General features: G+C 48.7%; 8 protein-coding genes, 2 long non-coding RNA genes, 1 other non-coding gene and 10 pseudogenes across 47 annotated transcripts in view, besides 57 other annotated features; 16 read left to right on the forward strand and 5 right to left on the reverse strand.

The window, feature by feature from the left end:
• SHANK2 (SH3 and multiple ankyrin repeat domains 2) overlaps nucleotides 1–104,674 on the reverse strand; it is a 785,381-nt gene extending 680,707 nt beyond the window's left edge. For 7 of the 19 annotated variants that reach the window (NM_001441038.1, NM_001441035.1, NM_001441025.1 and 4 more), the window contains exons 1-2: nucleotides 103,865–104,017; nucleotides 76,137–76,236 (exon numbers count right to left, since the gene is read on the reverse strand). The gene's annotated coding sequence lies outside the window, so the exon portion shown is untranslated. Of the gene's footprint in view, nucleotides 1–76,136; nucleotides 76,237–92,235; nucleotides 92,363–94,835; nucleotides 94,969–102,853; nucleotides 103,313–103,740; nucleotides 104,018–104,291; nucleotides 104,376–104,474 lie in introns of those variants that run through there. The other 12 variants (NM_001441036.1, NM_001441026.1, NM_001441031.1 and 9 more) reach the window with 9 other exon arrangements.
• Nucleotides 49,839–50,714: an enhancer, noted in NCBI's record as "H3K4me1 hESC enhancer chr11:70909445-70910320 (GRCh37/hg19 assembly coordinates)". NCBI's record gives its function as "activates a minimal SCP1, AML or CMV promoter by ChIP-STARR-seq in naive H9 embryonic stem cells {active_cell/tissue: H9 hESC(naive)}" and the evidence as "EXISTENCE:reporter gene assay evidence [ECO:0000049][PMID:30033119]".
• Nucleotides 50,715–51,589: an enhancer, noted in NCBI's record as "H3K4me1 hESC enhancer chr11:70910321-70911195 (GRCh37/hg19 assembly coordinates)". NCBI's record gives its function as "activates a minimal SCP1, AML or CMV promoter by ChIP-STARR-seq in primed H9 embryonic stem cells {active_cell/tissue: H9 hESC(primed)}" and the evidence as "EXISTENCE:reporter gene assay evidence [ECO:0000049][PMID:30033119]".
• Nucleotides 56,580–57,176: an enhancer, noted in NCBI's record as "H3K27ac-H3K4me1 hESC enhancer chr11:70916186-70916782 (GRCh37/hg19 assembly coordinates)". NCBI's record gives its function as "activates a minimal SCP1, AML or CMV promoter by ChIP-STARR-seq in naive H9 embryonic stem cells {active_cell/tissue: H9 hESC(naive)}" and the evidence as "EXISTENCE:reporter gene assay evidence [ECO:0000049][PMID:30033119]".
• Nucleotides 57,177–57,771: an enhancer, noted in NCBI's record as "H3K27ac hESC enhancer chr11:70916783-70917377 (GRCh37/hg19 assembly coordinates)". NCBI's record gives its function as "activates a minimal SCP1, AML or CMV promoter by ChIP-STARR-seq in naive H9 embryonic stem cells {active_cell/tissue: H9 hESC(naive)}" and the evidence as "EXISTENCE:reporter gene assay evidence [ECO:0000049][PMID:30033119]".
• Nucleotides 66,275–66,856: an enhancer, noted in NCBI's record as "H3K27ac-H3K4me1 hESC enhancer chr11:70925881-70926462 (GRCh37/hg19 assembly coordinates)". NCBI's record gives its function as "activates a minimal SCP1, AML or CMV promoter by ChIP-STARR-seq in naive H9 embryonic stem cells {active_cell/tissue: H9 hESC(naive)}" and the evidence as "EXISTENCE:reporter gene assay evidence [ECO:0000049][PMID:30033119]".
• Nucleotides 88,423–88,717: a silencer, noted in NCBI's record as "tiled region #1844; HepG2 Repressive non-DNase unmatched - State 15:Elon, and K562 Repressive non-DNase unmatched - State 22:ReprW". NCBI's record gives its function as "represses a minimal TATA promoter and a strong SV40 promoter by Sharpr-MPRA in HepG2 and K562 cells {active_cell/tissue: HepG2 | K562}" and the evidence as "EXISTENCE:reporter gene assay evidence [ECO:0000049][PMID:27701403]".
• Nucleotides 95,506–96,250: an enhancer, noted in NCBI's record as "H3K27ac-H3K4me1 hESC enhancer chr11:70955112-70955856 (GRCh37/hg19 assembly coordinates)". NCBI's record gives its function as "activates a minimal SCP1, AML or CMV promoter by ChIP-STARR-seq in naive H9 embryonic stem cells {active_cell/tissue: H9 hESC(naive)}" and the evidence as "EXISTENCE:reporter gene assay evidence [ECO:0000049][PMID:30033119]".
• Nucleotides 96,251–96,994: an enhancer, noted in NCBI's record as "NANOG-H3K27ac-H3K4me1 hESC enhancer chr11:70955857-70956600 (GRCh37/hg19 assembly coordinates)". NCBI's record gives its function as "activates a minimal SCP1, AML or CMV promoter by ChIP-STARR-seq in primed H9 embryonic stem cells {active_cell/tissue: H9 hESC(primed)}" and the evidence as "EXISTENCE:reporter gene assay evidence [ECO:0000049][PMID:30033119]".
• Nucleotides 96,995–97,738: an enhancer, noted in NCBI's record as "NANOG-H3K27ac-H3K4me1 hESC enhancer chr11:70956601-70957344 (GRCh37/hg19 assembly coordinates)". NCBI's record gives its function as "activates a minimal SCP1, AML or CMV promoter by ChIP-STARR-seq in primed H9 embryonic stem cells {active_cell/tissue: H9 hESC(primed)}" and the evidence as "EXISTENCE:reporter gene assay evidence [ECO:0000049][PMID:30033119]".
• Nucleotides 97,739–98,482: an enhancer, noted in NCBI's record as "OCT4-NANOG-H3K27ac-H3K4me1 hESC enhancer chr11:70957345-70958088 (GRCh37/hg19 assembly coordinates)". NCBI's record gives its function as "activates a minimal SCP1, AML or CMV promoter by ChIP-STARR-seq in primed H9 embryonic stem cells {active_cell/tissue: H9 hESC(primed)}" and the evidence as "EXISTENCE:reporter gene assay evidence [ECO:0000049][PMID:30033119]".
• Nucleotides 119,535–120,034: an enhancer, noted in NCBI's record as "H3K4me1 hESC enhancer chr11:70979141-70979640 (GRCh37/hg19 assembly coordinates)". NCBI's record gives its function as "activates a minimal SCP1, AML or CMV promoter by ChIP-STARR-seq in primed H9 embryonic stem cells {active_cell/tissue: H9 hESC(primed)}" and the evidence as "EXISTENCE:reporter gene assay evidence [ECO:0000049][PMID:30033119]".
• Nucleotides 135,521–139,257, forward strand: LOC124902706 (uncharacterized). 3 transcript variants are annotated; one of them, XR_007062765.1, is made up of 2 exons: nucleotides 135,521–136,562; nucleotides 138,183–139,257. It is a non-coding gene; the product is annotated as an uncharacterized LOC124902706 (long non-coding RNA). The 3 variants fall into 3 exon arrangements; XR_007062763.1 differs by having other exon boundaries at nucleotides 135,530–136,562; nucleotides 137,858–139,257; XR_007062764.1 differs by having other exon boundaries at nucleotides 135,557–135,711; nucleotides 137,858–139,257.
• Nucleotides 150,343–151,542: an enhancer, noted in NCBI's record as "P300/CBP strongly-dependent group 1 enhancer chr11:71009949-71011148 (GRCh37/hg19 assembly coordinates)". NCBI's record gives its function as "activates an origin of replication core promoter dependent on BRD2, BRD4, P300/CBP, MED14 and CDK7 cofactors, with strong dependence on P300/CBP, by STARR-seq in HCT116 cells {active_cell/tissue: HCT116}" and the evidence as "EXISTENCE:reporter gene assay evidence [ECO:0000049][PMID:35650434]".
• Nucleotides 152,627–153,284: an enhancer, noted in NCBI's record as "H3K27ac-H3K4me1 hESC enhancer chr11:71012233-71012890 (GRCh37/hg19 assembly coordinates)". NCBI's record gives its function as "activates a minimal SCP1, AML or CMV promoter by ChIP-STARR-seq in naive H9 embryonic stem cells {active_cell/tissue: H9 hESC(naive)}" and the evidence as "EXISTENCE:reporter gene assay evidence [ECO:0000049][PMID:30033119]".
• Nucleotides 161,794–161,903: an enhancer, noted in NCBI's record as "active region_5165". NCBI's record gives its function as "activates an Ori minimal core promoter by ATAC-STARR-seq in GM12878 lymphoblastoid cells {active_cell/tissue: GM12878}" and the evidence as "EXISTENCE:reporter gene assay evidence [ECO:0000049][PMID:35858748]".
• Nucleotides 195,003–195,502: an enhancer, noted in NCBI's record as "H3K4me1 hESC enhancer chr11:71054609-71055108 (GRCh37/hg19 assembly coordinates)". NCBI's record gives its function as "activates a minimal SCP1, AML or CMV promoter by ChIP-STARR-seq in naive H9 embryonic stem cells {active_cell/tissue: H9 hESC(naive)}" and the evidence as "EXISTENCE:reporter gene assay evidence [ECO:0000049][PMID:30033119]".
• Nucleotides 225,333–225,382: a silencer, noted in NCBI's record as "silent region_3706". NCBI's record gives its function as "represses an Ori minimal core promoter by ATAC-STARR-seq in GM12878 lymphoblastoid cells {active_cell/tissue: GM12878}" and the evidence as "EXISTENCE:reporter gene assay evidence [ECO:0000049][PMID:35858748]".
• Nucleotides 240,455–240,956: an enhancer, noted in NCBI's record as "H3K4me1 hESC enhancer chr11:71100061-71100562 (GRCh37/hg19 assembly coordinates)". NCBI's record gives its function as "activates a minimal SCP1, AML or CMV promoter by ChIP-STARR-seq in naive H9 embryonic stem cells {active_cell/tissue: H9 hESC(naive)}" and the evidence as "EXISTENCE:reporter gene assay evidence [ECO:0000049][PMID:30033119]".
• Nucleotides 240,957–241,456: an enhancer, noted in NCBI's record as "H3K4me1 hESC enhancer chr11:71100563-71101062 (GRCh37/hg19 assembly coordinates)". NCBI's record gives its function as "activates a minimal SCP1, AML or CMV promoter by ChIP-STARR-seq in naive H9 embryonic stem cells {active_cell/tissue: H9 hESC(naive)}" and the evidence as "EXISTENCE:reporter gene assay evidence [ECO:0000049][PMID:30033119]".
• Nucleotides 247,982–248,683: an enhancer, noted in NCBI's record as "H3K4me1 hESC enhancer chr11:71107588-71108289 (GRCh37/hg19 assembly coordinates)". NCBI's record gives its function as "activates a minimal SCP1, AML or CMV promoter by ChIP-STARR-seq in primed H9 embryonic stem cells {active_cell/tissue: H9 hESC(primed)}" and the evidence as "EXISTENCE:reporter gene assay evidence [ECO:0000049][PMID:30033119]".
• Nucleotides 251,065–251,908: an enhancer, noted in NCBI's record as "H3K4me1 hESC enhancer chr11:71110671-71111514 (GRCh37/hg19 assembly coordinates)". NCBI's record gives its function as "activates a minimal SCP1, AML or CMV promoter by ChIP-STARR-seq in naive H9 embryonic stem cells {active_cell/tissue: H9 hESC(naive)}" and the evidence as "EXISTENCE:reporter gene assay evidence [ECO:0000049][PMID:30033119]".
• Nucleotides 253,974–254,474: an enhancer, noted in NCBI's record as "H3K4me1 hESC enhancer chr11:71113580-71114080 (GRCh37/hg19 assembly coordinates)". NCBI's record gives its function as "activates a minimal SCP1, AML or CMV promoter by ChIP-STARR-seq in naive H9 embryonic stem cells {active_cell/tissue: H9 hESC(naive)}" and the evidence as "EXISTENCE:reporter gene assay evidence [ECO:0000049][PMID:30033119]".
• ACTE1P (actin epsilon 1, pseudogene) lies at nucleotides 257,186–274,794 on the reverse strand (annotated as a pseudogene). Its single transcript, NR_038862.1, has 3 exons — nucleotides 274,774–274,794; nucleotides 273,241–273,344; nucleotides 257,186–259,222 (listed from the first exon to the last, which is right to left on the reverse strand). The product of NR_038862.1 is annotated as an actin epsilon 1, pseudogene (transcript).
• Nucleotides 274,942–274,991: a silencer, noted in NCBI's record as "silent region_3707". NCBI's record gives its function as "represses an Ori minimal core promoter by ATAC-STARR-seq in GM12878 lymphoblastoid cells {active_cell/tissue: GM12878}" and the evidence as "EXISTENCE:reporter gene assay evidence [ECO:0000049][PMID:35858748]".
• DHCR7 (7-dehydrocholesterol reductase) lies at nucleotides 278,727–300,483 on the reverse strand. 16 transcript variants are annotated; one of them, NM_001425111.1, is made up of 10 exons: nucleotides 299,730–299,833; nucleotides 299,050–299,174; nucleotides 296,295–296,398; nucleotides 295,433–295,655; nucleotides 293,703–293,793; nucleotides 292,667–292,880; nucleotides 290,319–290,523; nucleotides 289,252–289,383; nucleotides 286,882–287,279; nucleotides 285,851–286,630 (listed from the first exon to the last, which is right to left on the reverse strand). In NM_001425111.1, exons 3-10 carry the CDS (start codon nucleotides 296,390–296,392, stop codon nucleotides 286,576–286,578), a joined length of 1,416 nt encoding a protein of 471 aa, NP_001412040.1. In that variant the 5' UTR covers nucleotides 296,393–296,398; nucleotides 299,050–299,174; nucleotides 299,730–299,833; the 3' UTR covers nucleotides 285,851–286,575. The 16 variants fall into 16 exon arrangements, with proteins under 16 accessions (NP_001412049.1, NP_001412040.1, NP_001412036.1 ...); NM_001425107.1 differs by adding an exon at nucleotides 292,226–292,276 and having other exon boundaries at nucleotides 285,851–287,279; NM_001425120.1 differs by lacking the exons at nucleotides 285,851–286,630; nucleotides 286,882–287,279 and adding an exon at nucleotides 278,727–280,292.
• Nucleotides 299,500–300,139: a silencer, noted in NCBI's record as "silent region_3708". NCBI's record gives its function as "represses an Ori minimal core promoter by ATAC-STARR-seq in GM12878 lymphoblastoid cells {active_cell/tissue: GM12878}" and the evidence as "EXISTENCE:reporter gene assay evidence [ECO:0000049][PMID:35858748]".
• Nucleotides 299,500–300,366: a biological region, named in NCBI's record as "H3K27ac hESC enhancer GRCh37_chr11:71159471-71159972".
• Nucleotides 299,865–300,366: an enhancer, noted in NCBI's record as "H3K27ac hESC enhancer chr11:71159471-71159972 (GRCh37/hg19 assembly coordinates)". NCBI's record gives its function as "activates a minimal SCP1, AML or CMV promoter by ChIP-STARR-seq in naive H9 embryonic stem cells {active_cell/tissue: H9 hESC(naive)}" and the evidence as "EXISTENCE:reporter gene assay evidence [ECO:0000049][PMID:30033119]".
• Nucleotides 299,968–303,597, forward strand: DHCR7-DT (DHCR7 divergent transcript). Its single transcript, NR_186309.1, has 2 exons — nucleotides 299,968–300,325; nucleotides 303,130–303,597. It is a non-coding gene; the product is annotated as a DHCR7 divergent transcript (long non-coding RNA).
• Nucleotides 303,312–303,361: an enhancer, noted in NCBI's record as "active region_5166". NCBI's record gives its function as "activates an Ori minimal core promoter by ATAC-STARR-seq in GM12878 lymphoblastoid cells {active_cell/tissue: GM12878}" and the evidence as "EXISTENCE:reporter gene assay evidence [ECO:0000049][PMID:35858748]".
• Nucleotides 303,482–303,561: an enhancer, noted in NCBI's record as "active region_5167". NCBI's record gives its function as "activates an Ori minimal core promoter by ATAC-STARR-seq in GM12878 lymphoblastoid cells {active_cell/tissue: GM12878}" and the evidence as "EXISTENCE:reporter gene assay evidence [ECO:0000049][PMID:35858748]".
• Nucleotides 304,372–304,741: a silencer, noted in NCBI's record as "silent region_3709". NCBI's record gives its function as "represses an Ori minimal core promoter by ATAC-STARR-seq in GM12878 lymphoblastoid cells {active_cell/tissue: GM12878}" and the evidence as "EXISTENCE:reporter gene assay evidence [ECO:0000049][PMID:35858748]".
• On the forward strand, nucleotides 304,643–353,256 carry NADSYN1 (NAD synthetase 1). The gene is made up of 21 exons (NM_018161.5): nucleotides 304,643–304,821; nucleotides 306,550–306,610; nucleotides 309,868–309,984; nucleotides 314,872–314,925; nucleotides 315,493–315,582; nucleotides 323,889–323,940; nucleotides 324,718–324,806; nucleotides 325,009–325,126; nucleotides 325,835–325,966; nucleotides 329,835–329,909; nucleotides 332,195–332,319; nucleotides 332,796–332,844; nucleotides 333,363–333,465; nucleotides 334,289–334,457; nucleotides 335,752–335,887; nucleotides 336,982–337,088; nucleotides 342,285–342,416; nucleotides 343,274–343,343; nucleotides 348,923–349,051; nucleotides 349,792–349,968; nucleotides 352,742–353,256. Exons 1-21 carry the CDS (start codon nucleotides 304,737–304,739, stop codon nucleotides 352,790–352,792), a joined length of 2,121 nt encoding a protein of 706 aa, NP_060631.2. The 5' UTR covers nucleotides 304,643–304,736; the 3' UTR covers nucleotides 352,793–353,256.
• Nucleotides 304,799–305,300: an enhancer, noted in NCBI's record as "H3K4me1 hESC enhancer chr11:71164405-71164906 (GRCh37/hg19 assembly coordinates)". NCBI's record gives its function as "activates a minimal SCP1, AML or CMV promoter by ChIP-STARR-seq in primed H9 embryonic stem cells {active_cell/tissue: H9 hESC(primed)}" and the evidence as "EXISTENCE:reporter gene assay evidence [ECO:0000049][PMID:30033119]".
• Nucleotides 305,301–305,800: an enhancer, noted in NCBI's record as "H3K4me1 hESC enhancer chr11:71164907-71165406 (GRCh37/hg19 assembly coordinates)". NCBI's record gives its function as "activates a minimal SCP1, AML or CMV promoter by ChIP-STARR-seq in primed H9 embryonic stem cells {active_cell/tissue: H9 hESC(primed)}" and the evidence as "EXISTENCE:reporter gene assay evidence [ECO:0000049][PMID:30033119]".
• Nucleotides 309,620–309,800: a silencer, noted in NCBI's record as "fragment chr11:71169226-71169406 (GRCh37/hg19 assembly coordinates)". NCBI's record gives its function as "represses an EF-1alpha promoter that drives an FKBP-Casp9 reporter gene in an ReSE screen in HepG2 liver carcinoma cells and K562 erythroleukemia cells {active_cell/tissue: HepG2 | K562}" and the evidence as "EXISTENCE:reporter gene assay evidence [ECO:0000049][PMID:32094911]".
• Nucleotides 323,767–324,674: an enhancer, noted in NCBI's record as "H3K4me1 hESC enhancer chr11:71183373-71184280 (GRCh37/hg19 assembly coordinates)". NCBI's record gives its function as "activates a minimal SCP1, AML or CMV promoter by ChIP-STARR-seq in naive H9 embryonic stem cells {active_cell/tissue: H9 hESC(naive)}" and the evidence as "EXISTENCE:reporter gene assay evidence [ECO:0000049][PMID:30033119]".
• Nucleotides 324,675–325,581: an enhancer, noted in NCBI's record as "H3K4me1 hESC enhancer chr11:71184281-71185187 (GRCh37/hg19 assembly coordinates)". NCBI's record gives its function as "activates a minimal SCP1, AML or CMV promoter by ChIP-STARR-seq in naive H9 embryonic stem cells {active_cell/tissue: H9 hESC(naive)}" and the evidence as "EXISTENCE:reporter gene assay evidence [ECO:0000049][PMID:30033119]".
• On the forward strand, nucleotides 324,943–325,008 carry MIR6754 (microRNA 6754). The gene has a single exon (NR_106812.1). It is a non-coding gene; the product is annotated as a microRNA 6754 (primary transcript).
• Nucleotides 328,117–328,696: an enhancer, noted in NCBI's record as "H3K4me1 hESC enhancer chr11:71187723-71188302 (GRCh37/hg19 assembly coordinates)". NCBI's record gives its function as "activates a minimal SCP1, AML or CMV promoter by ChIP-STARR-seq in primed H9 embryonic stem cells {active_cell/tissue: H9 hESC(primed)}" and the evidence as "EXISTENCE:reporter gene assay evidence [ECO:0000049][PMID:30033119]".
• Nucleotides 328,697–329,276: an enhancer, noted in NCBI's record as "H3K4me1 hESC enhancer chr11:71188303-71188882 (GRCh37/hg19 assembly coordinates)". NCBI's record gives its function as "activates a minimal SCP1, AML or CMV promoter by ChIP-STARR-seq in primed H9 embryonic stem cells {active_cell/tissue: H9 hESC(primed)}" and the evidence as "EXISTENCE:reporter gene assay evidence [ECO:0000049][PMID:30033119]".
• Nucleotides 329,277–329,856: an enhancer, noted in NCBI's record as "H3K4me1 hESC enhancer chr11:71188883-71189462 (GRCh37/hg19 assembly coordinates)". NCBI's record gives its function as "activates a minimal SCP1, AML or CMV promoter by ChIP-STARR-seq in naive H9 embryonic stem cells {active_cell/tissue: H9 hESC(naive)}" and the evidence as "EXISTENCE:reporter gene assay evidence [ECO:0000049][PMID:30033119]".
• Nucleotides 331,857–332,382: an enhancer, noted in NCBI's record as "H3K27ac-H3K4me1 hESC enhancer chr11:71191463-71191988 (GRCh37/hg19 assembly coordinates)". NCBI's record gives its function as "activates a minimal SCP1, AML or CMV promoter by ChIP-STARR-seq in naive H9 embryonic stem cells {active_cell/tissue: H9 hESC(naive)}" and the evidence as "EXISTENCE:reporter gene assay evidence [ECO:0000049][PMID:30033119]".
• Nucleotides 336,594–337,094: an enhancer, noted in NCBI's record as "H3K4me1 hESC enhancer chr11:71196200-71196700 (GRCh37/hg19 assembly coordinates)". NCBI's record gives its function as "activates a minimal SCP1, AML or CMV promoter by ChIP-STARR-seq in primed H9 embryonic stem cells {active_cell/tissue: H9 hESC(primed)}" and the evidence as "EXISTENCE:reporter gene assay evidence [ECO:0000049][PMID:30033119]".
• Nucleotides 339,382–340,152: an enhancer, noted in NCBI's record as "NANOG-H3K27ac-H3K4me1 hESC enhancer chr11:71198988-71199758 (GRCh37/hg19 assembly coordinates)". NCBI's record gives its function as "activates a minimal SCP1, AML or CMV promoter by ChIP-STARR-seq in naive H9 embryonic stem cells {active_cell/tissue: H9 hESC(naive)}" and the evidence as "EXISTENCE:reporter gene assay evidence [ECO:0000049][PMID:30033119]".
• Nucleotides 352,183–352,870: an enhancer, noted in NCBI's record as "H3K4me1 hESC enhancer chr11:71211789-71212476 (GRCh37/hg19 assembly coordinates)". NCBI's record gives its function as "activates a minimal SCP1, AML or CMV promoter by ChIP-STARR-seq in naive H9 embryonic stem cells {active_cell/tissue: H9 hESC(naive)}" and the evidence as "EXISTENCE:reporter gene assay evidence [ECO:0000049][PMID:30033119]".
• Nucleotides 356,811–357,401: an enhancer, noted in NCBI's record as "NANOG-H3K27ac-H3K4me1 hESC enhancer chr11:71216417-71217007 (GRCh37/hg19 assembly coordinates)". NCBI's record gives its function as "activates a minimal SCP1, AML or CMV promoter by ChIP-STARR-seq in naive H9 embryonic stem cells {active_cell/tissue: H9 hESC(naive)}" and the evidence as "EXISTENCE:reporter gene assay evidence [ECO:0000049][PMID:30033119]".
• On the reverse strand, nucleotides 357,501–373,527 carry S100A11P3 (S100A11 pseudogene 3; annotated as a pseudogene).
• Nucleotides 378,595–379,096: an enhancer, noted in NCBI's record as "H3K4me1 hESC enhancer chr11:71238201-71238702 (GRCh37/hg19 assembly coordinates)". NCBI's record gives its function as "activates a minimal SCP1, AML or CMV promoter by ChIP-STARR-seq in naive H9 embryonic stem cells {active_cell/tissue: H9 hESC(naive)}" and the evidence as "EXISTENCE:reporter gene assay evidence [ECO:0000049][PMID:30033119]".
• KRTAP5-7 (keratin associated protein 5-7) lies at nucleotides 378,707–380,109 on the forward strand. The gene has a single exon (NM_001012503.2). It carries the CDS (start codon nucleotides 378,741–378,743, stop codon nucleotides 379,236–379,238), a length of 498 nt encoding a protein of 165 aa, NP_001012521.1. The 5' UTR covers nucleotides 378,707–378,740; the 3' UTR covers nucleotides 379,239–380,109.
• Nucleotides 379,097–379,596: an enhancer, noted in NCBI's record as "H3K4me1 hESC enhancer chr11:71238703-71239202 (GRCh37/hg19 assembly coordinates)". NCBI's record gives its function as "activates a minimal SCP1, AML or CMV promoter by ChIP-STARR-seq in naive H9 embryonic stem cells {active_cell/tissue: H9 hESC(naive)}" and the evidence as "EXISTENCE:reporter gene assay evidence [ECO:0000049][PMID:30033119]".
• Nucleotides 386,806–386,865: an enhancer, noted in NCBI's record as "active region_5168". NCBI's record gives its function as "activates an Ori minimal core promoter by ATAC-STARR-seq in GM12878 lymphoblastoid cells {active_cell/tissue: GM12878}" and the evidence as "EXISTENCE:reporter gene assay evidence [ECO:0000049][PMID:35858748]".
• On the forward strand, nucleotides 389,465–390,649 carry KRTAP5-8 (keratin associated protein 5-8). Its single transcript, NM_021046.3, has one exon. The coding sequence runs from the start codon at nucleotides 389,496–389,498 to the stop codon at nucleotides 390,057–390,059; it is 564 nt and encodes a 187-aa protein (NP_066384.2). The 5' UTR covers nucleotides 389,465–389,495; the 3' UTR covers nucleotides 390,060–390,649.
• Nucleotides 399,733–400,278: an enhancer, noted in NCBI's record as "H3K4me1 hESC enhancer chr11:71259339-71259884 (GRCh37/hg19 assembly coordinates)". NCBI's record gives its function as "activates a minimal SCP1, AML or CMV promoter by ChIP-STARR-seq in naive H9 embryonic stem cells {active_cell/tissue: H9 hESC(naive)}" and the evidence as "EXISTENCE:reporter gene assay evidence [ECO:0000049][PMID:30033119]".
• Nucleotides 399,860–401,048, forward strand: KRTAP5-9 (keratin associated protein 5-9). Its single transcript, NM_005553.4, has one exon. The coding sequence runs from the start codon at nucleotides 400,098–400,100 to the stop codon at nucleotides 400,605–400,607; it is 510 nt and encodes a 169-aa protein (NP_005544.4). The 5' UTR covers nucleotides 399,860–400,097; the 3' UTR covers nucleotides 400,608–401,048.
• Nucleotides 400,279–400,823: an enhancer, noted in NCBI's record as "H3K4me1 hESC enhancer chr11:71259885-71260429 (GRCh37/hg19 assembly coordinates)". NCBI's record gives its function as "activates a minimal SCP1, AML or CMV promoter by ChIP-STARR-seq in naive H9 embryonic stem cells {active_cell/tissue: H9 hESC(naive)}" and the evidence as "EXISTENCE:reporter gene assay evidence [ECO:0000049][PMID:30033119]".
• Nucleotides 400,366–400,425: an enhancer, noted in NCBI's record as "active region_5169". NCBI's record gives its function as "activates an Ori minimal core promoter by ATAC-STARR-seq in GM12878 lymphoblastoid cells {active_cell/tissue: GM12878}" and the evidence as "EXISTENCE:reporter gene assay evidence [ECO:0000049][PMID:35858748]".
• Nucleotides 401,824–401,873: an enhancer, noted in NCBI's record as "active region_5170". NCBI's record gives its function as "activates an Ori minimal core promoter by ATAC-STARR-seq in GM12878 lymphoblastoid cells {active_cell/tissue: GM12878}" and the evidence as "EXISTENCE:reporter gene assay evidence [ECO:0000049][PMID:35858748]".
• On the forward strand, nucleotides 417,003–418,175 carry KRTAP5-10 (keratin associated protein 5-10). Its single transcript, NM_001012710.2, has one exon. It carries the CDS (start codon nucleotides 417,028–417,030, stop codon nucleotides 417,634–417,636), a length of 609 nt encoding a protein of 202 aa, NP_001012728.1. The 5' UTR covers nucleotides 417,003–417,027; the 3' UTR covers nucleotides 417,637–418,175.
• Nucleotides 417,390–418,205: an enhancer, noted in NCBI's record as "H3K4me1 hESC enhancer chr11:71276996-71277811 (GRCh37/hg19 assembly coordinates)". NCBI's record gives its function as "activates a minimal SCP1, AML or CMV promoter by ChIP-STARR-seq in naive H9 embryonic stem cells {active_cell/tissue: H9 hESC(naive)}" and the evidence as "EXISTENCE:reporter gene assay evidence [ECO:0000049][PMID:30033119]".
• KRTAP5-13P (keratin associated protein 5-13, pseudogene) lies at nucleotides 419,992–420,441 on the forward strand (annotated as a pseudogene).
• Nucleotides 430,075–430,588: an enhancer, noted in NCBI's record as "H3K4me1 hESC enhancer chr11:71289681-71290194 (GRCh37/hg19 assembly coordinates)". NCBI's record gives its function as "activates a minimal SCP1, AML or CMV promoter by ChIP-STARR-seq in primed H9 embryonic stem cells {active_cell/tissue: H9 hESC(primed)}" and the evidence as "EXISTENCE:reporter gene assay evidence [ECO:0000049][PMID:30033119]".
• Nucleotides 430,589–431,100: an enhancer, noted in NCBI's record as "H3K4me1 hESC enhancer chr11:71290195-71290706 (GRCh37/hg19 assembly coordinates)". NCBI's record gives its function as "activates a minimal SCP1, AML or CMV promoter by ChIP-STARR-seq in primed H9 embryonic stem cells {active_cell/tissue: H9 hESC(primed)}" and the evidence as "EXISTENCE:reporter gene assay evidence [ECO:0000049][PMID:30033119]".
• KRTAP5-14P (keratin associated protein 5-14, pseudogene) lies at nucleotides 430,952–431,421 on the forward strand (annotated as a pseudogene).
• Nucleotides 431,523–431,817: an enhancer, noted in NCBI's record as "tiled region #7507; HepG2 Activating non-DNase unmatched - State 8:EnhW". NCBI's record gives its function as "activates a minimal TATA promoter and a strong SV40 promoter by Sharpr-MPRA in HepG2 cells {active_cell/tissue: HepG2}" and the evidence as "EXISTENCE:reporter gene assay evidence [ECO:0000049][PMID:27701403]".
• On the reverse strand, nucleotides 433,295–434,315 carry KRTAP5-11 (keratin associated protein 5-11). The gene has a single exon (NM_001005405.3). It carries the CDS (start codon nucleotides 434,275–434,277, stop codon nucleotides 433,807–433,809), a length of 471 nt encoding a protein of 156 aa, NP_001005405.1. The 5' UTR covers nucleotides 434,278–434,315; the 3' UTR covers nucleotides 433,295–433,806.
• OR7E87P (olfactory receptor family 7 subfamily E member 87 pseudogene) lies at nucleotides 445,098–445,745 on the forward strand (annotated as a pseudogene).
• On the forward strand, nucleotides 454,700–459,484 carry UNC93B6 (unc-93 homolog B6 (pseudogene); annotated as a pseudogene).
• Nucleotides 458,816–459,430: an enhancer, noted in NCBI's record as "H3K4me1 hESC enhancer chr11:71318422-71319036 (GRCh37/hg19 assembly coordinates)". NCBI's record gives its function as "activates a minimal SCP1, AML or CMV promoter by ChIP-STARR-seq in primed H9 embryonic stem cells {active_cell/tissue: H9 hESC(primed)}" and the evidence as "EXISTENCE:reporter gene assay evidence [ECO:0000049][PMID:30033119]".
• Nucleotides 460,047–460,661: an enhancer, noted in NCBI's record as "H3K4me1 hESC enhancer chr11:71319653-71320267 (GRCh37/hg19 assembly coordinates)". NCBI's record gives its function as "activates a minimal SCP1, AML or CMV promoter by ChIP-STARR-seq in naive H9 embryonic stem cells {active_cell/tissue: H9 hESC(naive)}" and the evidence as "EXISTENCE:reporter gene assay evidence [ECO:0000049][PMID:30033119]".
• OR7E4P (olfactory receptor family 7 subfamily E member 4 pseudogene) lies at nucleotides 471,540–472,462 on the forward strand (annotated as a pseudogene).
• On the forward strand, nucleotides 480,485–480,861 carry VPS51P11 (VPS51 pseudogene 11; annotated as a pseudogene).
• LOC645544 (translation initiation factor IF-2-like) lies at nucleotides 490,489–492,999 on the forward strand (annotated as a pseudogene).
• Nucleotides 490,735–490,914: a silencer, noted in NCBI's record as "silent region_3710". NCBI's record gives its function as "represses an Ori minimal core promoter by ATAC-STARR-seq in GM12878 lymphoblastoid cells {active_cell/tissue: GM12878}" and the evidence as "EXISTENCE:reporter gene assay evidence [ECO:0000049][PMID:35858748]".
• Nucleotides 501,927–502,860: an enhancer, noted in NCBI's record as "H3K27ac-H3K4me1 hESC enhancer chr11:71361533-71362466 (GRCh37/hg19 assembly coordinates)". NCBI's record gives its function as "activates a minimal SCP1, AML or CMV promoter by ChIP-STARR-seq in naive and primed H9 embryonic stem cells {active_cell/tissue: H9 hESC(naive and primed)}" and the evidence as "EXISTENCE:reporter gene assay evidence [ECO:0000049][PMID:30033119]".
• Nucleotides 502,861–503,794: an enhancer, noted in NCBI's record as "H3K27ac-H3K4me1 hESC enhancer chr11:71362467-71363400 (GRCh37/hg19 assembly coordinates)". NCBI's record gives its function as "activates a minimal SCP1, AML or CMV promoter by ChIP-STARR-seq in naive H9 embryonic stem cells {active_cell/tissue: H9 hESC(naive)}" and the evidence as "EXISTENCE:reporter gene assay evidence [ECO:0000049][PMID:30033119]".
• On the forward strand, nucleotides 520,936–521,781 carry RPS3AP41 (RPS3A pseudogene 41; annotated as a pseudogene).

The following is a 537,833-nucleotide window of genomic DNA, read 5'->3' on the forward strand; positions in this document are numbered from 1 at the left end:
TTCCACTTCTGGGTGCGTTCTGTGGGGAAGGACGAGGCCACGTGCATATGGAAAGGCATAGAAGATTGTTCCCTGCCAAAGCAGCATGTGGAAATGCATGGTCACCCTGATTGTTTAGGGACCCCTTGATCAAGCTGTGGTCTCTTCATTCCCATGAACTCCACAGCTGTGACAATGAATGAACCCAAGCTACATGTGGATGATCCCTGAAACATAACACTGTGCAAAAGGAAGGCAATTCACGGAAGGATTCAAACCACATACTATCATTTCCAGATAAAGGCTGGAAAGATGCCACACAGTCCTACAGATGGTACATGGGCATTTTCACCGTGCGTAACGGCACAGAAGCAGTCAACTGGAAAGGCACATGCCCAATGCAGGAGAGCAGTTCCCTCTCGGAGGAAGACAGGGTGGGCCGCGCTGCTTGGAGCCATGAACTTCCTGAAAGCAATTCCAGCAACTACAGGACAAGGTCAAACTTGGTACAGTTGGGGACACAGATGTTTGCCGTATTATTCTCTTTGTTAGAAATCATTCACAAGGAGCAAGGAAGGAGGGCAGGAGTGCAGGGGGCAGAAGAGGCCACCCCAAAATATGCTGCCTGGGCATAAGGACAGTCCTGAGCTGAAGACGATGGAGGAAAAGCAGGTGCGAGAACAGCTCGCTGCCTTCCCCCGCCACTGGTGTGCCTCAAAGCAAGACGTAAATTTCAGAAGTTCATCACTAGAGACAGCTTTAGACCCTTGTCAGCCCCGCCCTGGAGGAACCTACAGAGCTGACTTCACCAACAGACTAGCCTTCAGCTGCTGTTTCTTTCCTAAAGATTGGCCGCCCCATAATTTGCCCTCTAGAAACTCACAGTCCTTTCCCTTTGTCTTGTCGCTTCTCTACAAATGTACTGTTCCTGCTCTGAGGCACCAACCCAGCCCAAGCTGTAGGCACTTTTTCAGACACTCTTCACTGACGGGTGCTCTATGTGTTCACAAACCATTTTTCTCTTGCGACTGTCTTATGTCAGCTCAATTTCAGGGCCCCAGGTAGAGAGGAGGGTAGTAGGAAAAGAAATTTCTCCTCTGCAGGGGGAGGGATTAGAGGAAAGGAAGGAGGGGAGGGAGGTGGATAAATGAATGGATGGATGGATAGATGGCTCACTGTGTGGATACGCAAGAGGGAGGAAGGAAGGGAGGAGGGGAGGGAAGGAGGTAGATGGATGGATGGATGAATGGATGGATGGCTAACTGTGCATAGGTGAGAGGGAGGAAAGAAGGGAGGGAAGGAGAAAGGAGGGAGGGAGGGAAGGAAAGAAGGAAGGTGAGAAGGAAAGAAGGAAGGAAAAAAGGGAGGAAGGTAAGAAGGGAGGGAGGGAGAGGAGGGGAGGGGAAGGAGGGAGAGGAGGGGAGGGGAGAGACAGAGAGGGAGAGGGAGAGGAATGGAGAGGAAGGGAGAGGAAGGGAGGGAGGGAGAGGAAAGGAGGGAGGGAGAGGAAAGGAGGGAGGGAGAGGAAAGGAGGGAGGGAGAGGAAGGAAGGGAGGGAGAGGAAGGAAGGGAGGGAGGGAGAAGGGAGGGAAGGGGAAGGAGGGAGAGGGAGGGAGGGAAGGAGAGGGAGGGAGGGAGAGGGAGGGAGGGAAGGAGAGGGAGGGAAGGAGAGGGAGGGAGGGAGAGGGAGGGAGGGAAGGAAGGAGGGAGGGAAGGAGGGAGGGAGAGGGAGGGAGAGGAAGGGAGGGAGGGAGGGAGAAGGAAGAGGGAGGGACAGGGAGGGACAGGGAGGGAGAGGGAGGGACAGGGAGGGAGGGAGGGAGAGGGAGGGACAAGGAGGGAGGGAGAGGGAGGGACAGGGAGGGACAGGGAGGGAGGAAGGGAGGGAAAGGAAGGAAATGATAAGAAGGAAAGCTGAGAAGACTTCCTAATGCAGGACCTAAGTCTGCTGCCAATTATTCACATTAGTGGAATGTCAGGGTAACAATGACATTGATAATCCCAAATCAATAGTTTAATCTTCTATTTAGTCTCTAGCTATAAACCAAAATATATTTACTGTGCACCAATTATACATGAGGGATCCCCCTAGGGTGTGTGTGGCTTCATGTCCAGCGCATGTTCTTTCTTTGTAAGAAAGGCGCCATGCCATGGTCCACAGTTTTCGGAGCACCCTGTGTCCAACCACCTAACACAATCCCTGCATGGATATCCTGGGGACTCTCGGCTGCGTGGAGTGGGTGGGGGCAGGAACTTCTCACCCTGTGTTTAGACACTTCACAAGGCACAGATGACAGCACGAGCCAAGAAAAGGGGGCACCTGTTTCTTACCCTCGAGTTCCTAAAATGAGAATGGGCTTTATAAGAATCCTGAACTTAGGAGTTTTCACACAACATCTGGATTTCAGTCATCTCTAGAAAAATCACAGGCTCCCGCCTCCTGAGCCCACTCCACCCACCTGGCAGCCATGTGGGCACCGAGCCGTGTGGCCCTCTCAACAGGGAAAGGGCGACATGATTCACCCAGCCCCACCTCACTATGTCCTCTGCACCCTGGAAGCCACTGCCCCTCACCATCCAGGTACACTGAGGCTCACCCTGCACTCAGCTCACCCGCCCCATCAGCCCTGGGCCCTGGCAGCAGAATTGTGGACCCTGTGCTAGTGTTTTATAACTGGGGGGCCCTGTGAGTGTTCAGGAACCTCCCGGGGAGGCCACGGGCAGTTCACCAGGAACCAACACTATGTCCAATTAGGAGAAAGCTGATACCCACTGTTGACTCCCAGCGCTCTTCCGGTGTGGGAAGAGCCTGCCGGGTAGCGGGGTGCACTGGAACCATGTCCTCAGCAGGCACTCCGGCCTCACCCCTCAGCTTTGCTGCCCAGAAACCTGACAGCAGCCACTCCTCATCAGATATCAACCTCCACCTGTAGCTGCGATGCCACCCCCATTTCACCCGTTTTTATTCTTCGTCCTCATTCTCCTGGGCCCTGCTGGGTTGGAAAGCAGTGCAGGCATGAGGGTGAAGGGAAAGAGCCCTTCTTAAGTGGAGCCAAAGCTACTCAGAGCTCATGTCACTCATTAATGCAGAAAGAAGCCTAGTGTGGTAGCGAGGCCAGCCTCAGCGTCAACATCTGAAAAACGGAGGGCGGGGGGAGCCCGCAGCTCAGAGCCCTGGCACAGAGCAGACACGGCCCACACTGGTTCTGCCCCAGCTCAGGTCAGATAACGTCTGACTGGCAAGAGCAGGCAGAGACCGTCCAGGCTCCAAGCTGCTTCCAGGGGTGCATGTGTAGGAAGCCCCCCCTCAGTGGACAGTGGGCACCCAGTGAACACACGCTGGGTGGGAGGCCAGGGCTCCCGATCGCAGACGCCCACAAGAGCAGTCAGGGGGGCACGAAGGGGGCGATGCTGGCAGAATGTGGTCCCCAAATCAGCCAGGCAGCAGCATTCCCACTCTGGCCACAGCTGGTAGGTAGGAACGCAGGTCTGGTGTTGCCAGGCCTGCAGATATCTTTTAGATATGTCAGATTTGACAAAAAAAACGTGAAATTTATAAACATTGGAAATTCACTTTGTTTGTTTTTTATTGAGACGGAGTCTCACTCTGTCGCCCAGGCCAGAGTGCAGGGGTGCAATCTCGGCTCACTGCAACCTCCGCCTCCCAGGTTCAAGTCATTCTCCTGCCTCAGCCTCCCAATTAGCTGGGATTACAGATACCTGCCACCATGCCTTGCGAATTTTTTGTATTTTTAGTAGAGACGGGTTTTCACCATGTTGGCCAGGCTGGTCTCAAACTCCTGACCTCAAGTGATCCACCTGCCTCCACCTCCCAAAGTGTTGGGATTACAGGCGTGAGCCACCGCGCCTGGCCAGAAATTCACTGTTTTTAACGGATTACTTTGCAGGCCACATAGTACACATCTACAGCTGGACCTGAGTCCAGGAACAAAACCAACAGCCCACAGCAGGAAGGGCGGCAAGGAGGGGCTCCTGAGGCCACAGCCCCCGCTGCTGCCGGCGGACATCTTCACCCCCTAGGACTCCTGTGTCCCCTTGGTACCGGCTCTGGGGGTGATGGTCACAAACAGGCACATCTGCTCCCAAACCATGGTGCAGAAGGGCTCCAGTGCTGGGTCTGAAGAGGAACCGGGATTTCGTGCAGAAGCAGGTGAGCAGAGAGGAGGAGAAGGCTGGGTCACACCTCCCGGGCTCTTTCCAGAACTATCCTGGGAGCTCATGGCCAGAGATCTGACTGGGAGGGTCTTGACCTTGGTAAGGGTCTTGAGTAACCTGATTAGCAGCTTCCTGGGAACAGCAGACACCTGATCACTGCCTGGGAAAACATTTAATTATTAACTCCCGGGGAGAGCCACCAGGCAAGGCAGAAGGCGCAAGTCCCATCTGCATTTCAGACAAACAACAAAGACACTTTACTGCATGTCCCAAATAATTGCGTGGGACATTCTTATACTAAAAAACTCTCTGCTGTTCATCTGAAATTCAGGCAGAACTGGATGCGCTGCGTTTTATCTGGCAACACCATGGGAGAGCCAGGGGGGCTGGGCTGAGTTCTCTAACCCCGTGAGGACCAGCACGCCGGGAGGCTCCGCAGAGAGAATGAAAGCAAAGCCGAAGACGCAATCTGAAATCCTGGCTTCCCCAGGAAAAGCCAGTGCCAGATCAGAGGAGGGGAAGGTTACTCACCACCCCGGGGCAACCGTTTTCTGTGTAACTAATCTCTCGGGCGGGTCGGGGGCGGGGGAGAGGCCATAAAACCCCAGGTCCATGAACTTCAATGACTCTTAGTGTGTGTTTCTCTCCTTGGCCCTCCTAGAGTAGCTACTAACGAGGAGAAAAGAAAATCATCACAGTCAAAGCAAGTTCAACAAAAACAGCATTTTGCTGCTAACTTGCTCCAAGAAAACCTAAAATCTTCAACTGGCTCATTCGTCCTCCAGTACCTCTGATGAAAAGGTAGACAGACTTTTCCACTAATTATTTCAGCCACTGTGAAAATATGAAAGCTGACCTGGGAGAGAAGATACATAATAAAAACAAACAAAAAACCTCACGGCCAGCGCTGACTTTGTCAAGGTTAGAGTTGCAAAACCTTTGTAAACACCTTTAAAACTGCAAGAGTTCAGCCGGGTGCAGTGGCTCACGCCTGTAATCCCCGCACTTTCAGAGGCCAAGGTGGGTGGATCACCTGAGGTCACTCAGGAGTTTGAGACCAGCCGGTCAACATGGTAAAACCCCATCTCTACTAAAAATACAAAAATTAGCCAGGTGTGGTGGTGGGCGCCTGTAATCCCAGCTACTTGGGAGGCTAAGGCAGGAGAATCGCTTGAACTTGGGAGGCGGAGTTTGTAGTGAGCCGAGATCGTACCACTGCACTCCAGCCTGGGCAACAGAATGAGACTCTGTCTCAAAAAATAAACAACAACAACAAAAAAAGTGCAAGAGTTTCCTCATCTGAACTCTGATTTACTTTTTCACCAAAAGAAAAGAAGGTTTTTATTGATATGGAATCTCTGAGAGACACCCTGTATGTGAATCACATGGAAACCGAGATTTTGTGACTACACATTTCATTTATTTTGTGCATTCCTGTGTGTAAAATGTGCTCGGCCTCAAGGCAGTGAGGACCCCGAGGCTCCCCTGGTGCCGTTTACAGACATTTAAACTCGGGGTCAAACGGCTGCAGGACTGACAGCACTCCATTGGAACCTGTGGAACTAGAACAGAATATTCAAGGAATCCAGGTTCCATCGGATGTTAGAAAATTGCCGTTCTAAGAGCTGACATAGACATAGGGCTGAGAGCAAGTGCGAGGGTGTGGGCTTTGGGGAAGGGTGGGCTGCCAGCCAGTCCAGAGTTGGCCAGATGTGAGGGAAGGGGAGGCCAGCCGGGCAGAAGAGAGAAAGGCACGCTGGCTTCCTTCTGTTCATTTAACCCACTGTTCTCCTCCCTGCACCTGCAAAACACATCAGCTGAGAAGGAGCTAGAACACAACACATGGGGGCCCTGGCCAAGGGGGTGGACTGCTCTGGAAGTTTCTGCAAAAGCAGACCTTCTGACACACTGCCCCAAATACTGGAGGGGTGAACTTACCCCACCCACGCTCCCAGAGGGATGGACCTACCCCAGCCCACGCTCCCAGAGGAGGGATGGACCTACCCCCACCCACGCTCCCAGAGGAGGGATGGACCTACCCCCGCCCACGCTCCCAGAGGGATGGACCTACCCCCGCCCATGCTCCCAGAAGAGGGATGGACCTACCCCAGCCCACGCTCCCAGAGGAGGGATGGACCTACCCCCGCCCACGCTCCCAGAGGAGGGATGGACCTACCCCCGCCCACACTCCCAGAGGGATGGACCTACCCCCGCCCACGCTCCCAGAGGAGGGATGGACCTACCCCCGCCCACGCTCCCAGAAGAGGGATGGACCTACCCCAGCCCACGCTCCCAGAGGAGGGATGGACCTACCCCAGCCCACGCTCCCAGAGAGGTGGACCTACCCCAGCCCACGCTCCCGGAGGAGGGGTGGACCTACCCCAGCCCACGCTCCCGGAGGAGGGGTGGACCTACCCCAGCCCACGCTCCCGGAGGAGGAGTGGACCTACCCCAGCCCAAGCTCCCAGAGGGGTGGACCTACCCCAGCCCAAGCTCCCAGAGGGGTGGACCTACCCCAGCCCACGCTCCCGGAGGAGGAGTGGACCTACCCCAGCCCACGCTCCCAGAGGGGTGGACCTACCCCAGCCCAAGCTCCCAGAGGGGTGGACCTACCCCAGCCCACGCTCCCAGAGAGGTGGACCTACCCCAGCCCACGCTCCCAGAGGGGTGGACCTACCCCCGCCCACGCTCCCAGAAGAGGGATGGACCTACCCCCGCCCACGCTCCCAGAGGAGGGGTGGACCTACCCCTGCCCACGCTCCCAGAGGAGGGATGGACCTGCCCCTCCCATGCCCCCAGCCACACCCTCAACATGGAGACACCACCAGCCCCCAGTAACTGAAGCAGAACCTGGCAGGGAGGTCTGAGGATCCCACCACACCAATGCCGGGATTCAGTCTAGCACCACCTCTTCCAGCAGTCTTGCCTAGAAGCTGTCCCCCAAACCCGCCCTGCCCCATACCCCTCAAAGCTCCCCAGAGAGGTGGCCCGTCCCACCCACCCCAAGTAGAGTGACTATGGCCGTGGCCACACAAAACCACGTGGCAACCCCATGTCAGGGCTGTGCCATCTGCCACGTAGCCCCCAGGCACCAGCATGGCATTAGACACACTGTGAGCTGAACTGTGTCCCCTGCTCAAATCCGTATGTGGAAGTCCGAATCCCCGGGGCCTGGAAAAGTGACAGTATTGGAGACAGGGCCTTTAAAAAGGTACTTAAGGTTCCACAAGGTCTTACAGGTGGGCCCTAATGCAAGGCTGGTGTCTTTTTATCAGAAGAGGGACTCTGGACACACAAGGGGCACCTGGGGGTGCATGCGCACAGAGGGATGATCACAGGAAGACACAGCAAGAAGGCAGCCACGTGCACGCCAGGGAGCGAGACCTCAGGAGGACCCAGCCCTGCCACACCTTGATCTTGGACAAACAGCCTCCAGGACTGTGAGACCATCAATGTCTGTCGTCTAGACTGCCAGTTCTGTGGTGCTCTGTGATGGCAGCCTGAGCTGACTCCTCCAGTCCCCAGGACCCTCCTGATAGGTTTGTGAAACAGATGCATGGAACAAACAGATTTCTGAAAAGAACCTCCATCTATCCAGGTTTCCTGGGATTTCCCTAATCACCATCAAACAAACACTCTGTTACCAGCCCTGCTGGCATCTCTGGATGAACTCAAGAAACGGGATCCTGCCTCTGAGTTTCCGCCCTCCACTGGTGTCACCGTCTCCTGTCCTGAGTTTCTCTCCCCGTTCAGCCAAATCCTTCCCTTTCAGACTCGCTCTACCCCAGGTCAGAACCAACTGCCTATGGTACACAAGCTCCCCTTCCTCTCACCTCAGAGGGCCTGGAGTCCACGCCTAATTCCACATCTAATTCCTTCCTAAGCTGTGCCTCCTGACTCCAGCTCTGAGAACTAATTCCATTACACATACACCCTCCAACCCTCCTCTGGACACATACATTTGTGAAATGTAACTGGATAGAACAAAAACACACAGGTCATTTTGCTGCTGAATTTTTAAGAGGGCTTTATATGGCAGTGTCTCAGAGAAAGGGGTAAACGCAGCATTTCCCAAGTGCACTTGCCCCAGACATTCTTTTCCCCTGGGGCTCATAAACAATCTCCCACAACAGGAAGAGAAGCTATGGTCTGAGTTGCCCATAGTCCCTTCCTTGCTACACTCAAGATCTTAGAAGCAAAAGCCAATCACATACCTACAATGCATGGCCCACTGAGGCCAGCACCCTGCCAAGTATTATCGCCTGAAAGAGGGATAGCATTAGGAGATATACCTAATGTAAATGACGAGTTAATGGGTGCAGCACACCAACATGACACATGTATACATATGTAACAAACCTGCACGTTGTGCACATGTACCCTAGAACTTAAAGTATAATAAATATATATATATATACACACACATATATATAAAGACACTGACAGCAGGAACTCTGCAATGGTTCTCTATCTAAAAGAAATGGGCTCTAGGGAAATAACGGCTACTTCACACCTTCCTCTTAATGCCAAAACCAATATCCCCAAATCAGAAAACAAGCTACTAATAAATCAGATGCCTGAATTAAAATGATACGTCACTTAAGAGCACTCCCTTAGATGAATTGCAATGCCTCACTGGTGTGTTCTATTAAGACATTGGGGTGTCCAGGTCTTGAGAAGGACTGGTGAGATGGTACATTCATTAGGTAAGTCTATTTCTCTTCCATGCCTCAGCATTCATGTGGAAGTGTGCCGTTTTCTTGGTGGCACCAGTAACCACACCACTAATGTGGTCTGCACCGTCTTTCTTTGGCCAGACTCAACACAGCCTCCAACAGTCTCTCAGCTTCTGCTAGAAAAGCCAGAGAGAAGAGTCTGTCTGGCTTTCTAATTGGGCCTCAGTGGGTTTCTGTCCAGGCTGCTGTAAAGAGCACATGATTTATAAAGAAGTCTTCATTTTATGACAGGTTTCCATTTCAGTTTTCTTAGAGCAGAATTCAAGGGGTTCTGGCCAGCTAGCATGAACCCACTCTTAGCCTGTTTGTGATATGCTGGCCTACCCATCTCACAGTTCTGCCGAAACCATTCACCGTGACCAGGAAGGGAGCGACTTGCCCAAGGTAAAAGGCTTCCTGGGAGACAACCTACAGAGAAGGAAACCAATCAAGACAACAGGTCAACAAGCCCCTCCTGGGACACTGCCCCTGTGTGCAGCTCTTAAGTGTGGGTCCAACAAGGCCCTGTGTCCAGCAGGAACAAGAGGCCCAGCCACGGACAGCCTGGGGGGACACAAACCACCCCTAGTCATGACCAAAGTCTTGGAAAACTGGGAATAGAAGAGAATTTCCCAAACTCGAACAGAGCACCTACTCAAATCCTGTAGCAAACATCAAAAATAAGTAAGCGAACAGATAACCGAATGCATTGTTTATGGACTAAAAGCAGGGAAATCATTATTTTCAGATAATATGCTTCTGTGAATAGAAAATCCAAGAAAATCTAGGGACAAATTAAATAATGTGTAACCATAAAACTAGTTAAAAAAAAGTCCAGCAAAATGCCAGATAAGAATATACAAAAGTTAAGTGAATTGTTACATTAGCAATAAACAATTGAAAAACATTCAAAAAACACTATAATACCACCAACAATAACCAAAGTCAACTAAAAAAAAATCTAACACAATATGTATGAGACCTTTGTGGAGAAAAGTAATACTACATAGCATTATCTTTTTGAAATAAAGAAAGAATTGAAGGTAGACCCAAATAAATGAAGAGCTATACAATGATCATGGACATTAGGCTTTAATATCTTCAAGATGAAAATTCTCCACAAAATATAAACTTGATGTAACTTCTAATAAAACCCTGATAGGACTGTTGGTAGAACTTAACACTCTGATCTTAAAGCTCAAAGAAGATGGAGAGCCACATAAAACCAAGATAACTCTGGAGACTAAGAGGAGACTCATTCTACCAGATGCCAAGGCTTACCAGAAAAAGTTATAATATGAAAACAGTATGGTATTAGACAAAGACAAATAGATGGATTTAAAAAGCACAGAACCTTAGGCTGGGCTTGTAAATATCAGACTCCCATATGTGTTGGGGGAAAGAGAAGAATTAATAAACCTATGAGGCTGACACTAGCAGGTATTCACATGGAGAAGATGAGAAATAGAGCCCCATGCCACTCCAGACACACAAACGCATTCCAGATGCACTGACTACTGTCACGTGAAAAGCAACACAACAAATCTCTAGAAGAAAAAGTAAGAGGCAATGCCTTCATGTAAGGTCCCTAAGACGGGATTCTGGCTTCTCAATAAATGCTGCTTTATTGCTGTGTAAGAAGATAGCACAGACTTAGTGGGTTAGAGCAACAGAAATGTGCAGCAATGTACTCTCATCACGCTGAGGTCAGAAGTCCTAAATGAGTTTATGGGGCTAAAGCCAAGGTGTTGTCAGAGCTGGCTCCTTCTCAAGATTCTGGGGAACAATCCACTTCCTTGCCTTTCTCGCATGTTGGTGGTGACCTGTACTCTGACACTCATGGCCCCTTCCTCCAATTTCAAAGTGGGTCACTCCTATCTCAGCTTCCACCTTCACATCACCATCTCCTCTTCTGCAGCCAAATCTCCCTCTTAAAAATAATGACCCTTGTGATGACATTCAGGGCCCACCTGGATAACCCAAGATAATTCCTCCCATCTCAAGATCCTTAACTTCATCACATCTGCAAAGCTCCTTTTGCCATATGAGGTCACACATTCAGAGGTACCAGAGACTAGAACCTGAATATCTTTGGGGGCCATTAATTAGCCAGCCACAAATATGTTCAATTGTTATTTGCTCAATAAAACAAGGCGAGAAAAAAAGTGTTTCTTTCTACAAGGCATCGGGTACAAGGCATGAAGGGACAGACAAATTAGACAATGTAAAAGTTAAGACTTCCATCAGACACAACAGCAAGAAGACACCTCAGGCCGGGCATGGTGGCTCATGCCCGTAATCCCAACACTTTGGGAGGCTGAGGTGGGTGGATCACTTGAAGTCAGGAGTTCGAGACCAGCCTGGCCAACATGGCAAAACCCTGTCTCTACTGAAAATACAAAAAAATTAGCTGGGCATGGTGGTGGCACACCTGTAGTCCTGGCTACTTGGGAGGCTGAGGCAGGAGAATCACATGAACCCAGGAGATGAAAGTTGCAGTGAGCCTAGATCGTGCCACTGCACTCCAGCCTGGGTGGCAGGAAAAAAAAAAAAAAAAAAAGACACCTGAAAGGGACCTTTACAACATAGGACAGAGCGCTGTGGAAAATCTGGGAAGAATTCCTACAGGGCAAAAAAGAAACAATTCCAGATGCAAATGGGTACAGTCCATCGCAGGGGACACCTGAAGGGCTAGTTGGCATGGGAGAACACATCCCAAAGGTACCAGGAAAACAAGCAATGCCAAGGCCCACAGTGAAAATGCAGTCCCAGGATGGGGAAGGGAATGCAAAGTGGGACTGCTCCGGAGGCTCCTGGGGACTCTGTCATCCCCCCTTAAAGCAGCCCTCAAATTCTCACTGCTACGAACTGAACTGTCTCCCTCTAAAATTCATATGCTAAGGCCCTAACCCCCAATGTGATGGTATTTGGAGGTAGGACCTTTAAGAGGTAATTCAGGTTATGAGAATACAAGGGTGGGGTCCTGATCCCATAGGACTAGCATCCCTATAAAGAAAGGAAGAAACATCAGAGAGCCAGCATGCGTGTTCACGTGTGGTCATGCATTCCCATCTCCCTGCAACCAACCATGTGTGGACACAGTCAGAAGGTAACCCTCTGCAAGCCAGGAAGCAGTCCCTCAATGGGAGCTGAATCAGCCAGCTTCTTGATCTCAGATGTCCAGCCTCCAGAAAGGTGAGAAAATAAATTTCTGCTAAGTCATCCTATCTATTCTGTTATAGCCTGAGCTGCCCAAGACACCCACCTTCTACAACATCATGTGTAAAACATAACAGAGTTGATGGGGAAAAAGTTGAGGAGGCCACTCCAACGTATGCCATTTTGTCCCCAGAGCCCTGCAGAAACCAGGAAAATCCCTGCTGGGTTATTTCAGCTCCAGCAATGACACCTTAAATGACAGTCCACGTTGGCAGCCTTCATCCCTGGGCTGCTGAGCCTCCTGAGACATGTCTGTCTCCAAAGAAGATGGCTTCCAATAGAAACCAGTTGCCTCAAAACTGAAAACTAAGTTTGCAGACAGCCTTCTTTAAGAAGTTTACTTTTGTTAACCAGAAATAAAATTCTAAGTCCACCACCAACTGAATGGATCCCCCAGCTGCTCTTTGCCAAAGGCATTCCAAAGTAAAACTGAAAAACTAGTTCAAGGTATGATGGGAAGTGGGGATTGAACATGCCTCATTATATCTGCCTCCCTTTGGAATTCAGGCACAACTGACCAGCATTAACATTAAAACAAGAGATCTCAAGATGGACAAAATGGACTCTTTGTAGCAATAAGATACCAAATTCCAACCTGACTCTAGTATAGCATCACATGATAGACAGCAGGTCCTGAAAGAAAACAACGTATTTTTTTACCAAGATATATTTCTTTGACATATTTTGAAATGGCCCTGAAAAGCTGTCTCTTGTGGGGAAAATTTACACTCTATAGAGAATCCCCTTCCCTTTCCAAGTCTCTTCCTGATCCAGGAGAGATTAACTAAGAGCCTGGCATCTTTTTAGATCTGTTAAGAGACATTTACCCTCTATTCTCCCTGAAGTCTGCTACCTGTAAGCTTCTTCCACATAATAAGAACCTTGGTCTCCAACCCCTTATCTTAACCCAGACATTCCTTTCTATTGATTCCAGGTCTTTACATAATAACAACTCTTTCAACCAATTGCCAATCAGAAAATCTCTGAATCTACCTATGACCTGGAAACCCTCCCCTGACTCCACTTTGTGTTGTCCCACCTTTTTGGACTGAACCAATGTACACCTTACATGTACTCATTGATGTCTGCCTATAACTTCTACCCCCTAAAATGTATAAAATCAAGCTGCAACCCAACTACCTTGGGCACATGTTCTCAGACCTCTGGGACTATAAAATGGGCCTTAGTCACTCACATTTGGCTCAGAATAAACCTCTTTAAATATTTTACAGAGTTGACTATTTTTCATTGGCATTTTCTTAGACACAGGAGGAAATGTCTTCACAGTCTGTCCACAGGCAGGGCAGCATCCTCAAATCTGGTAGACAGTGTGGAGGCTCCCTAAGCCATTGCAACAGCCTCTCCTTACACTGAATGAGACACCCCTGTAGCATTTTCTGCTTTTTGTTCTGGAGCATCACATGATCTCAATGGACACTTGGTGAATTAACCAATGAACTGGAAACAGCTTAAATGCCACTGTCTTATTCTACTTTTTGTTGCTATAACAAGATACCATAGGCTGGGTTATTTATAAAGAAAAGAAGTATATTTCTTACAGCTCTGGATGCTGAGAAACTCAAGAGCATGGTGTGGCATCTGGTGAGGACCTTCTTGCTGCATCATGATGTGGCAAAGGGCATCACATGGTGAGAGGGTGAGATCATGCATGTAGCTCTGGTCTCTCTTCCTCTTCTATTGAAGCCATAAGTCCCATCATGGGGACCCCATGCTGACGACCTTATTTAATCCCAATTACCTCCCAAAGGCCCCACCTCCAATCAACAGATGAATTTGGGGATCAAGCTTCCAACACATGAAATTTGAGGAACATGTTCAAACCATAGCAGCCACCAACAGGAAACTAAGTAAATGATTGTATAGTAATATCAGGTAAAATTATAGAACAGTGAAGACAAATCAAGTAACATACGTTGGCATGTGACAGTGAAATGGGGAAATGTCAATTGCAAAAGAATAGATACATTTATCTAAACACTTTCATACATGAATTAAAAATATAGATGGCAATGGCTATCTTCACCTATCTATAGCCCAACTTCAAAACAGTGATTACTGCTTCAAAACAGGGAAAACTGATGAGAACAAGTGGCAGTTATCTCAAAATAAATAAATATATAGTCTGGGCGTGGTGGCTCACGCCTGTTATCCCAGCACTTTGGGAGGTCAAGACGGGCAGATCACGAGGTCAGGAGATCAAGATCATCCTGACTAACATGGTGAAACCCCGTCTCTACTAAAAATACAAAAAAATTAGCCAGGTGTGGTGGCGGACGCCTGTAGTCCCAGCCACTCGGGAGGCTGAGGCAGGAGAATGGCGTGAACCTGGGAGGTGGAGCTTGCAGTGAGCCGAGATCGCGCCACTGCATTCCAGCCTGGGCAACAGAGTGAGACTCTGTCTAAAAAAAAAAAAAAAAAAAAAAATACATATATATATATATACAGAATAGAAACAAATATGCAAATAGGGCAAAATCTTAAAATGTTTAATACTGATGGTGGGTATAGAGTCATTATTGTGTTTGTCTACTTTTCTGTGTTTATAATGTTTGTTTAATACTGATGGTGGGTATAGAGTCATTATTGTGTTTGTCTACTTTTCTGTGTTTATAATGTTTTTCACTAAAAATAAAAACTTTAGAAATTAGATGACCATGGCACAGGGTCTGCCTGTAATGGTCTTTCCAGTGCAAGCCCTTGATAAATCAAATCTATTCATTTTGGAAGCTGGACAGATGTGCTTGTGGGGGGATCTCAGTGGGTGAGAACACGGCAGGCCGTGCTGCTGCAGGGAGGCAGAGCTGATGCTTCTTGAGGGCTTCCTGCACATCAGCCTACCAGCTAGGCCTACATTTTAGTATCTCTTGTCAGTCCCAGGAGAATGTGATAGGAGGGCATTGTGACTTCCCCTTATCTGATAGATAAGGAGCCTTAGAAGATAAGCTCCTGGTCCATCACAGCCAGAAAGAGAGGCAGCTCACACTCAATCCAAATTCAAGATTCTCCAGACGATTTTCAAAAGATAGTTTGCTTGTGCAAAAAGGAGCTCAGTGGAAACTGCCCCAAAAGATTGCAGTGTGAGCTCTTAGAGGAGTGAAATTCGGATCAATTCACTCCCCATCCTTTCACGCAAATCACACACCCTCTTCAACAGGGAGGCTGGAGGAAGACAGAAGGAAGAATGCAAAATATCTATACATGCGTGCTTTTTATTGTGCACTTCTAAATTAATAGGCTTTATTTTTCTAGAGCAGGTTTAGGTGTATAGGAAACTCAGCTGATAGTACAGAGAGTTCCCACTGATCTAGTTCCTAGTTTGTAGTCTGTCTGCTCTAACAAACCTGTTGCACTTAGGATCTAAAAGGAAATGTAAAATCAAAATACAACCCTCCCAGATGCCAGTGGTCTCCAAATTTTCAGGTACCCTGTGTTTGTTCCTCAGCCTCCCCACAGTTGACTTGGGTCCATCTGGAGAGTTCTGGCTCCTGGGTTGTGAATGCAAGGGAGGGGTGTGGCAGTCAAGACTAGCCACTAAAATCATCCCCAGGTACAAGCCAAGTTCTTAAAATCCCAGTACCTGGCAGTGGAGGGCTGGGGGATTAACTGGCCTTTGAAGATTAAATATCACAGCACATTGCATCTCAGCAGTGTCTGTCTAGGCAGAGAGGCTTTGGCATTAAACAGACCCAGCAACCTAGGCCACTGCAGAGAAGACAGAAGCATGACCGGGTTCTATTCCAGCTCCAGACCCAACACCAGAGCAGCCACAGAATAACCCAGCGGGCCCCAGTGTCCCCAGTGAGGGGCTGACCGCAGGGTGACCCACCTAAGACACCTCCAATTCACAATGGGGCCTCATGACAGCTGCCGCACCTTCTAAACTATGGGTTACCAGAAACTAAGTTAAATTACTGTGTCTAGGAACTGGGAACATCACACAACAAAATCACACAGCTCTGAGACCTCTATGGAGCGATGAAATGTCACTGGTAAACGGAGATGTGCCTGTTACTAAACATATTTAGTGTATAGATGTTCTTGTACACTAAACAGATTTCAAATCAAGGGTAAGAACTCTCGACAGCTTTCTGTGCCATACCCAATTCCATCAAACGCCGGCCTCAGGCATCTATCTGTTGGGGGCCTAGGAGAGACGCCAAGTCCTTGAGTCTGAAGGGCACTTTCCAGTCACCTGCTTGGGGACGGCTATGACTCCACCATGAGTGGGGCTGTGGCTACTCCATCCTGCCATCATCTGTAATGACAGTATTTAAGCTGGAGGTGGGTTCCTTTAATTCCTATTATTCCAATGTTTGTGGGAACCCAGCTGTCCTTTGCAATCCTTAACTTTAATTTTCTTGTCTTCATTTTTTTTTTTTTTGAGATGGAGTCTCACTGTGTTGCCCAGGCTGGAGTGCAGTGGCACGATCTCGGTTCATTGCAACCTCCACCTCCCGGGTTCAAGTGATTCTCTTGTCTCAGCCTCCCAAGAAGCTGGGATTACAGGCATGTGCCACCACACCCAGCTAATTTTGTATTTTTAGTAGAGACGGGGGTCTCACCATGTTGGTCAGGCTGGACTTGAACTCCTGATCTCAAGCCATCCGCCCGCCTTGGCCTCCCAAAGTGCTGAGATTACAGGCATGAGCCACCACTCCCAGCCTTGTCTTGTTTTCTTAAGAAGAAATATTTTTCCCATCTGGGGCATTTTAAACTATTGCGCTAACCTCATGGCGAGAGAATCTCTTGCAGACCTCCCTGGGAGCTGCCCCCAGGTGTGTGTGCGTGTCCTCAGTGTATCCTGCTCCTAGGACGCTATGCTGTGCAGCAGCCCCACAGCCTCAAGGCCCCTACAGCATGAAGAATGAAGCCCGAACACCAAGCGGGAAGGCTGTTGTCGCTTCTCTCTGCGAAGCCTGGTCAAACCCTACAGCGAGATCATTCATCCCAGAAATCTTCCTCCTGGGAACTTCTCAGCCCTTGAGATTTGGATGCCAGGGGTTGCCGGGGGACCTGGTAATCATTCACCTTGAAATACCCCCAAGTGAAACAGGGGCTCAGCCAAGGTTGAGAACTGGCAACATCTTTTACGTGGTGTAGTCATGTAACCTTTTCTCAGGAGCAGAGACACGTCTCATCCTCGGGCCTCCCTCCTGGAACGCTTCCCGGCTGATCTCACAGTCCAGCCCCACCAACTCCTCAGGACCCAGTGTAGACCATGTCCGGGGAGCACCCTCCATGAGCACTCTGTCAGGAAGCCATCTCCTCCATCCTCTGCTGAGCGTGAGTGGAGGACAACTCTCCAACCTCCCGCGTGCTGCACAGACAGACGAATGTGAGTGTCCACACGCCCCCCAGCCTGGACCGACACCAACAAGCACACACTACTGCTCGCCTGGTGTCAGCCCTTCCCTTGAAGGAGGCTCCTGGCAAAAAGGCAGGGATGACAGGACAGACTGGGGGTTCCACAGATCAAAACTACACAGGCCAAGCACCAAAGCAGGTGCCGTCCAGGTACTGGGTCACCTCGCTTCACCCTCTCACGGATGTCCTGGAACAAAAGGTCTGCAACAGATAGTCTGTGGGCTGTGCCACAAAGACGCCAGAGACGGGCAGACAGGACCTCTGAGTGGGAAGAGAATTTGAGCACTGGAAGGATCTAGGTAAGGACAAGCCAAGAAATTAACCGGACAGCTACTTCTTTCCAGACAGCAAGAATGCAGTGAATTCTCATACAGCAATGCAGCACACCCCGGTATTACAAGACATGACTTTTCTTGGTTTACCTTCCAATCCACACGTCTTTTTTTTCTTTTCTTTTTTTTTTGAGATGGAGTTTCGCTCTTGTTGCCCAGGCTGCAGTGCAGTGGCATGATCTCGGCTCATTGCAACCTCCACCTCCCAAGGTTCAAACGATTCTCCTGCCTCAGCCTCCCGAGTAGCTGGGATTACAGGCTCCTGCCACCACACCCGGCTAATTTTTGTATTTTTTAGTAGAGACAGGATTTCACCATGTTGGCCAGGCTGGTTATGAACTCCTGACCTCAAGTGATCTGCCCTCCTCAGCCTCCCAAAGTGCTGGGATTACAGGCGTGAGCCACCACACCGGGCCCACACTTCTTTTTTTTTTTTTTTTAATTGATCATTCTTGGGTGTTTCTCGCAGAGGGGGATTTGGCAGGGTCACAGGACAATAGTGGAGGGAAGGTCAACAGATAAACAAGTGAACAAAGGTCTCTGGTTTTCCTAGGCAGAGGACCCTGCGGCCTTCCGCAGTGTTTGTGTCCCTGGGTACTTGAGATTAGGGAGTGGTGATGACTCTTAAGGAGCATGCTGCCTTCAAGCATCTGTTTAACAAAGCACATCTTGCACTGCCCTTAATCCATTTAACCCTGAGTGGACACAGCACATGTTTCAGATAGCACAGGGTTGGGGGTAAGGTCACAGATCAACAGGATCCCAAGGCAGAAGAATTTTTCTTAGTACAGAACAAAATGAAAAGTCTCCCACGTCTACCTCTTTCTACACAGACACGGCAACCATCCGATTCTCAATCTTTTCCCCACCTTTCCCCCCTTTCTATTCTACAAAACCACCATTGTCATCATGGCCCATTCTCAATGAGCTGTTGGGTACACCTCCCAGACGGGGTGGTGGCCGGGCAGAGGGGCTCACTTCCCAGTAGGGGCGGCCGGGCAGAGGCGCCCCTCACCTCCCGGACAGGGCGGCTGGCCGGGCGGGGGGCTGACCCCCCCCACCTCCCTCCCAGACGGGGCGGCTGGCCGGGCAGAGGGGCTCCTCACTTCCCAGTAGGGGCGGCCGGGCAGAGGCGCCCCTCACCTCCCAGACAGGGCGGCTGGCCGGGCGGGGGGCTGACCCCCCCACCTCCCTCCCGGACGGGGCGGCTGGCCGGGCAGAGGGACTCCTCACTTCCCAGTAGGGGCGGCCGGGAAGAGGCGCCCCTCACTTCCCGGACAGGACAGCTGGCCGGGCGGGGGGCTGACCCCTCCACCTCCCTCCTGGACGGAGCGGCTGGCCGGGCAGAGGGGCTCCTCACTTCCCAGTAGGGGCGGCCGGGCAGAGGCGTCCCTCACCTCCCGGACGGGGCGGCTGGCCGGGCGGGGGGCTGATCCCCCCACCTCCCTCCCGGACGGGGCGGCCGGCCAGGCAGAGGGGCTCCTCAGTTCCCAGTAGGGGCGGCCGGGCAGAGGCGCCCCTCACCTCCCGGACAGGGCGGCTGTCCGGGCGGGGGGCTGACCCCCCTACCTCCCTGCCGGACGAGGTGGCTGCCGGGCAGAGAAGCTCCTCACTTCCCAGACGGGGTGGCTGCTGGGCGGAGGGGCTCCTCACTTCTCAGACGGGGCGGCTGCCAGGCGGAGGGGCTCCTCACTTCTCAGACGGGGCGGTTGCCGGGCGGAGGGGCTCCTCACTTCTCAGACGGGGCGGTTGCCAGGCAGAGGGTCTCCTCACTTCTCAGACGGGGTGGCCGGGCAGAGACGCTCCTCACATCCCGCACGGGGCGGCAGGGCAGAGGTGCTCCCCACATCTCAGACGATGGGCGGCTGGGCAGAGACGCTCCTCACTTCCCAGATGGGATGGCGGCTGGGAAGAGGCACTCCTCACTTCCTAGATGGGATGGCGGCCGGGCAGAGACGCTCCTCACTTTCCAGACTGGGCAGCCAGGCAGAGGGGCTCCTCACATCCCAGACGATGGGCGGCCGGGCAGAGACGCTCCTCACTTCCCAGACGGGGTGGCGGCCGGGCAGAGGCTGCAATCTCGGCACCTTGGGAGGCCAAGGCAGGCTGCTGGGAGGTGAAGGTTGTAGCGAGCCGAGATCACGCCACTGCACTCCAGCCTGGGCACCATTGAGCACGGAGTGAACGAGACTCCGTCTGCAATCCCGGCACTTCAGGATGCCGAGGCTGGCGGATCACTCGCAGTTAGGAGCTGGAGACCAGCCCAGCCAACACAGCGAAACCCTGTCTCCACCAAAAAAATACGAAAACCAGTCAGGCGTGGCGGCGCGCGCCTGCAATCACAGGCAGTCAGCAGGCTGAGGCAGGAGAATCAGGCAGCAGTACCGTCCAGCTTCAGCTCGGCATCAGAGGGAGACCGTGGAGAGAGGGAGAGGGAGACCATGGGGAGAGGGAGAGGGAGAGGGCCCACACTTCTAAAAGTAATCAATATTCACAACAGTGGCAGGTAGCATCTAGGGACCATTTGACAACACTGATAAAAGGTCAACTGAGGCAGAATAAGATGCATAAAGAGTTAGTTTGAGCAAACAGTGATTTATGAAATCAGGAAGTACCAAACTGAAGGTATTCGGTTGGTGCAAAAGTAATTGTGGGTTTTGCCATTTCTTTAAATGGCAAAAACTGCAATTACTTTTGCAGCAACCTAACAGTTTTGGGCTCCACCACAGGGATGGAAGGGGAAAGCTTTATGGGGTGAACACAGACGCAAGGCAAAGGAGACACTTGGTTGGTTACAATGATGTGGTCGCCGTACTGGCTTATCCCATTGGAAAGTCCCTAGTTGAAGTTAATTGACAGCTTCTGATTGACTAAGCTCGTGTTTCATTTTTCTTTAATATAGACATTTATCAGAAATAGCTCAAGTTAGATTTCACTCAGGTGTTGCACATCCAGCAAGGCTGAGGTCACTTATGAAGTCTGACTGGCTTTGCTTAGGATTCTTTAGGCCTGTTTTCCTTTTTAATTTAACAATATAAAACAATTCATGTGACTCCAAAATATGTATGTACATAAGTCTACACAGAATGTGTATAAAACCAAGCTGGGTGCGGTGGCTCACGCCTATAATCCTAGCCACTTTGGGAGGCCGAGGCGGGTGAATCACCCGAGGTCAGGAGTTCAAGATCAGCCTGGCCAACATGGTGAAACCCCATGTCTACTAAAAATATAAAAATTAGCCAGGTGTTGGGGGAGGTGCCTATAATCCCAGCTACTCGGGAGGCTAAGGCAGGAAAACCGCTTGAACCCAGGGTGCAGAGGTTGCAGTGAGCTGAGATCGTACCACTGCAGCAGCTCCACCCTGGGTGAAAGAATAAGACTCCATCTCAAAAAAAAAAAAAAAAAAAGAGAATGTGTGTAAAACTAGATACTGATTTTTGCATATCTCAGCGGTAGAACTGTGATTTGTTTTATATTCATAACAATATTTAGTGAGAGTAAATTTTCAGAAAACTAAATTAAAATGTTTCCATTTTATAGAAATCATTTAGATTAAAATTTTGAGGCCAGGAGTTCAAGGCTGCAGTGCTCTGTGACCCCACCTGTGAATATCCTTTCCAGCCTGGACATAATAGCAAGACCTCATCTTTTTTTAAAAAAAGATACAATATTCATTAATTTTAACTTGTATTTTGCCTTTGAGCAGTTAATTTGGAATATTTTAGCAGATATCATTTTTGGAATCATGAAAAATGTTTAATGCTAAATTTATTTCAATTAATACTTTTATCAAAATACATCCAAATTTTTTTTCTGTATTAGTCCATTTTCATAGACATCCAAATTTTGTATACATTGAATATATTAAATTTCTAATCATTTAGAATATTACTCTCAATGGAACACAGATTGTGCAAAATGCTAGACTAGAACAACGTAGTGGTAATTTTGCTGAACAGACTAGCAGGACAAATATATTTTCTGGCATATATAATAATGAATGACATTTATATTTATCACTTATCCAAATGTCACTATGCATCAATGAGATGCCTAAGTGTGTAACAGAACAATTAAACTCAGCCGTGTCTGGTGTATCACCAGCTTTCAATCTCATGAAATAGTCAATTCCCACATGATTTACATTTTGCCATCATGAAGGGATGTCTGTGAAAGCAGAAGAAACTATGATCTAATGTGCTAGCTGGGTGTGTACCTAACTTTCAAATAGGAAACACGTCATGTGGGCTTCCGCTGGTGCTCCTTGCCCAGACCCCAAATAGTAGGGACCGGCTGGCAAGAGGTGGGCACTGAGGGATGTGTTGCCTGTTCCCGACCTCCAAGGTCACGGCAGAGCCCACGCTCAAAGGGGTCTCCAAAGAGGCAAGGAGCTGGGACGCTCCCAGGTGCCAGGAGGAAGCAGCTATTTCTCCCAGGACAAGGGTCAGACCTTCATGCATATCAAATCACGAGAGCTTTAGGAAATGCGATGGTCCTCGTCCTCCAGGGATTCCTGATGTCGCTGGCAGGGGGTGCATTAGTCAGCTCTGCCGCCATCACAGAATACCACGGCTGCGGCTATGACAGCAGAAATGTGTGTGTGCTCACATTCTGGGGACTGGGCGTCCAAGATCAAGGTGCGGTACAATCAGGCTCCCAGTGAGAGTTCTTCCTGGCTCGTAGACGGCCAACTTCTAGCTGCTCTCAGCACGGCCTCGTCTTTTTGCACACGCGGGGACAGAGTGAGACTTCTGTTTTCTCTTCTTCTAGGTGCACTGTATTGGTCCGGATTCTCCAAGGAGACAGCATCACCAGGAAATGTATACAGACACATGCGGGTGGGCTTGTCAGGGGGCTGACAGAGTCCCCGCGATGACAGAGGCTGAAAAGACCTGCGACGGGCTGTCTGCAGGCTGGAGTCCCTCGAGGCTGAGAGCGAGACTCAATCCAGGTCCTAAGCCTCAGAACCAGAGAAGGTGATGGCGTAAGTCACTCTGAAGCCAAAGGCCAGAGCACCCGAGGGGAAGCGGCTGCCTGGGGATCTGGGGATCATTCAGCTTAAAATGCCCCCAAGTGAAACAGGGACTCAGCCAAAGTTGAAAATTGGTGACATCTTTTACATCTTACTGGCCGCTGGTCAAGTCCTGAAGTCCAAAGGCTTTGGAGTTGTCCAAAGACAAGAGAGGATGAGTGTGTCCAGCCCAGCGGCTCCATGCCCTCGCCCCTTCTCTTCATTGTTCTCTCTGGACCCCCAGCATATTGGATGGGCCCACCCATACCCAGGGCAGATCCCTGCCTCCAGTCCCCTCAGACTTATGTGCTAATCCCCTCCAGAAACCCCACACAGACACGCCCACGATAACACTTTACCGGGTTCCCAGGTGTTCCTTAGTCCAGTCGAAAGGACACCAAAGATCACCCCTCAGGGCACTAATCCCATCGGATTAATCAGATTAATCCCTGTGGCCTCGTTTAACCAGGATCACTGCCTTAGAGGCCCCATTCTCAAAGACAGTTGCGATGGGGGTCACGGCTTCCACGGAGGAATCTTGATGGGACACAATCTAGTCCACACGCCTGGGAAGGCCCAGCTCTGGTCCTGAGACCCTGGGCCTGGGAGGCCTCCTTGGGGCAGCAGCAGTAGGGTGATGGGAATGTCCCCTTGGGCAGTCCCCCATGGCTGCCCAAGGGTTGAACAAGGTGGCAGACTTCATCACTCAGCCCCATCCGTGGCACACTGACCATGTAACCAAAAGGAGCAAACAATTGCTAGGATTTCCAACACAGTGATTCCCACCTGGCACAAGGGAAGCCCTCAAAACATGCCACCGTCCTGCCAGCTCTCTTCCCTGACCTCACACAAGGAGAAGGAGCGTCCAAGAAAGGCGTCAACCTCAAGAATGCAGGGGCCACGGTGGGCCACATGCTTTCTCTTGTTACTTTATTTACTTAAAAGAAACAGCCGCCGGGCACGGTGGCTCACACCTGTAATCCCAGCACTTGCGAGCGAATCACAAGGTCAGGAGTTCGAGACCAGCTTGGCCAATATGGTGACACCCCATCTCTACTAAAAATATAAAAATTAGCTGGGCATGGTGGCGGGCACCTGTTTTCCCACCTACTCTGGAGGCTGAAGCAGGAGAATCGCTTGAACCCGGGAGGCAGAGGTTGCAGTGAGCTGAGATCGCACCACTGCAGTCCAGCCTGGGTGACAGAGTGAGACTCTGTCTCAAAAAAAAAAAAAAAGAAAAAAAGAAAAAAGAAAAGAAAAGAAACACCGTGAGCAGCATCTTCCCGTGTTTCCAATGGCCTCTTGGGAAATGATCCTGAGAGGGGAATAACTCTCAGGGCACATGTACCCCCTAAAGGCACTCCCCCATGAGAGAACAGTCAGACTGCCACCCAGGAAGCCTGCATAGTTAACGCCAGGGCAATGCCTGCCTCCTGCAGGTGCATGGTCTAGCCCAGCACGCCAGGGCAGGCAATGGCAGGTACACACACAGTGACTGAGTCCCATGTGAGAACGTGATCAAAAATGCACGAGCACAGCAAATTCGTGCTCCTTCAAAGACACTCTCGTGGGCTGCATTTCAAAGTGCTCTGGCCTCCGGGGCCATTGGGCTGCTGGAGGCTGAGAAGTGGGCATCCCAGCCAGCACTCAACCCTGTCACTGTGCCCTGTCGTCTCTTAGCAGGGAAAGGCAGAACGCCTTGTTTGATGAAGTGTCTTATAAATCACGCCTTGTTTGATGAAGTGTCTTATAAATCTATTACATTTATTTTTTCAAGCTACTGGTCTTTTGTGACTATAAAATACTGGACTATTGGAGTCAATAACCATAAAAGGAAAATCTGTCTCACCCCTCATGGAGGACAAGATGAAACGGAAGAGGGAAATTGATTCCAGTATAGGTTTCTCCTTCTGGCTGGGATCACTGCTGGAAGGCGTCTGCTGTGACCCTGCCTGCTTTTGGAGCAGATGTAAAGGATGAAGCTCCTGGGTGCCTCCAGGCAGGGTGGCTGCTGGCCTGGCCTCAGGATTGGCACCACTGCATGTGGTCCAGGTGTGAGTTCACCCTGCTGGAAATATCCTGACTGTCCAGCACACAAAGCTAATACTGTTTTGAACCCTCTTCTTTGATGAACCAGGCGAATGTCCCCTTCGGAAACATTCTTTCACATCCACAAGCTAGGAGGACTTCCACTGCAACAATTTTAACTTCTGCCCAAAGAGTCAACTATTCCAAAACATGCTGAAACCTACCCAAGTGCACTGGCGTGAAGAGTGTCCTCTCAAAATTCGTCTTCACCCAAATCTCAGAATGAGATCTTCTTTGAGAATATTTGCAGATGTAATTAGTCAAGATGAGATCATATAAGGAGTGTGGGCCCTAAATCCAATGCCAGGTGACTTTATAAGGAGGGGAAATGATACAGAGGCAAAGACAGGGAAGTGACCAGGTGAAGACTGAGGCAGAGACTGGAGTGATGTGGCCACAAGCCAAGGAACATCCAGGGCTTCAAGAGGGGAGGAAGGACCCTCCTCTAGAGCCTTTGAAGTGAGCACGGCCCTGCCGATGCCTTGATTTCAGACTTCTGACCTCCAGAACTGTGGGAGTAAGTTTCTGTTGCTGTGAGCCACTAGTTTGCTTCCATCTGTTTCAGCAGCCATGAAAGCCCAATACATCGAGGCTTCACACTTATGGAAGTGGCACCATTAAAAACTGCTGTCGATGTATTTCTCTTTGGATGATATGTACGCTTCAAGTCTCATCCTGATATCTTTGCAGAAGGAGGAAACAATCATGGTAGTCATTGCCATTAACAAAGGTGCTTAGAAGCCACTGATTTAACACAGTATCTGTGACTGGAAACAGTCATTAAGAACACAGGACCAGGCACAGTGGTTCACACCTGTAATCCCAGTACTTCGAGAGGCTGAGGCGGGAGGATCATTTGAGTCCAAGAGTTTGAGACCAGCCAGACAACAGGGCAACGTTGTGAGACCTCATTTCTATAAAAAATCAAAAATCAGGCCGGGTGTGGTGGCTCAAGCCTGTAATCCCAGCACTTTGGGAGGCCGAGGCAGGCGGATCACGAGGTCAGGAGTTTGAGACCAGCTTGGCCAACATGGTGAAACCCCGTCTCTACTAAAAATACAAAAATTAGCTGGGTGTGGTGGCTCATGCCTGTTATCCCAGCTACTTGGGAGGCTGAAGCACGAGAATCACCTGAACCCAGGAGGCAGAGGTTGCAGTGAGCCAAGATTGTGCCACTGGACTCCAGCCTGGCGACAGAGCGAGACTCTGTCTCAAAAAAAAAAAAAAAAAAATCAAAAATTAGCTGAGTGTAGTGGCACATGCCTGTGGTTCCAGCTATTGGGAGGCTGAGGCAGGAGAATTGCTTGAGTCTAGGAAGTCAAGGCTGCAGTGAGCTGTGACTGCACCACTGCTCTCAGCTTGGGCAACAGAGTGTGATCCTGTCTCAAAAGAAAAAAAAGAACACAAGCTTTGGTGCGGGGCACACAGGATTAGATTCCAATGCTGGGGCTCCCTCAGGGAGTAGATTGGATACAGTGAACATACCCAGCTTTGTGTTCATGATTTCTTCTGCCTGGAATTCTCTCCTTGTCTCCCCCTCCTCCTCTCCCAGTTTACATGTCATGCTCTCAGATAAGCCTTCCCCGGTTACCTTTCTGCAGCTACAAAACACACACACGGTCGCATATGTGCATTTACCAGAGCAAGGGATTTTGTTAAATCTGTGCCTTATCTATTTTGTGTGTCGCTCCCAGGAGGGCAAGAGACAAAACCCATCGTCTTCGCCAGTGCTTCCTCGGCACCTAGTCCAACTCAGCACAAGTACGAAGAACCAATAAATGAGCAGTGGCAGGTTCCTGGATGGGCATGGGAACAACACAGCTGAGCATGACAGGTCGCCCCAGGAAATGCAAAGCTGATGAAACCTGAGCCACAGAGGTGGTGTCAGTGAGAAACCAAGGCTGCTGCTGGGTGGTCCTGTGGACACCGAAGCAGGAAAGTGAGTCTGTAAAGAGAGCAGGAGGAAGGAAAGAAAAAGAGGGAGAGGAGGGGGAGAAATAGACCAAGGCTGGTGAAAGAGAAGTGGGGACAAAAAAGGCAGAGGGGCAGAAACAGACAGACAGACAGACAGAGGGAGAGGGAGAGGGAGAGAGAGAGAGAGAGAGAGAGAGAGAGAGAGAGAGAGAGAGAGAGAGAGACAGAGACAGAGACATCGCTTCCAGCCAAGATGGAGGAAGGGAAACTGGATTTAGCGTCCTACCTGAAACCACCCAAAATATATCCAAACCACCAAAATATGTAAAAAGAAAAATAACATATATTTTCAAAGTATAGGACAGGATGCACAGGAGAGAGGAAATAATGAGGTGAGCCCTATGATGACTCCCAGCTTTCTGCCTCCTCAGGGTTTCCAGACCATGCTGCAAGCAAGGACCACCCAGGCAAACTCCCAGAGTGGAGGCGATGGGGCTGAGAACACAGGAAGGCCAAGGTAGCTCCAGTTTGTGGGACAAAACCAGGAGGAGAGAGAATGGAACGGAGCCTAGTAGAGATGTGTTCCCTTATTCAGAATATGATGGATGCAAGCATGTAACAAACCACCTTAGGCCGGAGAAAGAACCACCCAAAAGGACTGGCAAAAATAATACATACTAATTACATAGGCCAGGAACAGTGTCTGTTCCCATCTCACCATTCATGGGGCAGTGAACATACAGAAGGGTTTTGCCTCACTTAATGGGAAATAATCAGACATAGGCTGAACACTGCCATCATCCCGCCCAACGAATATTCAAAGCAAGACCCAAAAGGATCAAGCTGTTTCTAAGTAAATTAACTAAATCCCGCCCCCAAAAAGCTCAAGAATATGTACAGAAATCCAAAACACACAGGTCCAACAAGATTAAATTCATATTTTATAATGTTTAGCAATAGAAAATTCAATTAATAAAACAATGAAAAATTATCACACATGCAAAGAAGAAAATATGACCCATAATGAGGAAAATAACCAATCAAAAGTAAGCAAAAATACCAATGTTATAATTAGCAGACAAAGCATTCAAATCATATTAACTGTATTCTGTATGTTCAAAAAGGTAAGTGGCAACATGGAAAAAAATTAAACTTCCAAAGATAAAAACTACAATATCTGAAGTGAAAAATACCCTGAATAGAATTAATGGCAAATTACACATCACACAAAAAGATTTGTGAACTTGAAGTCAGAGCAATAGAAACTGCCTAAAATGAAACACACAAAGAAAATAATAATAACACCAACAAATGATAATAAAAGAAGAGAGTATCAGTGAACCATGAAACAATGTCAAGCAGCCTAATATGTACATAGTTGGAGTTTCTAAAAAAAAAGAGGGGGGAACAGAACAAATATTTCTATTTTTGGCCAAAAGTTATTCAAATTTTATGAAAACTATAAACTCCCAGCTTCATGAAGCTCAATGTAACCTAAGCACAAGAATCATAAAGAAAATTACACCAAGGCACAACATAACAAAATGGCTCAAAACCAAAGATAAAGAAAAAATCTTAAAAGCAGACTAGGGAAGGGAGACATGTTACATCCAGAAAACAAACTTAAGAATGACAGCAGATTTCTTGATGGAAATGATTCAAGTGAGCAGACAGTGGACTGGCATCTTTAAACGAAAAAAGTCAAACTAGAATTCTATAAGCAGTGAATATATCTTTCAGAAATGAAGTAGCCGAAAGAATTCATGACCAGGAGATCTGTCCTACAATAAATGTTAATAGAAATTCTTGAGGCAGAAGAAAATGATACCAGATAAAAATATGAATTACACAAAAGAGTGAAGATGATCAGAAATGGTAACCATGAGGCTAAATATGCAAGTTTTTCTTATTTAAACCCCTTTAAGACAACTGACTAAGCAGGAAAAAAATGTATCATGGGGTTTACAAGACATATAGAAGAAAAATATACAACAATAGCACAAAGGTTGGAGTGGGAAAATGGAAGCATATTATTGTAAAGTTCTTATGCTTACCTGAACTGGTATAATACTACTTGATGATAAAAGTGTAGTAAGATAAAGATTTATGCTATGAACCCTAAGCCAACCATTGAAAGAACAAAACAAAGAGTAATCGCAGATAAACCAATAAAGATAAATGGAATCATAAAATTCTATTAATCTAAAAGAAGACAGAAAAAGAAGAAAAGCAGAATGATGTAACAAAAAGAAAATAAATAGTAAGATGACAGATTTAAATCAAACCATTATCAATTTTTCCATTAAATGTGACCCAACTCTAAGCTTTCTATAAGAAATGCACTTTAAACCAATAAGCCAATTCAAAAATAGGCAAAGAATTTGAATAGACATTTCTCCAAATAAAATATGCAAATCGCAAATAAGCACGTGAAAAAAACATCCAACAGCATTAGGCATTTGGGGAATGCAGATCAAAACAACAATGAGATACCACTTTATATCTACTAAGAGGGCAATAACAATAATGATAATAATAAGTGGAAAATGACACATTTGGTGAGTATGTAGAGAAACTGGAACCCTCATGCACTGCTAGTAGAAATGTAAATGGCGTGGCCACTATGGAAAATAGGATAGCACTTTTCCAGAAGTTTAAATAGAGAGTAACATCTGATCCAGCAATTCCACTCCTAGTTATAAATCCAAAAGAAGAGAGCGTAGGGACTTAAACAGAGCTTTGTACATGAATGTTCACAGCAACAGTATTCACAAGCACCAAAATGTGGAAACAACCCTTTCACCTGTCCATCAACTGATGAATGAATAAATAGAATGTGGTCTATTCATACAGTGGAATAAAACTCAGTCTTAAAAAGGAAGGAAATTCTGACTCATGCTACAACATGCACAAGCTTTGAAAACATTATGCTAAATAAGCCAGACACAGTAGGAGACATCTTATATGATTCTACTTATATGAGGTACCTAGAATAGCCAAATTCGTAAAGCCAGAAAGTAGACTGGTGGTTACCAGAGGCCAGAAAGAGACGGGAGAGGAACTATTGTTTAATGGGCACAGAGATTTTGTGAAAAATGACAAAAGAAAGTTTTGGGTATAGACAGAGTGGTGGTTACACAATGTTGTGAATGTATTTAATACCACTGAGTCGTACACTCCTGAATGGTTAAGATGATAGATATTATGCTATGCACATTTTACAACAATTTAAAAAGTCTTTAAAAAGAACTATGCTTTAAAAATAAAGACAAATACAAATAAAAAGTAACTGGATACAAAAAAGCATACTTAGTATTAATTTGGCCAGGCGCGGTGACTCACACCTGTAATCCCAGCACTTTGGGAGGCTGAGGCAGGTGGATCACTTGAGCCCAGGAGTTCAAGACCAGCCTGGCCAACACGGTGAAACACTGTCTCTACTAAAAATACAAAAATTATTGGGAGTGGTGGTGCACGCCTGTAATCCCAGCTACTCAGCAGGCTGAGGCATGAGAGTCACTTGAATCTGGGAGGCAGGGGTTGCAGTGAGCTGAGGTTGCACCACTGCACTCCAGCCTGGGTGACAGAATGAGACTTCGTCTGAAGTGAATGAATGAATGAATAAAATAAATAAAAGAATAAGTTAATATTAATCAAAAGAAAATTGGAGGATTATATTTTTTTCCAGAAAGCTGGATAAAAGGAAACATCTCAATGCCTTCTGTGAGGCCAATATTACCCCGATACGAAAAAGAAAACACAGACCAACATTCTTCATGAACACAGATGCAAAAAGTCAAAATAAAACAACAAATCAAATCCAACAATATGTAAAAAGGATATTTCATAACCAAGTGTGATTTTGATCAGGAACTGATCAAATTTAACATTTGGTTCAACATTTGAAATTAACTGTTGATTTAACATTTGAAAATCAAAGCATACTAACAAACCATATTAACAAACAAAAGCTAAAAACCCTATGAGTAGCTCAATAGTTGCAGAAAAAGCATTTCATAAAATCTAACACAGATTCAGGATAAAATCCCTCAGCAAAGCAGAACTGGAAGGGAGTCTTCTCAGCCTGAGAAAAGGCATCTCTGAAAAACCCACAGTGTCCACCGTATTTACATGGGAAGACTGAGAACTTCCTCCCTAAGATCCTTGATCTTACAAGGCTGAGGCGTCCACTTTCACACTTCTCCTCAGCAAGACAAGAAAAATACATAAAATGCATCCAGAGTGAGATGGAAGAAATAAAACCATCCTTGTTTGCAGAAGACATGATTGTCCCCATAGAAAATCCATTGGAATCCTTGAAAAAACTACTAGAACAAGTGATTTTTAGCAAGACTGAAGAAGGCAACAGGAATATACAGCAATCAATTATATTTCTATATAATTGCAATGAATGATTGGAAGTTGAAATGTCAAAACAACTCTATTTACAAACGCCAACAGAAAATAAGACATGCTTAGGAGAAAATCTTGGCGAAAGATGTGAAAGATTTACACACTGAAAACAACAAAACACTGCTGCAAGAAACTACAGATGACTCGATAACCGAGGTGCCACCTTGCAATGTGAGTCTCAAAGTCCACCTTCATGCAAACCTCTGCTGGCCAATTAAGGTTACAGGACTTCCAGGCACAGGACATCCCGGGAGCTGACAACCAGTGTTCACGCTGTAACCTGCCTGCCACTTGGGAATGACAAGCATCTTGCTGAATTTCCCGGGGACAAATGTCATTATCTTCACTTTGCACTTGCAGAAAAACATGACTCAGAAGCAAATAGCTCTGGGCATCCTTATTCCAGGTGTACTCACAATTACATCTAACTCCAGATGTGCCGACCAACACCTTGTTATTTATCAGAACAAACCACGGGGCACAGAATATGTGCTTTTCTTTGAATGGAGTCTACCTGCTGGCATTCTTTATCAAGAGGTACAGGATAGAAGGAAAGAGAACAGAGGAAGTGGTTTCCAAAGAAAAATGTGGAGGAGGTGACAAGCTTTGTTAATTTATGGTCTGGGCAGTTAAAACAGCTTTTCCTACCAGGGTAGGAGCAGAGGGAAAGCAAGAAAACACGAAGTTCCTTACCCTGTGCCCATCTAACAGCGCTTTGTACAAGAAGTCGACAGTGAAAGTCTAGGTTGCAAAGAAAAAAAGAAAAAAAACCCCACACACAAAGTTCAGTTTCTAATGAAAATACATACAGGCTTCTAGAAAACATCTACAGATGGCATTTTTTTGGCGGGGGCGGCGGGAATGGCATGTTTGAACAAACCTGTCAATCCACGTAAGCCACACTACACTAGGCCACACACCAATGTGGATCAAATGAATTTCAGCTCAGGAACTTACACTTTTAGGAAGTGCTGAAGCTACAACCCAAGAAGGACGGAATTTTTACCAGCCACCACTCTTACATATACCACTGGAGAGGAAGCAAAAATTCAGGGGCAAGGTCAGACCATCGGACAGTCCCTCCCCTCCACCAACGCCCACGAGGCACAGCCCCGTCCGGCTGTCTAGTGTATTTCTGGCCATAAAGCAACCTTCCACTTCCATGTGGCAAATCAGCCTTACCTCTGCTTGAAATCACACACAAAAAACAGCAGCGAAGGGATTTCATTTTTAATGCATATAAACACAAGGACAAACAGGAAAGGAGAAGCTGGGAAAGAAACCAGAGATGGCGGAAGATCCTTGAGTGCAACTGCTGACGAGGGGAGGTCTGGAGAAGCCGACCAGCTTGCAGCACAGAAGTGCAAGAAGGCCCAGGAACGGAATTGCAGGTTCCTCCCGCTGAGCTGAAGGCAGGAAGCCTGGTTCAAAGTTTGTTAATAAGGTAGCACTTGGATCCCCTCAACACAGCCAGCTCCTCTTTCTCCACTACATCACTCTCATGTGCAAAGAAGCCACTGGGTAACAAGTGGCACATGGCCTTTAAGAATGGCAATGACAGCTGGGCACGGTGACATGTGCCTGCAGACCCAGCTGCTTGGGAGGGAGGGCTAGACAGGAGGATCGCCGGAGCCCAGGAGTTCAGGGCCAATTTGGGCAACATAATGAGGCTCTAAAAGCAAACAAACAAACAAAAAAGGCAATGGTCATATGACAATTCAGGATCTCAGAAGAATGAAGCCAAGGTCAGAATCTCATCTTGACAACCCCAGTGTCAAAGAAAACCAATCGGAGTGGCCACCAGCAAGAGGAAAGGGCAGGTGCTGAAAAGAAGCAGCAGAAGCCTCCAAGCAAGGCGCCCGCTCATGGTGAAGCACTGCAATACCCTACATCCAAGGCAACCGTGACACCGCATGCATAACGGAACCAGGACAACAAAGAGCCGCAGGTGTGGGGACGTGCCCAGGAATCCTCAATCCTGGACGCCGTCAGAGCCACCTGTGGAGCAATAAGATGTTCAGGTTCCCAGCCCCCCCTCCCCCGCCAACCCAGATCTACTGAATCCGAATCTCCAGGGGAACAAGTGGGAAGAAGAATTTGTATTTTAGCAAGAAACCTACGATTCCAAGGGGCCACCTGGATGAAGCATCATGGGTGTGACCAACCTTGCCGGAGGGGCAGCGCCCTGCAGTAACCCTGGCAGGGGGTCCCTCTCTATCCCTGTCTCCCCCTCATAGAGGATGGCTGTGATGACAAGTGTTTTCTCTCCTGAGGAGGAACAGAAATCTGCTTCCCAGCAAGTTCCAGAGGCTAGGGCCTTTTCCTTCCCCAAGGCAGCATCTTCTTTAGGCAAAAAAAAAAAAATCTCTCCAAACATGGTCCTATTCCAGGTTCCCATGCCTGTAAGTAGCACGGCTGTCCATCTGCTGGGAGGAGATTGTTTTCGGGGCTCCTGAGTTTCTACACACAGAGCAGAAACAGTGCCTGTCTTTGTTCAGATGATCTTTTCAAATGTGCTTGTAGATGGAACAGCCTTGAAGATGGATTTGTTTCTTGGGACTACCACGACAAAGTACCACAAACTGGAATTGAAGCAAAAACGGCAGAAATGTATTATCTGACAGCTCTGGAGGCCAGAAGTCCAAGATCATGGTGTGGGCAGGGTTGGTTCCTTCTGAGGCTGTGAGGAGGCATCTGCTCCAGGCCTGTCCCCCAGCTTCAGGTGCATGGCCTCAGGCGTTCCTTGGCTGGTAGGTGACCATCTTCTCCCTGTGTCTTCACACGGTCTTCCCTCCATGTCTGTGTCTGAATTCCTCCTTCTGATAAGGATGCCAGTCATTCTAGATCTGGACCCATCTAACATTTCATTTCAACTTGATCATCTGCAAAGTCCCTATTTCCAAAGAAGGTCTCATTCTCAGGTCGAGGGGTTAGGACTTCAACATATTTTATGGGGAGCGGGGATGCAAGGTAACCCATAATGGAAGATATGGTGTTTCCCTCTGGTACAAACGGCAGACAGGCTCACTGTCTAGCATAAAATATTTCGCTTCCCTAAGCTCAATGTTTCTCTCCCACAGCGTGCCCCACCATGCATGCTGGCATCATCCATGCCTCTCTGCATCACAGTGTGGGAATCAGGGCTCAGTAAACCAGCACGAAAACCCTGAGGCTCTGTCTAGTGCTACTGGTGTGAGTAATAAACTCCTTCATCTCTGACCTGGGAGTCTTGTGTCTTCATGAAACTCTGGTGAGCTCACTTGTTAGCCAGCCAGGAGGGGAAATCTCAAAGCCTTCAAGGCTCTTGACAGTTTCGATGAGGAGGATGGGATACTCCCACAGACAAGGCTTTCTGGAAGGCGAAATAAAGAGGCTCTGCAGGCTGGGCTCCAAGGATATGAGAACCCTCCCTGGATCAGGTAGCAAATGTTCTCGTCCAAGTGATGGAGGGACAAGGGGCAAAGGTGCTGGAGTTTCGAGGCTGAGGATGAGACCCTGGATGGAACAGGCTGCCCGACTCATGCTGTGGGTGAAACTCACTCTCCCCCGGGTGAGCAGAGAGGGGCTCCTATCAGGACAATGAGGTGGTACTACCCGCAGTCCCAGCTGTGAGGCCACAGGGCTGCAGCTGCTGGGCCAAGACTCTGGCATGCTTTAGAACGGTGTCAGTGAGGAGGTGCTTGCTTTTCAATGCAAAGCTCTAAGCAAACAGAAAACAGCAGCCCTTCATCTGGCTGTGCCCTGAGCAACTGCGACACTGCTAGAAATCACTACATCAATGCATGCGGCTCACAGGCACAAGGCCACTCTCCCTCTGCTCCCATGGATCCCTGACACCCCTCTACCCTGACTGCAGCTGCTGTAAGGAGAGAGATGACTGGGGGCAGGTGGCTCCATCCCCAAGAAACCCCAAAGACCACCCAGGCCCACCCAGCATGCTGGGAAACTTCAGGGAGGGGAGGAGCTCCAGCTTTTAGGGCTCTGTTGGAGACAGGTGCCCAAGTCACAACCCCACCCGGTCTCATGGTGGGAGATGGTGCCTGGACCCAGCTGATGAGGCCAAGTTTATTGGGGAGAGGGAAGCTAATGTAACCTTGTAGGGGGAGAGGTTGGACCACGTCAACAAACTGGTTTCGTGGCCTCCACATCCAAAAGTAACATGGGAAGGGGTGTGTTCTACGCTTGTACTTCCCCATTTCACACGGGCCAAGAAGGACGCTCCTGACTGGGGAGCACTAACTAGAGCCCCTGGGCTACAACCCTGACGACTCCATCAAGCTGCCCATCTCTTGAGATTACCGACTGGGCAGAGGGAGACAGCCCCTCCCCGGCGGCACCTGGACTTGCCTGGCACGGTTCCCAGGCACCCACCTGTCACTATGCTCTTTTTGAAACTGAGCATCTGATCCATGGAGGGAGGCCTTGTGATTTTCAGGCTTGATATTCCCATTTTTGGGTGGGCCAGCTCTGACTCAATGGCCCACAAGATAGGAAAGGCCCCACAAGCCTCGCTGGTCAAACAACCATGGTCTATTCCACACTGAGGCCAGGCTGCACACAGAGGCATCCTGGCCCCCACGAAAAGCAATGGCTCTCGCGTCCATCACTTGAAACAATGTCGCTGGCTTCATGGGGCCCTTGATTCAGAGTTTGCCCCTGAATGTCGGGGCTGGGTTCACTGATGGTTCAACAATACTGAAGCCCAATGATACCCACTGGGCTGCAGCAGCTGCTCAACCCGAGGGCTGGCTCTGTAGAACTGCAGGTGCCCACGGCCATGCCACTTAGCGGGCAGGACTCAGGGCCCTTCTCAAACCTGTGGCCAACTCTCCTCCTGATGAACTTGGTTATGTTTTTACTGACCCATGGGCAGCTGCTGGCAGCAACCTCACTGTCTGGTCTGCCACTTGGAACAGTCAGATTAAAGACGTCCTTCTTTGGGGCCACACATTCTGGCAAGTCACGGCGGCTGATTGAACATTCTGGGTCAGCATGTAGATGCCTGAGCTCAGAGTCCATTTGTTCTTTGATGAGACTGAATAAGACCAAGCTGTTGACTGGGCCTGCACTGCCCAGAGGCCACCACTACTACCCAGATGCACCATCATACCAGAGAGCACCCCATCCACCACTGCCTGGGCACAAAGCTAAACACTCTGTTCCTGACGCAGAGGCCATCTCTGCATACCAGACTTGTGACTCCTGCCCACAGCTGTCCCGTCTGTACCCCGTGAGGGCAGGCCCATTGCTCCTGCCTCCTCTCAGCCGATCAACCATCTCAAAATGTGGTGCTCTCCCCACCAGGGGTACCGGTGGGGGCCTCAGCAACACTGAGACCATTATAGGCTACCATGATGCTGTCCCAATACAATCAGCCAGCACTGCCCACACTGTTATGGTTGTTGAAACTCACCTGTGGCATGACTTCAACTTTCCAGACCATCTACACTCAATGATGGTGTACCTTGTATCACAAAAGCCACTTGCCAGCAGGCAGAGCGTTGAGACACTCGAGGGACTGTCTACCCTCCCTACTCTCCACCCTTCCTACCTTCACCTCCTTCTGGTCCTTAGTAGAAAAGTCTGATCACTATATATGGCTAATCCAGGAAGGAATCATCTCCTCTTGGCCACATTCTGAGTAATGGCCAGGAAGAGAAGGATGGGGATTATATAGACCAACTGTGAAAACTCAAGGTTCCACCCTGACCATTCTTGGGCATGAAGCTTCTTTCTTCCCTCTAGCAGCGAGCCCAGGCTGGTCTGGTTGGTGCAGCCTCCAGGTGACTACCCAGCCAAACGGGGACCTGGAGGGTTCAAATCTCATTCCAGTTCAGCCACCTGGATTCTCCTGTTGACTGACATGGTCCTGGGTTGCAAGGACAACACACACTTGGGAGAGTACACTGCTGACCATGTCCTTCCACATGGGACAAAGCAGATACAATGGGTCCTCCAGCTTTATAAAAATGCCTCTTGCACGTGACCCTTCAGAATGAAAGTCTGGGGGCAAGGAGGGGACAATCAAGGAAGAAGGTGAAGTTGCAGCTATTGTGACGAGACACCAATTTGGGGGGTGGGTGGGGAAAGAACAGCAACCCCAGAGCCTGGAGAGGGAGGGGGACATTAACAGTCTTGCCTGTCTCCCATGGCGCATTCCCAACAATGGAAAATACAATGGTACGGTGACACCCCCAAAGGGTGGTACATTTCACTGGCTGCTGGGTCTAGCATTCTCTGCCTTTCTGAGTCATCCATGGCTCATTCACCACGATGGAAAATACACTGGTACAGTGACGCCCCAAAAGTGTGATAAATTTCACTGGCTGCTGGGTCTGGCATTCTCTGAACCCAATTTGATGCCCATTCACCTTACTGTCACTGAGAAACCTGTCAGAAAGCACATGGGAGAACTTCAGTCCTGCACGTCCCAGGCAAAACACAAGTCAACACCTGCTGATGTCTTCCCCAGCCCCAGCCTCACCCCTACTCCTGGAACCACTGGCCAGTCATTCGGTGGAGTGGACAAATGCCGTCTGGCATGGACACATTGAACAGTTTGGACCCGCAGACTGAACTGAATTAATCTAACTGAACCAGGCGCCTTAAGGTCTATCAGTCATCCAGGAGTCCATGTTGGAGACACTGACAACCTCTATCCCCCAACCTATGGAGGTCCCTCTTGCAGGGGCTCCAGCAATTGTAAGCAACCCTTACTTTCCAGGGCACCGTGTGCCCACAGCTCTCTACTTCCTGTGTGGAAGCCAAGTGTCACCTTGCTTCCCTCCTGAGAACACGGACACTCGTACCTTAGAGGGGTCATAAGAGACCTTCGGGTATGTAAGCAGAAGCACTCCCTGCATGTCACATAGCCCTCGATCACTGAGAAGTTCCCTCCAAAGTGGAGCTGCCCTCAGTGACTTGGTTAACTTTTCGGGTTAGTGGCACATTATTTCTGTGAATGCTGCAGACAGCTATCCATAGGAGACATCTAACTAGAAAAGGTTGTAGGAAACGTGTCCCAGGACTTAGGGAAGGTGATCAATGCCACTACCTCGGCCCTCGGCATTCAGCCCAGCCTCACCTCACCATCCAGAAGTGTCACAGATGACAGGATTGCCTTTGACTTCTTCCTTGTGGTTCAAGGCGAAGTCTGTGCAATTGCCGATTCCTCCTGCCGTAGCTGGTTTATTAACACATGCCGCCAAGCGGAAAGGTCAACAGAAACTTACAGAGAAACTAGCTTGGTTTCTAAGGGGACCCTGAAGGCTTGTGGGATTTGCTCAGCTGGCTGGATCCAGGACCCTGGAAGTCACAATTGAGGTTAATACTGCAGTCCTGTTGGCTGCTGTCTTAATTAAAGACTGCATGAGACAAATGGGGTGGATTTGGTCCCAATCTGCCTGTTAATCAGCATGGCCAACAGAATGGCACACTCAGGAAAATTTGCCAGGATGATGTAGACATGAGGGGTAGATATTGCTCAGGAACAGTTCTTCATGGGTTTCTCATGTTTTATTCAGGGACAGTTCTTCACGGGTTTCTCATGTTTTGTTTGGGGACAGTTTTTCATGGGTTTCTCATGTTTTGTTTGGAGACAGTTTTTCATGGGTTTCTCACGTTTTATTCAGGGACAGTTCTTCATGGGTTTCTCGTGTTTTATTCAGGACACTTCATGGGTTTCTCATGTTTTATTCAGGACAGTTCATGGGTTTTTCATGTTTTATTCAGGACAGTTCATGGGTTTCTCATGTTTTATTCAGCACAGTTCATGGGTTTCTCATGTTTTATTCAGCACAGTTCAAGGGTTTCTCATGTTTGCCCAGGAACCGTTCTTCATGGGTTTTCATGTCAGGAATGTACAGACCCAGGCAGAAGCCTCAGTGGGAGGCAGTACTTGGTGGGTTTCTCTTGTTCTGTGTGTTGCGTGGGCAGAGGCACTGACTCTGCCTTTTTCTGGCCCATCCTCTAAGATGTTTGTACTGCGAGCAGCCTTGGAAGTTAGAGACAGTGTCTTCCTCTGGAGCAAAGGGCAAGTGTGCAGAAGTCATCCTTTATCAAGGATTCTATTTCCCTAAACTCAGCGCTTCCCTCCCACAACGCAACGTGCTGTGCATGTGGTGCCGGGTGGCCTTCCCTGCACTGTCCTTGGAAATGCTCTTCCTACTGGTGTTGCTGTGAGGAAGGAACTGACCTTCATCTCTGATCCAGAGGCTTCGTGTCTTCTACTGGTATCACGAAACTGAGGTAGGCTAACCTGGCGGGTCAAAGGTCAGACCCCACACAGTCCTTGCCACCACACATCTGCTCCTCCCATTAGAAACTGAGACATCACCGGAGACGTTTCCCTCTGCCTCTGCCCCGTTTTCCCAGCCACTCCTGAGACCTGGTGATCTTGCCACCTCCATCTCTCTCACATCCTGCTGAGACCTCCCCTTAGTATCCCCTGCTGGTGTCACTCTGGTCATGGACCACTGGAGCTGCCCACTCACCATCCTACCCCCATCTGCCCAGCCCCTTCCAGCATACGCCTGAGAAGGTCAGCCCCAAACGCCCTCAGCAGCCCATGCCCAGGCCTCAGTACACACCATCCCTCAGCAAGTTGTGCGTTCCCAACCAGGACCTGCTGAGGTCTCTCCAGAAACAGAATCCCCTCCCTCTGGGGAGAAGGACTTCGGCGCAAGGGAACAGGAAAACACTGCAAATATTTACAGTGGACGTACGAAAAGGCACAGGAATACTGAGTAATTGAAAGGTGGAAATAAACGAGGCCCCATGAATTACCCTGGCAACCAGGTACAGCCGTGAAGACAATGAAATTCACTGTGCCTATAACCCAAAGTCAAGATGAAACTGAGGTGTGGGCCCAAATGCACCGTGCTGGTGCTAGAGTGCCCTGCTCACTCATCTGTCGCCCACCACACCTCTCCTCATCTGCTGAGGGCCTGCCACGTCCCTGCACTGTGCTGGGTGCTGGCCTCACTGAGATAACTACGACCACCTCCAAATGGAGCTAAGGCCTACGTGGTTTCTCAGGGACCCTGACCTTCTCTCTAGCAGGGGTCACCCCTCACAGAGGCAAGTGATGGGTCAAGGTGGGTGGAAGCAAACCCTGGGGTTCTCTCAATACAGCAGGAGCGGGCCCCAGCTCCACGGCCCCCCACTCCCACCTAGATGGAGTCCCAGGAAGCTGCCCCACCACAGGGCAACAGCCAGGTCACAGCAACCACAGACGGCCAGGGAAGACGGAGCTCCCAGCTCCCAGTGATGAGGCTCTCCGGGTTGGGTTGTGAAATAGTCACATCTGCCATTCTCGGCTGAAATCCCCGACCACTCATTCCCTCTCCCTCCCCTTGTTCCAGGTTCTCATTCCTGAGGCTCCTCCTGGCCACCCCGGCTTCCCGCCATCCACCAGCAGGTGTGTGATTCCCCCAGGGGCTCCCAGACCCCGTTCTGTTCCATTTCCTGGCTCAGCGGTGCTGTTCAGGGCTTATTCCAGTCGCTGGTGCCTCGCTGGTGACCAATCAGTGCCTGTGTAATTGACAAACTCTACCAAACCTCAGAGAGTTTCTCAGTAGAGAGAGTCACCCCAACTTTATTATTTTTTATTCTTTTTCTTTTTGAGATTGAGTCCCACCCTGTTGTCCAGGCTGGAGTGCAGTAACACAATCACGGCTCGCTGCAGCCTCAACCTCCCAGGTTCAAGCAATCCTCCCATCTCAGCTTCCTGAGTAGCTGGGACTACAGGAGCACAACCCCCACACCCAGCTAAGTTTTTTTTATTTTTTGTAGACTCAGGGTTTCTCCATGTTGCCCAGGCTGGTCTCAAACTCCTGGGCTCAAGCAATTCGCCCGCGTTGGCCTCCCAAAGTGCTGGGCGTGAGCCACCGTGCCTGGCCATGGTCCCAACTTTACCATGAGCCCACCAACACTCAGAGAGGACAAGCTCTGTATCTGAGGCCAGCAGGTCTCAGGGACAAACTCCATGTCCAGAGCTCCCCTCCCAAAGCCTGTGCTGCTGCCCTTGGGGGTGAATGAACACGGGAAAGGCCGCAGCTGAGGCCTGGGGAAGCTCTTCTGCCAGCCTGGCTTCAAAGCCCCAGCATCTGGGGGAGGCTTCACCACGACTGTTAGGACAAGACGGGCACAGTAAGGAAGCTGAGCACTCCGAGCACGAGGGCCCAGCCCAAGCGTCCAGTAGCATGGTGAAGAGCACAGCTGACTTGCTCCCAGCAGCCCAGCCCTTATCTGCAAGGAAGCCCCAAGTCATCCACACGTAGGTCGACCAACAGCAGAGACGTCCACCTGCAGGGCCCCAACCCCACGACTGAAAAAGAAACCAGCCAAGCACAGGCACTGCTGCCCAAACTGCCCAGTGGCTACAGCTGCCATTATTCAGTCCTCGCTCTTATCCAAGCTGGCCTTGGACTAGAAGATGGCCTTGCCCCTTTGGAGCAGAGGGGAAATGCTTCTGCAGCTGCAAAGGTGGGCGTTGTTGGCAGCAGCTTCAGAAGGCTTTCGCTTCTTGTGTTCTCCTTCCAAGTAATCAATAACCAGGCCCTAGAGGCAGCGGTGCTAAGTACTTAGCAAGGGGACAGCGTGAGGCTCCATCCAGACCCTTAAGCATCTCGGTACCCGTCTGCCGCACTCCTGAACTAACCCCTGCAATGGGAGAAAGGGACGTCTATACCACTTCTCAGAAGAAGTGTGGCTCACCATTGTCTGGAAAATGAGGCCTTGGAACCAACAGATGGTTGATGGGGAACAAGAGAAAGTGCGTCACCACCCACCAAGGCATGAGGCCTCTGCAGGGAATCGGCCTCTTAAGGCCTCTCCCCTTTCTGACAACGTATGTGCAGAAGTGTGTGACGTCCTGCAGGCCGTGACAGAATGCCAGGACATGGGAACAAGGGCTGCACGCAGGCGTTGAGAGGAGGCTTCTGCAGGTCAGGCAGAGCCGAGTCCCAATCCCACGGCTCCACCCTGGGCTGCGTGGCCTGCACGAACCCATCATTTCTGTCTCGGCCTCACTTTCCCCATCTGGAAGGTGGACGTCCAGCCCCTGCGGTGCTGGAGAAGGCCATTGTGAAGCTTAAATGTGAGGTATCTCTGGTGTGTTTGTGCATACATATGCATGCATGCATCCCTTTCTCCCATGCAATGGGAGAAAGGGACGTCTACGCCACTTCTCAGAGGAATTGGGGCTCACCAAGAAATACCTCACACCAGAGATACCAGGCACAGTGGCTCACGCCTGTAATCCAGGACTTTAGGAGGCTGAGGCAGGAGGATCACTTGAGCTCAAGAGGTCAAGGCTGCAGTAAGCCACGATTGCTCCGGTGCACTCCAGCCTGGGCAACAGAGCAAGACCTTGTCTAAAGAAAAAAGAAAAAAAAAATGCAAAAATGAACGCAGCACACTCAGCTGTATCCCCATCCATGCTATGTCTTTGTTCACAATTTAATACTGATAAACTGTGTGTTATGAGGGAGACAGGACGCTGCATATCACCTCAGATGTCTTCGCCTGGGCTACCGTACAAAGCCCGGCAGACAGGGCAGCTTACACAACAGACATTCATTATCTCACATCCCAGAGGCTGGAGTCCGCACAGGGCTGGGTCCTCCTGAGGCCTCTCTGCTTGGCTTGCAGACACCACCTTCTCACTGTGTCCTCACAGGGTCATCCCTCCACGCATCCCTCATAGGGTCATCCCTCCACGCATCCACAGGGTCATCTGTTTCCTCATCTCCTCCTCTGTTTTTTGTTTTGTTTTGTTTGGAGATGGGGTCTCACTCTGTCTGTCACCCAGACTGGAGTGCAATGGCGTGATCTCAGCTCACTATAACCTCTGCCTCCCAGGTTCAAGGGATTCTCCTGCCTTAGCCTCCCAGTAGCTGTGATTACAGACATGCACCACTACGCCTGGCTACTTTTTGTATTTGTAATAGAGACGGAGTTTCACCATGTTGGCCAGGCTGGTCTCGAACTCCTGGCCTCAGGTGCCTGCCTCAGCCTCCCAAAGTGCTGGGATTACAGGTGTGAGCCACTGTGCCCAGCCCTTAACTTTATTTTTTATTTTTTTTAAGATAGAGTCTCGCTCTGTCGCCCAGGCTGGAGTGCAGTGACGTGATCTCAGTTCACTGTAACCTCCGCCTCCTGTGTTCAAGTGATTCTCCTGCCTCAGCCTCCTGAATAGCTGGGACTACAGGCCCACAATACCATACCTGGATAATTTTTGTATTTTTAGTAGAGATGGGGTTTCACCGTGTCGACCAGGCTGGTCTCAAACTCCTGGCCTCAAGTGATCCATCCACCTCACCCTCCTAAAGTGCTGGGATTACAGGCGTGAGCCACCACACCCGGCCTTCATCTCATCTTCTTATCAGGACACCAGTCCTTTGGATTAGGGTCCATCCATATGACCCCAACTTAACTTGATTACTTGTCTCCAAATACAGTTACATTCTGTGGTAGTGGGGGTTACAGGTTCAACTTAGGAATTCAGGGAGGGGACACAGTGCAGCCCATGACAACTCTCCACTCTGTTCTTCATGACCTGTGGTGACGGGGCTCCTTGAGGACTGTTGGGCTATGACTATGAGAGCCCATTGACCAATACGTCAAACAAAACTGCTACTTTATGTCAGAATCCACATTTGTGATGCTTGTACCTCAGTCACTGCCTGGAACCCTGTTTCCTGAATGGGGCAGGATGACATTGGAAGGTCCCAGGCTGTCCCCACTGTAATTAGAAAGACCAGAACCTGAGCCTTTATGAAGATATTTTAAATGAAAAGAAACACAAGGTCCAGGTGAAAGGAACAACGTGCCCCACCCTGGGTGGAAAAGCCTCGCCTTTCCCAGGAAAATGACCTAATCAATCCAATTTCATACTCTCTGTCTTCAGTCATTACTGGAATATTCACTTACAAATGCAAATTGCAAAGAGATCTATATTCATCAAGGCTTCCTTTTTCCTAGAGAGCTTATCAAGCTATCAGAGGCTATCAGCTCATAAAGGTGATAGGAAAAGGTGACACCCAGAGAATGCAATCATGCCTGCTTAATTGCATCGCAGGCAGGGTGCTTGAGGAAAAGATGAAGCGCCTTGTATAAAATACTGCATCCTTAATGGGGGAACCTTCCTTGTCAAAGGCAAACATCCAATTCAAACAAGAGTTGGTACAGCTTACTCTTCCTCCTTTAAAGAAGTCTGCAAAACCAAACCTGGCTGTCTGGAAAGTATTAGAAAAAGAGAGAAATAAAATCCTTCCTCTCTTTATTGCCATGTTAGATACACAGAGACAAATGGCCTCCAGGCAATGCAGAGACATAACTCTGCTAAAGCCAGATTCCTCCCCGAAATCATACTAATAAATCAACTCAAACCAAAGGCACGGGCCCCAGTGATGGTCACACTCACCAGAACCGGCTGAGAGGGCTTCTGTGGTGGGTCTGGAATCCCAGCCCATGGGTTCTGGGGCCGTCTCATCAGAGCCTTGCAGCAATTCCAAGAGGAGTGTGTGAGTGTGTGTGGGAGTGTGTGTGTGCATGCACACATACATGTATATGTGTGCACAAACACACCAGAGATACCTCATTTCCTGGGCTCCACTACGATCAGCAGAGCTGTTCCATATCCCAGGGCTTGACCTTGCGCTGGACGTGCAAACATCTCATGACCCCATCCAGAGGAAGGGTTGAGGTCTCTGTCATAACATGAGATAACAGGCTGGAAAGAGCCACAATTTCTGAGGTCAAAGGGTACTGGCGTGACTGTTAGGACCAGAGTCCCCATCCCATGTGCCCCTAGCCACTGCCTGCTCCCCGTCCAGAGCTCTCCAGCCTGCTCCGGCCCTGGGCACCTGCACGAGTTGGCCAGGGCTGCTATGGCAAAGTGCACAGACCAGGCACCTGAAACCACAGAGACACGCTGTCCCACGCCCCCGGAGGCCAGGAGGCCCAGGTCCAGACAGGGTGGGTTACCTCTGCAGGCACAGATTGTTCCAGGGCCCTCTCCTTCGCCTGGGCACTGCCATTTTCCCTGTGTCTCTATACAGCTGTCGTCTTCTAAGGACACCAGTCACAATAGATCAGGCCCCACCCTACTGGCCTCATTTAACTTGATTACCTCTTTAAAGACCCTCGCTCCAAATAAGGTCACGTTCTGAGTACTTGGGGTTAGAGCTTCAACCTGTGAATTTGCGGGGACACAGTTCAGCCCACAGCAGTGCTGCTGGCGGGAAGGGCTGAGTCAAGAGCAAGATCGTTCCCATTTTCCATGGAAATCAAGGCAGAGAGAGATCCCCAAGCCTTACTGACACCAAACACATCACCACCCACTCCAGGATGGGGTGGACAGCAGGTATTCGGGTAACCCAGGGAAAGTTTTGTGTTCAAAGTGACCTGAGGCCACATCTGGGGATGCTGGTCTGTAGGTGGCTGTTCTGATGGGACCACAGTTACTCACGGGGACAACTAAGCAGTGGGTGCCCGATGGAGTTGATGTCATGAAGAGACCCCAGCATCAGTGCCGCGTGTGACAGCTGAGACCTGGGGACCTGGGCGTGGGGGCTGCAGGAAGTCGGGGCAGGCTGCCACTGCCTCAGCCTCACTCTCTCTGTGGCCTCAAACCCCAACGCCACTCACCTGCACTTCTTTAAATCACCTCACCTTTGTGTCAACTGAGAATTAAGCCACCAAACAGGATGTTAACAGCTGGATCCAAAGAGCAGGTGCCAATGGGAGGGGGGCAGGTCCAGACAGACACAGAGTACCAGTGACCAAGGAAGTGGATGCTAAGTGACATGCGGGTGTGAAGGGACTGAGGAAATGGCCACATGTCTTCAGAGCCAACCTGCAAGTAATTAAAATGTCTAAAGACCACAAAGAAACGCAAAAGAGAACCAGACCATTAAAGTGAGCTCCAAACTTCCTGGCAAAGTATACTTGACAGAATAATTCAGGCTTCCATAACTTGAGCAGGGACTGGTGGACAGCAGGACCCAGCCCTCTGCAAATCACAGAAGACCTGCTACAGCTGCAGAGAGCAAGGACCATGAGGAAGAAGCAAATCCTGGGTCCCAGCGCTACATCCACCCCAGTCAAAGGTCAACTCCAGCTACTTAGACAGAAGGTCCAGTCTGCTTCCTTCGTGGGTTAATGGTTTACAATCCCAATAAGGCTTAAACCTGAGAACAGACATGAAGAAAGAAACCAAAGCCACCTGACGCGTGTTGTATGTAAAATCCAGAAATAGAGCTCACTTTTTACGTAGGGCACCTATTTATATTTAGTATTAAAAAGTGCCTAACTGGCCAGGTGTGGTGGCTGACGCCTGTAATCCCAGCACTTTGGGAGGCTGAGGCGGGAGGATCACAAGGTCAGGAGATCGAGACCATCCTGGTTAACACAGTGAAACCCTGTCTCTACTAAAAATACAAAAAATTAGCCAGGCGTGGTGGCGGGCGCCTGTAGTCCCAGCTACTCGGGAGGCTAAGGCAGGAGAATGGCGTGAACCCAGGAGGCAGAGCTTGCAGTGAGCCGAGATGGCGCCACTGCACTCCAGCCTGGGTGACAGAGCGAGACTCCGTCTCAAAAAAAAAAAAAGTGCCTAACCAATTAATCTTGTCATCACAGCCAAAATATGCAGGTGAATGATTGATGGAGACATGAAATTTTATACTGAAAGCATAATTTTAAGAAAAGTGAAAACATTTCTTAGATGTTTCAGAAAATTTAGGATTCCCATTTTCAGTATATTGCAATTAATAAGGATTATTTACATACCCGAAACAGAGTTTTTTCATAGAATTTCAGGAATTCAGGTTTGTAAATGAGATCACACTGTAATCAGAGGCCCACTCTTAAAGGATCATAAAATCAACTAGACATAAACAGAGAAATCCTTGCAAAATTAAATTTACAAACTTAAAAAAAGTTTTTGAATGTATCACTCTAATAAATTAAAAGTTTAATGCTAAAATCACACATAACAAAAATACTCTTTTCTGAGGGGAAATCTTCCCTTGAGGAACAAGAAAGGACCTGGTGTTGGTACCTGCCTGCCATAGAGGAGAGTCAGTCATAAAAATAAATGTGATGGGCCGGGTGCAGTGGCTCACACCTGAAATCCCAGCACTTTGGGAGGGTGAGGCAGGAGGATGGCTTGGGCCTAGGAGTTCGGGACCAGCCTGAGCAACATAGCGAGACCCTGTCTCTACAAAAATATTTAAAAATTAGCCAAGCATGGTGGTGTGTGTCTGGGGTCACAGCTACTTGGGAGTCTGAGGCAGGAGGATTCCTTGAGCCCAGGAGTTTGAGTCTGCGGCTGCAGTGAGCCATGATCACACCACTGCACTCCAACCTGGGCAATAGAGCAAGACCCTGTCTCAAAAATAAATTAATATATATGTGAATAAATGGATGGTTCTTAAATTCTAGCTACATGCTTTAATCTACCCAAGGCTCTCAACCCACCTCTGGTTTTTTGTTTTTTTCTTTTTCCCGAGACAGTGTCTTGCTCTGTTACCCAGGCTGGAATGCAGTGGCATGATCTTGGCTCACCGCAACCTCTGCCTCCTGGGCTCAAGCAATTCTCCCGCCTCAGCCTCCCAAGTAGCTCGGATTACAGGCGCATGCCACCACGTCCAGCTAATTTCTGTATTTTTAGTAGAGATGGGGTTTCATCAGGTTGGCCAGTCTGGTCTCAAATTCTGGGCCTCATGATCCACCCATCTCGGCCTCCCAAAGTGCTGGAATTGTAGGCGTGAGCCATTGCACGTGGCCCTGCCTCTGGTTCTTTCTGCTAAAAAGGGAGAGAGACTAGCAAGGTCCTAGAAATGTCAAAGGCTCTCTGGCACAACAAACCAGGGGTCTCCCTGCATGCCCTCCCCCGCATGGCTCACAAAGACCCATCCCTGCCCGATGCAATGGCTCACGCCTACAATTCCAGCACTTTGGGAGGCCGAGGCAGGCAGATCACCTGAGGTCAGGAGTTTGAGACCAGCCTGGCCAACATGGTGAAATCCCATCTCTACTAAAGATACAAAAGTTAGCTGGGCATGGTGGCGGGCGCCTATAATCCCAGCTACTCAGGAGGCTGAGGCATGAGAATTGCTTGAACCTGGGAGGCAGAGGTTGCAGTGAGCTGAGATAGCGCCACCGCACTTCAGCCTTGGTGACAGAGTGAGACTCTGTCTCAAAAAAAAAAAAAAAAAAAAAACCCATCCCTGCTCTCAGCATTTATTGGATGAAGGCCCTCACGTGCCTCGCTCTCTCCCTAAGGGCTTGAGACCTCACATGGAACAAAATCAACATAAATCTCTGCCCTGGGAGACCATCTGTTGTCCTGGGAGTCAAAGCAGAACTGAAGGTAGAAGAACTTAGTTCCGTGACTCAGTGTGACCCAACGTGTTTGTATCCACAAAACCATTTCTTCATTTCCTTCCCCCCAGTGTCCGGCCTGAGCACATGGCTGGGCCCTCCCGGGTGGGGTGGAGGAGGGTGTGGGCAGGTTCCAAGATGCTACCACTCCAAGCATGTGCTACAGCCTGTGCCAACCTCAGCTCACAAACCTGCTCAGGCCTGTTCAAAAACAGATTAATAAATAAGCAAATAAGTGTGATGGCTCTTAAGTTCTAGCTCAGTTCTTTCATCTAGGGTTAGGCCTCCCTGGTGCCAGGCAAGCTGAGGCCGCCAACACCCTGCCCCATGAGGCCATCTTCTTCTCTGTCTCTCCATCTGGGCAAATCCCATCTGCTCTATCAGATGGTGAATCCTGGGGAGATGGACCCCATGGGTCTCAGATTTTAGATTTTGTCTGCATCTTCTGAAGAGAACCTGGCAGGCATTTTATTTATTTATTTATTTTTGAGACAGAGTCTCGCTCTGTCGCCCAGGCTGGAGTGCAGTGGCGCAATCTTGACTCACTGCAAGCTCCGCCTCCCAGGTTCATGCCATTCTCCTGTCTCAGCCTCCCAAGTAGCTGGGACTACACTGGCAGGCATTTTATAAAACACTGTTGATTAACCGAAAGGCCATTTCTGAGCCACATCGCTTACCCATGCTCAGCCCCACGGAAAGGGCATTTAAAGCAAAGAGTCTTAATCACCAACCCCAGCCAGGGAAGAAGGAGTCGGGCACCCTGGTCACAAACTCCAGCGTCAGAGAAGTCCAAGTTCAAACACAGGGGCAGTCACTGCTAAGGATGGTGAAAGCGCAGCAGTTGCCGAAGCTTCACTCTGTGTGCCGTTTCCGGTCAGCTCCACACCCAGCCTTCAAGGACAGCGGCTTGAGTTTGCATTTTTGCCTTGCTTTTAATTAATTTTTTTTTTTAGAGATGGGGTCTCACTATGTTGCCCAGGTTGGTCTCGAATTCTTGTGCTCAAGAGATCCTCTCGCCTCAGCATTCCAAAGTGCTGGGACTGCAGACATGAGCCACTGTACTCAGGCACTTTTGCCTTTGTATGTTATGAATGTTGTGGCTGGTGCTGGGGCCTCCTGCCCAGCATCTGTCCCAACAGGACAGTGACCCCAGTTAGGATCTCCCCCTGTGGGGAGTTTGGAGGGGCCGGCAGCTCTCGGGTTAAACAATCTCGTTCTCCCAGCCAGAGAATGGCTGAGGAAGGCTCATGCCATATGAGGAGAGGTCTCTAGCGGGGCCTCCAAGAAGGGTTTCTGCACCCTTGAGAAACAGCCCCACAGGAAACAGGCCTTCTCTTCCCCAGGACCCTGTCAGGAACATCCCACTACCACATCGTGAGTCCACGAGCTGTGAGGGGTGAGACCACAGCTGACCCCGCAGACGCCGTCCCCTACCAACCCCCATCCATGGCTGACTCCACACCACACTGGGGATGGGCCAAGACCAGACTCCCTTCCACGTCAGTCCCACCGGGGTCCCCTCCCGTCCAGCAGATGTACTGGAGGTTCAAAATCCAGAAGACAGCAGTGAGCCTCTGAGGCAGATGTCTCGTGTCTGTGGGCAAGTGAGGTTGTGAGGCGGCGGGGTCTTCAAAGGCAGAGTTGGTTCTGGATCCTGCACTGGTGGCCGTGGCTCATGGAGGCCTGAGCATCCTGTGGCAGTCTCCTTAGACTGCAGCTTTGAGAGTTGCCTGTGATGCTCGGCCCAGCATCGATGGTCATGACCAGGCCCATTTCCTCGAATTCCATCCCGTTCTGCTCAGTCACCTGCCACCATGCCGCAATGGACACGGGGCGGAGGCGTATTCAATGATGTGGCCCGGAGCCCACAGGTGAGGCACTCCAGGCCAGGGGGCATGAGGGACCCCCCAAGAAGGTCCAGAGACCAGAGACAGTCTCAGCAGTTACCAGTCACTTCCCTTACTCACAGGAACTGTAGGCCAGCGTTCTCAGCTCTGCCACTTGCTGTGTCACTTTGAGAAAGTCACCAGACCTCTCTGAACCTTAGCCCCTCCAACTGTAAAATGGGAGCTTTACTTCCCACCTCACAAGGCAAATCCACAGAAGTCAGCCTCTGCAGATGTGAACAAGCCGCATATTAAAATAGAAGACTCAGCCACAAACTGTGTCACTACCTGTAGGCAGCCAGGGTTTGCTCCAGGCAAATGGGCAGGCAGGAGCCAGACCGAATGAAATGTGACCTGCCGTAGAGGCAATACCTGCAGCTACACGTGACCACTCAGTCAAAATGAAGGTTGCAGTCACGCCCCAGGAAGAGGCACTTCATGGATGGGAGGAAGACACAGCAGCAAGGTTGCCTTGGCTCTCAAAGCCTTCGCTAAAACGTGCACACTCCCCAAGCCGCAGCCCACGCAAAGCAGCTGCAGCCTCGAAGGGAGCATGCAGGGAAGATGTGACAAGCCGGCCACTGCCCCTAGGACCTGAGCCCAGTGGATGCCCTTGAAGCAGCTGGGTCGTCAGGAACCGTGGAAGGAAAGCTGGCCGCACGGACACCGCACCCTGCCATAGGGAATCCTAATCCCCTGCGCTGGAAAGACCGAGGACAACCTTGGCCAGACGTGCAGACCCTGTAGCCGTGAGCTGCTGGGGACAGAGTCGGGGGTATTAAGGATTCAAGGAGACAGCAAAATGCCAGGCAGGAATCCCCTCTGGCAAAGAGAATGAAGCTTCATTTCCAAATAGATTAATCTCTCAAAGGCGGACATGGTTTTGTCTTTTAGGGCATTTGTTTCCTTAGCAATTTTTTAGACAGATAAAATTCACATAACATAGAATTTACCACTTTAAAGTATTTAATGGTTTTTAGCCATGTTGTGTAACCATCACCACTATCTAACGTCAGGACATTCTCAGCACCCCACATGGAAACCCTAAACCCATTAGCAGCCACCTCCCAGCCTCTGGCAACTGCTAGTCTATTTTCTGCCTCTGTGGATTTGACCAATCTGGACAATGCGGATAAATGGAGTCACATCATACGTGGCCTCTGTGTCTGGCTCCTTTCACCACACGTAATGTCCTCAAGGTGTATCTATGCAGTAGTCCTCATCCGTAATCCATTCCTTTTCAGGCCAAGTCACATCCCATCACATGGGTACACCACACTGTTTATTTATTACTCAGCTGACAGACATCTGACTGATTCCAGTTTTGGGCTATTATAAATAACGCTGCCATGAGCATGTATGTAAACATTTTCACTCGTACCTATGATTCCATTTCTCTTGGGGACACACCCAGGAGTGGAACTGCTGGCTCATGTGCTAACTCCACGTTTAACTTCACTCTACATTTGACTTCACTCTACATTTGACTTCACTCTACATTTGACTTCACTCTACATTTAACATAACTCTACATTTAACTTCACTCTACATTTAACTTTTTTTAGGACTTGCCAGGCCGTCTTCCTCAGCGGCAGCCACATGTTAACCAATACCATGGGTATGGCTCAGACAGTAATTCTCTTCCCACTGCTGTCATTTTGTCTTCAAGCCTTTATCTGCATGCTCAGTCAGGAGCTTCACACCATGGTCAGATGTGTTTGTCCTCAGTCACCAGACCACAGAGAGGTATCAAGTCTCAATTAATACACACACACACACACACACACACACACACACACTTCAGATCTTTATTTTAGTGACTGTCATATGGGGAAAACCCTATGTGTAAATAAAGGTATGTGCTCAAAGCTTTGTTCAGTGGTGCATTCAACCAATATTGGGCACCTGCAATGTGGCAGGGCCTGCCACGGGCCCCGAGGATGCATCAGTAAACAACATAAAGCCCCCACACCGACCTCCCCCGAGCCATCAAAGAGACAGACACGACAGTGATGGTTTAAGACAATTAGCAGTGCCCAAAAATTCCTCCCAAGATGGAAAATTAATCTTCCAATTAGGCCATGAGGAGCTCCTGCAGATGACATGCATTCATTTCCCTCAACTGTTCCTTCTCCACAGCAACCACGTGCCCTCCCCCATATTCCAACTTGACAAAGCGGTGGAAATCTGAGGCACTGCAAAGAGAGAGGTCTCGGCCACGAGAAGCACCTCTTGTCTCATGGATATATGGGATCCGTTGTGATCCCGAGGACAAGCACGTCTTTCCACGCCTCAGGAGAGCTGTGCTGCCCACCGCTGCCCGCCCGGAGATTGCGCCGAGCTGGCGTGTGCCACAAAGGGTGATCACCACGCTGTGTCCACTGCACTCCAATGCCATGATGGTCGGAGCTGCTGCTGCTGCTACTCACTTGGCCACAGACGGCGGTCACTGATGGCGGTCACCTGCACAGCAGGGGCTCGTGAGTGAGGGTCCCTATGAGCCGGTTCTCTTTCAAGCCCAGACACCAGTGACCTCAGCTTTAAGATAAATCCAGTGACTATTCCCATTTTACAGATAAGAAAAGCAAGGCTGAGAAGTATAGGTCACAGGTTCACGGCCACAGAGTGGGTACAAAGCAGAGACTTGTCCACGCCCAGCACACAGACTCCGAGGGTAGTGGGGCTGGCTTTGAAGTCCAGAAGGAGCACGTTGTCTCCCACCAGGAGACGGGGGATGAATCTGTGGGAAGGAGGCAGGGATGAGGCACCTACTCCAGTTCCTCCAGTCGCCCTGACCCGAGGAACAAACCTGCCTCCCGGAACCTGCCCAGTGGCTTCTGTCATTGCCAAATTTCAAAGGCACAGCCATGAGCCCTCCAAATGGATTAGGGTCCCCTGTTCTACAGGATACCGACCAATTATTGTTATTTGGACAAGTCCTGGTTTATCTGATTCTCTGATTCTTCACAGCTGTGTGGAGGAGGGGTGTGCCCACATGGCTCACGGGTACACAGTAGGTGCTTAATCACTGTGTGCCAAGTGAATGAATGGCTGCTTGATGATGAGGGTGCAAGGTGCACAAACAACTCCCTGCCTTTAAGGCATCTGCATGGGCCTGGTGGACACACCCTTCTGCCGGGTGGCAGCCCAGATCAGGAACTCACCTCAGAGGCCACTGGTTCCCCAGCCCCATCCCCTCCTCATTCCTCCCCTCAGGGCCTAGACAGGTCATGGAACCACATCTCAGAATGTGCACAGCAGCACAGAGGGCACACAACCAGCCACTCTCTGCAGCTCAGGTCCTTGTACCTTAAGAACAGCCTACCTGGCGGGTGGGCAGGTGACTGAACCCATTTCAGAGATCCATAGACTGAGGTCAGAGAGGTGAGGGTACTCCCAGCCCCTCGGCGAGACAAGGCAGAGCTAGGACCCAGGTCTTCCAACTCCACACTCAACATCATACCCACATCTCAGGCTACCCCTCCTCAGGAGCTGGCTTCCAGGTGGCTCTGCCCAGGTGTCAAAAGGGGTCGATGTTGGCCAGAATGACCCACCGGGAAAGCAGCCAGCACACAGAGTCACTAAAGGTGACCTTTGGGAAGTCTCTGAGTCATAGGCCAGTCAGAGCACACCATGGACAATCCTCTTGTCCATGTGGGATTCCTGACCAGGTCCCACCCAAAGGGCACAGCAAGGCTGTCTCCATCCACCTGGCCGGCTCCACTGCCTGCTGTGCCAAAGTCACCTGCCCTGGTTAAGTCAATGAGCATGCAAGGGGCAACAATGAGCACGGCACTGACCCAGGGTCAAAGCCATGGGAAACTGCCTTGGAAAAAACGGAGCCAGATGCCACCAGGATAGTTGGCACTGGGGCTGGGTGACTTTGACCCTTTTTCTCTGTTTTCCAAATTTTCTGTGGAGCAGCAAAATAAGAAGTAAATTGAGATATGGAAAACACTGTGTGTCCGCAGGACTGTACACACAGGCATGCTCATGGAGCAGGTGGCCCTGTGGGGTTCCAGTGATCTCAGGTACCACCTGCAAGGGTGGGTCAGCTTTTGGAATCAAGGGTCACACCAGCGTAATGACCATCTGTGAGGGGGAGGCGCAGGGTCTAGGGAGATGTGCCCCAATTGTCTGCTGGAGATGGTGAGGAGGCAGCGAACCTTTGCCAAGACCTTAGTGGTCAGCATTTGCCAACAAGTCAATCTCCCACATGCCTAAGAGATAGGTGCTATGATAACCCCTATTTCAACAAGAAAACAATGAGATATAAGAAGTATCTAAATCAGAGAGCTAATAAATGGTCAAACCAAGATTTGATCCTGTGCAGCTTGGACCAGATGCCAGACATTTTAATACTGTAGTGCAATAAAGGGTTAACTCAGCAGGCCTGGGTTGTCCAAACCCCACACACTCCAAAGAAAGACTGGGTCCCCAGGACAATTGCTTGAACTGGGGAGGCAGAGGTTGCAGTGAGCCAAGATGGCACCACTGCACTCCAGGCAACAGACCAAGACTCCATCTCAAAAGAAAAAAAAGAAAAGAAAGAAAGACGGGGTCCTTACCCAGCTCATGGGAGATCCCCTCTGAGCCCTGGGAATATCCTGTGTGGTAAGAGTGCCTGAGTTCACCTGGGGCCTTGAGTGACATCAGATGGCCTGTGCTAACAACACGTGTTACAGTGGGGACCCCAGGCCACATGGTAGCAGCGTGACCTCTCAGGGGCCTGGGGACTAAGGCCAGTCATACCTGTGTGAAGAACCCCCAGGAAAAGCCCTGGCTCCGAGGCTCAGGAGCAGGGTGCAGGGGTCTGGACTCCTTGTGTGCTGTCACACATCTTTGGGGGGAACCATCTACGTGCCGCCCCGGGAGAGAACACGGAAAGCGGGCGCCTGGTCTCTCCTGGACTCTGCCCCACATGCCTTTTGCCTTTGCTGATTCCACCCTTCGCTGTGATGAACCCTGCCTGTCGCTAAAACAGCTTCACTAAGGACTCTGTGAGTCCTTCTCATGAATCAGTGAACCTGGATGGGGGTGGCCTTGGGGAGCCCTGAACACAGCTGTCCTGTTCCGAGGAAAACTGCAGGCCAGGGGTGGGGAAACTGAGGTCTGGCTGGATTTACAAGAACATAAGTTACTTTTATAAAAGTCAAAGATGTAAATCCAAAAAAAACCCATAAACTCCATGGAAATGATCTGGAAGGGGCGTGCTCACATGGTAACTGCGGCACCAGGCCCCCGGCTCAGGGCACGGGCAGAGGGCCCCTGCTGGGCTGATGGTGCGGCTTGGTAGGAGTGTCCCACGGGGAGGTAACAGGACCCAGCGCACCTCCCATCTGCGCTGCCTCTGTAAAGTGAGCCTGTGCCAGGAAGGGACCCCATGGACACGTTCTCGGGTGACAGGCTCCGACGGGAAGAGGCACCACAGGGTGCCGCTTGCTCACCTCCTCTCCCCTGGGTGAAGGCTGCGGCAAGGGACTCCCCAGGCAGGTGCACTTCACCCTGACACCTGGACGCCTGTACCCTGCCAGCCACGCCCTTGCACTTTAGGGGAAGATAGGGTTTCTGAGAACAGGGTCCCCTCGAGGTTTCAGCTGGGGCCACTGTCTCCTTCCAAGACAGCCCCAGTCTAACCCTGACCAGAGACACAGAAAACAAGACCAAGAATGCACTCATTCTGGGACTGCTAAGTGATGAGGGCCACCCTGGAGCCACGCCAGACAAGTCCTGGGAAGGGGGCAGGAGGCAGGGGTTCGGAGCACTCCACCTTCCCAATGGCCCATCCACAGGATGCTGACCACGGCCGGGCAGGGAAGGGACGCCTGGTCCCAGGTAGGAGGGTCCCTCTGCAGATGGAGATGAGGGAGGCAGGGGACAGCTAGCTCGGGTGATGTCAGCCTTGGGTGATGTCAGCCTGGCCTCCCTCCTCCCTCCCTCACCTGCCCTCTCTCCTCTTCCCCATGAAGGCAGCCCCAGCAGGGTGCCCCAGTTAACACCAGAGGCAGGAAGGCCCCAAGTGCCCAGGGAGTCCCAGCCCTGGATTCCGTAGCACCCTTGTGTAATGAGCTACTCAGACCCAAGTTCCCGTGGCCTTTGCAGCCAGAGGCCTGACCACAGAAGTACCCCAGGCCACGGACTCTCAGCACGGGCCCATCCTGTGGGGTAGCCCCTTTTCTCACAGTCACCACCCCGCATCCAGCCCACATTCTTCCTAGCTTTGGGTCATCTGGAAATCTGGTGGTCATGCCTCTCTCTGGTCAGAGGGTACTGACCAGCACCACCCTGACCCTCAATCAGTGGCAAATCCAGCAGTGTCCTGTGGCTCTGCCTCGTGCCCCTGCTGGGCGCTCCTGCGAGAACCTCCACCCTCCAGCTCCTGCCTGTGCCCCTCTTGCTGGGCTCCAGTAGAGGCTGCACAGCCCCTCAGGAGGCAGTGCCAGGAGACCCACGTGCCAGGACGGAGAGTCCCCTTCAGCCTCCTTCCCCAGTCCCTCTAGCTGTTTGTTAGCATTCAACTTTGGGAAGTCCGAGTCGGCCACCCAGAGATTTCCAAGATGTCAGGGAAGCACCACACTTCCAAATTTTACCAGGAGGAAAGTTCCAGAGAGGGGTAGGTCTGCTAATGCTCCCTCCCCAACACCTACCAAGGCACTCCTAATGTGCATCTGGGCATGTTGGGTCAGGCGTGTTATTTATCCACTTGTTGGTGGCAGGGGGGTGGCAGAGTCCACAGGGTCACTGTGGGAAGATGGCCAAGGATGGTCTCTTGGGGCCATGTCAAGAGTCGTTTCTGGATGGCTGCTGAGATCTGGGAGAAAGGAAAGGCCCCTCAGCCCTGTGTCCCCCCAGGGCTGCAGCAGGTGAAACGGGGCTGGGGACCTCTGGGGAGAAAAGCTCCAATCAGGGCTGAGCTCTCATCGGCCCCATCCCCATCCAGAGAGGAGCCAGGTCCAATTTCTCTCCGTGTGCCCCGCGCCAGCCTGCATGGAACCCTCCACGTTTCCTAAAGTGGCTACTCCATGAACACAAGGGGAAAGAATACGCGAACTCACTCTGCAAAGTACACATCTGCCCGTGCTGATGGAAGAAGAAGGATGCTAGTGCAAAGTCTTCTGTTTCTGAATTCCCTCCCATTGCTTCCCTCTCCGGACAGGCACACACACAGAGCGACTCCAGGAAGGGCTGGAACAACGCCTGCACGTGATCAACAGCATCCGCACACCCGGATCTCCTCTGTGCGTTTAGTTAACTATTCCTTAGAGGTTACATCGTGACTGTTAAACAGCTGTTGGAAGCCAACTCTTCCCTCTGAAAACATCCAGGCAGAATTAACACTGGAATGCGGATCTGCAACTGCCACTCAGAGTGTCAGGAAGCACAGGAGCGTAAATATTTAGAGAAAGCCGGGAGCCAGCAGCGCCGCACCCCCGCCAGCCTACATCCACGCAGAGAGATCGCACTATTCTCATATCCACAGTTACAGAACCACAGCAAAATTACAGCGCTCATGTCCCCATACCTCCAAAAAACTAGCTTGCTACCTCAGTAAACAGTTGATAATTTGTAATATAATAAAAACGTCAAGGCTGGGTGCAGTGGCTCATGTCTGTACCCCCAGCATTTTGCAAGGCCGAGGCAGGAGGGTCACTCGAGGCCAGGCATTTGAGACCACCTGGGCAACATAGCAAGACGCGGCAACTACAAAAAATAAAAGTAAAAAAACTAGATGGACATGGTGGCACATACCTGTAGTCCCAGCTACTGAGGAGGTTGAGGTGGGAGGCTTGCTTGAGGCCAGGAGTTTGAAACCATCCTGGGCAACACAGCAAGACCCTGGTCTCTACAAAAAGTCAAAGTAAAAAAAAGATTAGCCAGGCATGGTTGTGCATGCCTGTAGTCCCAGCTCCTCAGGAAGGCGGGGAGTGAGGATTGCTTGAGCCCAGGAGGTTGAGGGTGCAGCAAGCTATGACTGGGCCACTTTACTCCAGCCTGGGTGACAGAGTGAGGCCCTGCCTCAAAATAAAAAAAAGAAAAGAAAAGAAAAAAAAATCATGGAAGGAAAGAAAAAAAAATAGGAACATTTGGATTCAACCAACACTTTAAAATTCCTTTTTTTTTTTTTTTTTTTGAGACAGAGTCTTACTCTATCAACCAGGCTGGAGTGCAATGGCGCAATCTCGGCTCACTACAACCTCTGCCTCCGGGGTTCAAGTGATTCTCTGGCCTCAGCCTCCCGAATAGCTGGGATTATAGGCTTCCGCTACCACACCCAGCTAATTTTTGTATTTTTAGTAGAGACAGGGTTTCACGATGTTGGCCAGGCTGATCTTGAACTCCTGACCTCAGGTGATCCGTGCGCCTTGGCTTCCCAAAGTGCTGGGATTACAGGCGTGAGACATCGTGCCCGGCCCATTTTAAATTTTATTTCTAACAGTCTCAGATAGGCCAAGCCTCCTACATTAGGTTTGTTTGCTTGTTGTGGTGAATTACATTCTCTCTGATTTTTCCCTTCTTCTTTCCAAGAAAAGGGGAAATTAGCAAGTTTCTAATCTATTTTCAGTGCTTTGCTGAGATGCAGGTAAAGTTTAACCAAGAAGCAAAAACAAATCGACAGAGCAGGACAGCACTGACGCCAGGGCCAGCTGCCCCGTGTGACCCCGTCTCTCTCAGCCAGGTCTTCCAGTCCTCGCTTCCAGAATCCAAACAGCTCTAACTAGTCCTCAGTGTGACACCGTCACTGGAGGCTGACCCTGCACCAGGCCTCTCTGGAAGGTGGCACACTCAGGGTCACTCTTGCCTCTCCAGGCTGGAGAGCAAAATGCCGAGAAAAGAATTCCTCTGTGTTCCTGCCTGCTTCCCAGGCAGGCTTACCTAAATTTCAACAAATTCCACTGCAAAAAAAAAAGAAAGATTGGTGTCCGAGAGGTATACTGGGTTTGGCAGTCTGAGGGCTCCCAAGAAAAGCTTTTAAGGGCCTTAAGACACCTAAAACCCACACATGAAGAAAACCACAGCTGCCCTGAACATCCAACTAGTCCAGCGTCCCTGTACTTAAACCCGAGGAGGGGCACAGAAAGCCATGCAGTGGTGTTCCCAGGGGCCCCACTGTGCACCCAGTGTGGCAGGAGGGTGCCCTGGAGGGGCATGAGCTGGAAGTGGGCATTGCTGGTTGAGTGGGATGTGCCAGGGCAGGGAGAAGCTGTCCTGGGAAGGAGGGCAGCCCCAGCAGAAGTGTCAGGGGAGATGGGGAAGTTGGGGGGAGAAGGGACACGCACCAGAGCCCAGTATGTGCAGAAGGCTCCAAGGATGGACTGGGTGAGGCTATGGAACAAGGGGAGAAAGAATCTCAACCCCATAAACCCTAGCCCGATGCTGCTTTCCAAATCTCGGATAGCTCCAGGGGACATTACGTTGCCAGGACAGGGCTGTGCACCCAAGTGTTCCTCCCCACCCTCCCTTCCCGAGTCCTAGGCAGGTGCTGTGGACATTACAGGTGGGTATAAAACAGCCCTGCCTCAAGGGAGCTCCCAGGATAGAGTGGCTGGCATAGCAAGGGAGACCAACGAGCAGTCTCTGGAATACGAAACACTGGCTTGGAATCCTGATTCCAATTCCCCTAGGTGTGATCCTTGGTGAGTTACTGAATCTCCAGCCTCAGTTTCCTTATCTGTCCAAGGCAGGTTGGAGGCTTAACAAGAGAGTCTAGGAAGACTGGACTTTTTATTGAGACAGAAGTGCTCAATAAATCGCATCTAAGGCACGCACACACACACACTCTCTGACTTAGAGCAGAGGTTGCTAAACTCTGGGAGATCACAGGCCAGGAAACAGAAGAAAAAGAAATTTCATGATCCTGTTGAGATGACCAACGTTACATGTCTCCAGGAAAAGGCATCTGCAGAAGTAAGATGCACCGTCAGCCACTGTTCCTCACCAGAGAGGACACTCGGCCCCAATGTCAGGGGAAAGGTCAGAGCAGAATAAAGCCCAGTCCTCTGAGTCTAAGCCACTGTGCTTCAAAAGCAGAACGTCCCTCTCAGGCCCTGGCTCTGCTCATTTCACCACAGATGGAAGGAGCTGGTCAGGAACCAGCCAGGCTGAATCACGAAGCAGGAGGCTCCTCCAGCCCCATCCCCAGGCCAGGATAAATGTCGCTCTGGGTGAGGACTTGAGGAAAACCACAGGGCCTTGCAAGGACTGTCATGATTGTTCTCATCAAGAAATCCCCTTCACAATTTGTAGTGAGTGGGCCACTCCCGACACAGGCCAATCAGACACACCCTCCCACGCCCTGCCTCAAGAAAACCCACGTGCAGGGCTGACCCAGGAGGGAGCTTCGGTTCGCAGGAGCCCAGCCAAGCAGGTGTGGAGGGGGTCAGGCTTCCCTGTCCAGGGACACACCTGGGTGCTCCCCTTTGCATAGGTCGTGCCTCCTCTCAGAATCAGGAACAGCCATGGTGCCCCCTCCCACCAGCACACACATGGTCATACCCAGACCCAGCTCCTCACTCTTGACTCAGTGAACTTCTGGGAGAGCTGCAAAGCCAGGCAGCAGCCATCCCTTGTGGCAGAACACACAGCAGACAGGAACCCTGTGTTGGTGTCAATGTGCTGGGTGCTCCTGCAGGAGACCCTCCATACTGCGTGTCCCTGGACTACCAAACAGCACATCTGCTCTGGAGGTGAGGGTCTTTGTCCCATCCCATCAACAGAGCACCTGCCGTGAGCTGCCTAGAGAGATATACTGGGGGGTCTCTGCCAGACTACATCCCAGGGGCCTGCCTGGCACCCCGTGGGGGCTCTCTGGGACAGCAGGACGTGTCCATTCTTCACAAGACTCATCAGATGCCTGGCGCCCAGTGGGGTATCTCTGGGAGTGGCAATAAACCACCGAGGATTCGACACAGGACGTGGGTTGTGTGCTGAGGCATCCATTCTTCACAAGACTCATCAGATGCTCAAACGAGTCCGTGACCCCAAAATGTGAAGAACAGAAGCTTTCGATCATCTGCAAGGGAACTTCTGAAGGCAGCCTCAGTCCCAAGGGGTCTCCAGGGGCTGCAAAACCATCCCCAGTATTTAGTGGTGCATACCTGGTCTCAGCCCTTGCCACCTGGTCCTCTTCATTGGAAATCCACAGGTATATATATATATATATATATATATATATATATATATATATATTTATTTATTTTTTGAAACAGAGTCTCTCTCTGTCGCCCAGGCTGGAGTGCAATAGTGTGATCTTGGCTCACTGCAAGCTCTGCCTCCCAGGTTCATGCCATTCTCCTGCCTCAGCCTCCCGAGTAGCTGGGACTACAGAAGCCCACCACCACGCCCGGCTAATTTTTTTGTATTTTTAGTAGAGACGGGGTTTCACTGTGTTAGCCAGGATGGTCTCAAATCTCCTGACCTTGCGATCCACCCACCTCGGCCTCCCAAAGTGCTGGGATTACAGGTGTGAGCCACCATGCCCAGCCCAGATACATATTTATATTCATGTAATGTGCTTTTGTTTCTGTTCACACTCATCTCACTTCTTCCCTACTGGCAGACTGTTCCACAAGTGTCAGGAAATCCACTGCAGCTGGAGACCAGATCACTCCATCCACCCACTTCCCCCCACTTGACCTGGGGCTCAGTGGATACCAAGAGACCCAGGCGTCTGCTGAAGGAACTGGGGACAGAGAGCACCATTGTCCTAAATAAAACACACTCCACACCTGGACAGCACTCTCCCTGCTCCAAGAATGAGCCCGGAAGCCTCAGGACTGAAGAGAAAAACATCTTGGGGGCAGTGAAGAGAGTGTGATGCAGCGCCGGCACTCCCCTCATCCTCACGGATTTGGGGAAACATAACAGGTCCAAGACAGACGCATGAGGAGAGGGCAGGGGTGTATTCCAGTTCAGTCCATCTGCACCGCTGACAGGATCCTGCCATTTGACCCCTCAGGGTCCTGTTTCAGGGGGGTCCCCCAGGGCTGCTGCAGCCCTAATTGCTCCCCTTACCAAGTTCACGATGACAGCTCCCTGAGACACCCACAGGCCCCGTGGCTACTCCATATTCCCTGGCACCCAACCCTGGACTCAGTCCAGCACACTGTGTCCTATTGGTCAATTTCCTTTTTTTTTTTTTTTTTTTTTGGAAAAAAACATTGAGATTTTAAAATTTACACATCATCGAATTCACTCATTTAAAGCATGTAACTCAGTGCTCCCAGCCTTTTGGGAGGCCGAGGAGGTCAGATCGCTTGAGCTCAGGTGTTCAAGACCAGCCCAGGCAACATGGAGAAACCCCATCTCTACAAAAACATAAAAATTAGCCAGGCATGGTAGTGTGTGCCTGTAATCCCAGCTACCTGGGGGGCTGAGGCGAGAGAATCACTTCAGCTAGGGAGGTCAAAGCTGCAGTGAGCCACGGTTGTGCCACTGCCCTCCAGCCTGGGCAACAAAGCAAGATCCTGTCTCAAAAAAAAATAAATAAATACAATAAATAAAATGTATAATTCAGTGGGTTTTAGTGAGTTCACAGAGTAGGGTATCTATCACCACAATCCATTTTTGAGCATTTGCAAAAAAAAAAAAAAAAAATTAACCTGTATCCCTTAGCCATCACTCCTCAAGCTCCCCCATCCTCTCCCTCAGTCTCTCCCCAACCACTAATTATTTTCTCTATATATAACTTGGCCACTTTGAGGCATTTCATATAAATGGAATCACATGATGTATGGTGAGTCAATTCTCTTTCATTCTTTTTTTCACTTCTTTTGAGAAAAGCTTTGCAGTTGTCCAGATCTCCTCTGTGCATGGTTCTTTAAGTTGCATGCCTGAATCACTTCAAAATATGAGATGGGAACACACTGGAACGACTCTGGCTTAACGTCCACCTCAAAGCCTATTCACTGTGTTTTCAGCTTTCACTGAGGTCAAAGATATTTGAAACCATTTTGTTTTTTGCAAAACCCCACCTGCAAACACCGTGTCGCATGAAAAAATTCTTCCTAGATGAGAGCACCAAGAAAAGTCTGCTTTCCAAATGAACTGATATTAGACAAAAGAATTCTGTTATTCCATCTTTCTCTTCTTGCCCTGGCTGCCAGGAAGCTCAGAGATTAAAAACCGGATGTTAACTGTACAAATGCTCTCTTATGCTACAGTTGGGTCTTAGAGACTCCTCATGGTTCAAGCAGAGTTTTACCAGCGTGGCATGCAGAAGACTCATTTGGGAAAACAGCTAAAAAGACAGATTCCTACTGAATCTGATATCCTATAGATAAGGTCTTAAAATCTGCAATTTAAATAACATGCCTAAAAATGTTCTCAGACCTGGCTTTAAAGCCAAAGCAAAATGTCACAGCCCTTTTCCTAGGACTTAAAAGACATTCTGGGGAAAACAAGCCTCGTTCCTCCTCTTGTATCATCTTCGTCCTCACCCAGTGAGCATCCATGTGCATCATGTGGCTGTTTCCAGGGGCTGCAGTGAACAGAGCAAACGTGCCCATTCCACGAGAAAGGGCTGTCATTGCTCTAAGATGATGAGACCATCTTTGGCCGAGATGGAAGGATTTATAGAAATGAGCATGCTGAACACAATCCTGTTCCCTGGATGAATAAACTCAATCCAAGTCCTCAAAGGGTTCCAGCAGTTTCCATGAATCCACTTCCTCAACGTCAAACACCAGAGCTTTGCAAAGCTTTAGGACGTTCTTGCCACCAGGAATCCCTGCTCTGGTAGGAGAGGTTTCTTTCCCCATTTCCCTCACTGGGTAACCAGGTCGGAACAGCAGGTGGAGGCACAGGAAGAGGAGCAGGGACCCCAGGCGGAGGCACAGGGAGAGGAGCAGGGACCCCAGGCGGAGGCACAGGGAGAGGAGCAGGGACCCCAGGCGGAGGCACAGGGAGAGGAGCAGGGACCCCAGGGGGAGGCACAGGGAGAGGAGCAGGGACCCCAGGTGGAGGCAAAGGAAGAGGAGCAGGAACCGAAAGACACTGTGCCCATTTCTACAGCGTTGCAGGGTGCAGGACTGCTGCTGCCACCCAGGTAAGTCCAGGGGGCTTAAGGGCTGAGGTTCTTTACAGAGAACAAGCAAAGGTGGAAAAGGAGAATCTTCCCGGGACAGCAGGGACTCCTAGCAGCTGAGGGGCCAGGCACAGGGAGGCTCTCACAACAGAGGCAGATATTTCCCACACGGCCAGCAGCCTGCACAGCTGTGCCTGCCAACAACTGTCTGGTATTTTGTGAGGACGCCAAGATTACCATACTCTTTCGTCCCTCTATTCTGGAAAACACAGTTTGCTCCAACCTTTCACTATCCTAAATAGTGCCAAGTTGGACATCTTTATGATCACAGTTTCACTTTACTCTTCCCTCTGGATAAATCCCCAGGGGCAAGGTTTTTAACTCAAAGTCCATTTTCCTGTAAAACAGAGGTTCAAACACCACACAGAGGAGAGCGCAGACTCTGTCCTCTGTGCTCTGGAATTGTTTTTAATCACTGCACGAGCCATGTGGGGCATTAGACCTAAATAGCATTGTTGAACTCTGAGGGTCTCCTTCTGATGTTCCCCACACTCGGAAACTGACTCCCTGTGGGAAAAGGTGGTGGCCACACCTGAGCACCGGGCTGATCTTCCTTCTACAAACATGTCATCTCCCTCTCTGGCTCTTGCCAGCCTGCCGCCTCCATCCACACAGAGGAACGGCCTTTCTGATAAGCAAACTGGACTAATCATGTCTTCTATTTTCTGTCTTAGGACGTTTTGACATCTAGGGGAGCCTCGCAGACACTGGGAGAGACCGCCCCTTCCAGAGCTGGCTAGTTCCCAAAGACAGTAAGTGGCTTCCTTGGGCCATTTACCATGCACTCGCATGCACAAGCCAACCACCCCTTTTTCAACTCCTGTTCACCCAGCCAATATGAACCACCCCTGCCCTAACGCGCCCCAGGACCAGGTGCCAGGCAAGCAAAGACCTCCCCTACAGCCCCAGGCCTGCTGCAGTGACTCACCTGGCCTGGCCCTGCCTCTCTCACAGAAACCCCCAGAAAGGGTCTGGCCTCAGTTTCCTCCCACCTCCTGCCTCCTGACCAAACCCTGGGGCTTCCCCTGTGGCCCCAGGGCTCATGCCCCCTGCTCTTGGGAAATGTAAGCCATAAAACCTTCTTTTGGGAAATCTTTTTGTCCTCACTCAGCCACCTCCATCAGTTAAAATCCCGCAGCACAAATGAGACAGACGCAGCAAGGAAGACAGTTTCCACGCAGGTGAGGAACCGCGTGCTGGCTCCCCTCTGGACCTCCCAGCAACAAACCAGGGCTCCCCAGGCCCTAGAGGGACACCCTCCCTTCTTTTCCACCCACAGCCGAAACACACACAGCTGGGACTTCTTTCTTCTGTAGCCAAAAGACATCGTGATTTAGCGCCATCAGCTTTGCTTGAGAAAACGACCTTCCCTAACCACACGTTTCCGAAGAAGTGTCATCTCTGCTCAGCCTGCTAGGTTGGGAGACTAAAATGTGAAGATGGGTCTGGCTCAGGGTCCCACTGCTGTCTCAGCAAGTCTGGCCAGAAGCTAACTGGAGTCAGGCCAAGGGGGCATCACTGTCAGACCCTTGGCCCACCCAAGTGCCCACCCACACATCTGTCGCGTGCCACCCCGGGCTGCCCTGTCCTCTGGGGTGGGGTATCGCGCAGTTCTGACTGGGACCCATGCAGCTGTCCTCTCGTGCAATTGCTAAGAAGGTGAAGTGGGGTCACAAAAGGCCATTCTAGACCAGCAGGTGCTCGATGGGAGGCCTGGGGGTGGCCACAGCCTTTCGTTCTGGTCTCCAGGTATTGAAGGCCACCAAGCATCCCGCCTTCCACACATCCTCCTCTCGGCAGGGAGGGAGAACAGAATAGGGCTGCGTGGCGGTTTCCTCCTGGATCCCACATACACAGAGGAGCTGGCTGTGCTGCAGGTACATGGGGCTTTCCCTTCAGCGGACAGCTCCCTCCACCAGCCATTCTCCCACAGCCCACACGCTCACACCATCAGGCAGGCATGCCCCGATGTGCGATGTCCTTCATCAAAACCCCTCGTGATAGTGCAGCTTAATGCCATCCGAGTGCTGGAAAGAACCACAGGCCCCAGCTCTCACCCTGGAGCCGCAGCAGGGCCCACGCTCTCTCTGAGCCTCGGTGTCCACCACAGTCTCAGCAGGGGCAGCACCAAGTAACATCTGGTCCCCCTGCCCCCTGCGTCTGTACTTTTGAGGCCTCCCTGGCTCCCCTCACCCTGTCTGAACACGCCACTCTGTCATCTCAAGGCTTTGTGTCTCCCATGAAGCCTTCAGCAGGTTCTGCCCTGGTCACCCCTGGCTGCCCATCAGCAGGGCTCAGGTCCCAGAGGCACCGAGGGAGCTTCAGATGGTGCCTCCTGCCAAGACAGGCCCCCTGAGCGAACGTGAGGTCAGGCCTGAAAAGAAAGCAAGGAAGGCCTGCTGAGGATGTACCTCCTTTCCCAGGCAGGCACCTGCAGAAGGCCACAGCCCCAACTGTTCCCCGAGGAGGTGTCCCCACATAGCCATCCGTGGCACAGTGGCTCCCACTCAGGGCCCTGCTAATGTCCTCGGACATCCATCTACACCTCTCTCCCTGCACACACTGCAGGCGTGCCAGCTCAGGAGCTCAAACCTCTGCAAACACGATTATTTAGCAAAACCCAGACATGACACCCCAGAAGCGGCACCCCCACTCTGTAGTCAGACCACAACCTTTTTAGGGACAAGGAGTGGAGTCAGGCTCCCGCAGCACCTACCACCACCTTGGGCACATTGCTGATGCTCAAATCAAATCTTTCGAACCACAATGAGACAGCGCCTCCCCCACCCTCCAGGATGAAGATAACCAAGAAGAGAGATGGGAACAGAAGCAGGCAAGGGAGTGGAGCAAGTGGAGCCCTCATCCGACGCTGGAGAGGAGGTCCAACGGCGCAGCCACTCTCTGGAACATGGTTTGTCCCTCCTCCACTGAGGGACACACGACTCCACACGGCCCAGCAGCTCCACTCCTAGGAATCTACCCGAGAGAAACGAAATCGCGTCCACACAAAAGCCTGTACAAGAATGTCCAAGTGTGTAAAAGCCAAAAAGTGGGAACAACCCAAATGTCCAGCATGTGATAAACATAATATTGGATTAAAAAGATGCTGTATCATATGGTGCAGTATCACTCAGCCTTTAAAAGGAAGGAATCACTGAATCATGCTAAACGTGGTCAAGCCTTGAAAACATGATGCTGAGTGAGAAGATGGACACAAAGGTCATGTATTATACGATTCCATTTATATGAACTGTCCCAGATGGGCAAATCCGTAGAGATGAAATGGAGATTTGTGGTCGCCAGGGCCGGAGGTGATTGGTTAGAGGGATTCAGGAGGAGGGAGTGACTTCTAATGGTACAGGTTTTGGGGGGGAATATAAAAAAAGATTACTCTTCACAAATGTTAATATTGATTTGGGTGATGACTGCGCCACTCTGAAAATACAGCCACGTGCTGCTGTCAACATTTCAGTCAAGGAGGGACTGTGTATGCAATGGCGGTCCCATAAGATTGCAATGGAGCTGAAAACTTTTTATCACCAAGTGAGGTCACAGCCCCAGGGACGTCGTAGCTCAATGCATTCCTCACGCGTCTGTGATGCTGCTGGCCTAAACAGACCTCCTGCACTGCCAATCTAATTAAAGTCTAGCACATACAATTTTGTAGGTACATAGTACTCAATAATAAGAAAAAACTATGTTACTGGTTTATGCATTTACTATATTTTTTAGAGTATATGCCTTCTACTTATTAAAAAATAAAGAGGCTGGGTGCAGTGGCTCACGCCTGCAATCCCAGCACTTTGGGAGGCTGAGGTGGGAGGATTAGCTGAGGTCAGGAGTTTGAGACCAGTCTGGCCAACATGGTGAAACCCCGTCTCTACCAAAAATACAAAATTAGCCAGGCATGGTGGTGCATGCCTCTAAGTCCCAGCTACTTGGGAGGCTGAGGCAGAAGAATCGCTTGAACCCGGGGGGTAGAAGATGAAGTGAGTCAAGATCGTGCCATTGCACTCCAGCCTGGGTGACAAGAGCAAAACTCCGTCTCAAAATAAAATAAGAGAGTAAACTAGGGGCCAGGTGCAGTGGCTCATGCCTGTAATCCCAGCACTTCGGGATGCCAAGGCAGGTGGATCACTTGAGGTGAGGAGTTTGAGACCAGCCTGGCCAACATGGAGAAACCCCACCTCTACTAATAAATACAAAAATTAATTGGGCACGGTGGCGCGCCTGTAATCCCAGCTACCTGGGAGGCTGAGGCTGAGAATCACATGATCCCTGGAAGTGGAGGCTGCAGTGAGCCGAGATCATGCCACTGCACTCCAGCCTGGGCAACAGAGCAAGACTCCGTCTCAAAAAAAAAAAAGTAAACTGTAAAACAGCCTCAGGCAGGTCTTCCAGATGTTCTAGAGGAAGGCACTGTAATCACAGGAGATGCCAGCTCCACGCATGTTACTGCCCCTGAAGACCTTCCAGTGGGACGAGATGCAGAGGTGAAAGACAATGGTATTGAATATCCTGACCCCGCGTAGGCCAAGGCTAACGTGTGGATTTGTGTCTTAGTTTTTAACAAAAAAATTAAAAAGTAAAAAAGTCTTTGAATAGAAAAAGGCTTATGGAATAAGGATATATGGAAACAAAATGTTTGTATAGCTGACAATGTGTGTTTTAAGCTAAGTATTACTGCAAAAGAGTCAAGAGGTTTTTTGTTTGTTTTTTGAGACAGAGTCTCGCTCTGTCGCCCAGGCTGGAGTGCAGTGGCGCGTTCTTGGCTCACTGCCAACTCTGCCTCCTGGGTTCACACCATTATCCTGCCTCAGCCTCCTGAGTAGCTGGGACTACAGGCACCCGCCACCACGCCCGGCTAATTTTTTGTATTTTTAGAAGAAAGAGGGTTTCACCGTGTTAGCCAGGATGGTCTCGATCTCCTTACCTTGTGATTCGCCTCCTTACCTTGTGATTAGCCTTCCAAAGTGCTGGCATTACAGGCATGAGCCACCATGCCCGGCCAAGAGGTATTTTTTTAAAAAAATTAAAAGTTTATAAAATAAAAAAGTTACAGTAAGCTAAAGTCAATTTATTATTGAAGAAATTCTTCTAATTTTCTTTTTCTTTTTTTTTTTTTTTTTTTTGAGATGGAGTTTTGCTCTTCTTGCCCACGCTGGAGTGCAATGGTGCAACCTTGCCTCACCGCAACCTGCGCCTCCCAGGTTCAAGCGATTCTCCTGCCTCAGCCTCCAAGTAGCTGGGACTACAGGTATGTGCCACCACGCCCAGCTAATTTTGTATGTTTCGTAGAGACGGGGTTTCTCCTTGTTGGTCAGGCTGGTCTCAAACTCCCGACATCAGGTGATCCACCCGCCTCAGCCTCCCAAAGTGCTGGAATTACAGGTGTGAGCCCCCGGGACCGGGCTGTTCTATTTTTAAATTGAATCTGTGGTGCCCAGGGATGAGCAGCGTGAGGGCAGGGTATGGAACCTTCATCGCTACCTTCTCACCACCCAGCTGTCCACATCAGCACAGAACACCTACACACCCAATCTCCATCAACTCCAAGGTCTCTCGATGGGAAAGACTCACGTGAAAATCCAATGACCCCTGAACCAGACACAAGTTGCAGTGGCAGCATAAACAGCACTGGGCGTAACTAACTGGGAAGGAAGCCCCAGACTTGCTGTCCTGCCACTCAACCCAGCCTCGTTCTTCCAGCACTGCTGGAGACTGTGCCTGAATGCCTCCCTCTTCTGCAGCCCCCAGCAGGAAGGAGTCCCAAGCAGCCTTCTCTGTAGGGCACCCAGAGAGAGTGGCATCTGTGCACCCCACAGGTGGTCAGCATCCTACACAGACATCGCAGAAGAATGTAACGGAGCTTACCCAAGGCTCTGTGGGCAAGCTTCAGACCACGAGGACACCATCACGTGCAATGTCCCACATACCAGCATTTAGAGAAGCCAGATGAGGAGAGAGCATTTCTCAGAATCACATCAGAGAAAAGTGGCATGGTTCTAGGCAATGCGCTGAGATCATTTAGAACAAGGCCCACAAAATTTTCTGTAAAAGTCCAGCTGGTAACTACTCTCAACTTTGCAGAGCATGCAGTCTGTCACAACGATTCAACTCTGCCACACACAACGTGGAAAGAGATGAGCACGGCTGGGTGCCAATAAAACTTTATTCACAAAAGAGAACCCAGATTGTCAGGAAATATCACAAATTACACATCTGACCAGGGATTAGCATCTAGCATATATCAAGAACTCATACAATCCAACAACTCAAAAATAGGCAAAGAACTTGAATAGACATTTTTCTGAAGATATTCAAATAACCAATAAGCTCATAAAAACATGCTCCACATCACTAATCAATAGGAAAATGCAAACCAAAACCACAATGAAATACCACATCAACACCCCCTAGAATGGCTATTTTAAAAAACAAAAACAAAAAAAACAAACAGGCCAGGTGTGATGGCTCACACCTGTAATCCCAGCCCTTTGGGAGGCTGAGGTGGGCAGATCAGCTGAGGTCACCAGTTCAATATTAGCCTGGGCAACATGGTAAAATCCCGTCTCTACTAAACAAATAAAATAAAATAATTAGCCAGGCATGGTGGTGGGTGCCTGTAATCTCAGCTACTCGGGAGGCTGAGGTAGGAGAATCACTTGAGCCCAGGAGGCAGAGGTTACAGTGAGCTGAGATCACACCATTGCACTCCAGCCTGGGCAACAGAGCGAGACTCCATCTCAAAAAATAATTAAATTAAATTAAAAATTTACAAAAACAAAAACAGGCCAGGTGTGGTGGCTCACACCTGTAATTCTAGCACTTGGGGAAGCTGAGGTGGGTCAATTGCTTGAGCTCAGGAGTTCAAGACCAGCCTGGACAACATAGTGAGACCCCCCCACCCATCTCTACAAAAAAATTTAAAAATTAGCCAGGCATGATGGCACATGCCTGTGGTCCCAACTACTCAGGAGGCCGAGATGGAAAGGAGGATTGCTTGGGCCTGGGAGGCCGACGCTGCAGTAAGCCTTACTGTGCCACTGCAATCCAGCCTGGGTGACAGAGTGAGACCCAGTCTCAAAACAGAAACAAACAAACAAACAAACAAACAAAACAAAATACGAGTGTTGGCAAGGATGTGGGAAATTGGAACCTTTGAGCCTTGCTGGTGGGAATGTAAAATAGTATAACCGCTGTGGAAAACAGTACGGCAGTTTCTCCAAAAACTAAACATAAAAAACCATATGAACCTGCCATTCCATTTCTGGGGGTAGGTATATGCCTGAAAGAACGGGTGGATATCTTGAGGAGATATATCCGCACACCTATGTTCACAGAACACTATTCACAACAGCCAAAAGGTTGGAGCAACCCAGTGTCCACCACTGGATGAACGCATAAACAAGGTGTGGTCCATTCACAGAAGGAGTATTTCTTAGGCTTAAAAAGAAATGAAGTTCCAATACATGCTACAATGTGGATGACCCTGGAGGACATTACGTTAAGTGAAAGAAGTCAGGCACAAAATCTCACATGACCCCACTCCCATGAGGTTCCTAGAGTGGGGAAATCCATGGAGACAGAAAGTTGAATAGGGGTTGTCAGGGGCTGGGGAAGAGGAATGGGGAGGGAGGGTTCAATGCGGACAGAGTTTCAGTTTGGAAAGACGAAAAAGTTCTGGAGACGGTTGGTGGCGATGGTTGCACAGCCACATAAATGTGCTTAATGCCACTGAATGGCACACTTTAAAAATCGTGAAGATGGGCCAGGCACGGTGGCTCACGCCTATAATCCCAGCACTTTGGGAGGCTGAGGCAGGTGGATCACTTGAGGTCAGGAGTTCAAGACCAGCCTGGCCAACATGGTGAAACCCTGTCTCTACTAAAAATACAAAAATTAGCCGGGCTTGGTGGCAGGCGCCTGTAGTCCCAGCTACACAGGAGGCTGAGGCAGGAGAATCGCTTGAGCCCGGGAGGCGGAGGTTGCAGTGAGCCGAGATCATGCCACTGCACTCCAGCCTGGGCAACACAGTGAGTGAGACTCCATCTCAAAAAAAAAAAAAAAAGATGAAGATGGTAAATTCTGTATTATGTGTATCTTGCTAAGACTTTAAAAATAAAAACAAAATTTCATTTACAAAAACAAGGAATGAGCAGGATTGGACCCTCACACCACAGTCTGCCAGCTTCTGGTTGGGCACAAGGCAGTGGGTGCCCAGCAGGAGACGGTGGCCGGAGCGCAGGTGCAGAGGACAGGGTCCTCACCCCAGTCCTTCCCTGGCAAATGCCGCTTGATCCCCTGTTTCCCCACCCAGGAGGGTGCTCTGGAGCATATCCTCTTGGGTCATGTCATTAATCATTAGGGGGTGCCTGATTACACCCACAAGTGGAAAATATAATTTGAGACAATAGCAAAGAACACCTCAGGAAAAACCACATCTTCAAATTCATCTAATCTAGTGTCTTCAACAGTCAATGAGAATTGCAACATTGTCAATTAATTCCGTTACTCCTAAGTGGAACCCTTCTGCCACTAATTATGCGATACCCTGGCTGCTCACTAAATTACCCCTCGAGGGCAATTTTCCAGTTTTTTTCTGAGCAGCAAGGGGAGGTGATCGGTAGACAAGGTTAGAAACCCAGGATGTCTGCAGGTGCCTAGGCGCTGGGAGTCTCCACTGTAAAATGACGCTGCAGCCATGGCACGGGGGCGTGAGGTGCCCACAAGACAATGTTCATGATCAATGAATGGGGGTCTGAGGACATTGGGAGAGCCACTGAGGAGTAGGGTCCCTTGGTGGCTCCTGTTAGGGCGGAACTGGGACACCTGAGGAAGCAGGAGAAGCCGCTGGAGGGTGAAGCGCCCAGGTGAGCATGGCCGGGTTGGTGATTCTGGCTCACCCTTCCCTGCACCAGGACCAGCACCGCCTGGGCTTCCCAGATCATCGACATCCCCAAGAGGAAAACCCCACCCACCCCACCCCATCCAGCACCACCATCCTGCCTCCAGCCGAGGGGACTGATCTTCCCAGAAAGCAGCACAGCTCCCCTGTCCCAAGGTCACCAACTGTGTGGGCTGAAAGTGCCCTGGCCAGAAAAACAAAACTAAAACAAATTCACTCCCAGCCTTCGTGAGTTGCCCAGACAAGTTTTTCCTTCTCTCCTTCCCATTAATCGCAGCCGCCAGGGTTGCAGGGTTGCAGGGCTGCTGCTCTGGAAGCAAGCGCTCCCCATCACTTGTGAGCCAACGGCAGCTCCCGAGTGACAAGCAAAGGCTCAACCCAACAGCCTGAGTGTTCCTTTCTTACGAAGCTCCCAGAGGAGCTAAGAAGGGAGTTTCAGGGAGACAGGTCCCAGCTGTGAACCGAGGCCCAGCTGGCCGGACGCAGGCGCCTTCCAAAGGCAGAAGCGCATGCACGCCATGGTTGTTAGCTCTGCCCCAGCCCCGGGAGAGAGAATGAATAAATAGCAAGCCCCAAGTCCAAGCTCCGAGGAAGCCAAAGGCAGCTGACTGCTGACAACATCTTATGGCTCAACCCCGAGCCTGCAGGGACACGTGCTCCTTCCTGGGTGGACAGGGACTAATGTCCTTCCCTCTCTCAGTCTGCTCCTGCTCTAGGATAAAGGGGTGGACCACCTTCTCCAGCAGGGTCACACGTTCTCATATGCATCCTTGTGACACCTTTCGAGGAGGAACTGTGTACTGGGCCAGTGCTTCTGCACAAGGGACAAGTATGCAGCATCGGCCACAGACGAGGGGGACTGTGGAGGATACAGACCCAGCCCTCAGCCAAGACAGCCAGGGAAGGCAGGAGCACCCTCCACGGAGCCGTGTCACCATCCCTCCATCTGGGAGGACACTTGTCCACATCTGGGAGGTGAGTGACAGCAGAGGCTAGAGAGGGAGCTCAGAGATTTGGAGGGACATGCAGGTGCAGAGAAGGGCTTGAACATGGGGAGGGAGAGAGTCCGACTGCATTTCAGACGGGATTGGTGAGCTGTAGAGCTGGAGACAGGAAAACCAGGCAGGTGAGGCCGCCCAACTGCGATGGTGGCCAGGACCAGGGTAGTCCTGCATGGGGCCGTGACTCCGACATTCTGCTCCTGCCTGCCGCGTTTAGGACCCCAGGGTGTGCATTCTCATGGGGTGGTGGAAGGTGAAGCAGAGATAAACGATCAGCACAGCAACAGCCTTCCATATGCGTGGCTTCAGTTACCCTGAACTCAACCAACCATGCGCACATTGGAAATATTTTTTAGTTGCATCTGTACCGAACATGTACAGACATTTTTCTTGTCATTATTCCCTAAACAATACAGTATAGCAAACATTTACATATCATTTACATTGTTTAGGTATCATACACAATCTGGAGATGTTTTAAAGTATATGAGAGAAAGTACTTAGGTTATATGAAAATACTGCACCATATTAAATCAGGGACTTGAGCATCCATGGACTTTTGTATTCATGGGAGGTCCAGGAACCAATCCCCTTTGGATGCCGAGGGATGACTGTACGGCCCTTCCACAGTATTAAGATCTCATGGTGCACACAATTAGGAAAGTATATCTGACGCAGCTTCTTGGGCAGGCCCGTGCAGCTGAGAGGCCCTTCCCTGCACGGGGCACCACCAGGTACACCCCCATCCACGTGAAAATGACGGAGAGGAACTGGAAGCGCCTGCACCACTCATCTGTCTGCAGCCACACTGTCTGGGTCTGGCATGGGCACGTTGGTGAGGATAGCTCAGAAGGATTGAGAAATTGCCCACAGGGCTCTGGACCACACAGATCTGTCTTTATGGTCCCTGGTATACAAGGCCATGCCAGGAGGCAAGGGTCCTATACCAGCAGGAGCCCAGTGTGTGGTCAAGCCAAGCTGGATTCAGCCACTCAATACCCACGTGACCGTGACCAAGTATCTAACTGCTGAGAGCCTGTGTCCTCACTGAAAATGGTGGTAATTCCACTTTCTGCATGGAGCTGGTGGTAGTCAGCGTCAACGTTGATAAGATACTTGGCAGACGGGGCCTTTAAGCACATTACAGGTGAGGTGATACCAGCAAGGCACAGAGGAGGCGCTCAAGAATAGAGCCACTGAGCACCAGCCCACGATCTGCCCTCTTCAGAGCACACAGACCTGGGCTTCACTGCACCCTTCCCTGCACGTGGGCATCACGAGGCGCACCCCCGTTCATGTGAAAATGACGGAGAGGAGCTGGAAGCACCTGCACCACTCATCTGTCTGCAGCCACCCTGACTGGGTCTAGCCTGGGCACACTGGTGAGGACAGCTCAGAGCACGGTCCAGTAGCCAGAGGCATAGTCCCTTTCATATCTCGCAAGGTCACACAAGCGGGCCACCAAGGACAATGCCATCCACCCTCTTCCCACCCAAACACAAGCACAGGGCACACAGGGCCTGACAACAAGAAACTTAAAGTCCCTGGCCACAGTGCAAAGGTGGGGAGGTGGACCAAACCCAGACAGTGGCCACTGGCTTGCAGGTAACAAGGACAGGGGAAAATGTTATAACTCACCAGAGGTGTTGGGAGACTGAGCCTCACAGATGGCCTCTTAGAGCAGGAACTGTCTGTATTCTAGAGGGCCAAAGCAGGGTGCCTGGAGAGATTTCCAGACCTGTGGAGAGATAATGAGACCGGGGCATGGTCAGACACAGACTGTTGAGAGGCACATGTTAAAACTTCATGTAGATTCTGATATTTCTGTGCTAAAAACCAGGGATCGAACTTCTGCTTCCGGGCAATTGGAGTAGACACATTTTTCCCTATTCCTCACACAAAGCACAACTAAAACTCAGGATGCTGTATATAAAACAAACCTAACACTCTGCAAGGTGGAGAGAAGGCAGACCAGCCAGGGACATGGTGTGAGCTCTCTGGGTTTTCTTCTTGCCTCATACATCCCAGACGTGGTGCTGAATAAGCCAGCAACCCAGAAAAGCCAACAGGAGCAGGAACAGTACCACAACAAAAGCATATTCTCTTTAGTCGAAAGACTAGGAAAGCGGCAGCTAACAGGGCAATATATTTAGACAACAGGTCTACTCCAGCCAGACACTGCAGAAAAATCTGTGGCCTCAGCCCCACCCACAGCAGCAAAGGCCGAGTAGGGAGTCTAGATTTCCACCCTGTGTGGCTATAATGAAGCACCAAATCCCTGCCAGCGTGGCATCAAATAGAGCAACGGAAGGAGCTAGCACATTCATCCCCACCAGGCAGTAACAAATCCTCCTTTCACTCCGGCATTAGTATAGGCAGCATGGGGAGCCTGGATTTCTATGGCACCTGTCAGTAATGAGGTGACACCCCTTTCCACCTTCCCTTGTGGAAGTGGCGTCAGGAAAAGTTAGCTTACAAAAAAAGTTTAACTAAGACTAAAAGTCTCATAACATAATACAAATATGTCCAAGTTTCATTAGAAAATCACCCATCAAACCAAGGATCAGGAAGATTTCAAACTGAAAAAAAGAAAATCAATGGATGCCAACATGGAGGTGACAGAGATGTCAGGATGATCTGACAAAGAGTTGAAAGCAACCATGATGAATGCTTCCACGAACAATTAGGAACATGCTAGAAACAGATGAAATAACAGAAAGCCTCACCAGAGCAGTGCCTTTCACCAAAGATATAAAAAAGAATCAAGTGAAAATGATAGAACTGGCCGGGCACGGTGGCTCATGCCTGTAATCCCGGCACTTTGGGAGGCCGAGGTGTGTGGATCACTCAAGGTTAGAAGTTGAGACCAGCGTGGCCAACATGGCAAAACTCCATCTCTACTAAAAATACAAAACTTAGCCGGGTTGGTGGTGGGCACCTGTAATCCCAGCTACTCAGGAGGCTGAGGCAGGAGAATCACCTGGACCCAGGAGGTAGAGGTTGCAGTGAGCTGAGATCATGCCATGCACTCCAGCCTGGGCAACAAGAGTGAAACTCCATCTTACAAAAAAAGAAAAGAAAATGATAGAACTAAAGAATACAGTAACTGTAATAAAAGACTCAGTGGATGGACTCAACAGCAGAATGGAGGGGACAGAGGAAATAATCAGTGAACTGGAAGACAGAACAACAGACATTATCCCAACTGAACAATAGAGTGAAACAGACTGAAAATAAATAAACAGAGTCTCAGGGAGTTATGGGACAATAATAAAATACCTAACTTTAAATGTTTGAAATCCCAGAAGGAGAGAGAAGAGAGGGAGGGTCTGAAAAAGTACTCAAAATGTCCCAAATTTGCTGAGAGATATAAACCTACAGATTCCAGAAGCTGAACGAATCCCAAATAGGATAAACCCAAGAAAATTCACACCAATATACATCAGAATTAAACTTCTGAACACTAAGAAAAAATATTGAAAACATGCAGAGAAACCAATACTTACATTTCTCATCAGAAACTGTGGAGACCAAAAGAAAGTGGCACAGTAATTTTCAAGTGATGAAAGAAAAGTATTCTCAATCCATAATTTTATACCAACAAAAATATCCTGTAAGAATGAAAGGAAAATTAAGATAGTCTCAGATGAAAGGAAACAAAGGAAATTTGCCACTGGCAGACCTATTCTAAAAGAATAGCTAAAAAGAAGCCTTTCTAAATAAAAAAATAATAATAAAAGAAGGAGTTTTGGAACATTAGGAAGGAAAAAAGTATGGTAAGCAAAATGTTTGGCAAATATAATAGGCTTTCCTTCTCAAGTTTTATAGATTATATTTGATGGTTGAAGCAAAAATTACAACATAATCTATGTGGTTCTAAATATATAGAGCAAATATTTAACAAGTATAAATGGAGAAGGGTAAAGAGACAAAGAAGATTGTATATTTCACTCAAACTGGTATTACAATAGATGATAAAATTAAGTATACATGATATAATGCCTAGAGCAACCACTTAAAAAGCTATACAAAGAGATATACTCATAAACACTACAGATGAATCAAAATGGAACCCTAAAAAATGTTTAAAAATGTTCAAATAACCCACAAGAAGGCAGGAAAAATAGAAACATGAAAACCTGAAATAACAAATGTAAGGCCTAATGTATCAATAATTGCATTAAATGTAAATGGTCAAAATATACCAGTTAAAAGACAGAGATTGGCAGAGTAGATTTTAAAAGATACAATTAAATGAGGTCTATAAAAATTTGCTTCAAATATAATGCCATAGGTAGGATGAAAGTAAAAGGATGGAATAAGATACCTTATACAAACAGAAGTCAAAAGAAAGCAGTCATGGCTATGTTAATATTAGATAAAGTAGACTTCAGGGCAAAGAAAATACCACAAAGAGAACATTACATAATGTAAGAGAGGACTCCACCAAGAAGACATAGTTATTCTAAACGTGTACCAAACAACAGAGGAGCAAAATACATGAAGCAAAAATGGATAGAACTGAAGAAAGAAGACATAAATCCACACTTATAACTGAATACAACTTTAACAAACCTTTCTCCACAATTGATAGAATAGGACAGGAAAATCAGCAAGGATACAGAACTCAGTAATATACCCAATCAACAAGATCAAAGTGATAGTTGTAGAACCTTCCTCCACTGTACTACAGCAGAATTCACATTCTTTTCAAGTGTTCATGAAATTTATAGCATATATTAGAAAAGAAGAACAATCTCAAATCAAATTCTAAGTTCCTACCTCAAGAAGCTAGCAAAAGGAGACCCAAACAAACCCAAAGCAAGCAGAAGGAAGAAAATAATAAACATATGAGTGGGAAAAAATGAACAGGAAACAGAAAAACAACAGAGAAAATCAGTGAAACAATAAGCTGACTCTTTGTAAAAGTCAATGCAATTGACAAAACTCTAGCAAGACTGACCAAGAAAAAAAAACAACACAAATTACCAATACCAGGAATTAAATAGGAGACACCATTAAAGACCCTGCAGACATGAAAAAGATACTAAGGGAATACTAAATCAGCTCTACACACATAAATTTGACAATGTAGATGAAATAAAGCAATTATTCAAGAAATACAAACTACTTCACCTTGCCCAATTTGAAAAAGGTAATTTGAATCATTTCCTACAACTATTAAGGGAAGTGAATTCATAATTTTTAAACTCCAGTTTTTTTGAGAAAAAGAAATCTTTAGACCTAAATGAGTTCACTGGAGAATTCTATGAAATGCTTAAAGAATAATTAATACTAATTCTACACAATTTCTTCCAGAAAGTAGAATAGGAGAGAACATTTCTTAATTTATTTTATGGAGCAACTACTACCTTGATACCAAAGCCAGAGAAAATGAGCACAAAAAGAAGATTACAGGCTGGGTATGGTGGCTCATGCCTGTAATCCCACCACTTTGGGAGACCGAGGCGGTTGCATTACCCGAGGTCAGGAGTTCAAGGCCAGCCTGGCCAACATGATGAAACCCTGTCTCTACTAAAAATACAAAAATTAGCTGGGCCTTGTAGTGGGTGCCTGTAATCCCAGCTATTCGGGAGGCTGAGGCAGGAGAATCGTTTAAACCTAAGAGGCGGAGGTTGCAGTGAGCTAAGATTGTGCCATTGCACTCCAGCCTGGGCGACAAGAGTAAGACTCCATCTCAAAAATTAATTAATAATTTTTTAAAAAAGAAGATACCTTATACAAACGTAAATCAAAGGTCTTCATGAATATAGACACAGAAATCTTTAACAAAGGAGTAACAAATAGAGTTCAGCAATATATCAAAAGAATTATATACCATGACTAAATGGCATTTATTCTAGGGATGCCAGGCTGTTTCAATATTTTTTAAAAAAATCAATCAATGTAATCTACTATTATCAACAGAAAAAAAGATCATATCAATCAATGCAGAAAAAGCATTTAACAAAATTCAGCATCTTTCTTTGAGAAAAACTCTCCCCAAAACAAGATGGGAATTTCCCCCACTTGATAAAGAACATCTGCGAAGAAACATGAGCCAAGATTCACCAAATAAAAACAAAATGCTTTCCCCATATGATCAGGACCAAGGCAAAGATGCCTGCTCTCACCATTCTTACTCAACATAGAGCTGGATGTTCTAGCAAGTGTAATATGGCAAAAAAACAAACAAACAAAGATTGGAAAAGAAGGAACAAAATTGTCCCTATTTGCACACAGCATGAAAAATCACAAAGAAACAACCATAAAACCCCAAAACCTCCTGGAAATAATAAATGAGTTGAGCAAGGTCACAAGACACCAGATCAACATATTAAAATCAATTGTATTCTCTAGCAATAATCATGCAGATAGCAAAATTAAAGATACAATATCACTTATACTTGCTCAAAAAATGAAAGAGTTGGCTGGGCGCAGTGGGTCATGCCTGTAATCCCAGCACTTCTGGGAGGCCGAGGTGGGTGGATCACGAGGTCAGTAGATAGAGACCATCCTGGCCAACATGGTGAAACCCCGTCTCTATTACAAATACAAAAATTAGCTGGTGCATGCCTGTAATCCCAGCTACTCAGGAGGCTGAGGCAGGAGAATAGCCTGAACCAGGGAGTTGGAGGTTGCAGTGAGCCAAGACTGCACCACTGCACTCTAGCCTGGCAACAGAGTGAGACTCCATCTCAAAAAAGAAAAAAAAAAAAAAAAAGAAAAAGAAAAGAAAAGAAATAGGTATAAACCTAACAATACATATTCAGGAACTGTATGCTGAAAGCTATGCAACACTGATGAAAACAAATCAAAGATCTAAAAAAATTGAGAGACATACCCTGTTCATGGATTGGAAGACTCAACATAGTCAGAAGGTCAATTTTTCCCAAACTGATGTGCAGGTGATGATGATGAACACAATTCCAGTCAAAATCTCAGCAAAATTTTTTTGTAGATATGGACAAGATTATTCAGCACTTTGAGAGGCCAAGGCAGATGGATCACTTGAGGTTAGGAGCTCGAGACTAGCCTGGCCCAACGTGGTGAAACCCCATCTCTACTAAAAACACAAAAAATTAGCCAGGTGTGGTGACGCACACCTGTAAGCCCAGCTACTTGGGAGGCGGAGGCAGGAGAATCACTTGAACCTGGGAAGCAGAGGTTGCAGTGAGTTGAGATGCCACTGCACTCCAGCCTCCAACCTGGGCAACAGAGCAAGACTCTGCCTTAAAAAAAGCTGAGTGCAGTGACTCACGCCTGTAATCCCAGCACTTTGGAAGGCCAAGGCGGGTGGATCACGAGGTCAGGATATCAAGACCACGGTGAAACCCCATCTCTACTAAAAATACAAAAAATTATCTGGGTGTGGTGGCGGGCACCTGTAGTACTAGCTACTCGGGAGGCTGAGGCAGGAGAATGGCGTGAACCCGGGAGGTGGAGATTGCAGTGAGCCGAGATCGTGCTGCTGCACTCCAGCCTGGGCAACAGAGTGAGACTCTGTCTCAAAAAAAAAAAAAGAAAGTATATGGAAAGGCAAAAGAACTAGGAAAACTAACAGTTTGCAAACAAAAAAAAAAATGGGAGGAAATCAGTATACTCAGCTTCAAGATTTATTATACAGTATAGTAATCAAAGCTGTGTGGTTCTGGTGGAGGGACAGGCACATAGCAATAGAACTCAATACAGAGCCCAGAAAAAACCCACACAAATATGCCCAACTGATTGCTGATGAAGGTGCAAAAGCCACTCAATGGAGGAAGGACTGTCTTTTCAACAAACGATGCTGGAGCAATTGGACATCCATCAGCAAAACAATGAACATCAACCTAAGGGTCATGCCTTATACAAAAATTAATTCAAAATGAATCATGAACTTACATGTAAAATACAAAACTACAACTCTTAGAAAAAATGGGAGAAAATCTTCAGGATCTAGAGACAGGAAATGAGTTCATAGACCCAATGTAAAAAGCACAATCCACATACAAAAATATTGACAAATAGGTTCTCATCCAAATTAAAAACTTTTGCTCTGAAAGACCTGCTGAAAGGAGAAAAACACAAACCATAGAGTGGGAGAAAAATGTCTGCAAACCACATATTTAACAAATAATTCGAAATAATATGTGTCTAGAATAAAGAACTCTCAAAGCTCAACAGTTAAAAAAATGACAATCCACTTAAAAGAGCAAAAGATAGAAAAAGACATTTTTCAAGAGGATATACAGATGGCAATAAGCACATGAAAGATGTTCAACACACCAGCTATTAAAGAAATGCAAATAAAACAAATATGACCATACACCTATCAAAACAGCTAGAATGAAAAATGGTGACACCAATTGCTAGTAAGAAAATAAAGAATCACATTGCCGGTGGAAAACCTGGATCTTACACGTTGCTGGTGGAAATACAAAATGGTACAGACATTACAGAAAACAGTGTAGCAGTTCCTTAAAAACCTAAATATGTAACTCCCATGTGACCCAAAAACCACACTCCTAGGCATTCGTCCCACAGAAATTCAGACTTATGTTTACGGGCCAGGTGCAGTGGCTCACACCTGTAATACCAGCACCTTGGGAGGCCAAGGTAGGTGAATCGCTTTGACCCCAGGTGTTCAAGACCAGCCTGGTCAAGGTAGCGAAATCCAGTCTCTACTAAAAATACATAAATTAGCTGGGCATGGTGGCATGTGCCTGTAGTCTCAGCTACTTGGGAGGCTGAGATGGGAGGATGGCTTGAGCCGGGGAGACAGAGCTTGCAGTGAGCCAAGATCATGCCACTGCACTCCAGCCTGGGTGACAGGGCCAGGTGTCTTCAAGGAAAAAAAAAAAAGACAAAGAAACCTATACACTAATGTTTATAGCAGCTTTATTCATAATAGCCAAAAACTGCAAACCACCCAGATAGCCTTCAGAAGCTCAATGGTTAAACAAACGGATACATCCACACCATGGAACATTACTCAGCAATAAAAAGGGAAGAACTCTTGATACACAAGACCTGGGTGACTCTCTAGAAAGTTGTGCTGACCAAGGAGGGGAAAGCCAATCCCAAAAGGCTACTTACTGTGTGATTCCATTTCTGTATAATTACTGAAACGACAAAATTACAGAGATGGAGAACAGATGAGTGGTTACCAGGGCTTATAGAGCAAGTAGGGGTGGAAGGAAGTGTGTCAGGCCATAAAAGGGCACCATGAGGGGTCCTGGTGTGGACAGCAGCATTTGAATCTCGACCGCGTCAACATCAGCATCCCGGCCAATACTATCGTACTGACCCAGGACGAGACTATGGGGGTAAACTGGGTATATCTCTGAACTATTTCTTACAACTGCAATCATCTTAAAAATATAGTTGGCCCTTAAGCAACACAGGTTTGAACTTCTCAAGTCCTCTTACACGTGGATATTCTCCCACCTCTGCCGCCTCTGAGAAGGCAAGACCAACCCCTTCTCCTCCTCCTCCTCTTTCCCCCCTCCTCTCCTCCTCCTCCTCCTCCTCTTCAGCCCACTCAACATGAAGACAATGCAGATGAAACCTTTACTACGATCCACTTCCACTCAGTGAGGAGTGAATGTATTTTCTCTTCTTTATGATTCTCTTAGTAACATGTTCTTTTCTCTACCTTATTTAAGATAAGGTTATTTGTTTGTATAACATACAAAACATGTGTTAATGGACTGTTTATGTTATCTGTACGATTTCCAGTAAATAGTAGGCTATCAGTAGTTACATTTTGGGGGAGTCACAAGTTATACCTGGACTTTTGACTGTGTGGGAGTTGGAACCCAACCTCTCCATTGTTCAAAGGTTAACTGTAAAAATTTTAAGTCTTTTTAAAAGCACACTGTGGAAAACAAAAGAACAAAACTTTCACACAGCTTCAATGAGAGGCAGCAATTTCACTCCTAGGCATACAACTAAAAATAATAAAACATACATCCACACAAAAACATGTAGGCCAGCCACAGTGACTCACACCTGTAATCCCAGCACTTTGGGGGGCCGAGGTGGGAGGGTGGCTTGAGCCCATAAGTGTGAGGCCAGCCTGCAGGTACAGGAGACCCCATCTCTACCAAAAAAAAAAAGTGTATATGAATGTTCACGGCAGCATACCTCATAACAGCCCAAAAGTGGAGGTAACCCCAACATCCCTAAGCTGAGGAATGCATAAACATCTTGTGGTCCAGCCTTAAAATGGAACGTGATTCAGCCATCAAAAAGAATAAAGGCCTGACCCAGGCTACAACACGGATGAACCTCGGTAACACGATGCTAAGTGAAAGAAGCCAGTCACAAAGGATCCCATTTTGCACGATTCCATTTACGTAAGATGCTCAGAATGGGCAAACTCACCAAGACGGGAGACAGATTAGTCGTTGCCAGGGGCTGGGAAGAGGAGGGAAGATCAGAGTGGGGAGCAATGCTGATGGTTTTGGCGTCTTTATTGGGGGAATAAACATGTTCCTAAATCGACTCCGATGGTTGCACAATCTCCCTAATTTACTAAAAAACACGGCACTGCAGGTTTTCAAAGGGTGAATCACAATGTTATGTAAATTATATCTCAACAAATTCTCTAAGAAATCCGCAACTGGGTTCTAGGAAATTTTAACGGCATCTGTTAAAGGGGGATGCTCCTTCCCCCAGTAGCGAATAACTGAATTACTGAACTATTTAAAATGTTGGCCTGCAGGCCAGACACAGTGGGTCATGCCTGTAATCCCAGCACTTTGGGAGGCTGAGGCGGGAGGATCACTTGAGGTCAGCAGTTAGAGACCAGCCTGACCAACATGCAAAACACCATCTCTACTAAAAGTACAAAAATTAACTGGGCGTGGTGGTGCACGTCTGTAATCCCAGCTTCTCGGGAGGCTGAGGCAGGAAAATTGCTTGAACCCGGGAGGCAGAGGCTGCAGTGAACCAAGATCATGCCACTGTACTCCAGCCTGAGCAACAGAGCAAGACTCGTCTCAAAGATAAATAAATAAATAGAGCCGGGAGTGGTGGCTCATGCCTGTAATCCCAGCACTTTCAGAGGCCGAGGTAGGCGGATCATGAGGTCAGGGATTTGAGACCAGCCTGGCCAACATAGTGAAACTCCCTCTCTACTAAAAAAAAAAAAAAAAAAAAAAAAAAATATCAGCTGGGTGTGGTGGTGCGTGCCTGTAATCCCAGCTACTCAGAAGGCTGAGGCAGGAGAATTGCTTGAACCTGGGAGGCGGAGGCTGCAGTGAGCCAAGACCATGCCATTGCACTCCAGCCTGGGCAACAGAGCAAGACTCATCTCAAAAATAAATAAATAAATAAATAAATAAATAAATAAATAAATAACAACAAAATGTTAGCCTGCAGATGCACCTCTATTTTTGGAGGTGCTCATCACTCTTACAGAGGTGGAAACCATCATTGTGAGGAGTTCTGAAACAGCTCTGGGACCCACAGGAAATGCCCCCCGCCCCAGACTGGTCCTCCACGTGCTGGACTCCGAGTCGGGGGGCCTGTCTGTAGGCAGCCAGACCCAGCCTGCCCGAGCCTCGGTCCCCTTTTCTGGAAGGTGCCACAAAGCAGGGGCCTGGTCTCTGGAGCAGCCCACCTTGCCTGACCCCAGCCCCTTCCATGCCTTCCCCACTGCCCGCATTCGAGCTAAGTCTGCGTCCTCTTCTGTCAAGGAGGGATGAGTGACCACACTCATTCCAGAGTCCCGGGCACTGGAGGAGCATGGCCGGGTGGTCCTGCTGCCCCACAGGCACCCCATGAACGGAGGGAGGAAATGTCACACCCTCCCCCTCTAATATTCGAAACATGTATACAAATGTTCACAACAGCACATTTTACAACAGCCAAAACCCAGAAAGAACAAAACACCCACCCACACACAATGGAGACACGAAACATGAGCTACCGTACAACGGAGTATCTCCAGCCATAAAAAGGAAGGAGGCACTGATCCACGCTACAACACGAATCATCCTCTGTGGGATAAGAAATACACTGGGCTTTGTCCCCAGTTCCCAGCACAGAGATCCTAATACCCTTAGAATTTCCTGAGTAGCAGAAGTGAGTCCCTTTTGACCCCACTGGAGCTTATGCTAATGAGGTGACTTAGGGTGGGGGGCCCCAGTCTCAGACTGGGACTGGTCACCAGGAACACAGGTGTCTAAGAAGGTGGGAACTTCTGGCCCCACTAGCTGAGCTCCGGAAGGTACCGGAGATTAAGCTCTATAAAAACTCTTGCACAGGACGGGCACGGTGGCTCACACCTGTAATCCCAGCACTTTGGGAGGCCGAGGCAGGTGGATCACCTGAGGTCAGGAATTTGAGACCAGCCTGGCCAACATGGTGAAACCCTGTCTCTACTAAAAATACAAAAATTAGCCAGGCATGGTGACATGCACCTGTAATCCCAGCTACTCGGGAGGCTGAGGCAGGAAAATCACTTGAACCCAGGAGGCAGAGGTTGCAGTGAGCCAAGACCATCCAATGCACTCCAGCCTGGGCAACAAGAGTGAAACTCTCTCTCGGGGAAAAAAAAAAAAACGTTAACTTTATGTTACCTGTATTTTACCTCCATAAAGGAACTAAAAAGAACCTCTCATTCTCGACGGCTCACAAGGGTTCAGGATCCACTTCATGGAGCAAGGGGAAAACACTGAAGGCAAAAGGCCACCATGTACAGGCATGCAGCAGGGACAGAAGAGCCTCCGATCTTCAGTTTTTGTCAGAAGCCACCTCCTGAGGTCTATGTGACACAGCCTGTGGGGAGTGGCTGCCGTGACGATGGGCACACACTCTCTCACATGTGTGTGTACACCATCTCCCATCCTGCCGGCTGCCTTTGCTGAAGTCTGTGCCAGAAGCAATGTGACTTTATCAGATGCACCCATTCTCCTGCTGAGAAAACTGAGGCCAGACCAGCAGGTGCTGGCGGCAGAGCCAGGACCAGGAGGAAGCCAGGCTGGCCATTCCGTTCTTCCTGCTCAGCCTCCTCCGCCCCCTCCATGGACACTGTTTGTTTCAAAGGCAGGACCGGACTGAGGGTGATGTTGCTCGGGACCCGTCTCACCATCCATAGAACACTCCTCATTCTCCACATCCCCAGCTCAATGGCCAGAGAAGGCAACGGGGCAGACTGAAATTAGCTTATCAACACACACCATGCAAAATTATTCAGGAACAAAATTTAAAAATGCATTATGCCTCCTGGTTGAACCACAAAATGCTGTGACCAGTAAAAGCATCAAAACCCAACATGAGGGCGGGCGTGGTGGCTCATGCCTGTAATCCCAGCACTTTGGGAGGCTGAGAAGGCTGGCAGATCACTTAAAGTCAGGAGTTCTAGACCAGCCTGGCCAACATGGTGAAACCCCATCTCTACCAAAAATATAAAAATTAGCCATGTGTGGTGGCATGCACCTATAGTCCCTGCTGCTCCAGAGACTGAGGCAGGAGAATTGCCTGAACCTGGGAGGTGGAGGTTGCAGTGAGCCGAGATCACGCTCAGCTTGAGCCTGGTTCCAGTAGGCAACTTACAGAACCATGACCTAAATAAATCAGGGTCAGCAAGAGACCGCCTATGGGCCAATTCTAGCCCAGGCCTGTTTTTATAAGTAAAGTTTTACTGGAATACAGCTGTGTCCATTCCCTCATGTATTGCCTTTGACTGCTTTTTTGGAGACAAACTGTACAGCACATAAGCACAACATTTTTACTCCAGCCTGGTTGATAGAGCGAGACTCTTGTCTCAAAACAAACTTACTTTAGCTTGGGTGACACAGTGAGACTCCATCTCAAAACAAACAAATAAACAAAACCCAATGTGGCACCTATGAGGTCTTTCTGTGCCCAGAGGGCAACACTGCAGGCAGCGGCCGGGAGGGACTTGGCGCAGGTGGGACTGCGCTGCGGGCCTGGGAGGCTGTCACAGTAATGGCTCCAATCAGTCATACCTCCTGGATCTAGCATTTTGGGAAGTCTTCTCCCACAGTGACCCTGGAAATGGTCACCGTTCGCTCTGGCCACATCAATAAACCCGAGGGGACTGCAGCAAATGTGATGCAAGCAAATACTGCAGACCATGGCATCCTGAAGCTCCCCCTCTTGCTGCCCTTGGGAGCCCAGAACCACCAAGTAGCCAGTGGGCAATAAGGACTGAGTCCAGGGACTGAGCCCGGCTGTAGTGGGCAACTTGCAGAACCATGAGCTAAATAAATCAGGGTTGGCAAGCGACTGCCCAGGGGCCAATTCTAGCCCCAGCCTGTTTTTATAAGTAAAGTTTTTATTGGAACACAGCCATGCCCATTCCCTCATGTATTGCCTTTGACCACTGTTTTGGAGAGACACTGCACAGCACGCAAGCACGACATATTTACTATCCAGCCCTGAAATGAACAGGTGTTTTACCCTTTGTCTGGGGTGGTCTGTTATGCAGCAAAGGTTAACTAACACGACCCTCAACTTAACAGTGGCTTATTAGATAGCTGTCGTTATCTCCAACCTAAAGATCACAAAGCCGAGGGCTGCAGCGAAGGATCCAGTCACTTGCCCAGATCACATCGTGGCACTTACAGGGAGGTTCCGGCAAAGCAGGAGTTAATCCTGTTTGTCTAACACCAAAGGCCCCAAGCCCACCACAATGCAGGCTTTATAGGAGGGCCCCTAACTGAATCACTAGCTGTAGAGCCTACCCCATCTCCCCTTCCCAGGCTCCCCACCTCCTCTCTCTCTCTTTGGTAAAAGACGGCAGGATGAGATTTCTGATGAACAAAGGTTCATCCATGTTAGGAAAAGCCACTGAGGGCCACGAAGGCCGAAAAGGATGAACACACACCACTACCCAGGCTGGGGTGTGGTAGAGCAGCCCAGCCACCTGGAGTTCCCATGGGATAAGGGGGCCCCCTCCCAAGGGGCTCTCCCTGTGACACACAGACTCACCTCTGTCCCCAGGCCCTGCATACATGCACACACGGACTGAGGGTGGGACTCAGGGGGCCCCCAATGTTGCCGATGTCCCTTGCAAGAGCTGGGAGGCTGCTGCTGGGCACCCCATCATCCTGAATCCCTGAACCCTACGCACTCATGATGCCCACGTGGGAGGCTCTGCAGAGAACAGGTGGAGACCCCAGCATTCCCTGCTCTGCCTGTAACAGGACCTGTGTGCAAACCTGAGGTCTCAACAGGCCAGTGGGCAGCCCTGACAAGACAGGCACTTTATAGACCCAACAATCCAACACAGATAATGCAAACATCACCACTAATGACAGTAAGAACAGTTGGCGGTACGTGGATGCTTACCATAGTCTCAGCTTTACATAAATTACCTTATTTAATGCTCACAGCTACCTGAGATATGTTAGTACCCTCATTTCAAGGATAAGAAAACCAAGGCCCAGAGAGGCCAACTGGCCTGTCCAAGGTCACACAGCAACACAGCAGAGCTGCTCTGCACCGCAACGTACCACTTACTGAAGCAAGGAAAATGAACCCAACACTCCCCAAAGCCCAAAGATGTCGAGGTAAGAGCGGAGAGGCCAGAGGCCCCTCCTGGCCAGTGCTATGCTCCCTCTGTGGCCCAAATTCTCCAGGCAGATCACCCATCACCACAGCCTAGAGAACAGTGTGCTGAAACACAGTGACACTCAACTCTGCTGGGCAAATGCACTGTCTGTGGCCAGAGCTTGCTCGAGTCAATCAGCAGAAGCGTTGAAGAGCTGGGGCCCTCTGTGTCCTCTCTGTCCCTATGCTGACTGCACCTGCCACAGAGGACTCTCCCCAGAAGAGGAGCTGTCCAGACACACAGTCACAGGGACAGACTTCATTCATGGGAAGATGTAGGGGTGGGTTGCCCCTACACACCTGTGGGTGTTTCTCGTAAGGTGGGACGAGAGATTTGGAAAAGAAAAAGACACAGAGACAAAGTATAGAGAAAGAAATAAGGGGACCCGGGGAACCCAACTCACGGTTTCACAAGCATTTTGTTCACAAATGCTCAGGGGTCTTGAGCAAGGACTGGCTGTCAACAGATGACCGGGAGGGGCCGCCAGGCAGGCCAAGAGGGAGGACTCACTGGAGTGAAGGAGATTAAATGCTCCCATCCCTTTCTGTTCTACTGGTTGTAACACGCAACATGCTACATGGGCTCAAAGCCCCAGCCAATGCACCTCTCTGGAGCTCAGTTTCCCCTTCGGTGAAATGGGCATTAAAATACTCCCAGAGAGCAACTGGTGATTCCATGAGACCATATGCACAAAGCTCCTGGCTCACAGCAGGTACTGAAATGTCCTCCAACAATGTCTGCAGATAATACGTTAATAATGATAATGATGATGACTGACTAAGCTACCTACAAAGATACAGGTCACTCTATGTTATTACTGCACTGTTAATGGTAAAAAAATTTTTTTTTTTGAGACAGGGCCTCACTATGCTGCCCAGGCTGGAGTGCATTGGCACCATCTCAGCTCACAGCAGCCTCGACCTTTCCAGGCTCAGGTGATCCTTCCACATCAGCCTCCCGAGAAGCTGGGACTACAGGCACACACCACCATGCCCAGCTAATACTTGTTTTTTGTTTTGTCTTGTTTTCTAGAGACAGGGTTTTGCTGTATTGCCCAGGCTGGTCTCAAACTGCTCTTAAGCAAGCCACCTACCCACATCGGCCTCCCAGGGTGCTGGGACTACAGGCATGAGCCACCATACCTGGCCAAGAAGTCATTTTTGCCTCTACATGTGGAGTGTCCTGCAGCTGGCTGGATGGTCTGTGACCTCAGAGGCATTTCCTTTCGTTCAGAAAATCACCCAACCCACCCCAGGCCACTAAGCCCACCAGGCACAGGCTACGTCTCGCAGGGCGTCTGCCAGGTGTCTCAGGCAACCACACATCCCCGGGAGCTGGGCAAACACCAGGCAGTGGCCAGAAAGCCGTCTGAATATCCAAGGGTCTCCATGAATGTTCAATAGTAATATGATACTAATTCTAGACTGCTTCTGGTAAGAACCTCGTTCTTCGGGAGAATGAACTCCAGAAGCTATTTAACCAGGCTTGGTCTACAAAGAGCCTGCCACGGGGTACTTGGAGGCTTGTCAGGATAGGGATTCTCGGATCCAGCATAAAACCTGCTGAAAACCCGCTGCGGGACCCAGACACGGTGTATCTTCTCCCGAGGTCCATTGTTCTCCAAGAGGTTTGGACCTGGACTTTCCAGAGCCAGCAGTGCAGAACCCTGATTAATTCTCAATGAGCTCTGGGGTCCTGCCCACACTCGGGTCTCTCTGAGTGACAAGCCGTGACAAGCTGTCCTAGTCCATCTTCTCTCCCTAGCCCCTCTCCTGTTCCTCCAAACAGAGTCTTTGCTGCTAACTCAAAGGAAGCACATCAGCAGGAAGGGGGCTCCCTTCAAGGGTGAGAAGGTGGCGGTGGAGGCGGGGACACTGCAGGCCAGGGGGCCAAGCAAGAAGGGGCAGACCCCAGCCCCTAGAGAATGAAGGTTACAAATCCAGGCTGCCCCATAGCAATATAATTGGAGTCACAAATGTAATTTTAAATTTCCTAGGAGACACATCAAAAAAATAAAATGGGCTGGGCATGGGGGCTCATGCCTGTAAATACCAACACTTTGGGAGGCTGAGGTGGGAGGATCGCTTGAGCTCAGGAGTTTGAGGCCAGCCTGGGCAACACAGGGAGACCCCTCTAAAAAAACAATTAGCCAGGTGTGGTGGTGTGCACCTGTAGTCTGTGTGTCTGTGGTCCCAACTCCTTGGGAGGCTGAGGTGAGAGGATTGCTTGAGCCACGGAGGTCCATTCAGAAAATGGAAAGCTGAGTGGTCGATGAACCGGAACTGGGAGCAGCTTTCTATGAATCAGAGAAAATGCAAGTTAAAAGGAGACACCATTTCCCACGCATTAGACTGGTAAATATCAGGAAATACCAAGTCTTGCTGAGGAGGAGGGGCCCAGGGAGTTCTCACACCATGTGGGTGGGATTGTAACTTGGTACAACCCCTGGGAAAGCAATTTGAGAACACTGGTGAAAGCTAGCTCTGTGCACGGTGAAAGCCCCGGGCTAGGCAACTTCTCCTCTAAGGAGGTACCCGGGGAAGCCCCGCCAGCCCTGCATAGAAGAATGTTCCCTGCAGCACAGTCTGAAAGAACAAGATCCTGAAAACAACCCAAATGTCAACAGGAAGAGAAAGAATAAAATGCGGTTAACCATTCCATAGAATGTATAAACTGAGCTACATGATCAACTCAGGGTGGATTTTTTTAAGTGACTATTAAGGAAACATCAAGGCAAAGCTTCCAGCGAGCGGGAAGTGCCCGGAAGCCCCGCTTCCCCTGCCCCACACAGGCGACCCAAGGCCCCATGGGACAAACAAACACGTACCTTCGCCAGCAACTGCATATGAGATCAGCAAATGACCCATTGCACAATCAGCCTGCGTTTAAGATCATGAGGCAACCGGAAAGCATCTAATCAGTTAATCAGCTACATTTTGCAGGAGACACTCTCCCCCCTGCTACTGTCTCTGGTCCCTGTTTTTCTTGGGATCCAGCTCTAGGCTGGGGCTGAACCCACAAAGATGAGACACCCCCACCAGGTTCCCAGGGAGCAGCACCTTGCCTCACTGGAAGACACCAGACATGGGAAGGAGTCATGTCCCACAATTTCTCCCACACTCAGGGTCACCCCTACTTTCTCCTGAGACCCATGAAGAAAGGTGGGGCCTCCTTCTGTGAGAAAGCAGCCTAGGCTGGAGCGAGTGGGTAAAAGATCTCAGCTTTAGTATCTCAAGACCAGACGGGCCTGGGGCTGGACGCTGCTTTTGAAGGTGTTTTCTAAAAGCAAGGACTCAAGATACTTGCACAACCATGTTCGCAGTAGCATTATTCACAACAGCCAGAGGGTGAAGCCACCCAGGTCCTCAAGGATGGATGAATGTATAAACAAAATGTGGCCCATCCACACAATGGAATATTACTCAGCCACAAAAAGGAAGGAAATTCTGACACACGCTACAACATGGATGAGGCTTGAGAACATTATGCTGAGTGAATTAAGCCAGACTCAAAAAGACAAACACTGCATGATTCCACTTGGATGAGGTCCCTACAGAAGTCAAAGAGACAGAAAACAGACTGGTGGTCGCCAGGGGCTGGGAGAAGGGGGCTGGTTTGCTAGTGTTTAGTGGGGACGTAGTTTCAGTTCTGCAAGCTGAAGAGTTCTACAGATACATGGTGACGATGGCTGCAGAGCACGATGAGCATCCTTAATGCCTCAGAACTACACACCTAAAAATGGTGAAAAGGGTAACTTTTTATGTTATAGGTATTTTGCACAATTTATAAAATGTGCATTGGGAAAAAAAGTGCTCTCAATTTCCACTGAACTCTTCCTGTATCACACACCGCTTCCTTTACCTCCTTTAAGTGTTTGCTCAAGGACCGCTACCTCAATGCAGCTCACCCCGACCATCCTGCTAAAACAGCAGCCCCCCTGGCTCCCAGCCCCCACCAGCAAGCTCTCCTTTCCTCCCACACTACATCACTGCTTATTTATGATCTCCTTTAATTATTGTTTGCTCCCCTGGCGAGGATGTCGACCCTACAAGGGCAGAAATATTTGTCTGTCTGGTTCACTGTTGTATCCCAGAGTCTAGAGCAGCCTAGCAGACACCTGCAGCACATGCCACAAAAGACGGCAGAATACTCATTCTTCTCAAGGGCACGTGGAACATTCTCCAGGAGAGGCCTCATGCCCGGCTATAAAACAGCCTCATTAAACATCAGCAGGACTGAAATTATACAAATAATGTTCTCCAACCACAATAGAATGAAATTCGAAATTTATTTTACAAATGCACAAATATGTGGAAATTAAACAGACATCTAAATAGCCAATGGGTCAGAGAATAAACCACGGGGAAATTGGAAAACACTTTGAAACGAGTGAAAAAGAAGACAAAACACATCAAAACTTATGGAATACAACTAAAGCAGTACTTAAAGGAAATTCAGATCTGTAAATGTCTATGTTAAAAAGAAGAAAAATCTCAAATCAATAACCAAAACCTTCCACCTTGTGAGAGTCAGAAAAAGAACGGGAAACTGAAACTGAGCTAGCAGAAGGAAGGAAATAATAAAGGTTAGGGCTGAAGTTAATGAAATCTAAGCTAGAAAAGCAATAAAGAAAATCAATGAAACTACAAGTTGGTTATTTGAAAAGATCAACGAAATTTACAAACCTGAGCTGAAATGATCAAGAAAAGAAGGGAAGACTCAAATTACCAAACTCAGGAATGAAAGAAGGGACATTATTACCAACTTACAGAATTAAAAGGAGTCAGGCCGGGCGTGGTGGCTGATGCCTGTAATCCCAGAACTTTGGGAGGCTGAGGCGGGCGGATCACGAGGTCAGGAGATCAAGACCATCCTGGCTAGCACGGTGAAACCCCGTCTCTACTAAAAATACAAAAAAATTAGTTGGGCCTGGTGGTGGGCGCCTGTAGTGCCAGCTACTCGGGAGGCTGAGTCAAGAGAATGGTGTAAGCCCGGGAGGCGGAGCTTGCAGTGAGCTGAGATCACGCCACTGCACTCCAGCCTAGGCAACAGAGCAAGACTCTGTCTCAAAAAAATAATAACAATAATAATAATGAGACGGTGCTACAAACAACTACATAGCAACCACATTAGAGAAACTCACATGAAGTGGACACATTTCTGGTGGGACACAAACTAACAAACTTGACTCAAGAAGAAACAGAAAATCTAAAAAGACCTATGACAAGCAGAGATCCAATCAATAATTTTAAAAGTTTTCACAAAGAAAAGCCTAGGCCCAGATGGCTTTATTGGTGAATTCTACCAAACATTTAAAGAAGAATGAAGGCCAATTTTGCATAAACTTTTCAGAAAAAAATGGAAGACAATGCTTCCCAAGTCATCTTATGAGGCCAGTATTACTCTGATACCAAAACCAGACTTCAAAAGAAAACTATAGGCTTCCTTGGGCAGCCAGACACCTACAAAGTCCTCTCCACTCTCCTGTCTACACTTGCAAGCCTGCCTCACTCTATAAATTGGCCAGGCTGCTCTCTCAGAGTCTCCTAAACTGCCTTAGGCTCTGCCAGCCTCCTTGACCCCACAGCCTGGAAGGTGCCTCTGCATGCTCCCACCATCCTAGACCCCACAATCAGAGGGCCTGCCCCTGGGGTCGGAACCAGCTGGTGGCTGTCTGAAGCCCCTGACTAAACTCCACAGACATATCCTGAACGACAAGAAAAGGTACATGCATCATTCAAAGCACCCTTTGGACCACATGGCACAGCCAGCTTTCAAACGGGACCCATGCACTGACAAGGCGGATCACACGCTCCTCCCAGAGGCTCTCAGCGTGCAGCCCCGGGAACCAGCCTATTCGAGAGATCTATGAAGTCAAACCATTCTCATCATAACACTGAGATGGGAGCTGCTTTTTCAAGCTCATCCTCTCCCAAGTGCACAACGGAAGCTACAAAACTTGTGATATTGCAACAAGCTGACTGCAGGAGCAGATACGGGAACCCAGCTGTCTTCCATTAAACCTCACAGCAAAAAGACCACAAAAATGTTAAACAATGCCACTCTTCTCACCAAGTGTTTTTTTGTTGTTGTTGAGATGGACTGTCACTCTGTTGCCCAGGCTAGAGTGCAGTGGGGCAATCTTGGCTCACTGCAACCTCCGCCTGCCGGGTTCAAGTGATCTCTTGTGCCTTAGCCTTCTGAGTAGCTGGGACTACAAGTGTGCCCCACTGTGCCTGGCTAATTTTTGTATTTTTAGTGGAGATGGGGTTTCACCATTTTGGCCAGGCTGGTCTCGAACTCCTGACCTCAAGTGATCCACCCGTCTCGGCCTCCCAAAGTGCTGGGGTTACAGGTGTGAGCCACTGCACTATTTTTTTTCCTCACTCTGTCACCCAGGCTAGAGTACAGTGGCGTGATCACGGCTCACTGCAACATCGACCTCTCAGGCTCAGGTAATCCTCCCACCTCAGCTTCCTGAGTAGCTGGGACCACAGGTGCGTGCCACTACACCTGGCTAATTTTTTATTTTTTGTAGAGATGGGGTCTCATTATATTGCCTAGGCTGGTCTCAAATTCCTGGCCTCAAGCAATCCTCCTGCCTCAGCCTCCCAAAGTGCTGGGATTACAGGCCTGAGCCACCTCGACCGGCCTCACCAAGTGTTTTTCTTATTTTGAAAATAGTTGTTATCCATAAAAACACATTATTTATACCAACATGTCATGAGTTTATTACTATTTTTAAATGCATTAATAATTAGATATTTGTAAATTCTAATAGCGTAAATAACAATAGATTCGTGCTCATACATAAAAAGCTTCTGGGTCCTTCAAAATGCTAAGAGAGCAAAAAAGATTCCTTAAGCTAGAAGTCTGACAACCACTGTGCTACCTCATCTGCTTTACCTGAAAGTGAACAGAAAAATAAACTGGTGTGCCACCCAGGAGGCAATCTGGAGGCCGGGGAAGCGACCGGTGCCTTCTTCTGCACGGTGGAGTGGGCAGCCGCCAGGTGTGGATCCCAGCTGGGCCACACGACCTTCGGCAAGTTCAGCCACTGGAGCTGAATGACCCTCGAGGGAGGGAAAGTCCAGAACCAAGACGAGGGGCAGTAGCGACGCCATCGGGTCAGTATCTTCCCCTGCCAAAGTCCCCTGGTCCATGCTTGGGGCCACTGTAGGACCTTGAAATGCAGACAGGAGCAAGGCGTGGTCCCTTTCCTGGGGGACCTGTCCACCTCGTGAGGAGGGGTCAGACAGGAGCCCGGCTGGCCCAGGGGCAAATGCCTCTAGTTTGCAGGCCCCTGTACGGGAAGAGGGGAGTGGAGCAGATTCTTCAAATCCCAGGGACATTTGTGCGGGGTGGCAGGAAAAACATGGACAGGAACGGCTGAGCCCTATGCTCTCAGGGGTACAAATGAGGCCACAGAAGCATCCCCCTCCACTCCCCAGGAAGCCTGCATTCTCCCCAGGGAAGGAATCCAGGGCAGGATTTTCAGGAAAGACAGGCTTGGAAGCTCATTTCCCACCTCCCAGGAGCCCGGAAGTCTGTGTCAGCTCCAGGTCTGGAAACCCAGGATGCCCTGCACCCCATTCCTTGGGCCCTAAGCCTCCCAGGACCCACCCCAGTGGACCAGGGAGCAGACTGCCAGCTGTCCAGACTCTTGGCCATTCCCCACCCCCACCGAGGACTCTAGGTGCTGACTCTGGATTCTCCTTGAGAAGAGGAGGGGACTGATGAGCCGGAGTGAGGAAGACGTGGGGCAGGACACCCCCAAGTCTGCAGGGAGGCAGCAAAGCCTGGCAGTATGCAGAGCACACACCTGGCATCACATGTCACTGCCTTCACGTAAGTATCATCACTGTCCCCAGGTAAGAATCACCTGCAGGACCTTGAGTACAGGTGTAATCTTGTGAACTAAGATCTCCCTTGCAGGGGGCTTCAAACTGAGGTGCAAGGACCCTTTCCACGTAGACCCAGCTCAGTCTAAAGGGTAGCCAAGTCTTTCCTGAAATTGCTCAGTGGAGAAAGGCCTTGGATCCCCTGCCCACCTCCCCTCCCTAACATCCCTGAGGCTCTTTTACATAAGAAAGGCATAGCTATCCCCCGGAAGCTGGTGAGGGGGTGGTGCAGCTCCAGGTGAAGGGCCCTCCTGATACCAAAACAAAAGGGCTAATGCAACTAGGGCTTCAATTAAAACACCAAAAACACCCACTGCCTTCTCACTCAGAGAGGCAGCTCCAGTAACAGCTCCCCTTTTCCATTTCTAAAAATCTGTAATATATTTATAGTTTTTGACCAACTGCGCCCCAGCAATGACTGTACAGCTTTTTCAATTCAGAAGTAATTTTTTTAAATACTTAGCAACTCCAGGTCATGGGAAATTTTATGAAAGTCAATTTATGTATATTTTTCGTGCAGAGAAGTATGCTAGGTTGATTAATAAAAGACCCATGAGCATAAAAGTCTATTACATTAGGATAAAATTCTTTGGGGAAGTGGCTGTATAAATTCAAGAAAAGAACGATGAAAATGTCCTAAAGCTCACTTACGTATCCGTCAAGAAAAAGTGGCTGTGAGTCACGATGGGTTTATATCACAGTGGGTAAAGAGTCAGGCAACAGTTCCTTTTAAAATATCGATATTTACCTCACAGAGGTACCGTAGCCTTTACAAATATTTAAACCTATAAAGAAAAATTTTAGACGTTGACTTTAAAATGTGTGAGAAGCTTGGTAAATGATGAATGGCACAATCTGAAAGGAGTTTACTGGCAATTGTTTCAGCTTTGCTGGATATTTGAATTTTTCATAAAAAATTGTTGCAGAAAATGTATGAGAGAACAAGCTGTTTTTTTTAAAAAAAACAACACTTTCAGGGACAGACAAAAAAAAAAAAATGGAAGAGGCAGGCCCCAGCCCAGCAGGGCCATGGCAGAGCTGCAGTGCTTATGACCTCTAATGCACGCCTCCTGGGGGGTCTCTGGTGAGGCCTTTCTAAGTCCAGCAACTCAGGGCTGCTCCAGCTGATCTTCCTCTCCCTCTGGGGGAGCTCCCGTGCTGCCTTTCTGCTGCAGCAGAATTTCTGGGACGGGGAGCCAGGAGCCCTTCTGCATTCCACCATTTGGAATCTGCAGCCTCAGATTGGGAGTTTGTGGCCTAATTCCATTCACACGCCCCTCACTGAGCTAACCCCAGAGTCGCTACCATACCCAGCAAGGACAATTTTAAAACACTGTCCCCAGTCGTGCTCTGGTGCAGTGCCGGGTTTGGCAATGACATCTGGCAGCCAATCGGGGAGCCCAGCATGTCCCTGCTGCTGCCAGCAAACTCCTGGCAGCCCCACAGGCTTTTAAGAACTTAATCTCCCAGGGAGCGAGCTGCGTTTCAGCCAGTCCCTCCCTGAAGGCCCATCCCCGGCATATGTGCATCCAGAGAGACCCAGGCTATGGTCCCTAAACCCAGGGCAGGCTCTGGGTAGTGGGCATGGGCCCATTGTCCCCCGCCCTGCAAAGAACAGAAACCCTAGAATGCAGGGAAGGCTTGCATCAGAGGCGACTGTACCCCAAAGCCCAGCATCAGTACTGGCGCCATGGCCAAGGAGACAGCCGTCCATCAGCGGCATCAAACCAGTCCTTGAATCTGCCTTCAACAATGGAAAACGTGGGGCACATCAAGAAGTATGATGAGAAACTGGTTTTCACCTGCTGACCGCAGCGCGATTTCACAGCACGGGAACCAGAAGACTAATTTTCTAACCGCTGCCTGGCGGCTTTCTCCAGCTGGGCAGCGTGCATTTAACCACCGGGCGGTGTGGGGTCAAGGGCTCCCCTACCCACTAGCTGTGTGGGCTAAGGCAAGCGGCTTCACTCCTCTGAGCTTCAAGCTTCTGATCTGTGAAATGGGAATCGTAATGAATCGGAGCTGGCTCATTGGACTTCTGAGATTTACTGAGGGAATAAATAGCAAGAGTGTGGCACTAATGCCAATCAAAAGGAAAATGCTCGGTGAGAGTCTCACTACCTGCGCTGCAGCTCCTGACGTTATTATTGTGACTAGCGGGTGGCTCTGTCCCCACCCTGGGAACAAGGACTGGGTCATTCTGCCAAAGGCCCATGTTCAGTCCCAGGAGGATGCAATCAAACAACCCAGACCTCTTCCAAGGGTTTGTATCCCCCCACCCCACCCCACGCTGGGTTGGGGACCCTTTCTATGCCCTGCAGCACTCGATGCTCACCTCCATCACAAGCCCTGTCACAACACGGACTAACTGGACTGTCCAGTCACGCCTCTTCCTCCCCATTATCCTAGAAGCTCCCGGAGGCAGCCCTTGTGGCCAGTCCAGGCTTGGATGTGGCAGCAGGCCCTCAGATGATTATTCACGCGGAAAGAAACAAATACACCCTAGATATCCTCTGACCATGAGAGAATGACAGGCCTCTCATTTTGGGTGGGAGGTTAGGTGCAGTGGCCAAGTCACAAAGGTCACTTAGCCCTGGGGGGCTGCAGGCTCCAAGCCCTGCACTCAATATGCTTACAGCCTCTCAACAAGTGATTCATTCTCCCGGTGCCCAGGTGAATGGCAAGGGGTGGGGGACTCCAGAGATGGAAAAGACCCGCCTTTGTCTGGAGCGATCCTCCCTTCTCCCCTCTCCTTCCCTTTCTTCCACAAATTCCCCAGTCTATAGAAACGGACAGGGTCAAGAACTTTGCTGGAGGTCATGTGGAGGCAAGAAGATTCTCAAGGGTCCCTCCCTGGGGCTCACAGTCCCAGTTACAGGAGAAGTGGAGGCTCCTGAAGAGGCTGTGCGCGTCCATTTCCACTGGTTTTTCTCAGCCACACCCTCCCTGCTGCCCCAAGGAGGGGCCCTCAGACTCCAGGTACAACAGCCCCAGGTGAAAGCTCCGGCTTGAGTTTACAAAGCAGGAGGCTGGAATTGCAGGCAGGTAAGACCTCAGGTGTCCAGGCCCAGAACTCTTTCAGAGTAGGAGGCACAACCTCAGGCCCTGCAGCAACTCCCAAGCTGAGCCCCACTTTAGAAAAGTCCTCATCGGGACTGACGGGGATCCCAGAACTCTCTCGTCTGCAACTCTGTTACGTATTTGGAAGTAAGGCAAGTATGCTAAAGCACTGCCTTCCTATAAAGAGCCATTTTTAGGAGTGTGTTTCTGTATACTGGTTAATTCCCGGCCCGTTTTTCTCTCCCATCCTTTTCCTCGTCACTAATGAAATATAAAATGCAATGCGGTCTCAGAATCCCTTTACCTTCCTCTGGGCAGCACTCACATCTGATATCACCTGGCTCCCCAAGCCCAGGCCTAGACCAAGACCCCTAGAAGCCAGCATGGCCCTGCATACAACCCTAAGCACCTGAATGAAGAAATGAATGAATGAAAATCTTGAAACTCACCCAAATAGGAATACGGTTTTCTATAGCAGACTGTACTTGGAGACAGTACACAGAAAGATCCCCCCAACAGACCGCCCCCCTCCCCGGGGGTGGGGGGGAATCTAATTTGTTAAAAGCAGCCAAGTGCTGTCAACCGAGCCCTCTGGGATCATCTTTATAGGTGAAATCACCTACTTGTAAAGAGTTACCTTTGATACTTGAATTCCAACCTCCTTCCAAAGGGACCCAAAGAAGCACCAAGCTTTCCACCCAATTCTTCCTTCCAGGAAAACAAGGAATTCCTGGGTGTAATAATGGAATCAGAGGCCTTATATAGACAGTGCTTCCCAGGAGCTGAATCATTCAGGCACTACTGGGACACCCAGATTCCTATCAGGACAAGAGTCTCCCTCAAGCCCCCTCAGAGGACAGTGACATCCGGCATAGAAACCCACAGCTCCCACCTACCAATCCCCCTCTTAGAGCAGACACGACGGCTTTCCCTCAGAATTAACACTGAACCCAGATGGGGGCCGAGCTCGCTCTCCTCACTCCACCCCCACAGGCTCAACCCTATTAGGACCCTCAACCTTGTTTCCAACCCACAAGTAGTTGGAAAACTCCAAAAGCAATCGGCCCGGGGCTGTTCTGGACCTGCTGAACCCTCTGGGGCACCAGGCTCGGTTCCTAGTGCACAGAAGGGCGTCACTAACTATGTGATGCGGACCGCAGGGCACCGGGGTTAAGGCTGAATCTGCCAGGTCCTTTTCCAGGGGCGCAGAACTTCCCTTGTGGCTGGGTCGGCAAAACCGAGGCCCACATCCCAGATAGAGATCAAATCGCCCTCCCCCACCGGGGGACTTCCGAAATTACCTCTCTGGATCTGGAAGCTTAATTAGCTGATTGGCCTCATTAACGTTCGAACTTGAGTTTCAAACGAAAAAGAGGTCACTCAACTATCCAATTTACAACCTCGAATTTCCACCCGAAAACCACTTTATTTTCGGATGGCCTCTGAGGACGCCCAGGCCCCTGCCAGCAGCTGCCAGCCCCCGAGAGCCTTACGTACTTTCGCCTGACCCCCCCACCACCCACCCCTCACCTGCCTGGCTCGAGCGCCTTCTCAGTTCCAGGCGCCCCGAGCCCCTTTAAAAGATCGGCTGCGAAAACCCACGGTCACCTGCACCACCCTTTCTCCCTCTGGGTGCTCCAGCCCCACGGAAAGGCAAGCCTCGCCCACGCGCCCACCCACCTCGAGCAGGGTGTCCGCACGCAGACCCGCCTGGAGGGCGCCGCGCTGCACCCCCACGCCAAGCCCCAGAACCCTGGCGGCGAGGTCCACCCCAGCCCCCGCATCCCCCCGAACCCGGGCGGCGAGGCCCGCTGCGGTGGTCGCACCTGCTGGCTCAGTCCGGCGGCTCCAGCCCAAGTGACGAGTGCGCTGTCGGCGTCTCTGGGAGCGGTCCCCGCGCCTGGCGCCCGGGGCCGGGGCCACCCGGTGGAGGCGCCTGGGCCGCGGGCTGGGCGGGCGGAGCTGCCCGGCCGCCGGGGAGGAGGGATGCCCGGGCGAAAGTTGCCAGGGAAACTTGATCAACTCGAGCGCGCCGGTGCCAGCTTCCTGCATAATTCACGGACGGTGGCGGCCGGGCTGCGCCCGCCGGGTCTCCCTATCCCAGCTGGTGAGCACGGCGGGCCGGGGTCGGGCACCCGGCTGTGGCTCAGCGCGACCCCCGGGACCTGGGCGCCCGACCCGCCACCCCCGGGCCCGCACCAGGCGCGCCGGCCCCGGCCTCTCCGCGACAGCTGCTGCTGCCGCCGCGCGCGCCTGGATGGGAGCTCTGCGTGCAGGGCCAGGGTGACCGCAGCGGGGTCTCGGGGGACCTGGCGGCCACGGTTCGGGTCTCCGCCCCCGCGCGCCACCTGGCGGCCCCGCGCCGGCTCCTCCGCTGGGCTCGCTGGCCCGGGTCCTAGGGCTGGCGGGCGGTGACCCGGGGCAAGGAGACCCCGGGAGAGCGGGGGAGGTCGCGCCACACGCGCTGTTCCAGAGGAAGGGGCAGGACGCGCCAGAGACTACGTGGTCCATGCGCGCAGGAGATAAAGCGGGGGCTCCTTCCTGCGCTCTGCCCCCACGCCGCTTCCAAAGCTTTCGACACCGGCCCCTGCCCGGGAAGAAAGGCATGCAGGGGGAAGGGCTCTCTACGGAAAATCGACCCCCACCTGGACACGCGGCTCACTCCCCCCAGCGCCCACCTCTCCAGCCTCTCTGGGTCCAGGACTGCGCTTACCCGGTAGTTGGTGCTCCCGGAATCGAGATGCCCCCAAAATGCCGTCAGTGAGCAGGATCGGGTGCCCAAGGGCCACCTCCCGTCCTCCCCGGCCCGCGCCCTGCGTCCCCGGCCGCCGCCTCACCTGGCTCGGCGAGTCGGGGGCGGGTCCGAGCCCCCCGGGAGCGCCAGCGTCCGCGCACACCTGGATCGGCCGCGGGAACCCGAGCGGCGCCGCGCCCAGCCCCGCCGGAGCTCAGGAGCCGCCGCCGCGGCTCAGGTGCAGGGGGTGGGGAAGGACCCGGCCCCGCCCGGCGCGGGAGCTGGCTCCGGCGAGGGTGGGGGAGGGGCCCTCTCGCCGCCGAAAGGACGCGTGCGGCCCAGGACCCGCGGGCGACCCGACCTGGACCCCCACCCCCGCCCACGCCGCGGACCTCAGTCCCCCGCCCCGACCCCGCTCCCGCCCGCGGCTGCGGCTCGGGCGTGCGCGTGGGGTCTGTTGTGGCAACCCCGGGAGACCGCGGGGCGCCCTGGCCGCCTCTGCCCCGCCCCGGGCTGCGTGGCTCACGGACCTCCCCCTCCCTGGCCAAAGCCGGCGGACGAGAAAGTCCCTGATTTTTGTAAAGTCCGGTTCGGTCTGCACGGTTATCCCGAACGCAGCTGGCTCCCGCCACAGAGTATTTATAATAATAGGATTTGGAAATAGAGGCTGCCTGCACATCAAAACGTTTGCAGAGCAAACGAAAACTTTGTACCCGGGTGATACGCCGGCGTCTGCTGCCCAGGCCACCAGTTCTGGGGCGCCTTCCGCCCAGGGGTGCACAACGGTATCTCCGCCAGCTGCCCTCCAAGCCAAGAAAAGCCAGGGGGTGGGGTGGGGGGAGCAAAAGCCAACGGCTCGGGTGAATCCCAGAGGCCAAAGGCACCCTCCGGAGACTCCAGGAATCCTGTTATTATCCAGGACTCCGGATTGCTAGGTTTGCGGAAGCCCAAAGGGGCGGGTCCTGAGCTTGGAGCTGTGGCCGCCGTGTGAGCCATCGGCTGATAGATTTTCTCAAGGCCTTAATCATTCACTGGGAGTCTCCCCCAGTACGAGCTGCGTGTTTCTGAGTAAGCTCTTGAGGTCTCTGTGTTCTGAGTTTTCCAGTATTCTGGAAGGTGTGGGTGGGGATCAGAGTCCAAGCTGTGGAGTAGAACTGTCTCCAGAACCCTGGAGCCCGGCATTATGCAAACCCCTAACTGTGCCCCCTACATAGAGTGAGTGTGTGTGTGTGTGTGTGTGTAAGTCAGTCTATCTTACAGGACATGCCTGAGAGGTTTGCATGGGCTGGTGACTTCAACATACCAAAGGCAAAGTTAAATATTTGCTCTAGATACTTTTTTTTTTCAGCTTGCATAATTGTCCCACATTTCAAAGAAGTCTTTAAAAGCACTTAGGTTAAAAAAAAAAAAGTTGTGTTTGGGGCCTGAATATTTCAGGACACACATGGAATAAATATTGTAACTCCTTGAGGGCAGCTGCCTTATGTAAATGTCTTTCTCGTCGCTGCTTCCTTAAGCATACACTTGATAAAATATTTGTTGAATGAATAAAGGAGTCAATCAATCAAAAAATAATAATCCCCAAAACAGGAAGAAGGACGCCCTGACAGGATCCTGCAGGCATCCTTTGTTTGGCATGGAAGCTGGGGTGCCTGGGAGAGGTGTGAGCAGGACAATCGGATGTTCTTTGGGTTGGCCGGTGGCAGATGCAAGACCTGGGTTGCAGGGAGTGGGGGTGGGGGCTCTACCTTTCCATAACAGTCCATCAGTACCCTCCCCACCAAAGAAGGCAAGTCATCTGAATAAAGTGGTGTATTTACCCTGCAAACCCAGCTCAAAGACCTATCCTCAGGATATTTCCCTCCTCTCACCAGATTCCCACCCCTGGAACACCCCTTCCTAGGTTTCTAGAACCACTGCTGCAGATAGACCAGGCAGCTGGTCACAGTTCAATTGTGAACATTTTTCGGCTATCTCCATGCAAGGTTTAAGACCGATGCCATTATGCTATCTCCAAGAAATACTTCCCTAGGGACGCAGGCCTCTGCCAGCCTTCCACCCAAGTGGACACCCCTTGGGCCATCCCCCTCCAGTCTTTCTGATCTGTTAGCCAACAAGAGCGCTGTGTGAGAGCCCCGACATTCGGCATTTTAAGGACAGCATCCTGCTTACGCCCCAGTTTCTTTGTGTCTGTTTAGAGATATCCAGTTCAGCCTTGTGCTCCGATGAAGCAACATCCTTCAAGTCTGTAAAAATCTCTTATGATCCCAAAACAAAGAAAATCAAGGTTACAGGTGATGGATACACTAATTTCCCTAATTTGATCATTACACATTGCATACGTGTATCAACATCTCACACTGGACCCATAAATACGTACAATTATGTGTCAACTAAAAGTATTGACAGCCAAAAAAAAAGGCTCTTATGAAAAGGTTCAGGGTCAGATAATGCTGCCACAGTGCCTTTATTCACATCTTAACGCTCTGAGCGGGCATCTCAGGTTGAGGGGAACACCTACCCCCCGCCGCTCATTTGAAGTAGGACCTCTTTTGGCATTCTAATTTCTGGGGGGCCCATAGCCACACACACCACCAAGTGCCTTGTTTTAGGTTCAGTTTAGGAAAAGAAGACATGACCCTCCTGGCTTCCTGGTTTCAGAACCCTCCGGTTTTGTTTCTGGAAGCTGCCTTCCAGGATTCACCAGGTTTTGCAGAAAGGAGTAAGCTTTTCCATCTGGTCATCTTGTCTTTTTTTCTTGTCCAACCTGAACCATGAAACCATCAGCCACATCTGTGGAGTACACGCTGTGTGGTCCTGAGCACGCTAGGACTTTCTGGGAAGAGTAACTGTTTTATAGAGAACTGGAAACTGGGACACCATACCATCAGGGATGTGAGATATAGCCACCTTTTTGGTCCTGGGGAAAACATTATAAATATTTTGTGGCTTAGATTAACCCAGATGCTCACTGCCTTCAGCAGCAGTCCCTTTCTCCCAGAGAAGCTCCTGGGTTTGGGGCTTAATGTATTAATAGTTGGAGGCCAGCACATCTTCAGAGAATGATTCTTAGACAGCCCGAGTGGGAGTGGCCTAACCCAAGGCAACCCTGTTATTTAACAGGTGGGAAGCTGAGGTCCAAGGAGGGGAGGAGACTCACTCAAGGGCGTGAGGTCAGAACCACACAGGCAGGTGTGCACAGGTGAAGCCAGGTAAAGGCAAGCACACACAGGTGAAGCCAGTTAAAGGCAGGTATGCCCAAGTAAAGGTAGGTGCTCTGGCCAGCAAGTCTGCCACATCCCCTCATCCCTGCCAGATTCTCCCGTGCTTTTGCCATTTTTTTCCTACTTGTTTTCCACTACAGCAAGAGGTCCACTTCCGTCCTGTTCCCGCCCATGTCAAATACTGGAAAATTCACTCATTTCTCCACAATTTTGTGACAACTTCTAATTCAATCACATAAACCTGATGCTGTAAGGATTCCCAGATTTTACATGTCCTCTCACTCCTGTGCAGAAGTGCCTCTCACGTCTCGCCTCTAGCTTACTGTGGATTTTTATTCCTCTCCATTAATTTTCCATGAGCTTATGTGGATGGATTTGCTGAGAAAAGCCTCCTGGGACTTTGAACGTAAGCATCTTGGCTGCCACCTGGGAGATTGGAGGGAGAGTTTGTTTCTCCTGGAATCTGAGCTGATGAGAGGGGATGGTCTGAAGCTTTTCCTGCTGCACTGGAGCGGGAGGATGTGGGGAGCAGCAGGCAGGAGGGAAAGCTGCGGGACAGGGTCTGCCAGGCTTCCCAGCCAGGCCATGAGCTCTTCCCTTGAGGCCCACGTCCGGAACAAGGGTGTCATCCACCTTCTCCCAGGCCTCCCTTGGGGGTGCAGGGCATCCTGTAGGATGGAGGAGTTCATTCCCCGAGGGGCCACTTCCAGTCCTTGTGGAAGCAGAGCTGGGAGGCTGGGAGAGGTTGCTGCTCTGCCTCCCTCCAGCAGGTGAACAGTCCTGCTGGGGCACATTCTCTGGCTTCTAGGAAGGGCCTTTGGAGCCTCCGTTGCTTACAGCAGGGTCCGGGACAAAATACCTTTATTTGGAGATGGCCTCCTTCTGCATCTCCCTTCCGCTGCTCCCTCACTCCTGCTCCCTGGAGTCAACTCTCAAATGGAGGAGCCTGCATCCAAGTCCTTGTTTCAGGGAAAGCATTGAGGGGAAACCCAAAATAATACAGTGCCCCCCCAACCCTTATTACAGGGGATACTTCGAAGACCCCCCAGTGGATGCCCGAAACTGCAGATAGTACTGACCCCGGTATATTACTATTTTTCTATCTCACGATCCGGCCGGGCAGGTAGTGTAGGCTGCATGGAGACACTGGACAAAGGGATGGTTCACATCCAGGGAGGGATGGGGCCGGATGCCCTGAGATTTCATCACACTGCTCAGAACAGCACACAGCTTAAAACTTATTAATTGTTTATTGATGAGATTTTCCATTTAATATTTCCATGCCTTGGTTGACCTGGGGTAACTGAGACCACAGAGAGTAAAACTATGGATAGGGGGCACTACTATATTAAAAACTGTCTTGTGGGCCAGGCACGGTGGCTCATGCCTATAATCCTAGCACTTTGGGAGGCCGAGGCGAGCGGATCACCTGTGGTCAGGAGTTTGAGACCAGCCTGGCCAACATGGCAAAACCCCATCTCTACTAAAAATACAAAAAATTAGCCAGGCATGGTGGCGGGTGCCTGTAATCCCAGCTACTCTGGAGGCTGAGGCACGAGAATCCCTTGAACCTGGGGGGCAGAGGTTGCAGTGAGCTGAGATCGCGTCACTGCACTCCAGCCTGAGTGACACAGGAAGACTCTGTCTCAAAACAAACAGATAAACAAAACAAAACAAAACAAAACAAACAGGAAAAAAACCTGTCTTGTGTCATGGGTCAGGACGCCTGAAGTCACCAGCAGACCATGTGAGTTGAGGCTCCTGTGAAGGAACCTCAAGGCGGGAGAGGGTTCAGCTCATCCAAATCAATATCAGCAACTTGATGCTATTATTGGGAAATGAAACATATTGCCCAGGCACGGTGGCTCATGCCTGTAATCCCAGCACTTTGGGAGGCCAAGGCGGGTGGATCACTTGAGGTCAGGAGTTACAGACCAGCCTGGCCAACACAGTGAAATGCCGTCTGTACTAAAAATACAAAAATCACCCGGGCATGGTGGTGCATGCCTGTAATCCCAGCTGCTCGGGAGGCTGAAGCATGAGAATCGCTTGAACCTGGGGAGGTGGAGGTTGCAGTGAGTTGAGATCATGCCACTGCACTCCAGCCTGGGCAACAGAGGGTAGATTGTCTCAAAAAGAAAGGAAGAAAGAGAGAGAGAGAGAAGGAGAGAAGGGAAGGGAAAGGACAGGAAGGGGAGGGAAGAGGAGGGGAGGGGAGGGGAGGGCAGGGCAATCAGAAGATCCCATTATAACCAACTCAAAGACCCTTGGGGTTTTTGGCCAAGCAACGAAATAAGCAAAACTGTTTTTTTGTTTGTTTGTTTTTTGTTTTTGAGATGGAGTCTTGCTCTGTCGCCCATGCTGGAGTGCAGTGGCACAATCTTGGCTCACTGCAAACTCCGCCTCCTGGGTTCACACCATTCTCCTGCCTCAACCTCCGGAGTAGCTGGGACTACAGGTGCCCGCCACCACGCCCGGCTAATTTTTTTGTATTTTTAGTAGAGATGGGGTTTCACCACGTTAGCCTGGATGGTCTCGATCTCCTGAGCTCGTGATCCGCCCGCCTCAGCCTCCCAAAGTGCTGGGATTACAGGTGTGAGCCACCGCACCCGGCCATAAGCAAAACTTTTAAAATGATCAACAGGCAGAATACATCAAGGCTTTACAAAAACAGCACGCTGTGACTAAGCAAGGTTTGTCCAAGTGATGCTGGAATATTTCAATATTAGCAAACCTATTAGGAAATATGTTTGATCAAATAAAATTTCTTGGTTAAAAAAAAGAAACTGCTTGAGAATATTTTAGTATTATTCAATTTTGTATATCAAACCAGCACTGTGTCCAATATGAAAGGCTGAATTTCCCTCATTCAATTCAGGAACCAGAACTGTGACACTGCTAACATTACCAGAACTTAACATTTCTCTAAAATGCTAGCCAATGCAATCGAATAAGAAAATTAAACAAGAAAAATAAGCATTGGAAAAGAGGAGGCAAATTTACCATTTCAGGAGGTGCTATGATTTTCTTGATTAAAAACCTAAGGAAATAAACTGAAACTGAAAGTTCATGGAGGAGTTTAGTAAGACTGTTCGAAAGCACTAGCTTTTCTTCACACAAACAACACATCGGAAATACAAAGAAAAATAAAACCATAACTCCTGGTATCAACAAGACAAAAGGAAAAATATGCCAAGACAAATATAATAACAATATTCCTAGGCCTATAAGAAAAAACAAACTAAAAACCTTCTTGAGGAAAAGAAAAAAAAAGTAGAATGAACAAAAAACAAGCATAAGATTGTGATTAAGAAGAGGGACTGTTAAGACAAACTGCCTGGTTTCAAATCCCAGTTCTACCACCTATGAATTGGTTGGATGTAGGCAAGTTCCCTATCCTCTCTTTTTCTCCACTTTCTTTTCTTTTTTTTTTTTTTTTTTTTTTTTTTAGACGGAGTCTCACTCTGTTGCCCAGGCTGGAGTGCAGTGGCACCATCTTGGCTCACTGCAAACTCTGCTTCCTGGGTTCATGTGATTCTTCTGCCTCAGCCTCCCAAGTAGCTGGGATTACAGGCGTGCACCACCACACCCAGCTAATTTTGTATTTTTAGTAGAGATGGGGTTTCTCCATGTTGGCCAGGCTGGTCCCAAACTCCTGACCTCATGATCTGCCCACCTTGGCTTCTCAAAGTGCTGGGATTATAGGCATGAGCCACCACGCCTGGCCTTTTTCTCCATTTTCATACCTCAAACGGAAGTGGAAGCAGCACCATCTTGCTGAGAAAGTTAAATGGACAAACTTATGTAATCTACTCAGAACCACACACCTTGCAAGAAGTAATTTTTTTTTTTTTTGAGACAGAGCCTAGCTCTATCACCCAGGCTAGAGTGCAGTGGCGTGATATCGGCTCACTGCAACCTCCGCCTCCCAGGTTCAACTGATTCTCCTGCCTCAGTCTTCCAAGTAGCTGGAATTACAGGCACCCACCACCACATCCAGCTAATTTTTGTGTTTTTAGGAGAGATGGGGTTTCACCATGTTGGCCAGTCTGGCCTCCAACTCCTGACCTCAAGTGATCCACCCACCTCAGCCTCTCAAAGTGCTGGGATTACAGGCATGAGCCACTGCACCTGGCCAAGAAGTAATTCTTACTGACGTAAGTGCTGCTGACCTTGCTGTTCTTGAATAGGGAGACGCTACTGCAAGGCGGCAACTCTTCCTCAATAGATCATAAAATCCAACATAGTCCTAAACACAATCATGGCAGGATTTTTTTTTAACTTGACATGCAGTTTATCTGACTGGTAAAATATTTATGTCTAGAAAATATAAAAGAATAAATTAAAAAGATAAAGACAAGTCCATGTATAAAGTGGGTGAAAGACTTGAACAAGGACCTCAAAAAAGAACCTATCAAGATGGCCTGTGAGCGTATGAAAAGGTCCCCAATTTTATTTGTCATCAGAGAAACATGCAAAATAAACTGACAGCGAAATACCTCTGACACCTGATTGGCTAAAATGACAATGGGAGACCATGCCATGGGGCCATGGACACGCGCATGTACTGCTGTTGGTAGTGTGAATTGGCACAGCTGCCTGAAAATATGTTGGCAGTGTCTACTATGACCCAGCAGGTCTGCTTGGAGGGAGACACTCCAGAGGAATGAGTGTATATGTGCATCAAAAGATGCACAGCAGGCCGGGCACAGTGGCTCGCGCCTGTAATCCCAGGACTTTGGGAGGCTGAGACAAGTAGGTCACCTGAGGTTGGGAGTTCGAGACCAGCCTGACCAACATGGAGAAACCCTGTCTCTACTAAAAATACAAAATTAGCCAGGCATGTTGGCACATGCCTGTAATCCCAACTACTCAAGAGGCTGAGACAGGAGAATGGCTTGAACCCGGGAGGCGGAGGGTGCGGTGAGCCGAGATTGCGCCGTTGCACTCCAGCCTAGGCAACAAGAGCGAAACTCCACCTCAAAAAAAAAAAAAAAAAAAAAAGGATGCATAGCAGCCAGGCATGGTGGTCACACCTGTAATCCCAAAAATTTTCAAGACTAAGATGGGAGGATCATTTGAGGTCAGGAATTTGAGACCAGTCTAGGCAACACAGCAAGACCCTGCCTCTTAAAAAAATACAAAAATCAGCCGTGCATGGTGGCAAGTGCTTGTAGTCCCTGCTACTCAGAGGGGCCTGAGGCAGGAGGATCACTTCAACCTGGGTGGTTAGAGGCTGCGGTGAGCCACGATCGCGCCACTGCCCTCCAGCCTGGGAGACAGCAAAACCCTGTCTCAAAAATAAATAAATAAATAAAGAGACGTAGCATTCATTCTGTGGCAAAACCAGAAACCATCTGTTATGGACTGATTATTGGTGTCTCCCCAAAATTCGTATGTTGAAATCCTACCCCCTAATTTGGTGGCATTAGGAGGTGGGGTCTTTGTTAGGTCATTAGGATTCATTGAGGTCTTAAGAGTGGAGCACCTGAGAATGGGATTCATGCCCTTAAAAGAGTCCCGAGAGAGCTCCTTTCTCTCTGTCATCTGTGGGGAACACAGAGAGAAGACGCCATCTCTGAACCAGGAAGTGGGCCCTCACCAGATGCAGAATCCGCCAGCACCTTGAGCTTGGACTTCTCAGCCTCTAGAACTGTAAGAAGAAAACTTTTGTTGTTTAAGCCACCCAGTCTATGGTATTTAGTCCATCGCACCCTGGACGGACTAAAACATCACCCAAAACTCCATCAACAGTGAAATGAAAGAATAAATGAATGAAATACTGATCAGCAATAAAGATGAAGGAACTGTTGCTACATGCAAAAGTGGGAATTAATCTCACTGTTACCATTTTAAGTGAAAGAAGCTTTACACTTTGTATAGGAAGGTACTGTAAAATCACATTTGTAGAAGGTTGAGTAATAGGCAAACGTAATCTGTAGTGTTGGCAGCTGGGACTTGGGGAGAACATGAGGAAAAGCTCTAGATGCTGAGTGCTCTGTTTCCTGATCTGGGTCTGCTCACATGGATGTGTTCAGTTTGTGAAAATCCATCAAGTCATGCACTTATGATTTATGCATTTTTTATAGATATGCTAGACTTTGATAAAAGTTGACTTTAGAATAGCAAGGAAAACAGGCCCGGCACAATGGCTCACGCCTGTAATCCCAGCACTTTGGGAGGCCGAAGTGGGTGGATCACGAGGTCAGGAGATCGAGACCATCCTGGCTAACACAGTGAAACCTGGTCTGTACTAAAAATACAAAAAATTAGCTGGGCGTAGTGGCGGGCACCTGTAATCCCAGCTACTCGGGAGGCTGAGGCAGGAGAATGGTGTGAACCCGGGAGGCGGAGCTTGCAGTGAGCCGAGATTGCACCACTGCACTCCAGCCTGGGCGACAGAGCCAGACTCTGTCTCAATAAAAAAAAAAAAAAAAAAAAAAAAAGAGAATAGCAAGGAAAACCTTCAAAGAGAGCAGCAAAGGAGACCGGCCCTACTCAAGCTTAAATATACCAAGAAGCTGTGATAATTACCAAGTGTGTAACAGGCACAGAAATAGACTGATAGAGCAAGTGACCCATCGGAAATAAAACCAGGTTACTCATTGCCTGCATTCTGTGCTCCAGCCATGATGATCTTCTTTCAAGTTTTCACAATGCCAGGCTCTCTCTTTCCTCTGTTTTCCCATTCCCACCATGCCTCTTTGACTGTCTATCAACTGTCACTCAACTTTTACAGCAAAGCTGAAATACGATCTGTGTGCCAGTGCCATGTGCTTCAGAGCATCTTGTCAACCAGTACATCTTAACTCTCTCAGGCCAGGTGTGGTGGCTTACACCTGTAATCCCAGCACTTTAGGAGGCCAAGGCTGAAGGATTGCTCCAGCCTAGGAGTTCAAGACCAGGCTGGGCAATGTGGAGAGACCCCCTCTCTACAAAAATAATAATAATAATAATAATACAAACACAATTAGCCAGACATGGTGGCACACACCTATAGACCCAGCTAGTGGGAGGCTGAGATGACAGAATCAGCTAAGCCCAGAAGTGGAGGCTGCAGTGAGCCGTGGTTGTGCCACTGAAGTCCAGCTTGGGCAACGGGAGTGAGACCCTGTCTCAAAACAATGAAACAACAAAACCTGTTAACTCGCTCCTGCTCACCTGGATCTGCAGCACTTACACGGAGCCTGGCTCTTGGTACGTGCTCAGTATGCTTTTAGCAAAGGAAGGCGGGGGGGAAGGAGGGAGGGAAACTGGGAGGAAATTTAGCGATCATAAATATGCTTTTAAAAATGTATAGAAAGAAGGACTATTCAATATATGGTGTCGTAGTACAAGCCTAGCAATTTTTGAAAAATATAGCTAAATCTCTAGCCAACTTCTCGTAGCAAAATAAATTTCAGATGAATTGAAGATTTAACCAGCCAGATATGGTGGCTTGTTCCTATAGTCTCAGCTAATTGGGAGGCTGAGACAGGAGGATGGCTTGGGACCAGGAATTTGAGACCAGTCTGGTTAACATAGTAAGACCCTGTCTCTAAAACATAAAATTAAAAAAAAAAAATTAACCAGGCATGGTGGCACGTGCCTATGAGTCCCAGCTACTTGGCAGGTTGAGGCGGGAGGATCACTTGAGCCCAGGGGTTCGAGGCTGCAGTGAGCTGTGATTGTGACACTGCACTCCAGCCTGGGCCACAGAGTGAGACTTCATTTCTGAAAGAAAAAAAAAGAAGGTTTGACAGTTCCTTAGAAAATTAAGCATATCCTTAATATATACAACCTATGTATTTACCCAAAAGAAATGAAAAGTCTGTGTTCACACTAAAACTTGTCTGAATGTTTATAGCAGATTTATTCATAATTGCCAAACCAAAACATAGAAACAACCCAGATGAATATCCTTCAGTGAACACTGCTCAGCAATAAAAAGGAACATCTCTGGACACATGCAACAAGGTGGCTGAATTTCAAATACGTTGTGCCATGAGAAATAAGGCAGCATCAGGAAGAAGGCTGCTTACTGAGTGATCTCACTGATAAAATATTCTGGAAAACGCAAAGCCCTCGGCATGGAGAAGAGATCAGTGGTTGCTAGGGTTTGGGTTGGAGAGAAGCTGCAGAGAAGCAGCAGGAGGGAATTTTGGGGGCGATGGAACTGCTTTTTATCTGGATAGTGTGGTGATGACATGGCTGTGCATTAATATATTTATTTATTGATAATTCAAGATGATGAAATAAAATCAAAACTGTTTATTTCCTTTTCTGCAAACAGAGGAGCAAAGACAGATGCACCCCAGTGTCTTCCAGGACGTGAGAACAGGGGAGCCCGCAGGACTGGGTGACGTGTAAGAAGTAGCAAGCGGCCAGGCGCAGTGGCTTACATCTGTAATCCCAGCACTTTGGAAGGCTGAGGCAGGCAGATCTCTTGAAGCCAGGAGTTCGAGACCAGCCTGGCCAACATAATGAAACCCCGTCTCTACTAAAAATACAGAAATTACCTGGGCATGGTGGCAGGTGCCTGTAATCCCAGCTACTTGGGAGGCTGTGTCAGGAGAATAGTTTGAACGTGGGAGGTGGAGGTCGCAGTGAGCTGAGATTGTGCCATTGCACTCCAGCCTGGGTGACAAGAGTGAAACTCCATCTCACAAAAAACAAAAAACAAACAAAAAAAAAAACGTTGCAAGCAAGGTGACTGCAGCATGGCCACAGGTGTCAAAGGGAAAAGTGTAGGAATCCAGGAAACTCAATTCTAAGTTATTCTAAGGACATAATCACATCGTCGCCAAGGTATTTGTGCCTGAAGGAGATCACCTGTACGTAGGTTGATAACCTCCCCAGTCTGGAAAGTATTAATAGCTGTGATGGTTGATTTTGGCTGTCCACTTGACTGGGTGAAGGGATGACCATATGGCCGGTAAAGCATTCTCTCTGGGTGTGGCCTGTGAGAGTGTTTCCAGAAGATATTGGCATTTGAATCCGTGGACTAAGAAGATCCACCCTCACTCAACGTGAGCAGGTGCCATCCAATCAGCTGGGGGCCCGGATAGAACAGAAAGGCAAAGGAAGGGCACATTTGCCGTCTCTTCTGGATCTGGGACACCTGTCTTCTCCTGGCCTTGGGTATCAGAGCTCCAGGTTCTCAGGCCTTTGGCCTCAAACTGAGAGCAACACTATTGCCCCCCTGGTTCTGAGGCCTTTGGCTTGGGGTGAGCCATGCTATCGACTTCCCTGGTTCTCCCGCTTGCACAGGAGGTCCTGAGACTTCTCAGCCTCCATCATAGTCTAATCCAATTCCCATAACGAAGCCCCTCTCTGGCTCTCATGCTTGCTCACTCTCTCGTTCTCTCTCTTTCTCCCTCTGTGTGTGTGTGTGTGTGTGTGAGTGTGTGTAAATGTACACTGTTGGTGCTGTCTCTCTGGAGAACCCTGCTCACTAATACAGCACCCAAAAGCCTGTCAACAGTGCTATGAATGAACAAATCATGCCATCCTCATGGCAACAGAGTGAATGCACTATTACTACACAACATGTGGATGGATCTCAAAAATGGATTAATCTCACAAATATAAGTGCTCAGCACAAATAAAATGCAACACGGGAAAACAATGGAATACTATGCAGCTGACGCAAATGGGGACGTAGATCTCAATTTACAGACACAAAAAAGAGGACCCCGATCCCTCACTGAGTGGCAGAAGTGCAGTATAGGACATCGCACACAGTCCTGTTCATGAAAAAGCACGCACAGCATCGCACACAGTCCTGTTCATGAAAAAACACGCACAGCATCGCACACAGTCCTGTTCATGAAAAAGTACGCACAGCATCGCACACAGTCCTGTTTATGAAAAAGCATACACGGTTGTACTTTCCATGCATGTGCATGCAGGTGGGGAGCTGTGCTGCCAGACATTGTCCACCCAAATATTACCATGATGTGAACAGTCTTAAAGCTGCCAGAGATGAGCACAATGCATTGGGGTTTAGAAATATTTTTGCTGTTGCAGGAATGCTATTGCCAAACACAGTTGGATGTGCCTGGCACAGTAAACATTTGTTTGATCAACCAAGGGCCATTTCCAAAACGGTGGGGTTTCCGTCAGTGGCCTCCGAGTGGCTGACTCCCCACCGCCCGGCATGCGCACACCTTCCCCTTACACACCTTCAGAAGCATCCTGGGTCTCCACGTGTCTCACGCCTACTTTGAGCACCCTTCTGTGGGCCCCCCGAAACACTGGGGTCAGCCCAGCTCTGTCCCTGACCTTCTCCCTTCTCGCAGTTCCCAGTTTTCATAGGTGGCCTTGTCCACAGCCACGTCTGCTCTGCAGCGCAGCCTCTGCTAAGTGCCCCACTTGGACGTCCACGTCTGGTCACCTCACTAGGACTCCAGTCTCAGCACATCTGAAAGAGAGCTCAACATTCCACAGTGCTTGTTTCCCTCCACGCTCCCTGCTGGGGGCAGGGGTGGCAGTACTGTCACCTTAGTGCCCTAAGCGAGGACCCCGGAGGTATCCTGGACCCCTGTTGCTCCGCCACCAGCTCTCACATCTCCGAGCCCTTCAGAATCAGCCTCCTCCACCTGCCTTGGGTCCCGCTTGTCTCTCCACCTATCCTGCTGGGGCCTGCCGTCATCCATCTGTTGCTGATTTTGAATCTCCTTCAGCCCCTACGCCTGCCTCATTCACCAGCCCTGGAGCTCTTGGCCTGGCCTCAAACTGCACCTGGCTTTCACTCCTGTCTGGCTTCCATCCCTTCCGCGTCAGATCCAAACCCCTCCTCTGGGTAAACGGCCCCTTGGAGGTGCCGACCTTCTCACCCTGCTCCTTCCTCATCCCCTCTTAAGACTGGCTCGCACATCCACTCCCTTCAGAGAACTTCCCAGTTCTCCTGGCTCCACTGTTGCCCCGCCCAGGTAGGGCCAGTTCCCCGAGATCCTGCCCTCAGCTGCGCTTGCTCCTCCTCGCGGGGAGGGGCTGTATTTTACCTGCCTTGTTGTTTCCTGAGCCCAGCAACCCTCCACATTTGCAGAGTGGAGCCGGTAAAGGTTGGGACTCAGGCCCGGTTTCCAAACCAGTTCCATGTAAGAAATGTGGCAGAGCTGCTCCTGGGGCGAGTTACATGCCGGCCTCTGGGCTCAGAATCCAGCACAGAAAGGAGGTGCGGGCTGACTGCTTTCTAGACAAAAACCAGGCCCTGCCAGATGCTGCACCGCGTGCATCTGGCCAAATGCACTCTGCTACGATGCGCTCTGTGAAAATCCTCTTAAGGGGCACAGTGATTGAATTTATCCCCAAGGTCCAAAGTTTATTTTCGTTAGAAGAATCAACTTTGCTCAGGCGCGGTGGCTCACGCCTGTAATCCCAGCATTTTGGGAGGCGGAGGCAGGCGGATCACTTGAGGTCAAGAGTCAGAGGCCAGCCTGGCCAACATGGTGAAACCTCATCTCTACTAAAAATACAAAAATTAGCCGGGCATGGTGGTGTGCGCCTATAATCCCAGCTACTCAGGAGGCTGATGCACGAGAATGGCTTGAACCCATCTCTGATCTCTACTAAAAATACAAAAATTAGCCGGGCATGGTGGTGTGCGCCTATAATCCCAGCTACTCAGGAGGCTGATGCACGAGAATGGCTTGAACCCAGGAGGCAGATGGGTGACAGAAGAAGACTGTCTCAAAAAGAAAAAGAAAAAAAAAATCAACTTCTATGCGTTCACTTCTCTGAAGGCAATGTGGGACGTTTTTTAAGTAAATGATCGATAAAGCAATGAACAGGGTCTACTGGTGCTGTCTGGGAAGGATATGGAGCCACTTGGTCAGTTTCCCACTTTTAAAAAGGCCTCCCTTTGCCCTTCCCCAGGTCACAGTTAAGGAAATTAATTCTAAATGGAATAGGCAATATAAAAGTCAAAAGAAAATGGCAAATGGTAAATTACTTGACTTTTTTTTGACAAGAGACCCAAGGCCTTCTCCCCTGGACAGCCTCCCCTAAGCATCTCATTCCTTATAGGAATCTACCCTGAGGCCAAATGCAAAGTGTACCAAGGGGATCATTTTGTTGGAGACGATTACATTCATTTCTTTGGAGTGCAGGATGCAGAGTACATAACTACAGGGTTTAGATAGGGTTTGCTCTATTATAACAAAACAGGATGCTGCCTCTACTCAGTCCATCCCTCCCTCTCTGGCTGGGTTTGGGGGATCTGAGGCAGGAGGCCATTCCCAGGCTATGCAGGCTGGAGCCAGCAGGGATCCCCGGAACCCCAGGTCCCACTCCCTCATCCTCTAAGCTTCGCCACAGCCTCCACTCTTCCCCCCAGAAACTGTCTCTCTTGGGGTCCCATAACCACCCACCCCACCACCCAGGGCAGGCCCCTGGCCTAGAGGCCGGCTCTAATAGATAAACTAGAGCTAGTGCAGCTCGCAGGATCGAGCACCAGAGCTAGTGCAGCTCGCAGGATTGGGCAGTCGGGCAGAGTGGGAACCCCCAGCTTGGCAGCTGTGCAGTCCTCACTCCCAGCATCTCCCAGCCTTGAGTCGTTTGCAAATCACCATCAGTTCTTCCCCATCTGCCTGGTCCCTGCAGTCACCTGGTGGTCCCCCTACTGCCCTGTTGTTCCCTGGGTGGTCTGGGCTCCTCTCAGAATGAGCTCATGCACCTCGGGGAGCTGTGCCCTGGGAAGGCCCCCCTGCACAGCTCCCTCAGCCCCTGGCTCTTCCTCTGTCAACTTCCTCTACTAAAGTGAGGTGGGAGCCAGCCGTCGGCTGTTTCTATGGCAGTGGAAGTTCAGAGGCTGGCGGGGGCTGCATGAGAGGGCACAGCCGCCTCACCAGGCGTGTCCTTCATCGTCCCACCACAGCGTCCCAAGCTCCACCAAACGTCCCTGGAGAGAGTGCAGACGTTGGAAACAATCCAGGGCTGCAACTAGGATGCTGGAGAGTCAGGCTTTCCCATGTTCATTCTCACTGCACTATTATTGTAATTCCATTACTGTTGATTGATTATTAACTAATACTTACATTCTTCATTGTTATTATGAAAATAACAGCATAATAGGTTAACCGATGTTTGTCAAGACAGACTCTAAAAATAAAAAGAGCAACCTCCCCCCTGTCAGTCCATGCCCCTCTCTCCATGCCCAGTTCTATCCCAGCTGCCTCTGCAAGGTGGGAGTGGGTCCAAGCCCAGGCTTTGGGAGGAGGAGGAGAAGGGAGGAGGAGGAGGGAGGAGAAGGAGGGAGGAGGAGGGAGGAGGAGGAGTCTGAGCCAGGCTTCCTAGATTCCAGAATCTCTCTGATTTGTGTTCCGCACAACATCAGTGGATGCGAATTGTGCCCCTGTGACTTTTTGGACTTTAAAACCACCCCACCCTCACACTCTCCGCAGAACAAACAGAACATCGTGCTGTCCTTGTGTTTGTGGCAAGACAGGCCAGCGGAAGAATTCATTTCACACTTTGGAACACTGAGAATGGGAACAGCCTCATGGAGAGGCTGGCTGGGGGTCGGGGGTGGGTAGAGGAGAGCTGGGAGCTGGCCCTGACTGCGTGGGGACATGGCACATGGAGCCCTGGAGCCCTGGTCCCCTCTCTGCCAAGTGTACCATCTCTATGATGCTAAGGGGCTTACCTGGACATGCTGAGTCCCAGATTCCTTGTTAAATAGGGACAGCAGGCTGGGCACGGTGGCTCACGCCTGTAATTCCAGCACTTTGGGAGGCCAAGGGGGGCAGATCAGTTGAGGTCAAAAGTTCGAGACCGGCCTGGCTAACATGGGGAAACCCTGTCTCTACTAAAAATACAAAAATTAGCCAGGCGTGGCGGTGCATGCCTGTAATCCCAGCTACTTGGGAGGCTGAGGCAGGAGAATCACTTGAGCCCGGGAGGTAGAGGCTGCAGTGAGCCAAGATTGTGCCACTGCAATCCAGCCTGGGCAACAAAGTGAGACTCTGTCCCAAAAAAAACAAAAACTAAAACAAAAAAAATCCTAGGGACAACAATAGCGTGTCTTCATTGGGTCTTATGAAATGAGGGTAAATGAAATCTCACATAGAGTGAGGCTTGGCACAGAGCCTGCCACATAATAGATCCTCAGCAAATGTCAGCTATTGCTGTTATCACAACTGGTTGAGAGAATTGCAGGTATTGCATCTGGAAATAGAAGGCTGGAGGTGGCATTAGGGTTGCCATCAAGATCACTGAGAACAATGGCCTGTGAAGGTTGGATTAGACTTTGCACAGCTCCTGTTGGGACAAAAGTAACATCAATGGAACTTTAAAGTGATGATTCGGGTTCAATACAAAGAACTGGCCGTGCCACAAGTTCAGTGGCCCGAGCTGCATTACATTCGGGGTGCACTTTCAGATTCAAGAATTTTGATGGCTTGTAAGGAGGGGTTAAGGCGTTTAAGACTCATTTTAAAAGAATTTCAGAAATCTGAGAACAAGAGTAAAAACTCCTGCATTTCCTACAATGCCTCTACAGCATGAAACTGCTGTCTGCACTGCCGTATATCCTCTCCCAGTTGCTGTGGCCACTCTCGGGTGCCTGCTGGATGGCCCCTCTGTCCACACCCTTTGTACACACAGCAAGCTGCACCTGCTCTCCTGCACATGGCAAGGCCTGTTTCAACCAAAATTCTTTCTTGAAGACAGAACCTTTACTATGCCCACCGTTGTAGCAACAGTTCATCTTACTACGTGCTGGACAAAAGATCAAAAGTTGGAGGCAGTTCCTCTATGGAGGTGTTTCCTACCCTGTGGGCCACCTGGGCACACCCCTTAGGTGCCCCCAGTCCGGCTCCCGCAGGAACACCCTGGGTTGTCTCACCGGGAGAACCATGTGGCTGGTGGGAAGGGTTCAGGCCAAGGTGAAACATGACCGGTGACCGGCGTGGAGGCTGCAGTGGGGATCCCTGTGTTGGCTGCAGGGCTGAATGAAAGAACAAGAGAGGTTTCGGCTGAACTCTTGGAAAATACAGAGAGCCTCCTAACCCTCCTTAGTTAGGAGTGATTAACACTCTTATTAAAGAAACCTTTGTGTTCTAGGCCCTGGCATTAACAGTTAATTGGCCCAATAATAATTAGGAATGTACATTACAGAGAATTATAACCAGGGCCTTTCACAGAGTGGTTTGCCCCGGCTCCTCTCCATGTGTTTCCCGAGAGCCTTTTAATGCAAGGGATGTACGGACTGGCAGACCCAGAGATGCCCGTCCTTTGCTGTTGCAAAGAACTCAAAGAGAACAAGAATGGGGCCTCCATAAAGGTGGGATAAAGATGCAGAGACAATTTGGAATAAGCAACTGATAATTTTAATAACAGCTAAATATAGATTACTTGCATATCTGAACTTTTTTATTGTTGGTTTTATTTTATTTTATTTTTGAGATGGAGTTTCGCTCTTGTTTCCCAGGCTGGAGTGCAATGGTGCGATCTCAGCTCACTGCAACCTCCGCCTCCCGGGTTCAAGTGATTCTCCTGCCTCAGCCTCCTGAGTAACTGGGATTATAGGCATGCGCCACCATGCCTGGCTAATTTTGTATTTTTAGTAGAGACGGGATTTCACCATGTTGGTCAGGCTGGTCTCCAACTCCTGACCTCAGGTGATCCACCTGCCTCGGCCTCCCAAAGTGCTGAGATTACAGGCATGAGCCACCATGCCTGGCCTGGTTTTATTTTTAATTCTATAATGAGAGCTTAGATTGCTTCATAGGCTTCTGTGGGTATGAGTTTCATTGTCACATTTTTTTTTTTTTTAAGAGGGAGTTTCACTCTGTTGCCCAGGCTGGAGTGCAGCGGTGTGATCTGCAACTTCTGCCTCCCGGGTTCAAGCAAGTCTCCTGCCTCAGCCTCCCGAGTAGCTGGGGTTACAGGCACACGCCACCAAACCTGACTAATTTTTGTACTTTCAGTAGAGATAGGATTTCGCTATGTTGGCCAGGCTGGTCATGAACTCCTGACCTCAAGCAATCCGCCCACCTTGGCCTCCCGAAGTGCTGAGATTACAGGCGTGAGCCACCGTTCCCAGCCACGTGTGTTCTTAAAAATAGCAAATTAACCTGAAGGCGGGGGTAGAAAATGAAAGCAACTAGGTAGATCTGGCCTTTTGTGGGGCTTCAGAATCTTCTTACCAAGTGTCAGGGAGAATAGGTACTCCCTCTCTTGAGTTGGGTCCTGTTGTGTGACACAGAAGAGGCCATGTGTGCATCTCACCGTGGCAACATGAGGTCAGGACTGAAGAAATTTCCACTCGGAACTCTGACTTGCTTCTGAAGGCTTTGTTCCAGCACCTGGCAGCCTTATTCTCTGTGTCTTGGGATTAATAACTACTAAAATTTCTGTAAAACAGTCTGCAAAGCAAATTGTGGTAAAGTGCTGATGATAATTAGGCAAGGAAGGCTGGGAGCTGATTAAATCACAGTGGCTTGATAGATAGGGCCTGGGTGCCCGTTAAAGCTCTGGGCACTGTTAGCCAAACTCTAATGCTCGTCTGAGGATGTGAGTTCGAAACCTGTTAACTGCACAGAGGGACTTGTCTGCAGGGTCAGATGGCCTGGGGGCTGCTGTTGGCCCAGTTGGGGATAGCAGGGTCCTTGGGGATTCTGCTGTGATTTTCACAGTAGAGACCCCATCCCCAACCCACACCAGCAAAGGAGCCTGCCTGGGCTCTCAAAGGGGAGCTAGGTCAGTTGTAGATCAAAGGGAAGAACGTTGCAGGCTAACTGGAGAGCAAACCCTCAGAAGAGGAGAGGGGAGCAGTGCTGCAGGCAGCCAGAGGAGACCTGTGTCAGCCAGTATGGGCTGAGTTATTTTGTGGTAACAAACATCCCCCACTCCAGGTGGCTTAGCACAACAACATGATTTCTCACGTCATTTATTTTTCACTGTGGGAAGCTGACCCTCCAGAGCAACTGTCCTCCATGAACCTCCAAAATTGTCACCACAAAGGAAGAGTGGGCGATGGGGATCACCCACCAGCTCTTAAATGCTCCCTCCTGGAAGTGGCACACCCCCTGACATTCACACCCCATCAGCCAAGGAAAGCAACCAGCCAGGCCTAACTCAAGGAGGCAGGAAAAGGTCGTAGTCCTTCTGTGTTCAGGAAGGGAAGGAGAAGTAGAGCTAGGACTGATCGGCCTCAGCAGTGTTTACCACAAGGCCATGTTTTATGTAGAAACGCAGGGTCAGCTTTCCTGGGGTTGGGGCCTTCACCAATGGCTCCTGTCATTGGAGGGATTATACCCATGCAGGTAATGCCCCCTCCCTAAGAGCACACAGCCCGCCTCCCTCCTATATCAAGAAGAAGGAGGATATTAAAGCCACACACACACATACACACACACACACACACACACACACACACACTTCTCAAATACTAGTGTTGGACTCTATAGTGTTGAAATGCTTGGGCTTCAAGTCAAACAACTGAATTTGAGTCCTGACTGTCACCCACTAGGGTGTGACTTTGGACAAGTAACTTAATCTTCTAAGCCTCTGTTTTCTCATTTTTGAAATGGGAATCATAATGATAAACATCTCATCAGATTATGGTGAGAATTAAATAAGATAATTTAAGTGAAATCCTCATAAAAGGTGCTCTGAATGGTGAGATATTTGCAGCTATCACCATTGTCATTATTCGTGATATAAATTACATTCTACTCACTAACATTCACAGCAATTCAAGCCCAAAAAACAAAATGGAGCAAGATCTGAAGAATTACTGTAGCAGCCACAAAATACTAGTTCCAGCTTGGTTTCTAAAGCCCTCATTACTTATTCAGCAGAATCCCAACTTCTCTTTTTATTTCTTTTCATGCAGTGCACTGGATTGCATTATTGTTCAGCAAATATCGACTCTACTCCCCCACCCCACCCTGCCATTCCACCATGGGTGAAGTTTACTCATTCGCCCCATTGATGTTGCCTTGGCCAATGATATGACTTGCTTTGGCCAATAGAACCTGGATGGGACTGAGCACCCTGACCTGGTGGTAAGGAATGCAGTGCAGGTGCCCACCAGTCCTCACTTACTCCTGATCTCCACTCTGAGCAGAACAGACCCCAGAGATGGCTGCCCCTTCATCCTCAGTCTCAGAAGGAGAGACTGTTAGAAATGCTTGTTCCCTGGTGCCACAAAGAAATAGCACTTGAACATAAATTTAGTTCTCTCAGTAAGGCAATTTTTACTTTCTGCAGAAAGGGTGCTCATCACAGATGGAACAATGGCAAGAGCACACCTGAACAAAGGAGAGAAGCAATTTTTATCCCTTATGCAGTTTGTGCCTGCTACTGTGTCCTGTCTCCATTGGCTAGAGCTGGACCACACAATCTAAACTAAAACCCGACTGGCTAATAATTTTAAAACTTTTCTAAATAGGTAAAAGCAATGGAAAACAGAGGAAAAGAGGAAGTTGCTTATAAAAGGACTTAGAAAAGTAATAACATTCCCAAATAAGGAAGGGGCATGGGCTGCGAGCTGGGACAGGCCTGTGAGCAAGTCTAGCACAAATATTTTGGTGAAAGTACAAGGACATAGAATGTACTACGTGCCTGTGAGCATGTCTAACAGCTACATAGGATAGGGCTTAACAAAGAGTTATTAGCATAAAGCAAGGAGGCTTGAAGGAAGTTAGTCTTTAAAAGAAACTTATTTGTTAACACTTATGATTTATTCTTTAATAAGAAGGGCAAATTTGAAGAGGAACTTTTACTTCTACAGAGACCCACGGAGGTGTCTTCTTGGCAGCGCTTCTGACCACAGCCTAGATCCCAGCCCAGTGAAGCCCGCTGAGTCTCGTAAGAAACACGTGCTTGTGATCAGAAGACGTTAAGGTTTTGGGGTTGTTTGTTACCACAGCAAAAGCTGACTAATACCCTTAGAATAGGAAAAGGACTTTCCTTGATCACAGATTGTCTGCCAAATACATTCAGCTTCAGCATTAAAGAAGAGATAGGCACACGCCATTTTATTTAGCTTCACTTTATTGCATTTTTTGCAAATTGGAGGTTTGTGGCAACCATGTATCAAGCAAGTGAATCAGTGGCATCTTTCCAACAATATGAGCTTGATTCGTGTTTTTTTGTCACGTTTTGATAAATATTGCCATATTTCAAACCTTTCTGTTACGAATAGTTCTGTGATGGTGGTCTGTGATCGGAAATCTTTGCTGTTACTGTTGTAGTTGTTTTAGAGCACCATCAACCGATTGATAAATGCTGAGTGTGTTCCGACCAATCCACCAACTGGCCATTCCCCTCTCTCCCTCTCCTCAGGCCTCCCCATTCCCTGAGACACAGCAGTATTGAAATTAGGCCAATTAATGACCCTACAATGGCCTCTAGGTGTCAAGTGAAAGGAAGAGTCACATGCCTCCCTCTTTAAATCAAAAGCTAGAAATATGCGGTGTTTGGTTTTTTGTTCTTGCGATAGTTTGCTGAGAATGATGGTTTCCAGTTTCATCTATGTCCCTACAAAGGACATGAACTCATCATTTTTTATGGCTGCATAGTATTCCATGGTGTATATGTACCACATTTTCTTAATCCAGTCTATCATTGTTGGACATTCAGGTTGGTTCCAAGTCTTTGCTATTGTGAATAGTGCTGCTATAAAAATCACTCACAGGTGGGAATTGAACAATGAGAACACAGGGACACAGCAAGGGGAACATCACACACTGGGGACTGTTGTGGGGTGGGGGGAGGGGGGAGGGATAGCATTAGGAGATACACCTAATGCTAAATGACGAGTTAATGGGTGCAGCACACCAACATGGCACAGGTGTACATATGTAACAAACCTGCATGTTGTGCACACGTACCCTAAAACTTAAAGTATAATAATAATAAAAGAAAAAAAAAGCTAGAAACAATTAAGCTTAGTGAGGAAGGCAGGTTGAGAGGGGCTGAAAGCTAGGCCTCTTGTGCTAAACAGTGAGCCAAGCTGTGAATACAAAGGAAAAGATCTTGAAGGAAATTAGAGTGCTACTCCAGTAAAAACACGAAGGAGAAGAAGTAAAAACAGACTTATTGCTGATACGGAGAAAGTCTGAATGGTCTGCGTAGATCAAACCAGTCACAACAGCCCCGTAAGCCAAAGCCTGACCCAGAGCAAGGCCCTAACTCTATGAAAATTGAGAGAGGTGAGGAGGCTGCAGAAAAAAAAAAAAAAAGTTGGAAACTGGAAGCGGTTGGTTGATGAGATTTAAGGAAAGAAGCCATTTCCATAACATAAAAGTGCAAGGTGAAGCAGCAAGTGCTGATGGAGAAGGTGTGGTAAGTTCTCTAGAAGATCTAGCTGAGTTCATCGATGAAGGTGGCTACACTAAACAGATGTTCAATGTAGACAAAACAGGCTTCTCTTGGAAAAACACGCCATCTAGGACTTTCACAGCTAGAAGAGAAGCCAGTACCTGCTTCAAAACTTCAAAGAACAGGCTGAATCCCTTGTGAGGGGCGAATGCAGCTGGTGACTTTGAGTTGAAGCCAGTGCTCATTTGCCATTCTGAAAATCCCAGGGCCCTTAAGAATGATGCTAAATCTACTCTGCCTGTGCTCTACAAATGGAACAGCAAAGCCTGGATGACAGCACATCTTTTAATGTTTACAGCGTGATTTACTGGGCTTTTTTGGGTTTTTTTTGAGACAGAGTCTCTGTCACCCAGATTGCAGTGCAGTGGTGCAATCATAGCTCACTGTAGCCTCAACCTCCCAAGCTCAGGTGATCCTTCCACCTCAGCCTCCCCAGTATCTGGGAATACAGGTGTATACCACCACGCCCAGCTAATTTTTGTAATTTTTGTAGAGGGGGGTTTTGCCATGTTGCCCAGCTGGTCTTGAACTTCTGAGCCCAAGTGATCTGCCCACCTCAGCCTCCCAAAGTGCTGGGATCACAGGCATGAGCCCGTGCTCAACCTACTAAACATTTTAAGTTCACTATTGAGATCTGCTGTTCAGGAAAAAAGATTCTTTTCAAAATATTACTGTTCATCGACAATGCAACTGGTCATCCAAGAGCTCCGATGGAGATATGGAGATGTACAAGGAGATTAATGTTGTTTACATGCCTGCTAACATGACATCCACTTGCAGCCTATGGATCAAAGAAGAAGAGTCATTTGTACTTTCAAGTCTTGTTTTTTTTTTTTTTTTTTTTTTTTTTTGAGACAGAGTCTTGCTCTTTGCCAAGCTGGAGTACAGTGGCACAATCTCGGCTCACTGCAACTTCCACCTCCTGGGTTCAAGCTATTCCCCTGCCTCAGCCTTCTGGGTAGCTGGGACTACAGGTGTGCACCACCACGCCCGGCTAATTTTTTGTATTTTAGTAGAGATGGGGTTTCACCATGTTATCCAGGATGGTCTCGATCTCCTGACCTCGTGATTCACCTGCCTCAGCCTGCCAAAGTGCTGAGATTACAGGCGTGAGCCACCATGCCTGGCTTCAAGTCTTGTTTTTTAAGAAATACACCTTGCAAAGCTATTGCTGCCAGAGATAGTGATTTCTATGATGGATCTGAGCAAAGTCAATTGAAAACCCTCTGGAAAGAATTCACCATTCTAAATGCCAGTAAAAAATTTATGATTCATGGGAGGAAGTCAAAATAATCAACAAAGTATCAACAACAGGAGTTGGGAAGACGTTGATTCCAACCCTCATGGATGACTTTGAGGGGTTCGAGCCTTCGGTGGAGGAAGCAACTGCAAATGTGGCGGAAATAGCAAGAGAACTGGAATTAGAATTAGAAGTGGAGCCTGAAGATGGGACTGAATTGCTGCAATCTCATGAGAAAACTTGAACAGATGAGGAGCTGCTTCTTATGGACGGACAAAGAAAGTGGTTTCTTGGATGGAATCTACCCCTGGTGAAGATGCTGTGAACATTGTTGAAATGACAACAAAGGATTGAGAATATTCCATAAACATAGTTGCTTAAGCAGTGACAGGGTTTGAGAGGATTTACTCCAATTTTGAAAGTTTTACTGTGGGTAAAATGCTATCAAACAGCATCATCAACTACAGAAAAATCATTCATGAAAAGAAGAATCAATTGATGCAGTAAAATTCATTGTTGGCCGGGTGTGGTGGCTCATGCCTGTAATCCCAGCACTTTGGGAGGCTTAGGCCGGAGGATCACAAGGTCAAGAGATCGAGACCATCTGGCCAACATGGTGAAACCCCGTCTCTACTATAAATACAAAAATTAGCCGGGCGTGGTAACATGCTAGTACCAGCTACTGGGGAGGCTGAGGCAGGAGAATCGTTTGAACCTGGGGGGTGGAGATTGCAGTGAGCCAAGATCATGCCGCTGCACTCCAGCCTGGCGACAGAGCAAGACTCCATCTCAAAAACAAAAAACAAAAAACAAACAAACAAAAATCACTGTTGTCTTATTTCAAGAAATTGTCACAGCCACTCCAGCCTTCAGCAACCACCACCCTAATCAGTCAGCAACCATCAACATCGAGACAAGATCCTCCACCAGCAAAAAATTCCAACTGGGTGAAGGCTCAGATGATCGTTAGCTTTTTTTTTTTTAAAGCAATAAAGAATTTTTAGTTAAGGTATGTACATTTTTTAAGACATACTGCTATTGCACACTTAATAGACTCTATTATGGTGTAAATAAAAATTTTCTTTTTTTGAGACAGTCTCACTGTGTCACCAAGGCTGGGGTGCAGTGCCGTGATCTCAGCTCATTGCAACCTCCATCTCCTGGGTTCAAGTGATTCTCCTGCCTCAGCCTCCCAAGTAGCTGGATGCTCATCACCACGCCTGGCTAATTTTTGTATTTTTAGTAGAGACGGAGTTTCACCAAGTTGGCCAGGCTGGTCTCAAACTCTTGACCTCAAGTGATCCTCCTGCCTCTGCCTCTCAAAGTGCTGGGATTGCAGGCATGAGCCACCATGCCCAGCTGTAAATATAACTTTTACATGCAACAGGGCACCGAAAAATTTGTGTGATTTGCATTATTGCAATACTTGCTTTATTGTGGTGGGCCAGAAGCAAACCCAAAACATCTCCATGGTAGGCCTGTGTGTTGCTAATGCAGAAAGATGTCTCCAATAGGTTGTAGATTGAAAAGTGATTAGTTGGAAAAGATTTTTGCTAATGTATATTTATTCATAATGATGTGCATGCATACATACATGTGTACACACACAAACAAAACTCACCTGCAAAAATATATTTAAAAAAGTTAACACTATTTGCCTCTTAGTACTGGGCATTATGGGTGATTATCCACAAATACTGTTTTGAATTCTTTTAAAACTATGACATTATTCCACAGATGATAAAAGAACCCCAAACATCAGAAGTCAGATGCCCAATGGAAAAAAGTCCTTCTCCCATTCTAACCCCATTCTCACTCTTTGGGGACAATAGTTTCTTCGTATGGCTCTAGAAATGTTCTCTCTATAGCCATATTTTCTTTTCTTTTCTTTGTTTTTTTTTTTTTTTTTTTTTTGAGACAGAGTCTCACTGTGTTCCCCAGGCTGGAGTGCAGTGGCATGATCTTGGCTCACTACAACTTCCTCCTCTCAGGTTCAATTGATTCTCCTGCCTCAGCCTCCCTAGTAGCTGAGATTACAGGTGCCCGCCACCACGCCCAGCTAATTTTTGTATTTTTAGTAGAGATGGGGTTTTAACATGTCGGCCAGGCTGGTCTCAAACTCTTTACCTCAAGAGATCTGCCCATCTTGGCCTCCCAAAGTGCTGGGATTATAGGTGTGAGCCACCGTGTCTGGCCTGTATTTTCAAGTAATTCCAATTCACCAACTAACCATGGAAGTAAGGTTTATCAAATCTCTGAGTAAAAAAAAACATGATGATCTAAAATAATATTCTAACCAGGACAAATTCTTCATGTATTATGCAGGGCTAATCTGTTTCTCATTAAAATTATGGATTAAAATTTAATCCTCACACTTTTAGAAACAAGAAAATACAGTCTTTGTACTCTATTTGTTTACCTAGTTGAAAGGTGTATATTTAGCTTTGAAAGAGAAATCTTAATGCAAGAATTCAGGATTATATATGATGTCATGGGATCACTTTTTAAATCTTTATGAAAGGATTTTAAAGAAAGGAAAAAATTTCATCAAGATTCTGGGTCAGTTTTCCAGAACTCCCAGACCTACCCTGCAGATTCAGAATTCTTCCACGTTAGCAGAATTGGCAGTGAAGATCTGAAGCCATGTGAATGGAGAGCAAATAAATTAGCATGGTAGCTTTTCTGGAAGTTTACGGTGGGTTCATTTCTACGATGTAAATATGTTATTCGCAGGTACAGCCAGGGGGAAAAAGTTAAATAGAATTTGACTCTGCAGCAATCCACATAGGAAGCAGTCCTGTGAAAACAGATGGGAAAGAGGAAGCTTCCCAAAAAGACATACTTTTTTTCTAGCGAAGGGTCTCTCCTGGTTTAAAAGATGTAAGGTATCGAAACTGATTACTATTTCTGTGGAATGTGACCCATCCTGGGGCCAAGGGAAGCCCTGGGTTCCCAGGAATGAGATTTTAGCATCCAGGATGTGAAAGGTGAGAAGTGTGGAGTGAGGTGTGGGGGTCTGGCTGGGCAGCCACATCCTGGCTGAGGTCTGCGAGGGCCCCTATGGAGTGAGTGGAGTCTCTGAACCCTCCCATCATGCCTCCTTTTCCTGGCCTTTTCTAAATGACTCAAAATTTCTCTCTGGCCTCCATTTTACTAGGGAATTCCACCCACCCTGGTCTGCCTTTTCCTCCTCCCCGCTGTCTCCGGATCTGAGAAGCCAGTGAGCGAGAACCTACAGAACTGACCCAGGAGTCAGAAGCTATGAGCCACTTTGGAAAACAGCGTGGCCATTTCCTGAAAAGGTAAACACACCCCTGCCCTCCGATCCAGCCCCTCCACTGCTAGGTACTTACCTGGGAGGAATGAAAGTTCGTGTTCACAAAAGGTCTCAGGCATGAATGTCTGTAACAGCTTTGCTTGTCACAGCCCCAAACTGGAAACAACCTTAAAATCCATCAACAGGCGGATGGTGAAGCCAAGCACAGAGCGTCCACACCACAGGAGGCAACTCAGAGCCCCACAGGAGTCGCTATGGACACACGCACCGTCTGGGGCAGCCTCAAAATTATGTGGCTTAGTGAAGCCCAGACCCCTCCAAGGTACCTGCTGTGCGATTCCAGATATATAAAAGCCTAGAAAATGTAAGCCAAGGCCAGGTGCGGTGGCTCACACCTGTAATCCTAGCACTTTGGGAGGCTGAGATGGGTGGATCATCTGAGGTCAGGAGTTCAAGACCAGCCTGACCAACATGGAGAAACCCTGGCTCTACTAAACATGCAAAATAAGCCGGGTGTGGTGGCGGGTGCCTGTAGTCCCAGCTACTCAGGAGGCTGAGGCAGGAGGATTGCTTGAACCCGGGAGGTGGAGGTTGCAGTGAGCTGAGATCACACCACTGCACTACAGGCTGGGTGACAAGAGCGAAACTCTGTCTCAAAAAAAAGAAAGAAAGAAAGAAAGAAAGAAAAGAAAATGTAAGCTGAATCCTCAGTGACAGGAAACAGATGGGCTGTTGCCTGGGGAAAGTGGGAACACAAAGGAGCGTGAAGGAATTGGGGATGAGGGGTCCTTCATCACTCGATGGTGGTGGTGGCTTCATTGGTGGACACAAGGGGTCCTCAATCAGGGATTATTTTGCCCCTCACAGACTAATTAGACCCCTGGCATCTAGTGTATAGAGGCCAGGGATGAGGCTAAACATCCTGCAGTCCACAAGACACCCCCCGCCCCCCAAAAACAATTAGCCCCAAATGCCAGTGGGGCTGAGGCTGAAAAACCTGGGTGTATACATGCTTCACAACTTACATAATTGCACACTATTTATGTATGTATGTACATATGTATTTATTTTGAGACAGAGTCTTGCTCTGTTACCAAGGTTGGAGTGTAGTGGTGCAATCTCGGCTCACTGCAACTTCCGGCCCCTGGGTTCAAGGGATCCTCTGTCTCAGCCTCCCAAGTAGCTGGGACCACAGTCATGTGCCCCCATGCCCAGCTAATTTTGTATTTTCAGTAGAGACAGGGTTTTGCCATGTTGGCCAGGCTGGTCTCGAACTCCTGACCTCAGGTGATCCACCCGCCTCGGCCTCCCAAAGTGCTGGGATTACAGACGTGAGCCACTGCGACTGGCCCAGCATTGCACGCTTAAAATACGGGCAGTTTACTGTACGTCAATTATACATCAATAAAATTGTAAAATCCGTGAAATCTCAGCCCTGCCATTTGCTGGTTGCGTGACGTTGGGTAACTCACATCCCCTCTCTTGGCCTGTTTCCACTGTGAAAATATGAAGGAGTGGGTAATAACATTTCTTTCCTAGAGCTGTTGAGCATTCAGTGAGATCCCGAGGTGTGAGCCAAATACTAGGTATGTAAGAATATGCAATGATGTCTAGACGCACTTCTGTTTCCCTCTGTTGCCGTTGGAACTGACTTCAGCTGTCAGGTGAGCCGCTTGGCAACACCATCCATGGAAAAGACATTTAGACTGAACGCAAGTCCTTAGAGACAGCAGAGGACTGAGTAGAAATGGCCGCTGGATTTTAGGTAACAGTGCCAGGCCCATGGGGCAGGGGAAGGAACACTGGACAGAAGCTGGAAGTCACTTTGCCTGTGGGTAACAGGGACCTTGGAGTGACCTTGAAGCCTGGCTTTCAGCCTGACCCCAACAGGAAATATGACTCTGACATGATTTATTTAAAAATACAAAATATTCATACATCATTATTATTATTTTGCCAAGGTTATCATTCACTGGGTTTCAGCCACAAAAACACTCAGGAAAATTGAAGAGACTCGAAGTTCTTAAATGAAAGCCCACCTCTTCCAGGCCACCCTCGAGTTTGGGCTTGGTGCCTGGTGAGGCCATTTTGAGGATTATGAGTGGTGCACATTTTTGCAATTTAGCTGGAGACCCAGTAATCATGGCATCATCCTCCCTGGGCCCCGTCCCCGTCCCCCCTCTTCATTCAATTGCACCTTGAGGAAGATAAATAGGAGAGCAGCTTAGGAAACAGGAATGAGAGTCCTCAATCACCTCTTTGTTCACTCCGACCACTGGGCGGGACAGAGAGAGTGACTCTGGCAGCAGGAACACACCACCTTTGTCTCACGCGTGGCTCCGGGGCCTTTTGGAATCCAGTGGCTGAGGAAGGTGGGTTCTTCCCCACTTGATCAGCCTGGAGCATCTCCAGGCACCCTTGTGTCTTAGGGTTAGCTAAGAGACAGCTGGGGCATAGCTAGGGCATAGCTGGGGCACAGCCAGGGCATTGCCAGGGCACAGCAGGAAACGTACATGCAGCTTCTGGTCTCATTCATTTAATGGCTTTTTCCCAAATGATGGCAGCAGCGCCAGAGAGCAGGTGGAGAAGACAGCAGGGGTGGGGGTGGATTCCAGGGAAGTCTGGGATGCCCCAGACTGTGGTCCTCAGGAATGAAGGGCTGTTTGGGGCCTCACTTCTGACCATGCCTCGTACCCACCCCGCGAGGACACTTCTCTGCTGCAGAGGGAACCCCATGGGCCTCGGGTTGTCAGGGAAGGCTGTCAGCTTGGCCCCACCTCTGGGGCTCCTCCTCGAGCTTGGGACACTCCATGGTTTGTGCTCTATGCTCCAGGGGAACCACATTCGCCCTGGGGCATCCTGTCTTTGCTGATGGCGTTCCCTCTGCTGACAGTGCTGCTCCCATTCTCCGGGCAATTCCAACCCTGGAGAGTCCTCAGGGTTCTTCCAGGACAGTGTTCCACCAAGTGATGCCTCCCCATTCCTGAGGCTGGATGACAAACTCATCCCCCGGGCTCCACATATCTCCCGTTTCCTCCCACCACGGCATTGACTTTGGGTGCTGGCCTCGTCTGACAGGGGTCTCCCCACAATTAGATTGTGCCTTCATCATTTTTGAATCCCCAGTACCAGGCTCAGTGCCCAGCACAACTGATGTGTGTTGAATAAACGTGCTCCACAGAGGGTGAACTATGTGGCTTTCCTAAGTGATTTTTCTTTTTCCTTTTTTTTTGAGATGGAGTTTTGCTTTTGTCACCCAGGCTGTAGTGCAATGGTGTAATCTCGGCACACTGCAACCTCCACTTCCTGGGTTCAAGCAATTCTCCTGCCTCAGCCTCCAGAGTAGCTGAGATTACAGATGTGTGCCACCACACCCGGCTAATTTTTGTATTTTTAATAGAGACGGGGTTTCACCATGTTGGCCAGGCTGGTCTTGAACTTCTAACCTCAGGTGATCCGCCCACCTTGGCCTCCCAAAGTGCTAGGATTATAGGCATGAGCCCCCACGCCTGGCCCCTAAGTGATTTTTCTATATCAAACACCAAGAAGAAACAGGGGCAGCGGAATGGAAGGCTCGGCTGCTTTCGGACAGGGGAGAGGTCAGCTTCTCAGAGCCTTCTTGACCTTCAGCCTCTGAGGCTCGTATCGGGAGGAGGGGCCCCGCTGACGCTGTTGAGTGCCAGCTGCCTGGGTTCAGAACAGGCCAGGCTGGTTGGGTTGGTTGTGTGTGGGAGAATCAGGAAGAGGGAGCTTGTTCATAATCCAGCTCGTTTACCCAACAAACAATAAAACAGAAGGCAGGATTGTTCGGAGATGCCGGATGGCAGCCATGAGAAAGACCCCACTGGTCTGAGAGGTCTGTGCAGGAATGCACGGAGCCTGGGAAACACAGAGAGGTATGGGGCCTGAGGGTGAGGACGCAGGACAGGTTAGGGACGGGTGGCGCTGGGTGCTGGCTCTGGCAGAGAGCAAGCCAACTGGGGGCATTTCTTTCCAGCCCCGTGGCTGATGGTCTCGCCGTGCGTGATGGTGAATTTTATGTGTCGCCTTGATGGGACCTTGGGGGTGCTCAGACATTTGGTCAAGCCTCTGTGTTTGCGAGGATGTTTCTGGATGGGACTAGCATTCAAATCTGCAGACCGAGGCAAGCAGAGTGTCCTCCCCGCAGAAGGTGGGCCTCACCTCATCCATCAGGGGCCTGAATAGAATAAAAAGTTGAAGAGGAGAGAATTATTTGCCTCTGCCTGTCTTCAAGGTGGAACCATAGGTCTTCTCCTGCCTTTGGACTTAGACTCAGCAGAAAGAGCACCTCCCCTGGCCAATGCTTTTGGCAGGATTCCAGAATGTGCACTCCTGGAGCCCTGGACCACGGCTGGCTTGGTTCCAGCCCATCTGTGACCATCTCTCCTAGGATGCTGGGATGTTCTGTGGGGCCAAGCTAGGGCTACTTGCCTACTTCTGCTGCAAGGGAGGGGTCAGCCCCATGGGAACCATAAGTGTGGGGATTGGGGCAGCCTGATTCTCTAGGAAGAACTGCTGCCCTCTTTCTAGGAAAAAGGAGAAGGGATTTCAGGCAGCCCAAGCTAACAGAGGCCTGCTGTGCACTTGTGTGTTCTGAGCACTGGCTAGGAAGTGCAGGGCTTCCAAGAAGACCTAAAATTCATGAGAACCAAGACAAGGCAGTGAAGGTGTGATCCTGATAAAAGGTGACCAAGACAAGGCAGTGAACGTGTCATCCTGATAAAAGGTGACTGCAGGGGCTGCCCAGGGCAGGGAGGGCTCAGCCTGGAGTGGGTCCATCCCGTCCTTGAGTCATTCTGTCCTTCCCCTCATCTGACAGGTGCCTGGCTCTTTGTTCTTCCTTCATCGTGGGGGACAAGGGTGCAGGGGACGACGTGTTCATTTTCCTCTCCTATGCTCAGCTCACGGCCCCCGCCCTCCACTCCCCGCCTCACACTGATCACTTTCCCATTCAGCAGGTTCGATGCACGCACAGGATGCACGCGCCTCCTTGCAGAACACCGTGTGGGGCTTCCAGTGAGCGCTTCATATTGTAAATGCCACTGTGCCCCGGATCCCACTGTTTCACTCAACACTGTTCTTGATTGTTGTCATCAAGTTTAAAAAAAAAATTATGGTAAAATACATATAAGCTAAAACTGACCTTTTTTTTTTTTTTTTTTTTGAGATGGAGTCTTGCTCTGTCCCCCAGGCTGGAGTGCAGTGGCACAATCTCAGCTCACTGCAGCCTCCGCCTCCTGGGTTCAAATGATCCTCCTGCCTCAGCCTCCCAAGTAGCTGGGATTACAGGCACCCACCACCACACCAGGCTAATTTTTGTATTTTTAGTAGAGACGGGGTTTCACCATGTTGATCAGGCTGGTCTCGAACTCCTGACCTCAAGTGATTTGCCCGCCTCAGCCTCCCAGAGTGCTGGGATTACAGGTGTGAGCTACTGCACCCAGCCCATTTTAACCATTTCTAAGTGTATTGTTCACTGGCATTAAGTTCATTCAAACTGTTGTGCAGCTGCCACCATCATCCATCTCCAGAACTTGTCATTTTTCCAAACTGAAACTCTGTTCCCATTAAACCCCAACTCTATGTTTCCTCCTCCCCCAGCCCCTGGCAACCACCATGCTACTTTCTGTCTCTATGGGTTTGACCATTCTAGGGACCTCATTTAACCTGAGCCCTACAGCCTTCACCTTTCTGTGGCTGATTTATTTCACTTGGCGTGACATCCTCAAAGTTCATCCATGTTGTCACCTGTGTCAGAATCTCCTTATTTCCAAGGCTGAGTGATATTCCGTTGTGTGGATGGACCACACTCTGTTTATTCATTCACCTGTCAATGGATGTTTGGTCCATTTCTACCTTTCGGCTAGTGTGAAAAAAAGCAGCTGAGAACATGAGTGTACAAATACCTCTTTGAAACCCTGCATTTAGTTCTTTTGGAGACAGACCCAGAAGTGGTATTGCTGGATGACATGCTAATTCCATGTTTAATTTTTGGAGAAACAGCCATCCCATTTTCCACAGGGGCCGCACCGTTTTACATCCCCACCCACAGTGTGCAAGGGTTCCAGTTTCTCCATGGCCTCGCTGACACTTGTTATTCTCCACCTCGTTGACAGTAGCCATCCTGAGGAGTGTGAGGTGGTGCTGTGTGTTATTCTCCACCTCATTGACAGTAGCCATCCTGAGGAGTGTGAGGTGGTGCTGTGTGTTATTCTCCACCTCATTGACAGTAGCCATCCTGAGGAGTGTGAGGTGGTGCTGTGTGTTATTCTCCACCTCGTTGACAGTAGCCATCCTGAGGAGTGTGAGGTGGTGCTGTGTGTTACTTTTACTTGTCTCCATGCAGCTAAGGGCACGCCAGTGCACGCCTAATGCAGGCGGGGTGACACCTGCACAGTTCCATCTGCTGCTTCACGACGTGTTGCTAACTCAGTCGCCGACCACTGGACTCTGGGCTGCTCCATTCCTAACTTCCACAGTGTTGATGGATACCGATGCAAGCCCTTCTGGGGAAGACACAGTGAGAGCCTCTCTCAGCCATGCATTCCTCAGCCTGACTGCAAGGTCGCAGCCCCCTACAAAGCCCAGTCTGAGTGCTTCCCAGGCTGCCATGTGCCAGGTCTCCCTCCCACGGCTGTCCTGGAAGGCTCTGCTTTGCACCAACTTGCCAGCACTTGGCATTAGTCAACCCTCTAGCTTTTACCAATCTGATGGGTGTAAAGGGAATTCCTGCGTTTTACTTTGCATTTCTCTGATTCCTGTGGGTTTGAGCAGCTCTTCATTGAATTGTGTGTCATTTGCACTTTCCCTTCTGGGAATTGTCTGTTGGGGTTGGCTTTCTGTCAACTTAAACAGGAGCAAACTTGGTTACTTTTAATTAAAAGCAGGCTCGTGGCAGCAGGGGAGTTTTACATGCATAGGAAGGTCAGGTCCAGCCCTGCCCATCTTCGTGCATACTCTCTCTTTGGTCACTGCTGTGCGGCATGGTGAGCTTGGCACCTGGCCTTCAGAATGCAGCCACAGAAGGGAGTTCATGGGCTAGGCATTCTGCTAAGGGACACAGCTGTCTCTGGCTCCTGCATCCAATTACTGGACTCTCTGCTTCATTGCTCTGGTGGAGCTGCCAGCCTGAGTCTCCACATGTTCTTTCAACACTCCCTTGGTGGCCAGCCCAGTGTGCTTTTAATCATTGACAAGCAAGAGGATGCCACAGAGAAGGATGTTGGCTGCTGTTCAGGCATTTGGGGACTGGCAGGGAGGGCTGCTGTCCACGACGGAGGATGCCACAAGTGGATTCAAGACTGAGTTTTTTGTTTTTCTATCCATCAACTCAAGCATTTGTTATTTTGTTTGTGTTACACATAGTCCAATTATACTCTTTTAGCTATTTTTAAATGTACAATAAATTTTTATTGATTCTAGTCACCCTGTTGTGCTATCAAATGCTAGATCTTATTCATTCTAATTATATTTTTGTACCCATTAGCCATCCCCTTTCTCTCCTTCCCACCCCCCAACTACCCTTTGCAGCATCTGGTAACCATCATTCTACTCTCTATCTCCATGAGTTCAATTGTTTTCGTTTTTAGCTCCCACAAATAACTGAGAACATTTGAAGTTTGTCTTTCTGTGCCTGGCTAATTTCGCTTAACATAATGACCTCCAGTTCCATCCATGCTGTTGCAAATGGCAGGATCTCATTATTTTTATGACTGAATAGTACTCCACTGTGTAAACGCACTGCATTTTCTTTATCCGTTCCTCTGTCAATGGACACTTAGGTTGCTCCCAAATCTTGGCTTTTGTGAACAGTGTTGCAATAAACATGGCAGTACAAATATCTTTTCGATATACTAATATCCATTCTTTGGGGTATATACCTAGTAATGGGAATGCTGGATCATATAGCAGCTCTATTTTTAGTTTTTTGAGACACCACCAAACTGTTCTTCACAGTGGCTGTACTAATTTACTTTTCCACCAATAGTGTACGAGAGTTCCCTAATCTTCACATCCTCACCAGCATTCGTTATTGCCTGTCTTTTGGATAAAAATCATTTTAATTGGAGTGAGATGATATCTCATTGTGGTTTTGATTTGCATTTCTCTGATGATCAGTGATGTTGAACATCTTTTCATATGCCTGTTTGCCATTTGTATGTCTTTTTTTTTTTTGAGAAATGTCTATTCCAATCTTTTGTCTATTTTTTAATCAGACTATTGGATTTTTTCCTGTTGAGCTGTTTGAGCTCCTTATATATTCTGATTATTAATCCCTTGTCAGATGGGTAGTTTGCAAATATTTTCTCCCACTCTGTGGGGTGGCTCTTTACTTTGTTGATTGTTTCCTTTGCTGTGCAGAAGCTTTTTAACTTGATGTGATCCCATTTGTCCATTTTTGCTTTGGTTGCCTGTGCTTGTAGGATATTACTCAGGAAATCTTTGCCCAGTCCAATGTCCTGGAGCATTTCCCCAATGTTTTCTTTTAGTAATTTCATAGTGCGAGGTCTTAGATTTAAGTCTTTACTCCATTTTGATTTGATTTTTTTATATGGTGAGAGATAGGGGTCTAGTTTTCTTCTTCTGCATATGGATATCTAGTTCTCCCAGCACCATTTATTGAAGTGACTGTCCTTTCCCCAATGTGTGTGTTCTTGGCACCTTTGTCAAAAATGAGTTCACTGTAAATGTAGGGATATATTTCTGGGTTCTTTATTCTTTTCCATTGGTCTATGTGTCTGTGTTTATGCCAGTACCATACTGTTTTTATTACCATAGCTCTGTAGTATAATTTGAACTCAGCTAATGTGATTCCTCCAGTTTTGTTCCTTTTGTTCAGGATAGCTTTGGCTATTTTGGGTCTTTTGTGGTTCCAAATAAATTTTGGAATTATTTTTTCTATTTCTGTGAAGAATGTCATTGGTATTTTGATAGGAATTGCATTGAATTTGTAGATTGCTTTGGGTAGTATGGACGTTTTAACAGTATTGATTCTTCCAATCCATGAACATAGAATATCTTTCCATTTTTTCTGTCCTCCTCAATTTTAATTGCTTGCATCAATCTTTTATAGTTTTCATTGTAGAGATCTTTTACTTCCTTGGTTAAATTTATTCCTGGGTATTTTATTATATTTGCACCTATTGTAAATGGGATTACTTTCTGGATTTTTTTCAGATTATTTGTTGTTGGCATATAGAAATGCTATTGATTTTTGTGAGTTGATTTTGTATCCTGCAACTTTATCAAATTTTTTTTTATCAGTTCAAAGAGATTTCTGGTGGAGTATTCAGGTTTCTCCAAATATTGGATCATATCATCTGTAAACATGGTTAACTTGACTTCTTCCTTTCCAATTTGGATGCTCTTTATTTTTATCTTTTGTCTAGTTGCTCTAGCTAAGACTTACAGTGCTATGTTGAATAACAGTGGTGAAAGAAGGCATCCCTGTCTTGTTCCAGATCTTAGAGGTAAGGTTTTTAGTTTTTCTTCTTCAGTGTGACACTAGCTGTGGGTCCATCATATATGACGTTTGTTGTGTTGAGGTATGTTCCTCCCATACCCAGTTCTTTGAGAGTTTTTATCATGAAGTGATGTTGAATTTTATCAAATCCTTTTTCAGTCCAATTGAAATGCTCATATGGTTTTAATTCTGTTGATATGATGTATCACATTGATTGATTTTCATATATTGGGCCATCCTTGCATCCCTGGGATAAATCCTACTTGATCATGATGAATTATCTTTTTAATATGTTGTTGAATTTGGTTTTCAAGTATTTTTTTGAGGATTTTTTTCATCAATGTTCATCAGGGACAGTGGCCTGTAGTTTTCTTTTTCTTTTTCTTTTTGATGTGTCTTTGTCTGGTTTTGGTATCAGGGTAACACTGTCCTTGTAGAATGAATACAGAAGTATTTCCTCCTCTATTTTTCTGCATGGTTTGAGTAGGATTGGTATTAGTTCTTGTTTAAATATTGTGGTAAAATTCAGCAGTGAAGCCTTTTGGGTCTTGGGCTTTTCTTTGCTGGGAGGCTTTTTATTATGACCTCAATTGTATTACTTGTTATTGGTCTGTGAAGGTTTTGGATTTCTTCATGGGTCAATCTTTGTAGATTGTATGTGTCTAGAAATTTATCCATTTCTTTTAGGCTTTCAAATTTATTGGCATATAGCTGCTCTTAGGTGCTTCTAATGATCCTTTGCATTTCTGTGGCATCTGTTGTAATGTCTCCTTTTTCATCTCCATTCTTATTTTTGGGTCTTCTCTCTTAGTCTGGCTAAAGGTTTGTTGACATTTTTTATTCCTTTCTCAAAATTTTTTTGACTTTCTTGTCAAGTTTTGTCAAGTTTTTCTACTTCTTTGTTATAGGCATTTATTGCTATAAACTTTCTTCTTAGTACTGCTTTCATTGTATCCAATAGGTTTTGGTATGTTGTGGTTTCATTGTAATTTGTTTTGAGAATTTTTTTAACTTTTTATTAATTCCTTCATTGACCCACTGGTCATTCAGGAACATGTTGTTTAATTTCCATGTGTTTGTATAGTTTCCAAAATTCTTCTCATTATTGATTTCTAGTTTAATACAGTGTGGTCAGAGAAGGTACTTGGTATAATTTCATGTTTTTGAATTTTTAAAGACTTGTTTTGTGGCCTAACATATGCTCTATCCTTGAAAACAATCCATGTGCTGAGGAGAAGAATGTGTATTCTGCAACTGTTGGGTAAAATGTTCTGTAAATATCTATTCATTCCATTTGGTCTATACTGTAGATTAAGACTGATGTTTCTTTGTTGATTTTCTGCCTGGATGATCTGTCCAATGCCGAAGGTGGGATGTTGAAGTCTCCAGCTATTATTGTATTGGGGTCTATCTCTCTTTTAGCTCTAATAATATTTTCTTTATATATCTGTGTGCTCCAGTGTTAGGAGCATATATATTTACAATTGTTATATCCTCTTGCAGAATTGACCTGTTTATCATTATATAATGACTTTCTTTGTTCTTTTTATAGTTTTTATTCTTGAAATCTGTTAGGTCTGATCTAAGTATAGCTACACCTGCTCTTTTTTGGTTTTCACTGGCATAGAATATCTATTTTATCCCTTTATTTTCAGTCACTGTGTGTCTTTGTAGGTGAAGCATGTTTCTTGTAGGCAATAGATTGTTGGGTCTTGTTTTTATATCCATTCAGCCATGCTTATGCCTTTTGATTGAAGAGTTTAGTCTATTTACATTCAATGTTATCATTGAAAAATTAGGACTTGCCCCTGCCAATTTGTTATTTTCTGATTGTTTTGTGATCTTTTCTTCCTTCTTTCTTTCCTTCCTGTCTTCTTTTCAGTGGAGGTGATTTTTTCTCTGGTAGTATGTTTTAATGTTTTGCTTTTTATTTTTGTATATCTGTTGTATGTTTTTTGATTTGAGGTTACTATGAGGCTTACAAAAATATCTTCTTATAACCCATTATTCTAAACTCGTGAGAACTTAACACAGATTACATAAACAAACTACAAACAAGCAAATAGAAAACTAACAAAAACTCTACACTTTAACTTCATCTCCCTGTTTTTTTAACTTTTTATTGTCTCTATGTTTTACTATATCTTGAAAAGTTGTTGTAGTTATTATTTTGATATGTTAAACTCTACACTTTAACTTCATCTCCCTGTTTTTTTAACTTCATCTCCCTGTTTTTTTAACTTTTTATTGTCTCTATGTTTTACTATATCTTGAAAAGTTGTTGTAGTTATTATTTTGATATGTTAATCTTGCAGTCTTTCTACTCACAATATGAATAGTTTACATACCATAATTACAGTATTATAATATTCTGTGCTTTTCTGCGTACTTACTATTTCCAGTGAGTTTTGTACATTCAGATGATTTCTTACTGCTTATTAATGTCCTTTTCTTTCAGATTGAAGAACTGCCTTTAGTATTTCTTGTAGGAAAGGTCTGATGTTGGTGAAATCTCAGATTTTGTTTGTCTGGGAAAGTCTTTATCTCGCCTTCATGTTTGAAGGATATTTTTGTTGGATATACTATTCTAGGATAAAACGGTTTTTTTCCACATTTTAAATATGTCATACCACTCCCTCCTGGCTTGTAAGGTTTCCACTGAGAAGTCTACTGCCAGATGTATTGGAGCTCCATTGTATGTTATTTGTTTTTTTTTTTCTTGCTGCTTTTAGGGTCCTTTCTTTAACCTTGACCTTTGAAGTTTGATTATTAAATGTTTTGAGGTAGTCTTATTGGGGTTAAATCTGCATGGTATTCTATAATCATCTTACATTTGAATGTTGATATCTGTCTCTAAGTTTGTAAAGTTCTCTGTTATTATCCCTTTGAATAAACTTTTTACCCTGATCTCTCTCTCCCTACCCCCTCTTTAAGGCTAATATTGCTTAGATTTGCTTTTTTGAGACCATTTTCTAGATCTTGTAGGCACGCTTTATTCTTTTTTATTTTTTTATTTTGTCTCCTCTGACTATGTATTTTAAAATAGCCTTTCTTCAGGCTCACTAATTATTTCTTCTGCTTGATCAGTTCTGCTGTTGAGACTCTGATGAATTCAATATGTGAATTGCATTTCTTGGCTTCAGAATTTCTGCTTGATTCTTTTTAATTATTTCAATCTCTTTGTTAAATTTATCTGATAAGATTCTGAATTCCTTCTCTGTGTTATCTTGAATTTCAATGAGCTTCCTGTAAATAGTTATTTTGAATTTTCTGTGTGAAAGGTTACATACCTTTACATACATACCTTTACATCCTGGTATGTACATACATACCTTTACATACATACCTTTACATACATACCTTTACATCCTGGTATGCCCATCCAGGATTGTTCACTGGTGACTTTAGTTCATTTGGTGAGGTCGTGTTTTCCTGGATGATCCTGATACTTGTGGATGTTTGTTTGTGTCTGAGCATTGAAGAGTTAGATATTTATTGTACTTCACAGTCTGGGTGTATTAGTCAGTTCTTGCATTGCTATAAAAATATACCTGAGATTGGATAACTTATAAAGGAAAGAGGTTTAATTGGCTCATGCTTCTGCAGGCTTTATAGGAAGCATAGCAGTTTCTCCTTCTTGGGGAGCCTCTGGAAGCTTCCTATCGCAGAAGAAGGCAAAGGGGGAACAAGGCACTTCACATGATTGGAGCAGGAGGAAGTGGGGGGAGGAGGTGCCATACATTTTTAAGTGACCAGATCTCATCAGAACTCACTCACTGTCACAAAAACAGCACCAATGGGTAAATCTGCCCCCATGGTCTAATCACCTTTCATCAGGCCTCCACCTCCAACATTGGGGATTACAATTCAACTTGAGATTTGGGGTGGGAACACAAATCCAAACCATATCACTGGGCTTGTTTGTACTCATCCTTCTTAGGAAGGCCTTCCAAGTATTTGAAGAGATTTGAGTTTTGTGATGTAAGTCTTTGGTCACTGCAGCCATATCTGCATCGGGGGGCACCCCAAGCCTAACACTGTGGCTCCTACAGACTTGTAGAGGTAATGCCTTGGTAGTCTTCGGTAAGATCTGGGAGAATTTCCTGGATTACTGGGTAGAGACTTGTTCCCTTCCCTTACTGTCCCCCAAACAGAGTCTCTCTCTCTCTCTGTGCTGAACTGCCTGGAGCTGGGGGAGGGGTGATACAAGCACCCCTGTGGCCACCAACACTGGGACTATGCTGGTTCAGACCCTAAGACAGCACAGCACTGGGTCTTACCAAGGCCCATGGTGACCACTGCCTGACTACTGCTTATGTTTACTCAAGGCCCAAGGGCTCTACAGTCAGCAGGTGGTGAATCCAGGCAGGCTCGTGTCCTTCCCTTCAGGGTGACAGGTTCTCCCTGGCTGTGGGGGATTCCAAAGATGGCATCTGGGAACCAGGACCTGCAGTCAAGAACCTCAGGAAGATACCTGGTGCTCTATTCTACTGTGGCTCGGCTGGCACTCAAGCTGAAAAACAAAGTCCTTCTCACTGCCCGCTCTTCTCTCTCCTTTCCTCAAGCAGAGGAGTCTCTCTCCATGGCCACCACTGCCCCAGCCTTGTGGTGAGTACTGCCCAGCTACTGCTGATGTTCACTCAATGCCCATGAGCTCTTCAATCAGCTTGTGGTCAATGCTTCCAGGCCTGTGTCTCTCCCTTCAAGGCAGTGGGCTCCCCCTCTGGCCCAGGACAGGTACAGAAATGCTGTCCAAGAGCCAAGGCCTGCAAGTGGGGACACCAGCAGCCCACTTGGTGCTATACTCCACTGTAGCTGACCTGGTACCCAAGCTGCAAGACAAAGTCCCCCTTTCTCCTCTCTCTACTTTCCTCAAGGAGAAGGAGTCTCTCTCCCCATAGCCACCACATCTGGGAAGGTTCTGGGTCATGTCTGAAGCCAGCATGGCTCTGAGCCTCACCCAAGGCCTGCAACAAGTAATTCTTGGATAGTGCTGCTGATTATTCAGGACTCAGGGGCTCTGTAGTCAGTTGGTGATGAATCCTGCCAGGACTGGGTCCTTCTCTTCAAGGGAGCAGGTTTCCTCCTGTTCCGGGGTGTGTCTAGAAATGTCGTCCAGGAGCTAGGGCCTGGAATAGAGGCCTCAGGACTATGCCAAGCAGAGGGACGGAGTCTCTTCTGGAGCTGTGAGCTGCACTGCCTGGGATTGGAGGATGGGTGGTGCAAGCACTCCCATAGCTGCCCCGACTGGTGTCTCACTAGGTCATGTGCAGCCCAAGTCCACTGGCTCTTAGCTCAGCACCAGGACTTGCCCAGGGATTACAGTCCTTGTGGCCTAGACTTCCTTCGAGTTTACTTAGAACCCCAGAGCACTTTAGTTCATGGTGTCAGGGCTTGCTGGAACTCAGGTTTTGACCACTGAGATGGGTGGTTTCCCTCCAGCTAAGGTTGGTCTAAATGCTCCCTCCATGATCACCAGCTGAGTTCTGCCATGTGTTGCTTTCTGCTGTGACAGCACAGCACGGAGTTCCAATGCAAAGTCCCACAATCACTGCATTATACCTCCCCAGAGTGCACAGATTCTCCCTCCATGCCACGCGGCTGCTGCCAGGGGATGGGGGATAGGTGGCATCAGCAATTCAAGGCTGACTTTCCTGCCCTCTTCAGTGCATCTTTCCTTAATATGAAGTTAAAACCAGGTACCATGATTGCGCACCTGTATTTGGTTTTTACAAAGGTGCTTTTCTTGTGTGGATAGTTGTTCAATTTGGTGTTCTGTGGGGGGTGGGGAATGGTGATCACTGGAGCCTTGCATTGAGCCATCTTGCTCTGCTTCCCGACCTCGAGATTGAGTTCTATCCACAAACCAGGAGACACAGGAATTACACTTTTGTGGCTGATTACCTCCTTAACATTATTAAGACATGGAGCCATTTCCCTGGACACAAATGTGAAGTCACCGTGTAAAGGGCAGGAAGGAGCCTACCCTGGCAGTGATGTCAGGCAGGACCAAGATGGCGGCCATGGAGACACCTGTGAACGGGTGTGCTTGGGTTAGAAATGATTATCAAGCACAACAGCAACGTGCTACCAAGTTTGTGATCTGGGGAAAGAGAACACAATACAGAAACAAAGGGGGCATTGCACAGGGGAAGGTGCAACATAAAGCTACTGTCTATAGACTCAATCACCTACTGCACATGCACACGAGTACCGAGAACCTGCCTGGTGGTTGATGCACCCTTTTCCCAGATGCAGACATGAAGGAGATGTGGGTCCCTGCCTCATGAGCCAGATTCATGTAGAAACCAATGACTTCAGGGCAATATAGATGCCAGTGGCTTTTTCTGTGGTGTAGGGCTGCCAGATTCAGCAAATAAAAATGCAGGATACAAAAAGATGCTACACATCTCATGTCATCATCAGGGAACTGCACATTAAAAAAAACGATGTAGGCCAGGTGCGGTGGCTCATGCCTGTAATCCCAGCACTTTGGGAGGCCGAGGCAGGCAGATCACGAGGCCAGGAGATCGAGACCATCCTGCCTAACACGGTGAAGCCCTGTCTCTACTAAAAATACAAAAAGAAATTAGCCAAGCATGGTGGTGGGCACCTGTAGTCTCAGCTACTCGGGAGGCAGAGGCAAGAGAATGGTATGAACCTGGGAGGCAGAGCTGGCAATGAGCCGAGATCGTGCCACTGCACTCCAGCCTGTGTGACAAGGTAAGACTCCGTCTCAAAAAAAAACCAACAACAATGTAATGCCACTACACACCTGTTAGAGTGCCCCAAATCTGACACACTAACAACAACAAATGCTGGGGAGGAGGTGGAGCAACAGGAACTCTCATTCATTGCTGGTGGGAAAACAAAATGGTACAGCCACTGTGGAAGACAGTTTGGCCATTTCTTGCAAAACTAAACATACTCTAACCATATAAACCAGCAATTATACTCCTCAGTATTTACCTAAGGACTTGAAACTTAAGTCCACACAAAAATCTGCACACAAGTGTTTATAGCAGCTGTATTCACAATTGCCCAAACTTGGAAGCAACTGAGATGTCCTTCAGTAGAGTAGATACATAAGCTGTGGTACATCCAGACAATGGAATTCTATTAGCAATAAAAAGAAATGAGGTACCAGCCATGAAAAGAAGTGGAGGAGTCTTAAATGCATATCGCTACATGAAAGAAGCCAGACTGAGAATGCTGCACACTTTAAGATCCCAGATAACGATATGACATTTTGAAAAAGGCAGCACTATGGAGACTATGGAAATACGATGGTCGCGATGGGTATGCAAGTACAATGGTTGTGATGGGTTGAGGAGAGGGAGGGATGAAGAGGTGGACCACAGAGGATTTTTTTTACTTTTTTTCTTTTTTTGAGACAAGGTCTCACTCTGTTGCCCAGGCTGAAGTGCAGTGGCGGTATCAGGGCTTGGCTCATGCAGCCTCAGACTCCTGGGTTCAAGGGATCCTCCCACCTCAGCCTCCTGAGTAGCTGGGACCATAGGCATGCACCACTACACTTGGCTAATTTTTCTTTTTTTGTGGAGATGGGGGTCTCACTATGTTGCCCAGGTTGTTCTTGAACTCCTGGGCTCAAGTGATCCTCCCTTCTCAAGTCTCTCAAAGTGCTGGAATTACATGCATGAGCCACTGCGCCTGGCTTCAGGAGATCTTTAGGGCAGTGTAATGATTCTGTTTAATACTGTAATGGTGAAGACATGTCATTGTAACGTTTGTCCAAACCCACAGAATGTGCAACCCTGAGAGTGATCCCTAATGTAAACTATGGACTTTAAGTGACGATGTGTCCATGTAGGTTCATCAGTTGTAACCAATGCACCACTCTGGTAGGAATGTTGGCAATGGGGGAGGCTGTACATGTGCGGAGGCGGGGGTATATGGGAACTCTCTTTCTGCTCAATTTAGCTGTGCACATTAAACTGCTCTTAAAACAAGGATGAGCTGTAGTTGAATCTTTTTAAATGCAGGATTCACAGGCAATATGAATTTCAAGTAAGCAATGGATAAATGTTTTAGTGTAAGTATATCCCATGCTATATTTGGGACATACTTATCTTAAACATTTTTTTTGCTGGCAAGCTTACTTTAGAGAGAGATGTAAGAAGAGTCAGAAAATTCAGAGAAGTGGGTGTTGTTTCTTAGTGAACAAGGGGCCAGAGGGTTTGGACCAGTGGTTTCTGGTTCTGAGGAGGGATGTGGCCACCTGACTGCCTCTGCTTCCTCTCCCAGATGGAAGGTGCAGGTCTCTGTTGTATAAAAGGAGGAGGCCAGAGCCCTAGGCTTTGCTTAAAACAGTCTCAGAAATAGGCAGGTCTGCTGTGTTTCCCCATCCAAGGACCCAGTCACACCTCGCTTAGAGGTGGACGGCATCCCCTGGTCCTGTGAGAGCATCCCCTGGTCTGGTGTGGGCACCACAGGCACGGCTGTAGGGGCAGCCCACAGGCCAGGCTTCATGGACGAGCTGCTTCAAGTTACAGCATTTCAGATGCCCTTCGGCACCTGCCGATGTTCTCCGGGACACTGAGGTTTTGGTCGTGGGCATTATGTCAACAGTTTAAAATAGGCATTTTTAGAATCCTGTGATATAATTGCTTTCAGATTCAGCCTTTAAAAAAAGTTTCTTTGAGCCTATGGTGGCTCCAATTCAGAAGAGAACATCTTCTAAGTCACTCCGTGAGACCCACATTTCAGTAGCAGTCTTATGCCATTTCGTTCATTAAACAAGTATTTATTGAGTGCCTGCTGTATGCCAGACACAGTCTGAAGATGCAGCAGGGAACTAGCCACACCCCTGCCCTCAGGAAGCTGACCTTCCAGTGGGGAGACATCAGCAATAGAAGTAAATAATCAATATGCTGGGGACCACCAGGGATGTAAAGAAAGCTGGGTGCGGTAGGCAGGGTACGGCCTCCCAGTGAAGTGTCCAATCCCGGGAGCCTGCGAATATCTTACCTGATGTGGAAAAAGGGGCCATGTAGATGTGACTAGGGCCTTGAGGCGGGGAGATGATCCTGGATTATTTGGATGGGCACGGTGTCATCACAGAGTCCTTAGGATAGGGAGGCGGGGTCCCTGTGGGTAGGAGATGTGGCAACACAAGTGGAAGTCTATTCAGCATGGGACAGAGACTGGAAGATGCTACGCAGCTAGTTTGGCCTCGCAGGTAGGGACCACGAGCCGAGCCAAGGACCACAGGCGGCCGCTAGAAGCCAGACAAGGCAAGGAAACAAGTTCTCCCCGGAGCCTCCAGCAGAACCCAACCCTGATGACCCCTTGATTTTAGCCCAGTGAGACTCCAGACTTTCAGAATTGCTACAGAATAAATGTCTTGTTTGAAGCTACTAAGTTTGTGGTCCTTTGTTGCAGCATCCCCAGGGCACTCCTACGCGAGGTCAGGAAGTGAATTTAATGTTAGTGTAGGGACGGGGGACAGGAAAGTCCTGCCTGACAAGGTGACATTTAAGCGGATGCAGGGTAAAGCGTGGCTTGTTCTGCGGCAGCAGCCACGCTGATCCAGAGCTCAGAGCCCAGCCCAACACTGGGGGACGTGACACAGTGAGGAAGTATGAAGCTCCAGCAGGAACGCCAGCCAGAGGGAGCACCAGGAATGAGTCATGTCAGCCTGGACGTGCCCAGCCCCAAATTCCAGCATAGCTGCTCACCAGCCAGTCACTCGACCTCCCCAAACGTGCTTGTTCTGTTTGTCATCAGTTCAGTGATGTGGCCACAGAATCCGCTCCAAAGGGCCGCGTGGTGGGTTGCGTGGTGACTTCCCGCAGAGGGTACATCCACCCAGGACCTGTGTGTGCGGCCTTGTTTGGAAAAAGGGTCTTTGCAGATGTGATTAAGGAAATGCTGAGGTTATTCTGCATGGGAGCGGCTGTACCTCCAGCGTCCTCATGAGAGAAGAGAAGGGAAGGGCAGAGGACACGGAGGGGATGTGATGGAAACACAGAGCAGACACTGGGGTGATGCATCTACATTCCCAGGAGCATCGTGGATCACCAGCAGGTACCAGATCCCAGAAGAGACAAGGAAGGACCCTCCCCTAGAGCCTCCAGAGGAACCAGCCCTGTGACACCTTGATTTTCGACTTCTGGCCTCCAGCCGGGCGTGGTGGCTCACACCTGCAATCCCAGCAGTTCGGGAGGCTGAGGCAGGTGGATCACTTGTGGTCAGGAGTTTGAGACCAGCCTGGCCAACATGGTGAAACCCCGTCTCTACTAAAAATACAAAAATTAGCCAGATATGGTGACACATGCCTGTAATCCCAGCTACTCAGGAGGCTGAGGCAGGAGAATCGATTGAACCCGGGAGGCAGAGGTTGCAGTGGGCCGAGATTGTGCCATTGCACTCCAGCCTGGGAGACTCCATTTCAGACAAACAAACAAAAAACTGGCCTCCAGAACTGTGACACTAATAGATTTCTGTTGTTTCAAGCCTCCGAGTTTGTGGTTCCCATTTGTTCTGGCAGCTCTAGGAAACTAAAACAAGCTTCGAGGAGGAAAAAGAAAACAAGCATGAAAAGTTCCTATGCACAGGAGGCCCTCACTACGAATTAGCCCTGATTGCTACAAGCCAAGAGCCATTTCTAGAGAACAGACCAAGGAATAAAAATGTGCGCTCTGTTTATCACAACTGGAAAACCAAAGAACAAAAGGGAGAAGTGGCCACCCAGCGCAGATAAAAATATTTAACAATGTTCTATTTCACAATTTTGCCTGGTCTGCTACCCAGACTTGATGATCAATGAGGAGTTTTCTCTTTTTTTTTTTTCCCAACCAAAAAGAACGTGTTGCATAAATTCAGGTTTCCAGGGACCTGAGAAAGGCAGAAAAACAGCCTCTCAAGCTCTCCCCATCAGCCAGGCAGTGGCCTCAGCTTTCCAAACCTCATCAGTGAAACCCTGGGGACGGACTGATGTGGAATAGCCCAGGGAAGGAGGCAGGGGCCTTTTCTAATGACTCTGAAGAAGCCAGGCACAGCTGCTGCCAGGAAAATGAAAGACACAGGTACTGACAATGGAAATTGAATGGAGGTTTTGGAGAAAATGCAGGCAGAAGCAAAGATTTAGGACGTATCTATATCCGAGGTCTTTCCTGGAGAGATGCCTTCTTGGAAGCTGGGTACATCTTCTTACAGAACAAATAGAAGGCTTGCCAGCCTTCTGCTCTCAGCTTCTGAGAATGACTCCATTTGTCACCGCACGCGCTTGTCCCATCTCTGCAGGCAGCTTTGGATGGTGTCCCTCAGGACTCCGTATCTGGCTAATTTTTGTATTTTTAGTAGATACGGGGTTTCACCCTGTTGGCCAGGCTGGTCTTGAACTCCTGACCACAAGTGATCCACCTGCCTTGGCCTCCCGAACTGCTGGGATTGCAGATGTGAGCCACCATGCCCGGCTGGAGGCCAGAAGTTGAAAATCAAGGTGTCACAGGGCTGCTTCCTCTGGAGGCTCTAGGGGAGGGTCCTTCCTTGTCTCTTCTAGAATCTGGTACCTGCTGGTGATCCACGATCCTCCTGGGAATGTAGATGGTGTTTACCAGGGTGCACAGGATAGGGGATAGTGAGAGTCTGAAATCACAGGGCCAGAGTGGAGTTGGAGGGTGACTGGAGGCCCTCTGTCCCTAGAGACCTGGGCCGAGCCAGTTTCCTCACCCGTTAGCCAGGCTGGGTTGCTCGGCGGCCCAGGACACAGCACGACCCCTGCAGGGGCCCAGCTGGGAAACTTCCAGAGCAACCTGCCTACAGGAGGGCAGTGCTGGTCTGACCTGTGTTAAGGAGGGACGGCAGGATGAACTGCCCACCTCGAACAGCCCCTCTTTCCCCGGCGTGTCATGAAAGCCCCTCCTCTGGGGACCCTGTTAGAGTGAACTGCTTCTTCCACAGTTCTTCCAGAACATGCGGCTTATGGCCCCATCACAACACCTGGCATGCTGCTAAGGAGCCGTCAGGAGACAGAAACCACACGGGTATTTCGGCAGCCAGAATTTAATAGAGAAGAATACAGAAGGGATGCTAGCTGGGTGCCAGTGACTTCTCCCCAGCTGATCCACGCACGGTGAGAACTCAGACGTCATGAAGACAACAACAGCAGGACTCAGCCACTCCCACGGAGGTGAGGCTGCCACCATAACAGCAAGGAAGCCAGGAAGTGCAGCCCACAGGGCGTAAACTGAGACTTCCAAGGAGGAAGCGCTGGCTGGCTGGCTAGCTGGGGGGTGTCTCTTGGGGGTGGGGGACACAGGGTCCCTGGTTCGTGAGGGTTGGGAAAATCATAGGCAAGATCCTTTCTGCTATGGGAAGGAAAGAAAAAGAAAGGAGCAGCAGCAGCAGCCGTAGGAGCAGCAGCAGCAGTAGGAGCATGGCCAGAACAGGATCGAGGGACAAAACCTTCCCCATCCAGCCCCGCAGTCCCCTCCAGCATCCCCTGTGCGAGCCAGCCAGGCGCCAAGAACGCCCAGTGTGCAAGGGCAGCTGTGACATGGAGAGGCCAGGGTCACGCACACCCCTTGGGCTGTGCAGCCTCTGTACGCACCCTTCTTCTCCTATTTGCACATCTCTCCAACAGCAAGGCAACTTAAGCTTCTGTCTAACAAGCTGCAAGCATCCTCCACACAAATGAAGATTTTTCTTACCCTCTCCCCCAACTGAGGAGCTGTAGAAGCCATCAGTCATTGTGTCTGTCTTTGGCAGCTGGTCCTAGCACTACCTCTGGGCCATGCCAGATCTTTCTCCTCCTTCTCCTCCTCCTCTTCTTCTTCTTCTTGACAGGGTTTTGCTCTGTCACCCAGGCTGAAGTGCAGTGGTGCTTTCGCAACTCACTGCAGCCTGGCTAGGCTCTAGTGACCCTCCCACTTCAGCCTTTCCAGTAGCTGGGACCACAGGCATGTACCACCATGCCCTGATAATTTTTGAATTTTTTGTAGAGATGGGGGTCTTACTATGTTGCCCAGGGTAGCCTTGAACTCCTGAACTCAAGGGATCTTCTCCTCTCAGCCTCTCAAAGTGCTGGGATTGCAGGTGTGAGCCACTGCCCCAGCTGAGATAGTTCTTAAATCCAATCACCACTTTGATTAGTCCTCTACAGCTGATGTAGCAAATTACCACAAATGTAGTGGCTTCAAATGACACCAATTTATTGCTGCTGTGGTTGAGGAGGTGAAAAGTCAGACAAAAGTCTCACTGGGCTAAAGTCAAGGCATCAGCAGGGCTGGTTCCCTCTGGGCCCTCTAGGGGACAATCTGTTTCCTTGCTTTCTCCAGCCTCTCGAGGCTGCCCAGTGTCTTGGCTGCTGGGCCCTTTCTCCATCTTTTAAGGAGAAACATTGCCTCTTTCGCTCCACTCTTCCAGCTCCCTCTGAACATAGCTGGGAAAGGTTCTTTGCTTTTAAGGATTCATGGGAGTAGGTTTGGCCCATCTGGAAAATCCAGAATAACCTCCCTGTCTCTGAGATCCCACTTTAATCGCACCTGCCAAGTCTCTCTTGCCAGGTAAGGTCACATGTTTGCAGGTTCCAGGGATAAGGATGTGAATGTCTTTGGGGTCCATTGTTCTGCCTACCACAGAGTCCCTTCCGAAAATTCCGTTGGCTACAGACTAAATCAGAAAGCTGATCCCTAACAAAATATGTTTAAAGAATGAGAAGAGAGACAAAAAAATAGTGAATGTCCATAAAAACAATCCCGTGTATGTAGGGATACATGTGCCCATCAGAAGCAAGGCCAGGACACCTGCGCATGGCCATGGTCTGTGTTTCTACAGCTGCCATCATGAGCCCTCTTCCACCATCATTTCATGTCCCCTTTGACCTCAGTTGGGTGGGGTGTCTTACCTGGGTGGGGGAACCAGACACTCATTCCTGAAGGGTCTGAATCCTCAATGGTCTGTCTTTTTGGGGGATAGTTCACCACTCACTTGTACTATTAATTATGCAAGAACCAACAGGCACCCCAGAGAATCCTTTGGGTCTAGAACTAGTCTCCTTCCTCCCCACCATCCCACATCATGTAGCAGCAACTAAATTTCCCCTTGGCAATTGGGATCCATCACTCTGGCCGGTATAGTGACCTTCCTCTTTTCCTGCAGGTTCAGTGGTGTATGGAGCCCAAAATGGCCATGTAATCATCTCGTTTTCCACTTCACTGGAACCAATGTTGTGTCTCCAGGTGGAAACATCCTGTGCAAACCAGCAACACTCAAAATTGCAAAAGTGGGAAGCAAACACTCTGCAAGTGGGTTACGGGATGGCATAGCAGACCAACCATAGGCATTTACCTCCTTAGAGTTTCAGAAGACAGTGTGGCCTCAGAAGATCTGCAAGGATTTGAGGACTGGGCACTTGTCTGAGTCCTTTCTGAATCCCTAAGGTCTTGTCCAGGGTTTGATACAGCAAGATGCCCCCAACTCAGCAGATATTTCTAAATGCAGATGTACCCAGTCTTTCTTTTCCAGGACATCCTAAGCATCCAGAGAACCACCCTGTGTCTACATCCCCCCAAGAGCCACCTTGCCCAAACATGGACATGGTAAGGTCTCTAGTCTACATCCAGAGACCAACCCATAGAAGATTAATACATGTTTGAAATTGGATTGAATTTCCTTGATAATTAGTCAGAATATGAATGCCTCATTTCTTAAGCCATGATCAAGAATCCATACCCTTCTATGAATTAGTCCATAAACTCTCCATCAAAAAGTGGAATGGGCCCAGGCATGGCGGCTCATGCCTGTAATCCCAGCACTTTGGGAGGCCAAAGTGGGAGGATCACTTGAGTCTGGGAGTTCAACTCCATCTTAGGCAACATAGCAAGACCCTATCTCCACAAAAACAACCAGGCATGGTGGCGTGCACCTGTGGTTCCAACTGCTCGGGAGGCTGAGGTGGGGGGATCACTTAAGCCTGGGAGGTCAAGGCTGCAGTGAGCTATGATGGTGCCACTGCACTCCAGCCTGGGAGACAGAGTGAGAGACTCTGTGTTCAAAAAATAAAAAAGGAGAATGGAAAAAGAGAGAGAAATAGTATGGAAGCCCAAGACATGCTGTAGCGGGTTAAACAATGCCCCTCAAAGTACATGTCTAAGTCATAACCCTGGGACCTGTGAATGTCCCCTATTTGGAACTAGTATCTTTGCAGATGTGATTAAGTGAAGGATCTCTAGATGAAACCATTCTGGATTCAAGGTGGGCCCTAAATGCAATGACGCGTGTTCTCATAGAAGAGAGAAAGACTCAGAGCCTCCAAGGAGAAGGCCATGTGAGTGAGGACAGAGGCCAAGATTGGAGCAATGCGTCCACAAACCAAGGAGTGCCAGGCCTGCTGGCCACTACCAGGAGCTGGGAGAGGCAAGGAAGGATCCTCCTCTAGAGCCTTTGGAGGGAGCCCGGCCCTGCTGCCACCTTGATTTTGGACTTCTGGCCTCTGGAACTGTGAGAGAAGACATTTCTGTTGTTTAAGCCCTCCAGTGTGTGGCGAATCATTACAGCAGCCACAGGAAACTCACACTTATCCCTAGCGGGATGTCAGGCCAGGTGCAACCGCACAAGGGACCCATATGGGCGCCATCGGCCAGCAGAGAGGGCTATAGAAGGCGCGGCAACAAAGAGGGGACGGGTGCCCCAGGAAACACACCCACCTGCCCCTCCCAACTGTGTCCAGCACTCCTGGTGGGCAGCAGACTCGGGGCAGTCGAAGTGGAACCAGCTCTGCCAATGGGAGCCTGGGGATCTGCAGTGGCCCCTGTGTGGGCTGGGAAGCTCCAGACTCATAATTGGGGACACGGTAGAACCCTTGGTCAAACTGACGCCCACCTCCAAGAGGAAGGCTTTCCAGGCAAATTCAGCAGGTGGAAGGGGCTGTGCGTCTCCACACCTTACGTGACCAGGTCACTTAGGGCTTACGAGACAGTGGCAAAAATACAATTGTTCTCCCGCCAGGGCGGGACCCAGAATGAACTAACCCACAGCCTGAGAGGCAGGAGGGCAGCATGGAGTCATCCAGAATGTTTTCCTTCAATGAAAGAATGAGGAGGGACCAGGAAACCAGGAGAAAATGAAAGTGCCACTGGAAGGGCTGTGGGTGGGGGGCGGGGACAGTGGAGTCATCAGGGAAATGGGCAGACCTCAGGTTCCCTCTCGTTTGAACGTGTGGGGACTTAGAAAACCTGAAGCCATCCAGAGAAGAATGAAAGCTGGGCCAGGGTTTGCGGAGACACTTTCTTTTCTTTTCTTTTCTTTCTTTTTTTCTTTTCTTTTTTTTAGACAGAGTTTTGCTCTTGTTGCCCAGGCTGGAGTGCAATGGCGTGATCTCGGCTCACTGCAACCTCCGCCTCCTGGGTTCAAGCAATTCTCCTGCCTTAGCCTCCCAAAGTAGCTGGGATTACAGGCACCCCCCAAAATGCCCAGCTAGTTTTTTTGTACTTTTAGTCAAGACAGGGTTTCACCACGTTGGCCAGGCTGGTCTCGAACTCCTGACCTCAGGTGATCCACCTGCCTCGGCCTCCCAAAGTGCTGGGATTACAGTCATGGTCCACCATGCCTGGCTGTGGAGACTCATTCTAACCAGACAACTTAATCGCTTCTATCTGCAAATACACAATTCCTCTGGAAGCAAAGAATGAGGCCGCAATTGCGTAATTTGAACTTTTGTGCAGCCTTATGAACTGATGCCTGGAAAAGACTTTGCCTGGTTTTCCTGTGCAAACATAAAAAGTGGTGAAGTGTTAGGCAGGTGGTCCGTTCGGCTCCCCAGCAACCCCTTCCCACATGTCTGTTGGGCAGTGAACACATTTTTTTCTTTTTCTTTTCTTTTCTTTTTTTTTTTTTTTTGAGACGGAGTCTCACTCTGTTGCCCAGGCTGGAGTGCAGTGGCGTGATCTCGGCTCACTGCAAGCTCCGCCTCTTGGGTTCACGCCATTCTCCTGCCTCAGCCTCCCAAGTAGCTGGGACTACAGGCGCCCGCCACCATGCCCGGCTAATTTTTTGTATTTTAATAGAGACAGGGTTTCACCGTGTTAGCCAGGATGGTCTCGATCTCCTGACGTCGTGATCCACCCGCCTCGGCCTCGCGAAGTGCTGGGATTACAGGCGTGAGCCACCTCGCCCGGCCCAAACACATTTTTTTTAAAGTGACACCTTTCCAGCAAAACGTTCAAGGTCCCGTGTTGACACAGCGCCTGTGAAAATCTGTCACAGGGGAGAGCAAAAGCAAACACAGCCTTTCTAGAGGTGCTGCAACCTTGGCTGTTCTGTAAAGGGCATGAAGAAGGGTGATCCCCCTTAATATCTCTGTGCCCCTAACCAAGGGCTGCAGGCTGTGCCCCCAGGATCTTGCAAGTCACATGAGAACTTTGTTGCGTGCTCTGGTAACGAGCCAGCCCAGAACCCAAGCAGCTCGTAGCAGCTTTAAAGCAATGACATCGTTTATGTTTCTCTTTCACACCACATGGGTGTGGGGGGGTAGGAGGGACCTGGGCATATCTGCGGGGGGCTAGTGTGTTTGCGCTGCTCAGATGGTGGCTGCTCTGGGGTCATTTGAAGGCTTCCTCCCTCGTCTGATGGTGGCACTGTCTGCTGACTGGGACCTTAGCTGGGCTGTTGGCCAGAGCTCTGTTAACTTAAAAATCACACAATCTGTAAATTTAGCAAAGGAGACCCTTCCATGTCTTGTAAAGGACTGCAGCCTGCAGGGTGCTCCTTTGGAGAGGCTGGGAAGCTTGGCCTCTGGTAGAGACTGGAAACTGGCACTTCAGAGGAGGAGGAGTTGGATGAGAATTTAAGCTGAATGGGTTGGCCCGGTATACATATTTAACAGGTTACAAGGGGAGCCATAATATGTTTATAATTTGGTCTCTTATTACCACAAAGAGTCTGTTCCATCAGTCTCATGATCTCTATTTTAACATTAATGCTGGTCACTCATGTCTAAACTGCGTAAAGGAATGGGTATAACGGGCTGTGTCTGACTTGCCATCTCCCCATGGTCATCTCTGACTCTGTGGCTGGCAGCTGTCTCTGCACATGTCTGCAGGGCTCTGCACTGGGTCCCCATGAGCAGAGTCAGTCCCAGCTCTTCCTCTCCAGGGTCTGGGTTATACAACTCAGCAGGAACATCCCTAAATCAGCTCACTCAGGAGGCTGGAGGTGGTGGCAGGTTCTCTCCCTCTGCCCGCCCCAGCCAGCAGCAGCTGCTCACTGTCAATCCCTAAAGGGGACCCAGAGGATGCCAGGAATGGGGATGGGGGCAGCCTGGGGAGCAGCCCCTCCCTCTCTGCACTGCAGATGCTAAACCCTGCTGGGAATCAAGGGGGTCTCACACCCCACTGTCACTCTGGTTAATGAGCAATTTGCTGGAAATCAACTCCTCTGCCTTTGCTCTAGCCTATTATCTAGCAAATGAATAATTTTTGATCATTATTGACAAATTTCTGAAGCAGCATTATTGGAGTGTTTAGTGACTCGGAGCTTACACTGTATGATGGCCTGTTACTCAACGGCAGCTCTGGGGTAGCTTTCTGCTGCAAAGTCAACTTTAATGGGCCTCAAAGCATCTGCCACAGGAAATGACAATACAGCCTTTGTGTATGTGCCTCCACCTGCCCCACCAAACCAGGTAAATTGATGCCACAGTGGAGGACCCATGTGCTTATTTGGAATGAGAATAAGGTGGACTGGTAGAATTATCTAGAAGGAAAAAGTAGGGTTTAGTAAAGCCTTTAATTAGGTAGTGCTCTGTGCCACCAAGTCCATTATGATGAGTCAAACACACCCCTGTCCACAGAGTGAAGCCAAGGAGATAGTTGGTGTCAGGGCTCCCTGACAGCATCTCTTTCTGAAGACATGCACCTTAACTCCTAAACTTTGACCCCTGAGCAGCAGGTGGTCTTAAAGAAGACACTCGGCCAGACGCGGTGGCTCACGCCTGTAATCCCAGCACTTTGGGAGGTGGAGGTGGGCTGATCTCGAGGTTAGGAGTTCGAGACTATCCTGGCCAAGATGGTGAAATCCTGTCTCTACTAAAATACAAAAAATTAGCCGGGCCTGGTGGCAGGCGCCTGTAGTCCCAGCTACTCGGGAGACTGAGGCAGGGGAATCACCTGGACCTGGGGGGCAGAAGTTGCAGTGAGCTGAGCTGGCACCACTGCACTCCAGGCTGGCAACAGAGCAGGACTCTGTCTCAAAAAAAAAAAAAAAAAAAAAAAGAAGAAGAAGAAGAAGACACTCTAGGCTGCTCGTCAGGAGGCCTGGTTTTAGTCCTCCGTGGGACCATGAGTGAGCACCTTACCCTCTGTCATCCACTCCGTGATGGTGTGCTTCCTGTGTACCAGGTGTGAACCCAAATATCTGAGACAGGCCTCAATCCATTTGGAAAGTTTATTTTGCCAAGGTTAAGGATGTGCGTGTGCCACAGCCTCAAGAAGTCCTGGTGACATATGCCCAAGGTGGTCGGTCAGGAACAGCTTGGCTTTAGGGAGCCATGAGACATCAATAGATACATGTATGACGTACATTGGTTCAGCCCAGAAAGGCAAGACAAGGCACACCACACCCAGCTGTGCACACATCAGCAATCCAGGCAAGCTGTCCCCACTGTCGTTGAGCTCAGAGGCTCTCCGGGGAGGTGGACATTAAAGAAACGCTTAGACAAATAGGTCATTAAAATGGTGACAGACTCTCAAAGGCAAGATGCTAAGGCCAAGATTCTTAGATTCTAAGGCTTACAAAACCATGCAGAGTGCATCTACACTGGCTGTCCCCCCAAGTCTACTCCTATTCTCCTTATTCCTAATAACAAACAGATTTTCTTAGGGACTACCCCTCTATGGGGCAGACCTGGGATTGGGAGGGATGGCCCCTGCCCCCAGCTCAGGGTGGGCTCTGATGGGGATCACTGCTGTGATTGGTCAGTGCAGGGCATGTGACTCAGACCTAAGCCAATCAGCACACAGGCATCGCCTCTCTGGTGCAGCAATTGATTGGTAGATAATCAGGGTGGACCTAAGAATTTGGTACAATGTTTGGGGATGGGGGACCTTTGTGGCCCAGCAAGGTTGGCTGCAAAAATTTGGTACAAATTTTCCCCAGTTCAAATGAAAATGAAGAGCCTTTGTTCAAAAGTCAGGAATAACGTGTTATAAAGCTATTGTAAGATAAACTTGTCACTGATTTCTTCCATTTCTCTCTTGATGTCCTATTTTTAGATTTGCAATGAATATCATTCTAAATAAAGAAAAATTTAAAATTTAAATTATTCGTATAAATTGGTTTTAAACTCATGTATAAGATCATTGAACCTGTGTGTGGAATTGGAGAAATTATACCATTTGTCTTTCATGGCTCACACCTGCACATGTATTGTGTTCTTGTAAGACAAAACAGCAGCTTTTCTTTTACTCCTCCAGATGCATACATTCTAAACTCTCTACCTTCCACTTACTGGTGGGTAAGGAAGAAGTGAAAGGCGAGGGGACTTTTTCTTTCCTTCTGTGTCATAATTCTCAGCATTAATGGTTGGCTATAACACAGAAATCACATGAGTAAGAAAGAATATGATGAGGCCCAGTGTGGTGCCTCACGCCTGTAATCCCAGCACTTTGGGGGACTGAAGCGGGAGGATTGCTTGAGTCCAGGAGTTCGAGACCAGCCTGGGCAACATAGTGAGACCCTGTCTCTACAAATAATAAAAAATTAGCCAGGTGTGGTGGTGTGTGCCTGTAGTCCCTGCTAGTTGGGAGGCTGAGGTGGGAGGATCACTTGAACCTGGGAGGTCGAGGCTGCAGTGAGACATGATGGTGCCACTGCATTCCAGCCTGGGTAACAGAGTGAGACCCTATCTCAAAAAAATAAAAGAATATGATGGGTTGTTCCCCTCCACCACCAATTCATATGTTGAAGCCCTATCGCCCAGTGCCTCAGGATGTGACCACATTTGGGTCTTTAAAGAGGCAAATAAGTTAAATTGAGGTCTTCAGAGTGGGTCCTAGTCCCACATGACTGTGTCCTTATAAGAAGAGAAGGACTCAGACACACACAGAGGGTTGACCCTGAGAAGACATGGGGAGAAGGTGGCATCTACAAGCCAAGGAGAGAGGCCTCAGGAGGAACCAGCCCTGCGACGCTTTGATCTCGACTTCCACCCTCTACGACCGTGAGAGAAAAAGTATCCGTTGTTTGAGCTCCCCAGTCAGCAGTATTTTGTTACAGCAGCATGAGCTGACTAACACAGACTCCTCAGTTGTTCTGGTTCTTATTTGTTTATTTTTCATCTTTTTTTCTTAATAAAAATAAAACATAGAAATGGGGTCTTACTATGTTGCCCAGACTGGTGTGGAATTCCTGGGCTCAAGCGATCCTCCCACAGCCTCCCAAAGTGCCGGGATTATTGGAGTGAACTGCCATGCCTGGCCTGTTCCTTTTCTTCGAGGGCCATCTTTCTGCATTTGAAGCAGGCTCTGACTTAAGTGGAAATGGCATCCTCCGGGGCTGTACCGCGTTTAGGCATTTGCGGACCTTACACACTGGGCTTGCACTCTCTTGGAGTCTTGCTTAGTGACACTACAGGAGAACTGTGCAAGGCTGGTGAGCATACACCCAGCTTGAGCCTCCTGCCACAGACACACTCCACTGTCCCATTGGACTTCAGTTACAAGACACATGTTCAAAGATAGACTACTAAAAATGATAAGATGGTGACAGCAGAACATTAAACCAAAGCTGGGGCTGTTCCAAGCACAGGCCCCGTGTGACGGCAAGTGTTGTCCTGGGTCTAAGAAAGGAAGCACAGAAACCTCGTGCCCGGAAGGGGAGCCACAGCTCAGGGACAGAGCCGAGAAGCAGGGCTGAGCAGAGCTGGGGGAACCCAGGGAACACACCCATGGGGCACAGAGTGACCGCCCCTCCACACCTGCTCTGTGCTTCCAGCACCAGAGCCCTGTTGTTGGAAGCACTTTAGTCTCTCACTTATTGCAAAAGACTGACCTGATTCCCAGACCTCAGTCTCCCCATCCTGTGGAGTGGGGATATCAGGTGCCCACCCTGCCTGTCTGCTAGTGTAGAGGTGCTTCGTGAAAAGCCAGAAACTCAACAAAAATGTCAGAAATCATTGTGCATACGAGATGGGAGAATTCCCTTGACCCCTTCGCTGGACTTTCGACAGGGGTGTGGCTCACTTACTCGCACTCAAACCCCTTCGGGAGGGGGAGCATGCAGGCAAGCAGGTGCTGGGGCTAGGGCGAGCGCTTTTAGGCTCTGGCACCCTGGCAGTGTCTAGGGGTGTGTTACAGTTAATGCCCTTTTAACAGTTGCCATCCACAGATAGCTAAATATTAACCAGCTCAATGGAGAGTCAGGGTGACAGTTTTTTACACCCTGCCCTCTTGGTACCCTGGTTCTTGTTCAGCATCCAGGAAGAATCAGGTCGCACGAATGGTTTGAAAGGTGATGAATGTGGAGGATTTTATTAAGCGGTGGAAATGGCTCTCAGCAGAAGGTGAGCTGGAAAGGGGATGGTGTGGGAAGAAGGTGATCTTTCCCTGAAGCCTGCCATCTTCAGCTGGGTTCGTCTCGGAAGCTGTGCCGTCTGAAGTTAAGCTGCATCTATCCGTAGTCTCTGATGTTCAGTTGCTTCTTCTCTCGATGTTCAGCCACTTGTCCTTCTGCCAGCTAAGGTCTGGGGTTTATAAGCACAGGATAGGGAAATGGGGCAGGCCAAAAAAGTAACATTTGGGTGGGAAAACAGGGATAACTGTTCTCTTTTAGGGCTGAGGTTTCCAGGCTTGAGGGTGGAGCCTTTGCCGGGGAACTGCCTTTTGTTACCCAATATTTCTCTGCCTTCTGTTCGTATCACATATGCATAAAAACATAAACATGGCTGGGTATGGTGGCTCATGCTGTAATCCCAGCACTTTGGGAGGCCGAGGTGGGCAGGTCACCTGAGGTCAGGAGTTTGAGACCAGCCTAGCAAACATGGTATAACCCTGTCTCTACTAAAAATGCAAAAATTAGCCGGGCATGGTGGCGCATGCCTGTAATCCTAGCTACCCAGCTACTCAGGAGGCTGAGGCAGGAGAATCACTTGAACCTGGGAGGCGGAGGTTATGGTGAGCCGAGATCGCGCCAGTGCACTCCAGCCTGAGCAACAGAGTGAGATTCTGTCTCAAACACAATAAATAAAACAAACATATCTTCATCATCAGATCATTCCTGTGATTGTCCAAATTAACAGAGAAAGGTACTTCATAAAACAGCCCTTTTTTCTTCACACTGTAAGCAACCTGTTTCAGCTCCACAGGAAAGTCTTCTGCATGCTGATGTTGAACATCGATCCCCCTTCTTGGTGCACCTGGAGACCCCTAATTTCTTCCAGCTGCTGCACTCATACTGCCAGAAAGCAGCCAGAAAGGCTCTGTGATTTGGGACCTGGAATCCTGGGTCAAAATTTCTTGGATCTGAAACCAAAAGGCCAAGACAGTAGTATTAGTTTTCTGGGGCTTTCTGACACAAACTGAGTGACTTAAAACAATGGAAATGTACCCTTTTACCATTCTGGAGGCCAGCAGTCCACAGTCAAGGGTTGGTTCCTTCTCTGAGAGCTCCTGTTGCTCCGTTTGCATTCCCAGTGCTGGGATGAGAGCTCCTGTTGCCCCGTTTGCATTCCCAGTGCTGGGATGAGAGCTCCTGTCGACCCACATCCTCACCAGCATTTGGTGCTGTTGGTGTTAAGGATTTTAGTCACTTTCATAGGTGTGAAGTGGTATTTCCTTATTTTAATTTGCATTTCCCTAATAGCATTTTATATTGAGCATCTTTTCCTATACTTTGTTATGGACTGAATGTTTGTGATCCCCGAAATTCCTATGTTGAAGCCCCAACCCCAATGTGGATGTATTTGGAGATAAGACCCTTATGGAAGTAATTAGGGTTAAATACAGACATTAGAGGGGAACCCTCATGATGGGACTGGTGTCTTTTTAAGAGGAAGAGAGACCCGAATTTGCTCTCTCTCCATACACACACACTCAGGAAAGACCATGTGAGGACGTGGTGAGGAGTCACCATCTATAAGCCAGGAAGGAGGTCCTTACCAGGACTCAACCCCATTGGCACCCTGACTTTGAACTTCCAGCCTCCAGAACTATGAGAAAACAAATTTCTGTTGTTTAAACCACTCAGTCTGTGACATCTTGTTACAGCATCCCGAGCTAAGGCATGCTTACTTGCCATCTGTATATCTTTTTTTAAAAAAACAGAGACGGGGTCTCCCTATGTTGTCCAGGCTGGTCTTGAACTCTTGGACTCATGCGATCCTCCTGCCTCTGCCTCTCGAAGTGCTAGGATTACAGGTGTGAGCCACTGTGCCTGGCCTATATATCTTTTTTGATGAGATATGTTTTCAGATCCTTTGTCCTTTGCCCATTTTAAAATAGAGTTGTCCTTTTTTCTTATTGTTGTATTTTTAAAATTCTTTGTATATTTTGGATACATGTCCATTATCAGGTATGATGCATTTTGCAAATATTTTTTTCCTATCTTGGCCTTGTCTCTTCATTCTTTAGCAGAGCAAAAATTTTTGATTTTAATAAAATTCAACTTATCTATTGTTTTCTTGGATGATGCTTTTGGTGCTGTGTCTAAAAACTCATCTCCAAACCCAGGGCACGTAGATTTTATTTATGTATTCTTCTAGAAGTTTTACAGTACATTTTATAGTATTAAATATAATCCACTTGGGTCTATAATCCATTTGAGTTAATTTTTCTGTAATAATTTTTGTCTAGATTCTCTTATTTAATGGCTATCTAATTGTTCCAGCACGATTTGTTGAAAAAGATTATTTTTTCTCCACGGAATTGCCTTTATGCCATTGTCAAACATCAGTTGACTGTATTTCTACAAGTCTATTTCAGAGCTCTCTGTTTCATTCCATTGATCTATGTATTTATTCTTTCACCAATACCACAGTGTCTTAATTAATGTAGCTTTTAGTAAAACTTAAAATTGAGTAGTATAAGTTCTTCAACTTTGCTCTTCAGTATCATGTTTGCTATTCTAGGTTTTTTTGTCTTTCCGTATAAATTTTAGAATTAGTTTGTCAACATCTACAAAATAGTTGGCTGGGGTTTTTATTGAGATTGCATTGAATCTATGGATCAAGCTGGGAAGAATTGATATCTGAGCAATATTAAGTCTTCGTATGACCCAGAAGTTCTCTCCATTTATTTAGATCTTATTTGACTACTTTCATCAATGTCCTGTAATTTTCTGCATAAAATCCTGGATGTATTTTGTTAGATTTATAAAGTGCTTGATTCTTTTGGTGCTACTATAAATAGTATTTTTTTCAATTTGAAATTCTAATTGTTCATTGTTGGTTTATTGGAAATCAATTGACATTTGTATATTGACCTTGTATCCTGAGACTTTGCTATACTTGCTTTTTAGTTCCAGGAGTTGTTTTTGTAGATTCTTTGGAGTTTTTCCCATAGCCAATTATGTCATCTGCAAAAAAATTGAGTTTCTTTTTCTTTCCCATCTGAATACCTATTTCGTTTTCTAAATTTATTCTGTTAGGCAGAACTTCCTGTATGATGTTGAATGGGAATGGGAACCTCCTTGCCTTCTTCCCAATGTCAGGGGAAAAACATTCAGTCTTGCACCGTTAAGTCTGATGTGAATCATAACATTTCTTTTTTAGAGTAAGGAAGTTGCTCTAGTCCTAGTGTTTTGAGAGTTTTTATCATGAATGAGTGTTAGATTTTGTTGAATGTTTTTATTCTATGAAACATGATGTTGACTGTTTCAGCATCTATTGATATAATCAGATGGTTTTTCTAATTCAATGTGTTAATATGATGAATTACATGGATTGATTTACGAATGTTGAACCAGCCTCACATTCTAGGAATGAACCTCACTTGGTTGTGATGTATTATCCTTTTTATATATTGATGCATTCCATTTGCTAATATTTTTTAAGGATATGTGTATCTATGTTTATAAAAAATGTGGTTCTTAGTTTTCCTTTCTTGTAATGTCTTTATCTGGTTTTGGTATCAAAGTAATGCTAGACTAATAAAATGAGTTAGGAACCATTCCCTCTGCTTCTATTTTCTGGAAGAAATTATGGAGAATTGATTTTACCTCTTCCTTAAATATAATATTTGGTGGAATTCACCAGTAAAACAATCTGGAACTGATTGATTGAATTTCTTTGGTAAATATAGGTCTGTTCCAGTTATTTATTTCTCCTTGTGTGAGTTTTGGTGATATGTGTCTTTCAGGAAATTGGTTCCTTTCATCTAAGCCATCACATTTTGGGGCATAGTTATTTGTAGTATTCTGTTACTATCCTTTTAATGTCCAAGGAATCAATAATGATGAAACTTTCTCATTTCTGACACTACTAATTTGTGTCTTCTCTTTTTTCTTGGTTAACCTTGCTAGAGGTTTATTAAATTGATTGATATTTTTAAAGAACCAGCTTTATTTTGTCTCATTGGTTTGCTTTATTGTTTTCCTATTTTCAATTTCCTTGATTTCTAATTTTTATTCTTTCATTCGCTTTGGGCTTATTTTGCCCTTTTTCCTTTACTTTCCTAAGATGGGAGTCAAGATTATTGATTTTAGAGCTTTCTTCTTTTAAATATATTCATTTAAGGCTGTACATTTCCCATTAAGCACTGCTTTAGCACATCCCACAAATTTTGATAAGTTGTATTTTCATTTTTGTTAGTTCAAAATATTTAAAACTTCCATCGAAACTTCTTTTTTGACACACAGTTTACTTAGAAGTGTTGCTTATTTTTCAAATATTGCAGAATTTTCCAGTTATCTTTCTGCTTTGGTTGCTAGATTAATTGCACTGAAATCTGAGATCATACTTTGTATGGATTCTGTTATTTTAAATATTTTAAGGCATGTTTTATGACTGAGAATGTGGTTTGTTTTGGTGAGTGTTCCATGTGAGCTTGAGAAGAATGTGTGTTCTGTTGATGGAGTACTCTGTAAATGTCAATTAGATCAAGTTGGTTGCTAGTGCTATTCAGGTCATCAATGTCTCTACTGATTTCCTGCCTGCTTGATCTATCAATTAGTGATAGAGGAATATTAAAGACTCCAACTGTAATAGTACATTTGGCTATTTTCCCCTTCAGTGTTACCAGTTTTTGCCTTATTATTTTTATTTTTATTTTTGAGATGGAGTTTCGCTCTTGTTGCCCAGGCTGGAGTGCAATGGCACAATCTCAGGTCACTGCAACCTCTGCCTCCTGGGTTCAAGTGATCCTCCTGTCTCAGCCTCCTGAGTAGCTGGGATTACAGGTGCCTGCCACCACGCCTGGATAATTTTTTGTATTTTTAGTAGAGACAGGGATTCACCATGTTGGGCAGGCTGGTCTCGATCACTTGACTTTAGGTGATCCACCTGCCTCAGCCTCCCAAAGTGCTCAGATTACAGATGTGAGCCATCGTGCCCAGCCTGTTTTTGCTTTATTTTTAAGCTCTTTGGTTACATATAAATATTTAAGATTGTTATCTTTTTTGGAAAATTGATCCCTTTATCATTATCTAATGCTTCCCTTTGTTCCTGACTAATGTTCATGCTCTGAGGTCTAAGAGAGCTACTCCAGCTTTCTTTTGATTACTGTCAGCATGGTCTATTTTTCTCTATCTCTTAACATCTATCCTAGCTGGGTCTTTATATTTAAAGTGGGTTTCTGTAGACAGCATATAGTTCAATCTTGTTTTTAATCTACATTGGCAATCTTTATTTTTTTTAATTGGTGTAGTTAGACCATTCACATGTAAAATAGTGGTTGATATATTTGTTTTCTATTTGTTGCATTAGTTTTTCATTTCTCTCTCCCTTTTCTGCCTTTTCTGGTTTTGAAATTATATTTCTTGTATACATTTTCCTGTCATTGTTCTAGAGTTTACAATATACATTTTAACTAATCTAAATTCACCTGAAAATACACTATACTACTTTATGTGTGTGGTAGAAGTAACTTACAAGAGTATTCTCTATTCCTCTTTCCTGTTCCTTGTGACATTGCTATTATTAATATCATTCATCCATATGCTATAATCCAATATGTGTAACTCAATACACTGTTACCATTATTGCTTATGAAAAAAAGTTATCTTTTAGGTTCATTAAGAATAACAAAAATAAATGATTTTATTTTACTTTCACTTATTTCTTCTTTGATGCTCTTCCTTTCTTTGTGTAGATACAAGTTTCTGACCCACACCATTTTCTTTCTGCATGAAGAGCTTCTTTGAAACATTTCTAACAGGGCTGGTCTGCAGATGATGAATTCCTTCAGGATTTTCCTTTGTTTCCTCTAAGAAAGTATTTCTTTATTTTTCACTTTTGATGGATAATTTTTCTAGAGATAGAATTCTTGTTGGTTTTAATTTTTTAATGTATTTTTTATTTGTAGAGACAGAGTCTCACTCTCTTACCCAGGCTAGAGTACAGTGGCACAATCATAACTCACTATAACCTTGAACTGCTGGGTTTAAGTGATTGTCCTGCCTCAGCCACCCAAGTAGCTGGGACTACAGCTGTGTGCCAACATGCCTGGCTAATTTTTTATTTTTATTTTTTGTAGAGACATGGTCTCACTATGTTTCCCAGGCTGTTCTAAAATTCCTGGCCTCAAGCCATCCTCCCATCTTGGCCTCCCAAGAAGCTGCCATGCTCTGCCTTGTGTTTTTTTGTTTGTTTGTTTGTTTGTTTTGTTTTTTCAACATGAAGTATTTTATGCCACTCTCTTCTTGCTGGCATGGTTTCCAATGAGAAGCCCACTGTAATGTTCACCACTGTTCCCCAATAGATCAGATGTTTTATTCCTTTGCCTTCTTTCAAGAATTTTTCTTTATCTCTGGTTTTCTGCAGTTTTAATGCAACATGTCTGGGGGGGGTGTATGTTTGATATTTATCGTGTTCAGTGCTCACCAAGCTTTCTGCATGTGTACTTATTGTTTCTCATTAATTCTGGAAAGATCTTTCCCATTATTACTTCAAATATTTCTCTCCTCTATCTTTTTTTCTTCTTCTAGTATTCCAATTACATGTATGTTACATCTTTGTTTTTGTTTCTGTTTGAGACAGGGTCTCACCCTGTGACCCAGGCTGAAGTACAGTGGCATGATCATAGCTCACTGCTACCTTGAACTCTTGGGCTCAAGTGATCTTCCCTCCTCAGCCTCTTGAAGTGGCTGGAACAAGAGGCACACACCACTGTGGCTGGCTAATTTTTTCATTTTTTGTAGAGATGACATCTCACTATGTTGCCTAGGCTGGTTTGGAACTCCTGGCCTCAAGTAATCCTCCTGCCTCGGCCTTCCAAAGTGCTTGGATTGCAGGCATGAGCCACCACACCTGCCTCTATTGAATCCTTGAGATGATCCCATAGTTCCTGTGTGTTCTATTCTCTGCTCAATTCTTTTTTCTCTTCGGATTTCATTCTGAGAGGTTTTCATTCCACTGTCCAGATGCTCAGACCCTTGCCAGGTTGTGTTGAGGCACTGATGAGCCCTTTGGAGGCATTCTTCTGACTGAGTTTTTCATCTAGCATTTTTTTTTATTGGTTCTTAGAATTCCTATCTCTCTGTTTACATTACCCATCTGTTTTTGCATGTTGTCTACTTTTTCCATTAGATCCTTTAACATAATAATCATAGTAATTTTAAGTTCCCTGTCTGATCATTCTAACACCTGTGTCACATTTGAGTTTTGTTCTGATGATTGCTTTGTCTCTGCAGACCATGTTTTTTTCTTGCCTCTGAGCCAATGCTAACCCTCTGCTGCTCTCCTTTAGAAAACTGGTTTACCAGCCCACACCTGCTTGAGACCTTAGGCTTGTATTCTAGGAGGGAGGGCCAAGACTCCTGGCCAGCCAGACCACTGACATGCTTTATTTTGTTTTGCTTTCTAGTAAATCTGAAAATAAGCCAACAAATTTGAAAAACTCCAGTTCCCTTCTGCTTTCAGGAGAAGGAGTTTTATGTCATCGCTGCTGTCTCCAGCAAATTCAAAGGGAATGGTTGCCGGCTTGGCAAATGTGCAGGCAGTACTAGCTGGGTGTCTCAGTGTAACTTGTGTTACACTGAGAAGCAAACATATCATCCCGAATCAATCACCTAATTCCACGACAATCACCCACATCAGACCTGTCCAATCTGTGTGACTTGGCTCACATGAAAAACCAGTTAAAAGCCTGGTAACCTTGGGGTCACTGCATTGCTTCTAGCCTTGTCAACATGATGAGTTTTCATATTAGACTTGTTATTTCTGCCAGAGCAGTGGTAATTTGCTACAGCCATCGGCATACAGGTAAGAAGGGGAAGAGATGACGTTCTACAGGTGCTGGGGCCAAAGACTCACCAGAACTTGTCAACACAAAGGGCAGAAGGATGGCCCAGGTCATCCCCCTGGTGGTCCCACCTCCTGACTTATTCAAGGTCACACAGTAAGTGGCTTTGATCCAGAGCCCTGCACTTTTACCCACTGGGAAAGGAGGATTAGGGCTGAGGCTTCCTTCTCTAGTGGCCCTGAGGCAGAAAGGAGGTCCACAGTCCAGGTCTCTCTGACCATCACCTCCCACCTGCCTCATGCTTTGTCCCAGTTGCAGTGTTGAGTAAGGAAAATCACACCACATCTGCAGCTGCTTAATCAGCCCTGGAAGGGTCACTGCAGGAGAAACAGTCTTCAAACTGAACCTCCTAAGCCTGGTCCTGTGCACATAAGTGTTCCATAAATATTATTATCCAAAACATGCTCCTCAACATACATTAAGATGTATATGATAGATGCTAACAATGTTCTTAACTTAAAAATATTGGGAGCTCAGTATAAGCCAGCCACCACACTGATCCTGTACATACATTTCTCTAATATCTGACCCCTGATCCTGAAATATATGTACCCGATCCTGTACATACATTTCTCTAATACCTGACCCCTCTTCTTACCCTGGCTCCGAGCTCCGTGAGGGCAGGGACCATCCCTGTACCCATTTGCTGTTGTCCTCTGGTTCCTCCCTCTCTTATTCTATGAGGAGTTATCAGAAAGCAGAACAAGTGAGGAGAGACACGGAAGCATTAGGTATCACTAGGCCCACGTTCATGAATGAACACGCTGGGAAGAGAATTCGAGGAGCTAGGATTTGGGAGTTTGGGATTCCTTGGTTTGCCCCTTCCTGCTTCCACCGCAGGGTATCCTGACTGCAGCAAATCCCTTAGCCTCCCTTAACCTCAGCGTACTCATCCTCAAAGCTGGCCCCATGTCCCCTGATAGGGTTTGGATCTGTGTCCTCACCCAAATCTCATACTGATTTGTAATCTATAATGTTGAAGTTGGGGCCTGGTGGGAGGTGATTGGATCTTGGGGGTGGTTTCTTATGAATGATTTAGCACCATCCTCTTGGTGGTGTCCTTGTGATACTGAATGAGTTCTCCCAAGATCTGGTTGTTTAAAAGTGTGTGGAACCTTCCACCTCTCTCTCTTGCTCCTCCTCCCACCATGTGAGCTACCTCACTTCCCTTTCACCTTCTGTCATGATTGGAAGCCTCCTGAGGCCTCCACAGAAGCAGATGCTGCCATGCTTCCTGCATAGCCTGCAGAACCATGAGCCAATTAAACCTCTTTCTGTATAAATTACCAGCCTCAGGTATTTCTTTATAGCAGTGCAAGAACAGACACATGCACCCCTGCTTGTAGAGTGGCTTGCATGAGATCATTGTGCAATAGCCTAAGATGCAGTCGACACATGGCAGCTCTCACTCATTGATTAAGGGTAGGTTGGAGGGTGCAGGGAGGTGTAGTCCCTGTGGGAGGTCGAAGGGCAAGGGTGTGGGCTTTGAAGTTCACATGCCACTGCTCTCCACCTGACATGGGGAAAGTCACTTATCCTCTCTGCCTCAGTTTCCCTATCTTCAAAGGAGAATTATACCCTTTCTGGGTTACAGGACACACTGTGAACCAGGCTATGCATTTCATAAACTATTCTTTGGACGTGTACTGACACTGAGCTCATGGGGCATCCTGAGAGCCAGAGGTAACATTGGGCAAGGGCAGATCACATGTGCAGGGAGCCCAGGACGTGGCGGCTGTCGCGTGGTCATCCCAGGGACCACCAGGGGGTGACCTGGACCATCCTTCCGCCCTTTGTGCTGACAACTTCTGGTGAGTCTTTGGCCCCAGTGCCCTGCAGAACATCATTTCTCCCCCTTCCCTCCCGCGTGCGGATGGCTGTAGAAAATTACAACAGCTCTGGCAGAAATTACAGGTCTAATATGCGAACTCATCATGGTGACAAGGCTAGAAGCAAGGCAGTACCTCAAGGTTATGCAAACTCATCATGGTGACAGGGCTAGAAGCAAGGCAGTGACCTCAAGGTTGCCAGCCTTCTAATTGATTTTCATGTGAGCCAAGCCACACAGATTGGACACGTCTGATGTGGGCGACTGCTGTGGAATTGGGTGATCAATTTGGGAGGATATGTTTGCTTCTGAGGGTAATTAGCTCCGTTACTTGGCTTACCCAACCTCCACCTGCTGGACAGGAAGATTCCCCGGCTGGGAAGACCGGTTGCTGGGGCCGCTCTCAGAGTTCTGTCTCTGCTCCGACCCCCTCGACCCAAACCCAGTTGGGCCCCACCCAGATGCTGCCATGCCCTGAGGCCTGGGCGCCTATTCAGGGAGAAGATGCCCATTTCCTAATGCAGTGCCTCTGTGGCAGGACCACCCAAAGCCGCCTCCCGGGACAGACCTCATGGAGGTTCCAGAGTTGAGCACACTCTTGGATTCTTCTGTTGAGTATTTTAAATTAGGACTGCTCACTTTCATGCCTGGGTTAGCCTTTGTCAGACACTGTCAGGGCAGGCTGAGGAGCAGAGACTTCCTTTCTTTTGATCTTTATCCCTCCATCCACTTACACCAAACCTGAATCTTAACCCCCAAGCATGAAGAAGATTGCACTCCTCAATTAACTTTAAATCAACCCAAACTCGGCCCCGTCTCCCATCTGAGGTGCTGAGGGACGATGCAATCTGTCACTGTCAAGACATCTTTTCCCCCTCCGGCCAACGCCTCCCTGGTCCTGCCAGGTCTGGGGTGCTCTTGTCCCCGCTGTGTTCTTAAGATGCTCCTGGCAGGGCCTGTGGATCTTCCCTGCTTTGGGAGGCCCCAAATGGAGGGTTGAACCACTCTGGGTCCCCTGATCCCTAACTTCTTCCCAGGCTGCAGAGCTGTGCCCGTCTCCCGTCTTGTGACCCTCAAGGGCTTCCCCCAACACGCCTGCATGAACAGTTGTTGTTTTTTGCTAGTCCAATGTCCTCTGGCCTTCTGCTGGTGACAGTACCATGGTATTCCGGTGAGGTGGTCACCCCAGCCCACTCTTGGACTCCATGTCTTAAGTGTCTGTGTCAGTGGTCAAACAGGAGGCTGCTGTTGCCAGAGGCTGAGGAACACACCCAGTGCCCAGGCCCAGGGAGGTAAATGCTGGGGATGCCAAAGCCAAGGACAGAGGCGGAAGAGCTAGGGAGAGCCAGTTCTGTGGGAACCTAGGGAGGAAACCAGTGCCAGGAGGCTCCATCCAAAGGGCCAGGGTCAGAGTCAGGGCCACCGGCTGCCACAGGAGGCCTGAAGGCAGGTGGAGCCCCAAGTAAGGAGGGATCGGAGAAGCCTGGGGGACAGGGGGCTGCTCAGCCACAGCAGTGAATCCATCTTCCCGAGCCCACATTCACTGTGCAGGAAGAGGCTTTCTAAGCCCCATCAGAATCTACAAGGCCATCCTGTGTATCTGCTTGTTGAGGGTGCAGTCCTCAGGAGGATGGCATCCAGGAGGGCAGGGTCCTTGCCTATCCAGGGCTATGTCACCAGCCCCTAGGGCAGTGCCTGGTGCTTAGTGGGGGCTCTGTAAATACCTGAACACTTAGATCCTATACTGAGTCTGGTTTTCAGAAGCAATGGCTTTCTATAATAACTCAGAGATGATGTCACAGGGCAGCTCCTTGACTATCCGGGAGGCTGCCTTAGCTCCTTCCCATTCGAGGTCCTGGCACCCAGGAAGTACCATCATGTCTCTAGGGAGCTGTCTCAGGCTCACCCACACTGGCCTGCACCCTGGATCTGCACAGGGCATCCCATCCCTGCGTCCCCTCCCTGGGTCATTCATTATTCCCGTCACTCACCAGGCACACCGGCGCCTATTCCGTTGCCTCCAAGGAACTGCAAGTTGATAGGTGACACTCTGCAAAGACACCAAGAAACGTGTTGCTACAACCTGCCACGAGTGCTATGCAGGACAGGCACAGGTGCAGGGACAGGGATTCTGGTGAGGTGGCCTCTAAGTGGGGGCCTGAGTAATGAGGAGCCAGTACAGAAAGTGGGGGTGGTATTTCAGGCAGGACGTCTGTGCAAAGGCCCTGAGGCTGGTCAGCATGAGGAACCACCCAGAGGGGAGTTCCAGATGAGAGGGCAGGGAGCCTCTGGCCCCGCAGGGCCCTATGGGCACAGTAGGGAATGGACCATATTCTAAGAGTGGTGAGATTCTTCTGGAAGATTTTAAGATAGGAACTAACAATCTAATTTGTGTTTTAAAAGATTATGGCACCAGGCATGGTGGCTCACGCCTGTAATCCTAGCACTGAGGCTGAGGCTGGCAGATCACTTGAAGTCAGGAGTTCGAGACTAGCCTGGCCAACATGGTGAAACCCCGTCTCTACCAAAAATATAAAGAATTAGCCAGGTGTCGTGGCACATGCCTGTAATCCCAGCTACTCGGGAGGCTGAGGCAGGAGAATCACTTGAACCTGGGAAGCAGAGGTTGCAGTGAGCCAAGAGTGAGCCACTGCACTCCAGCCTGAGAGACAGAGGGAGGGGGACTCCGTTTCAAAAAAAAAAAATATTATGACATCCATTCTGTAGAGAGTGCACTGTGGGGAGCAAGAATGAGGCAGGAACCCCCCCAGGAGGTTCTGTCCGAAGTCCAGGAGGGAGACGGTGGTGGCCGAGGAAAGGGAGAGAATTGGACCCATCCGTGGCTTTGGGGTTTCATGGGGAGTGAGGAGGAAGTAAGAGAGGAGGGTTGAGGAAGATGGCCAGCAGGAGCGATGGGAGGGTGGTGAGGCTGCGGCCTAAGACCACTGGGAGAAGAAAAAGCACACAGCAGTGGGGAGGGAGCATGGGGTTCCATTTTGGGAACAATAGGTAGAGATGCCTGCAAGACCCACACGTGGAGATATGGAGCAGAATGGTGGAGAAACACACCTGGACACCCAGCGCGGGAGTTTGGGTTGGAGATGGGAGGAGGCCTCTACCCGGGATGCCAGCACGGCACCTGCAGGGGCTAAAAGAGTCTGCCAGTGAGACATGTCTGATTCCTAACTCCCACCACCTGGGAAAAGAGTCCCCCAGAAAGACGTGTCCCTGTCCCAACTCCCCCCACCTGGGAATGTGACCCTCTTTGGAAAAAGGGTCTTTGCAAGATTTGATTAAGTTAAAGATTTGAGCCATGTTCATCCTGGATTTTCTAGATGGGCCCTAAACCCAGTGACGAGTGACCTTAGAAGAGAACGGATTGGGGGTTGAGACACAGAGAGAAGTGGAGGAGGCCCTGTGAAGGGGAGGCAGGGACTGGAGTGGAGTGGTCACGAGAGACGAGACCCCCGGCACCGGAAGCTGGAAGGGTCCTTCCCCAGAGCCTTCGGAGGGGGCACAGCCGGGCTGACGCCCTGATCTCAGACTTCAGGTCTGCAGAATTGTGAAAGAATAAATCCGTACTGTTTTAAGCCATCCTGATTGTGGTCATTTGTTTCATTTGTTACAGCAGCCACCGACATAAATATGGCCCTCCAGGGAGGTTGGGGGAAAATGAAGGCTGGTTGGAGGCGACACAGCCAAGGTGGGGCTGCAGAACCACGTGGACCCGCTCTGCTCACGAGGGTGGGCCACAATCCCATCTGATTGGGGTGCCTATCAGAAGAGGGGGCGAGGACACAGGCACACACAGAGGGATGACCGCGTGAGGACTCAGGGGAAGGTGGCCAGGAAGAGAGGCCTCAGGAGGAGCCAGGCCTGCCACACCTTGATCTCGGCCTTCCAGCTGCCAGGACTCTGAGACAGTAAGTGTCTGTTGCTTAAACCACACATCTGTGGGGCTTTGTTAAGGCAGCCACAGCAAAGGAATACAGGTGGTATTGCACAAATTCCATTTCCCAGGGGCGGCGGAAGCCAGCCTGGGCCTGGATCCTATGGGACTAGGAAGAGTGCCCTGGGGTCAGGTGCCGTGGGAAGCAATGTTCAGTCTTTCAGGACTAGGCACATCCTCATCTGTCCCCAGAACAAGCCTGGTCCTGGTGACCTCTTCCTTCAGAGCCTTCACAGCCCCTGCGGGTGGCCACAGGTTTGCACCAGGTCCAACTCGGTAGGAAGCGTCACTGCTGCTTCAGGGAAAAGCTTGGCAAATTGAGTTCACGTTGCTTGAAGGGCCAGGAAGGTGGTGTTTCCTTGCTGAGTGTGAGGATCTTCCAAGTTTCAGCACCATTCAATTACAAATCACCTACAGTTGGCCCGGCCCCAGGAGACCCTTCCAAGGTGTCAACAGCACAGCCCACTCCTGGATTTACTGCCACTCCAGAGGCCGGTTCTCCTTGGTCAACTCAGAGCCACGGAGGAGCCAGCCACCGCCAGATTCCATGCCTCTCAGCATTTCCAACACCAACCCCACGGAGGAAGATCTGTCACTTACTGGTGATTTGCTTGTCTGGGGTATTAAATGCCATGGCTGTCCTCTTCCTGGGATGTCCAGCAGACAAGTGGCTGCACTTTCGCCCAGCCCTCCTCTGGCCAGTCGGTGGACTGTGGATATGTGGCATCCAAGAAGCAACCCCAGGGGAGGCTGGGAGGTGAATCAGGCAGCCATCCTACTTGCAGCCCAGAGACTTCAATAATATCCTGAGGCTTGGAGAAACGTGGGCTGAAGGCATGATGCCCTCTTGGGGCCCATGCAACTCCAGTGTTCATGGGGTCAATGCAGATGTGCACGTTTGGGCACATGGGCCGCACGACGCTGGCAGACTGCTTTCCTTACTCAACTACCGCACCTGGGGGAGGCATGGAGCCTGCCTCAAGGGCAGGGGCCAAGTGCAGATGGACACAGGGTCTCCTGTCATCCAAGCCTCTCATTTCTGCTGTGGTCTGTGTGATGCAGAGAAACACAGAACACATCTGAGGACCCATCTGCAAAATTGTCTGGGTCTGTTTTTCCAGCCTCTGGCTTTTAAACTTAGCACGTCCAGGTCCTGAGCCCCCTTGCCCTGGATGGTTCAGTCTCTCCTGTCTCCAGACAAGAGCAGTTGCAGGCAGGAAGCCGGCAGTGGCCTCTAAGGCCTCCTCCCTGTCCTTCTGGAGACCTGGCATGAACACTCCCTTCCACCTGGTGCAGGTGGCACCTCATAGCACTGTACCAATGTACCCCTGTCCCCACTCCCAGGCTGCACGTCTGCACCCCAGTGAACAGACAGGTTTGAATCCCTGTTCATGCCGAGCTGCCTGACTTCTGGTCCAGCCCCGGCTCCCAGCACCTTGCTCTGGGCCCAGCCCCTGTCATTAGCCTGACTTTGCTTTTGAGTCTGCCTGGTGGACTTGGTCTCTGCACCAAGATCCTGGGGACCGCCTGGGACTTGGCTGTGCATCCTGACCACGGTGTATGAGGAACTGCCCAGGACGCGGGCTCTGAACCCCATCTTGTGAGCAGGCGTCCTCTGCAGGCCCTGCTTGCCTGTACACCTGGCTGTGGGAGCTGGGCTGTGTTTCTGAGCGTTTGTTTCCTCAGCTGTAAGATGTTGGTAGCGATGGTCCCTGCTCACATGGTGGTTTCGAGGACCTGAGGAACCCATCCAAAGTGCTTTCATTAGGGTCACTCAGAGTGACCACTGCATTGCCCAAGCACGGTCAGTCCTCAGTCCCCATCGTGTTGGCCCCAGGAACGTGTGGGTAGTGCCCCCTCCTCCCTCTGTGGTGTTGGCTTCCAGGGCTCTGTCGCCCAGGCTAGGGTGCAGTGGCATGGTCACAGCAGCCTCAAACTCCTGGGCTCAAGCGATTCTTCCATCTCAGCTTCCTGAGTAGCTGGAACCTTAGGTGTACACCACCATATCCAGCTAGTTTTTATTTTTTTGCGAACGATGGGGTCTTGCTTTGTTGCCCAGGTTGGAGTGCAGTGGTGCAATCATGGCTTACAGCAGCCTTGAATTCCTGGGTTCAACTGATCCTCCAAACTCAGCCTCCTAAGTAGCTGGAACCTCAGGTGTGTACCACAATGCCCAGCTCATTTTTTTTTAATTTTAAATTTTTATTTATTTATTTTCTTTGAGATGGAGTCTTGCTCTGTCGCCCAGGCTGGAGTGCACTGGTGCAATTTCGGCTTACTGCAACCTCCGCCTCCTGGGTTCAAGTGATTCTCCTGCCCTTGCCTGCTGAGTAGCTGGGACTACAGGCATGTGCCACTATCTCCGGCTATTATTATTTTGTGTGTGTGTGTGTATTTTTAGTAGAAATGAGGTTTCACCATGTTAGCCAGGATGGTCTCAATCTCCTGACCTCATGATCCACCTGCCTCGGCCTCCCAAAGTGCTGGGATTACAGGCATGAGCCACTGCGCCTGGCTCCTATCTTCCTCTTAAGGCTGGAACAGCCCAGCTGGACATGTTCTTTCTCTGCCTGCAGTCCCTTCCTTGCTGCTCTGCTCCAGGCGTGTCTCTCGTTCCACCCAGGTGCCCACACCCCCAGCCCAGACCTTCCTGCACTCCAGCTATATAGGCCTGAAAGCTCATGGCTGCATGTATGTCTGCCAGTATTTTCAGTCCAGCTCCTAACTGTTCCTGCCAAAGGTGCCACACTGGATCCTGCTACATCTTGGGTGGTGGCACCTCCAACCTTTGGGTTCGTTGCTCAGTTTAAAACCAGCCTCCCTCACTGTCTCACACCCAGATCAAACATGTCAACAAGCCGGGCATGTGGGCACAGGCCTGTGGTCCTAGCTACTGGGGAGGCTGAGGTGGGAGGACCCTTTGAGCCTGGGAGGTCAAGGCTGCAGTGAGCTGTGATTGCCCCACTGCACTCCAGCCTGGGTGACAGAGCAAGACCTTGTCCAAAAAAAAAAAAAAAAAAAAAAAGTCGATTCTGTTAATTCTGCTTTGAAGCTAAATCCCAGCATGAACACTTCACAGCCTCACCACTGCCACCTCCCGGGCTGAGTGGCTGTGTCATCGTGCTTAATTGTTGCAGTAGCATCTTCTCTGGTCTGCCTGCTTCCACTCTTGAGTGCTTAGAGGTTCTGTGCGGCACAGATCCTGGTGTGATCCTTTAGAGCAGTGGCCCCCATCCTTTGTGACACCAGGGACTGGTTTCATGGAAGACAATGTTTCCACAGACAGGGAGGGCGGGGATGCAGGGGGGATCTTTTTGGGATGATTCAAGCACATTACCTTTATTGTGCACTTTATTTTTGTTATTATTATTGTGCTATAATGAAATTACACAACTCACCATCATGTAGAATCAGTGGGTGCTGTGAGCTTGTTTTCCTGCAACTAGATGGTCCCATCTGGGGGTGATGGGAGACAGTGACAGATCATCAGGCATTAGATTCTCATAAGGAGTGGGGAACCTAGATCCCTCACATGTGCAGTTCACAATAGGGTTTATGCTCCTATGAGAATCTAATGCTGCAGCTGATCTGACTGGAGGCAGAGGTCAGGCCGGAATGCTTACTTGCCTGCTGCTCACCTCCTGCTGTGCAGCCAGGGTCCTAAAAGGCCGGGGATCATTACCCCTGCTTTAGAGGGTGGGTCACAGCATGTGACTCTGTTCAAAACCCTAGAGGGCTCCCCATTTCTCCTTGAATAAAAGCCAAAGCCCTTAAAAAGGCCCACTGGACCTGCCCCAACTGCAGAAACCCCATTCCTTGCATTCCCTGCCTGGCCTTGTCTCCTTCTCCCCCCATCACTTGCTCAGCTCCAGCCCCACAGTCTTCCTTGCCCTTCCCCAGACTCCCCACCCATGTACCCATCTGCCCTGGAGTCTTTGCATCAGCCATTCCTGTGTCTGAAATGTTCTTCCCCATGCCACCTCCTCGCCTTGACTCATACATCACCTTCTCAAGGTGGCCGTCCCAGACCACTCTATCTAAACGTGTCGTCTGCTCCCAACACTCATCCCAGGTCCCTGATTGCCACTTTCCTTCCTTCTCCATGTTACCACCCTTTGACAGTGACCTATTCGTTAGGAAACTGACCTCTTCTCCAGGTCAGTTCTTATCCATCAGACATATTGTTAGGGCAGGAATCGGTCCCCTTGAACTCTGTTATGCTCCAAACGCCTAGAAAAATGCCTGGCATGGACTGGGGCTGGCTGGATGTTTGATGGGTAAAGCACACGTGGGAGAGGTGACTTCCTGCGTGACCAGGCCTGTGCATTTCTGCCGGCCTCAGTACACACTGAAGAAACAGAATTCTAAAATGACAGCCAGAGGTGGGCCAGCCACTCGATTCTGTGGTGTCACAGTGAGGTCCGGGGGCCTGTCCTCCTCCCCCCACCTCTTTCTTGAGCCCAGCCTGCTGCTGCCTTGGCTCAGCTCCCACTTGGTGCCCCTTCCCCACCTCCACGCTGAAGGTTGGAGAGGACAGAGCCAGGTGCCCACGCACACGTGACGTCAGAGGCCTCCACAGGCAGCAGAGGGGCAAACGGCTGACAAGGACGTCTCATGACCATGGACATACCTCTAGGTTACTTGCATACTTTACTTCATCATGAAGCATTTTTCAATCTGAGAAACACTCATGAGAAATCTAATTCTCAACACAGCCACCAATGGCCAAGGAAATAATGCATTGGTGAAAAAATGGAATCTCTGATTGTGAGGCAGAGCATCACAGCATTTAAAATAAGTGAGTAGGCAACGGTGGGCTTTCTTGTGTGTTTCTTGGGAAGTCTGATGATGTCCAGTTCCGGATATTTAAATTGTGCTGGGAGAGGTCCCACGAAGAGGCAAATTTTGCAGAGCAGCTCCCATCACCTTGGTCTAGCCACACAAGGCCCCTCAGATGGAGAGAATGGAGGGATTACCCCTCCCTGATCCCCAGAAGCACCTGTGGCGTCTCCCTGGGTAGGGACCTGAGGCAGGTGAGGTGGGTGGACCAGGTGCTCTGTTCTCTGAAGGCTTCTTTCTTCCCTGTGCAGCTCACTCCTGGATCCAGCCCCTCCTTCCCATGTGGGTCAGAGTCTCTGGGGAGTATGCACAGTGACCTGGAGGCTCTGATGGACCGGGCTGTGCCGGGGTTCTCACTGCTTGAACAAAGATTGATGGAGATGAATGACTGAGGAACCCATGACACTCCATCTAATTTTTCTATGAATGCACATGTGCATTTTCCTGGGAGGAAGGTCAGTTCCTCTCATCAGATTCTTAACATTTTCATAACCCCTGAAATGTTCACACCACTGATCTAACTGGAGAGAAAAGCTGCTCCCACCATTTATTTCATGAACACCAGCTATGTGCTGGGCAGGAGCTATGACATTTCTCTAATATCATCTCTTGGATATGGGGATGATTCTCTCAGCATTAAAGGGGAAAACACTGAGGCCTGGAGGTGCCTACAGACTCACCTGAGGCCGGCAGACACTGGGAAAACAAAAAAGCCTCCTGGATCCGAGGCTAAGGCAGGTCCCTGAGGACCAAGGGGCATTCCTGCTGGTGTTCCCTGGATAGGGGCATTCAGGAAAGAGCTGGGATTTGGCCAGAATGGGAAGGGCAAACAGCAAGGGTGCCAGGACCAGCCACCCAGTACTGCACAGAAGGTTGGCCACCAATGCCTGGGGCACCTGAGGTGGGGGCAGGGCAGAGAACTCAAATATCTGTGAAGAAACAGGCAGGGTGGCAGCAGCAATGGAGCATGAGTTCAGAGTCAGGGGCCAGCTTCTAGGGTGACCCTGCATGCCTCGGCCGCTGCCCCTCCCTGACGGGGTTCCCCTCCTGTAGAAGGAGAATGGGGGCTTACTCACCCAAAGGCTCCTCCTACTTCCTATGCTAAGCCTTGCTGGGAGCCCTTTCATGACAAGGGGCTACAGATGAGTCTCCAGGGCTGCACTCATAGACTTGGGGGTATGAGGCTGGGGCTGTGCCATCAGCAGATGGCCAGTCCAGCTTTCCTCCTGCTTCTGAGTTTTGGCTCAGCCTGGGGACACCAGAGCAGAGAAAACTGCCTCTTCCCAGCCCACATCCTGGGAGGACCAGGCAGACGCTTGATTCAGTGCAAATCCTGGGGCCGCCTCCAACCTCATGCTAAGTGTCTCCACCCTACTCCTCTTCCCACATATTGCAAACCTGCCCAAGCCACAGGACAAAAGGGCTCCCATCTTTTCAGGGCTCATTGCCTTGAGGGTGCTTGGGCAGGAATCAGGCCTGATGGGCACCCTGGGCACTGGCCATAGAGGCCACAGCTGTAGCCCCAGCCACAGCGGCAGGTGGGACCATCCAGCACTTCCCCAGATGCTTGGCCTGCATGAGGGACATTAAAAGCATTGCAGCTTGATCCTGAAGATAGATCCATAAAACTGTAGCTGAAATGAGATAGCAAGTGATGGGCCCGCCTCTCCCTTTTCGCTAATCTCTTTATTCAAGCTCAATTTGGTGTTGAAACGCACCCCGATGCAAACCCTGCCTTTGCCAAAGAGATTTAGAAGGGCAAGGTAGAAGATTATGCAGTTTCACATTCCAAAGTGTGTGCATAAATCTGCATATCACATGCATATATTACAATGGATCATAAGTGCATAATCAACTCAAAATAATAGGTTTTTGTTTCTTGCATTTTTAAATTTGTTTTGTACAAATGACATGGATCCTATTACTCGTAGCTCTACAATGGAATTGTGCTGATGACTGGATGAAGAGTTGACGCCAAAGCTCCTTTGGGAGGGAAATACTTTGGGATTCGAGGTGGGCAAGGATCCAAAGACTAGCACAGTAGGTTTCACTGTGTCTGCACCCCATCCCTTTCTTGCCCAGAGCTGAGTCCAGGGACTAGTCTTAGCACCAGGAACAACTCTGGCAAGACTCTGGGTTGATTATCCCTTCTGTGCCTCAGCACCCTAATCTGTGAAATAGGCACAATTTTTAAACATTTTTTTCCCTCTTCCTTTAATGAAAATCACCAGAGTCATCAGTCAAGCTTCAGCTGCAGGAAACAAACACAATCTAGATTCAGAGTTTAAGACAAGAAGAGTGGACTGGCCAGAGTGGCCAGTCCTTGGCTGGATATCCAGGAAAGTCTTAGGCAAGAAAATGGGGAGAAGAAGGCTGCCCTTGGAAATACTGACTTCCAGAATGTTCCATGGGGCTGTGATGCAGGGGTCAGCTGCTGCCACCTGCACGGCTGCCTCTTGTCACCAATAAAGCAAGTGGCCATAGGCTAAAAGCTCAACATCCCTGTGGTGGTGCCCATCACAGAAGCTGAGAGCAGCTGTGGCTCACACAAGTGTATAATTGGAGGAAACTCATTTTCATACAATGCCTAATTTGCATACAGGGCCCACACTGCAAGGGCACCTGGGAAATGTAGTTTTTAGATTTCTGGCATCTGCAATACAAGAAGCCCCCCCAGAAGGGGTTGGATGGCCGAGGGCCCTTTCACCAGGCCAATTACACCTGGCCAGCTGGGCACTGCTGGCCCACCAAGAGGCTGACTCAGTTCCTATCCCTAGCTCATTACACTTCAGTGACTGGTGTTTCCTTGCGCAGTGATTGCTCTCAGATACGGGAGCAACCCAGTTCAGAGTGATGGAGAGCTGGGTTCTGCACTCAGACTTGGGCTCTCACCTGGACTCCACCCCTTCCTAGCTCTGCTGTCTGGGGCACGTTACAGAATTTCCCCAAACTTTAGTTCCGTCCGCTATGATGGGGATGGGATTAAGACAGAGGACTATTGGGAAATACAGAGGGCTATTGGGAAAACCCAAAAATATGATGTGTATAGCATCTCACTCAGTTCCTAGCAGGCAGTAAGTGCTCAGTAGACACAGGCCATGGTGGTTATGGAGGAAAACAAGGATGGGGGGTTGGGGAGTGGTCACTGTGGTACTGGACAGACTGGTCCTAGAATCACACACAGGGGTTGGGCCTTTCAGAGTCACCAGGCAGTGTTATGTCTTGAGAAAGCATCTTCCTTGTGGTCTCCTCATTTGTGAAGCAGTACTTGGACCCTGAGCACTAAAAGCCCTCCCAGCAGGGCAGATGTGCACCAGGGGAGGGGCAGAGCTCAGGCTAGGCCCAGGAGAAGGAGGGAGGAGGACTGGCTCCTGCATTTCCCCAGCACCCCACAGGTCCCTGCCCAGCTGGGCTGAGTTGGGAGGACAGCTATTTCCAGGCCCCCGCTGGGCTGTGCACATGGAGAGCCCATTGCCTGGCTCCTTCCCACTGGCCCCCATCTCTGCACCTGCTGTGCCCATTAGCCAGCCCTCCCCAGCTGCAGCCCCCCAGCCTCCCCAGGCTTTGCTGGTCAGAGGAAAACTGAAGACAGGTCTAAGAGGGTCATGCTGCTGTGGCCCCCCTGTCCTTGGCTGGGGGATGGGAGCTGGTTGCAGTTCTCCAGAAGCTTCTCAGAGGGTTTCCACATGGAAGTGGCTCTGAGAAGCTGCCTGCACCAAAGCCCTGCAGGGGGCATGAATCCACATCCCCAGTCCCTGCCATCTGTGTCTGTGGGAATGATCCTCATCCAGGGACTCACTACTTCCTAAGACCCTTACTCTGTGGCCGACCTAGAAGCTTCAGGAAGCAGGGACAGGGTCAGTCACCTCCTCTGTCACCCCAGGGACCATAACAGTGTGGATACATGACTGTACTAGAAGGTTCTGTATGTGGAGAAGCATTTGTGGTTCAGAGCACAGAGGAGGCCTGAGCCCAATAGGACTTCAGGCTCTGGCTGTATGATGTGCACAAGTTACAGAAGCTCCCTGAGTTTCTGGGGTTGGTGGGAGCATTGCAGGACTGCCAGTGCAGGGAGGTCTCCAGCCTTCAAAAGAGAGTGTGTGCACAACGTCCTCTCAGAGCCAGGCACAGGGTAAGTGCTCAGGACATGGGAGTTGTTGTCATGCTGAACTGACCTCCAACCTATAGCTCAGCCTTTTGGGGTGTGCAGGCCAGGTCTCCACTCTTCATGGGGGATGATTTCCACAGGAGAAAGCAGCTTGCTCTCTCCTGGGCATTGACTCTTCTCCAGGCTGCAGGGCTCCTGCCTTTGGTTGCTCCTGGGACTATTTCTTCTGGATCCATTCTGAAGGGGATCCATCCCCTTCCAGAGTCTACTGCTAGGAAGCAAATTCTGTACTTCACAGTGTTTGGGGTTGGGATCCCAGAGCCTAGCTGGGTTCTCGCCTCCCTTTTCCTGGACATAATACTCCTGTTAATGCAGCCCAGTTCTGGGGCAGCCTGGTGTGGTGATGAATGGCCCAGAGTTTGCAGTCCACCAGGCTTGCACAGGGAGGTGGACAACTCACCCTCTACAGAGGTGTGGATCTAGGGTGACTGCTGGGCACTGGCTTCTGCCAGCTGGCCTCTGGGCTGTGTGGCTACTTTTCCCACCCTTTGGTCCTTCTGAACCCAGGGCCTTTGCTTGGCCCAAGACCTCCACCCTGGTCAGCTGACTCTCCTGCTTGGTTTGGGCAGAGCTTAGTCTGAGCAGGGACTCCTGGCCTGGGTAGGAGAGGACAGGGGACAGATGAGGCCAGGGAGATGCATTTGGCATTGTGGCTGTCCTGGGACTGGGCACAGTGAGCAGAGTGGCTGTTCATCAGCGAAGCTGCAAGCCCAAGGCTCTGGGAGGTAGGGCTGATGTTAACAGAATAGACACTGCAAAGACTCAATGTTGCAGACCTGAGACAGAACCCAGAAGTTGGAAGACAGCCCTGGAAACTTCTGGGCTCTGGAGGTGGCTCTGTGCTCACCTGCAGGAAAACTTCCTCATTAGCCATTAGAATGATGGAGCTGCCTCCTGTGCTTTGGCCAAGGGCAGTTGACTGGAAGGTGTTGCTCTGTGCGGAGCCCTGAAGAGAAATCACCCTGACTTTGCTGTGTTCCAAGAGTGCAGCTGAGAAGATGTGATCTTGGGAGCCAGAGGCCACAATGTCTTTTTTATTCATCTCAATTTATGTTCCTGGCAAGAATAACAAAGGAAATGCTAGAGGTACAAATGAGCAGAAAAAATTATGAGGAAGACCACATCCAGGTGCACGGTGGTGAAATTGCACCAGGACATGCCAAGCCCATCTTTAGTTCAGAATTCCTCCTCATCTGTAGGGGACCATCCATCATCCACATTGCACAGTTCTGAGAATGAGCACCAGTGCCATCAATAATTCCACCAGGGCAACAGGTGTAAAACAGGGATTGTCCTAGCAAGCCGGACCATATGGCTGCCGCCCTTATCTGTGCAATCGGCTGATTTGCAGGGATAATGAGATATTCGATGAGAAAGGTTTTGTGACTTAGAGCAGCACCAGAATCAGTGCCAAGCCATTTTTGTAGCTCACTTATTTGTCCCACAGGCAGTGTCCTCTGGCGATGTGCTTTGCTGTTTGAGCTCTGAAAGGTGGTGCTGGAGAGGCTTATAGAGAGGGGTACCCCATGGCTTGTGAGCCCACCCAGGGCCCAGGCTTGCCCAGAGGCAGCACGGAAAATGGAAAGAACAGGGGCTTTGGGGCTGGACCCGTCCAGGTTCCCTTTAGTTTCCCACCCCACGGCTTCATAGCTGAGCACAGATATTGGTTGTTGGTGCTGTGTTTCTCCAGGACCTGCCTCCTTAGGTCTTGGTAAGGATAATCTGCCCTTCTAAGACACACTCTAAAAGCACTGGTCCCTTCTGCTTTCCAGCCTCCCTGGAAGCTGGGCATGGGAATGTGGATTGACTCAGCCAATCAGATGAGCCTGCCCTGAGTCATTTGTCCAATCAGGTGTCCTTTCCCTGAAAGTCTTGCCCAATCAGATGCACCTGTCCTAAACAGGGACAGTCAGATGCAGCCACTGTAAATTGTGTCCAATCAGATGTCTGCCCTGAACTGTGGATCGGAACCATGGGAAAAGGAGGCTGAGACTGGGAGAGGCCAGTGTGACCTGGTGGCCTGTGTCTGGGGCCGGCAGGGCATATGTCCACGCACACCTCCTGTCACCAGTTCCGCAGCGTTTTCCCTTCCTTCTGGCCATGTTTGTGCTGCCCTTTATTTTTCTAATACATTTCTGTTCTGCTTATGCAAGACAGAACCTGTTTTTCTCTTGCTTACAACTAAAGAACCCTGGCTAATGTGCTGCATGAGCTAGAGCAGTTCTTGCCATTCTCTGAGCCTTACACAGTTATCTTCACAATGGAACAAGGATCCCTACCCTGCAGGGTTTTTTAAAGATGAAGGAGCATGCTTTCTGCATAGCACTGCATCCAGCCACGTAGCCCTGGAGCAGCTGTGGGTGCAGCCTGCACAGAGGGGAAAAGGAGCTGTCGTGGTTTTGATGTTTGTCTCCTCCAAAGCTCATGTTGAACTGCAATCTCCAGTGTTGGAGGTGTGGGCCTGGTGGGAGGTGATTGGATCATGGGGGTGGCTCGTTCGTGAGTGGCTTAGCACTGTCCCCTTGGTGATGATGTGATAAACAAACTCACCCATCCAAACCCAAAGAATGGACTCAGGCACCTGGAGAATGGTGAACATGAGACTTTTAATGATGCCTTTGCAAGATCAGGTGTCGATGGGCAGGCACACCCAGCACGGTTTCAACAAGCAGTTCATCCCCCAGTGCACAGGTCGCTCCCCTGGTTCTTCATAGGCTGAGTACTGTGGGGTCACAATCTTCCCAGATGTTGCCTATTGATTGTTAGGCAGGGACTTCAGGTGTTTTATTTTTGGGAGTTGTCCTGCTGCACTTTGTTGCAGCCCACAATGCACTGCAATCCTAGTCAGCTCGGGGGCTCTTCAAGTATTTGACTTATGACTTAAGTATCTGGGCAGGCTGATAAGAACAGAAAAAGCTAGCTATTTTGCAGGCTAGTACATTTTCATTTTTTTTTTTTTTTTTTGAGACTGAGTCTCGCTCTGTTGCTCAGGCTGGAGTGCAGTGCCACAATCTCAGCTCACTGCAACCTCCACCTTCTGGGTTCAAGTGATTCTTCTGCCTCAGCCTCCCGAGTATCTGGGACCACAGGCACGCGTCACCATGCCTGGCTAATTTTTGTATTTTTAGTAGAGATGGGGTTACACCATATTGGCCAGGCTCGTCTCAAACTCCTGACCTCAAGTAATCCGCCTGCCTCGGCCTCCCAAAGTGCTGGGGTTACAGGCGTGAGCCACTGCCCCCGGCCTGTAAACTTTCATCTTAGACTAAACTTCTTCAGTTCACGTAAGGGCAACCAAGGGGGTTGGAGGGCTGGCAAGCGGGCCTTGGCTATCCAAGCAGGGGCCTAGTATATCCTGTTTCTTCTGTAGTTTGCTGACCTAAGCCAATTTAAGGCACTTTGTCTTGGAAATGGGCCACTGCATACATTATTTCCTTCAATGAGTGAGTTCTTGCTCGGGAAGTTTATGCAAGATCTAATTGTTTAAATGTGTGTGGCCCCTTCCCCCGTCGCTCTCTTGCTCCATCTCTCACGCTGCGACACGCTGGCTCCCTGCCACCTTTCACCATGATCGGAAGCTTCCTGAGGCTTCACCAGAAGCAGATGCTGGCACCATGCTTCCTGTTCGTGAGACACAATGACACCTCTTTTCTGTATAAATTACCCAGCCTCAGGTATTTCTTTATAGCAATGCAAGAACGGCCTGACAGAGGAGACTACCATAGCAAATAGCAGCGTGTGAACTACCCATTAAAGTACTTGCTAAGCTAATCTCCTCCTTTCTGCCAAGGGGTTAAAATGTTCAGAAACAACAATTCAACCTTCAGAAATGATGGCAAGCCAAACTCATTTAATGTGCGGCAGGCAGAGCTTCGCTCCCCGTACAGGGCTGCCAGATAACATGTGGGATAAACAGTGGGTTATTATTTATTTTAGTGTAAGTATGCCTCATGCACTATTTGGACATACTTATATGTAAAAAAAAAATACTGTGTGTCTGGGATTCCAATATAACTATGCACCCTGTTACTTTTATTTGCTAAGTCTTGGCCCCCTCACACCCTGGTTGCCTCCTCCAGGATTTTTTCTCTTGACTCTCATGTCCTACGTTTGCTTTGCTTTGGGGGAGCTCTGCAGACAGCCAAATGCTGTTTTTGCAGCGTGACTCTGAAAGCCTGCATTTGCTCCAGAGCTTATTAAGACAAGCCATTTCCACCACGATGAAGAGCACGCACGCACAGCCGTATCCCAGAATCAACGGTGTCTCAACGACAAAATTGAAAGCATTCTCACGTATTCCACCACTGGGAGTCCAATATGAAGCAGCAACACCCTTCTGGGTCATTATGGCTCATTTTCACTTTCAAAAGCACATGCTTCTGGGTGGTCTGGCCCCCGCGCCTGCCTCCGGCCCTCCTGTTCCTCACACCCACGCATAGTTAAGGTCCATTATGCACCCGACTCTGTCCAGGCAGGGAGCTGCCAGGGACAGTCATTTTCCAAAGAGGAAACACATTTGCTTAGCAAGTCTAGGCCTGCTGGTCTCCCCATCCAGACAGACAGGGAAGCTTCTCGTTACTTCTAATGCATCGCCCTGGGAGGCCGAAGGAGACCATTTCGGGAACTGTGCTTCCCAGCACAGGCTCTACCTCCAAAACACAGCAGGCAGGGGACAGAGCCTGGTGGCTGCCGCATGGTTACCTGTAACCAAGAGGTCACCCAGGGCTGAGGTGTAGGTGAGTCAGCGGCTACCCGTGTGTGGTCTCTCTGGAGCCCGCAGAGCTGGCAACTCAACTAGGAGTTCAAAGCTGTGATTTTACACGTCCGTGGAGCAGATATCAGGAGCTTAAAGAAATCATCTTCATCCCTTACAGTCCCTGGGGATGCATCTCCTGTGCTTCTCTGGTCTTTAAAGAGAAGGGCGATTTGGGTTAATTACCATAGTTACTGTCATTGCCTATTGGGCTCTGTGATGCTGGTTTCTCAGGATTAGTCATAAAATACGTGGATGGCCATTCCAAAGATGAGTTCTTACTGTAGTTGATTTTAAAGGCACTTCAGGGGAAGCCAAGGAACCAAGCTGCCAAAGGGCTACTGATGTTCTTTTTGGACCGAGCGCAACGGTCCTTTCATGTCTGCGTTCCTCCATCCGTCACTGATTCGCTCCAACGACACTGGCGGCACATTCACTGTGCGCTGAGGCTTCTGGGTGGGGTGTGGGGCCTCTGTGGTGAAGGAGGATGAGATAGGGAGGCCCATGTCCTGCAGGTCACAGTCCAGTGAGGAGTGCTCCTGAGACAGAGTTCAGCCTACATGCCGTGGAAATGGGCAGCTCCACGGTGAGCAAGCCTCAGGGGGCTGCACAGCAGGCAGTGGGTGTCAGGGGTGCAGTGGGGGCAGCTCCAACTCCACCTGGCCACAGACTCATACTCCGTCTTTCTCAGCTTCTGCCCTAATCCTGGTCCTCCTCCCTGTGCCCCCCACCCCTGCATGATGACACCTAGCATTGGTGCAGGCTGGGAATGTAGCTCTTTAGCTGAGCTGAATGCCTGCCTCAGCCTCACCGGGCCACTGTCATAGGGAGAAGGAAAGGGTGGTATCGGAAAGGCCACCATCACGGTCTGATGTGCCCTGGGGTTTACACTCTCAGGGGATGGTCTGTCTATGCTTAGGTCAAAATTCCAGCATCTGCCTTGCTTCCTCTTCTCTTGCAACCTTTATTGACCCTAAGCAAGTTCTCTTAAATCTACTTTGAAAGCATAGACTAGTCTGCACACATTTCTCCAGCTTTACTCCGTCACCCTCGCCCTGGTCACTGGTAACTCTCTCCTGGGCTTCTATAGTAACCTCCTAAGGGGTCTCTTTGCATGTCCCTTCTCTGTTGATACTGTCTTCTTAGAATGGCCAGAGTGATGTTTTGTTTTTTGTGGGGTTTTTTTTGAGACAGGGTCTCACTCTGTGGCCCAGGCTGGAGTGCAGTGGCACAATCTCGGTTCACTGCAACCTCTGCCTCCCAGGTTCAAGGGTTTCTCCCACCTCAGCTTCACGAGTAGCTGGGACTACAGGCACAAGCCAATACGCCCAGCTAATTTTTGTATTTTTAGTAGAGACAGGGGTTCACCATGTTAGCCAGGCTGGTCTTGAACTCCTGACCTCAGGTGATCCTCGTGCCTTGGCCTCCCAAAGTGCTGGAATTACAGGCGTGGGCCACTGTGCCCGGCCCAGAGTGATCCTTTAACTGCATAAACCAGATCATGTCCCATCTTTACTGAAAACTCTCCAGTAGCGTAAGATCCAGATCCCTTGCCTGGGCTTACAAACTCTGCAGGCTTCAGTTCGCAGCCTCCCCAGGTGCTCGTGCTGCCTGCTTCCACAGGTTCCACCGATGGTCCTTTCTTCTCTTCCACAGACATTCCACCCCCATCCCTACCTCAGGGCCTGGGCGCCAACTGTTCCTTCCACCTGGGGTGCTCTTCCCTGGCTCCTTCTTGTCATGTGGGTCTCCACTAAAGACCACGACCTCCAAAAGGAGACCTCACTCTCCACCTGCCACTAGCCTGACATTGGTTTATTTTCCTTACCCGTCTGCCTGCTCTCCGCCTTGCCCTGCTGGAGCCTGTTTGTCTCGTGTATGCTCTATCCCTACAGCACTGTCCAGCAAGGAGCAGGTGCACGGTGGGCAGATGTGCTCGGGTGAGCTGAGGTGGGAGCACAGACATGCAGGGATGGGGTGGCTCCTAGGTGGACCCCCATAGGTGGGAGGAGCTGGCCAGGTGACGAGTCAGGGAGGACATCTCGGGAGGAGGCAGCAGCTCTGGACAAATCTCAGGTGAGGGAAATAGCTTGGGACATTCAAAAAATGGAAAGATGACCAACATAGACACGGCATGGGTTGCACGGCTGGCCACTCAAAATGTGGCTGAGAGGTCCATGCCAGGCAGGGCCCTGCAGGCCAGGCTGTGAAATGTTGTCCGAAGGGCAACAGGGCAGCACTGAAGGCTTTGAGGAAGGGGGTGACATGGTCCAGTTTGCATTTCACAAATGTTGCAAGGAGGAAAACGGAAGGGAGTAGAGCTGGGGGTGCCCAGGAGACCAGCGAGGGGCTCGCAGTCGTCCAGGCAAGAAACCAGGGGCTTGGGCAGGAGGTCTGCATTGAAGGGAGTGCCAACAAGTCCCGGGAGAGTCAAGGGTGACTCCTCAGGTCTCGGGGTGCTTGTGAGGCTTCCCAGTGGAGAACGTGAGAAGTGGGTTGGGTAATGTGATTACGTCACATCTCAGAGCCAGAGGAATGCAGAGTCCTCCGACCACAGCCACGTCAGAGCTCAAGTTCAAGCTGCGACTGATCCCCGTGGGCTGAGATGTGTCTCCCCACAATTCCTATGTTGATATCCTAACCCCAGCACCTCAGCATGTGACTGTATTTGGAGACCGGACCTTTGTTTTGATTATTTATTTGTTTTTTGAGACAGAAATCTCTGTGTAACCTGGGCTGGAGTGCAGTGGTGCAATCATGGTTCAATGCAGCCTCGACCTCCTGGGCTCAAGGGATCCTCACACCTCAGCCTCACAGGAAGCTAGGGCTACAAGCGCGCACCACCAGCCCAGCCGACTTTTTTATTTTTTGTAGAAACGAAGTCTTGCCATGTTGCTCAGGCTGATCTCAAATTCCTGGGCTCAAGTGATCCTCCCGCCTTGGCCTCCCAAGTAGCTGAGACCACAGGCATGTACCACCATGCCTGGCTAATTTTTTTAAAAATATGTTTTTAAGAGACAGGTTCTCACTATATTGCCCAGGCTTGTGTCAAACTCCTGGGCTCAAACAATCCTCTTGCCTCAGCCTCCCAAAGTGCTGGGATTACAGGCATGAGCCATCGTGCCTGGTGGAGATAGGGTCTTTATAGAGGTGATTATTTTAAAATGAAGTCACATGGGTGGGCCCTAAACCCATCTGACTGGTGTCCTTATCAAAAGAGGAGATGAGGGCACAGACATGCACAGGGGAACACAGGGAAGGTGGCAGCTATAAGCCACAGTGAAGGGCCTCTGGAGGAACCAACTCTGCTGCCTTGATCTTGGGCTGCAACCCCAGAACTGTAGAGGATAAACACCTGTGGGGCTTTGTGACTGCAGCCCCAGCTGACTCATGCACTGATACTGAAGCAGAAGCAGGCAGGGAGTGGGGAGAGAGAGAGAACCCCAGACCACCTTTCCCAGCCAAGCTTCCAGAAGAGCTGTCCCGCTCCCATTTCGCCTCCTCACTTCCCAGCCCTGCATTCGGGGACCCTCTCTCCAAGAAGGCCTGTCCCCACGCCCTGGTCACGCTCCACTTGCCCCATTCCCGGGGTCCATTGTGGGTTCCGTCCCTTCTTCCACCCGTTCCGATGCTGTTTTTCCCGGGCTCTCCTCACCCAGGGAAGGGCCCTCGCCCCACCCACAGGCTGGGGACTCAGGAAGCCCACCTGCAGCCACATTCTCAACGCCCATGCTCCCATCCACCCTCCCTGCGGCCCCTGACACGGCTGCTCACACCCAGGCCTACCACGTCCTCCTCCCGATGTCCCTGTGCTCTGCAGCAGGCTCAGGCTCAGGGACAGCATTGTCATCACCCTGAGCACCCGTTGTGGAACCCCAAGGCCACTCCATGCTCCTCCCTCCCACCCGGAACCCAGTCAGCTGCCAACTCCTTTGACCCACATGCTCCCTCTGCAGGCTGGGATTAGAATTCGCGTCCTGACCTGGAGGCCAAAGCCCCTGCTGGTCCCCTGCCCTCCTCGGGTTCTGCAGGCCAAGAGCCGGGGTTTTGGCAGAGCCCTGAGTTTGAGCATTGCCACTCAGGGTTGAATGGCCTTTGACAAGTTCCTGAAGTTCCCTACATCTCAGTTTCCCCTTCTGTAAAGTGGGGCTAGAAATACAGCCTCCCTGGTAGGGCTATTGTGTTATACCAGACAGAGAATGCACAACACCGTCCTGGTCATTGCTGAACTAGTGAGAGCTGCTTTCCCTCCTCTTCCTCTTGCCCTCTCCCTCCTCCTCCCTCCGCTCACTCCCACTCCTCTTCCTCCCGCTTCCTCCTGCCCGTCCCTTTCCTCTCCCCTGTTGCAGCCCCTCATCTCCTGGCTCACCCTGTTTAGATCTGCAGATGCCCTAGTTCTGTGCCAGGCTACAGTACAGCAGGTACATTTCCTTCAGGAAGCCGTGCCCTGCTCCTGACCAGGACGAAGGAGCCACTGCCCACCCCTCCGTGAGGCCAAACCTGCTCCTGTTCCCCCATCTGTGTGTCCCCTTCTCAGACTCCTGTACGGGAGTTCAACCATTTCCAGAGACCCCACGGAGGCTGGAGTTTTTGTTCTCAGCCTAAAGGGTCTGTGTTGTTTTCCCAACCAGGAGACTGGGGCCAAAGCGTCCAACAAACAGGAGAGCAGGCCCAGCATCTGCAGCCCCAGCCCCAGCTGATACACAGCTAGACGCCCCCTCCTCACAGCCCCCTGTGGAGTGTGCAGAGACATGGGATTTAGAGAAGGGAATGAGGTGGTCCTGAGCAGTTTACTTTGAGAAATTAACCCCAGAAACTGCTGAAAGTCACTGTAGTGTGAGTGGACAGGTACTTCTGCTTTTCTGGGAGAAGGAAGTTGCTGGGGGGTCCTCCAGACAGCATTCCCGGCCTTGCTCTCCCATGTCTGCACCTGGCATTGGAGAGGAGCAAGTGCTGCTCTTAGATCCTGCATTTATTTTAGGAGGTGGGGAGGGGACCCCTGGCCCTGACTACCCCAGGGTGGCCTGTGAACAGCAGCATTTCATCACGGGGGTGCTGGTCAGAAAGGCCGAACCCCAGGCCTGCCCCACGCATAGGCACCGTGCCTGGTGCATGTGGGCTTCGTAAGTCAACAAGAGAGTGGACTGTGTCATTGGTTCAGTGACCAGCCGTATTCAGAAGGACTGGAACACGGGGTGTACACGGCAGAGCCGTGGGAGGAAAAGCGAGTGGGGTAAGCGTCTGTGAGTGGATAAAACCCAGCTCCTGCCCTTGGAGAGCTCATAGGTGAATTGGTTCATAACCTCAACTTGCAGGATTTCCCGGGACTAGCCTGTGCCCCAGTGAGTTTGCTACTCAGGGTATGATCTGAGGTCAGCAGCAGCCCCTGAGAGTTTATCAGGAAAGAAAAGTCCTGGGCCCAACCCCAGACTGGCAAATTGGGTGTTGAGGCCAGGAATCTAGGTTTTAACAAGCATTCCTGGTGATTTTTTCTTTTTTTTTTTTTTTTTGAGACGGAGTTTTGCTCTTGTTGCCCAGGCTGGAGTGCAGTGGCGTGATCTTGGCTCGCTGCAACCTCTGCCTTCTGGGTTCAAGTGATTCTCCTGCCTCAGCCTCACAAGTAGGTGGGATTACAGGTGCCCATGACCACGCCTGGCTAATTTTTTTATTTTTAGTAGAGTCAGGGTTTCTCCATGTTGGCCGGGCTGGTCTGGAACTCCTGACCGCTGGTGATCCACCCACCTTGGCCTCCCAAAGTGCTGGGATTACAGGCGTGAGCCACCCCGCCTGGCCTAGCCTGTCCTTTTTAAGCCACTTTCCCAGAGACTTCATCCTGCAGCCGCCAGTCACATCGCGTGGTTCTTAGATGTGTCGCATGACGAGACCTAGCAGGGGCGCAGGCTGGGAATGCAGCTCTTTAGCCGGGCTGCACGCCTGCCTCAGCCTCACCAGGCCACTGTCATAGGAAGAAGGAAAGGGTGGTATTGGGAAGGCCACCATTGCGGTCTGCTGTGCCCTGGGGGTAACTCTTAATGCTGCCTACCAGATTGTCTGGTTTTCCTCTGTGCATGAACATGGCAGGATTGCCTGTTCTGTCTCCTTTGCAGGGAGTAGTGAATATGGTACAAGCTACTCCCCATGGACTGTGGGGAGAAGTAGGCAAAGCATTTAAAATGCTGGCATGCGACTCCAAGAGCACTCTTCCTTTGCCTGGCAGCTGAGGGGCTTGAGCACACAGCTGTTCCCTCCCTACACCCTGGCCCTGAGGGACATCTCTGCACAGAGCCTCCTTGCTCACTGTCCCTGCTGCCTGAGGACCTGCAATGGATATGTGGTCTCAACAAGAGATGATCTGCTGTTCTTTTAAATGACTGGGATATGGGGGATGTTTGATACTTCAGCATAACCTTGATCATCCTGACTGATACAACAAATATTGTAGTCCTATAAAATAATTTTTAAACAAATTATTTCTTCGTAATCTGCTCATGAAACTCTTGTCCCTTCTTCAAGATGCAGTCCCTCCTCTGGGAAGCCTATCCTGACTTGAGTCTCAAGTTGAATTGACCTTGCGTTTCCACTCTTCTTTACATGGTGCCTCTATAGAGTAGTGGCTTCCTAGATTGTCAGTTGTCTATGTACCAAACTCCCCTCCCCAAACTGAGTTTCTTAAGGTCAAGGTGGCATTTATCTCCATATCCTAGCTCCAGAACAGTGCCCAGCATGTATGAGGCCTTCAAGTTGGTCTTGCTGGATTGAACTGAAGTAGAGACACAGATAGACAGGTGCATCAAACTGCAGAATTTTCTTGTCCATATGCTTTTGCTCATTCTTCCTTCTGTGCTTGCAGTGTTCTATTTTGCTTCTTGAATCCCCATCTTTCTATTTATATCATAAATTATATTTATATTCACCTGTAAGGGTGCTGTCTCTTGAAGGGAAAGTGATTGATCATTCAATAAATGTTTTTTGAGAAACTACTATGTGCCAGGTACCTTTCTAGATTCTGGATATACAGTGATGGATGAAATAGACAAAGGTATGTTCATTCCAGTAGATAAGATAGAAATAAAAATACATTAGGATATAATAAATACATAACGTCAGCTGATGACAAATGCTGTGCAGAAAAGTAAATCAGTGGAAGGGGTTAGAGAGTGATGGGAGATGCTGCTTTTAAAGGGAGGTATAGAAAAGCCTCTTTGAGTAGGTAACATTTGAGCTGACCCATGAAGAAAATGAGGAAATTCACAATGCACATACCTGCAGGAAGAGCATGTCTAGTAGAGGGAACAGAAAATGTAAAGCCCATGGTGGGAAGCACAGGCAGGCCAGTGTGACTGAGTGCAGTGAGTGAAGGGAAGAACAGAGATGAGACTGGAGAGGCAGTTGGGGATGGATCTTTTAGGGTCCTAAAAGCAGGGCTGAGCGGCTTGAATTTTACTGTAAGCTCAATGGGAAGCCAGGATTGTTTTAAGTAGGACAGAGACAAAATCCAGCTTGTGCTTTAAAAAGATCATGCTGGCCAATAGTTGAAGAATAGATTGGGTTAGGGGGAGTCTCATTAGGAAGGCATTGAGTGTCCCAGGTAAAGGTTGATGGTATTCCAGGTGAAAGTCAATAGTGGCTTGGGCAGAGGGTGTCAGGGAAGGTGCCACAGGGGAAGAACAGTTCTGAAGGCATGGGAAGTGTGAATCCCACACTGTATTTTGGACACGTCTGATTCAAGATGCCTGTTAGACACTGAATGGTCTTTCCAGGAGACCAGATTCACTAGTCTGGAATCATGGCAGTGGATGGGGCTTGGCATGTAAGTTTGAGAGTTCTTAACATTTAGGTGATTTTTAATTCAGTAGGCTGGACTGGATCACCTGGAAAAGCTGGTAGATAGATCAGCACAGAGATCTGAGGACAAGACTGAAGGTTTCATCTAAGTTGTGAAGGAGAGAGAGTTAGCAAAGAAGGAGAAAGAATGGCTTGGAAGGTAGGCACAAGGAGAAGCGCAAAAGAAGAGTGTGTCCAAAAGGCAAAATGAAGACTCTCATTGAAACATGAAATGAGCACCTAAGATGCTATTTAACTCAGGAATAAATGAAGGAACTAATCAGATGTTACAACCAGTTCAAAGGAGGAGTCAAAGCCCCAGCCATTCTAGAGGCACTAAAGAAACCTGAATCAAATTTACAAACATTCATGGCAGGTCTACCAGAGGCCAATAACCAATTGCATTCCAGCAGACACAACTAATTTGCCTTTCTAGAAACAAAAGTTATTTGCATTGTTCTCAGTTTTCTACAACTTTTCTCAATTCATAAAGTAGCCCAATGAAAGGTAGAAAGAATCCAGAGGGTGTACTAGACAGGATGCTCAGTAAAGTTTGCTTGGTTTTTTTCTTCCCACTTTAAATTCTTCTCCCAATTTTTCCTGACACAGGGACTACAGTGTCTTAGAACTCACAGGAATGAAGTCTTTCCCGAAGGAGAAAAGATCAGCTGTGTCAAAAGCTATGGTGAAAGGAAGATGAGAATGTGCTAATGGATTTGCCAGCATGGTGGTCATTGGTGACATTGACAAAGATAGTTTTGGTGGATTGGGGGAAGAACCTCAGCTTGGATGGGGTTCAGGAGAGATTGCAGGGTGAAATAGTAGAGACAGAATGGACACTTTGGGGAGTTTAACCACAAAATCCTCTGAGAGAGGCTCAGAAGGAACAACTCTCAGGGCCCCACAGTGATAAGGTAAGTTCTTAACACATCCCTTGAGGCCACCTCCAGAGACTCGTTCCTTCCCTTGAAAATGCCAATCTAAGCCATCGTAAGCCACCTGTCCCATGGGAGAGCATTAAAGCAAAAACCCTAATTATCAAAGGAGAAAGAATTTTAGTCGGTGCAAACAGGATAAATACCATTACTTTTCCCAAGTGTGCATTTTCTGAACCCGGAATATTGGGGCCCACCAAAAGGCTGCAACAATTTTCTAGGTTCCAGGTCAGGGTTTTTCTCTTCTGTCAACTCCTTGCTGCCTCCATCTTCCAGTGCCCAAGTGCCCTTCTTTCCCTACTCTCCCTCCTTCCCCTAAAGCTGCTCAGCACTGGCTCAGAACCAGTGGCTGAGGGCTGACAGCTATTATGAAGCGCAGCAGGAATTTAACCTGCATTCGGGGCTCCAGAGCCCTTGCTCTTTTAGCTGCATTGGTGCTGCTATGCTAGCGTCTTCTGCCGAGAGAAAATGTGTTGCAAACACCTATGTGCTTCCCCAGGTGAAGCGCTGTGCTCTGCAAATGTGTGATTTTGTGCACTTGCCTCAGATAATTATCTGATCATACCGAGGATTACCTTTGGGAAAAACAAATAGGCCAAGGGAAACTGAGAGAGGAAGAGAAAATGAGGGAGGAGCGTGGAAGGCTGGGGCTGGGGCGGTGCGGGAGGGGCTCGGCCTCAAGCCGCCCCATCCCCAGCACTCATGCTTTGCAGGTTCCCTCTCACTGAAGCCGTCTCACAGCAGACACTGTGGGAGTTGGGCTTCTTCCCACTTCACAGAAGCAACTGAGGTTCTGGAAGTTTGGTAAGGTCCTGGGCTGGGAATGACACCCATGTCCAGGTGACTACACGGTCCTATCCTCGGCCTCCCAAGCAGCTGTGAACCTGGAGGAGCTGCCTTTGAACTTGGAGCAGCACTGGATTTTCAGGAAAAGCAAAACTAGAGGCAAGCGGGAAAGAAGAGAGTGTGTTTTTGTTTTTTTGTTTTTTAGAGGAACCAACAGCATCGGCCAGGGGCTGTGCCCCCCCAGGAAAAACCCTGCTGTGGGGATGGCAGGCCATTGGCCATGGTTAAGTAGGGGCCTTGCTGGGGGAGCAGGTACAGCCTGAGGATCCCCTTTGTTCAGCCGCACATCCATCCGAGGCTCAGGCTGTTGTTCCCCGTTCACTCCCACAGTGAGTCAGGACTGGGTGGAAACAGGGCCAGTCACTCAGAAGGGTCTCGACCAGCTTCCTGGGTCGGGGATGACAGGGCCAGCCCGAGAGAGGCCGAGGGGAACAGGGAGCTCAGGTGGTTGGGCAGGAGCCAACGCTGAGAGTACAAGAGAGGTGGCTGCACAAAGGGAGTGAATCTCCATGACGTCTCTCTCCTGCACAGGGACCCAGAGTTACCCTGTGTGACATGCACGTGTGCAGCTGCAAGTTACGCAGCTCCTAGAAGCTGGTGAAGCGGGCTGATGTTGGTCAGAACCCACACAAGAGAAGAGCCAGCCTCCTGTGAGGCTTGTTCCCTCCTGATGTGGAGCCTTGGGATGTGGCTGGAGTGCCTTTATGTCCACCTCTAACCACCAAATACACCCCGTTTGCCACCAGGGGTTAGCTGGCCACTGTCACAGCAGGCGTGGCAGCAAAGGCGTACAAGGACCAAGTGGCTGGACCACAGCTAAGAAGGAGACAGAAGCATGAACCCAAATCTCCAGGCACTCCTGGGTTTCACGATTCTCTGGTGTTCTTTGAAAGCATAAAGAAAAAAAATGAGGATTTTAAAATGGCATGTTCTTGTAATGATGATGAGATCTGGGGTTTTCCAGAGATGCACCTGTAAGCATTGTAACCCCTGTCACACTTTTTTTTTTTTTTTTTGAGATGGAGTCTCACTCTGTCACCCAGGCTGGAGTGCAATGGCACCATCTCGGTTCACTGCAAACTCTGCCTCCTGGGTTCAAGTGATTCTCCTGCCTTAGCCTCCCGAGTAGCTGGGATTATAGGCGTGTGCCACCATAGCCAGCTAATTTTTATATTTTTATGTTTTTAGTAGAGCTGGGGTTTCATCATGTTGGCCAGGCTGATCTTGAACTCCTGACCTCAGGTGATCTGCCCACCTTGGCCTCCCAAAGTGCTGGGATTACAGGTGTGAGCCACCACGCCGGGCTCCCCATCACACTTTCTTAGACATCATCACTGTCTGTCCTTGTAGGAGGCAAGGGCTTGTTCTTTTTCTTCTTCCTTATCCTCCTTTTGTAAATCAAAGTAGGGCGTATGTGTGTGTGTCTCTGTGTGTGTGTGTGAGTGCATGCCACATAGTGCCAAAGGGATTGTAAGGATAAACAGCAGCCCCCACATGCACCCCACCCAGCTTCTTTAATTCTTTTAAGTATTTAAGTATTTCTTTTATCTGTATTATTAAACAATATGTTGCTTTTGTTGCAATCTCTTGATTCATCAGTTTTAAGCATCTCTACAGAATGGTGAATATTTACCTCTCTTTAAATCAGGATCTTAGCCAAAAGCAGTGGCTCGTGCCTATAATCTCAGGACTTTGGGAGGCTGAGGCAGAAGGATTGCTTGAGCCCAGGAGTTCAAGACCAGCCTGGGCAATACAGGAAAACCCCATCTCTACCAAAAAAAAAAAAAAAAAAAAAAAGGGCCAGGCACGGTAACTCACTGTGAGTGCAGTGGTGCAACTATAGGTCACTGCCTCCTTGACCTTGTGGGTGTAAGTGATCATTCCGTCTCAGCCTCCCAAGTAGCTGGTACTACAGGCACACGCCACTATGCCTGGCTAATTTTTTGGTTTCACCATGTTGCCCAGGCTGGTCTCAAACTCCTGGCCTCAAGCGATTCCCCCACCTTGGCCTACTAAAGTGCTGGGATTACAGGCATGAGCCACCATGCCTGGCCCAGGATCTTTCTTCTGAGCTGCTGCCTTCTTGGTTGTTTTTCCCACCTCTGCATAAGGCTTGATATAGTTTTACAACCATTTTCCCTCCTGGAATGTGAACTGCCAAGGGCCTAGGCAGCATGCATCATGATTCTTTGCCCAGAGCCCGTATCTGATAACCACTTTCATGAATAAAGATTGACATCCTTCCAGCATGCCATGTGTGTGATCTTCAAAACCAACCGCACCCTTAGTGCTCTTAGATATCAAGAAAAGGAAAAAGACCTCCCTCACATGTGTAGATTTTGGCAAACATCTTTCACTTGGCCATTATTCACTCTGTATCCGTTTAGACTTGGTCAAAACCAAGTCTCCCAGGAAGAGTCTGCAATGAAGGAAAACAATCACAAAAACATCTTGAGTTATAGAACTAGTAAACTGTCTGGTTTTGTTGTTGTTGTTTTGGATATTTACTGCTTCTCATAAGCAAGATAATCTGCCAGGGTTTGGGGTGTTATTGATCAAGTATTGGTAGAAACATAGCTAGCTTCCATCATTCCTACCAGAATTTTCCCAAACTGCCTCTTTTTTTCCTGCTGGCAATTATATGGGCTGCCCCGTCAGATGAGGGCACAGGACTCCCTCTCCCTCAGACTAATAAAGGCCCGCCTTGCAAGGCAGGTAAACAGGGCTGTCCTTTACAACTTTGCCAGTCTATTCTGCCCCAAGGCTGCTGGTAGCTTCTGTTGTGTTGTTAAAGACAATTTAGCCAAGTTTATTTTTTTCTCAAAGATTTTGACTTTAAAAAAAAAAGATTCCATTGTGTAAATGTCTTAGTGCCTCACCCGCTCTCTAGATGAGGTTTTGGGCTGTGGAATTGGGGCCTCTCCATTTCTGACGTCCCCATTTCCCAAAATAGGCCATGTGTGAGCCAACTCGCTGGCCCAGATCACCCGCCGGGGCCCTTGGGTATGTGACTGCGCCTGCCACAACTCTCAACTTGACCAATACTTTGTTCAAATCCGTGCAAGGGGCCCAGGATGCCTTCAGCGTTCACCAGGTTTCATAGGGCCAGACTCAAGTTTAAAGGCCTCCTTCCAGAATCTTCAAAGGAGACTAGTTGGCTTCTAAGTCATTGAATAAAATAAAAATGCAGAATTTTCTTATAAATTTATAAGTATGCTCAGAAAAATGTAAAGTGTCTTCTTTCCTAGTGTTGAACGGATCATGAGAAATGTCTACCTCCCTCCCAGAACACTTTATTTCCTTCACTTGAGCCTCCCAGCCACCTCTCCTAAGATGGCACGGCTGCCTTGGACCAGAGAGTGGCCCGTTGCCACAGACAAGAAGTGGTGCTGGGATGGCCCCCTAAGAAATGTGACAAGTGGTTCCAAGTCTTGGCTACAGGCTCAGATTGAAGGATACCTAAATCCCCTTCCAGCCTTCAAGGCCCTTGCCATGCTGAGAACTCAAAGGATCAAAGGTGAAGGTTTACGCAACCTCAGTTACAGCCCAATCCATGCCTGGATGTCCTGACGTCGGCAGCTGGACAGGAACTTCCCATTTTCTTCCTCCTTGGCCCCTGCACTCCAACCTCAAGTGAACAGGGGCCAAGGGAGCAACAACTCTATTCAATGACTTTAGGATGTACCGAGCATTTACCCACAAAACAGGAATGAGATGGACAGGAGGCCCTGGACCAACCCAGGGAGGGAAGTGGGGGTCACCACTGGGGAGGTTTCAAAGCAATCCCTGCCTCTAGGAGGTTTCAGTGTCATGGAGAAACATAATTTTTTTCTGAATCTTGGGCAAAGAGTAGCAAGTATTTTTAGAAAACCAACCAAAAGCCAAAGGGAATATTTTCCAGCCCCAACCTCCTTCATTTTCCTCCCATCCTAGCCAGTTCTTCTTTCCTTCACAGAATAGAGCACATTCGTAGTTATTTTACCTATTTGGCGATTATTGTTTTCTGCACCACACACTTGGAAACTCATGTGTGCAGGAGCTGGGATGGTTTTGTCCCCCAGTGCCTGAGGGAAGTTCTCAACGTGGACTTGCTGAATTGAAGGGCAGGTGGATGATTGGATAAATCCTATTTATTAAATCAAAAGGCAGCATTAAGCATATAAAAGTAGGTTGGGTGTGGTGGCTCACATTTGTAATCCTAGTACTTTGGGAAGCCAAGGTGGGAGGATCACTTGAGCTCAGGAGTTCAAGACCAGCCTGTGAAACATAGCGAGACCCTGTCAAAAGAAGAAATGAAAGAAAGAAAGAAGGAAAGAAAGAAAGAAAGAAAAGAAAAGAAAGAAAGAATGAAAGAAAGAAAGAAAGAAAGAAAGAAAGAAAGAAAGAAAGAAAGAGAAAGAGAGGAAGGAAGGAAGGGGAAGATGGAGGGAGGGAGGGAAAGAGGAAAGAGGAAAAAGAAAAGGAAAAAAGGAAGAAAAGAAAGAAAGAGAGAGATGGAGTGAGGGAGGGAGGGAAAGAGGAAAGAGAAAAAGAAAGGAAGGAAGGAAGGAGGGAAGGAAGGAAAGAAAGAAAGAGAGAGAAAGGAAAGCCACAGACTGGGAGAAAATATTCACAGAATATTTATCTGACCATGGACTCATGTACAGCCTATATAAAGTACTCCTTCAGCTCACTATAAGAATGGGCAAACTATATGAACAGACACTTCACAAAAGAAGGGAAAAATCCCTTCACAAATGGCATCTGTCACTCAACAGGGACTTGTTTCATTTGCTGATGGAGCATCCTCTGGCTTCTGGCATTGGCCCCTGGTCTCTTGGCCAATAGCCCCATGCTCCTCCTCTGTCCATCAGGTTGCGTGGAACTCACTCTCCCTCTGTGCCCTGAAGGAGGCCATCAGGACATTACATTCCTGTAATACAAAGTCACCTCCAAGATGGGCACATGACCCAATCAGAGACAGGGAATTCAGGGACTTTCTTTAGAGCCATGGGGAAGAGAGACTTTTATCCCACCAGACCTGAGGTGGGAGGCCAGAGTCCCAGAGCTACAGGTGGCCAGCTTGCTGGGCCACAGAGAGAGCTGGCCTGAGAGTGGATCTGACCAAGAAAGAAGCAGAGCCAAGGGGGAGGAAACCAAGCCCAAAAGACATCACTGAGTCCCTGGATCCAGCCTAGCCTGAAATCCATGTGGTAGTGTGCAAAGGGGCCATACTCCTTCTGTCTCTGAATGCATGCTGCTCTTCATTGTAGCTTTAGAGTCCTCAGTCTCCACACCTTTGAATTTGAACTTGGCCACGTGACTTGCTTTGGATAATGCAAGTAGCAAACGTGACACAAGCAGAGGCTGGAAAAGTGCTTCTGCACAGGGCCTGCTCTCTCCTGTTGCTCTAGGGCCAGACTGCTGGTGGGTGAGAATTTCCACAAATAGCCCAGTCACCCCATCACCCTGCTGACTTTTGTACCAAATGACAGCCAGAGCCAACTGGCCGTGATGTGACTCAGGATGTCCTAGAACACTGGTCCCCATTTGCTTGGCCAGGTGACAGCCAAACTGCCCAGTTCACTCACGGCCTTGTGAGCAATCATCCAGTGGAGGTTGTTTCAATGCACTGTTTTGGGATGGTTTGCTACATAGCAAAGCTAGGGGGCACATAGATCAACCACTGAAGTTTTCAGTTATACAAGACAAAGAAATTGCTCTGGCTGGGTTGTCAAAGCTCTCTCTATTCTTCCATGTCATCCTGATCACCATTTATGGGTCTCATATAAGCATTTATCTAAAACATTTTTTAATCTACATACATATTTGAATCTCTTTCTACATATACACACACTATATAGATTCTATACACACATACATAATACATATGTACACACACTATCTATATACACACACACAGTTGACAAGCGTCATATAGATATACAGTTGACCCTTGAACAACAAGGGTTTCAATTGCAGAAGTCCACTTATACTAGGATTTTTCTTCCACCTCTGCCTCTCCTGAAACAGCAAGACCAACCCCTCCTCCTCCTTCTCCCCAGCCCACTTGTATTAGTCATGGTTCCCTAGAGGGACAGAACTAATAGGATACACACACACACACACACACACACACACATATATATATAAAGGAGTTTATTAAGTATTAACTTGCATGATCACAAGTCCCACAATAGGCTGTCTGCCAGCTTGAGGAGCAAGGAGAGCCAGTCCAAGCCTCAAAACTGAAGATCTTGGAGTCGGATGTTTGAGGGCAGGAAGCATCCAGCTAGGGAGAGTCCAGCTAGGAAGCATCCAGCTAGGCCAGTCTTGCCTTTTCACGTTTTTCTGCCTGCTTTATATTCACTGGCAGCTGATCAGATTGTGCCCACCAGATTAAGGGTGGGTCCACCCTGCCCAGCCCACTGACTCAAATATTAATATCCTTTGGCCATACCCTCACAGACATACCCAGGATCAATACTTTGCATCCTTCAATCCAATCAAGTTGACACTCAGTATTAACCATCACACCACTCAGCATGAAGATGACAAGGATGAAGAACTTTATGAGGATCCACTTCCACCTAATGACTGTCTTCCCTCTTCCTTATGATTTTTTTAGTAACATGTTCTTTTCTCTAGCTTATTTATGGGAAGAATACGGTATAGAACACATATAACATATAAAGTATGTGTTAGTCAACGGTTGATGTTATATGTAAGGCTTCTGGTCAACAGTGGGCTATTAGTGAAGTTTTGGGGGAGAAATTTTGGAGAAGTTATATGCAGATTTTCAACTGTGCGGGGGAGGGGGTGTGGGTTCCCCTAACCCCTTTGTCGTCAAAGATCTACTGTATGTTTAGACTAACCCAAATCTTATTCAACACTTGGGTGCTTGTGCACAGCAAACAAAAGAGAATATTTTAATTTTGTCTCTAAGGCCACCTCTAGTGATGCCTGGAGGTTTCGTCTGCCATCCATCCACATTCTCTGGTCTTGGGCTGACTCTCACTCAGCCACCTTCTTCCCGACACCTTCCAGAAGCCTCTTCCCATTGGCTGGTGACATGTGCAGACTCAGAGGTGACATGTGCGTGCTCTTGGCCAGGGCCTCTGACAGTGACCCATTTCCTCTCCAAATCTGGGATGAGCTGTGTTTATCAATTAATCATGGTGACCTTGCTTAGCGACTCCCCTTCCTCTACCTTCAAATAGAGGGAGGCAACCTGCAAAGCTGGGTGCCATCCAGGCTCATGATGCACAGGCCTCACCCAGTGGGGTAGGGGTGGGCATGGGGTCCATCCTCCAGGCTGAGGCCAGGCAGCTGGAACTGGGTCTTGAGAGCTGAGGCTGGCCGCTTCTGCTTCCCTCACAAAGGCAGCATTCTGTGCCTGGGTAGGAAGGACAGGGCTTCTGTCTACTGCACCCTCTGGTCTCTGGGAATCGAAATGGAGGATGCCCCCAGGAGAGCCTGAATAACTATGGAGGGCTGCCCTTTCTGGAGCTGGAAGAGGCAGGGAGGCAGGCACAGCAATTGTCCTGGGGCTCAAGGCTGGGGCTGGCCCCATCAAGAGATGCCAACGTTGGGGAGGCATGGCCGGGTCATGGAGCTGAGGCTGTACTTGGTGGGATGCTAACTTGAGGGCCACCAGGATCAGCACAACTGCCCTCAGGCCACCATGGTGTATTCTTCCCCTGTCGCACCTGCCTCTCCATCTCAGAATAGTCTTAGCTGGTCTGGCTCCTAGTGGGCATGCACAGCAGCAGCCCAGAAGCCAGGGCTGTCCCAAGGCCGTTGTGGCCAGCCAGCCTGGGCAGTGGTGACGCTAGGCCCTCAGGGAGAAGGAAATGAGTGGCAGGTGGGGAGTTTTCTGCGTGAGGCTCCAGGCAAGGGCTGACATAAGGCAGTCACTGGTGAAGGGAAAGGCTTCCCTCGAGTGCTGGAAAAGTCAGAGGACAGGAGGAGGTTGCCCTGGTGTGGATGGGAACCAAGCTCCCTGTGAGGGAGGGACATGAACATGTGGTCTTGGTGATCCTCCTTCCCTGCTCAACCCCGCAAGTCTCGGTGAGTGGCTCCCTGCCTTCGTGCCCTCCCTGGGGGCCTCTCCACTGGCTCTTCCCCCCGCCACAGGCCCAGCATCATCTGCTCTCTGCTTCTGAGTCCCACCCACGTGGAAGCGCTCCCACTCCAGGCATGGCTACCCAACCCTGGCCCATGCAGAGGTCTGGACTCCCGCATCTGGGAAGGGGAGTTCAAACCTGAGAGATGGACTCGTCCTTCCTGAACAAGGAGTCCTGGGCTGGAAGAGAACAGAGCCAGGACCATCACCCACTGCCCCAAGATGCTGGAAGGAAATGCTCCATGGTCACACCCAGGACAGCGGGCCACTCTCTGCAGCCTGTGCTGGTTCTCCAGGGAGAGGCAGTGGATCCCAAAGGTGGGATGGGACTTCAGGGCCCTCCAGGCTTTGCTGGAAGGTGATGGTGGGAATCCTGCAGTGGACTGCAGGATGCTGCAGGGACCTGGGGCTTTTGGGACCAGGAGAAAGACAGGGGCAGAGATGAAGAAAGACCCAGGTTCTGGAGACCAGCAGACCCTGAGGTTAAATTCCAGCTCTGATGTATACACTCTGCATCAAAGAACTCCCGCCAGAGGCCTGCCTTCCCATCTGCATTATGGGAGAGTATCAATAACTACCCATGGGGATACTGTGCAGATGAAATTAAATAATGCACAGCAGGCACTCTGTTCAGCACCTCACCAGTTTGGCACCATCAATAAGTGGGAGAGGATACTACTGATGCTGCTGATATTGTCATCGCCTTCATTATCACCATCATCATCATCATCACGGTCCTTATAACTTGTCTGGGGAGGTGGAACAATCACCAATATGGGACCAGAGTAATAACAAATATCCCTTAACTCAGCAAAAGCTGTACAATTACAGAGCATTTGGCTCCCTCTGCTCCTGACAGTATACTGACGCAGCACAGCAGTGATGTCCAGCACTGGGATGGGAAGGAGGGCCGAGGCTCAGAGAGGTTGACATCGGCCCCAGGCCACCCAGTTTGTCAGCAGCAGAGCTGGGAGGAGCGCAGCTGGCAGCTGCCATCCTTGTGTCCTCTGTCTCCAATCCCGCCCTAGTCAGCCTGGACTCTGGGCAGGGCAGCAGCTGCAGGGGACCTCCTGGCAGTGGGACTTGCCTGCTTAGCTGCTGGTATTGTGAGCTCCCATCATGGGCATGAAGGAGTGGATCATTTGTGAGCACAGTTTCCCTGCTGTTAGTGCCCACCAAGGGGACCTCGTCGTCATCCACGAAGAGAAGCTCTGCACTGGGGAAATAGCAAGAAGGTCCTGAGTCTTCAGAAAAGGCAGTGGTGAGCAGGGTGTCTGGGTCTAGGATGGTCCCCTCTACAGCTTCCATCTGCCCATCTGTCTGTCTATCTATCTATCTATCTATCTATCTAATCTATCTATCATCTATTTACCAACCTACCCATATGTCCATCTACTATCTATCCATCCATCCATCAATCCATCTAGCCATCCATCCATCCATCATCTTTCTATCTATCATCTCTCTATCTATCTATCTATATCTATCTATCTATCGTCTATCATCAATCTATCATCTATTTACCCACCCATCCATCTGTTCATCCAATATCTCAATATCTGTCTATGTATATATCCATCCATCCATCCATCCATTTATCCATCCATCATCTTTCTATTCACCCATCCGTCTGACTATCTGTCTATCTATTATCTATCTTCTCTCATCTATCTTCTATCATCCATCTATTATCTGTCTTCTGTCTTCTCTCTATCCTTCTATCCATCCACCGATCCATCCCTCATCCACCCATCTATCTTCTATCTATCGATTCATCTACCCATGATCTTACCTATCGTCTCTTTAGCTATCCATCCACCTGTCCATCTATTAACTGTCTTTCTATTTATTCATCCATCCATCTATCCATCATCCACCTATCAATTATCTATTCATCCATCCATCTATCCAGCTATCTATCCATCTCTCTATCCATCCTCTCTCTCTCTCTCTCTCTGTCTCTCTACTAATTATTAACTCTCTGACACTACCAAATCTCTCATCTATGAATCATATGTCCCCCCTTCTACCCGACCTCAACTCTGCCTTGTTGCAGGGAGGGTATGCATGGCCACTGACCTCTGTAGCCAGGGTTGGCCTCACTCTTCCTCCTTGAGTGAAGCTGCTGACCATCGTTTGAGCACACCTGCCTGTGCACATGAGCATGTGGTAGAGTTGCAAGTCTTGAGTGCTGAAACTAGATCCTCATCACTTCTTTCCTCCAAGCCCATGTGACTTTGAGGAGGCCCCTCCCATTTTCTGGCCCTGGACAGTAGTGCCAACTCTCAGGACTACTGTAGGAAACAGATAGTGGATAGGATGGAGCTCTCCTTAGTTACCAGCAAGGTGGGGGTGTGAGAACAAGAAGGGCTCAGTTGCTTTAAATAAAAGTTGTTCAACACTCATGCTTGGCCACCGACACTGTTGCGCATGCATTTCAAACTGCCCCTTCCTGGTGGAGGAATTACCTAGCAGTCAGCTTATCCATGCAGGAGGAAGGCTGGTGGGGTGCCAGTGCAGTTCAGGTGAAGCTGGGCTAGGACATTTGGATATGCCATTGAGAGCGCTCAGGCCCTGGGTGGGCTTTGGGAGAGTGGGTGCTTCCTGATCTTAAGGTGTTTCCTGATCTTGAGGTTTGGAGGTTCTCTTGAGGTAAGAGCCTGGGGTCTGCTCCATGCATTGCAAACTCCAGGGTAAGAGGAGATCAATCCAGGGTCTTTAAAGAGAAAATTTAAGAAGGTTAAGAACAAAGAAAAAATAGTGCTTTCAGAAGTATCAGCCAGAAGTTATGATTTTTATATAAGTTCCCCTAGTAAGTTTTATTGCAAGGCCCCATAGTAATTTGTTTAAAATCAAAAGAGAACAGAGATAATAAGATTTTAAAAAGAGAAGTCTCTAGCTTCTGAGCAGCTTGTTTTAATGTCATGGTTGGGAGCCTAGGCTCTGCCACTGTGTGATCTTGGGCAAGTTTCTTAATATCTCTGCTCCTCAACTTTTTCATCTTTAAAATGGGTATAAATATATTAAAATAAGTTAGATGTTAAAAAATAATATCGACATAGACTACAAGAGTCACTACATGTCAAGTTCTTAGAACAGTGCCTGGCACAAAATAGGCCATCAATGAATGTTAGTTATTACCTAATGTATGATAAGCTTTGACTTTGTCAATAGAAAAACTAAAATACCAGTGGTTTGAACTGCATGACATTTTATTTATCTCTCATGAAAAATAATTCAGCAAATAGACAGGCGGGACTAGACTGGTGGTTCCATGGCTGTCTGGGATCCAGGATATTTCTGTCTTCTCTAGCATTGGCTTCTGCTCTCACTGTCCCTTAGAGCTGCTGGAGCTCTAGCCATCACGTCTGTACTCCAGGCCAGGGGAAAGAGGAAGGGGGAATGAATGAATAGACCACAGTTTTCAGATGAGTGTGTAGCATTTTTAAAACAGCTTTATTGGTATATAATTCAAATACTGTATAATTCACATATATGAGTGACCATCACCACAATTAATTTTAGAACCACTTCATCACCTCAAAAGGAATTCCCCTACCCTTTAGCTCCCCAGACCTAACCAACCACTAAGCTACGTCCTGTCTCTATGGATTTCCCTTCTTTGTATATTTTATGGAATCCTACACTATGTGACCTCTTGTGACTGGCTTCTTTTGCTTGCATTATGTTTTCAAGGGTCGCTATGGTGGATTTTGCCCCCCTCAGGCAGTCCTGGAAGTCCCACCTGACTCTTCTGCTTATATCTCACTGGGAAGAAGCTGGTCATGTGGCCATACCTCACTCCAGGAACATCTGGGACATTGTTTGTTCAGCTGGGCACATTGCCACTCCCAGATAGAACCAGGGTTCTATTTCTAAGGAAGAAGAAAAAAGGACAATGGATGGCAGCCAGAAGTCTGTCACCAAGTGCTGAGCACCACTCAGGGTTCTGCTGAGGATCTAACCCACTCTCTCTATCACACCAGATAAATCTTTGTAAAATGACTTCCATTTCTTACTGTAAGTCCTGTTTTATCTTTAATCCTCACAATAAGCCATAGAGCCAGGCACTATTCTGATTTTATAGACGAGGAGACTGCAACTGAGGAGATTGGGCATCTTACCTGAGACCAGAGGGGGGGTAGGTGACGCAGCTGGGCCTGTCCGCCTCGAGAACAGGGTTCCTTACCTCGGCCCTATTGACGTTTGGGGGTGGGTCGTGTGCATTACGGGATGTTAGCACCATCCTGGTGACCACTACACACTAGATGCCAGCACCACTCTCTCCTCACCCAGTGTGACAACAAAATGTCCCCGGACATTGCCAATTAGATTTTGGTTAAGTGGAAGAGTGGATGAGTAAATGAGTGAATGAGTGGTCGAGTGGCTGAGTGAATGAGTAGTTGAATGGTTGAGTGGTTGAATGAGTAAGGGCATGAGTGGTTGAGCAGATGAGTGGACAAGTGGTTGAGTGGTTGATTAGATGAGTGGCTGAGTGAATGAGTGGTTGAATAATTGAGTGGATGAGTGGATGAGTGGTTGAGTGGTTGAATGAATGAGTGGATAAGTGATTGAGTAGATGGGTGGTTGAGTGGTTGAATGAATGAGTGGATAAGTGGTTGTGTAGATGGGTGGATGAGTGGTTGAATGGATGAGTGGATGAGTAGTTGAGTGGATGCATGGTTGAGCAGATAAATGGTTGAGTGGATGAGTGGATGAGTAGTTAAGCAGTTGAGTCAATGAGTGGATGAGTGGATGAGTAGTTGAGTGCATGAGTGGTTGAGTAGTTGAGTGGCTGAGTGGGTGAGTAGTTGAGTGGATGAGTGGGTGAGTAGTTGAGTGTATGAGTGGTTGCATAGTTGAGTGGATGAGTGGGTGAGTAGTTGAGTGAATGAGTGGATGAGTAGTTGAGTGGATGAGTGGATAAGTAGTTGAGTGGATGAATGGTTGAGTAGTTGAATGGATGAATGATTGAGTAGTTGAATGGATAAGTGGTTGAGTGGATGAGTGGATGAGTGGTTGAGTGGATGAGCAGTTAACTGGATGAGTGGTTGAGTACTTGAGTCGATGAGTAGATGAGTAGTGAGTGAATGAGTAGTTGAGTGGATGAATGGTTCAATACTTGATTGGATGAGTGGGTGAGTAGTTGAGTGGATGAGTGGTTGAGTGGATGAGTAGATGGGTGGTTGAGTGGATGAGTGGTTGAGTAGTTGAGTGGATGAGTGGTTGGGTAGTTGAGTGGATGAGTGAATGAGTAGATGAGTGGATGGGTGGATGAGTGGTTGAGTGGATGAGTAGATGAGTGGTTGAGTGGTTGAGTGGATGAATGGATGAGTGGATGGGTGGATGAGTGGTTGAGTGGATGAGTAGATGAGTGGTTGAGTGGTTGAGTGGATGAATGGATGAGTGGTTGAGTGGATGAGTAGATGAGTGGTTGAGTGGTTGAGTGGATGAATGGATGAGTGGTTGAGTGGATAAGCAGATGAGTAGTTGAGTGGTTGAGTGGATGAGTGGTTGAGTGGGTGAGTGGTTGAGTGGTTGAGTGGATTAGTGCTTGAGTGGATGAGTGGATTAGTGGTTGGGTGGATGAGTAGTTGAGTGGTTGAGTGGATTAGTGGTTGAGTGGATGAGTAGTTGAGTGGTTGAGTGGATTAGTGGTTGAGTGGATGAGTGGTTGAGTGGGTGAGTGGTGAGTGGGTGAGTGGTTGAGTGGATGAGTGGTTGAGTGGATGAGTGAATGAGTAGTTGAGTGGATGAGTGGTTGAGTGGATGAATGGGTGAGTAGTTGAATGGATGAATGGATGATTGGTTGAATATATGAGTGGTTGAGTATGTGAATGGATGAGTGGATGACTCCCCACATGGAAGCCAAGTCAGTGTCTGCTAACTGCCCATCATCTTCCCAAGATGCTATGGAGCTTGTGCCTCAACCCAGGAGACTTTGGCTTTACCTGGAAAGCCCAGGTGTCTCTAAATTGACTTGTAAGAGGGTCATAGAGTGAAAAGTGAGGCCAGTTGCCCAGGCAGGTAGAGACCCTGATGTCTGGACCTGTAAAGAATAGTGACCTTAATGAAGGGGATATAAACACACCCCAAGCTGCTGTTCCCAGAAAACTGTGCTCAGAGAGGCTTAGAAGTGTGGTTCTCATGGGTTATCTAAGTTGAACCCAGAGAATGAAAAGGAACCTAATTCTGTGGGCAGGTTTGGACAGTGACCCTTGATGGGCACTCCTCCTTCATGAACCCACTGAGTGGGCTTACCAGGAGATTGTCCCTCTGCCTCTATTTCCACACCTGTGCCTGCATCACCTGCCAGGGAGAGGTACTGCCTAAGCCAGTCACTGTGGGGGCCCATTCTAAGGTCACCAAGGCCTCGGAGACGGCAGAGCCCAACCTGAGATGCCACTCAGCTGAGGCTTGACCTGAAACCAGCTCAGTGGCTTGGGGGAGGAGGCAGGCTGGGGAGGTGGAGGTGCGCGGGCCCTCTTTCAATAAATAGAATATTTGTCTTTTAAAACAAAGATCAGTCTCAGGCCTGAGATCTCCCAGAGGCCCCATGGAAGCTGTTGGAGCCATTTGGAAAATTCTCCAGCATGCTGGCTTTCTCAGGCTGATGTTGAGGGCATCCCCTGAGAAGTCAGAGGGAGAAACAGCCAGACAGCCCTGCCTTGCTGGCTGCTCCGAAGCTTCCCCACAGATGGAGAGGGACAGATGGTGCTCACTGCCAACCCTCTTGCTGGGTTCCCTGACCTCATTTGTTTGTTTAGGAACACAGAGCACCCTCTGCTCTCAGCCACAGACAGCCACTGGCCAGGAGGAGAGGCTTGGACCAGACTCAGGAGGCCCCTTGTGCCCCCACGTTCTTAGTAGCTGAGTGGTCTTGGGCCTCTGATCCCCAGATCCCTGTGGTAGGTCCTAGCAGAGTGAGCCCTTTGGAGGTGTCACTTCCTGCTCTGGCCCAGCCCTGGCAGGGGCAGGGAGAGTGGGTAGGGTGGATGGATGGGCTTCAGGCCTGGCTGGGCTGAACAGAAGTGCACTCGGGTAGGAGGAAGGCCAAGCTGTCATCATGTTGCTGGGCCTGTGACCCGCCCCCCTGCCCCATAACAATGGGAGCTACTGCAGCTGAGGCCACCATGGCACACACTCTGCCTGTGTCCTTCATTCCCAACAGCCCAGCAGAGTGTCCCTTTGTCCCCAGTGTCCCTCACTAATGAGTGAGGACACAGGTGGAGAAGCTCAGCGTGGAGGTGGCAGGGCTGAGTGCTGCTTTGGAGCCAACGTCCCTCTCTGATGCCCGGCCTGATGCCTACCCACTGCCCTTCCTGAGCCTCAGCCTCCTTCCCAGTCTGGGTTCCCTGCTGGCTCAAGTCCTCCAATCCTGAGAGAACTAAAGCTCTTCACCTTCCAGCCAGGCTCAGTGGGCCAGGAAGGGGCCCTTGCAGGCCCTGGGTCTGTCCATCCCAGCCCAGAGGGGCTGCTTTGGCTGTCAGCCAAGGGAATAGGAAGGAGCCTTGGCCTCTGATGTCCTGAGTGAGGCCCAGCTGTAAGCTGAGGGTGGCTGCCTGGCATCTCGCAGGCCCTGGCCGACCCAGCCAAGGGGACACGGCCTGGCCCCGGTCCTTCCCCAGGAGCCCTGTCCCTTCCTCACTCCAGCCTTCCTCTCTGGAAAAGGCAGAACTTGAGAAAGCCTCAAGGAGGAGGAGGCCGCTTAAAGATAGATGTGCAGTTTGTGCATTGCACATGGGCATCACTGTCACCTGGCTTTGATGAGGTGCGTGTCCCAGTAGGCAGGAGTCCAGCATCTTCAAGGGTGCCACTTTCTAATGTGAGGAGTGACACCTTGTCCTGCCTTCATCTCACTGCAGATTCTGTTTTCCTGCCAAGAGCTGCTTTAGTCACATTGTCTCATTCATTCATTCATTCATTCATCCATCCATCCATCCGCTAAATATTTAAGATAACCGTGGTTTGGCCTCCATAGGTCTCATCTGCCTTGCATTCCTATGCCCTTGGGCAGCCCTCACTGAATAGGGTTTGTGTTCTTTTTTAAATTTTATTTTTTAATTAAAAAAATTTTCTAGACAGTGTCTCTTAGAACATGTGGAAAAAAGCAAAAATAAAATATAAAATAAAATAAAAGAGACAGGGTCTCACTGTGTCACCCAGGCTGGAGTGCAGTGGTGCAATCACAGCTCACTGCAGCCTTGGCCTCCCAGGCTCAAGCGATCCTCCTGCCTCAGCCTTCCAGAATGCTGGGACTATAGGCGCATGCCACCGTGCGCAGCTGGGCTAGTGTTCTTAATGGCAAGGGCTTGACCTCTTCTCAGGACCAGATGCCCCGCTGGGCATTTGAGAGCCTTGATTTCTGGACGCTGTCCCCAACTTGCAGATGAGGACATTGAGCCCTTGCAAGGCTCAGGTGCCTGAGTACCTGGCCCTCAGCACAGGAGGCCATGATTCAAATGCAGGGAGCTGGGTTCAAGGCCTCTGCTTCTCCTGTCCATGACAGAGAACATGCTTTCTCTATTTGGAAAGGGCTCCTGACTTTGGATTGTCACATCGGACTGGAAGTGTCTGTGCTCCAGGCTACAGGGTGGCCCAGGCTTTGTCACTGGATGGCCAGACCTGGCTCCCAGGATGCTTCAGAGCTCAGCCTTTCTTCCTGGGCAAGGGTGAGCCCTCCTGGCTGTAGTGCCTGGCTCCTTGCACCACGATGGCCAGGGCTCCCAGGAGAGCAACCAGCTGCTGAGGCCCAGGCAACTTCTGTGGGGTGGAGGTGAGAGGCCTGCAGCAGGGCCAGAGCCGGCAGGAGGGCGTGTGGTGTGGGGGCACACCTGTTCCTGACGTCCCCGGCCGTCTTGGGGTTTCCTATCAGAAAATGAATTATGTCAATCAATTGGTGAACAAGGAACTGCCCTCTACTTGCTTTAGGGAGAGACTCTGAGCTGCAGGAACATTCGAGGTGGCAAAGCATGCTGAGCTTGCTGGTGTGTTTCTTTCCTGGGTTCTAAAAATGTTGACCAGACCAGGTGCAGTGACTCACACCTGTCATCCCAGCACTTTGGGAGGCCGAGGTGGTCACATTACCTTAGGTCAGGAGTTCGAGACCAGCCTGGCTAACATGGTGCAACCCGGTATCTACTAAAAATACAAAAAATTATCCAGGCATGGTTGTGCGTGCCTGTAATCCCAGCTACTCGGGAGGCTGAGGCAGGAGAATCGCTTGAACCCAGGAGGCAGAGGTTGCAGTGAGCCGAGATCACGCCATTGCACTCCAGCTTGGGCAACAAGAGCAAAACTCTATCTCAAAAAAAAAAAAATGTTGACCAGACCCACAAAGTGGGACAAACACACTCCATGGCTTCTGCCCAGGCCCTGCACTGCTCAGGGCAACTGCCCAGCTTGCTGTACTCCTCTCCAGACCCTCGTTTTCCGACCTCCGTCGTGCCCCCAACTCATCCTCCAAACTGTTGCTGCTGCGGAAGTTGTTCTAAAATGTAAATTAGACCAATTTCACTGCCACCTCTCTCAGGGCCCTCAAAGGAAACAGAATTGACCCTGAAATGGTTCACCCTCCTGTAAGTACTGTGGGTGTGAATTCTTTTTTTTTATTATACTTTAAGTTTTAGGGTACATGTGCACAACGTGCAGATTTGTTACATATGTATACATGTGCCGTGTTGGTTTGCTGCACCCATTAACTCATCATTTAGCATTAGGTATATCTCCTAATGATCTCCCTCCCCCCTCCCCCCACCCCACAGCAGGCCCCAGTGTGTGATGTTCCCCTTCCTGTGTCCATGTGTTCTCATTGTTCAATTCCCACCTATGAGTGAGAACATGCGGTGTTTGGTTTTTTGTCCTTGCGATAGTTTGCTGAGAATGATGGTTTCCAGCTTCATCCATGTCCCTACAAAGGACATGAACTCATCATTTTTCATGGCTGCATAGTATTCCATGGTGTATATGGAGTGTGGGTGTGAATTCTTACACCCTCTGTGGGGTAAAAGAATTCACAACCACACTCCCAACAGGAAGACTCTGAGCAGGGCAGGAGGAACCCACAAGGCTGGAGATGCACCCAGGACTGCTGGCAGGGCTTGCTGTCACCACGCCAGTAGGTATCTGGTAAAGTCTGAGTCTCCAGAGCCCAGAATGCCTTTCCAGAGCCCCCGAGCTGCTGCCCCAGCCTCTTGCTTCCCTGCTGCTGCCTGCACTGAGCCTCTTCCCTGCTCCACCAATGCGCCACACCGGGGCCAGCATCAGTCTCCAGCTCTGGACGCAGCAGAGTGCCTGGGGCTTCAGAGGTGCTCACTGAAATCTGCTGCATGTCAGATGCCAGCAGCAGCAGAACCACCAGAATTCATGAGCACCACCATGGCTCCCCAGGGCGATGCCAACACTCCCACACATCCTTCCCAGCTGGTCCACATGACCCTGTGATGGGGGCGCAGCCCCTGCCAGGGCGAAGTGAGGAACCAGGCATTGACAGAGTGGTGCCTCCCGTCCAGGCATGTGGCTAGCAGCCCAGGGCACAACGCGTGCTGAGTCTGTCTTGGGAATCCCAGCCCAGCACTCGCTCCTCTCGGTGGCCCTCCCCTGCCCTCTCTGACCTCAGGACGTTTCTCAGGGATGGCCTTGAGTAGCTTCAATCACCCTAAATGCTCAAACACACACAGACCCACTCTCTTCCCCCTCAGGACTGGCTGACCCCCAGGCAGGCAGCCCAGCATGCCTGCTGCCCCTCGCCAGCTGTGTAGCCAGGATGAGGAGCCTGGTCCGCCACCTGCACCAGGGCAAGATCCACCAGTCAGTGCCAAAAAACTCTCCCCAAGAGCGCCAAGGGTGAGCAGGGTACCTGAGGCTGATCACAACAGATCCCGGCCCCTCCCTAGGAGTCCCCAGCGGCAGGGTGAACACGGGGCCAAGAATCTGCATTTCTGACAATCCCACGGGACGTTGATACTGCTGGCCTGGGTCCCCCTCCTGATCTCAATGGACATTCAGCCAGCTTGAAGATTTGCTAGGAGACCACCCCAAGCCAGGCACAGGTCTTGGGACAGGGACCACAGCAGGAGGCCACACAATGTCTGCAGGGCTGTGGACAGCATGTGAGCTGCGGGTCGGGTGGTAGTGCCGCTGGGAAGGAGGAGAGTGGTCCGAGGTGCAGCCCCAGCTGGTTCAACCTTCACAGCATCCCGAGCAGCAGGCCTCAGAGCCCTGTTTCATCGTCTGGAAGGGGGGACATGCTATACACCCACCGTTCTAGTCCCGATAGTTAAGCAGTTGGAGCTCAGAATTCAGATCTGTGGCACCAAAGCCTGTGCTCTGTAGACCTCATCTAAACACCCCCAGAGCTGGGGGCTGCAGCAAGACCACCATGGATTGCAAACTCCTGGGGCAGCACGTGGCGGCCACTCTTTGGATACTTGTGAAAGAGGAGTAGGAGGGCAGCCAAGAGCCTTGGCTGATGCGGCTTGGAGGGGGAAGCCCCGCCGGCAGGCTGCTGCTCCAGGGCTCATCCTTAAGGTTAAGCGGGGTGTCTGGCAAGCAGGTGTTTCAGCAGGAGCTGTAACGCGGCCTTTCCTGACGTCTGAGGCAGTGGGGGCTTCCCCAGCCAAGCGCCATGGCTGCACTGACCGAAAAGTGTCCCCACGGAGGCCAGGGAGCAGGGCAGGTGCCCGGGGCCCTCTGTGGTGTGAAAGAATTCACAACCACACTCCTCAGCGTCCTTGCTCGAGCAGGAGGGCCCAACTGTAAAAGTGGCCCCTGTGGGAGGCTCCTGCTGTGGGATCAGATCCCTGCAAGGGCACAGGTGCCAGAGAGCGCACCTGGGTGACGCCACAGCAGCCAGAGGTGAGGGTGGCATGCACTCTGCTCCTCCGTGGTGGAGCTACATCCACCGTGGTGTACAGGCAACAACCCACCTCACATCCGCCGCTGCATGGACCCTCATCAAAGGGACCCTCCTGCCCACTTTAAAGATAGGGAATCTGAGGCTCAGAGGACAAGCACGAGGCAGAGCCAGGAGTGGAACCCAGCCCTTCAGAGGCTGGACCAGGTGCTGGGTTGTTTGCGGTCTACACCAGAGCTGGCTCCTGAAGGGCCGCAGTGAGGCCACAGCCGGGCAGCCACCACCTGGTGCCTGTTGCAGGTACCGAGGGTGAAGACAGAGGACTCCCCCGAACTGCCCTGGTGTGGGGTACTCCCAGGAGGCTTCCTGGAGGAGGGGAGCATGAGCAGGTCTGCCATCTAGGCAGGTCCACTGCTGGAACCCACAATCCCCAAGTCTCGATTCTCAGATGCATTTCTCTGTCACGTCCAATCTGATGCCCACTGAGTGGTGATTTGAGCTCTGTCCACCGGTGCCTCTAGTCTTCAGGGCTGGGAATCCTGCTCAGGAGAGACCCTGGGCCAGAACTGGGACTAATATACATTTGTTGTCTTAAGCTGCTAAGATCTGGGGCAATTTGTTGTGTAGCAATACATCCCATAGCCAAGATGGACCGGTGTGGGATACCAACAGTCTCTCTACCATATCTGCTCTTAACCCTGCAGTCTGAAAACAAAAGACGGTGGCAGCAGCACAGCCAGAGGGGCCTGTGGAGCTGTGCCTTTGCAGGAGGCATGGCGGTGCAGAGCAGGGCAGGAGGCACAGCGGTGCAGAGCAGGGCAGGAAGCACTGACTGTCAGCCCCTCATCGCCAGCCAGCCTGGACCGGGGCATCTGCCTCAGCTGGAGCTGCAGCTTCCAGCAGGACCAGGGCTTCCCAGGCTGCTCACTGGCCTCCCTGATGATGGGCTCAGGCCCAAAAATGGCTGAGGAGACCCAGACCAAGCACTGCAAGGTGAAGCAGCAGGCCTGGCTGCATGAGGGCCTGCTGGGCAGAGCCCTGACCTCACAGGCAACCCTAAGTGCACTCCAGCACAGTGCTCCTTGGCTCACTACTCCTTAGTGCAGTACTTCTTGGCTCAGTACTCCTTGGCACAGTACTCCTTGGCTCAGTACTCCTTGGCACAGTACTCCTTGGTGCAGTACTGTTTGGCACAGTACTTTTTGGCTCAGTACTCCTTGGCTCAGTGCTTCTGGCCCAGCACCAGGTGAGGACCTGGTGCTCCCTGGAACAGTAAGTGCCTCTAGCATGGTGCTCCCTGTATTGATGGTCCTGGTCTGATGTTCCTTAGCCCAATGCTCCCTGCCTGGTGCTCTTTGCACAGTGCTTCCTGGTCTGCTGCTCCCCACAGGGGTTCCCCACCTTGCCACTGTCCTCCAGGTCCACTTATGGGTTTTGTAGGTCTCACTGCCCAGTCTCCCCATTCACTTGGCAGCCCCCAGCCCTGGCTGGAGGAGGGAGAAGTTTCCATCTCACAGAAAAATCAAGGAAAAGCGCTGAGGGGGAAAACAAGCTGGTGGTCTGCAACCAGTCCCTTGATATGATGCACCTGAACTTTGCATCAGCTTCCCTGGGAGGCCGCTTCACCCTCTTTCAGGGTCGAATCAGCCTCCTGCGAAAGGGAAAACGAAAATCTCCAGCTGGGCCTGTCAGCCAGCGGTTGGCTCGTGCTCAGCCTGGGCATGGGTGCCAGCTGGTGAGACAAAACCTGCACACGAGGCCTCTGAGTGGCCGCTTTGTCCTTCCAAGGAGAGCCACCTGCTGCATTCAGGTCAATTGCAGGCCTCCGAAAACATGACCTCGAGAACTTGTGTTTTCCTCACTTTCTCCAACCACGCAGCAGGGGCGAGCCTGCTTCCCGAGCGCAGCCACATTCTCAGACGAGATGAGAAGTGAGAAGAAACACAGCAAGCATGAAAACACACTCCCCACACTCCAGGCCGTCCATGTTTCCAATCCTCTGCCCAAACAAACAAAAATTCCTACAATTCCAGAGACGTCATGCAGTCTCTAACACCTGCACCAGCACAAAACTCTCTGCCTGACATTGGTTTTGAAAAACATACACTCAGCACAACTTAGACGCAGCCATTTGGGGGCGCTGCTTTTCTGCTGCTCTGAGATGGAAGACCTCTGATCTGGGGACACCTGGCAGGGGCCTGAACTTTCAGGACAATGGGGCACAGCTTCCCAGAGGTCAGTTTCCTTCAACTCTTCTTTTAGAGGAAGAATTGGATAATTTAATCGGTAAGTAATTTAAGACATTTAACCATAAAACCAACAGGTCTACTGTGGAGAGGAGTATCAACCTGCACACATTTTAAAGAGAGGACGAGAGATCTGAAAGACACGTCTAGGCTGTAGCAGCTGCTTTGTGCTCTCTACTCTCAGATCCCATGGAGGGGAGCAAGGCCTCCTGCTCCACCATTTGTGTCCTGACCCCATAGGGCAGCTCATGGAACAGCAGGAGCTGTGTCCCTAGTGTGAGTGTGGGTCCTAGAATGGCCCAGCACTACCAAGCTGGGTACAGAATTCAGGCCTCTTGGTTCCTGGTTCTCTGTCCTGTACCCTGCACTACCCTGCTGGCCTCATTAGGGATGGCTTTGCAGAGCTTCCCATCCCCCCTGAGTTTGCTGCTTCACCTGAGGGAGATCCAGCTTTTTCTAGTAGGCTGAGCCCCATTCTGCAACCATCAGCTTGTAAGAGAGGAAAGCTGCTTGCCCCAGAGCTCTGGCCTTCACTGGCCTCATTTGGCCAGCTCTATCCCAACCCTACCAGAGGGGCCCAGCTAGACTCGGGGGTGGGGCTGGGATGAGAGTGTGGCATTGCAAGGAGGCCCAGGGCCCCAGGCGAGCAGGACACTCTCCCCAGAAGCAGTAAAGACAGGCACAAATGAAGGAGGATGAGAGGAGTCTATGAGGAGACCCAGGGAATCAAGAGAGGAGGGAGGTTGGAGCCTGGTGGGGAGAGCCAGGCCTCGCAGGCACCAAATGATCCACTCTGACTGAACCTTCCAGTTACCAGGGCTATCTGTGGCATAGATGACCATTGGGATTACAAGGAGTCTGGGCCACTTCCCTGCCCTTTTGCAGGGCCAGCGAGAGAGCAGAGGGAGTGGGTGTGCATGTGCTGAGCCCTCCACTCATGTCTACGCATCTGCTCCTCCAACACCCTGGGAGTTGGTGTTGTCAGCCCATGTGGCTGAAGAAGAAACAGGCCCTGGAGGGTGAAGTGATTTGCATTACAGCTTGTCCATACTGAGTGAAGCTGGAATTCACACGCAGGCTACCTAACAAATAGCAAGCATCCTTTCAATCCCCAGCCTCTGGGCCACACTGGCAAGAAGGACAATGGGGATTGTTGCTACCAGCATACCTGCCTCATTGCCATAGTCTCTTACCACCATCTTCATTCCTTGACCATGATGGAAAAGTCTATTCTCAACCTCCTTTGGAGAATGGATTTTTACACCAAAAGCACTTGGAGCGTTAGCAACTACTGACCTCTTCTGGACTGAGAAGGCAGACCCAGAAGACGGATACCACGACATAGTCAGTCCCCTATGCCAAAGGCAAATTTCAGATGTGATGCCTTAGTTCCTTGAAAACAGGAAATATTTCTTCTATTTCTCCTGAAACTCTGCCTGGAGGCCTAGTAGAAATCTAGGCACAGAGTAGATGTATCAATCCCGCCACTTGGTGGCTTAAAAGAACAATTATTTATCAGGTAATGATTCTGTGGCCCAGTGACTTGGGCTGGGCCTCGCTGGTTCCTCTGCTTATTTTGGTTGGGCTTATTCATTCATCTGTGGGCAGCTGGTGGTCAGGTAGTTTCATACCTGCATTTGGCAGTTGGCTGCTGATTAGCTGAGAGTCAGATATAGTTACTGGGGGTTACTGGGCCATATGTCTTTTGTGCATCCGCCAGTTTGCATGGTGGTGGCTGCAGGATTTCCAAGAACAGCAAGAGAGGAATCCCAATGCACAGTTACTTTTTACCCCTTAGTCCATGGAACATTGCATCATGTTTGCTAATGTCCCATTGACTAAAGCTAGTCACATGACCAACCCATATTCTAGGGATGAAGAAGTAGTTTCCAGTTCCTGATGGAAGGGGAAGAATTTGTAGCCCTTTTCGCAGTCGCCACAGTTGGTGGTCACAGACGTTTCCTAGGACATTGTTGCCTCATTCTCTCTCCCCTCTTACCACCTGATACATAATTTCTGCTGTGGCCATAATAGCCTTAAAATGCAGTGGTTTTATTTCTAGGCTTTCTCCTCCTTATGCAGCAGCTAAGCTCCCCCAGGCAGGAATTACAGCAGGTATGTCTGTTTCCCCAGCTCCTAGCATAGGGTCCGGTGAATGCTTACTCAGTGAATGTTTATTAAACAAGTCATTGAATTGTTGAATTGAATATAAAGTGAAAATGGCTTCAGGTGAGCAATGTGTTAATTAGACCCAGGAACTGAAACTCCAGATGGGCAGAATGCAAATTAGAAGAACTTTTTAGAAGCACTGTATTACCACAAGTTCAGCGTGATTTGATTCCCCTCAAGTATTCTAGGACATCTGCACTAGTGCTAGCCCACCAGAACTTCCTGTGGATCACAAGTGGGTGAGGTTCTTAGCCTCTCTCGGATATTTGCCCTCTCAGGAAGCTGGTGGGAATGATGGAGTATCTCCCTGGGAAATGCATACCTGCACTATATCACTGGGGCTCAGTCTCAGAGAACAGGATGCACTGCAGCTAGTTTAGCAAGAAGGAATTAGTTTCAGGTTACGGGGGGCAAATAGAATCATTGGAGAGGCTGAAGAAATGGTTGTGGAACTGAATATTCAGGAACGACTTTGAAAACAAAACCGAGCTAGCAAAGGAGCTGCTTCCTCTTTGCCAACAGGAAGCCACCTGCTCAACTGGGAAGCTGTAGCTCCTCCTCCAGCTCCAGAATCAGGCCACCATCAGAGTCAGGAGATGGCCACTGTAGACGCCACCCAGATAGGGAAGCTGCTGGAGGAAGGGTCAACACCTCTGTGCGGGGGCTTGCCTGCAGGAATGCCAAACAGTGCTGGCAGAGCCTTTGTCCTGCAGGAGCGTTCAATTAGATACAGGTGCTTCCATTAGGAGCTTGCTGCAAGGGATTCTGGGAAATGCAGAACAGGGAGACACTGGGTAGGTTAGGATAGAGGGGAAGCCCTCTGATCTCCACCCTCGCTCACCCACAATTTCCCAATCTCAGCCCCCCACTATCCACTACAGTACATGGTAGTACCATCATGAACCCCAAGTTAACAACTTTATTTTAGTTTTAGATATGTGGCAGAAAAATAATTTTTTCAAATACTTATGTATTCCTAATGAGAACATTTAAAATCTACTCTCTTAGCAATTTTCAAGTATATAAGACATTGTTATTAACTATAGTCATCGTGTTGTACAGTAGATCTCTTGAACTCATTCCTCCTAACTGAAAGTGTCCTTTGACCAACGTCTCCTCAATCCTCCTCCCCTACCCTAGCCCCTGATAACTACCATTTTACTCTCTATTTCAATGAGTTTGACATTTTTAGATATCACATCCAGTATTTGGCTTTCTGGGCCCAGTTTATTTCACTGAATATAGTGTCATTCGAGTTCATTCATATCATTGCAAATGACAAGACTTCTTTCTTTTTTAGGGCTGAATAGTATTCTATTGTTTATATCTATACCACATTTTCTTTATCCATTCATCTGTTGATTGACACTGAGGTTGATTTCATAATTTGGCTATTGTGAACAATGAAGCAATCAGTGTGGGAGTGCAGAAGTCTCTTTGCCAAGTCGACAACTTCATTAATTCTTATGAGTTAAAAATCAATTTGGAATATTTTCTTAGAGAAAAACAGGCAGTACAGTGAGAATATGATCATTTGTTCTGAATTACAGAACTTGGTAGTGCATTAAGGAGAATGGAGTCAGGATTATGATTTTTGTTTGTTTGAGAAACAAACAAAACAAGTTCCAGTTACTTATCTTTCCATAGAGTCCCCTCTGTAGATGCCCGGGCTCCTGTTCACAGCCTTGGTGGAGGACATGGCATACGATGTGAATTATAGCAGATGCCAGCTTTTGTCCAAATTTGCCCAGAAGGAGAAAGGCAGGAGGAAGAGAGAGAATGAGAGCCCACTTTCAGACAAGTGCCAGTGATACTAATCAGGGTGCAGACACAGGGCTTTTGCAAAGAGGACTTGCCAAGGCTTGCAGTTGGCCAAGGATCACTGTGCTAGGGTTCAAACAGAGATAGGGCATGCTCCCAAGGGAGCCCCTGGTTTGGGTCAGTTCTTGGGAAAGACCAGGTTGGAGGAAGGCAGTTCTAGAACTTTCTACCCTATCTCTGAACACCTTAAAAATATTTTTACTCAACTTAGGTCCATCGGTTAAATAAATACAGTACCTGTTTCATAGCATAATCATGATTAATAAACACATTTTTTAAAAAATTCTGTAAGTGTTAACAAAGTATATCCTACTTTTGTGGTGGAGACTACCAGGAAGTATTTGCCTGTCCCAGTATAACCTAAAAAGACCACCGTAGAGATCCACAAGAAATGCTGGTCCCCTGATCAGCAGTGGCACCAACACCTGAGAGCTTGTTAGAAATGAAATTCTTGCTGATTGAGAAATGCTGGGGTGGGGCCCAGCCATCTGTTTTCAATCGACCCTCCAGGTGATTCTGATGGATGGTTTGGGAACCATTGGTTTATGCCAGCATCCCCCTCCCTGAGTTTGCTGAGAACTTTACCGCTTACAAAGTGTCTTGCATTTGCTGTTTCACACTCATTTGTATAACAGCCCTACTGGTAGAAATTGGGAAAAGGATAGAGATAGAGATAGAGCTAGAGATAAGGGTACGGATATGGATAGAGACAGAGAGGGATAGGGTTAGTGATAGGTAAAGGAATGAGATGAGGATAGAGTTAGGGATAAGACAAATAGGGATAGGGATTATCTTATTTCATTTTCTGCTGCTATAACAATACCACAGACTGGGTAATTTATTATATGAAGAACAAAGGTTCATTTGGCTCATGGTTCTGGAGGCTGAGAAGTCTGAGAGCATGGCACTTGCATCTGGTGTTATCCCATGATATAAGAGTGAAGGGTGGAAACAAGCACACAAAACAGAGTAAGCAAATGGGGGGATGAACTTATCCTTGTATCAGGAGACTACTCCCACAATAACTAACCCACTTCCAAGATAACAGCATTAATCCATTCATGAGGACAGAGCCCTGATGACCTAATCACTTCTTAAAGGCTCCACCTGTTAACGTTACTATTACAATGGAAATTACATTTCAGCATGAATTTTGGCGGGGGGCATTCAAATCACAACAAGAATAAAGATAGAAATAGGAATAGGGTTCAAGATAGATATAGAGATAGGAGTGGACACAGAGATAGAGACTGAGATAGGGATAGAGTTAGGGATAGGGATAGGGATAGAGAGCAAATTGTCACCTCATGACTGATGAGCAGAGGGGGTATCAGAGTGGTGGTGCAACCTCCCTGAAATCACACATCACATAATGAGCCAGGACTGGCAGTTCCCCTTTCCCCATTATTTCAACCTCAGGAAGATAGGGATTGTTTGAAATGAGGATTAAACCAATGGCTTCTCTGTGCTGTACAGAATTTTAAATGAAAATACAGGCTTCCATCCCACATAGAGTGCAGCAAAGTGGCTGCCATGAGCCTGAGATAATAACTTCTGCCATGACTGTGATGACTGGCTGCTCCTTGCTCAGGGTGGACCAGCACTTCCCTCTCCTCCTCTCATCTTCTGGCTGCTGAGTTCCATGGCCAGAGCCAACCATGTGGGTCGGCAGACAGCAAACTTGAGGGCTTCAATAATACTTACTAAGTCAGTTCACTCATTACATTGGATCATTTTAATTTGTAAATGATCATTTTTCCTCTTAAGCTATGCCCCTCTTTCTAAAGAACACACACAGTGGATTCAGTCAAGGATTCAACAATCTTCTACACATAAGCAAGCTCTGATGCTGGAAAGACGTGCATGCAGAATAACTTTGGCCAGAGTTGGAAGCCATCTTGAAGATTATCTGGCCTGATTCTTTTTGGAGACACAAAAATTGAAAGTTGCGTTGTTCATTAACTTTCAGGAAATTGATAGGTTTCATATTGAAGCTTTCAGTATGTTCAAAAAGTCTTCTTATCTAGGGCTTCTTTAGTTTAACATTGTGTCATGCTTTGTTTAAAAAAATTACCAAGTCCAAGCAATGACTTGAACAGAAATTAAACATATGAGTAAGATCACAGTATTGTCCTTATTTTTAAGTAGTATTTTAAGAAAGTTTCCTCTGGAAATGTTTAATTACCAGATTCCAAAGTTAAGTTCCTCTTCTCCTGAAATCTGAACAAAATTTAGTATTGTATGATCCCTGAACGTGCTGCCAGCTCCCTGACACCTTCCCCAATAGGCTCTCTGAATTCCAGAACTTTATCTATACATCTCTTTAAAACCATAGCATCCTGACTGACAATAAATCTTGGTGAATTTTAATAATTATGATAATGATAACAACAGCTAACATTTGTTAAGCACTTATTATCCCCACACCACTTTTCTAAGCCTCTTACAGGGATTAACTCTTTGACTCCCCCATTTTACTGATTATTATTATTTCCCCTCGTTTTATAGATGAGGAAACTGCACCATATAGAAATATAAGAAATGTGCTTCAGTTGCTCAAACACTAGGCCAACTCCCTTTAAGCTTTCAATGCTCTTAATGTTTTAAGGCAATACGTTTGAAATCAAATGGGTTGAAATCACATTCATAGAGCTTCAGTAAGAACAGCAGCTTATTCTTTACTTACACATGTCATACATGAGAGTTTGGTTGTGTGTCTTCCATAATCACCTTCCAACTCAATGGAGTCAGCGCTAGACTCCATTATGCCATGTACCACACAATGGCCAGGAAAAACAATGCCAGTGTCGCCTTCACAGCAGACATTTATAGCAGACATCAGATCACTACAGAACTAGAAAATAACAACATATTTGCAAATAAACACCCTGATATGCTCTGGATCTGTGTTCCCACCCAAATCTCATGTTCAGTTGTAATCCCCTATGTTGGAGATGGGGCTTGGTAGGAAGTGACTGGATCATGGGGGTGGTTTCTAATGGTTTAGCACAATCCCTCTAGTGTTGCTCTCGTGATACAGTCCTCACGAGATATAGTTGTTTAAAAGTGTGTAGCATCTCTCCTCTCTCTCTCTCCCTCCTGCTCCAGCCATGTAAGATGTACTTGCTTCCCCTTCACCTTCTGCCATGGTTGTAAGTTTCCTGAGGTCTCCCCTGCCATGTTTCCTGTACAGTGTGTAGAACTGTGAGCCAATTAAACCTCTTTTCTTTAAAAATAAATTAAAAAAAAAAAGAAACTTGGTGGAGGTCACACACAGTTAATTAATAATAGAACTAGACTTCAAGTACAGGTAATTTGACTAAAAAGAACCAATTCAGTATTTAATGAATGAGTGAGGAGTGGATGAATGAGTGAATTATTGGTTGGTTGGTTGGTTGGATGGATGGATGGATGGATGGATGGATAGATGGATAGCTGAATGGATGGATGGTTATATGTATGGTTGGATGGATGGACAGTTGTAGAGCTGTATGTATAGTTGGATTAATGGTTGGAGAGACGATGGAAAGATGGATGGGGTGATGGATGGATGATGGGTGGCTGGGCAGATGGATGGATGGACATGGATGAATGGTAAAAATAAAGAATAGAAAACAATACACTTGAGTCATCTCTAGGCTGGCCTCTATGTTCCTGAGCAGCCAGCACTGATGTGCATGGATACAGGCTGGGCTGGGACAAGAGGTTGTACCCAGAGCTGCATCCTGTGTGGGCTGGAGAGGATTGCTGCAGTTGAACCAACTATTGCAGGATTGACCTGGGGATGACAGAATGGCCCCAGCTGACCCTTTTACCACCTCTTCTACTGCTGTTGTGTAGGGCTGGGGGATAATGAGTCCCATAATTTGAGACATGAGAACAAAATGGCCTCTTGGGCAATGATTATCCCTGAGGTCTGAGCTGCCCATTGGCTGGTACACCTTGGGGTAAGAATCAACTCTCCAGGAACACAGAAATCATCTGGGGACTGGGTTTACAGTTATTTACCCCAGTCTCTCAACTGGCTTTTAATGAAGCAATTTTCAGCATCAGATTAAGTGTAATGGACTATTAGGATCACTAATTGTTGTGTTTTTAATAGGAGAAACACTCTGGAATAGTATAAATAACTTGCTGAATGCTGGTAATTACACTCCTTTGGAGAAATCAGGCAAGCCAGGTTTCTGAGTGAATGTGTGTGGGCCCCAGTTATTGAGTACTCTTGATTTACTGTGCTATAAACATGGATATTTTTCTCAATTGCTTCCAGCTGTGCTGACCCCTCCTCTCACCCCTGCTCTTCCCATCAGGCAGCAGGCAACCTGAGTGATTGCTGATGGCTCATGCTGATTTCGTTACTGTTTACATACTTCTGGTTCTACTGGGAAGCAGGCTAAGATCTATACCTGCCTGGGGTTGAGACCCAGCTCCCCACTTTCTTAACTGTGTGACTGGGTGCTTCCACTTGTGTTCTCTAGAATAGGGATAACCGTAGCCCCTACTTCCACCATCCTTGTGGTGAGGACTGAGGTAGGTAACCTATGCACACCACTTAGAACAAGGCTGGTGTAAGGCAAGTTATGCTTTTATTAGGGCTGGGGCAGTCTCATTAATATTTTCTACAGCTTGGTCCTATATGTTTTAAAATATTAATGTCATATTTGATTCAAGGACGTTCTCCCTCTATGCTTCCCCGTACCACCACTGCTCCAGCCTTGACTGTGGGTGGAAGGAAGAATGGATGGGTGGAGAGATGGTTGGATGGATGGATGAGTGGGTGGGTGGGTGGATGGAAGGAAGAGTGGATGGGTGGAGAGATGGTTGGATGGACGGATGAGTGGGCGGGTGGGTGGATGGAAGAAAGAATGGATGGGTGGAGAGATGGTTGGATGGATGGATGAGTGGGTGGGTGGGTGGATGGAAGGAAGAATGGATGGGTGGAGAGATGGTTGGATGGATGGATGAGTGGGTGGGTGGATGGAAGGAAGAATGGATGGGTGGGGAGATGGTTGGATGGATGGATGAGTGGGTGGGTGGGTGGATGGAAGGAAGAATGGATGGGTGGAGACATGGTTGGATGGATGGATGAGTGGGTTGGTGGGTGGATGGAAGGAAGAATGGATGGGTGGAGAGATGGTTGGATGGATGAATGAGTGGGTGGGTGGATGGAAGGAAGAATGGATGGGTGGGGAGATGGTTGGATGGATGGAGGAGAGGGTGGATGGGTGATGGGTGGATGAGTAGATGGATGGATGAATGGATTGTTGAATGAGTGGATGGGTGGGTGGTTGGATAGATGAATAAATTTTGTATTTGATGGTAGGTCTTTCTTTCTTTCTCTCTGTCTCCCTCCTACTGCCCCAGCCCTGACTCCTGCAGCTGAGTGAGGAGTGCTGGAGTGCCTGTTCATCTTATGTCCCTCCCTCTTCCCTTCACTGTGTGCTCCAGTGTGCGTAGGGAGGAAAGAGGAAGAAAAGATAGCTCCTCACCTGACTGTCTAGAGTGAGGATGCCATCCTTTCGTTGGTCATCCTTGCCGCTGTGGTCTGTGGCCTGCATGTGGGCAGGCGTGACTTCCCTGAGCATATAGGTGGTAAATTTTCAGAGTGTTTGCCTGTCCCCAAGTTATTTTTTTTTTATCATTTCCACCTATTGGAAAATGTATGAGATTCTAGGTTCAAAATAATCCTTCCTCTTAACTTGATGGTTTTCTTGTCTTGTCTTCTACAACAATTTGCAGTCAAGAATTCTGATAATAATAATAACTGGAGTCACTTTCCCTTGTGATAGTGGCACCAGATTTAGCAAGCAGAGATAATGCACAACATTTGGGACAGGCTTATACTAAAAATTTGTTACATTTCTGAAATTCAAAATTTAACTGGGTAATCTGGGTTTTTTTCCAGTCACCCTACTTTAAGTTAACCTGCGTTTGCTGATTTCTCTCAAAGCCTCTAGATGTCATTATTTTTGATATTCTGAAATTCCACTAGTGTCTGCAAGCAGGACCCTTCCTTGGGTCTGTGCAGCCCTCCGTGGCCCCTCTACACTGAAAACATGTGTCTTCTATTTGTTTGGTTGGTTTCTTCCTCTCCTTAGTTCTCTCTGTTCTCCTCTGGCACTCTTACTAGATGCTATTTACAGATTTAAACTGCCTGTTACACCTAAATAACCTTGATCTAGTTAATTCACTTCTCTTAGCACCAGTTTCTGCTTCATGAAATCAGCTATAATGAAACCAACCTCACAGAAACGTCATAAGGATTAAATTCATTGGAGGATGTAATGCCCCTTGCATGGTGAGTGCTATGGGTACTGCCCCGATCGTGCCTTCAAGAGGCCAGAGTATCCATGCTGTTCTGCCCATGTGGGTACATCAGGCCTGTGGTAGGATGGCACTTCCTGCCTCTTGTGGTTGGGTAGGGCCATGTGATTTGTTGTGGTTAATCATGGCTATGTGCCCTGTGGCTTTTCTGGACTAATGTATTTAGTTGCCAATGTAAGACCCACCAGCACACTCTTCTGCTCATCCACAATGAATGACAATGTCTCTGATGGTCTGCTCTGTCACTGGATTCTAAGGGAGGATGATGTAGGAGGCAGCCCCTGTTGACCTTCAGTGGACATGCAGCATGAGGGAGAGACTGACTTTTGTTTTATGGCACTGAGATTTGGGGGATGCTTCTTCCTGCAGCACAGCTTCACCTTCCTGACTGATACACAGGAAGAGCCAGGATTTCCCTCTCCTCCACTACTCTGCATTCATGCAGCTTGTGTCCTGCGACACTGCGTAGTGAGTGTCCTGTGCTTCTGCCAGCTGAGCCCAGACAAAAAGACAGAGTCCATCCTTTATTGACCTTCTTTATTGAAGTCTGGGGGAGGAAGTGCCTTTGCCCTTGAGCTGGTTCTGAGCTCTGTTCAATTCAGCCACAACAAGGCTCATCCTGCAGTTGGTGTCGAAGGCACAGGCAACATGGTCCTGAAAGCCACACATCAGAAGCTTTTTCTACTGATGATGGAAGAGCCCATCTCCTTGTACTCCTTGCTGGTGACCCACATATCCTTGAACGTGGAGAGTGAGCACAAGATGGAGCCACCTACCCAAGCTCCATAGACAGAATACGGACAGGTGGCCACCTGGATGGGGTTAAGGAGGCAGAGGAGAGTGGAGGGCAGAGGAGGGAAGGGGAGGTGGGGAGTGGGCAGGAGAAAAGAGAAGACAGCAAAATCAAAATACTACTCTGAAGTGTGGACACAAAACATCCACCCCTGAGAGAACTTCATGGACAGTTGTCTCTCCCTCCTGGCAAATACAATCTGTGATTTGCCATTAAAGATGTCGAACATTCCATGCCTACTTCCTGTAGCTTTATTTTTTTTTTTTTATTTTTAGAGACAGGGTCTCTCTGTGTTGCCCAGGCTGGAGTACAGTAGCACAATCACAGTTCACTGCAGCCTTGACCTCCCAGGATCAAGCAATCCTCCAGCCTCAGACTCCCAAGTAGCTGGGTCCACAGGTGCGCACTACCACACCTGGCTAATATTTTAATTTTTTTTGTAGAGATGAGGTCTTGCTACGTTGCCCACGCTGGCCTCAAATTCATGGCCTCAAGCAATCCTCCTGCCTCGGCCTCCCAAAGTGCTGAGATTACAGGTGTGAGCCACCATGCCCGGCCTGTAGCTTTAAACAATTAGATAAAATGAATAAGAGCACAGAGGACTCGTACACTTGGCATTTTAAAACATGCAACACATTTTATCCATATAGAATGACGGTGCCTAAGGCATAGGTAGGTATTTTGTAGAAAAATTCGAAAATACAGATAAGCAAAATCAACCAATCACCAGTCATTAAACCCCCTGGAGAAATTCCTTCTAGATTGTGATGGGGAGCTTTCAAGATTTCCTCTCTCTATTGCTAGGCTCCTCTTTTCATGACCACACCTATAAAGTGTATATTTCTTTCCATTTCTATTTTAAGAGAGAAAGTAGTGTTTCTTATACCAAGTCAGGTCACCTCTGGGCTAGGAGGAAGTGAAAGTCTCTACAGCCATTTGTCACTGATCCAGGTGACAGCCCCTTGGTGGAAGAGGCTCCCAGGTGCCTGGCATTGGTCCTTTCTCTGCCTGATGCAGGGGGCCAGGCATGGTGGTGTGCACCTGTGGCCCCAGCTTCTTGAGAGGCTGAGGCTGGAGGATTGCTTGATCCTGGGAGGTCGAGGCTTCAGTGAACTGTGATTGTGCTGCTGTACTCCAGCCTGGGCAAAAGAGCCAGACCCTGTTTCAAAAAATGAAAATAAAGGCCGGGCATGGTGGTTCATTCCTGTAATCCCAGCACTTTGGGAAGCCAAGGCAGGCAGATCACCTGGGGTCAGGAGTTTGAGACCTCCCTGGCCAACATGGTGAAACCCCGTCTCTACTAAAAATACAAAAAATTAGCCAGGCATGGTGGTGGGTGCCTGTAGTCCCAGCTACTCAGGAGGCTGAGGCAGGAGAATTGCTTGAGCCTGGGAGGAGGAGGTTGCAGTGAGCCAAGATGGCACCATTGCACTCTCGCCTGGGCGACAAGAGTGAAACTCCATCTCAAAAAATAGATAAATAAAATAAAAAATAAATAATTAAAAAGAGGCCCCTGGGGCTCAGGAAGTTTAAGGTCACTCGCTCCAGGTCAGACACTTGTCATTTTCACACATTCACTAACTTTCTTTAAGGCACTTAGGTAGATAATAACAGGACATGCTTAGGATTCTAAGACATGGAGCAAATGCCTCGCTGCAGGGATCTGCAGGCACGAAGCGCTGAATGGAGATTTGGGAAACCCAAGGCTTAGGTGAGAGGGAAGGAAGAGTGGTTCCCCGACTCAACTGCCCAGTGTCTCCCGGCTCTGTCACACCACAGAATGGCGCTTGGCTTGGAAACCACTTGCTGGCATTGGTTAAGAAAAGATTTATCATTATAGCTAAAAAAATAAAAATAAAAAGGAAGAGTCAGGAGGGGGGAAAAAAAGGCATGGTTAGGATCAGGGCATCAGGCAGAGAAAGGGCCGACGCAGGCACCCGGGAGCCTCTTCCACGGAGGGGCTGTCACCTCAATCAGTTGATGACCTCATCTGCGTCTTATCTAAACAAACACACAAAACCAGATGGAGACTGGGATGGTGTGTGTGTTAAGAAGAAAGTAAATTGGCCAGGTGCAGTGGCTCATGCCTATGATCCCAACACTTTGGGAGGCCGGGGCAGGTGGATCAACTGAGGTCAAGAGTTCCAGATCAGCCTGGCCAACATGGCGAAACTCCATCTCTACTAAAAATACCAAGATTAGCTGGGCGTGGTTGTGGGCACCTGTAATCCCAGCTACTCGGGAGGCTGAGGGAGGGAGAATCACTTGAACTGGGAGGCAGAGGTTGCAGTGAGCCCAGATTGCGCTACTGCACTCCAGCCTGGGTGGCAGAGTGAGACTCCGTCCCAAAAAAAAAAAAAAAAAACGAAGAAGATAGCAAATCACTAACAGAAGATGGCCAAAGGATTGGATTGAACAATTACGAGAAATATGTTTACAAAAAAAAAAAAAAAAAAAAACAGAGAAAAGAACAACAAACATTTCTTCTCCATCTACCCAGGTGCCCAGGGGTTTTGAGAACAAAGGACACTGTGCTGGCGTGGACGTGGTCCAGAGCTGGCTCAGCCCTCGCCGGGACAGATGGGAGCCTCAGTGTTTCTGTGGGCAATTGGGTCATCCATTCAAAAAGCCTCAAATTGTGCATGATTCTGACTCCAAAATCCACATCTAGAAATGGATCTAAGGGTAAAATAACATTCTGAAGAAATAAGGGGGAATAATGGGCAGAGTTTTAGCTCAAGAACATTTATTACAGCAGATTTAGGCTGCTGGGAGAAACAATTATTTGAAAAGTTGCCCCCATTGAAACGAGCTGTTCTCTCAAGGTGGATGATGAACTCATTTCAGGGAGAGGATTTTCTTTAGGCAACAATTTAATGAGCTTTATGGATGCTTACAGGAGAATCTACCACTGTACCTCTTTCAGAGATGGCTTAGATGGAGAGAAATTATGCAGAGAAGAGCTAAATCACTGCCAAGTAATGGGAAATGGGCGATGTCATCATCAAGCTTCATGGAGAGTTTTTGGCGGGAGGAGGCAGTGGAGGGCACCTTGAGGACTCAGAAGGATGAAAGGGCTTGGACCAAATGCAACCCAGCCACATGCTGGCAGGACAGAGATGGCCCAAAGATCCCCTTTGCAAATGTGGTCAAGAAACCTATAAAAGTATGCCAGGCATGGTGGCTTGCACATAATCCCAGCACTTTGGGAGGCTGAGGTAAGTGGATCACTTGAGCCCAGAGTCCAAGACCTGAACCAAAAAAAATTAGCCGGGCATGGAGGCACACGCCTGTAGTCCCAGCTACTTGGGAGGCTGAGTGGGAGGATCACCTGAGCCTGCAGTGAGCCGTGACCATGCCACTGTTCTCCAGCCTGGGTGACAGTGAGACATTGTCTTATTTAAAAAAAAAAAAAAAGGAAAGAGAAAAAAAGGAAGTTATGAAAGTATGATATTCAATTTTAATTTGTTTTCCATGCTGGGCTAAGCAGTAGCCTTCTGTTCTGATTCAGTCAAAGTTCATTACACACAAGAGCCTGGAGTCGTCCAGAAAGCTGAGAGGAGGGAGACCAGAAACAGGCTATGAAGTGACAGCCAAGGGCTTTGGAGTGAGAAGGTGGGAGGGGTGATGGTTTTAATAGAATGTAAATGCCTATGATATAACATAAGATGGTCTAACGAGAGCTGCAGACTTAGGGAGGAAGGAAACGGATAACAGTTTTACAGCATCCCATGAATGTTTATGGCCTACAGGAAGAGGGCTGAAGACTTGGGAAGTGACAAGGCAGTAGGAAGATATTTTGTGTAATCCTGGCTGATGCATTTGTAATTCCTGATGCTTGTCTGTTGCTACGGAGGAGGGTTAGGGACCACCTGGGACAGGCACCACTGCTGTGCATTCTCTTTCAAATCTCACCCTGGTCTATAGAGCAAGGACAGGAAGGGTACAGGGAACACTGTCAGATGGGCAAGGAGAGTCTCAGAGGCAGCTGAAGATGCTCTGAGGACACGTTCCAGACCCTTCCCTCTGAGCGCATCTGCCTGCAACCAGATCTGAGGCCCCTAGGGTTGGGGGTGAGAGTGATGGGTGATAGGGTGATATAATCTTCGAGAAAAGTTTGGGGGGCTGTGGGCAAAAGGGAGTAAGTCCTTGCCTCCTGCCTGTAGACTCTGGAGGAAGTCACCTTGCAGTGTCCTGTTCCAAAGCTGGCGGCTGGAGTGGAGGGGACAAGGGCAGTAAGACAGGTCTAGGGAGGACAAGAAGTGCTGAGATGGCCACTCACGCCCCTGCCCACCCTGGTGTCTGGAAGGTCCCGCCCCCCTGCCCCGCCCACACGGAGCATACAAAGGGTGGCTGTGAACCCTGGTGACAGGCCCGAGGGGAGTGATGGTGTCCCTCTGGTGAGAGTCTGTTGTGCACCTGCAGGAGACCCCATTACAGAGCGCCCTACAACTGGCCTGTGGGATTTGCAGCCAGCTCAAGGGCCAGCTGGTGAGATGGGAAGGATTCAGGGCCAGCTCGACAGGGATGCCCTGCAGTGACAGCCCCCAAAGACCCCACATCAGAGGCTGTGAGGCCTCTGACACAGAGGAAGCCAGAGAAAGTGTCCACTGGGGACAAACCTGGGTGGGGCTCCCACGGGGGAAGAGTGCTTTCATTTAACCAAGGGAGGCTGCATTCATGGGACAGCTGCTGAGCTCAACTGGAAATGAGTGAGTGACATTGCCCCTCCTGCCCCAGCCAGCCAGGCCAGGTGTGTCCCACATCCCAGCAGTCCCAACATCCTGACAGTCCCACATCCCAGCAATCCCGACATCCTGACAGTCCCACATACCAGCAGTCCCTACATCCTGACAGTCCCACATACCAGCAGCCCCGACATCCTGACAGTCCCACACACCAGCAATCCTGACATCCTGACAGTCCCAACATCCCAACAGTCCCAACATCGCAACACTCCCAACATCCCAACAGTCCCAACATTCTCACAGTCCCAACATCCCAACAGTCCTGACATCCTGACAGTCCCAACATCCCAACAGTCCTGATATTCCAACAGTCCCCGACATCCTGACTGTTCTGACATTCCAACAGTCCCGACGTGCTGACAGTCACAACATCCCAACAGTCCTGACATTCCAACAGTCCTGACATCCCAAGAGTCCCGACGTCCTGATAGTCCCAACATCCCAACAGTCCCAACATTCCGACAGTCCCAACATCCTGACAGTCCCGACATTCTGACAGTCCCGATATTCCAACAGTCCCGACATTCCGACAGTCCCGACATTCTGATAGTACTGACATCCCAACAGTCCTGACATTCCAACAGTCCCGACAACCCAACAGTCCCAACATCCCTACAGTCCTGACATTCCAACAGTCCTGACATCCCAACAGTCCCAACATCCCTACAGTCCCGACATTCCAACAGTCCTGACATCCCAACAGTCCCAACATCCCTACAGTCCCGATATCTGACAGTCCCAACATCCCGATAGTACTGACATTCCAACAATCCTGACATCCCAACAGTCCCAACATCCCAACAGTCCCAACATCCCGACAGTCTCAACATCCCAGCAGTCCCGACATCCAAACAGTCCCAACAGTCCAACAGTCCCAACATCCCAACAGTCCCAACATCCCAACAGTTCCAATATCCCAACAGTCCCAACATCCCGACAGTCTCAACATCCCAGCAGTCCCGACATCCAAAGAGTCCCAACATTCCAACAGCTCCAACATCCCAACAGTCCCGACATCCAAACAATCCCGACATTCCAACAGTCCCAACATTCCAACAGTCCCGACATCCCAACAGTCCCAATATTCCAACAGCCCCAACATTCCAACAGTCCCGACATCCTGACAGTCCTGACATCTCAGCAGTCCCCAAATCCTGGCAGTCCTAACATTCTGACAGTCCCAATGTCCTGACAGTCCCAACATCCCAACAGTCCTAATGTCCTGACTGTCCACACCTTGTGTCCCTATGACATCTACTCTCTGCACAGGAGCCTGAGCAGTTCTCCAGAGCCTACTTGGACAATGTCTCTCCTCTGCTGAACCCTGCCGGGGGTTTCCAGCCCCTCTTGGAATGGATGTCCTTCTGCGGCATCTCTGACCTTGCTTTCCTGTTGCCTTTGCTCACTCGGCCCCAGCCAACCCCTCCTTGCCCTTCCTCCAGGAAGCAAGCCTCTGAGCCACTGCATGGGCTGTTCCCCCCATGGCTGAATGTTCTTCCCTAGATATCCACATGGCTCACCCTTACCTCAAGTGCTTACCCAATGTCCTCTTCTTGAGGAGGCCCACTCTGGCCCACCTTGTATTCAGCACCCCCGGCCCTGCCCACACTCCCTCCCACCCCGTCCTTTGCTGCACTTTCCCCATGGATCACAGCCCTCCTGACATGCCACTCATGTCCCCTTCATGTTTATTCATGACGTTTATTGCTTCCCCCGGCAACTAGAGTGAAAGCTCCAAAGACTTCCCAGAAGGACTTCCCAGGTGCCAGGAGCCGTGCCTGGCGTATCTGATGCGTTCAAGGTACATCTGTGGAATGAATTTGAAGCGCTCCCAGAGGGGATGGGTTGGGGAAGCCTCACCTTCACATAAACTGTAGGGGACACCAGCTCAGATATTTCTCTCTGCATCCGGAATCGCAAGCCGGGGCAGGAGCCCGTCCCTCCGGACAGTAGCATGTGGCCAAAGAGAACCTTCTGGAGGTCGGGGTTGCAGGAAGTGATGCTCTGGATGGCCTTCGTGTGGATGCCAGGGGTGTTTTTCCCTGTCAGGACAGGCAGAGGGAGAAAGAATGTTGGAAGCCAGAGGCTTGGCGGCTGCACACCTGGGCCCCTGCCTCCCAGCGGAAGGCCTTGGGTGCTGGAAACCTCCCTGAGCCTTAGGTAACACCCAGCAAGGTAGGCAAACCTTAGCTTAGCTGGGCTCCCATCAGGGAATGCAGGGAGCCACCCGGTCAGATGACAGGACTCAGCTGCTCCTGGTTGAGGAAATAAATAGGAATTCTCCACTCTCCTCCAGGAGAATTTATATTCAACTGTTATTGACAGTTCTTAACATGTAATGCCTTGATATCAATTGTATAAAAAGATTCCTGTCGAGGCAGCATCCTCCTTCAGGCAGTCTTTGAGAAATGACACTGATCCCTCCTTTCTTGGCTCATCATTTGGCCACATGAATAAACTCAAATATAATGAGAACTGCCCTGAAGAGATGTGTGCCTTGTATTACTAGGTTGGTGCAAATGTAATCGATTACTTTTGCACCAACCTAATATTTTCTGTTCAAAATTGTGAGCCCCTGGGAAGGCTGCGTGGTGCCTTCCGTGCCTCTTGCCTGTGAGGAAAAATTGCCGAATAACCTTGGACTCATGACAAAAGGCTAACCCCAAGGGGCATTTAAGAGAGGCCCAGCAGAAAGGCCCTGCTAGTTTCACCGATCTGGGGTGGTGCTCCTGTTCACTGGGACCCAGCCAGACCCCGGGGAGAACTTCCCCACAGTGGGTGAAGAACCTCAATTTCTTCTCTACTTCACATTGGTGGTGCACGTGACCAGACCATCCCCTGCACAGTTGAAGAGAGGAACACAGAGATAAACCAACTAACTTACAGAAGATTCTAAGTGCCAGGTACTCACTGAGTCCTCAACCTGGGGAAATGGTTACTTCCCCACCCTTAATTCCCCGTTGTCCTTTATGAAGGTAACAAATGAAGAATTGGACTCCGGGGAACACCTGCTTTTCCATGTCGACCAGGGAGATTCCATCTTCCCCACCAGTAGGGATTTCACCCTCTGTCATTTCTCCCGTTCCACCAGGACAAATGTACCAGCTGAAGCGTTTAGGCAGCTCCATGCTAACTCAAAGTCTCTAGATCAGCCACATTTGTAAAGCTCCCTCCAAATCCAGGGTGATTACATGTCTGTCTTAAATTGTATTGAAATTTATATTTCAGATTATTTTGTAAGTAGGCAGAGTACAAACAATACATTTTGAAAGAGAAGACCTTTTTGGTGAGTTTCCTTCTCTGTAAAATGGGATAATTTTACAGAGGTGGATTTGGGGGTGGATTCAAGGATATAACACTCGCAATGGTCAGTGAAGTGACAGGCAGACTGTAAGTGCCTAGTGAGTGTTAGCTGGTGTCAGAGGAGCTTTTGAAACAGTGTGCCTGTTTGCTACTCAAACCACACCCCCTCCTGGCAGCCCTACTTCCCTTCCTTCCTTCCTTCCTTCCTTCCTTCCTTCCTTCCTTCCTTCCTTCCTTCCCTCCTTCCTTCCTTGCTGTCCTTCTTTTTTTCAGATGGAGTCTCGCTCTATTGCCCAGGCTGGAGCACAGTGGTGCAATCTCGGCTCACTGCAACCCCCACCTCCCAGGTTCAAGCGATTCCCCTGCCTCAGCCTCCTGAGTAGCTGGGACTACAGGCAATATGCCACCCTGCCTGGCTAATTTTTGTATTTTTAGTAGAGACGGGATTTCACCATGTTGGCCAGGCTGGTCTCAAACTCCTGACCTCAGGTGATCCACCCGCCTCAGCTTCCGAAAGTGCTGGGATTACAGGCGTGAGGCACCATGCCTGGCCCCTTCTTCCTTACAGGGTGTTCGCTTGCTCATGTCCAGGCTAATTTCTGTCCCCTTCCTGCGGATTCACCTATGAGTTTTGACTAGAAGAGCACCTCGGGGCAGAAGAAGCTCTCCTGCCCAACGGTGATCTCTTGGCCATCAGGCAGCTGATATTTCTGTTGGCATGAAGGTGAATCAGTTTTCATCTTTTCCTTGTCAAAGTCCAAAGCCACATAGCAGCATTTCTCCTTCATGTCCCGGATGTACTCTCGATCCCCTGTGGGACAAAGGAAAAGTGCCAAACAGAAAAAGGCATGAAAATGAGATGAGTTCACAGAAGCACCTTTGGTGAGGTTGAGGCTGCACCACTGGAGCTGTCATTTCTATTTCCATTTCACACTCCTGGCACTCTTGTTTGTGCCATGTGTTGAGCCTGAGTTTGTGGAAGAGTAGAATAAGTATGTCTTGAACTAAGATAAAAGGGATTAGGAAATTTCAGCGTTTCAGAAGTTGATCTCCTTCTACATACAGTGTATGTTTGGGGGAGGGTGGGGGGGAGCTGGAAAAGCAAACCCGACTTTCTTATCTACTGCTATGAGCGGTGCTGTTGGTGCCCCATCCCCCAGCTGCCGCCTGCTCACAGCTGCCCTCTTCTCTGGAGAATTGCCCACAGTGGATCAAAATCCCCACCCAGAAATATCTGGAAGGTTACATACACTCCTTCTCTTTTTGGATGGCTGACAACAGGCTTTAAACCCAGCTGTGTCTTCTCGCTTATGGTTTTACACTTTTTCTATCACTCTTTTTGAGTTGGATCGGGGAACTCTGCACCGCCCACCTGGAAATGTCACTTGCTCTTCAGCACCCTGACGTCTGCCTTCTACCTTCACTCGCTCCACCTAACCTGCTGTTGCCTGGGTCTGTTCTGTACTCCTAGATCCAAAAACCTGAGGACACTCTTTGGTTCTTTCCTGACCTCTTTCCCTCGGCAGCTGAGGTTATTAATCACTCCCTTCTTTCCTCGGCTTCTGGGATGCTGCACTCTCCTGATATTTGTTCCTTTCTTCATGTAGTTGGGGCTTTGATGAGGCAAATTTGGGTTCAAATCCCATCTCTGCCATTGACCCAATGCCTGGCTTTAGGAAACTTCATTAACCTCTTAAACCTTCCCTTCCCTTATCTGCAAGAATGGGATAAATGATCATTCGCAGGACTGTTGGAAGGACGAGAGGCAACGATGCTCACCAAGAGCTCACCAGGTGTGAGGCATCAATAACATGCTATGACTTTGCCCTGCAACCCTTCTCACTTTCCCTCTAATTGCTGTTATTCTTTAAGATTCCATGCTTTGCATCGCTTTTGACACAGACCTCTTGGTCTTCAAGGAAGACCCTGGGATGCAAGATTGTAGGCTCACTGGGAATGGGTGTCATGCAGGTTATACAGGCTGGGAATCTAGTCCAGGAACTGGGTGCAGAGAAGGACAGGCACCTTACCTGGAGCCTTGGGTTCATATCCCAGCTGCTATACCATTTATCATTTATGGAATGTTGGGCAAATCTTCTAATAGCCTTCCTGAGCCTCTTCCTGTTATTATTAGTTTTTTAAGAGACAGGGTGTTGCTTTGCTCTGTTACCCAGGCTGGCATACAGTAGTATCATCAGAGCTCACTATAACCTCTGACTCCTGGGCTCAAGTGGTCCTCTTGCCTCAGTCTCCTAAGTAGCTGGGACTACAGGTTGCTCATCACCACACCCTGCTAATTTTTTAATCTTTTTGTAGAGACCGGGTCTTGCCGTGTTGCCCAGGCTGATCGCAAACTCCTAGGCTCAAGTGATCCTCCCACCCCAGCCTCCCAAATTGCTGGGATTACAGATATGAGACATTGCACCTGGCTGCATCTTCCTCTTGTAATGGAAATAATTGTTCCCTCTCGTAGGGTTATAGTGAGAAGCAATGAGAAAATGCATGTGAAATGTTTACTTGGCCTGGTGCTTTCTACAGGATAAGTTCTCTATAAAGTTTAGCTCATCATCATCTTAACAACTGTCATCATAACTATCATCACCATCACCATCATTACCACCACCACCATCATCACAATCATTGTTACCATTACTATAACCATCATCATCACCATCACCATCATTGTCATCATCACCATCACCACCACCATCATCACCATCACCACCAATCACCATATGACCATCACCATCACCATCATCAGCATCACTGTCATCACCATCATGGTCACCATCACTATCACCGTCATTGCCACCACCATAATCGTTATCATCATTATCATTGTCCTTATCATCATCATCAATCCACTAAATGTCCCTAAATATAAATAAAGTTGTTTTTAGAACTTGAATGATGGTTAAGTAGTCTTAGCTTTACACACTGAGGGCTGTAGGTTGAGCTAGCAAAGAAGGCTATTATACCCCAGAGACTAGTTTACCCAGCCAAGAATAGCAATTTCCTACCTGTGCCCACCAATAATTGCACATTGTCTTTCAACAGTTGCAGGAGGTACGAGGTTAGGTCCTGGCCCGCTATGTCCACCTGGAAGGTTGACTGATGCAAAGGACAGCCATCAGCGATGGGCACGAAGTGTGTCATTCCTTCTCCAGATTCAACAGTCATGCCTAGACAAGAGAACATGCTGGTACCATAATGCAAAGCCAATGACATCCCTTACAATTGTTATATCTGCAGTGAGAGAAGGCAGAGGGGAGCTAACAGAGGAGAAGACAAAGATTCTCAGGAGCCAGCTTTCTTCCCCGAAAGGGGAGTGCACAAGAAGGAACAAAAGGGCTGGCTGTTGTGGATGGTGGCCCACAAGTTTTCTTATGACACCACACATGCAGGTTTCACAGTAGTGGTCCAAAAGGTAGAAGAGGAAAAATCATACCAGGATTTTTTTTCCTTTTATTGTTTTAATTGACAAATAATACTTACACAGTACTTATACTGTATACAAATGCCCATAGCAGCTTTTTTTTTTTTTTTTTTTTTTTTTTTTTTTTTGAGACGGAGTCTTGCACTGTTACCCAGGCTGGAGTGCAGTGGCATGATCTGGGCTCACTGCAAGCTCTGCCTCCCAGGTTCATGCCATTCTCCTGCCTCAGCCTCCTGAGTCGCTGGGACTACAGGTGCCCACCACCATACCTGGCTAATCTTTTGTACTTTTAGTATAGACGGGATTTCACCGTGTTAGCCAGGATGGCCTTGATCTCCTGACCTCGTGATCCGCCCACCTCGGCCTCCCAAAGTGCTGGGATTACAGGCGTGAGCCACTGCACCCGGCCCATAGCAGCTTTATTTACAATAGCCCCAAACCGACAACTCAAATATTCGTTCACAAGTGGATAAAGTACAATGTATTCATAAGATGGGCTACTATCCAGCAATGAGAAGACATGAACTCTCAACCCACACACAAGAATAAATCTTCAAGTAATTACACTGTGTGAAAAAAAAAAAAAAAAGAAACCCCAAAAAAGTGCTGACCTTCTGGTCCATTCATACAAAATTCTAGAAAATGCAGACTCCAAGGCAGCTGGTGGCTCTCTGGGGACAGACTGGAGGGGCAGACTGTGTGGTGCCAGGGAAAAGATTAGGGGTGACAGATACATTCATTATCTTGGTTCTGAAGGCTTCAAGAGTAGACACATGTGTCAAAACTTAGCAAATTGTACACTTTAAACACATGCAATTTATCGTATATCAATTACACCTCGAGAAAGCTATTAAGAAAAAAAAGTGAGTAAAGTAAACTGTTAAAACCTGGGAGCGAATCATTTAACCAGGAGGGATGAAAGGGTCTGGAGAGTGCGAGCTGTGTGGGTCTTTGTCTTTCGTTACTGGTCAGGGAGGGAGTGGGCTGCGCGCAGTGGTGAGCGTCTCAGCCGGAGGGAGGCGGAGGCTATGGGGCTCCCACAGGGCTACTCACCGAAGGTCTGGCCAGAGGCGTACAGAGAAAGGACTCCTCGGTTAGCTAAATACAGGGCAGGTATGTTGAAAATCTCAAACAGCACCTAGGGAGAAACATCAGCCACCCCTGGCAGCCAGGCCCGCAGATGAGGTGGGCTTCTCCTTAACTACCCAGGCAACATGAGTACCGCCTGCAAGAGGCACTTGGTTCCCTGCACCACCCAAGAGAGACCCAGACCATGGACACAGAAACACATTCCTCCTTATCCCAGCTTTGCTCCGATGAGCTCCGGGACACTCTCAGTTTCCCAGTCTGTAAAATAGACCCATACCCATCCCAGCCACCTCTTAGGACTGTGGGGAGACTTGGATTAGATGGCAGACTCCCTACAGATGGGCTCCTGGGTATGGGGGCTGTCCGTGGATGTCTGGTACCTGGCTCAGGATGATTAGGACAGGTGCACAGTGGCCCCAGGGTGTGAAGTACTGGGGTGTGGACACTGGGAGCAGCCCAGAGTTCAGGGAAGGGCCTGGCCTGGCAGCAGGACCCCTGGGTTCTAGGCCTGGCTCTTACAGCATGTGTGACCTTGGGAGACAACTGCTCCTCGCTATGCCTCAGTTTCCTCATCAGAAGGAGAGTAGTGGTACCTCCCTGGGGATGGTGCTGAGGACAACATGAGTTAACACCCGTAAAGCCCGTGCCACAGTGCTTAGTGTATACTGAGCATTCCACAAATGCCATCACTTGCTGGTCCCAGGCCTCAGTTTTCTCATCTGTAAAATGGGAATCGGACCATAGGGAAGGACCGTGAAGACCATGTGAGCTCTGTAACCTTCTGGCCCCACAGCAGGCCCACGGAAGTCAAGGCTGGCTTTTGTCTTTGTGGGAATTTTTTGAGGCCTGCTGGGGCTGGGTGCGGGATGGAGAGTTCAAAGCAGGGCCCACAGATGTAGAAATATCCCTTTGCCCACAGTGAGGAGAAGCCCCACGCGGGTGGGCTAGCAGTTGCCTGTGGCCTGCAGAAGCCCCCGCCTTCCTCATGATGTCTGTCCTGGGCTCCTCTTTCTTGGGTCACCCATCAGGTTCTGCCCACAGGGCCCCAGAAGGAGATCCAGGGAGGGGAGGGGAGGGCTTGCTGACGTCCCAGCTCCCTCCCTGCTGGGTCCCTCTTCTGAAGGCCACAGCGCCTGGGCGACAGCCCTCCCTGGGAACTGATAACCATCCACTGCTCTTTCAGGCTTAGGGGTGGTAGCAGCTGCCCCGGGACACCCCTGGATACCGCACGCTCTCATGGGGCTTTTTTCTAAAACTCACGCTCACCTTTGTGTATAATCTCTTTATGACACTCTCACTAAACATGCCCCATGTGAGTGTACCTTTGACTTCCTGCTGGGTCCCTGATACAGTTAGAGGGTGAATTTGGAGAGGACCAGGGCAGAAAGGCAGGCAGTGCACCCAGCAGGTGGGAAGCCACAGAGGCAGGCTGGATGCCAACCGCACGGCTGGAGCCCTGGCTCATCCCACAGGCCAACGGCACCCAGCCGCGGGGCGCCTGGGGTTTCGCCAGGTGTTCTTCAGCGTGTGTCTGTGGGGTGTCTCTGAGTGAGACCAACACGTGGATCAGGGGATGCGTAAAGCAGACAGCCCTCCTGGATGTGGGTGGGCCTCATCCAATCAGTTGCAGACCTGATTCCATCAAAAGGACAGAGTAAGAGGTAGCCCCTCCGGCCCAACTGCCTGCACCCAGACACCAACCCTTTCCTGCCTTCAGACTGGGAGTGGACATTGGCTCTTCCTGGGTCTAGACCCCGCCGGCCTCCAGACTGGAGCCACAGCACGGGCCCTCCTGGGGCTCTAGCTTCCCAACCGCAGAGCCTGGAACTTGCCGGCCTCCGTCACTGTGTGAGCCAGGCCCTCATCCTGAACCCCTCTCCGTGTCTACGCTCATCCCACTCTTCTGTGTCTCCAGAGAACTTTGCTGCCCCCGCCGGGGAGTGAGATGTCCCCTGTGGAGAGGGCCGCCCCACTCCTTCTCCAGCTCCCCACCGCCTCACGGGCACTCGACAGTCTGAAAGTAGGAGCCTGCTGCGCCCCAACCAGGCAGCCCAGCTGTGGCCTACTCCTGTGATCCACCTCTCCACAAGCCGAGGAGGACTCAAGGGTCCGCTCAGGGCTTTTTCTCAAATGAGGTGGCAGCTCATGCCTGCACTGTGATGGATAGAGCTGCCATTTCTGGGCCGCCGTGTGTGCCTCTGCAGGGAGCAGGTGGCGCCTTGAGCCCTGGGTCTGTCTGTGGGTCACGGCTCACTGCGGGAGACACCGCTGGGCTCCAGGGACCCTGGGCCAGGTGGTGGAACTGTGCTGCTTGCTTAATGAGCTCACCAAATGTCCTCATTAGGAGCAGCTAATGATGTGATGGGAACATGGTAGCCAGCGGCAGCCCAGCAGCCCCCACCCCAGCCTTAAGGAGAGTGCCACACCTTCCTCTCTTCTCCAGCCTGGGCCCCTGCCAGGCCCCACTGCCCAGCCCCATCAGGGCCACCCTGTCAACACACACCAGTGCCTCCTGCCTGGTGGGCAGGCCCAAGAGGAAGCTCAGAGAAGAGACCCAGGAGCTTTTAAACCAGAATCAGAGGCCGGAGTCAGACCTGCATCTAGGACAACTGAATTGTGGCTGAGAGTGGAGTTTCAGGGCGAGACCACTGGGGTCTAGGCAAGCACGCCAGCGACACTCCGCATGACCTTAGCCAAATTGCTTAAGCTCCCTGCTGCCGCAGGCTCTTCATATGTACAAAGGGGAGGATGGTCCTCTGCCCCATGGCTGGTTGGGAGGCCTGCATGAAGTCACATGTATGCAGTGTCCGGCCCCTGGCCAGCACCCCGGCGGAGGCCGGCATGCTTGGCGTGAGTGTCGAGGGGGTGTCCCCTGACCAGCGTCCTCCTCTTGCCGAGCAAGGAGCAGGTGAGGCCGAGGTTGCCCCTCGCTCAGGGGAGACCAGATACTGACCCCCTGAGGCCCTCACCACCACTGGCCCCGGTACCTGTGTGACTTTCTCTTTGCTGGGTGTTGGGTTCAAAGACGGCTCCGTCACCAACATGGGGTACTGCTCTGGGGCGACGTGGAGCACCTGGTAGAAGGAGTGGTGCCAAATCTGGGAGAAGACGGGATACAGAGTCAGCAGCTTCCTGGGGCCAAGGCCAGACTTCTGCAAACGGGGCAGGGCATGGCTGCAGGACCAGGCAAGGCTTTAGGTTTTGTTATTTTATGTTATCTTATTTTATGTTATTTGTTTGACAAAGCAGTATTTTATTTTTATTTTACTATTTCTATTTTTCCAAGACAGAGTCTCGCTCTGTCGCCCAGGCTGGAGTGTAGTGGCACGATCTCGGCGGCTCACTGCAACCTCCAACTCCCCGGTTCAAGTGATTCTCCTGCCTCAGCCTCCCAAGTAGCTGGGACTGCAGGTGCATGCCACCACGTCCAGCTAATTTTTGTATTTTCAGTTGAGACAGGGTTTTGCCATGTTGGCCAGGCTGGTCTTGAACTCCTGACCTCAGATTATCCACCCACCTCAGCCTCCCAAAGTGCTGGGATAACAGGTGTGAGCCACTGTAGCCAGCCGTCAAAGCAGCATCGTAAATAGCACTTGTGATGGCTGAGTGACAGAGAGGTCATCCTGATCTGAGGGAGCATCAGGGAGACAGCGTGGCTTCAGCAAGATGCAGAACCGCCACTCGGTCACCAGGCCTGGGGCTAGGATGTGGGGCTGAGACCAGTGAGGCCCAGAGCTTGGCTAGAGCATCTCGTGGCCTGATGTGGTCGGATACCACCACCAGGACTTCAAGGGTGTGATACAAACTGGGGGCTCAGACGGGTGGATGCTGCATAGGGAGAGAGTGCAGGTGTGAGCCCAGTATGAACGGAAGCTCCACCGCACACCAGGCCAGCCCCGGACAAGCAACCTGATTCTGTTGAACCTCATTCCTCATCCTCAAAACAGGAAATGTTCCCTGCCTCACAGAGGAGTGTGACAGTGAAATGGTGGCCTCGCCGAGAAGTCTGGTGCATTCATGTCCCACGGTTGCCATCACAAAGCCCCAGAGACAGGGCACCTCGCACCGCAGACACTCATCGTCTCCCATTCTGGAGGCTGGAGTCCCAGATGAAGGCGCCGCAGGGCTGGTCCCTCCCAAGGCCTCTGTCCTCGGCCTGCAGGCACTGTCTTCTTCTGGCTGTGTCCTCACAGGGTCCCCCACTGTGTGTCTGCATCCAACTTCCTCTTCTGATAAGGCCCCAGTCACATTGGATTAGGGCCCACCCTAATGATGTCTTCTTAACCTAGTTGCCGCTTTAAAGCTGCTATCTCCAAGCACAGTCACACTCTGAGGCATTGGAGGCTAGGATTTCACATGTAAATGTTGGGGGACACAATTCAGCCCCTCACACCCAGTACAGTAGGGGCTCAGTACACCATGGTTGGTTATCAGGTGTGAGTCGGCTGCCTGTCCCTGTGGGGGGACGTGCCCCTGGGGGAGGGCAGTGTGGAGGGGCGGCCTCCTGCAGGCAGGCACAGGACCTGGAAGCATGAGGCCACAATCCCTGTGAAAGAGCAAGAGCCAGGCATCAGCTGCAGGTGTGGCCCATCCTTAGATGACCAGCCTGAGGCAGGGAAGGGACACAGCCAGACATGAGCTTGGAAGAGTCTCCTGAAGACAGGGCGGGGTGATGAGAGGGAGGAGGTGGGAGACATGGGCACAGAGGAGGGTCAGTGTGTGATGCTGGCAATTCAGGAAAGATGGTGAAGCCAGGAGCCAGGACCCCTGAAGCCATGCAGGACCCAGAGCCTTGGGCTCCCTCAGGCAGGTGAGCCCCCCACAAGGCAGCAGACGGCGGGGGACCCCTGGGGCCCATAGCTGAAGCTGTGCTCTCCAAGACCTGTCTACACGGCCCGTGTTTCTGCATTCCCGTCACATTGGGAGCCACAGCCACAGCTGTGCAGGAAAAAACACTTGTGAACGGTGTTACCACTGCCCCTGCCAAGATGGCCCCATGGCCCTCAGGCCCTGGAAGTCACGCCCTGTGCAGACCTTTCCTACATGGAATCAGGACTGGCTTGTGTGACCAACAGAATGTGGCAGAAGTAACAGTGCGACGGCCCGGGCTGTGCCACGGTGGCCTGGTGCCTCCACCTTGGCCTTTTCCATAGTTCCCCATGGGGGAAGCCAATCGCCAGGCTGGCAAGAAGTTGAACAGCCCTGGAGGGAGACCCCCATGCAGAGGAAGCACCCCACGGCCACCTGATACTGCCGCCTTGGAAGGGGCTTCTCCAGCCCCAGTCAAGCCTGCAGCCAACACAGCCCCTGAGCTGTGGCAGCCACTTGAGACCCCGAGCCAGAACCAGCCTGAGGAGTCACTCCCAGATTCCTGACCCACAAAACTGAGAGTGATGACCATTGGCATTTTGAGCCTCTGCATTTGGGGCTAATGTGTGAAGGCAGCATTAGAACATTGTGATCAGTTGAATTGTGTCGCCCCAAAATTCATATTTTGAAGTCTTAGCCCCCGTACGTCTGAATGGGACCTTATTTGGAAACAGGGTTGTTGCAGATGCCATCACTTAAGAGGAGGCTGGGTCCCCAATCCCATAGGAAGGAGAAAATGTGGACACAGACACAGACAATGCCACGTGAACCTGAAGGCAGACATCGGGGTGACACATCTGTGAGCCAAGGGGAGCCAAAGACTGACAGCCACCAGGGGAGAGGCCCAGGACACAGGCTCCGGCACGGCCCTGCAAGGAACCAGCTCGGCCCACACCTTGACCTTGGACTTCCAGCCTCCAGGATGGTGAGGTAATGAATTCCTGCTATTGAAGCTGCCTCGTCTGTGGCTGGGACAGGGACACAGTAACTAACAGGTACATCCTCTAAGGCAGTGCACGGCCTGTCCAAATGCACATGGAGGTCCTAGCCAGAACTTCAGTTACTAAGTGAGGGAGCTGCAAGTTCACCATACTTACCACTTCTTAGTGTTTGGGACTGAAGACTTTTTTGCCATTTGTTTGTCTGCTTTGAGACAGGGTCTCCTTCTGTTGCCCAGGCTGGAGCACAAGGACACAATTGGAGCTCACTGCAGCCTCCACCTCCCAGGCTCAAGCAATCCTCCCACCTCAGCCTCCCCAGTAGCTGGGACCACAGTGGCACACCACCACAGCCAGATTATTTTTTAATTTTTTGTAGACATGGATTCTCACTATGTTTCCCAGGTTGGACTCAAACTCCTGCACTCAAGCTGTCCACCTGCCTCGGCCTCCAAAAGTGCTGGAATTACAGGCATGAGCCACTGTGCCTGGCCAGGACTGAGGACTTTTTATCCATCATCTCCCTCAGCCCTCACAGCAGGGTCTGTGTTAGGAAGGCCTGCACCTCTGTCTCATAGCTGGACCTAGCTAGGGAGGCCTATGAACACGTCCTGCCTGGCAGAAGCTGTACCCACCTTCTCCATGTTGTCCCAGTTGGTTGTTATTGCCCGAGAAATGGGGTATTGCAGGTTGAGTTTCCCTCATTTTTTCTGAACCTCCTCTCCAATGAACCAGTCTTCCTCTTCCATCCCCACCAATACATTCTGAAAGACACAGGCCAGGACAGATCAGCTTCTAGGGGTGACTGGGGTTGGACTCCCCTGCAGCTGGCTTTCATTTGTGGAGACCCAGTGAGCAGTGGCTGGGAGGCCACAGTGGCCTTCGTGGGAGACTCCAAGCCACAGCACGGGCATCCACGACCTCCCCGAGCCCTGTGAGCTATTTCAGAAATGGCCACTAAGAGGTTTTAGCAAAGTACCTGCAAGGTAAGAGTGTGCCCGAGGAGTCATTCCTAGGATATTTGTCCTGTCCACTTCGTAGATGAGGAAATGGGACAGCAAGGAGAGAGGCTGCTGAGGAAGGAGAGGTGAGGGGAGATGCACCAGGAATGCCACGGTGCTGCTAGAGGATCAAGTCAATTAAGCCCACCGGCAGGAATGCATTTCATAAGCTGACATCGTGGTAGGAGGGATTGTCACTGCTTCCACATTTGCTTCGGAAGGTTGACCGGGAAAGGGTCTGTGATGTAATTCAACTTCTGTTATTTTTTTAGGAAGATAAACCTGGCTACTTTCATGGCAGATTAAGCCATCTGTTCCATCATTCAGAGGTGATTTTACTTGATGGCCCATGTGTTCATCTGGGTCCACTGAGAAACAGACACCAGGATGGAATGAAAGGTGCAAGAATGTGATTAGGGAATACGCACACATTGGGGACAGTGGGGAGACAGCAGGACAAAGATCGAAGAGACAACAGGCTGCTGTCCAAGTCTGAGCCTGGGTGCAGGGAACAGGGAAGCAGATTGGGTGGGTGACCTTAGCCACCATGCCGTCTAAGGGAATGGAACCTTTGCAAGGTTGTTGGAGAGTTCTTGAGCCAGGCTCATTTATCACAGGAGTGCTGGGTTTCCCAAAAATGGGCTTGACTTGCCTTGGTGTCACTGCCATCCTCAGTCATTGGCTGGGAGAAGCAGGTAGGAAGGATGGCCTCAGTGCAATGGTGCTGTGCCACAGTGACTTAATGGTGCCATGCTGCAATGAGGCCATGGTGCCACAGTGCAGTGACGTCATGGTGCCACGGTGCAATGACATCATGGTGCCATGCTGCAGTGACATAATGGTGCCGTGCTGCAATGAGGCCATGGTGCCATGGTGCAGTGACGTTATAGTGCCATGGTGCAGTGACGTCATGGTGCCACGGTGCAATGACGTCATGGTGCCATGCTGCAGTGACATAATGGTGCCATGCTACGATGACGCCATGGTGCTGTGCTGCAACGACGTCGTGTTGCTGTGCTGCAGTAACATAATGGTGCCATGCTGCAGTGACCTCGTGGTGCCACGGTGCAGTGACGTTATAGTGCCATGGTGCAATGATGTCATGGTGCCATGGTGCAATGGTGCATGTGGTGGAACAACCATGCCATGGTGCAGTGGCTCAACAGTGCCATGATGCCGGGTGCAAGAGTGCAATGGTGCAGAGATGCAATGGAGCAGTGATTTCAGAGTGAGGCCCCTTCTCCAGGCAGCCACAGCTCACCTGCTCAGAGCTTTTCTATCTTAGGAGTTTGTCTCTTCAGCAGAAGAGGTTTGGATTTGGGATGAGAATCACCAGCTATGAGACCTGGGGAAAGTCGTGTCCCTTCTCTGAGCCTCCATCTTCTTCTCTGAGCCTCCATCTCCTTCTTGGAGGCTCCATCTCTTCTCTGAGCCTCCATCTTCTTCTCTGAGCCTCCATCTCCTTCTTGGAGCCTCCATCTCCTTCTCTGAGCCTCCATCTTCTTCTCTGAGCCTCCATCTCCTTCTTGGAGCCTCCATCTCCTTCTCTGAGCCTCCATCTTCTTCTCTGAGCCTCTGTCTCCCTCTCTGAGCCTCCGTCTCCTTCTCAGAGCCTCCGTCTCCTTCTCGGAGCCTCCGTCTCCTTCTCAGAGCCTCCATCTCCTTCTCTGGGCCTCCATCTTCTTCTCTGGGCCTCTATCTCCTTCTCTGAGCCTCCATCTCCTTCTCTGAGCCTCCATCTTCTTCTCTGAGCCTCCATCTCCCTCTCTGAGCCTCCATCTCCTTCTCTGAGCCTCCATCTCCCTCTCTGAGCCTCCATCTCCCTCTCTGAGCCTCCATCTTCTTCTCGGAGCCTCCATCTCCTTCTCTGAGCCTCCATCTTCTTCTCTGAGCCTCCATCTCCCTCTCGGAGACTCCATCTCCGTCTCTGAGCCTCCATCTTCTTCTCTGAGCTTCCATCTCCCTCTCAGAGACTCCATATCCCTCTCAGAGCCTCCATCTCCCTCTCTGAGCCTCCATCTCCTTCTCTGAGCCTCCATTTCCTTCTCTGAGCCTCCATCTCCTTCTCGGAGCCTCCATCTCCCTCTCAGAGCCTCCATCTCCTTCTCTGAGCCTCCATCTTCTTCTCTGAGCCTCTATCTTCTTCCCTGTCCAGTGGGAACAATGACCTCTCTTCCTCACACCTCGCCATGGCGCTGCTGGAGGATCAAGTCAATTAAGCCCACCAGCAGGAATGCATTTCATAAGCTGACATCATGGTAGGAGGGATTGTCACTGCTGCCACCTCCTCGAACGTTTCTCAGCCACCCACATCTAAGTGTGGTGGGTAGGCGGTGGGGGAGGGACAAAGTCATGGGTGTGCAGAAGGAACAATGTTTTCTCCAGTTCGAAGTTGCTGTTTGAGATAAAAAGATGGACAGTGCTGGGCCTGGTGTCCTTTCGTCAGGAGGCCTGTGGGTCAGAGCGGCTGCTCTACTTGGAAGCAACCCAATGACTTTGGGCAATGCCTTCATCCTGCCTCTCTGTTCTCACAAGTCCTCCTACGAGGGGTCTCACTGCCATCTTGGCTGCCAGACTTAAGCCTTGGAAGGGGCGTGAGGGTGGCGGAGCCCCGAAGGACACCCTGGGTCTCTGTGGCTATGACTTCTTGACTTGGGAGTTAAGGGCACTGCATCGAGCTTGTGGGGAGGGACATGGAGCTTAGATCTAGAAAAAAAGGTGACCTCTCTCAGAGACTGAAACTTACTCCCAGCTGCCCATGAAAATAAAACCAAATCAAGAGCCCAATCTGCTGTGGTTGAGCCAAGCAGTCTGCTGCCCCATAATTCATCTTGGTCACTCATTCTGTTTTGGCAAAGAATTTTCCTCTCGCTGTGATCTTGTGTTTCACCATCTAGGTCAGCGTTCCCCAACCTTTTTGGCACCAGGGACCAGTTTCATGGAAGACAATTTTTGCACTGAGCAGGGCAGGGGATGGTTTCGGGATGATTCAAGTGCATTACCTTTATTGTGTGTGGCCCTGAGCTTGTTTTCCTGCAACTAGGACAGTCCCACATGGGGGTGATGGGAGACGGCAACAGTGCCTGCAGCCTAGCTGGGGTGGATTTGGAGGGGAGAGCCTTGCTCTCAGCAGATGCTCCCTAATGCACCCCCTCTAAGTCAATTCATACTCCAAGGATAAGGCCCCTTCCCTGGAGGAGGGGCTGAGAGCTGAGATGAAATTCCACATTGTAACTGTAGTGGGTTGAATGATGCCCACCCCCCTATCATTATGTCCACCTGGAGTCTCAGGTGACTATCTGCATCGAGTGTCTTTGCAGAAGTGATAGTTAAGAATCTCAAGATGAGAATCACCTTGGATTACCTGGATGGGCCCCAAATCCAATGACAAGTGTCCTTCTAAGACAGAGGCAGGAGGAGATTTGAGACAGAAAAGGAAAAAGAGAAGGAGGCCATGTGAAGACGGAGGCAGCCAAAGGATGCCTGGAGCCCCCAGGAGCTGGAAGAGACAGGAAAGATCACCTGCTAGAGCCTTGGGAGGAAGCCAGCCTTGCTGACACCTTGCTTTCAGACTCCAGGTCCCCAGAACTATGAGGAAATACATTTCTGTTTTTTTTTTTTGTTTCGTTTTGTTTTGTTTTTGAGATGAAGTCTCACTCTGTCGCCCAGGTGGAGTGCAGTGGCGCGATCTCAGCTCACTGCACCCTCTGCCTCCCGGGTTCAAGCGATTCTCCTGCCTCAGCCTCCAGAGTAGCTGGAATTACAGGCGTGTGCCACCACGCCCAGCTAATTTTTGTATTTTTAGTAGAGACGGGGTTTTGCCATGTTGGCCAGGCTGGTCTCAAACTCCTGACCTCAGGTGATCCACCCACCTCGGCCTCCCAAAGTGCTGGGATTACAGGCGTGACCCACCGCACATGGCCACATTTCTGTTGTTCTAAGCGAATACACGAATATACTAGTCATTGTTATCATCACTGCTATCGTCATCATTGCTAAACACTCCCTATGGTCCAGAAACTGCACCAAACATACATTCACTCATCTCATTTAACCTTCAGGCCGAATCTCTGAGATACATACTTTGGACAATCACATTATGCAAAAGAGATGCCTCTGCCACAGCAGCACCCTTGCGCTGAGTCATGCATGTGCTGAGGACAGGGCTGAGATTGGAGCCTCAGTCTCCCCGGCCCTGAAGCCCCAGCTCTTAACCACTGAGCTCCATAATCCCCAAGCAGCAAGCTGGTTGGCTAGCTCGAGTGCAGGCACCTGCGATTTGCCAGGGTGGTCCCTGCTATGATCCCTGCCACTTGGACAACGAGGAGGAAATCCACTGGCTCCCAGCATCCATGTGCATTTTATCCTCTTAGAGAGGGAGACGGGATTTTCTCCTCTGTCACAGCTCCGGGAGCCAGTGTATCTTGGATAATTAGAAACACTGCCAATAATTTGCTCCAAGTGCTGCAAAGAGCAAGAGTGATCGCCATGAGGTCCTGCGACATCTGAGATCTTCCACGTCACGACGCTGCTCCCTACCACGGACGATTGGAACTTCCAGAGGATGAGCTCCATGATCCAGAGCATGAGCTGGGAACGCAGTTGCACTGGGGGGTCTTGCCCCCACCACTTTGTCACCATGTGGATTCGAGAAGTCACCTCTCGGAGCAGGTGGTTCCTCTTCCGGGAGAAGAGGCATCTCTGTCCCTACCTGGCATGCAGCCAGGCTCAGACCCACTCGCCCAGTTTCAGTTATGACGCGACTGTGTTGTCCGGGGGAGGGGGATGAGCAGTTGGTTTTTAATGGGGCCAGAGCTTCCGTTTGGGAGGATGAGAACGTTCTGGAGATAGATGGTGGTGAATGTTCTTGATGCCACTGAACTGTGCAGTTAACACAGCTTTACACTGTGTATACTTTACCACAATAGAAACACCTGTGTTTCTAAATTCCCTTGAAACACAGGAAGATCTGGCGATGTGGGATCCACTTGCTGGCATGTCAGAGATGGGCCTCTTGGAGGGCCTGTGTCCCGGTCCCCACCTGCCCTCCTACTGCCTTCCTATCACGGAGGCTGAGTGTCCATTGCCACTCACCCTAATGGACTCCCGTTTACCCTAAAGGCAAATTGCTCCTTCTCTGTGTCCATACCTCTCTGAATGTGAGAAGAGCCAGAGATGGGAGACGGGCAGTAAGACTGATTTTTCACAATGCATCCACTTTACTGATTTACACATCGCTGCTCTCTCTAAGCCTGCGGCTCTCAGAGTGGGCCGCATGCTGGGAGTGGTGAGAGGGGCAAGGCCTTGCCCACCCCATCTCCCACCCCCGACCAGCTGAGGCAGAGACTCTAGGTGGCCCGGCCATCTGTATGTTATCAAGCCAGGTGCTCCCGACTTGGATTTGTGGAGGCAAGTTCGCACCCACCACGCCCCGCTCAGCAGATTGCCTTGGCCGCCCTGTGGCAGAGGGGATGGGGTTGACCGGGCCAGCAGGCCACCTCTGGATGAGCAGCACCCCACAGGGAAGAGACCCCGACATCACTCACATCGTGCCGAAGTTTCCCGAGGACAGTGGGGAACATGCCCATTGGGCTTTCCATTCCTGCAAATCCCACCTTGCTGAAGCCAGAGCCGTAGTCACAGATGAGGGGCACGCTGTCCATGGCGGTGAGGCTGGGGGAGAGAACACACGGTTACCCATGCCACTGCATGGCACTGGTCCCTGGGACAGGCACTGTGCTGGGCGTTAAGCTTAGGGCTCATAGCGCCCAGGGGCCCAGGGTAGTGTGGGTGGCCCCCCATACCCAGAGCTGGGCCCTGGGTGGGCAAGAGCCACTTCCAGGATGCCGTGTGCAGTTTGTTGGAAGGGGGTCCTTTCCGATGACCATTTGCACATGGCTGCCCTGGAGAAGGGAGGATTAGGGGGGCCCTGCACTAATGCTTTGGCCTCCACCTGTTTCTAGCAAACTGTGACCTGCTTCGCAGCCACTTATCTGAAGCAGCCCCTCTCCCCTTCGTGGAAGGGGGAGACCCCAAGAGGAGCTGGGGCCCTGGGTGGTCTGCAAGCTGTGGTCACAGACGGATTCCTGACTTCCAGCTCCAACGCTGCCTTATCTGGGAAGCTTCACTGACCTCCTGGCCCTGGTTGAAACCATTCTCTCCCTCTGCTTTGCTTCTAGAGAACATTTTCCATATTTTTGCAAGTTTAGAAAACATGCAGAAAGATACAGAGCATCAAAATCACCTGAGGTCCCCGCCCGTGGTCACCCCTCTGATATTTTGGCATTTCTGTTTTCAACCTACTTTTTTTTAGACAAAGTCTCACTCTGTTGCCCAGGCTGGAGTGCAGTGGCATGATCTTGGCTCACTGCAACCTCCGCCTCTCAAGTTCAAGGGATTCTCCTGTCTCAGCCTCCCGAGTAGCTGGGATTGCAAGTGCGAGCCACCACACCCAGTCACTTTTTTCTATTTTTAGTAGAGATGGGGTTTAGCCATGTTGACCAGCCTGGTCTCGAACTCCTGACCTCAGGTGATCTGCCCGCCTCAACCTCCCAAAGTGCCAGGATTACAGGCATGAGTCACCATGCCCAGCCTGTTTTCAACCTACTTTTATGCACTGTATAGGTTTTTAAAAAATCAACTACCCTCAAAAATGAATGAGTCCATTTTCTTTTTCGAATATTGCATTGTGATTAAATATTTATTATCACAAATGTTTTCTTCGTTTTATAAGTGACTTTTGGATCTTTTTTCGATAAAGAAAGAATACAGGCTCATTGTAGAAAATAGAGAAAACTGTGAAGAAAAACAAAACCTTTTCCAAATCCTGCTAATCGGAAGTAACCTTTGCCAATATTCAGCTCTCTACCCTGACAGTCGTCACAGAAAACAGAGGGGTCTCTGTTCATCTAGTGCCTCTGTGAACAGCTGTGTGAGGTGAAACTCAGTGGGGCATGAGGGCGTCTCTCACTAAGTTGCTAGGTATACACACTACACATATTACAGTATGTACGGTTTTGTGTTAGACTTTTCAGTGGAACATTATAGCCATTTGCATGTTATGGAATATTTGATGGAAACGTTTTCCTTCTAACACCATCTACCACATCTGCTATGAATCCTCTGTGGAGCCTGTAGGTCCTATTTTTTTGGTCACCGTCAGCAATCCTGGGATAATCTCCTTAGTCATCCTTCTTTTTCTTGCATTTTGGATCAGCCCCTTTCCATCACCTCCTTTGAATGACTAGTTGGAAGAGCAAAAATTTTTAAAGGCTCCTTAAACATTTTGCCAAATTGCTGTCCAGAAACGTTGGTCAGTTTGCCACAGCCACATCAGGCCCTTGTCACACGGAGCTGCCATCATCTCTGCAGGCCCCTGTCTCGCATCTCCATGTCAGGCCCATGCCCCCCGCTCTGCGTACTGCATGCTCAGCTGATATGGCTGGATGGCTTTTGAACCCACCTGGTCTCTCATGTGGGGGCTTCATAACCTTCCTCTCTGGAATATTTGCTGGTGTCCCATCTGTCTGCATGCTGACTGCGTATCTGCAGCCAGGCTGTTGCTTCTGGAAGGCCAAGCATCGGCTGCCTGTTCATTCCTGTGCGTCCTGGACATGCAGGGATGGAGGAGGCTTTGGTTACTACAGTTTTGTAGTATATTTTGAAGTCTCATAATGCCAGGTTTGTGCTTTTGCTCAGGATTGTTTTGGCTATTCAGAGTTTTTTTTTGGTTCTGTACAATTTTAAGATTTTTCCAATTCTGTGAAGAATGTCCTTGGTATTTTGGTAGGGATTGTGTTTAATCTGTAGATTACTTTAGGTACTATCATCATTTTAACAATATTTCTGGATCCATGAGTATGGGATGTCGTTCCATTTGTTTTTATTTTTTGTCAGTCACTTCTTAAATATATTCCTAGGTATTTCATTTTTCATAGCTATTGTAAATGGCCTCATCTTCTCGATTTCCTTTTTAGCTATTTTGTTGTTCATGTATAGCAATGCTACTGATTTTATATGTTAATTTTTTATCTTTACTAAATTCATTCAATTCTAAAAGATTTTTGGTAGAGTCTTTAGGATTGTCTATATATAAGATCATATTGTCTGCAAATAAGAATAATTTGACTTTTTACTTTCTAATTTGCAGAGCCTGAGACATGAGGGGCACTTGACAGCACAGGAAACCCTTGGGTGCATTTCCTGACCTGACCCTCACTGCGGTGACAGATGTGATGGCCTCGATGACGTTGATAGTGATGATGATGACAATGATAATGATGACTATGACAATGATTATGATGACAATAATGACAATGACAATGACGATGACAATGATGACTGTGACAATGATGATGATGGCTGTGACAATGATTATGACAATGATGATGACTATGACAATGATGATGACTATGACAATGGCGATGACGATGACATAATGATGACAATCATGATGATGACTACGACAATGATGACGACATTGACAGTGATGACAATAATGATGTCGATGATGATAATGATGATGACAATGGTGATAACAATGATGATGACAATAATGATAACAGCAATGACAATGATGATGAAAATGATAACAATGACAATTATGATGATGACTATGATGATGATGGCAATGATGACATTGATGATGATGATAATGACAATGATGATGATGACAATGATGACATTGATGATGATGATGACAGTGACAATGATGATGACAATGATAATGACAATAATGATAACAATGACAGTGATGACAATGATGATGATGGATTGTCTTGATATGCAAGGCATTTCCCCCACGTAAATCAGCAAATACCCAATGTGGGAGCAGACATCCAAATACCTTGCTCTTTCTACCAAGTGCTATGCATTTGGGGCACAGAAATAAATTGATTCCAGGCCTGGTCAAGCTGTTTTCGTTTTTCCTTTGGTACAATAGCATTTGCATTCTGATGTCAAAGATGTGGTTTTTCCTTTGTTTTGTTTTAAATCAACTGATGTTGGCTTCCACTCCCAAAGAAAGAGGGAAATGAGGCCATAAATAATTGCACTGCTCTCCTGAGCCAAAATATTTTCATCTGGGGTGTGTTGAGTGGAATAAAAACTGGTTCAGTGCAGGGAAGGCTTTTGCCTCCAATGGGCTGAATCCGAGTTTGCCCCAGCATGGTGTGGCCAACCAAGCAGCATGCTTCTACTTTACTCCAGATCCTCATTGATCTGAAACTTACTTGTGAATCCAAATATTGACTATCAATGCACAGAAGTAAAAATCTAAAGAAAGCATAACAGAAATTGGAAGAGGCCAGCTGCAGTGGCTCACATCTATAATTCTAGCACTTCAGGAGGCCAAGGAAGGAGGATTGCCTGAGTCCAGGAGTTCAAAACCAGCCTGGGCCACATAGAAAGACCCCATCTCTACAACAAATTAAAAAATTATCTGGGAATGGTGGTGGCACACACCTGTAGTCCCAGCTACTTGAGAGGCAGAGGCAGAGGCAGAAGGATTGCTTGAGCCCAGGAGTTTGAGGCTGCAGTGAGCCGACATTGCACCACTGCACTCCAGCCTGGGCAACAGAGCAAAACCTTGTCTCTAAAAAAAAAAAAAAAAAAAAGAAAGAAAGAAAAAGAAAAAGAAAAGAAATCAGAAAAGATTGCTCAGCTACTGAGAAAAGAAACTGTTGGTTCACATCACTGACATAGAAAAGGAAGGAAAGAAGGCATTGCCCTGTTTCAGGTTCTGTGCTGGGGACATAACTAATACCAGGGAGAGAACAGGTGACAAACAGGTGCAGAGAGGTAAGAGGTGGAGCCCACCCGTAGTCCAGGCAGGGCCCCTCTGTGTCATTGCTTCTGCATGAGGCCACTGTGAGGTGCCTAGCAGAGGTCATGGTCTCTTGACCTAGTTGGGGCTTCTGGAAGCTGGCCCAGCAGCCTCCTAGAGCCTCTGCCTCTCTTTCCACTCTAATCCTGCTCCAGTCTTAAGATTTGGATGAGGTGGGCCCTAAGGGCTCACAGGACCCATGCTGGCCAGTAAGATTATTCCACTCCTTGGCTACTAAAGTTGGCTAAATAATGGTCCCTGTCCTCACACCACATCCTAATGTGTATATGTGTATATGTGAGCTTCCATGGCAAAAGAGACTTTATAGTTGTGGTTAAGTTATAGATCTTGAGATGAGGAGATTGCCCTGGATCATCTGGGTGGACCCTAGGTAATCATGAGAGTCCTTGTAAGAGGAAGCAGGAGGTCAGAGTCAGAGAGATTGGAAGATGTTATTATTGCAGTGAGCCAAGGCATGCAGGCACCTCCAGGAGCTGGAAAGGGCAAGGAAATGGGTTCTCCCAGTTCCTAGAGCCCCCAGAGGGAAAATGGCCCTGCAGACACCTTGATTTTGGCCCACTGAAATCCATTTCAGACTTCTGACCTCCAATACATTTCAATTGTCTTAGGTCAAAGTTTGTGTTGATTTGTGATGGCTACCCTTGACCAGGGTGGGCATGTGATGCCAGCCATGGTTTCTTCCTGGGATCTTGGTCATCTCTCAGGAAGGATACTCTCTTCCCTTGGATTAAGGATCTGGGAGAACCTGAAGTGAGCCTGGAGTTGCCCTTGTAGCTGCCTTGCGGCCCCACAACCAGAGCTTCCCTGAGGAGGAAGTCAGCCCTCAGGAAGCAGAGGAGAGACATGAGGAACAGAATTTTTACAGTATCATTGGAGCACAAACCTCAGCCTGCCCTGCACTGTTCAGCCCAGGGAGCCAACAGAATTTTTTCCTGCCAAATGGGTCTGAGTTGGGTTTCTGTCACTTGCAACCGAGACAGTCCTGACCGATTTTTAGCAATTGGGCTTCTTCATTGGTCCTGGGCATTAGAGCTTCATTGGATGAAATGCCCAGAAAATCATTGGAATTAGAGATATATGATTATCCTCTGAAAATGCTCTTGTAGATTTAGCTTAAAGTAGATTAGGTCAGAGGTGATTAATTCTGAATCAAGGGTTATCAGTATTCATTCAGCAAATATTCACCAACTGCCTCCTAGGGGCACGGTGCTGTTCTAGAGTGAGGAGACAGTGAGGAGGATTCAGACAAGTTTCTTTCCCCATGGGCATGCTGGTCTCCCTGGGAAGCCAGATATTATATGGAATTTATTTATTTATTTATTTGAGATGGAGTTTCACTCTTATCGCCCAGACCAGAGTGCAATGAAGCCATCTCGGCTCACTGCAACCTCCATCTCCTGGGTTCAAGTGATTCTCCTGCCTCAGCTTCCCGAGTAGCTGGGATTATGGGCGTGCACCACCACACGCAGCTAATTTTTGTATTTTTAGTAGAGATAGGGTTTCACCATGTTGGCCAGGCTGGTCTCAAACCCCTGACCTCAGGTGATCCACCTGCCTTGGCCTCCCAAAGTGCTGGGATTACAGGCATGAACCACCGCACCTGGCCCAGAATTTATTTTTAAATTAAAAAGTCATTCAAAATTTTTCAATTGTGATCAGTGCCATCGAGGCTGCCTGTGCATGTCTTGTGATGTCACTTGTCCTGCCTGGAGCATTGACCTATGAATGCAGTGTGCAAATGTCTCAGAATAGCAGTGACGCAGACGGGGGGAGGTGCCAGAAACTTCTGGGCCAAAGTGGGTCAGGGCCCACCAGCTCTGTTTGGGTGACCATGCATAGCCAAGCCACACACTCGTGGTCCTCTGGAGATGTTGGTCTTGATCGTTTTCTGCTGTGGGCTGTCCTGTGCCTTGTAGGATGTGTAGCTGCCCCCCAGCTTCCACCCACTAGATCCCTGTAGCACCCTCCAAGTTGTGACAACCCAAAATGTCCAAGCTTTGCCAAGTGTGCCTGCAGAGGGAGTGGGAGGTGGACAAAAGAGTCCTGGCTGAAAGGGAAGGGCCTTCATGATGCAGACCTGTGGAAGCCAGGTGGGAGGACAATTCCAAGGGGTGAACCAGTTAGAACCAGATTTTCCAAGCTTATGAAATACTTTCCTCACCAGGGAAGCCATCACAACAGATCTGATACTATCATTGTTTCTCTCCATCTTAATCCAAAATCATTTATTCCATCACAAGAAGAAAAAATCAGGAAGTTCAATATGTCCCAGGCAGCTCTGACATCATCGTGTCCTGCTGCACCATCGGGCACATCATGCCTGACTCCCCCCAAGGCTGCGACAGGAGACATTCTTCCTGCTCAGGACTCTGGTGTTCCTGATGGGTCCTGTGCCTGCTTGAGTCATGTGGCTGCAGAGAAGAGGACTGATGTGAAGACTTGTGTTTAGTAAACTGTACAGTGCTGTAATACCTAAGGGGTGATCATAATAATAATATCAAGGAGTTATCTCTATTATATTTTGGGCAATTTGAATTTCCCAAAAGGGAGAAGTTGGGGAGGGACAGAGAGAATGAGAGTGAGACAGAGAGAGAGAAAGAGAGAGAGAGAGAGAGATAGATTGTGAGAAGGGGATGTTGGAGTGTTGGAGAGGGTTAGAATTGGAAAATAAGTTGGTAGACTGAAGTATTTGCAAGGCATTGTGTGAGCTCCAGGATGGATGGATAGATGAGTGAATGGATGGGTGGGTAGATGAATGAATGAATGATGGATGGATGGATAGATGAATGGATGAATGGATTGATGGATGGGTAGGTGGGTTGATGGGTGGGTAGATGGATGATGGATGGATGGATGGATAGATAGATGGATGAATGAATAGATGGATGGATAGGTGGATGGGTGGGTGGATAGATGGATGGATGGGTGGATGGATGAATGGATGAGTGGATGGATAGGTGGGTAGATGAATGAATGAATGTTGGATGGCTGGATAGATGAATGGATGGATGGATGGGTGGGTGGGTGGATGGATGGGTAGATGGATGATGGATGGATAGATAGGTAGATGGATGAATGGATACATGGATGGGTGGGCGGATGGATGGATGGATGGATGGGTGGGTGGATGGGTGGGTGGATAGATGGAGGGATGGGTGGATGGATGGATGAATGAGAGGATGGGTGGATGGGTGAATGGATGGATGATGGGTGGTAAGTCCATGGATGGATGGATGGATGGATGGATGGATGGATGGATACATAATGTAGTCATTTCTATCCTTGCATCTCTTATACCTCTCTAAGTTTAGACAGCCTTGTCTTCACCTAGTCCATTTTTTAGAAAGAAATCTTTCAAAACAGGCCTTATAGAAAGAGAAATGATGTATCTGCCTACTCCCTACACAAACTTTCTACGATCCTGGCATCCCTTTATAACAAAGCATAGTTCAACCCTACAAGTGTGCACTGAATACTAACTTATTACATTACTTTAGCGAGTTCTTGGATCTCTCCAAGTGCACAGAGATGCCCTTGGGGGTCCCACCTTTGTCCTCTCTTCTCAAAGAGCCTGAACATGCCTGATGCCCTGTGGATGAGATCTGTTCTTCTCATGGGAAACAGATAGGATTCACAGAATTTAGCTACTGTGTTTTTCTTAAGCAAATTATACTAAGATCCATGTGGCAATGTCCCAGAAGAGAGACCACATAGAGTTGCAAGGGAGCAGAACATGTACTGCTTACATCCTTCCTCTCTTGAGAAGTTGTGCTGGTTGGCTTCCAATGTTTCTGATTGAAAATAGGGTGAAGCAAACCCCAGATGATTTAAAGGGGCTGGGATAGGATGTTCCCCAAGGCACTACCACAGGCTCTGGGCAAAACCCTGTTTCTGCTCTCAAAAAGCTCCCAACTCGTAGGAGAAAAACATTTGTAAAAAAGAAATTAATGCAATGCGACAAGGGCTGTAAAAGGAGGCAACAAGGTGAGTTGAGCTTTGAAGCCTTGAACAGATTCTAGGCAGGGACAAGCAAAAGCCCAGAGCTGGGCAGGGAGTCCTTGGAGACGTATGTGAAGGGACATTCAATGGTCTTGGGTGTCCTCCATTCTTTACGCCCCCAGTGCTGTCACATCTGTAGGGGTTCACTGAGACATTTATAACAGCAGCCACACGGAGATGACTTTCTTGTGCCAGACACTCTCTAGATTAATCCCGCTAGCCTCTCAGCAACCTTCTGAGGCTGGGTAGCATCAGTCTCATTTTTTCTGTGGAGGGATCAGGCTCAGGGGAATGAAGTGAGAACTCCAGCTATGAAAGCTGGAGCTAAAAATTTGATGCCAAGCAGCCTCATTCCCTATCCTTTCTTTCCACCTGAGTGGTAAATTGCAAACAGCCATAGATTCCTTGCAGCTGCTCTTGTTACGAAGTGGAGCCTATTTTCCCATGCTTAAACCTGGACTGGTCTTGTGACTCCTTTGATGGGTACAGTGTGATGAAAGTGACGTTGTGTGAGCTCCAAACATAGTCATCAGAGGAGCTGCAGCTTCCTCCCTTGCTATGTTCAGACCACCCTGGTGTGGGAGCTGGAGTTAGCCTCTTGGAGGAGGAGAGGCCACGTGGAAGAGAACCAAGATGCCCAGCCAACAGCCAACCACCTGCTAGACATGTGGCTGAGGCTACCTTGGATAATCCACCATCAGATGACCTGTGAGGTGACCCCCACCCCCAGGTGCACAAGAGAGCTCAGAGAGACCAGCCAAACCAGCTCAGACCAGAAGAACCCCGAGTTGACCCACAGACTGGTGAATATAATATGACGGTTGTTGAAAGCTATAAAGCCTCAGTAAGGTTGTGCTACACTGACCTGCATCTGTACTCTAAACAAATGGTCCTTCCCAGACCTCCATGGTCTGCTTTCAACTCGCTCAAAGTCATCCACTCACCAATACAAAGATGGAAAACACAGAGAAGCTAAGGGGATTGTTGAAAATCACACTGTAATGGTCTGAACCAGAGGCTGGCAAACAAAAGCCCAGAGGCTAATTCTGGCCCACTGATTGTCTTTGTAAATTAAGTTTTATTGGAACTCAGTCACACTCATTTGCACCCTGTCTCTAGCTGCTCTTGGGCTACTACGGCAGAGTTGAGTAGTTGAGAACATGTGGCCCACTGTACTAGTCTGTTCTCGCACTGCTGTAAAGAAATGCCTAAGACTGGGTAATTTATAAAGAAAAGAGGTTTCGGGCCGGGCGCAGTGGCTCACGCCTGTAATCCCAGCACTTTGGGAGGCTGAGGCGGGCGGATCACGAAGTCAGGAGATTAAGACCATCCTGGCTAACACAGTGAAACTCTGTCTCTACTAAAAATACAAAAAATTAGCCAGGTGTGATGGCACACGCCTGTAGTCCCAGCTACTTGGGAGGCTGAGGCAAAAGAATCGCTTGAACCCTGGAAGCGGAGGTTGCAGTGAGCTGAGATTGCACCGTTGCACTCCAGCCTAGGCTCCTGAGACTCTATCTCAAAAAAAAAAAAAAAAAAAAAGTAAGAAAAGAAAAAAGGTTTAATTGGCTCGCAGTTCTGTGGGCTATACAGGAAGTGTGGTGCTGGCTTCCAGGTAGGCCACAGGAAAGTTACAATCATGGTGGAAGGTGAAGGGGAGGCAGGGTCATCCTAATGGCCAGAGGAGGAGGGAGAGAGAGGAAGGAGATGCCACACACTTTTAAACAACCAGATCTCATGAGAACTCTATCAGGAATAGCACCAAAGGGGGGTATTCCACCCCCAGGATCCAATCACCTCCCAGCAGGCCCCACCTCCAGCATTGGGGATTACAATTCCACATGAGATTTGGGTGGGGACACAGATCCAAACCATATCACCCACAAAACCTAAAATATTTCTTATGTGACCCCCTTGTAGAAAAAGTCTGACAACCCCTCATCTAGACTGTATCCCTTAACACTGTGACAACAGTTCTCAAAGTGCGGACCCCAGACCATCAAAATTAGCTTCATTTGTTAGAAATGCAGTCCGCAGTCCTCATCCCAGATCCCCTGAATGAGAAACGCTGGGTGGGGGCCCAGCAATCTTAGTCTAAGAAGACCCCCAGGTAAGTCTGATGCCCTCCAGTCGAAGATAAGACAAGAAAACCACCACCTTCAGTTACAGAAATCTGTTGTGATTGTTGACTCTCCAGTCTGAAAAGCGTGTTCTCGTGTCCTCACTCTAGCCTTTCAGGGAGGAAGAATTGCTCTCAAGTCCCATTTTACTAGTTTAATCTGCCCTTAGCAAGATTGGAGGCAGCTGAGAGCCACTCAGTAAAACGCTGGCAGCCCCCAGGAGCTGGCAGTGGGAGACACGGGATGACTGTTCCTTCCAAAATAAATGGAGGGTTTACAGAAGGCATACAGGATATGTGGCGTGCTGCTGTGACACACAATCAGTCCTAGCCAAACCAAGCCCTTACATTTGAGTACCAAAGTCTGGGTGAAATAACCACCTCATCCTGGTTTGGTTTTTTCCAGTTTCAACATTGAAGAAGCCATGTCCCCAAAAACTTCTCAGTCCTGGTCAAACTGGGACAAGTCCTAGGCCTGGGATGTAAAAGGCCAGGCTTTCCTGCAAAGAGCAGGTAACATGGTGGCCGATCCCGCCCACAAGCATCCACAGATGCTTCCTACAGGTGCTGGAATGAAGAGCTGGAAGCAGCCCAGTGCTCAGGGAGTCAAGGCATGGCTGGGTAAATACAAAGGCAGCTACCACCCAGTGTGGGGCACCGCCAGTAGCATTCCCAGGAGCCCCGGGAGCTGCAGGGGTCACGGGGGCATCTGAGCCAGCAGTGCAGTGGCACATGGGCATCAGCCTGGATCCCGTACCCTGGGACAGTCCTCTGCCTTGAGTCACTGTGTTCCAGACCCGACGTCTCTCACTACAGCTGTCACTTGTCATGCCTCCCACTCTACTTTCCACACCAGCTGCAGTTCTCTGGGTGGGGCTGAGCATCTGCGGTTCATTCACCCTTACAGCTTCTAGAAAGCCACACTGCAAACCCTATCGGCCAGATGAGAGCTTCCCCAGATCTAAGCTTCTCTGTCTCCCCAGGGCTGCACCCTGAGATACACATGCAGAAAGGATTATTTCTATTTTTATTTTATACTATGTTATTATGATATAAAACAAGATATATGTAATGTATATAAATGTTAGGGATGACTTTTTTTTTTTTTTGAGACAGAGTCTGGCTGCGTTGCCCAGGCTGGAGTGCAGTGGAACCATCAAAGCTCGCCGTAGCCTTGACCTTCCAGGCTCAAGCAATCCTCCCACCTTAGTATCCTGAGTAGCTGGAACTACAAGCATGCACCACCACACCTGGCTAATATTTTGTATTTTTAGTAGAAACAGGATTTCGCCATGTTGCGCCAGCTGGTCTCAAACCTCAGCCTTAGCTTCCCACAGTGCTGGGATTACAGGCCTGAACCATCACACCTGGCCTTATTTTTTTCTAACAGACAGAGCCTTGCTATGTCACTAGGCTGGACTGGAATGCAATGGCGTGATCATAGCCCACTGCAGCTTCCACATCCTGGGGGCTCACATGATCCTCCCACCTCAGCCTCCCGAGTAGCTGAGACTACAGGTGCACAACACCATGCCTGGCTAATTTTTTTTTTTTTTTTCTGTAGAGACAGAGTCTTGCCATATTACCCAGGCTGGTCCTGAACTCCTGGCCTCAAGCTAACCTCCCACCTCAGGCTCCCAAATGCTGGGATTATAGGTGTAAGCCACCTCACCTGGCCTTGTTTCAATAAATAAGTTAATAACCTGCTACCCAGTATAAGACATCACATATTCTCCACACTTCCTGTTTAGATCTTCCTCCCAATGATATCCAGCACCCTAACATTTTGCTTAATAATTCTCTTGCTCTTTTTAGCACTTTTGCCACACCTGGATATATCCCTAGAGAAGACATTGGTTTTGCCTGATTTGGGGCTTTCTGCAAATAAAATAACCACCTCGTATGTTTTTCCTGTGGCCTGTTTATTGTATTCGTCCTCTGGTGGTGCACCCATGTTGATGTGTGTAGCTGTGGTTTGTTTTTCACTGCTGTATAGTATTCCTGGTTCCACTGGATGAAAATGTGGTCATTTGGGCCAAGGGATATGTTTGGGTAGCAACAGAAAGCTGGAAAACGGTCCTGTGTGGATGATACCATGCTTTGCCTGGAGGGCTTGATGGGGTGTGCAGGTGGACCCTGAACTGAATTTCGGGGGATCCGGGTGAAGCTGAACTCCCTCTGCTCCCCCTCATAGCACTCAGCCCCTTCCCTAAACACATATCAGTCAATTAACGTAAGTAATTTGGGCTGAAGCTTGTTCCCCTGGGTGCTATGCGTCTTGGTCTAGTCCTGACGACATCACACGTACAATACTTAAGCATATATTTGCAGAAGTAATACGCACACAAATCAAAACCACGAAACCTCTGGAAGGGTAGAGCATGAGAAAACAGCATCTTGCTCCCTCACTTGCACCCAGAATCCCAGCTCCTGTACCCCAAGTGAGCACGCAGCACATCCCATGAGTAGCCTGCACCTTTGAGCCTCTAGATTTCACCGCTGGTTTCTTGGTGCAAAGCAGGTTACTTCTGTGTGCACTGTGCTCCCCCTGGTGGCTGTTCCCTAGAGCACAATTCTCACGCCTCAGTCCCAAATCCAAGTTTCAGGAAGGAAATGGCTTCACACACTATTCCCTCTGACGCAAGGTTGGTACTTTCAGCCTTTCAACCTACCCCTCACATAATACCTAAGAATTTTGCAACATTTTTTAAAGTTCTTAAAACAGAATCGTAAAAGGGAGAGGCAGTTTTAATATGTACGTACTTAATTAAAACATCTAGTTCTGGGTCCTAAGGGGATGGGGAACGCAGTCTCTGTCCTATAGGAATGGTGAGCGTGTCTAGCGCAGGGGTTGGCAAACTGTGGCCCACACGCCAAATCTGGCCAACCGACTGCTTTAGTAAATAAAGTTGTATTGGAACATGCTGATTTAATTCTGTGTTTATTGTCTGCGGTTGTTTTCTCGCTGCAATGGCAGAGGTGAGTAATCGCAGCAGAGACCTCCTGACCTACAAAGCCCCAAATATTTACTCACTGGCCCTTTTCAGAATCAGTTTGCCCACTCCTGGTGGAGTGTTTCAATGGAGACACCTATGACAATGACGTATGATCAGTCTGGAAGGAAGCTTCCTCTTAGGATTTGATTTTCCATTCATTCATCCCGAAACTGTTGCATACCTACTATGTGCCAGACGTTATTCTGGCCAGAAAAGATTCTTGATGTTGTTTTCCAACTTGGAGAGCTGTAGTATTTTCAGTGAGAACAGTAAGTCATACCAGTTACCAAGGTTGGTCATTCAGGCACAGATGCCCCCTGTATGCTGAACTGAAACTTATCTCAGGCCCCATCACCCCCTTTGCCTGCATCCCCTGATACTGTTGGAAGCCAACTCTGTCTTCTATGGAGGATATTGACAGTGAATTCCAGCTTGGTAGGACAGGGGAGGAAGGAGCGTGTTGGTAAGGTCTGGATCTGGCTACACTCTCGCTGTTAGTCTGGGCAGAGTCTAAATTGAGCAGTGGGAGTGTAGCCAGATCAAACCAGGTCAAGTCCCTAGACCTTGACTGGAGGCCGCCTCACTTTCAGCAGTGGTAGCCGGCTTGTGTCGCTGGCGAGAAATGCAAACGTTTGTGAATTTCAAATATGTATATATATATATTTGTGCTCCAAAGGCAGCACACCCGCATATGATTCTCCAGACACCGGGAGGCACTCGTCTCCCCTCTCACCTTTGCAATCCCCAGGTGAAGAGGCAGCACCTCTTGGCGTGATTCTCAAGGGGGTTTGTGTTTATTCAGCAATTTTTGGTCTTGCTCGGGGATGTTCTCACTTCCTATTTAAAAATTTAAAAAAAAAGATTCTGAAAGACTTAAACAGTGAAAACATTTAGGCCAAACCAGAGCTACTGAAACACACACACACACACACACACACACACACACACACACACATATATATATATATATAATGTGTATATATATATATAATGTATATATATATATAAAATGTATATATATATATATATATATATATATAATGTGTATATATATATATGCAGGAACAGAAAGCCAAATACCACATGTTCTCAGTTATAAGAGACAGCTAAGCATTGAGTACACATGGACACAAAGAGGGGAACAATAAAGGGTGGGGCCCCCTTGAGGGTGGAGGACGGGAGGAGGGTGAGGATCAAAAAACTACCTATCAAGTACTATGCTTATTACCTGGATGATGAAATAATCTGTACCCCAAGCCCCTGCGACATGCAATTTACCCATGTAAATATATATATACCTATATATACATATGTGTATTTGGAAGAAAATACCAACCTGCTTTTCATTCACCAGGTGGCCGCACACAATGCATGGTTGGGCCTTCCCCTTAATAAACATACCTGGATAAAGAAAATCTGGTGCATATACACCATGGAATACTATGCAGCCATGAAAAGGAATGAGATTATGTCCTTTGCAGGGACATGGATGGAGCTGGAAGCCATTATCCTCAGCAAACTAACACAAGAACAGAAAACCAAGCACTGCATGTTCTCACTTATCAGTGAGAGCTGAACAATGAGAACACATGGACACAAGGAGGGGAGTAACACACACTGGTGCCTGTCAGGGGGTGGGGTGGGGGAACGGAGAGCATCAGGATAAATAGCTAATGCACGTGGGGCTTAATAACAAGGTGATGGGTTGATAGGTGCAACACATCACCGTGGCATACGTTTACCTATGTGACAAACCTGCACGTCCTGCACATGTACCCAGGAACTTAAAATTAAAATTTAAATTAAAAAAACACACACACACAGCCTTGGTTTAAATGTGGCCTTGCTGGTCTGTGTCAGACATGTTACAGAAACCCATCCCTCTCCTAAGAGTTCTGCCAGGACCCCTGGCTCCAGGACTTTGCAGCCTGCTTTTGAGCACATGCCCACAGAAATTACTGAATTCCAGTAACATCAAGAATCTTTTCTGGCCAGAATAAAGTCTGGCACATAGTAGGTATGCAACAGTTTTGGGATGAATGAATGGAAAATCAAATCCCTTTTAGAATGGAACAAGATCACAGAACTAATTCGGTTCCATTTTCACCTACAAGGAAAGCTTTTTTAGTAGCCGGAGGAAGAGGTAAAAAGTAGCATCAAGAGAACATGTAAAACCACTAACTTTCACTCAGGAGAAACTTAAAACTCCCAGAGCAACCCCTATATGATTCTCCAGACACAGGGAGGCACTGGCCTCCTCTCTCACCTTTGCAATCCCCAGGTGAAGAGATAGCACCTGTCGGCGTGATTCTCAAGGGGGTTTGTGTTTATTCAGCAATTGTTGGTCTTGCTCGGGGATGTTCTCACTTCCTATTTAAAAATTAAAAAAAAAAAAGATTCTGAAAGACTTAAACAGTGAAAACATCTAGGCCAAACCAGAGCTACTGAAACAAAGAACTCTTTGAAAATCACCTATAATGCAACCCACCCACAACCCTTCTGCTCTTTTCATTAGAGAATGAATCATTCCCTATAACTGAATAATCCGGTTAACAAAAACTAAGTAGAGCAGGATGTTTTTAAATGCACCAAGATCTCTAAAGGGCATTACAAAACTGCCTGCCTTCCTGAGCAGGGATGCTGGGTGTCAGGTGGCCTCTTCTGGGTAGCTCAGGCCACCATCATGCGCAATAATGGCAATGTGCTGTAACACAGCCGTGATCTTAGGGGCCCCGCCCTGTGTGGGCATCAGTCCCTGGCAGCAGCAGCCCCAGAATATTACCTTTTTGCTTTTATGCTCGTGTTTCTACTTTATCTATCACCATCCTTATGGTTGTTTTGGAGTGTGTGACCTTCCAGCGATCTGTCCTACCAAGGACAACAGCGGCCCTAAGACTTTTGCCGGGATGGCCAAGAAACTGGGAGGCTGAAGAGAGCTCGAAGTATGGAGCATCCCTGCCCTCAGCTGTGAGCAGGGGAGGCGTGGGAGGTATCCTGGGGATACTGGAGAGGTAGCCACATGTGTGGAGCAGGCAGAAGGAGGGTCCAGGTCGTCTGGCTGGGACAAGGCAAGGGCAGAGGAAGGTGCAGCTCACTTACATGGGCGGGACATTTACCTGGGCTGAAACGACAGCAATAGGCAGCTGTAGAAGGACACGGGGCAGCTCAGCGTGGAGACGCCGCACATTTCAACCTGACAGTTGAGGCTGTGCAAACAGAAGGTAGTCAGGACTGCTGAAGCCTGACTGAGAGGCATGATGGCACTGTCTCTGCCAGTCGGCAAGTGAACGCAGAGGGCCTCCGTGGAGTCGTTCACGTGAAAACAAATCTCAGATGGAATCTTGCTGTGTTGCCCAGGCCGTACACAAACTCCTGGCCTCAAGCGATTCTCCTGCCTCAGCCTCCCCAGTAGCTGGGACTATGGGTGCCCGCCACCACACCCTGCTGGAGTAGTGGACTTTAACATCCTCACTTCCATATGTCAGGGACCAGTTCCTAATGCCACCTCCGTGAACATCACGTGATGGCCAACCAGATGTTGACTGTCATCACTGGGACTCAACTGGGAAACCCTCTTTTTCCTCCAAATTTGCTGCTCTAGGTGCTAAGGGTCTGTAGGACAGAGCTTTGGGACTGTTAGAATTCTATCAGAAAAAAACGAGACAGAAGGCTATAAGCATGAGTGTGGGCAGGGTGCTGTGGTTCACTTCTGTAATCCCAGCACTTTGGGAGGCCAAGGTAGGAGAATCCCTTGAAGCCAGGAATTCAAGACCACCCTGGGCAATATAGCAAAACCATGATTCTACAAAAAATTAAAAAGTTATCTGAGTGTGGTGGCACACACCTGTAGTCCAAGCTACTCAGGAGGCTGAGGCGGGAGGATCCCTTGAGCCCAGGAGTTTGAGGCCAAGGCTACAGTGAGCCATGATCACACCACTGCACTCCAGCCTAAGCAATGGAGCAAGATCCTGCCTCGTAAAGGAAGGAAAGAGTGGCCGGGTGCCATGGCTCATGCCTATAATCCCAGCACTTTCGGAGGATGAGGCGGGCAGAGTACCTGAGGTCAGGAGTTCGAGACCAGCCTGGCCAACATGGTGAAACTCCATCTCTACTAAAAAATACAAAAAAAAAAAAAAATAGCCGGGTGTGGTGACATGCACCTGTAGTCCCAGCTACTCGGGAGGCTGAGGCAGGAGAATCATCTGAACCTGGGAGGTGGAGGTTGCAGTGAGCCAAGATCGTGCCATTGCATTCCAGCCTGGGTGACAGAGAAAGACTCCATCTCAAAAATAAAAAAAAGAAAGGAAAGAGTGTGGTGGGAGACAGAACTTAACAGCTTCGTGCTTCAGCACAAGGACTCTAGTGCTGGGCAATAAGGATGCTGGCTCTGCACTTGCTGTGAACTGGACAAAATTGAGACTTGGCACTGCTGTTCCCTCCTTGTTAAGTGGGACCAATGGCAAGCATGAGGCCTACCTATCTCAGGGAGTCTGAGTCACTGTACAGCAAGGTCTGAGATGAGGGCCTCGCCTTTGTTCAGGGGGCAGTAAATGCTGGTCACCACCAGGGGCCTGATTTTCAAGCTCCCACTTTTGTTGTCTGATCAGGGGCTTTTCCCCCATCAGCTTCTTCTGCACCCAGAGGGTATCTACAAAAGCCACTGCAGCCGCTGCCCTCCCATCAGCACCTCCCTCCAGGAGACCCCCTTACAGCTTTCTTGTTGCAGGCCCCTGTCCACACCTGTGGTTCTTGTCCCAGCCCAGCCTCATCCTCTGCAGGTGCATTTGCATGAGCTGCCTGGCTTTCTTCCTTTCCTAATGAAAAGATATCATCTACAGACACGAAATGCATTCATTTCAGGTGCAGAGGGATGACTCACATTTGCCTACTCCTGAGTAACTGGACCAGGGCCTAGAATATTTCATGTGCCCTCAAGGCAGCACCCTGTTCCCTTCCAGCTAGGTTACCCCACCCAGCTCCACGGTCCCTGGAGGTAACCACGCTTCTGTCTTTAATTATAATAGTAAATCCTTCCTGCTCTTGGCCACCATATGGAGGGACTCATGCAGTACACACAGTCTCAGGTCTGCTTCCTTCGCTCAACATCCTGTGTGCAGACTCAGCCATGCTGCTGGATGTAGCCATTGCTGCTTTCTTGGTTTCTTTCCATTGCCATTCATTTTTTCACTGTGTAGCTGTACTTCAAATTATTCATTCTACTGCTGATTGATATTTGGGCTATTGCCAACTGTGTCTTTTTTCTTTTTTTTTTTTTTTTAGCTATTTACAATTAATGTCACTATGAACATTCTTGCACGTGTCTTCTGGTGAGCATCCCTGGGAACACTCCCAGGAGTAGAGTTGTTGGCTGATAGGGTACACGAACGCTTGGCTTTAAGAGATGCTGCCAAACAATCTCCCCAAGGGGTTGTTCCCATGTGCACCCCATCAGCAACCAGAGAACACATCTCTACAACAGACAGGCTTCTCAGCCTTTTTCTTTGCCATTCTGGTGGAGATGCAGTAGCTCCTGGTGGTTTTAATTTGCATTTTCCCGATGACTAATGATGTTGAACATATTTTCACATACATTGGTCATTTTGTCCAAGCCTCTTTCTCATCTTAAAAGCATCAGTGTGCCAGTCATTTTCTCCATGATTTGTATGAGCCCCTTATATTAGGTTGGTGCCAAAGTAGCTGCAGTTTTTGTCATTGAAATAGCAAAAGCCACAATTGCTTTTGTACCATCATAATATAATGTGGACTTGAGTCCTCCAGAGGATGAAAGTGTCATTGCAAATAACTTTCCCCTCTTGGTGAATTGCCTTTTCATTCTTGTAGCATTTTCTTTTGATGAAGAGAAGTTCAATTTCATCAATGTCCACTTTTTTTCCTTTTTTTTTTTTGTGGTTAGTGCCTTTTATCATCCTGTTTAAAAATCTTTGCCTAACCAAGATCATTTTCGTATATATTTTTTAAAGACTTTATTGGTTTGCTTTTTCCATGTAGGTTAATAATACATTTCAGTTTTGTAAATGATGCGAGTTGGAGTCAAAATTCATTTTTCTCTGTTTGGGTATCTATATGACTCAAAAGTTCTTATTGTTTTTTTAACTGCTAATTTTTTCATTGAAAAGATTCTTCATTTCTCACTTGGTTGAAATGGTGCTGTATCACCAGTCCGATATGTAACCAGTATGTAAACACATCACCAATATGTAAACGTGGCACACCCATTTATTTATTTAGCTCTTCTTTAATTTCTCTCAGAAATAATTGTGGTTTCCAAAATACAGCAAGTCTTCCATATTTTTAATTAAAATTTCATTCTAAGTCTGCTGTGTTTTCAACACAGTAAATGTTATTGAAAAATTGATATGTTTACTTTTTTGCAAGAATAGAAATAAAATAGATTTTTGATATTGACCGTGTATCCTGCAACCTCACTAAATTCACTTATTAGTTCTAGTAGCTTTTTTTGTAGACTTCTTAGGATTTTCTGCATAACTATTGTGGGGACGGTCAAGACCACTCTCAGGTCTGATGATTCACTAAGAAGGCTCAGGAAACTGCAGCTTCCAGGGAAAGGATAAAAGTCAAAATCAGCAGAGGGAAAAGGTGCATGAGAGTAGAGTCTGGGGGAGACCAGGCATAAACTTCAAAGGGTCTCTCCCAGTGGGGTCATGCAGGACATGCTTAATTTTCCCAGCAACAAGTTGTGACAATACATGTGACATGTTACCAATCAGGGAAGCTCATTTGAGATTAAGCAGCCAGGACTTTTCAGGAGTGCTGGCCTTATACCGTATCCAGCCTTTGCTTGGCATGTGTCAAAATTCTAGACCTCCAGAAGGAAAGCAAGTGAACCAAAAGGCATACTATTTGTACAACAGTCTAGGCACAGTGACCTGCTCTTATCAATTAGAGTGGTGAGAACCCTACCCAAATCTAAATTCCCAGATGCCACTCAAGGGCCTACCTTGCAGGCAGGCCTTTCCAAACATAGTAGTTAGGGCCTGTTGTGTTAACTCTTTCCTTCATAAAAATCTTGTGAATTGTGCTAATTTACTTATTTCTTCCCAATCTATGTCTTTTCAAATCTTTTTCTTGCCTTGTTGCAATCTCTAGGATCTCTAATGTAATTTGGAAGAAGTGGCAGTGAAAATTCTTGCCATGTTCTTGATCTTATGATGAGAGAATCCAATATCTCATCATTAAATATGAAGTTAGCTGTAGGTTTTCTATGGATGTCTTTGCGTTTTTATTATGAATTAGTGTCCTTTTTTCTCCATCTATTTCATATAATAAAGTGGTTTTTCTTCCTTATTAAGTTAATGTGATTCATCATCAGTTGACTGTCCTATTCTTTTTGAGAGCTTTATAACATTCCATCATGTGGATGCACTTAATTAAACAGTCACCTCTTGATTTGCATAACTTGTTCCCGATCTTTTCACGGTTTTTTTGCACAGGACACTGCAATGCACAGCCTTGAACTTGCAGCCATTTCGCACATGGCAGGATATAACTGTGAGGACACTCCTAACAGTGGGATGTGTGGGCATAGGACCACCACACCCTGGAGATCTTAGTGTATTCCAAGGTACAGAGGGCCGTGGTGAACCTCCCTGCAGCTCCCTGCAGCTCCCTGCAGTCCTGTCCAGGGGGAAACAGCCCAGATGGTTCTGCAGACGCCTTTGCTGCCCTCCCCAGGGTCATCTCCAAGTCTTAAAGGGAAGGCAGCTCTTCCTGCCTCTACTCAGCCTCCACAGCAGCATTTCTCATCTGCAAGGCAAGTCAAGAATTCTTTCTCAAGACAGAGTGGAGTTCACTCCCAGTTAAAGAAAAAAATAATAACCATGTAATTCAAATGCCTCCCGCCTCCTCCTCACTTATCTAAGTCTGTAGCCTTCCAAGTGTGCTCAGGGGTAGGAAGAAGTGAGCCAACAACAAGGAAACCAGTTCCAGAATTGGCACTTCCATTGCAGCTAAGTGTTGCAAACAGTTCTGCAACTGAAATCCCTGGCCAGAAAGCTTGGCGGCCGATGTCTTGATGATCCTGGCTGTGGGGATTTGCATCAGTAGTTCTAACTGGGCTTTGACTGAGGTGGAGCAGTGCCAGAGGCCCAGGGAGGTGGTGGGCATGGCTATTGCTGTGTCAATATGGGAGGCTGCAGCAAGAGAGGTCTGACAGTCCACAGGGCGGCTGAGGCCCTCAGAACGACCCTGGCTTTTATTCTGAGCAACATGAGAAGACCTTGGAAAGTTCTGAGCAGTGGAGTGACAGCATGTGACTCACATTTTGATGGGATAGTCTGGCTGTTGAGCCGAGAACAGACTGTGGGCGGGGGCAGGAGGCAGGGAGACATGCGCTGAGGCTAAGAGAGGACAGAGCCTGGGACGGGGGCACCCGGTAGATGGAAAGCGGTCAGATCCTGGACATTTCATGGGCACAGCCACAGGCTTGCCCTCTGATGGAACGTGGCGTGAGGGAGGGGAGTCAGGGATGATACCTGGTTTTCGGTTAGAGCAACTGACATTTATGGGAAAAGGTCAGTACTGATTGAGGGGGTGAAGTCGAGTAACCTTTCAGATGCTGAGTGAGGTGTAGAGGGAGCATGTGGACTCATGAGCGGCGTTCAGGACAAAGGCATGGCTGGAGATGAAACCTTGGAGTCACCAAGCCGTGGAGGTGTTTAAAGCTGTGAGCCAGGTGGACTTGCCTGGTACTTGCCTCTTGCTAACAGCCATCTTGCAGCTTCCCTGTGTGTCCAGGTGACCACACTCACCCTGTGCAAACCCCCACCCCTGACCACTTCCTGGAACAACAAAGAGCTGGTCCACGTCTGTGGCTCATTGTTGAATTTGAGGCATTGAGTTTCCAAAAGCCAGACCCATCCCGTCCCCAGCTCCCAGTCACTGCGGTCTTGGTCTTCCCAGGTAACATCCAGATTTCCTAACAGATTTGGAGACCAAGGTTTGGGAAAGGGGCAAGAGTGGATCTGTGAGCTGAGGAGGCACTCAGGGAGAATAATCTGCCCATCCTGATGAAATAAACACACAGAGGGGACTTAGATCTCAAGTCTGCATGGAATGTTCTCCTCAATGAGGCCTCTTGACCAGAAAATCTGGCCGGGCTGTGGCCTGACGTTCCCTCTCCTGATAATGCAGGGTTTTTCTTGGTCCTTTCACGGGACTCACAGCAGGGGCGCCCCGTCTACTCAGCTCACTGTGCTCAACCCCTTGTGGGAGGGAGCATGTGAGCATGTGAGTGTGGGATCCGGCCGGCCATTCCAAGTGCAGACACAGGAGCAAGCTCCATGCAGGACCCGTGGCCAGACTAGGCGTGTTGCAGCACCCAGGTGAGGGTGCCTGTGACCCCAAAGCCCCAGAGGCAGTGTTACAGTGCTCCTTTAGTTCTGCCATTTGTGGGTGGTGGTGTGTTAGCAGCTCAGTTGTCCCCCTGCCTTGTCATGTGGGGTGGCTGCCCTCCACTGGCAAGGGCAAAGGGCTAGTGTGACAGCCTTTCTGGGTACTCACACTAGCTGGGTCCCACTCTTGCCCAGCATCCAAAAAGAATGAAGTCATATGGACACTTGAAGGATGGTGAAGGCCGAGAATTTTACTGAGCAACCAAAACAGCTCTAAGTGGAGAGGGGAGCTAGAGAGGGGCCAGGAAGGGCAGGTCATCTTCCCCAAAGTCAGGCCGTCTCCCCTCTACTGAATGAGTCTGGAGTCTTTATAGGTACAGGATGGGGAGTGCATGCTGATTGGCTTGTGAGTATGCAGTAAAAGGTTAAAACTAGGCTGGGCACGGTGGCTCACGCCTGTAATCCCAGCACTTTGGGAGGCCAAGGCGGGCAGATCACCTGAGGTTAGGAGTTCGAGACCAGCCTGACCAACATGGAGAAACCCAGTCTCTACTAAAAATACAAAAATTAGCCGGGTATGGTGGTGCATGCCTGTAATCCCAGCTACTCGGGAGGCTGAGGCAGGAGAATGGCTTGAACCCGGGAGGCGGAGGTTGCAGTGAGCAGAGATTGCGCCACTGCACTCCAGCCTGGGTGACAGAGCAAGACTCTGTCTCCAAAACAAACAAACAAAAGGTTAAAGCAAAGATGCCACTCAAAGGTGGACACAACAGTGTAGGAAACCAATTAGGAAAGGTTGGGTATATGTAAAATAGGTGAAGGGTGGGGATCCATCAGAGGGAAGTGCACCAAACAGCAAGACAAGTTGTCAGTCCAGTCCAAGGATAGCTTGGCTTTCAGGCTTTAAACTGTCTTTGGCTTGGAGGTGGGGCTTCACCGGGGATCCACCTCTGTCTGCTGGGCATTTGGCTGCCTCCTGTCGCTATCACTGACGCCCACCTCTGACAGTACTCCAGACAAGAAGGGCTGACTCCTGCTCCTGAAACAGCCCTCCCTGCAGGCAACGTGGTGAAACCAAGCCCAGTCGGCCCTCGGTGGCACCAGTGCCTGCGTGGAAACCCCCCTCCTGGCCAGAAGTCCTCCTCCTCCTCCTTGGCCTGCTTAGGGCAGGAAGGTCTAGTTTATTAAAAACAAATGCATTGTATCTGTCCAGGTGCAAGCAGCCTTCCTCACCACTACTATAATCCTGCAGAAGTGTTGCTGAAAAATAACATTTATCAAAAATACAGAAAAAAACCACTATCTATTACCTCCGCTATGCAGCTATGAATAGCATTAATGTTTATGTTTTGGTATATATCCTTTTATGTATATATTTCATATGAAAACTTTATTTTTTTTGAGACAGGGTCTTGCTCTGTTGGCCCAGGCTGGAGTGCAATGGCACAATCACGGTCCACTACAGCCTCAACCTCCCCAGGCTCAGGTGATCCTCCTGCCTCAGCCTCCTGAATAGCTGGGACTACAAGCATGTGCCACCATGCCCAACTAATTTTTTAATTGTTTTTACAGAGATGGGGTTTCGCCATGTTGCCCTGGATGGTTTCAAACTCCTGAACTCAAGTGATCTGCCCACATTGGCCTCCCAAAGTGCTGGGATTACAGGCGTGAGCCACTGCGCCCAGCAGAAAACTTTATTATCTACCATACTTGCACCAACATTGTTATTGAAACATATTCCTCCTCCCTTGATTTCTTCAGGGTAAATTTCTTGACGTGAATGAACAGAACTCCTACGTACTGTTTAGGAGAACACTGGCTTCTTGTTGACCTTGGTGATGCTGGGAGTTACTGCTGCAATAAAGTTTGCCAATGTGATCAAGTTTGCCAAAGGATCACGTGATGTTAACTTTCCTCCCTCTAATTACTAGGGAAATTGAACAGCTTTTCAGATCTTCATTGGTCATTTATATTTTTTAATGGTATTTTCAATTGACAATAATTGTTTATATTTATGGGGTACAATGTGATGTTTTGATACATGTGTAAATTGCAGAATGAGTAAATCAAGCTAATTAACATATCCATAACTTCATCTGTGTATTTTTGTGGGCATAGTGAGAACACTGAAAATTTACTCTTAGCAATTTTGAAATATATAATACATTCCGAACTATGGTCACCCACCATGCTGTGCCACAGATCTCAGAAACTTATTCTCCTGTCTAACCCAAACATTGTACTCTGTGACCTACATTGCCCCTTTGCCTCTCCTCCTTAGGTTTAAATTTGGCCTCTACCAGTTGCTAGTTCTGTCATTTGGGGTGAGTTGCTTTAAACCCCAGGCCTCAGTTTCCCAAGAAATCAGCTGTGCCATCAAAGACAGTGCCTGCAATCTGCGCAGCTCCTCCCAGGACAGAGATATGTGCTGAGCAATTGATTGTTAAATGTGGACCAGAAAGCAGATCTGCTGGAGCCAACAGCAAGCAGGGTGGTTTCTGAGAAAGGCCTCACCTCGCTTTCGAAGGTTGAGGTTGGAGAGGGTGGGGTGTATCAGGATTGAATCTACTCATGGGAAAATAGCCTCTCTGAATGTGCCCACTGGATTCCTGCCCTGACCCTGTCCTGGGGTACTGGATGCCTGCCCCTTATCAGAGGGCAGTGCCATGCCCTGTAAAGCACAGTTCAGATGGCCCTGGCAATTGGTCCGAGCCGTCCTTCATTCTGGAAGGGGGCAAAGGCCAGGCCAGCTTCCCAGGGATCAGGCACTGTGGCTTCACTGGGAACAGAATGCTCTCTGTACATGGAGAATGGTAGAGGCTGGCACTGTCTAATCTGAGCTCCTGGATCACCCTGTTCTCGCCCAGAGAGAAGCTGGCTCCATCTGGGGATGAGTGAGGGCAGACGTGTCTGGTGGGACAGAGCCTGGGCCACAGCCTTGCACCTGCAGAACCCATTGTACAAACACACAGTGCATGGAAGAGGAACCTGCAGCCCAGCACAAAGCTGCTCAAACAGAAACCAAACCAAAAGCTAACCTCAGCCAATTCAGAGGCAGGTCCACATCTGAACCAAGAGCTCTCCCAGCAAATTGGCCTGGAAAGCCCTTCTCACATCAAGGCAGGAAGATAATAATGACCCTCATCTTTCAAAAGAGGAAGCTGAGACACTGAGAGGGTAGGTCCCCTGAAGGTCATACAGCTCTTAAATGCTGGGGCCAGGATTCCAACGCAGGCAGGGAGGCCCGGATCTGAGCTCACAGTGACCACACCCCAGCCTCTGTGAACTGAATTTACGCAATGTCTGGGAAGAAAAGGCAGGGTCCACTCCGCTCAGAGCCATGCAGGGCAGTGTGCTCCCGTCTCCCCGGCATTTGAATCACTCTTGTGGTGTGTGTCCAGCACAGATGCACGGGACCCCTCAGGCCCATATCCTCAAACAGGTAGTGGTGGGGCACCAGTGCACGAACACTAGGGCTCAGCAGTCAGCCTGGGCGGGTCACAGTTCCGATACCCTCCAGGCTGTCTGGGAGGCGGCCTGGCTGTGGGACCAGTTCTCATGTGAAGCAATGAAGCCACTCTGAGCTTGGCCCCCTGCCCTGGCATGGGCACTGGGCTGCCTGTGTGAAACTCTTGTTTCTCCAGGTGCAAGACAAACCTGGCACTCTTTCTGGCTTCTCCATTCACTTGCCGGGGGCAGGTGGCCAAGCCTGGTTTCATCTCCTTGGGGGGGAATGGAATACTCTCCACATTCAACCCAAAAACAGCCCCAGCAAAGGGCTGACATGGGAGGGAGAGGGGCAGGGTGGCGCCACGCACCCACGGGCACCCAATGCTTTGACGCCGAGACCCAAGCATCTCTCTCAGACATCCCTTCTCATACCAGAAACAGAGCCCACGTATACCAGTCAGACCTGCAGTCAGGCCCATTCACGAGTCAGGCCCATTCACCAGTCAGAAACCACACAGCCACTTATTTGAACAGGGGAAGTTTAATATAAAGATGAACTCTACTCGGAGCATAGAGTTTAAAAAGAGTTCTACACAACACCCTAGGGATGAGGAAGAATGCCTCAGGGAAGAAAGCACAGAAAAGGAGGTGCCCTCCCGAGGCTGGGACTGAGACCTCCTCGCTGGAGAAGGTGTGGGAGGCCCCTGAGGGTGAAGTTCCCCGGGTTGCTCGAGCCAGAGTCTGCACAGTCATAGGGCAAGCAGAAAATTCTTTCGAGAGGGTGGGCGCTCACAGGGAATCGGGAAGCAGAGCCCACCTGCCTACACCTGAAAGGCCACAGCCGGTGCTGGGACCTCTCTGAGGTCTGCAGACTCCAGGCAGAGCACTCCTGGCAGCTGTGCAGCAGGAGCAGGAAGGAAACGACATGAAAGCCCCTTTCTCCCCAGTGTCCCAGTTCAACACCGTGCACGCTACCAAGGAGAAACGGCGCACGGGCCCCACCCACGACTGCAGAGCAGGCAGGGGAGGGGGATCTAGAGCTGAAAGGCAATACATGGATAACGCGCACGCCCCACTCCCACTTTTATTTAGCAAGAGTAAATGCAGCCTAATGACAGGGCGTGGGAAGACCTCCTGCTCACCAGTGTGGGCAGAGTGTAGCGTGGCCTGGGCTCCTAATACAGGTAAATTGTCTCCAAAGGACTAGTAAAGGTGACTGGGTCATCCTCCTGCCCCAGGGACACTGATTAGAGAAAATCCGTCTGTGCTGGCAATACGGCAGTGCTGGACACTCGGAATTCCCTTGAAGGCAAAAGCAAGGAACAGAGCGTGATTAGGTACTGGACACCTGCCAAGTGCTGGGCTCTCTCCAGTTTACAGATGAGGAAACTGAGGCTCCTCGAGTTGGAGCTGGGATGCCAGCCCCCATGGACCTGGCAGAACACGCTCTTGACAGCCCCACAGGGCTTCTCCCTAGGGCGTGCCCTTAGAAGATTCCAGGCAGCAGGCGGTAAGGCACTGCGGCGGTGTAGCGCTCCCAGTCCCGGCCGTACTTGCTGGCGCAGCGGTGCTCGTCCCGGAGGCAGCGGTGGGTCAGCAGGATGGCCATGTAGATGATGTAGAAGTAGGGCAGCAGGTGGCCGCCGCCACAGGCCAGGCAGTAGGCCAGGCTGCCCATCAGGTCGCCGACGTAGTTGAAGTGGCGGGCCACGCCCCAGAAGCCCGACACCAGCAGCTTGCTGTGGTGCCTCTGCCCATCGGCGGATGTGTAGGAGCACTCGATGACCTTGGGCTTCCTGCCCCAGATGAGGCAGCGCCCATCCGTGCGGCGGAACAGGTCCTTCTGGTGGTTGGCCACCCGGAAGATGTAGTAGCCCACCAGGCCCAGCAGCAGGACGCCCACGGCGTGCGGGGTGGACAGCTGCACGGGGTGGTACACCAAGTACAGACCCTGGGGGGCGAGGGGGAAGGGGTCAAGCGGTGCTTTGCCCAGGGAGAGGACAGGAGTGTGGGCTCGGGGGCCCAGCGGCCTGGGGTCAAACCCCAGCTCTGCCTCTGACACACGCCTTGCCTCCGTGTTCTCTTCTGTGAATAAAAGCACCAACCTTGAGGGCTGTTGTGGTCATTAAATGAGTAACTCTACCTGCCTTCTACCTGTCTGTGTGTGTATGTGTGTGTGTATATATACCCCCTATATATATGACATATAGCATAAACATCAAATATGTAACAGTATTAAAAATATAATCTGAATTTAATATTGTGATGGTCAATTTAACGTGTCCACTTGGCCAGGCCATTGTTCCCAGATATTTGGTCAAACACTAGTTGTAAAGGCATTTTTCAGATGAGGTTCATATGTTAATCAGTCAACCAGGCAGAGTGGATGACCCTTCACAATGGGGGTGGGCCTCATCCAATCAGTTGACAGCTTTAAGAGACAGAAGACCCACCTTCCCCAAAGAAGAGGGAATCTGCTAAAAAGTGGCCTTCTGGCCATGCACAGTGGCTCACACCTGTAATCCCAGCACTTTGGGAGGCCAAGGCGGGCGGATCACGAGATCAGGAGTTTGAGACCAGCCTGACTAACATGGTGAAACCCCATCTCTACTAAAAGTACAAAAATTAGCTGGGCGTGGTGGCATGCACCTGTAATCCCAGCTACTCGGGAGGCTGAGGCAGGAGAATCACTTGAACCCAGGAGGTGGAGGTTGCAGTGAGCCAAGATCACACCACTGCACTCTAGCCTGTGTGACAGAGCGAGACTCCGTCTCAAAAAAAAAAAAAAAGTGACCTTCTATTTAAGCACAGCATCAACTCTTCCCTGGGGCTCCAGGCTGCCCTGAAGATCTTGGACTTGTCACTCTTCAATCACATGAGTTGAAAAATACATCTCTTTCTTACACGTATACCCTCCACCCCTCTATTGATTCTGCTTCTTGGGAGAAACCTAATATATAGTATAAAAAATGTACATCTCGAGACACACACAGAGGCTAAAGCAAGTAAGAGCTATTATATAGTGGGACCTATTGCTACGTTTTCACATCCTTGGAAAATGGAGTTTATAAAACCAGGGAACCAGCAGACCTGCAGCCAGCCAGGTGGAGAAATGGGGCCGGGTGGGCCATGCGGGGGGCTCCAAGGACCTGGTGTGAGCATGGGGCCAGCTGGGGCTCTGCACCCTCCACCTGGTACTGGCCCCCTCTGCTGTGGGAATCCTGGTTTTCCAGGACACCCGCACCTCCATCCCACAGGACTGGCTGTCACAGGTGATGCCGGGCCTGTCACATCCTGAATAGGTGACAGCCTCTCCACGTTGGTTCTCTCCACTTGGGCACAGCCTCTTGGGGCAGGCCACCCCACCGTTCTGCTAAGCAAGTGCCCTGGGGTGAGTTATTTCTGTCCCCAGGGGGCTCGTTGCTCTTGAAATGGGCAGGTGGCATCTGGTCAAGCAGCCACCTTACCTGGGAGCCCAGCACTCTCCCCAAATCAGAGCAGGGCTGCTCTCGTTGAGCTGGGAGGGGAGTGGGGGGCTTGATGCCAATGACAAGGCCACTTGCTATCCCCTACTGTCCTGGAACTCCCAGGGCAGCCCTGCCCCAGTGCCCAGCACATCCTAGGAGGCAGGAATGAAGAGGACCCCTCCTGCCAGTGCCCGCACTGACCCACCTCCACCTCCACTGCCCCATCCAGCCCTGAGCCGGCATCTGCCCTACTTTGCAGATGTTAGGGACATACTCAAGGCCACCTCCCTGGCTGCTGGCCCAAGCTGGCTGAGCTGGCTAATACACGAGGCCTTCCCTTCTTCCTAGAAACAGGGGGCAGCTTTGGTGCCCCCAAGGACAGACGCTTCTGCAAGGAGAAAGCTTAGCATGTGTCTGCCAAATGCCCCGCTGGGCCAGCTCTGCCCACCTCCTCACCTGCAGCGTGTAAAGATAAGGCAGCCAGACACAGTCGCCCCAGCCCAGGTACCACCCGAAGTGGTCATGGCAGATGTCAATGGTCTTCAGGTACCAGGTTTCGTTCCAGAAGAAGTCAATCACGTAGATGGCCTGCAAGACAGAAGCAGCCGCTGACCACCCCCGGCCCTCCTGGGGCCCCCATGGACCTCGGGGAAATCACACTCCACGCAGATGCAGCAGGGGGTGCTCGGGAGCTGCTCAGCAACTTCCTCAATGCTGGGGCTGTTCCTTCCCTGCGGCTGGGGCTGTTCCTGCCTGGGTCATGGGCAGGGCTAAGGGCTTCCTTGTCCTCAGAACCACCCCGAGCCCATGGCCCTGGCATCTCTCCCAGCCCAGGTTCTCAGGGCTTGCAATGGCGCGTGCCAAGGGGAAGGGATACATTCATCCCATCCAGGTCAACCTCCTGCCCGAGCAACGTCCACAGCTCCTGACAGGCCTCCCTCACCCTCTCGGGTTCTCCTAGCCAGCTCCCGCTGGCTCCCTGGGTGACGCTTCCGAATGCACCTGATCGCTGCCACCCTGCACCCCAGCTCAGCACACACTTTCTGGGTCTTGCTGCTTTTAAGATAAAGAGGAAGACTTCCATGAGGCCTCCAGCCTCACCTGGCTCTGAGCTCCTGAACGCTCTCTGGTCAGGATGCGGGATGTTTCTGAGTGTCCCAGACTTGCCACCCTCTCTCCCTACAGGGGGTTCCTGGAGCATGCACTCTTGCCTCCACTCTACCAGGTTAACTCCCACACACCCCCAGATTCTACCCAGGTGTAATCCCCAAGGGAGACCTTCCTGGACCACGCCTGGCTGCGTAGAACCTGCCTCCTCCCCTCCCAGGGCTGGCAGAGACAGGCACCCAAGGATGGCTTCCTTCACCAAGTGCTCGCCGGCTGCTTCCTGGTGACACCTGGGGAGGGCAGCTGACTCTCTTTTACAAGCAGTAGATTAAGGTCATGGGAATACGCTCTGGCTTGCGGGTTCCCCCAGAGCCTGCCGGCATCGGCGTTTCACCCTCTCCAGCCATGACAGGCACCTGCAGGACGTTGACCAGGACCATGGCATTGGTCACATGGCTGTGGAGCTCCCGCTGCTTCGCTGCGAAGGACAGGTTGATGAGGGTCCAGGCGACGATCCCGGGGCGCCCATTGAAGAACAGCTTGAAGTCAAACCACTTCCCGATCCGAGGGTTAAACTCGATGCCCATCATGTAGTTGTAAAAGAAATTGCCTGTGAATTTGCTTAAAAATATAAATAAAAGATACATTTAGTGGATGAGCATATCTCACAAGATGAAGCCACCTTACTTAGCGAGAGCCCAGCACTGGCCCAGGGTCCTAAAGGGTAACGTGAGACGGCGCAGGCAGAAGCTGGCCATGAGCCGCTGGGACCCCCACGGCTGGAATGCTTGTCGGCTGGTTCCTGGCGCCCTCATTCACTTTGCTTTGCATTCAGCTGCTGCTCAGCAGAGACTTCCTTAGGCAGAAGCCCAGGGGCACCTGCTCTGCACCCGGGAAGGGTGGGAGACCGGCCCTGGGCTGGTACCTGGGTTTCTCTCTACCCTTCTCCAGATGCCCTTGACGCATGGCACAGGTGAGCTGAAGAACTGGCTTGATTGCACTGAGATTACGTTCTGGGGCCCAAGCACACGGTTTGAAGCCGACGCAGGGCACGTGGGCCCTCATGGGTGAGTGACATTATAAATCACGCCAACGTAGAGAATGACAAACGCACCCTGGGCCCGGCTTCCAGCATGTGCAGGACAAGTTCTTTGACCAGTTACCTGAATCCCCCAATCCCCGGAGGGCCAGAGCATCAGCCGAGATAACCCCTGTGGAGACCCTGACTAGGTCTAGCTGGCTGAGGACACACAACAATTTCTGTGTTAACTAGAAAATCCTATTTTCATGTCCAGTTCCCTCAGGTAGGGTAAGTAGAAAGAAGCAAAACACACAAAGTCTACATGATTATAAGGTAGCGAGGATGATTTCCAGGAGCCATTGAAGGCCAGCCTCGTTATCTGATAACACACAAGCTACAAAGTGTCATCCTCCAGAAACATTTCCCAAGAGCCTAGGTGTAAACCACACTGGGGTTTTTTGGATCCCCCAAACTGAACTGTAAGTCCCACTGCCTACAACTGTCCACAAGAGAACCCCCCAAACATTGGTTTATGATGGATGGATGGATAGATAACAGGGTGAGTGGGTGGAAGGATGGATGAATGGGATGGGGAGAGGAGCAGGTGGATGGATATATGATAGGCAGGGTTGAGCTGGGGTGCAGGGTGGCAGGGATCAGGTGTGTTCAGAAGTGTCACCCAGGAAGCCAGAGGGAGCAGGCTAGGAGGGCCTGAGAGGGTAAGGGAGGCCGGTCAGGAGCTGCGGACATTGCTCAGGCAGGAGGTTGACCTGGATGAGATGATGCATTCCTTCCCCTCGGCACATGCCATTACAGGCCCTGATAGAGTGGATGGATGGGTAAATGGATGGATGACGGGCAGGTGGATGGGTGGGTGGCTAGATGTGTAGGTGGGTGGGTAGGTGGATAGGTGGATGGACAAATAGATGACGGGTGGGTAGACAGACGGGGTGGAGGGTGGATGGGCAGGTGGATGAGATGGATGATGGATGGGTGGGTGGGTAGGTGGAAGGATGGGGAGATGGGCAGGTGGATGGGTGTGTGGCTAGATGTGTAGGTGGGTGGGTAGGTGGATGGGCAGATGGATGAATGGGTGATGGGAGGGTAGATGGATGGATGATGGGTGGGTGGATGTGGGTGATGGATAGGTGGATGGATGATGCATTGGTGGGTGGGTGAATGGGATGGGGCAATGGGTAGGTGGATGATGGGTGAGTAGGTAGATGAATGGGTAGGGGGGTGGATGGGTGGGTGGGGAGATGGGCAGGTGAATGGATGAGTGGACAGAGATGAGTGGCTCACCACTGTCCAGCCATGGGAATGGGTACAAGCCAGCAGGGCTCTCCTGGGAAGCTGTTAATTAAAGCCACAGGGACAATAAGACTCTTCACTAAGGTTGTTTTGGGCCTCACCAGCTTATCCAAAGAAAGAGGCAATGGGCTGCCTGTGCCCCAAGCCAGAAGTTTTTCCTGGCTTCCTTACCCCCACGCCAGCCCTAAAGGCAATGACTTGGCCACCACAGCTGACCTGGCCATCTTCAGCTGCATTCTTGCCAAGGCTGGAGAAGCCACCAAACATTCAGAAAGGATGTTCCCCAGGGTGAAGCAAGTTCCATCCCCCTCCTCCTCTTCCACGGATTCTCAGTGCTCAGGGCTTTACAACCACCTGCCCCAGGCAGCAAGAAAGGCCAGGGGTGAAGTTTGCACTTTCTACATCAGGCTGGACCCGCTGCTAAGAACATACCAGTCTCTGGCGCTGGTGGGGAAGAAGTAGCCCTTGACCATGGCGAAGGTGGAGACGGCATAGCCAAGGATGTTGGCGCACCACAGCAGTGGGATCCAGTTGTCGAAGATGATGGTGGGCGAGAACCAGGACAGGAGATGAGCGTTTGCAAACCAGAGCAGGTGCGTGAGGAGCCAGGCTTGCAGGCCATTGATCTGATACTTGTTCACAACCCCTGCAGATGAAGGATTCAGAAATGAAGGCGCTTTCCCAACCCGCAGTGAGGAGCTTGGCTGGGCTGAAGCATGCCTGGCGGGGGCCCTGGTCACTTTCTGGGCCTCTGCTGCTGCGGACCCTCATCTGGGGCCCCAGGAACCATCTCTGAGGCCCCTATACCCTTGGCCAAGGAACTACCTGCTCCTAGGAAGAGGGAGGGGAGGCTGAGTCCATCCTTTGGTTCTGCATCTCGTTAACTGGCCATAGGCTGAGTGACAGGTGTGCAGTCTGATAGGGAGGTCAGGGCTGAGGGGCAGAAGCAAGTGAGGATGCCCCTGTGGTATGCCTGGCCCCCTCTGTAATTGTTGGGGAGCACCTCAGCCCATCCACCCCTCAAAACAGGGAGCTTCTGGGGGCAGAGTTGGGATGCGGTTCCAGTCTGCACCCACGTGAGAGGCACAAAGCCAGGCTCCTCGTGGGTTCTCAATGATGGCAAGGAATGAACAGACAAGGTCTCCCACGGACAGCCCCGAGGAATGGTGGTCTCTGCATGGTGGTCTCTGCAGGAAGCTTCATGGGCCGAGTGCATCCCCTGCTATGGGGCTGGGAAGGAGCTGGGCCATCCATTCCCTCCTTACCCAGGAAAGTGATTTCTAACCTGGGTGTGGGATGGCCCCAGCTGCCCTCAATGGTTTTGAGGCCTGGTGCTGTGAAAAATCCAAGCAAAATGGATTTCTATCCTGTGACAAGTCTTAGGGACAAAGCAGCGCTGGGGAGGACTGGCCCCTGAGAGAAAGGGATGAGAACGGGAGCCTGGGGAGGGTGGAAGGGAGGAGGCTACCTGCAGGAGTCACGGCCCCCTCCTGGATGCCTCCTACGTAGCCGGGTAGAAACTTATGGCAGAAGTCAGGGAGAGACGTGTACAGAAGCACCTGAAACACACAAGCAGCCTGATCACCCCCCGCCTGGAGGGCACCTGCAAAGGGGGACGCATAGCAGGAACATGAGAATCACAATCATAGTCTTTTTCTTCCTGAAGCACTTATGGCTCCTGGAAGCTCAAACTGCTGGGCTGTGGGTTTTGAAGGGGGTTCTGAGACAATAAACTCATCAACCAGGGAAGGTGCCAAGGCGTTCTCCCCCAGGGCTCCATTCGCCCCTCAGGAGAGCGCACAGGTCCCTCCCAGTCACCTTTTTAAAATGGAGAATCCCATAAAATTCAACTTTTTATATATATATATAAATCTATCTTTGAGATGAGGTCTTGTTCTACCACCCAGGCTGGAGTGTAGTGGTGCAATCATAGCTCACCGCAGCGTTGTCCTCCTGAGCTCAAGTGATCCTTCCACCTCAGCCTCCCAAGTAGCTGGGATTACAGGTGTGCACCACCACACCCGGCTAAAATTCACCCTTTTAAAGTGCACAATTCAGCGGCATTTAGCGCATTTACATGGTTGGTTGTACACCTATCACTGCTAATTCCAGAACTTTTCATCACCACAGAAGAAAATGTTGTTCCAATCTCCGGTCACTCTGAATTCCCTGTCCCTGCCGCCCCTGGCTGCCACTGAGCTTTCTGCCTCTGTGGATTTGCCTGTACTGGGTATTGCATATAAAGGGAACCACACAGTATGCAGCCTCTGTGACTGGCTTCTCTCGCTCAGCAGTGTCTTCAAGGGTCATCCGCCTACTGGCATCAGAGCTTCATTCCCTTCCGCTGCCAAATAGTGTCCCACAGTGGGCACAGTGTTCTGTTCTGTGGGTCCATTCATCTACTGATGGACAGGTGGGGGTTCCTGCTTTGTGGCTATTTGTGATTCACACTGCCCCTGTCATTTTTCACTCAAAGGGACCAAGAGATCTGAACTGAGAAGTATTCTGGAGCCCAGAAGCTTGGACCCTGGGGAGAAACAGCTAATCATGATCTGAGCCTTCCTCCCGCCCAGGAAGGAAAACCCAGGCCTGTCTCTTTCTAGCACCGTTTCCCTGGAAACCTTTTCCTGGGTTCAGGCAATCAGCACCACCCATGTGTGCACCAGGTTTACAACAACCCCTTCCTGGAACTCCCTCTGGACTGGGAGGCCAGTGGGGACACCATGGAGCTGAGGACGTCCTGGACCTGCCTCGACTGCCTGTGGGGAAACATGGCCCTCGCTTCTCTGAGTGGCATCTCATGACTGAGAGAGTCCCTTTGGGGACTGAGATGCTCCTTTCCAGACCTGGTGCAAGGCGTGACTCCTGCTGACAATGGGGCTTCCTCAGGACAGCACTGCCCTCCCACGGGGTTTTGCTCCTATCCTCAGCTTGTCCCTGCAGAGCTGGGCGTGCCCAGCAACTGCATGCAGGCATGCCGTGAAGGTGTATCAAACGCTGATGTGACAGGTGCCTCCTGCCTTACAGCTGAGGATGAATCTGAACATGTCAGAGTCCAGGGAATGCCCTGCTGGGTCCCGGGAACCCAGATGTCAACCTGAGCCAGGATCCATGTCCCAGACAAATGGAAGGACTACCCCAGCAGGAGGGCACGCTCCCCACCTGCTGTGTCCCAACCCCAGGGCAGGGGCTGCTGACCTGGAAGGTGACCCACAAGGTATAGAGCTGGGCGGCTTTCCTCGTTATAGGTGGAGTCTTGGCCCAGATGTCCGAGAGCCGAGCATGTCCGGTGACGATGTCCACCACAGGGCCAGTCAGGGCGCAGCTGTACTGGTCACAAGCCATGATGAAGTAGTAGACGATGAAGGGGGCGAACAGCAGTAGGAAGATGACGCTCGCCAGTGAAAACCAGTCCACCTCCCTGCGAGGACGGATGCAGGCAGTCACACTGGGGCCCATCTGCCCTGGGCCCCACCAGGACCCTAAGAGGCTCTGTGTGGGAGAACTGTTGCTCAAACCCACCAGTACCCCATGACAGAAGGCATTAGCTCCTAGCACGGGCCCTCCTTGCGGCCAGGGAAGCCACTCAACATGCCTGCTCTACTGTAGTTGATTAACTGGTGGCACTATCTGTGGCCCCCATGGAAGGCCCAGAGCTCAGAATATGAGCGGAGGTAGGTCTTTCACAACCACCAAGGCCAGTGGTTTCCCCAGTTCCAGGTCGGAGAGGATACTCACCCTGCACGAAGTCCCCATGGTTCTATGGCGAAATGGGAGCTGTGACAATAGGTCATACCCCCAGATGGTGGGAAGGCCCCAGCTGCCCTTTAAGCCTTTATCTTTTTTTCTAAGTTGTTGACTGACCATGATTTCTAGTTTCTTTTTATAATTCCTTACTTTATAAAGTGGAAAACTGTTTACCTTTCATTAGTCTTGACAAAAAAAAAAAAATCTTTTTTAAAAAGGTCCTTCATTCCTTTGGGTCCATACAATTCCAAAGGCTGGAAAGCTCTGAGACCACACTTTACTTTCTAGCTGGGAGAACAGGCAAGATCCTTACCAGGCACGGCCCCACTGCCCTTGAGATGCGGTTCTGTCATTGGTGACGCCATCTAGACTCTTGGCTTTGGGAATGTTGGGTTGCGATTTTGCAGCCATTGGGCCCTGCAAGAAAGAGAACCTTGCTTACATTATCCCTCAAATAACAGACACCACCTTTCCCTGTTGCATCCACCACTGCTCCTGGGCCTGGCAGGGCTGGCCTCCTGTGCACATCTTCCCGGTACCTTGTTCCTGACAGCAGATTCCAGGCAGGGAAGAGATCATCTTGTCTTAGACTCTCTTCCTTGGACCCTGCAATCACCTCCCACGTGACCTTGCTATGGCTGCTCTTGCTAGTCTCAGTTCATTCTCCAAACATGGCAGAATGCCCCCCCTCTTACAGCACAAGCTGGCTCCTGCCTCCCTCCTACACACCACTCTCCCCTATTCTCCTTTGGCTCCAGGAACACAGGGGTCTTCACTCATCCTTGAACACAGTTTAAATTGTCTGTGGCACTGACTTCCTCTGCTTAGAGCACGTTTGCAGGTGTCCTTGTTCAGGGCTCATGTAAAATGTCCCCTCCTGGGGAGATCTTCCCTCTCAGCCAATCTGAAGCAGCTGCTCCCCAGCTTCCCTGCCAAGGCCCTCCACTGGGTACTTTATTTTCTTAGTAACTCTCCCCATCGCCTAGAAGTATTCATTTGTGTGTGTGTATTGTCTGTCTCCCCTCACTAGAATGTAAGCTTCCCAAGGGCAGGAATTGTGTGTCCTCTTCATTGTTCTACTACCAGGGCCTAGAACAGTGGCCCATGTAGGACCATCAATAATCACCCTTCAAAAAAAAGGGGAAGAGAACACAGAATGTCTCTAGGTACCCACAGCTGCTCTACATGGTTATAATTTGGGGGAAGCAGTGACATCCCCACTTCCAGAACAAGTTCATAACTGTGAAGCTTTAAAATATCTGAGATTTTTTAAAAGATGCTCTTGAAAGCTTTTAGAGAAAAAACAGGAGTAAAAATCACAGTAGGCTTAGATTTCTCAACAGCAAGCTGGATTCTAGAAGACAATGATGAAAAACTTCAAAATTTTGAGGAAAACTTTTTGCAACCTAGAATTCTACTCCTATGTGAACTATTACTCAAGGACAACAACATAGGATCCAGGAAACTGGAGACCCAAGAGAGCTGCTGAAGCCATGTCCACAAAAGGGCAGGGGCAAGTCCCAAGAGGACAGCTATGCAGCAGGACTAACCAGAAACCAGTCCACATTGGTACAAGATGAATGGCTAGGAAAGAGAGGAAATGAAAATGATGAATTTTGTTGCATCTGAATGTGTAGGAAAATTATTGATATATGTGACAGCTCGGTTAGAGCATCCAGAAAAAAATGAATGAGAGATGCATAGAAACCTTACCAAATGAAAAAAAAAAAAAAAAAAAAAGGAAGGCAACTGTTAACTCCAGGAAAAATAAAAAGTCATATAAGGAAGGAAAAAAAGAAACCAAGCCATTATTATAGGACCTTACTTGGCTCAACAGTGAATAATGGTAATTTTGTCATAACAATGTATACTCTGACTATTTATTGACTATTGTATGCACAGAAGGGAATTTGCAAAGTTAGGGGTACTAAAAGGAAATTACTTAGAAACAAGTAGGTACAAACAACAACACAAAAGTAGCTGAAAGAATGAAAAGTGTTTGCTGCTGGCAAGCAAGACTGTCGGATGTGGGATGTGGTAGAGAGTATTTCTTCTGAAGCCTTTTAACACTGATTTTTAAAAAAATGTGTGCATGAATTACTTTAATAAAAATTCACACACATTTAAAAAATTTCAACGATGAAAGACATTTTCCTTATGCAGTGTGAGAACTTCAGTACCCGCACTTCATTCAATTTACACAAGTTAGTTTATGCAGTTCCTATGATGCACAAAACAAGACGAAGAGTTCTTGATAGGAAGAGACCGTGTCTCTCTCCGGCCCCAAATACTGAATACAGAGCCTGGCGAGTGCCAGTCACTCTCCTTATATCTGTAAAATCAAAGTGGATGAAAGAAAACTACTTCTGAGAAAAGCTGACACGCTAGTGAGTCTGATCTCAAGATCACAGCCACCTGGACAAGCTGGCTTGCTTTAGACAGTTCCTCTCCCCCAGGCTCTCATCAAGGTAAGATACAAGCTTAGTTTCTTCCCAGCCAAAACTTACCAGCTCAGTGCCCCCACTCCCTCCGATCCCTAGTTCCCACACTGACTGGTGTTAATCCAGACCACCCACATGCACACTTGCCTTACAGGAAGGCTAAGTAGAATGGGGTGGCATTCGTCTTGCCCCAAGCCATGGATAAGCTACAAGGGGACAATGCCTGGTACCAACATTATCAATTATGTAAAACACTGGGAAATTGCAAAAGGGTCAGGGGATGTGTAACCTCAGAACTAAAGTGTGAAAAAGCCACTGGGAGAATGTTGTCAAAAGGGATTAAAACAAGACCAAAGAAGTACTTTTAGCTTATTACAGAGTTCATTCACCCAGGAGTCAGCTCTTTAGCCACAAGCATTGAGTTGTGCAATAAACATCTAAGTAACATCCTTCCCAATAGACGGCTGGGAACAGACAAAGGGGAGGTGCCCTGGTATGTTGTATTTTACTCATAAGAGGCACAGACAGTCGTTGGCACTCGAGAGCTGGTGGACCAGTCTGTCTGTACTTTCAACGCTGTGAAGCCATAGCCTGCGCCCACGATCCAGGGCACTGAGATACACTTACCTCCAGCCTCTTGCCAAATAGTTTCACAGCAGAAGGGAACTTTTCCTTCTTGAACCGGCCCCTTAAAAGTTTCTAGACACCTGTGCTCCAAATGCCTGCTTGATCCTTCTCAACCGGCTAAAGTCCTGCAAGGAACACAAAAATGAATAAGACCGCAGGCAGCTGACATTTCAGGAGAGGGCAGAAGCTCAAGGCCCACAGTAGGAGTCAAGCAAGAGGCAGAAGGTCCAGTGCTCAGGGCTTCAACAGCCGCATGTCAGGGAGGACGGCGGACAAGCCAGTCCCATCGCAAAGCTGCTGTGCCTGGCTCAGCACTGACAAAGAGGGAGGCGAACAACAGGTGGGGCAGGAGAAAGAGCCGCCGCGGAGCGCGGCATGGGGCCAGGAGCCGACCCCGGAGCCAGGCAGCCTTCGCCCGGGGAAGCTCCAGACAGCGCGGGGACAGAGCATCCCTCAGACGCCGGCTCGTGGGGGAGGGGGACTATCCACGCCTCCGCCCCGCCTCCCCGGAGCCCCAGCGGCCCCTCGCCTGTGAGCTGGACCCTCTCCCCACCTGCGCGCACGCCCCCTACCCCTGACCCCACCCTCGCCCTGTGAGTGGGCACCTGCTCACCTGGGCAAGCGCCCCCCACTGCGCACACCTTCCCCTGGCCTCACCTGCGCACACCTTGGCCACTCACCTGCGCACACCTCGGCCCCTCACCTGCGCCCACCTTCCCCTGGCCTCGCTTGCGCGCGCTGCTCCACGCCGCCTACCCTCTAGCCAGGGGTCGGAGTCACCCGCAGGGCAGGGGCGCCCGCCCCCGGATGATGTCAGCGATTGCCTGCCAATCGGAGGCGGACCCTGCACGCCCGGCGGCTCCGCGCCCCGTGATTGGTCGAGGAGCCTGAGCTGACTCCGGGCCCACCGCGCCCGCCATTCGGCAGCGGCCGGACTCGAGATTGACGGCCCAGGCCCCGCCCTGCCGCCCCACCGGCCCGCCCGGGCCCTAGTGGGTGGGCGCAGCCTCTGGCGCTTCTTCGGGATCCCAGCTGACCAGCTGGGGGTGGGGCGTGGCGGAGTGGCCACGTGGGCCGCGCGGAGAACGCGCCAGGCTCATCACCTGGATCATCGTGCCTCAGTTTCCCCCTCGGCAAATGGGGCTTCAGCGGCTCGCGACGCACATTGATGGAGCGTATGTCCAGGCGCCGGTGCACCGCAAGGAGCAAAACAGACACAGTTCTTGGTCCTAGGGCTCACGTCCCGGGGCGAAGAGGATCCTCCATAAACGATCAGGTAAACACATGGGTGTCAGGGAAGGCTCGCCGCTGGGAGACCGCCAAAGTGACCCGAGATGGAGTCTGGGTGGCCTGCTTATTAGGGGGGCACACCTGTGCGAGGACGGGAGGGGAGGGAGCAGCAGGACTGGGCAAAGGGAGAAGCTGAGCCACAGTGCGAGCCGGACGCACGGGCCACGTTGCGAGGGCATGACCTGGGGCGAGGCAGCCCTGGAGGAGGGGGCAGCTGAAGGTGTCTGCTGACCCCACACCCAACAGCTCGGGTAACAGGCCTTACTGTCAGAGCGATCTGGTTGCCACGTCTCTGTGGCCCTCAGAGAGACATCATGTTTTCTTTTTTCCCTGCACCTTTTTGTTTTGAAAAATGTTCAGCATACAAACAAGTTGAACGTAAAGTGAGCACGCAGATTCCTAGGTTCAGCAGGGGTGAGCAGCTGGCCACGTTTCATTTCTCTCCCTCTGTGTTTATATATGTGTATTTTTCTTTTTTCCTCCCCACTCAGCCCCCACCATTAGCTGCAGATACCGTGATACCCCCCTCCCAAATACTTCGGTATCCAACTCCTTAAGAACAAGAACCTCCTATATTACCAAAATACAATGACCACATCAGTTCAATGCTGTTATCTATTTTCCATCTCCAGTTTCCCGCGGTTGTCCCAATAATGCCCTTTACAGCCCTTTTGTTATTGTTGTTTTGTTTTGCTTTGTTAAGACGGGGGTCTCTGTCACACAGGCTGGAGTGTAGTGGCACGATCACAGCTCACTGCAGCCTTGAACTGCTGGGCTCAAGCGATTCTCTTCCCTCACCCTCCTGAGTAGCTGGGACTACAAGAGCACACCACCACACGCTATTTTTTTTTTGGTAGAGATGGGTGGGGGGGGGGGTCTCACTATGTTCCCCAAGCTGGTCTCGAACTCCTGGGCTCAAGCGATCCACCCACTGTGGCCTCCTACAGTGCTGGGACTACAGGTGTGAAGCTCTGCCCTACAGCCCTTTTTTAAACCCCAGGATCTAATCAGGGAGCCACACTGTGCATTCAGGCTATGCACTTTTTTTGGCAGGATAATATACTACATAGAGCATGTTTTATCTTGTTAGAAGGCTGTCAACCTGAAATAACCAAACAGGTCAGAATTTAGCTTAAAGAGAGTTTATTTAAGTGTATAAAGTTTGAGGACAGGCTGCCTGGGAAGCACAGATTTTAAAGAATGGAAATCAGTATTTTGAACTGTAGATGTTTGGGATCATTTATGTAGACAAATTTTAGGGAAGTTTAACAGAATTTTAACATCTTTTTATGCATAAAGTTATAATCTGACCAGCTGAGGTGGTCTTTTTTAGGTGGAAGGTATATTTAACATTTTACACTGAAGATGTAGGAGTCTGGTCTAAGTACGGGATAATAAGAGACAATCTATAATAAAGATCAGTAATTAAAAGGGGAGCAGGCCTGGTCTGTGGTCTCTCCTAGTCATTTATAAAACATGAATGATAAAGAAAAACAGCCTATAATCTAAAAGACAAAATTACAAACATGCTATGTGACCCAGTTTCTAGGACTTAACTTCCCTCTTGACATAATAAATTTATTTATTTTTATTTATTTATTTAAAGACAGGATCTTGCTCTGTTGCCCAAGTTGACCTAATAAATTTCAAGAGTCCTAAAATTTTCTTTTTTAAGACAACATATCACTGTGCTCCATGATTGATAGTGGGGCTCCGTGGTTTCTGCCAGAAGTCTCCATTTTTCCTTTTGTTATTAATGAGTAATTGGTGCAGTGATACTTTGAGACTGTAAATATGCTGTTCCCAAATGACCTTTCACCCAGTGAACTAGCATTTAATGAGGAATCTTGCCTGAATCCCTTATTTCTTGGGACAAAGTGTTAATTTTCTAATTTTATCATTCCCTCAACATTTATTAATAAATTATTTATTAGCAAGCATTCTTCTGTAGGGATTTCCTCTTTGATTTATTTTTTATCAGTATGCCCTAATGGATTTAGCTGACCGAGTTATGATCCTTACTGTATTGTCCTGTATTTAGCTAACGGGAGCCCCTTCAAATTGGCTTCTTTTTTCATATGACATGTATCTACCATCCTTTGAGTACTTACTTATTTTCTGGGACAACCAGATGTTCAAGGATCCTCCCCTTCTCTGCCCAGGCCTGGCATCAGCCATTGTTGGCAGGAGATAATTTGAGCAGATCGTGTGGATTTCAGAAGCATGAAAACTACTGTGAGGATTAAATAAGTTAGCATGTATAACATTCTGGTGCTTTTGTGGAGTTTCCAAATTGTCATGAACAAGCACTACTTTATAGACAGGAAAAAAAGTGATTCAAAATGTGAAAACGGGTATATGTACATAAGGTAAAAATAAAATCCTAAGCCCCCCATTGACCAAAGGGACCTTCTCCTGACCAAGGGGACACCAGAAAAACCTCAACACTGAATTCCCAGACATGATGGGATGGGAGGTCAGATGCGCCTGGTAATAGCCCCCTGTTTCAGAGTTTGGACACCACAACTGGCCGGCATTCATGTTAAAACAGAGATCGTAAGACTGACAGAACGGACTCTGTGGCAATAAGATACCAAATTATAAACAGGACCCAAAGCCATGCTAGGCGAGGGTAAGTCAGGCAACCCACACTTAGAGAATAAACTATATTCTAAGAGCCACAAGGCTTTCTGTTTCTCTATTAGCCAAACACACACTAGCCTTGGGATAGGGAATATTAAAACAATTGCAGCTCCACTAGGTGCCAACTAACTGACTCTGTTTCACCAGCCATAGCAGCTGTGATTGGACAAGAGACTGATTTCAGTGACTTTCTCCTAATAAGAGACCACCGACCAGCTGACCATGCCGACCAGCTGACCCGTTAATAGAGAGAGATGATGCACCTGCATGCCTTTGTGTCCTGAAAAGACGTTTTGCCATAAAGGCCCTAATTGTAAGATGTGTAAATGTTAAGTCTCCACCCCAAAGTGAACATGGGTCATATATTACATGCTTTGCTCAATAAGAGGGCATGTGTCAGGACCACCTTCATGAATATTCATAGCTCCTCCTGTTACCTGTTGAATATGTATGTTTAGCCAATCCCTTCAGCATAGCGCTCCTGCCCCAACCCCTCCTCCTTGGACGTGCCTGTCTCTGGCCTTGGCTGGAGACAGATTCCCAGCCTCAGACAGATGGCCGCCACCTTGCAGGCTACGACCGTTTACAAGAAATAAAGCCTTCTCTTTTTCCAAATTTGTGAATTGTGTGTTTTTAAACTAACATGAATGACAGAAGGAAGGATGGCCTCTTCAAGCAACGATGATGAGGCAGTTATTTATATGGGGGAAAAATGGATTCTACCGTGGGTGGACTAAAGAGGAAATGTGAAAAAATAAAAAGTGAGAAACCGCTGGTAGTGAATCGGTGCAAGCGCCCTGGAGAAGAGACTTGGCAATATTTAGTAAAGTCAAACAGCACGAACCCTACTACTCTGCAAAGCTGCTGCAGGAACTGGCGGAACGAGGTCACGAAGGAAACCTTGCCGGAAAGGAAATTGCAGCAGTGCCTGTGTGCGTGCGTCTGTTGGCAAAACGCTGCTAATAACGTCAATGCCCATCCGCTATTGAATAAACCTGCTTTACTGCCACTATGGAATACCAAACTGCAGAAAAATAATTAAAAGAACGTATCTCATATTACAGGGGAAAAAATCAAGTTGCAGAAGCACATTCAAGTGCAGTTCCTGTAGTTTCAGAAAAGGCAAACAGTGCGCTACCTGAGCTACTTACACACGTGGTACAGGAGTGAAAGGGGCAGGAGAGGGTTCCCAAGAATTCAGCGCCATCCGCCCAGGGTGGCGGGATTCCCAGCACGGAGAATCGATTGCTATCGTCTGCTGTCCCGCGGGCACGATGGAGCGCTCCTACCGTACTCTCCACTTTTGGTGTATTTGGAACGTTTCATGCCGTATTAAAATAAAACATGGCTAAGCTGGATGTGGGGTGGCGGTGTGGGATAAAATAGAGGGGTGCTGCAGCTGGGCGGTGAGCCCCCTGCACCTGTGCACCTGAACGGGTTTGCCCGCAAGGGCCGGGCCGGGGCCGGGGCCTGGGACGTGGGTGGAGCCGGGGCGGGGGCGGGGCCCTTCGCGGTGCCGTGAACGCTGAGGCCACCTCGCTGCGCAGGCGCGGTCGTGAGCTCCTCAGACGGGGCGGGGCGATCCGTAGGCAGGGCCTGACGCCGCAGTCCTCCTTGGCCGGAGCCTCAACGGATGGGCGGGGAGGGGGCGGGGCCGGGCAACCCGGAAGGTCCGGCGTCCCAGCCGCCTACCTCGCTGGGACCCTGGTCTTGCTGTCCCCCGCTGGCCTCCTGCCCAAGCGACTGCGGCCAGGATGGGCCGGAAGGTGACCGTGGCCACCTGCGCACTCAACCAGTGGGCCCTGGACTTCGAGGGCAATTTGCAAAGAATTTTAAAGAGTGAGTCTGGGGCGGCGGGGGCACCGGTTTGGGGTGGCGCACGGGCACCGTGGCTGGGCCCAGGCTTGCCCGTGGCGTGCTCACAGCCTTGCCCTGGGAAACTCTCGGCCCTGGGCATGGGATCAGGTGAGATAATGGGCAATGACCCCGCCAGTGGTACGTGCTCAGGTCCTCGTCGGGAAGTGAGTGTTTATAGTTCCCGGGGACGAGCGATATACAAGGCACGGTTAAGAAAAGTCTGGCGGCTTAGGCGGGAGGCCTGGGGATGGACCCGTGTTCTGATATCTCTGGGGTCCCGTGGTTGGGACTGAGCTGCCCATTCTCGGAGATATCTAAGTTGAACAGAATGGCTGCGCACTGGCGGGGATGGTGTGCAGAGGCCAGAGATTGATGGTCTCTGGTCCCCGTGGGCCTTCCTGGTGGGAGAAGGCGTCCCAGAAAGGGAAGTAGAAAAAGACGCCTGTCATCCCAGCATTTTGGGGGGGCCGGAGGGGGTGGAAGTCACCTGAGGTCAGGAGTTCAAGACCAGCCTGGCCATCATGGTGAAACACCGTCTCTACTAAAAATACAAAAATCAGCCGGGCGTGGTGGCCTCGAAGATAGGGTGTGGTTGTTGAAAGGTCACCATCTAATTTTCGTTCATATGGACGCACCGTGGAGGATGAAAAGTTAAACTATTACACCTGCACCTAAATGGGCAAGCCTGCAGGTGTAGTCAGGTTGCAGCTTGTCTTGCACTGGTCTGCTGACTGCAAGAGCCTTTGCCAGGAACAATAGAAACAGAATGTTTCAAGAGATGGCATCTAATCAGTATGTGCCCTGGATTATTATTATGATTATTATTATTTGACATGGACTGTCACTCTGTTGCCCTGGCTGGAGTGCAGTGGTGTCATCTTGGCTCACTGCAGTCTCTGCCTCCTGGGCTCAAGCGATTCTCCTGCCTCAGCCTCCTGAGTAGCTGGGATTACAGGCGTCTGCCACCATGCATGGCCAATTTCTGTATTTTTAGTAGAGACAAGGTTTCACCATGGTGGCCATGCTGGCCTCGAACTCCTGACCTCAAGTGATCCACCTGCCTTGGCCTCCCAAAGTGCTGGGATTCCAGGCATGAGCCACCGCAGCCAGTGGTTTTTTATTTTTATTTTTTAAATATCAACCTGCTTTCACCTCATTTGCTCAGAGCAAATCTAGTTGAACTGAAGAAGGCTTGGCCAAAACTAAGTTTCCACTCTGCCAGCCTCTCCTCCCTAGGTGCTTGTTGGAAGCTGCTGCCCAAGACCAGTAAGCCGATGGTGCCTGACAGTGGCACCACTGCTGGATCGTAATCCTCTAAGTCCTTTTTCCTCTAGATGGTGTTGGGCATTTCCTTGTTAATAAACTACCAGGGTCTGACTTCTTCCTCTTCCTCCGCCTCCTCCATGGTGCTAAGGGTCAGACCTGCAAGCCCTCCCTGTTTCTCATTTCCTGCAGATATAAGCAGGTATATGCAAGTATAAGCAGGTGCAGGCGTACTCGTGTATACAGGTGTATACAGGTGTATGCTGCCCTCTGCTGCCATGCTGTCAACAGGAAGCCTGACTGCATCCCGTCTGGGAAGGCACAGAGCATTTTTGTTTGTTGTTTGTTTTTTTTTTTATCCTACCTACTGCAGCAGGTTGTTTCATCTGTCTTTGAGTGTATAGGTGCTGAAATTGCTCCATTTTCTTTTTCTCTCTGTACTTACAGGTATTGAAATTGCCAAAAACAGAGGAGCAAGATACAGGCTTGGACCAGAGCTGGAAATATGGTGAGAACAGACACAGACACCCTGGGGTCGTCAGCTAGCGATACCAGCATCAGTTTTCCCCAGCTGAGAAGGCAAGGAAGGAGCAGGGACAGTCCTGAGAGCTGTGGACACGCCACACCCACTGTTGGGCCTGGTTAATGCCATTGAACACCTGAGCAAGGGCAGGCCCAGGGAGGCTGAATAAGTCTAGATTCCCATGTTGAGTAATTAAAAGAACTGACTTTTACCAGATGAAGGCCAGTTTCAAAGTTGGGCTGCTTCTGTGTTACCACTGCCCTTTTGCTGTGGTCTGAATGTTTGCGTCCCCACAAAATTCATATGTTGAAACCTAACCCCCAGATGATGGAATTAAGAGATGAGGCCTTTGGCAGGTGATTGGGTCATGAGGGCATGAGAGTGGAGCCTGCATGAATGGGATTAGTGCTCTTACAAGAGAGGCCCAAAGGAGCTTGTTGGCCCCTTCTACCATGTGAGGACACAGAGAAGGAGACAACCAGTCCTTACCAGATACCAAATCTGCCAGCACCTTGATCGTGGGCTTCCCAGCCTCCAGAACTGTGAGCAATACATTTCTGCTGTTTATTAATTACCCAGTCCAAGGTGTTTTGTTATAGCAGGCTGAAGGACCAAGACATATTCCCAGGTTTTCATTCCGTGATCTCAGAATCTTTCCACAAGCAAGCATAGGTTATCGTTTCTTATATGCCTTTTTGTAAAAATCAGGAAAACTGATTGCTTATTTCCCTTCTTGTCCCTTCAAAAACAAAAACAAAAATGAAAACAAAACAATGAGTAGCCACGTTGTAAGTCTCTTGTAAGCGATAGTCCTTTCTCATTTTGGATGTCAGCTGCCATCTGTGCTCTGCTAGTTTCCCGTTGGTCTTTAGGCCTCTGACCCGTTGTGGGATCTGGAAGTTCCTCTTCAGTCTTTGTCCCCTGCCTTAGTGTGTGTTCTTGCTTCTGGACTTAGAGTAAGCAGGAACTGTCTTCTCTTAGGAGGTTTTGTGTGAGTCCAGAGGCATCTTTCTCTAAGTCCTTCCAAGTTTCTTTCCTTCATTAGATTGATTTCTCTCCTTAGAATACCACCTTCAAATAGGGCTGTTTCTCCCATAATATCCAAGAATGTTTACTTTGTTCTTTAATTTGTCTTCATTTGATTGATTCTTTAAGAAATTCTTCACCTAAGTGCCAAGGGATCTAGGGTTCTGGGCTGTCTGATATCACAAAGCTTCGATCCTCTCCTGGCCCCGTGGCCGGATCTTCTCCTGGGCTGGACTCAAGGCCTGATCGTCTCGTGAGCCTGACCTCTCCTGGGCTGGTCCGGGGGCCTGATCCTCATGTCCTGTCTGCTGCTTGCCCTGGAGGAGCTGCAGTGGTGACAGCCCAGTCCCCCTGGCCTGATGTTGCCCAGATGCTTAGAGTTTACGTCTTCTTTTCTTTCTTCGTCCTAGTCTCTCTCTCCTATAAATGTTACATCCACCTCTCTCTTTCCTCCAAATATGGACCTGTTTCATTTTAAAAGTGGGAGGATGTCTAACTAAAGGCCCCCGGGATGGAATATTTGCATCCAGCAGGGACAGGGGCCCAGCTGAGCAGGTCTCCAAGTAGCTTACAACCTGCTGAGCAGGCTCCTGTGAAATATTCCAACAACTTACAGAGAGGAAACCGAGGCAGGAGAGGAGGGACATCACTTCACTGAGCACACCGCCTCTTGTTCTTACTGGTTAGAGGTCCAGCACCTGATACACAGGGAGGGCCCAGTGGCCCTAGAGCAGGCTGACTCATGGACCAGAGACCCTCTCACCTAGAAAAGTCAGCAGTTTCCTTTGAGCTGGTGCTGGAAGCTTTGGAAAGGGAAGGCTACCACCCAAATGGCCCCAGGACCAGCTCCTGCTGCTGACTCACCGAAGGGGTGAGAGGCCTCTGGTCGCTGGATGCCATGCAGCGGGACGTGTGGTGTTATAACGTTATTTGGTTTCACATGTGGGCCAGGACGCCAACAGGGCATGAAAACCCATGAAACGGATCCGTTGGAGGAGAAAGGACATCTCAGAACTCCATTCCCTACTGGGACATCTCCTGGATGCCTTTTCTATCTGAGAACTGGGCTTTTCCTCTTAGCAGAGCCAAGGCAGAGAGCAATGCTTTCCCAGATACTGAAAGTCACAATTGCTGGTTTTGGGGTTTATGCAGGTGTGTGCGAGGTTTGCTGGGCATTTGAAGTGTGCCTTCCAGGCTGATGTGTAGTAGAAAGGAGAACTTCTTGAAGAGTTATAAGTGTTCTACAGATACTCTATATTTTATTATGGGAACCCCAATACTAAGAAACCCAGCCTTCGCATTTAATGACACCACAGATTATTGAATTAATTCCTGTGGCTGCCGAAACAGATAGAAACAAACTAGAGGCTTAAAGCAACAGAAATGTATTCTCTCACAGTTCAGGAAGCCGGAAGTCCAAAATCAGGATGGCAGCAGCGTCTGGCTCCCTCCGAAGGCTCTTGGGGAGGGTCCCTCGTGCCTTTCCCAGCTCCTGGTGGTTCCAGGTGCTCCTTGGCTTGTGGCCTCATTGCTCCCATCTCTGCCTCCGTCCTCATGTTGCCTCCTGTTCTCCCTGTCTCTCCTCTCCTTTCTCTTACAAGGACACTTGTCATTGGATTTAGGCCCCCCTGCAAAAGCCAGGGTGATCTCATCTTGGGATACTTAATTTAGTTACATCAGCAGACTCTTCTTCTAAAATAAGGTCACCTTCGCAGGTTTCTAAGGTGGGGTGTGGACGGACCTTTTTGGGGTTCATCATTCAGCCGACTACAAGCATCTGTAGCAAGAAACACAGGGGCAGCTTTGTGGGTGGTTTTTCTGAATGGTTATTAGTGATCTTCTTTGCCAAAGAATGGATTTCTGTGGGTCCAGCTTTGTTTCTTTGAGGTTCTTCTCTTGTAGATCAGTGTCATTTGGGCCACATTAACAGTTACAAGGAAACCCAAGGGCGGGCACTTCCTGATAGAGAGAGAGTTTTTGTAGTAACTTAAAACTCAGAGAGAGGAGCAGGGGCCGTGCTCTTCGCTTTCAGTACGGCACATCTGGCTGCGGCAGTGGGTCTTATGCTGGCTGCTCATTGGAATCACCTGGAAGGCTTTGAGAAAACACCTGAGCCCCGGCCCCCAGACACGTTCAGACTGGACTGGCCCACAGGCCCTGCCCCTCCCCGCTCACCTGAGTTGTTTCTGGAGCTCACCTTCTCACTGTCTCTGCAGCGGCTACGGATGTTGGGATCATTATTACGAGTCGGACACCCTCTTGCACTCGTTTCAAGTCCTAGCGGCCCTTGTGGAGTCTCCCGTCACTCAGGACATCATCTGCGACGTGGGGATGTAAGTGCCAGTGTGAGTGTGGAAGGGCAAACCTGGGACAAAGGCAAGCTCAAGGGCATGACCCACCCAACCGGCCTCCATCCAGGGTGTGGAACATCCATGTGTCCAGGGATACGAAAGGCCTTATGCTTGAAAAGTGGGTTTTGTTCCTATCTCAGCCCCGTAAGCCACCTCATTTCCCCTGCAAGGAGGGAGCTCCTGAAAGCAGGATGTGTCAGTTCTTCCAGAAAGTCCTGTGCACACATCAGCAGACTCTGCACAAAGGGGAATGCAGCATTCACCCCACCCCGTGCAGAGAGCTTGACTCACATCACAGGGAGCCCTGGGGCTCATTCCATGTCCACATGTTGCCACACGGTTCCCATGTCCTAGGCTGCATATGTGTAGCTCCACAAGGAAGGCCTCTGCATGCTCCATGCTGGTGTCTGTGCTGTACCCTGCATCGCCGGTCCTTATGGAGGCCTCTGCACACGCTGTGCTGGTGTCTGTGCTGTACCCTGCATAGCCGGTCCCTATGGAGGCCTCTGCACGCTCTGTGCTGGTGTCTGTGCTGTACCCTGCATAGCTGGTCCCTATGGAGGCCTCTGCACACGCTGTGCTGGTGTCTGTGCTGTACCCTGCATAGCCAGTCCCTGTGGAGGCCTTTGTGTGTGCTGTGCTGGTGTCTGTGCGGTCCCTGCATAGCCGCCCCTATGGAGGCCTCTGCATGAGCTGTGCTGTGCCCTGCATAGCTGGTCCCTATGGAGGCCTCTGTGTGCGCTGTGCTGGCGTCTGTGCTGTCCCTGCATAGCCGGTCCCCTATGGAGGCCTCTGCTCACGCTGTGCTGGTGTCTGTGCTGTCCCTGCTTAGCCACCCCTATGGAGGCCTCTGTGTGTGCTGTGCTGGTGTCTGTGCTGTCCCTGCATAGCCGGTCCCCTATGGAGGCCTCTGCACGTGCTGTGCTGGTATCTGAGCCCTGCTTTGAATAGCCGGCTCCCTATGGAGGATGCTGTGCTGGAGTCTGTGCTGCGCACTCTGCATAGCCGTCCCCTATGGAGGCCTCTGCACATGTTCTGCTGGTGTCTGCTGCGCTCTGCATTGCCATCCCCTGTCACTGAACCTCGCATCGAGTCCTTTACGTCTCCTTCAGCCCCGCCTCATCCGGCATGGACGTGGCACCTTGGCTCGCTTCTTCCTTGGCATCTGCCTGGCACATATTCTCCTGCCACTCGCGTGCGACCCTCACCGTGACATTTGTGGACTGGGGCCTCTTCTAAGCAGCACATGGATGGGAATTTTAGTGCCCTGTTCACACGGATGATGCTAATTGGTCCTGTGGACTCTCTTAGTTTCCTTTTGCCGCTCTGATGAATTTCCATGGACACAAAACACACAAGCAACACCAGTCTTTTATCTAATGGTTCTGAAGGTCGGAGGTCAAGGGGTCAGGGGTCAGCAGCAAGCCTGGTTCCTTCCGGAGACACTCCAGGAGGATCTGCGTCCCTGCCTTCTCTAGCTTCCCTGGCCTGTGGCCCCTCCCAGCTGTGATGTCACCCCGACCCCCACGTCTGTTGTCGCAGTCCTCCTCTGACCCTCCCTTTTATGGGGACCCTTGCTGGCTGGCCCAGATTGTCCAGAATCATCTCCCATCTCAAGGCCTGTCACCTCATCACCCCTGCAGCGCCTCAGGTAACATAACACAGTCACAGGCTCCAGCAGTTAGGATGGGGACATCTTTGAGGGGCTGAGAGTCAGACGACCACAAGGACTTACTCTAGTCACTTCACCAAGTTTTCTATTCATTAGGTTTTCTTTTTTTTGTTTGTTTTTGTTTTTGTTTGTTTGAGACAGATTCTCACTCTGTTGTCCAGGCTGGAGTGCCATGGTGCCATCCTGGCTCACTGCAGCCTCGACCTCCTGGGCTTGAGTGATCCGTCCATCTCAGCCTCCTGAGTACCCGGGACTACAGGTGCACACCAGTACACCTGGCTAATTTTATTTTTTATTTTTCATAGAGACAGGGTCTCGCTATGTTGCCCAGGCTGGTTCTTTTTGGGTTTTGCCTTTTGTTGGTTCATTTTTGCTCAAACTTTTCCCCTGCTGACTTTGAATTTATCATCCTCTTTTCATTTTTCTACTTTTTACACTTAAATTTGTAACCATCATATTTGAAGGTATTTTTTCTTTTGAAATCTAGCATTTTTCTGGATTGGAGGCTCCATTGAACAAAACAAGAGTTTTATCATAATGTCATTGATAACTTCCATCCTGCATCGTTTCTTCAAACGGTCCTCAAGGAAGAGGGTGCTGAGTTGGGTCCCCGCCCTCTGTGGTTGGTGGTGCACCATCCTTAGTTCTGCTCCACAAGGGTTTGCCTTTATAAGCAAAATAAAGAAACAGAGTGGTGAATAGTTTTTTAAAAACGACTGTCTTATTTATTTGCTTTGCTCACTTACTGAGTTGAACTTTTTTTTGTTTGTTGGTGATTTATAACACTCTTCAATAGTTACCTGGTTTTTTGCCTACAACTGTTTTTGTCTCTTTTAATTTGAGTCCTTTATATGCGAAACATGTCAGTCCATTCCCACGTAAGGTAAAAATCCTTTTCCTGGTGCGTTGTTCGGTGTGTGACTTTGTTTTATGTGTTCAGTGGTAAAATGGTCACGTAGTGAAAGCGCCGCCCTGATCTGCTTTAGTTTGTTTCTGAGTTTGTTCTAGTGGCTTACTCCACTTAGAGATCAGATATTCACGGAGGGCCCGTATTTTATTTAAAACATCTATTTCTCTCACACTCTGGGCACACTTTGTCTAAGTGAGAACAAGTTTGTGTTCGTCAGGCATCTTCCATGGCAAGAACAGGAGCAAGAGAGAGAGGGGCGAGGTGCTACACACTTTTTTATTTATTTTTATTTATTTCTTTTTGAGACAGAGTCTCACTCTGTCGCACAGGCTGGAGTGCAGCGGTGCGATCTCGGCTCACTGCAACCTCTGCCACCCGGGTTCAAGCGATTCTCCTGCCTCAGCCTCCCAAGTAGCTGGGACTACAGGCATGCACCACCACACCCAGCTAATTTTTGTATTTTTAGTAGAGATGGGGTTTCATCATATTGGTCAAGCTGGTCTTGAACTCCTGACCTTGTGATCCGCCTGCCTCAGCCTCCCAAAGTGCTGGGATTACAGGCATGAGCCACAGCACCCAGTCGCTACACACTATTAAAACGACCAGATCTCATGAGAACCCACTCACTCACTGTCAGGAGAACAGCACGGAGGGGACAGTGCCAACCCATTCATAAGAACTCCGCCCCCACCAGGCCCCACCTCCAATGCTGGGGATTACAGTAGGACATGAGATTTGGTGGGGACCTGAATCCAGAACACATCGGAGAGGAATAGAAGCCATGATGGAGTGAGTCGCTTGTGGTGGCCGCAGCCAGGACCGGGGCAGGCAGTGGTGCCCCTGCATGCATCTTGCCCTTTCATCCCCATTTTTGGGAGGAAGAATCAAGGCTGATGTCAACCAGAAATAAAATTCTAAGGCCCTCCCAACCTTTTGAATGAACCGCTTCTCTCAGAGGGGCCCTCCAAGGTTAACCTGAAAGACGGGTTCAGGCCATGACTGGGAGTGGGGGGTGATCGGGGGTCGGACAGGCCTCATTTACCCTCCTCCCTTTTGGAAAAGCCGACCAGCATGAGCATCAACACAGACCTTAAGTCTCATAAGAAACATTTACAGTCTGTTCTCTCTGAAGCCTGCTACTTGGAGGTTTCATTTACATCATAAAACTTTGGTCTCCACAACCCGCTATCATAACCCAGACATTCCTTTCTATTGATAATAACTCTTTCAACCAATTGCCAGTCAGAACTGTTTAAATCCACCTATGGCCTGGAAGCCCGTCCCTGGCCCCCTCGAGTTGGTCCTGCCTTTCCAGTTCGAGCAGTGCCCATCTTGTATGTATTGAGTGACGTCTTCTGTCTCCCTGAAATGTGTACAAGCAGGCTGTGCCCTGACCACCGCAGGCACGTGTAGTTAGGACCCCCTCGGGCTGTGTCAGGAGTGCATCCTTCACCTGGGCAAAATAAATGTTCTAAATGGACTGAGACCTGTCTCAGATACTTTTGGGTTCACACCGGTTACTTAGCCAGTGGCAAGGCTGGAATTGGAACTCCACACCATCCACATTTGGTTTTTCTTCCCCTGAAACACTTTTGCTGTCGGGTCACACCTCTGGCAGGCGCCTGTGCTTTTCTTCGACACTGTGTCCTCTCAGTGCCCCTATGAGGGTCATCTTCCCCTTGTGCTGCCCTGATCTGGCCCAAACCTCCTGTCGGGTCACTCTGGTCCCCACTCGAGTGCCCCCAGCCAGGCCGCCCTCTCCTGCTATGGTCCCCTTATCTGCAGGGGGAGATGATAGGGTGTTGGCGAGGTGATGGGAGCGTGAAGCCAAGACCCAGTCCCGAGAAAGGGCCAGCCCGGAGCAGCAAATGGAGGGGTTCCACCTGTCCCAGGTGGTGGGTGGAAATGAGCTCAGGGCGGACAGGTGCTGAAAAGTGGATGCCTCAGGTTAGCATAAGGCAATTTGGAAGGGGAAGGGGAGGAGGCAACAGAGGCTGGAACATTCCAGGAGGAGAGGGAAGAACCCTGTGGTGGAATGAATTTGCCCTTCATTGAGAAGAAGCTCCTCTAGGCTTAGAGTCGGTGCTGCCTGGGTGGCAGAACCATCTCGGCTCCTTTTAGCTTTGATTTGAGGGTGCCACAGAAGAGCCTTGCAGTTCTCCGAAGGGATCGGAGGAAGCTTCGTAGTAAAGTAAAATGCATGATTCCAGAGCTGCAGCCGCTGCCTCCATGTGCTCTGTGTTTCATAACCGGGCAGACACACATGTACCTCCCCTCTCTCCTGCAGGCCTGTAATGCACCGAAACGTCCGCTACAACTGCAGAGTGATATTCCTCAACAGGTAGGCCCCCTGCCCCCACCCCGGGAGGGTGACTGGGGCCTCTCCCTGGCTCTCAGCTGAGGGCTGCCAGGACCCGTGCTGGTGCCCTGGGGACCCGTTGCTGGGAGGCTGCTTCTGGAAGTGCCCGGGCTTAGTGAGGGCCGATGCACCAGGCAGGTGATCCGGGTGCCTTTGCTTTTCTGGGTCTCAGCCACCACCGAGACAGGCATCATCAGGTATCAGAAGGAGAGAGACGCAGAGGGTGGGGGTGTGGGGACACAGGTCCTTGTGGCCTGGAAGCCAGTCCAGGTGAGCAAGTTCCCTTGGAGCGCCTGGTCACCAGCTGCTGGGGAGGCGCACACCTTCTGGGGCTTAGCTGCTTCATCGTTGACGGTCACGAATGGATGCAGCCATGGGGACCCGAGTCATAGAAAGCGGAAGCCCAGAGAAGGAGAGAGATTTGCTCGGGGCCCCATTCTCAAGCTGACTCTGCATGGCATCACCTCGTCACTTGGTGGCACTGACCACCGCCAGTGGCACGTTCATCTCAGGAGCCCGGTGTGCACAGCCCTGTTCCCCTGTCTGCAGGAAGATCCTGCTCATCAGACCCAAGATGGCCTTGGCCAATGAAGGCAACTACCGCGAGCTGCGCTGGTTCACCCCGTGGTCGAGGAGTCGGTGAGTCGGGTGCCTGACCACTCCTGGGATGTGCGTTAAGCACCTCCGCTGTGTGTAGCCTTGGGTCCTGATCATGGGAGTGTTACCGGTGGAGGGTGTCCAGGTTTTTGACATTTTGAACAAAGAATGGGACAAAAAGCACAAAGAAAGCCAAAAAAGAATGAAGCAACCAAAGGAGAGAGTGATTGAAAATGAAAGCCCCCTCCACAGGGTGGGAGCAGCCCCGGCAGGGGCTCAGGGCGCGGTTACACAATGTCCCGGGGTTTAAATATCCTCTAGAGGCTTCCCATCGGTTACTTGGTGTGAGCCCCATGTAAATGAAGAGGCTGAAGTGGAGTTACAAAGTTATTTACTTGGTGTACACACTATGCAAATAAAAAGGGTGTTTCCTGTCTGAAGTAGTTACAAAGTTATTTACTTGGTCTTAGAAAGCTGGGGTTTTGGGCTGGGCACGGTGGCTCACGCCTGTAATCCCAGCACTTTGGGAGGCCGAGGTGGGCGGATCACGATGTCAGGAGATCGAGACCATCCTGGCTAACACGGTGAAACCCCATCTCTACTAAAAATACAAAAAATTAGCTGGGCGTGGTGGTGGGCACCTGTAGTCCCAGCTACTCGGGAGGCTGAGGCAGGAGAATGGCATGAACCCAGGAGGCAAGAGCTTGCAGTGAGCCGAGATTGCGCCACTGCACTCCAGCCTGAGCAACAGAGCGAGACTCTGTCTCAAAAAAAAAAAAAAAAAAAAAAAAAAGAGCGGGGTTTTTCTGTTTGATTTAGTTCTAGGAAGTGCTTAGGTTCCCTGCCCCCAGACCCTATTCTACCTCAGCAGTGTCACAGATATCGACTAGCTGGGGCCAATGGTGCAGGCAGTAAAGGAATTTACCAAGACAGTTGTAGGTAAAGAGAGGCAGATTTATTAGAGAAGGTATGAAAGTATGTTACAATATCGCAACAGGCAGCACAGCAGAGAAGGGGCTGTCTGCAGAGAGGCAGGGGCTGGAGGGAAGTTTTATAGCATTGTGCTGGAGGGGGCTACATTGGGGATGAGGTAGAACTGCGGGGGCCACTGCGGAAGGAGGTCATTGTGCCTGTGTAGGACATTGTGCCCTCAGAACAACTGTTCATTGTTCTCCACATCTGGGGCCCCATACTCATTGCTTCCTTATCTGATCAGGCCTCTGCAAGTAGAAGATGCACAGAAACATGGACTAGGGTCTCCATCCCCTGGTGCCAGTCCCTTATATGCCTGATTTGATGCTGCTGATTAAATTGTAGCCATGTTCAGCGCAGATCACATGGAACTCTCAGTCATCAATCAGGGATATCAGTCATGTTAGGTGAAGTGCCACTTCCATCTTGAATGATACTGAATTTCCATCTTCACCCGGTTGACATTTGGGTCATTCTTTGTCATGGGGCGTCGGCCATGTGCATCCTCAGGCATTTACTGGCATAGCTGGTCTCCCCACAGATGCTCCCAGTTGTGACAACCAAAAATGTCCCCAGACATTACCAGATGTCCCCTGGGGGGTAAAATGCCCCGGTTGAGAAATTCTACTCTCCATTTTTATTACAGTTATTTCTGTTTTTTATTGTTGTTATTGTAAATGGACTCTTTAATATTATATTTTTAAGTGGTTAATTTTTTATATAGGAAAACTTGATTTTTATGTTGCTTTTGTAATTGACTACCTCATTAAATTCTCCTATTGTGTCTGTTGGTTAGTCTGTTGATTTTTGTAGTTTTTCTTTTAAGTTGAACTTATATAATATACAATGAATTTTCCTTTTCCTTTCCAGTATTTGCACCTCTTGGTTCATTTTCTTAACTTTTGTTGGCCAGCATTTCTAGAACAATGTTCTAGATCATTTCTGGAGCAAAATTCTTTGCTAATGGGCAATTTCGTCTTTTTCCTGACTTTCCTTGGAAAGCTCTTCATGTTTCTGCATTTGATTTGGGGCTTATATCTATCTCTAGCTAGTCTTACTTCAGGTTTTTAAAAATTGAGAATGGATGTTGAGTTTATCCCATGTCTTTTTAGCATATGTTGAGGTGAAGATAAAGTAAATCTTTGCTTTCTAATGTCTCCAGAAAAAAAAAGCGCCATCTTTTGATCTCCTAGGCTGAGCACCTACACTCAGCCACTTGGACTTTCACTTAACATGCCCCCATCCTCAGCCTCTAGACCTCAAGACCACCCCTTTCCCTGTCCCCTGTCTCCCAGGCCTAGTGTTCTGGTGCCCAGGGTCTGTCTGGTGCACTCTGGTTCCCAGTGGGATGATGTGCTGGGCCTGGGAGGTGGTCCAGGTATCGTTTGCTTCTGGCTCTGCCTCACCCCGCCCTCTAGAGCCTGGTGCTGCCAGACACGGGCTGCAAGATCTCCGTGGGTGGATGGCTTTGCTTCTCATGGCCACTCTCTTCTGCAGGCTCCAAGGCTGTAATTTCACTCTCTCTGCCAGCAGAGGTGGAGAGATGTCTGTTGCTGCTCCCTCGCGGTTCACTTTCTGTCTTGCAGGTGGAATCGTTGCCCGCTCTTGTCTGCCACTCACTCCTTTGCTGCTTTGCCATTTCTGACTCCAGGGCAGTTCCAGAACCGGAATGACCCTCATAACTGAAGCCATTAGTATGTCGGATACAATATGTATGCATTTATGTCTCATTTTCAAATGTGCACCACTGAGCTGGCAGGAAAGTACAGAATACATTGAGCCTAAAAACAGTGAAACTGGAGACCCTGGGACCCTGGGCGCAAAGCTGGCTTTTGCCCCAAGGGTTTCCTACGCCTGGAGACCTTGAGTTTTATTGTTGATAACTTCATGGAACTGGAGGTGGGGGGGTGGGCAGGAGATCCAATAGGAGACACCTCTGAATGCTGTAGCTACAGATGGCTCACACTAAAACCGTGACTGAGACATAAGTCCACTGCACAGAGAGGGAAGGCTGAACACATGCCTCCCTCAATCTGGTGCTTGGTGGAGGGGGAGAGATGTTGCCTAGAAATTGACAGCCTTTGTGCTGGAAACCTCCCTACCTGTGTAGTATAAGACTCAGGAGAATAAGTTAATTCCATGTGGACCCAAGATGAGTTCAGGAAGTGTCCAGTCTCCAGGCAATAGACCTTCCAGAAGTTACTGTAGCACCCGCAGGCGCTGGGCACAGGCAAACAGACGTCTCTCTGGAGAAATTCACCTTCAATCCAGGCTGCTCCGAATTTCTAGACGTGACATTTAAGGAAAATGAGAAGCTCAGAGTCCAGTCATAAAACATACAAGGAAATAAGGCACAATGAGTCAGAACCAGCAAAAAAAATACAGTAGACGCAGATGTGAAAGCTCAACACAGAATAGAAGATAAGTGTTCCTAATACACTGAAGTAAATTGATGAGAAGCTCAAAAGGTAAGAAGCAGCCAATCAGAATTAGAAAAAGAGCCAAATAATAATGTGAATGAATAACAAGTAAGTTAAACATAGTTGAATAGAGAGGTATGGAACTGAAAGATAGACCTCTCCCTGCAATTATCCAGAATTTAAGCCTTAAAGAAAATCTGATGAAAACCTAAGAGACATTAAGAAACATGAGAAAAGGGTGAAAGTGGATAACAAGGGTGGAATTCTTGTCTCAGAAGGAGATAATGGAGGTTATAGAGAAGAGGCGGTATTTGAAAGAAAATGGAAACATCCATAAGATGTTTAAAAGATGCTGTTCTCAGATACACTAACTGCAACAGATCTCAACAGGATAAACAAATAGAAATTCACATCTAGAAACATTCTTGTGAAACCGCAGAACACTAAAGACACAGAGAAATTCTCAAAAGTAGCCAAAAGGGAAAAAGACAAATTGCCCGCAGAGATTCAGCAGCTAGAGCAACTCCTGCTTCGTAGTGGTGAAGCCTGGAGCCAGGAGACGGTGGCTGGAAAAAATCCGAGGAGAGAGTCACCGGCAGCCAGGAGTGTTAGAATCAGTAAATGCATCCTTTAAGAACAAGGACAAAATCAAGACATTTTCACACAAGCAAAAACAGTTTTTTATCATTAAAAGACTCATTAGTGGAAATTCTGAACATGTACGTTAGGCAGAAGGAAAATCATCCTAGCAGAAGCCTCGAAATTTCAAAAGGATTGGTGAAAAAGGATATTGATAAATTTGTGGATACGTGTCAACAAATGGGACTGTATGAAACATAATGTCTAGTGTGTAGTAAAAAGTAGGCCAGCCCTAAATCACTGCATAGCTGTGCGTGTAAATTAGGGCAATGCTCTGTAGGAGGGTAAAGATAAAGATACTGATCAATTTTTGACTTTAGTTGAGAGACACAGAAAATTTCTAGGGTAGCCACTAAAAGAAAAGATATAGAACATATGATTGTCAAAATAGCAGGCAGAAGAAAAGAAGACTAAAAAGGAAAAAATGAAATAATTCCAAATAAAGCATAAATGGAAGTGAGTTCTTTAAAAGTCCAGTAGAAAAAGTAGGACTCAGAGATAGCACATAAGACAGAATAAATCTGTCAGTAGTCACTACAAATAAAAATGGATACAATAATTTGATTAAAAGACAGAGGTCATTATTCTGGATTAAATGAAAATCCAGGAATAGGCTGAAACCATATTGTAATTAACAATACATTTTGGCAAGTTTGCTGGATGATAAAACCAACCAAAAGCCAGGTTCATTTCATTTACCAGCAACATTCAGTCAGAACATGTAACTTTAAGAAAGATACCATTTATGACAGCAGGAAAAGTGCTTATGGCTAACTATAACCAGAGATGTGTAAGCCCTGTATGGGAAAAAATGATAAAATTTTATGGGAGGGCATTATTGACTACTGAGCTAAATGGAGATTGCCTGTGTGTGTGAAAAGGAAGGCACAGTGTGAAAAGCATTCATCTCCCCTAAGTTGATCTGTGGATTCAGTGTAGTTTCCATAAGAATCTGAACAGGAAATTCAATAAACTGGCTCTAATATTTCCATGGAAGAGCAAAAGGCCACAAATAGCTAAGATACTCATGAAGACCAAACGAAAGGCCAGGTGTGGTGGCTCATGCCTGTAATCCCAGCACTTTGGGAGGCCAAAGTGGTCAGAAGTTCAGGATTCGAGACCAGCTCAGAAGTTCGAGACCAGCCTGGGCAACGTGGTGAAACCCCCTCTCTACCAAAGAAAATACAAAAATCAGCTGGGCGTTGTGGTGTGCACCTGTGGTCCTAGCTGCCAGGACCAGCTTGGTTGTGGAGACCCTAATCCCGCAGCACTAGAGGAATTAAAGACACACACAGAGAAATGTAGAGTGTGGAGTGGGAATCAGGGGGCTGACAACCTTCAGAGCTGAGAGCCATGAACAGAGTTTTACCCACATATTTATTGACAGCAAGCCAGTGATAAGCATTGTTTCTTTAGATTATAGATTAAAACGGGAAACAAAGGGATGGGCTCTGGCTAGTTATCTGCAGCAGGAACATGTCCTTAAGGCACAGATCACTCATGCTATTGTTTGTGGTTCAGGAACGCCTTAAGTGGTTTTCCGCCCTGGGTGGGCCAGGTGTTTGTTGCCCTCATTCTGGGAAGCCAACAACCTTCAGCATGGGCGTCATAGCCATCACGAGCATGTCACAGTGCTGCAGAGATTTTGTTTATAGATCTGGGGGCCTGTTCCCAACACCAGCTACCTGGGATGCTGAAGTGGGAGGATCACTTGAGCCCATGAGGTTGAGCCTGCAGCAAACTGTGATTGTGCCACTACTCTCTAGCCCAGAAGACAGAACAAGAGCCTGTCTCAGAAAAAAAAAAAAAAAAAGACGTGTGTTAGTCCGTTTTCATGCTGCTGATAAAGACATACCCAAGACTGGGTAATTTGTAAAGAAAAAGAACTTTAATAAACTCACAGTTCCATGTGGCTGGGGAGGCCTCACAATCACGGCAGAAGGCGAAAGCCATGTCTTACATAGCGGCAGACAAGAGAGAATGAGAGCCAAGCAAAAAGGGAAACCCATTGTAAAAGCATCAAATCTCCTAAGGCTTACTGCCATGAGAACAGTATGGGGGAACCTGCCCCATGATTCAATTATCTCCCACCGGGTCCCTCCCACAACATGTGGGAATTACAGGAGCTATGATTCAAGATGAGATTTGGGTGGGGACACAGCCAGACCATATCAGCGCACCTGGGTGCATGAGTGATCTGTGCCTTAAGGACATGTTCCTGTGTTGAAGTACAAAGATAGGCAAGATTTGATGCGGGGAGCACTTCCAAGGAGAGAGCAGCGCACGCTGGGGGCTCGGAGGTCCAGGCGATGCTCTGCTCCTTCACCTGGGTACTGTGTGCACTGGGCTTATTTTAATATCCTTTAATTACACATGTGTGCCTTGGTACTCTTTTGCATAATATATTTTGCAATAAAATTAATCCATAAAGGAAGTCTGTGGCCAAACAGATTTTAGCATTTCTGCAGGAGCCAGCTTTTCCTGCTTAGGTGCCGTGGGATGTCTCTATTACTCCTGAGGTTCAGTAGCTCCAGCAAATGGCTTGGGGATTCTCCTTATTTTTTATGATACCTGTAAGGTTTTTTGACTCCACATTCAGGTCTTCTTATTTCAGGAAAGTTTACCTATTTTCTGCTTCCAAAGGCTTTCGTTCTTTTGCTTCTGTTCTGTTCTTCAGGAACCTCGATGGCTGGCAAGTGACATGTCTGTGTCTGCCTGCCTTATCTTTCATCTTCTTTCTAACCATCACTGTCTTCGTTTATTTGTATTTTTTTTCTGGCAGTTTCATTCCCCTGAATTTGTCTTCTCTGCAGTGCTCTTCACAGGGCTCTATCCTGTGCTTTGTTTTCTTATCTGCAAGTATTTTAAGACTTCAAATTCTTTTCTTAGTTGTAAACTTATCTCCTGTCATTTATTTGTGCTTTTGTTGAGAAATTTTATCAGTTGATGTTGTCTTTAGGATTTCAGAGCATAAGTGTGGGGCTCCTGTTCCTTCTTCCCCGTTCGTCTCATGAACGCCTCGGTGTCAGGTGTCACACTGGGCCCTCTGGGATGGTATTCCTTTCATCCCCGTGGAAGAGGTGGCAGGAAGGTGAGGCTGGAGCCCACCAGAAGCAACTGTACATTTTGGTTCACTTAGAGAAAGCTGAGGTTTCTAATCCTCTGGGAGCTGTGCCGAATGATGACAAGAAATGGTCATGTTCAGCATGCCCCTGCTTTAGTAAAGAGTACTTGGCAGGCTCAAGGAGCCATTCCAGGTTCCAGGTCCTCTTAGGAAAACATAACTAAGGCCTGGTCCTTGCCTGCAGAGAGCCATCCTCAAGGTGTGCGCTGGCTGTGGAGCACAGCTGCAGTGAGGAGCAAGGCCGGGTACATGCCTGTCCCGCTGGGTCTTTGTTCCGGTGTCCAGGGTGTCTTTGCATGAGTCGAGGGAAAGGTGCAGATGAAGGGAGAGATGTTTGGACGGTTCCTGCATTTAAAATGCATTTCGGTGCAGCAGCATCGCCGTCAACAGGCTACAGAGGGTGAATGGAGTGCTCAATATGGGATGGCGAGGCAGCCTGCAGTTCTGTAGGATATCTTCCTGTCCCCGTTCCCTACGTGAATGAGGGGGAAAGACATCATTGACTCAGTTTCTCAACCTTTAACATTTCTTAAGTAGAGAGAACTACTAAAACCATGCCCAGAAGGCTCCTGGGAATTCTAAGAAAGCAAAAAGGAAACGGAGTTCCTTGCAGATCTGAGTGGTGCATCTCGTAACAGCCTATTGGAAGTCAAATGCGTGAACTGTCTGTTTTGAAGATTCCGCCTCTTGGTGGAGCTTCTTGGGACACCTTGCACTAAAGTTGGTATTAAACCCTCCTCCTGATTTCTCGAATTGAGAGCATCATTTTATTCCAGGGATGATACTGGTTTGTCATTGTGTTTCGGGTTAATGCCACACGATTTTTCTGATTCAGTAACAGCGATCAGGAATTCCACCTGGATTTCTCCATGAGGCAACGTGGCCAGTTCTCAGCAAATCCCCTGTGACACATCTCTCAGTAAAGATGAACATGAGCGTGTGGGGAAACTGAGGCAGCCCGAAGCTCGGAGAGCCCAGCCCACCACCATGTCACATAGTCTCCTCAAGCCACCTTCATACTCTTTTCTTTTTACCTGAATGCGATTGTTTATTGCATTGGGGGGAACGCTTGGCAGTTCCTTTGCCAGTTCATCAGTTCGGAGGGTTCAGTTTGAGTTTTGTTTAAATGTAGCCGCCATTCCTCATTTGTCCTGAGATGCTCATCCTCAGCTCCTCGGTGTTTTCCTCTCCAGGCACACAGAGGAGTACTTTCTGCCTCGGATGATACAGGACCTGACAAAGCAGGTGAGTCCCTGGGTGTGGAGCCCGTTTTTCAGTCGGTTGTCGCTGTTCTCGGCCAACAGTGGACCAGGTGGGGCGGGAACGCTTTGGGATCCAGGTAATGGAAGGCACCACAGTGCTCACAGGTCTGAAACAGACAAAGGAGGCAGGTTCCTATAGTGAGGGGGGCTGCGTGGCCAGACAGCAGCCAGGGTGGCTCCTCCTTGCCTTGGGGCTGCTTTTCCTCCCTTCCCCCACTCACACTGGCTTCCTCCTCTTCATTTCCTCCTTGTGGCAGAAGACAGCCTTCTCCATCCCCAGGGGCTATGTTCTGACATTTAAGTGTTATCTAGACCAACAGCAAAATGCCCTACTCTCAATTTTGAATTCTAAGGGAAGGCACCCTGGTGTCCCCTCTCAGCCACTGCCTTGTGGCTGGGAGTGGGGGCCTAGCTTCATCAGCACAGGGCAGCAGCTGCTTCAGTGTGATCACAGGACAGGGTCGCTTCAGAAGCTGCTGGCCCCAATTGGCAGCCCCATCGATGTCCGTGACATTCTGCCCCTTGGCTGCTCAGAGTACAGGCGTCCCCTTCTTCCACACATAGGCTCCTAAGGGCGTCTCTGCCTGGCACCACCCGGTGTCCCATGCGCAGCCGCAGGGCACCCACCTCTTCGGAATGTGCGAGAGCCCAGAGCCAACTCCAGCTCTTGTGGCTGCAGGATGTCCGTGGCCCTAGGTAGTGCGTGGCCCAGACAGGGCATGGCTAGTGAATCTCATGCACTCTTCTCTTCCGACTGCAGGAAACCGTACCCTTCGGAGATGCGGTGCTGGTGACATGGGACACCTGCATTGGAAGTGAGATCTGTGAGGAGCTCTGGACACCCCACAGGTCAGCCCCATGCCCCTGTGCTGTCTGATCGCCCACCTCATATGGGCCAGCTGGGAGGACCTGGGACTGCAGACGTCCTGGGGCCGTGGCCGTGGCCGTGGCCGTGGGCTGGGAGCTGCCGTGGGAGAGTGCAAGGGGCTGCCAGGGAGGCTGGTTTGGAGGAGTCTGGTGGCCTGTTCTCTTCACCTGCCTCTGCCTGCAGCCCGCACATCGACATGGGCCTGGATGGCGTGGAGATCATCACCAACGCCTCGGGCAGCCACCAAGTGCTGCGCAAAGCCAACACCAGGGTGGATCTCGTGACTATGGTCACCAGCAAGGTAGGGGCTGGGCCAGGGAGCGTGCGCCACAGGGCAGACACTGTATCTCAAGAACTCCTGCATCCTCAGTGCCCATCGCAGGGCTGGGCCCACACACAATGGATGTTCCAGGCTAGTAATTATGGCCTGGACTCAACAAGTGTGCCCTGCTGCCCTCCAGGGCTTCGCCGGCACAGCCCATCTCACCCACGCAGCCACCCTATGAAGCAACCCTGTCACCCTCTCTGCCATGACCAGGAACCGGAACGTGCTCCTTGTTCGTTGGCATCATGGTGAGGCGTAGGGAACACCCGTACGTTTGCTGCTCCTGCTGTTGGGCAGTGAGACGTGCGAGGGGCAGTGCTGGTTCATCCTTCACGGGGCAGATGTGGGTCTAGCTGAGCCGCGTTTGAGTCTTGGCTTCATCATGCAGAGCTTTCTTTGGCTTGTCTGAACCTCATCATGCCTGAGGGAGGTGATGGGGTCTGCCTTGTAGGGTTGTTGTGAAGGAAAAACAAATGTTTTGTGTAGAGCCTGGCACCTAGCAAGGCGGGGCTCGCCGCAGCTTCACAGGTCTGTGCTTCCCCACACATATGCGTTATCTCTGCGGTGGTGGGACCACTCAGGATGACCTAGCGGGACTCGGCGGAGGTTCCTGTACTTGGGCAGGTGGCAGGTGAGGGTGGTGGACACAGCTGACCACTCCGCTATGGGGTCCTCCTTTTTCAGAACGGTGGGATTTACTTGCTGGCCAACCAGAAGGGTTGTGACGGGGACCGCCTGTACTACGACGGCTGTGCCATGATTGCCATGAACGGAAGCGTCTTTGCTCAAGGATCCCAGTTTTCTCTGGATGACGTGGTAATGAGCGGGCCTGGACATGCCTGGGGGAGGGTTCTCTGTGCAGAGACCGAGCTCCTGGCTCTCCCCTGTAAGCCGGGTGCTTAGTGAGGGCCCCTGTGGAGAAGCCCCCGGGGGTCCCGCCTGCTCCTGGCTCTCCCCTGTAAGCCGGGCGCTTAGTGAGGGCCCCTGTGGAGAAGCCCCCGGGGGTCCCGCCTGCTCCTGGCTCTCCCCTGTAAGCCGGGTGCTTAGTGAGGGCCCCTGTGGAGAAGCCCCCAGGGGTCCCGCCTGCTCTGATGGCCTCAAATTTACCTGGTTGGTGAGGGGGGACCTCCCGCCCTCGGGTCTGGAGACAGCTGAACCCCGACACACAGCACATAGTAGTGGACGGATGAGGTTGAGGGCAGCTTACGAGTCCTGCGTTCCCACAGTGCGGGAGGAGGGCTCCGTGCCACGCAGGGCCAGGTGGGAGTGTGCTCAGGAACAGAGGGGACGGCCCCCGCTGTGGGAGGCGGGCTCTGTGGTGATGAGAGGATGGGTGCCGCCTGGCCCCTGCGGGTGGGTGTCGTTGGTTTGTTTGAATTCCGAGGGCTGGCAGGGAACCAAAGCCACTCCTTTGAAATTAGCAGGCTCCATGGCCCCTGAGACAGGTCCAGGGATCCCATGTATGGTGAGGCCGTTCAAGGCCCTGTCTGTCTTCCTTGGGTGTTGAGGCCACATATACTCATCTGAGGCCTTATGCCACGCTGCCCCTGAGTCCTGGGAAGCAGAAGTGGAGACCCCAGGACACTCTGGTCAGGGAGGCTTTGTTCTGTGGGGATCTCTGAGCACACAGCGGCCAGCTGCGTGAGGGAGGGCCCTGGGGGAGCTGTGAGTTACAGGTCGGAAGCGCCATTGCTATCCCGAAGCGACACAGATATGTGGGTGCTCCGAGGAAGGAGATGACAGAGAACAAAGCTAAGAACCCTGCTTGGCACATTCCTCACCAGCAACTGAGCTGCCGCTTGGAATGGGGTTCAGGACCTTGTTGGGGCCCCAGATTCCTTTGGGAAGCTGATGAAAGCTCTGCACATTCTGCGGCTAAAGATGCGCATTAGCACAGGGCAAGGCTTCCCAGGTAATCGTTATCGCCATGGAGGCAAACTTCCTCCACAGAGAAGGGACCACAGTTGGAAAGTCCTTGGGGAGGTTTGGGCCACTCTCCCTTTCGGTTGTTTGTTTGTTTTTGAGATGGAGTCTTGCTCTGTCACCCAGGCTGGAGTGCAGTGGCGCAATCTTGGCTCGCTGCAACCTCCGCCCCATGTTAAAGCAATTCTGCCTCAGCCTCCCAAGTAGCTGGGACTACAGACCCATGCTGCCATGCCCAGCTAATTTTTTTGTATTTACTTAGTAGAGACAGGGTTTCACTGTGTTGCCCCGGCTGGTCGCAAACTCCTGAGCTCAGGCAATCCACGCACCTCAGCCTCCCAAAGTGCTGGGATTACAGGTGTGAGCCACCGCACCCGGCCTCTCTTTCTGTTTTTGAAGCAAACAAGAAAAAATGGGCTATTATTGCCACAAATGGAAACAAATCCCAAGTGCACAAATACAACAAAAAGTAACTTTTAGTTCTGCCCCAAGCCGGCGTGGGTGGGAGCGTCTCCACTCTCGGGCTCAGACCACACGCGGGTCCACAGCACTGCCTCCCACACACAGCATTGCCTGACTCGTCTTTGGACCCGACGGCCTTCCACTCTGCTCTTGTTGGGAATGGGCATTAAAGCAGCGGATTCACCGAGGCAGGCGGTAGCACCGGAGGCGAGTTCTGCAGCTGGCTTTGCAGGAGCAGGGCGAGCTTGTGTCCTGGCGTCGCCGACTCTGCGAGGCTGTCTGAGCAGTTCATTGCTTTGCTCCCGCTGCGTTCCCATCCTCATGATTCTGTCTGGTGCTTTCTGCACAGCATAGGTGTGGTCAGCACGGAGGCGGTTACAAAACCAAACCAGTTTCATAGTGGACCAAGTGAACTTCACCCTGAACAAGAATTCCACGGTCTTTTCAGGGGTTTCTTGCACGGGGGCAGGCAAGGGTGTGGCCGTCTCGACTCCAGGCCCTGCTTTCCACATGACAGTGTCCCCAGAGGCCTCCTTGCGCTTCATCATTAACCGCGACAGAGCTGGAAGGGCTTTGAAGAGAAGGATTAAGTTCCTGCTGATGGGAAGTGTGGTCCTCTCCCCGTTCACGTCAGAGCCACAGGCACATTGGTGGTCGTGTTGATTGGCAGGTGTGTTGGCAATCAATCACCTGCCCCAGGACCCCCGCAGGTTCCCGGCCCCACATCAAGCCACCAAATCGGAGTCCTCGGGGGTCTGTATATTTAGTGAGCACCAGGCAGTTGTTTCGTGCATTAGAATCCGGGAGCCGTTGCCTTACACGTCTCTAGAGTTCCTGATGTTGCCTGAGAGCTCCGTCGTAGGCTGTGGCCACAGGCCTGCTGTATTCAGAGTGGCCGCGCTGTCCTCAGGCTCGGGCCACTGCCCTCCACCAGGTCCTCCGTGGTGCACCTGAAATGGTCAACAGAAGTCTTGTGACACGTGGAATCATTTCAGAGTCACCCCTTCTGCCTCCTGCTCAAGCAACAGACCTGCCGATCACCCCCGTCGGGCCCGCGTTTCTCAGGGTCTTCCTAATCCCCTGGGCTTTCCGGCTTGTCGTGTGCCTGGAGTCAGGCCGCCGTGCGGCAGGCTGTTAACCTAGCCTCGGGGAGAGTGGGATGGAGCCACCTTCTCATGGAACGATCCTCGCCTTCCCTCATCTCCATTGTTTTATGGCTTCACACGGACCGTGGCTTTCTGCATGGAAGCTTGGTGGCCAGGGTGCTGTCACTTTGGGAAGCAGCCAGAGAACCACAGGATGCGTGAATCGGTCTCCTTGTCTTCATGGGCATCTCCGGCCAGGTATGGCCCCCTGTTACGGCGGTAGGAGCAAGGGGCGCGCAAGGTGGCCACGGCCATCCTGTGAACCGCCGCAGTGGTGCAGGTGCTGTTCCCGCTGTCCCACACTCGTGTTTAGCAAGGCAACACTCAGGAACACAATTTGATAAAGATATTTTTTCATGAAGGAATAACCCCTATGAGTTAAAACCTCATTTCTGCATATACCGCAATTGGCAGAACCCCTACCATAGCCGGGTTCAAAGGCAGGGCAGTGTCACCTCCTGTGACACAGGCAGCACGTCCAGGCCAAGACCCTGGTGTGGATGCCGGGGCTGCGGCTCCGCCTCTGCCCTCCCCCAGCTCCATCCTCCTTTGTGTTGGCCTCAGTCTCAGGTTGCTTCTCCAGCTCCGCCCTCCTCTGTGTTGGCCTGTCTCAGATTGCCTCTCCTCGTGGGCATGGGATGTTTGCCCCAGCTCCAGCCATCCCATCTTCACACAGCCACATGCAGAGGCAGCAAAGTGGCCTTGGCTCCTTGCGTGTCTTTTTGATGAGAGGGGTGTTCCCAGAAGTCGCTGGCAGAGGCTTACTGACACTGGGGTGTCTTACTGACAGGGGTGTGTCTTACTGACATGGGGGTGTCTTACTGACATGGGGGTGTCTTACTGACAGGGGTGTCTTACTGACAGGGGTGTGTCTTACTGACGGGGTGTGTCTTATTGACAGGGTGGTGTCTTGTGCTGTGATTAGTGGGTCACTGGCAAGTGTCTGAATGAAGTGGAGGTTCCGGTGGCAACAGTGACGGGGAAGGGCTATGGGTCCGCCTCAATGTCATCTGCCCCATCCCTGGGCCTCCAGGAATCCAGGGTCTCAGCCCCTGCTTTAGAAGGTGTGACAACACCTTTGACAGTGGCCAAATTACACGTGGGAGTTGAACAAACGGGAAATCACGGGTTCTCTTTGAAATTTCCTTCTCCAGGAAGTCCTGACGGCCACGCTGGATCTGGAGGACGTCCGGAGCTACAGGGCGGAGATTTCATCTCGAAACCTGGCGGTGAGTGCTCCAGTAGACACCTGTGTGGGATGCTCATCAAAGACGTGGAAAGTGGCCCCATTCGTGCGGGCCTGGTGGAGGCCGTGAGGGTGCAGTGCCTGAAAAGTCTGACAGGGAAGTTCCGGACTTCCCGAGCGTGGAAAGGGGCTGGTGCCGCAGACAGAACCTGCTTCCATCTGTTCCCCGTCATCCTCTGCTTGGGCCAGGCCCTGAGCTGGGGTGAGCTGGGGACAGGCAGGCAGAGAGGCTGACGAGACAGTCAGCGTGCTAGGGGCTGCCACACAAGGAAGACCCAAGCAGCCTTGGAGCCCAGGAAGGCCTCAAGGTGAGGGGTGGCAAGCGTGGTAGGAACAGGCACACAGTGTGCAGCCGAGGCTGGTCCCCACTTCGGCAGTTGGAGGCAAGGTCCAAGGCACAAGTGAGCCTGTGTCTGAGACCCTGGGATGCAAGTAACGCCCCTCCTGCAGCCCGAGGTCCTGCTGCTGGTAACCTGGAGCTCTGCGTTTCTGCAGGACATCGTCACAAATAGGATGTCCAACTGAGCAGCTGTCATGAGACAGTGATTTTTGCAAACATTGAAGAAGTGTGATGCTCATAACAGAGCGGACTCTTCTGCTGTTGATTGATTGAGACAGGGTCTCATTCCATCGCCCAGGCTTGAGTGCAGTGGTACCATCACAGCTCACCGCAGCCTGGACCTCTGGGGCTCAAGTGATCCTCCCACCTCAGCCTCCTGAGTAGCTGAGACAACAGACACACACCACCATGCCCAACTAATTTTTGATTTTTTTTAATTTTTTTTTTTTTTTAGAGACAGAGTCTCACTATGTTGCCTAGGATGGTCTTGAACTCCTGGGCTAAAGCAATCCTCTTGCCTCGGCCTCCCAAAGTGTTGGAATTACAGGCGTGAACTACCGTGCCCAGCCTTTTTTTCATAGCAGTTTTATTAAGTTGTATTTGCCATACCACCCAATGTATCCATTTAAGCACCTGATTCAGTGGTTTTTCATGTACTCATGGAGTTATGCAGCCACAATCTTAGCGCATTTTCATTACCCCAAAAAGAAACTGTACCCATTATGCACCCCGTTCCCCTCCTCCGGTCCTGGCAACCACAAGTCTACTGTCTGTCTTCATGGATTTGCCTATTCTCGACGTTTCATTGGGATGAAATCACACAGTGTATGGCTTCCACACTTTACTGTGCTGTTGTCAAGGTTTATCTATGTGTTGGGTGCAGCCACCCCTTGGTATCCACAGGGATTGGACCCAGGAGCCTGCACCGATCCCCTGCAGGGATGCCTGTGTCCCACAGTGCCCCCTGCAAAACTCACTGATATGAAGAGTCGGCCCTCTGTATCCATGGGCTTCAGATCCTGTGATTACTGTATCTTCTGTCTGTGTGCAGTTGAATCTGCGGGTGTAGAACCCACAGACACAGGGAGTGGCTGTAGCTTATCCCTTTGTATGGTCAGAGAGTGTTCCGTAGCGGGGATGGACACGTGTTCATTCACTCTTCCACTGATGGGCATCGGGAATGTTTCCACTTTCTGTCTATCATTAACAATTCTGCTACAAACATACATGTACTTCTGTTGGAGGGGACACATGTTTTCATTTCTCTTGGGTGTGTCTATCCAGGAGTGGAATTGGCTGGGTCTTATGGTAACTCTGTTAACTGTTTTTTGCTTTTTGGTTTTTTGTTTGTTTTTTGAGACGGAGTTTCACCCTTGCTGTGAACTACCATAGGCTGGAGTACAATGGCGCAATCCCAGCTCAGCACAACCTCTGCCTCGTAGATTCAAGTGAGTCTCCGGTCTCAGCCTCCCTAGTAGCTGGGATTACAGGCTTCCACCACCATGCCCGGCTAATTTTTGTAATTTTAGTAGAGACAGGGTTTCATCATATTGGTCTGGCTGGTCTCGAACTCCTGACCTCAGGTGATCCACCTGCCTCAGCCTCCCAAAGTGCTGGGATTACAGGTGTGAGCCACCGTGCCTGGCTCTGTTTAGCCTTTGAGGAGCTGCCAGAGCGTTTGCCACACAGCTGCACCATGGTAGTTTCCAGGCAGCCAGGTTTGAGAATCCCGGTTTCTCACCCCTCACCAGCACCTGTTGCCATTGGTCGCTTTGCTTCTCGCCATCCTCGTGGGAGTGAGGGTGGCCTCACTGTGGTTTTGACATGCGTTTCTGTGGCTGATGGAGTCCTGCTTGTCTGTCGGTCCTGGGGACCCAGAGGGTTTCCGTGAAGCTGGGAGTCATTCTGTCTTGAATCTCCATTGCCAGGCCAGCAGGGCGAGCCCCTACCCCAGAGTGAAGGTGGACTTTGCCCTCTCGTGCCACGAGGACTTGCTGGCACCCATCTCTGAGCCCATCGAGTGGAAATACCACAGCCCTGAGGAGGAGATAAGGTGTGTGGCCCCTGACCCCTGGGAGGGACCTGGCGTCTGTGTGGCCACGCCCCTGGGGTGGGGACTCCTGGAGGTCACGCAGTGGGTTTTCAGAACCTGCCTGGGTGGGGACTTGCAGAAGGCAACTGTGCATCCCCTGGGTTGAGGGCGTGGATGCTAGAGCCAGAACCCCTGGGTGTGACCCCCAGCCCTGCTGCTTCCCCGTGCTGTGACCTTGGGCCCCAAGGTGCTGTCCGTCCATTCTGTGGTTCAGTGTCCCCATTTTAAAATGAGGACGATGATAATACCCACGTCCTGGGTCTGTCTTCAGAATCACATGTGTCCCTTCTCACGAGGTGCCTAAAGCAGAGACGGGCGTCCTGAGAGCCCAGCGTTGACTCTGGCACTGCAGCCTCCTGGGGCCTGCTTGGGTGGGTTGTTGGGTGCTGTGGGCAGGGGCCACCGCCTCCGGGCTCCATGTTCTGATTGCCCTGCAGCCTTGGACCTGCCTGCTGGCTCTGGGATTTTTTAAGACGAAGTCAACAGGTAAGACTTCCAGTTTCTAGTGAGCCCACTTTGCTTGTTCTGCTGGTTGGTCTGGTTTTATTCTGGGGCAGGGTAGGGATTTTTTTTTTTTTTTTTAGTGCAAACAACAAAAAGCATTTCATCACTCTGCCTCCATGGGGAGCTTAGTCTGTGCTAGCCAGAGGCAAGGTGGGCACAGTGGCTGGTGGGTCAGCTCCACCTTTGGAGGCTCAGCGGAACCCAGCCCATCAGCATTCAGGGTCACGCTCACCATCTTGCCAGCATTGTAATCATGCGTATCTGCAGTTCGTCGGTGGAGTCAGCCTCTGACACGCCCCGCAGTGAAGTGTCTTTTTTCCCTCTGAAAAATCCATTCATCCTGCCACGTGCGGGTATTTGTCCTGACCCCATGGAAAGTGCTAACACCCACGTGCATTTCTGTGGACGCCTCCTTGAGGTCTATGGGTGGAGCTTGGCTGATCCATGGGCATGCTGCTTCTCCGAGGCTCTGCTCACGCTGTCTGATTGGTCCATTCCAGGCAGGGTTTTTGCTGCCCTTGAGTGGCGGGGTGGACAGCGCAGCCACCGCCTGCCTCATCTACTCCATGTGCTGCCAGGTCTGCGAGGCCGTGAGGAGTGGAAGTAGGTGACATCTGTTGGCTTGAGGGAGGCTCCAGGGTCCAGCCCTTGGGCTGCCTGAGTTAGGGACCTAGGAGGGGGCAGAGGAAACACCCGTGCCATGGACATCGGGGTGAAGGGGGCTTTGTGGCCACGCACAAATGTCACAGCATCACATCCCAGTCCTGCAGCTAAGGCAGCAAGGCCATCAGTAGCTTCCTGGGGCTTCGGGCCCATGTGGCTGAGTCTCCAGAGCTGTACCTGCCTGCTCTGTGCACGGTGTGGCCTGGTGGGGAGAACACAGGCGTCGGAGGTTCACATCCTCCCCCATGTGATATAGTATCAGACATCACCTTAGCATATGCAGCAGAACAGCGGTGATGATGCCCGATGGATGGGGCTGTGGGCCATAGCCTGGGCTGGCGCTGCACAGGCACCTGGGGGTGTAGACCGGGGTGCAGCCGTACGGGCACCTGAGGGCTGTAGACCGGGGTGCAGCCGCACAGGCACCTGGGGGTGTAGACCGGGGTGGAGCCGCATGGGCGCCTGGGGGCCGTAGACTGGGGTGCAGCTGCATGGGCACCTGGGGGTGTAGACCGGGGTGGAGTCACACGGGCACCTGGGGGTGTAGACCGGGGTGGAGCCGCACAGGCACCTGGGGGTGTAGACTGGGGTGGAGCCGCACAGGCACCTGGGGGTGTAGACCGGGGTGGAGCCGCACAGGCACCTGGGGGTGTAGACCGGGGTGGAGCCGCATGGGCACCTGGGGGTGTAGACCGGGGTGGAACTATGTAAACATCCCACACACTCAGGTGACTTCCACCCATTCTGTCCTGGTGGTTTTCAGATGAGGAAGTGCTGGCTGATGTCCGCACCATCGTGAACCAGATCAGCTACACCCCCCAGGATCCCCGAGACCTCTGTGGACGCATACTGACCACCTGCTACATGGCCAGCAAGAACTCCTCCCAGGAGACGTGCACCCGGGCCAGAGAGTTGGCCCAGCAGATTGGAAGGTAGAGTTGGTCCCTGGTATTGGGCATGGCAGGTGGCTGACAGAGCTCAGAGTCACTGGAAGCTCCGCCTGTGAGTGCATTGGTGACTGGCTTCATTCATTCCGCATCGTGTCATCCACTATGTGGATAAACGTGTAAGTGCTCCATCCCTTTTTGTGGGTGAATAATATTCCACTGTACGGATAGACCAGTTTGTTTCTCCTGTCATCAGCAATTGCTTAAATGTGCACCTAGGAGCTTATCAGGGCTCCACTTTCTCTTGGTTTGAGCCAGATTTCAGGGAAGCTGTGTGTGAGTCCTCCCTATCTGACCCACCCCAGTCTCAGATGGTGCCTGCAATTTCTGCCCTTCTGTCCCCTCACTCCTGGCATTCCCAGTGCAGGCTGCAGGTCGTATGTGCTCACCAGGGTGTGCAGCAGGTCCTGGGAGTTGGCTGCAGGCTGGCTCCTACCCCTCCTCCTTTCTCTTCCCCTGCCCTCACTGCCTCTTCCACGGGCAGTTCTCTATGTGAGGACAGTGGAAGGAGGGCACCTTTCCGGAGAAGAAAGACTGGGTTCTATCTAGAATATTCCATCCATAATGGCTCCTAGGAGAAAATGAGCAGCTCCCCATCCTGTTTGTTGAGCTCAGCTAAAAGCTGTCCCCATGCCCTCCAGTGATTCTCCTCCTAGATATGTACTCAGAGGAATCAGAAACAGGGACCCGAACAGATACTTGTTCAGGAAAGTCCATAGCAGCACCATTCACAGAAGCCAAGAGGCAGGGACAACCCAAGGTCCATCTCAGATGAACGGAGGAAGAAACTGTGGTCCATTCACACGGTGGAATATTAGTCACCCACGAAGAGGAGTGGAGCATGATCACATGACACAGTGAGGAGAAACCTTGAAGACATGGTGCGGATGAAGGGAGTGGAGCCAGCCACACCAGGCCACATGGTGTTTGATTCCATTTCCATTCCATTTCCACGCAATGTCCAGAACAGGCCATGGCATAGAGAGAGAGGGTGTCTGTCACTCTCTGCATCTGTCACTGTCAGAGCTGTCAGAGCTGGAGGAGGAGGGAGTGGGGACAGACTGCCAGTGGGATGGGGTTCCCTTCTCTGGTGATGGGAAGTTCTGAGCTAGATGGTGGTGATGGCTGCGCAGCACTGTGGATTGCTAAACACCACAAATCATACGCTTTAAATGGGTTACAATGGTCAGTTTTAGGTCATCAGGGCTTCACCGCTCATGCGCACACACATGCACACACGTGCACATGCTGCCTTCAACGCCTATCCTTCTCCTTCCAGCCACCACATCAGTCTCAACATCGATCCAGCCGTGAAGGCCGTCATGGGCATCTTCAGCCTGGTGACGGGGAAGAGCCCTCTGTTTGCAGCTCATGGAGGAAGCAGCAGGGAAAACCTGGCGCTGCAAAATGTGCAGGTGCCCCCGCCTGGGCCGGCGTCCCCTGGGGGTGGGGGTGCAGGGAGCACTGGGACAATCACTACAGGATGTGCAGGTGCCCCCACCTGGGCCATCGTCTCCATGAAGCTCATGGCACCGGTTACCTAGGGACAGCCAGTGCTGGGGTCACAGCCTGTATGCCTCACTGAAGACGTCGGTCATGCAGCCTTGTTAACAAGGAGGGGGTCTGTGTGTGTGTTGGTGCATGAGCATGTGATGTGTAAGAGCAAGAGCGGGGGTGTAAGGATGTGCGTGCTCGAGTGTGTGCATGAGCCTGAGTGCAAGAGCAAGAGGGTGTGTCTGAGCCTGAGTGTGAGCCTGAGCGTGAGAGGTTACATGAGTGTATGAGAGTACAAGTGTGTGAATGTATGCACAAGTGTGGGTGTGCTTGTGAGTGCTTGTGCAAAAGCAAGTGTGAGTGTGGATGTGTGAGTGTGCACAAACGTGAGTGCACAGTTGTGTGCATGAGTGCGTCTGCATGAGTGCACGAGCATGCCTGTGAGCATGTGGGTGGGTGGGTGTGCATGAGTGTGAGAGTGCACATGACTGTGTGTGAGTGTGTGTCTCTTTAATCCTCAGGGAACAGCCCAGACGCTGTCTGCCTCCTGAGCTACTGCACTTGACTGACTGCTCCGTGATGGGCAGAGGAAAAGAGAGGCCGGGGGCTCCAGCTGCTGGGATCTGTCCTGTCTCTCTCTGTCCCCTTTCTGCTGTGCCTGGGTGGCCTCTCCCCTCCTGCCAGTGGTAAAGGGATGGAAATGCAGTTGCCAAGCTTTCTCCCAGGGACCCCACGGCTCAGTCCTGCCACCAGTGCTCCCTCTGCCCTCCCGGGCTCTGGGTGCTCCCATCTTTGAAGGCAAGGCACCACTGAGCTTGTGTGAGCCCTGTGGAGGTGGGACCACCCCGAGAGGAAGGCCTCGGGACACTGTGGGACTCTGAGACTCTGATGTTCCCCGAACGCTAGAGAGCTCCTAAGCTATTTTAATTTTCTTGTTTTCAAGAGTTTGTGGGTGTGCGTCTCCCCCGTGTTCCTTTGCAAGGGAACCCGTTATTTCCTCTGTTGTGTTTTCCAGGCTCGAATACGGATGGTCCTCGCCTATCTGTTTGCTCAGTTGAGCCTCTGGTCTCGGGGTGTCCACGGTGGGCTCCTCGTGCTGGGATCCGCCAACGTGGATGAGAGGTGAGTGTGGCCCAGTGGCACGTGGTGGTGGGCCCCTGAACCTCTCAGGTCTCTGAAGGTGATACGCTGTGAGATTCTATCATCCTGTGCCTTTCATGGCGGGTTTGGTGCCTGGAATGACATCATTCCTCTAGAATTTCACCCAACCCGAGTGGCAGAGCGGATCAGCATCACGTTCCTGCAGGTGGCTCTGGGCGCTCACCACTTTCATCAGCCTTGTGGTTCTTCATCTCTACTGCGCCTCAAATTCATCTTCCCACCGCCCTCTGCCATGGTCAGGCTCCCCTCTTTCTTCTAGGCTGTTCCACTGTGTCTTAAGTCATTCCTTTGCAGCTAGTTTTTACCTCCAAACCAGAGTTCATTTTTTATGTGGACTGAAAATACTCCCCTTCTCATATTGCTTCCTTGTTCAACAAAACTCAGAGCCTCCCTGTTGTTTTCTGGATAAAATTCAAGCTGCCCCTCAAGTCCAGCAGTGGAGGCTGCTAGAAATTCTTTTCCAGCCTTGGTTTCCCCACTTCCCTTAGGTGAGCCTCTATCCCTCTCAGCTCGTCTGTGCTGTTCTTAGTTGCTCCTTAGGAGCTGAGGGATTTCAAAAACTATTTGTGATTTATTCATTTGTTTGTCTATGCATCCATCTATCCATCCATCAGTTGGGCCATCCATCTATCCACCCATCCATCCATCTGTCCATTCATCTATCCATCTATGTATCCACCCATCCATATATCCACTCACCTGTCCGTTCATCCACCCATCTGTCTGTCCATCCATTCATCCATCCATCCACCCATCCACCCATCTGTCTGTCCATCCACCCACCCACTCACCCACTCATCCATCCATTCATTCACCCATCTGTCTATGCATTCATCCATCCATTCATCTACCCACACATCCCTCCACCCACCTGTCCATCCATGCATTCATCCACCCACCCATCTATCCATTTATCCACCAATGTGTCTGTCCATCCACCCATCTGTCCATCTATCCACTCATCTATCCATGTATTCATTCACCATTTCATCTGTCCACCCAACCCATCCATCCACCCATCTCTCCCTTTGTCCATCCATCGACCCATCTGTCCACATTTCCTCCCTTCCATCCATCTATCCCTCCCTTTTTTCTATGGCGTGAGTGTCTTTTTTTTTTTTTTTTTTTTTTTTTTTGAGATGGAGTCTCGCTTTGTCACCCAGGCTGGAGTGCAGTGGCGCGATCTCGGCTCACTGCAAGTTCCGCCTCCCGGGTTCACGCCATTCTCCTGCCTCAGCCTCCCGAGTAGCTGGGACTACAGGCGCCCATCACCACGCCTGGCTAATTTTTTTGTATTTTTAGTAGAGACGGTGTTTCACCGTGTTAGCCAGGATGGTCTCCATCTCCTGACCTCGTGATCCGCCCACCTTGGCCTCCCAAAGAGTGTGAGTGTCTTAATCACTCTGCATCCTTGCCTGTCTGCAGATGTGTTCTCTTTTAAAACTGATTTTTTATTTTTAAGTCCTATTTTATTTTTCTAATTACAGAAATTTGAAATTAACACCTGATACTGTGTAAAAATTCTCATCCTCCTCATGCATATTTTGACCATTGCTTTTCTGGTGCCTCTGGTGCCTTTGTAAGGGACTGATTTTTCAGGAGGGGTGTGACGGCTGGTGTATATTCTCAGCTCTGGTGTAGTTGAGGAGATTGATGTTTGCTTTGGCTCTGCATTGCTTTTGTAGATGAGGAAGAATTTGATCTGTTATAAAATTGTGTTGTAAGAGTTCCCCCTCACAACTCTTGTCCATCATTTTCTAGTATTTAAAATGTTAACAAAGAAACAAGTATTTTTTTCCAGGGTGGGATTGGGTTCTGGGAGCTGGAAGGTCTCTAGATGCCATTTAGAAAATAAACAAACGGGCTGGGCACAGTGGCTCACGTCTGTAATCCCAGCACTTTGGGAGGCTGAGGCAGGCAGATCACAAGGTCAGGAGATCGAGACCATCCTGGCTAACACGGTGAAACCCTGTCTCTACTAAAAATACAAAAAATTAGCCGGGCGTGGTGGCAGGTGCCTGTAGTCCCAGCTACTTGGGAGGCTGAGGCAGGAGAATGGCATGAACCCAGGAGGCGGAGCTGGCAGTGAGCCGAGTTCGCGCCACTGCACTCCAGCCTGGGCGACAGAGCAAGACTCCGTCTCAAAAAAAAAAAAAAAAAAAAGAAAAGAAAAGAAAATAAGCAAACGTAAACGTAATCCCTCAGCTGCCCCTTTCTCACTGCGGGACAGAAGGCCCTGTGGCTGCAGACACTCCCCTCATGATGTAGTACTGAAGCCCTTCTCTCTGTTTCCCATGCTGCATCTCCCTCTGCCGCCTTCTTCTCACGGGTCACAGCCAGTCCTTCTCTTCCTCTGTGTTCTGGCAAGAATCTCAAATGTGTAGTGTTGATTTTTTTAAATTTCCCTGTAATTCTGTTGTTGAATTGCTTCTGATTCTAGTTCAGTCGCATCCCTGTCTGCTCATCAGGGGCCTGTTGGACACCTGTCCTCCCTCAGGCTTTCTTCCCGGTGGTGTGAATGAGTCAGAAACAATTCCTGTTCTCTGCAAGTGGGAGGAGACAGTGATAGCCCAGCAGATAACATGTGTATTGTAGGAAACGTCCGCCGAGAGAGCTCAAGGAGGGGAAGGGAGAGCTGGGAGTTTGTAAGCAGCTTGCCCAGGGAGGGCCCTACTGAGAAGTGGGTTTCATAAAGGCCTGCGGGAGGCGAGGGTGGGTGGAGAAGAGCCCGTGAAGCCCTGAGTCATGACTCCCCCAGGACTGAGAGCCCATCATTGTCTCCCTGAAAGGCCTGGTCTTGAGTGGGGACTGGAAGACCTGCAGAGCTGTTTTGGAAAGTGTGCGGCGTGTCGGGCAGAGGGAGGTGTGAGACGTCAGAGACAGCTGTTTCCAGAAATTTCACTTTGAAGGGGAGGGGAGGCGCAGGATAGGCGCTGCAGAGATCACTGGGAACAGGAAAAGGAGTTTGCTTTATTATTAGAGACAGGGTCTTGCTCTGTCACCCAGGCTGGAGTGCAGTGGCACCGTCACAGCTCACTGCAGCCTTGACCTCCTGGGCTCAAACAATCCTCCCACCTTAGCCTCCCAAGTAGATGGGACTGTAGGCATGCACCACCACGCCTAATTTTTTTTGTTTCCACTCTGTTGCCCAGACTGGTCTCCATTTGTTTATTTGCCTTAAGATACTGTCAAGAAAAGACCAGTAGAGAGGGAGTGGACTTGCTGGTGCAGGACAGTGGGGATGTTGCTGGTGAGGAGATGAGAGCAGGTGACCAGGCAGGAGGGTGGCTTTGCTGGGGGCCTGGCCAGCGCGCCCACAGCAGCAGGAGGGGTGGGTTCAGAGGCAGGCCCAGGAGAAGGTTCCAGAGAGAGCAGGAGGGGAGGGGAGAGTGAAGCCAGCCCTGCAGGGTTAAGTTGGGGTCAGCATGGGAATGCAGAGCTGAGAGGCTGTGTTGAAGTTAGGCTTCTAACAACATGATTTCAGCTGATGGAAGTGACCAGCCTGGGGGAAAGGTCCATGCAGAGTGCGAGAGGAGGGGACAGCTGCTGGAACTCGGTGGTCCTGTATTGAAATTTATGGCCACACTTGTTGCTGGCTTCAAAGTCTCACCAGTCCGCCAGTTCAGTCTTGATTTCACCAGAAAAAGTCTGCCTCAATTTTCCCCCTATAACCGTGCCTCCCCATCCCCATGGTCCCCACTTCCTGGCTGGAGTTTCCTTCCACCAAGATGAGGCAGCATCCTGGCCCCACGGGTCGCAGGTTGAGCTGAGCTCTGCACTGCGGGATTTCCCCAGACTGTGCTCTCTGAGTCAGCCCCGGCGGATTTCCCCAGTCCTTGGCAGTTACTGGGGATGGAAGAGAAAAAGTGCTAAGATGGAGACTGTCATCTCCCCTGGCCCATCTGGCCCGTATCCCAGCTCCTGCTGAAGGAGCTTTGGACGGGACAGGACAGGGAGCGATGGGGTGACTGGGGTAGCCCTCACTGAAGGCAGCACAGGGTCTCACCTGTCCCTCTGTTGGGACCCTGGGGGTCTTACACCCCCGACATTGCACCACAGTGAGGGTCAGGAAGGGTGAGAAGGCACGGAGGTGTGAGTTTGGGAGTGTCAAGAAATGCATCTGGTGGGATAGGCAGGGGCCAGCCTGGAAGGCCTTGCAAGGTCAAGGGCACCATTGAGGGAATTCAGACTGTGGAAGGGCTTGGCCTGGCCTGGTATGGAGGAGATGGGTGGTCAGCCAGGAGTCCCGTGGAGAACCTGGAGGCCTGCACCAGCGTTGGCAGCGGGGTGGGGTGGAGAAGGACGGCTGTAACCCAGGATCACAAAGTTTGTGCCTTCAACAACACACATTTATGGTCCCTCAGTTCTGTAGGACACAGGTCCAGTATGGGTCCCCTGGCTCAAGTGAAGGTGTGGACACAGTGGGTTCCTTCTGGAGACCCTGGAGAGAATCTGTTTCCCGCCATTTCCAGCCTCTGGAGTCCCGCCTTCTTTGGCTCACGACGCCTCCTCCGTCTTCACCACCAGCGGCCTCGCGTCTCTGCCTTTCCCCTGCAGTCAGGGCTCCCTCAACTCTCACTTTCACCCCCTTCTTTTAAGGACCCCTGTGATTGCATTTCAGGCCCACCCTGCAATCCAGCATCACTCCCACATCTCAAGTCCCCAGCTGAGTCCATCTGCAAAGTCCCTTTGGCCCTGAGAGGTGACAGAGTCACAGGTTCTGGGGATTAGGACGTGGGCACCTTAGTGAGAGATGGATTCTTCTGCCGACCACAGGCCTCAGAGTTGACAGGCAGGGGAGGGGCCCGCGGCCGCCCGGGCAGCAGAGTGTCCACGTGTGTCCAGTCCCTGCTCACTCCCGACACCCCAAGACCTCTGTCCCTCAGCTCTGTTCAGACGACTGCTCCCAGCTCCGTGCTGGTGACCCCCGAAATCTGCCTGCCATCCCCGGCGTCTCCTCTGGTGCACTCAAAGGCCCTCCTGGGTCCTCTGCAGCCTCTGCCACCTTTGCGGGTTGCTCTGGGACTTCTCCGGGATGCTTGAATATGCCACACTTCTGGCTTCAGGGCCCCTGGAAGAAGCGACTCCCTGGCTGGCCAGGGTTGATGGAGTCTGCGGCCCCTTGGGAACCCGCGCTCTTTCTCCCTCTCCCTGCAGTCTCCTGGGCTACCTGACCAAGTACGACTGCTCCAGTGCGGACATCAACCCCATAGGCGGGATCAGCAAGACGGACCTCAGGGCCTTCGTCCAGTTCTGCATCCAGCGCTTCCAGCTTCCTGCCCTGCAGAGGTGAGTGTGCTCACGGGCTGTGGCTCCACAGCCACGGGGCTCCTCTCCCAGCACGGCCCCGGCCACCCTGGCCCACACTCAGGCTCCTTCGTAGCTCCTGTTGCCTGCTGAATGGTCCTGCCCCTGAGCTGGCACTTGAGGCCTGCAACCAAGCCTCCCTTTCTTCCTGTGGTGCCTCCACAGCCCCCCGGCTCCGGCCAGATCACGGAGCTGTGGCCTCCTGCCTCCCCCGCCTGCCCTGCCTCCCTTCCCTGCCGTCCCCATGCCGATGCTTGGCAGGCCGAGGCTCGCCACATCTGAGCAGAGCGCCTGTGCTTTAGCAGTGACTGCAGATGGATCAGTGTCCGGACCTTTCTTCGGCCTTTGCCGAGGTTCCCTGCCACGGGAATGTGTTTTCTTCTTTGCTTATCCTCACTGGAGTGACTGTGCCCCCCAGGGGACATCAGGCAACGTCTGCAGACATGCTTAGCTTCGCCACACGGGGTGTGCTGGGTGTTAGCAGGTAGAGGCCAGGGGTGCTCCTCAATGTGGCGCAGTGCACAGGCCATTGACATTCCCTACAGCAGAGTCCCCTCGACCTAGGTGTGCCCGGTGCCCAGTGGACTGGCCCTTCACTGTGCCTCCATCTCTGCCTCTCCTCCTGGGGTCGTGAGGCCACACCAGTGCCCACACTCCTCAGCCCAGGATGCTCACCCCCGCTGGAAAGCCCAGCACCGCAAGCCTTGGTGACGTCCTACCCACGGTGAACGGAGTGGCCGGGACCAGCGTACTCGGGAAACTTAGTCTGGGGATTCTCTCCCAGAGCTCACACCACCCTCGCAGCTGCACTGACCGACCTCTGTGTGTTTTGGCTGCAGCATCCTGTTGGCGCCGGCCACCGCAGAGCTGGAGCCCTTGGCTGATGGACAGGTGTCCCAGACCGACGAGGTAATGGCGGTGGCTTTGCCATGATGCTTCCTGCCCTCCTCCCCACCTCCTGTGTGGTGGTGCTGGCTCTTCCTACCTCCCTCCTGACCCCAGGACAGCTGCATCGCTGTCACTGGGTCCCTGGCCTGGGTGCCCAGGGCTCAGTGTCAGTCACATCCCTGGCCTTTGACACTTCAATTCACTTCCTCATGGTTGGCGCCCCAGAAAGAGGATGACATGGTGGGAGGGGAGGGAGAGCAGATGGCGGGCGGAGGAACGCAAGTTCCTCACAGGCAGGAGGGGCATCTCTGCTCGTGTTTTAGAGCGATGTAGGAGGAGAATTGCCCTCGACTCCTCCACTGCATGCTGGCCCTTCGTGATGAGGCCCAGGCTGTGGTTGGTAGCTTAGTGGATGCTGGGGGAAGTGGCTGTGGGCTTTTTATGATAAAATCCATGACACTCCAGCCTCTTAGGTCACCAGGACTTGCTGCTATAGTTTCTTCCAAGCGTTTTCTAGTTTTCGTCCTTACATTTAGGTCTGTGATCTAGTTGAGTTACTTTTGTGTGTGGTATGAGGAAGGGCTTCAGTTTCATTCCTTTGCATGGGAATATCCAGTGGTCCCAGCACCATTTGCTGAAAGGATGATCCTTTCCCCCAGTGATGTATCTTGGCACCCTTGTTGTAAATGTAGGATTTATTTCTGGACACTCAATTCTGTTCCATAGATCTTTTCTGTTTTTCCTTATGCCGGTCCCACGCTGTCCTGATTATTATAACTCTGTAGGAAGGATTTTGGGTACTCTGAGTCTCTTGAACATCCATATGAATTTTGAGATCAGCTTGTCAATCTCTGGAGAAAAAAAAGCTTTTGCGTTTTGACGGGGACTGCATGACACTATAGATCAGTTTGGAGTTCGGGGAGTTTCGCCATCTTAATCATAAGAACTCTTCTGATCCATGAACATGGGACATGGAATGTCTTACTTATTTAAGTTGTCTCTAAATTTTTTTTTTTTTTTTTTAGACAATGTCTCACTCTGTTGCCCAGGCTGGAGTTGCAGTGGCACAATCTCAGCTCACTGCAACCTCCACCTCCCTGGCTCAAGCGATTCTCCTACCTCAGCCTCCGGAGTAGCTGGGATTATGGGTGTGCATCACCATGTCTCGCTAAGTTTTTTGTATTTGTAGTAGAGATGGGGTTCCACCATGTTGGCCAGAACATGAGGCCTCGGACTCCTGGCCTCAAGTAACCCGCCCGCCTTGGCCTCCCAAAGTGCTGGGATTACAGGAGTGAGCCACTGAGCCCGGCCTCTAATGTCTTTCAACAGTGTTTTTTCTAGTTCTCAGAATTTAAGGTTGCACTTCTTTTGCCAAATGTATTTCAAAATATTTTATTGTTTTTGATACTCTGGTGAGTGGAATTGTTTTATTAATTTCATGTGTAGATTGTTCATTGCTAGTTTATAGAGAAACACAGTTGATTTTTGCATATTGACCATATACCCTGCACCTTGTTGAGCTCATGTATTAGTGCTCAGAGCTTTTTAGTAACCTCCTTAAGATTCCGATTTACAAGGACATGCCATCGCAGCTGGAGAGAATTTCTGCCAGGCCTGATGATCCTAACCCAGGGCAGGCCCAGGCTGATGGATGTGTTTGTGTTCTAGTTTTTAACAAAAAATGTTAAAAAGCAAAATAAAAAAAAAATCATTTTTTTAATAGAGAAAAGCTTATAGAATAAGAAAAAATATTTTTATAATTAGATCCGTGACCCTCCAACTTCCTTAGGTCACAAGGATTTGCTCCTATAATTTCTTCCAAGAGTTTTATAGTTTTAGTCCTTATGTTTAGGTCTGTGAGCCAGTTGAGTTAATTCTTGTGTGTGGCAGCTGACAATGTATTTGTGTTTTAAGCTGTTATTATATGAGTCAAACAATTTTTTTTAATTAAAAAGTTTATAAGGTAAGGCTGAGCATGGTGGCTCACGCCTGTAATCCCAGCACTTTGGGAGGCTGAGGTGGGCAAATCACTGAGGTCAGGAGTTCCAAGACCAGCCTGGCCAACATGGTGAAACCCTGTCTCTACCAAAAAAATACAAACAACAAAACAAACAAAAACAAGAAAAGTTTATAAGGTATAAAAGTTACAATAAGCTAAGGTTAATTTATTATTGAAGGAAGAAAAATATATTTGTATTAATTGACTGTAGCCTAAGTTTACAGTGCTTGGAAAGCCCACAGTAGCACAGTAGCATCCCAGGCCTTCCCATTCACCCACCCCTCACTCCCTGACTCACCCAGAGCGGCTTCCAGTCCTGCAAGCTCCAGTCCTGGGAAGTGCCCTATGCAGGTGTCCCATCTTTTACCCTTTCTACTGTATTTTTATCGTCCCTTTTCTACACTTAGATACATAAATACTTAGCATTATGTTAGACTGGCCCAGAGTATTCAGTACAGCAACATGCTGTGCACGTGTGTAGCCTAGGAGCTCAGGCTGTACCATGGAGCACAGGTGCATAGGAGGCTAGACCATCTGGATGTGTGTAAGTGCCTTGAGGATGTTCACACGACGCAGTGGCCTGTCTATGTGTTTCTCAGAACGTATCCCTGTCATTCAGTGATGCGCGCCTGTCTTTCTTGATGATCCAAAAATTTCTTTTGTTTTGTTTTGTTTTGTTTCTGAGATGGAGTTTTGCTCTTGTTGCCAAGGCTGCCTGGAGTGCAGTGGTGCGATCTCGGCTCACTGAAACCTCCGCCTCCCGGGTTCAAGCAAGCAATTCTCCTGCCTCAGCCTCCCGAGTAGCTGGGATTTACAGACATGCACCTCCACGCCTGGCTAATTTTGTATTTTTAGTAGAGACGGGGTTTTTCCATGTTGGTCAGGCTGGTGTCGAACTCCCGACCTCAGGTGATCCACCCACCTCGGCCTCCCAAAGTGCTGGGACTACAGGCGTGAGCCACCGCGTCTGGCCAATCCATTGATTTCTATAAGGTCTGTAAGGTGTCTGTCTTTCATTACTGATTTTAGTTGAGTCTTCACTCTTTTTTCTTGGTCATTTTAGCTAAAGGTTTGTCAATTTTTTTTTTTAATCTTTCCAAGCATAACTTTTTGTTTTGTTGATTTTCTCTATTGTCTTTCATTAATTTCCCTCTGATCTCTGTCATTTCCTTCCTCGTGCTGGCTTTGGGTTTCATTTGCTCTTCTTTTTCTAGTATCTCAAGGTGGAAAGTTAGGTTGTTGATTTGAGATCTTTTTTCTTTTTTAAGGTAGGTGTTTATAGCTACAAATTTCCCTCCTAGCACTGCATTCAGTGCCTCCCACATGTTTTGGTCTGTTGTGTCTTCATTTCATTTATCAAAGTATTTTCTGATTCCCTTGGTGACTTCCTCCTTGATCCATTGATTATTTAGGAGTATGCTCTTTAATTTCCACGTATGCATGAATTTCCAAAATTTCTGTTACTGAATTTGTACTTTTATTCCAATGTGGTGAGAAAGCAACTTTGTATGACTTCAACATTTAAAGTTGTCTGAGGCTTCTCTCGTGGCTCAGCAGATGGTCTGACCTGGGAAGCGTCCCGTGTGCCCTTGGGAGGAAGGTGGGTTCCGCTGCCGCTGGGTGCAGTGCCCTGCAGGTGTGTGCCAGGTCTCCCTGGTTGACAGAGTTGTTCGTATCTTCTGTTTCCTTGTTGATTTTTCATCTTAGTTGTTCTGTCCATTATTGAAAGTGGGGTATTGAAGTCTCCAGCTATTATTGTTGAATTGAAGGAATTAAATGTTACACTGGAAAATGCTCACTTCATGGGAAAGAAACCAGCCAAGCAGCCACTTGTGCGCAACCCGTCAGGTGCTGGGGACCCTGTGGTGAGCAACACAGACGTGGCCACTGCAGTGAAAACACTTAGCGTCCCCTGGAGGGACGGACAAGAAGGCCCAGCGGTGGCTCTGGCCATACTGTCTGATGATGGCCCTGGGGTGTGGTAGGAATGAGAGGGAATGGGAGCAGATCTTGAACAATGGAAAGGGCCTGGGTTGTATGAGCCTCGGGGTAAAATCGGCTCCTCTGAGCCTGGCTTGAAGCATTTGTTGCCTGGCGCTGTGATAGTGATACCAGCGGCACCCTGTGGCCTCCAACATGGCCCAGATTTCAGTGAGCCCTCGGCCCTCTTCTTCTCTGAGTCCCCCACACTTCAGGGCACGGGCTCAGGAGGACAGCAGACAGGCTGCATCTGCTCCATGAGCCACACCTTCCATGGATGATTTGTGGAGCTACTGTCACTAATGACCCAGTGGCGTAAAACAACAGGAATTGCTTCCCTCACAGTTCCAGAGGCCAGGGTCTGAAATCAAGGTGTTGGCAGAGTCCTGGTCCCTCCGAAGGCTCTAGGGCAGTGGTCCCCAGTCTTCTTGGCACCAGGAACTGGTTTCGTGGAAGACAATGTTTTCCACAAACAGAGGGTTGGAGATGGCTTTGGGTTGAAACTGTTCCACCTCAGATCATCAGGTGGTAGATTCTCATAAGGAGCATGCAACCTAGATCCCTCGCTTGCACAGTTCACAACAGGGCTCGCGCTCCTATGAGAATCTGTGCCACCGAGGATCTGACGGGAGGCGGAGTTCAGGCGGTGATGCTCACTCGCCCCTCCCCTCACCTCCTGCTCTGGGATCCAGATCCTGACAGGCCAGGGACCAGTACCTATCCATGGCCTGGGGGTTGGTGACCCCTGCTCTAGGGGATCCTTTCTTGCCTCTTGCGTCTTCTGGGGACTCCAGGTGTTCCTTGGCTTGTGGCTGCATCACTCCATCCTTTGCTTCCTTCTTCCCGCAGTTTCCTCCCTTTCTCCACGTGTCCTCCTCCCTTTCTCCACGTGTCCTCCTGGCCCTCGTAAGAGATGTCATTGGATGCAGGGCCCACCCCACATTCAGAGTCATCTCACCTTCAGATTCTTTACTTAATTACATCTGCAAAGACGTTTTATCCTTTTCTCTTTTCTTCTTCTTCTTTTTTTTAGAGACAGGGTCTGGCTCTGTCACCCAGGCTGGAGTGCAGAGCTGCAATCTCGGCTCACTGCAGCCTTGATGTCCCAGGTTCAGGTGATCCTCCCACCTGAGCACCCACAAGTAGCTGGGACTGCAGGTGCACACACCACCACACCCAGCTAGTTTGTTATTTTTTGTAGAGACAAGGTCTTGCCATGTTGCCCAGGCTGGCCTTAAACCCCTGGGCTCAAGCAGTCCTCCCACCTCGGCCTCCCAAAGTGCTGGGATTACAAGTGTGAGCCACTATGCCCAGCCTACACTCTTTTTCCAAATAAAGTCACATCCCCAGGAACTGGGCCTTCAGACATGAGCGCTCCTTGGTGAGCCACCGTTCACCCGTTACGGTCCTCCAAACCAAATGCCTGGTTCTTCGTTGCTGTTTTCCAAATGCTACCTCCTTACTGGCTGACTAGCAATGGGGAGTAAAGCCCACCTCTGCTCCTGCCTCTCTGGGAAAGTATTGCCTCCTTGGTCTCTGGTTCCCATCTCCAAAAGAAGCTTTAGGCTCTCCCCCCGCTGTGACTTGCTGTCATCATGGAACAGATTTTTGTTGTGCACAGGAAGATATGGGGATGACATATGCGGAGCTCTCGGTCTATGGGAAACTCAGGAAGGTGGCCAAGATGGGGCCCTACAGCATGTTCTGCAAACTCCTCGGCATGTGGAGACACATCTGCACCCCGAGACAGGTAAAGCCTGTGAGACGCATCACAGAGGGAGGCCAGTTAGGTAATGTCCCCTTTGCAGAGGCCGGTTTGACCTGTAGGAACAAGTAGATAACAGTGTGACCCTAACGTAATAAAACTGTATCTCACACAGTAACACTTTTCAGTTATTTTTACCCACTCTGATCTTCTGCTGGCCCAAAGTTAATCTGAGTGAGGCTCACCCACAGCCAGGTAAACACGACATGAAACAAGCCTCCCTTTTTTTGAGGATAGAATGTAAACTTCAGGGTCAGAATAGTATTGCTTTTCTGCCTGTTGTGAGTCTTGCTGGGGCTGAAGCCCACAAGCATTGTAGTCCAATGGAACCTCCTGGAAGCCTTGTGAAATAAATCTTCGCAGGATTTATCTTAGATCTCCCAAGGCAGCATGCCACAGCATCAGAGGCAGGGAGACCCCAGTTTCACAGCATCAAAGGCAGGGGGACCCCGGTTTCATAGCATCAGAGGCGGGGGACCCCAGTTTCATAGCATCAGAGGTGGGGGACCCCGGTTTCATAGCATCAGAGGCAGGGGGACCCCGGTTTCATAGCTCGGCCAGTGTCCCCGGCCTGAGCACGGGCATCCCCCACACCTGCCATCGTGGAAGGTCCTGTGCGGGGAGTAACCCATTAGTCATTTGCTTGTATGATCCAGCATGGGAATTCCGGCCTGGGGTCTCTCCAGTTTTGGTAACATGAAGCTCGTGTGTTGCACGCCCACCAGGTCGCTGACAAAGTGAAGCGGTTTTTCTCCAAGTACTCCATGAACAGACACAAGATGACCACGCTCACACCCGCGTACCACGCCGAGAACTACAGCCCTGAGGACAACAGGTTTGATCTGCGACCATTTCTGTACAACACAAGCTGGCCTTGGCAGTTTCGGTGCATAGAAAATCAGGTAAATCCAGCAGAAATGTTTCTCTCTCCATGTTTCATGTCTGTAGAAGAAACGTGAGGTTATTTCCATGAAGGATTGAAAAACTTTCTTATATACACAGTAACTTTTTTACTGTCCTCCTTTCTGCAAAGGGACAAGTATGTTTAAAGCGTTTTTTAAATTTACTTTTTTCGTGTTGACAAATAAAAATTCTATATATTGATGGTGTCCAACATGACATTTCGATATGTGTGTCACAGTGGAATGGCTAAGTCAAGCTATTTCACATGTGCGTGCCTTACCCCACACGCCTATTATTTGTGTGTGGTAAGAGCACTTAAAATCTACTCTCTTAGCAATTTTCCTATATTAACTACAGTCACCATGTCATGCACTGGAGCTGTTGAACTTACTTCTTTTGTGGCCTTTGACCAACAATCTCCCCACCCACCAGCCCCTGGTAGCCACCGTCGCACTCTCTGCTTCCACAAGATCACCTTTTCAAGATTCCACAGACGAATCAGACCATGCGGTATTTGTCTTTCTCTGCCTGGCTTATTTCCCTTTAAGATGTTCATGTAGGTTCATCCGTATTGTTGCAAATGGCAGAATTTCCTTCTTTCCTAAGGCTGCATAGTTCTCCACTGTGTGTGCACCGCACTTTCTCTATCCACTCATCCATCGGTGCGCGCTCAGGCTGATTCCACAGCTGTGCTGTTGGGAATGGCGCTGTGGTGAACGCGGGCGTGCAGATGTCTCGTCGGCAGATGAGTTCATTTCCTGTCAGTTATACCCGGTAATGGGGTGGCTGGATCGCAGGGTAGTTCTATTTTTAATCTTTGGAGGAATCTCTGCACTGCCTTCCACAATGGCTACACTAATTGCTGAGTGTGTTTAGAGTCTGGCATGCACTCCTTTTGGCTAGGCTCTATTTGCTGGCATTACATAAACTAAAATTAGCAGCTGGACACCCCTCTATGAGTATGGTGACAATCACTGTCGTTTCTAAGTAGCCAGGGTATCCAGATGGCGTCATGGCTTCCAACCCACCCTGCTTTCCTTTTCTTTTTCTAATTAATTATTAATAGAATCAAGAAAGGACAATACAATCAATGAAAAAGGATAGGCCCTTCCCTTTTCCAAAGCCAGTTTGGGAGCCATGACAGAGCAGCTTGGCCATGGCCTCCCTAGCGCAGGGGATCATCTGACGAGAGGAGAGAGCCGGCCAGTGAGTCACTGTCAACAATGATAAATCAGAGGCCGGCTGCAATGGCTCACGCCTGCCATCCCAGCACTTTTGAGAGGATCACCTGACCCCAGGAGTTGGAGACCAGCCTGGGCAGCATGGCAAAACCCCATCTCTACAAAAAATACAACAATTAGCCAAACGTGGTGGTGCACACCTGTGGTTCCAGCTACTTGGGAGGCTGAGGAGGGAGAATCACCTGAGCCAAGGAGATGGAGGCTGCAGTGAGCTGTGATCGTGCCACTGCACTCCAGCCTAGGTGACAGAGCCAGAGCCTGTCGCAAAACAAAATTTAAATTAAAAAAATTAAAAACAGTGATAAATCCTGAGGAGTCTACACTGAGCTAGAGGACACCTAGTGTCCTTCCAGCACCTGTGAGACCATAGCACAGTGTGATCAGTGCACAACAGAGGCACACACAGGTGCTGTATGACCACAGAGTAGTAACCTTCTAATCAGGAAGATGTCTTGAACTCTTCCTTAAGGACATGAGGAAAACCCGCCTGTGCTGAGCTAGAGGCCACAAGATGCCGCTTTATACCTCATGATCGGTGACAGCATCTCTGAGCAGGTGGCCTGTAAAACGAGGGTGGATCAGTGGCAGGGGTTCTACATCTGGGACCGTTGACCCCCCGAGGAGACATTAGGCGATGACTGGAGATGATTTTGGTTATCATGACTGGGCTGGGGTCTGTGCTCCCAGCATCCCGTGGGTGGAGCCCAGGGATGCTGCTGAATGTCCTACTGTGTGCAGGATGGGCCCCTCCCAACCCCACACCCAGCAGAGAATTCTTTGTTCCACGTGTTGGTGGTGCCAAGGTTGAGGAATGCTGAACATTTGGGACTAGAAGACGTTTGGGGCTGCATGGTTGTAAGGAAGAGATACTGTATCTGGCTGATTTCCGTGGAAAGGAACTTGCTCAAAGAGTGACTTAGAGGGTGGAAGGGAGGGCAGGGGTCACAGGGTCTGGAAAGCTGGGACTCAGGCCAGGTGGCTGCTGCCCTATATCCCCTGCTGTGGCTGGACGGAGCCCACACGCCACACCCAGCCTGGGCTGGATGCCAATCTGCTCTGCCATCCCTGAGTCCCAGTGTCCCTGGGTCACCAGGCAGTGGAGTGGCCAAGCCTCGGGTGATGGGCCCTGTCATCTGGCCACCCAGGGCAGGAGAGGGAGCTGCCCCAGCTCTGGCCTCTGTAGTGGGAGGTGGGGGCTTGGCTCCCACCAAGATGTACTCAGGGGCGGGCTCCCCCAGATCAGGAAGGGGGTTCAGACACTATGCAGCCAAAAGAGTGACGCATGTGGGAGCATCAGAGACAGCTGCAGGTAAAGGTGGAGACGCTGCTGTCATCTGCAGTGACAGCTATGCGTGATCTGGACCCGCCCCTCCAGGCTTTTCCAGCACACACGCCCAGCATCTGGTGGGGACTCTGGTAATTTACTTTTTCACCTCTGGGACTTGTGACCCGCTTTTGGTGCGTGCCAGTGTTTCAACAGCCCCACAGTCCGTCTTTGCGGGGCTGTGGTGTCACAGGCCTCTCTTTCCAGGTGCTACAGCTCGAGAGGGCAGAGCCACAGTCCCTGGACGGCGTGGACTGAGGCCGGTTCCTTCCTGGAGGCCTCCTGTCCTCGGGGACCCCAGCACCTCATCATCAGCATTGCTGGAGCCAAGGGTAGGAGCCCTACACTAGGAGCCCAGGATGGGACGGCGCATCAGCCGAGAGGGAGGGAACTTTTCAGTCAAATTCCTCAAAAAGAGGCTGGAATAAAGCCTGGGCTTAAAAAGAGGCTGGAATCCAATGCACATGATTTTGACCTCCCGCCAGCGTGCGCTTCCCCGCGAAGTCTGGCATTCTCCGAAGGAAGCCGCCTGGGTAGGAGGGTTCCAACCGCCGCCCCGTGTGGCATCTTTGCTGCAGGAACAAGAACAGTAGCTCCCGGGAAGGGAGGGGTGTCATGAGCAGAAAATGAAGGAGAGAAGACCTTCTCTCCCACCCACACACACCTTCCTGTCCTGGGTTCCAGAAGGTTCTGGGGAGATGGTCCCTGCAGAGCTTTCTTCCTGGGAGTCTGGGGACCAGTCGGCCTTACTCCTGTCCTGTGGGAGAACCACCCCATCTAGGCATGGGGCCAGGTGTGGGGCAGGGGCGTGGCACTGTGGGTCCCCCTTCCTGCTGATCTTCATGCCATTCTGGGCACCTTTGTCTCTTTATGGAATGGGGTGAGGAGCGGCTTTTCTGTCCTCTCCAGAGCTCCCCTTGGTCCTGGAACCCTCTCTCCCGGGTTGCCCCAGGGAGTCTCAGCCTCCCATCCTTGCAGGGTGAAGATGAGACGAAGATGGGTGCACAGGCCAGAGCCTCCAGGGGAGTGGAGTGGGTTTGGGATCTGTGCTGCCCACCGGGTGTCCGCTCTTTCTCTCCCCCATGTCTGGCCCCTCTGCCTGGGACACTCCTGCTTCCCAGCCTCACCTAGAGCCCCACACCAAACCCAGGGCCCGGGCTGGGACACAGACCACAGCTGAGGGTGAATTTCCCAGGAGGTGCTGTCGGGATAGCAGAAAGTGGGGGACACTCGGCAGGTGCTGTCTGGATAGTAGAAAGTGGGGGGCACTCGGCAGGTGCTGTCTGGATAGTAGAAAGTGGGGAGCACTCGGCAGGTGCTGTCGAGATAGTAGAGAGTGGGGGCACTCGGCAGGTGCTCTCTGGATAGCAGAAAGTGGGGGGCACTCGGCAGGTACTGTCGGGATAGTAGAGAGTGGGGGACACTCAGCAGGTGCTGTCTGGATAGCAGAAAGTGGGGGGCACTCGGCAGGTGCTGTTGGGATAGTAGAAAGTGGGGGGCACTCAGCAGGTGCTGTTGTGATAGAGAGTGGGGGGCACTCGGCAGGTGCTGTCTGGATAGTAGAAAGTGGGGGGCACTCGGCAGGTGCTGTCGGGATAGTAGAGAGTGGGGGGCACTCGGCAGGTGCTGTCTGGATAGTAGAAAGTGGGGGGGGGGCACTCGGCAGGTGCTGTTGGGATAGTAGAAAGTGGGGGGCACTCGGCAGGTGCTGTCGGGATAGTAGAGAGTGGGGGGCACTCGGCAGGTGCTGTCTGGATAGTAGAAAGTGGCGGGCACTCGGCAGGTGCTGTTGGGATAGTAGAAAGTGGGGGGCACTCAGCAGGTGCTGTTGGGATAGTAGAAAGTAGGGGGCACTCAGCAGGTGCTGTCGGGATAGCAGAAAGTGGGGGGCACCCGGCAGGTGCTGTCGGGATAGTAGAGAGTGGGGGGCACTCGGCAGGTGCTGTCAGGCGGAGTGGTCACCACCGTTGTTGTCTTCTCCGTCACTTCCTCCAGAGTCTGTTACCCACGTCACATCGTGGATGCCCCCTGCCCGGATAGGTCTGAGTGCACTGGGGTGGCCGGCACCCCACACCTTCTCAGGGAGCACCCAGCAGGATACCTGAGATTCTCCTTAGGCCTTGGATGGGAGCTGGAGGCTTCTGGCTGCCTCCTGCACCCCAGATGTGTGGCAACGGGGTGGGGAGTGTGTCACCCGAAAGATGATCAGGTGAGGCTGGGACCCTGAAGGCAGCCCCATCCTGTGGAATTACCCTCGGAGGCTCCAAAACTTCCCACCTGCAGGAACTGAGCTCAGGGGCACCAGACCCTGGTCCCCAACCTTCAAGTTATAGGGTGGTGTCCCCCAGTTACAGGGCAGTGTCCCCAGTTACAGGATACTGTCCCTCAGTCATAGGTTAGTATCTTCTGGTTACAGGATAGCATCCCGTCAGTTACAGGGCAGTGTCCCCCCAGTCATAGCATAGTGTATCCCCAAGTTACAGGGTAGTGTCCCCAGTTATAAGGCAATGTTCCCCCATTATAGTGTCCCCAGTTATGAGGTAATGTCTCCCAGTTACAGGGTAATGTCCCCCAGTTATAGGGTGATGTCCCCACAGTTATAGGGTGATGTCCCCACAGTTATAGGGTGATGTCCCCACAGTTACAGGTGAATGTCCCCCCAGTTATAGGGTGATGTCCCCCAGTTATAGGTGAATGTCTCCCCAGTTATAGGGTAAGTCCCCACAGTTATAGGGTGACGTCCATCAGTTATAGGGCAATGTCTCCCCAGTTACTGGGCTGTGTCCCCCAATTACAGGGCAATGTCCCCTCATAGTGTCTCCCAGTTATACAGTATTGTCCCCCCATTATAAGGTAGTATCCCCAGTTACTAGATAGTGTCCCCCAGTAACAGGATAATGTCCCCCAATTGCAGGGCAATGTCCCCCATTATAGTGTCCCCAAGTTATAAGCTGGAGTCCCCCAGTAACAGGATAATAGGATAGTGTTCCCCAGTACAGGGCAGTGTCCCCAGTTACTCACTAGTGTCCCCTAGTAACAGGGCAGTGTCCACCCAGATACAGCCTAGTGTCCCTCAGTTACACAATAGTGTGTCCCCCAGTGGTAGGACAGTCTACTACTGAGTCCTCCTGGCATGAGTCGAGCTGAGATTAGGATAGGGTAATGACCCTTCAGTTTTGGGGAAGGGACCAGAGCTCGGCCAGTGAGAAGCTTCCAGCTCCGTCTGGCCATATCCAGGCTGCTGAGGGTCCTGGGCTCTGTCCTTAAACCTCATCACTGACATGACCCAGCAAACCTCCTCAAGAGGAAAAAGTCCCCTTGGGTCAAACACAGCTTGTGCAGTTCTCGGGGACCTCCTCCTGCCATCCTGGGGATGCTGTGGAGAATGGAGATGCACAGGGGGCTTTGTCCTCTCCTCTGCCTTTTGGAGAAAATATTTCACTCAAGGCAAACGCAGCCTGAGGGCAGCACAGGGGACCCCAAGGCTCACTGCGCATTTCTAGTCGCCCCCAAACGCGTGGGTTTTCCTCCTGTTCTCCTCGTGGGTGCCTTTGCTCATTCTCATCCTCCTGTTCTCATCCAGTCTGCCCAGTCTGACCGGCTCCCAGCAGCATCCGCCCAAAAGTTTCTCCCATGACAGCAGGAAGCAGCCTCAGACAATACATGATGGACAGGCCTGGCTGTGTTCCAATAGAACCCCGAGTCAGTCAGCCCGAGCCTCCCTCTCAGCTGGATACTGTTAATGACAGGGGTACACATTCCCCTCCCCTTTCCAATGTTTTAAAACTCTAGGACAGTGATTCTCAAACACTTTGGTCTCAAAACCCCTAAGAGCATTTGCTTATGTGGCTTTTATCTGTTGATAGTTGCTACCTGAGAAATTAAAACTGAGAAATCTAAAAATAGATTTATTTTAGGAAGTCACTAAAAATAATAAGCCCATTGCATGTTAACATGAAATAGCATATTTTTACAAAAAAATAAATTTTCTAAAAACAAAACATCTAAGTGAGAAGAGTGGCATTGTTGTACTTGTTTTGCAAATCTTTTCAGTGTCCGGTTTATGAGATGACAGCACTTTGGTTTGTTGCCAACCATTCACTTATAAAGAAACCCTTTTCCAATAATTAGCTGGGGCTGGTGCTAGAGCAATACCAGAAGTTCAGCGATGTCTGTAGATTTGTCCAAATGTATGTGAAGAGACTGTGTTTACTCAGTTTTTATGTTTGCAGTTAAATCTTCAATTTGATGAGTTATTTTATCATTGCAAAGTGGCAGTGTCAGGGTTTCCTTTATTGACTTATCCAGCAGGCATTCAGCTATATCAACTCTACATATGAAGTAAGGAGTTGAATTAAGCAGAGTAGTTAATAAAAAGCTTTTTTTTTTCATGTTTTAAAAATGTGACGTTGTCAGGCCTCTGAGCCCAAGCTAAGCCATCATGTCCTCTGTAACCTGCACGTACACATCCAGATGGCCGGTTCCTGCCTTAACTGATGACATTCCACCACAAAAGAAGTGAAAATGGCCTGTTCCTGCCTTAACTGATGACACTATCTTGTGAAATTCCTTCTCCTGGCTCATCCTGGCTCAAAAGCTCCCCTACTGAGCACCTTGTGACCTCCACTCCTGTCTGCCAGAGAACAACCCCCCTTTGACTGTAATTTTCCTTTACCTACCCAAATCTTATAAAACGGCCCCACCCCTATCTCCTTTCGCTGACTCTTTTCAGACTCAGCCCGCCTGCACCCAGGTGAAATAAACAGCCTTGTTGCTCACACAAAGCCTGTTTGGTGGTCTCTTCACACCGATGCGAGTGAAAACTGTTTTATTTCTACCCGCAGGCGGGGCCTGCCAGAGGAGGTAGGTGTGCTGGGCTCAGGGGACGTGTGGGCTGTGAGGAGGAGATGGTGACAGGAAGCTGGAAGGAAAGGGGGTGGCTTTGGAGGCCAGGCCGAAGGGGCCCTCAGGTCTGCTTGTAGGGTGGGATAGCCTTGAGGAGGGAGTCATGGCAATGCACAGCCAGGCTGCCAATTTTGAATTAAGAAATTCTTGGAAATCTAGCTGCCTGTTACTGTTGACATCCAGTCTTTTCGTCATGCAGTCAAGGACACTGCGGTCCTTCTGCTTCTTTGTGACGGCAGCCTCTTCTGTGTTCATGAAGCTTAGGAACTCCGTCTTGGAGAGAGCAGTTGTAACCATCCTCTCCAGGATCCTTCTGGAAAACAGCAATCAGGGACTCAATGCACCACTCAGTCTCTGCAGGGCTGGAGATTTTTGCCAGGTTGTAGCTGAGTGAGGCATGGGAGGCTGTACTTGGGAGTGGTGTGGAGACCTCTGGTAAAAAGCTTTTGAAAAGGATGATTCTATTCCATTAGGATTGGCTTATATGAGGGGAAAAATAGGATTGTATATAGTTAAAGAAAAAACAATTCATTGGCCCATGTCAGATCTAACAAATCAAAACACATGGAAGCTGTGGCGTCCTAATCAGGGAAAAGGAGCCAGGGTGGCAGGACCAAGGGAAAGCAAAAAGAGAAAGCAGATAAGCTACAAGTCTGCATTTCTTCACAGTCCAGCACACACAGCCCTCCTGTGCATATAGCTCACAATCTTCCCATGCCCAGGTATCACCAGACCCTCAGCTGATAGAAAAATGCAAGTTAGCTCACTGCAACCTTGGCATTGTAGGTATTGTATGCAGCCCTCTTCAGCACATGGCCCAGGAACCATCCTGTAAAATCCCCTGCAAGCCTTTGTCTCCTTGCAGTCAGCTCCTCTTCTCCTGGCCTGCCCATTGCCTTCTTGCAATGTACTTCCTTCCTTTCTTTAATAAATCTGCCTTTTTTTAAAACCTACAAGTTTCTTGGTAAACTCTTTTACCCCTGTGACACCAGCCTCAGATAGTCGCCATCACCCACCATAGAAGCTACTCCTGGAGAGCTGATTATTTTTAATTTGCAGATAATTTATTCGTGTATTTTTCAAATACGTATTGCGACTCCTCTTCTGGTTCTGATGGAACAGCTCATATTTGAGCTACAGAATCACTGAGAACAAGTAGGAAAGCCAGAAAAAATTAACACAAAACAGCAGTTGAAAGCACTAGAGAGAAACCCAGGTGTCCAGGACAGGAGGTGCCTGGATCCTGGTGAGAAGGGAAATGAATGCATCAGGTGCCAGCGCTCCACTCTCCTCCCGTGGGGCCTCTGCCCATTCGTTAGCGACAGAGAGAACAAGAGCACAAGCAGAAAGCAGCTGAGGCATTGGCAGTTCCTTCCGAAAATCAGACTTTAGGGTGACAAAGGCAGCCAGAGCTTGCAGGGCAAAGCTTCCAGGGAAAAGAAGAGCTCAGAGAAGTGAGTCCAGTGTGCAGCAGCTCCTCTTCCCTTGAAGATTATGAAACTGCCTGGGGAAAGAGGACAAGGAGCTAAGCAAAAAGCATCCATGAAGAGCCTTTAAAGCAAAACAGAGATTATGGAGGTTTTGTAGCTCTGGAAAATAAATATTTAATTTTAGGATTAATAAGAAAGGGCTTGGTAAAAACTTAAGGCTTTCTATTGAAACCCCTCAAGACTATATACTGGGAGAAGTACAGGCCAGAAATAGAGACTCCTTCACAAAGAATAAAGCCTGGCCTCTTATCTTACTGCCTCACTGGATCAATGTGATCTGCTGCTTGTCTAACTGTTTCGCAGAAGGAAAACAAATGGTCTCTGCAAGAAAGTAACATCACTCAAAACCTTTCTCAGTTTTTTATACTCTTTATCTGGTATTCAATAAAAGATCACTAGGAACTCTATAAAAATATACTTAAAATGTAATATAAATCATAATACATACAAAGCTATAAAAATATATTCAAAATATCAAACCCAACATAAGCAGAAGAAGAAAAAAATCCAGATAAGAACAGAAATCAGTGAAATTAGAGACAAAAAATAGAGAAAATAAATGAGACAAAAATCTAGTTCTTTAAAAAAAATCAGTAAAATTAACAAACCTCTTGCTAGACCAACAAAGAAAAAAAAGAGAGGATACAAGGATACAAACTATAAGCTTCAGGAATGGATACCAAGTTTGGGGATATCACTACAGACCCCACAGACATGAACCGGATAATGAGCAAACGGTGCAAGCAACTCTACACATAGAAATTCAACAGCTTATGTGAAGCAGACCAACTCCTCAAAAAGCACAAACTACCAACATTCAGCCAGGACAAAATAGATAATTTGGATAGCTCTATAATTATTAGGGGAATTGAATGTGTAGTTTTAAAATGCCAAAAGAAAGTTGGAATTTTAAATTTTCAGATGCAGAGAATTACCAAATTTTTAAAGACTGAACACCAATTCTACATAATCTCTGGAAAATAGTGGAGAAGAGAACCCTTCCAAATTCATTTTAAGGGGCCAGTATTACCCTGATAGCAAAACCAGACAACGACAATACAAAAAAAGAAATAACCAATGCCCCTCATGAACATAGACACAAAATCTTCAACAAAAGAAAGCAAATAGAATCCAGCAATATATTAAAGAATTACAAACCATGACCAAGTGGAGTTTATTCCAAGCATGTAAGACTAGCTCCACATTTGGAAGTAAATCAATGTGATCCACTGTGCTAACAGGCTGTAGAAGAAAACTCACACAATTGCATCAATTGGGACACAAAGAAAGCATTTGGAAATTTTTACCACCTGTTCATAATTTTTAAAAAACTCAGCAAACTAGGATTAGAGTGTCACTTCATCATCTACAAAAAACCTATAGCCAATTTTAGGCTTAATGGTGATAACTGAATGTTTTCCCCTAACATTTGGAGCAATTACAAGTGTCCACTCTCACCACTCTTCAACATAATGAAGTTCTAGCCAGGGCAATAAGGCAAGAGAACTAGAAGATATACAGATGAGAAATGAAGAAATATTTGCACACACCATAGTAGTCTATGTATAAAATCTCAAGGAATCTACAACAAAAACCCAAGAACTAATAACAGTGAGTTCAGCAAGGTCTGAGGATTTAGATCGACACACAAACATCAATCATTTCTCAACCTTACATCTGATTAGGTGTGAATATCAAAAATATATAAGGAATTCAACCAACTTAACAGCAAGAAAACAATTCAATTAAAAATGAGCAAAGGATCTGAACAGTTCTCAAATGAAGAGATATGAATAGCCAACAGATATATGAAAAATGCTCAACATCTCTAAGAATCAGGAAAATGCAAATTAAAGCCACAATGAGATATAACCTCACACCTGTTGGAATCACTGTTATCAAAAAGACAAAAGATAACAAGTGTTGATGAAGATGTAGATAAAAAGGGAACACTTGTACACTGTTAATGGGAATGTAAATTAGTACAGCTGTTAAAAAAATAGTATGGGGGTTCCTCAAAAACTAAAAATAGAATTACCATATTATCTGGCAATTCCACTTCTGGGTATATATCCAAAGGAACTGACATTGATTTGCTGAAGAGATATATTCACTCCCACATTTATTTCAGCATTATTCACAATAGCGAAGATATGGAAGCAAACTAACTGTCTATCAATGGATGAATGGGTAGAGAAAATGTGTATATACACAATGGAATACTATACAGCCTTTAAAAGGAAGGAATTTTTGTCATTCATGACAATGTGGATATAACTAGTGGGGCATTATGCTAAGTGAAAGAAGACAGGCACAGGAAGACAAATATTGTATGACCTCACTTATATCTGGAATCTTAAAAAGCTGGTCTCATAGAAAAAGTATAAAGGTGGTTACCAGGGGCTATGGGTAGGTGGGGAGGAGCAGGGATGGGGCCAGCAGGAGATGTTGACAGAAGGGCATGAAGTTTCAGTTAGACTGGAGGAATACGTTTTAGTGACCTATTGTACTTCATGGTAACCATGGTTTGTTCTCCTTGGGAAGAGTGGGGACGGGTCCCTGAAGCACCAAGTCACTGAAACTTCAATTTATTGTAAGGACAAATTCAAAAGTTGGAAATCAGAGATGAACCAATGTGGATCTTCCAGTGTTGACTCAATATGGGGCAAACATTTTCCCAAGAAAGAGATAGAGGGGAGAAAGCCAGAGTGGAAGGATTACCCCGAGGGCTCTAGGCACAGGGGTGTCCTGGGGATTGTGAGAATTAAAATGTAAACTCCTCACCTAGGTGACAACGGCACGTGGGTGCGAAATTTCAGGCATGATTTTTTTTCCCATCCAGCTCCCAGACTGAGAGAGACTCATTTTAATGCCCTCTGCTGTTACCAACATACGGAACCTCTCGAGGCAACTCTTTCATGGAGTGGGAAGCCGTTCGATGTCTCAGCTTTATGCTGAGATTCAATTGATTTAGTCTTCACCATGAAGTTCTTAAATCCAAGGCCCCGAAGTTCCTAGAACTACCAGATCCCTCAGAGTATTCACCCTGGCTTCATGCTTCCTAATCTCGTGGAATTTCTCTAATGCTACAGGAAACACAGCCATGCACTTAAACAGATGTCTGTTTTTACCAAGAATTTTCAATCATAGCCAGAAACATACCGGGTTCACTGTTTTTCCAGAAGTGGATGTCTACCTTAGAGTTTTCAGGAGGCTTCAAAACATGGCAACCTGAAGTCCCTAGCCTCCAGTAGAAAAATTCTTTCCTTACATTTATGACAGTTTTGCCTTATGTGTTGTGAGGAGCAGTCAAGTTCCGGAGACAGAAATCCGGAAGCACACACTGTCAGGGTCCCTGTTCCTTCCCCTAGGTCGTATCCATGAACCATCCCTTCACTGCTGCCTTGGGAGAGGGGAAGGTGTTCGGGCTGAGGATGAGATCAAACCAAAGTTTAACCACACCTCAGCATTCTATGACTTCACATCGCTGAGTCCATAAGAGAACCAGGACCCTCCAGACCCAGAAAATACTTGGGTGGATCCAAGATGGCCTGGTTCAGCCAAGATGGCTGAATAGGAACAGCTCCGGTCTACAGCTCCCAGCATGAGTGATGCAGAAGACAGGTGATTTCTGCATTTCCATCTGAGGCACCGGGTTCATCTCACTAGGGAGTGCCAGACAGTGGGTGTAGGACAGTGGGTGCAGCACACCGTGTGTGAGCCGAAGCAGGGCGAGGCATTGCCTCACTGGAGAAGTGCAAGGGGTCAGGGAGTTCCCTTTCCTAGTCAAAGAAAGGGGTGACAGATGGCACCTGGAAAATCAGGTCACTCCCACCCTAATACTGCGCTTTTCCAATGGGCTTAAAAAACGGCACACCAGGAGATTATATCCTGCACCTGGCTCGGAGGGTCCTACGCCCATGGAGTCTTGCTGATTGCTATTACAGCAGTCTGAGATCAAACTGCAAGGTGGCAGCAAGGCTGGGGGAGGGGCGCCTGCCATTGCCCAGGCTTGATTAGGTAAACAAAGCAGCTGGGAAGCTCAAACTGGGTGGAGCCCACCACAGCTCAAGGAGGCTTGCCTGCCTCTGTAGACTCCACCTCTGGGGGCAGGGCACAGACAAACAAAAAGACAGCAGTTACCTCTGCAGACTTAAATGTCCCTGTCTGACAGCTTTGAAGAGAGTAGTGGTTCTCCCAACATGCAGCTGGAGATCTGAGAATGGGCAGACTGCCTCCTCAAGTGGGTCCTTGACCCCTGAGCAGCCTAACTGGGAGGCACCCCCCATTAGGGGCAGACTGACACCTCACACAGCCGGGTACTCCTCTGAGACAAAACTTCCAGAGGAATGATCAGGCAGCAGCATTTGCGGTTCACCAAGATCTGCTGTTCTACAGCCACCGCTGCTGATACCCAGGCAAGCAGGGTCTGGAGTGGACCTCTAGCAAACTCCAACAGACCTGCAGCTGAGGGTCCTGTCTGTTAGAAGGAAAACTAACAAACAGAAAGGACATCCACACCAAAAACCCTTCTGTACATCACCATCATCAAAGACCAAAAGTAGACAAAACCACAAAGATGGGGAAAAAACAGAGCAGAAAAACTGGAAACTAAAAAGCAGAGCGCTTCTCCTCCTCCAAAGGAACACAGCTCCTCACCAGCAACAGAACAAAGTGGACAGAGAATGACTTTGATGAGCTGAGAGAAGAAGGCTTCAGACGATCAAACTACTCCGAGCTACAGGAGGAAATTCAAACCAATGGCAAAGAAGTTAAAAACTTTGAAAAAAAAATTAGACGAATGGATAACTAGAATAACCAATGCAGAGAAGTCCTAAAAGGAGCTGATGGAGCTGAAAGCCAAGGCTTGAGAACTACGTGAAGAATGCAGAAGCCTCAGGAGCTGATGTGATCAACTGGAAGAAAGGGTATCAGTGATGGAAGATGAAATTAATGAAATGAAGTGAGAAGGGAAGTTTAGAGAAAAAGGAATAAAAAGAAATGAACAAAGCCTCCAAGAAATATGGGACTATGTGAAAAGACCAAATCTACATCTGATTGGTGTACCTGAAAGTGACGGGGAGAATGGAACCAAGTTGGAAAACACTCTGCAGGATATTTTCCAGGAGAACTTCCCCAATCTAGCAAGGCAGGCCAACTTTCAGATTCAGGAAATACAGAGAACGCCACAAAGATACTCCTTGAGAAGAGCAACTCCAAGACACATAATTGTCAGATTCACCAAAGTTGAAATGAAGGAAAAAATGTTAAGGGCAGCCAGAGAGAAAGGTCGAGTTACCCACAAAGGGAAGCCCGTCAGACTAACAGCAGATCTCTCGGCAGAAACTCCACAAGCCAGAATAGAGTGAGGGCCAATATTCAACATTCTTAAAGAAAAGAATTTTCAACCCAGAATTTCATATCCAGCCAAACTAAGCTTCATAAGTGAAGGAGAAATAAAATACTTTACAGACAAGCAAATGCTGAGAGATTTTGTCACTACCAGGCCTGCCCTAAAAGAGCTCCTGAAGGAAGCGCTAAACATGGAAAGGAACAACCAGTACTAGCCACTGCAAAAACATGCCAAAATATAAAGACCATCAAGGCTAGGAAGAAACTGCATCAACTAACGAGCAAAATAACCAGCTAACATCATAATGACAGGACCAAATACACACATAATAATATTAACTTTAAATGTAAATGGGCTAAATGCTCCAATTAAAAGACACAGACTGGCAAATTGGATAAAGAGTCAAGACCCATCAGTGTGCTGTATTCAGGAAACCCATCTCACGTGCAGAGACACACATAGGCTCAAAATAAAGGGATGGAGGAAGATCTACCAAGCAAATGGAAAACAAAAAAAGGCAGGGGTTGCAATCCTAGTCTCTGATAAAACAGACTTTAAACCAACAAAGTTCAAAAGAGACAAAGAGGCCATTACATAATGGTAAAGGGATCAATTCAACAAGAAGAGCTAACTATCCTAAATATATATGCACCCAATACAGGAGCACCCAGATTCATAAAGCATCATAAAGCAAGTCCTTAGTGACCTACAAAGAGACTTAGACTCCCACACAATAATAATGGGAGACTTTAACACCCCACTGTTAACATTAGACAGATCAACGAGACAGAAAGTTAACAAGGATACCCAGGAATTGAACTCAGCTCTGCACCAAGCAGACCTAATAGACATCTACAGAACTCTCCACCCCAAATCAACAGAATATACATTTTTTTCAGCACCACACCACACCTATTCCAAAATTGACCACATAGTTGGAAGTAAAGCACTCCTCAGTAAATGTAAAAGAACAGAGATTATAACAAACTGTCTCTCAGACCACAGTGCATCAAACTAGAACTCAGGACTAAGAAACTCACTCAAAACCGCTCAACTACATGGAAACTCAACAACCTGCTCCTGAATGACTACTGGGTACATAACAAAATGAAGGCAGAAATAAAGATGTTCTTTGAAACCAAGGAGAACAAAGACACAACATACCAGAATCTCTGGGACACATTCAAAGCAGTGTGTAGAGGGAAGTTTATAGCACTAAATGCCCACAAGAGAAAGCAGGAAGGATCCAAAATTGACACCCTAACATCACAATTAAAAGAACTAGAAAAGCAAGAGCAAACACATTCAAAAGCTAGCAGAAGGCAAGAAATAACTAAAATCAGAGCAGAACTGAAGGAAATAGAGACACAAAAAACCCTTCAAAAAATTAATGAATCCAGGAGCTGGTTTTTTGAAAAGATCAGCAAAATCGATAGACTGCTAGCAAGACTAATAAAGGAGAAAAGAGAGAAGAATCAAATAGACACAATAAAAAATGATAAAGGGGATATCACCACCGATCCCACAGAAATACAAACTACCATCAGAGAATACTACAAACACCTCTACGCAAATAAACTAGAAAATCTAGAAGAAATGGATAAATTCCTCAACACATACACCCTCCCAAGACTAAACCAGGAAGAAGTTGAATCTCTGAATAGACCAATAACAGGCTCTGAAATTGTGGCAATAATCAATAGCTTACGAATCAAAAAAAGTGCAGGACCAGATGGATTCACAGCCGAATTCTACCAGAGGTACAAGGAGGAGCTGGTACCATTCCTTCTGAAACTATTCCAATCAATAGAAAAAGAGGGAATCCTCCCTAACGCATTTTATGAGGCCAGCATCATCCTGATACCAAAGCCTGGCAGAGACACAACCAAAAAAGAGAATTTTTGGCCAATATCCTTGATGAACATTGATGCAAAAATCCTCAATAAAATACCGGCAAACCGAATCCAGCAGCACATCAAAAAGCTTATCCACCATGATCAAGTGGGCTTCATCCCTGGGATGCAAGGCTGGTTCAACATACACAAATCAATACATGTAATCCAGCATATAAACAGAACCAAAGACAAAACCCACATGATTATCTCAATAGATGCAGAAAAGGCCTTTGACAAAATTCAACAACGCTTCATGCTAAAAACTCTCAATAAATTAGGTATTGATGGTGGGACATATCTCAAAATAATAAGAGCTATCTATGACAAACCCACAGCCAATATCATACTGAATGAGCAAAAACTGGAAGCATTCCCTTTGAAAACTGGCACAAGACAGGGATGCCCTCTCTCACCACTCCTATTCAACATAGTTTTGGAAGTTCTGGCCAGGGCAATTAGGCAGGAGAAGGAAATAAAGGGTATTCAGTTAGGAAAAGAGGAGGTCAAATTGTCCCTGTTTGCAGATGACATGATTGTGTATCTAGAAAACCCCATTGTCTCAGCCCAAAATCTCCTTAAGCTGATAAGCAACTTCAGCAAAGTCTCAGGATACAAAATCAATGTACAAAAATCACAAGCATTGTTATACACCAATAACAAACAGAGAGCCAAATCATGAGTGAACTCCCATTCACAATTGCTTCAAAGAGAATAAAATACCTAGGAATCCAACTTACAAGGGATGTGAAGGACCTCTTCAAGGAGAACTACAAACCACTGCTCAAGGAAATAAAAGAGGATACAAACAAATGGAAGAACTTTCCATGCTCATGGGTAGGAAGAATCAATATCATGAAAATGGCCACACTGCCCAAGGTAATGTATAGATTCAATGCCATCCCCATCAAGCTACCAATGCCTTTCTTCACAGAATTGGAAAAAACTACTTTAAAGTTCATATGGAACCAAAAAAGAGCCCGCATTGCCAAGTCAATCCTAACCCAAAAGAACAAAGCCAGAGGCATCACGGTACCTGACTTCAAACTATACTACAAGTCTACAGTAACCAAAACAGTATGGTACTGGTACCAAAACAGAGATATAGATCAATGGAACAGAACAGAGCCCTCAGAAATAATGCCGCATATCTACAACCATCTGATCTTTGACAAACCTGACAAAAACAAGCAATGGAGAAAGGATTCCCTATTTAATAAATGGTGCTGGGAAAACTGGCCTGGCTAGCCATATGGAGAAAGCTGAAACTGGATCCCTTCCTTACACCTTATACAAAAATTAATTCAAGATGGATTAAAGACTTAAATGTTAGACCTAAAACCATAATAACCCTAGAAGAAAACCCAGGCAATACCATTCAGGACATAGGCATGGGCAAGGACTTCATGTCTAAAACACCAAAAGCAATGGCAACAGAAGCCAAAATTGACAAATGGGATCTAATTAAACTAAAGAGCTTCTGCACAGCAAAAGAAACTACCATCAGAGTGAACAGGCAACCTACAAAATGGGAGAAAATTTTCACAACCTACTCATCTGACAAAGGGCTAATATCCAGAATCTACAATGAACTCAAACAAATTTACAAGAAAAAAAACAACCCCCTCAAAAAGTGGGCAAAGGATATGAACAGACACTTCTCAAAAGAAGACATTTATGCAGCCAAAAAACACATGAAAAAATGCTCATCATCACTGGCCATCAGAGAAATGCAAATCAAAACCACAATGAGATACCATCTCACACCAGTCAGAATGGCGATCATTAAAAAGTCAGGAAACAACAGGTGCTGGAGAAGATGTGGAGAAATAGGAACACTTTTACACTGTTGGTGGGACTGTAAACTAGTTAAACCATTGTGGAAGTCACTGTGGCAATTCCTCAGGGATCTAGAACTAGAAATACCATTTGACCCAGCCATCCCATTACTGGGTATATACCCAAAGGATTATAAATCATGCTGCTATAAAGACACATGCACACGTATGTTTATTGTGGCACTATTCACAATAGCAAAGACTTGGAACCAACCCAAATGTCCAACAACGATAGACTGGATTAAGAAAATGTGGCACATATACACCATGGAATACTATGCAGCCATAAAAAATGAAGAGTTCATGTCCTTTGTAGGGACATAGATGAAACTGGAAACCATTATTCTCAGCAAACTATCGCAAGGACAAAAAACCAAACACCGCATGTTCTCACTCATAGGTGGGAATTGAACAATGAGAACACATGGACACAGGAAGGGGAACATCACACTCCGGGGACTGTTGTGGTGTGGGGGGAGGGGGGAGGGATAGCATTAGAAGATATACCTAATGCTAAATGACGAGTTAATGGGTGCAGCACACCAACATGGCACATGTATACATATGTAACAAACCTGCACATTGTGCACATGTACCCTAAAAAGTGTAATAATAAAATTAAAAAATAAGTAATATAACAATGTTGACAAAGATGTTAGGAAAAAACAATTTTGAACAGTCAGAGTTCAAAATTGGTAGAGTCATTATGAAAACTGGGAGGGAGGTTATTTAAAAATTTAAAAAAACAACCTACCCTACAATGCAGCAATTCCACTTCTGTGTGTGTAACTGAAGGGAATAAAAGCAGCATCTTGAAGAATTATCTGCCCCCCTGCCCCACGCCATGGTCACTGAAACAATATTCACAATTGCCAAGGTATAAAGACAAGCTAAATGTTTGTGGATGCTGAATGGATAAAGAAAATATGATATAAATAGACAATAAAATATTACTCAGCCATACAAAAGAATGAAATTGGCCAGGTGTGGTGGCTCACGCCTGTAATCCCAGCACTTTGGGAGGCTGAGACAGGCAGATCACCTGAGGTCAGGAGTTCGAGACCAGTCTGGCCAATATGGTGAAACCCCATCTCTACCAAAAATACAAAAATTAGCCAGGCGTAGTAGCATGTGCCTGTAATCCCAGCTACTCAGGAGGCTGAGGCAGGAGAATTGTTTGAACCCAGGAGGCGGAGGTTGCAGTGAGCTGAGATCATGCCACTGCACTCCAGCCTGGGCAACAGAGCGAGACTGTCTTAAAAAAAAAAAAAGTGAAATCCTGTTATTTCAACAGGATATGTTGATATATGATACACACATATATATTCATGTGACATATGATATACACACATATATATACATATGCACACATACATACATACATACATATAAATGACACATTCCAGGTAAGCTTCATACTAAAAAAGAGAAAATTATAAAATGATAATATTATAACTGTATTACAGTTGGGCACTGGGGAATATAGCGTTTAAATGACCAACCTCAGTTCATACTAAAAAAAATAAAATTTTGAAGTAAAATAACTAGATTATCTTATATTTGGGCAGATGCTTAGTGTTTGGAGAAAATTACTGAGTATAAATTTCTGTAGACTCCCATTAGAAACCTCTGAAGCATACGAAATCATAAAGCAGAACACACAATATCTGTTTACAGGACTTCTGGGATTTCTGAACCAAACACCATCACCACGCCTCTCGCACACTTCAGACACGATGCAAAAAAGGAAATTAGAAAATATTTCGCACAGAGTTCCTCAAACATAGGCAGGTGCAAGCGTGTTCCCAAAAGCAGTGGCCCAGCAAGCAGTGAGAACCATACAGGCCTTTACTCGCCAGGAGGAGGACTCTGATTTTCACTGTGACCTTTATAAAGGAAGATCACTAAACAGGAAGCGGAGTCTGTAGAAGGTTTAAGAGAATGAGACAGAAGAGCTCCTGAAGGCAGCAAGAGAAAGACCCCCAGGCTCTCAGAAGCGCCCTTGCCCGCTTTACCTGCTTGGCGGCGCCTCCTGCGGCCAGTTCCTCGGAGCATCCACCTGTGCAGGGCCCGCGTCCTCCCCTCCCCGCGCCAGCCTGAAGCCCCCGGGCAGCCTCGGTTTCTCCTTTTCTTCTGGATCTCCAGGGACTGCGCGGCACCTGGGGTCCTCTGGTGGGGAATGAATGAGTGAGTGAATGAATGAATGAGGAACAGGGTGGCCATCTGGGTCTCAGTGTCTGTCTGGGGGCGGGGTGGGGGGCGTCCCCTGATGGGTCCGGCTTGTCAGCGCCACTCCTGGGGGCTTCCCGTGGGGGTGGCACAGGGCAGGGCCCCCCCATCTCAGGGCTGCTTCCTGTGGGGAGGGTCCCCGAGAAGCGGAGCGTGGGCTGGTTTTTAGGGGGTAACCCACGAAGGTTCCGCCAGCCCCCGGTCGGTTCTGGGAACCCCCGGGCTTGAGGAACCTGCCCGGCACCGCCCTGGAACCCGGGCCTGCAGCCTCCTCGGGGCCTCGTCTCCTTCCTCCCAGGGAAGCTGTGGGGCAGGGACCTGGTGGACGGCGGGTGGGACCCGACTCCCTCCCATCCCCTCACGGTGGGGTCGCGGCTCTGGGGGCTCCTGGGGCCGCTGCCGGACCCTCAGCTCTGTCGCCGGGGGGCCGCAGTCTCGGGGCGGCACAGATGGGGCGGCTCCAAGGCTTCAGCCACAGACATTGGTTTCCTCTGTTGGGGGCGCGGAGGCCCAAGGTCAGGGAGTCTCAGGGTTTGCTTCCTTCCCAGGCCCCTCCTGGGCTGGGGGCGGGTGTCTCCTGCGCCCCCTCGGGCCGCCCTCTGCGGGTCTGTCTCCTCTCCCCATGCGGATCCCAGTGAGTCGGGATCAGGCCCACCCTGGGGATATCATTTAAACTGAAAGACCTGTTCAATGGCCCCACCTTCAAATCAGGCCCCGTCCTGAGGGATTGGGGACCAGGCCTTCCACGCAGTGTGGGGCACACACTTTAGCCTGTCACACAGGATTCCCTGGGCCCCTAAGTACTGCAGCCAGGGTGGCTCTGGAACTGGGTGTGGCAGAGAAGGGGGTTGTGTCTGTTTCGCGGGGTCCCTGCTGGAGACGTTTCCGGCACTTCTTGATAGTGACTTTAATCCTCAAGGCAGCTGCGTGTTTTTCATGTCACAGGCACAGAGGAGTTAAGTATGAATAACTTGCCCGGAATGGCACAGCTGGCAGTGCAGGGATCAGATTAGCTAAGAAGGAACTAAGTCAGGGGTCTTGACCTTGGCCTGAGAACGGTATAAGTGAGACACTGGGAGAACTGCGGAGCTCTGATGCCGCCTGGAGAACCATCCTGTGGGGGAGTGAGTTGGGGGGTACTAAAGGGTGTGAGCTTTCCTTCTGAGGCGATGAAACGTTCTATAACTGATTATGGTGACGGGTGCACAGCGCTGTGAATACGTTAAAAGCATTGAATTGTATACCTTAAGCGGGCTAATTGTGTGGCATATGAATTGTATCTCAATAAAGCTGTTACCAAAAAAAAGAAGAGGTGTCAGAGAGGTTGGGGAGCAGTGAAGCCGTGGTTGTACTGATGGACAGAGAGTTCTGGTGAGATCAAAGCATTGGAGAAAGAGAGCTAGAAAAAGGAGGGTGGCTGGAAGCGGGGTGCATGGGACAGACCCCAGTGGGGTGCCCTGCTGAGAACAAGGTCACAGATATCACCACAGGGATGAGAGGTGGGGAAGGATCATTTACTTGTGTGTGGAAATCACTAAAAATTAACCTAGAAATTGTGTTGGAAAAAGTAGTCACGAGCCAGAAGCTAAAATCATGAAGAAATTGGGAAGAGGTTGGCAAGGCATACCAGACAGCACATAATGGAAACAGAGATGAAGGCTCTGGAGAAGACAGAGTGGGATGGGCTGGCGGTGAGGGGAAGACATTACCCATTCTCTGGGACCAGTTCCCAAACTGAACACTTGGGCTTGTCAGTTTTCTTACTCGATTCCTTTCTATCCTTACATTTTTTGTGTCTAAAGATGTACCCAATTCTGAAAGTGAGATCTTTAACTCTCCCTCCATAGTCTTTTATTTTTATGATATGTGTTAATTTTTATTTCATGGCTCACTGCAGACTCGATTTCCCAGGCTCAATGATTTTCCCACCTAAGCCTCCTGAGTAGCTGGAACTACCGGTGTGCACCAGTATGCCTGGCTAATTTAAAACAATTTTTTTTTTCTAGAGATGATATCTTCCTATATTGCCAAAGCTGGTCTTGAACTCCTGGCCTCAAGTGATCCTCCTGCCTTGGCCTCCCTGGATTACAGGCACCCTGAGATTGCAGGCATGAGCCACTGTATTTGGCCTGTTTGGTGTTTGGTGCTTTGGCCCTAAATCCCAACTGCCAACTTGCTGCTGTCTGTCCTTTTCTTTTCCTTTCTGGTCATTTCATTTTATTTTATTTATTTTTGCTGTTATCCGTCTCCCTTTTTATGTTCAACGTGTCTCTATCACTTTGTTTTAGGTGAATTACTTGGAAACTGCACAACACACCCGCTGTTTTCAACAGAGTTCAGTCACCTCTTGAGGGCTCTTCTGATTCTTATCTTGGTAGAGCATCTCCTCAAGGATTTCTGCAGGTGAGTACACTGGTGACATGATGCTGTATTCTTGGTCGAGTACACTGGTGACGTGTTGCTGTATGCTTGGGTGAGTACACTGTGACATGTTGCTGTATGCTTGGGTGAGTACACTGGTGACATGTTGCTGTATGCTTGGGTGAGTATGCTGTGACATGTTGCTGTATGCTTGGGTGAGTACACTGGTGACATGTTGCTGTATGCTTGGGTGAGTACACTGGTGACATGTTGCTGTATTCTTGGGTGAGTATGCTGGTGACATGTTGCTGTATTCTTGGGCGAGTACACTGGTGACATGTTGCTGTATTCTTGGGTGAGTACACTGGTGACCTGTTGCTGTATTCTTGGGCGAGTACGCTGGTGACATGTTGCTGTATGATTGGGTGAGTACGCTGGTGACATGTTGCTGTATTCTTAGGCCAGTATGCTGGTGACATGATGCTGTATTCTTGGGCGAGTACGCTGGTGACATGTTGCTGTATTCTTGGGTGAGTGCATTGATGACGTGTTGCTGTATTCTTGGGTAAGTACACTGGTGATATGTTGCTGTATTCTTGGGCGAGTACACTCGTGACATGTTGCTGTATTCTTGGGTGAGTACACTGGTGACATGTTGCTGTATGCTTGGGTGAGTACACTGGTGACATGTTGCTGTATTCTTGGGCGAGTACACTCGTGACATGTTGCTGTATTCTTGGGCGAGTACACTGGTGACATGTTGCTGTATTCTTGGGCGAGTACATGTTGCTGTATTCTTGGGCGAGTACACTAGTGACATGTTGCTGTATTCTTGAGCGAGTACACTCGTGACATGTTGCTGTATTCTTGGGCGAGTACACTCGTGACATGTTGCCGTATTCTTGGGCGAGTACGCTGGTGACATGTTGCTGTATTCTTGGGCGAGTACATGTTGCTGTATTCTTGGGCGAGTACACTAGTGACATGTTGCTGTATTCTTGGGCGAGTACACTAGTGACATGTTGCTGTGTTCTTGGGCGAGTACACTCGTGACATGTTGCCATATTCTTGGGCGAGTACGCTGGTGACATGTTGCTGTATTCTTGGGCGAGTACATGTTGCTGTATTCTTGGGCGAGTACACTAGTGACATGTTGCTGTATTCTTGGGCGAGTACACTAGTGACATGTTGCTGTATTCTTGGGCGAGTACACTCGTGACATGTTGCTGTATTCTTGGGCGAGTACGCTGGTGACATGTTGCTGTATTCTTGGGCGAGTACATGTTGCTGTATTCTTGGGCGAGTACACTAGTGACATGTTGCCGTATTCTTGGGCGAGTACGCTGGTGACACGTTGCCGTATTCTTGGGCGAGTACGCTGGTGACACGTTGCCGTATTCTTGGGCGAGTACGCTGGTGACACGTTGCCGTATTCTTGGGCCAGTAGGCTGGTGACACGTTGCCGTATTCTTGGGCGAGTACGCTGGTGACACGTTGCCGTATTCTTGGGCGAGTACGCTGGTGACACGTTGCCGTATTCTTGGGCGAGTACGCTGGTGACACGTTGCCGTATTCTTGGGCGAGTACGCTGGTGACATGTTGCCGTATTCTTGGGCCAGTACGCTGGTGACATGTTGCCGTATTCTTGGGCGAGTACGCTGGTGACATGTTGCCGTATTCTTGGGCGAGTACGCTGGTGACATGTTGCTGTATTCTTGGGCCAGTACGCTGGTGACATGTTGCTGTATTCTTGGGTGAGTACGCTGGTGACATGTTGCTGTATTCTTGGGCGAGTACGCTGGTGACATGTTGCTGTATTCTTGGGTGAGAATGCTGAGGACATGCTGCTGTATTCTTGGGCGAGTACATTGGTGACATGCTGCTGTGTTCTTAGGTGAGTACACTGGTGAAACAATGCCCAATCGCACGGCCAAGAGATTTGAGGAGCAGGGACATCTGGTAAGCAGACTTCAGTTTCTTTTCAGTAATGTGCCCCTCTTATGCTCTCCTCAGGGTTTAGCATGCATCCCTTAAACAAAGAAAGTAGCCTCATATAAGCAATGGTTTTGTGACTAGAGTGCCTCAGTCCATTATTGCTGCTATAAGATAATAATTGACCTGGGTAATTGATAAAGAACAGAAATGTACTTTCTCAGAGTCCTGAAGGCTGGGAAGTCCAAGATCAAGGTGCTGATATCTGGTGTGGGCCTTCTTACTGTGTCTTCACATATTGGAAGGCAGAAGGGCAAGAGAGCATGAATATGTTGTCCTCACATGGCAGAAGAACAGAAAGGGGTGAATGCCCTCTCTCAAGTCCTTCTTGGAGCAGCACTAATTCATTCCAAGTACCTTTTGTTAGGCCCCACCTCCCAACACTCTTGCATTGGGGATGAAGTTTCTAATACATGAATTTTGGGGGACACATGCAGACCATGGCATAAAGGAACCTCTCTCCCCACATGGAGTACAACTGAGCAGGGAACCCAGCTGAGCAGCTGAAGTAAGCAGCCTAAGAGGAGTGAACACTCTGCCTGGGGAAGAGAGAAAACAACAGCAGAGAGACTTGTGAGATTTTCAGAAATAATTGAGTAGGGGAAAAGATTCCCCACAAACAACAAGATGAGGATAGATTATTCTTATTTGGATAGGAAAGGAAAGGATATTGTCTGGGTGCAGTGGCTCACACCTGCAATCCCAGCACTTTGGGAGGCCAAGGTAGGAGGATCACTGGAGGCCAGGAGTTTGAGACCAGCCAGAGCAACATGGCAAGGCCCCATCTCTACAAAAAGTTTAAAAGTTAGCTGGGTATGGTGATACATGCCTATATTCCCAGCTACCTAGGAGGCCAAGGCGGGAAGATTCCTTAAGCCCAGAAGTTTGAAGGTGCAGTAAGCTGTGGTCACGTCACTGCAATCCAGCCCAGGTGACAGAGGAAGACTTCATCTAAAAAAAAAAAAGTGATCCCCAGTAATATAGTTTGCATGCTTCCTCCAAATCTTATGTTGGTGGGGCCTGCTGGGAGGTGTTTGGATCATGGGTGTAGATTTTTCATGAATGGTTTAGCACCATCTCCTTGGTGATGAATAAGTTCGAGCAAGATCTGGTTGTTTAAAAATATGTGGCACTGACCAGGCATGGTGGCTCATGCATGTCATCTCAACACTTTGGGAGGCTGAGGTGGGCAGATCACCTGAGGTCAGGAGTTCGAGACCAGCCTGACCAACAGGGAGAAACCCTGTCTCTACTAAAAATACAAAATTAGCCAGGTGTGGTGGTGCATGCCTGTACTCCCAGCTATTCGGGAGGCTGAGGCAGGAGAATCACTTGAACCTGGGAAGCGGAGGTTGCGGTGAGCCGAGATCATGCCATTGTACTCCAGCCTGAGTAACAAGAGCAAAACTCCATCTCAAAAAAAAAATGTGTGGCCTCTGTCCCTCCACCAGCTCTCTCTTTCTCAGCTGTCACCATGTGGCATGCCTGCTCCTGCTTTGCCTTCTACCATGAATAAAAGCTCCCTGAGGGCCTCACCAGAAGCTGAGCAGATGTCGGTGCCATGCTTGTACAACTAGCAGAACCAGGAGCCAATTAAACCTTTTTTATTTATAAATTACCCAGCCTCAGATATTTCTTTATGGCAACACAAAAAATACAGAAAACTGTACCAGGAATGGTATGTTGCTATAAAGTCACCTGAAAATGTGGAGGTGACTTTGGAACTGGGTAATGGCCAGAGATTGGAAGATTTTTGGAGGGCTCAGAAGAAGACAGAAAGATGAGGAAAAGGTGGGAACTCCTTTGAGACTGGTTAAATGGTTGTGTCCAAAATAATTAAAGTGATAAGAACAATGAAGTCCAGCCTGATGAGGTCTCAGATGGAAATGAGGAACTTACTGAAAACTAAAACAAAGATCACTTGTGTTACACCTTGGCAGAGAGCTTGACCATATTGTGCTTCATGCCCTAGGGGGCTCTGAAAATTTCTACTTAGGAGTGATGACTTAGGATATCTAGTGGAAGAAATTTCTAAGCAGCAAACATTCAAGCTGTGGCCTGACTGAATCTAACATCGTATTCTCACATGCAAGAGCACATAAATGAATTAAAGTTGGAATTTATATTTAAAAGGGAATCAAAGTGTAAAAGTTTGGAAACTTTGCAGCATGGCCATGTGGCAGAGAATGAAAAAGCATTATCAGGAGAGGAATCCAAGCAGGCTATAGAGCAACCACCTGCTAGAGATATTAGCATGACTCAAAAAACAAACAAAAAAACCCAAGTGCTAATAGCCAACACAATTGGAAAAGACTTCAAATGCATTTCAAAAGTGTTTGAGACAGCCCCTCTCATCACTGACCTAGAGGTCTAGGAGGACACCATGGTTTCAGGGGCTCACCCCAGGCCCTCACTGCCCTGCATAGCCTTGGAGCACTGCTCCCCACACATAGGCTACTCCAGCTCCAGCCTCAGCTCAAAAGACCCCAAATGTAACTCTGGCTTCAGAGGGTGCAAGCCATAAGCCTTGGTAGCTCCCATGTGGTGTTAAGCCTGTAGGTGCGTAGAATACAAGAGTGAAGGAGGCTTGGGATCCTCTACCTAGATTGCAGAGGATTTATGAGAAAGCCTGGGCACTCAGGCAGAAGCCTGCTGCAGGGGCAGAGCCCGCACAGAGGATATATACTAGGGCAGTGTAGAGGGGAAATGTGGAGTAGGAGGCCCACACAGAGTCCCCACTGGGGCATTGCTTAATTGAGCTGTGGGGAGGAGGACACCATCCTCCAGGCCCCAGAATGGTAGAGCCACTGGCAGCTTACATCTTGAGCATGGAGAAGCTGCAGGCACACAACTCCAACCCATGAGAGCAGCTGCAGGGTGCGAACCTTGCAAAGCCACAAGGGTGGAGTTCCCCAAGGCCTTAGGAGCCCACCCCTCACTCCAGTGTACCCTGGATGTGGGACTGGGAGTCCAAGGACATTATTTTGGAGCTTTAAGATTTAATGGCTGCCCTGCTGGATTTCAGACATGCATGGGGTCTGTAGCCCCTTCCTTTGGGCTGATTTCTCCCTTTTGGAATGGGAATGTTTACCCAATGCCTCCACCCTCATGTATCTTCAAAGTAAATAATGTGTTTTGATTTTCACAAGTTCATTGGTGGAAGGGACTTGGACTTGGGACTTTGGACTTGATGTTGGAATGAGTCAAGACATTGAGAGGACTGTTGGGAAGAGATGATTCTATTCTGCAATGTAAGGACATGAGATTTGAGGGGTCAAGGGGATAATGATACAGTTGGGATGTCCCCTCCAAATCTCTTGTCGAAATGTAATCCCCAGTGTTGAAGGAGGGGCCTGCAAGGAGGTGTTTAGGTCATGGGGGCGGATCCCTCATGACTGGCTTAGCGCCATCTCCTTGGTGATGAGTGTGTTCACTCAGATCTGGTTGTTCGCAAGTGTGTGGCCCCTCCTCACCCCTTGCTCCCACTCTCACGATGTGGTGAGCCTGCTCCTGCTTCACCTTCCACCATGAGGAAAAGCTCCCTGAGGGCCTGCCCAGAAGCTGAGCAGAGGTGGGTGCCATGCTTGTGCAGCCTGCAGAACCATGAGCCATTCTAACCTTTCCTTTATAAATTACCCAGCTTCAAGTATTTCTTTAGAGCAATGCAAAACTGAGAATGGCATGAGTAAAATATAAAGACCATGGATAATTTTGAAATCTAAAAATGTGAAATTAATATTCCTGGGGGAGTCAACACAGGAAAGATGAGAGCACGTGGGCAAAGGCTGTTGCCCATTGGTCACATGTGGTCAGCAGAGAGCAGGTGACCAGCACCCTGGAGCTTTGCGGGAAGCACCAGACAGCCTGGAGCTGAGGTTTCAATTGTAGGGGCCAAAACAAATAGGGAAAAAGACAAATTTAGTAAACAAAGAAAGTAGATGCTCAACTGAGCCAGGAGGAAGTCACTAGCAAAGAGGAAAAAAAATAGAGCTCTGGAAAAATAGCGTAAACAGTCACAAGGAAGCGACCCTGTATTGTGCCTGACCTCTGGACAGGTATATAAAGAGCCCGGGCTCAGGGGGCTCCACACCTGCACCTCCCTCTCACCTGCTCCTCTACCTGCTCCACCCTCAATCCACCAGAACCATGGGCTGCTGTGGCTGTTCCGAAGGCTGTGGCTCCGGCTGTGGGGGCTGTGGCTCCGGCTGTGGGGGCTGTGGCTCTGGCTGTGGGGGATGTGGCTCCAGCTGCTGTGTGCCCGTCTGCTGCTGCAAGCCCGTGTGCTGCTGTGTGCCAGCCTGTTCCTGCTCCAGCTGTGGCTCCTGTGGGGGCTCCAAGGGAGGCTGTGGCTCCTGTGGGGGCTCCAAGGGGGGCTGTGGCTCTTGTGGGGGTTCTAAGGGGGGCTGTGGTTCTTGTGGCTGCTCCCAGTGCAGCTGCTATAAGCCCTGCTGCTGCTCCTCAGGCTGTGGGTCATCCTGCTGCCAGTCCAGCTGCTGTAAGCCCTGCTGCTGCCAGTCCAGCTGCTGTAAGCCCTGCTGCTGTTCCTCAGGCTGTGGGTCATCCTGCTGCCAGTCCAGTTGCTGCAATCCCTGCTGCTCCCAGTCTAGCTGCTGTGTCCCCGTGTGCTGCCAGTGTAAGATCTGAGGCTCTGGACTCAGGTCTCATGTGAGTCCTGCTAACCCCATTTTCCGAAGCTGTGACCTGTCCTTCATCGTTGAGCCCCAAACCACTGCTCAGGGTCCATTCCTCACTATAAGATGAAGCCATATCTGCCTGCCTTTTCCTAAGGAGAGTCCACCCTAATTAATGTCCATTCCCTCCTAACAAATTCTCTTCCCAAGTCAACTGCAACTGCGGCTGAATCACCCCTCACCCGCTAGCCTTGCCTTTGCTTGTGTATTCAGAGGCCTGAGCTCCTGAACCCACTTGAAGTCCTGTCTTTTCCAGCTGGAGCAGCTGGGCATGAGTGTCCCACCTGCAACAAGGTGGGCGTTTAAGAGGCTTCCTTGGAGTGGCTTTGCCTGTCCAACACTCTGCTTTATCTTAAATGAAAAGTTGCAAACTAATAAAAATACCATGCCGACAAACTGAAACACATATCTTGCTGATTTCTCTGTTGTTCGGGGTCATTACTATGGCTATGGCTATTGTTTTCTTGTTCTTGTTGTGTTTCGGACTGCGTGGGTCTGATGCTGATGTTGCTGGAAGGTGCTAGGATGGGGCTGGCTGTCTCCTCTGCCTCTCATCTCCTTCCTGGCTGACCCCTCTTTTCTCAGAACCCCTCTCTTCCTAGGTCTTTCCAGCTATTGATCTGATGGAGACAGGACTGTTCCTCAGGCCAGGGCCACAGAAGCAGAAGAGGCTGCTGAAAACTCTGGGGAGTTCAGACTTGCCTCCTTTCCCTGGTCCAGGCCTCTGCCATCTTCCTTTGGGAAGTTTTTGTAACCAACTTACTCTGATTGTCTTTGTTGTTACACAGCCTGTTGCCTCTGTAAATAAACACTCCTAGCACCAAGCCAATATTGCTTTTTAAGAATTTTGAAAGGGCCGGGCGTAGTGGCTCACGCCTATAATCCCAGCACTTTGGGAGGCCGAGGCAGGCGGATCACTTGAGGTTAGGAGTTTGCGACCTGACTGGCCAACATGGTGAAACCCTGTCTCTACTAAAAATATAAAAATTAGCTGAGTGTGGTGGCACGTGTCTGTAATCCTGGCTACTTCGGAGGCTGAGGGAGGAGAATGGCTTCAACCTGGGAGGGGGAGGTTGTGATGAGTCGAGGTCGCGCCACTGCACTCCATTCTGGGCGACAGAGCAAGACTCCGTCAAAAAAAAAAAAAGGCAATATTAATAGAGTTGAATTATTTCAAGTTATTTGGAAACACAGCAATTTATTGGTGGGATATGTCCTAAGCATAGAAAGAACACAAAAATAAAATTCCTAAGCTATTTTTAGTAGTCATGGTGGCAGCAGTGGTGTCGTTATTCTGCTGTGAATGCTGTATGGAAAAAGCAAATGCATAATTAGGTTGGTATCAGAACTAGAATTTTTGGTGTGGAACTGATGAGGTTAAGTAAAAACCTTGTCATCCTGAATTTGAATTAGATATATCGATATGAAATCATGATGTTTTTTATCCAAATAAAAATAGTTTCCTCCTCCATTGGAAGACTTAGAAATAATGAGCCATCCTGTAGCAGTGAACACTCCTAGCACCAAGACTGTTTGTTATCTTCAAATGCTATTTATTGTATCTACCTGGAACCTGGCTTCTCTGGTGAATGGGCTGGAAGCGAACAAGACAAATCTAGAACATCTTGTTATCCCAGAAAGCAGAGATGATAACTAAGACTAATGCAGTCACATCAAAAGAACTAAAGAGTCAGCCGGGCAAGGTGGCTCATGCCTGTAATCCCAGCATTTTGGGAGGCTGAGGCGAGTGGATCACTTGAGGTCAGGAGTTCGAGACCAACCTGACCAACATGGTGAAACCCTGTCTCTACTAAATACAAAAAATTAGCCAGGTGTGGTGGTGCATGGCTGCTGAGGCGAGTGGATCACTTGAGGTCAGGAGTTCGAGACCAGCCTGACCAACATGGTGAAACCCTGTCTCTACTAAATACAAAAAATTAGCTGGGTGTGGTGGTGCATGCCTGTAATCCCAGCTACATGGGAGGCTGAGGCAGGAGAACCCTTTGAACCTGGGAGGCAAAGATTGCAGTGAGCTGAGGTGGCGCCATTGCACTCCCGCCTGAGCAGCAAGAACAAAACTCTGTCTCAGAAAAAAGAAAAAAAAAATGGTGAGAGGCAAACCTAGAGAAACTCTCTGTAGACAGACTTGGGACAACCTGAACACCAATTTCTTAAATGGACTGATACACATCAAATATGTTTAAACTAGGAGTGAGTAATCATACACAAAAAATAATAATACAGATCCTATGCAAACTGTAAAACTTAGTTGCCTTTAGAGGATTCTAGGAATCAGTTCATTATTTTAAAGATGACTAAGTAAAGGAAAATAATCAGGCACTTATTCTATCTCTGACAGACAAACTCTATCTTATGGTAACAAAATTAGAGGAAGTATTCCAGTTTATAAATAAAGAAGAAATCATAGAATTAGAAACTCATCATTTTGTAACCCCTAATGAAATAATGGGGCTATCAAATTTACTGCATGCAGCCAAATCAGTGGAAAATTTATAGCCTTAAATGCATATGTTAGAGTAAAAATGAAAAACTTAAGCTCATTTAGCCAAAAACCTATCTATAGGACTGGCAGCATTGCCACGCAGAGCACAGAATGGGGTGATAATTAGGGCTATTTGTAGGCATCCTGGTTCTCCTCTCCTTCTGGGAACAGGTTGGATGGCAGGTAATAGGGTGGCCCTTTCATGAGCCCTCTCTAAGTCAGGTGTGGCCATGTGATTTGCTTGCGTCAGTGGGAAGAAGTTTGAAGCACCTGCTGCAGTTTTCTGCATTCTCTCTTTCTTCCCCCACCATGACCACTAACGTTCCAAGCAGTGGCTGCTGCTTCCGACTGAGTCCCAGAGTGATGAAGTACAGAGCAGAGTCACCAGCTGATGTGCAGTGACCTGCGATGTGAACAAGAAGTAAGCCTGTGTCGTGTGAAGTCACTGAAACGTGGGGGTGGCGCGTGTGAGCAGCGTAATTGGTCTATCCTGGTTGACCCAGAAACCTACCAGAACACAAACATAGCATTGTGGCCTTGGTTTATTGGTCAGGGGGTGGGTGGAAAGGAAAGCTATCGGAGGCGAGAAAGGTAGTTATTATGTGTTTGGTAAGACTGTCCTAGATCGTGTATCCCTGAGGGAAGAGTTCAGAAAACACAGTGCCACTCCCGCGTGGGTCATTGTGGCTGCATTTATCAAAGCATTACAAGAACAGGGTGAGCTCGAAAGAACCGGCTGGTTTCAGCCAGGAGGAAAGTTCTAGAAAGCCTGGAGAAACCTGGGGAGCTACAGAGTTCTCAGTTCTGCCTGGTAAATGATAAGACTTAGAAGGCCTTTGAGCAGCAAAGGACAATTAAAGCAGAAATGAAAAGAACCGTCTTTAAGGGTACACTCTGATGAGATTCCATGAGGGCGGACCACACCACAGGTAGGGAGTTGGTGGCTGCCTCCAGCCTTGCCAGTGGGGCAGGAGGGGCTGCTGTGGGGTCAGTGGATCCAGAAGACGCCAGAAACTTCTCCCCACTGTGGCTCACCAGGCGTTCTCTTTGCTTGGCCTGTGGCTCCCGTGGGTAAATTTGTGTCTTGCTGTGTAATAAAGAGGTTTCTCCAGGGAAGAGGGGGAAGTCTTTGGCCCAGGCTGGACCAAGTGACCTGCAGATTAAAGATAGCCTCACTATCACAGTAACAGGCACCAAAGAAAGGCCTGCTGCCGGCCATTGTTGGAAATAGGCCCAGCAGAACCAATGCTGTCTGTGCTTGTGGTGTGGGGGGTAGAAGAGAAATCAAAAGAAACCCCAAACCGGCCAGGCGCGGTGGCTCATGCCTGTAATCCCAGCACTTTGGGAGGCTGGGGCGGGTGGATCACGAGGTCAAAAGATCAAGATCATCCTGGTCAACATGGTGAAACCTCATCTATACTAAAAATACAAAAACTAGCCGGGCGGGGTAGCACGCATCTGTAGTCCCAGCTACTTGGAAGGCTGAGGCAGGAGAATTGCTTGAACCTGGAAGGCAGTGGTTGCAGTGAGCCAAGATCCTGCCACTGAACTCCAGCCTGGCGACACAGCGAGACTCTGTCAAAAAAACAAACAAACAAACAAACAACAAAAAAACCCACAAAACCTTCCTTAAAAATGAACAGATGTCACATAATTGTTAGCAAGATTTAGGACATAGTTGTAACTCTCCATGAAATCAACAAAGAGAAAATCACGTGTTGGATATTTTATGCATTTTTTTGATAAAATCATAGGATTGCCTGTTGCAACATCCTTCATTTCACAGTTGGCCGTTACAGAATGACGCTGAAGACATTACAGAATGACGTTACAGAATCACGTTGCAAAACCAACTGAGCTCCTTCTCATCCTTCACGAACGCCTCTCTTCGAGGTCAACTCACCCCATTGGGAAGTCCCTATCTTGTCTCCTTGGCCAGCTTCTCTTTTAGGGTGAACCGCCTGATCTTCACTGCAGTGGCCTTGCCTGGCTCCCAGCAGATGTTCTCCAATGTCACTTTCAGTGACATCACAGAATCCTACATTTCTTTCTTTTTTGCAAGCATTGCAATTTTACTTAAAATTTGCACTGTAAATATGACTGTGGAAAATGTATTTAAGAGAGCTGGTTCTGCAAAGACAGGGAAGAGATTTGGGAGGCAGGGGTGTGGGAATAAGCGATATTCTTAAGTAAGTGAGCTGCTTGAGTGGAGGACACTTTTAGAAGTGGTCAGCTTGGGCTTGGCATGGTGGCTTACTCCTGTAAGCCCAGTATTTTGGGAGGTTAAGGAAGAAGGAACACTTTAGCTCAGGAGTTCAAGACCAGCCTGGGTGACATAGCAAGACCCCGTCTCTACAGAAAAATAAAATAATTAGCTGGGCTAAATTATTAGCTGGGCTAATAATTTTTTTATTTTTTTTCTACAGAAAAATAAAAAAAATTAGCTGTGGTGGTGCACACCTGCAGTCCCAGCTAATGGGGAGGCTGAGGTGGAAGAATCTCTTGAGCCTGGGAAGTTGAGGCTACAGTGAGTTATGATTGCACCACTATACTCCCGCCCGGGTGACAGAGTGAGACCCTGTCTTAAATAAATAAATAAATAAATAAAAGACATGGTCAGCTTGTTTACTTGTTTGTGATTATTTTCTTTTTTTCCTTCTTCTTCCTCTTTTCTTTTCTTTTTTTTTTTTCAATAGAGGTAGAGTCTCACTGTGTTGCCCAGGCTAGTCTTCAACTCCTAGGCTCAAAGGATCCTCCTGCCTCAGTCTCTCGAGTAGCTGGTACTACAGGCATGCACCACTGCCGCTAGTGAATATTTTCAAGACCAGATGGTCCCCCCAACCCAAGGAATCTTGGATAATGAGTGAAGGGAGACCCTGTATGGGGCCTGGAGAAGCTGGCTATGTGTGGAGTGGTCACTGAGGGAGCATCTTAGCATGAATCTTGGTCAGAGTGATCGGGGAACCAGACTCAGTCTGGAAACAAGCAGGGTACACCTTCAGCTTACAGACAGCAGATTGTGGAGCTGCTCAGCCTCCATAATTACATAGTTCAATTCTTCAGAATCATCTGTGTATCTCTCTATCTATCTATCCATCCATCTATCATCTATGTGCCTCCATATCCATTTATGTTTTTGTTGTTGAGATGATCAAGTTGGTTCTAAAATTTCGTTGGAAAAGCAAAGGAATTGAAAAAAAGAAAACAATCTTTAAAAAGAAGAATGAGGTTGAAGTCTCACAATACTTGACTTCAAAATCTCCCATAATGTCACAGTGACGCTGTGTTTGCATTAGGAAGCAGCATACAGACCTGCGGAGCAGGACACAGGAACAAACTCGCCATAGTGTCGGCTGATTCTCATTAAAAACATCAGCGATTTCAGTGGGATAAGGATGGTTGGTTTATTTATTTGTTTATATAGTCATTTATTTATTCATTTTTCAGATGGAATTTTGCTCTTGTTGCCCAGGCTGGAGTGCAATGGGATGATCTCGGCTCACTGCAACCTCCACTTCCCGGGTCCAAGCAATTCTCCTGCCTCAGCTTCCCGAGTAGCTGGGATTACAGGCCTGTGCCACCACACCCACCTAATTTTGCATTTTTAGTAGAGACAGGGTTTCTCTATGTTGGTCAGGCTGGTCTTGAACTCATGACCTCAGGTGATCTGCCCATATAGGCCTCCCAAAGTGCTGGGATTACAGGCAAACCACCTTTGTTTGTTTGTTTGTTTTGAGACGGAGTCTCACTTTGTCGCCCAGGCTGGAGTGCAGTGCCACAATCTTGGCTCACTGCAACCTCTGCCTCCTGGGTTCAAGCGATTCTCCTGCCTCAGCCTCCTGAGTAGCTACGATTACAGGCGCCCACCACCACGCCCAGCTAATTTTTGTATTTTTAGTAGAGATGGAGTTTCGCCACGTTGGCCAGGCTGGTGTTGAACTCCTTACCTCAGGTTATCTTACCTCGTCGGCCTCCCAAAGTGCCTGGATTACAGGCGTGAGCCACTGCGCCTGGCCACGATAGTCTTTTTATCAAATGCTGCTGAAACAATTGGATGAAAATGTGAAAAAATGGATCTCAACTCCTACCTCACATTACACACAAAAATTAGCTTGAGATCCAGCATAGAACTAAATATAGAAACAAAAACTCTAATGCTTCTAGAGGAAAAGCTAGGAAAGAGAGTTTTCAAAAAGGTCACAAGAAAGCACTAGCTGTCAAAGAAACAAATGTTAAATTGCACTTCAAAATCAAAAACGTTTCCCTATAAAAATAAGATAATAATAAGGCAAATCAAATACTGAAAAATTATATATTATGTATTATACATACATATATATTATATATACACATATGTAGGGAAAAGAAAGAGAGATCAGACTGTTACTGTGTCTATGTAGAAAACGAAGACATCAGAAACTCCATTTTGACCTGTACCCTGAACAATTGCTTTGCCCTGAGATCCTGTTAATCTGTAACTTTGCCCCAACCTTGAGCTCACAAAAACATGTGTTGTATGGAATCAAGGTTTAAGAGATCTAGGGCTGTGCAGGACGTGCCTTGTTAACAAAATGTTTACAGGCAGTATGCTTGGTAAAAGTCATCGCCATTCTCCAGTCTCGAGTAACCAGGGGCACAATGCACTGCTGAAAGCCGCAGGGACCTCTGCCCTGCAAACCTGGGTATGGTCCAAGGTTTCCCCCCAGGTGATAGCCTGAGATATGGCCTCGTGGGATGGGAAAGACCGTCCCCCAGCCCGACACCCATGAAGGGTCTGTGCTGAGGAGGATTAGTAAAAGAGGAAGGCCACTTGCAGTTGAGATAAGAGGAAGGCCTCTGTCTCCTGCCTGTCCCTGGGAACTGAATGTCTCAGTGTAAAACCCGATTGTACATTTGTTCTATTCTGAGATAACAGAAAAACCCCCCTGTGGCAGGAGGCGAGACATGTCGGCAGCAATGCTGCTCTGTTATTCTTTACTCCACTGAGATGTTTGGGTGGAGAGAAGCATAAATCTGGCCTACGTGCACATCCAGGCATAGTACCTCCCCTTGAACTTAATTGTGACACGGATTGCTTTGCTCACATGTTTTCTTGCTGACCTTCTCCCCACTATCACCCTGCTCTCCTGCCTCATTCCTCTCGCTGAGATAGTGAAAATAGTAATCAATAAATACTGAGGGAACTCAGAGGCCTGTGCCGGCACAGGTCCTCCGTATACTGAGTGCCGGTCCCCTGGGCCCACTTTTCTTTCTCTATACTTTGTCTCTGTGTCTTATTTCTTTTCTCAGTCTGTCGTCCCACCTGATGAGAAATACCCACAGGTGTGGAGGGGCTGGCCCCCTTCACACATATATGCATGTATATAAAATACATGTGTAAATATATATATATATACATACATATGGCAAAGCATTTCATTCATATATTCTTGATATTGAATTTATGAAGAGTTCCAACAACTCAATAACCCTACAATAAAGTGGGCAAACAATTTTAACAAAACCTTTTAACAAGAAAGATGTGAAAATGACCAGTAAGTGCAAGAAAAGACCCTCACAAACATTAGTCATCAGAGAAACGCAGATCAAAATCCACATGAGAGGCAATTTTACACCCATCCGACGCCTCACATTTGAAAACCCAATGGCGGTACTGACAGGCCTGGGGCAGCGGACGCTCTCAGGCATTGCTGAGGAGAAGGGAAAGCAGCTTGAGCGTTTGGAAAGCTGTCTGTTTCTTAGAAAGTTAAGCATACACTACTCTATGGTCTAGCAAGGCCAGTCCTCAATATTTAACCAAAAAATTAAAACCAAAAACATGAATACGGAAGGACTGGAAGGCATGATTATGTGTTATTTATCATCGCCCCAAACTGCGAACAATTCAAATATCTATGAACAGGAGAATGGAGGAACGCCGTGGAGAGTATTTTTACACGAAACACTACGCGATGATTAAAAAAGAAGAATAAGGCCAGACGTGGTGGCTCATGCCTGTAGTCCCAGCACGTTGGGAGGCTGAGGCAGGTGGATTGCCTCAGCCCAGGAGGTCGAGGCTGCGGTGAGCCATGAGCGCACCACTCTGCACTCCAGCCTGGGTGACAGAGCAAGACCCTGTCTCAAAAAAAAAAAAAAGAAGAAGAAGAAGAAGGGCAAATCATTGACACACACAATAACATCGTGAGGGAAAGAAACCAGAGTACATTTTTAATGATTTCATTTCCGCGACATTCAATAGCAGGCAAAACTAGTCAGCAAAGCTGTGCCTGTAGTGATGGGCAGGAAGGGAAGGCCGTGAAAGTGAACCTTCTGGGGTTGAAGCAGTTGGTCATGGTTGGGGTGATGGGCACACGAGTACATGTTTAGCGGAACTCATGGAATTGTACACTTAAAGTATGTGCAGAGGCTGGTAGGCCAAGGCTGCAGTGAGCTAGGATCGCACCACTGCCCTCCAGCCTGGGCGACAGAATGAGACACTGCCTCAAAAAAAAAAAAAAAAAAAAAAAAAAAAAAAAAAAAATGCAGTCCGGGTGTGGTGGCTCATGCCTGTAATCCCAACACTTTGGGAGGCCGAGGCAGGTGGATTACTTGAGGTCAGGAGTTCGAGACCAGACAGGCCAACGTGGTGAAACCCCCTCTCTACTAAAAATACAAAAATTAGCTAGGCATGGTGGCACACGCCTGTAATCCCAGCTACTCAGGGGGCTGAGGCAGGAGAATTGCTTGAACTCGGGAGGCAGAGGTTGTAGTGAGCCGAGATCATGCCACTGCACTCCAGCCTGGGCAACACAGTGAGATTTAGTCTCAAAAAAAAAGCATTTCACTGCATGTAAATTTTACCTCAATATAAAATTAAAATTAATCTTCGGAAAATAAAAGTACATTAGAGAGGATGGCTAATCAAAATTTTTGTAGCCTTCAAGGAGAATAAATTTGAAGCATATCTGTTGATTTGTGGAATTTTTACAAAGACTTAATTGAGGAAAACTTGAAAGCATTAGAAAGGGTCCCGTTCCTCTGTTCCCTCTGTGAGCCCAGCTTGCCTGAAGGGAACGTGGGTCTAATCCGTGTCTGGAGGAGTGAGCCGAACCACAGGAAGAAGAGGTAAGAAAGACAAAGGAGAACCAGGGCCACACTCAAATCCACGCTCTTCAAAACTGTGTTTTACAAATTTGACAAAATATTTATCCTGGAAATTTTTAAGCGGTGGAACCTATAGACAGCCTTTTCTTTCAGCTTATTTTGTTAGTTTTAATTTTATTTAATTTTTTTACAAAATGACCACCGTTGATATAAACACCAATGCCAGGGGGTGGAGGGTCTGCATCGCTGAGGAGAGCCCTGAGCGCCAAGGAAAATGGTCCACCCGCTGGCCAAGCCACCACCGTCTCCCAGGCTCCCGGGACACCTGCTGGAGAGGGAGCCCAGTGTCTTCTAACAAAGGGAAACACCTATGAGGAAGAGGCCAAATTTAGAAACCAAGGAAAGGAGAGCTTGGCTGGAGCTGATGGCGGCTCATGGGATTGTGAAGAGATTAAAAATAACACTCGTGCATGTGAAATAGCAGAAACAACAACAGAAGTATTCATGTGTTCAGTATAAACACCTGGGCAGGGATATAAAGGGCCCAGGCTCAGGGAGTTCCACACCTGCACACCTCCCTCTCACCTGCTCCTCTACCTGCTCCACCCTCAACCCACCAGAACCATGGGCTGCTGTGGCTGCTCTGGAGGCTGTGGCTCCGGCTGTGGGGGCTGCGGCTCTGGCTGTGGGGGATGTGGCTCTAGCTGCTGTGTGCCCATCTGCTGCTGCAAGCCCGTGTGCTGCTGTGTGCCAGCCTGTTCCTGCTCCAGCTGTGGCTCCTGTGGGGGCTCCAAGGGGGGCCGTGGCTCCTGTGGGGGCTCCAAGGGGGACTGTGGCTCCTGTGGGGGCTCCAAGGGAGGCTGTGGTTCTTGTGGCTGCTCCCAGTGCAGCTGCTATAAGCCCTGCTGTTGCTCCTCAGGCTGTGGGTCATCCTGCTGCCAGTCCAGCTGCTGCAAACCCTGCTGTTCCCAGTCCAGCTGTTGTAAGCCCTGCAGCTGCTCTTCAGGCTGTGGGTCATCCTGCTGCCAGTCCAGCTGCTGCAAGCCCTGCTGTTCCCAGTCCAGCTGCTGTAAGCCCTGCTGCTGCTCTTCAGGCTGTGGGTCATCCTGCTGCCAGTCCAGCTGCTGCAAGCCCTGCTGTTCCCAGTCCAGCTGCTGTGTCCCAATTTGCTGCCAGTGCAAGATCTGAGGCTCTGCCTACAAATCTCAGCTGGTCCCACAGATCTGGGCTCTCCAGGAATGACTGTAGCTGTGTCCTGAATTCCTGAAGCACATCTCTGAGTCTGTCCTCCTCTGGACTAAGGCAGCCTAGCGTCCAGGGCTCAGTACTCAGCTGCTCAGCCTCTGAGGTCATGAGGGCTTCTGGCATGCTGGGTGCTGCCCATCAACCCTCCCAGAATCCCCTCTTCCTTTCCTGACCTCATCACTTCAACCTTCTCAGGGCTTCAAGATCCCACATCCCTGGGCCCCTCCTGTGAGCCTGCTGGAAACACACTGAAACTGGAATCCTCCGACCTGCTGCCGCCTCTCCCCGGTCCCTGCAACCTCCTGGCTCCTCCACCCTTCATCTTCATCCTGCCTGAGCTGCCACAGCTCCGATTGTTTTTGGAGTTGACCTAGAGGACTCAGAATTATTAGAGACCCCAGGATCCTCTCCTGAGGAGGAGGGGCGCCCAGTCTCCTCTTCTACCTCTGACCTGGCCTTGTTTCTTTCCCCAGGGCTTCGCCTTGTAAGTGCCTAGGCTGAATCTTCTAAATAAATACGATCCACACCTCCCACGAGTTTGCGTTGTGATTCTTTTGTTTCAACTTCTGTGTGATTAGATAAATGTACAATTTTCACAGAGTCGCACTCCCAGGCATTTGGGAACCCCCCGTTCCCTGCTGTGTGAGTTTGCTAGGGCTGCCCCACAAACCATGTGGCTTATGCAACGGGAGTGGATCGTCTCACAGTTTGGAGGCCAGAATCTGCCATCGAGGTGCCTCAGGGCCGGGTCCTCCTGAGACCTCCCTCCGTGGCTTACTGATGCCGCCATCCCTATATCCTCATGTGCTTGTCCCTCTGTGTGTGTCTGCGTCCTCATCTCTTTGTATAAGGACACAGATTAGATTAGGGCCTACCCTACTCCATTATGTCCACGTTTTAACTAATCACCCCTGTAAAGATCTATCTCCAAATAAGGTGCCATTCTGAGATACTGCAGTGAGGACTCCAACGTATGTACCAGGGGGCACAACTCAGCCGTGGTATCCACTTGGCTTGGGGCATCACCATCTTTCCCATCTTCCAGGATACAGAATTGGGAGGCCCCTTGGGCTTCTCTCCCCTACAAGTCGCCAAATCCCACAGCATCTCCTGGAAGACATCCTAAGACACCTCCTTCCTGCCTTCTTGTGACACCTCCCTACCTAGACCTCTGCTTCAGGCCCCCAACTGTCCCTTCCCTGCTGCCTCTGTCAGCTCGGGCTGCCAGAACAAAACCCACAGAGTAAGCCTGGAAGACGGAACAACAGACACCATTTCTCCCAGTTCCGGAGGCTGGAGGGCCTAGACCAAAGTCCGGCATGTTCGACTCATGGGGAGGGAAGGCAGGAGCTGGCGGAGGAGGAGGTGGGCTGCAAGGCTGGAGCCCCCAGACCCAGGCGTCTGTAACAGCAGAGCACGGGAGGCTGCTCGGGAAGCCACCTTCTCACAGGATGGCAGGCCGTGAGTGTCTGATGGAACTGTGACAAGAAAGTGAAAACTCAACAACACGGAATTTTTAGAATGTGCTTCTGAGTTTCTGTTTTAGTAAGTAAGGTTGACTAGACACTATTCACAACCTGGAACTTCTCAAAGGACATGGTGAAACCCCGTCTCCACTAAAAATACAAAAATGAGCCGGGCATGGTGGTGGGCGCCTGTATCCCAGCTACTCAGGAGGCTGAGGCAGGAGAATCGCTTGAAACCGGGAAGCAGAGGGTGCAGTGAGCCCAGACTGCACCACTGCACTCCAGCCTGGGTGACAGAATGAGATTCCATCTCTAAATAAATAAATAAAGTTTTAAAGTGCTGTATTTAAAACATATATTTTTTAAGTCACTGAGCTGTTGAAAAAATAAAATAATCCTCAGAGCCAACAAGCAAGAGAGAGCTGGACCCACAGAGGAAGGTGAAAGTCAAAAACGGCCTCCACCCTGTGGCTGGACCAGAAAGAGGCCCTCTCTGTTTTCTTCCACCTGTGGTATTGCTTCTGTTGTCAGCATGAATCTGAGAAAAACGTAGTTTCTCTACACTCTCACACAGAACACTCTCATTCCTGATGTGCGGGTTTTCCCCACACTACTCAATTTTCTGCCTCTTTCCACACTGACCAATTCTCTGACACCAGCTGGGTGTCCTGCAATTCACTCCCATCTTGAAACAGAGTTCATTTCAGATCCCACAGGCGAAGGGCTCAGTCCCACAAGACTGTCCCCACTTCAGAGGCTGACATGGTTTTCCTCTGTCCCCACCCAAATCTCATCTTGAACTGTAGCTCTCACAATTCCCCTGTGTTGTGGGAGGGACCCAGTGGGAGGTAATTGAATCACGGGGGTGGGTGTTTCCTGTGCTGTTCTCATGATAGTGAATAAGTCTCACGAGATCTGATGATTTTATGAATGGGAGTTTCCCTGCACAAGTTCTCTTATCTTGTCTGCCACCATGTGAGATGTGCCTTTCACCTTCCACCATGATTGTGAGGCCTCCCCAGCCAGGTAGAACTGTGAGTCCATTAAACTTCTTTCTTTTGTAAATTGCCCAGTCTCAGGTATGTCTTTATCGGCAGTGTGAAAATGGACTAATACAGATGCCAATCACGAGTCCAGCCTCCCAAGCTTCTAACCGATGGGCTATAAATCAGGGTTTACACTGATACCTGAAATGAGTGGCTGAGGCAAAGCTCTCTGTCCATCAAGGTTTACTAAGCCTGCTTTAAGGCGCACCTGAGAAAAATGCAAGATGCAGGCACATCTGTGGCTGTTTTCCCAGAGAGATTTTTGGGAAGTTTGGTATTTATACATTTCCTTAAAGGGGGGCAGGCAGGTAGGAAGAGGCAGGTAAGCATTAGGCAAATGATTGCATTCCTGTGAGACTTTAGTTAGTGCCCAGTAAATCTACATTTTACATGAGGTAAGGTGAACGTTTGAAGAGAAAAAGGGACTAAAGGAAGAGTCGGTTGTGCAGACCTCTCTGGGTAGATGGAGGAGGGACTGGTGTCATCTTGTTTTTGTTCTGCTTCTGGGAAGATAAACTCATAATCTATATGATCAGTGTGGAATGGAACACTTTCGTTTTAGGAGCTGGACTTGGATTGCAGGCCTGAAGTCACAACGGGCACATCCTTGTTGATGGCAGGACGCACTTCTTGAGAGGTTTTGCAACCAGCATAGCGCATATTTATGAGTGATTTGTGGAGGAAGTGTCCTGAGACACCTGAAGCCTTTGCCGTTTCCTGGGCCTGGCAAGCGAAACACACAGCAACACAGGCTGTGGAGGAACAGTGCTGCTTTTGCGAGAGGGCTTGGGGTTCTGAGATTTTTATTTTTCTTTACTCAACACCACCCTCCTTGGGTTTGATAATCTGCTAGAACAGCACCCAGAACACAGGGAAACACTAGCTTATGTTTACTGGTTTATTATAGAGGATGAGACACAGACGAACCCCTAGGTGAAGAGGCACCAAGGGTGAGGTCCAGGATGGTCCTGAGTGTGGGAGCTTTGTCCCGTGGAGCCGGAGTCATCGCTCTCCCGGCGGGGGGATGTGTGCACCAACTGGAAGCTGATGGGATCTCACTATTCAGTTTTGCAGAGCTCTCACCTGCAGCCCTCCCTGTCCTGGAGCTGAGTTCCCAGGCTCTTCTCACTGGGTCTTTCTGACCACCAGTCTCATCCTGAGGCCATCTAGGGGCCCCACCCTAAGTCACCTCATTAACATAAACACAAGTGTGATCTAAGGGAGCTTATTAGGAATAACAAAAAACAAACAAACCAACACATAATTAAAAAACCCAAGAAAACAATATCCCTCAGAGAAATTGCAAGGGCTTGAGGAGCTCTGTGCCGGGAGCCAAGAAGGAAGGTCAAGACCGTCTCTTCTCACACAGTGAAAGCTCCAGGTCAGTGTGCTTTGCGCATGTCCATGAGTCCTTTCCATCATTTGGTTCTGTGCAACTGCTGCAGGAGGAAGCTATTACGAATCAGGGAAGAAAACAGCCGAGCTTTTAAAAAGGCTTTGAGACTGGGCGCAGTGGTTCACACCTGTAATCCCAGCACTTTGGGAGGCTGAGGTGGGTGGGTCATGAGGTCAGGAGTTCGAGGCTAGCCTGGCCAATATGGCAAAACCCTGTGTCTACTAAAAATACAAAAATTAATTGGGCTTGGTGGCACATGCCTGTAATCCCAGCTACTCAGGAGGCTGAGGCAGGAGGATCACTTGAACCGGGAGGCAGAGGTTGCAGTGAGCTGAGATGGCACCACTGCACTCCAGCCTAGGCAATAGAGCGAGACTCCATCTCAAAAAATAAAAAAAGGCTTTGAAAGGCCCAATGTGGATGGGTACGAGCATGTAAATCCCCAGAGGTCCCTGCCTTGGTGAGTCACTAACAGCCTGCCAGCTCTATTTCCCCACGGCTCCTGAGAAAGACTGCATACATCGGGTAAGAGAGGCATCAGGGCCGCTGCAGGAGTGGGATGGAGAGGAGAGCCAGGCCACCCTGAGAGCGAGGCCACAGCAGCTGCAGGTGGAGGAGGGCCAGGGAGCCCAGGGTCGTCTGGAGGACAGACACAGGGGCTGCTGACGTCTGAGGAAGGCAGGAGAATGGACAGACGCCCTGTAAGCAAGATCCCAGATCTGCTCCAGAGAAGGGTCCCTTCCTGACCTCTAGCACTTGAGCCGGTAGAACTTAATCTAGCTAACGAAGCCATGAGCCTGGAACTGCCCAAGGGGGTTCACCTTGCCCGCTGCCTGGACAGAGCTGATTCATCAAGACAGGGGAACTGCAATAGAGAAAGAGTCATTCACACAGAGCTGGCTGTGCCTGAGACCGGAGTTTTATTATTACTCAGATCAGTCTCCCTGAGCATTTGGGGAGCAGAGTTTTTAAGGGCAACTTGGTGGGTGGGGAGAAGCCAGTGATCCAGGAGTGCTGATTGGTCAGGGATGAAATCACAAGGAGTCGAAGCCATCTTCTTGCACTGAGTCAGTTCCTGGGTGGGGGCCACAAGATCAGATGAGCCAGTTTATTGATCTGGGTGGTGCTACCTGATCCATCAAGTGCAGGGAGGGTCAGAATCTTGTAAATGACCTCTGGCTACATGACTCCTAAACTGTAATTTCTAATCTTGTGGCTAATGTTAGTCTAGTCCCCAGGCAAGAAGGTGGTCTGCTTTGGGAAAGGGTTGTTACTGTCTTTGTTTAAACTATAAACTACCAACTAAATTTCTCCCAAAGTTAGTTCAGCCAACACCCAGGAATGAACAAGGACAGCTTGGAGATTAGAAGCAAGGTGGAGTGGGCTAAGTTAGATCTCTCACTGTCTCAGTCATAACTTTGCAAAGGCGGTTTCAAGCCCAGCTGCCAACCAGAGGAACTCACTCAACACGTGAGCAGCAGGCAGAAGCAAGAGCCTTCCCCTGAGAAATAGGAAGGAAATCCTAGCCTCGCCCCCGCAACCACTGACTGAACGGGACCCCTCTTGGCCAAGGGGGTGTCGACAAAAAGTGTCAAACTCTGTAAAATATTTTAAAAGATTCTGAGCCGAACATGACTGACAAATGGCCCGTGACACAGCCCTCAGGAGGTCCTGAGAGCAGGTGCCCAAGAGGTTTGGGGTGCAGCTTGGTTTTATATATTTTAGGGAGACATGAGACTTTAATCAAATACATTTAAGAAATACTAAGGCCTAAACTCTGTTGTTGTTTTTTTTAATCTTGCTCAAATTCCTATCTAAGGGGTCTGCGCATGCCCTACAAATCATAAACTCTCAACAGACAGGTTTTGTTTAGCCCTAAATATTGTGACTTACTTTCCAACCCGACTCTGGCATAACATTATGAGACAAGGAAGAAAATCAAAATACTTTACCCCAAAACATGTTTCTTTGCTGTATTTTGAAATGGCCCTGCAGAGCGTCCTTTGTGGGGGAAAATTTGGATCTGCAAAGAATCTCTATTAACATAGCTAGATCTTTTTCTTCCAGACCCTCCCAGTCCTAAAGAGATTAACTAAGGTCTGAATAGGAAACATTTGTCATCTATTGTCTCTAAGGGCAGCCACTATCAGACTTCAAAAGAACTTTGGTCTCCACAATCTTTATCTTAACTTGAACTTTCCCTTCCTATCCATCCCAGGTCTTTAGACAAACTCAACCAACCGTGAACCAGAAAATGTTTAAATTTACCTATAGCCTGGAACCCCCTCACCCCCCATCCCCCACCACCCGCTTTGAGTTGTCCCGCCTTTCTGGACCAAACCAATGTAATTTTGAAATGTATTTGATTGATGTCTCCTGCCTCCCTAAAATGTGTAAAACCAAGCTGTACCATGACCACCTTGGGCCCATGTTCTCAGGACCTCCTGAGGGTTGTGTCTCAGGCCATGGTCACTCATATTGGGCCCAGAATAAATCTCTCTTCAAATATTTTACAGAGTTTGACTCTTTTTGTCGACATTACATTGGTTTGGTCCAGAAAAGTGGGACAACTTGAAGGGTGGGGAGTGCTTCCAGGCTATAGGTAGATGTAAAAATTTTCCGGTTGACAGTTGGTTGAGCTTGTCTAAAGACCTGGGATCAACAGAAAGGAATGTCTGGGTTAGGATAAAGGATCATGGAGACCCAGGTTGTTATTTGCAGAGGAAGCCTTTAGGTAGCAGGCTTCAGAGAGAAGAGGTTGTGAGACGTTTGTTATCGGACTTAAAGTCTGTGTGGATGTTAATGCCAGAGAGGTAGAATGAGGCATGTCTGACCCCCACTGCCCATCATAGTGTCTCAGGTTAAATTTTAAAACAGCCCTGGCTGAGGAGGAAGTCCATTCAGATGGTCGGGGAGGAGGTCTTAGAATGTTATGTTTGGTTAACCGGGAAACCTTGGAAGCTGAGTTCCTGGCTACGGGGGGATGGGAAGCTGGACTTGCGCCCTTCTCCTACTCCCTGGCCAGCCATGACCCAGCTCCCTCCCCTCAGGGAAAACAGAAACCAATTCTGTGGAGACTGCACTGAGGAGATCAGTGTACCCCTGACATTGCCCCCTCCTTCTTGATAGGAGATCCACCACGGAGAGGCCCTGGCCATTCTACGGAAGAGGCGCAAGGAAGTCTTCTGAGTCCGCTGCTTCACCTTTTGACATCAGAGGGCCAAAAGCTCCACCCTCAGATCAGGCTAACACCTCTGGTTTTTGCACATAGAGAGGGGGTGAAGCTGGATTGCGCATATGCCTGGTTTTGGGTCTGCAGTTGGTTCCTGCTGGTGGGTTCGTGGTCTCGCTGACTTCAAGAATGCACCCATGGACTTTCACGGACCTTCGCAGTGAGTGTTACAGCTCTTAAAGATGGCACAGACCCAAAGAGTCAGTGGCAGCAAGGTTTATTGTTTATTCGCGAAAGGACAAAGCTTCCACAGCGTGGAAGTAGACCCGAGTGGGTTGCCGCTGCTGGCTGTGTGGCCAGCTTTTATTCCCCTATTGGCCCCGCCCATGTTCCGTTTCTGTCCTATCAGAGTGCCTTTTTTTCAATCCTCCCTGCGATTGGCTACTTTCAGAATCCTGTGCAGATTGGTGTGTTTTACAATCCTCTTGCAAGACAGGAAAGTTCCTGATTGGTGCATTTTACAATCCTCTTGTAAGACAGAAAAGTTCCCCAAGTCCCCACGGGACCCAAGAAGTCCAGCTGGCCTCATGTCTCAGTTTCTCCTCTTATCAATATTCATGTCCCTCCCACAGCTTATTGAATATGCATATTCAGCCACCCCCACTCAGTGTAGATCTCTGCTTTATTCTTCCCTCCCTCCAAGTGTCTGTTTCCAGCTTCCTACCAGAGGCTGCGCCTCCCAACCAGTCAGAACAGCCACACTCAGCCCGCAGCACTTTATGAGAAGTAAAGCGCTCCTTTCCAAATTGACGACCTCGTCCTTCTTCAGTTAACACCTCCCTCTCTCAATGACGATGATGGAGCATGTCCAGGTGTTGGTGACACAGCTACATGGCTGCGTGTGGGATAAAGTCGCTGCCCCTTCAGAACTCACACCCCCCTGGAGTGGGACACACACCTCTAAGAACAAACAAGGATGAGAGCAGAGCCAGCTTGGCATCGTGGGAATCAATAAATGAAACAGAAAGTGCAAGGTGGTGGGGGTAGCTATCTCGGGACGGGGTGTCAGAGGTGGATCTGAGTTGGGCAGACAGGAGGGACGCAGTCCAGGGCGGTCCTGGGTGAGTCTGTTCCATGTAAGGAACTGCCAGCACACAGGTCGTAAGGAGGAGTGCGGTGTGGCCCCGGCACCAATCCAGGGCTGGATGAAGAATGATTGAGGCAGTCTGAAGATGACACCAAGTCATTCTCCTCCCACGGAGAGGTGGACTTTCTCTTCTCTCTGCAATCTGGGCTGGCCTCAGTGACTTGAGGAGGGAGAAATACTCTAGGATTCCTAGGCTGGGTCATAAGGCACCTTCTAGCCTCTGCTCGAGTGACCTCCTAGGAAGTACAGCTGCCCTGAGCCCACCATGCTGTGAGGAAGCCCAAGCCAGCCGTGGGAAGAGGCCGTGAGGTGGGGGAGGGGAGGGAGATCTGTCCGGCCTCACCTGTTGTAGCCATCCCATAGGTGTGTGAACACAGCATCTTGGACAAGCCAGCCCCAGCTGACATAATTTACAGAAAAACCAAGGAACCCTGCAGACAGCCGGAACTGAGGTCCCAAAATACAGCCCAGCCAAGCCATGCTGCCATCGTTAGCCATTGGTACCTTCCCAATTGAGACCCCACAAATCATGCGGCCTGTGCCACCATCCAGTGCCGGATCTGAACTACTGATCCACTGAGCTTTGGGCTGATTGGTTCTGCAACGATGGGTGGCCAAGGCCACGGTCAAATCCAGCTGGAGAGGTGGATGGGGCCAGTGTCAGGGGTTTGGATTTCACCCCAAGTCAGCTGAGGCACACTGGAATGTCGTAAGCCTGCACATCCACTCATCACACATTTTAACCGCATCTGAGTGTGGACCGTACCGATGGGTTCCTGCACCTGCAGCCTCCACACCATTGCTGGTGCCCTGCCTCCTAGCTGGAGTATCCTTCCTGTCTCTTGGCTGCTCTTTGTACCCATCATGGTCCCCCTACCACCCTCCAAGTTCTGCTCCAAGCTTTGTTTTCCTCCAAGAGAAGAACCTGTCCAGACAATAGTTTCAAAGCAGCGGGAAGCTCTGCTCACGTGTCCCCAAGGACCATGCTGTGTGAAATTCCCTTCTGTAATCACAGAGCCCATTGCCCTGGCCTATTCCTGGTCCAGGAATAGGGAGGAGGTAGACAGAGGATGCCTCCTTCCCCACTGCTGAGAACCCTGCCATCCTCAGCCACAGTTGCCACAGAGAAGATACCACATCCCTGGGGGAATCAGCAGGAATCAGGTAGAGAGTGGCACTGCTCTGGGGAGGGAGGGCGTCTCACAGCATCAAACGTCAAAAACCCACAACATTGACCCAGTCCTGCCAAGACGGAACCCTGCATGAGCATGGGGGATGGGGAGTTGGGGTGTTGCAAAAGACGCAATACATGAATGATCTCAGGTAATTCTCAGGCAACCCCCGGAGGCTGGTGTTGCTAGCACCCCTCTGCAGGAGAAGAAGCTGGGGCTCGGGAGCTGACTGGATCTGCTCAAAGGCCCAGGAAGAATAAGAGTTAGGAACTGGGACAGACCTTGAGGAAGCTGCACTTCCTCCTGAGGTGAGCCAGCGTTGGAGCTGTTTTTCCTTTCAGTATGAATTCCACAAGGAAATCATCTCAGGAGGAAGGGCTCATACTTGGATCCAGAAAATATCAACATAGCCAAAGAAAAACAATCAAGACATACCTCCAGGAGCTGTGTAACAGCAACCGGAAAGAGAAACAATGGTGTGTTCCTATGTGGGATATAAAGAGCCGGGGCTCAGGGGGCTCCACACCTGCACCTCCTTCTCACCTGCTCCTCTACCTGCTCCACCCTCAATCCACCAGAACCATGGGCTGCTGTGGCTGCTCCGGAGGCTGTGGCTCCAGCTGTGGAGGCTGTGACTCCAGCTGTGGGAGCTGTGGCTCTGGCTGCAGGGGCTGTGGCCCCAGCTGCTGTGCACCCGTCTACTGCTGCAAGCCCGTGTGCTGCTGTGTTCCAGCCTGTTCCTGCTCTAGCTGTGGCAAGCGGGGCTGTGGCTCCTGTGGGGGCTCCAAGGGAGGCTGTGGTTCTTGTGGCTGCTCCCAGTGCAGTTGCTGCAAGCCCTGCTGTTGCTCTTCAGGCTGTGGGTCATCCTGCTGCCAGTGCAGCTGCTGCAAGCCCTACTGCTCCCAGTGCAGCTGCTGTAAGCCCTGTTGCTCCTCCTCGGGTCGTGGGTCATCCTGCTGCCAATCCAGCTGCTGCAAGCCCTGCTGCTCATCCTCAGGCTGTGGGTCATCCTGCTGCCAGTCCAGCTGCTGCAAGCCCTGCTGCTCCCAGTCCAGATGCTGTGTCCCTGTGTGCTACCAGTGCAAGATCTGAGGCTCTAGTGGGAAACCTCAGGTAGCTCCTGAAGATCTGTGCTTTCCAACAAGTGACTACCCTTGAAGCACATCCCCTTCTGGATCTGAAAAGAGCCCTTGGCTCAGGGCGTCTTTTTCCAGCCCCTGAGGAAATGGAATGAACCACTCCCTGCCCATTCCCTATAAGAATATCCCAAGACCCAGGCAATTTTGCCCCTCTTTCCCACATGCCCCCATATGTCTGAGCCAAACTGCACTGGGGGCTGCCCTCATGCCAAGCAAGAGCCTGGAATTCCCCTTCTTGATAATTCCATGGGAGACAGCAAACCCTTCTTTCCTTTGCCTGCCAGGAGCTTCACGACATTTGCAGATGGATGTCCTGCAACCCAAATGATCACATGTATCTATGGAAATCCAAAATGCATCTGGGTGCAGCACTAAATAAATTCTCCATCCCTCAGCCTTGGTCTCACTGACTCTTTTCTTCCAGCCTCTGTCTCATTGGCAAACTGGCCACATGTCCTTCCCCTCCTCCCTGATAGCTTATTGCTCCCACTGCTGTAACAGTGTGCCAGGCCCAGCTCCCATTCCAGAAACAGTTGTTGAACTGATTAATGAAGGAACCACTAGCAGTATGTATGAATGAATGAAGACGAGGAATGAATGAGTGAATGAGTGAGTATCTCTCATTAGTACACAGGGAGTCCCAGCTGTATCTCAGTGGGATTCAGTCTGTCTTGGTTGGAATTTGGACTCCTACTTCTTCCCCATGGGAGGATATGTTTGGGAGAGAAGGAGAACTTTGCCCTCAGTGCCTAGGAAGGGATGTAATGGGTGCTCTCTGGGTCCAGCCAGTCCCCAGTTTGTGGGTCAAGCCAGGAGATGGGGAAGCGAGACTAGAATGAGCTGTGTCCCTGAGATGCTCTGTAGGACAACACTGGAAACTGTGCTGCTTCAAGGATCCAAGACGGTGTGGCTGAACACAGGCTGAAGTGCACCCTCCATCTCTGGGCTCAGAGTGAGGAGGAATCCAAGTGTCCACAGGCTTCCCAGCTTTGGTTTGGCACAGGGAGGAACAGAAGGGACTTTTCTCAGCCTGATAAAGGCCATCTACCCACAGTGAACACGGTGCTTAACTATGAAAACCTGGATGTTTTCCCCTAGGATCAGGAACAGGAAAAGAATGTCCACACCCACCACTTCTATGCAACATTTCACTGAAGCTATAGCCAGAATAACATAACAGGAAAAGAAAATAAAGCCATCCAGGTAAGAAAAAAGGAAGCAAAACTATCTCTATTCACAGAAAACCTCATCTTGTATACAGAAGATGCTGAGGGACACACACACACACACACACACACACACACACACAACTATTAGAGCCAATAACCGAGCTCAGCAGAGTGCAGAACACAAGGACTATACACAATAGTCAGCTGTGTTTCTTTACAACAGCAAAAAGCAAGCAAAAAGGTTGTAAGGAAACAATAAAATTCCTGGGAACAAATGCAACCAAAAAAGTACAAGACTTGGACACTTAACACTACAAAACACCATTGGAAGAAGTTAAGGAGGACCAAAGTAATGGGGGAAAAAATCCTATGTTCATGTATTGGAAGACCTAATATTGTGAAGATTGAAACACTCCAAAAAAAAATTGTTCTACCAATTTAATGCAATTCCGATCAACATCTCAGATTTCTTTTTTCAAAAATTGACAAGTTGATCCTAAAATTTATGTGGACATTCAAGGGACCCTAAATAGCTAAAACAATCTTGAAAAAGAAAAGCAAAGTTTGAGGACTCAGGTTTTCCAATTTCTAAATGGGCTGCAAAGCTACAGTCATCAAGGCAGCATGGCTCTTGCATAAGGATAGAAAGATGGATCAATGGGGTAGGTTTGAGACTCTTGAAATAAAGCCTCACAGTTGTGGTCAATGTATTTTCACAGGTACTATACAATTCCATGGGAAAAGAGGAATGTTTTCAACAAACAATGCTGCTAAGACAACTGGATGTCCACATGCAAAAGAGTGAATTTGAATCTTGACCTCATACCATATACCAAACAAACAAAAAAAAAATAGAAAAAATAGATCAATGACCTAATTGTAAAAGCCAAAACTAGAGGATTACTAGAAGCAAAACAGGTTAAGTTTTCATGACCTTGGAGTATGAAATGGTTCTTAGATAATGACACCAAAACCACAGGGAAAAACTAGATTAACTAACTACATCAAAACGAATAGTTTTTGTGCTTCTGAGGGCACTATGAAGAAAATGAAGATACACCAACAGAGTGGAAGAAACTACTTTGAAATCATATATTTGATAAGAACTTGCATCTAGACATATAAAGAATTCTTACTACTCAAACACACAATCCAATTAAAGACCCAGCAGAGGATTTAAATAGGCATTTTCCAAAGAAGATATACAAATGGCTAATAAGCACATGAAAAGGAGCTCAACATTGTTAGACATCAGGGAAAATCAGGGAAATGCAAATCAAAACCACAATAAGATAGCAGTTCACATCCTCTGGGATGGCTATTATCAAAAAGACAATAAGAAGCACTGATGAGAATGTGGAGAAATGGGAGCCCTTGTGCATTGGATGAAAATAAAAAAATCATGCCACTACTTTGAAAAATAGTTCCTCAAATGTTCCATGTAGAGTTACCATATGACTCAGCAATTCCACTCTTAGGTAACTACTGAAGGGAACTGAAATGTATATCACATAAAAACTCATATGATGATATTCATAGCAGCCTTATTCTCATTTGCCAACAAGTGGAACCATCTAAATGTCCATGAACTGATGAGTCGGTAAACAAAATGTGGTATAGTCATACATGGACATATTCATATTCTGGATGTTATCCCCATATCATTTTTAAATTTTAGTGTTTTAATGTTAAAAATGATAGACAATTGTAGAAGACAACAAATTACTCATAACCCCAATCTCTAGAGTGCTAACATTTTGGTTGCTCCCATGTAATTTGTGTATTCGGGCATCTCATGACCTCTCTATTACCCAAGGTCACCACGGTGTTCTGCTTGCCAAGGCACAGGCTCTTCACTGGCCCCATAACAATGACCCGAGCCCCCATTGTAGGCAGAGGGTTGCATGTCCCACCTGAGTGAGTTTATGTGGGAATCCCCAGGGCCTTTCGTGTTCTCCACGCGTTGGTGGAGCGGCCCCTGCTTCTCCCCCAGGGTGTGCCTGCAGCCCCTTCCCTGCCTCCTGCCATTCCCATGGGTGGTGCCAAGAGAAGCTTTAGGGCAGCCAAGCTCCTCCTTCCTTCTTGGCATCAGCTAGAGGTTCCTACGAATGCTAATGGTTGGGGGCATGGTGGGGAGAATTCATTATTTCTTCCAGCACTGCTCTCTTAAAAATTTGTATTATCAATAGTTTAGAAAGGTTGTTTTTAGTTTCATAGCTCACTATCAATAACTATGTTAATTTTTAGGATTATCAAATTTGGGGAGATGTCATCGAATTGCTTTCCTATATGAGATATAGTATTTGGAAGACATTTCTGAAAACCAGCTCTGCCTCTGTACCTTTCCTTTTTTTTTTTTTTTTTTTTTTTTTTTTTTTTTTTTGAGACGGAGTCTCACTCTGTCACCCAGGCTGGAGTGCAGTGGTGCAATCTTGGCTCACTGCAAACTCCACCTCCCGGGTTCAAGTGATTCTCCTGCCTCAGCCTCCGGAGTAGCTGGGACTACAGGTGCCCCCCACCATGCCTGGCTAATTTTTTTTTGTATTTTTAGTAGAGACGGGGTTTCACCGTGTTAGCCAGGATGGTCTCGATCTCCTGACCTCGTGATCCGCCCGCCTCGGCCTCCCAAAGTGCTGGGATTACAGGTGTGAGCCACCACGCCTGGCCACCTTTCTACCTTTCAAACCTTGATTCTCTTCTGCTGCCCACAGGTAGCCACTGAAGGATGCATGGTATCATGACATAATCTACAATCTCTGGCCATTCATCTTTGTGTCACCTTACTGGGGCAAATTGTCACAGTGGATGGTAGGAGTAGTCCTGGAAGTCATTCATCCTCTAAAGGATAAGAAATTATTGGAATACAGTTGGAAAGGACTCTGAATTCATAAATGTATCCCACTGAACCAACCCCAAAATGACTAACGCCCCAGCAATATTACTTTACACAAAGCCTGCTTTGGGCTAAAACCCTAACCCTGGTACATGCACTTGAATAGATACACTTAGCTTGACTTTCTCTCATTTCTTATCCTTCTCACACTCTGGACTATGAGACGGGTGACATCCTGTGCCTGGGCTGGCGTGTAGGCCGTCTCCTCCAGGACAAGCTCGCCTGTTTCTGCTTATGCTGTTCTGGGAGCCACCTCTCTTGTGGAACTGGGGATGATGGTGGGTCCTTGAGTGGCGACTGCTTCAGATGAAGTCCCTGAAGGGGTCTTTCTAATGGAGATGGGACTACCTTAGCTGGGGGTGGGTGGGTGTGAGGGGGTGACTAGGGTGGGCCAGGACAGGCTGCTTAGAGTTCAGGGAAATTTGGGGATTCCAAGTTTTTGGCTCACCTATGTCCACCCGGATGATTTCATCCCAAGAGTTTCAGCAAATGCCCTCCTCGCCAGTTGTGTCCCTACCTTATAATTAGCACCTGATTGCAGGGCTGTGCATTTTAATTGCCATTCCAGCTTTGCAGCCCCCACGGTCAGGTGTGGGTGTGATCCCCAGCCAGGGCTGCTCACAATAAAAGATACCGACACCCCAGGGTGCTCTGACTGTAGTTATGGTGTTTTTTTTTTTTAATTTTTCATTCTACCAGTTTTTATTTCTTGCACAATGACATCGTGACAGCCACAAACAAAATAATTCTGAAAATAAGGGAAACTTGCCCATAATCCCTTTACTCTAAAGCATCAAGTTCTTATATTCCATGTCCTCATGAAAATTCATTTGTTTTTCTGCTTTTTTTTTTTTTTTTTTTTTTTTTTTGAGACGGAGTCTCGCTCTGTCGCCCAGGCTGGAGTGCAGTGGCGGGATCTCGGCTCACTGCAAGCTCCGCCTCCCGGGTTCACGCCATTCTCCTGCCTCAGCCTCCCAAGTAGCTGGGACTACAGGCGCCCGCCACTACGCCCGGCTAATTTTTTGTATTTTTAGTAGAGACGGGGTTTCACCGTTTTAGCCGGGATGGTCTCGATCTCCTGACCTCGTGATCCGCCCGCCTCGGCCTCCCAAAGTGCTGGGATTACAGGCGTGAGCCACTGCGCCCGGCCTGTTTTTCTGCTTTTTTACAGAATTGCGGAAAAAACATTTGACAAAGAAATATACACCAAACCCAGCTCTTTTGTTTAAAAGCCAATTGCAAAAACACAGAACGAATGACCTGGTTTAATGGTGGCTAAGAACAATAGAAAAAGGGCCTGGTTTATTTGAGTTAAATTTGAGCTCAGGATGAGGCTAGGGTGTGGTGTTGCTGTCAAAACCCACTCTGTGGTCTGAGGGTGGATTCGTAGCCACACAGTGTCCAACTGAGGGGTGAATGAGCCCCTCCGCATCAGCCCATGCTAGTTCCTTTAATGGACTTTTTTTTTAAGAGCAGTTTTAGGTTCACAGCAAAATTGAGAGGAGTGGGCCACGACATCCCCTGTGCTCTAAAATGAGAGTGCTTCCTCAGAGTCCATGGCAGTGGGTCACTCTCTGGGGGTCCCCAGGGACTCAGGGTGTGGCTGGCCTGTCCCCAACTCAGGAGAGACCAGGAGTTGTCCAGTGTTTCCTTCATTGGAAGTCTCTGTGGATGCCTCCCACGGACCTGGATGTTGAGGGCCCATGATTTCCACAGTACATTTAGGAGCCAGGATGCAGGGCCCCCATTTCCTCTATGTGTGCCCTGGACACCCCAGGCCCATGGGACAGGCCTGGCCCTGCAACCTTATCAGGGTCCTGACACCAGGCTTGACCTGGCCTTGTGATAAGCAAGAGAAGAGGCAGGTCCAGAGACACCTCCTGCATGGGATCGCCTGCATCCGACCCCCATGACAGGCAGTGGCCAGCACGGTGTGGAAGGGGCCAGGATGGCACCCGGCAGGCTGCCCTGTACCCCAGATGGCTCCTGGCCTCAGGAAATTAATATCCACGGGGAAACTGGTCACTTGGAGGCTGCCAGAGGGAAGGGTGAGTGTCACATTCCCTCAGCCATGGCCAGCCAGCAGCATGCCGTATGGCCTCTGGCCCAACCTGTGGGACAGGGACCCCAGACAGGGCACAAGTCCCTGTCCCAGAGGGTCCTGGCCTGGTGCTCACCCAAGCCCTGTAAAGGGAGGGGCACCAGGGGTGCCATGGGCACCCAGCAGCAGCCAGGATGATCACACAGGGGACTGAGACTTCTGTGGCAGTGGCCAGACCCAGAACTTGGCCAAAAGCAGGGCAAGCCACCTGGGACAGAGTGGATGCTGTGCCTGTGCGTGCCCAGCAAGGCTGAGCCAGTGACGCTACCAGGGTCCATGAGGCAAGGGTGGGGCAGGAGCAGGCTGAGCAGCCGCCAACCTCGTCCGCTCCAGGAGGCAGGGATGGCCGAGCTCCCACACCCTAGTGGCCGCCACCTGCCCACCGATGGGGCAGAGGCCTGAGGTCAAGCAGTCAGTGCTGGGGCCCTGCTTCCAGGGTCTACAAACTGCTCCAGTCCGGAAGGCCAACGATAACTGGGCATGTGAGGGCCCAGGAGGTCAGGTCCCTACGTCTGCCAACCTTGGCAGATGCATTTCACAGTCCGAAAAAGTCAAGAAAGGTGACACCTCTCAGGTGTTATTATGAAGGACTCTCCCAAGACACGTATTTTTTACATTTATTTTTATTGTATATATTCATGGTGGACAACATGGTGTTGTGGTAAATATGTACACAACTGAAATGATGGCTACAATTAATATCTCCAAAACTTTCCATGGTTCCCTTTTGTATGTGTGTGTATGAGTGTGTGTGCATGAGTGTGTTTGTATAAGTGTGTTTATGAGTCCGTATGCATATGTATGTGTGTGTTTGTATGATTATGTGTGTATGAGTGTGTGTAAGGTGTGTTTTAATTGTGTGTGTGTGAGACTGAGTGTGTGTATTTATGTGTGTGTATGAGTGTGAGTGTGTGTGTGTATGATGCGTGTGTGTGTATGTGTGTGTGGTAAGAGTACCTGGAGTCTTCTCTCAGCACACTTGCAGCACACAGCACCTGTCACCGGTAGTCCTTGCACTGTGCACTTGACTGCTCGGCTCCCTCTCCTACACAACTGCAAGCCCTTGACCTCCTCCTCCCCCTTTCCTTCTTCCTCCAGACCCTGGTAACCACTGTTCTATTCTATGTTTCTATGTATTTGACTTTTTCAAAATGTGGAATATATACATACATCTATATATGTATATATGGAATATTCCTCAGCTTTCAAAAGAAGGAGATCTGGTTACTTACAACAACATGGACGAATCTGGAGAACATTACACAGGGTGAAAAGAGGCAGACACAGAAAGACAGACACCACATGCTCTCCCTCACACATGGAGTATACAGGAGTGAAACTCACAGAAGCACAGAGTGCAAGCACGGGAACCACAGGCAGGGAAAGGGGAAATGAGGAGGTGCTAGTCCAGGGATCCAAAGCTTCAGTTCTACAAGATGAATAAGGCTTGGAGACCCAATACATAGCAAAGTGACCACAGGTAACAACACGGTGTTTAGTGTGTACTTAAAATGTACTGAGAGGGTAGATCCTAAATGTTCTCACCACCAAGAAAAGAGAGAGAGAGAGCTATGTGAAGTGGCGGATATCTTAATTATCTTGACTGTGGTGATTATTTCACAATGTAGACATATATGAGATCATCGAATTGTATGTCTTACATTATACACAATAAAAAATAATAAAAACAACCCCCAGTGCCAGGCCCTACAGGCACGCCCACCCAACCCTCTTGCTTGCACATACAATGTATAAAAGAATAGATGCACATACATGATTGGGTATTGTTACCAATTAGAATTTTATTATCCACATTTCTTTGCAACTTAACTTTTTTCACTAAAAGCTGTAACATGGTTGCCTCTCCTAGGAAGTAGATCTGGGTATAAGTCTATGTTTCTTTATGCATATGCATATTCATATATATGAAATTTTTCCATAAGTAAGATCACACATACTGGTCTCACTTTTCATTGCCATTTTCTTTTTGTTGATTCCTACACACCTTCCCCACTCCACCCAGCCACTGTCCTATGTACCTCCAGGCACACACTCAACATATGTGTAAGAGATATTTTTGTTGTTTGCTACTAAAATAAGATCCTGCTGTGCTCATTTCCCTGCATCTACATTTCACATTAGCCAGAGCCTTGAGGCTCCAAGTCCACTGGTACAGCTGCAATCTAATATTTTACTGGGCATTACTTTCAGTATTCATTTTCAATTTGCTAGGATTCTTTTTCTGACACTGCAAACAATGTATCATACACATATATGTATACATAAATATGTTTACATTTAATCTTATTTTCAGTAATTTCAAGACTAATAGTATTGATATTACCTAATTTTATTAGATATTGTTTTCAAAAAATACTATAATAAATTATATCCCCTGAACAATGTAAAACAGTGCCTTTTCCCCGCAATTTCACTAGCAATAGGTGTTATTATTCTTGTTAATTTTTGCCAGTCTAGTAGATATAAAATGTTGCAGGTAACCACTAACTGGGGCCACTGGCGTGGGCAGTAAAGGAATTTACCAAGACAATTGTAGGTAAGGAAAGGCAGATTTATTAGAGAATGTAGGAAAATACGTTGCAAGAATGGAAAGGGCAGGTCAGCAAGGGAGGAGCTGGCTGCCAGGAGACAAAGGCTTGCTGGGGATTTTATAGGATGGTGCTTGTGCCGGAGAGGGTTACATGCAGTGCTGATAATGCCAAGGTTTCAGTGAGCTAACCTGCATTTTTCTGTCAACTGAGGTCATAAGTTGAGTGCAGGAAGATTGTGAGTTATGTGAGTTATTTGCGCAGGAGGGCTAAGTCCTGCACCATGAAGAAAGGCAGACTTGTAGTTCATCTACCTTCTCTTTTTGCTTTCCCTTGGTCCAACCAACCTGGCTCCTTTTCCATCATTAGGACTCCACAGAAAATTCCCATGTATCTGACCACCAGGGAGTTTGGTTTACTTTTTATATTTTTAATTGCACATTTCCATTTGTTTATCAGAGAGTCATCTTTTTAAAAACTTGGTTGTTTGTCTTCTACTTGTCAATTTGTCAGAGCTACTAATGTTTTATAGATTTTTTATTTTGAGACAGGTTCTTACTCTGTTGCTGGAGTACAGAGGCAAAATGTCAGCTCACTGCAACCTCTGCCTCCTGGGTTCAAGCAATTCTCCAGTCTCAGCCTCCCAAGTAGCTGTAATTACAGGCATGCCCCACCACCATGCCCAGCTAGTTTTTGTATTTTTAGTAGAGATGAGGTTTCACCATGTTGGCCTGGCTGGTCTCGAACTCCTGGCCTCATGTGATCTGCCTGGTTCGAACTCCCAAAGTGCTGGGATTATAGGCATGAGCCATCATATTCAGCCAATGTTTTATAGATTATAGAACTAATAAATGAATCCAGCAAGTTTTTAGAATACAGGACCAATATATAAAAATCAATTGTATTTCTACTCACTTGCAAATCTGAAAGTGACAAAACACTGTTGAAAGAAACTGAAGAAGATCTAAAACATCCCAGATTTGTTGTGGACTGAATATTTATGTTCTTTCAAATTCATATGTTGAATCCATCACTCCTATTGTGGCTGTGTATGGAGACGAGTTCTCTAAGGAAGAAATTAAGGTTACATAAGGTCATAAGGGCTTCCATAGAATTTGCATCTTCATAAGAAGAGACACCAGGGAGCATGTGCCTCTGTCTCTCTCTCTCTTTCTCTCTCTCTCTCTTCCTCCCTCCATCTCTTTCTCTCTCCACACACAAAGGAAAGGCCATGTGAGCAAAGAGTGGGAAAGCAGCCATCTGCAACCCAAGGAGAGAGCACTCACCAGAAACTAAATTTGCTGGCACCCGATCTTGGACTTCTGATCTCCAGAATTGTGAGAAAATAAATGCCTGTTGTCTGAGCCACCAAATCTGTGGTATTTTGTTATGGCAGCCCAAGCAGACTGATGTTCATGTATCAGAAGACTTAACATTTTTCAGATGGCAATATCCCCAAAATTGATCTACAGAGTCTATAATCTCTATCAGGAAAGCAGCTGGCTTCTTTGCAGATATTCACAGGCTGATTCTAAAGTTCGTGTGGAATCTCAAGGGACCCTGAATAGCTAAAACAATGTTAAAAAGAAGAACAGGCGGGGTGTGGTGGCTCACGCCTGTAATCCCAGCACTTTGGGAGGCCAAGGCGGGCAGATCACGAGGTCAGGAGATGGAGACCATCCTGGCTAGCATAGTGAAACCCCATCTCTACTAAAAATAACAAAATTAGCCAGGCGTAGTGGCAGGTACCTGTAGTCCCAGCTACTCGGGAGGCTGAGGCAGGAGAACGGTGTGAACCCGGGAGATGGAGCTTGCAGTGAGCCAAGGTTGTGCCACTGCACTCCAGCCTGGGCTACAGAGTGAGACTTCGTCAAAAAAAAAAAAAAAAAAAAGAAAGAAAGAAAGAACACAGAAGAACAATGTTGGAGGGCTCACACTTGCCAATTTGAAAACTTACTACAAAGCTGCAATCATCAAGGCAGTTTAGTACTGGCATTAGAATAGATGTATTAAACCAGTGGGATAGAATTGAGAGCCAGAAATAAACCCTCGTGTAGATGACCAACTGATTTTTGACAGAGTGCCAGATTATTCAATGGAGGAAGAGCAGTACTTCAACAAATGGTGCTGGGAAACTAGACATCCACATGCACAGGAATGAGCTGAACCCCTACCTCACACCACAATAATTAATTCAAAATCGGTCCAAAGGCCTACATGTAAGAGTCAAATCTATAAAACTATTTAAAGAAAACATGACCTGGATTTAGCATGGATTGATAGATAGGACACCAAAAGGGCCAGCAACAAAAGAAAAATACAAATACATTGGATGTCATCAAAAGTTAAATATTTTTGAATCAAAGGATACTATCAACAAAGTGAAAGAACAATCTACATAAAGGAAGAAAAGATTTACAAATCAGATATCTGATAAGCGTCTAGCATCTAGAGTATATAAAGAACTTTTTCTTCAACTTTTATTTGAGAATCAAGCAGTACATGTGCAGATTTGTCACATGGATATATTGTGTGATGCTGAGGTTTGGAGTAGTGACTGTAGTACCCAATAGTTTTTCAGCCCTTGCCCCCTCCCTCCTTTCCTCCCTCCTCTTGTTCCCCAGTGTCTATGGTTTTCATCTTTATGTCCATGTGGACTCAATGTTTAGCTCTCACCTATAAGTGAGAATATGTGGGATTTGGTTTTCTGCTTCTGCATTAGTTCTCTTAGGATAATGGCCTCCAGCTGCATATTGCCGCAAAAGATATTACTTCATTCTTTTTTATAGCTGTGTAGTATTCCATGGTGTGTATGTACCACATTTTCTTTATCCAATCCACCATTGATGGGCACCTGGGTTGATTCCACATCTGTGCTTCTGTGAATAGCACTGCAATGAACATATGGATGCATGTGTCTTTTTGGTAGATTGATTTATTTTCCTTTGGGTATATACCCAATAATGAGATTGCTGGGTCAAATAGTAGTTCAATTCTTAGCTCTTTGAGGAATCTCCAAACTGCTCTCCATGGTGGCTGAAATCATTTACACTCCCACCAACAGTGTACAACTGTTCCCTTTTCTCCCAAGCTTTGCCAGCATCTGATTTTTGGTTTGTTTTGTTTTGTGTTGTTTCATTTTTTATTTTTTATCAAAAGCCATTCTGACTGATATGAGATGGTATCTCATGGTGGTTTTGATTTACATTCCCCTAATAGTTAGTGATGTGGAGCATTTTTTCATATAGTTGTTGGCCATGTGCATGTCTTCTTTTGAGAAGTGTCTGTTCATATCCTTTACTCACTTCGTAATGAAGTTATTTGTTTTTTGCTTGTTGATTTAAGTTCCTTGTAGATTGCAGATATTAGACTTTTGTCAGATGCACAGTGTGTGAATATTTTCACCCATTTTGTAGGTTGAGTGTTGACTCCCTGATAGTTTCTCTTGCTGTGCAGAAGCTCTTCCGTTTAATTACGTCCCGCTTGTCAATTTTTGTTTTTGTAGCAATTGCTTGTGAGGATTTAGCCGTAATTCTTTTTTAACAAGGCTGATATCAAGAAGGTGATTTCCTAGGTCTTCTTCTAGGATTTTTATAGTTTGAGGTCTTACATTTCGGTCTTTAATCCATCTTGAATTAATGTTTGTATATGGTGATCTGGTTAGCGGCCCAGTTTTATTCTTCTGGATGTGGAACTCAGTAATAAAAAGACAAATAACCCAATTAAAAAGTGGGCAAAGAATCTTAATTAGACATTTTCTGAAGAAGATACCCAAATGACAACAAGCATATAAAAAGACTCTGAGCATCATGATTCAACAGGGAGATGCAAATTGAAATCACAATGAGATACCATTTCACAAACACTAGGATGAATATAATGTAAAAGGTCAGACATTAACAAGTATTGGGGCAGGGTGTGCTTGTACCTGTAATCCCAGTGACTCAGGAGGCTGGAAGGGAGGATCCCTTGGGGCCACGAGTTTGAGTCTAGTATGGGTATCATGGCAAGACCTTGTCTCTACAAAAAATTAAAAATTTAGCTGGGTGTGATGAGGCACAACTGTAGTCCCAGCTACTGGGGAGTTTGAGACAAGGATTGCTTGGGTCCAGGAGGTTGAGGCTGCAGTGAGCTATGATCATGACACTGCACTTCAGCTTTGTCAACACAGTAAAACCCTGTCTCTAAAAAATAAATAAATAAAAATAAAATAAAATAACAACTGTTGACAAGGATGCAGAAACACTGGAACCTCCATGCACTGCTGTGGGAATGTAAATTGCTCAGCCACTGTGGAAAACAGTCTGCAGTTCCTCAAAAACTTAAGCAGAGAGTTACCATAGGGCCCAGCAATTCTGCTCATAAGGATGTTCCCAAGGGAAATGAAAACACATTCCATGCAAAAACTGGCACACCCATGTTCACAGCAGCATTACTCACAACAGCCAAAAGGTGGAAACAGTCTAATGTCTGCCAACTGAGGAATGAATGGTGTATTCATACAAAGGAAGATTAGTGTAAATAATTTATCATAGTAATGAAGTTCTGTTTCAGGCTGCAACATGGATGAACCACAAAACATTACACTAAGTGAAAGAAGGAAATTATAAAAGACCACATATCATATAATTTCACAGGTATGAAATTTCAAGAATAGAAAAATAGAGAGAGACAAAAAGTAAATTAGTAGTAGCCTCTGGCTACTACTAATGTTACCCATTTATCAGACTCAGGTGAGACACTCACATATGTCACAGGAAGTGGGTATACCAGTTACAGACAGGCAGCAAGGGAGAACAGGAGCCTCGGATTCATTGGGAGCCCTCTAGCCTCAGCAAAGCTTCCCAGGTGAGCTGAGTCTTATCCATGTGTGCCCCACTCACACCACAGCTGAGGGATCCCAGAAAGCCGCCTGCCCTCGGTCTTATGTCCCAGGGCTACAGGATTCACTGCACTAAAGCACGAAAGAATATCCTGTTTCTAGGAACTGGGACAAAGCCCGACTCTTCTGGCCAGTCCCTCCCTAACTCAGGATGTTGCATTCCCAGCATATTCTACAGTTATTCTTTTTCTTTCTTTATTAATATTTTAATTGAAGCATGATCATTGTACATGTTTATGGGGACCAGTGAGATATCAACTTCTTTAGCTTGCACCTGTGAGTGAGATCATGCAGTTCATCTTTCTGTGCCTGGCTTATTTCATTTAGCATAATGTCCTCCAAGCTCACCTGTATTGTCACATAGGGCAGAATTTTGTTCTGCTCTAGGGTTAAATAGAATTCCATTGTGTGTATACACCATCTTTTCCTTTTCATTACTTTTCCATGTTTTCCATTCATCTGTTGACAAGCACTTAGGTGCTTTCATATCATGGCTATCGTGAGCAGTGCTGTGATAAACATGGGGTGCAGATATCTCTTCAACACACTGATTTCTTTTCCTTTGGATACACACCCCATAGTGGGATTGCTGGGTTAGCTCTATTTTTAGCTTTTTGAGGAATCTCCATACAGTTTTCCTTAGTGGTTGTACAACTTCCCACTAACAGCATACGAGTTCCCTTTCTTCACTTCCTCTGCAGGATTTATTTTTGCCTTTTTGATAATGGCCATTCTGTGGGATGAGAGGACACCTCATTGTGGTTTTGACTTGCGTGTCCCTGATGATGAATGATGCTGAGCATTCCTTCAAGCTCTTGTTGGTCATTTGTACGTCTTCTTTCAGAAATGTCGGTTCAGCTCCCTCTGCAGTCACGCCTGAGAACCACAAGTGAGACACGGGGAGAATTGCATTGGTCTGAAGCCGCCTGGAGAACCGTCCTGTGGGGTAGTGAGTGGGGGGTACTAAAGGGCATGAGGTTATGAAATTTTCTACAACTGATTATGGTGATAGGTACACGGCTCTGTGAATATACTAAAAGCATTGAATTGTATACCTTAAATGGGAGAATTGTGTGGTATATGAACGATATGTCAATAAAGCTGTTAACAAAACAAGAAGAGGTATCAGAGAGGTTGGGGATCAGTGAAGCCGTGGTTGTATCAATGCACCAAGAGTTCTGGTGGAATGAAAGCACTGGAGAAAGTGAGCTAGAAAGAGGAGGGTGGCTGGAAGCGGGTGCATGGGACACACCCCACTGGGGTGCCCTGTGAAGAACAAGGGCACAGATATCACCACAGGGGTGAGGGGTGGGGAAGGATCTTTTACTTGTGTAAATGATCCCCACAGGGGCACTGCTTAACTGAGCAGTGGGAAGGAGGACACCATCCTCCAGCCCCCAGAATGGTAGAGCAACTGACAGCTTGCATCTTGAGCATGGAGAAGCTGCAGGCACCCAACTCCAACCCATGAGAGCAGCTGCAGGGGGTGAACCCTGCAAAGTCACGAGGGTGGAGTTCCCCAAGGCCTTAGGAGTCCACCCCTCACTCCAGTGTACCCTGGATGTGGGACTGGGAGTCCAAGGACATTATTTTGGAGCTTTAAGATTTAATGGCTGCCCTGCTGGATTTCAGACATGCATGGGGTCCGTAGCCCCTTCCTTTGGGCTGACTTCTCCCTTTTGGAATGGGAATGTTTACCCAATGCTTCTACCCTCATTGCATCTTGTAAGTAAATAATGTATTTTGATTTTCACAGGTTCATAGGTAGAAGGAACTTGGACTTGGGACTTCAGACTTGATGTTGGAATGAGTCAAGACATTGAGAGGACTGTTGAGAAGAGATGATCCTATTTTGTGATGTAAGGACATGAGATTTGAGGGGTCAGGGGGATAATGACATAGTTGGGCTGTCCCCTCCAAATCTCTTGTCGAAATGTAATCCCCAGTGTTGAAGGAGGGGCCTGCAAGGAGGTGTTTAGGTCATGGGGGCGGATCCCTCATAACTGGCTTAGCGCCATCTCCTTGGCGATGAGTGTGTTCACTCAGATCTGGTTGTTCGCAAGTGTGTGGCCCCTCCTCACCCCTTGCTCCCATTCTCACCATGTGGCGTGCCTACTCCTGCTTCGCCTTCCACCATGAGGAAAACCTCCCTGAGGGCCTCCCCAGAAGCTGAGCAGAGGTGGGTGCCATGCTTGTGCAGCCTGCAGAACCATGAGCCATTCTAACCTCTTTCCTTTATAAATTACCCAGCCTCAAGTATTTCTTTAGAGCAATGCAAAGAATGGTCTAACACACCCAGAAAGCTGAGACTGGTATGAGTAAAATATAAAGACCATGGATAACTTTTGAAATCTGAAAATGTAAAATTAATATTACTGGGGGAGTTAACACAGGAAAGATGAGAGCATGTGGGCAGAGGCTGTTGCCCATTGGTCACATGTGGTCAGCAGAGAGCAGGTGACCAGCACCCTGGAGCTTTGCAAGAAGTACCAGACAGCCTGGAGTTGAGGTTTTAATTATAGGGGCCAAAACAAACGGGGAAAAAGACAAATTTAGCATACAAAGAAAGTAGATGCTCAACTGAGCCAGGAGGAAGTCACTAGCAAAAAGGAAAAAAACAGAGCTCTGGAAAAATAATGTAAACAGTCACAAGAAAGGGACCCTGTGTCCTGCCTGACATCTGGACAGGTATATAAAGAGCCCGGGCTCAGGGAGCTCCACACCTGCACCTCCCTCTCACCTGCTCCTCTACCTGATCCACCCTCAATCTACCAGAATCATGGGCTGCTGTGGCTGCTCCGGAGGCTGTGGCTCCGGCTGTGGGGGTTGTGGCTCCGGCTGTGGGGGCTGTGGCTCCGGCTGTGGGGGCTATGGCTCTGGCTGTGGGGGCTGTGGCTCCAGCTGCTGTGTGCCCGTCTGCTGCTGCAAGCCCGTGTGCTGCTGTGTGCCAGCCTGTTCCTGCTCCAGCTGTGGCTCCTGTGGGGGCTCCAAGGGGGACTGTGGCTCTTGTGGGGGCTCCAAAGGGGGCTGTGGTTCCTGTGGGGGCTCCAAGGGGGGCTGTGGCTCCTGTGGGGGCTCCAAGGGGGGCTGTGGTTCTTGTGGGGGCTCCAAGGGGGGCTGTGGCTCCTGTGGGGGCTCCAAAGGTGGCTGTGGTTCCTGTGGGGGCTCCAAGGGGGGCTGTGGTTCTTGTGGCTGCTCCCAGTGCAATTGCTGTAAGCCCTGCTGCTGCTCCTCAGGCTGTGGATCCTGCTGCCAGTCCAGCTGCTGCAATCCCTGCTGCTGCCAGTCCAGCTGCTGTGTCCCCGTGTGCTGCCAGTCTAGCTGCTGCAAGCCCTGCTGCTGTCAGTCCAGCTGCTGTGTCCCCGTGTGCTGCCAGTGTAAGATCTGAGGCTCTGAACCCAGACCTTCAGGTTTCACCTGTTTGGTGAAAGCATTTGTTATGATTTCCCTGAATTAATTCATCCCACGCATCCTCCCTGAGGCACCTGCCCCTTCTCCAGCTCATCATCCATGCACGCACCTCCTTCCATGGCTCAGCTCTCCACTGGGCCCTGCCTTCAGCCTCCTCACTCCGGAAATGCATGTTTCCTTGATGCAGGAGGTGGCCTTGCCTGGACGCGGGCACCCAGCCAACTGCCATGGTGTTCCCTGCACTTGGGTGTGGACCATCTTCTTCTTCTCCCTCGGCTGACTGAGATGCAAGGTCTGACCCCACAAGGCCAGGCCAATGTTGCTCAGTGATCACTAAGAACCAGCTTCTCAACCACCATTGGGACCCTGGATCCTCCAGGGCCGCTCGCTGCCTGTTCTCCAGTGGCCACCTGTGACCAGGAAGGTCTCCTTCCTTCCTGTTGTCTCCATCTATTTAAAAACAATAACAAAGTAATGAATGAATTTCCTTACAATAAAGCCTCTCATGTCTGTAAATCAGCTGCATGCTTGGTGCAATTCTGTCCAACCCCTTTCCTGTGCAGTGACTGATTCTGCGTTCTGATCTGTCAGCTAAGCTGGGAAACGCCTGCCAGCAGGCCTGGTACATTCACAAAAAAACCTGCCATTCCCTTCTGTCCTCCTCTCAGCCTCAAATATCTTCAGTCTCTGCTCGCAGGAGAAGAGGGCAAAGCCCGGGAGGATTCAGCATTCAATGCCCGCCCTAGAGGCGCAGAGGGGCAGGCAGGCCCTGAGTCCTGACGACCAGCCAAGCAGGGCTTTGCACAAGACCCATGGCTTCCAGCTTCCCGCTCTCCTCTGGGGCCTCGGAAGGACCCCAGGCAGGGCAAGGTCGGAGGAGGGAGGAGTGAAGCACCGCTGAGCTCCAACGCACTCTGATTCAAACATTCAATTAGCCTTTTACAATTATGAGGTCAACGGCTTTCCATAACTAAAGGTAACCAGGAAGTTACAGAATGGCCCAAGGTGTCCTCGGAGCTCAGTCTCCCGGCAGGAAAGGAGAGTTCCTGGGAAGTGACACATTTGGGGACCCTGAGCCAAGTCCATCTGTTTCATGGTGACATGCCACCACGCTGAGCCTGTTCTCTGACCAGTGTCACAGGCAAGGCTTTAGAAATCACGCACTGGGGAGGAGGAGACAAGAGTGATCTGAGGACAATCTCCAGCCAAGCGAACCCGGAGGGAAAAGGTGGAGGGAAGACAGCACACAGGGAGTGCTGGTGAGAAATGAGCTCCCACAGAACACTCACAGATCTAAGCGACTGCTGATACTGCCGGGGAAGAGCAGAGTGGGAATTTCCAAGACAAATTTCTGAGAGAAAAGAGATGCAATGTAAGGAAAAATGAAATAATCTAGAAATAAAGGCTTAGATTAATTCAGCCACATTTAGGAAAGGGAATAAAAGTGTGTCAAAGGTGCATCTTGCTAGGGGACATGGCTATCGTTAGTTTCACGACGTTAAAAGGAAATGCTGCTTAAGACAGTTCACTCAAAAATCCAAACTGGGAAACTCCAGAAGGTGACAGCAGACATGAACGCAGAGTTCATTACATATGGGCCCTGTACATTCCCACAACCCACAGGACACCGAGCAACTAGGTAACAAAACCGAAAATGCATGCTGGAGACATAACAAAACCAGGTAAGCTGGGCATGGTGGCTCACACCTGTAGCCTCAGCTACGTGGAAGGCTGAGGTGGGAGGATGGCTTGAGCCTGGGAGTTTGAGGCTGCAGTGAGCTGTGATCGCACCCCTGGGATCCAGCCTCAGCAACCTAAAGTGAGATAGTGTCTCAAGAAAAAAAACAAGTGAACCTCAAAGTCCAAGAAGGTGGGGATAAATTTACAAGAGCCACAGTCCCCCAGGGTTTCAGTGTCTGTGTAGGAGAAAGCAAAGAAACATCTAACAGAGCCGAATACAGGGGAACCTCAAAAGAGCCAACAGGTGTGTGCTGGAAAAGCACAGCATGAATTTTGAATTCAGCTCCTGAAATGGGGAAGGTTTTCCTCTCTCCAGTGGAGAGTGGGTGCAAGGGCCCTCAGTAAGTCCCTATAGGCAATAAAAGAAAGCTAGGAAGCCTGCTGTGAAACAGATCACAGTGGTAGCGTACTGTTTCCAAAGGAGCTAATGAACAATGAAAGGAAATGATACCAGACATAAAAGAGGCTGCATGTGGTGGCTCATGCCTGTCATCCCTGCAATTTGGGAGGCCAAGGCAGGAGGATCACTTGAGGCCAAGAGATCAAATCCAGCCTGGACAATAAGGAGAGATCTTATCTCTACAAAAAAAAAAAATTTAAGTACCTGGGCATGGTGACACCCACTTGTAGTCTTGTTTACTCAGGAGGATTACTTGAGACCAGGAGGTGGAGGCTGCAGTGACCTGTGACTGCGCCACTGCACTTCATACTGGGCAACATTCTCAGTGCAGTTGCTGCAAACTCTGCTGCTGCTCCTCAGGCTGTGAATCAACCTGCTCCCAGTCCAGCTGCTGCAAGCCCTGCTGCTCCCGGTCCAGCTGCTGCAAGTCCTGATGTTCCCGGTCCAGCTGCTGCAAGTCCTGCTGTTCCCGGTCCAGCTGCTGCAAGCCCTGCTGCTCCCAGTCCAGCTGCTGCAGGTCCTGCTGCTCCAAGTCCAGCTGCTGTGTCCCTATTTGCTGTCAGTACAAGATCTGATCTTTAACACACAGCCATATTGGCTCTCATCCACATGCTCCAGACAGAGACCAATGTATCAGCATAAAGCCGTGAATCACAGCCCTGGGGTGACTGTTTTCTAGAATGTTGGAGCAGCAGTATTTGGAACAGGAAGAGCCTACACAGGCCCTGTGCGGGGCACAACCCCTCACCACCCTCATCTCACCATGGGTGGCTGTCATGGTGCATGAGACCGCTCCTGCTTCCTCTCTTGCACCACCTCTCTCTACCCTGACATTCTAAACCCTCTCCTCCCAGGCATGGTCCCAAGGAAAGCTCCTGTTGCAATTTGTCTATTGGGCTCTGCAAATTCTGAGCCTTGACCTTGTGAGTCCTTTGAATAAGCGATCCCTTCCCCTCACGAGTCCTGTTTTCAGTGTGGCCCTTTTCCTGCTGTTCCTTTTGAATGAGCCTTTCAACCTCCCTCCTGGCCCTAAAGCACCCCCTTTCTTTGCGCTTCCTGATCACATCAGGCTGTTGGGTGATCCACTCCTTCATGCGGCACAGTTTGCTAAGCACCACTGCATGCACCAGGAGCGCGAGAAGAACGCAGCGTGGCGCCTGGCCTTGGGGTGCTTGGACGGGAGCTGGGGAGCCCCTACGATAGGGTGGAGGGGTAACTGAGGTCCTCCACAGCCAGGTGGCGAGAAGGCCGAGCGGGGCAGATGTGAGAGGGTCTGAGACGCAGCATGACAGGGAAGAGACCAGCCAACTCTAAAAATAGCTTTGGGAGTAGAATTTCAAGCATGGTGACTGCTTGGATGGACGAAGGGCTGGGAGAGGCATAGAGAGAAAGGAGGAGGGAAGGGGGGCTCCCTTGTTCCTGAGCCAGTGCAGAGTCCTCCAGGACCCACTTCTTTCTGTGTCCTGCCCACCCTGTGACCTGGCCAGCTGCACGTTTTCCCAGCAGGCTTGAAGCCACGCTGTGCTGTGAACATTCCCAGGCCCTGAACACTGAGAAAGGTGTTCACGTTGATGCCCAAAACAGTGAAATCTCAAACACGTGGCTAAACATGCAGAAGCTATCTCAGACCCTGAGGCTAACCCCTCACAGCCCCATGTGAGCTCCACGGCCTGGGCCCTCGCTGCAGACATGCCTGCGTGTCCCCCTTCTCTCAGTTGTGACTGTGGCTCAGATGTGCCTACATCTGCCCCCTCTGGCGTTGTGGCCTTGGCTGGCATCCTCTGAAAAAGATGAAGGGAGGGGAAGGGACACAGCCCTCCTGACCTCCCCTGACAAATGCTCTTGACTGACCCCCTCTCTGGAGGGGCTGGGGCTGTCCCTGCATTACTCCCCTGCCACAGCTTTTGGGGTGACTCCAGCAGCAGGACTGGCCAGACAGAACAGTAAGGGAATTGAGACCCACCTTATTGGTCTCAGAACTTTGTATAAATCCCACAGGATAATATTAGCATTGGTTTAAGTGGTTCACTGATTGTTTTAAAGGGATTTGTATTTTAAAGTCTTGATAAAACAAGCAGGGAAAATTCATGCTACCCCTTGATTCTGCCAAAAAACCACCTGCTTCTTGGAAGAGGCCAGACCCCGTTCAGAGCCGCCGTTTACTAATCAGAGGAGAGAGGCTCGCTCAGCAGAGATGCGTGTCTCCTCTTCAAGCTGTGAGAGTCTGAAGCCCTCGGACACCAAAGAAGTGTGTGGAGGGTGTATGGGGGGTTGTGTTTGAATGTGTGCATGTGAGTGCATGAGTGTGTGTGTCAAAGAATATGTGTATGAGTATGCGTATGACTGTGAGTGTGTGTGCAAATATGCATGAGGATTTGCATGAGTGTGTGAGTGCACATGAGTGTATGAGCAGGTACATGAGTGTGTCAGTGTGTGAGTGTGAGTGTGAGATTGAGTGTATAAGTGTGAGTGCATGTGAGCATATGAGTCGGTGTAGGGGTGTGTCAGTGTGTGTGTGTGAGTGAGTCTGAGAGTGTGTGTATGAGTGTGTGAATGCATGTGAGTGTACGAGTTGGTGTAGGGGTGTGAGTGTGTGTGAGAATGTGTGTATGAGTGTGTGAGTCCATGTGAGTGTACGAGTCAGTGTAGGGGTGTGTGTGTGTGAGTGTGAGAGTGTGTTTACGCGCTTGCAGAGAGCTGCTCCCATCACCAGCCCCCGTGGCTGGAACCCCCTGCGGTCATCACTGGAAGTCCTGACCAGAGCTGCCTGCCCTCCAGGCTCTGATGATCCTGCCAAGTCCTGCGGGTCCTCCATGAAGAGCGGCAGCCTGAAGCCCCGACCCCTGCAGACCCAAGGCTGTCTGGGGACGGGCCAGTGCACCGTGTCCTCCTGTCCAGGGCCAGGCGCAGCGAACATGCCCATTAAACACAGATGCCCCTCACCCGCCGCCGGGGCCTGGGGCACGGGCACATGCGCGTGGACTTTTCAGGAACAGGATTCACGGCTTCTATCACCAGGTTCTGGAACGGGTCGCCCACGCACGTTGACCTGGGCCTCACGTACTACAGCCTCCACGCGGGAAAGAAAAGTCCCGGTTCTGCAGGGTGACCAAGTCACATGAGGAGGACAGGCCAGGGATGGAGGAGCGGGGCAAACTAGGGGTATCGTTCACCCAAATTTGTCCGCAGCCCCATCCAGAGGGATTTCCTGCTCTGACCCCACCCTGCCCCTCATGCAGACGGAGGGGCGCAGGCGGCCGGCAGGGCGGGGAGAGTGCATCAGCCTCAGAGAAGCCATGGGGGGCTGGGGGCCGGGACCGCGGCGCTGACTGTCCCGAGAAATAGGAAAAGAGAAAGGCACAGAGCGGACACGATTCTCAACTCAGAACACAAGTGGAGAAGAGGAGCCTCTCGGGTCTAGGGGCTCACGGGACATCCCTGCCCCTCCTGCCAATTTTGCTGTGAACCTAAAACTGCTCTGAAAAATAAAGTCCATTAAAAACGCGCATGGGCTGATGCGGAGGGGACCATCCAGCCCTCAGCTGCTCACTGGCTATGAACGCACCCGGAGTCCTCAGAGTGGGCTTTGGCAGCAACGCCACACCCTAGCCTCATCCTGAGCTCAAAGTTCACTCAAATAACCCAGGTCTTTAAAAAAAAATTAGCCACTGTTAAACCAGGTCACCCATTCTAAGTTTTTGTGGTTGATTTTTTTAACATAAAAACAGGGTTTGGTGTATATGTTCTTGTCAAATATTTTCTTTACAATTCTGAAAAACAGTGGATTTGCATGTGGACGTGGGATATAAGAATTCGATGCTTTAGAGTGATGAGGTTCTGTGCAATTTTTCCTTATTTTCATAATTATTTTATTTATGGCTGCCAAGATGTTATTGTGTAAGAAATAAAAACTGGTAGAGGGAAAAAGTGAAATAAAAACCCCCAAACAGCCAAAAAGAGAGCACCCCGGGGTGTCGGCATCATTTCCTGTGGGCAGCCCCGGCTGGGGGTCATGCGGATGCCTGACTGTGGGGGCTGCAGAATCAGGGCAGCAATTAAAATGCACAGCCCTGCAATTAGGAGCTAGTAATAAGGTAAGAACACGACTTCGAGGGGCAGGCCTCTGCTGAAACTCTTGGGATGAAATCATCTGGGTAGATACAAGAGTCAAAAACTTGGAATCCTCAAATTTCCCTGAACTCTAAGCAGCCTGTCCTGGCCCACCCTGGTCACCCCCTCACACCCACCCACCCGCAGCTAAGATGGTCCCATCTCCCTTAGAAAGACCCCTTCCAATGACATCAGCTGAAGCAGTCGCCACTCAAGGACCCACCACCATCCCCAGACCCACAGGAGAGGTAGCCCCCAGAACAGCACAGGTGGAAGCGGGTGAGCCTGTGTGGGAAGGAGACAGCTACACACAGCGCAGGTGCAGGGTGCTGCCCATCTCATCGTCCAGAGCAGGGGAAGTTGGAACAGGAAAGGTTGAGAAATGAGGGAAAGTCAAGTCAAGCATGTCTATTCAGGTGCCCTCACCAGGGTTTGGGTTTTAAAGTGCTGGTCCAAACACGGGGACTGGCATTCACAGTCAGCTAGGTTGGCAACCAGGCCCGAACTGTACAAACCTGACCGACAGTCAGCAAGGTTGCATCGTGACCACGGGCCTGGAAAGCTTTCCCTGGGAAGATTAGAGAGTCACGTTGTAGGCTTTGTAAGTCATCAGGTCTCTGCCCCAGCTGCCCAGTTCTGCCGCTGTAGCACTAAGGCAGCTGTAGACAGAACTTTCTTTACAGAGGCGGGCGGTTCTCAAACTGTATACGTTACATCAGTGCAATTTTCTTTTGTATATTAGTGCTACCTACGTAAAGCTGTTAATAAATAAAAACAAAAACAAACCAAAGGGGTGGGGTGTGTTTGCCCATAGGCCATAGTTTGCCAAGCGCTTACTGTAAAGAAAAGAAAGCAAAAGTCCAGGAAGAGGAGAATGCTGATGTGGATTAATGAAGTGCAACGTATTCACCGTCCCCTAAACATATGACTCGATAGGGCTGGGAGAACACTCGTGTAATCAAGGGATGAAAACACACGTGAGTGAGGAGGGCCGAGGCATCCTTGGAAAGCTCTTAGGGGGTGGTCCTTGTCCTCTGGGGCCAGAGATGTCTACAGTGGGAGATGCCTCTCCCAACTGCAATGGGAATAGAGGAGCCCAGAGTGGGAAAGCCAGGTGATGGCACTGAGTTGTCAGAAACAAGTGTCCCAATCACCATCACCAGCTGCCGGGAATGGGTGGTGGTGAGACTCCACTGATACGTGGACATGCTCAGCAGTGGGTCACTGATGGGGGGACAGGCAGCCTATTACAATGCCCCCTCTGCTTCATCTACATCAGCAGCAACATTCCAGGTCTGGTGGGCAGAAACGTAGCTCCAATCACCATAGTAGGGGTTTCCTGAAACCTTAGCCAAATTGCAAATTCAGGGCCCATTGACTGGAGGGAAGCCAGATCCTCCTAAGCAAGGGCCCTGCATGATGTCACAGACGTCAGCCACAACTGTTCTAAGCCTCCCCTGAAGGAACCTGCTGCCACCACTTTCACTAGGAAAAGGGAGCCTAGATATTTCAGGGGATCATCAGAAATTAGCTTTCAATGGATGCTAATCCTTAGGGAAAGATCACACGAGAGGAGCCTATTCTCAGAGTGGGAGCCTTTGTAAGTTGGGAGGGGGATGGGGGCTTGGCTTTAGTCTTCCTTACGGTGGGTCCAGTGAGCCTGTGGGCCAATCCCATGGCTGCCTCCTCACAGGGAATAGGTAGTGGGAGGAGATACCTGAGTAGCTGAGATAATCTCCATATTAGGTCCCTGTAGAAGACCTATTGTAGTTAAAAAATAAACACACACAGACACACACACACACACACACACACACACACACACACACCCTCAGGGACATAGAGAGAATGGAAGTAATACTTCTTTCTCAGAGAACTTCAGAGATTATTGACAACTCTAATTCCTGCCACAGCCCCATTTAGCTCTCCTGTTTGACCAGCACAAAAGGCACATGGGTCTTGGAGAAACACTCTGAATTTTTTAAACAATTAGGTGGGAAAGCCAATTGCAGCTGCTCTCCTAGTTGGCACGTCCTTATTGAAGCAGCTCACACAGCCTCTGACACGTGATATGCAGCTATTGTTATAACAGATTTTCTTTTCAATTCCACCTAGCAAAGACGATCCAGGGGAGTTTGCATTCACCTGGCAGGAGCAGCAATATACTATCAACCCTGCTACTTCAGGGCCAGGTCAAGGCCTCTCTCTGTCACAGTAGAATCCAGAGTTATCTGTATCGTCTTGTTATCCAAGAACATTACACTAGATTGATACAATGTAGATCCACTACACCAGCCCTAGTAAGTAGGAATTTGAAGTACCCTAAGTACCTGGGTAAAACACACGCATACTCAAGGACAGGGGATAAACTTTGTGAAAATGCAGGTGTATTATAATTTCTATAGAACTTATGTTCTGAGAAGTGTCAGAATATTCCCACTAAAGTGAGGGCAAACTTGCTGCACCTTCCAAAATTCTCCCCTTGGTGGGCCTTTTAGGGTTTGCACGTGCACTACCTTTGGGTATGCAGCGACCAACCATTAACTAAATAACTTCCAGTTTTGAGCAGGGCTCAGACAAGAAAAGTTTGCAGTAGAATGAGGCTGTGTTGCAAGCTGCCCTGCCATTTGGGCCATATGACCCAGCAGACCCACTGCTACATGAAGTGTCTGTGCAGATAGGAATGCTATGTGGAGCCTCCAGCAACCCCCAATCAGAGAATCACCTGTAGGGCTTCCTAGTAAGCCCATATTCAATTTCACCAGCAGCTCTTCAGGGTTGGCTGTGGACTCCGATGAAGACGCTATGCCTGACCCTTGCACATGAAGTATGTATGCAGTCGTAACTGCTCATCGAGATCTGGGCATTTTCTCATCACCCAGATCATAAAGTTAGAGTTGAACATGCACAGCAGCATTTTCTTAGTAGCTGGAAACAATATGCTTGTCCAGGGCTGAGCGGCTCTGGAAGGCACGGATCCATTGCATAGGCAGGTAGCTGGCGTTCCCAGGGGGCTGCTCTTAGTGCCTCTCTAGGGTGCTGCAAAACCAAACTAAAGGAAGCTTCCTCCTCGGTACGAATGATCACTTCCCCTAAACCATCACTCACTCATCACCCACCTTCCTCCAGGGCCCAGCCAGCTACCATGCTCCCGAGCCTGCTCTCTACCGACCATTATGTTCCATCCTTTCTCTGTTGTTATTTTGTAGGTTCATGAACCCCCAAACCCTGTCTCTGATCCTGTGAGAAGATACAGAATGTTAGTGAATAGCAGGAGAACCCCTGCAAGAATGGCTAAGAAGAAATAAATCAAAGTTTAGCAAGTGGAAACATAAAGAAAAAATGAAGAGGGGGCTGGAGGTGTGGAGAGAGGATTGGATGGTTGCAGATCATTTCACTAGACAAAGAAGAGGGTGGGGCAGAGGGGATGCAGTGCAGACGGAGGCTGATTGGCGGCTGTAACATGTGACCACACACACAGATGCTGATCCAAATTTGCTAAATGTCCTAACTGCACATGATTTCCACCACTAAGCCTGTAGCCCCAACATAGGCTTTGTGTAAGGTGACATTTCTGGGGCCATATTCATTTAGGGCCATGACCATGGGGAGTGAGCATTGCGAAGTAAATTTCCAGCTACAGTTCAATAAATTCTTGTCCTCTAGAAGATGAATGACTTCCAGGAATACTCCCACCACTCACTGTGACAACTTGCCCAGGTAATGGCAACACAAAGATGAACAGCCAGAGATTGTGTCGTGACACCATGCATCCTCCAGGGACTGCATGTAGGCAGTGGAGGAGAAACATGGTTTGAAAGGTCCAGAGGCAGAGCTAGTTTTCAGAAATGTCTTCCAAATATTATAGCTTAATAGGAAAGCAATTTGATGATGTCACCCCAAATTTGACAATTCTAAAAATTAACATAGTTATTGATAGTGAGCTATGAGACAAAAAGCAATCTTTCTAAACTATTGATGATGTAATTTCTTAAAGAGAACAGTGCTAGAAGAAATAATGAATTCTCCCCACCATGCCCCCAACCATTAGCGGTCATAGAGACCTCCAGCTGATGCCAAGAAGAAAGGAAGCCCTTGGCTGCCCTAAAGCTTCTCTTGGCACATTCCTGTGGGAATGGCAGGTGGTGGGGAAGGGGCTGGAGAAATGCTCTGAGGGAGGGGCAGGGGCTGCTCCACCAGGGCATGGGGAACCCCCAAAGCCCAGGGGATTCACACATGGACTTGGGTCGGAAACGCAAAATTGGCAGGAGGGGCAGGGATGTCCCGTGAGCCCCTAGACCCGAGAGGCTCCTCTTCTCCACTTGTGTTCTGAGTTGAGAATCGGGTCCGCGTCTGTGTCTTTCTCTCTTCCTATTTCTCAGGACAGTCAGCGCCGCGGTCCCCGCCCCCAGCCCCCCATGGCTTCTCTGAGGCTGATGGACTCTCCCCGCCCTGCCGGCCGCCTGCGCCCCTCCGTCTGCATGAGGGGCAGGGTGGGGTCAGAGCAGGAAATCCCTCTGGATGGGGCTGCGGACAAATTTGGGTGAACGATACCCCTAGTTTGCCCCGCTCCTCCATCCCTGGCCTGTCCTCCTCATGTGACTTGGTCACCCTGCAGAACCGGGACTTTTCTTTCCCGCGTGGAGGCTGTAGTACTTGAGGCCCAGGTCAACGTGCGTGGGAGACCCGTTCCAGAACCTGGTGATAGAAGCCGTGAATCCTGTTCCTGAAAAGCCTACACGCACGTGCCCGTGCCCCAGGCCCCGGCGGCGGGTGAGGGGCATCTGTGTTTAATGGGCATGTTCGCTGCGCCTGGCCCTGGACAGGAGGACGCGGTGCACCACCCCGTCCCCAGACAGCCTTGGGTCTGCAGGGGTCGGGGCTTCAGGCTGCCGCTCTTCAAGGAGGACCCGCAGGACTTGGCAGGATCATCAGAGCCTGGAGGGCAGGCAGCTCTGGTCAGGACTTCCAGTGATGACCGCAGGGGGTTCCAGCTACCGGGGCTGGTGATGGGAGCCACTCTGTGCAAGCGCATACACACTCTCTCACACTCACACACTCACACACCCCTACACTGACTCGTACACTCACATGGATTCACACACTCATACACACATTCTCACACTCACACACTCATACACACATTCTCACACTCACACACACTCACACACCTCTACACTGACTCACATGCATTCACACACTCATATACACATTCTCGCACTCACTCACACACTCCTACACCAACTCGTACACTCACATGCATTCACACATTCATACACACTCTCATACTCACACACACACACTGACACACCCCTACACCGACTCATACGCTCACATGCACTCACACACTCATACACATACTCTCACACTCACACACACACTGACACACTCATGCACCTGCTCATACACTCATGTGCACTCACACACTCATGCAAATCCTCATGCATATTTGCACACACACACAGTCATATGCATACTCATACACGCATTCTCTCACACACACACTCATACACTCACATACACACATTCAAACAGAAACAACCCCCCATACACCCTCCACACACTCCTCTAGTGTCTGGGGGCTTCAGACTCTCACAGCTTGAAGAGGAGACACGCATCTCTGCTGAGCGAGCCTCTCTACTTCTCTGATTGGTAAACGGTGGCTCTGAACGGGGTCTGGCCTCTTCCAAGAAGCAGGTGGTTTTTTGGCAGAATCAAGGGGTCGCATGGATTTTCTCTGCTTGTTTTATTAAGACTTCAAAATACAAATCCCTTTAAAACAATCAGTGAACCACTTAAACCAATGCTAATATTATCCTGTGGGATTTATGCAAAATTATGTGACCAATAAGGTGGGTCTCTTTTGAATTCCCTTACTGTTCTGTCTGGCCAGTCCTGCTGCTGGAGTCACCCCAAAAGCTGTGGCAGGGGAGTCACTGCAGGGGCAGCTCCAGCCCCTCCAGAGAGGGGGTCAGTCAAGAGCATTTGTCAGGGGAGGTCAGGAGGGCTGTGTCCCTTTCCCTCCCTTCATCTTTTTCAGAGGATGCCAGCCAAGGCCACAACGCCAGAGGGGGCAGACGTAGGTAGGTCCAAGCCACAGTCACAACTGAGAGAAGGGGGACACGCAGGCATGTCTGCAGCGAGGGCCCAGGCCGTGGAGCTCACATGGGGCTGTGAGGGGTTAGCCTCAGGGTCTGAGATAGCTTCTGCATGTTTAGCCACGTGTTTGAGATTTCACTGTTTTGGGCATCAACGTGAACACCTTTCTCAGTGTTCAGGGCCTGGGAATGTTCACAGCACAGCGTGGCTTCAAGCCTGCTGGGAAAACGTGCAGCTGGCCAGGTCACAGGGTGGGCAGGACACAGAAAGAAGTGGGTCCTGGAGGACTCTGCACTGGCTCAGGAACAAGGGAGCCCCCCTTCCCTCCTCCTTTCTCTCTATGCCTCTCCCAGCCCTTCGTCCATCCAAGCAGTCACCATGCTTGAAATTCTACTCCCAAAGCTATTTTTAGAGTTGGCTGGTCTCTTCCCTGTCATGCTGCGTCTCAGACCCTCTCACATCTGCCCCGCTCGGCCTTCTCGCCACCTGGCTGTGGAGGACCTCAGTTACCCCTCCACCCTATCGTAGGGGCTCCCCAGCTCCCGTCCAAGCACCCCAAGGCCAGGCGCCACGCTGCGTTCTTCTCGCGCTCCTGGTGCATGCAGTGGTGCTTAGCAAACTGTGCCGCATGTAGGAGTGGATCACCCAACAGCCTGATGTGATCAGGAAGCGCAAAGAAAGGGGGTGCTTTAGGGCCAGGAGGGAGGTTGAAAGGCTCATTCAAAAGGAACAGCAGGAAAAGGGCCACACTGAAAACAGGACTCGTGAGGGGAAGCGATCGCTTATTCAAAGGAATCACAAGGTCAAGGCTCAGAATTTGCAGAGCCCAATAGACAAACGGCACCAGGAGCTTTCCTGGGACTGTGCCTGGGAGGAGAGGGTTTAGAACATCAGGGTAGAGAGAGGTGGTGCAGGAGAGGAAGAGGAGCGGTCTCATGCACCATGACAGCCGCGCATGGTGAGACGAGGGTGGTGAGGGGCTGTGCCCCGCACAGGGCCTGTGAAGGCTCTTCCTGTTCCAAATACTGCTGCTCCAGCATTCTAGAAAACAGTCACCCCAGGGCTGTGATTCACGGCTTTATGCTGATACATTGGTCTCTGTCTGGAGCATGTGGATGAGAGCCAATATGACTGTGTGTTAAAGATCAGATCTTGTACTGACAGCAAATAGGGACACAGCAGCTGGACTGGGAGCAGCAGGGCTTGCAGCAGCTGGACTGGGAGCAGGTTGATCCACAGCCTGAGGAGCAGCAGCAGAGTTTGCAGCAACTGCACTGAGACTGTTGCCCAGTATGAAGTGCAGTGGCGCAGTCACAGGTCACTGCAATCCCCATCCCGTGGTCTCAAGCAATCTGCCTGAATAAACAAGACTACAGGTGGGTGTCCCCATGCCCAGGTACTTAAAATAAATTTTTTTTAAGTTAAAGATAAGATCTCTCTTTATTGTCCAGGCTGGATTTGATCTCCTGGTCTCAAGTGATCCTCCTGCCTTGGCCTCCCAAATTGCAGGGATGACAGACATGAGCCACCACATGCAGCCTCTTTTATGTCTGGTATCATTTCCTTTCATTGTTCATTAGCTCCTTTGGGAACAGTACGCTACCACTGTGATCTGTTTCATGGCAGGCTTCCCAGCTTTCTTCCATTGCCTGTAGGGACTTACCAAGGGCCCTTGCACCCACTCACCACTAGAGGGAGGAAAACCTTCCCCATTTCAGGAGCCGAATTCAAAATTCACGCTGTGTTTTCCGGCACGCACCTGTTGGCTCTTTCGAGGTTCCCCTGTTTTCAGCTCTGTTAGATGTTTCTTTGCTTTCTCCTACACAGACACTGATACTCTGGGGAACTGTGGCTCTTGGAAACTTGTCCTGACAGTCTTGTGTTTTGAGGCTCACTTGTTCATTTTTTGTTTGGTGTTTTTTTGTTTGTTTTTGTTTTGTTGTTGTTGTTTGTTTTTTGTTTTTGGTTTATTGAGACAAAGTCTCATGTTATGTTGCCCAGGAGTTCAGAGGCATGATCAAAAGTCACTGCAGCCTCAAACTCCCAGGCTCAAGCCATCCTCTTGCCTCAGCCTCCTGAGTAGCTGGGGCTGCAGGTTTGCACCACCATGCCTGGCTTACCTGGTTTTGTTATAAATCTCCAGCATGCATTTTTGGTTTTGTTACCTAGTTGCTTGGTGTCCTGTGGGTTGTGGGAATGTACAGGGCTCAGATGTAATGAACTCTGCGTTCATGTCTGCTGCCACCTTCTGGAGTTTCCCAGTTTGGATTTTTGAGTGAACTGTCTTAAGCAGCATTTCCTTTTAGCGTTGTGAAACTATCAATAGCCATGTCCCCTAGCAAGATGCACCTTTGACACACTTTTATTCCCTCTCCTAAATGTGGTTGAAATAATCTAAGCCTTTATTTCTAGATTATTTCATTTTTCCTTACATTGCATCTCTTTTCTCTCAGAAATTTGTCTTGGAAATTCCCACTCTGCTCTTCCCCGGCAGTATCAGCAGTCGCTTAGATCTGTGAGTGTTCTGTGGGAGCTCATTTCTCACCAGCACTCCCTGTGTGTTGTCTTCCCTCCACCTTTTCCCTCCGGGTTCGCTTGGCTGGAAATCGTCCTCAGATCACTCTTGTCCCCTCCTCCCCAGTGCGTGATTTCTAAAGCCTTGCCTGTGACACTGGTCAGAGAACAGGCTCAGCGTGGTGGCGCATCACCATGAAACAGATGGACTTGGCTCAGGGTCCCCAAATGTGTCACTTCCCAGGAACTCTCCTTTCCTGCCGGGAGACTGAGCTCCGAGGACACCTTGGGCCATTCTGTAACTTCCTGGTTACCTTTAGTTATGGAAAGCCGTTGACCTCATAATTGTAAAAGGCTAATTGAGTGTTTGAATCAGAGTGCGTTGGAGCTCAGCGGTGCTTCACTCCTCCCTCCTCCGACCTTGCCCTGCCTGGGTCCTTCCAAGGCCCCAGAGGAGAGCGGGAAGCTGGAAGCCATGGGTCTTGTGCAAAGCCCTGCTTGGCTGGTCATCAGGACTCAGGGCCCGCCTGCCCCTCTGCGCCTCTAGGGTGGGCATTGAATACCGAATCCTCCCCAGGCTGAGCCCTCTTCTTCTGCAAGCAGAGAGAGTGAAGATATTTGAGGCCGCGTGGAAGGCAGAAGTGAACTTCGTGGTTCTTTTTGAATGCACCAAGCCTGCTGGCAGGCATTTCCCAGCTTAGCTGACAAATTAGAACACAGAATCAGTCACCACACAGGAAAGGGGTTAGACAGAATTGCACCAAGTGTACAGTTGGTTTACAGACATGAGAGGCTTTATTGCAAGGAAATTCATTCATTTTTTTTTTAAATAGATGGAGACAACAGGAAGGAAGGAGACCTTCTTGCTCACAGGTGGGTCACAGGAGAACAGGCAGCAGCCCAGGAGGACCCAGAATCCCAGTGGTGGTTGAGAAACTGGTTCTTAGTGATCACTCAGGAATGTCGGCCTGGCCTTGTGGGGTCAGACCTAGCATCTCAGTCAGCCCAGGGAGAAGAAGAAGATGGTCCACACCCAAGTGCAGGGAACACCATGGCGTCCAGGGAAGAACACCTCCTGCATCAAGGAAACACATGTTTCCGGAGTGAGGAAGCTGAAGGCAGGGCCTAGAGGAGAGCCGAGCCATGGAAAGAGGTGCATGCATGGATGATGAGCTAGAGCAGGTGCAGGTGCCTCAGGATGATGTGTGGGATGAACTGATTCAGAGAAACCATAAGAAATGCTTTCACCAAAGAGGAGAAACCTGAAGGTCTGGGTCCAGAGCCTCAGATCTTACACTGGCAGCACACGGGGACACAGCAGCTGGACTGGCAGCAGCAGGGCTTGAAGCAGCTAGACTGGCAGCAGCTGGATTGGCAGCAGCAGGGCTTGCAGCAGCTGGACTGGCAGCAGCTGGATTGGCAGCAGCAGGGTTTGGAGCAGCTGGACTGGCAGCAGAATGACCCACAGCCTGAGGAGGAGCAGCAGGGCTTACAGCAGTTGGACTGGGAGCAGCCACAAGAACCACACCCACCCTTGGAGCTCCCACAAGAGCCACAGCCCCCTTTGGAGCCCCCACAGGAGCCACAGCTGGAGCAGGAACAGGCTGGCACACAGCAGCACACAGGCTTGCAGCAGCAAATGGGCACACAGCAGCTGGAGCCACAGCCCCCACAGCCAGAGCCACAGCCCCCACTGCCGGAGCCACAGCCCCCACAGCCAGAGCCACAGCCTCCAGAACAGCCACAGCAGCCCATGATTCTGGCGGATTGAGAGTAGAGCAGGTAGAGGAGCAGGTGAGAGGGAGGTGCAGGTGTGGAGCCCCCTGAGCCTGGGCTCTTTATATACCTGTCCAGAGGTCAGGGAGGACGCAGGGTCCTTTCCTTGTGACTGTTTACACTATTTTTCCAGAGCTCTATTTTTTTCCTCTTTGCTAGTGACTTCCTCCTGGCTCAGTTGAGCATCTACTTTCTTTGTTTTCTAAATTTGTCTTCTTCCCCATTTGTTTTGGCCCCTACAATTAAAACCTCAGCTCCAGGCTGGTCTGGTGCTTCCCGCAAAGTTCCAGGGTGCTGGTCACCCGCTCTCTGCTGACCACATGTGACCAATGGGCAACAGCCTCTGCCCACATGCTCTCATCTTCCCTGTCTATCCCTCCAGATAATATTAATTTTATGTTTTTAGATTTCAAAATTCACCCATGGTCTTTATAGGAAACACAAGTAAAGAAGAAAACAAATTCTTTATTATCATGTATCCTGGAGATGGATTTGGTAGATTTCTGCAAGCATAATATTAATATAAATATTCATGCATATTATATTAAGTAATATTTTACTCATGCCAGTCTCAGTTTTCTGGGTGTGTTAGACCGTTCTTTGCATTGTGTAAAGAAATACTTGAGGCTGGGTAATTTATAAAGGAAAGAGGTTAGAATGGCCATGGTTCTGCAGGCTGCACAAGCATTGCACCCATCTCCGCTCGGCTTCTGGGCAAGCCCTCAGGGAGCTTTTCCTCATGGTGGAAGGTGAAGCAGGAGCAGGCACGCCACATGGTGAGAATGGGAGCAAGGGGTGAGGAGGGGCCACACACTTGTGAACAACCAGATCTGAGTGAACGCACTCATCACCAAGGGGATAGCGCTAAACCATTCATGAGGGATCCGCCCCCATAATTCAAACATCTCCTATCCCGCCCCACCAATGTGAGAGTTGGAGGGGACATCCAAATTGTATCAGTGGAGATCCTTTTTTTTTTTTTTTTTTTCTTTTTTTGAGACAAGGTCTTGCTCTGACACCCAGCCTGGAGTGCAGTGGCATGATCATAGCTCACTGCAGCCTCTAACTCCTGGGCTTAAAGAATTCTCCTTCCTTAGCCTCCTGAGTAGCTGGGACTATAGATGTGTGTCATCATACCCAGCTAATTTTTAAATTTTTTGTAGAGATGGGGTCTTGCCAAGTTGCCCTGGCTGGTCTCAAACTCCTTGTCTGCAGTGATCTTCCTGCCTTGGTCTTCCAAAGTGTTGGGATTACAGGCATAAGCCACCATGCTCAGCCAATTTTTTTTTCCTTTACGGTCCAAATAACAATAATATAATCTCATTTTGGTGTTTGCAGGGAATCTCTTCCTCTACTCAAGCATTTCTGAAAATCCCACAAATCTCTCTGCTGTTGTTTTCTCTCTTCCCCATTTACAGTGTTCACTCCTCTTAGGCTGCTTCTTCCAGTTGCCCACTTTTGTTCCCTGCTCAGTTTTACTCCAGGTGGGAAAGAGAGATTTCTCTATGCCATGGTCTGCATGTGTCCCCCAACATTCATGTGTTGGAAACATCATCCCCAATGCAAGAGTGTTGTGAGGTGGGTCCTAAAGGGAAGTGCTTGTAATGGATTAGTATACTATAAGGACTTGAGGGCAGGCCTCTTGCCCCCCTGGCTCTTAGGACCCCCATCGCAGGAGGGCAAGGCGCCCCCCGCGATGCGGGGAGTAAGAGCCAGCCCGCTTGCCTCCCTGGCTCTTAGGACCCCCATCACAGGGGGGCGAGGCGCCCCCCGCGATGCGGGGCATAAGAGCCAGCCCCGCCTGTCCCCCTGGCTCTTAGGACCCCCATCGCAGGGGGCGAGGTGCCCCCCGCGATGCGAGGCGTAAAAGCCAGCCCCTCTTGCCCCCCTGGCTCTTAGGACCCCCATCGCAGGGGGGCGAGGCGCCCCCCGCCATGCAAGGAGTAAGAGCCAGCCCCTCTTGCCTCCCTGGCTCTTAGGACCCCCATCGCAGGGGGGCGAGGCGCCCCCCGCCATGCAAGGAGTAAGAGCCAGCACCTCTTGCCCCCCTGGCTCTTAGGACCCCAATCGCAGGGGGCGAGGCGCCCCCCGCCATGCGGGCAGTAAGAGCCAGCCCCTCTTGCCCCCCTGGTTTTTAGGATCGGCGGTGGACTCACAGCCTGTTTATCATATTGTGAGTAATATCATCTCCCCCTCTGGAGATTATGAACCGTTTCACACACCGGTGTACACCGTTTGTGTACAGAGGTTGTACACCCGTCTGTATTGGGAGTCATATCATCCTCTTCCTCTCTGAATATTAGGAACAGTATCACAGGGGTGTTCCTACTCCCTGGGATATCAGGTGTCATGTCCTCCTCTCCCACGTTGCAATTAGAAACGATATCATTGCGGGCTTGTCCACCTTCTGTGATATTGAAAGTAATATTATCCTCTTCCCTCCAGGATCATGGGAACGATATCCTTGGCGGCGTCCACTTTCTACCATATATGTAGTCATATCACCTCCTCCGATTTGGAATATTTTTGAGGACCATCTCACACGGGGGTGTACACTTCCTGCGATGTTTGGAGTAATAGCATTCTCTTCTTCCATGAATATTAGGAGCAAAATCACCGGGTGGATGCACACCCAGTGCTATATTGGGAGTAACGTCATACTCCACCCCCTGGAGATTATATTCGGATCAATATCACTGGCTGGGTTTACACCTACTGCGATATTGAACGTAATATCATGCTCTCTCCCTCCCTGGACATTAGGAGCAATATCACAGGTGGGTGTACACCCACTGAGGTATTAGGGCATAATATTAGTATGAATTATTCCTCATTTATTATTAACATGAATATGAATGGCCGATATTAATACTAATATTAAGAAATAATTTCTAATAAAAAGTTTTCAGATTATTGTTAATATTAATTATTAGGAGCCAATATTACTGTTTTCTAATGAATAAGATCAATATCAGTTATTAATATCAGGCGTCATTAATCAATATTAATCATGCATTGTTATCATTAGTATAACTATTTAATATTAATTATCATTATCGGTATTGATTTTAAAAATTATATTATGGGTTATTAATATTGATAATTATTAGTGTCCATTAACAATTGAGATTATTAATTGCAGTAAGTCATTGCGCCATTCCACCCCTCCCTCGGCAGCTTGTTTATGACCCAAAATGGGGACACAAATGCCCCTGAGAGAGCAGCAGTATACTGGGATAGATGAGGATGGTCAAGTGCTGGAGAGGCGTGTTTTTGGCTACCAGTCCTTCACCTGCGTCGATCTTCTCAACTGGAAAAACAATACACCGCCCTATAGCGAAAAGCCACAAGCCCTAATTGATTTGCTCCAAGCTGTTATCCAGACCCACGACCCCACCTGGGCTGATTGGCACCAGTTGCTCATGTTCCTCTTTAACAGCGAAGAAAGGCGGAGAGTCCTCCAAGCAGTAACTAAGTGGCTAGAGGAACACGCACCAGCTGATTATCAAAACCTCCAAGAGTATGGAAGGACCCAGTTGCCAGGAACCGACCCCCAGTTGGACCCACATGAAAGAGAGGAGATGCAAAGGCTAAACCGAGACAGGGAAGCTCTCTTGGAAGGATTAATGAGGGGAGCTCAGGAAGCCACAAACGTTAACAAGCTCTCTGAGGTCATTCAGGGAAAAGAAGAAAGTCCAGCACAATTGTATGAGAGAGAATTGTGGGAGGCCTATCGTATGTATACTCCCTTTGATCCCGATAGCCCTGAAAATCAGCGCATGATTCACATGGCTTTAGTCAGTCAAAGCGCAGAAGACATGAGAAGAAAACTGCAGAAACAGGCTGGGCTTGCAGGGATGAATCCACCACAATTACTAGAAATAGCTAGCCAGGTGTTTGTAAACAGGGATGCAGTAAGCCCTAAGGAAAATGGCAAAGAGAATGGAAGTCAGGCCCGGTGACACGACGACCTGTTTGTCAGCTGCAGCAATCAGAGGGGCCCCCCCAAAGAGGCAAGGGAAGGGGGGCCCTGGGAAAGAAACTCAGCTTGGCTGTCAGAGTTTGCAGCATAACCAGTGTGCTTATTGTAAAGAAATAGGACAGTGGAAGAACAAATGCCCTCAGCTCAAAAGAAAACAAGGTGACTCAGAGCAGGAGGCCCCGGACAAGGAGGAAGGGGCCCTGCTAAACCTGGCAGAAGGGTTATTGGACTGAGGGAGACCCGGCTCAAGCGTTCCCAAAGAGCCTCTGGTCAGAATGACAGTCGGGGGTGGAGACATTGACTTTCTTGTAGATAGCGGTGCTGAACATTCGCTAGTAACCGCCCCGGTCGCCCCCTTATCCAAAAAGACTATTGATGTCATCGGAGCCACGGGGGTTTCAGCAAAGCAAGCTTTCTGCTTGTCTCAGACTTGTACTGTAGGAGGACATAAAGTCATTCATCAGTTTTGGTACATGCCTGACTGTCCCTTGACCTTTTCGGGAAGGGACTTGCTCAGCAAGCTGAGAGCCACTGTCTCTTTGACAGAGCACAGCTCTTTACTGCTAAAGTTACCCAGAACGGGAGTCATTATGACCCTTATGGTCCCCCGAGAGGAGGAATGGAGACTTTTCTGAACTGAGCTGGGCCAAGAGAGAAGACCAGCTCTGGCTAAGCGGTGGCCAAGAGTACGGGTAGAAGACAACCCTCCGGGATTGGCCAGTTAAGACTGGGGCCCAGCCGGTGAGGCAAAAATAGGACCTGGTCCCCAGAGAAGCCCTTCAAGGTATCCAGGTCCGTCTCAGGCACCTAAGAACTTTTGGAATTATTGTTCCTTGTCAGTCTCCATGGAACACTCCCCTCCTGCCTGTTCCCAAGCCACGGACCAAGGACTACCGGCCGGTACAGGATTTGCGCTTGCTTCATCAAGCTACACTGACTTTCCATCCAACAGTACCTAACCCGTCCATATTGTTGGGGTTGCCGCCAGCTGAGGACAGCTGGTTCACCTGCTTGGACCTGAAAGACGCTTTCTTTCCTATCAGATTAGCCCCTGAGAGGCAGAAGCTGTTTGCCTTTCAGTGGGAAGATCCGGAGTCAGGTGTCACTACTCAGTACACTTGGACCAGGCTTCCCCAAGGGTTCAAGAACTCCCCCACCATCTTCGGGGAGGCGTGGGCTCGCGACCTCCAGAAGTTTCCCAGCAGAGACCTAGGCTGTGTGTTGCTCCAGTAGGTTGATGACCTTCTGCTGGAACACCCCACGGCAGTCAGGTGTGCCAAGGGAACAGTTGTCCTACACTGGCACCTGGAGGACTGTGGGTATCAGTTGTCCAAGAAGAAAGCTCAGATCTGCCGACAGCAGGTAAGTTTCTGGGGATTGACTATCTGACAGGGGTCGGAACGCAGCCCGGGATCAGAAAGAAAGCAGGTCATTTGCAATCTAGCAGAGCCTAAGAGCAGAAGGCAGGTGAGAGAATTCTTAGGAGCTGTGGGGTTTTGTAGACTGTGGATCCCAAACTTTGCTGTATTAGCCAAGCCTTTGTATGAGGTCACCAAAGGGGCGGGGACTGGGAACCTTTGGAATGTGGATCCCAACAACAGTAAGTCTTTCATGAGTTAAAGGAAAAACTTCTGGCAGCGCCAGCCCTGGGGCTACCTGATCTGACAAAGCCTTTTCCATCGTATAATCAGAGAGAGAAAAGATGGCAGCTGGACTTTGAACCCAAACTGTGGGGCCCAGGCCTAGGCCGGGGTCCTACCTCTCTCAACAACTAGACTGGGTCTCTAAAGGATGGCCCCCCTGTTGGAGGGCCTTGGCAGCAACTGCCCTGCCAGTACAAGAAGCAAATAAGCTGACTCTTGGGCAAAACCTGAACATAAAGGCCTCCCATGCTGTGGTGACTTTAATGAATACTAAAGGACATCATTGGCTAACGATGCCAGACTCACCAAGTACCAAACTTTGCTCTGTGAAAATCCCCATATAACCACTGAAGTTTGTAACAGCCTACACCCCGCCACCTTGCTCCCGCTATCAGAGAGCCCTGTCGAGCCTGGTTGTGTAGAAGTGTTGGACACAATTGACTCTAGCAGACCTGACCTCCGGGGCCAGACTTGGGCATCAGTAGACTGGGAACTATACATGGATGGGAGCAGCTTCTTCAACCCCCAAGGAGAGAGAGGTGCAGGATATGCAGTGATAACCCTGGACACTGTTGTTGAAGCCAGATCGTTGCCCCAGGGCACTTCAGCCCAGAAAGCTGAACTCATTGCTTTCATTCGGGCCTTAGAACTCAGTGAGGGTCAGACTGTCAACATTTACACTGATTCTCAGTATGTCTTTTCAACCCTTCAAGTGCCTGGAGTGTGATAGAAAGAAAAGGGCCTATTGAACTCTGGGGAAAAAGACAGAAAATATCAACAAGAAATCTTGCAATGATTAGAAGCAGTATGGAAACTCCACAAGGTGGCAGTTATGCATTGCAGGGGACACCAGTGAGCTTCCACCTTGCTGGGTTTGGGGAATTCCCGCGCTGACTCAGACGCTCGAAAAGCAGCATCTGCCCCCTTCTGGGCATCAGTGCTCCCTCAAGCACCTGATCTTGGACCTACTTCTAAAGAAGAAAAGGACTTTCTCCAGGTAGAGGGAAGGACAAGTGATGGAGGAAGGATGGATTCGGTTAGCAGATGGGAGAGTAGCTGTGCCACAGCTGCTAGGAGCTGCAGTTGTACTGGCTGTGCAAGAAACCACCCATCGAGGTCAGGAGTCACTGGAAAAGTTGTTAGGCTGGTATTTCTACATCTCACCTTTGTCAGCCCTTGCCAAAACTGTGAGGCAGCGGTGTGTTACCTGCCGACAGCATGATGCGAGGCAATGTCCAGCCGTTCCGCACGGCATATGAGCTTATGGAGCAGCCCTCTTTGAAGGTCTCCAGGTGGACTTCACAGAGATGCCAAAGTGTGGAGGTAACAAGTATTTACTAGTTGTTATGTGTACCTACTCTGGGTGGGTGGAGGCTTATCCAACACTAACTGAGAAAGCTCGTGAAGTAACCCCTGTGCTTCTTTGAGATCTGATTCCTAGATTTCGACCGCCCTTATGGATCGGCTCAGACTACGGGCCTGCGTTTTTGGCTGCCTTGGTACAGAAGACGGCAAAGGTATTGGGGATCACACGGAAACTGCATGCCGCCTCCCGGCCTCAGCATTCCGGAAAGGTGGAGCGGATGAATCGGACTATCAAAAATAGTACTATTGTCTTCCCCACTGGATATGTAAAACAACACCACAAGCGGCGTCAAATGACCTGCTAAATTTGAGGGAATGTTATCCTCTCCCCCACTCCCCCGGCCCCAGATATTAGAGACAATAACAAAGGGGTGATGTACACCCACTGCTTTATTGGGAGTAATATCATCCTCTCCCTTCCTGGATATTAGGAACAATATCACACTGTGCGTGTACGCCTGTCGCGAAATTCAATGGAATGTCATCCTGCGCCTCCCTGGATATGACGAACAATATCACGGAGGATGTACAACTTCTGAGATTTTGGGAGTGATATCATCCTCTTCCCTCTGGAAGTTAGGGACAATATCACAGGGGTAGTGTACACCCTCTGGGATGTTCGGACTAATATCATCCTCCCGCCCACTGGATATTAAAAACCATATCACAAGGGGCGTGTACACACACTTCGATATTGGTATGAATACCAACCTCTCCCTCTTTGCATATTCGGTGCCATATTTCAGGTGGGGTTTACACCACCTGCAATATTGGAAGTAACATGATTTTCTCCCCCCCGGATATCAGAAACAATATCACAGGGGGTTGTGAACAACCCCTGCGATATTTGGAGTAATATCATTGACTCCCCTCACGATTATTAAGAACAATATCGTAGTGGTGGGGGATGTACACCCCCTTTCATATTTGATATCATCCTCTTTCCCCCTGGACATTAGGAGCAATATCAGGAAGGGATGCACAGACCCTGCGACCTTTGCTGTCATAGCATTGTCTCTCCCCTAGATATTAGGAAAAAATGTCACTAGCGATGTGAACAGCCCTGCGATATTGAGAGTAGTTCCATATTGGGAACAACATCACAGGTGGGGTGTACTGCCTCTGTGATATTGGGAGTGAAATTTTCCTCTCTTCCCCTGCACATTAGGAAGGGTATCAGAGGGGGAGGGTGTACATTCCCTGCGATATTCAATGTAACCTTATCCTCTCCCTCCCAGGGTATTCAGAACAATATTACAGGAGGGGTGCACACCCTCTGTGATATTGAGAGTCATATCATCCTCTTTCGCTCTGGATATTAGGAACAATATCACAGGGTTGTGTACACCCCCTGCGATATTGGGAGTCGTATCATCCTTTCTCCCTGTGGATATTAGGAAGAGGATCACAGGGCTATGGAAACCCCCTGCGGTCCTGGGAGTAATATCATCCTCTCTCCCTCTGAAAATAGGAAGATTTTCACAGGGGTGTGTACACCCCCTGCGATATTGGGAGTAAGATCATCCTCTCCACCCAGGAAATGACTAACAAGGTCACGAGGGGGTGTACTCCCCCTGCGATATTGGGAGTAATGTCGTCCTCCCCAAACCTGGATGTTAGCAACGAGCTCACAAAGGGGGTGTACACACCCTGCGACATTGGAAGTAATATGATCCTCTCCCCACCTGGACACTGGGAAAGATACCACAGCGCGGGTATACGTTTCCTACGCTGTTGGGAGTAATATCATTCTTTTCCTTTCTGGATATTAGGGAGAATATCACAGGGGTGCTGTACAATTACTTCGACATTGGGAGTAACATCATCCTCTAGTTTCCTGGATATTGGGCACAAAAACACAAAAGGGTGTACAACCCCTGCGATATTGGAAGGAATAGAATACTCTCCTTCCCTGGATGTTAGAAAACAATATCACCATGGCTGAACACCCCCCACCATAATGGGAGTCATGTTTACTCTTTCGCAGGCCATTTGGAACAATATCACAGGGGGTGTTTACAAACGGGGTGGTGTACACCCCCTGTGATATTGGGAGTAACATCATTCTCTCCACCTCCGGATATTAAGAACAATATCCTGGCGGGAGGTGGTACACCCCCAGTGATATTGGGAATAATGTCATCCTCTCCTTCCCTGGATATTAGGAACAAAATCACAGGGGGGTGTACACCTTCTGTGATATTGGAAGCAATATCATCCTCTCCCGCGCTGGATATTAGAAAAAAATATCACTCACGGTGTACACCCACTGTGATATGAGGAGTAATATCTTCCTAGGGTATTACGAATAATTTCACAGTCTGTACACACATGGTGTACACTCACTGTGATATTAGGAGTAATATCTACCTAGTAGATAACAAATAACATCGCAGGGGGTACACCCACTTTGATATTAGCTGTAATATTTTTCTAAGTTGTTACAAATAAGATCACAGAGTGTACAAACATGGTGTACACTCACTGTGATATCAGGAGTCATATCTCTGTAATACATTATGAATAATATCACAGGGTGTACACCCACTGTATTATTAGGAGTAATGTCTCTGTAGGATATTACAATTAAGATCACAGGGTGTAGAGCAACCATGATATTAGGAGCAATATCTTTCTAGGATATTACAAATAATATCACAGGGTGTACACCCACTCTGCTGTCAGGAGCAATATCTCCCTAGGATATCAAAAATCCTATCACAGGGTGTCCAATCTCTGCCTTCTAGGTTCTAAGGGATTCTCCTGCTTCAGCCTCCCGAGTAGTTAGGGTTATCCGCCACCAGTCCCGGCTAATTTTTTTTTTTTTAATTTTCACTGGAGACGGGGTTTCACCACGTTGGCCAGGCTGGTCTGGAACTCCTGACCTCAGGTGATCCATCAGCCTCGGCCACCCAAAGTGATGGGATTACAGGTGTGAGCCATGGTGCTGGGCCAAGAGTTATAGATTCAATTCATTTGGAAACACAGCTCCCATCTTTGAGTGTGCATGTACCTTTATGAAGAAATGATGTCAGAAAACCGAAGGATGATGATAAATATGAAAAGTAACAGGCATGGGAAAAGGTCTTCCGATTGAGAACTATAACGTTTGATTTCGTTTTCAGATAATGGGGTCCTAGCTCTTGTGTCGTCCTTTTACATATTCTACATCAATGGAAGTTGTAGCACGGTGTCAGAATAAAGTACAGTGTATTTCACGGCTTCTTAATTTCTTTCAATTAGACTGAGATCTTTTTCTTAAAGAGAGAAGGACATTGTCATTGCATTGTATTTTTTTCTGAAAAGGGTAGGCCGTATTTTACTGAGATCAAGGATTTGTTATAAGACGTTTTGGTCTTCTAATATTCTTCAGTGGATTTTCTCTAAAGTAGTATGTACAGAAAGCCTTGTATAGCAAAAAAGTAAATCACGTAATAATTCTGAGATTTTTTTGGAATTGTCACAACTGAGAAACATTGCTGGTGGTGTATGGTCCGCAAGTGTGAAAATGTTCCTTCTGAATTACTTGCATCAAGCATTAAGAGCTGGTTTTTATCTTTTATTTTTCCAATCCTCTTTCCTTCTCAAGGTGTCCAAGACACACAGAGCCACGGAATCTCACAGGTGTCTGAGAATTCCTCCTCCTTGGACTCCCAGAGGATCCAGAACTGCAGCCGGTTCTCGCTTTGCTCTCCCTGTCCCTGTCCATGTATCTGGTCACGGTGCTGAGGAACCTGCTCATCATCCTGGCTGTCAGCTCTGTCTCTCCCCTCCACACCCCCATGTACTTCTTCCTCTCCAACCTGTGCTGGGCTGACATCGGTTTCACCTCGGCCACGGTTCCCAAGATGATTGTGGACATGCAGTCGCATAGCAGAGCCATCTCTCATGCGGGCTGTCTGACGCAGATGTCTTTCTTGTTCCTTTTTGCATGTATAGAAGGCATGCTCCTGACTGTGATGGCCTATGACTGCTTTGTAGCCATCTGTCGCCCTCTGCACTACCCAGTCATCGTGAATCCTCACTTCTGTGTCTTCTTCGTTTTGGTGTCCTTTTTCCTTAGCCTGTTGGATTCCCAGCTGCACAGTTGGATTGTGTTACAATTCACCATCTTCAAGAATGTGGAAATCTCTAATTTTGTCTGTGACCCCTCTCAACTTCTCAAACTTGCCTGTTCTGACGGCGTCATCAATAGCATATTCATATATTTTGATAGTACTATGTTTGGTTTCCTTCCCATTTCAGGGATCCTATGGTCTTACTATAAAATCGTCCCCTCCATTCTAAGGATTTCATCGTCAGATGGGAAGTATAAAGCCTTCTCCACCTGTGGCTCTCACCAGGCAGTTGTTTGCTGATTTTATAGAACAGGCATTGGCATGTACCTGACTTCAGCTGTGTCACCACCCCCCAGGAATGGTGTGGTGGCATCATTGATATACGCTGTTGTCACTCCCATGCTGAACCTTTTCATCTACAGCCTGAGAAACAGGGACATACAAAGTGCCCTGCGGAGGCTGCTCAGCAGAACAGTCGAATCTCATGATCTGTTCCATCCTTTTTCTTGGTGGGTGAGAAAGGGCAACCACATTAAATCCCTACATCTGCAAATCCTGCCCCTTAGTCACATTCTTTTTGTGGCTTGATGGCTTTTATTCCTTTCCGCATTTCCTTTGTGAATATTGCTTTCTTCGTTATGCCTTTCACTGGAATGGATGAGGATTCTGGGATCCTTTGTTTAGCAGAAACCTCATGACAGAATCCTCTATACCTAGGCGGCCTCTTTTAGTTTCTGAGCAATAACCCTGTCATCCAGGTGGAATCACAACCATCTTTTTATATACTCGAAGTCCTCACTTCGTTTTGGAATTCCCTGAAAACTGACTTTATGGAAACAATGTACAGGAGGTCCTCCAACACCATTGGTTGTTCAAAGTTGTGTAGTTATACTGTTGATGAAAAATAAGTGGTTTCACTATACATAATTTGCTTCAAGGTGAAGTTTCCAACAGACTTTCAAAGATGTTAAGTGAGGACATACTGTACATCAAATTCATATCCTCTTCCACAGTCCATGTGGAATTTCTTTATAAACTGCTTCTAGAGAATCTATTTAGGCAGGTTCTGTGTAGAGATCCATGTCGCCGTTCCTCAATCTTGGCTTTGAGTCAACTCACCTGGGGAGCTTACAAATGATGAGGCCTGGGTCTCAATACCTGAGATTCTGATTTCCTTGCACCTGTGTGAGTATGTGGATTTTTTTTTTTTTTCTTTTAAAGCACCAGAGGTGGTTCCAATGACGAAGTTTTTAGGGGCATCAAGCTCCAATGAATAAGAACAGAAATTAATTGTAATATGATTTCTTCAAATATTATCTTTAAATGCATTGTCCATCAACACCATACAAACGTTTATTATGCTGTTTTTTCTTAACATTTCGCATTTTCTGTTTCTTTCTTTTCCTTATTTTTTGAGGCAGAGTTTCACTCTTGTTGCCCAGGCTGGAGTTCAATGGCACGGTCTCGGATCACTGCAACCTCTGCCTCCCCTATTCAAGCAATTCTCCTGTCTCAGCCTTCCAAGTAGCTGGGATTACAGGCATGCGCTACCATGCCTGGCTAATTTTTTTTTTTTTTTTTTTGTATTGTTAATAGAGACAGTGTTTCTCCATTTTGGTCAGGCTGGTCTTGAACTCCCGACCTCAGGTGAACTGCCCGCTTCCGCCTCCCAAAGTGCTGGGATTACAGGCATGAGCGACTGCGCCCAGCCACCACTTATCATTTACCTTTTACATTTCTTGAAGTTACAGATTTATACACACATTGGTTGCTGCTTTGTTATACACTTGCATATACATAAGATGGGAAATAGAAAACAATAAAATGGGCACAGTATCCCTGAAGTTTCACATTCCGAGACATTTTAAAAATATTTGCTCTTCAGAAATTTGTTTCAATGAAGAAACTGTGGTATACACAACCAGTGAAGTATTATTCAGCCTAAAAAGGAAGAAAATCCTCTCCGCTGCAGACAAAATGGATGAGATTGCAGGTCTGTATATTAAATGAAATAAGCCAGGCACAGAATAACAAATATTTCATGTCCTCACTTCTGTGTTTGAAGAAAAAAGGAAACCTTGGCCAGGTGTGGTGGCTCAGGCCTGTAATCCCAGCACTCTCGGAGGCCCAGTCACACGGATCACTTGAGTCCAGGAGTTCGAGACCCGCCTGGACAACATGGTGAATCCCCGTCTCTACGGAAAACACAAACAATGAGCCGAGCGTGGTGACGCGTGCCTGTAGTCTCAGCTACTCAGAGGGCTGAGGCCCAAGAACCGCTTGAACTCGGGAGGCGGAGCTTGCAGTGAGCCCGGATTGTGTCTGCGTACTCCAACCTGGGCAACAGAAAGAGACTCCATCACACACCTATACACAAAAGGAATCTCAGGAAGGTGGAAAGTATGAAGGTTGTTAGCAGACGCTAGGAAGGAAAGGGATGGGATAGGGAATGAAGACAAGTGGATAATTGGGTCCCAAAATACAGAAAGATGGAATAAGTGAGTTCTAGTGTTTGATAGTACAGTATGAAAATTTTAGTTCACAAGAATTGTTGTATATTTCCAGATGCTTTGGTAAGAAGCTTCCTAACTTTCTCATTATGCTGATTTTTAAGCTCTTCTCTTTCTGCTCTTGAAATCATGCTGGGTTTTTTTGTTTGTTTGTTTTGAGATGGAGTTTTGCTCTTGTTGCCCAGGCTGGAGTGTCATGGTGCAATCTTGGCTCACCGCAACCTCTGCCTCCTGGGTTCTAGTGATTCTCCTGCCTCCACCTCCCGATTAGCTGGGATTACAGGCATGAGCCAGCACGCCCAGCTAATGTTGTATTTCTAGTAGAAACGGGGGTTTCTCCCTGTCGGTCAGGCTGGTCTTCAACTCCTGACCTCAGGTGATCCATCCGCCTCGGCCTCCCAAAGTGCTGGGATTACAGGTGTGAGCGACCGCGCCCGGCCCATGCTGTATCCTTATCTGTTGTCTGTTGTTGTTTGTCTGTTTTGGAGCCCAGAAATAACTTCTCACTATATGTTCAAATGATTTTTCACATGAGTGCTAAGAAAGTTCATTGGTGGAAAAGCAGCCTTTTCAAGAAATGGTGTTGGAGAAACTTGATTTCCACATGCAGAAGAATGAAGGTGGACCCTATGTCACACCAGGTGCAAAAATTAACACAAACTGGATCAAAGACCTCACCCCAAGCACTAATAGTATCATATGCCTAAAAGAAAACATTGGCCACGCTTTCATGACATCAGATTGGGCAATGTTCTCTGGGATATGACACCAAAAGCATAGGCAACAAAAGAAAATTAGATTCCTTGGATTACATCTAAATGACAGACACTTTTGTGCAGCAAAAAACACTGCGAACTGAGTGAAAAGATAACCCACGGATTAGGAAAAACATTTTTAAAGCGTATATCTGAAAAGAGGCTGATATCCATCACATATAAAGAACAGCTAGAACTAAACAAAGAGAAACCCAAAGTATTCAATCAACAATGGTCAGAAGACTCGAGTAGACGTGTGTCTAAAGAAGATATAGCAATGGCCAATAAGCATCTAAAATGATGTTCAAAATCACTCATCATAGGGAAGCGCAAATCAAACCAAGAACGTGATACCACACATTAGGATGGATATGATAAACAAACAGGCATTGGTGAGACTAAAGGGAAGTAGGAATGCTCGAATCTGATCGCAGGGAATGTAAAACCGTGAAGGAACGGGGAAAATAGTATGGCGTGTACTGGAAAAATTAGAAACAGAATGATCAGATGTTCCCGCAGTTTCATTTGTGGGTACCTACCAAAAAGATTTAGAAGCCAGGAGTGGAAGACAGATTTGTGTACACCCATATTCATAGCAGCATTATTCACAACAGCCAAAATGTGGAAGCAACCCAAGGGTTCGTGGACAGATGAATGAAAAAGCACACTGCAGTTCCTTCATACAATGGAAGACTATTCAGCCTTCAAAAGGCAGGCACTTCTGGCTGGTGCGGTGGCTCATGCCTGTAATCGCAGCGTCTTGGAAGACCGAGGTGAGCGGATCACCTGAGATCAGGAATTCAAGACCAGCCTGGCCATCTTGGTGAAACCCTGTCTCTACTGAAAATGCAAAAAAATGAGACGATCGTGGTGGCGTGTGCCTATAGTCCCAAGTACTCGGGAGGCTGAGGCACAAGAATGGCTGGAACCCGGGAGGCGGAGGTTGCAGTGAGCCCAGATTGTGCCACTGCACTCCAGCCTGTGCGACAGAGTGAGACTCCATGGAAACACAAAACAAAACAAAGTCAAACGAACAAACAAAAAACAAAACAAAACAAAACACAGACAGGCACTTCTGACGCAGGCCACAACATGGAAGAACCTTGAAAACATTATCGTCAGTGAAATAAATGAATACCAAAAGGATAAACATGCCCAGGCTCAGTGGCTCTCCCCTGTAACCCCAGCACTTTGGGAGGCTGAGCCAGGTGGATCACTTCAGGTCAGGAGTTCGAGACCAGCCTGGCCAATATGGTCTCTATTAAAAATACAAAAATTAGCTGGGCGTGGTGGCACACGCCTGTAATCCCAGCTACTCTGGAGACTGTGACACAAGAATCGCTTGAACCCACGATATGGAGGTTGCAGTGAGGCGACATCACGCCACTGCACTCCAGCCGGGGTGACAGAGAAAGACTCTGTTTCCAAAACAAAAAAATTAAATACGGTATGATTCCACTTATCTATTAAGTGTCTAGAGTAGTTAAACTCATAGAGTTGCAAACTAGAAAGGTGGCCCCCAGGGGTGGGCGAGAGAGAGGAGTGGAGAGCTTGGTGAATGGGTGCAATTTCCATTTTGAAAGATAAAACTGTTCCGGAGAGGATGGCGGTGATGGTTGCTAAACAATGTGAAAGTACTTAATGTCATGAAACTGCAAACTGAAAAAGCGTGGAAACTGTAAATGTTTATACTGGCCAATCTATATGAACTAATATATATTTATAATTTTTCATATTTATACGTGGTATATTTTCCCATAATAAAAGATGAAAACTAAAGCAGTTGGATGTTTAAAAAGAAAAGAAAGAAGCGAAGAATACACACCAGCTTTCTCCTGATTCGAGGAAGAGCCCCAAAGCTTCTATGGACACTCACTTTTCTCTTCTTCTTCTTGCATTATTATAAGGAAATCCTTAGAGGTTGGGGAACTTGGGTGACTTTGGCTAATAAGGAGCTCTGTGCCTTGAGCCCCCCAGGCCACAGAATAGTAAATAGTCAGTCTGTGCCTCCAGCCCTGCAGTGTGAGGTTCCAGTCCTGTGGGCTCCACTCCCGTCACCTGTATCAGGAGGCTCATGTCTCATCCTGTCTTCTTGCCAGCCTTGAGGATGGAGTCTGAGCCTCCATGGTGCACCACACAGGGAGGACAGTGGACCTGTTCTCCGTGGTCATGGCCCAGCAGAGGGGAAGGGCAGTTCAATGAGTGCAGGCAAAAGAAAGAACAATCAGACTGTTACTGTGTCTATGTAGAAAGGAAAGACATAAGAGACTCCATTTGGAGAAAGACCTGTACATTCAACAATTGCTTTGCTGAGATGTTGTTAATGTGTAGCTTTGCCTCAGCCACTTTGACCCAACCTGAAGCTCACAAAAACATGTGTTGTATGAAATCGAGGTTTGAGGGATCTAGGGCTGTTCAGGACGTTCCTTGTTAACAAGATGTTTCCAAGCAATATACTTGGTAAAAGTCATCACCATTCTCTAGTCTCAATAAACCAGGGGCACAATGCACTGTGGAAAGCCGCAGGGAGCCCTGCCCTTGAAAGCGGCGTATTGTCCAAGGTTTCTCCCCATGTGATAGTCTGAAAAGTGGCCTCATGGGAGGAGAAAGACCTGACCATCCCCAAGCCCGACACCAGTAAAGGGTCTGGCTGAGGTGGATTAGTCAAAGAGGAAAGCCTCTTGCAGTTGAGAGAGAGGAAGGCCACTGTCTCCTGCCTGCCCCTGGGAACTGAATGTCTCGGTATAAAACCCTATTGTACATTTGTTCAATTCTGAGATGGGGGTAAAACCGCCCTATGGTGGGAGGTGAGACATGTTTGCAGCAATGCTGCCTTGTTATTCTTTACTCCACTGAGATGTTTGGGTGGAGAGAAACATCAATCTGGCTTACGTACGCATCCAGTCATAGTACCTTCCCGTGAACTTCATTATGACATAGATTCTATTGCTCACCTCTTCGTTGCTGACCTTCTCCTTATTATCACCCTGCCCTCCTACTACATTCGTTTTTGCTAAAATAATAAAAATAATAATCAATAAAAACTGAGGGAACTCAGAGGCCTGTGCCAGTGCAGATCCTTGGTATGCTGAGCGCCGGTCCCCTGGGCTCACTGTTGTTTCTCCATACTTTGTCTCTGTGTCTTATTTCTTTTCTCAGTCTCTCATCCCACCCGACTAGAAATACCCCCAGGTGTGGAGGGATGGGCCACCCCTTCAAGTGAGTGCTGAGGGACGGTAGGGAGCCTTGTTTTGTTTCCTCCTCAGGACAAACAGGAGAGTGAGCTGGGCAGATGGGAGGAGACCAATGTGCAAACTATCCGCTCAGCAGAGTGTGGAGTTTCTGTTCTTGGTTGTGCTGGGGGTCTCAGAAATCTACTTCAAAATTTTGCTACCCTCCCCAACTGGTTGTCCTTTTCATAGACATCTCACCCACGATAGCAGGGAATGAGTCCCTCTAAACTATTCCTTCAGGAATAGTAAGAGCCAGCCCCTCTTCCTACCCTGGATTTTAGGACCCCCATCGCTGGGGGGTGAGGCACCCCCCGCGATGCGGGGAGTAAGAGCCAGCCCCTCTTCCCCCCCTGGTTTTTAGGATCCGCAGTGGACTCACAGCCTGTTTACCACATTGTGAGTAATATCATCTCCCCTCTGGAAATAATGAACTATTTCACAGACGGGTGTACACCCGTCTGTATTGGGAGTAATATCATCCTCGTCCTCCCTGAATATTAAGAACAGTATCACAGCGGTGTTTCTACTCCCTGCGATATTGGGTATCATATCCTCCTCTCCCACGTTGCAATTAGAGACAATATCAGTGGGGGCGTGTCCACCTTCTGTGATATTTAAAGTAATATCATCCTCTTCCCTCCAGGATCATGGGAACAATATCCCTGGGGGGTGTACACTTTCTGCGATATATGTAGTCATATCACCCCCTCTGCCTTGGAATATTACGAAGGACCATCTCACACGGGGGTGTACACTTCCTGCGATATTGGGAGTAATATCAACCTCTCGGCCTCTTAATATGAGGAAGAATATCACAGGGTGGGTGTACACCTCCTGCTCTATTATGGGGAGTCATATCTATCTATTATGGGGAGTAATATCATCCTCTCCCTTTCAGGATATTAATAACAATATCACAGGCTGGGTGAACACAGCCTACGATGCTGGAATTATTGTCACCCTCTCCCCCTCGGGATACTAGGAACAATATCACAGAAGAGGTGTACACTCCCTGCGATATTGGGAGTAATATACTCTTCTTCCGTGAATATTAGGAGCAATATCACCGGGTGGCTGTGCATTGATTGCTGTGTTGGCAGTCATGTCATACTCCACCCACTGGATATTAGGATCAGTGTCACAGGGTGAGTGTACACCTACTGCGATATGAAAACTAATATCATGCTCTCCATCCCTGGATATTAAGAACAATATCACAGGTAGGTGTACACCCCCTGCGGTATTAGGAATAACAATATTATGAATTATTAAACATCAGTCTCATTAATGATTATCAATGGTAATATTAATTAATAGTATAACGTTATTAGTCATTAATGATTATTTTAAAGATATGATTATGCATGATTAAAATAATTCTTACTATTAATGCCATTTTAAAAAATATTAGTTATTAATATTAATATTAATCATTGTTTTATTACCAACATCACTTATGATGGATTTAAGTAACATTAATTACTGATATTATTATTTTATTATTAATATTGATGTTGCTATTATTAATTGTAATCATTAATATTTTTAATCCACATTAAGTTTTACTGTCTCCACTGTAGTTATTAATATCGATGATTACTATTAATTGTTATTATACTTATTAATATTAATAATTAATAAAACTGTTCCCGATATCCGTGGGGGAGAAGATATGTCTCCCAATATCGCAGAAAGTGTACACCCCTCTATGATGTTACTCCTAATAGCCAGGGGGTAGAGGATGACATTATGGAAAATAGCGCAGTGGGTGTACATCCCTTCGGTCATGTTGTTCCGAATATCCTGTGTGGGAGCGGATGTTACGACTCCCAAAATCGCAGTGGGCGGAGACCTCCCCCGTGATACTGTTCCGAACATCCAAAGGTGGAGAGGATGATATTTCTTCCAATTTCGCCGGGGGTGCACACCACCCCTGTGATATTGATCCTAATATCCAGGGGGCGAGAGGATGATATTAGTCTGAATATTGCAGGAGGTGTACACTCCCTAGGGATATTGTTCCTAATATCCAGGGACAGAGAGGATGATATCACTCCCAATATAGCAGGGGGTGTACACCCCTTGTGTGACATTGTTCCTAATAGGCAGCGGGGGAGAGGAAGATATCACCCCCAATATCGCAGAGGGTGTGCACACCCTTGTGACATTGTTCCTTCTATCCTGGGAGGGAGAGGAAGATACTAGCGGCAATGTCGCAGGGGCTGTACACACCCACTGTGATATTGTTCCGAATATCTGGAGGGGGAGAAAATGATGTTACTTCCAATATCGCAGGGGGCGTACATGCTCCTGAGATATTGTTTCTTAGGTTCAGGGGAAGAGGATGATATTACTGCCAATATCGCAGGGGTTGTACATACCTCCCGCGATGCGGGGAGTAAGAGCCAGCCCCTCTTCCCCTCCTGGCTCTTAGGACCCCCATCGCAGGGGGCTGAGGCACCCTCCGCGATGCGGGGAGTAAGAGCCAGCCCCTCTTCCCTCCCTGGCTCTTAGGAACCCCATCGCAGGGGGTTGAGGCACCCCCCGCCATGCGGGGAGTAAGAGCCAGTCCCTCTTCCCCCACTGGCTCTTAGGACCCCCATCGCAGGGGGGTGAGGCACCCCCGCGATGCGGGGAGTACAAGCCAGCCCCTCTCCCCCCATGGCTCTTAGGACCCCCATCGCAGGGGGGTGAGGCACCCCCCGCGATGCGGGGAGTACAAGCCAGCCCCTCTCCCCCCATGGCTCTTAGGACACCCATCGCAGGGGGGTGAGGCACCCCCCGCGATGCGGGGAGGGCTGAGACTGGGGTCTGGGCTGTTCTGGACTTCAACACTCACCCCTTGTCCCCACGCAGGGCTATGGCGTGTGCTCGGTGGGGCTGGAGCGGCTTGCTTACCTCCTCATGGCTTACAGCCTGGGCGCCTCAGTCGCCTCACTCCTGGGCCTGCTGGGCTTGTGGCTGCCACGCCCGGTGCCCCTCGTGGCTGGAGCAGGGGTGCACCTGCTGCTCACCTTCATCCCCTTTTTCTGGGCCCCTGTGCCTCGGGTCCTTCAACACAGCTGGATCCTCTGTGTGGCAGCCACCCTTTGGGGTGTGGGCAGCACCCTGAACAAGACTGGACTCAGCAGTGAGTATAGCTGTGGGCACTGGGGGGGGCGGGGCAGGGGGCTTTATGGCTATCTGTGGGTGGTTGGCTAGACATAGACATCCCAGGGACACATATTGGGTCCCATGGTCACATAGGGTCCTGTGGACATGGCAGAGGCCGGTGGGGCTTCCTGTGGACACTGCAGGGGTGGAAGGGAAGTCTCATGGACACACTGGGGGCAGATGGGTAGGTCGTGGACACCCTGGAGACAGGTGTGGGGGTTCCACGCCATGGACATTCCATTAATACCCCAGGGCAGGCACAGGGCCCCATCAACACTGGAGGGTCAGTGTGAAATCTCGTGGCTACACGGGGCAGGTGTGGGGTTCTGTGGACACCCCTTAGGGACAGTGTGAAAAACACATCAGGGATTCTCCCTTTTCATACCAGGGGACAGGGCTTACCCTGGCATTGTTTTCGTGACACTTGGAGCAGATGTTTTGGTCTCTGCCTCATGGAGCATGTGGTAGGAGCAAGTGGCCTGTTGTACATCCACGGCATAGATACAGACATGGGCCTTTGTATAGAGAGGAGCAGGCCTGCAGCCCCAACCCAGTCTGCTCAGTACCAGAGTCCAGGCCTCAGTTCTGGGCTGCTGGGGAACAGGGCCCTCTTTGCAGAAGGCAGCGGGTGGGCCCATGTTCAGCTCCAGGATGTTCCCTGCCCACAGATGGGCACACGCAGTGACACACAGCTAGCACACACGGGCACAGTCCTGCGGGGCATCCATGTCAGTGTCTGTTCTGATGGGCCGAAGCTATGAACAGTTTTGAACGTCATCCTTGGGGGTGTGGGGTGGCAGAGGTCATACCTGCTGCTGGCAGGGCAGAGGCTGACTGGGTGTCTCTGCCTGTAGCAGGGGCTGGAGCCTCATACTGCACCACAGTCTCTTGGCCGTTTTGCTCAATGATAGCCAATTCTGGGCAGAGTCCAACCTGGGTATCTTGGACCCATGTTGTGCCCTGTCTGGTCATGGCATCCCCTCTGCCCAGCTCCATATCCCATCTCCACAGGTGAACCCTGGGGGATCCTTGTCTCTTCATAGCAGCACTGTGGGGGTAAAGTCACCCTGCAAGGCCCCAAGACAGGAGTGTTCATGTCCTGAGTGCCTGGTGAAGGTGTTTATAGTGGCCCCTATGATCTGGCAGGTGCCATGCCCTCTTTCTCACTTTAGAACTTCAGAACACAGCACACAATAGGCATAAGCTCATCTCACCATTGGGAAAAGCAGCTCTGGGGAGTTAAGTACCCAAATCACCCACGGAGCCAACATTACAGTCCTGAGAATGAGTGTGCATCTTCTGACTCCCAATCCATTACTCTTGCTGCCCACCCTGGGAGGACTCACTGGAAAGGAAGCCCCCCTCTCCATGCTTAGCTTCAGGTTTGATTTGCAGAGTTGGCAGCTGCAAACAGTTCGATCTCTCTAGTCCCGGCTGAGGAGGAGAAACAGCGCCTGCAAGCTTGGCACTGTACACCTGGGGTTGGGGACAGGACATGACTAAGCACAGAGCTTTCTTCTTTTGAGGCCACGCATGTGGTGCGGAGCGGGACCACCTGCATCCACACAGCCCGGCGCACCTGCTCCTACTTCTGCTTAGCGTGTGAGCAGTGTGGTGACCAGGGTCTCCACCAGGGGGCAGGCCAGGACCGCCTCACAGCACTTTCTAGGCGCTCTCTGGTCCCGGGCTGGGACACATACAGGGCTTAGTAAAGTTCGTAGATGGTAGCTCGGCAGCCCCAGGCCCCAGGTGACACCTCTCCCCTGCCTGCCCTGTACTGCCTGCCTGCAGCACTCCTGGGAGTCTTGTACGAAGACAAGGAGAGACAGGACTTCATCTTCACCATCTACCACTGGTGGCAGGCTGTGGCCATCTTCACTGTGTACCTGGGCTCGAGCCTGCACATGAAGGTGAGACTGGGCAGGGTTGGGGGCCCCATGCCGAATGACAGATACTTCCTTAGCCCCTGCCCTGGCTTCACAGCTTCCTAAACGCCACCCCTTCCCAAGCCAGTCTCTGGGCCAAGGCCCCATTCCTGCAGCCCACTGGGTGGCCCCCAACTCAGCACCTCACTTACTGGCCCACCTCCAGCCAGTCTCAGTTTGCCCATCTCTGAGGGGATTTGTGGGTGCATCACAGCCATCCTGTGGGCTGTTTGGTACCCTGTTCTCCAGATGTTGGGTCTGTCTCCCTTCATGGCCTGAACGGGAGCAGGCTTCTCATGCTCTGCTCCCAAAAGATGGTGGCTCGGTCTAGCAAGTCCCAGTTGCTAAACATTTTTTAAAAATAGAACTAAAGGCTGGGCGCAGTGGCTCACGCCTGTAATCCCAGCACTTTGGGAGGCCGAGGCGAGTGGATTGCCTGAGGTAGGGAGTTTGAGACCAGCCTGGCCGACATGGTGAATCCTTGTCTCTACTAAAAATACAAAAATTAGCCGGGCGTGGTGGCAGGTGCCTGTAATCACAGCTACTTGGGAGGCAGAGGCAGGAGAATCGCTTGAACTGGGAGGCAGAGGTTGCAGTTAGCCGAGACGGGGTCTTGGCACTCCAACCAGCCTAAGCAACAAGAGAGAAACTCCGTCTCAAAATAAAAATAAAAATAGAACTAAAAATAGCAGGGAGTGGGCCGGGAGCAGTGGCTCATGCCTGTAATCGCAGCATTTTGAGACGCTGAGGTGGGTGTATCACCTGAGATCTGGAGTTCGAGACCAGCCTGGGTAACAGGCTATGAAACCCTGTCTCTACTAAAAACACAAAAATTAGCTGGGCATGGTGGCACGTCCCTGTGATCCCAGCTACTCTGGAGGCTGAGGCACAAGAATGGCTTGAACCTGGGAGATGGAGGTTGCAGTGAGCCCAGATCGCACCACCGCACTTCAGCCTGGAGAACAGAGCGAGACTCTGTCTCCCAAAAAAAAAAAAAGAAAAAAAAGAAAAAAGAAAAGCAGTGAGTGGGCTGGGCATGGTGGCTCACGCCTGTAATCCCAACACTTTGGGAGGCTGAGGCAGGAGGATTGCTTGAGGCCAGGAGTTCAAGACCAGCCTGGGCAACATAGGAGACCCTGTCTCTACAAAAAATTTAAAAATTAGCTGGGCGTGGTGGCGCATGCCTGTAGTTCCAGCTACTTGGGAAACAGAGGTGGGAGGATAGCTTGAGCCTGGAAGATTGAGGCTGAAGTGAGCGTGCCACTGGCGCTCCAGCAGTGGGTGGGGGAAGGGAGGGAGGGGGCGCGGTGGGGAAATGGAGCGACTGTGTCTGGAAAAAAGAAAAGAGCAGGAAGTATGCATACAGATATGTGTGTATGTCCTGAGCTATGGTGTAAAATCATTCCTGACTGCGGATTATAGTCAAAACCCCATGAAGAGCATCACTACAGCCCACGGGTGTGTCAGGGACACAGTGTTGTGAGCCCTGGGAAGGCAGGGCCTGTGTCCAGCACTTTATCAACACTGGCGCATGCACCCTATGAGGCGAAGGGATTTGTATTGTTCCCTTACAGCGTGGGACACTGAGGTCGCCAGGGGCATGACGACTGTAAGGGACAGTGCTGGATGTGAGCCTCGCCTGCAGGAGGCGGTCCAGGAAGCGTGGGTGGAGGGGCTGGAGAAGTTGAGGGCCGCGTGGCCCGGGAGGCTCCCGGAGGAGGGAAGGGCCTATCTCAGCGAGGGGCATAGGCGGGGAAGGTGCGGGGCGAGGCGGCCGCGGCTCCCTGGCATCCCTCTCCTTACCCCCAGGCTAAGCTGGCGGTGCTGCTGGTGACGCTGGTGGCGGCCGCGGTCTCCTACCTGCGGATGGAGCAGAAGCTGCGGCGGGGCGTGCGCCAGCCCCGCATCCCGTGGCCCCAGCACAAGGTGCGCAGTTACCGCTACTTGGAGGAGGACAACTCGGACGAGAGCGACGCGGAGGGCGAGCATGGGGACGGCGCGGAGGAGGAGGCGCCGCCCGCGGGGACCAGGCCTGGTCCCGAGCAGGCTGGACTCGGCCGCCGGCCCTGCCCGTAGGAACAGGCGCAGGGGGGCGACTGGCCAGAGGAGCAGTGAGGGGCCGCCTGGTCCACGGACTCAGCCTCCCTCCTCGCCGGCCTTAGTTTACCACTTCTTAGGTCGGGGGGACCCCCTCCGAGTCCCGCGCTGTCTTCAAAGGCCCCTGTCTCCCGTCCCCCACGTTGGGGACGCCCCTCCCAGAGCCCAGGTCACCTCCGGGCTTCCGCAGCCCCCTCCAAGGCGGAGTGGAGCTTTGGGAACCCCTCGGCCAAGCACAGCGGTTCGAAAATACAGCTGAAACCCAGCGGGCCCTTAGCACGCGCCCCAGCGCCGGAGCAGGGTCAGGGTCTTCTTGCGACCCGGCTCCGCTCCAGATCCCCCCAGCTCTCGGCGGCGGACCCGGGCCGCGTGTGAGCGCGCTTTGCACCTCCTATCCCCAGGGTCCGCCGAGAGCCACGATTTTTTACAGAAAATGAGCAATAAAGAGATTTTGTACTGTCCTGACTGGGGAGTCCCAGGCCGCGGGGGACGGAGCGCCCCTGGGATGCACGCCCGGCTGGCCCGGCCTCTGGGCGCGGTGGTGACAGGCCCTGACCTAGGGGGACCGCAGGGTGTGGGGAGTGCGGCGCCCTACTGGGGGCGGGGCGAGGTGTCCGTAGGCCCCGCCCACCAGCCCTTCCTCCCTCCTGAGGCCCCGCCCCCCCATACCTGCCTGCCTTTGCCAGCCCCAGCCAGGAGAAGGGAGCGGCGGAGCGGCTGGCAGAGACAGAGGAGGGTGTGACGGCGTTGCTGGTCCCCCATGGGTCCAGAGGGCGAGACAGACTCCCGAGGCACACCCTCCAGGGGCCCTCGGCCCTCCAGCGACCATCCCCGAGTCGGACAGGGTCCACTTCCGAGCCACGGTGGGGTCACCCTGTGCCCAGTAGGGGCCTTGGAAGTGGTGGTTGGAGGCCAGGTACGCTCGGTTACTACCCTTTCCCTGCTACAGCCTCAGCTGCGATGCCCACGAGAAACAGGCTGGTGGAGGGGCAGACCCCCTACAAGGCCTGAAGGTGCCGTTCCTCCACCCGCTCCTCTTGTGGCCAGAAGAGAGGGACACCCCCGCCATGAAGAGCTCTGAACGGTTGGGTGAGGACAAGTGGGGGCCGTGGGAGGGCCATGGAGCCCCCAGCTGCACCCCAGCAGGCCCGGGGCTGGTCCACACCATTCCTCACTCTCCACAGCCTCTCTACCCCTGACTTTGGCGAGACCCTCGTCCGTACCTCCAGGCTCCATGCCTGCCTCAGCATCGCTCTATGGATTCTCCCAGCCCTAAACTGGCCCCATCTCTCCTCTCTGCCCTCATGTGAGTTTGGTTCTTGAAGCCTCTAGTGGTCCCTGGGGCCAGACTCTGTGGCCTTGGACAGGGAGTCTCCCATCTGAGCCACAGGTTCCTTCTCTGTTGAGTGTGTGAGGGAACATGTTGGAGCCCTTAGTGTGGCGGCTAAGAGCCAGGGGAGGATAGGGTCTGGTTTTTACTCCCCGTACCCCGGGTGGGGTCTCACCCCCCTGCGATGGGGCTCCTAAGAGCCAGGGGGGAGAGGGGCTGGCTCTTACTCCCCGTATCACAGGAGGTGTGTACAACCCCTGCGATATTGGGAGTAATGTCATCCTCTCCCCCTGAATATAAGAAACAATATCACAGGAGGATGTACACCCCCCGCGATATTGGAAGTAACATCATTTTCTCCCCCTCCGGATATTCGGAACAATATCACAGTGGGTGTGTACAGCCCCTGCGACATTGCCGCTAGTATCTTCCTCTCCCTCCCAGGATAGAAGGAAGAATGTCACAAGGGGGTGTACACCCCCTGCGATATTGGCTGTAATATCTTCCTCTCCCCCGCTGCCCTTTAGGAGCAATGTCACACAAGGGGTGTACACTCCCGGCTATATTGGGAGTGATATCATCCTCTCCGTCCCTCTATATTAGGAACAATATCCCTAGGGAGTGTACACATCCTGCAATATTCAGACTAATATCATCCTTTCGCCCCCCTGGATATTAGGATCAATATCACAAGGGTGGTGTGCACCCCCGGCGAAATTGGAAGAAATATCATCATCTCCACTTTTGGATGTTAGGGACAGTATCTCGTGGGAGGTGTCCGCCTGCTGCGATATTGGGAGTCATATCATCCGCTCCCACCCAGGATATTAGGAACAAGATGACCGAAGGGATGTACACCCACTGTGCTATTTTCAATAATGTCATCCTCTACCCCCCGGCTATTAGGAGTAACATCATAGAGGGGTGTACACTTTCTGCGATATAGGGAGTCTTATCTTCTCTCCCACGGATATCGGGAACAGTTTTATTAATTATTAATATTAATAAATAATAAAAAATTAATAGTAATCATCAATATTAATAATTACAGTAGAGACAGTAAAACAGTACAGATGAAAAATACTAACAGGTGAGGCCCCCGCGATGCGGGCAGTCATATCACCCCCCTCTGGATATGATGATTCACGTCGCAGGGGGGCGGGCGCCCCTGCGATGCGGGGAGTCATATCACTCCCCCTCTCCCACCCTGGATATGACGATCCACGGTGGTCACACAGCGTGTTCACGTTATTGTCAGTAATATCTTCCCCGCCTCTGGAAATTACCAACTATGTCACAGATGGGTGCACATCCTCTGCGCTCTTTGGAGTAATAGCATCCTCTTTCCCCTTGATATTAAGAACAATATCACAGGAGTGTTTTTACCCCTAGGGGCATTCCGTGTAGTATCATCCTCTCCCAAGTTGAAATTAGGAACAATATCACTGGGGGCGTGTCCACCCTGTGCGATATTGAAAGTAACATCATCCTCTTCTCTCCTGGATCATGGGAACCATATCACTGGGGTTGTGTACACTTTCTGCGGTATTGGGAGTAAGATCATCCTCTCCGCCTTGGAATATTAAGGACCATATCACAGTGGGGCTGTACACACCCTGTGCTATGAAGACGAGTATTATCCTCCCCTGCCCTGCACATTGGAAAAAATATCACAGAGTGGGTGTACACCTCCTGCGATGGGGGGGTGATATCATCTTCTCTTCTTCTGGATAATAGCAACAATAATACACGGGTTTGTACACTTTCTGTGATATTGGGAGTAATATCAACCTCTCCACCTTTGAATATTAAGAACAATATCACAGACTGGATGTACACCCCCTGCGATATTGGGAGTCATATCAGCCTCTCCTCTCCGTGGATATTAGGAATAATATCTCAGGATGGGTGTACACCTCCTGCTGTATGGGGAGTCATATCGTCCTCTCCCTTCCTGGCTGCTAGGAACAATATCAGAGGGTGGGTGTACACAGCCTTCGACATTGCGAGTAATATCACCCTCTCCCCCTCCAGATATTAGGAACTATGTCACAGAAGGGATGTACACTTCCTGAGATACTGGGAGTAATAGCATTCTCTTCTTCCGGGAATATTAGGAGGAATATCACCGGGTGGATGCACACCCACTGCTATCTTGGGAGTAACGTCATACGCCACCCCCTGGAGATGATATTCAGATCAATATCACCGGGTGGGTGTACACCTACTGCAATATTGAACGTCATATCATGCTCTCTCCCTCCCTGGACATTAGGAACAATATCACAGGTGGGTGCACACCCACTGAGGTATTAGGGATAATATTCATATTAATTCTTCCTCATTTATTAACATGAATATGTATTACCAATATTAATATTAAGAAATCATTGCTAAAAATAGTGTTCATATTATTAATATTAATGTTAATTATTAGGAGCTAATATGACAGTTTTCTAATGAATAAGATCAATATCACTCTTTAAGACCAGGCGTCATTAATCATTAATATTAATGATTTATTGTTATCGTGAGTATAACTCTTTAATACGAATTATCATTATTATCGGTATTGATTTTAAGAATTATATGATCAGTTATTAATATTGATAATTATCAGTATCAATTAATAATTGAGATTATTAATTGCGGTAAGTAACATTGCGCCATTGCACCCCTCCCTCGGCAGCTTGTTTACGACCCAAAACGGGGATCCAAATGCCCCTGAGAGCAGCGGCATACTCGGAGAGAGGAGGATGGTCACGTGGTGGAGAGGCGTGTTTTTGTGTACCAGCCCTTCACCTCTGCCGACCTTCTCAACTGGGAAAACAATACCCAGTCCTAGAGCGAAAAGCCGCAAGCCCTAATTGATTTTCTCCAAACTGTTATCCAGACCCACAACCCCACCTGGGCTGATCGCCACCGGTTGCTCATGTTCCTCTTTAAGAGAGATGAAAGGCGAAAGGCGGAGAGGGCTCCACGCAGCAACTAAGTGGCTAGAGGAACATGCACCAGCTGATTACCAAAACCCCCAAGAGTATGGAAGGACCCAGTTACCAGGAACCCACCCCTAGTTGGACCCACATGAAAGAGAGGATATGCAAAGGCTAAACCGAGACAGGGAAGCTCTCTTGGAAGGATTCAAGAGGGGAGCTCAGAAGGCCACAAACGTTAACAGGGTCTCTGAGGTCATTCAGGGAAAAGAAGAAAGTCCAGCACAATTCTACCAGAGACTGTGTGAGGCCTATGGTATGTATACTCCCCTTGATCCCGATAACCCTGAAAATCAGCGCATGAGTCACATGGCTTTAGTCCGTCAAAACGCGGAAGACGTTAGAAGACTGCAGAAGCAGGCTGGGCTTGCAGGGATGAATACATCACATTGATGAGAAATAGCTAAGCAGGTGTTTGTAAACAGGGATGCAGTAAGCCGCGAGGGAAAGCGCAAAGAGAATGAAGGTCTGGCCCCGTGAAACGCCGACCTGTTTGTTAGCTGCAGCAATCAGAGCTGTCCCCCCAAAGAAGCAAGGGAAGGGGGGCCCTGGAAAAGAAACTCAGCTTGGCTGTCAGAGTTTGCAGCATAACCAGTGTGCTTATTGTAAAGAAATAGGACAGTGGAAGAACAAATGCCCTCAGCTCAAAAGAAAACAAGGTGACTCAGAGCAGGAGGCCCCGGACAAGGAGGAAAGGGCCCTGCTCATCCTGGTAGAAGGGTTATTGGACTGAGGGAGACCGGGCTCAAGTGTCCCCAAAGAGCCTCTGGTCAGAATGACAGTCGAGGGTAAAGACATTGATTTTCTTATAGATACCGGTGCTGAACATTCGCTAGTAACCGCCCCGGTCGCCCCCTTATCCAGAAAGACTATAGACGTCACCGGAGCCACGGGGGCTTCAGCAAAGCAAGCTTTCTGCTTGCCTGGGACTTGCACTATAGGAGGACATCAAGTGATTCATCAGTTTTTGTACATGCCTGACTGTCCCTTGCCCTTGTTGGGAAGGGACTTGCTTAGCAAGCTGAGAGCTGCTCTCTCTTTGACAGAACACAGCTCTTTGCTGCTAAAGTTACCCGCCACGGGAGTCATTATGACCCTTACGGTCCCCCGAGAGGAGGAATGGAGAGTTTTCTGAACTGAGGCGGGCCAAGAGAGAAGACCAGCTCTGGCTAAGCGGTGGCCAAGAGTACGGGCAGAAGACAACCCACCAGGGTTGGCCAGTTAAGACTGGGTCCCAGCCGCTTAGGCAAAAACAGGACCCGGTCCCCAGAGAAGCTCTTCAAGGTATCCAGGTCCATCTTAAGCACCTAAGAACTTTTGGTATGATAGTTCCTTGTAAGTCTCCACGGAATACTACCCTCCTACCTATTCCCAAACCATGTACCAAGGACAGGATTCGCACTTGCTTAGTCAAGCTACTCTGACTTTCCATCCAACAGTACCTAGCCCGTCCACATTGTTGGGGTTGCTGCCAGCTGAGGACGGCTGGTTCACCTGCTTGGACCTGAGAGACGCTTTCTTTCCTATCAGATTAGCCCTGAGATCCAGAAGCTGTTTGCCTTTCAGTGGGAAGATCCGGAGTCAGGTGTCACTACTCAGTACACTTGGACCGGGCTTCCCCAAGGGTTCAAGGACTCCCCCACCATCTTCGGGGGGGCGTTGGCTCGAGACCTCCAGAAGTTTCCCAGCAGAGACCTAGGCTGCGCTTTGCTCCGCTAGGTTGATGAGCTTTTGCTGGGACACCCCACGGCAGTCGGGTGTGCCAAGGGAACGGATTGCCCTACGCCGACACCTGGAGGACTGTGGGTATAAGGTGTCCAAGAAGAAAGCTCAGATCTGCCGACAGCAGGTACGTTCCTTGGGATTTACTATCAGACAGGGGGAACGCAGCCCGGGATCAGAAAGAAAGCAGGTCATTTGCAATCTAGCAGAGCCTAAGAGCAGAAGGCAGGTGAGAGAATTCTTAGGAGCTGTGGGGTTTTGTAGACTGTGGATCCCAAACTTTGCAGTATTAGCCAAGCCTTTGTATGAGGTCACCAAGGGGGCGGGGACCGGGAACTTTTTGAATGGGGATCCCAACAACAGCAAGTCTTTCATGAGTTAAAGGAGAAACTTATGTCAGCCCCAGCCCTGGGGCTACCCGATCTGACAAAGCCTTTTTCATCCTATGTGCCAGAGAGAGAGAAAAGATGGCAGCCGGACTTTGAACCCAAACTGTGGGGCCCTGGCCGAGGCCGGTGGCCTACCTCTCTAAACAACTAGACTGGGTCTCTAAAGGATGGCCCCTGTGTTTGGGGGCCTTGGCAGCAACTGCACTGCTAGTACAAGAAGCAAAGAAGCTGACTCTTGGGCAAAACCTGAACAGAAAGGCCCCCCATACTGTGGTGACTTTAATGAATACTAAAGGACATCATTGGCTAACGAATGCCAGACTCACCAAGTACCAGACTTTGCTCTGTGAAAATCCCCGTATAACCATTGAAGTTTGTAACACCCTGCCACCTTGCTCCCGCTGTCAGAGAGCCCTGTCGAGCATGATTGTGTAGAAGTGTTGGACTCAGTTGACTCTAGCAGACCTGACATCCGGGACCAAGCTTGGGCATCAGTACACTGGGAACTATACGTGCATGGGAGCAGCTTCATCAACACCTAAGGAGAGAGAGGTGCAGGGTATGCGTGATAACCTGGACACTGTTGTTGAAGCCAGATCGATGCCCCAGGGCACTTCAGCCCAGAAAGCTGAACTCATTGCTTTCATTCGGGCCTTAGAACTCAGTGAGGGTGAGACTGTCAACATTTACACTGATTCTCGGTACGTCTTTTTAACCCTTCACGTGCATGGAGCGTGATAGAAAGAAAAGGGCCTATTGGACTCTGGGGGAAAAGGCACAAAATATCAACCAGAAATCTTCCATGTATTAGAAGCAGTATGGAAACCCCACAAGGTGGCAGTTATGCATTGCAGGGGACACCAGCGAGCTTCCACCTTGGTGGGCTTGGGGAATTCCCGCGCTGACTCAGAGGCTCAAAAGCAGCATCTGCCCCTTTCCAGGCATCAGTCACAGCTCCTCTGCTCCCTCAAGCACCTGATCTTGGACCTGCTTATTCTAAAGAAGAAAAGGACTTTCTCCAGGTAGAGGGAAGGACAAGCGATGGAGGAAGGATGGATTCGGTTACCGGATGGGAGAGTAGCTGTGCCACAGCTGCTAGGAGCTGCAGTTGTACTTGCTGTGCAAGAAACCACCCATCTAGGTCAGGAGTCACTGCAAAAAGTTGTTAGGCCGGTAGTTCTACATCTCGCCTTTCTTAGCCCTTGCCAAAACGGTGAGGCAGCGATGTGTCAGCTGCCGACAGCATCATGCGAGGCAAGGTCCAGCCGTTCCACCCGGCATACAAGCTTATGGAGCAGCCCCCTTTGAAGATCTCCAGGTAGACTTCACAGAGATGCCAAAGTGTGGAGGTAACAAGTATTTACTAGTTCTTGGGCGTACCTAATCTGTGTGGGTGGAGGCTTATCTAACATGAACTGAGAAAGCTCGTGAAGTAAGCCGTGTGCTTCTTCGAGATCTGATTCGTAGATTGGGACTGCCCTTCCGGATCGGCTCAGATAACGGGCCTGCGTTTGTGGCTGACTTGCTACAGAAGACGGCAAAGGTATTGGGGATCACACGGAAACTGCATGCCGCCTCCCGGTCTCAGAGTTCCGGAAAGGTGGAGTGGATGAATCGGACTATCAAAAATAATATTATTGTCTTTCCCGCTGGATATGTAAAACAACACCACGAGGGGCGTCAAACCACCTGCTACATTTAAGGGAATGTTATCCTCTCCCCCCCTCCACCCTTCCCGGATATTAGAGGCAAAAACACAAGGGTAATGTACACCCACTCCTTTATTGGCAGTAATGTCATCCTCTGCATTCTTGGATATTAGGAACAATATCACAGTGTGCGTGGAAGCCTGTCGTGAAATTCAATGGAATGTCATCCTGTGCCTCCCTGGATACGACGAACAATATCACGGGGCATGTAAAACTTCTGAGATATTGGGAGTGATCTCATCCTCTCCCCTCTAGAAGTTAGGGACAATATCACAGGGGTAGTGTACACCTTCTGGGACTTTGGGACTAATATCATCCTCCCACCCCCTGGATATTAAAAACCATGTCACAAGGGGCGTGTACACACACTTCGATATTGGTATGAATACCATCCTCTCCCTCTTTGGATATTCGGTGCCATATTTCAGGTGGGGTTTACACCACCCGCAATATTGGAAGTCATGTTATTTTCTCCCCCCCCAGATATTAGAAAGAATATCACAGGGGGGTGTGAACAACCCTTGCGATATTTGGAGTCATATCATCGTCTCCCCTCAAGAATATTAAGAACAATATCGTAGGGGCGGGGGTTGTATACCCCCTTTCATATTCGATATCATCCTCTTTCCCCCTGGATATTAGGAACAATATCAGGAAGGGATGTACAGACCCTGCGACATTTGCTGTCATGTAATTGTCTCTCCCCTAGATATTAGGAAAATTGTCACTGGGGATGTGAACACCCCTGCGATATTGGGAGTAGTATCATCCTCTCCCCCCTCGCATATTGGGAACAATATCACAGGTGGGGTGTACTGCCTCTGTGATATTGGGAGTACAATTATTCTCTCTTCCCCTGGATACTAGGAAGGGTATCAGAGGGGGAGGGTGTACATTCCCTGCGATACTCAACGTAACCTTATCCTCTCTCTCCCAGGGTATTCAGAACAATATCACAGGAGGGGTGTACACCCACTGCGAAATTGAGAGTCATATCATCCTCTTTCGCTCTGGATATTAGGAACAATATCACAGGGTTTTGTACACACCCTGCGATATTGGGAGTCATATCATCCTCTCTCCCTGTGGATATTAGGAAGAGTATCACAGGGCTGTCGAAACCCCCAGCGGTACTGGGAGTAATATCATCCTCTCGCCCTCTGGATATGAGGAAGATTTTCACAGGGCTGTGTACACCCCCTGCGATATTGGGAGTAATATCATCCTCTCCACCCAGGAAATGACTAACAAGGTCACGGGGGGGTGAACTCCCCCTGCGATATTGGGAGTAATGTCGTCCTCCCCAAACCTGGATGTTAGCAACAAGATCACAGAGGGGGTGTACACACCCTGAGATATTGGAAGTAATATGATCCTCTCCCCACCTGGATATGGGGAAGATATCACAGCGCGGATTTACGTTTCCTACGCTGTTGGGAGTAATATCATTCTCTTCCTTTCGGGATATTAGGAAGAATATCACAGGGGTGCTGTACAATTATTTCGATATTGGGAGTACTATCATCCTCTATTTTCCTGGATATTGGGCCCAATAACACAAAAAGCTGTACAACCCCTGCGATATTGGGAGTAATAGCATACTCTCCTTCCCTGGATGTTAGAAAACAATATCATCAGGGCTGAACACCCCCCGCGATAATGGGAGTAATATTGACTCTTTCACAGGCCATTTGGAACAATATCACAGGGGGTGTTTACAAACAGGGGTGGTGTACAACCCCTGTGATATTGGGAGTAACATCATTCTCTCCACCTACTGATATTAAGAACAATATCCCGGTGGGAGGTGGTACACCCCCAGTGATATTGGGAATAATGTCATCCTCTCCTTCCCTGGATATTAGGAACAATATCACAAGGGGATGTACACCTTCCGTGATATTGGAATCAATATCATCCTCTCCCTCGCTGGATATTAGAAAAAAATATCACTCACGGTGTCCACCCACTGTGATATTAGGAAGAATATTACAGGGTGTACACCCACTCTGACTTTAGGAGAAATAGCTCCCTCAAATGTCACAAATAATACCACAGGGTATACAGTGACATCTCCCTAGGATATTGCAAATACTATCACAAGGTGTACACCCACTGTGATAACAGGAGTAATACGTCCCAAGGATACTACCAAGAATATCACAAAGCTGTACACCCTCTATGACATAAGAAGTGATACCTCCCTAGGGTGTTACGAATAACATCACAGAATGTACACCTATGGTGTGCACCCACAGTGATATTAGGTGTAATATCAACCCAGGACATAACCAATAAGACCACAGGGAGTACATATGTGATGTACACCCACGGTGATGTTATGAGAACTATCTCCCTAGGATAATACGAATAACATCACAGAGTGGATACACATGGTATACACCCACTGTGGCACTAGGACTAATAACTTTCTAAGATATTACCAATAGCATCACAGAATAGAAACACATGGTGTACACCCACTGTAACATTAGGTGTAATTTCTCCCTAGGATATTACAAGTAACATCTCAGTGCGTACACACATGGTGTACACCCACTGTGACATTAAGGGTAATATCCCCCTAGGATATTACCAATAACATCACAGGGTGTCCACCCATGGTGTACACGCACTGTGATGTTAGGGATAATATCTCCCTGGGATATGATGAATAATACCACAGGGTGTACAGAAACTGTGATATTAGAGGTAATATCTCTAATATCACAGGGTGTACACCCACTGTGATACTGGGAGCAATATCTCTCTAGGATAGTACAAATAATATCACAGAGTGTACACACACTGTGATATTAGGAGAAATATCTCTCTGGGATATCACGAATTATATCACAGAGTGTACCCACATGATGTACATCCACTTTGATATTAGGAGTAATATCGTCCTAGGACATTACAAATAACCTCACAGAGTGTACACCCACTGTAATACTAGGAATAGTATCACCCTACGGGATCACCAATAATATCACAGGGTGTACACCCACTGTGGTATGAGGAGTAATATCTTCCTAGGGTATTACGAATAATTTCACAGTCTGTACACACATGGTGTACACTCACTGTGATATTAGGAGTAACATCTACCTAGTGGATGACAAATAACATCGCAGGGTGTACATCCACTTTGAAATTAGCTGTAATATTTTTCTAAGTTGTTACAAATAAGATCACAGGGTGTACAAACATGGTGTACACTCACTGTGATATCAGGAGTCATATCTCCGTAATATATTATGAATAATATCACAGGGTGTACACCCACTATATTATTAGGAGTAATATCTCTGTAGGATATTACAATTAAGATCACAGGGTGTACAGCCACTGTGATATTAGGAGCAATATCTTTCTAGGATATTACAAATAATATCACAGGGTGTACGCCCACTCTGCTGTCAGGAGCAACATCTCCCCAGGATATCAAAAATCCTATCACAGGGTGTCCAATCTCTGCCTTCCAGGTTCTAAGGGATTCTCCTGCTTCAGCCTCCCGAGTAGCTAGGGTTACCCGCCACCATGCCCGTCTAATTTTTATTTTCACTGGAGACGGGGTTTCACCACGTTGGCCAGGCTGGTCTGGAACTCCTGACCTCAGGTGATCCATCAGCCTCGGCCGCCCAAAGTGCTGGGATTACAGGTGTGAGCCATGGCGCTCGGCCAAGAGTTATATATTCAATTCATTTGGAAACACAGCTCCCATATTTGAGTGTGCATGTACTTTTTTGAAGAAATGATGTCAGAAAACCTAAGGATGATAATAAATATTAAAAGTAACAGGCATGTGAAAAGATCTTCCGATTAAGAACTCTAAGTTGCGATTTCGTTTTTAGATAATGCGGTCCTAGCTCTTGTATCGTCCTTTTACATATTCTACATCAAAGGAATTTGTAGCACGGTGTCAGAATAAAATAGAGTGTATTTCACGGCTTCTTAATTTCTTTCAATTAGACTGAGATCTTTTTCTTCAAGAGAGAAGAACATTTTCATTGCATTCTATTTATTTCTGAAAAGAGTAGGCCGTATTTTACTGAGATCACGGATTTCTTATATATGACGTTTTGGTCTTCTAACATTCTTCAGTGGATTTTCTCTGAAGTAGTATGTACAGAAAGCCTTGTATAGCAAAAAAGTAAATCATGTCATAATTCTGAGATTTTTGGATTTGTCACAACTGAGAAACATTGCTGACGGTGTATGGTCCGCAAGTGTGAAAATGTTCCTTGTGAATTGCTTGCATCCAAAATATACACACAGTATTAAGGGCTGGTTTTTATCTTTTATTTTTCCAATCCTCTTTTCTTCCCAAGGTGTCCAAGTCACACAGAGCCACAGAATCTCACAGGTGTCTGAGAATTCCTCCTCCTGGGACTCTCAGAGGATCCAGAACTGCAGCCCATCCTGGCTGGTCTGTCCCTGTCCATGTATCTGGTCACGGTGCTGAGGAACCTGCTCATCATCCTGGCTGTCAGCTCTGACCCCCACCTCCACACCCCCATGTGCTTCTTCCTCTCCAACCTGTGCTGGGCTGACATCGGTTTCACCTTGGCCACGGTTCCTAAGATGATTGTGGACATGCAGTCTCATACCAGAGTCATCTCTTATGAGGGCTGCCTGACACGGATATCTTTCTTGGTCCTTTTTGCATGTATAGAAGACATGCTCCTGACTGTGATGGCCTATGACTGCTTTGTAGCCATCTGTCGCCCTCTGCACTACCCAGTCATCGTGAATCCTCACCTCTGTGTCTTCTTCCTTTTGGTATACTTTTTCCTTAGCTTGTTGGATTCCCAGCTGCACAGTTGGATTGTGTTACAATTCACCATCATCAAGAATGTGGAAATCTCTAATTTTGTCTGTGACCCCTCTCAACTTCTCAAACTTGCCTGTTCTGACAGCGTCATCAATAGCATATTCATGTATTTCCATAGTACTATGTTTGGTTTTCTTCCCATTTCAGGGATCCTTTTGTCTTACTATAAAATCGTCCCCTCCATTCTAAGGATTTCATCATCAGATGGGAAGTATAAAGCCTTCTCCACCTGTGGCTCTCACTTGGCAGTTGTTTGCTGATTTTATGGAACAGGCATTGGCGTGTACCTGACTTCAGCTGTGTCACCACCCCCCAGGAATGGTGTGGTAGCGTCAGTGATGTACGCTGTGGTCACCCCCATGCTGAACCTTTTCATCTACAGCCTGAGAAACAGGGACATACAAAGTGCCCTGCGGAGGCTGCTCAGCAGAACAGTCGAATCTCATGATCTGTTCCATCCTTTTTCTTGTGTGGCTGAGACAGGGCAACCACATTAAATCTCTACATCTGCAAATCCTGCCCCTTAGTCACATTCTTTTTGTGGCTTGATGGCTTTTATTCCTTTCCGCATTTCCTTTGTGAATATTGCTTTCTTCGTTATGCCTTTAACTGGAATGGGTGAGGATTCTGGGACCCTTTGTTTAGCAGAAACCTCATGACAGAATCTTCTATACCTAGGCGGCCTCTTTTAGTTTCTGAGCAATAACCCTGTCATCCAGGTGGAATCACAACTATCTTTTTATATATACGAAGTCCTCACTTCGTTTTGGAATTCCCTGAAAACTGACTTTATGGAAACAATGTACAGGAGGTCCTCCAACACCATTGGTTGTTCAAAGTTGTGTAGTTATACTGTTGATGAAAAATAAGTGGTTCCACTATACATAATTTTGCTTCAAGGTGAAGTTTCCAACAGACTTTCAAAGATGTTAAGTGAGGACATACTGTACATCAAATTCATATTCTCTTCCACAGTTCATGTGGAATTTCTTTATAAACTGCTTCTATAGAATCTGTTTAGGCAGGTTATGTGGAGAGATCCACGTAGCCGTTCCTCAATCTTGGCTTTGAATCTAATCACCTGGGGAGCTTACAAATGATGAGGCCTGGGTCTCAATACCTGAGATTCTGATTTCCTTGCACCTGTGTGAGTGTGTGGATTTTTTTTTTTTTTTTTCTTTTAAAGCACCAGAGGTGGTTCCAATGACGAAGTTTTTAGAGGCATCAAGCTCCAATGAGTAAGAACAGAAATTAATTGTAATATGAGTTCTTCAAATATTATCTTCAAATGCATTGTCCATCAACACCATACAAATGTTTATTATGCTGTTTTTTCTTACCATTTCACATTTTCTATTTCTTTCTTTTCCTTTTTTTTTGAATCAGAGTTTTACTCTTGTTGCCCAGGCTGGAGTTCAATGGCACAGTCTCGTCTCACTGCAACCTCTGCCTCCCATATTCAAGCTATTCTCCTGTCTCAGCCTTCCAAGTAGCTGGGATTACAGGCATGCGCTACCATGCCTGGCTATTTTTTTTTTTTTTTTGTATTGTTAATAGAGACAGTGTTTCTCCATTTTGGTCAGGCTGGTCTTGAACTCCCGACCTCAGGTGAACGGCCCGCTTCCGCCTCCCAAAGTGCTGGGATTACAGGCATGAGGGACCGTGCCCAGCCACCACTTAGCATTTACATTTTACATTTGTTGAAGTTGTAGATTTATACACACATTGATTGCTGCTTTGTTATACACTTGCGTATACATAAGATGGGAAATAGAAAAGAATAAAATGGGCACAGTATCCCTGAAGTTTCACATTCCGAGACATTTTAAAAATATTTGCTCTTCAGAAATTTGTTTCAATGAAGAAACTGTGGTGTACACACCCAGTGAAGTATTATTCAGCCTAAAAAGGAAGAAACTCCTCTCCGCTGCAGACAAAATGGATGAGATTGCAGGTCTGTATATTAAATGAAAGAAGCCAGGCACAGAATGACAAATATTTCATGTCCTCACTTCTATGTAGGAAGAAAAAAGGAAACCTTGGCCAGGTGTGGTGGCTCAGGCCTGGAATCCCAGCACTCTCGGAGGCCGAGTCGCACGGATCACTTGAGTCCAGGAGTTTGAGACCCGCCTGGCCAACATGGTGAATCCCCGTCTCTACGGAAAACACAAACAATGAGCCAGGCGTGGTGACGCGTGTCTGTAGTCTCAGCTACTCTGAGGGCTGAGGCCCAAGAAGCACTTGAACTCGGGAGGCGGATCTTGCAGAGAGCCCGGATTGTGCCTGTATACTCCAACCTGGGCAACAGAAAGAGACTCCATGCCACACACACCTACACACAAAAGGAATCTCAGGAAGGTGGAGAGTATAAAGGTGGTTAGCAGACGCTAGGAAGAAAAGGGGTAGGATACAGAATGAAGACAAGTGGATAATTGGGTCTCAAAATACAGAAAGATGGAATAAGTGAGTTCTAGTGTTTGATAGTACAGTATGAAAATTTTAGTTCACAAAAATTGCTTGCATATTTCCAGATGCTTTGGTAAGTAGCTTCCTAACTTTCTCATTATGCTGGTTTTTAAGCTCTTCTCTTTCTGCTCTTGAAATCATGCTGGTTTTTTGTTTTTTGTTTTTTGCTTTGAGATGGAGTTTCGCTCTTGTTGCCCAGGCTGGAGTGTCATGGTGTAATCTTGGCTCACCGCAACCTCTGCCTCCTGGGTTCAAGCGATTCTCCTGCCTCCACCTCCCAAGTAGCTGGAATTACAGGCATGCGCCAGCACGTCCAATGTTATATTTCTATTAGAGACGGGAGTTTCTCCATGTCAGTCAGGCTGGTCTTCAACTCCTGACCTCAGGTGATCCATCCGCCTCGGCCTCCCAAAGTGCTGGGATTACAAGCCTGAGCGACCGCGCCCGGCCCATGCTCTATCCTTATCTGTTGTCTGTTGTTGTTTGTTTGTTTTGGAGCCCAGAAATAACTTCTCACCTATATGTTCAAATGATTTTTCACAAGAGTGCTAAGAAAGCTCATTGGTGGAACAGCAGCCTTTTCAAGAAATGGTTTTGGAGAAACTTGATTTCCACATGCAGAAGAATGAAGGTGAACCCTATGTCACACCAGGTGCAAAAATTAACACAAACTGGATCAGAGACCTCACCCCAAGCGCTAAAAGTATCATACGCCTAAAAGAAAACATTGGCCACGCTTTCATGACATCAGATTGGGCAATGTTCTCTGGGATATGACACCAAAAACATAGGCAACAAAAGAAAATTAGATTCCTTGGATTACATTTAAGTGACAGACACTTTTGTGCAGCAACAAACACTGCAAACTGAGTGAAAAGATAACCCATGGATTAGGAAAAAGATTTGCAAAGCATATGTCTGAAAAGAAGTTGATATCCATCATATATAAAGAACAGCTAGAACTAAACAACAAGAAACCCAAATCCTCCCATCAACAATGGTCATAAGACTCAAGTAGACGTGTCCCTAAAGAAGATATGGCAATGGCCAATAAGCATCTAAAATGATGTTCAAAATCACTCATCATAGGGAAGCGCAAATCAAACCAAGAATGTGACACCACACATTAGGATGGATATGATAAACAAACAGGCATTGGTGAGACTAGAGGGAAGTAGGAATGCTCGAATCTGATCGCAGGGAATGTAAAATCGTGAAGGAATGGGGAAAATAGTATGGCGTGTACTGGAAAAATTAGAAACAGAATGATCAGATGTTCCCGCAGTTTCATTTGTGGGTACCTACCAAAAAGATTTAGAAGCCAGGAGTGGAAGACAGATTTGTGTACACCGATAATCATAGCAGCATTATTCACAACAGCCAAAATGTGGAAGCAACCCAAGGGTTCGTGGACAGATGAATGAAAAACACCCTGCAGTTCCTTCATACAATGGAAGACTATTCAGCCTTAAAAAGGCAGGCACTTCTGGCAGGTGCGGTGGCTCACACCTGTAATCTCAGCGTCTTGGAAGACCGAGGTGGGCGGATGACCTGAGATCAGGAATTCAAGACCAGCCTGGCCATCTTGGTGAAACCCTGTCTCTACTGAAAATGAAAAAAATTAGGTGAGCGTGGTAGCTTGTGCCTACATTCCCAGCTACTCAAGAGGCTGAGGCACAAGAATCGCTTGAACCCGGGAAGCGGAGGTTGCAGTGAGCCCAGATTGTGCCACTGCACTCCAGCCTGTGAGACAGAGTGAGACTCCATGGAAACACAAAACAAAACATAGTCAAACGAACAAACAAAAAACAAACAAAAAAAAAACAGACAGGCACTTCCGACGCAGGCCGCAACATGGATGAATCTTGAAGACATTATCGTCAGTGAAATAAATAAATCCCAAAAGGATAAACAGGCCCAGGCTCAGTGGCTCACACCTGTAACCCCAGCCCTTTGGGAGGCTGAGCCAGGCGGATCACTTAAAGTCAGGAGTTCGAGACCAGCCTGGCCAATATGGTGAAAGCTCGTCTCTATTAAAAATACAAAAATTAGCTGGGCGTGGTAGCACACGCCTGTAATCCCAGCTTCTCGGGAGACTGAGACACAAGAATCGCTTGAACCCACTATGTGGAGGTTGCAGTCAGCCCAGACCACGCCACTGCACTCCATCCTGGGTGACAGGGAAAGACTCTGTCTCCAAAACAAAAAAATTAAACACGGTATGATTCCACTTATCTATCAAGTGTCTAGAGTAGTTAAATTCATAGCGTTACTAACTAGAAAGGTGGCCCCCAGGGGTGGGCGAGAGAGAGGAATGGAGAGCGGGTGAATGGGTGGAATTTCCATTTTGAAAGATAAAACTGTTCCGGAGACGATGGCGTTGATGGTTGCTAAACAATGTGAACGTACTTAATGTCGTTAAACTGTAAACTGAAAAAGAGTGGAAATTTTAAATGTTTATACTGGCCATTCTCTATGAACTAATATGTATTTATAATTTTTAATATTTATACGTGGTATATTTTCCCATAATAAAAGAAGGAAATTGAAGCAGTTAGATGTTTAAAAAGAAAAGAAAGAAGCGAAGAATACACACCAGCTTTCTCCTGATTAGAGGAAGAGCCCCAAAGCTTCTATAGACACTCACTTTTCTCTTCTTCTTGCAATATTATGAGGAAACCCTTAGAGGTTGGGCAACTTGGGTGACTTTGGCTAATAAGGAGCTCTGTGCCTTGAGCCACCCAGGCCACAGAATAGTAAATAGTCAGTCTGTGCCTCCAGCCCTGCAGTGTGAGATTCCAGTCCTGTGGGCTCCACTCCCGTCACCTTTATCAGGGGGCTGATGTCTCACCCTGTCTTCTTGCCAGCCTTGAGGACGGAGTCTGAGCCTCTATGGTGCACCACGCAGGGAGGACAGTGGACCTGTTCTCTGTGGTCATGGCCCAGCAGAGGGGAAGGGCAGTTCAGTGAATGTAGGCAAAAGAAAGTGAGATCAGACACTTACTGTGTCTATGTAGAAGGGAAAGACATAAGAGACTCCATTTTGAAAAAGACCTGTACTTTCAACAATTGCTTCGCTGAGATGTTGTTAATCTGTAGCTTTGCCCCAGTCACTTTGACCCAACCACTTTGACCCAACCTGAAGCTCACAAAGGCATGTGTTGTATGAAATCAAGGTTTAAGGGATCTAGGGCTGTGCAGGACGTGCCTCGTTAACAAGATGTTTCCAAGCAGTATACTTGGTAAAAGTCATCGCCATTCTCTAGTCTCAATAAACCAGGGGCAAGATACACTGTGGAAAGTCGCAGAGAACTCTGCCCTTGAAAGAGGCGTATTGTCCAAGGTTTCTCCCCATGTGATAGTCTGATAAGTGGCCTCATGGGATGAGAAAGCCCTGACCGTCCCCCAGCCTGACCCCCGTAAAGGGTCTGTGCTGAGGTGGATTAGTCAAAGAGGAAAGCCTCTTGCAGTTGAGAGAGAGGAAGGCCGCTCTCTCCTGCCTGCCGCTGGGAACTGAATGTCTTGATATAAAACCCGATTGTACATTTGTTCAATTCTGAGTTGGGAGAAAAACCGCCCTATGGTGAGAGGCGAGACATGTTTGCAGCAATGCTGCCTTGTTATTCTTTACTCCGCTGAGATGTTTGGGTGGAGAGAAACATAAATCTGGCTTACGCACACGTCCAGTCATAGTACCTTCCCGTGAACTTCATTATGACATAGATTCTATTGCTCACATCTTCGTTGCTGACCTTCTCCTTATTGTCACCCTGCCCTCCTACTACATTCCTTTTTGCTAAAATAATAAAAATAATAATCAATAAAAACTGAGGGAACTCAGAGGCCGGTGCCGGTGCAGGTCCTTGGTATGCTGAGCGCCAGTCCCCTGGGCTCACTGTTGTTTCTCTATACTTTGTCTCTGTGTCTTATTTCTTTTCTCAGTCTCTCGTCCCACATGACTAGAAATACCCACAGGTGTGGAGGGGCAGGCCACCCCTTCAAGTGAGTGCTGAGGGACGGTCGGGAGCCTTGTTTGTTTCCTCATCCTAAGGACAAACAGGGGAGTGCGGTGGGCAGATGGGAGGAGACCAATATGCAACTCTCTGCTCAGCAGACTGTGGAGTTCCTGTTCTTGGTTGTGCTGGGGGTCTCAGAAATCTTATTCAAAATTTTGCTTTCCTCCCCCACTGGTTGTCCTTTTCATAGACATCTCACCCATGATAGCAGGGAATCAGTCCCTCTAAACTATTCCCTAAGAACAACAAAGAGATTATGAAGGTGATGATGAGGATAAAGAGGATGACGACAGACACCATGACATCATGAACCCTTACTGAGGGCTTCCTAAAGGCCAGGCTCTGAGCTCTGTTCTCTATGCAGCTTGTTTCATTTCATCTGCGTAGTCTCCATGTTATTAGTGCACATTTCAGGATGATTTTACAGACTAGAAAAGGCGCAACGGATTTTCATGTAGCTTGTACCAGATCACGAAGTCAAAAAGGGCGAAGTCCAATTTGAACCAGGCAGTCTAAGTCCAGACACATGGCATTTGGCCAGTCCTCTCCCTGCATCCAACCTGTCCTCTCAAATCCTTGTCACTCAGGCCGATGGCCCTGCTCACTCTGCCCTTCCCTTTGGGGGTTCCTTGGAGACCACAGATAGACCAGTGGGTTCCACAATCACTGTGTCATGTATAGAAAGGGCAGCTGAGATCACATCAAGGATTCCAGAAAGAATTGGCACAGGATCATTCGGGACGCATCTCTCCCTTGCCCCTGTTCCTGGCTTTCTTTACAGCTCTTGACTTCCTCAAAGGAGTCATCAATTCGGAGTTTGGCTTCCATTCCTATTGAGGAAGCTGGAAAGTGTTTCAAAAATGCTCCTCCGTTGTGCCTGTGGCTAAGACCTCTGAGCTCTGCTTAAAACTTTATGAAGCTGGGCGCGGTGGCTCACTCCTGTAATCCCAGCCCTTTGGGAGGCTGAGGCAGGCGAATCACAAGGTCAGGAGTTCGAGACCAGCCTGGCCAACATGGTGAAACCCTGTCTTTACTAAAAATACAAAAAAAAAAAAAAAATTGCCAAGCATGGTGGCATATGCCTGTAATCCCAGCTACTGGGGAGGCTGAGGCAGGAGACTCCTTTGAAGCCGGAGACAGAGGTTGCAGTGAACCGAGATCACGTCACTGCACTCCAGCCTGGGCAACAGAGCAAGACTCTGTCTCAAATAAATAAATAAATGAAAATTACGAAAAAAAGTGCTTGGATGGGCTTGACAAACTTTAGCCATTAGCTCACGTACTACTTTGGAAGGGCATACCTTCAGTCACTTCACCCTTTAATCCCTTTGCTCAAGACTAAAGTTCTGAGAGGAAGTCTAATCGGCTGAGTTGTGTCCATGTGGGCAGTGCAGGAAAGGATGAAGCGGGAGGCGGCTCCAGGGACGTCTTTGGCTTCTATCATGGGGGGAGCAGGCGCCTGGATTATCCACCTTAACAAATCTGGACAAAGGAAAACGAGGTTCTCTGAGGAAGGAGACATAGAGCCCAAGGAGCTAACCAAGAGACAAATAGTCATCCTGTCTTGTCATTTTCTTTCACACTTGTGTGTACATTATCTTACACTTATCATTTTGTTTTCTTTCTCTCCTTTAATTGCACCTTGCTGCCAAAAGTTAAAATAAAATGAAAGTATTGAGATAGCTCAGTAACTGACTTTTGGTCAATTGCCTTTTCCTATAGTGAACAGCTGCCCAAACGATTGTCTCTGTCACTGCAAATTTGCAAGCGTTTGCATGATCACTCCCAATCCCCCAACACAGGGCTGTGTTACAGCACAATTTAGTTCAGTGTTTTGCTCTCTGCAACAGGGAGGTTCTCATCCATTACAGGTTGCAGTAAAAACAGGGGTACCATAAGCAACCACCTCTTTCCTCAACGATGTGATGAAAGCAAAAGCCAAGTAGCTCCATGTATCCAACTTAAAAATATAAAAATTACGCCCGTGGGCTGCAGTTGGACCTATGGCGGCGGCAGCTGTCACTGGGCCTAGCCCAGGATGTGGACCTGGGGACTCCCCAGAAGGGCAGGAGCGGGAGGCTCACGGAGCGTCGGCGGAAGGCACACAGGATGCTAAAGCTTTACAAAGGCCTCTCGGAAGGGGAGGCGTTGGGACTCCCTGCGGGGCCCGACCCCCTGGACCCCACTGATCTGAACGGGGCGCACTTCGACCCGGAAGTTTACCTGGACAAGCTGCCTAGAGAGTGCCCTCTGGCCCAGCTGATCGACAGTGAGACGGACATGGTGCAGCAGATCCGGGCTCTAGACAGCGACATGCAAACCCTGGTCTATGAGAACTACGATAAGTTCATCCCAGCCACCGAAATTGACAAACAGCATAAAACTGTATGAGGAATTGCAGGAAACCCAGAATTTCCCATATAACCTTGTAAAAGAAGAACAAAGTTGGAAGACTCACAAAAAAATGTATATACATATATATATATATACATATATATATATAAAGTTGTATTTTCGTTCTGTTGTAAATGTTTAGTAATTTCTATTGTGATTTTTCATTTAACTCATGAAAGGATATTTTTAATTTTCCAAATGTGTGCTTGTGTTTAGCTATCTTCTTGCTGTTGACTTCTAATTTTGTTGCATTATGGTCAGGAAAATGTGGTCTGGACAATGTCAATCGTATAGTGGATCTTGTTGAGACTTCTTTATGGCCTAATATGTGGCCAGTTTTTTTTTTTTCTTTGCAAATTTGCCACGTGGTTAAAAGGAATGTGGATTATTTGTTTTTTTTAGGAGAGTTTTTATTTTTAAATAGATAAGGTTCTCAGTGTAATTGAAATCTAGCTTCAATTAACAATATGCTAGATCTCTCAAACCTTAGGATGTTAGTCAGTGTAACAGTAGACTGCTGCTGAGATGAATAAACCCTGAATTCTCAGTGGGTTGGCACCCATAACATAGTCTGGTGTAGGGCAGGGGTTCTCCTTGGGGGCCCTTGTCCAACAGTGATTCAGAGATTCTGGAGGTTTCCATCTTTTAATTCTGCCATCTCAGAGTTTTTCACTTGTAGCCATATGGATAGGGAGAGAGGGAATATAGCTCACACTTGCCTTTGATAACCTTGGCCTGAAGGGATTTCTTACATTCCTATTGGTGGAAATGCAGTCACATGGTTCCAAACTAACTGCAAGTGAGGCTGGGAAACGTAGTCCTTCTGCATGTCCAGGAAGAGGAATGGTGTGAACATAGCATTGTCTTTGACACACTAAGCATGTGCTGAAGAGTTCTTACTCTTATAGGAGGTGTGTCTGTCCTGTGTAACTTTCTCAGTTTTTGCTTAGATAGTTTCAGGCAATGTTGTTTGGTGCATTCAGCTTGATGATTATTATGTCCTCTTGGCAAAGTAGTCAAGATTCCCATCAGTTTGAATGAAAGTGTTTTACAGATAGGTCAGGAAATGTTAATACTTTAAAAGGCCCTTCTATTCCTCCACTCTACAGATAAGAAGAACAGAGTCCTAGAGAGAGGAGGTCATGGGTCTCACTCATGAGTGGCAGAATTGAAACCAACATGGCAGTAACTTTGCCTTTCCCCCATCATGTTCTCCCTCTATCTTCACTCTGCTGATTTCTTCACTTGCTCCATACAGACCTCCCAGTGCCAAGTGTATAAGTGTGTCCAGAATTGGTGGGTTCTTGGTCTCACTGACTTCAAGAATGAAGCCGCGGACCCTCCTGGTGAGTGTTACAGTTCTTAAAAGTGGTGTGTCTGGAGTTTGTTCCTTCTGATGTTCAGATGTGTTTGAAGCTTCTTCCTTCTGGTGGGGTTCGTGGTCTCGCTGGCTCAGGAGTGAAGCTGCAGACCTTCACGGTGAGTGTTACAGCTCTTAAGGCTGCAGGTCTGGAGTTGTTCATTTCTCCCAGTGGGTTCATGGTCTCGCTGGCTTCAGGAGTGAAGCTGCAGACCTTCTCAGTGAGTGTTACAGCTCATAAAGGCAGTGTGGACCCAAACAGTGAGCAGCAACAAGATTTATTGCAAAGAGCAAAAGAACAAAGCTTCCACAGTGTGGAAGGGGACCCCAGTGGGTTGCCACTGCTGGCTCGGGCAGCCTGCTTTTATTTTCTTACCTGGCCCCACCCACATCCTGCTGATTGGTCCATTTTACAGAGAGCCTGAGTGGTCTGTTTTGACAGGGCACTGATTGGTGCGTTTACAATCCCTGAGCTAGACACAAAGGCTCCCCACATCCCCACTAGATTAGCTAGATACAGAGTGTCCACACAAAGGTTCTCCAAGTCCCCACCATAGTAGCTAGATACAGAGTGTCGATTGGTACATTCACAAACCCTGAGCTAGACACAGGGTGCTGAATAGTGTGTTTACAAACCTTGAGCTACATACATAGTGCCGACTGGTGTATTTACAATCCCTTAGCTAGACATAAAGGTTCTAGAAGTCCCCTCCAGACTCAGGAACCCAGTTGGCTTCACCCAGTGGATCCCGCACAGGAGCTGCAAGTGGAGCTGCCTGCCAGTCCCTCTCCGTGCGCCCACACTCCTCAGCCCTTGGGTGGTCGATGGGACTAGGTGCCGTGGAGCAGGGGGCGGTGCTTGTCGGAGAGGCTCGGGCCACGCAGGAGCCCATGGAGTGGGGAGGCTAAGGAATGGTGGGCTGCAGGTCCGGAGCCCTGCCCCACAGAGAGGCAGCTAAGGCCCGGCGAGAAGTCGAGCACAGCAACTGCTGGCCCAGGTGTTAAGCCCTTCACTGCCCGGACCAGCAAGGCCGGCTGGCAGCTCCTAGTGCGGGGCCACCAAGCCCACGCCCACCCAGAACTCCAGCCGGCAGGCAAGCAGCATGCGTAGCCCTGGTTTCAGCTCATGCCTCTCCCTCCACACCTCCCTGCAAGCTGAGGGAGCCAGCTCTGACCTTGGCCAGCCCAGAAAGGGGGTCCCACCATGCAGCTGCGTGCTGAAGGGCTCCTCAAGTGCCTCCAAAGTGGGAGCCCAGGCAAAGGAGGTGCCGAGAGCGAGCGAGGGCTGTGAGAGCTGCCAGCATGCTGTCACCTCTCATAAGGAGTGATTAATCTGAGCTTCTCCAGAAAGTCCATTCCTGGTAGGCACTGGGAATAAGAAATCTCAGAGTATAAAAAACATCAAGTGGTAGCACTTTTGTGAATGGCTCTCAAATTAGATCCTTTACCTTTTTTTTCATGAAGCACAGTTGCACAAATCACGCTTAGCCTGAGATGAAACACATATTAGAGAAAGGTTCTCTCTATAACATTACGTGTTACTCAAATGAGCATTAAAAAGAGGAGACGGGACATGCTCTCTCTAGCTATTATTACCTCCACTATACAGTTGACATACACAAGCTCACTATTGCATTATGTTTTATTCAACAAAATAACTTTAATGTTGAAGCTTAAATTGAATTCGTTAAAACATCTTTGTCTCCAGCATAATGTGCCTCAAGTGTCTTCTTGGTGCCTGAATTTTCTCCAGAATTATAGTGCTGAAGCTATGGAAATGGTGAAATTATATGCAATCTGCAAAACAATGTGGCTATAACGTGGTAATTGGCCTTCCACATAATTAAAGGAACATTTCCTCATCAGAGCTGTTCCATCAGAGACCCAAAGGCTATCGTTGTACAAATCACCCACTTAGGAAAACCTTTATTCCCAGTAGCCTATAAAAATCTGGTTATGCAAACAGATTTGCTTACTCAGTAACATTAATGGCTTCTCATATTTAAAAAGTCATCAATGTGATTGACCTATAATCTGTTTCCTCTGTGACCAAGTGTCATTTTTATTTTGACAGTTAGGAGCCTTTTGACTCTTTCACAGCTGGCATGAAGGCACAGGGAGGGAAATCTCAAAAACCAACAACCTGTGTATTCCCAGCCTATTAATCAATAGAATATCACTTCAACTGGATTAGGGTCTTTTACCTGGAAGAAAGGCTCTTATGGACATTGGAATTGGATTTTTACACTTGATATGACACCTCCTTGAGTCAGATCAGATACGTGTTTGATAGACTCTTGCCGAAAAATTGCTCCAGGGTCTGTGCAGCAGCTAAAACCTTTTTGTTGTTGTTGTTGTTGTTTTAAAAGCAGCATTAAATGTTTTCATGAAGACCTTCCCAGAAGTGATTTTATTGGGAACATGGTCTTTAGCTCTGGTCCTGAATAACTCACACTGAGGAAACCTCTAACAAGTGTTGTATTGGAAGATGTCTGATGGATGGTTGGTTTTAATAACAAATCTCTTCCCTTTTTCTGTCCCCTGTGTTCTATTCTCCTTTCTCTACACATTATTCTGGGAGGATTCACTTATTCCCAACGTCGTTTCCTCTTTATTTCAATTCCAGAGCTCTCTGTATAACTCCAGGCTGATGAATCCAACTGCCCAGTTGTTATCTCCACTTGGCTGTCTGTCTTGCATTGACCTCATCTTACCTTTCCTCTCCTGATTTCCTCTTCTGCCTGGGGTCACCACGTCAGATTCACACCACCATCCACCCAGCTTCCAAAACACCTGGGCCTCCTCCTTCATTCCTCCCTCTGTCTCAGTGAAGTTAGTCTACTGTCTCCTCTCCATCCTCACTGCCACAGCCTTGGTCCAGCCAACCATCTTGTCTCACTTGGTGTATTGCAACATCCTACCTGATCTACTCACCTCCCACTCTCCTCCAGCCAGACTGCTCTTTTTATAGCACAAAGTGGATCATTACTCCCCTGCCTAAAAACATCTACTGTCTCCCTTTGTCTACAGGATAAACATGACAAAGAGCCTTTAAGATTTGGCTCCAACTTACCTCTACATTAGTCACTTTTTACAATTATATGAACATCTCTCAGCTTCTCACCCTCTCATGTCTCGACTTTTGCACATGCTCTTCCCTCTGCTGGGAATGATCTTCCACACCTCTCCTATCAACCTGGCTAATTCCTACCATATTCTAGTCTTCAACTGAGGAGTCCTGTGGTGGAGAAGGATTTCTGACCACCTGATAGAGATTGCATGCCCACCTATCTCCTGGCTTTTTTTTTTTTTTGACGGAGTCTCGCTCTGGCAATCCAGGCTGGAGTGCAGTGGCGCGATCTTGGCTCACTGCAATCTCCGCCTCCCGGGTTCAAGCAATTCTCCCACCTCAGCCTTCTGAGTATCTGGAATTACAGGTGCCCACCACCACAACCGGCTAATGTTTTTGTATTTTTAGTAAAGACAGAATTTCACCATGTTGGCCAGGCTGTTTTCGAACTCCTGGCCTCAAGTGATCCACCCACCTTGGCCTCCCAAAGTGCTGGGATTACAGGCATGAACAACTGCACCTGGCCGATTGGGTGCCCCTTCTTTGTGCTCCCATTGCCCCAGGCATACTGTCACCATAACTCTTACCATTCTGAGTTGAAAATGATTTTTTTTTTTTGCTTTTTATTTCTCTCATTAAATGCAAAGCTCATTGAAAAGAGGATGGTGGTTGTTCACTGTTGTACTCCTAACCTTTGACTCAGTGTCCTGAGGTCGGCTCTAGAGCTGTGCACACATGTTCAGACATTGGAGCCAATCTTGTCTAGCGCCTCTTTTGAGGTGGCTTGGAGAAAAGTCAGTAGGTACTTCTCCAAGGATGAAACAGAAGTTTCACCTAAATCAGGAGTTCTTCAACTTCAGCCTGCATTACAATCCTCTGAGAGCTTGTTAAAAATACTGTCTCCTAGAGCCCATTCTTCAAGAGTCAGTGAGTTGCTTCATCATCAAGATATATACAGAATCCAGCCGGTCTTCAGCGCCAGCCTGGTCTGAGCCACTGTGGACTCCCACCTGCAGAATCTCACTGCTGGTCTCCTTTCTTCTGCTCTTACCTTCTTATCATCCATTCAAGTAGCCAGGGTGATCCTTTTTAAAAATTTTTTTAAAATTTTTTGAGATGAAGTCTCACTCTATTGCCCAGGCTGGAGTGCAGTGGTGCTATCTTGGTTCACTGCAGCCTCTACCTCCTGGGCTCAAGCCATCCTCCCACCTCAGCCTCCTGGGTAGATGGGACCACAGGCATACACCACCACACCTGGCTGATTTTTGTATTTTTTGTAAAGACAGGGTCTTGCTATGTTGCCCAGGCTAGTCTTGAACTTCTGTGTGCGCCCACCTCAGCCTCCTGCATTTTTAGGAAGCCCCTCTTGTAGGGATTTTGATGCAGAGGCCTGGGTGTCTCATATCTCCTCCCATCTCTTTCTATGTTTCTATCTCTGTCTCTGTCTCGGTCTACCTCTCTCTCTTTCTCTTTGCCTTATAGCTGCCCTGGGGACTAGACTCTGCCTTAGGCATCCCTCTGACTCCTGTTTGTTTTTACACTGAGGCTGCTTTAAGTCGCACCTTGATCTGATGCCTTGGGCTTCTGTTCCTATTGCTTGCTTTTGTTGGAAGGGCCGTGCAGCTTCTTGACAAATTGCAAAGGTGCCCACGAGTTTCCAAGTCCTCAAAAACAAAACCAGATGACAAACAAGGATGCAGCCCACAGCTGGGGAGACAGATTTCATGTCCACACAGAGGTTCAAAGATGCTGAACTGAAATCCACCCCGAAACCTGTTTTCTCTCTCATTTAAGTTCAATGTCAGCTGGGGGATTGCAGGGCAGGGCTGGTGACCATTCACAGGGCAAAGATGCTTTGAAATGTCAACTGAGAATGGTGTGGTGGTTGACAGATGGCACGTCAGGGCATAGATTAACATGGAAAGAGAAACTCACCCCTTAGGGGGAGAGTGTGAGGCTGGCAGCCACACAGAGGGCTTTTCCTGCGAGCTCTCGCACAGATGCAAACAGCCAGGAGGTTTTGCTTTCTGAGCCTGAGTGGAAGCATGTTCCTCCCTGAACATTGCCGCTCAGCAGCAAATGTTTATTCCTGTTGTATTGATTAAAAGTGCTTACCAGGCCGGGCGCGGTGGCTCAAGCTTGTAATCCCAGCACTTTGGGAGGCCAAGGCGGGCAGATCACAAAGTCAGGAAATTGAGACCATCCTGGCTAACACGGTGAAACCCCGTCTCTACTAAAAATACAAAAAATTAGCCGGGCATGGTGGCGGGCGCTTGTAGTCCCAGCTACTTGGGAGGCTGAGGCAGGAGAACGGCATGAACCTGGGAGGCAGAGCTTGCAGTGAGCCAAGATTGCGCCACTGCACTCCAGCCTGGATGACAGAGCAAGACTCCGTCTCGAGCAAGACTCCGTCTCAAAAAAAAAAAAAAATAATAAAGAATATGCTTACTGAAAGGGTTTGAGGGGAGTGGTGACAGTGTGAGTTATGGCTCTGCCGGCTGCCAGTGGAGCCAGCCGCTCTGCACAGCTGTGCAAGGGTGTTTTGAAAAGTGGTTCAGCCAGCCAGGAGTGACTGGGTGTAAGTGTTGCTGCCACAACATCTTGTAGCCTGATTGGGGCCGTATTTGCAGAACCCCTAAACCATTACACTTGTTCAGGCTTAAAAATAAGCTTGCTTTTTTGTTTGTTTGTTTTGGTTTGTTTTATGAGACGGAGTCTCGTTCTGTTGCCGGGTTGGAATGCAGTGGCATGATCTCGGCCCACTGCAACCTCTGCCTCCTGGGTTCAAGTGATTCTCCTGCCTCAGGCTCCCGAGTAGCTGGACTACAGGCGTGTGCCATCATGGCCCGCTCATTTTTGAATTTTTAGTAGACACGGGGCTTCACCATGTTGGCCAGGATGGTCCGATCTCTTGACCTCGTGATCTGCCCACCTCGGCCTCCCAAAGTCCTGGGATTACAGGTGTGAGTCACCGTGCCTGGCCAAACATAAACTTACTTTCTTACCTCTTCTGCTGAACTCTATTTGCTTCTTTTCCCAAACGTCTTTATCCAAAAGAGCTTTTAGAAACAAAGTTACCCAATGCCCTTCCCTAGTCTGTCCTTGCAACTGGCTCTCAGCAGGGCGTAGGAGGAAATCCTTGACAGAACCAATTTACGTGACTGTTTGGAGGACTCTGGCTAGCCCCAGGAGATGTTTGCATTTTTAAATTGGTTACTAGTGTCAGAATGTTTCATGAGTAAGAGCACAGCCTCCATGTTGGATGCCCTGAATTTTAATCTCAGCAAGGCCACTTTGTATATAACCAGAGGATGGATTTGGGGACCCAATGGATCTACCATGACATGAAGTTGCACCAACATTCACCGGACCTCCAAAATGCCTATTCTGACTGGTAGACCCTAGTCTTGCCCTAGTGCCAGTTCAGAGCCTGTGTCCAGTGATCCTGCACAGATCTCATTAGTTCCTTTTCCCCTGTTCAGTCATCCTGGTAAAAGGCTGTGTATTCCTTCGGGGGCAGGCTGGGAGAAAAATTGACAGTATAAATTTTTGGCAGTGGAGTAGAGTCCTTTCTGGAGGGGACCTGGCTTCCCATTTCAGACAAGGGACTCCGGGTCTGTGAACTGGCTTATGTCTGGGAATTGACTGGGGACTGTGACTCTGTTTTTATGATTCAGATTAGACTTCTACTCACCTGACCTAGAAATCTTCTGCAAACACAGATCAAGTAAAAATGTGGCAGGCTTCTGACCTATTTCACTTCTAGGAATGCCACGATCAGCTGGCACCATAGGTCTCTGCGAGTCAGGCTATTCTGGTTGCAGCTTTGCCTCTGCTGTCTTTTATGGTAACTGTGTCCACCTTGCCTTTGGGGATTGAGTGCTGCGATCACTTGGCCCCGGCCCCTGTAGTGTGCCTATGTCACTTACCCTCTTTATACTTCAGTCTCCTCCTCTGTAAAATGGACATCCTAATAGCACCCACCCCCAGGGCTGTTGTGAGGTATAGATGGATTAGCATATGGAAAGTAATAGAAGAGGGTCTCAAAGCCCATGTGTCGTTATCAGAATTATTTCATGACAGGGGAGAGCTGGAGGAGAGAGGAAGGTGCTGAGCAGACCCATGTGCTCTCCCACCAGTGTTTCCTGAGCACCTACTATGTGCTGCCCACTGTGAGAGCTGTTAGGGTTGAAATAGGGAGCACAGCAGGGTAGGGTCTGCCATCAGGAGCTTAGTGGAGAGACCATTGTGCAACATGGTTCCAGCGCTTGGGGTGGAGAAGCTCAGGGAGTTCAGGGGCCTAGGATCCCGGGCAGAATCATGGAAAGGACACAGCCTCCCCAGCCTCTCCTGCCTCCACTGCCTCCCTGGCCTCCTCTGCTTCCCTGGCCTCTCCTGCCTTCCTGGCTTCCCCTTCCTCCCCGGCCTCCCCAGTCTCCCCTGTCTCTCCTGCTTTTGAGGTAGGCCAGGAGCTGCTGGTGCTCACTTAGCCTGTCCTGGACTCTTGGTGTAGCACCTCGATGTCCAGAAAATACCCCCGGGTTCAGCTGATCACACAGCCAAAGAAGGAGCTCCACACTGACACTAAGAGTGCATCCTGGGCTCATTCATCAGGTCATGCCTCCAAAATATTTCTCCACATCTCCTCTCTTTGCCCACCTGCATTATCTCTGTGCCTGAGCCCTGGCTGGGGGCCTGCAAGGATCCCCTATCTCCTCTGTCCCTGCACGGCTGGGTCCCAGGCAATCTGTCTGCCCACCACACCTCTCTCCCCTCGCCCTCCATGCTCCAGCCCCACAGTCCTCTTTCTGCTTCTTTCCCAGCCTCTGGGCTTTTGCACACGCTGTTCCCTCTGCCCAAACATGATCCACTGGGCTGAGAACAACTCTCTGAGACGTCTCTCAGCTGTTGCTTCCTTTGGAACAGCCGCTGCTGCTGTCCCTCTCCCAGCTCCAAGACCTGCTGAGCCTCCTGTCTTTTTCAGTTCCCATGCCCCCAGCACTTCTCCTTGGCCTCCCTTTGCCCAATTGACAATGTCCGTTCTCAATGCCTTCTCACCCAGGGCTGAGCCCTACTGTGTGAAGGCCATGCCTGTCATGTTCACCAAAATATCCCCTCCCCCATCACCACGCGTGGGCCACAGAGATGCTCAAAAAAGATCTGTTGGTAGGCAACGCGAAGGTGCATTCATGTCATCTTGCAGGAGGAATTCTCCACGAGTTTTGAGCAGCCTCGGTTTTCCCACCACCTCCAAATCATGCAAGACACAGGGTAAGAGCAAAGACAAGGTGGCTGTGGCCGATGTCCACCCTCTCGGGGCGTCCCTTCTCTTCTCTCCTCCTTGGGCAGGGAGACCATCGGGGTGCAACCTGGCTGGGGCGGGGAGGAGGTGCAGAGCCTGGCCGGAGCTGGCCTGGCCAAGAGCAGGGGACAGCGACCGCCTAGGCCAGGGCAGGTGAGCGCGGCGCAGGCCCCGGCCCGGCGTGTCCGCGGTGCGTGCGAGCGGCCAGCAGAGGGCGCTAGAGAGCCAGGAGCGGCCCGCGGAGGAGCCCGCGCCGGCCCCGATGCCCAGCTCCGAGCCGCGCGGACCCACCGAGCCCGCGCTCAGACGCCCCAGCTCCGCCGAGAGGCCGCTCGCGCCGGGTCCTTCCTCTTCCCCAAGTGCAGGCAGAGCCCCCGGAGCCATGGCCAGCCCTTCCGGCAGCTCCGAAGCCACTGGCAAGCCCCGAGGCAAGGATGGCCGGCCCAGGAGGGAGGAGGACGACGTCCCTCCCGAGGAGAAGAGGCTGCGGCTGGTTGCTGGAGCGGGGAAGCGCACAGCCCGAGGACTGCGAGGACGGGGAGGACGCTCCGCGGCCAGGCAGGGAGGAGACCTGCACCCAGACAGGTGGCGACGGCAGAGGAGTAAGTGACGCGGGCGCGGGGGTCCGGGGGTGCCGGGGGCGCGGGGGTGCCGGGGACGCGGGGTAGGGACGGCGGGAGGCTCCGTGGCCGGCCCCGGGTTGAAGTTGGTAACTGAGCGGCAACTCCGGCGGGCGCGGAGTGACAGCTCGTGACGGCCTCCGAGACGCCAGCTGCCCCTTCTCGGCTGTGTGGCTTAGACTTCCTGATTCTCCCACGACGTCCCTGGACTAGAGACCCACTGGACTCTGCGGCTAGTCAAAAGAGGAGGGGGAGCCCCGCGTCCTGGGGGCCCTCAGCAGGGGAAGGGGCGGGGGTTGCCCCGGGCATCCTGTCTGGGGCATCTGTCTGGGACTCTGCCGGTGCCTCTCACCTGGCGAGGGGCTTGTGGTGGGGGCAGGGGGGAAGTACCTGGAGCCAGGCTTGGCCAAGCCCTGCTCTGCTGGGCTGCGGGCTGGCGGCGCTCACCCAGCTCCTCACCTATCCCGCATCTTCCTGTTTTTCTTCCCTTTCTGGTTGGGCAGCGAGAGTTGAGAGGAGGCAGATGGCTTCCATCCCAGAAATCGCTCTCCTCTTTCCATCCCTACAGAGAGGGACAGAGAGGGAAAGTTCCTTGCATCCCCCGGGGCGCTGTCCCTGTGAGCTCCCGGTGTCCTGCACACGTGGAACCCTGAGTCACCGGGCCTGTGTGTGTGCGATGGGGCTCCGTGGCCAGCCTGGCCTCCTGGGGTTCACTTTCTGCTTTCCTACCCCAACTCTTCCTGTGTGGCTTTGCTGGCCTTCCACTGGGGAGGCACGTGGGTTTGGAGGGCAGATGAGGGCCCGCTGAGGAGCTGTACCCCTCAGTGAGGGCCGCCACCTTGATGGTTTTTGATGGATAATGGGGTTGACCTCTTTGCTCCTTCCACATGTTTTTATGTTTGACCATTTGCTCAGCTGAGCGTGTCTTAATCATTTGTTTCGTGGTGAATGAGCCCCACATGGGAGAGAGGGCGCCTTCATTCTGAACCCATTTAGGCAGCACGGGCAGCCCTCCTCGCCGTGGGCTGCATCAGAGCCCCCACTGCCCAGTCTTGGGGTTGCTCCTGGATGCTGTCTGGGAGGCTTGTTCATGGTGACATCCTCATCTCCCCGTGCACTTTACTGCATTCAGAGCTTGGGTCACCTGGACACTGAACTCAGATGAATTTTCTCTGAGATCCCGGGAGAAGGAGGACAGTTCTCTGGAAGGTTTTCCAGGGCCGATCACGGAAAGGATGAGAAGGGAAAGGTCCTGGTCGGGGACACAATGACGGTGGCAGTGTAACGCCGGGAAACTTGATTGCGTGAGGTCCCTCTCACTCCCTCTACCTCCCTCTTTTACGTAGACTCTGCCAAAGACCAGGATACCAGAATGCAATGGAGTGACCAAGTGTAGTGGGACCTTGGGAACGTGAGTCTGGAGCCAGGTGGCTGGGGTTTGCATCCTGGTTCTGCCCCTCCTTAGCTGGCTGACATGGCACAAGCCACTTACCCTCTCTGAGCCTTACTGTCTTCAGTGGCAAATGGATCGGTCAACAGGCCCCATTGCCTGGGGTTGTTACTGCTGAGATTAAGGGAAGCTCGTCCATAGAAGCACTTAGCATTGTGCCTGGCACATAGTGTATGGTGGATAAATGGGAATTAGGACTGAAACTCATGCCTTGGTGTGTTTTTGCAGTGATGTTTTGTTCTGGGGTGCATCACAAGGTTCTTGGCCGGGCGTGGTGGCTCAAGCTAATAATCCCAGCACTTTGAAAGGCCGAAGGGGGAGGATTGCTTGAGCCCAGGAGTTTAAGACCAGCCTGGGCAACGTGGTGAAGCCTCATATCTACCAAAAAAAAAAAAAAAAAAAAAGCCAGGTATGGTGGTGCGTGCATGTAGTCCCAAGTACTTGGGAAGCTGAGGTGGGAGGATTGCTAGAGCCTGGAAGGTCTGGCTGCAGTGGGCTGTGATCATGCCACTGCACTCCAGCCTAGGTGACAAAGTGAGACCCTGTTTCAAGGAAAAGAGAGAGAGAGAGACAGACCCACAAGTGTCTTAAGCCAGAATCTCCATGTTAAAATGCTTTCTGGAGGCTAGAAGGATGATATATTGATAATGAAATATTTAAAAGGCAGAAACCCCACTGAATTTCTTGGTCCACAGAGGGAAATGGGAATCGCATGACCTGAAGGATGATGCAGGAACTGAACAGAAACCATCCTTGTTTCCTGAATCTGAATATGGCACCCTCTTTTCACGGTGTCTGTATCTGCTCAGTCTGGCGGCCCCTCGAAAAGAGGGAATCTTGATTTTCAAACTTAAAATTTGGCCCAAAACCCACTGCTGCCCACAATGCCCGCCAGACACATTCCTCTTCCCTTTTAGTTTCTATGGGAATACTCTCTTTGAAGAACCCATGAAGCAGTGTCAGGCTGGTGTGAGGATCAGCAGCAATTTCTTTGAGGAGGAGAGCCCGTTTCTTCACTCACAGGCCATGTCTGAGTGGATCAAGAAGAACAGAGTGCACTTTTATGAGATTTTGTCTGCGTAGACCATTAGCTTGGTAAAAATGTCAAAACCATCCTCGTTCTTTAATAGCAGATTATTTTGGACTTTTCTCTGCAAGAAGCAGCATGGGCATTCAGATGTTTTTAAGGATAAAATGTTCTTTCTCATCACCAGGCCTGGTGCTCTGGATGGCTGAGGTTTTAATGTGACTGGATGTCCCTTGGAGTGGCTCCCAGGCTGTGCTTCTGTGGTTGGGTGGCAAGGGGTTGCTTTATTTGGTGGTGGCTAGAGGATGTTTTAGCAGGTTAATCGGGCCCCCAGGAGCCCCTGAGTGGCAAGTCCTGCTGCAGGGCATGTGTTTATGGTGGGGAGGTGGGGGGGGGGGTGGAGGGTGGAGCGTGGGGGGCGTTGATTTCCTGCCAATATCAGAGGTTTCACAGGCTTCTTGTGTATCCACAAACACCCACCCCATTGAGAAGGCCTAGAAAACCTGGCCCTCCCCAAACCTTTATTGACCGCTTGTGAATGATCCCAGGGTGTGTCTGACCCACAGCTCCTCCTGGAGGGAAAGAAAAGTCTCTCCTTAGGTATTTGGTTATCAACCTCAACCACTTGCTGAGCCTTCCTCAAGACCAGGCACCTCGGCAGAGATTTCAGGGTTGTCAGGCGGAACCAAGCATTCAAGGGTAATAACTCGTTGGGGTCCCTGAAATCCCTGATGAACACACCAGGTGAAAGCATCCAGGGTTGAAACCAGATGAGGAATGTTATTGTCAGCCTGGGGCTCCTGCAGAGGTGCATCCGTGTTGCAGGTATTTTCCTTCTTGCTGAGGAGAAACCTGGGTGTCTCAGCTTTGGCACAGTCACAACATTTGGGGTGAGACCATTCGTGGTGCTGGTGGTGGGGCCGTCCTGTGTACTGTAGGATGGTTAGCAGCATCTCTGGTCTCCATCCTCTAGGTGCCACTCTACCCTCCCAGCTATGGCTACCCCAGATGTCTCCAGACGGTTTCAAATATCATGGAGCAAGGGAGTGGTATGTGAGCAAAACCACCCCAGTTGAGAGCCATTGGTCTACACTTGTGGAAATGTTTGAGGGTGAGAGTGTCGAGCTTGGGTCTCTGCTGTACCCTTTATGAGCAATGCGGTCTTGGAAAATTAATACTACTCCAGGGGCCTCAGTTTTCTCATCTATAAAATGGAGATAAATGAGATACACTTTCATAGGAAGGTTATATGGGATTTACTGAGATAATAAGACAGTACATGGAAAATGCTGGGCATAGCATTTATTTATTTTTATGTTTTTTAAAGATGGAGTCTTACTCTGTTGCCCAGGCTGGAGTGCAGTGGCATGATCTCTGCTCACTGCAACCTCCACTTCCTGGGCTCAAGTGATTCTCCTGCCTCAGCCTCCCGAGTAGGTGGGATTACAGGTGCCCACCACCACACCTGGCTAATTTTTGTATTTTTAGTAGAGATGGGGTTTCACCATGTTGGCCAGGCTGGTCTCAAACTCCTGACCTAAGGTAATCCGCCTGCCTCGGCCTCCCAAGGTGCTGAGATCACAGGTGTGAGCCACCACGCTGGGCTGGGCATAGCATTGTAACACAGACAAAGCACAAAATACTTGGGCAATATCTTTTTACGTTTGGTTTGTCTAGACTCCATCCTCCATCCCCTCATGCACTGGTGCGGTGCAGACCAGAATATCACCCACCTAGACTGCAGAGTGGATTTGGGTTGCATCTAGGCTTTCTGCACAAGACTTGCCTGTTCCCCACCACATCCCCCTGGTTCTCAGGGTCCAGGATTCCAGGAAGCAGGGATGTGGGCAGGCAGGGTAGGTTGCCCACCCAGTTCACTCCCACGCTGGGGATCTGCAGAGCTGGCTGTCCGAGACAGGGTGTTTGGACCAACATCTGGGTTTCTGGATTTCCATTTGAGCACAGCTGGACTACACAGGCTGAAGCTCTCTCTGCCGAGATATAGATATTTCCCTGGTGACGATCTTTCAAGCTGACATGAAGACAGGGCCACCCACAGGAACGTCGTGTGTCTGCCATGGCGCTCTTGTAATTTGTGAGGCAGGCTCCTGAGGAATGCAGTGCATAAGTGGGAAATGGTGGGAAGTTCTCGGATCCCCCCCGGCCGAAAGTGCTGCCTGTGCAGGTTGGTGGATGGTCCTTTGAGCAGGAAGAAGACATGAAGCACATTCCTGTTAGCTACGACAGAGAGGGGCAGGGTACACACTGGACATTTCAAGCCCCTCCAGAGAAGCAAGTCTTACTGTGCTGGGAGTACTTGTGGAGTGCGGGCTGTGTTGCCCTGGGCTTTAATTATTTCAGGAACATTTAACCGCAGGGTTGGCAGGCCGGATCTTGATATGTGTTTCTCAGTTGGAAAGACTTTGGACCATAGGGAAATGTCTTCTCAATTCTTTTAATTTCATTAAGGTTGTCATTTTTCTTCTTGTGGCCTCTGGAATGTGACACAGAACTCAAAGGACAGGAAGGAGATGAGTTGGAGGCTGGGACAGGGGTCCCTGCCAGGGATGCTGGTGACTCACATGACGGTGTTGATGTGTGGAGTCCGGTGCCTGGTTTGGGGAATGTTCGTGGGATATGTTCCAAAGGACTGACGGACCAATCAGGTACTGGAGGTGAATGGTCAAGTCTGATCTCAGGGCTGACAGTGTCAGGCAAGGACAGGAAGTTGACGTTGGACTCATTGGCTGAGGTTGCTTGGGACCCAGGGGGCAACGTGTGCCAGGACAGATGGGTCTGGAGCTAGGAAGGCAGGTTTGGGCTGGAGACTCGGGCTTGGGAGGCATCCCAGGTAGACAGTGGTTGAGGCTGTGGAAATGACCGTGATTGCCTGGGATGAGAGTGGAGACGGACAAGATGGGGGTTTTGCTCTAAGCCTGGGGAACCCACTTCCCAGGTTCAAGGGATTCTCCTGCCTCAGCCTCCCAAGTAGCTGGGAATGCAGGGGCGCGCCACCATGCCCGACTAACTTTTGTATTTTTAGTGGAGATGAGGTTTGGCCAGGCTGCTTTCAAACTCCTGACCTCAAGTGATCGGCCCACCTTGGCCTCCCAAAGTGCTGGGATTACAGGCATGAGCCACCATGCCTGACTATTTTTAAATATTAATTTTTATGAAATATTTTCAAACACATTTTACTGTACATTGGAAAAGTCAATCATGATTTGAAAACTTTATCAAAATCCAATCAAATGTCAATTAACCATTTAATTGTGGATGACTAAGGAGACTATTTTGACCAAAACATGTTAGAACAATTACCACTTATAGAAATAATCTGTTTTAATGTTTTAGTTGAATTAAACAATCTTTTATATTCTGTCCAGGCGCAGTGGCTCACACCTGTAATCCCAGCACTTTGGCAGGTCGAGGCTGGTGGATCACCTAAGGTCAGGAGTTCGAGACCAGCCTGGACAACATGGCGGAACTATCTCTACTGAAAATACAGAAATTAGCCAGGTGTGATGGCACACACCTGTAATCCCATCTGCTTGGGAGGCTGAGGCAGGAGAATCATTTGAACCTGAGAGACAGAGGTTGCAGTCAGCCGAGATCGCACCACTGCACTTCAGCCAGCCTGGGTGACAGAGCGAGACTCTATTTCAAAAATAAATAAATTAATTAAATAGAATTTTGAATTTTATTTTTAATAATTATTTTGTAAAAATGTCTTGTTTTTTGGAGTTGTTGAATTTATTGAATTGACAAAAAATATGTACAAGAGGGTACAACATGATGTGACTGAAGTATGTATACATTACAAAATGGCTAAATCAAGCTAAATAACATATCACCTCCCAGACTTATTTTTTTTATGGTGAGAACACTTAAAAAATCTACTCTCTTAGTGATTTCCAAGTGTATGATATGTTGTTATTAACTATAGGTACCATGTTGTCCCATGGATATCCTGAACTTATTCTTCCTCTCTAAAAATGACATTCTGTGTCCTTTGGCATCTGCCCACTTCCCCACCCTGGCAACCATCATTCTACTCTGCTTCTGTGAATTCAACTTTTTTCTTTTCTTTTTCATTCGTTTTTTTTGAGACACTCTCATTTTGTTGCCCAGGCTGTAGTGCAGGGGTGTGATCTTGGCTCACTCCAGCCTTGACTTCCCAAGCTCAATCAATCCTCCCACCTCGGCCTCCTGAGTATCTGGGAGTACAGGCATGCACCACCACACTCCACTAATTTTTGTATTTTTTTGTAGAGATGAGGTCTTGCTGTGTTATGTAGGCTGGTCTCGAACTCCTGGGCTCAAGCAATCTGCCGGCCTCAGCCTCCCAAAGTGCTGGGATTACAGGCATGAGCCACCATGCCTGACTGAGTTCAACTTTTTTAGATTTCACATATAAGTGAGATCATGTGGTATTTGTCGTTTTGTGCCTGGCTTATTTCACTTAACATAATATCCTCCAGGCTCATCCATGTTGTCTCAAATGGCAGGATTTTCTTCTTTTTGAAGGCTGAATAGTATTCCATTGTGTACGTACACTACATTGTTGCTGGAAGTGTAATGGAGGCCAGTTGGAGGAGGAGGGGGAAAAGATTCACTCTAAGTCTAGATGCTCCAGCACCTACCCAGGATGTGTGCAAGGAAGTGCAGGATGCCCTTGGTATTGCAAACTGTGGTTTGTGGGACTCCAAAGTCCCTATTCTTCCACAGTGCTTTCTGTCCTGTTATCACATTTCCTTGGAGGAGAACCCAGCCTTGGTAGAGAGCGCTGCTCTGGCTTTGTCCCTCGGCATGAGATGGCAAAGGATGGTGCTGCTGGGAGACCCTCAAGTCTGCGCACTGGGGGCTGCTTGCCTTCTCCATTCCTCCTTCAAGTATCTGAGCAGCTCCTGTGTGCCAGCTGCTGGTCTACGAGATGGATGGGTCCTTGGAGATCACGCTGTAGCAGAGGAGGCAGGCTGTAGCCCACACACCACAACGAGCCCCCTGTCTTCACACAAATAAAGTTTTATTGGAACACAGTCACACCCATTTCAGTGCATATTGTCTGTGGCTGCTTTCCTGCTACAATGGAGAGTTGAATAGTTGGGACAGAGACCTATGGCCTGCAAAGCTGAACTATTTACCATCTGGCTCTCAAGAAAAGGGAAAAAAAAAATGCTTATCTTAGTACCCCGACAGTCTTAGATTAAGAGGACTTTGTACCACCCTGACGTCCCAGGCGGCCATGAGTCCAGCCACCCCTGAAATGTACAGAAGTCTGGGCTAGGGTTGCAGCAGGTGAGTCCCAGTTTTGCAGGTCTTTGGCATCAGGGGCACAACCCAGGATTTTGAGTGGGGTTTCCTCACCACTGTGGCTGGGCACTGGGCTAGTGTGCTTTCTGATTTTTGTATGGGGAAGAGAAAGGAGGGAGGAAATGGCAACTTGTTGCCCTGTTCTAACATTTTCCTAAGATGGGTCTCCAGGCAAGGGCTTGGGATCTCACCTTGCACAGCTTACAAAACCCAGTGAAGCCAGCTGTCTTGGCGCTGCCACTCTGAGGGATGGAGCCCCCAAATTACTAGGAAGGGAGATAAAAGAATGGTTTTTGCAAGCACAAGTGGCGTTATTGAAATTAACATTTCCCCCAAGTTTTATAATGTCTAGGCATGCATTTTTAAGTGTCTGTCTAAAAAGCTCTTGCTAATAACCAGATGGCGCATTTAATTTCCTTTTTTTGTTCTCTGAGCAACATGCAGCTTCCTGCACAGCCCTTCTTGCAGGCAACTGCTCTAAGGTGACAGTCCTCCTGACTGCCAGCACAGATCCCCAGGGCCTCTGAGGGCCCTGTATTCTGGGGGCAGCCTTTCCCTCTTCTATTTGGCCCCAGCTGGAAGGGGGCAGGTTACCCACAGCCCAGCACAGGGCTCCTGCCTTAACTTCTCTAGGGAGTCTGGCTCCCTCTGACCCTCTAGACCTCACCAGCTGAGGATCAGAGCCCTGGGGCAGGAGCCAGGGCCGGGAGCATTGGGGGGTGGTTTGAGAGTGCAGCTCTGGAGGGGGGCAGGGTGGGCCCAGGAAAAGCTGCTCAGGGGAGACTGCAAAGAGATGGCAGAGTTAGGACAAGAGGTCCAGGCATGGTGGCTCACACCTGTAATCCCAGCACTTTGAGACGCCGAGGTGGGCGGATCGCCTGAGGCCAGGAGTTTGAGAGTAGCCCGGCCAACATGGTGAAAACCTGTCTCTACTAAAAATACAATAATTAGCCGGATATGGTGACACCTATAATACCAGCTACTCGGGAAGCTGAGCCACGAGAATTGCTTGAACCCAGAAGGTGGTGGTTGCAGTGAGCTGAGATTGTGCCACTGTACTCCAGCCTGGGCAACAGAGCAAGATTCCATCTCAAAAAAAAAAAAAAAAAGGACAGGAGGAGGAGAGAAGAGAAGGGAGCTGTGGGGCAGCAGCCAGGACCCTAAAGGCACAGAGGAGGAAGCTTGGATTTCCAATTCCAAAGGACATGAAGTCAACACACCTTTATTTAACCTGCTCCAGGTGAGGCTGGGCTTTGTGTATTTTCCTTGTTTTCCTTTTCCTTGTCTTCAGGCTGTTGTAGAAACAGGTACACAGGGGCTCTGTGTGGTGCCCTGTTCTGGTGGCCTTCAGGAAGCATGGGGTGCCCTGGTTTCCTTGGCTTCATGTCCCCCTTTCCTCCTGCCACCCCTGACTGGGCCCCCCACCTTATCCCTCAAACCATCCTCCTGGAGGGGATTGGCCAGGGCTTGTGTCCTTGCTAGTCTCTAGGAAGGAAGACTTTGTGGCTTGAAAGCTTGTCGGCTTAAGTTGCAAGGTGTAGGTGCCTGGGAGGGCATGTGCAGGGCCCTCTTGACTGATCCATTCATGTTTTTCTTTTTTGACTCTGTTCTATGTTGTCCTGATGTAGGGGTAAGCCCCTGCCTTTTGCCTTTCCTGCCTTGGACTCTTGCAGTAGGACCAGATGAGAGGGTCCATGTGGTCTGAGAATTCAAGCAATGCAGGCCACGCATGGTGGCTCACACCTGTAATCCCAGCACTTTTGGAGGCTAAGGCAGGTGGGTCAGGAGTTAGAGACCAGCTTGGCCAAAATAGTGAAACCCTGTCTCTACAAAAAATACAAAAGTTAGCCGGGCTTGGTGGTGCACACCTGTAATCCTTGTTATTTGGGAGGCTGAGGCAAGAGAATCACTGGAACCCAGAAGCAGCAGGTTGCAGTGAGGAGGAGGTTGCAGTGAGGAGGAGGTTGCAGTGAGCCGAGATTGTGTCGCTGGACTCCAGACTGGGCAATAGAGCGAGACTATGTTTCCAAAAAAAAAAAAAAATTATATAAAAACAAAAAACAAAACATCCTCTTGATTTGCTTTTCTTGATCTTGCTTCTCAGAGGTAACACTGGGAAGGGTTGAGGTATACCTCTCCACAACTTTTTCTTTGATTCCTTTTTATTTTTTATTCTACGTTCTGAGATACATGTGCTGAATGTGCAGGTGTGTTACATAGGTATACATGTGCCATGGTGGTTTACTGCAGCTATCAACCCGTCATCTAGGTTTTAAGCCCCGCATGCATTAGGTATTTGTCCTAACGCTCTCCCCTCCCTTGTCCCTCACCCCCGACGGGTCCCGGTGTGTGATGTTACCCTCCCTGTGTCCATGTGTTCTCATTTTTCAACTCCCACTTATGAGTGAGAACCCGCAGGTTTGGTTTTCTGTTCCTGTCCACACCTTTTTCCTCTGTGCACGCAAGCACCTGTATTCACACATAAGTGTTTATTGTAACCTTTTTTAAAAAGTAAAAATGGAATAATGCTATATTTATTCTTTGGAAAGCCTGCTTTTCAGGCAGCATGTCTTTGACATTGTCTCACATTGGAACCTGGGTACCACCTTCTTCTCCCAGCAGTTATTCTGACGTGTGGATGCACCACGCTTCGTTTAACCAGCCCTGCACCGATACGTCTTTAGATGGTTTCTGCCTTTTCCCAATCACAGACGGTGTTCTGATGAATTTACTCACACACATCACTTGGTGCTCTGTGCCTGTATTTCTGTGAGATGTTCCTGGAGGTGGGCTGTCTAGGTCAGAGGGGGATCTGTGCTTAATTTGCATCCTGTGCAAAATTCCATCCAGTCATCCAGCTCCCCAAGGGCTCACATGGTACTGTCCTCTGTAGACATCATCTTCTGCAGATGATGGCATGATCGCCTCTCTTTCTTTTACTCACACCAGTCTGCACCCTGGTGTCCTGGGGGGTCCAGCCCCTACCTGCTTGTCTGCCCACCACAGTCCCCCCAGCCCCTGCTAACAGGGACCCTGGCTTCTGAGCTCTGGCAGACTGCCTCACTCTGGAGAAGTTTGCTTTCTCAAACATTCCTGGCAATGTTACTGCAAATCTTGAGGCCTGCATTTGCCTTCTTCAGGCCTCAGTTTCCTCAAAAGTAAAATGGGGATAGTGTGATGCTACTGTCTGCATCCTAGAGCTGCCACGAGGGTTCAGTGAGATCACTGTTGAGAGCACGTTCACAGCGCCGGCCTTGTGCGCAGTCAGCACCCGTGGGGCAGGGCTGTTGCTGATACGTGGTTGACTGTCATTGCTAGACTGTGGCTTTACCAGGGGCATTGTCTTTAGTGCCGAGCCCAGAGCCACCCCTAGTACCTGCTGTGTTTATAGAGTGATTGAGTGTCAGGGTCAGAGACTGGGGCAATGGCAGCAGAAACAGAGGAAAGAAGTGGGGCTTCTAATAGGTCCTGAGCCAGTAGCCTTTGAGATGAAGCCTTCTTGCCAAGGTCTGGGGCTGTGCTGTGTGTTCTAGGCCCGAGACTGGAAGCTAGGCCTGGCTGCAGCCCCGACTGAGCTGGGGAAGTGCAGGTCAGCATCCTGCTTCATTAGGACATCTCCAAGCCCAGCTTAGACGTGGATGCCAGGTGACCCTCTGTTTACTCTGAGCCCAGACAGAGGACAGGGAAGTGTGCAAGTGTGGGGACCCTCATCACAGCCCTTGACTCTGTAAGGCATATGGGTTTGTGCACGTGTGTGAGCACGGCCATGGCTTCTCTGTGAGTTTCAAACTCGGGGTTGTGTTTATGCAGGGTTAGGCTTGCCAGGTAAAATACAGGAAGTCCAATTAAACCTGAGTTTCTCATTAACCTTTTTTTTTTTTTTTTTTTTTGGTGCAAATATATCCCATGCAATATTTGGGACCTGCTTACCCTAAAAAAATGATTTGTTGTTTATCTGAAATTCAAGTTTAACTGGCATCCTGTCTTTTCACTTGCTACGTATGAGAGTTCCGTGTGGGGGTTATCAGTGTGCATTTGTGAGTTCCCATGTAAAGGACTGTCTCCAAGTGTCTATAGGTGCCAGGATGGAGATGGACAGAGAAGATCCTCTCGGGCTGCTTTAGTGGCACCTAGAGGCTGCGGGGTTGGACACTTCAGCCCCAGGGGCCTAGGCAGCACTGTCCAGCACCTGTGTGCTCCTGTCTTCTTCATGGGGGCTGACTTCCCTGCCATCTCTCTCCAAATACAGTGGCAAGAGCTATCCCATCCGCCCCCATCTGGAGCTCGGCTGCCCAGCCAGACAAGATGGCAAACAGTGTGCAGATGGCTGCAAAGCTTTCCCCAGCTCCTTCTGCAAGGGGCCTGCAGATGAAATGGAAGCCCTCATCCTCACCACCTCCCCCTTCCAGAAAACCCAGGCAACAGCCACCTCTGAATGCTGCTTTAGAAGCTTCTCCCTCCTGGTGATTAAACCACCCCAAACAAATAAGGCACTGCATTTCCACCATAGGCTTGTTCACATGCGCGCAGCCAATTGTCTTGGATCCGCCTGTGTGCCTGATTCATCAGGGTGAGGGGTTCTCCTCTGAGGTGCTTGCAAAGAGCTGCTTGCAAAGAGTTGCCTAATTTTCATCTGAAAGACTCTCTGTAGAAACCAGGCCCAGCTTTGGAAGAAAGCCTTTTCTCCCCCTTTAGCAAATTCTGTGTCATTCTTTTTTCTTTCTTTCTTTTTTGACACGGAGTTTCACTTTTGCTGCCCAGGCTGGAGTGCAATGGTGCAATCTTGGTTCACTGCAGTCTCTGTCTCCCAGGTTCAAGCGATTCTCCTGCCTCAGCCTCCTGAGTAGCTGGGACTACAGGCACCCACAACCATACCTGGCTAATTTTTTTGTATTTTTAGAAGAGAGGGAGTTTCACCATGTTGGCCAGGCTGGTCTGGAACTCCTGACCTCAGGTGATCCACCTCGGCCTCCCAAAGTGCTGGGATTACAGGCGTGAGCCACCTTGTCTGGCTGGAATTCTGTGTCATTCTGGATACTTATCATGACTTCAAGCATCTAGGACTCTGTCCTGGGTATCCTGAGCCTGAGGGTGTACGTGTGTCCAGCTGGCTTGGAGGTTGTCTACAGGCAGGTTGAACTTGGTCTCTGAGTCCGTGGCAGCCTCACATGGGAAATACCACCAAGGAGCCTCATCGTGTGCTTTTAGGAGATAGTTTCTATTTAGTCATTGCTGGATCTGTTACAGACAGGGTCTGTATTTCTTGCAAGTCCTGTATGAGGTCGGTGCTGTGATTATCCACATGTTCACTTGTTCTCCCTGGCCTCTTTCAGGCTCTTGCACTTCCTTTGCTCTTTTCCTGCCGCAGGGCCTTTGCATATCCTGCTCTTTCTACCTGGAAAGATTTTCCCTCTCCCTGCCTCTTCACCTGGTCACTGTCTCATCTGACAGTGGAGTCACTACATCCTCAGGGATGCCTGGCCACACTGACTCAGTCACAGCAACCCCCTGTTATCTGCTTTCATGACACCAGGTGCCTCTCTGTGGTAGACACTAGCTCAGCTACGGCTTCCTGTTTCTGTGCATGTCATCCTTCCCCTTCAAGACTGTGGTCACCGTGAGGGCCAGAGCCATGCCTGTTCCTGATTCTCATTTGTGTCTCTGGTGTTTTGTATATGCTTACCTAGAATTTGATTAATGAATGACGGCATACCCATTTTACAGATGAGAAAGTTGAGGCTCAAGAACATTGTGTAACTTGCTTGGTATTAGATAGTGATGGTTTGAAGCGATCTGGCTGGTCGCTGGGTGCACACTCTTAACCACTTCACTATGGTTCTTCTCTCATGGTAGCTCTCCAACAGCAGGAGTGAGAGACAACTTTAGGACAGGTGTAACCAGAATCCCAGGGGTTATCCTAGAAGGTGGTGTCAAGAACATGCTTGCCTATGGGCCTTCTTACTGTATTGCATAAAATATTCAGTTTTTCTGACTCGCCTTACTAAAGACCTTAGCAATATTTGAAGCACAGTTGTCTGTAGGAAAGGGTGGGTGTTTATACTTTTTTAAAACGGAGTCTATATCATATTTATCTTGTGGTCTGCCATGCCCCCCGCTCTTCTTCAGCTTCAGTTATGCAAAATTCACACTTCTCCTCTTGACTGCCTCTCTCTTACCTGTTCAGTTTCTTTTCTGTGTTCGAGATTGCTTAGAATTTTTCCCCACTACTACAGCCTGCTTCCCACCTGTATCCCCCAGCCAGCTTGTTCTGGATTTTGTCAACAAGAGTTCCAGCGTTTAGTGAGGGCTGGACTGAAGGAAAGCCTTGGAAAAGGCTGTGTGATGAAAGGTGAGATGCCTAATGTTCAGGCAGTCATCAGGGTTAATTCAAAGGCTGGAAGAAGGGCTGACCTGGAGGACTGGAAATGTCTTTGAGCTGAAGGTCATGTGCAGGTGGAATGAAGAGGGTGAGCATTTGGGGTGAACTGCAAGTATTTGATAAGATCCTTGTCCCCATGGTTGGGGAAGTCTTGATAAGCATCCTCAATGTGATGGAAGGATCAAGGAACCCGTGGCTCTACCTGTCCAGCATGGCAGCAACATGACAAAGCCAAATTATTGATTATTGGTTGTCCAGCTGTCATCACTCAACATCTTCTGTTAGTTATAGCTGTAATTTGCACTAGTTGTCAATGCCAGTTTTGACTTTCCTAGTCAATAAAGTGTTCTGAGAGTGGTGACTAAGGCTGAGCACTACCCATAATCATGAGTATTACATAGGCAAGCCCCCTTGCCCACCCACGTGCAGGTGATGTTACACCCTAGGAAATCACTCAATTCTTTGGAGGACCCTGAATAAATGCTCAAGTCCATCTGTTCATCTGTCCGTCCATCCATCCATCATTCCTTCCATCCATCCATCCATCCATCCATCCAGACATGCATACATCCATCCACCCACCTACCCACCTATCCACCCACCACCCACCCATCTATCCATCCAACCCACTCTCTTATGCACCCAGCTATCATCCACCTACCCACCCACCAACCCATCTATCCATCCACTCACCCATGCATCTATCCACCCATTCACTCATCTACCCATCTATCCACCCACCCGTGCATCCATTTATCTATCCCTCCACCCCCTCACCCACTCATCCATTTCTCCAACCACTCAGCCATCCCTTCACCGACTCAACCATCCATTCATTCATCCACCTGCCCACCCACCCATCTTTCTATCCACCCACGCACCTATGTATCCATCCACTGCTTGTCCTTCTGTTCATTTATTCCACAAAGACTCATTAACCACCTACTAGATTCTGGGGAGGTATCTGCTCTAGTAATTGGGAACATGGTTTCTGGAATCTGATTCCCTGGGCTCAAATTGAGCTGCCTCCTAGCTAGCTGCTTGGGTAAGTTATAGAAACTGTGCTTTGATTTTCTTATCTGAAAATTGGCTATTAATAGCTTCTACTCTTGCAGATATAGTGAGGATTAAATAAGATGTCACGTTAAAAGTGCATCATCGACACTTAATAGAGATTAGGTTTTACCATTCATTATTATTCTTGGCAGATGCTGCAGATAACGTGGAGAGCATACGAAAGGCACATGTTTGAACCAATAGTCACATACGGGTGCTAAGTTCTGCAGTAGGGGAAGGGCAGAGAGCCATGGAGAGAGCCTGGTCCAATCCTGAAGCCTCAGAAAAAATTTCCCCGTTGAATTGCTGTTTTAGCTGAGACTTCTGGGATGGGTAGTAGTTGGAGATCCCAGACAGGAGGTGACCGAGTTAGCCAGGGAAAAATTGGGTCCTGGCACCCATGGCAGAGTTGAGTGATCCAGTCTTTCTGTCTCCACTGGCTGGAAGTCCATCAGATCTGGGAATGTCCAGTTGGGGGAGGGGGCTGACAATGTTCATGACCTTCACCTGTCCTCACATGTCCTCTGTGTATCTGCAAAGCCTCTGCCTCAGTCTCCTCTTTGGGAAAGTGGGATTAGAAACCACATCTGCTTCTCTCTCAGGACTGCTAGGAAGACAAGATTAGATGGCAGGTGAGAGCTCTTTGAAAATGCAAACATTCTGCTATTTGAATGCAAAGTGTTCTTTTTTGCCTGTGATGTTTCCTAATCTGTGAAATCATACTGGACCTCGAAGCTGTCTATTAAAAAAAAAATAGCAAATTGGCTGGGCAGGGTGGCTCATGCCTGTAGTCCTAGCACTTTGAGAGGCTGAGGGGGCGGATCACTTGAGGCCAGGAGTTCGATACCAGCCTGGCCAATATGTGAAACCCCATCTCTACTAAAAATACAAAAATTAGCCAGGTGTGGTGGCGTCTGCCTGTAATCCCAGCTACTCGGGAGGCTGAGGCACAAGAATCATTTGAGCTCAGGAGGCAGAGGTTGCAGTGAGCCGAGATGGCACCACTGCACTCCAGCCTGGGCGACAGAACGAGGCTCTGTCTGAAAACAGAAAAAAAAAAAAAAAAAAAAAAAAGCAAAGTTAACACTTCCTCCATCTCTCCCCTAGGGAGGGCAATTTATCAAAGATTGTTGTTGGATTTTACACACAGGGAAATCTAAGGAAGGTGTGGAAACCAGACCAGGACTCTCGTCTCCCTGTTTACAGGGTCTTAAATGGGGGAGCCACTTTGGGTTCTTTCCACAAGATTGCTTTGTAAAAAAAAAAGAAGCAAACAAACAAAAAACTCAAAAAAACAGCCCTGACCTAAATATTCACAAGGGACCTTAGGCAATATCTGCAAACAAAAGTGAGTGATGAGTGGAATCTCTCATCTTTACAACTAAGACAGCTCCAGAGTTGAAGCAAGTGGAAATATCTCTAGAGACAGAGACTTGGGTGGGTTTTGCCAGTTACAAGCCATGAGAACCTGGGCAGGTTTACCTCTCTGAGCTTCTGTGACCTTGTAAAATAGGCTGCATTGCGCTAAACTTGCAGGAGGAATCCCAGCATCCTCCTGTGCACAAGGCTGGTTTCTTCCCATCCTTTTCCTTGTTCTGCCTCTCTCCTCCTCTCCAAGAGATGAATGCATTTGGACCCAGTAGGGGCCTACATTTGCAAAAGCTCTCAGGTGATTCTCATGTAGCCAGCCTGGCTCTGGCAGTGAGTTCTTGGACACGTCTGGAGGCACATTTACTAGTGAGGAAGGTCACTGTGTGCTGAAGGCATGACTCATCTTCCATTCCTTTCTTCCATGAAGCAAGGCGCATGGGTCGACTGAGCTGGGAGAGTCCACAGTGTCAGCCTCCCCCACGCTTCCCTCCCTCCTTATTCCTTGTGTGCTGTACTTTGTCTTGATTTCCTGTACTCTGCACCAAGCCAGGGTATGGTAAGATCTCAAAAAAATCATTTTTTTGGGAAATGGGATCAAGAGGGTTTTTGTTTGCTTGTTTGTTTGTTTGAGACAGGGTCTGTTGCCCAGGCTGGAGTGCAGTGGCTTGACCTTGGCTCACTGCAGCCTTGACCTTCTGGGCTCAGGTGATCCTCCCACCTCAGCCTCCTGAGTAGCTGGGACTGCAGGTGCACACCACCATGCCTGACTAATTTGTCTATTTTTTGTAGAGATGAGGTTTCACCATGTTGCCTAGGCTGGTCTCAAACTCCTGGGCTCAAGCAGTCCTCCATCCACCTCGGCCTCCCAAAGTGCTGAGATTACAGGCATGAGCTGCTGTGCCTGGCCAAGGTTTTTTTTTTTTTTTTTTTTACCAAAACTTTTCAATAAACATAAAAGTAGAGAGACTAGTTTAATGAGCTATCATATACCCATCACATAGATTTAAAAACTATTAACATTTGCAATATTTACTCCATTTGTTTTTCTGAAGTATTTACAAAATAGTTTACAGTAGTTATGTAATTGCATCCTGATATTCACCCCTACGTAATTTACTTTCCCTCTAAAAACATGAGGGCATTTTTTATATGATCATTGTCATACCTAATAAAATTACCAGTAATTCCTTAATATCCTGTAAGATCAAGTTTACATTCAGATGTCTTGTCCCCAAAATGTCAATTGTGATTATTTTTTTCTTTGAGCAAAGATAATAAGATCTCAAGATTTAATGACAGAGATTCCATGTTAGCCCTAATGTCTAAGCTCTGTGGTCCATTGTGGCTTTACTTGAAAGTCTCAGGCTAGGCGTGGTGGCTCACACCTGTAATCCCAGCACTTTGGGAAGCCAAGGTAGGCAGATCATGAGGTCAAGAGATCAAGACCATCCTGACCAACATGGTGAAACCCTGTCTCTATTAAAAATACAAAAATTAGCCAGGTGTGGTGGCGGGTGCCTATAGTCCCAGCTACTCGGGAGGCTGAGGCAGGAGAATCACTTGAACCAGGGAGGCGGAAGTTGCAGTGAGCTGAGATTGCACCACTGGACACCAGCCTGGGTGGCAAGAACGAGACTCTGGAAAAAAAAAAAAAAGTCTCTCACTGTGGTCTCATAATAAAAGGACACTCCATTTCCCATCAGGCCCCTGCTCCTTAATGTTAGGCCCCTCCTGTGGGGAGGAGGGGGTGCCTTTCAGCGCAGGTTCAAACATTCCTAGGGCTGGCTCTGATCCCAATAAAGCCCATCGTCATGAATGAATGCTTCCCTTGCAGGTTATTCTAAGTATTGTAAATAGTGCACGTGGAGTGTCCTCATGATGCCTGGGATGGTAGTGAATATTTATAGGTTTCTTTTAGTGCCTTTTTTTTTAGTGTTTTCTATAGTTCCATGTTTCTACAACCCTTAGGAACATCAGAATCATGTGTGTGGGGGTGCTTATTAAATAAACCAGTTCCTGGAGCTCACTCCCAGTGACTCCCAGTCTGATGTTTAGGGGCTCAGCTAGGACCTAGGTTTTCAAAAGCTCCCAGCTGATCTCATGCAGCCAGCCTGGCTCTGGCTCTGGCTCTGGGAGCTGGGTTGGGAACTAGTCTTTGGTGCTATTCTGCTGAAACTTCAAGTTGGGCTCTTTGACTCCGTCTTGTATTGTCACCACTTGTATTCAGGTCTGTTCTTCCCCTGGATTGTAAACTCCTTGATGTCTGGGTCATCTCAGCTCATGAGCTGAGCTTTCAGTGGGTGCTCAGTGGAACAGGTGCTGAATGGAGTCAGGCTCTAGGGAGGCCAGCGTGTGTTGGTAAGTGAGAGACAAAAATCATTTTAAAAAGAATCTTTTTGCCCTTCAGTTGTGTTTGCCATGAGTTAATGTGATTTACTCTAGTGGAAGCCAGTGCAGCTTAAGTGGAGGTCTTGCCCTGAAATGGAGCCAGGTTATGGATCAGCAGAGCTGCCAAAAGCATCTTGGGGGAAATGTTTCTGTGTCACCCTCAGTTGATTGAACTCAAGTTTTCACTCCCGTTTAACACCACGTGGGGGCCATTCTGACTTCTGCGGAGTGGGTTTGATCAGATCTTCTGTAAAAGTGTAAGTGAGGGGGCTGGGCACGGTGGCTCACACCTGTAATCTTAGCACTTGGGAGGCTGAGGTGGGTGGATCACTTGAGGCCGAGAGTTTGAGACAAGCCTGGACGACATGATGAAACCTCATCTCTACTAAAAATACAAAAATTAGCCAGGCATGATGTTGCATGCCTGTAATGCCAGCTACTCAGGAGGCTGAGGCAGGAGAATCACTTGAACCTGGGAGGTGGAGGTTGCAGTGAGCTGAGGTTTCACCACTGCACAGCATTCCAGCCTGGGTGACAGAGCGAGACTCTGTCTCAAAAAAAAAAAAAGTGTATGTGAGGAAACTGGAATTGAGCTTGGGGATGTTGGGGGATGGAGGTACTTCATTTACTGAACAACAAAAATCATAGGATATCAATGCTGGAGGAAGAAGCATCATCCTCAGTTTCTACTAACTCAACCACGCATGAGATGGAGACTTGGTGTCCGAGAGAAAAGCTTCTTTTTAGGTCTTCAACCTTGATCAAACCATTTCTGAATTCCTCATACACATATAATCAGGTGCCATGAGTGGTACTGATTGGATAATCTTTCTGTCGTTTCCTGTACTAGGAAGGAAAATACATGTACAGCCAACTTCCTTGAGGGTTGGTTCTTATGCATCAGGGTGTCTCAAACTGCTGCCCTTAAAACACCTGTAAGAGAATCATCCAGGCGGCTTGCTCGCTCTGCATGCAGGCCCTTTAGAATTAGAGTCAGAATCCCTGGGGCTGGAGCCACTAAATGAAATGACATTTCAACGAGTTTGTCATCATGTGAGAGAGAATAGGTGAGTATTTGGATACCTATAATACAAAGTAGATTCAAAACGAATGACTTGATTATTTTAAATGTTATGTTTTTAAAAATTTAATACAGAAAAGCCTGGGCGCGGTGACTCACGCCTGTAATCTTAGCACTTTGGGAGGCCAAGGCGGGTGGATCATTTGAGGTCAGGAGTTCAAGACCAGCCTGGCCAACAAGGTGAAACCCCATCTCTACTAAAAATATAAAAATTAGCCAGGCAGTAGTGGTGCGTGCCTGTAATCCCAGCTACGGGGGAGGCTGAGGCAGGAGAATTGCTTAAGCCTGGGAGGCAGAGATTTGGTGAGCTGAGATCGTACCACTGCACTCCAATGTGGGTGACGATTGTTTAACCACCACCAAAATGGGTTCTGAGTCCAAATATTAATATGAAGATGACATCCATTGTGGTCTTGTACATTTTGTTGCCTTTCCGGGGTGAAGGGCATTGGTGAACATTTGTTTCCTCTGGAGCGGTTGATTGGTCATGAACTTCCTGGTCCAGGTAGTTACTGTGTCATTCATGATGGTGGTTGATCCTCAGGTAGTTAGGGAGGAAAATAAATAAGAAGTTATATATTTAAAATCACGTTTCAATTTTAGACCTGATTAATTGACTTAATAAAGGGCATTAGCACTTCTACTTCCTACATTCCCTCCCTTTACCTCTGGAAACTAGTTATTTCTAGGTTGTTTTATGTTGTTAAGGTTGACCAACTTCTCTTTCTGTTCTGCAATCATAGTCCTATCACTAGCCTTTTGTCATGGTCATTCAATACACAAGTTGCTTATTTTTTAATCTCTTGGCTGACTAAATTTTATTATGAAGACTTTTTTTTTTAAAGATCTCAGAAATACTGTATTCTTTAAGTCCTTCAGCATGTGATAGTGTCTTTTGCCTATTTTGATTGGGAAATAATTTAGCTGGCTATAAAATTCTTGGATTATATTCTATTTCCCTTAGAAATTATAGGCACCCATCCACTGACATTTCATTGTGCTATCTTTTTTTTTTTTTTTTTTTTTTTTTTTTTTTTTTTTTTTTTTTGAGATGGAGTCTTGCTCTGTCACCCAGGCTTGAGTGCAGTGGTGTGATCTCGGCTCACTGCAAGCTCTACCTCCCGGGTTCACACCATTCTCCTTCCTCAGTCTCCCGAGTAGCTGGGACTACAGGCGCCCGCCTACATGCCTGGCTAACTTTTTTGTATTTTTAGTAGAGACGGGGTTTCACCGTGTTAGCCAGGATGGTCTCAATCTCCTGACCTCGTGATCCGCCGGCCTTGGCCTCTCAAAGTGCTGGGATTACAGGTGTGAGCCACTGTATGTGCCCAGCCTCATTGTGCTTTGTACTAACCCCGTTTCCCTGGCCTCTTCCAGCTTGTCTTCTTCTCTCCCAGTAGTTTCTTCATGAAGAGGCCATGTGCTATATTCCATGAGATATTTCACACTCAAAGAAGACTTCTTTTATACTATTTTGATAATTTGTCTGGGAATCACTCTCTTGATTTATAAGGGAGTTTGTAATAAATACAGTAAAAGAGAAACACAACATATTTTGAGACATCAGAGAAGGGAGACACCAATTCTATTAATATTTGGGGTTAGCAGGGAAGGCTTAGTTAAGAGGTAACATTTGAACTAAGCCTTGAAATAAGGGAAGGATTTGGCCATGCAGTAATGGGGAGAGAGTAGAAGTAAGACATGATGGTTAGTGTTATGTATCAATTTGACTGGGTTGTGGGCTGCCCAGATATTTGGCTACACATTATTCTGGGTGTGTCTCTGAGGTATTCTGGATGAGGATAACCCTTAATTGGTAGACTGAATAAAGCAGATTGTCCTCCCCAAAGTGGGTGAGCCTCATCCAATCCACTGAAGGCCTGAACAAAACAAAAAGGTAGAGTCACAGAGAATTTGCTCTTTTTACCTGATTATATTTGAGCTGGGACATCAATCTTCTCCTGACTTTAGATGTGGACTCGAGTTGGAACTATATCATTGGCTGTCCTGGGTCTCCAGCTTGCTGGCTGCAGACTCCAGGACTCCTTAGCCTTCATAACCATGTGAGCCATCCCTTACAACAAATCAGTCTGTCTCTCTCTATGTGTATAGCTCTACCTCTATCTCTCTGCTCTTTCTCTGGAGAACCTAGAGTAATACACAAGGTTATATTAGAGAAGAGGATGACCCAAGGGAAATCATGGAGGCAGAAAAGTGCAAAGAGCATTTGGGAAGACTGGGGTCCTGATGGGGAGTTTGGATTTCACTGTGTGTATCATGGAGAATTATTGAAAATATTCAAGAGGTGAAAATTGTATTCTTGGAAGAACACCAGGAGTATGTGAAAAGAAAAACACTCACTCCATTTTAACTCCATTGAAGGGGGCATCAAAGGAATGTGCTGGGGACATGGGTTGGAGCATAGTTGAGGCCATATCTGGAGGATCTTTACTTCTAGGCTGAGTCTGAAGTTATCTTTCTGGGGAGTGGGAGATTACAAATCTTTGAGCTCCACTCAAGAGATGGTTTTGCTAACAATGGCAGGGCGACGGTGGTGGTGGTGGTGGTGGGAAACTGGTATCATGAATTCTAATTGGGCTTCTGTTATCCTAGCTGAGAACGTTGGGGAATGGACTTTCAGTAGAATAATAGAGATCTGGGAATCAACTGCATGGAGGAGGTAGTTATAGGTGATGAGATGGCTCAGGGACAAAGTTTGGTAGAAGGAGAAAATTTACTAGGCTGGTACAAAAATAATTGCTATTTTTGCCATTACTTTTAATGGTAAAATCCGCAATTACTTTTGCACCAACCTAATAGGGTGCAAACTTCGGAGCCATCTGCATCAGAGGGATTGATGAAGATCAACAAAGTTTGGGAACACAGGAAAGGAGCGGGGAAGGTAATGACTTGAGGGTATAGCAGGGATAATCAAGGTTTTTCTTGTTAGCATGTAGAGACTTAAGCATGATTCTATGTTAAACGCCTGGCACATACATGGTGCAAAATATTTATGAGTGAAAAGACAAGTGAAGGTGGTGAGTCATGGGAGTTCCAAGGGAACGGGTGATAAAGGGAGGTCTCAAATGAGGCACAAGTGGAGAAGGTAGCTTGGGAAAGGAGAAGGATGCTTCTCCTTATAAGATGGGAAAGGCAGAGGAAGAGGGTCAAGGTACAGTGATCTAGGGGTGAGATGGAAGTGAGTTGAGAGAACTCAACTCTGGGCTCTGAAACCCCTAGGGATGGGTTTGGGAGGCTTTGAGATATGTAAGAGGTTTAAAGTCAGTTGTTCTAGCAAATATGGTTTGGAATTTATTTGTGATGCTTAAAGATATTGCTGAACAGAAGTGAAGTCTATCCTAGAGTTGGATGGTGAGATTATTTAGTGGAACTACCAGATCCATGTTGTGATTCTTTCCAGTATCATTCAGCAGCCCTTGGGCAGTTGCGAGGCAAGTCATCAATGGGGTATGGAGATTTTCCAGGTGGGTGTGGTTGAAGGCAGGGAAGAACGAGTTCAGGAGCACATTACAAGAAGAAGGTGACTGTAAGGTCCAGGCTGAGCAGGAAGGTAAAGCAAGAAGGAAACATGAGGTTGTGAAGAGAAGTTTAGAGGGATGAGGAGGCAGGAGAGGTGAACAGTTGCAGGATGTAGCTAGAGTGGCAATGTTAGATCTTGGGGCCAGAGAGTGTTACAATTATTATGAAGATCAAAGGGCATTAGAATCAAGCTATAAAGAGCCACTGTTTGATGTTGGGATGTGAGGATGCTGCAGGTGGATGTCTGCACATTGATGGTGAGAACATGGTCACCCTGGCCCTGCTGGGTCTTTGCTAAAGAGATTGTGCTCTGTTCTTGGGGCCGTTTTCATCACCTGATTAGAGCAGTGGTCCCCAAATGGTGTTCTTTGGACCATCTGTATAAAATGTTCATAGGTCAAGGATAAAATGGAAAAACAGAGAAAATGTCACAGAAATGTGCCCATTGGTGAAAGACCACCAGCTGTCCTTTTTGGAGGATTGTTCTTTATTCTAAAAATGTATATATTCTATTCTATTAAAACATTTTTGTATTTGCATTTTTTTCTCTTTTATGAAATGCCATGGGGTAGAAATTTGTAATGTATCAAATTCTCCTGTCTTCATGCATTGCCCTGTGGTGGGGGAGGTGATGTGGCTAGTACTGGCCAAGAGGCTGGGGGCAGAGGTGCAGTGTGAGACTTCTAGCCTGGAGCATTTAATTCTTAGTACAAGGCTCCCTAGCATTCTTCTCCCGCTGTTCCCTGCTTGGTGATACTCGAGGTAATGCAGCCCCCATTAGCCTTAGTCTTAGAGCAAGTTTGATGGAAAACAGAGCACCCCACACCTCCCTGCAGATGTAGCATGAGTGAGAAAAACAACTACTGATGTTTGAAGTTACCAAGATTTAGGAGTTGTTTGTTATTGCAGCAAAACCTCACCTATTCTGACCAATCATGGTGGAATTTCTGTGTGTGTGTGTGTGTGTGTGTGTGTGTGTGTGTGTGTGTGTGTGAAACTGGTAGTTTAAAAAAGTTCCTTCTTACCAAAAAGAAAAAAAAGTAGCAACCTTATGTTGGTTCTCAAATTAATAAAATATTTTTACTGGTTTATAAAATAGAAAAATCTGAGAATCTGTAGCTTACAGAACTACAGTGTGGGATGTCTATAAAGACCAGGTTATTTTATCAGCTCCTAACACCCCTTAATAGAAGCTTAGCCAAGACTTGGACTATTTCAGTCTTTCCCATTCCACATTCCATGTACTCTTGAAGAGACATTGATGAAACGGTGCAGCCATGAATCACCCTCACTCAATCCTAGTGGCAGAATCCCCCTTTTACTGCAGAATGAGCTTCTTGCTACAGTGATACTTGAACCCCTTCGATATATCCTGTACTAATTATATTAAAACACGACCAATGCTTTTGCTTTGTTGTCCCCCAAATTAAACACCTTAATCATGAGAACCCAGAGAATTGGATTTAGTGTGACTGATTCCAAACTGTCAGTAAGAACACAATTAGGTTATATTTTTCTCCAGTTCAAATAAAAGAAAAATGACAATAAAATGCTGATCAATATGTGTAGCTCAGGACGTAGAGCCTGCTTTGAGATGCAGAAGTGTTTGTTTTTTTTAGATCTATATTCTTGAGTAAAGAAAAAATCCATCTCTTTTCCTAGAGGAGAAGACTTTCAGAGCTGGGCTTGGCAACAGCCTATCACAGGCTGAATTAAACAAATAGGTAACTCCCTTGAGTGAATGGTGCATTTCTCTTGTTCAGGGAACCATGCTTTTATGGTGGAGTTTGCTTTCTGTCTTGGTCTCCGGATGTGTGTATCTGTGGGTGGATGTCTGCATGTAAATGGCAGTGTATAGCTGTGTGGGTGTGTACAAAATTCCCATGTGAATCTCAGCTTTGTGGGGATCTCCGGGTCTTGAGCCCAGCAGATGCCAGTTGAAGAAAAATCACTTGAAAATGAGACAGAAAGAATGGAAACTAAATCCTAGCTCTAAAGGCACCAGGCTGATTAAAAACAAAACTCTGGATCTTCTTTGTTTTGGACTCTACCTACCTCCAAATGACATTTCTGTTTCCTATGAAATGATTAGAATGACAGAAATCCTGAGCACGAAAGAGCAGATACTGTGTGATTCTGTGTATGTCAGGGTGTCAGCTGTGACGCTGCTGACATTTCGGCTCAGCAATTTCTCTGTTCTATGTGTGGGGGTTCCCTGTGCATTTTAGGATGTTGAGCGGCATCCCTGGATCCCTGGACTCACTGGATGCAGTAACAGAACTCCCCCCAATTTCAGACAACCCCCAGTGTCTCCAGATATTGCCTAATGTCCCCAGGGGGCAAAATAGCCCCATCTGAGAACTGCTGCTTTCATAAAGTACAATGTCAGGTGAAATAGGTGGAGGCTGTTTGTAGTCAGGGGTTAGTAGAGATGGAAGAGACCCCAGGAATATCCTGGAAGGGGCTGTAATGTTCTGTTTCTTGAATTGGGTGTCGGTAATATGGAGATGTTCAGTTTTTTTGGGTTTTTTTTTTGGCAGGATCTTACTCTGTCACCCAGGCTGGAGCACAGTGGCACCGTCATGGCTCACAGCAGCCTCTGCCTCCTGGGCTCAAGCAGCCCTCCCACCTCAGCCCTCCTGAGTAGCTGGAACTACAGGCATGTGCCATCACTGTTGCCTAATTTTTGTATTTATTTATTTTTTGTAGAGAGGGGGGTCTCACTATGTTGCCCAGGCTGGTCTCAAGCTCCTGGGCTCAAGCAATCTGCTCACCTCGGCCTCCCAAAGTGCTGGGATGGCAGGCATGAGCCACTGCGCCTGGCCAGTATGTTCAGTTTGTAAGAAAAGTAGTGTTGACCTCTTCTACGTGCACATTTCTTTAAGTAATAATTCAATAAAGCATTTAGAAAAATTGGTCATAATAGGAGTGATTTGTAGAGTGATTGGCATGAAAGCTGATCACCTTAATTTGAACTACTCTGAAATGAGCACCAGGGGCCACCAAGAGGAACCTTTCAAGGTGTTATGGCCAAGGATAGGAGTGTGTTGTGTACATCTCTGCATAAAGGATTTGCTGGTTATATGGAAGGATGAAGCCTCCTTCTGAGGACACAGGCAGCAAGGCAAGTGGAAGCCCAAAGCATTGAGCTTTCTAAATGGACTTTGCTAAAATCTTGTGGATGACTCATGCTCTTAACATACACCCATGTACATATTGTCCATATAAACATTAATTCTGTAACAAGGCCCACACATAAGCGTATTTTTTTCTTTTGAGACAGTCTTGCTTTATTGCCCAGGCTAGAGTACAGTGCCATAATCGTGACTTACTGCAACCTCCACCTCCTGGGTTCAAGCAATGCTGTGCCTCAGCCCCCGGAATAGCTGGGACTACAGGTGCACACCACCATGCCTGGCTAATTTTTGTATTTTTAGTAGAGGCAAGATTTCACCATGTTGGCCAGGCTGGTCTCAAACTCCTGGCCTCTAGTGATCTGCCCACCTCAGCCTCCTAAAGTGTTGGGATTACAGGTGTGAGCCACTGTGTCTGGGCCCACACATAAGGTTTGAGTTGAGATAGAGAAACTCTGGCAGGACTGAGGAATTTGGCCACAGTCTCTGAGAAATATGCACAATTTCTGGAATCTTCTCTACTTCCAGAGTTCCCACTTTCTATCTGTCTCCTATTTATTCAAAAAACTTGTATGGAACCGCAGTGGGTCTAGAACTTGCCAGGCATGGAGGATAAAAGATGACTGAGGTAGAGCATGGTGGCTCATGCCTGTAATCCCAGCACTTTGGGAGGCCAAGGCAGGTGGATCACTTGAGGTCAGGAGTTTGAGCACAGCCTGGCCAACATGATGAAACGTCTCTACTAAAACTACAAAAATTAGCCAGGCATGGTGGCACGCACATGTAGCCCCAGCTACTTGGGAAGCTGAGGCAGGGGAATCGCTTGAACCCAGGAGGCAGATGTTGCAGTGAGCTGAGATCACCCTGCTGCATTCCAGCCTGGGAGACAGAGCGAGATTCCATGTCAAAAAAAGATGACTGAGATACAGACTCCATCAGAGTTGACTCTAACACAAATTTGGTAAGAGCCCGAGGTCTGGCCGGGCAAGAACCTTGATTGGCTTCATCCTGCAGCCTCTACTAGAATGAACAGCACTTTTTTCTTTACTCATGAAAATGTTTTGTGCTTCGTACCTACAAGTACAATTTGTGTAAATTCTGCAAAATTTGCCGCATAACTCTGCCTGTATTAGCATTTTTCCTTTGAGAGATTTCTCAACACATCATCTTTGGACTATGTGGAATTGGAAATTTACTTAGAGTCAAAAACAAGTACAGGAAAGTCAGTTCTTAGTCAAGAGTTAGGTTTTCAAAGATAGTGGATAAAATAAAAAATCTAGTACAGTCAAGATTATACGTGCAAATCCCCTCATCATTCATAAAGTTTAGCAGTCAGTCTTACCGTGGCTCACCAGGTCCAATCCACACTTCTTCCTCCACGATTGGATCAGAGGGTGATTTTTTTTATGAGCAACTGATGAAGTCATTTAGAGACAATTTGCGGTAGGAGCCCTGTGTATTAGAGACCAATCAATGTGCCCTCATGGCACCATTTCTTCCTCTCTCCCTCTTTGTTCTTGCCAAGTACCCATAGTTCAATTTCCATAGATTAAAAGAGCCCATGTTGGGCCTATACCTAGGAGTACAATTACTGGGTCATTTGATAACTCTATGTAGAATTGTTTGGGAAGTTGTTAAAGTGTTTCTCACAGTGGCTACACCATTTTAATTCCTACCAGCAGTGTATGAAAGTTCTAGTTTCTCTGCATCCTCAACAACACTTGTTATTTTCTGTATTTTTTTTTTTGAGACAAAGTCTTGCTCTGTCGCCCAGGCAGGAGTGCAGTGGCACAATCTCAGCTCACTGCAACCTCTGCCTCCCAGATTCAAGTTACTCTTCTGCCTCAGCCTCCAGAGTAGCTGGTATTATAGTCACCTGCCACGATGCTTGGCTAATTTTTGTATTTTTTTAGTAGAGACAGGGTTTCACCATGTTGGTCAGGCTGGTCTCAAACCCCTGGCCTCAGGTGATCCACCTGCCTCAGTCTCCCAAAGTGCTGGGATTACAGGCATTAGCCACCACACCAGGCCAATTTTCTGTATCTTCGATTCTAGCCATCCTTATGGCTATGAAGTGGTATCACATTGTGGTTTTGATTTCTGTTTCCCTGATGATGAATTTCATTGAGCATCTTTTCATGCGCTTATTGGCCACTTGTTTGTCTTCCTTGGAGATGTGCCATATTTTCATATTCAAAAATGAAAGCACAGGTCCACACAAAAATTTGTACATGAATATGAATAATTACAATAGCATCACTCCTAATAACCCACAGAGGGAATTAAACCAAATGCCCATCACCAGATGAAGAGATACACCGGTTGTTGTCTACCCACATGGTGGAATATTATTTGATCACAAAAGAGAGGAGAGTACATACTCTACAGCCTGGATGAACCTTCAAAACAGATGAAAGATCACATTCTACATGATTTCATTCAGATGGAAATCTATAGAAATAGGAAGTTGATTAGTGGTTGCTTAGGGCTGGTAGGGGCATGGGAGGATAGGGGGTGTTAGCCAAAGGGTATGAGGTTTCTTTTTGAGGTCATGAAATGTTCTAAAATTGACTGGTAATGTTTGCATATATCTCTGAATATATTAAAAACCATTGAAATGTAAAAAATGCAAAGAAAAAACAGCCCAAGTTGCAATTTTATTCAACACTTGATTGGCTTTAAAAATAGATTCCAGGCTGGGCACGATGGCTCACGCCTGAAATCCCAGTGCTTTGGGAGGCTGTGGTGGGAGGATTGCTTGTGGCCAGGAGTTCCAGGCCAGCCTTGGCAACATGGCAAGACCCTGTCTCTACAAAAAAAGAAAAAATAAATATCAGCTGGGTGCAGTGGCTCACACCTGTAATCCCAGCACTTTGGGAGGCTGAGGCGGGCAGATCACCTGATATCAGTTCAAGACCAGCTTGGCCAACATGGTGAAACCCCTTCTCTACCAAAAATATAAAATTTAGCCTTTTGGTACTCTGAGCAGCACCATGGCGGTTGTTAAGAACAAGTGCCTTATGAAAGGTGGCAAAAAGGGAGTTAAGAAGAAAGTAGTTGGTCCATTCTCTAAGAAAGATCAGTATGATGTGAAAGCACCTGTTATGTTCAATATAAGAAATATTGGAAAGACTTGGTCACCAGGACCCAAGGAACCCAAATTGCATCTGATGGTCTCAAGGGTCTTGTGTTTGAAATGAGTCTTACGGATTTGCAGAATGATGAAGTTGCATTTAGAAAATTCAAGCTGATTACTGAAGATGTTCAGGGCAAAAACTGCCTGACTAACTTCTATGGCATGGGTCTTACCTGTGACAAAATATGTTCCAAGGTTGAAAAATGTTCAACAATGATGGAAGCTCATGTTGATGTCAAGACTACCGATGGTTACTTCTTTCTTCTGTTTTGTGTTGGTTTTACTAAAAAACACAACAATCTGATACTGAAGACCTCTTATGCTTAGCACCAACAGTATGCCAAATCCAGAAGATGATGGAAATCATGACCTGAGAGGTGCAGACAAATGACTTGAAAGAAGTGGTTAATAAATTGATTCCAGACAACATTGGAAAAGATGTAGAAAACTCTTGCCAATTTATCCTCTCCTTGATGTCTTCATTAGAAAAGTAAAAATGCGGGAGAACCTTGGGTTTGAAAGGCGTGGAGCTTCGTGGTGACGGTAGTAGTTCTGGAAAACCCACTAGGGACGAGATACATGCTAAAGTTGAATGAGCAGATGGATATGAACCACCAATCCAACAATCTGTTTAAAGTTCAGACTTAAAACATTGGCAAATAAGAAGTCCTATTTGTGAAAAACAAACAAGAAACAACAATGAAAAAAGCAAAATTAGCCTGGTGTGGTGGTGCATGCCTGTAATCCTAGCTACTCAGGAGGCTGAGGCATGAGAATTACTTGAACCCAGGAGACACAGGTTGCAGTGAGCCAAGATTGCACTATTGCACTCCAGCCTGGGCAACAGAGTGAGACTCTCTCCAAAAAGAAAGAGGAAAAAAAAAGTATACGGTCTTGGTGGCATGTGCCTGTAGTCTCAGCTACTCTGAAGGCTGAGGTGGGAGGATAGCTTGAGGCCAGGAGTAATTTGAGGCTGCAGTGAACTATGATTGTGACACTGCACTCCAGACTGGACTGCAGAGCAAGACCCTGCCTCACATACGTACATACATACATACATACATGCATGCATACATACATACACACACACGCACATACATACATACCGAGGCTTTATCTCCGGTGATTCGACTCAGTAGGGTGGGGTATCCCCTAGGGATCCTGCTGTTCAGCCTGGTCTGGGATCCACTTTTCATTGGGAACTGAGACACTGGCTGTGAGCCTTTCTGTCCTGTGATGTAGAGGTCATGGCGATGCAGGTTCAAGCTTAAGGAGACCTGACTGTGTATTAGGTATTGTGCTGAACATCATCTCTTACTCTCACAACAACATCCTTAGAAGGTTAATGATGTGTACCCTCTCTACAGACGAGGAACTGAACTTTCAGAGGAGTTTAGCTTGTTCAAAACTTATTCTTCCTATTGGAAACTTTGTACCCTTTGAGCAGTGTCTCCTATCCCCTAACTTTCCTCCACCCCAGCCCCTGATAACCACTGTCCTACTCTCTATTTCTGTGAGTTCAACTTCTTTAGATTCCACATATAAGTAAAATCATGCAGTATCTGTCTTTCTGTGCCTGGCTTATTTCACTTAACACAATGTCTTTCAAGTTCATCTATGTTGTTGAAAATGACAGGATTTCTTTCTTTTTTAAGAGTTAATAGTATTCCGTTGTGTGTATGTAGTACATTTGCTTTATCCTTTCATCCACTGATGGACACTTAGGTTGATTCTATATCTTGGGTATTGTGAATAGTGCTGCAGTGAACACAGGAATGTAGGGATCCCTTCGACATATTGATTTCGATTTTTTTTTGTCTATACCCAGAAGTTGGGTTGCTGGATTGTATGTTTTGAAATCTATAGCACAGCAGCGTGACTATAGTCAATAATAATGTATCTTTCAAAATAACTAAGAGGCTACATTTCAAATGTCTCATCATAAAAATTGTCAGTAAATTAGTGGATGGACATTTTAATTAGTTTGATCTAATCATCCCACATTGTATACACATATCAAAACATCACATAAAAGTGTACAATTATGATTTGTCAATTAAAATAACGTTAGTTAAAAAAATAAGTAACTTGTTCAAAGCCCCAGTTGGGATTGATGGAGCCAGGACATGCACCAAGGCTTTTGCTCTCAGGCTCACAGAGTCCTTGGGCCACGAATGTTGAAGCCCTACCTGAGATTTCTACTGAGATCAGTGTAGGGATTCAATGTCTCAGAATCATCCCATCCCCCAGGGCCCACAAGTCCATGACCTTTGCCTCTACCCCCGAACCTGCTGACCTGAAATGTGGCCCCTGCTTTCATTTCCGGGAGCATACAACACTTACACCAAGCATTGATGGGTTTTATTGACTTCATTTGAGATGTGGGGCCATGGAGAGGGTCCCATGATCCTTGCTTGGTGTTGGCCAATTCATTGAATTCTCTCTTTGAATTCACCCTTCCCTTTTCTACTCACCTCCTCTGTCATGGATTGCTCTGAGAATTCTGAGCCCTAGTTCCTTTATTTTGCAGATAACCTTCACTCTTCTCTGCAACGAATCCCAAAAGTATGTAGTTGAGGTGACTGCAAGGTGCTTGACACGCAAGAGACTCCACAAATGGGATTCGGCCTCTGGAAAGTGATGGTAGTTCCAGATTTATGTGGATGTTACTTTGTTTTTCCCTATAAAATATATTCTTTAAACTATCAAGCTCTTGGCTCCTGGATGCAGTCCTTTGCTGGTGGCAGTGGGCTGGGTACTGTCACCGGGGAGAAATGCTGCCCACTTAGAGAAAGAGAAACTGGTTCTCTTTAAGAGGCAGAGGGAGGTTTCCAGTGCCACTTTGTTTGGAGGCAAAATGGCTGTTGTATTAAAATTGCCCAAACTTGGGCTGGTGCCTTGTGTGTTTAGAGCTCAAAGCCATGATTGTTTTCTTTTTTTTTTTTTTTTTTTTTTTTTTTTTGGTGGTCGGGTTTTCCATCCTTTTGCTTGGTAGGTTTCTGCTAATAGCTTCGACCTCAAGAGTCCCATTATACAGACACTAATAGCACCTACTATGTGTCAGTCTGTAGTGCCTACTATGTGCCAGGCATTGGAGATAATATAATGATGAACAAGATAAACATGGCACTTGGAAAGAGAGTCTAGTTCCCACTCTCAGCCCACCCCAAAGAGAGGCCAGAATTGGGCTTCCAAAGATCTCAGATGCCCTTGCATCATCTCCATGAAGAGGGTGGGTGAAGCTTTGGTGTCTGAAGAGAATTTGGCTGGACAATCCCCAAGGTTTGGAACGATGGGAAGGAGCTGCCATTTGTGTTTAAGGTGAGAAGGGGGGAGTGGCTGGATATCGGAGGAAGCCAAGATGAAGAGAAGGTTTTTGTGAGTTCCTATGCATAGTGGAGACCTGTTACAGTGAGGGTCCCTGGGGCTGAGCCTGTGGGTCAGTGGAATGATGCTGTGAGGAGGGTCTTGTTATAGCAGATGGCCCAAAAAAGGCTGATGGATCATGAGCAGCTGGAAGAATGTAGAGTTCGGGGGAAGTAGTTCCTACCTGGCTTTCCAACAGTGTGTAAGCCCAGAATTCTTACATAAGCCCATGGAGAAGGGAAAGGAATGCTGGTAACGACAAGATTGAATTCTCCACCTGCCAGGCATCCAGGGACTCAGAGCAGATTTAAGTGAAGTTACAGAAATAGGAATGTGACATTTCCTACAACGGGTGTGCTGGAGCAAAATGTATTCCCTCTCTGGTTTGTGGGGAAGGAGAATGCTAACAGACAAGACTCCAGGTTTTCGCTCTTAAACCTGGTGCCTAGAAATGCATTTTCTACTGGATGCAGACAGAAGCTCCATATAGACATATCCATCGCTGCATCGCTCATGCCTTGTGTTCTCCCTAATTTTCCCTTTTTAAACCACAGAGGAAGAAAATTCCAGCATCACTTCTGGCCTCTCAAGAGTGAGTTAGGTGGCCAGGTGGGGTTATTCATGCCTGTAATCTCATAATGAAGGGGTGGCCTGCCCCTCCACACCTGTGGGTATTTCTAGTCAGGTGGGATGAGAGACAAAAAAGAAATAAGACACAAAGTATAGAGAAACAACAGTGAGCCCAGAGGACCGGCGCTCAGCATACCATGGACCTGCACTGGCACCAGTCTCTGATTTCCCTCAGTTTTTATTGATTATTATCTTCATTATTTCAGCAAAAAGGAATGTAGTAGGAGGGCAGGGTGATAATAAGGAGAAGGTCAGCAACGAAGATGTGAGCAATAGAATCTATGTCATAATGAAGTTCAAGGGAAGGTACTATGACTGGACGTGTGCGTAAGCCAGATTTATGTTTCTCTCCACCCAAACATCTCAGTGGAGTAAAGAATAACAAGGCAGCATTGCTGCAAACATGTCTCACCTCCCACCACAGGGCGGTTTTTCCCCCATCTCAGAATTGAACAAATGTACAATCGGGTTTTATACCGAGACATTCAGTTCCCAGGGGCGGGCAGGAGACAGTGGCCTTCCTCTCTCTCAACTGCAAGAGGCTTTCCGCTTTGACTAGTCCACCTCAGCACAGACCCTTTATGGGTGTCGGGCTGGGGGACTGTCAGGTCTTTCTCATCCCACGAGGCCACTTTTCAGACTATCACATGGGGAGAAACCTTGGACAATACTCAGCTTTCAAGGGCAGGGCTCCCTGCAGCTTTCCATAGTGTATTGTGCCCCTGGTTTATTGAGACTAGAGAATGGCGATGACTTTTACCAAGTATATTGCTGGCAAACTTTTTGTTAACAAGGCACGTCCTGCACAGCCCTACATCCCTTAAACCTTGATTTCATACAACACATGTTTTTTGAGCTCCAGGTTGGGTCAAAGTGGTTGGGGAAAAGTGGCTGGGGCAAAGCTACAGATTAAAAACATCTCAGCAAAGCAATTGTTTAAAGTACAGTTCTTTTTCAAAATGGAGTCTCTTATGTCTTCCCTTTCTATGTAGACACAGTAACAGTCTGATCTCTCTTTCTTTCCCCTACATATCCCCCTTTTCGTTTTGACAAAACCACCACCGTCATCATGGCCCCTTCTCCCTGGTCGCTGTCTCTCTGGAGCTGCTGGATACACCTGTAGACTAACAATAGAAAAGTCAGACATACAAGAATTAATACAAAATTTGCAATAGTGGAATTTCCGGTGGTTTTAACCCAACTGACAGGGGGCAACAGGACGGTGTGGGTGCTGCGGCACCCAGGCAGTCTCCCACCTCCTTTGTGTCTTAGTTGCTGTTTCTCATAGTTTTCAGTCTTTCTCCTCACCTGCTGACTCGCACCTTTTATCTCTTTGTCTCCCTTCTCTTATGGTCTCTCTCTCTCTCTCTCTCTCTCTCTTTTACACTATCTCCCCAATCTCACTTTCTGTGTCTGTCTCTGATCTCCGTCTCTTTTTCTTTCTATTCTTCTCCCTGGCTCTCCACATGTGCTGTTTTCTTGGTGGATGGTAACTTTATCTGTTCTTCTGATATCACCATTTTGTTCATCCTGCGGGTGGATGATGCTCGATTGTGGGTTTTCTGTCTCTGCGGAGGCACTTTCATTTGCATCTCTGATGGGTTCATTGTAGAACTTCAAATGTCTAGTGGGTATCCAAACAGGAAGCTGATTTTCTCCTGGTGAAACACGAGCAAAACCTCTCCCCCATGTTATCACCTTACCTATTTCCCATGTTTTGTTTTTGTTGTCTTTCCACCAAATCAGTTTTCCCTCATGTGGGCTTTTCTTTTTACCAGTAAAATGTTCTGCAGAAGTAGTGGTCTGATTTCTATGTATGTTTAGAAAATTTAAAGTATAGAGTGTTAGATTAAGTTGCACCTGGGGAGTGTTATACTCCTTACTGTCTTTTTCCTTTTTTTGTTTAACCAATTGAGCTTTGAGTGTTCTAAGCAGGACAGGTAAGATCTGGGTCTGGCACAGCCAGCCAGGTCTCCTTACCCTCTGCTTCCCTTTCTGCCTGTGACTGAATGGGTATGTCAGGGTCTAGTAGGGGTTCCAGGAGGAAGAAGCCTCATTAACTTCTATTCTGCAGCAATTGATGGCCACCCAACTTGAACAGTGGGGCTTATCACCTCATGTACTAAGACCGGAGATAGCTGATGCCAAGGGTGTCTAAATTAGTAGCTTGAGATGTTAGGTTTTTCACTTGAGGTTTCTATGCTGCTATTGTCTTCTGCTCTTGGTCACAGAGGCTGCCACAATCCGCATGTCAAGTCCTCATGTGACAATATCCAGAGACAGCAAGGAAGAGGTACAGTGTATTCCTGCATGTTTCTTAAAAAAAGTTTTTGATAGAGAATAATTGTACACATTTGTGGGGTCCATGTGAGATTCTGGTACATGCATGCAATGTGTAATGATCAAATCAGGGTCTTTAGGATATTAATCACCTCAAACATTGATCATTTCTTTGTGTTGGGAATATTTCAAATCTTATTGCTATTTAGAAATATACAATAAATCCATTTATCAGGATACAAAATCTATGTACACAAATCAGTAGCAGTGCTATCCACCAACATCTACCAGGCTGAGAATCAAATCAAACCCTTTTATAATAGCTGTAAACATAAAATACTTAGGAATATACCTAACCAAGGAGGTGAAAGACCCCTACAAGGAAAACTACAAAACACTGTTGAAAGAAATCATAGATGACACAAAGAAATGGAAACACATTCCATGCTCATGGATGGGTAGACTCAATATTGTGAAAACGACCATACTGCCAAAAGCAGTCTACAAATTCAATGCAATTCCTATCAATATACCATCATCATTCTTTATAGAACTGGAAAAAAAAATGCCAAAATTCAATTGGATCTAAAAAAGAGTCTGCACAGCCAAAGCAAAACTAAGCAAAAAGAACCAATCTAGAGGCATCACATTACCCAACTTCAAACTATATTACAAGGCTATAGTCACCAAAACAGCATGGTGCTGGTATAAAAATAGGCACATGACCAATGGGACAGAGTAGAGAAGCTAAAAATAAAGCCAAATACTTAGCACCCAACTGATCTTCAGCAAAGTAAACAAAAACAAAGTAGAGAAAGTACACCCTATACAACAAATAGTGCTGGGATAATTGGCAAGCCACATGTAAAAGAATAAAACTGGATCCTCATCTCTCACCTTATACAGAAATCAATATAAGATGGATCAAAGACTTAAATCTAAGGTCTGAAACCATAAACATTCTAGAAGATAACATTGGAAAATGCTTCTACACATTTGCCTAGGCAAACAGTTCATGACCAAGAACCCAAAAGCAAATGCAATAGAAACAAAGATAAATAGATGGGACTTAATTAAACTAAAAGCCTCCTGCACAGCATAGGAAATAATCAGCAGAGTAAGCAGATCACCCACAGAGTGGGAGAAAATTTTCACAAACTGCATCTGACAAAGGACTAATGTCCAGAATCTACAGGGAACTCTAATCAGCAAGAATAATCCCATCAAAAAGCATGCCAAGGACATGAATAGACAATTCTCAAAAGAAGATATACAAATGGCCAACAAACATATGAAAAAATGCTCAACATCACTAATTACCAGGGAAATGCAAATCAAAATCACAATGCAATACCACGTGTAAAATAAACAAAAATAGGGCGGGGTGCGGTGGCTCACGCCTGTAGTCCCAGCACTTTGGGAGGCCGAGGTGGGCGGATCAGGAGGTCAGGAGTTTGAGACCAGCCTGACCAACATGGTGAAACCGAGTCTCTACTGAAAATACAAAAATTAGCCAGGCATGGTGGCAGTTGCCTGTAATCCCAGCTACTCAGGAGACTGAGGCAGAAGAATTGCTTGAACCCGGGAGGCAGAGGTTGCAGTGAGCTGATATCACACCACTGTACTCCAGCCTGGGTGACAGAGCGAGACTCCATCTCAAAAAAAAAACAAAAACAAAAACAAAAAAAGCAAAAATTGATGTTGGCACAGACGTGGTGAAAGAACGCTTTTACACTGATGGTGGGAATGTAAGCTAGTACCACCACTATGGAAAGCAGTATGGAGATTCCTTAAAGAACTAAAAGTAGATCTACCATTTGATCCAGCAATCCCACTGCTAGGTATCTACCCAGAGGAAAATAAGTCATTATATGAAAAAGATACTTTTGCACACATGTTTACAGCAGCAAAATTCACAGTTGCAAAACTATAGAATCAGCCCAAATGCCCATCAATCAATTAGTGGATAAAGAAAATGTGTATATATACGTATATATATATATACATGTATATATACGTATATATATGTATATATATATATACGTATATATACATGTATATATATACGTATATATATGTGTATATATATACGTATATATATATGTATATATATATACCATAGAATACTACTTAGCCTTAAAAAGGAATGAAATAATGGCATTCATAGCAAACTAGATGGAGTTGGAGATCATTATTCTAAATGAAGTAACTCAGGAATGGAAAACCAAACATTGCATGTTCTCACTCGTAAGTGAGAGCTAAGCTATGATGATGCGAAGGCACAAGAATGAAACAGTGGACTTTGGGGACTCAGGGGGAAGGTGGGAGGGGGTGAGAGATAAAAGACTATACACTGGGTAAACTGCTTTGGTGATGGGTACGCCAAAATTTCAGAGATCACCACTAAGGAACTTATCCATGTAACAAAATACCACCTGTTCCCTAAAAACTATTGAAATTAAAAAAATATATATATACAACAAATTATTGTAGTCACTTTCTGTGATAATGAACACTAGATCTTATTCCTTCTATTATATATTTTTATACCCATTAATCAACTTCTTTTCAAACCCCTCCTATTCCCAGCCTCTGGTAACTATCATTCTACTCTTTATCTCCATGCTATCAATTTTATATAGCTCCAGGGCACACAAGTCCATAACTGCGGTCTCTATCCCTGACCCTACTGACCTGAAACATGGCCCCCGCTTTGATTTCCAGGAGCATAAACCGCTCATATAAGTGAGAACATGCAATAGTTTTCTTTCTGTGCATGGCCTAGTTCACCTAACTTTATGACCTTTAATTCCATCCATTTAGCTGAAAATGACAGGATTTCATTCTTCTTTATGGCTGAATACTATTCTATTGTGCGTATATTCTCATTTTCTTTATCCATTCATCCATTGATTGACGCTTAGATTGATTTCATATCTTGGCTATTGTAAACAGTGCTGCAGTAAATATGGGGGTACAGATATCCCATTGATACACTGATATCCTTTTTTTTGGATATATACCCAGGAGTGGGATTGCTGGATCATATGGTAGATCTGTTCTCAGTTTTTTGAGAAATCTCTGTACTTTTTTTCATAATGGCTGTACTAATTTACATTTCCACCAACAATATACGATAATTTTCTTCTCTTCACATGCTTGCCAGCATTTGTTGTGCTTTGTCTTTTTAATAATAGCCATTCTATCAAGTGTGAGATGATATCTCACTGTGGTTTTGATTTGCATTTCCGTGATGATTAGTGATGTTGAATATTTTTTCATAAACTTGGTGATTTGTATATCCTCTTTTGAGAAATGTCTGTTTATATTTTGATAGTTTCTTTTGCTGTGCAGAAGCTCTTTCATTTAATTAGATCCCATTTGTCAATTTTTGCTTTTGTGGCAAATGCGTTTGGCATCTTCACCATGAACTCTTAGCCCATCACTATGTACCGGATGGTATTGCCTAGGTTGTCTTCCAGGGTTTTTATAGTTATGGGTTTTACATTTAAGTATGTAGGCCATCTTGAGTTAATTTTTGTATATGGTGTAAGGGAGGGGTGTTGTCTTTTCACTCTGTTGATTGTTTTCTTTGATATGCAGAAGGTATTTAATATAATCCCATTTGTCTGTTTTTGTTGCTTGTACTTTTTAAGTGTTAGCCATACAATCTTTGTTCCCAAGCGTTTCTCCTGTGTTTACTTCTAGTAGTTTTATAGTTGTGGCTGTTACATTTAAGTCTTTAATTGATTTTGAGTTTATTTTTGTAAGTGATGAGAGATAAGGGTCTAGTTTTATTCTTCTGTGTTTGGATATCTAGTTTTCCTGGCACCATTTAATGAAGAGGGTGTCCTTTATTCAAAGTATGTTCTTGACAGCTTTCTTGAAAATCAGTTAGCTGTAAATATGTGGATTCATTTCTGGATTCTTTAGTCTGTTTCCTTTGTTTTTGTGTCTGTTTTAATACCAATACACTCTGTTTTGGTTACTATAGCTTTGCAGTATGTGTGTGTGTGTGTGTGTGTGTGTGTGTGTGTATATATATATATATATATATTTTTTTTTTTTTTTTTTTTTTTTTTTGAGACAGTCTTGCGTTGTCACTCAGGCTGGAGTGCAGTGATGCAATCTCGGCTCATTGCAAGCTCCGCCTCCCGGGTTCACGCCATTCTCCTGCCTCAGCCTCGGCTAATTTTTTTGTTTTTTTTTAATAGAGACGGGGTTTCACCATGTTAGCCAGGATGGTCTCAATCTCCTGATCTCATGATCCACCCGCGTTGGCCTCCCCAAGTGCTGGGATTACAGGCGTGAGCCACCACGCCCAGCTGCTTTGCAGTATACTTTTAAATCAGGTAGTGTGAGGCTTCTAGCTTTGTTCTTTTTGCTCAGTATTGCTTTGGCTATTTGGGGTCTTCTGTGGTTCCATATGAATTTCAGGGTTTTTTTTTTTCCTGTTTCTGTGAAGAATATAATTGATAGGGATTATACTGAATCTCTAGATTGCTTCGGGTAGTATGGTCATTTTAACAGTATTAGTAATTCCAACCCACGAGCATGAGATGCTTTTCCATTTTGTTTGTGTCTTCTCAATTTATTTTATCAGTGTCTTGTGGTTTTCATTGTAGAGGTTTTTTTGTTTGTTTGTTTGTTTGTTTGTTTGTTTGTTTGTTTTCCGCATCCTTGGTTAAGTTTATTCCTAGGTATTTTATTTTTGTAGCTATTGTAAATAGAATTTCTTCCTTGGTTTCTTTTTTAGTTAGTTTGTTACTGGTATATAGAAACATTACTGATTTTTGTATATTGATTTTGTGTCCTGAAGCTTTACTGAATTATACATCTGTTTTTTTAAAAAAATTTTATTTTTTATTTTTTGAGATACAGTCTCGCTCTGTTGCCCAGGCTGGAGTGCAGTGATGTAATCTTGGCTCACTGCAACCTCCGCCTCTGGGTTTCAAGCGATTCTCCTGCTTCAGCCTCCCAAGTAGCTGGGATTACAGGCACCTACCACCATGCCTGGTTAATTGTATTTTTAATAGAGACAGGATATCACCATGTTGGCCAGGCTGGTCTCAAACTCCCAACCTCAGGTGATCCACCCACCTTGGCCTCCCAAAGTGCTGGGATAACAGGCATGAGCTACCATGCCCAGCCTAATTTATCCATTTAAAGAGTTTTTTGGTGGAGTCTTTAGGTTTTTCTGTTTAAAAGTATAAGATTATGTCATCTGCAAAGTGAGACAATTTGACTTCCTCTTGTCTAGTTTGGATGCCTTTTATTTCTTTATCTTGTCTGATCACTCTGGCTTGGATGTCCCATACTGTGTTGAATAAGAGTGGTGAAAGTGGGCATCCTTGTCTTGTTCCAGTTCTCAGAGGAATAGCTTTTCAATTTTTCCCAGTGAGTAGGTTGTTAGCTGTAGATTAGTCATATATGCCTTTTCTTATGTTGAAGTGTTCCTTCTATGCCTAATTTGTTGAGAGTTTTCATCATGAAGGAATGGTAAGTTTTACCGAGTGATTTTTCTGCATCTGCTGAGATGATCAGATAGTTTTTGCCTTTCATCTTGTTGATGTGATGTATCACATGCATTGATTTTGTGTATGTTGAGCCATCTTTGCATTCCTGGTATAAATCCCACTTGATCATGGTATATTATCTTTTTCATTCATCATTAGATTTGGCTTGGTAGTATTATGCTGAGAATTTTTCCATCTGTGTTCATTAGGAATATTGGCCTGTAGTTTTCTCTTTCTGTTGTGTCCTTGTCTTGATTGGATATCAGGGTAATGCTGGCCTTATACAATGAGTTAGGAAGAATTCCCTCCTCTTCAATTTTTGGGAATAGTTTGAGAAGAATTGGTGTTTGTTTTTCTTTATAAACTGGGTAGAAATCAGCATAAAACCCTAGTCTAGGGCTTTTCTCTTTGGGGAGACATTTTGTTACTGATTCAAACCTGCTATTCATTTTGAGTCAGTTCAGGTTTTCTGTTTCTTCCTAGTTCAATCTTGGTAGGCTGTGTATGTCTGGGAATTTATCCCTTTCCTCTAAGTTTTCCAATTTGTTAGGATATGGTTGTTCATAGTAGCCTCTAATCATCCTTTTTATTTCTTTGGTAACAGTTGTAATGTCTCCTTTTTCATTTCTGCTTGTATTTATTTGGGTCTCCTTTCTTTCTTTCTTTTTTTTTTTTTTTTGGTTAGCCTCACTAGTGGTTTATCAATTTTGTTTAACTTTTCAAAAAAACAACTTTTGTCTTGTTGATTCTTTGCATTTCTTTTTTGTCTCTGTTGCATTTGGTTCTGCTGTTATTTTTTTTTTCTTTCTACTAATTGTGTGTTTGGTTTGTTCTTGCTTTTTGAGTTCCTTGAGGTGCATCATTAGATTGTTTATTTGAGATCTTTCTACTTTTTTGGTGTAGGCATTTATTGCTATAAACCTTCCTCCTAGTACTGCTTTTGCTGTATCCCATAGGTTTTGCATGATGTGTTTCCATTTTCTGTTTAAAAATTTTTTTTGATTTCCATCTTAATTTCTTCATTGACCCAATGATCATTCAATAGCACATTTAATGTCCATGTATTTGTACAGTTTCCAAATTTCTTCTTGTTATTGATTTCAAGTTTTATTCCATTGTGGTCTGAGAAGATACTTGATATGATTTTAACGTTTAAAATTTTGTTGAGCCTTGTTTTGTGTCCTAACATATGGTCTATCCTGGAGAATGTTCCATGTGTTGATGAGATGATTGTGTATTCTGCTGCTGCTGGATGAAATATTCTGAAAATATCTGTTAGGTCCATTTGGTCTAAAGTGCAGCTTAAATCTAATGTTTCTTTGTTGATTTTATGTCTAGATGAACTATCCAATGCTGAAAGTAGGATATTGAAGTTCTCAACTATCATTGTATTGGACTCTATCTCTCCCTGTAGATTTAATAATATTTGCTATGTGTGTCTGGATGCACTTGTGTTGGTTGCATGCATATTTAGAATTGTTATATTTTGTTGCTGAGTTTATCCCTTTATTACCATATAATGACCTTCTTTGTCCTTTTTACAGTTTTTGACTTAAAGTCTGTTTTATCCGATGCAAGTTTAGCTACTCCTGATTACTTTGGATTTCTGTTTGTGTGGCATATCTTTTTCAATCCCTTCACTTTCAGTCTGTGTGTGTCTTTACAAGTGAAGTGAGTTTCTTGTAGACGTTGTTGAGTCATTTTTTATCCATTAAGCCTGTCTCTATCTTTTAGGTAGGTAATTTAACACATATTCAAAGTTATTATTGATAGGTGAGAACTTATTCCTGTCATTTTGTTCATTGTTTTCTGGTTATTTTGTATATCCTTTTGATTTGGTTTGGCTGTGTCCCCACTCAGATCTCATCTTGAATTTCCATGTGTTGTGGGAGGGACCCAGTGGGAAGTAGTTAAATCATGGGGGCAGGTATTTTCCATGCTATTCTTTTGATAGTGAGTAAGTCTCATGAGATCTGATGGTTTTAAAAGGAGGAGTTTCCCTGCTCAAGCTCTCTCTTTGCCTGCTGCCATCCCTGTAAGATGTGACTTGTCTCTCCTTGACTTCTGCAATGATTTTGAAGCCTCCCCAGCAAAGTAGAACTGTAAGTCCATTAAACCTCTTTCTTTTGTAAATTTCCCAGTCTTGTATGTGTCTTTATCAGCCGTGTGAGAATGGACTAATATAGTAAATTGGTACCAGAAGTGAGGTGTTCCTAAAAGATACCTGTATATGTGTAAGTGATTTTGGAACTGGGAAACAGGCAGAGGTTGGAGGGCTCAGAAAGAGACAGGAAAATGTGGGAAAATTTGGAAGAGATTTCCTAGAGACTTGCCCAAAATGCTGATGGTTATATGAACAATAAAGTCTAGGCTGAGATGGTCTCAGATGGAAATGAGGAACTTGCCAGGAACTGGCACAAAAGTGACTCCTGTTATGTTTTAGCAAAGAGACTGGTGGCATTTTGCCCCTGCTGTAGAGATTTGTGGAATTTTGAACTTGAGGGAGATGATTTATGTTATCTAGTAGAAGAAATTTCTAAGCAGCAAAGCATTCAAGAGATGACTTGGGTGCTGTTAAAGGCCCTCAGTTTTATAAGGGAAGCAGAGCATAAAAGTTTGGAAGATTTGCAGCCTGACAATGCAATAGAAAAGAAAATCCCATTTTCTCAAGAAAAATTTGATCTGGCTGCAGAAGTTTGTTTAAGTAACGAGGAGTCAAATGTGAATCTCCAAGACAATGGGGAAAATGTCTCCAGGGCATGTCACAGAGCTTCATGGCAGCCCCTCCCATCAAAGGCCCAGAGGCCTAGGAAGAAAAGATGGTTTTGTGGACTGGACCCAGGGCCCCCCTACTGTGAGCAGCCTCGGGTGCCTGAGTCTTAGCCACTCCAGCTGCAGCTAAAAGGAGCCAAGGTACAACGTGGGCTGTGGCTTCAGAGGGTGCAAGCCCCAAACCTTGGCAGCTTCCACATAGTGTTGAGCCTATGGGTGCATAGAAGTCAAAAATTGAGGGTTGGGAACTGCTGCCTAGACTTCAGAATATGTATGGAAATGCCTAGTTGCAGGCAGGAGTTTGCTGCAGGGGCAGGGCACTCATGGAGAACGTCTACTAGGGCATTGCAGAAGGGAAATGTGGGGTCGGAGTGCCCACATAGAGTCCCTACTGCAGCATCACCTAGTGGAGCTGTGAGAAGAGGGCCACCATCCTCCAGACCCCAGAATGGTGGATTCACTGACAGATTGCACTGTGTGTCTGGAAAAGCTGCAGACACTCAATGCCAACCCATGAAAGGAACCAGGAGGGGGTTTATACCCTACAAAGCCACAGGAATGGAGCTGTGGCCTTTTTTCTCCCAAGGTCATGGGAGCCCACCTCTTACATCAGCATGACCTGCATGTGAGACATGGAGTCAAAGGAGATCATTTTGGAGCTTTGAGATTTGACTGCCCCACTGGATTTTGGGCTTGCATGGGGCCTGTAACCCCTTTGTTTTGGCAATTTATCCCATTTGGAATGACTGTGTTTACCCAATGCCTATACCCCCCATTGTATCTAGGAAGTAACTAACTTGTTTTTGATTTTACATGCTCATAGGCAGAAGGGATTTGCCTTGTCTCACATGAGACTTTGGACTGTGGACTTTTGAGTTAATGCTGAACTTAGTTAAGACTTTGGGGGACTGTTGGGAAGGCATAATTTGTTTTGAAATGAGATTTGGCAAGGGCCAGGGGCAGAATGATATGCTTTGGTTGTGTACCCACCCAAATCTCATCTTGAATTCCCACATGTTGTGGGAGGGTCCTGGTGGGAAGTAATTGAGTCATGGGTGTAGGTCTTTCCCATGTTGTTCTTGTGAAAGTGAATACGTCTCACAAGGTCTGATGGTTTTAAAAAGGGTAGTTTCCCTGCAGAAGCTCTCTCTTTGCCTGCTGCCATCCAGGTGAGACATGACTTGCTTTTTCTTGCCTTCCAATGTGATTGTGAGGCTTCCTCAGCTACGTGGAAATGTAAGTCCATTAAACCTCTTTCTTTTGTAAATTGCCCAGTCTCAGTCAGGTATGTCTTTATCAGCAGTGTGAAAACAGACTAATACACCTTTGTTCCTTTTTTCTCTCATTATTTATTGTTGCAGTTTGGTGGTTTTCTTTAATGGTGACGTTTGAATCCTTTCTCCTTTGTGTGTCTGTGCTACCATGAGTTTTATACTTTCATGTATTTTCATGATGATAGATATTGTTCTTTTTCTTCCCAGTGTAGGACTCCCTTAAGCATTTTTTGTAGGACCACAACAAACAAGACACAAACAGTCTTTTGTTTATCTGGGAAATATTTTTTCTCTTTTTTAAGCAATGGAGTCTCACTCTGTCACCCAGGCTGGAGTACAGTGGCAGGATCATAGCTTACTGCAGCCTTGAACTCCTGGGCTCAAATGATCCTCCTGCCTCAGCCTTCTGAGTCTCTGGAATTGCAGATGTGAGCCACTGTGCCAGTCTTCTTCATTTGTGAAGGATAGCTTTGCTGGGTATAGCATTTTTGCCTTATTTTTTTTTTTTTTTTTACCTTGTAGTATACATCCCCTTTTCTCCTAGCCTGAAAGGTTTCTCCTGAGAAATCCCCTGTTAGCCTGATGGAGATTCTCTTATAAGTGACTTGCTGCTTTTCTCTTGCTGTTTTTAGCATTTTCTCTTTGTCTTTTGACAATTTTACCATAATGTGCCTTGGTGAAGACCTTTTTGAGTTGTATGTATTTGGTAATCTTTGAGCTTCCTGTATTTGGAAGCTTTCAGGAAGTTTTCAGTTATTATTTCATTAAATAGGTTTTCTATGCATTTACCCATCTCATCTCCATCCAGAACTCCCAGAATTTCAGTTTTTGGTCACATATGTGTCCCATATGTCATGTAGCCTTGCTTCATTCTTTTTTCTTTCTTTTTGTCT

Source organism: Homo sapiens, chromosome 11 (assembly GCF_000001405.40).
Source record: "Homo sapiens chromosome 11, GRCh38.p14 Primary Assembly".
In the NCBI taxonomy this organism is placed as follows: Eukaryota; Metazoa; Chordata; class Mammalia; order Primates; family Hominidae; genus Homo; species Homo sapiens.

What these genes read in the sequence shown, in the direction of transcription:
- DHCR7 (NM_001425107.1), bottom strand. Translation starts at nt 296,392, where the DNA reads ATGGCTGCAAAATCGCAACCCAACATTCCCAAAGCCAAGAGTCTAGAT. An exon ending in GGGGGCCGTGACTCCTGCAG is followed by an intron (nt 292,881 to 293,702) that starts GTAGCCTCCTCC and finishes CTTCATCTGCAG; the next exon opens with GGGTTGTGAACAAGTATCAG. An exon ending in CTTATCTTTACACGCTGCAG is followed by an intron (nt 287,280 to 289,251) that starts GTGAGGAGGTGG and finishes CTCGCCCCCCAG; the next exon opens with GGTCTGTACTTGGTGTACCA.
- NADSYN1 (NM_018161.5), top strand. Translation starts at nt 304,737, where the DNA reads ATGGGCCGGAAGGTGACCGTGGCCACCTGCGCACTCAACCAGTGGGCC. An exon ending in TTTCATCTCGAAACCTGGCG is followed by an intron (nt 329,910 to 332,194) that starts GTGAGTGCTCCA and finishes CTCCATTGCCAG; the next exon opens with GCCAGCAGGGCGAGCCCCTA. An exon ending in AGCCCTGAGGAGGAGATAAG is followed by an intron (nt 332,320 to 332,795) that starts GTGTGTGGCCCC and finishes ATTGCCCTGCAG; the next exon opens with CCTTGGACCTGCCTGCTGGC.
- KRTAP5-7 (NM_001012503.2), top strand. Translation starts at nt 378,741, where the DNA reads ATGGGCTGCTGTGGCTGTTCCGAAGGCTGTGGCTCCGGCTGTGGGGGC.
- KRTAP5-8 (NM_021046.3), top strand. Translation starts at nt 389,496, where the DNA reads ATGGGCTGCTGTGGCTGCTCTGGAGGCTGTGGCTCCGGCTGTGGGGGC.
- KRTAP5-9 (NM_005553.4), top strand. Translation starts at nt 400,098, where the DNA reads ATGGGCTGCTGTGGCTGCTCCGGAGGCTGTGGCTCCAGCTGTGGAGGC.
- KRTAP5-10 (NM_001012710.2), top strand. Translation starts at nt 417,028, where the DNA reads ATGGGCTGCTGTGGCTGCTCCGGAGGCTGTGGCTCCGGCTGTGGGGGT.
- KRTAP5-11 (NM_001005405.3), bottom strand. Translation starts at nt 434,277, where the DNA reads ATGGGCTGCTGTGGCTGTTCTGGAGGCTGTGGCTCTGGCTGTGGGGGC.